The sequence below is a fragment of the Anser cygnoides genome, chromosome 17 (genome assembly GCF_040182565.1).
Source record: "Anser cygnoides isolate HZ-2024a breed goose chromosome 17, Taihu_goose_T2T_genome, whole genome shotgun sequence".
In the NCBI taxonomy this organism is placed as follows: domain Eukaryota; kingdom Metazoa; phylum Chordata; class Aves; order Anseriformes; family Anatidae; genus Anser; species Anser cygnoides.
The window spans coordinates 5,308,670-5,885,385 of record NC_089889.1 but is presented as its reverse complement, the minus strand read 5'-3'; the positions used below and the strand labels follow the sequence as shown (position 1 = coordinate 5,885,385).

At 37.9% G+C, this 576,716-nt stretch overlaps 4 protein-coding genes and 3 long non-coding RNA genes across 27 annotated transcripts in view; 3 read left to right on the top strand and 4 right to left on the bottom strand.

The window, feature by feature from the left end:
- RIMBP2 (RIMS binding protein 2) overlaps positions 1 to 117,922 on the top strand; it is a 155,454-nt gene extending 37,532 nt beyond the window's left edge. Inside the window, exons 6-31 of one of the 10 annotated variants that reach the window (XM_048051118.2) lie at positions 12,813 to 12,950; positions 54,840 to 54,929; positions 60,475 to 60,597; positions 66,885 to 66,989; positions 70,105 to 70,155; positions 72,314 to 72,334; positions 75,668 to 75,872; positions 80,704 to 80,855; positions 83,283 to 83,359; positions 84,604 to 84,713; positions 85,173 to 85,982; positions 88,936 to 89,087; positions 89,481 to 89,948; positions 91,407 to 91,556; positions 93,139 to 93,297; positions 95,823 to 96,554; positions 98,249 to 98,366; positions 101,395 to 101,547; positions 104,452 to 104,636; positions 106,933 to 107,101; positions 109,189 to 109,254; positions 110,648 to 110,751; positions 112,635 to 112,706; positions 113,859 to 113,993; positions 114,583 to 114,629; positions 116,368 to 116,508. In XM_048051118.2, coding sequence (XP_047907075.2) covers positions 12,813 to 12,950; positions 54,840 to 54,929; positions 60,475 to 60,597; positions 66,885 to 66,989; positions 70,105 to 70,155; positions 72,314 to 72,334; positions 75,668 to 75,872; positions 80,704 to 80,855; positions 83,283 to 83,359; positions 84,604 to 84,713; positions 85,173 to 85,982; positions 88,936 to 89,087; positions 89,481 to 89,948; positions 91,407 to 91,556; positions 93,139 to 93,297; positions 95,823 to 96,554; positions 98,249 to 98,366; positions 101,395 to 101,547; positions 104,452 to 104,636; positions 106,933 to 107,101; positions 109,189 to 109,254; positions 110,648 to 110,751; positions 112,635 to 112,706; positions 113,859 to 113,993; positions 114,583 to 114,609 — 4,572 coding nt within the window. In that variant the 3' untranslated portion in view covers positions 114,610 to 114,629; positions 116,368 to 116,508. Of the gene's footprint in view, positions 1 to 12,812; positions 12,951 to 40,939; positions 41,093 to 47,503; positions 47,523 to 54,839; positions 54,930 to 60,474; positions 60,598 to 66,884; positions 66,990 to 70,104; positions 70,156 to 72,313; positions 72,335 to 75,667; positions 75,873 to 80,703; positions 80,856 to 83,282; positions 83,360 to 84,603; positions 84,714 to 85,172; positions 85,983 to 88,935; positions 89,088 to 89,480; positions 89,949 to 91,406; positions 91,557 to 93,138; positions 93,298 to 95,822; positions 96,555 to 98,248; positions 98,367 to 101,057; positions 101,116 to 101,394; positions 101,548 to 104,451; positions 104,637 to 106,932; positions 107,102 to 109,188; positions 109,255 to 110,647; positions 110,752 to 112,634; positions 112,707 to 113,858; positions 113,994 to 114,582 lie in introns of those variants that run through there. The other 9 variants (XM_048051117.2, XM_048051119.2, XM_013173416.3 and 6 more) reach the window with 9 other exon arrangements.
- A 1,034-nt stretch (positions 117,923 to 118,956) lies between these two features.
- Positions 118,957 to 139,253, bottom strand: PIWIL1 (piwi like RNA-mediated gene silencing 1). 6 transcript variants are annotated; one of them, XM_013173427.3, is made up of 21 exons: positions 138,898 to 139,253; positions 138,174 to 138,262; positions 136,382 to 136,514; positions 135,660 to 135,785; positions 134,692 to 134,906; positions 133,747 to 133,868; positions 133,015 to 133,095; positions 132,189 to 132,386; positions 131,690 to 131,801; positions 130,192 to 130,312; positions 127,555 to 127,672; positions 127,313 to 127,427; positions 126,191 to 126,378; positions 125,495 to 125,567; positions 124,952 to 125,152; positions 124,526 to 124,629; positions 123,924 to 123,994; positions 123,150 to 123,303; positions 122,130 to 122,255; positions 120,744 to 120,891; positions 118,957 to 119,998 (listed from the first exon to the last, which is right to left on the bottom strand). In XM_013173427.3, exons 2-21 carry the CDS (start codon positions 138,252 to 138,254, stop codon positions 119,882 to 119,884), a joined length of 2,604 nt encoding a protein of 867 aa, XP_013028881.1. In that variant the 5' UTR covers positions 138,255 to 138,262; positions 138,898 to 139,253; the 3' UTR covers positions 118,957 to 119,881. The 6 variants fall into 6 exon arrangements, with proteins under 6 accessions (XP_013028881.1, XP_013028882.1, XP_047907090.1 ...); XM_013173428.3 differs by lacking the exon at positions 138,898 to 139,253 and adding an exon at positions 138,759 to 138,887; XM_048051133.2 differs by lacking the exon at positions 138,898 to 139,253 and adding an exon at positions 138,729 to 138,858.
- Positions 139,254 to 139,364: 111 nt separating this feature from the next.
- On the bottom strand, positions 139,365 to 246,590 carry LOC125180525 (uncharacterized). Of its 4 annotated transcripts, XR_007159129.2 has the most exons (6): positions 203,499 to 203,800; positions 191,535 to 191,647; positions 164,914 to 164,981; positions 156,158 to 156,343; positions 149,839 to 150,041; positions 139,365 to 140,465 (listed from the first exon to the last, which is right to left on the bottom strand). It is a non-coding gene; the product is annotated as an uncharacterized lncRNA (long non-coding RNA). The 4 variants fall into 4 exon arrangements; XR_010825594.1 differs by lacking the exons at positions 191,535 to 191,647; positions 203,499 to 203,800 and adding an exon at positions 246,185 to 246,590; XR_007159128.2 differs by lacking the exon at positions 191,535 to 191,647.
- Positions 191,189 to 200,001, top strand: LOC106031200 (uncharacterized). The gene is made up of 3 exons (XR_001204153.3): positions 191,189 to 192,061; positions 197,436 to 197,528; positions 199,667 to 200,001. It is a non-coding gene; the product is annotated as an uncharacterized lncRNA (long non-coding RNA).
- Positions 215,886 to 220,027, bottom strand: FZD10 (frizzled class receptor 10). The gene has a single exon (XM_013173432.3). It carries the CDS (start codon positions 218,823 to 218,825, stop codon positions 217,068 to 217,070), a length of 1,758 nt encoding a protein of 585 aa, XP_013028886.1. The 5' UTR covers positions 218,826 to 220,027; the 3' UTR covers positions 215,886 to 217,067.
- Positions 246,591 to 296,388: 49,798 nt separating the features above from the next.
- LOC106031193 (uncharacterized) lies at positions 296,389 to 299,121 on the bottom strand. The gene is made up of 3 exons (XR_001204148.3): positions 298,828 to 299,121; positions 297,756 to 297,866; positions 296,389 to 296,741 (listed from the first exon to the last, which is right to left on the bottom strand). It is a non-coding gene; the product is annotated as an uncharacterized lncRNA (long non-coding RNA).
- A 24,391-nt stretch (positions 299,122 to 323,512) lies between these two features.
- TMEM132D (transmembrane protein 132D) lies at positions 323,513 to 574,693 on the top strand. Of its 4 annotated transcripts, none has more exons than XM_013173401.3 (9): positions 323,515 to 324,337; positions 382,702 to 383,590; positions 425,586 to 425,732; positions 480,038 to 480,212; positions 533,792 to 533,935; positions 565,083 to 565,288; positions 566,448 to 566,721; positions 567,797 to 567,988; positions 571,138 to 574,691. In XM_013173401.3, exons 1-9 carry the CDS (start codon positions 324,259 to 324,261, stop codon positions 572,317 to 572,319), a joined length of 3,288 nt encoding a protein of 1,095 aa, XP_013028855.1. In that variant the 5' UTR covers positions 323,515 to 324,258; the 3' UTR covers positions 572,320 to 574,691. The 4 variants fall into 4 exon arrangements, with proteins under 4 accessions (XP_066834992.1, XP_013028855.1, XP_047907095.1 ...); XM_013173404.3 differs by lacking the exon at positions 323,515 to 324,337 and adding an exon at positions 366,657 to 366,784; XM_066978891.1 differs by lacking the exon at positions 425,586 to 425,732 and having other exon boundaries at positions 323,513 to 324,337; positions 571,138 to 574,693.
- The last annotated feature ends 2,023 nt before the right edge of the window (positions 574,694 to 576,716 follow it).

Here is a 576,716-nt window from a genome sequence, read left to right as displayed (position 1 = left end):
AGAATGTTTTAAGCTGAAAGAGCAAACCAATATAATATCCAACACATTTTAAAAAAGAGCAAAATTAAGGCAAGGAAGTGATAGAGACTTCTATAAATATGAGTTTGTTCAGTGTAGCTCCCACCATTTCTAGTTTTTGTGAAGAGTTACCAGTTTGATGGAGCACGTGTGTGTGTGCTAAGAAGGTGACAATGTCTGCTCTAAAAATGAAGAGGAAGCGCAAACTGTTGGTCATCATTGATAGAGAAAAGGGTGTCAGAGCATTTTGGGAATTGCATTAATGTGATTGTTGAATAATTCCCTCACTACTCATGGAGCACTAATATTGTTTAATTTCTCAAATTTTTAGGGAAACAGTTGGCTTGTTTAATGTGGTCATTGCAAAATAAACTAATGGAAAAGTGGCCTGCACATTCGTATGCCTTGAGATGTAATGTTAAGGGGGAGATTGTATATGTCTGTTTTGACTTTGGTACTACGACTTTTGTATACATTTTGTTGTTTCTTTGTTTGTTTGTTTTCCAAAAGCACTGAGCATGCATCATGACTTCAGTGTACTGGACTTTTAGAAGACAGGGCTACAAAGAATTGCTGAGTTGCTCTCTGGAAGGGAGATAATCATGCAAATCAAAGGCAAGTCCCTGTGTATTGGCTAAGACAGTAAGATGCTAGTATGTTCCCCAAGGTAATAAAAAACTGGAACAGTTCAGGGACAATGATGTTATACACTGAATGCACTGTCAGGGCTCTAAGTGGGAGGTGAACTAAGTGGAAATGCAGACCAATTCAGTGTCATTGTATTTCACACCCACACTTCCTTATAGCAGCTGCACGTACTAGAAAGCATGCATACTGTCTTACCTGCCAGACCACCTATTTAGGAGGAGAGAGTCAAGCTAGGTTTGTCACAAACATGACCGATGTTCGATTGCATAAATTACTGTCACTTGACCACTATGTACTAGATAAATGGGACAAATGCAACCCCATTGTTATAGGTCCTGTGTTTACTGACTGTTAAAATACAGATTTGGGTCTGGGTTTCACATTTTTGAGGCAACTGAGTAGAAAAGAAGTATCACTTAGACATCTTATAGGAAGGGCAAGTAAGAATGGTAGGAATAGATCCTAGGGCTTCTGTAATGCCATATCTGGTATTCTAAACTATACTGCCTCTCTGTTACAGTTTTACAGTAGTGGTAAGTTTTTTTAATATTTATTTATTTATTTATTTTTAAAGACCAAAGCTTTGGATAATTTTTGTTATGTTAATCTGGAAGGAAGCAGTTCATTTTGCCAGGCAGTTCATTGGTCAAATCAAAATAGATAATAATTTTTTCTACAATTTTCTCAATTAGTTGGGATGTGTGTATTGTTGTTTATCAAGTGTTTTTCTCGTGTCATCTGTCTGTTTTTATTTTATCATTCTGGTAATGTAGACTATGGGATGTTTCTGTTCCAGTCCTGTGATTACATGCCTGGATAGCCTCCAGTACAGCCTATTGTTCTTTCTTTGAGTTGCAAGTGACAAGTGAGCTCTAATTTTTAAATTTATTTATTAAAAACTCTAAACAACAATCTTCCAATTCACAATCAAGTTCACTATTCATCTGAAGCTAGATCTGTATAATTAACCCTCAATCTAAACTTAGCATTTTCAGAAGTGTTTCATTTCTATTTCCTGTCATAATGGGATTGTTCAATCTGGCTAAGATTGGGAGCGTATTTGAACAGAGACGTCAGGAATCAAGCACCAGCACTGAGTGGTTTTACTGATATGGACAATTAGAAATCACTTTTCCAACTTACATATCATGGCCATATTATTTTACCTACTGAACTATTTGTATAATCCATCATGGCTATGGTACTTGCGTGGTTCCATGTCATTCTTATAGTTTATTCCTAAATTGCTGGACTTGAAGCACTTCTTCCTCATTACAAAGAGGCTGAATGAATTATCCAAGCTCCGTGGTTGAGTCTGTGGAGCCAGGAAGTTGATCTGCATTCCCTGAATCTCATTCTTGTGCTGATGACAAACATTTCTTACTCATTTATACTCATTGATGCAATGAAAGAGGTGATGTAACATTGGACATTAACAGCCGAAACTAGTGGAACAAGCAATACTTTTAAAGGTCACAAACTTGTCACAACCAATCTAGAAAATGAGTATCTGATCACATTTAAGCTTGATAATTTGCCTATCGCTAGAGCTCATTTTCCAAAGTAGCAAGTGCTTTTCTGGCTGAAATCAACAGGGTCTCATGTTATCAGCCTCTTAGAGAATTCAGTTTACCTCATCACCACCAGTTTGTTGTTGCTTTGCCATTTTGCAGTTGTTACTGTTACATCTACAGGCAAGAATAAAAATTCAATAACATTACCTTGAATATAAAAATCAGGAGCTCTAGAACAGTTGCCAGTTACCTGATAATCCAGAACAGTTTGGACTACGGACATCTGTCCCATTCTTATCTCTTCCAGGAGAGGGCACTGGCAATACATAAGTCATTTTGCATTATTATATGTAAAATCTGCATGGGCGTTTCCTTCAAGGTGGTAGACCCTGCGAAAGACCCATCTAAAACGTAGAGTACTGAGGTGGATTTTATAAATGGGTTAAAGTGTACTGGTAGGAGGTGGGGCAGGTGTATTGTCATTGAAATCTGAGCTAATTAGGAGTCCAGTAATTTGTGTGAAATGCAAATCCTACTCTATGGAATCTAATTTTAAAACTTCTCTGGCACTGGCATCTGGCCAAGTGGGAAAAAGAGTTAACTATTGTTATCTTCTAATTAGAGCTAGGTAAAATATTGCCTTTTTCCTTCAATCTCATTATTGGCCCATTCTCCTGCAAAAATATAATTCATATAAATTAATTTAGATAATCAGTTCTTTTGCTTCAGTAACATTCAGAACTCCTTTTTGTTTGCTTTAAATAACTAATGACATAGGTCATGTTTTATTGAAAAAAAATGTTGGCATAAAGGGAATGTTTTATATCTTCACATGAACATGCTTTGAATGGATGTGCCAGCTAGGAATGCTGAAATAGCAATCTTCAAATACTCTCATGCTTCACAAATGCCAAGCTGGAATCAGGAACACTGAATGGAATAATGAATGCTCATGTAATCATGGATTTTAAAGCTAACAAATGGCATAAGTGATAAGGGTGAGTGTAGAAATTTTTAAGAACATAATGTGACATAATTCTAAGAATGTAAAGTTACTTCAAAGCAAAGGTCCACTTAGTTCAGCATACTTTCTTTGGCCGTGATCAGTAGTTTGCTTGGACAAAACTAAGACCAAATTTGTAGCTGCATTTTGCAGGTATTTTCTTCCAGGCTCCAACAATTTGCTGCTGAAAGAGCTGCTGTCCATAATAATTCTTTGTGGATTTTTCACCTAACACTTGCTAAGTAACTTGGCATAGAAATCTTTCTCTTAAGCAGTCCTTCATCAAAACAAACAAAAAAAAAACCCAAAGCCTTTATTGAAAACATGTACGATCTCATTAATTGAGCTGCTTATATGTAGTTAACTCAACTTTCATCCTGGCTGACATTCCAGACATGAGTGAAGTGCAAGATGCTCATGGATCACGTATAAGGCTATTTACTCTGGATCAAGGAGTTTACTTGGTAATGATACCTTGCAGCTTCCATAATTTCCTTTATTCTTTTTCGCACCAGTGCTGAGAAGTGGCATTTGCATCTCTGAATCCTGTAGCACAAGAACATTTTTCTTTGAAAGGCCACGAATGCAAAATGGAATGATGGATTTCATACTGAATCCAATATGCGATGGGGATCCTTACATGACCTATTGTCTTAAAGATGACATCAAGTGCCTGTAGCATGAAATATATTCAGAAAGGTGGTAGAAATCACTATGCAAGTCCACCAGGTGTCATCAGTGACATATTTTGAGATGTTGGTTTGTTTTGCCAATAAACATATTTTATTATATGCTCCAAAAAGTCTGTTAAGAGGAAATTGTTGTTCTTTATTTTGAAATGCATAGTATGAATTTCAGAAATTGTTTGATTTCAAAAATTCCAATATCATGGAAAAATGAGAGCGTATTACCATGCAGGTAGTTATACTTTCTCTAAAGTAGTGGAGTGAGCAGGACCAACAACAGGTTACATTTGATTTCAACCCAGTACTTATCAGACTAGTTGTTTCTTTAAGTCTAAGCTAAAGATTCATTATCTTCAGATGTTTAAGAAGTGATCCTATCAAGGTCACTGCACATATTTTTTTGATGTAAACAGTTTATATATAATTGATCTTGCAATTACATCCATTTCAAACATCTGGCTTCTTGCAAGATAGCTCTTTAAACATCTTTATCTCAAAATATGATCTCACCTGTGTAAACGTGATATTTTGTCTTTTGGTTGCTGTGGTCTGCACGGCCTTTTTTGGAGTAATTCTGGGGCTGGTGTTTCATGTGACTGGAAGGTAATTTACTAAGTGACCAAAATGGAAATACTCTCCATCATGTGTTTGAAGCATATTTGGTCTTGTGAAAAGGAAGGGAGCACAGATAAAGAATGGCAGTGTAGGCAGTCATGGCACATCTTGCTGGTGTGTTGTAGACTGGTCACCTTGATTCATATTATCTGTCTTTTCCTGTAGGAGGAATTGACACTGAATTCTCTGAGTCTTGCATTGCTTACGGTGCCAAATAGAATAAATTGCTTGCAAAGAATCTGTAATAAAGTGGATTTCAAACTAGAGAGACAAGTCTATGTTTAGTTTAATTAAAGGGACAAAAAATCAGGCAGGAAGGGAGATTATGTGGCAAGAATCCTTAATCTGCTGAGAGAGAGCACTGTTGCTAGCAGCAAGGCCAGTTAAAAGATGCAGCAGGTTCTAAAACATTTTTGGAACATCTCTCTGTTTTGTTATATATGTAGCTGTTTCTCCTATTTTTTTTTTCTTTATTTCATTTAAAATAGTCAGAAAAATGAAGCATGGTTCCATCTACTGCTCACTGGGCTGTCATTTAATTAGAAACTATTATTTTCACCAGTTTTTGGTGGCTAATGAGCCTGAATTTCTCTTCCATGTCTTTGCCCCACAAGTAAGGTTTCAGATCACCTTCTTGCGTATCTTGATTCAGAAATGATTAAAATGTCAAATTAATACTCTTTTCCTTCACTTAAATTTTCCTTTGGTGGAATAGCTTCCATTTCGTGAATATTTTGAAAGTTTCCTGTGTTGTACATGCAGAGCTGTCTCACAGCTCTCAACCTGCAATTACAGCTTTCCCTTATAAATATTTAAATGGCAGTTCAGCTTTCAGACAGAGTACACCAGTGACAAAGATCAAGCTTTCTGACCTTTTGTTAATTTGCTCAGTGAAATAGGATTCCCTTGGTCTCACTTTTTTTTTTTTTTTTTTGTATTTGAGAAGAAATTTGCATGTGGAGAGGGTGCTGGCACTTTTCATTTTTATTGCTAATTAGCTTTTGGTACATTTATTCTACTAGATCTTAAAGAAAAATGTCACTAAAAAGCTTTATCAGTTATGCATGAGAATATAAAATAGAGAATTTAAGTAATATTTAGGCTCTTTATTAAGAAATGACAAGAAATGTGTTATACCATGACAGGAGAATTAGTCACCAAACAAAACAAAAGTTGAAATGGGCCTAGACCAATGGGAAAATTTGCTGTTCCAGATTTATTTGGTGTTTCATAGCTCTTTGCATTCTGGAGCGATCAGTTCCTGCTTAGCACATCAGAAAACTCAAAAATAATTTACAAACGAAGATTATAGTAACAATAGCTGCTTGCTTCACAGATGGAAAAGGGCAAATTGTGTGTTTGGGTTGGCAAAGATTTTGCCTTAATCAAGAAACACCCTGATGAGAGCCTGAAAACAAGTTTCAATAATGACAGAGAGTTTGGGATGGAAAGGAGGCAGGTTAAAAAAAATGACTCAGTGTGTGGGGGGCTAAAGAAGAAAGAAATGACAAAAATAACAAGAGGATATGGCTATGCTATCTGCAGCATTGCAATAAGGACAGAACATAAAATTTGCTTTTGACTCTCTTCTTTAATTGAAAAAAAAAAGGAGATTGAGGTAGAGGAGCTAGTTCAAGGATGGACGGATGCTATTACTAGGCATTCAATCTCATCAGGTCAGTGCAGACCAGCACTTTTCCTTTATGCCCAGCTAAGTGTCAAATACTTAAAAGTTTATATTAGAAACTTCTTAGGAACAAAGACAGTGCCTCTTCTGTCTCTGAGCACTTGCCCACCAAGTAAGAAAGATTCTGTAGGTTAATGGAGAATGTTTTAAAACTTTTTGAAATAGTACTATTGTTGCAAAAAATATTATTTTTTTCTGTTAAAATACCAAACATTAAAAACATAGTATTCTGCTATCAGTGTTGATATCGAGCTATTACATATTGATGCTTTTCTGTTTAGATCTGACAAGTTTTTCTTACCATGTGAATGCTTATGTGTTAGTGTATTTATGGAGTGAATGTTAGGTAGCAATTCCACTGACATACATTCAGAGGTAATGCATTATACTGAAAAGAAAACTGAGGTTTCTGTGTATGTGCCATCAAGGGAATTAAGTTTACAAGTATTACCAGAAAGCTGTTTTTAAAAATTATGTCTGATTTAGGAAGTGTGAACAATGGTTTTGTTTGGATTGGAAGACTACTGCCTTTTTATTTGAAACAGTAATTTAAATGTATATATATACGTACACACACATTTCCTTATATAGATGTTGTAGAGAGATGAGGGTCAGCAAAAATGAGATTAAAATTGGGCTTTCATGGTCAAAGGATTGAGGTCAGGATTTATATACAGCAGCATAATTTTCAGGGTACGTCTTCAATAGGTTTGAAATGCCAAAAATATTAGCAACAACAACTACTCTTTAAGCCAGTATGTTTTGGAAACTTCAAGTACTTAAGTCATCACACCTGATGCAGACAAAGGCATATACAAGGCCAAATTAATCTTCAAAGAGTGTTCAGAAATGAGTTCCAGGTTCATGATGAACAGAAATAGATGTAAGATATATATTAGGATCTTTTTGATCTGATGGAATCAAGGCTCAAACATTAACTCCTCCTAAAAATTGAAATTGCATTTTACTGCAAACTGTGAAAAGTACATCTTTTTTTTTTCATTAATGAAAAGCATTTACATATGCATATCAGCACTAATCTCATCCTAAGTCCAAAACACAGCACCATAACAGCTATTATGAAGAGAATTAACTCTATCTCAGCCAAAACTAGGACTTGTGGATATTTAAAAGGAAGGATTGCTTAAAGTTCTTGGAACAGAGGTTAAGGCCAGCCAAATGCGTTGAAAGCTTTTGTACTCACCTTATAGTTTTGCAAGTTGCTTTTTGTTTCTTATTTTATATGCAGTCATAAATGAATGGACATAGCTATAAAGTTGATTAAAGAAAGGACTTAATTAAGGGTTGTAATTAAACTAGTGGAGGAAACTACAATGGAATTGAAACTTCAAAATGAGCCTGTGTGATGTAAAGGCTAATGGTGTTAAAGCTGTAATCTCTATGAAATAATTGATTCTGTAGCCATTAGTCTTTTCTAATAAGATTAAGGATGAGGTGGCACGATCTTGCTAATTAATTTGTTCTGTACCTTCAAAATATGAAGTAATAGTACAAAACTAGGAATTCTTTGATACACTAGCAAACTCTCAAATCATAGGAGAAATATCATCAAAGTATTTCCATATTTTCAGTTGTAATAGGCCTGGAGGATAGTATTTAACTTAAAACCAGAATATTAAAACAAACATATGTTGCATGGTTTGAATGGATATTAAGAGTTAGATTTTCTGGATGGCATTTGAGATGTTTTTTGAGGACTGCTGGTGCCAAACCTGGTATGTGGACCATTTCTAAGATCATTAGTGCAGCACCTTTCAAAATTTTATTTTCATGTTCAAATGAACACTTACCTGTTAGCTCAGTTTCACCTTTGAGCCAAAATAAAAATAAAAAAAGGAAAGAAATCCAAGAGTGAGAAATTAAAAATTATATATATATTCGTTGTTTCTGACAGAAACATCAGAACATCACACTGATGCAGAGGTTCTGTTATTTTAAAGTAGTCATGGCTTTCTCAGGCAAACACTTCATATTTCTTTCCCCCCACTCAGATTTCTCCATTATAGCTCCATGTTTTTAGTGAGCTTTACACTGACATTCTTCACCTATGCAAAAATTATTGGATCACCTGCATCATGTTTCCCCCCTGTATTCTAATCTGACAGAATACATCCCCTCATCTCTTGCAGCCAAGTCCAGGTCTTAGAGTGCAAGGTCAGGGGCACAATGCAACAGATGAGCAAAACGCATTTAGAGTAGAGAAATTAGGTCTGCCATGTTGTGGGAACAACTTCAAAAAGTAAATGCAATGCTGTTTTGCTTATTGAGTCCTTTGATTAATAGCAAGTATCTTCTTAAAGGGTAGTAATGATTTCACAAATAATAACAATTTTTTTTCTTCCTCAGACAGCTTTTTTTTGTAATTCCTCAGGGCTTCCTTCTTAGGAGGTAGCAATATTATAAAAGCCTTTTGATGTTGTAGAAAGCTTCTTACCTCTTCTCCTGTCTCTCCCCCATTACTGTATATATCATTTGAAGTTAACCTCTGCTGTATTCCTGTGTCAGTGGCCGTGTAGATCAGCTGATTTGGATAAGACTTGGTGATAATGAAGAGTTGTAATAAGTTTGGCAAGACTGTACAAAGAGTACAGCATGGGTTGATGTGTGTAATTTAGAAAGGTGGTTGCCTGCAGCCAAATTAACTGCCCCATGACCCTGTCAGACCTTCTAAACTACACATGGCCAGGAATGGGCCAGTGACAGGGTAGGAAACTAAGGAAACACACCCAGAAGCTGCTCAGTTGTGCTGAGAAAATTATAGCATTTAATATTTCCTTGGGCTTCAGTTTTGGATCAGTGCTCTGTTCTAGACCTAGGTGGAACTATTGGGATGTCCTGAAAGTAGCCATGATGTCTTTTAGGTAAAATGAAGTACTCCAGCATTTATTTTTTGTGCTCTCAAAGACGACTTTTTGCACATAATGTTTTGTTCATTTCAATGTCAGAATAGTAATTCGTCATACTTAGTATGCAGGCCTTCATCAAATCAAACCGCAGTAATTTCAAATTGTGTTGGCTGACTGCAGTCCATTTTTGCTTTCACTGGCCATAAGCTTCAGTTTTGTGTTTCTTGGTGTTTTGCAAGAACCCCTGGTTTTACATCAGCAATGGTCATTGAACTGCATTTCAGTCAAGGACAAAGTGAACTATGTCTTAGTAAGAAATTGTACATGAAAGCAGTCGCCCATTGCTTTTGGCTCTTACTCCATTTCGGGGACCATTCATCCTAAATTGTTACAGCTTCAGAACTGTTGCTTATGGTAATGTCTGCTTTCAGTTAATAGCCAATAATGAATCTTATGTATTTAATCCCTTTTAGATTATTTCATGAGCAAATAAAAGCAAAAGGTTTTGCATAGGGATGGTGTGAGGAAGAAGATTAACTTAGTTAAGATCCCTGGAATACTTGGAAAAAGATCAGCTACAAAAGCATAACTAAGAAGAGGTTTTTAAATGAGTGCAATAAAGGATAGGAAATGTTGGAAGACAAATTTGTTCTAGTGTTCATGCAGCTGTGAGCTTGCATCTTCGAGGCGGGTGCCCATACAGTGTGCTATTACCCAGTGATGCAATCCTTGCAGCGTTCTATTACTGGCAGGTGTGACTGTGCCTCACTTCATTTGGTTATGTTTTTGAGAAATAATGTGATCTCTCAAAAGCAAACTTTGATAAACTCATAAACTGCGTAAAGTGACTTCTCAAAACACATCTCCCTTTAACAAAATACTCTTGTTATGAAACAGAGTTCTTTAGCAGTCAGCTTGCACCTAAATGAGTCATTCAGATAAACAGGTTCCAGTGAAGATTGAATTACGATCCTATTCAGCTGACACAAAGCAACCACTAGTTCTTCTCAGGAAACTCATGAATAAATGAAAGATCCTGTGCTTCCAGGCCCAAGCCTAACAGAAATGTAAGGATGAGTGCTTTTCAGTGTGATTTCCCATGCCCTGGAAGTACAGCCTTGAAGTTGCCATCAGAATTAAATTGGTGCTGATGAAGACATTAGACATTACGTAAGTAAAGACATTTAAACATAGATAGAATTGTGGGGGTATGAGTGGAAGTATCTATCATAAACTCAGAACAATCTGTTAGACAATAACCTTTGATTTTTAGCCTGTGCCTAGATGATGCAATTCATATGCCTTGCCATTTCTCATGTGGAGGGGACCTATCCAAAGTTATGTTTAGATTTCAGTCTTAGTGAAGAATAAGACTTTTAAAAACATTCAAAGCACTTATTTATGCTTATCATCTACTGAGGCCAATGAATCTGCTTGCAGGATGTTGGCCCTTCTCTGTTACGTTATGGATTTTAGCATGAATTCAGACTCCAGAGACAGTTGTGCTACATACCTGTAACAAGAGGAGTGATTCCTCTGAGAATTTTAAGGAGGACAGTTGGAAAGCTTTGGCAAATCCTCACAGGGAAACTTCCTGGGCATAATAAAGAAGCACAAAGGTGCTTATGTGAAAATGCAGCAATTGAGGGATGAAAGGTGGAACTGTTGGCTGTACAGAGGTGGGAACTGGTAACTAGATGGTTTGCAATACAAGTAGACAGGGCAAGGGCTAGGCATTATTTTCAGGGTGGCAAGAAGCTGGTGTCATGTCTCCCCTACAGATTGCACAGAGCAATGTGCTCGATCCCAGGCATGTTACACTGTGTGGGCTGCGTTTGAGCGTTTCAGAAATTCTTTCCTGATCTCTCTGTGTAACTGAAATGAAGCCATCTCTGCAAGGATGGGGCTTGTATGAATTTGTTTTGCTGAACTTAATCAGCAGATCTTTCAACTTGGATTATTTTAATTTCTAGTTTTTGAAACGCAACCCAAAGAAAATATTATGGAAAGGTACCCTACTGCTTTGCAACTGTGGTTGAAACAGCATTTATTTATAAAAACTGTTCTTTGAGAGTTCTGACACCTTTGCACATACTTATTTTGACTGAATACCGAGAAAGAGGGATGTGAAGATAGAGCATGTGGTTCAGAGTTGCAAAGACTTTGTGCAAAGTGAGGACAGAGTCAGTTCTTATAGAAATTAACTGCAAAAAACACTCTCTGTTTTCTTTAGGAGCATGTCTGGTACTGGTATCAACTTATAGAATCTTCCAATTAAAAAAATACCAAATGAAGTTTAAATTAAATTCTATCAGTTGCACCATGGTAAAGTTTATTAAAAAGATAGTTATGGAAAGGTCAAACAGGGTGCTGAGGACTTCGGATTAGTAAATCTTTTCAGTTGTGGGCAGAAAAAATCAAATGGATTGGAGAAACTGTCTCTGTGAAACACTTAAATGATTTAAAACCATGACTCCCTTTTGCTGAGAGTAGTGTTTATATGGGGAAATGAATATACAGAAAAAAAATACTGAATCTCTGTGTTATTAAATACTTATGGGTGTGCTGTAGCTATACCGAGTCTTTTTCTATTTTTAATTATTTTTTGTTTTTAAATTTTAATTATGTCCTGCCTGGAAATTTCATTTAAAAAAACAGCTACTCTCTGAACAGATTAGTCCCAGCTTAGTAACAAAATACAATACAAAAGTGTAGAGCAAATGAGCATCTAAGTGTGCTTCAGCTTTTTTATTTCATCATATTAGTGAGAAATTCTGAAAAAAAAACCAAAGCACTTGTTTACGTTTATATTTCATCTGTTCATTTAATCAGTGCACCTAATACTGCTGAATAGTCTGTCTTTCTAATGTATGTATGTGATGAGTAATGTGCTGTACATGTCTTAATTCAAGGGATGGCTCACGAATAGGCCTATAAATCTACTGTCTGGATGTACTACTCAAATACTTGACTTGTGCATCTTTTGGAAGTACTCTATTGAATTGAAATTTTAGAGGGGATTTAACCATACTGCAAGAACTATTTCTTTCTTGCACATATTTGTTATCCTTGCACACAAGTGCTCCTCAGAAATATATGCCACTTCAAATTATATTTCCTTCAAAACATAGTGTATTTGAGGTGGTTATTCCCAAACCTATCTTAAAAAGGAATTTGAGAATGTTGTTGTTGCTGACTCCATAAAGCTTTGAAATATCAACCCTAAAGATCCCTCTTTCGGGAGCACTGTGCATCGTGTCAGTGAGCTAACCAAAAGAAACAAACAAGCAAAACAACACAGGCTTTCATGGGTACTTTTGTACAAGCTTTGCTTGAACTTTGTTGTAAATACAAAAAGAGATTCTGACAAACTTGCAGACTTTAATGGTAAATATTAGTGAGACTTTTTCTGCTTAGTTCTATGCCCCTATGTTTTATAGAGAAGATATTGAAACTGAATTTTTAATTTACCCTCTGAAATCTATTTCCTGCAAGGGATGCTATGTAAGGTTTATTTTGAAGGCTTATGTTGGACTTCAGTCTTGTTGCCTACCCTGACAAAATGTTTATTCAGCAAGCCTGACTTTATTAGTTTCATTTGGCTTCTGTTGTCTGTAATGTATATTTAATCATCACTTTCAAGCAGCTTTCAGGGGAACATATGATGAAAAATATGTTAATGAAACACTGTGTTGTAAGAAAAGTAAGTGCTAGTCAGCTAGTACAAATGCGGTTTAAACAAGCTGGTCACTTGATTTGTTTTATTCTACACAGTTTGGAAATGATCCATCATGCCTACAGCCTGCAACATCACAGAAAACATTTGATCAGGTCCAGTTTGTAGAAGAGACTCAGATTTCCAAGTCTGATGTCACCACATTAAATCAAGAATATCATCACTGGCAGTTCTTAGTAAGTTTTCTCTCTCTCTTTCTCCCCAACCTCCTTGCATGAGCACTAACATCAGGGTTGGTTTTTTTGAGGGGGGCATTTGGGAGAAGGAGGGTTTAGCCTCACCATCATTACAGCAGTAAATTTTGTATTGATTTCTTAAATATTGTAGATCTGTAGTTAAATAATATAAGTATGTACTTGGGACATAATTTTAAGTATGAAAGGAGAGTTTAACAAATAAAAATGTGATATGAATAGGAATTGCAATATTTTGTTCTGGTTACATGGATACAAAATTGCAGGATTCAATGCTTGACGTGGTTGTGATCAGAACACTCCAATCTGCTTTGGTGTAAACATCCTGACACTTGATTCCTAATGTTAGCAGATTTTTCTTGTCAGATTTCTATGTGTTTGCAGGTGTTCTAATTTTCAAGCACTCTTTTACAGTTAAAAAAAAAATAATACTAATAGCAGGAGTCCTTTAAATATAGTAACTATAGGATAATGTTAGTGTACCTGAAGAAAACTTCCAGAGAGGAGTGAAATATGGCCCAAATTAAGTGATTTGAATTCTTCCTTTTAGATAAAATACTAGTACATAAGTACAAAGACCTTTGAGTACACGAAGGGACAAATCTCTGTTTCTTTTTAAAATTAGAATTTTAGATGGAACACAATGTTTTGTTTTCTATAATTAATAGCTGTTTTATCTGCTTTTGCTTTTATTATGTGAAGGAGTTTGCTTCTTTCTGGAATGTAAAACTATAGAATGTGATTATTTTCTGTTTTTGTTTGTTTGTTTTTTGACGGTAATTAAAACAAATATTGTGAAGTGAAGAAGACAAGCTTTCTGAAATCTTTGGAGGAAATACATTGAACTAGTTGTCTTGAGTTGAATTTTGCAGTCAATTTTCAGCAGTAAGTGCAGCTCTGTGAGTAGAGGAGACCTACTGTGTACAGGGTTATCATCTAAAAACTTGCCAGTTGCATGAGATAGCTAAGCCATAATTTCACAGTTGTCCTTTTCACAGAAGTGCATGCTTAATCAAGCTACTTCTCCCCCCTGCCCAACACAGCATTATTTTTAGCACAGATCAGTGCCTCATGCAGTTCCCTCTGCAGCTGCAGAAACAGTTGTAATGGCACAGTTGAGAAGTGTGGCATGCCTAGGGGGAGTGAGCAATGGGCAGGTGTTTGGTGCTCATGCTACTGGCTGCAGAAACAAATTCTAGCACTTAATAGTGCATGCTAACACTAATGCAGACACATAAGAATCCTTATTTGAACTTCTAGAATTGCAGGTACTTTGTATATTTTATCTATCACTTTGGAAATGCTGAAGAAAAACCACAACTGACACTCAATTCAATAACAATATAGCGTAACAAAAATTGTTGGTAAATTTAGATCTCTACAATGACTTTGTTTATTGATTAGTACAAGCGGAAGGAGAACAGTTGTTTGTGAATGTAAAGAAATGTTGAAACTTTGTGACTTGGCAAGAAAATATCTGTCTGTTGTCTGTTAGAGCTTTGCTTTTTACTAACAGCTGAACCAAGCTATAGTAAAAACGTACTCTATCAAGAGTAGAGCATCAGAAATGTGTTTAGACCTACCAATTCAAGATGAACTTGCATAGTTTACATCATTTCTGTTTGAGTTTGGAATTACCTGGAACAGAGTAAACTGAAAGTTCCAGAACTTCCATTTAGGTATATACTTAAGGGCTTTGTTTCTCAACCTAATGCAGATGGATTTTTTTTTTTTCTGATAAATATTCTTTCCGAATGAGATAGCATAACATTATTCTCCAGTGCTAAGCCAATTATACATCTTAAAATTCAGTTTACAAAGCAGAACATCAAAATTGAAATGTGTTCCCTAGATCTCTAGATCTTTATGTCCCAACATTGGCAACCATTGCTCTGAATTCTTGCCCAAGACAGAGATGATTTTATTAGTCTTGAGTCTTTATCTCAGCAAATATGTTTAGTATGGTGGTTCTTCTTTTAGTGGCATATAAGTAATGATTGGCTTGGGCATGTTTTGCCCAAAACTAGAGGGCCATGTGTTCAGGGATGACATAGTGAGTTTATTACTTTTCTAAAAATGTTTCCTAATGGGTGACTATAGAGAATATGGAACCAACTTCTTTGTGGAGATGCACAGTGAAAGCAGAAAAGGCAATAGACACAGGCTGTAGCGAGGGAAATTCTTAGTAGATCTAAGGAAAACATTCCTTAAAACAAGGTTGGGCAAACACCAGGACAATTTTCTGAGAGGTTGTGTCCATACTATGAGTCCTTCAGACCTTTCAGGACTAACAGGTGTTATTAAAAATAAGATACTATGATTTATTTTCTAATGATGATGAGTTCTGAGGAGCATGTATATTAGTCAGTTACTTGATCCACAGCTCTTGGTGACTGAGTTATAAGATGTTATTCATATAAAGATATGTTCATCTCCAAAGGACTTTGCAACTACTAAATAACACAATAATTTAAAGAAAGTTCAAAAAAGGATACCATTTTTAAACCTAATGTTCTCACCTTCTTACATTATATCTCACTCAACTGAAGGTAAAGGCTTGGAGCTTTGCTCTAAGAGCCTGATATTTGAAGTTTGCAGTTCTAAATTTGGTGGTAGATTTATCCATTTGAAGGGTATAAGTTTGATTGCATCAGAAGTAATTATATTTAATATGACAAGAGAAAAGTGCATAAATGTGATATTTTGAACAGCTGTTAATGCCTTCTTTGCATCTCTGCTTCTGAAAAGAATAATTACATAGCTGTGATGTGAGCTGAATGTTAAGGTTTGGTGAAAGGCATTTCTGCCTTTCACTTCACTAAAAATTTAAGTTAATCTTTTAACAGCACGTGTAGTTCTCCAAACAGAAGGCATTTGAAAAATTAGGTGGTTATTTGTAGACCCAGACCCAATGCACTTAAAAAAGACCAGCTTGAGCTAAAAACTGGATACCACTGCAATTAGTGGGAATTCTGCTGTTAATTTCAGTCACACAAATAACTCGTGCTTTCAAGAAGCATAAAGCTGTGTTGTAGAACAAAAAGCAGTGGCTTGGATTAGGGTCTGCAGAATAGAATAGAGAAATGGTTTCTCAGCAGCTCATTTCAGTCCAAAATAGACTGTCTTTGAGCCCATTTAAATCTACTCTTGCTGCTTGAGTTTGTCAATATTTAGAGGCAACACAAGAAATCTAAATGGACACTGCAGTTTGCAGGTAAACTCTGGATGCTCAAACCAGCCTCTTTTTAAAAACACTGTGTCCTTTGTAGTATCGTAGTGTGGATAGTGAGAGCACTAGATACCCTGATGCCAGGATTAGGATTTCCTAAAAAAATATATTAATGTTTCTTTCATAGTGTAGTTACAGTACTTTGGGGGCTAATTTTAACTTATGGTCACTTTTATTCACTTTTTTAATGATTTTCTGCAGCTATATCAGGAACAATAAATGTTAGTTATTTATACCAAAAATATTTTCAGAAGAAATAGGTGCAGCTCTTAATTCTGGTACTGTAAGTTTAAGCAGTGGCTTCACTGCTAGAAGAAAACCCCGTATTTTAGTAAATAGAGGCCAAATTTTTATCTACAGACAAATGTTCCCTTCGTCTTCTGTCATTAGCTTTCTGCGTACATAAATATAACAGACTTGCACCAGTTACCTGTGAGTTACCAGGCAACAGCAGCATTCGACACTGCCTGCAGCTGCAGTGAATGATGTGCAGCTCCCTGATTGTAAATTAAAGTGCTCTGAATTTTGAACTAAGGCTGATAAAAAGGATATTAGGGCAAGTACAATGCCACTTTTGCCATAGTAGCAACAGGTCAGCAGAGTTTCTATAACAACATCAGTTTGTTGAGATATCACCCTTTAGCACATGTTCATGGTGGAAAAATTGTAATTGCTTTGCTCTTTTGCAATACATAGTTTTCTCTAAACTACACACTGTATGCCATGTAAGCCTTTTTACCTTTTCACCAGAGCAGGAAACTGTCATGCTTCTGAAAACTTTGCTCAGATTAGTTGTTCACTGAGGTCAGAGCACTAGATGTTTATCACACTAGGCAAAAACTGGGCTGAAAGAAAAACATACATATATATATTTGAATTCATAAATATTTTGAGCATCTCTTGCTTTTCAAAGGTGGTTTGCAGTCTCTTAATGATGACAGAGTAATGAGGTTGGATATTAATGCAATAACAAAAATTGTGAGTGCTTCTGATATGATACTTCAGCTCAGCCTAGCTGTCTGGAACTTTTTAAGGTTACTTGTTGTTCCTGTGCCCTGTACGTGTTTTTTTTGTTTGTTTGGTTTTGTTTGTTTTGTTTTGTTTTTTTGTTTTGTTTTTTTTTGTAGCAATGAGAACAGTAATATTCATGGTCAAGAGCAGTAGATGGATTTTGATGGAAGCTGCAGTTAAACATGATGAATTTAATTTTTTTATAATGTGGAGTCTCTTCTGAGCATTTTTATGTGGCACTGTGAGTGCCTATGAGCTATTTTAATTCCCTTTACCATTCCATCATTAATATCCTTCCCCATATGAGTTAAATTAGTTATATAACCTTCCATTTATGATGATATTTTCTAGATTAGCTATTTCCTCTGCAAATGTAAATTTGGTTTTGATTTTGCTGATACAGTGATAGTATAATAGAAGTCTTTCCTATCTTCAGGCTGTGAAGAGAACACCCATCAAAACTAGATCTTAATGTGGTTTTAGAAAACATTTTTTCTAATCAGTGTTCAAGCAGCTTGTCGTGTTCCTGAATGAATGAAAGCAGGAAAAGGTATTTAAAGACCCAGACTGTGAGACTTGTCCAGTGTAAAGAAAAATAGACTGAATTAAATCTGTAGGCATGAAAGCAGACTGACCTTTTTCTTGCTTTCCTAGAACGTAGTATTCCTAGTCGCTCAGTTTAAAAAGATTGTTGACTCAAATATGACCTTCTATTAGAAACATTCTTGTACCTGAGTTTCCATCTTTTTCTTTGTGGTGGACTAATCAGAGCCATCATCAGGGTAGGTCAGGAAGGGCACCAGGTAGGAGCAGGTACACTCAAGCACTGATGCTGTGGTTGATGCCTGGGATGCCTGGCTTATGTGCATGATGGTGGCTTTTAAGAAAGCTCTGGGGAGGGAGGTCCTGCTTCTATGTTCAAAGATGGAGTGGAGGAGAGACAGGCCTTTATTGGACTCAGGGCAGCCTTGCCTATGGTGGGTGCAATGCTGCCTTGCTATGATTCGGGGGGGGGGGGAGCCGTGGGGGGGGGGGGGGGGGGGGGAAAGCCTTGTATTTTTCAAGTCCTATAGGTCTATAGTTGTTGTTTCTCTAATGAATACTTCCATTAATCCTGTTACATCATAAAATTCACACATAAGGCCTTCTAATGGCCTGTAGTGTATATGATGTGCTCATATTTAGGTTCTCAGTTTAAAAAGTAGACTTTTGGTTTTCAGAGATATCTCAACATCATCTGAGTGTAATGGATGCAGTGAATCCCGTCTAAACATACAAGAGAAATGAAATGTTCTTATCCCTACTTCTCTGTCAGGACCAGAATAAATGAGCCGATTAATGTCTAAAGAAAGCACAAGGAAAGAGTCAGGAACTGAGTGCAGATTTTCAGATTCACAGGTAGTGCTTTAAGGGCATGATTTTTCTTTTTTCATTTTGTATTCTGTCATTTAAATGCATCCAGCAAACAACCAACCTTGAAAAACATTCAAAGGTTCAATTTACCCTAAAACAATTATTTTCTGAGAATGGAATGTGAATTGGGATTCTATTCATGAGTCAGTGTATAGATATATTTTAAAATCTGGATGGATGTAGACTGTATATAAATCTCACTATCCAGTGGTCTGCTCGTTGCTGTCTGAAAAGACATCTGTGTAAGTCTAACTATATATTATCTTTCTCCTAAATGTACTGTCCATTGTCACAGTCCCAGTTTCCTTCTAAATTTTCTTAACAGATGTAATACTTGTATCTGACAAGAAAGCTAAAGAATCTGAATGCATTATCAGTGACCACAAAACAAAAGGCTTATGGAGCAAGGTGATTTATTACTTCATTTTTCTGAAATGCATAAGATGAAATTTTTTGCTTATCCTTTTTCCTATCGTAATTACATTTACCTCTTGTTTAATCATCTTTAAAAAAAAATAGTACATCTGAGAAGAGAACATGATTTAATTAACTTTTGTCTTAATGAATCAGACTGCAGAATTTTGTAGTAGCTTCATTTGCAAGGCTTCTTGTTCAGTAAATTATTTGAAGATAAAGTATTCAAGTGATATTAAAAAAATAAAAGCCTTAAATGTAAATCGCATACTAGTAATATGAGTAGTGCAAGGAAGGTACAGCTTTATTTGTATGAAAAATTGAATTGCTCTCTAATAGCATATAAATGTGGAATAGATCATGATTTGAACAAACTTTTCAATTTGTGTCCTGGGAAAATGCTAGTATTAGATGTGAAGCAAAAATGCTCCTCAAAGCTGTCAGACTTGCTTTTCACTAGCTAAAAACCACCAGAAATGTTGGATCAAAAATCCAGAGTTAACATAAATGCTGTACAGTGTACAGCACTTCGGAAAGGCAGCACAGCTGGGAGAAAGATATTCTAAATTAAATCTCTTTCTGAATATGGATAATAGCCTATGATGAGCCCATGGCTTGGTGGTATACATCAGAGATACAAGGCATATTGGGGTAAAAGTGTATTTAATGTCAAGAATATATATAAAACTGTATTTCTGGGCTTTCTTCTTTCATCAAACATACCAGAAAAACCGAGCTGTGTGAACAGGATCAAATTAGTGTGTGCTAAAGTTTGTAAATTCCAGTCTCAACCTGTACTTAGCAGTTATGCATATTTCATATGCACCCATTCTGTTCTTGCATCTGCATTTGGGGATCTTAGTACAGATCCCAAATACAAAAGGTGCTTTATTGAAAATGTTGATTTAAAACTGACAGGGTAAGTTATGTTTGTATTTAGATCAAAAGTAACTACATAACTACAAACTACAGTCCCAGAATTTTTTATTCTTACAGTAAATTAAGCTGAAGTTAAAACTGAAAGTACTGTAGTCCTCCACTTAGTACTCCAGCAAGTGTTCCTGCAACTTGGAACATTTTCTTTCTATTGGGAGATAGCGCAAGTTTGTTTTTCAGTATGAAGAACTGTGAAGAGATTGAATTTGGGAACTGGACGTGAGGGGTTTACTAAAGGCATAGAAACTTTGTCCTGGTTAAATGGCTTTGCGACTGCATCTCTGACTTGAAGCAGCAGTTGTGATTCTGCGTGCCAAATTAACCTTTCATGTCTGTTTCTAATTCATTAAGATTGAGCGTATAAGTGTCTTCAGACACTTGAAACCTTTCCATGCACACTGGCTGTGTGCAATATTGCTATTTTATCAGAGAAGAAAGTATATGCAATGCTTTAGTTATTTACTGCTGTAAATAATTGGCACAAGTGATTCCGGTGATGTCACAGCTCAGAAAGTACTTTGTGTTAGATTTTGCAGAACAGGGCTCTCCTTGTATGTATGGCTGTAGCTGATCTGTGTAAATATGTTCTAACAGTACATAATCGGTGTAAAGACATGCTAACAAGTGTGGAGGTGTGCTGTCAGCCTTATCTTCTACTGCCACATTGGGAGAGAGGCACCCACCGTCATCTCTGTGCTGGACTGTGAGCAGGTTGAATAACATTCAGCAGGATCCTCTGTATAAATGCCCACATTTTGTCTCCTTGGGGAATATGTACATGTAGTGGTGCACCATCTGAGACCCCAGTATAGCTTATTTTATTCTTTGGGGGGAGAAATTAACTACATTGGTTAAAAAAAAGAACCAAACAAACCCACACCAGTTTTGAAGCAGTCATTGCTTGGGATATTCTGTCATACTCTTTCCACATGCACAAAGCTGTCTGTAAAGTACCTGCATTGCTCTTGAAGAAATCTTGATGTGTGATTTTCTGTATTTTGGGGGGGAGAAGGTTGCAATATAAGTGCCTCACTTCTTAAATTACTGACAATGAGATCTCATTTTGGAATTTCACTGCAAAGTTGATGTACTGGTTAAGCTTTTTTTTCTTTAAAAAGTAATAGTTTCAGATACATTCAACCCATTAATTCTTTGTTACCTGAGAGGCAGTGGGTGGACAAGAGAAATGAGTCGTGCTCAACATAGCAAGGAGATAATGAGCTATAGAAATAATTAGCAATACATTTTAAAAATATGCTCATACAGAGCCAAAAGCATCTTGGTGTAAATGCATGGTCTCAAGCATGTAATTGAGACTACCCATTTGAGCAAGGAAAATATGATTTAACTCTTTCTCTGCGTGGCTGTTAAGAATTCATAAAATGTTAAATGTCGTAAAGAAACAGAATATGATTCACAGCAAAGCGCATTACGTTAAGACCACTGGTGAATGTATTTTGAAACTTGTTTGAATTGTTTCCTTCTGTAGCAATAGATGATGTGTTTTGTACAGTTGCCATGATGATGTGCAGATCATATATATAACTATATATTCAACTAATTCCATAAATAAATAAATACAAATCTTAACCTGTATAAAAAATGAACACAAACATGAAATGTGCTCTGCCCCTACCAACTGTATCATTTCAGTTGACAGGAGATGAAATGCAATTCTAGACACAGGCCAGTCTTCCAAAGAAGACTAGGGGATTAATTTCAATGGGAAATTAATTTCCGTCTCCTCCAAAAATCCAAGGCTAGTATTATTTGAGATATTTTTTCATTTAGATAAGAAAGCAGCTATATAATTGAATATCTATTAAGAGCAGGATAACCCAGTATCTCTTTACTAACAGTTCCCTGGTTCCTGATAGGCAGGCAGGATTGTACTTGCAAAATGGGAAGAGGGTGTCTGAGGAAGCTGTTAGACTCGCAGCTATCATCGCACAATGAAGCACATTTCTGGCCACATCACTGTTGTGTTCATGTTGCTGTATGACTAAGGCATGTAATTCTACCCAAGTATTCTGGCAGGGCTAATTTTGTTATTTTAAAATCCTGGGGTTTTGTTTGTTTATTAATTTCTGTGCTAGCATATTCTTCCCTAGTTGCTAGCTTATTTGTGTGTCATTAAAAAAGGGCCTTTGTTCTTTAAATTCCTAGTTAAATTTTACAGATTAGGAGGTACTAGTGGTTTGTACAAATGTCTATGCCTGGTCCTTCAGATGTGATGCTGGTTTGCTGCTCCCTATTGTAGGTTAAATAAGTAAATGCCAAAATGAAAATTTCCAGTGTTTTGGCCACATTGCTAATAAATTATATATGAATCTTAATAAATATTAGTGATGAAGCTGACAGTTATGCATCCATCTTGGGTAAATTTGTTCTGATCTTAGTGAACCTCTGCAGGAAATCTGTGTCATTTCTGATGGGACACACAACAAATGAAAACCACTTGCTTTCAGAGGAGGGGTGCCAACTAAAACCTAGTAACATTACCTCTGTTCTTTATTAGATAAAATCAATGTATCATTTAACTACACACTGAAGATGCACATCCTGGCCTTAGAGTGATGTGTAATGCTGAACTTATATTTGTTTTTTAAAGAGTGCTATGAAGCAGTTCATGGGCAGCAGGCCAGTCCCAGAAATGCATCATTTTCTTTGATTACTTTCTCTGCTAGTTAACATGAGAAGCAAGGCCAAGGACATGAGCAGGCAAAGTCAGACTATGACTTACAGATGTGATATGTATGTTTTTTTCTCTCTCTCTTATGGATTTAAATGGAGATGTACTGGAACGAAGTTGGCCCAGCTACTGCCCTGACAGTGCCTTGTTTTCTGTGCGGATTAGCAGGGAACTCCAATCTGCAGGGCCGTTAGTCTGGCCTCTTTTCATCAGTACTGAATCACTTTAAAAAGAAAAACAGTGCATGTGATTATCAAAAGCATTTCCATTTATAACACACTGTGGCAATTCAGCTCAGACACAGGAAATAGGAGCATTAATATTAAAAGGATGTTGAATGTGAAAATTTGTAAGGTATATAAATGTGGCAATAAAAATATATTTGGCTGTCACTTTATAGAGATGTGAATACCTATTGACACTTTAAGTTTAGAAAGTGTTCCCTTTGCTTAGTCTCTCTGTGATAGGTAGACATCAGCAGACATTTGAGACTAGAGTCCAAAGAAGCAGCGATTAGCATATTTTAAAGTTTCCTTCACTGACTGTTTAAATAAATTTGCATTAATAGAAAGATGAGACTCTTCCTAACGTTCTCTGCGTATGAAAGGCTAAAAATAGTTTTATCAGTACTGTGGTTGCAGTTCTACTAAATTTTAACAGTTTGGGGGAAAGGAAAACACTCTTGAAAGGTTATAATTAATGAGTTATGTGTTGTTGTTTTTATAAGTATACCAAAATAACATGAAGAAATTGGGACGAGCATGCTATTTTGTGCCTTTGGCATTTTGATAGTGTGCAGCCTAGCTTCCCACTTGAGATGGGGGCGGGCTTTGCCGTTGCCTGCTCTTAGTAGCTAGCCCTCTGCAGTTGCTTAGAGAGGAATCCATGGTATAAGTTTAAAGGTGATTGCAGAGAAAGAAAATTCAGTTCTGAATTTACAAAGCAAAGCATTATGCCTACTGCTCTCTCCTGGTGAAAGGAAATCCAGCATGGTGCAACTTTACTTGAGAGAACACAAATTGTATTGAAATAGTTGATGGTCTAAAATATTTGATCATGTTAAATTCAACTTTTTTTTTTTTTTTAATAATTCAGGAAAAATTGCGATTTGAAAACATCCAGTTTCCTCTTGTGATGAGATCCAAAAAAATTACCTGTGCCATACAGGGTGTGAATGGAAGCCCAGGTGTATTATCATGAATGAACATCCTGCTTTTCTGAGGAAGTGTACACTTATTTAAGCTCCTGAAAAGTTTAACAGTTACATTCTCAGCCATATTTGGAGGCAGGCCCATGCTTGAAGTTAAGAGTAAATGCCATATTTTTTTCCAGTTCATTTATTTGAACAGTTTGGAATAAGATAACCTTGTAACACATGAACTATAAAATTTAAAGCAGTATATGCAGGAACCCTCTTGAATTAGAGTAAGAAAAGTGAAGTTTTATCGCTTCTGAAGGTTTTCATGGTGTGAGAAACACATTACAGATAACTAAATAAAGCAGTGTTATAGAGCACTCCCTGGAGATATCTGGGAGCAAAGCATTTATTAAGAAAATGATGTATCAGAAGTCCAGTGATTTATACAGATGTTAAGGAAATCATCATTAGCTGGTAAATCCATTGAGTGGAGGCAAGGCTTGAGAATTGAAGCTCAGTCTTACAAATAAAACCTAATTATACTTTTGCATTAGGATACAGACATGGTAATTTTCTCACAACTTCTCCTTCAGGAATGAATGTAGTCAAACACTTAATGAAACTTTTCTGGATGCCTGATTCCATGCTGTGGTACACTAGACAGGCACATTAAAGGACTTACTGTTGGTTTATGTGCTGTATGTAAACTGAGCTGAGAAATAGCTATTACAGGAGAGAGTTATTAGGAAGGACAAGATATGGTTTAAAAATTCATCTTTTTTTAAATTATTATTTATTTTAATTGAGATGCCCTATCCAGACAATTACAAGTGATTGCTTTACCTAACCCACATTATTGTGTTTTACATGTAGTTCACCATGTCTATGCATTGTGTTTGTGTTGTTGTTGTTTGTTTGTTTTAATTTGGTGTGTGTGGTGTTTTGTTGTTTTTTTTTTAATTGAAAATGACAATATAATTCTGATTGTCTTCACCTTTTGTGCAAGCTCAGGTTTTGACAACAGCATATTAGTTAGCCTAAGTACTGCATGAACTTGCTGTTAGCCAAGATTTTTATTGACACAAGGAACTCAATGAACACAAACTTACTATCTTTTAGGGTTGTACTAGGTCTTCACTTACGAATGTCATCTTTTTTAACCCGTGAGTTTCCTTTAACAGTAAAGACAGAGTGCACTCTTCCAGCATATGTGCATGTGTCAGTTTTTAATGAAGGTGTAGGGCTGCATAATGGTCCTGTCTATACAATTCTGAAAATATCCAGGTTCATTTTTATGCTTTATGCATGGAAACAGCTATTGTAATTTACCCTTTGGAATTAAGAACCAGAACTTCTGTGTCCATATTTCTTAAATTCAATATATAGAACACTGTTCCATGTACTGATCTAATGCTTCTTTAGCGGTACTCTTTATTATTCTGTTTTGAAAGTAGATGAGGGAGAGAAGCTTTGGGGTTATTTAAAAACAACAACAAACAGTCTTCAGTGCTGCAAAGAAGCATTTGGGTGTACTAGTAGCATTGTGTCAGGTGTGAAGTAAATATGGATGGGTGACAGAATGGGAGACATGAGGATGTTTCATAATCTTAGCAGGGAAAATGTAGTAAAGTAGGTAAGCTGCTGTGATGGTAGGGTGTTCAAAGCACTTCTAGGAGTTTCTCCCAGGATATTTTGACAACCAAAGGTAATGTGCAGAGAGTTTGGAATATTTAAGCCTAGCTAAACACTCCATGTGAGAAGCTTATTCATATTTTTGGAAAGGTTAGAACCTCTGGGATCATTAAAATCGGGCCTTGAAAGCTTAAGAGAATGGTTTTTATGCCACTATTTCTGGCATAACATTTTCCATTTCAGCACTTAGAATTTTATTATTTTTCCAGTTGGCTTCTAGCAGAACACGTGGATTTATTTTTATTTTTAAAGATCTTTTAAATCTCAAAATTATAACAAAAAAAGGCTCAGTTCATAGCTAATTTTGTCTTAACTGTGATTTTCAAGGTCCTAATCTCTTGTTTCCATTTTCAGCTGTGCTTTTATAGAAAAAACTCTGTAGTCATATTGCCCACTGTGGGGAGAATTATGAGTAGAGTTAAAAGAAGCGTCTGTGTGTTAAAACCTTTCGTCTTTTTTATTAACTGTTTTCTATATTTGCACTATGGTTTGAAAAGATGAAACAAAATGTACTAGTCACATGCTGGCCTGTATTTACATGTTAATCTTGGTATTCATACAAGCAGTTCCATTAGGAGATTTAGCTGTAAGAGGAGGAAAGAGTCAAATGTATGCATTGAACTTCAAATCCATGAGCTATAACTTTGTAATGTGAGTGGTAAGCTTGCTAGAGGCAGTTCCTGATTATATATTGAGAGAGATCTTGGATTTGCTGGATGATTATTATATTATGGCTCTCTGAAACCTGTCTTTAGATACAGCAGGCTCTGCGTCAATATTAGGCTCCAGAGCTCCCTACCAATTTTATAGCAAACTTGATTAAGCCATTAAATTGCAGATCATTGCTGACAGTAAATTAATTCTTAATCTGAGTCCTATTCTGCACTACATCGGGAGACTTTTGCCAGGAGGCCAGTGGCTTGAAAATGGGTAATTAAATTCTGCTGTAAATATATTTTTTATCTATCCTTCTGCTTTCAGGAGCTGGCAAACAAGTAGGAGCCATTAATTAATAATTGTAATGTGGTTTAGTGGTTTAAGCCCTGCTCCTGTCAGATTCTGAAATGTACACCAAGGCTATGAAGTGGGGTGTAAGTAGAAGATGAAGAAAGCTGACAAAAATGTATTCATAAGAGATTTTTATTATTATTTCTCTGTAAAAACTATTGTCTACTTTGCAAATTTGCCAATGCTCGTGGGGATGTTTTAACAGCGTTACTGGCTGGCTGTCTTTAGCTGTGAGTCAACGTGAATTATATTCAAGGTGTCTCTTGGCAACCTAATGGCACTAGCCTTAGCAGTGTTGTGGCTCATGTACTCTTTTATGGCTAACATTGCAGACAGGACTGAGTTTTTGAAAACACACATTTGGAAGTTTTGGCAACAAGCATGCCTATAGAAGTTATCTGAAATGAGCAGGTCATACAACATGCAAGATACTTGATAGTGACACCACCAGGAAGATTTCAGTTTTCCAACAAAAATGATCATAAGAAAAAGAACCGTAGTTCCATAAAAAAATGATGCTGTTGTACTTAACCTGCCTTTCATTTCTAAGGTTAATATAGTTAATAAACCCAAAGCAAAAGTAGGATTAATTTGAAGATCTAGCATATGAAATTGGGTAAGTTAAAATGCAAGTAAGGGAAAAGTCCTAAGAGAAAGCCACAGAGAGACAGGGAGAGAACATAGGTACAGCTTATCTCTCCTGGACAATATGTTGTATTTAATGATTTACAGTTCTAGTTAAAGATTGTAGAATTGCAAGGTATTTGGCATTTGAGGGAGTAGTAAAACTAAAACAAACTAATTATTTGGAGAGAAAAGCTTTTAAATGGAAAAGGTTATTGATAGCTGGTTTTGTACATGAATAAAATGTGTTTACTTCATGTGAGTTTTTTTTGTAATGGGTGTTTTCCATTAGAACTATGAAATGATAGTGAACAAGCTTGTTATACCACTGATCTCTAGTAGCCTCATCATTCTGCTGGCTGACAAAAGTCCACGAATTACAGATATGGTAAGATAGATTGGCTTTTTACAGGTCTGTGAAATCGTTTTTGTTCAAGTCTGTGGTGCCTAAAAGCCTTCTGAGCTTAATCTCTTTTTTACCTTCTGAACAGCATGAATATGAGATTTCATTAAGGATACATGCATGTAAACATACATATGTTTTTATATTTTTGTTTTATATCTAGAGAGAGAAAATACATATTTTTATATAGAATATTATATATAGACATATATACATATAATGCATATGTTTAAATTCCACAGACTGAGATTTATTGCTTTGCTTTTCTGTGTTATTAAAAATTTAACTGTATCTCCAGCTGAGATACCTTGTCATTTTGAGAGCAATGTAAATGTTAATAATTAAAAGCAATTAAAAAGTGTGTTAAAAGTCATGTAATTTTTATAGGCTGGCTGACTGAATAATGGATGCCTCCTAGATTTTTCTAGAGTGCCAAAGGGTTATTAAACAAACCGTTCTGCCGTCCTAGATATCCTGTAGAAATGAAATAACATATTTTGTCTATTTGGTAATCCAAATAAGTTTTTGGAGTGAAATTGTAAATAATTATCCCTGGTGAGTCCCATAATTACCATACTGTGTCTGCTCAGGAGGATCTTTTCTTTTCATGAATCTAGATATGAAGGATTCCAAGAGACAGGTCAAGTAAAAGGAATACACTGAAAAAGCATCTTGATTATGTTAAGTTTTATGTAGTGACCGTAAAGCCTACACTGTAACCACATTCTGCAATGCTCAGAAGTCAATACTGTATTTCTAGCAAAGAAAGAAATTTGATTACTTCTTTTTCTTAGAGAATGATGAAGAAGCGAAGAAAACAAAATGCCTCCTCTCTTCTCTTTTCCTAAAAGTAAATGAATGAGTAAATAAATAAACCACAGCTACATAATTGTGTCGAGAATTTTACACAAGAACAAGAAAATTCTTGTGTAGGTCAAGACAGTTGCAGCAGACAGGTGCTGTGCAAGCTTAAAGTCAGTATTTCTTTGGCTCATACCATTCTGCATACCATTTGATGGTTTGGGGAGGGTTTAAATCTCTCTACTAGTCTGGGCAGTATTATGTAAAACACATATGAGACAAAGGAAAAAGCTGTTTCTTTCTGAATTATTTTAGGCCCCTGAATCAATCATGTATTTATTTCATTGAAACCCTATCTCGTTCATTTAGTAGAATAGTTCATAGTTTGTAATGTGCTACGCATTTTGCTGAAAGAGAGAAATGTTCTCTCAGCTCATCACATAACAAAGGCAAATGATAGAGATTAGTTCAGAACTCTGCCTAGATTTCTTCATGTCCTTGCAATGTCTGCTTGCCATGTAAATTCTGCTTTTATGTCTCCAATGAAGCCAGCATCAGAGCTAGAGACTTGGAGGTCATGATTTAGAGATTAGAACAATTCAGTGAATAAAATGCTTGACTTTGCTGTTACTTTCTGTGAGCTGCCATGTCTCCTCTGAAGTGTGTTTCTGCTTGGCAGATAATGGAGGAAAAAAAACTGTCTGTGAAACACCAATGCAGAAAATTTCCAAGAGTTCCTCCGCTCCCCCCATCCTGCCCCCTGCCCAACTTTGTTGCTGTAACAGTATTTTTTGGTTTTGTGGGCTTTTTAAACTTGTTTTGGAATTCTATTTCAATTCTGTTTCTTGGATTCTTGCTTTGTGAGAGCAGCTTCTTGTCACATGAACAAAATTAGATTGACAGATGAGCTGGGCATATAGTCACCCTTTTCAAGATCTCGACTATTCAGATTCTGGAAATAGGTTTCCTGAAATAGGTCTGCATCCTTATCTATAAAATGAATAAGACAGTCCTCCCATGTAACAGCATTTTTAGTGTATTACCATATAATTAAATTTAAAACCAAGACAAGCCCTCAAGTGTGATTTGGAGATCTCTACCTATGGTAAAAAGTAGCACCATATTTAGTAAAGGAAAAGGAGCAGTTGGAAAAGCACTGTAAAATTTTTTTCAACCAGGCTGAAGTAGCTGAGCACCACCATGGGGTGTTAGGTGTGGTATTTTATCTAGCAGTGAAGGGAACAGAGTGTGACTGAAGACCTTTTTCTCAATATTAACCATCTGAAGCCACTCCGGATTTTAGTCCTGTTCTCTTGAGTTGTACATAAGAAAGTGAGCTGTGTTGTAGCACACTAGACATTTTCAGAATACAGTTCCTCTTACAGAAATCATAGATTTGGTAATGTAAGATTTTTTTTGTGTGTGAATTCTTTTCAGTAGGAGGAGCTTGATAGAGTTAACAACCAAAAGAAAATTCTATAAAATTGTGTAGTCCTTTCGATTTGAGAATATTTAGTGAAATTTGATGATCGAGTTCAGTGCCAAATTTCATTTGCAGATACGCTTCTGATTTATATAAGGTGATAGATGTCCAACGGTCTATACTGAAGGAAATCACGATGAAAGAGTTTAAAGATTTCTTTTTTCAAATTATCATTTTGGCAAATTCAAAATAACTGTTCCAACTTGAATAATAATAAAAAGTCTTATCTGAAAATGTATCTTAAGGGGTTAATTTTGTTTATATACCACAAATAGTACACATGATGTTTTGGGAACCCTGTATTAATAGGTACTTGGTACAAAAAAAAATTAAAACAAAATAAAACAACTAAAAAACTCCACTGTTCTAAGATATTGATGAAATAAGAAGCTACAGAAGCCCTGTAATAATGTGTTTATTGTAATTTTCCAAAGCCAAGTTGCCAACTGTGATCTGTGAATCATTAGAAGTCCTCTGGGCATGTTGCTGATTTCTCCATCTGGTTTCCATCAGTCGTGTCCTTCTCTAAACTTCATAGTTCTAAGAGCATCTGTCAATGAAGGAGAAGGGAGTTTGTATCCCAGTCAGCAGTTGCAGAGGTATGGCACAACTGTGAATGGGATGATCATGAAGAGGCTCACTGGTTGTGGGGTTCCACATGATCACGAACAAATGAGTAAATTTCTGCAAGAGAATTGTGCTTCACCCTGTGGGAAAGAGTTGCTTGCCTCTGTTCTCAGCCCATCAATGGAGTGAAAGATACAGACATTTGATAGGAATGACTGCTGTGTATAACCAGATTGTACTTTAACTGCTGTCTTGGAAGAAACAGAATGAGAGAATGTTTTTTTGTTTGTTTTTTTTTCTTCTTTTTCCCAGTTGCAAACAGCAAGTTAATGAATAAAAGTGAGATGGTTATTTCTGCTAGTGAACAAAAGCTTAAATATTTTTCTTTCCAATTTTCTTCCCCCATGATTCCTATTTTTAAACATTTCTTTAGAGTATCACAATAAAAGTTTTCAAGCAGGTTTGATTCAACTGACTTTAATGTTTCCCAGCCTGCAAATGCCCCTTCTGGTTCCTAAGCAGATTGAAAAACCAGAGCCTGTGTTGAGCTGTTAGAATGCATGCAGAGATCTGTGAAGAAAGATTAGCCTTCCTCACTGACTGCAAGAGTAGTGAAAAGAAGAACAATGACGAAAGCTATTGCTGAACAAAACAAATTATTTTTAGAAGCCCTGTTATGTTAGCTCACCCAGTTGAAAAGAGAAGCCATTCTGTGCCTGCCTATCTGCTTGTCATTGTGTACTGTAGACACACTGAGTATGTGCAAGAAAGGTTTTTATAAAAGAATAGGAAAATCCCTCTATTACTGTTAAGCTATCTGCTATTTTGAAGATGATTAAAGAGTAGTGAATTTTAGGTCACACCAACCTACCCTTCTTTGACAGCTTTAGCAATGGTCATTTCTGTTGCAAGAGTGTAATAGCACTTTGTTACTTTGCTCATGTTGTTGGAAATGTAAGAGTTTTTTTGTCTTATTTAATTTGGAAGTTGGCACCATACACTACTGCCATATTTAAAACGTAATCTCTCTGTTGCTTTTCTCTTCTAAAATCCATCACCATCCTCATCTTTGGATTTTTTAAAGTAAAAAAGATTTTAAAGATTTTAAAGATTTTTTTCTCTTTCAATAGTGAATTCCTGTGTAGTTTCACCTTTCAACCTCTTATGTATCTCAGCACTGAACAGCAATTTGGCAGGTTAATACTTCTGCATAGCTATGGCACAGTGTGATTATGTGGCTTTAGGTGATTTGTACGTACTGATCCTCTAGGCTACAGTGAGGTAACAGTATTAATGCATTTTTAAAACAGTGAGGGATGAAGCAAAGAGATTTTTTTAGTTGTACACATACTTTTATTATTATTATATTATTTTTAATTGAGAAAAAGGGTAAGATTCTGGGGAAGAGAGTTCAGGTTTTGTGTCAAGTTAATGGCTTGAAGTTTGCAGTATGCAGAATAATTTCCAATTCCTCTTCTCTAGCAAAATACATGGAGAATGTGGATAGTTTGGCAACTGAGATTAAATCAATTGCATCTTTCTTTCAGACTTTTGGAAGTGCTAACGAACGACAAAATACTGAACATGAAGATTAAGCAGAAATGTAATCACATCTCCTTTTGTTAAATGTATTTTCTTGTATTTATTTGTGATGTCTGTCAAACTCCCTAACACAAAACTGCTGTGTATAGTGGGTTTTGTTCTGCTGTGTCTTGTGGGTCATCTTGGTAATACTCGTGTTTACGTTGTGCATGAACAGAAGTGGATTCAATTCAAAATGGAACAAAAGAGATGTAAAATTCTACAAAGGCTTGAAATTTTTGTCCGTGGTTTGTCATAATTTTGTGGTAACATTATTCAAATAAATACACTTTCATGATAAACAGGAAAGACCAAAGAAGATTTGAGAGGTGCTTGTCATATCCTTGATGATTATGTATGGCAGTGTGCTTTCTAGGTTTACAAGATCAGATTGTATGTATATAGTGACAAGGCCTACAAGTGATACGCTGCTGTGTTTAAACTCCAATCCAACATAGCAAGAGTTCTCACTAAAAGTGCAAATACTTCTAATCCACAGTGATGTTTCACTGCCATAGCAGATACCATCCTTGTGAACAACATCAAATTTCTGAATCTGCAGGACTCAGCTGTAACTTGCAGGTTTTCTTCTATGCGTTTGTTAACAGTTTTCCTATGTTTGCATGAGAATGCATCAACACCTCAAAAGAAGTACAAAGCATTTTACCTCTATCTTCTTGCCACTGAAAAGCTTTCTCTTGTATGAGACCTTTCTCCTTAGGGTCATAAGGTGATTGAATCTGCTGAGGGGAGTTATTGTAGGAGATGGGAGCCAGCGTGCTTCTGAATTTCCTGCTCTTCACCCAGCTAGGAAATACTCAAAGGTAACAAAGTACTTTGGGCCTTAGAAATTTGATGTGCTTTCCACAGAAGCTTCTGTTTATCACTAGTTTCTGTGAGACCCTTTTTTCTCCCTTAACTTTTGTCTGTACTTTCAGTTCACAGACTGGTCTGTGCAGTTGCATTTAGTTTTCACCTCAATTCTTTCTGAATACTAGTGAAAATGCATTGGGAATTTGGTTATTTAGTCTCTAGGTGTTTGTTTGTTTGTTTGTTTTTTTCCTCAGTTGGATGGGTGCCTAGTCCTATGAATTGTCAAATCATGGTTTAAATGTGGAATGTGTCCATAAGTGAATCTTATATTCTGTATAGAATACTGAACATGTGAAGCTAAAACCTTTATGTGATAAATGCATATAAATCATTCCTGAAATTTGCTTAAAACCAGGAATGGTACTTACTAGACTGTTAGGGGTTTGGCAGCATATTGGAAATCCACGCTGTAGGGCTACTGAAGGAGTTGTTTAAATGATAGGTAGCAAACTGTTCTGCTGCCAGCTTATTGGTTGTACAGTCTAAACTTCCAGACTTTAGAAGTTCAGAAGTCAGTTCTCTGAACTTAGTGCTCCGAGGATTCACATTTGGAATGAACTGCTCTAGGGCAGCAATGTCAGGTAGATTGTATTTAAAACAAGAACCTTTCTTTCCCTTCATTTGCACAAAGAAGTTAGAAACGTCAAGTTTTTGTTTGGAATTGTAATAAAACCACAACCAGGGAAGCTAGGATCCTCCATGAAAAGGAATAATTCCCAAGGAAACTGTACAGTTTATTTGCAAAAACAATTTGTAACTCTGTATTGGATGACATTGAAGCACTACATATTGTTATTTTGATTGTGTTGTGACACAGAGCAAGCACAGATGCAACCAGTAAACAGCAACGGTGGCCTTGTACACTTGATATTTTTCACAGGTTTAATGCTTGTTTTCACTGAAGCCTGAATTGGTGTTTAAAATGACGACTTGCCTAGTGGAGATTTTTTATAGTGTATGTTTCACTGGACAGCAAAGCAATTACTTCCTAAATTTAGAAATTGTTCTCTGCTACATTATGGCAGGGTTAGACACATTCTGGCATTTGAACAACTTTCAACACACATTTTGCACATAAGAAGAAATAATGCTATTTGACAATCTGGCACAGGAAAAATGTTCAGAATTTGGGTTGTTTTCCAACCTGTTTTCCAACCAGGGGCCAGGCTAGGAGTTTGCAGGTTTGCTATGGCAGAGCTGTAGATTGCCATAACTTTCAGATTGCCATCTTTCCTTGGCAGGAGTGTATCACTTCACTCTGGGTTCTTGGGACCCTCAGGGAAAAATGCTCGCTCTCTTCCTACATGGGGTTCGGCTAGCAGTGGTTAGCAGACTGCGTTAAGGAGACAGCATTAACTTAAATCCAAGGCATTCTCAAAGAAAGAATAAAGTGATGTTAAGTCATTTGGTTAATTATGTAGTTAAAACCCATTTAAGGTGATACAGTCTTGGCAGCACCAAGACTGAATCATGCTGAATTATGCTGAAAACAGTAAAGAAAAGGCCCAGATTCTGATCCTCTGAATCAAGAAAAAAAAAAAAAAAAAAGAATCCAAAACAGGCTGGCAGTGAGTTTCATTTCCTCTGGGTAAATAAAGCATTGTCTGAGTGTTTGAAGGCTGCAATAGTTGGCATTTGGTTGAGCTCCTAATCAAGTGGCAGTTTCCATTTTGACAAGGACTGAAACAGAATTTTAAGTCTGAACAAATGGAATTAACAAGCTTCCCTCAGCTGCCTGCCTTTGCAGCAGAAAATAAAAGGAGAAAGGTAACATGGATTCTCTGGTGAGTTACAGTACCAAGAAGAGCTGTAACTCAGAATTTCTCACATCTAGCTCAATTTTACTATGCCTTTTTTTATTATTATTTATTAAATAAAAAATCCTAAGGCTGTATATTTTTTCCTCCTGACTCATTTTCTGTTTTGTGAAGAGCTTCACAAGTCGGTTAAGCAGAACTAAACTTGGCATAGCTGCGTGAAATCTAAAATGCCTGAGAGAAAGGAATGGATTAAGCAGATAATCTCCTATCATACTTCAAATGATTTGAAGCATAGGGGTTTAAAAAGTAATAATTTTATATGCAGAAATTTCAAAGAAAACAGCAAGTTATATTCATGACATGTTGCCAATAAATAAAAATTTTATTTTCTTAAAAGAATTTCAAAGCACTTTAAAACTGTAAGGGAATGTCTTTACATGTAGGCGTGGCCATAACTAGATTTCTTATTGCCAGTGAGACGAATTTAGGTTATATCTACCTCAAATGAATGATGGCTCCTAAGTGATACAAATTTATTTCTAATTCTGTCTGTTCTCCAGCTTTTGCTAGTTTTATTTGTGAAAGAAGGAAATATGGGGACATTTGTGCCTTCTGCCACACACTGGGTGGTAGTGCTATAAAGGGAAGTAGAAGGGAAAAGAAATTGTCTTTTGTGTAAATATCAATTTTGGCCTTCACAAGTTGTTCCAGAAAGAAATCTTTGAGAATTAGCCAAAGATAGACAGGAAAAATAATCCTCTGAACTATAATAAGCATCATTATCAGAAATCAATCTAAAAATAATTTCAAGCATTAAATGTATCATAAATTGGAGGAAAAGAAACTATGATTAAATCAGGCATGGAGAAGAAAGCCTGTAACCGGATTTCCTGTGGAAATTCCGTACTAATTTGATGGGACCTTACAAAATAGAAAAGTGAACCACTAATGGAGGGAAAGGTGCACTAATGAAGGAATATGCAAATTTCAAAGAAAGTCAAAACATTGTCATTGCTGTTGAGGTAAATGATAAACTAATGCTAGGTCTGGCCCTGTATTCATGTCCTGCACACTCTAGAAGGTTTCATGGAGTCTTAAGGGAGAAAGCATGTGTTTCATCTTACAGGTAGAGACAGGCATTTGAATTTTGGCTGTGATGTATTTTACAACATAATCATTAGTTTTTCAAAAAATTACCTTAATTGCAAATTCCACCAAAAACTCCAAAAAAATAATTTGCTTGTAAGATGGTAGATAGATGACTTCTTTTCCTTTGTTTGCCACATGCTGTTTGCCTAGCTCTGCCATGAAGAGGGCCTCTTTCTAGCGTTACTTTGCTACTGGATATGTACAGTCCTTTTGAGAAACCATAATTTTATGTTGCTGAGTGTCATCAGATGTTAAATACATGACTCTGGCTGTCCTGTGACCATATATGCAAGGGTAGATCTTCAAACTGACAAAATGATCATGTTGGTAGTAGTTTGAGAGGTCTGCTATCCCTGGTCATGTTTTTCTTGTTTTCTTTTATTATTATTATTATTTATTATTATTACTATTACTATTTTAGGAAAAGCCAAGAGAACACACATCTATTTCTAACTGCTGAAAAAATAAATTGTACAACTGACTCATAAAATGCTTACACAAGATTTTTACACTCAGCTAAATGTTGCTAGTCTTTGCAAGTAGCAAAATCATAATTTATTATGAAAATTGAGTTTGCATTCCTAAAATCAAATTTTATCCCTTATTTCTATGAGACAGGCTTGGCAATAAAGACGGAAAAAAACTTTGGACGCACAAGCCAATTCTCTTATAATAAGCTGAAAGGTAAGCTTACTGTCAGACTAGCACAGACTTTTAAAGAACAGCAAAATTGGGGTTGTTTTGGATTAGATGGATAGGAGATTTCAGATCTGGTCAGCTGTCTGAGCTATGTTTTGTTAGTGAAAAGATAACATATTTAACAATTTTTCATATCTAGAATTTTCTTTTTGATTGTCCCAGCAGCTATCTTCAATCTATAGAAACTCTGGAATTGTCAGGTTGCTGATATTTGTTTTAGTTGTTTTTTGTGTTTTTTCTGACTGGCATACATGTGTGAGTGTGGATATAATTTGGCATGCTTAGGCAAGCATATATGCTCCCCTCTTCGTAGTTCTCCTTCTGGCGGAGGGGACTGGTAGAACATACGAAGTAGCCTATTCAGGTTGTAAATTTTACTTTCTGTTACCAAGCTATAAACTGTGCTGTAATGGGACAAACTGTGCTCTAGATTAAAGTATGAAATAAACTGAAATAAGTGAATACTATACAGAAGAGTAAAACAGTGCAGACTCTGGCTTTGTATTTTGGAATTGGCATCTGTCATGGGTTCTTTTGTATGTAGATAAAAAAAATCACATAAACATTATGGAAGAACTTTTCTTTTTAGCAACCAAAAATGCCAGTTAATTTCCTTACATGCATGTAACCTGTACAAAAGAAACTCCCCGTTCCTTTTTGCTTGTGTTTGTTTTAGTTTAGTCTCATAAAACATTAGGATCCATGCATGCAGGGAGATAAATAATCCCTGTTCAAGAGAGCCTCTGTTCAAGAGACTTGAGTTGAAATCAGTAGTTTACCTATGAAGGCCTGGAGTGTTTGTTAAATCAAAGTTGAATATGTATGATGAAACGTAAACCATTTAATCAAAAGCAGCGTGTTTAACCACTGGTTTTCCATCAACAGATCGTAAGAATAAGCCCATGATTTTCACATACTGAAATGAGATTTTCCACAATCATGGTTCTTCCATGTTAAAATGCATGTTAAAACTAAAATGATACTTCAGTAAAAGGCAGCCTCTTCACAAACATAGATATCATTTGCAATGAGGTGCTAAGAAACGGTTCTCATAGATGTACGTTCTCAGGAAAACAGAAGTTTGTGTAATACTACAGGCAATGGAAATACTGTAAACAGCAGTTCCAGACCTATATATTTTGCATTAGGGAATTTAGGAGAAATATCAGTATTTTATGTGCTATGATGCCTATTAGAATGACAGACATTTTGATTGTCACTGGAGCAGGAGAATCAGTCAAGATATCTGATCTCTGGTTCCTCAGTTATCTCTGGTAATCACTTTTTTGCAAGCAGGTGTCACTCTTCAATAGGTGGTAAAAAGAATTACTGATGTTAAAATCTGTTTTAGAAAACTTCATGAATGTGCAGCTGAGTCTATCTTTAATTTTTTAATTTCATTATTCACAATATTGATAGCCATATGAGAGAATTCAGTGATGCTCAACGTAATTTAAACATAGTGTCAGTATGAGATTTCATCTAGATCTCAAGAAGAAGAAAAGCTTAGCATCATTTGCATTTGCACCTGATGTCTCTACACTACATTTCAAATGCATGTAGAACATGAATTTGTGCAGTACAGGGTATTTTAAAAAGAGGGAGGGTAGTTGACTGGTTTATTTCTGCTCTCTTGTGGTCTTTTATTTTTCCTGAGGTTTATTCTGAAAGAAATCCCGATAGTCAGCTATCTTTATGAACACATATATTCTCACTACCTTTTTGGAGCTCCTCATGTCCCTAGAAATGCTCCCTCATTTAAAAATCTTTATTCATAATGGGAAATAAATTGAATCTCATTTTTGATTAACCTTCTGTTTTGAAATTCAGCCCATTGAAATTCAGAAGCATCACTTAAATTTGTTAGCTTGTATTTAACCAAAACTAATTTCTTTTGGCTTTATCAGAGCTAATTAATTTGCTTAAGGACTGAAGATCTCTCAGCATTCCTTGTTACAAATAAATACATCAGGAAAAAAGAGCAATAATTGAAAAATACTTAAATATGAATAAAAATTATACATTAATGCTGTTCATAATAGGTAGAAATATGGTGACAGTATCTGGTCTCAAGTGTCTAAAATGCTGGATTTTTTTTTTTTGTATTTTTAAATGGTCTCTAAGGATTTGTTTTGCATAGAGAATTATAATTACCTTGTGAGAGATCCATTTCATGTTTCATTTTTAATTGGGTTCATTTTTAATTGATAAGCTCAAAAATTATGCTTTTATCCTCTGTATGGCTTAGGAGGTTTCTATGCAAAGATGAAATGTGAGGCTTATTTTAATCAAATATCTTCTTTTCTCTATCTTTTTTACTTCTGTCATTTTTCAATTGATGATTCATGGGGAAACATAGTTTTGATAGTTTTAAGAAACGTGGAGCAGAAATAACTTTTATCTTTAAAGAATAAAGATAAATTATTTGTTAAGTATTTTCTTGCACCATGTGCAAGATTCAGAAACTGTGAAGTGAAAATAAGTTCAGGTGAAATGAAATGGAAGTAATCTACATCTTCCCAGAACTTAAACTGAATTCATTCTCCTTCAGGCTTTGGGATGGTGTGTATATTGCTGCAGGGGTTTTATAAATATGGGCTTGTCCCTTTGTATGTCTGTGAATGAAAGAAAGAAGAAAATTGGTGAAGTAGACAGTACAATGAGTTGGTCTTACTATTTCTGGTATTGCTTGCAATTTTTTATTTTTTTCCTTCAAACTGGCCTTGTACTTGCTTAAAACTCTGAGTAAACTTGGATACTGGTCTTTTGGTCCAGGCTGTACAGCCTTTAAATTACTTTAAAAGCTCATCAGGGGCTCAAACAGAATCAGAGACACATCGGTTATTTAAAATGTTACATTAAAAGTTAAGCTTTGATCAGTTGGTCAGTTTGTTAAAGTCTCTTGAAAAAACTTTGTGATCATGAGGTTTGTAGACTAAAGTTGAATGATACCTGAATGAACGTATGTTCGGATGAAGAGCCATACAAATGCTGCCTTTAAAAGCACCCCAAAAGCTAGCAGTTGAACTATATTTCTTAGCATATACTACCTGGCAGTGTCTTTCAGGGGAGATTAAAAGATATTTAGAAGTAAGCTTTAAAATTTATAAGTATAGAAACTTTTTTTTTTTTAACATCATTTTGGTGCGTAGCAATTTGAAACGGTGAAAATAAGACATAATTTGTGACTAATGTTTATCAGTATTTTACTTTGTTTTTTGTGTCCTCAAAGCCTTTCCTGGGAACTTCCATGAGGCTTTATAAACTTGTGGCTGCCACAATTGATTTTTATGAAAGGAAAAAATTACATATGACAACCCCTAAAGCTAAATAATATTAGCATTGGAATTATTTTCTTTTGATCTTTAATTCAGCATGAGAAATTGTCAACGTTTAATTTATTAAAATGGAATACTATATTCCAGTAGCAGCAGTAGTGGTAGTAATCTTTTACGTTGTCCCACCATGTTCTGAGACTTCCTTGAGTAGGATTATTTTCACCACGGTGGGGGTTTTTGTATTTCCCCTATTCATGTCACTTGAGTCAAGATTTATTTTCAGTTAATTCACAAATCAAAAATATTTTGAATTGTTTTTCCTCCTCCTTGATTTTTCTCCTTAACTAAGATTATTTGCTAATCAGCTGGTATTTTATACAGCAGATGAATTTCTGTGCTCTGATTAGTCTCTCCCTGGTTGGTTGCCTTTATGGTCTTCAGACTTATGAGCTGCTTTCAGGTTATTTATATTGTAAATATAAGACTTTGATTAAATATCAGCAAATTTACAAATCACAACGAAGATCATACACGTTTTTACAGAGTACATAAAATAGTATTATATGAAATGAGAGCAAGAAAGAGATGTTAAAAGTTATATTCAGGATATGAGTAATGCATGCTTGTATTAAAAAGGTTTTATGGACAAAGAGAAATTAAATTTCTTAGTTCTTGAATTGTTTTGAGTGACAGAAGGCAAAAGCCTCATGCAGTCTCTGTAAGTATTTTACACATCTCATTTAATAAATGAATGAGCAGCAAAAATGTATGTCAAGATTTTATCCTGAAAACAGCTGTGTTTAAATAAACTTTGGTTATTTAAGTGAATATAAATGCCATAAATCCCAGAATGTCCTCGTCTAGTTTAGGGATTAGTAATGGAAAGCTGGATGCAGAGTGGAAGCTTACAGAATCTTTCCGTTCAGCCTCCAGCAGTTAATTATTGACTTTTAAAGAATAAACCAAAATGTAAATGTTTACTGACATTATAGATCACAAAAGGCTTCTCTGCCTCAGGTACTTAGGGAAGCACGAGGCTGAGCATGGCTTGCCAGCCTGCCTTGTGTAAATAAAATTAATCATACCTTACCAAATTACCCATTTCAATGTGCTTTTGCCTCATCTCATCTGGTGGCTGAGAGGTGTCAGGCACACTAAAGCCCTCCCCTTGAACAGCCCGAGGGGAGTGATGTTCTCTTTCCAGGCAGTGGCTAAAAGGTCAGCCTCAGCTAGTAAGGAAGATTAATTTTAATTTTACAGTATGACGTGGTACAGCATGAATGAGCAGAAAGAGACTCTGACTCTTTCTCTTTGCCTGTGTCATTAAGGAGGGAAGATGGATGCAATTGCGTATACACAGGACTACTTTCTGAGTAAGTGGGGGTGAGATACATTTCATTGCTACCACATGTAACTCTAAGTAATGAAATAATTAATGGCTAACGACTGAGGGTAATATACACCTAATTAGTCATGTTGAAGCAAATTTAAAATTAATTGGAGATGCCAAATAACATGTTTGCTAAGACTTGGAAACAGCAAAGAGATAAGTCTGATTGCAACTTTAATGCACACTTCTAGCTGATGATTTTGTATCCTGTAAAAAGCAGTCAGGAATTTATTTGGATTTGTGTCAGAATTCAACGAAGAGGAAAATACTACAGAGTCTGGATAAATTGCTTCGGTATTCCACAGCTTTTAAGTAGTTAGTTCCTTGCCTGAGTTGAGGCCTTGCTGATTTAGTTTTCACTTGATTTTATACTAAGCAAGGCAGAATAGTAAGTACATATCTCCCTGGCAGTATTAATTAGATTTAGTAAAGAGTAGATAACTAAAATAAAAATGCTAAATATATTGTTTAGATTTTGTGTAGCTTTTTATGATGTGTTAACAGAAAGTACTTTTGTCTATTCTCTGTTCTTGTCAAAAATGCCTGGAAAATTGTCCTTATAGACTATAGAAATGGAGAGTAGATTTATGACAGCAAAATATATTAAAAATCCAAAATGGTTGTGGTAGTTCTTAAAGGCTTAAAGACTCACAAATTTGCACGTGCTATCATGCAGAAAGATTCCTGTTAGTATCTGTCTCTGGCTCTGCTTTCACATTGCTGTTCAGTGCCAGTCAAATCATCTACAACACATTTCCAGGAGTGTTCATTGCTGGTGGCTGCCCCCTTTTGCAGGGGTGCCTACGACCAGTGGAGGAATCCCAAATCAATGAACATTTTTTGGTCTTAATTACCAAGTGCATCTTTGTGAAAAACAGCCATCATGTTTACCGTGTCTACCAATATATACAAGCCTTATTTCTTACGGTGATAATACTCTCACCGTTTTTGTGTGCACTATATCAAATAACCTTTCTTAATATCATCTTTATAATTCAAAGCTGCAAAGAGTCTTCAAGCAGCCACTGTTTAAAAACTATAGATCTACTTTCCTTTTTCCATAAGCAAGGGTTTCTTTTCTCCAAAATTCTATATATTAGTTATACTTGTTTTTAGCCATTCTCTCATATTCTTTGAAAGGCAAAGCATAATTTATTTACGCAGGGACTTGTTTCTAATTGGGTAGCACCTAATATGAAACTTGGTCCATTACTAAGGTTCCAGGTTGAATGAACATTAAGAAAATTCAGAAAATATTGACATGTTATTTGAAAATATATATATATATCACTTTTGGTGAATTCTAATTTTGCTAGCTATTGTATTTCTCCTCCTTGATTGTTTAGAACAAACTATGTAGCCCTTTCAGATTTAATGCCTATTGCATTACATAAGAAATCACAAATTTCTATTTTCTACTGGTTTTCAAATTGTGTTGAAAATGGTTTTAAAACAACTTTATGAGTGGGATATAAGACAAGGCAATTTCCAACCCCCTGAGAGCCCTGCAGGTGAACAGAAAGCTTTGTGACTTACCTGCATCTTTGTCCTTGCTAAGGAAGGAAGGCAAAAGGTTGTTCGGACCTCCGTAATGGGGGATGAAGTGTTTTGAGGATGGCACTTACCTGTAGCTAATATGATTTAAGGAAGATTTAGTTGGATCATAGACTGATCAACATACAATTTTGTACAGCTATTCTTAAAAATTCGTGCAGGAAAAGCAGTGGCCCATAGCACTTCATTTTGGTTAATGCATAATTACTTATTTTTCTTGTATCTGTATTGAAAAGAAAAATTATCTTTTGCTTTCAAGTCACTTATATTTTTTAAATTGTGCTAAACTTTGCATAGATTTTCGGAGCTGTGCAATATATCAATATAAGCTTCTGCCTAATAAAATGACTCTGAGACAATTGAAGAATTACTAATGACACCAGACTTCACACTTTCTTAACATTTGCCTCTCTAATTTTGTTGCTTAAAAAGATGCCAATCTATGAAAAAAACACTGAGCTTGTTGAGCTGCAGTTGGTGTTATACTTAGGTTCAGTACATTTCATCCTTCTTTTTCAGTGCCACAGGACTCAATTTTTCACCTGCCAGGGCACGATGTTACCATGACAACAGCTGATCTTGTTTGCTCTCCTCTCCTCTTTGTGCAAGATGAAAAGGAAAGCTTTTTGAGAAATATTTGTGAAAGCTGATCTAGCTAATTGCATTTTAATTATAAGTGAAACAGAACAAGAAAAGGCTTGTTCTATTTCTATAAGAATAAGAAAATTCTATTATAAGAAATAGCACAATGAGCCTGACTATTTAATCAAAGTTGACAAGATCTCTCCATGAGCTATTGCTATACAGCAGTGTCTGGAACTGTTGTGTTAGCAGAATATTAACGTACGTGGTCTTTAGAAGCTCCTATGTAAGGTATTCCGCTGAGAGATCTCCAAGTTCATGTTGCAGTTCACTGGTCTTCTGTATATGTTCTGCTGATCAGCAAATAGAAGCCTTAATGCTGTAGTAGATAATTGAGTAGATGCTTTCTGTTGCATCCTTATCCCTAATGAGCACCAGTGATGATCAGAGTAACTTTGTTCATGTTTTCCTAGCTGGCGTGTCTTGTTTGTTCTTCCACTAGTGAAATCACAGTAAGTGGAAAATGTGGATAAAAATTTCCTTCTGAGTTATCACAAAGTGTGAGTGGAAATTCAGGAATGTGTAGAAAACAGGAAAACAAACTTACTATACATTTTTAATTATTTTTAAATATTTGGTTGCATTTGGTTTGACCAACAAAAATAAGTTTGGTCTCTGTGACAGCCACTTCAATCAAGGCAATAGAAAAATTTACTACCAGGTGGAGAAGTGAAACAAAAAATTATGCAATATGATGGTAAAAACAAAAAGAACATATATTTAAGGGGTCAGTAAGGAATGTCCCCTTCAGACAGCGTGAGTTTGATACCAGCATTCAAATGGGGTTAATGTTTAGCCTGCATTGCGTTTCCTTTGTGCCCTTATTCTAGAGTAAGGACCTTGTTCACTCATTTCCCTTAGCAATGAATAATTTAAGATTATTTCTTTCTTTCACTTGCGTATAAATTACCCCTGAAGGAACTAGAAATGTGCCATGGTAAATGAGAATTTAGACCCTCTGCCTCTCAGATACACTGATTTATTTATTGCATTGAGAAGTGACTATAAAAATAATTGAAAGGAAAAGAATAAATATTGATTTTTGCTTCAGCCCACAAATCAAATTGATTAACTTTCTAATACTGTCTGAGGGAAAACACTACTGTGATACTAAGTTTAAGATCAATTCTCTACTAAAGGCTGCAGAAAGGTATTTTCATGGTATCCTTGACGGTATATGTGGCCAGCAGCAGGGTGTTATCTGACAGCATAGTGGAACATGAATGTGCTCGTTTTTTAATAGAAATACTAAAAAGTAGTTTGGTTAGCTTGAGGTGAGGGGGTATCTTCAGGATGGTAGCCTGACCAAAAGCCAGAGAATGTCATATATTTGCTCTGGGTGGCCAGTTTGGGAACAGTTGCATTGTCAGTGGTAGAATTACTTTGGTAGGAAGCTTCCATTAAAATTTATGCCTATGAAAATATTTTTATATGGTCACTGTTGAAAGCATTAGCCATATTGCATAATTTTAGTTATTAGAACAGCTTAGACTGCAAGTATTATAGTGTTAAGGTATACAAATAGCTCATTATTGATAGTTTTTTTTCTTATTTTTCTTTGAAATTGATAGGCCTAAAATTGCCTTGAGCTGATTCTTCAGTTTTCAGCTATGTATTTGTATACTCCTTTTCCAAAACAAGTTTAGATATTATTTTGTCATTAAGGAATGGAGCAGCTATCCAATAAAAACATTTCATTACAAATGCTGGGAAGGTTTGTAAAGATTATACTGAAAACTTACACAGTTGCTGTCTTTGTCTGTTTGGCCAGTGTTATATGATACTTTCTGCAGAAGCTAACAAGAAGAAAAGTAATGCCAACTACTAGAGACTTCGTTCTCTCTGTTGTGAACAGGAAGTGTGCAAAGACATTTGGTCTGTTGTTCTCGAATACTGAGTTCGGGAGATACATTCCATGTATCTCACGGAGGAAACAAGGGATCATAAAACAAAAATAATAGCAAATACTAAATAATGGTATCCTGGGGATTGTTTGCTTTTCTACTGTGTTCATGTTTACATCCTTCAGCCACAGTAGGTGTAAAGTTCAAAATTAATGTCTTGACAGGAACTCACATATTTGGTAATTCATTATAAACTGCTGCAGTTAGAATGTCTGGTGTGTGTTTATTTATTCATGAGTGTGGATGCTATAATAAACCCATTGTACTTCATATTTCAAAAGTTATCACTTTACCCATTTTCGTTATTAAGAGGTGAGAGGGTTTTGTCATTTTCATGGGATATGCCACAGATGAAGAAAATGAGATGGAGAATGTGGTGACCAATTTCGTGTTAGCTGTAGTCTAATGAGCAGCTATCAAGTTGGATACGTAGGATTCTAAAATAGGGGGATCTTCCAAAGCTTCGGACAGATTTGATGTTAAACTGTCTCTCTGTAAAAAACAGCAGTGACTGCTTTAAAATGTAAAGCAGTGTTCCAGTGGGGCTGACAGATCTGAGGTGGTGGAAAAAGTAAATAAATAAATGAAAAAGATGGTACGAACAAGTTATGAGAAACAGTTCCAGTACGTGAAGAGCTAATACTCCAAAAGAAACGGAAATGAAATGAGCTGGTAATGCAGAGCCTATTACCTTAAGAGTCTTACTGAAGTGAAAAATATCACTTCAATGCATTAATTATTTGTGCTTCTTAACACCTGGTCCTGGTCACTGTAGTGCCAAGACAATGGTGATTTCCAAGTCCAATACACTGCTACAGTTCCTGTGTTTCTTATTTGGTAGTGCTTTTTAAGAAGAGCTATTTTTATAGTGTTTATTATGCTAAAATCAGCCTGCTGATTAGAGGGTAAAGCTGCATTTGTTTTCTTTTATTATAATAAAGTATAATTTGCATGGAAATGTTCCTATTTTTAAAATGAAGAAAATCTAATTGTAAAGGGATTTTATTTTAAATGGAAGCAATTCTAAATACATCTTCCTTTGTCCAAAGAGTGGTAGCAGAAAAAATTATGTACGCCTGTTAACATTCTCTGTACAAATTGGGTTCCTTAGTCTTTAAATGCTAACATCATAAAATATCACACTACTTTCCTGCACTACTTGAGAACATGTACTTCTTCGTGACAAGTCAGAGTCACAAGGAAATAGTAAAACACCTTAGACAGAAGTCTTTAGTTTGAATATTTTTCACTGCATTTAATAGTTCTCCAGTAACTCACAGTATGTATTTTATTAGAAGTGTAACTTTCTAATTATCAAAGTTGATAATGGTGGAAGCAAGTACTGGATAGAACCGTACCCTTTGTGACATGGGGAGGGGACATTCTGCATCTTTTAGTGCTTTCTTTGATCCCACTCTTATCTTACTGGTATGTCATATATAATGGAATGGGTGTGAGAACATGAATTAACAGTAACAGAACAGCAGCATCTCTTGTGAATGCCATTTTCCTCTGCTTGCTTCCAGTTCTACTTTGCTTAGTGCTATATGATTTAGTGGTTAGAATTATGCAGGATAGCCTGCATTTTTCTAGCATCATCTCCATGTTAATTGCAAAGAGAAAATAAGAAAAGGTTTTAATGTCACTTTGCTGTACAGGCTGTACCTCTTTCAGCCTAGTGCTGTTAGCTTGTACGTGCTGAAGTTTTTAAATAGTTCCACTATTCAGGATGAATCACCTTTGCCTTTAAAATGTAGCCCCTAAAAGAAGAAAAAATGAATTGGTGGTGTTGAACCTGACCTTAGGAATGAGTCATTTACAAGGCAAAAATATGTGACAAAAGATCAGTTTATTCATTTTTCCTTTTTCTTTAGGTACCTGTGGACTAGTGGTTTTCAGTTTTCTCTTGGAGTAATGTGGTTCTCTGCGTGTATCATTAAAATAGAGAACCATCATATGGGATTATAATCAGTGTGTTCTAATACAGTCAGTCCAGGTTACTAGCAAAAACAAGTCTCAAAGAAAGAAAGCCACAGATAAATGAATAGCATATAACATTTTTTTAAAAACAAAAATAATTGATGGATGAGCAAACTAGCACACAGGGCAACAGATGCCTTTCTCCAGGCAATGTAGAACCTTGTTACTCAGACAGTGGTGTCAGATTGTATTAAATCTACAGAAGTCATCCTCCTACCGTGAATTTTTATAGTCAGTCCTTATATCCGTAGGAGAATTTCTACTTTTGCTCTGCTACGAACACAGATATTTGCTTTCATTTCTGCACTTAGAAAGATGCAACTCATATACAAGGTAATACATTTATTTCTCATGTGTCTTTTATTTTAAAATGTTCATGGTTGTTCTTGTTATTTGTCTCATTGTTTTTTTTGTTGTTTTTTGTTGTTTTGTGTTTGGTTTTTTTTTGTGAAGAATGTACTGTTGTGTGCGCCTTTAAATCCATGTAGTGCTCTGGGCACCCCTTAAAAAATGGCACATTGTAGGACTGATTGTGTTTTTATACATTTGGGAGGGCTGTCAATTTTCTGATTCAGTTTACTTCAAAGATTCTGAAAAGATCATCCTTAGTGTTGTTTTCTTAAATTGAAATGGCCGAGCTGAAAATGCCTGCAGCATTCCTTACATGCAGCAGGAAATATCCTTGCTGTTTGGAATTTTGTCTGACATGCTAAAGACAAGATTTCAGATTCTTTTTGCAAATTGCTCTGCATATGGTCCTGACATGAATATATGCTTGACTGGCATATCACCACATACGTGACTATATGTAAGTATGGTGTATGTTTCTCATATTTAACTTGGTGAAAAAGCTTAAGCAGAAGCAATTTAAACTCTGTGCAACTTCTGCCTATATATGTTAGAAAAAGTTTGGGGTTTGTTTTGTTCTGTACACAGCTGATCCTAATCTGTGACAATACTTTTTTTTTCTTTTTTTTTTTTGTTTTTTCCTGGGATGGTCAATAATTCTACATACAGCTTCTGTTTTTTTTCTGTCTGTATCATTCATTTCCCTCATTTATTTCTCTGTTTGTAAAATTTCTGGATGCATGCTATCTTTTGTTAGACTAGTAATTAGACTGCTTCAAGTCTTTGTGTGTTTGAATGGGTATTGTGTAGCAGTGTCATTAGGAAGGGGTGACAGACGGTTCAACTAATGTTTGTAACCCAATGTCAAGACTATGGAGATGGGTGAGAAAGCTTTTTGGAAGTATGAAGTCCCGCTTCCTTCTCACTTACACATTAGTCTGCTAACATTCAGTCAGCATTTGTCTTGGCATATGTTTTGTACTGTCTTCTAGTAACTGGCTTGATGAGTTATCTCCACTCTACTTGCCTCTGCTAACATCTGTGATGGTTTGATTTGCATAGGTTAAATGGTAGACCTAATTGGACTGTAGTAAAATGTTGCTTCATAGGCACAATTAAATCGTCAGAGTTGCTACATCCAGTGAATAAATTAAGAACAAAGGAGAGAGCAGCAAGGGAAAAAAGGACATTAGGTTTGTAAAAAGAAGTCAAAAGTAATATGTATTTAAAAAATAGAAAGGATGAGGGAAGAGTGCACAAGTGCTTTTCCACAGGTTTGTTTTTCAGTCTGGTACTGGTCATGAGTTGAAAAATCTGAATCTGTCAAGTTTCAAAACAAAGTGCAGAATCCCACAAGATCTCCTCTTAGTCCAAGCAATAGGAGAGGGGTGCCTTTTTGTGTGTTCCCTTTAGACTTTTGGTAGAGCTATTAAACTGACGGGGGAAGGCTGTAGCGGAGAAGCCCTAGCATTCATTGACATGCTGGCGGCACAAAGCACGTATCCTGCCTATTGCAAGTAAGTCTGTCATTTGTGATGGCTGCCCTATGTATTTGCTGACCTCTTCGTTCTGTTGACTCGGAGGTTCTGTTGGAAGCTGGCAGTTGTAAGAGCAGAAGTGAGAAGTGTTGCCCTGATAATGCATTCAGTGCTAGCTGTCAACAAAGGAGAGGGAACGGGAAAGGATTCTGTTTATTTCAGTACAGCATTTTAAAAAGACATCTGTCTCCCTTAAAATGAATTTGAAGCTTCAAAGCTCTTTCAGGATCCAACCATAAGATCCCTATGAAGACAACTCACAGCATAGTAAAATATTAATCAAATGTGTTGGATTTCCCCCAAAGTGAAAAAGTCTTTTGTGTGCCCTTCTGGCTGCCGTCAAATGGGCATATACACAATATACATCCTTGGAAGAAAACTGTAAAATGTCCTTTTCCTGTACATTACTTTAATTCTCTTTTTTAATATATGAATTGTCTGTTGGGTGAAGTTTAGCTCTGGGTTGTCTGAGATTAACTTTTATCTTCTTTTTTTTTTTTTTTTGGAGGTTTATATTCAACAAGTCCAGAAAATATTGAAGCCGATATTATTAAGGGACCAAACCACTGAAGCCAGTGGATTAGACAGAAAATCACAAACTGTAATGAATATGATATAGTTCATAACTATCATTTGCAAAAATACAGGTGGTAATTCACAGCCACAAGAGAAGAAATTCCTTCTTTAGTGTGAAGAGGAGATGTGTGTTGAGTACAGTTAAGTGTGTTTCTCCAAGTACAGGTAGCATCTGGAAATATTCAACACTGGAGAAACTGGCCATGGGAAATTTTGAGAGAGAATGAAACTGTTGAAGTACTGTTCATGTATGCCATACAGAAACTAGCCTGTGTTCTCGCTTGGGCAGTAAATATGTGCAGCTCCCGTTAATCCCATCACAGGTTGCTTTCAGGACATGGCAAACAACTGGAGTAGTGTGTGGGAAGGCAGATTTGGAGTGAAGCTGTCACTAAGCCACCTGGTTTGGGGTATGACCTTGGGCAAGTGGCTTGATCTCTCTTCCACTGATCTCTCTTCCACTGCTTCTCTGCCTTCTTAAATTAAAAGACAGACTCAGAGTACTGATTCTCTGTTCTGTATTTGTGCAATGCACAGATCTGATTTTCAGCTGAGACTTCTATAGTATAACAAATAATAAGCAAACATGGGAATATTTTGTTTATTTATAGCCTCTTTCTATAGATCAGGTAGAAGATTGTTACTCCAAGAATGGTCTGAGAAAAGCAATTTTTTTTAATCTATTGCTTTCCTTCCTATGAGCAAGGGAATTTCAGTATTCCTATTTGTTGTTTTTTTGTTATATGCAGTTATTTCTAGTATTTGACACTTAAATGCATGAGAAGTGCACTGTTTAAAAGCTTTTTCATACAGATAACTAATAAATACAGTCAAGGTAAACCCCAGAATGTTAAAAATCATTTATTGTGTATGAGCTGGTCACAGAAGCTGTGAGTTGTGTAAACATCAGGTTTCTCCACATACAGGATGTTAGATACAGCTAATACATGTTCAACTGTTGTGCATTCTTGTATAGCAAGCAAATATATTCACCAGATGTAGCAGTTTCCTGTGACTATGTTATGAAAGTACCCTGGGGAATTTCAGAAATGAGACGAATATTTCATCTGTATGCTTCCTTCTTACCTCATACAGTATTTCTCCTGTGAGGTGAACATGCACAAACCTAAATAGCCTCTTTTCTCCAGCTTCACCAACTATGCTGAGAAGCAGCAATACATATATATTTTTTTTTCCATTTTATTTTTAATATGAGTATAAGGGGAAATTCTGGGTAGGCAGCTTGTTTTGTATTGTTAACAATATTTTCCACAATCCAACCAGCAGAAGCCTTACATATTACTGCTAAAATCCCAATCACATTTTGGAAGTCGCAGAAACCTTTTAAAGAAGTTTGAGTAAACTTGCCATCCTTGCAGAGTTAGCACAAAAGCTTTAGCAACTCAACCCCCTGGTATTTGTTTACTGTGACCTAAGATAACTATGATGTGTTAGGAATCTGGCACATGTGTTCCTGTAGATTTAACTGCAGTGCTTGAAAGTATTGCTGTTCCTAGCTAGATACCTGCCCCCTTGGAGATTATTGTCCTCATAGCAGGCCACAGACTCATTGGATGGTCTTTGTTGCTGAAACCTTTCTTTATGATCAGTTTGACTAAAGGATTAGACTGCACCGTGAGGTGACAGAGAAATAAGAGAGGTGTCGTGTTCTGATAACCTTTTGCAGAGGGACATGACTGGTAATAATATGCAGTAATGAAGCACTCGCAGCTGATTCTACCACAATTCTTCTGTCAGAGCCCTATTGTAAGGATCCATTGTTGCTGGGAGATGACTAAAGTCAACAAACAATAGAAACTAAACTTGTGGGAAATTCTGAATTGGCAGTAATTATGGCTCAGATCATCTCTGGAAGATGTGGCCTGATGAAGGAGTTGGCTAAAACTTAGAAGGCTTCAGTTCAGTGTGGCTTTTATCATGTTATTGCACAGAGACCTTTGAGTTGTTTATTTATTGTTTCTTAATGCTTTTTCTGAAAGCAAGCAATCCAAATATTGTCAGTCTTACATGTATTTATGTCAGTTCAAAGCACACTGCTGATGTATATAAATACACTCTGTCCTTGTTACAAGTACTGCTGAAGTGGACCTTTGCATCCAAGTTCCTTACCTGTTCTTTATGTGTATTTTCTAAGCTAGAAATGTGCTGGTAATTCCTGCTACTTGTCAGGGGATTCTTGGTCTTTATGGATTTGGTTGGGAGGGGGAACATGAGCAGTGCTTTATCCTGACAAATGCAAAATAGGACTGCCACCGGGATGAACAGAAATTGAAGCAAAAAGAAATAGGCTTACTACTAAGGACCAGTGAAACTGAGATGGTTGCTGCCCTACTTCTATTCATCCTAAGATGATAAGATATATTTTCTTCAGGTAGGACTAGCAGCCAGCCCAGTTGCTCTGCCACTTCTCATAAACTGTTTTCTATTCTGCAGAATTTAAGTAGGGTGTGAAGGATGCTGGCCTAGATTGCCATCAATTACTCCTTTTCTCCTCTCCTTTCCACTTCTGCTTGAATTCCTTTAATAACATTATTAAAAGCTTGTAACTCATTGTCACTTGTTCCCCATTAAGATCAGCTGAGCAATACCAATTTGTAACAAATGCAGATTGATCCATTAAAGTCGATGTCAAATCTCACTTGACAAAAGCCTGCAGTTGTAAGGGTTGCAGAGCAGCTACTGTAGCCCATTTTTGCCTAGAAAAATGCAGAATAGACATAAATGCTTTACAAATGACTTTCAGTAATTAATAGGATGCAATGATTTACTTGCATATCCAAGGAACAGTTCGGTGCAGTTTGTTCCTATTGGAAAAATATTTACAGATTTCATTCACACCTTTGAAAATGTAACGTGAGCTAAGAAATTCTTCTCATTTTGGCCCTCAGAACTGTCTAGCATCTCAGAGTCTGACTGCCATTTTTAATTGCGTCCTAAACAACAGATTTTACAGAACATGAGAAATTATAATTGCAGAGCTCCTTATGTGTGAGATGATAGGTGTATCTGCAGCTAGGAGACTGAATATTCTGCAGTTTGTCGTCTTAGTTTGGTTCAGTGCAGTAACACTTAGTCGAGAGAACAGCTTCCCACTGATGATGAGGTGTTTTGATATTGTAAAACGATGGTGCTCTAATGTGTCGTTCCTTAGCCTGAACTATTTTCTCTGTTTATATCCAAACTTGACTGTCAGACTGGCATTAAGGGTGTGGTCAGAAATGCAGTCATTTCTGCAGAATGAATTGCTATATTAAACTCAGAGAAGAACACAGAATGGCTTTCTCTGCATGAAGTGTTCTATAAAACTGACATTTTAATCTGATTTTCTATAGAAAAATGATTGCCATGATCATACTGTGTATCTGACCCTGTAAGTTCTGAACCCAGTGGCTGATTTTAATCACATTTGACCTTAAAGGTAATAAAATGTAGAAAAAAATTGTATGTACCATATAACACAAAACATCATTTGAAGGTCACACGTTCTTGGATATCAAGAGTCAAGGAGCCATTAGGCAGAAATCTGTGAGCTTCATTAGTTCTGGTGCTTAAAGCTAATGATGCTTAGGAAACAATTTAGATAAACAGTTTTGTTCATTGAAAACACTATCTATTCAAAACATAGGTCTTGTAAGGAGAGAGTTCTGAAATTGGTTCAGGAACGATATGCTTAAAATAGCAATTTTTTATTATTATTTAATTACTATAAAAAAAACTTAAATATCAGAATCTTTAAATTCCTCTTCTTTTTAGGGCTTATGTGGATGAACCAAAAATAGGGAAATTATTTATTTATCTATTTTAATATTGGGAATTTTAAAAAGAAATTATGATAAAGCATGACTTGAATAGTTTTTCTTAAGACCTCAGCAGAATTAGAGGAGCTCTGGAGAAACCTGCTGGACGTATGGATTGTAATGGTGCAGAACCAGAAATTATTTCAAGTAACTCAGAAGTGGGTCCAGTTTTGCCCACCTTAATATAGTTATTGGCAAATGTAATCAATGTTTTCAGAAGATAATGTATAATACACACCGTTGGACAGATTCAAGGTTGCCCAGAATGGCTGGTTGTGGAGTTACAACTTTCATAAGGAACTGAAGTCAGGGCATTGATTTTTGTTACTTTGTAAGGGGGAAAAGAAAAAGAATTACTGAGATCAGTTTTACTACTTCATGTTTAAAATCTAGCTAACTAAAAATTCCTGGTCTGGCTAGTGTGTAACTTTTTCCCATGCATTCAAAACATTGAAATGTTTTCACTCACTTTTTATGTGATTGCTGTGAGAGATTTAATCTCAGATAACTATTTCTGTTAACGTGCAAAGAAGAAGTTGTCAGAAGTACCAAAAAACTCTGCTGTTTTTCCTGAGCTGCAGGTGTTTTGATTTGTGTGATCCCCTCCAAGCTTTACCTTTGACTATGTATTTGAGGTTTATTTGCTTTTCCTTTTTTTTTTTGTTGTTATTATAGTGCTGTGTAAATATATAAAAATACATACCTGAGGCTGTATTTAATACCTTGATGTTTAGGCACAGGTTACTTACCTATTGACTTCCATCTGCATTTCTGATTTTCCAGCCACTGTAGTGTATAGGTGCTCTACCCAGCATGATTTTATTTGAATGTATATATATATATATATATATATAATGAATAGACATATTATAAAAAGAAATAGATATTGTAAGTATAGTTAGATATACGAATATAAAAATGTGTACATGATTGCATGTATAGTTGTTGGCTTTTGACCTGAAAATGCCTTCTGAAGATCTAAGTTTGAGAACGTTATTCTGGGAATCAAGTCTTTTCCCAACTTTTAGTGAGGCAGCCAAGTTTGAGCTCCTTATTACATCCACAGGGAGGTTTTTGTTTGGTTGGTTGTTTTGTTTTGTTTTTAAAGCCTCTAATGTCAGGTCATCTCTCTTTGTCTGCACATCTTTAATCAGATCATCTACTGAAAACATGTGGTTTTATGATAGAGCCAACTGTAACTGCAAGCTAATCTGCTGCTTCTGCACCTTCAGTGCCTTTGGCTGTGTGCCTGATACTACTCTTAATAGTATGTTAATACCAAATAATGCAAAAACATTGCTTCCTTAAGAACTTAATAGGATATACTGTAATGGAGATGAATGGTCTATAACACTTTATTTTTGTTTTAGAAAAATGAACTGAAGGATGCTGTGCAAGAAAAGAATCGCCTGAGCCTTCAGTATGCAAGTGTGTCCCACAAAGCACTGCAATATGACCAGGTAACATCATAAGCACAAAACTCATACGTTCATTTGTTATAGAAATCAGGCTCCAAAGTGGATAAAAGTGGACAGTCCATTCTGATTTGCTTTTTTTCTGCTTGAAAGCATAAAATATTTTAATTAAGGAAAGGTTACAAAAATGTATTTTATGAACAAATGTTATTTTCAGGTGAAAAGGTAAGACACTGATGGGCTTTAGAGAGTTGTGTTATTCCTCTGATGAATCTTCTCTTAGTATCATAAATTAGTATTAGTCTTTGGAAAAAAAAAAAAACTTTTTCAGTGATTTTGATGAGATTTGATTGAAAAGTCTCTACTTTTTCTGAGAAATGTTGACAGAAAGGATTGGTAGCTAGCAGTGTTTTTTTAATTCCCTTCTGCATTTTTCCTTTGCATTTTTTTAATTTCTCAGTAAAATATTGAAATGCTGCTGTCCAGCAGTAATTTTCACAAATTCTGTTTAACAGCTGTTATTTTCCCTGTAGCATGGCACATGGCATAAGTCCATGTCTCAGCTATTCCAAGTCCTGATATAAAAACCATTTTAATAGCAAGCATTTTTCTTCTTCCTTTTTTTTTTTTTTTTTTTTTTTCCTGTTACAGGACTAAAGATGTCTTCTTAGCTACAGTGATACAGTGATTGTATCTGTGGCAAATACTGCATGGCATGAGTAGCATGGGAGGAGAGGCTGATGTGCCTTACCTTACCACATATGCATTTAGTGGAAGAAACATCATGAACCAGCCACTTTACAAGGCTACATATAGCTAAAAATAAAACTCCAATCTGGGATTTCTACAGGGCTTAAGTGAGTTGCTCAGCAACCTCATTCACATCAGAAAAGCTGTAACTCACATAGGCTGTGATGAAAGCCCATCCTGAAACCTTGCAAAACATTGGTAGCTGCATGCTTTGATATCCCTGACGTGCATATGTCATTGAGTAGCCCAGTGCTGAATTTCCAAACCAAACAAGGTCTGATTTAGTCCCCAAAACAAGACAAATTACTGAGATTCAGAAATAACTATGGCTGAATTTTGTATGTAGTACCTGGTATCAGAGCAGACCTGAATTTCTCATTGGTGAGGAACGTAAATTATTTTTATATAAAAAAGACGTGTGACGATACTTTATGTTAGGAGGAAGCCATGAGGATCATACCATGCTTAATTTTATTCATCCATCTGTCCAGAATTTCTTCCTCTCCTAATGTTTTTCTCTTATCTTTGTTATTGTTTACACATCACCCGTACTATTTAGTTCACAGGTCACATAAAGGCAGCTCTATATTTTAACTGGCATAGAAACAGCATGCAGCATTAATGCAGTAAAGGTTCAGTACCCTGGTGACACTAAGAAGATTAGCCTTCTTACAATCAGAAAGCAAGGAACTATGTGGTTAATAATAATTCGTTATAGGTAACATTTGTATCTTATTATAGCGAAGAGCTTGAGATGTATTGAAAAACCTAGTAAAAACAATTTAAAATATAAGGGTATAATGTCAACATTAGTCACATTAACCACTACATTAGTAATAAAATTACCTTTTACTATCACAGTGTCAGGATTTGTCTATTTGTCTTACTATGGGTGTTTGTAAAATAGTGTTAAAGGCACATTGGAAACATTCTGGAAGCCTGTGCCACTGATTTAATATCACAGCCCCAGTAGGATCAAAGACTTCCTTTAAGCATACCCTCCCACCTTCAACGATTTTAAGAATATGCAAGAGAAGAGAATGTTAGCAAACCTTGTGTGCTCATATGTGCCTAACAAGTTTTCTAAGGGAATGATTTTTCCCCCCCATATGCACACATAAAATGAGGCTGAGGATGGATTGTTTGTGCAGTTTAGATTACTTTATACTATTAAGAAAGTGTGAAACTATACAAACATGAATGTTGAGGTCAGAGCAGAATTCTAACAGAGTTAGGGCCCAGCCCTGAATGGGAAAACCTGCCTGAAATAGTTTGTTGTTCTTCCCCCTTGAGAACTGGACTGAAAAACAGGTCAACTTTATCCAGGCAAATGGGGCTGGGAGAATGTTTATGCATTCTGCTGCGTAGCACAGATAAAACTACTGCTCATGTATGCACAATGTAGTTGTCGAAATTTAGCTCTGGAAAGGAGCAGGTATGAGTTGTGCTACTTTTAAATCCACAAAATAAGGCTAAAATTTTACTGACTTTATGCAGTTTTGTGTTGTCACTCTGCATAACAGAAACAGAATTGCATTCTTGGAGTGGAGTACTTGTGAAAAGATTTTGTGTCCTTAGAAGTGCTATGACATAGGCATTTGACTGGTTTTCCTGCTCATCTGAAAATGTATGTGTTAGTGTTTTTATATAAAATGAGAATAGGCATTATTTATTCAGAGTTTATTTCTACGATGCCTGAAATCATACTATTTTCATGGTAGTTTCTGAATCATCTTTTCTAAACAATATCAGTGATGTGAGAAGTTAGCATATCACCAAAGTCTAGAATTAAAGCCGAAGGTGTCTTTCTGTATTCAGGCACAGTAGGCATAGCTCAGCATCTGTGATTTATGTACAACACAGTAAATTGTGAGTGGCAGAGAACATTTTTCAGTCTGAGCATATCAGTGAAGGAAAACTATATTTCACACAGAAGGAAATTGTCTTTCACCAGTTGGCTGATGGAGCTTAACACTCATAAAACAAAACAAACCAGTAGTTTATTTTGCTGATTTTCAGTAACTGGTTTCTGGATTTGAGTTCAGAAAGTGGAACATACTTCAGCAGTATTCATAACTGACTCAAATGAGGGTACGTTTAGTAAGTGGGAAGGTACAGGATGAACTATAAATTGGTTGATGCATTGAACAGAGAAACAGAACAGATCGAAATGTTCCCTAAGTTTCTATTGTGAAATTAGAACTGTTTATGATGGCACTTTATTTAGGTCAACTGTTTTTGCCACTGGTAATATTGATGTTTTGATGTGTTCTGTGTGTAATTCAAGTTCATGCATATCCCATATGCTCTTACACAGCCTGCTTGGAGAGAGTATTACATTTGTGTTTAACAACAGATTTTGTCCAAAACCAAACCAAAACAAATGATAGACTCATCAAGTTTTATGCTGTTTTATGGGTTATATAAATACATAGATCACACTACTCTGTGATACACAGTATTCAGAAGGAAAAAGCCCTGGTAGGAACGCCCTGCAGAAATTTTTGAAGTGTTGCTAAAATTAAGAAGAGTAATTATTGGAAGGCAAATGGTAGAATAGGTTGTGTTATTTCCAACCTGGAAAATGAAAATATACACAGAACATTGTTCAAAAACGTATCTGCCAAAAGGGAACACAGAGAATCAAATTATCACTTGGGTAGTCCTAAACTTCAACTAATCTAGGTATGTGCTTTGTGATCCTGAATGAAAATCCTGAGATGTGTTAAATATCCGTGGTTCTATCTGTGCCTACTTCCCAAATCACATTAGCAGCCTGATATGTACTGTTTGTTCCTATAGACTTGTCTCTGCCAATGGGGAAGAACACATAGCAGAAAGGTACCATACTCACTAGCTCCCCAGAATTATTCAGACTACACTGACTATTAAGATTTAGAAAATAATTCGCATGAGTAGTCAGTATCAACAATTTCAGAGACAGGGAAAAGCAAAGCCTGAGTAAAATTACCTTTTCTTGAAACTTGGTCAAAATTTTGTACTTCATTCATTCTCAGTAAATTAACTGAGAATCACCGACAATAACAAACTTGCATCATTGATGCTGATACCTCATTGCTTCCTTTTTCCACTCCCTTATTCTTCAACAATATACATTGGCTGATCTAAGCAATGAAACACAATACAAAGGATGTGGGAAATTAATAGATTCTGAAAATCCATTGTCTAATAGTTTCCTTAGTTATAAAGAAATGAGGGAAGAGGAAAACCAAAATCGTATGTATGGAAAAAAAAATCCTGAGGATGACAATAATTGCATCAGTTCTTGTGGAAAACAAGATTTGTTCTGTTCTCCTCTTTCTTTCTTTTTTTTTTTTCTAGTCCACTGAACTCTAAAGATCCCGATTACAAAGACAAATATGAGAGCTGACTGCAACCATTTAGATTGTTTGGTCCATGGCGAAATTTGCAAATTAACAAACTGGAGCCAGAAGGCAAATAGAAAGGCTGAATCGTTTCCAAAACATCGCTTTAAAAAACCTCTCAGAGATATCCATGTCAGAGATTGCTTAATGCCTTTCATTCTTTAAAAAAATGAAATTACAGTAATTAAATAGAAAAGAGAGCTTGACACTTCTTTAACTGAAGTTAGAAGGAAAGATGAGCTGCGCCAAGATTAAAGCAAGCCTATGCGTTTTCCCAATACTTCACACAGCTTTGCCAGTCCTTTGTCAGTAATCATCCCAGCATCATTCATGCTTCCGTTAACTGCGTTGCAGTTAACAAGGGAAAACGGATGCTGCTTGGAACATTGTTCACTAAAAATATTATGCTCCTTTCTTTTGCCTTCTTATATCCAATTAACATTGCAGAGAAGGGAAGAGCAGTATTTATGAAATAGCACATGAACACTATGTATTTTTTAGCAAGGTATTTATTAGTGATGGGTTTTCATTCTTAAACATTGCTGCTCTTGATATGGTATGAGCTAAAAGAATCTTAGTGTTACACATCATTATGGGACATAAGCTCATAAAATGCTTAGGTTATTTCTTATAAATCAGACCTTCAGCTGATATGAATTCAAGGAAGGACTTTTCCATGGCAGGATAAAGTAGTTCAATCTTATGTTTTCTCATTTTCTGTGTGTGTTTATGAAATAGTCACTATCATTGATGAGTCACAAAATCCTGTATAAAAGGAGTTATTCATACTGAGATGGTTAAGTTAGCACCAAATAAATTAAGCAGGAAAACAAATCCTACTATGATGAGTATCTGTTCCTTTAAAAAACTGCTGTATGCAAATATTTTAAGGGAGAGCAAGAGTTGCACAGGAATACCTGTTTCTGAATTGTACAGACACAGATTTCAAATACTAGTGTAGGCTGATTATGCGCCATAACACATTTGATTTTGTTCTGAAGTTAAACTAAAAAGTAGTCCAAGAAAACACATAAGTGTTTTATACATGTGAGTTATTTTTCTATATGCACTTTAGATCTCTGTCTCTTTTTATAGTACATCCATCTTTGATGCTTCTGAGATCCAGGGAAATAGGGAATTGTTTGATTATCATTTATTTTGTTTATTATATATAGTATATTTATTTACCTTTGCTATCTTTATGCATAACTACAAATTCATTGCCAGGTTTTAGCTCCTTTCAAGAGAAAATGTTTCACAAATACGGGTACATGAGATGCACACAATTTCATCACTGAACATTCCCTTCCGTTTACCTTTTATATTTCTTCCCTATTTTATTTGAACTTTTTTTCTTTTTCCATTTTCTAATGCAGAAATGGTGTTTATGTCAGCTATATTTTTCCCTTCATTAATTAGGTCTTTGGGGAGTAATCACATTTTTATTTTTCTAGGTGAAATCAGACTATGACCATCTTAGAGAAACCCTTATCAGAGTGACCAAAGAACGAGATTTGGCTGTAAAGGGAAAACACCAGCTCCAAGCCAAGCTGGAGAACTTAGAGCAGGTCCTAAAGGTATGTATAATCCTGTGAAGTCCAACAATCCAGTACTTCTATCACCTGTGTGAGTCACATAGGCATAAGTGCATTGCAAACAAGAGGCCTGAATGCCCCTATTAATTACGATAAAAAGTATGGAAAACAGTAGACCAAGTACCTACAAGGGATCTCAAACTATCAGGAGGAGAGAGATCTTTATCTGATACTCTATAAGAAATGGGATGTAGGTTTTCACTGTGTGGTTACTGGATGCAAATCGCGATGAGAAAGAAGAAAAGGATGGGAAGTGAGTATGCTGTTGAAGGAAATATGAGCAACTTCCATGATATGTTCCTTTAAAGAGGGCTTTGTCAGCCAATCTATCTTGTTGCAAAATATTACTGTGACCCTGTGAAACAAGCTGTTGGTACCAACTCGTATTACTTGTGTGGAATTAATCCAGTTGTCAGGACAGGGTTGCAAAACCTGCTAGTCTTATTAGAGAAGTCTTACTTAGAAAGAATTAAAGTCATCCCACCTGTCTTTTAACATGCTTCTAGAGAAGCTGAGCATGTTGGTGTCTAGCCACTCTTGTTTTCCTAGATATTCAGTAGCTTGCACATCATCAATTTGGTGCCTCCTTTTCAACTTGGAAAAAATCAGCAATGTATTTTGAATCACAAGTGTATTTATTATTCAGTAGAGGTTTTACTGTGTAGTTGAAGATGCTGTCCTTCTCTTTGCCTGGTTGTAAACTGTACATAATGTGATAGAACAAACTGATTCCATGAAATAGGATAATTCACCAGGTGAATCTAATAAAGATGAGATGATGGGATAGAGTAAGGGTAAAATTCACTGGGAAAATTGAATCAACCAAGAGATCACTTATCAGCTAATGCAAGGGGGCAATTACTTGTATATTTTGAAACAAAGTGCACGAAAGTTCTAGTGGTGGGAAGGAAAAAGCTCTCTGCTAGGAAACAACCAAATTCCCCAAGTGTTATTGGTAAAATAAAGATGTAGGTGAAACTTTTTAAGCTAAACCTTACAGATGGATCAAGAGTAATGGAGAAGAGTCTGAAAGGTCCCTTACAAATTACAAGCTGGTGTCCAATGAGAATGGGTAGAGGGAACTAGTGGAAGGAAGCATATGACATGTTAAAAACACTGGTTTAAATAGAAAACTGTTTCCAAGTTTCTTTAGTTGTAGCACATACGGTAGTTTTGATGGTGAGAGTTGCCACCAAGGCATGCTTGGATGAGGGTTAAGCAATTAAGATTAGTAAAGATAGATAGATATCGATATTGATAACAATGTCATGGAGTTACACTATTTTATCAGTAAAAGAACTGCACGGGTGGAGACTACAGCAAGAATTTTTGAGAGAGAAAATGCTTGTAAACTCCTCTCTGCACTTCAGACCATTCAGAAAAATGCACAATACGTTTGGTTAGAGTGGAGCATTGATCCAGTGCTGAACCTTTCTTGACTGGCTGTCAAATAGCTGCTTATTTTTCATCTTCTCAAATGCCAAGTTTTCCTTTTCCAAACCACTGAAGCAGCAGCTAAAGGAGGAATGGATACCCTGAAAGTGGGGGGAGTTGGAAATAAAAATTAGTGGTCTGAGATCTTAAATTTCAAGCAAGACTTTTCTTGGCAGAATGTTTTAATACTAACTGGCTTCAGCAAATGCCTGCATGAGTACAATCACTTATTTAAAATATGATTTGTTAATGACTTTAGACTCACAACAGGCTCCTTCTAAAAGAGGAAAATAGTTTTGCTGTTGGCTGCATTAGAATAGATGTGGCTTTTGGAGATGATTGTAGTGATGAAAATAGCTGGCTGTCTGAATTTTGAGAAGGAGGGATTTTATTTTCGGCCTGTTGCACTGGTAAATGCATGGTTGAAACCCTCTCTCAAGCTTTATTCTTTATTTGATATTGCTCTAGAGGTGAGGTGAAGGTTTTGCAACTACACATGGAAATAAAGGGTAGCTGTTACCTCCCTCTTTCTGAGCCTCCAAAGGGTTATCAAAAATGAGCTGACTGCTGCATAAACCAACTTATTCCAGGGGCTTCTAGAAAATCTGAGCTACTGAAATCACATCCTAGGTAATGCCAAGGAGGGTTAACTTTTATGTGTATTGTGCAGTGTGGCTTATCAATATACTATATATCTTTGAAGAGTTAGCACCACTGGAATAAATTTATTATTATGTGCAGATAAGAAATAGATGTAGTGGTAAAGAAAAATTAAACTGCATAACTGAGTAGGAGAGTGATACGCTGCTGTCTCTCTTTAGACTAACATGACTTTCCCCAGGAACAAGCAGGAAGTTTTTGTCTAGCACTGGAAGGTAATTTACTTTTTCTGTTGTTTCCTTCCTTTTCTTCTGGGGTATACAAAACTTACAGTTACACACGCCTTTTCACTGATATTCTATTTTACTATGAGCTGTGTACTAGTACCAACACAGGCCAGGACCAATCCCTAGAAGCTTTTTCAACAGATATGCCTTGGTTGGCCTCTCCATCTAATGATCATGGGATTCCAGCACAATAGCTGAAAAAAATCACTTCATGGCCAGAAAAGTTCGTTTCTGTACATTTTTTAGCTAGGATATCTGCTGGCATTTGTCTTAGTGACCTCTCCAAATTTCTTCTGTAGAAGATCTGAACCTAGTTATTTGATTGAATGTCCTTCATTTATACTGAAATAGAAACTTCTAACGCATGTGGGGAAAGCATCCTGTAAATCTTCTCAATGCACTATTGTCCAGTGCATACCCTGGCTTTTCATGTTAAATAGTACTAGTTTTCAATTTTTGTTTGTTTGTTTGTTTTGTTTTTGTTTTACTTTTGTTGTATTGCAGGGGGTTGGTTTTGTTTTGTTCTGTTTTCCTGCATCCTAATTGTTTGGATGAGAGAGAACTTTTTACTTTGGATTTCTATACCGAGTGGCATGGTGGAGTTCTCTCCCTTGGGTACAACCCTTCTGATCTAGCAGAGTACCTTGAGCAGACTTGAAATCCTAAATCTCATCTTTAGCACTAAAGCATGCCCAAACAGATGCAGTTTATTTCATGTGTGCCCTCATATGCTCAGGAAATCAGTGGTTTGACAAATGGTTTGCAGCTTTCCAACCACTGGTAAATTTTGAGAAATACTTAGCCTAGTTTCCCTGTCAAAAGAGAAATAGTTAAACTTTCTGTTATCTCATGAGGTATGAACAAAGCTGAAAAGAGAAGATGAACTGCTGAATTAGCTAACTTCTGAGAATCTTCACAATGCCTCTCACACAGAACAGTACTGATTTTCTGATGTGTTCAGCCAGCTTCTTCCATTCATGCCACTGCAATGGTGTGCACCCATCTGCAAGCGCAGATGACAAGTCCTTTGAGCAGTGTACTTGGGTGAGAATTAAATTTGCTCCCCATTCAGCATCGTGTATGAGTTCTGTCTCATTACAAGACTCTAGTACTTCAAAGCCTTTTGAGCTTGTTTTAATATTGGTTGGTTGCACATTTTAGAAGTGTAAAAATCTCTGCTATAGGATGTAATGGGTTGCTTTGTTTTGTTTGCAGCTGTAGGCAGTACACTGTGAGGAGTGAGAGGGCTGGAGCTAGGATGGGCTATTCATTGTTACATCCCCCTGCTGCCCATGAGGAAGCTGGAAAAACAATAATTGTTTGTTAATTGAAAAAAAATATTGGGGTCCTTAGAAGCCATTTCAGAAACATTTTATTCCAGACAGCTGTCTAGATCGACAGTTTAAATGAAAATAAAGATATCAACAGTATCATCAGTTCATTCTCTGCTGCATAGTAGGATTCCTGCCTTTGATCTGAAAGATGTACTTAAAAGGTTCCTTCCTCACACTTACTTTAAAGGATAGAGCATTATTCGCCTTTCTTTTTATTTTAATATGAAGTCCTTACTGTATTTTTTCTATGCTTCTCTAGATGTGGATTTGCTTTCTGATGTTAGAATAACGTTATTAGGACCTGTAGAAAGGATGCAAAAAGGGAAGTGCAAATTTATGTGCTTAGGAAGTTCTAACCTGCCTCACATTAAGGATGTCAATAGCATGGACAAATGGATTGCCACTACCTCCACAAGCTGGTGGCAATGTTATCATCATGGAAGTCAGTCCTGAAGGAAGAAGCAGCAAGAATTCAGCAGCTCAGATCTTCCTCCCTGATATCTTTCTACTGATCATTGCAGTCCTCTTCCATTCCTGTAACCTATTCCCCTCGGGCTTGGAAGAGGAAATGACAGCAGCTGATGTGTAGATAGGAAGTGCAAAACAGATTTGCAGACAAAACCAATTTGTGAGCAGAGTGGGAGTGGAGGAATGGATTCTGGTTTCAGGGAGATTTAATTGCTGTGCCAAGGAAGAGACAGATGCTGGGGTGAAGAGATCCTTGCTCCTTTAAATACCAAGTAGATCACAACAGTACTGAAACGCTGAGAGAGACTTTTAGGTTAGCATAGATGACGAAATGCGAAATGGCCTTAAAATCTGTAAACTGCAGATCATTGCATACATATTTTGGGAAATAGAGCAATTAAAAGCAGGGGAGAGTCACAGATCATGTTTCACAATCTGTTTCTTCATTACATTTATAGATTCACTGTATGCTCACTATTATTTATTGATCTCTGCAAAGGATTATAAATGTTCTGTAGTAGTTTTTGTAAAAGTAGTAAGAATTTTAAACTATCAAAATACTCTGTACCAAATCTGTAACTAAATCTTGAGACAGTGAAGTGAGACCTTTTATTTTTTTGATAGTTAAAACTTTTATAGACTTGCAGTCTGCAAATTACTTGACTGCCTCACTGTTTCTTGAATATAAGAAATGATGCTCCATCAGTATCAAGTTTTACATGAGACTTGATGGAAGCTGCTAAGCTCAGTGAATGTAGCTTCGTGCCAATTTAAATGATGAGTAGTGCTCATTAGCAAAACAGGTTATGCTCATTCAGATGAGATGAGAATTGGAACCATCATTTTTGGTCATTATTAAATACTCAAAATAGGTAGTACCTAGAAATAAGTCCATCTACCCTTTGTATAATATGCACAGTTCAGAAGCGTCTACAGCCAAAGTACTGAATCCTTGCAAAAAGTTCTAGAAAACAAGCCATAGTTGAGAGTCAAAACTGATTAATTGGAAAAATCTTTTTTTGTTGTTGTTATTTAACCAACACATCACGTAAAGATAAATAAACCCCAGGCAGAGCCCAAGTGGAGTACTGGAGACAATTCTGCTTTCTTTGCAAACATCCAGATTGAGAGAAGTCAGACACACTGTGCTGTCCTTCTTTGTTATTAGTAACGTGTAGCAGAGAATTATAGCTCATTAAAGGTTAGCAATATGCTGGATAAAATTTTCTCTACACAATAAGAAATATTCTGGCCTGTTCTTGTCTATTGCAGCCATATATTTCTGTTTCCAAGTGCTGATTCCTAATAGGTTTCTGTGTAATAACTCATGGTGCTGCAGATAAGGCATTGTATCTCTGCTCTGGGAGTGATAAAGAATATATAATTTTTGAAAATAAAAATCTGTAATACCCATTTCACCAGAGAAGAGATCAGAATCTATAGAGATCTTTCTTAACTCCCATTTATTAAACAGGGTGTTGGAAAGTTATAATGCTATTGAGAGAATAATATAACCTGTAATGAAAAAGATTTCTATCTACAAAGGGTGTCTTGACATTGTTCAGCTTGTGCTTTTCCCAAGAACAGTGTCTCATATTGCTGTGAACCATTAGTAGTAACTGTTCTTCAAACTTTTTAAAGTACTCTCTAGTGACTTTTGTCCAAATCTAACTGTTTTAGTTTCGCTCTCTGTAATTTACTGTAATTAATGATCAGAGATTAGCAAAGGTAAACTATTTCTTTTGGGTCACCATTTGGAAGGCAAATCACAAACCATATCCTAGATAATGAGTCCTTTAGGGAATTGTCAAGCTAATTTTTACAAGCTTAATTTTTCAACACAATGCCACATATAAGCATGTATCTGATGGCTAAAATGGGTTCTGTTCACTTGTACATCACAGAGGCCATACTGCTGGTAATGACAGTCATATCTCCTAAAAGAGACTGCTATCAAAATACCTGAGCTTAGCATTGGCAATAAGCCTATTAAGGACTGGTCAAATTAAAACCCTGTTCTGTCAGGGATACCAGAGTTTTTTATGTTGAGATGAGTGTCTGCATGTCTGGGAATGGCAGCATGCTTGGCTACAGGTAGAGTATGTTGAAGTCTCCTGATAGTTTTGCCTTCTTTTCTTTAAAACAGCATATGCGAGAGGCTGCTGAACGGCGGCAACAGCTGGAGTTGGAGCATGAGCAAGCCTTGGCTGTTCTCAACGCCAAACAGCAGGAAATTGAACTCCTGCAGAAGGTAAGTGGCGAAAGGGAAAGTAAAGTGTAACAGCAAATTACGGTGACAAATTAAAGAGCACAGGTCACAAAAATCTCTTGGTTTAAAGGCACTTAATCCACAGCTACCAAACTGGTTCCTAACCACCCCACCCCCCCAAATTCCAACCTATCTTCATTTCTTCCTTCCTTTTTTATTTGACTCAAGAATATTTTTGGTTTCCTTAAATGTCAGAAATGAATCCAGTCTTAATTTCATGTTAATCCAAATACAGAGGATCGAACATTCCCATGTCAGTTTGATTACCTGGAACAGTTAGTCGTTCCCACTGATGCATTAATGTTTTATTAGGATTTCTTTGGCTTCCAGTTGCTGGTGATTCTCACTACTTTTCTACACTAAATTAGATTAAAGTTACTCCTTGTCAAGGTCCTTACACGTTACAGTTGATCTCTTTCATAACTAAACTGTTAAGTACCTCATTGCCAAGCTTGTTCTCTAATTTGCAAATCACTTCCAAGACATTTTTTATTACACTGCAACTTCTCAGTTTTCATTATAATATATAAAAACAAGGCACTGAGTTTCAATTTTGCCAAAGTCACTTAAAGTTGCATTTGTCTAAATACTAATGTTGATGTTTCCAACTGCTTGAGTAGATCAAAACACAGAAATAATAGCGCCAATGATAGTTTGAGAATTGACATGGACAGACTTTCTCAGCAGAATAAAAAAATGTATAAAGATGTAGTTTTGTTTGAAACAGAATGTTCCATTTGACCTAATGAAATCCTCCAGTTAAATTTCTTTTAGTCTTTCACAATTAATCTTTTTAGGCATATTTAAAAATACCATTTCTAGTTATATTCAGCTGCCATCATTTGAACTTCCACATAAATTTTGAACTTAAATTTCTTGTCAAAGCAAAGAAACCAAGGGGAGGTACAACTTTTCTTCTTGCTATTTTTTGTTACATTCTTCTACTAAATCTGAATTATGTTTTTTTGTTGTTGTTACAGATTGGCAGCAAAAGTTAAATCTCCCTCATACTGTTCCTCCAGTCATTTTTTTCGCTAAGCTTTAGCACGATAAATAGACTTTTAAAAGCACAAACAAGACTGTATTATATTTGGTATTTTGGTGAATGTAACTAGACTGGCATCTGTAGCCTGTGATTAAATTCTTGTTCAGTGGGTCTGAAGTAGCAGGGAATATAAGATCGCTTAAGTGTCTGTATTGTGGTCTACTCTACCTTGTAGAGAGATAGTCAAGCTAGTTTGTTACTTGTAGTTACTTGTAGTTCTCTAGGTGTGGTTGTGGAGATGAGCACCAAGACTAGTTTGTCCTGCTTTTGCCTCTAGACTGCTGATATCCAGTACATTTCCTTTCAACATTATAATGTGGTGTATATTTTCAGAAAAGTCGTTTAAATAAATCACATACCTAAATAACTGTAATACTTTGCTTCCATCATTAACAGGGATTGCTGGCTCACATTTCATCCAGAGCCGACCTCCCAGTGTGCCTAGTAAATGTGTTAAATTCTTTTTTTTTTTTTTAAATTATCTGATCACGTGAAAAAGTATTGTGAAATGAAAGCTGTAACTGCAGGCATTAACATGATGATATTTTGACATTTCACCATATATCTTGTTACTGTGGTAAAGTTGCTAATGAATTACAGAAATGTAGATGTTAAAACAACACACATTACTAGTACAGTTCAATGCATTTCCTATTGTATTTTGATATTATAAATAAAAATTCATTCTGTTTTTAATGTACGTGCAGACTGTTCAGACTATCAACCTAGAAGGAAGAACATAATATTGTTCATCCAGTTTTTGTGCTGATAGGGAATCAGCTGGTCTTTTTCTCCAAGAAAGCCTTAATATAAGACAGAATGATGAAAAAGAGAGATAGCTATTGACACAGCTTTCCTAATCATTTATCAAGAACTCATATTCTGATTTTATTAAACTTGTAATGATGGATAGCACAAGGCTTTCTATTACCTGCCATCATATTTTTGCTAATGCTCCTGGAGCCAATATTTTATCACATACTAGTAATAAGACTCATTACTGTAGTACAAGAAGAAATATGACTGTGCTTGCAGGGCTAGAGTAGGCTTACTCTATATTACCTATATTACCATGCATGACAGTGAAGAATAGTTTAAGTATGTGTTTTGGGTTGTGACTTTATGGCCTGACTCAGCTTCCATTCAAAACAATAACTGAGTATGGTAGCCCTAATACGTGTGGAAAAATGTCCTTCATTGCAGTATCTGGCCCATTAAACTAGAATGTTTGTGGGCACTGCCCTCTGCTAAACAGTTTGAAGACATTTCTCTCATGAGAAATGAGCAGGATATGGTCTTTGAGATACAGTAAAAAGAAGCCAAAGGGCAAAGTTTGTGCATTGCATTGCCATCAGCATAATACAATGGCTAATAAAAAATGTTTTGCTCATCAAAAGTTACTGAGTGCTAGTTTTTTTGTGGTTTTAAGGCTTAGACTTCTCCTGGCCAAATTTGATTACTTACTTTCTGATCTACATATAATAACACCTTCCTGCTCTCATTTACTCCCTCTTTTCTTCTTTGGCTCAGTTGATTGAACTCAAAATGTACTCCCATTTACAGACAACCTTCCTTGTGGTTGTCTTAAGTGTTTTGTGAGCTATTGCTGTTGCTGCATGTAAAGAATGAGTTTAATTTTTGTGTTGCTTTTTCCTAACCAGTATGGTAGGTTTCTACTCTCTGAATCTCCTCCAACATAGAATTGACAGAAATAGCTCATTTTTTGGTTTTATTTTAGAGGGTTTCAGAGATTCTTATGATGTGTTCTTGCAGTTTGTTGAGCATGCTTGTCTTGGTCCAACTAAATATTAATGCTACTAAGCTTCACTGAGATTCTGTCTCCTAAAAATACGCAGGTATTTCAATGGCTTGAAACCAAAGTGCTGTAGTGTATTGCCCAAGCCAGCACTCCAAGATTGTAAATGGTTTTGAATTTGAGTATACAGTATGCTACATTATGTGGTTAGAATATTCTCTATATAGCCTAATTCATTTTTCTGTTCTTTTTTTATTATTTATTTTATTTGTTTATTTTCAATGTATGAAAACAAGGCTCAGGTTGAAGCTAAGAAGGAACATGAAGGAGCAGTTCAGTTGTTAGAGGTAAGAAGATATCCTTTTTATTACCTCTGGTTGTGGAGGTTCTGTTCTGAATGCAATGACTTAACAGTATTATCACTTCTGAAAGATTCAATCCTATAAAGACAATTCAGCCATGAGAGCATTAAACTGGGTTGTTGGAAGTCACATGTGTGTCCCTCAGTTTCTGTTTGTGTAAGATGGAAATTTTGGTACCATTTTTTGTAAACTACTATCAGATGTATAAAAAGTATGTATATCAGATGTATAAAAAGGCCCTCTTCAAAGTTGTTATAGTCTGCTCAGTGGTTTGCCCAGACCATTTTTAAATATCTGTGGGAATGGAGATTTGACAGCCTCCACAGGCAACCTCTTTTGTTCTTTCAGTACCTTCAATATGAAGAATATTACTCTTGTATCCTGCCTGAATTTTCTCAGGATGCTACTCGTATTCATTGACTCTAATCCTATTGTTGTGTATCACCAGCATGGCCTTTCTTAGCATTTCCCAACTATGGTGCAGTGTGTTTTCAGAATTTGCCAGTGAACACTGAATTTAGTAAGTAAACGCTGTGAAATAAATTAATTTTTAGAGATGATTTGGGTGATTGGTTTTACTAATTTTTAAGGCATTAAATACCTGCATATACTGACTAAGGTTACATCGTCCAGAAAGACACATCAAAAAAACTTAGTATTTTCATTAACAACTGCTCATAGCAGTTGTGACTTTGGTATGGTGCATTTCCTGGAAATTCATCCTAATGAAAAATCTAGTATTTTAGTCTTCTGTGCCTAAGGATACAGAACTGATTGTTTCTTGCACAGAAATAACATGAAGAATAGGAGCGATTCTTACTCCCATTCAAAAAGCACGAGCTTTGCTGCCAGCTTTAGTTGGAAAAGGGCAAGTTTTGCAAAACCTCTTTGTCTTCAACTAGAATGAAATTTTTACAGTTTTTTAATTGTGACTCTTACAGTAATGGAAATTCTATAGGGGATACACACAGGTATAGTTAAATTATGTATGCAAACACAAAATATCAGATGAGAATTCCAATAAATTAAAATACTTAAGTGTCTTCCTGGTGCTTACAAAACCTTTTATTTCCTTCCCAGTCTGCTATATAGAAATGCAGGATGACCCACAATGTTGTATAAGATAGTACAAATGACAGTAACATACAGCAGAACTTAAAACTCCTGTAAAAAATTTTCCTACAGCAAAAAATTCCTTTCCAGATTTCCAAAACTAGGCTCAACAGATTCTTTGTTTTAAGTTACAATCATATGTTTTGATGCACATGGATAAGGTAAAGTGTCAGGAAATATAGTCACACAAGAAAGTAGCATGCTAACTGTATCCAGACCTCCTTTTGTTCATTTTTGTTCTTCACTTTTTTCACGCATAACAAATTTTCAATGATAACTACCAAACTAGATTTTCTGCCAGAGGAAGAAGTGTTAAATGCTTATTCTTAACATAATTTACATATCTAAAGAACACACAAGAACATAGATTGACTACAGCAAATGTGTTTATCTGTATTTCACTTAGAAATCTGTTTCTAGTATATAATTTCTGGACTTTTTTCCTTCAAATGGTAGTTGTTCTGTCTGTGTACTTACTGGAGATGAATTTATGAAGATGAACTTTCTGATGCATTGATAATCTCTTTTTAAAAAAAAAAGTTTATTTAAAGTTAATATTCCCACAGAAAGGGTTTACTCATATGCTTTCATTATTAACATATATATTAAATTTGTTTTACCTTTAAGAATATAAGATAATAATTTAGTGCCTGGTGGAAAACACAATTTACCCCTTAAGCTAAACAAAATTCCTATTTAGCTGATTTGTTTGCAAACTCTGATTTGCATAACTCCATCAAGGTTTCTTAAGCTTTTGTTTTTTGTTGCCTTAGGCCCATTAATTCTTAGCATTTGGTTTATTTACTCTGCTTTTTGCAATTCAAGATCAGCAGTGGTATTGATTTCTCAAACTTTCTATAGTGTGGTTTGTGTTAATGCATGTTTTTACACCTGTTAATTGTTCCAATGTATTTTGCTTTGAAATGTTAAAAAAAAAAAGTGTTCAAAACTGTTTTTATTTCTTTGTTTATTTCACATCTCTTTGTTTACTGTGTCTTGTTTGGAATTTATTGCTTTGCACTTCATCCAGAACACCCTGGACAGCATGCAGGTATTTTAGGGCATTATTCTCCATTCCCTGTCCTGAATCCTGCACTTTCCTTCAAAATAAGTATGAAAGTCCTGCCTAACCTTGCATGGCATGTGTGCTAAAACCATTGTTATGCAAGCATGCTTGGTATTGATTGGCCTGATACCAAATTGCCAAAAACAGATTTATTTATTTTTTTTACAAGAGATTACTCTTCAAATATGGCATGATTTAATGAAGAAACAAATACTGTTTCTGAAAGTGAACTTCTTACGAGCATGCCGACTAAGAATGGTTTGATAGTTTATTCAAGATTGTAGCTTTCAAACTGTGTGGATTTTATCTGAATTCAGATCATTTCATTGTTTATACAAAGACAGTTTTATGCCATATTTTCACCTTGGCTTGATTTACTGAGACACCTACTGAAAGCCATTGCTGCTACATAAACAGTTAAACTATGAAATAAACTACTAATCTGAATTCAAGCTGTCCACCTGGAAAGCTGCTCATCATCTTATCTGTCTCGTGTGAACAATATCTGTCTTGTCATAGATGAATTCTGCTTGATTTTATGTTTAAGAAGCTGTTTAGCACTGTGTATTTTATGAGAAACTTAAGTTCTCATAACTCAGTCCTAAGTGAAGTACATTCAGTATGGTCTGCAGTGAGGATGTCTTGTCATACAAGGACTGCTGTAGGTAGGTTCAGTAGTAGGGAGATCTGGTAGACTTGACACTTTTGCGCTACTGTTATTGAGACTGTCTGGGCAGTGCCGTAATACAGAATAAAAATTCAGTGCTTCTGAGAGTATAAGCACATGCTTCGTTTCATTGTGCAGTGATATATGTATGAGCACGTTGATTTTCTATAGGGAAGTCAGTCTGGCTAATTAACAATGAACCAAGCACCTCTCTGGAATCAGGAAACAAAGATGGATACAGGGATGCCTCCTGTTACTCCTGTACTATTGTGGATCTTACGGCAATTTTTCTTTTATACAGCACCAGCTTTGTGCTCACTTCTAACTCACAACCTTGATTAAAAAAATCAGTAAAGGCATTTTTCTTTCAGGCTTCATACTATCCTGAGAGGACAACTCTAGATAAAGATTCTAGATGATAAAAAGAAAAGTCAAAGAAGGCACATACTGAAATGCAAATAAGTTCTTAAATAATATTATTTTTTTTCAAAAATATGTTTTTAAGGCAGCCTTAGCATGGGGTCTGGATCGTGATATCTTTATTTTTTATCTTATGCTAAAGTTTCCATAACTTCATGCAGAAAGGTCAATATGTATTCTTAGAGAGCTGAATAGCTTGTCCTAAAACTTTCTGTTGGAAAGAGGGGGATCTAAAAACCCAAAGCATTTTATTGCTTTGTCTATTTAATGTTCTTTTAAAATTGTATGTAGATGTCTTATTTGTGCGACAAAGTGACAAGTAGCAAGGGCTCACATTTCAGGTGCTGAAAACCACAGTGAGAAGATAAAAGATAAAATCAAACAAAGCATTTAATATTTGTGTAAAAATCCCACAATTCCTCTCTCTGTTATTATATTCCATTTCATAATCAGTCAGATACACTGAGACTTCTTTAGCAAAACTAAATTAATTTGTGTTTTTATAAATACAAAGAAATTACATCCTCAAAATTCACTGTAGCTTTAAAAATGTATTTATTCCAAAAAAGGAACAAGCAAAAGCACAATAATTAGTGAGGAAATTTGGATTTGTATGTTCTTCTGGGGGACTATAAGGAGTGTTTTGTTTATCTTTAGTTGTGCTAAGATCCTTCTATTGGTGTTATGTAATATGCGTAGTTTTCTTCATATGTATTACATGCAGTTTTCCTCCTCATAGGAACTGAGAAAATTTTTCTCTTTCAAGAAAAAGAAACCTTAGCACAGTTGAATGAACCTAATTGATACCGAGCCTTCCTTTGTTAGCACAGCTGTTTAAATAGGCATGTATTATAAAGGGGGTTTTAATGAAGGAAAGTAATGTTTTTTCATCATGAAGCATCAGATTAGGATCTAACGCATGAGCTTTCCGTGTAAGGACCCTATTACTGCCTCTGAGCTGCTTCTGCTTGCAGTGTTTGGGTCACAGCACGTGAGCCATGAGTGCTCCCTTGGTCACAAACAGCAGCCTCTCTGGCACATTTCCAGAGTATGGACCAACTGCTTTCCCCTGTGTGAAAATCAGACCTCACAAGTGAATTTCTCAGGAGTTTTGCTAATTCTTCAGTCTTCTCAACAGGTGTTAATTAATGTGCTCTTTCCCAACCTTCTGGGCAATCTTGATTTCTGTTTGTACTCATCAAGAACACCTTATAGTGTATGCAAGCAGATATGCAGGCTGTTTATAGATGCAGATTGAAATTTAAATGCGTTATATTAAAATCATTAATATATTCTTAATTTAGCTGGTACGCTAAATGTTCTTTGGATAAAATGAAAGGTATTTTCATGTTTCACTGTCTTTGCTACTCTTAAATTTACTTTGAGTTAAAACTGTAGAAGAAATCCTGAATTCCCATGCCATTTGTAATTCTTTTCATCCAGGGAATCTTTCCTTTCAGTTACACCATCCATTTTTTTTCATGTGAAGATTTCTTAAACAGTATGTAGGCAAATTTTGCAAGTCATCACAGAAGCTTATCTTTTAAGTTCCATTTTGTTACTTCCTGATGCCTCAAAATTATAACAGAAATGTTTGCCCACAGTGACATTTTTATACTTCTCCCAAGCTTGCAAACAATCTTGTCTTGGCTGGTGTCTGAATTACTTCTGTGTGGTTTGGCACATACAGTGAGGCGCATTATTTTTGAAAGGGAATTCAGCCAGTAGCTAGTCCCACATTCTGCATGATCCAATGTTTTTTGCTGTTCTTGTTGGTTTCTAATATATTAAAGTTTATCTAGCGATTCAGAATTCTTCAACTTAATAGTTGAGGATGGGCAAACCTCAGAAAAATACCTGGGTTTTAGAAAACATTGGAAAAGTATACAAAAGTGACATTCAGATATGTGTAGATGTCACAAAGGCATACGTTCTGTTTGCAGGTGTTCTTGGTAGTGATGTTCTTAGCACTGCCAAAAAATATGATGAGGAATTTCCACTTTGGGAACAGGGGATGAGAAGAATACTTACCTCAATATTGAAGAGTTACTAAAAGGTTTTGTTCTAAATATGAGTGAGAACTTAGGGGGACAAAAACTGGGGGCAACAAAAAACAATCAGTGGGTACTTTTATCCCAAATAGTTTGCCTATCCTACTTTTGGAAAATCAAATCCTGTCATAACTTGCTGTGATCTCAGTCAAATGTCTGTGTTATGTCTTGCTTGTGCAGGCCAAGGTCCGAGAGCTAGAGGAAAAATGCCGGACACAAAGTGAACAATTTAACCTCCTGTCCAGAGAGCTGGAGAAGTTTCGGCAGCAAGCAGGGAAGATTGATCTCCTGAGCAGTAACGCAGTAGCATCCTCAGATATTCCTGGTTCTCCCAGTAAATCTCTATCCCAGTTAATGAATGGAATAGCCACTTCTATAGGCAAAGGTAAGAATGTGCATTCTGTTTCATAGAATCATAGAATCACTTAGGCTGGAAAAGACCTCTAAGATCATCTGGTGTCTGATGGGTCCTGTAGGTTTTAAGAAGCAACTCAATGATGTAAATAGAGTTTGATTATATAAATGGAAAACAAAATTTGGTCGTGATCCTGTTTTGAGACTAGTTTAAATTTCAGAGTATTTCTTAGACCTTCACTGAGATTGTTCTGGATTTATTCAGGTACTACTGGGAGCAGAATTCTCTCTACTCATTGTTAGGTGTAGCAGTAAGAAACCTGTTCAATGCTAAAATGATGTATTCCTTATGTAAATATCTACTTCTGTTGAAAGTGGAGAGACTGTCAGTATATAAAGGCTTTGTTGGAAAATCTTTCTAGTTTCAGGGGCAGGAGTTGGTCTGCTATCTTGTTGAAGTAACAATTCACAGGGAAAGAAAAAACAGACACAGTGCATTACCCATTACATTAAAAAAACTTGTAGATAGAGCTGGGCAGAAAATGGTAAAACTAAATGGAATATTTTTACAAACATGAAAATGTTTTTGGTTTAGTTGCATTTTTTCAGCAGAAAGTAGAGACTTCTCCATAAAAATCTGAAATTAAAATATAAAATAAATTTTTGACAAAAGCAAACACTGTCCATATAAACACAAATTCTGCCGCAAAGTGGTTTTGGTTGAAAAGGAGTTTCATGGGATGTATTTTAACACACCTGAATAGGAATAATACCTGTAGTTGTTTACTAAACTGTGCAAATGTGTTTTAAATTTTAACCATGTTTAAATTGGTATTTGAACACTTAAATGCTGGGTATTTCAGAAACTGAGAAGTTACACCATTGTTGATATGTTTTAAAATAAATGGAGAATGTAAAGTTAAAAAAAAAAAATCTGTATTGGTGTTTTTATGCATAAAGTACCTAGTATGCTCAGCTCAGTGTGTGTTTTGACAGGCTCTGTGTTGAATTTTCACCAGCTCATCATTGCCTGTTGCCAGAGGCAACTGCTCCTCCAGACCACACATCTTTGTTAACAATTCATTATTCATAAAATGTTTCAAGGCAAGAAGTTACCTGAGGACACTTGAAAGGAACTTGCATGTAAATTACGTTAGGTTGTGTATAAGTATGTTGTTATCAAGGCTGAGAAGTGTGCTCACAAGCATGTGATACTTAGCTTAGTATCACCCATGATAGAATAATTTTTACTACTTGTTCTACAAAGAAACACTTGTAGTTTCCTGTTATAATTTCCATAGCTTACAAATTCCCCTGAAATTGTTTTAGGATAAATATAAAGAGGAAGTAGACAAACCAAATAGACTGTATATATTTATTTATTTATTTATTTTATTTAATCTTTCTAAGCTTCTAGAAAAATTGTGAGGTGTAGGGCCTAGAAATCACAAATAATTTCCATATCACTATAGATGAGCAGTTATTTTTGGTGAAGGGTGCTACACTCAGTGCGAAACCAAGTCAGAAGAAACCAAGGTGACATCCTTCTTTTATTTTGCTTCAGTGACTCTGTACTTTATATGGCTTAGTTTTTTAAAACACAAAATTATAGCTGTTTGCAGTCTCACCCACTGTGGTGTATATATAAGCTTAAAAGCTGCAAATCTTACCTAAGTGGATATTAAAGTGCATTAAATAGAGAATTCACAAGACATTACCTGATGGCTGTAAGAATTTAGCAGAAATTTCCTTAATAACAACAGGATTAGCTCTTCATGTCCCTACGGGTAGGATTTTCAAAGCAAGACATATTTTTAAAGGAAAGGTAATTAAGTATTGAAATGTCCTTTAGGCAGCTTGTGAAGGTCCAGTCTTTATCTCTGGAGTTGATCTAAATAGTCCCCAGTCCTCAAATAAAAATCAACAAAATATTCTGAGGTCCTGACTCAAACTTAACACACTATGTAGTATTTATTCTATAACTGCTAATAGAAACAGCTTTTAATAAAACCTTCAAAACAAAATAAACAAAAATCCTGCAAAAAAAATCTGGACTGGAAACACAGGGAACACAGCTAGGTCTGTACTGAAGTCATTTAAAGGCCTTGCTCTCAAAGCCTTTTTTCGTAACCTATTGATTTTTATACTACTTAGAATTCAGGGCCTGCAGCACTGAAGTATAAACATCAGAAGTCCTTGGACAATATTCATTCTCAGTATGAATGCAATGATAACAATAAAATAATGTTTAAGCAAGTGGGTAGGATGTCTAATTATTGAAATCAACTATTTCAGAATAATGATGGTAATGCTAAAGCAAGTTCTTCAAACCAGAAGTGTAATTATTTTTATTATGTGTGAGGAAAAAAGAACACGAGGAAACACAAGGACAGCTTTCAAAGCAAAGCAAATGACGGAAATGAGATCAGTTTATGACCAGCTGCTTTGCCTTAATTGATGATTTTTGAATGTATCAGGAAATGAAATAAACCTAGCCAGAATAGATTAGAACATAAAAAGTTCACTCTAAGCATATAATAATGTCACAACCCAATACAGAAACCTTCAAGATTTATTATTCATCAGATAAAGGGTGCATTTAAATGGCCTGTCTAGATAATTTAGGTAGTCCATAATGAATCAGCAGTCCCATAAATAAAATGGAGGAGCTAATTGTACTTCAGCTATGGTCAGTTTCAGTTCTGCCCGAGACATTTAAATTAAGTTTGGAGTTCTTCTTTGCCTCTTTCCTTGGAAGGGTGTTCAGATTTCCTTGACAGGTTGTTGCTAGTCATGGCCATTTTGATGGTATATGGATTTTACAAGACTTCACACACACACACACACACAAAAAAAAAAAAAAGCATGTGGCTTTTTAATTCTCCTAGTATTTAGAGGTAAAAGAGACATTTCTAGAAGCTTCTGCATGTTCTTATGAACTGATACTTTGTTTTTTTTTTAACTGTTAGTTTTATCCACAGTGCAAATATAAAGGCAAAGATGTATTTTTAATTGGTTTCCAGTGAGAGAACAAATTTTAAAAGTCTTAATTGGTCTCATTCCTCCATATTCATACTGTTGTTCAAGCCCAGACATATCAGTGAATTGCCTTGGCTGAAGAAAATCATCCTAGCAAAGCAAGGGCTAGATTTTCTAAGAATCTCTCTCCACACTTTGTATGTAGTGCAACGAATTTAGTAACATAGCCTGAAAAATCCAGGAGGTATGAGACCAAACAGCAGTTTCCTTTGAATGAATAATCACAGTTGGAGCAATTATTTACAGGCTTGGCGCTGACAGGCTGATATGGCAAGCACATTAACAGCAAACAGAAGGAGCTAAATTGGCTAAAGGTTTCTTAACAGGGATGACTTTTCTGTTATATATGTGAGAAAGGTTCCAAGAACAAAATATGCACCCTTTACCAGCCTGGGGACTTCTGCAAGCAGGGCTCATTGTAATAAATCTTTTGTATGGTGACTGGTACCTTTCCCTGTTGTCAGTGCGCTTAAGCTGTCTTGCGGTAAATTACACTGATGCAGCAAAAAATTAATCATTTTGGACTAAGGAGCACACCAGAAAAAAAACTCTGATGTTATGTTTTGGAGGTTATTCTCTTCTGCAAAATTAATGAAGAAGTTCCAGTGTTAATTGCAGGTGACATATGTCTAGGAAGTTTGCAATTCAGTAGCCAAACTTTGCTGTCCAGACATGTGGCAGAACTGGATAGAAAATACCAGACCTGCATGTATCTATGGTCTGAAAAATTAAAGCATAGACTTGTTATGTTAATGAGAAAAAGTGAAGAGGAGAGAAGACACCCTGGATATCTGATTGTGTCAGCAATGCCCTAGACTTTGCTATAACTTCTGCTGATGCTGCAGGTGTAATTATGCTCAGTTTACAATTTCCTGCTTCTTTTCATGTGGTTTGGGGACTAACCTAATAGTGAAGGAGGAAAGCTGTGAAAGTATTTTATATTTCACCTTTTTAGGCTCTCTTGCAACCTTAATGAAGTTGTTCTTTTTACATACGTCTCCTCACCACTAGGCCTGGTTTTCACTTTAGACAATAGGAGATCAGTGTGTTCAGCCTCTTGTAAGCCTTCCTCCTTAGGTCCTTTAAATGTGCAGTATATATTGTCTTTATTTATAAGTGCGTTTAAAAAGCACTATATATATATATATATTTCAAAAAGTATTTGGAGATTTTTTTCTTTTTCATAGTTTCTCTTTAAAAAAAAACAGTGATGGCAATATGATCAAATTGTGTGTTTTAGTACTGGTGTTAATGAGGTGCTCATAAGAAATATGCAACAGGTATTCTTGGAACTTATTGGCCCTGCAACATGCCAAAATACTTCCCTTCATTTCAAAATGAATATCCTGCCAACCAAATGACTTACATGTCAGTCACTTTCTTTGAAGATAATTGCACAACTTGATTTTACTTTCCAGCATATGAGAGAGTCACCAAAAGAAATAGAGGGGTTCCAACAGTAGCTTTCTAGTCCTGGGCATGTTCAACAACATGGCAAATTACTTTTCCAAAGATATCAAGGTGCTCAGAACAAAAGTAGAATTCTTTGCATTATGGAAAACTTTAACTTTTTTTTTTTTTTGAATTAGAATAGCCTCACTATCTACATGATGCTCCACTACATACTGTTGACTTACGTGATCTGTCAAAAGGCTGTGAAGCAGTAGACTTAGCTACTTTTCTTGTCTTCACTCTACCTACCTTAGTCTTTTTCTAGAAAGATTTCTAAAAGGAGGAGAAAATAACTCTCTTCTTGTTATTAGTTGGACATGTTTCTCTTGAAAGCAATTATTTATTCTTTTATGTGTTTTCTTCACTGCCAGGTCATGAAAGTCCTTCTGGAAGTCGTTGTGTGATTTCAGAATTTATACGACCTCTTCAGATATCTGGAGACAAACCAGAACAATTGTCTGTCAAACCTACATTCCTGTCCAAGTCAAGATCTGGTACCCCAAGATGCAGATTTGATTCAGACGTAAGTCTTTTGAAGTTTGTTGCCGGAAATGTGTGTTATGGGGCCAGGATCTCTTCTCCAGGGACTGATGCAGGATCATCCAACTACTTTGAAAAAGACAAGAATATTCTCATTGTCTGAGACAAATTGTGAATGTGACCAGTGGGAATGTCACTGAAATTTTCAAAGTCTTAGTTGATATGCTAGTTACATGGTACGACAAATGCATGTGTGAGACCCTCAGGCTTCTATGAAAACCTTATCCTTTGATGATGCATTCAGAGTTCTGCATTACTTGTGTGCTTAAAAGGTGCAAGTCAGTACTTCTGTCTGTGTCTGTTTTGGTGTATGTCTGTTACACAGGTTTATTATTATTATTGTATCTACCAAAATGTGTGACTTTGATACAGCCTTGGTAAGTGGAAGAGCAATTCTGACCAGTGCCCTGTCAAGGCAAGTATGCTTTAGGCTTGAGAAGTGGCTCATTCTACAGTACTTGTTCTTTGCCTGGTTATCATGATGTGTTACTCTTCTCACCACAACTAGACTCATACCACCTGCTAGAAGCAGTTTCTAAACACTCTTCTAAACTAATTTTGAGCATTTACTCTAAGTTCTTACACCATTCAACTTTTCAACTTGTATTTAATTGTACTTTTGAGAGGTTCTTCTTAAAAAGGTTTTCTGGTTTGTAGTAGAATTCTTGTAGAAAGCCAGTGGGAACCTCCTAAGAACTTTACAAAGACAATGTGACAAGTTGATTGTTGATATTTAGGGCAAATTTTAAATATAAAGAGGTATAGGACACATTTTGAAAGCTTTATAGAAAGGTATAATATTTCATATTAAATATTATATGCCTGTTAAATTAAATATTATATGCCCGTTTTATGTGGGCAAACAGACATGAAGAAATGATCTTTACTTTGTACCCCTCAGCTTACAGTCCTGACTCCCGTTTTAATCTTTATAGAAGTAAACAAATTGAAACTGTGTGCATATTCTCTACTATGTTCATTGCTACTGAACCTCTGAAAATTGATAAAATCCAAATGTTTTTAAATGGATCGCAAGACAGAGTATGGTGTAGGATATTCAACAACATACTATATTTTTGTACAGTAGAAATTCCATGGATGTTACTATGGATTATCCACAAATAAATATATTATGTGTCCTTACCACCATGAAATGTGGAACATTCACTGCTTTTTGTAGAGGCCACAGAAAAAGCAGCCCAAAGTAGTCAAACAAGAAACAGCAGCTTAGCAACGAGATTTAGGGAAGCAGAACTAACAGCAAGGAACAGAAGACGTGCATGTCAAATTTAATTCATTTTTTCTATTATTTTTGAGTTATCTCTCACTAAGAATGTCAAGCCCTCTTTTGCAGAATTGTTCATTGTGTGCCCTCTTGAGTGTAATTATGTGATATATACTTACATTATGCAAGCACACAGAAATTAAGTTCCTTTTTTTTTTTTTTAAGAGGTATTCAGACCCAAAGGAGAGTGTGTTAATAAAATCATAAGGAAATGTGGATGAAAAGCTTGGCATGAGCTGACAGTGCATGCTTGCAGCCCAGAAGGCCAACTGCATCCTGGGCTGCATCAACAGAGGAGTGGCCCGCAGGTTGAGGGAGGTGATTGTCCAGCAGGTCGAGGGAAGGTGGTTTCAGTTAATAGAAAGTGTGGAATTCAACAGTTGCTGCTGCTGTGGATTGGGTTGGGTTGGATTGGATTGGATTGGATTGGATTGGATTGGAAAGGGGGGTATATTTTATGTGATATTCATTGTTTCCAGCTGTGTGGAAACTGACACTTGCACCAGCTCAAAAACTCATCATTTGTCTTGAGTATTTAGCTACTAGTATCATGGTGCTATGGTAGTTTTCTAATTAAAATAGTAGAATAACATTTTAGGTTGTCTGTGTAATTACATAGCTGTATTATGAAACACTAGACATATCACCTACAATAGGTCACTCTGGAGTAACTGAGTTTGTTGTATTGTAATGAAGACTTTACTAAAAGCTTTGTCAGGAGGGTGAGATGGTCAGAGGCTAGTATGGTTAAGTAACTTCAGTCAGCAACATGAAAGTGAGTGGACATGACATCTCCTTCACACATCTCCACTTACCAAATGACAAAGAACCAATCCACATTTGGGTTGATTTTGCAAGCTTTTGAGGAAAATCAACATTCAGACTCAGACACATCATCTGCATCTTTAGAATATATCACGAAATAACTCAATTTCTATGCCATGTTAGAATCTGCATTGCAATTCCTTCATAGCCTAAGACCTACTATGCAAAAGTGCCCAATTCTGTTCCATATCAGAATTTTTTTTTTAATGTTGCACATTCTCTGTCAGATTTATATTGTCTGACAGAAAAATGGTGTATGCATCTTTTAGAAATCTTTGTCTTTTTTTTTTTTCTCTACAGATGGATAATGATCAGAATTCCAATACCTCAAAGCAGAGATATTCTGGGAAAGTCCATCTTTGTATTGCCCGTTATAGGTAACAAAACCAGCTCATTGCACATATGATACATATTTGTAATATTCAACATGGTTTTGTTTTGCTTTTGGCAGGTAGGTTAACAGAGCTATGTCCCTGCTTCCTTTGGGCTGTGAGTCTACTTCTACAGCATATGGGAGGGAGCCCTGTGCCTTTCAGCAGGCAAAGATGTTTGTCTGTTAGATTTAGACAAACTAGGCTTTTCAGGGGATATAGCCCAAAGCTGGCAGGTAATAAATAATTGGTCAACTGAATTCCTTAGTATTTGATGTTCACTTGCTTCTGATACCAAAAGACTACAAAAGCAGAAAACAATTATTTTCACTGTAAACCAAGCCTGAGACTACTGTAGAGAGCAGACCCCTTTCCTGTTTGCCAAGGCTGCAAAATCCTGCCATTTCCATGCACTTTAATTCTCAGAAACTGCAGTTATCCTTGGGAGCATTTGCATCCTGAGGATAACTGTATCACTGCATCTACTGTCATAAGCAAGTCTGCTGTCTTATAGTTTTATATTTCAAACTGATTTTAAACAGATTATAATATTTATTCAAGATTACTAGAATGATTATAACATGTGGATGCTCTCATAAGCACTAATACACTGCTTGTGCCAAATGACATATCAGTCTCCTGGCCAGCCCTGTTTTCTACAACACCTTACAGCAAAGAATGATTATCTGCCTGTAGTTAACTCACAAACTGCATTCATGCTCCAAGATTAATATGGATTTAAACACTTATAACTAGTTTTGTCTATGAGTAGCTTGCTTTAGCTGTAGCTTACTGTTTTTGTCTCTATTTAATTTGTCTCTGTTGAAGTTTAATAACTTGTGTAAAAGACTGTCATATAAAACAGAAGATGGGGACTGGAAGAGATGTCCCAAGTGAGATCTCCTTAATTCTTTTTTTTTTTTTTTTTTTAAATAAAGATTTAGGCCAGAGTATTCAAAGAGATCTAAGTGAAAAATCTGTGTGTAAATTCTCTGGAAAAGGATGTGGTTTTAAGTGTATAGTGTTTAAGCGAATATGTTGTGTTTCATGGCAGTCTGTTAGCAATACAGTTCACAGAGGCAATACAACAAACTCACCCATTCAAAATATGTTTCAGAAGGTAATCAAAAACAATAAACCGAATTATCATCTAATGCACCCTTAGAAGTGTACACCTTCTTCTGATTAGTGTGCAAGTATGTGGTGGTTGTAAGTGAACACGCATATTTTCCATCTGTACTCCTTTGCAGTTACAACCCTTTCGATGGACCGAATGAAAATCCAGAAGCAGAGCTCCCCCTTACGGCAGGAAAGTACCTTTATGTGTATGGAGATATGGATGAAGATGGCTTTTATGAAGGTTTGTTGTTTTTCGTGGTTTTTTTTTTTTTAAATCTGTAAATTCATGCTAATCAATGCAGATTCAAATCAGTGTTAAACACACTCCGTGTGCTTTCCTTCATCTACTACAAAATCAGTTGCTAAAATTACTGCTATCGTCATTGTGTTAATTAACAGAGTTTCTGGACTGGCAAAGCCACTCCTTGCAGGCATAGCTAATTATAAGATACTTTATATTGTCAGCTTTTCCTACTTGCAAGATAAGATTTAAGGTGACAAGAAAAATTACTGCAAGTTCTGTGTTTTTTTTGTTTTTGTTTTGTTTTTTTTTCTACACTGAACCCTTATTTTCTCTAACTGAATGCTGTTTATGTATAGTTTTCATCTATATCGTCTTCCTTATCTATTTATTGCAAGGTATTAACATGCAGGAGGAATGCACTTCAAGGACTTTAATGACATTATTCTCTCTCACCAGGGGAACTCCTAGATGGACAGAGAGGACTAGTCCCTTCAAATTTTGTGGATTTTGTTCAAGACACTGAGACCCGTTTATCAAGCACGTTGAGCAGTGAACAAGATCAGAATTTTATCAACCATTCGGGTTCTACTTTAGAAGGAGATATCCTAGAGATAAGTCCACCAAGTCACATAGACTCTAGCATAATCAGCAATGGCGCAGGGACTCTGGATGTGAACATCGACGAAATTGGAGAAGACATTGTGCCTTATCCTAGAAAAATCACCCTTATTAAACAACTAGCCAAAAGTGTCATTGTGGGCTGGGAGCCACCGGTAGTGCCACCCGGATGGGGAACCGTTAGCAGCTATAATGTTCTGGTTGACAAAGAAATACGGATGAACATAGCCTTGGGAAGCAGAACGAAAGCTCTTATAGAAAAGCTTAACATTTCTACTTGTACATACCGAATATCAATTCAGAGTATTACAAACAAGGGTAACTCGGATGAACTGCAGTGCAGTTTGTTAGTTGGGAAGGACGTAATTGTAGCCCCCTCTAATCTTAAAGTGGACAACATAACCCAGATTTCTGCTGAGCTCTCCTGGCTCCCTACAAATAGTAATTACAGCCATGTCATATTTCTTAATGAAGAAGAATTTGACATTGTCAAGGCTGCTAGCTACAAGTACCATTTTTTTAATTTGAAACCCAATATGGCCTACAAGGTGAAGGTCATGGCAAAGCCCCATCAGATGCCCTGGCAGCTTCCCCTAGAACAACGAGAAAAAAAGGAAGCCTTTGTGGAATTTTCTACATTGCCAGCAGGTTTGATATTTTTTTCCTACCCCAAAACTCTGCAGTTAAGTTTCTCTGAAAAATTCTAAGTAAATTAACCTAACCTTTAGCTTTATGCTGTAATCCCTGTCACACTCATGGGAAGACTGCGGATTATTAGATTGCTTTATGGTATCTATAATTAATTCCTCTCCTGCTTTATTCTATTCTTGGTTCCTGGGTACATTCTGGAGAGATAAACTAGGGAAAGACATGTTTATCTTAATTACAGATCACATGCTAAGATGTGTTTTTATCAGAATAATCTCAATTTGTTTTTAATTAGTCTAGTTATACTAGTTCTGGTAATTATTTATTTTTGTTGGTGTGGATAGTGCTGGAAAGAAACAGTTATTACTTCTAGAATATTATTTGTATGTTGTTTGTGTGTCTGAATGCACTTTTTACAGGGACGACCCAACTCCCTTCTGTAATGAAAAGCATTATAGATAGCGTAGAGGATTATGCAGTGATTTAAGGGGATTCAAATATCTTTTGTTTGCGTGGTTGTGATCAGAAGTATAATATGAATTTTTAAAGGTAACAAATTAGTCATGTTTTGGAAAGAAAGGGATTTTTTTCCCCCAACTTGCTTTTACATTAGAGATGTTGGTAAGTGTTATGAGTCTTTTCCCAGTATTTAAGAACAGTGATGTAGCATTGAAAACTAGAGCTGAAATAATGTAGTACATTTAAAGGGTAATGTCATAATTTTGGGGATGTATTGCAATACCTGAAAATTTTGGACATCTCTTCTTATAGATTCATCTAATCAAGGACAAGTAGAAGCCTCCTTATATATAGTTAGACTTTCAGAGCACTGAATGCCTCTGAAGCAGGGACAGTAAAGCACAAGTGATTTTTGGCCAGTAAAATTCCAATAACATGTATTGTGCAATGGGTTAATTGACTTTGCTGGGATTGATTCCAGCAAAGGGGGATGAATTAGTTCTGGTCTCTTCCTTGGCGTGCGAGACTTATGTGTAAGGAGACATGCAAGACGGTTGAATTGAGAGAGGGAATTAAGCTTGTATGTCTACTGCTTTTGATGCTGTTGATTTATAGGTTCAGTAAAAATGTCCTCAGTTAAGGCATTTACTATTTTGTTTTAAATCATTTCAGTGGGTTAAGTGGTGGTGCTATTGTAGCATTTGCTAGTAGGAGGGCATTTTAAACTTTGTATATGTTCTGCAGGAGCTGGGAGATACTGTCTAGATGGTGGCTTAAATTTATTAAATATCTCACCTTCTTTGTTATTTGGGAAAAGCCTTTTGAGTGAGGTTTTTTCAGGACAACTACTTAACATGCTGCATCACCCTCTAGTTGCTAAAGCATGATAAAGCAACAATGAATTGTTCTCTGTTGAGAAGCATTACAGTTTATTAAACCAATCTCTGTTACAGCCTACAAAAGTAGAGATAGACTCCCTGGAGATTGATTTTTTTTTTTTTTTTTTTGGGGGGGGGGGGTGAGAGGGCAAGAGAGAGAGAAAAGGGAGGAAGGTGCCTTCTCCTGCAGGAGCAGATGAACATCATTGTCAGAGACAAGATCCTGGACTAAATCAGATGCATTCTTTCCTGTAAACTGAGGAACTCTGCTGTATCGGGCATGCTGGCTGTCAATAAAATAGGGAAGATGAAATTGAAACCTAAATTAAAATCTACATCTTGGGAAAGAATAGTATTAGATCAGTTTACGTGCTTTGGCCTTGCTAGTTAAAAATACACTGTAAGTGCAACTAATGGTACAGGCAAAAAAATTGTGCTCTGCCTGTAGTGTCCTGAATATGACCAGAATTGTATTTCCATGCAAATCCTTGTGAAAGGATTTGGATCCATGGTAAAGGATGAAGCTCAGTGACAAAAAACTACTGAAATGCACTGATGGTTTTATCTAGAAGCTGAGTCTTGTTTGATATTAATGCTTGTGTCATGATCTGTATGGTAGCAATGAATGCACACAGTTATAATATTTGTAGCTTTCTCTCTCAGTAAATGAACAAAAATTGGCGGTGCTTAGTTCAGTGGCAAAAGCAAACTCACAGCATCTAAGGTTTATCATCTCCCAGCTATTACCCAGAGATAGCTGCAGCTGAAACCCGCTTCTGAAATGTTTTAGCATGAAACACTTCTCAGTGTTTGACTGTTAAATTAACAGAACAGGATGCCTGAAATATTCATGAACTAATAATCTCTGTGATGTTTTTACTTTGGTTTCTGTCCAAAGTAGAGCTATTTATAGTAGGTTAATAATGCCTTTTAATTAAGGATGTACTTGGTGTGCTATTACCCTAACGTACTGTAAATGCCTTAAAAGGTTAGCAGGCGTGTTTTTTTTTCAGTGCAAAGGAGTCTTTTAGTCCAGTTGCCCATTACACTGACATGCTGCTGATTGAAAAGGTTACGGTTCTGGCTCACAGTCCACAGCGCACCTTAGTGTCAAAGTGTTTTCTGACCTGCAAATCTTGGCTTGGAGTCACTGATGGTCATGAGACAGAATTTAAAAGTGATTTCTGAGTATGCCATGTGCATTCAGTGCAAAGATATATTCCAGAGTCACTTGCTGTCACTTGCAGCAGTTTTTCATTAACAGAGCCACTCCTGGGCACTTTTCTCCCCACGTTTTTCTGTTCACATCTTCTGCGTTCAGAGTAAGTAGTAGTTATGCGGTCTGAAGGGATAAAAATTGGTTCTGAGCAAGGTGCAAGTACAGACTGTCTTGCAAATATAGCTTAGTTAATGGCTGTAGGCTGAGGGTCAGTTTATAGCTCCATGACCTGCTGAGTGTATGCTTCTGTTTCTACACTGTAACTGCAGTAAGAATATTTTGTCTTCTTGAAAAAATAAGTGCTTTGAGATCAGTAGTTTCCAACTCACAAGTATTAGCAGCTGATGTACAAACTCTGATCTAATGCTCAAAGGTGACCAGTCTTGCCTGTCTTTAGGTCCCCCAGCTCCACCTCAAGATGTTACTGTCCGGGCCGGGTCCACTCCAGCGACCGTACAGGTGTCCTGGAAACCACCACCTTTGACAGCAACAGGGACCTCCCATGGTGCCAATGTCACAGGCTATGGTGTTTATGTGAAAGGTCAACGGGTGAGTTCTCCTTCCAGTGTTACAGGTACCATCTACGTAAGGTGAATTTCCACTGACAGGTAAAGGCAGCAATAAATGTGTGATGGCACTTGGATGTGTGCAGGGCTTTCCTGGATTTCAGCAGAACCTGTTCTTTTGTTTGTGCTTAACTTGATCATTAGCTCCCTTTCTATACACACTTCAGCTTTTGAACAAATGAGTTGAAAGGATTAAAGACAACTGGTGCTAATTTGTGTGGAGCCCTAATGTGAGCTCTCAAAGCTCATTCTGTATTGGCAATAATTCACTCCATGTTAAGACCTTGAAGGCTGTACTTCAGTGTCATTGAAGGGAGTGATGAGGGGAGGGAAATAGATGTCTTCATGCTAGTAAGTTGCTTGTTTGTGTACCCAGGTGGCGGAAGTGATCTTTCCAACAGCAGAGAACACACTGGTGGAGCTAATGAGACTAAGAAATCTGGAAGCAAAAGAAGTTACTGTTCGAACACTCTCTGCACAAGGGGAATCAGTGGACTCTACTGTTGCTGCCATTCCATCTGACCTACTGGTGCCTCCAACCCCTCACCCCAGAACTGCTCCCAAATCTAAGCCATTAGCAAGTGCCGGAGCCCCAGAAACCAAAGAAGAACATTTAGGTCCACATTTAAAAATGGATGAGTCATGGGAGCAGACTCGTTCGGCATCCCCTGTTCATGGGCACACACTTGAGCCACCTGTCCCTAACTTTCACAGCCCTCTTCAGGGGAGGAGGTCTCCATCACCTAACCGAATACTCCCTCAACCTCAAGGCACACCTGTCCCAAATACTGTTGCAAAAGCCATGGCAAGAGAAGCTGCACAACGAGTTGCAGAGAGCAATAGGGTAAAGGCAAACTTTTTCTTGCTGCTTTTAGGGATTGCTTTATTCATTGTAGCACTTACCATCAAAAAACTTTGTAGTATATGCCTGACTGAGCAGCTAATAAATTCCCAAACACTGAAGATCAGTGGTTTGAGAAGAAGCAGTGTGATAAAATTCTGTGGCATCTTTCACAAATATGCTCATAACTATAAAGAGCACTGATCGACCTTTGATCACTAGAAATGTTGTTTTCAGAAAATGCAGAGCCTTACTTCTGAAAAAAAGAAAAAAAAAAAAAAGAAAAGGCCCCTGGGCAGTTACTTTCTCATCACAAGCTGCTCATAACTGCTAGTTACTTGCTTCAGGATCTGGTGTCAGTTTTCATATATTCTCTTTGTCCTTCATTTGTCAGTCATGAGCTGTTATATGGAGTCTTTGGTCTCCCATTGTACCTCCAAAATAATTCCATTTACTTTGATATTTATGCATGTCTTAACAACCCGCCAGTATTGACTATCTCTGTTTCAGAACAGAATTGAGCCAGCAGGTGATGATACCAGTTTTGAGAAGCTAGATAATTCTGGGTCAATAAGCTCTGTGTGTATTTCTCCCCTTTCTTTATAAGGAAAGCAAACTGGGATAAATGTAATGGAGTAAAGACAATTAGTTTCTTTGGCACTCAAATGAAAGTTGATATAACAAACATAGAGAAAGAGAACTGAAATGCTTTTTCTGTTTTTGAAAGTTGCTGACATAGCATATGCTCTGAACCATGCTTATTTACATTAACTTTATTGATGCTCGAAATGTTCAGAGATCTGGACAGAAGTTTACAGATGGATTCACTCTACCTTAAATCAAATTCCGCCAGTGATATTTGTCATGTTTGGTCTCCGGTAGTAGCAATTCTCCCTTTGCAGTAGGCTGCTGAGTGTCCTCTCCCTGACATCTGTCCAGCCTGTTAAATGGCACAGTCAGGAGGCCTTGTCATGGGAGTAGGCAGCAGCATTCAATAGCTGAGGGGTAAGAGTCACCTGTGAGCAGAGGAAGAGCATAAAGTCTCATTCTATAGCTTTTTTTTTTTTTTTTTTTTTTTTTTTTTGTACTGAGGTCAAAAATGCTGAAATGAGTGGCTAGGTCTTCTGCTAGTCCTCTGCCATGGGGGAAACTAATGTCTTCTTTAGCAGCCTCTGACTGTAGAATGCTGAGAATTTTAAGATAACAGTGGTAGAGGGAAGAAAGCTAGCAGCTGAGTTAATGGTCACATGAAAACGTATAATTCCTTGAGTGAGAGTGATACTACAACCAAAAAACTCCTGCAGACTCCTAAAAGGTTAGAGTCAGGAAAACTAACATTGTTGTAAACCACAAGTATATTTAAATGTTGTGTTCTTGAATACTCATGTCTTATATTTACCATTTCTCCATTGGTTGCAGGATCAAGTCTTCACAATTTTCCATTTTTTGTTGCTTTGATAGATGGAGAGAAGAAGTGTTTTTAGTGAAAGGAGCAATGCAGCCCAGTATGCTAACTCAGATGATGAGGAAGATGGCTATGATTCTCCTAATGTCAAAAGGAGGGGGGCTTCAGTTGATGATTTTCTGAAAGGGTCAGAACTTGGAAAGCAAGTAAGTAGCCTGCCATTTTTCTTGTGTCAGTTGTCTGGTATGAAACAAGTATTTTGTGAAGCTCAGCAGGCTATTCAAGGTATCAACTGATTATTGTAGTCATACTGGTAAAACTGTGGGTAGGTAGGTGAATGTCCTGTTACTGGAGCATTATGCTGTTTTATGGGAACTGAATGCTTGGCACCATGCATCTGTAGGTTGTTATCCCAAGCAGTGGTCTTAAGCACTGGAAACAGAAAAAAATTAAACAGAAATGTGACTTAAATGTCACATTTGACTTAAATGTCACATTTGGGCTCTGAGTTTCTTCTGTATCATGCATTACTCCTGCATATGAAAGCATTCCGTGAGGAAAAAAAAGGAAAGAGGGAAGGATTTCTGTGTACCATAAAAGACATAACCTGTAATCCTAATGAGCAGAAAATCAGCAGCATACATATATACTTTGCATGCTGTAAGGAATAGAGAGATGTTGCCAAAAGAATTTTTCCACACCTGTGCAGCTTTTAGTCTGATTCTGCTGGAAACAAACATGAATTTACTACACTACTTTCAAGAGAGCTGGAAATCCTAGCAGAGAGATATTTTATTATGTCTTGACATGGTTGAAAATCTTAGCCAAACATCTGACCTCCCTTGTTGAAGGGTCAAAGCAATGGCCTTCATTTCTTTTTGTACCAATTTTGAGACTTTCTGGAATTTTGGTTCAGTTCACTACAGAAGCTCAAGCACTTATAAACATTACTCCAAACTTCAAATGTTCCTCAATATGCAGCTTCAGGATTTGATTCCATCTTCATGTATAGTGGTTCCCATTTTTTTAATATATCTAATCATGCTGTGCTTACAAAATGTGCAGTGAGTTTAGTTTAGTTATAAAATGTACAAGGAGTTTAGTTTATGATCTGGTTTGTTAAATGTAATGTTCTGGCTTAAAAGTTTAACCAAGGCCACTCCTATTTAACAATAGCAATTCAGTAAGACATACTTTGTCCTCTTTATCTTCCAATAATTGGAAGTTAATAAGAACTTGAAATATTGAATTGGTTTTAAAAAACCATTAAGATCGTAGCAGTCTATTCCTACAGTGTTTGCACGAATGAAAACTTCAAACTCCATCAGCTAGCTGTATCATATAATGATGGTAACATCCTCCAATAATTAAGTGCTGATCACTTTTAAATTATAATGTGATGTAACAAACAGCTGTGAAGAACAGATGATATGTGAATTATCCTAGGGCTTTTACAATGTGGTCAGCAAGTCTACTGATGCATGAAGGACCTCTAAATTATGGGAATTTGATCAAGACTAAAACTAGATTTGGTGCTCTGAATGCAGACATTCTTTTTTGGGTCACCTGTGAGACTGAGATTGGATTTCTTGAATTGGGAACATAAATGGGCAAAAAGTTTTATACATGATTCATCTGCTAAAACAGAGGAGCAAGCTGCATGATGTAATTTATATGTAGTATTAGCTTGAAATTCAAACCTAGGAAATGCTTTAGTCCTTCTTGGTGGTATGCAAAGATTTTCAATGTCAGTCGGTAAAGATTTTTCCCCCTCACCCTGCTGATTAGCCTCACTATTGCCATGGTGAAGAGTACCATACAGAGAGCAGCAGAGGTTCTGACTTGTCTGATATTATGGAGGAAGATGAAGAAGAGCTGTACTCGGAAATGCAGCTGGAGGATGGAGGAAGACGACGAGTCAGTGTGACTTCTCACAATGCACTTAAGGTAAGCATGACTGCGGAGAAACCTTAAGATACCTCCATATTTTTATTCTTCCTTCAAACCATTTCTTTTAGACAATTATGGATTTTGCAGACAATTAAAACTAACACTGTTGTATAAAACTAGAACTAGGGCAAACATTGTTTTTATGATGTCGAGGCTACCTTTAATACATTTGGTTTGGCATCTTTTTCTTTTTTTTTTTTCTCCTTTATTTCTTCTGTAGTTGGATAGCTAATCTTTTAGCTAGTTGACTATTTTCCTATATGTAATTGTGGAAGTTGCAATTTCTGATCTATATCGGGGGTCTTTTCCCATGTTTATATGACAATATACTGCATGTGCTACCCAGACAATGAGTTGTTTCTGGGCAAAAAGGTTTATATAAACATGCATACATAAAGGAAAAAAATACTTAGGCTTTTCATGTCTAAGGAATTTTTTCCTGTTTTCAGTGCAGTGCCATCTCTTCCTCTGGCTTTAAAGCTCACTTGTAAGAAGGGGATTTGGGTGAACTTTGTTTGATAAATGTATAATCAGAAATCCTTGTGCTCTGATTATTAAGTAATCACCTTAAAAATCACCTGTCAGAGACAGTAGGAAATATCTATCAGCAATACTGCTTAATCACAACAGAGGAGTATTTATCATGGAATTATTAACAATTAATTATATGCAGAATGTTGAACTTACCCAATACAGAATATATATTTCTCATACTTGTATGTATAAATTGTAATTGCTTTTCATGTGTCTATTGATTACACTAAATTGTGTTTTCTTAGCAAGTTGGATAACTTGAATGATAAGGGAAACCACAGGTGAATTTTTCTTACAGTATGCTGTTATTTAACTAAAAAAAAATGCTATGTTCTCATGTATAGAAGAATTTTGACTGTTATTGTAACTGCCTTCATGTACTGTAAATTCAGCCCTTTTATTCTGATACTATCTGGAATGAGACAGGTACTTTTTTCAAAAGAAAAATAATCAGTGTTTCGATTCTTCTGCTATCATAAAGGTTCAAACTGAAATCCTTCTGCATGCTGCTTCTGTCCCGTTCGTCTGGAGAAAAAGTGAATTATCCCTAGACTGTTCTTGTTCTTTATGCATCAGAAATTATGTCTACTTCTTCGTTTTACAATAGTGTTGCCAATTTTGATGTCTAAATAGGTGATCCAGACCCTTATTTGGTGTAGTAAATCATTTTAGACACGTTAAAGTTTGCAGGCATACTTCTCTCGATGTAGTAGTGTATGTGGAGGGTATGGTTGATTTTCAGTTTCAGTAGAATTCAGTGTGAGTACATCCTGGGGAAGGACTCATGGATGTCAAAGTCTCATTTGTAGAATATTGCCCACCATGTTAATAAGCTTTTTGATACAAAATGCAGGTCATGTTCTGATCCCAAAGTGTTTGATAATTTCCCCCTCTTTCACTAGATCCAATCTCACTTTGCAACAGCAGTAGCTAACAAAAAAATGAAAAACACATTTAATGAATTTTCCATAATGTAAACAGATTCCTGTTCCTCTTGCATCTGAAGGTATGCCAACCATGCACTTTCAGCTGTAGTTGAGTATTCTCTCCCAAGTAACAAGAAAATGCTTTGTATGCAGATATATACTTGCTTTATTGGGAGATTGTTATTCCCTATTATATGTATCTATCATGATCAGAATGCTTATTTTATTCAGGCTGGGAAAGTTTTTACCTACTTCTGATATAAACAGAGACTTTCACTTACTTCTACTAATGGGCTGATTCTCAAATATTGGTTTTAACAAGCAGGTACAAGATTATTTTGAGAGATATGATGACAGTGCAAACCAAGAGACATCAGAGAGCAGCCTGCTTCTCAGAGTTCTTTCTGTGGAAGCCAAGCTTTAAAAACTGGGCTTTATATATATATATATATATAATTTTTTTTAATTTTTTTTTTTTTTTTTTTTTTTACAATTTGACAAAGGAAACTAGAGCTTCTTTAATGATGTTTGCAAAATATTTCTCCTCTGGCAGGAGATCTCGGAATATTTGCTACTCATATACGGTACTTTCACAGATGCAAAGCAAGACAGCTTGTTCTAACAGAATTTTCATTCTCAGATAAGGGTTCTGGTTACAAAGAAAAATTAAATTGCAATTTGGCATGGGGCAAGGAAAGTACTAAGCATTAGTGCCATGTTTTAATGTCATTCTCATTCACCATGCTGGAACCTGTATGCAGCTTCTATTGCTTTGTTTTAAATGCATGGGTTTATTCTTGTTAGAGCATCACTCAGTTGTTTGTACTGACCTCTCATGTTGTATCTGACACCCAGCAACTTCTTAATCATGTCTTTATTTTTCACAGATACTCATTCAAAGCATGACATCTTTTTCACTAAATAAGCTGCATGTCTTATGTTTGCCATTGCTCTAAAACTAATTCTGTCTTTATTTTTTTTCTTCTCCCTTTTCCCTCCCATTTTATTTTTGTCACACACTATTTGTTCCCTGTCTGATTTTTAACATTACATAATCTTAAGGAGTGCGATAAGAATAAGACCACTGAAGCCACTTTTTTGGAACAGCCTGACTTTTCACAACAGATACATCACAGTAAAAAGCTTTTCAGTATTCCAGAAGTAGCTGAAGAGGATGGTGAATACTCTGAACTGCTATACAAGCAGGGTTTAGGTATGCCCTATAAAAAGAATCCCACAATAGCTAGAGACTCTAGACCACCTAGGCCCTACAATCAAGACCAGCAGCACAACTTCTGGTATGCAGCCAAGCACAGAATTTCAGGCATGGAGGATTTTGCTGGAGACGACAAAGGATGTAAATATAGCCGATCCTTATCGAGAAGCCCAGACAGTGGACTAGACTGTGGAAGTGAAGAAGAAGAATCTCGTTTTACTTTCAGATATGCTTGCGATTCAGTTTCTGCCAATGTTGCATCTAGCTGTTGTGCAGAGACTGCTAACTGTTCCTGCAGGAAAAGCATGAGGCCCTTGCTTGCTCGCAGGAAAACCTTAACAAGACAAACCAGCATTGAAGAAGATTTTGGTGACTTGGGTCCTTCCTTTGTAGAGCCCAGGAATGAACAGGTCAAGCCCAGTTATGAGAAAAAGTATGAGGCTCAGAGATGTAATAGAACAGATAATTTGTCTAATGAAGATGTTCAGGGAGGCTGGAAGACCGACTTTAAAATGGCTGACTCTAGGGCCGCTGGTCCACTTGCAAAGCCATCCCACAGAGATGCAGAAGACTCTCTGGTGTGTGAAATAAATCTTCCTTCTAACATCTGCTTGCCAAATCAGTCTGTTTTCTTTCTCTTGCTACTTTTTTTCTTTTCTTTTTTTTTTTTTTCTTAGTTAATTTTTAGAGTCCATCCTTTGGACCTATCTGCTGCATTCCCCCCCCCCTTTTTTTTCTCCCCATTCATTTTTGTTTATTATTCCGCATTTTGCTTTACAGTCATCTTTTGTGTCATGCTGAAATCAGTTTAATTTGCTTTACAATGATTTTCCCACAGAAAAAAAAAATTACAATAATGGCTGCTTTTATTAAAGGACAACTGAATCTAAATTTTAATTAAGGGTTAGCTGAACTATAATTTTCCACAATATTGTCTTTATTTATTTTGCCCATCTAAATGTTGCTTTTCAAAAAAAAAAAAAGCTGCATTTTAATTGGAAAAATATTTCATCAGTAATTATTATTTTAAATATCTCGAGGAATCCATTTCATCATGTTGTTTTTGTTCATTTCAATCTCAGAATTTTTAGGATATGCTCTTTATCATGAACCATCTCTGGACAAGAATCAAGATTCTCCCCAGTGTGAACATGACCCAGATTTGGGGAGTCACAGGTTTCATCATATTTCCATTTTCTGCCTTCTCTCTGCACTGTCACTACTTCGCCTTCCTTTTTAGATCATCTCTTCTTGCCTTTGAAGTTGCAGACTGCATCTCTGCAAGAGAATGCAGGCAAACAGCTTCTTCGAAAGGGAGAGCCAGGGCTGTTCCATATCTTTCAAGGATGCCTCTGCGTGATCTTGCCTAATTGCATTTCTGTCCATTAGTCTATAGCAGAGTCTCCATGCTTTGACAGATGCATCCATAGGTTTCCCTGCTCCCAAAAGACCAAACAAGTTCTTTACCCTCTCAGTCTACAGCAATACAGAGTGGAGATCTCAAATCAAATGTATTTCACGTAACAGTAGAAATCAGCTGCCTGCTCTTCTAGCCCAGCAATTTATTCTGAAACGATCCTTAAAAATTTCTCCCATTAAAATTAGTGCCCAAGCTGTGTTAATTTCAATGGCTGCATGATGAACTCTGGAAAGCATTAAAATAGTACCATTTAGTTATTAAAATAGCAACGTTTTCTGCAAGTGAACAGAAAGAGACAGCTGTGGTGTGAGACGAAGTGTGTCTACATTCCCTTCTACGTGTTTCAATAACCTCTAAAAGGCTTTAACAGTCGAAGGCCATTATAGAAAAGCAGTGTGCTCAAAGACAGAAGGATATACACTTGTTCACATGCTGCAAACTGGACAAAGCTATATAGCTGAAAACAAAGAGATGCTTGCCTGTTCAGTGTAGCCTGATATCATCAGCTCTCATAACCGGTTGCACTACTCTTCAGGAGATTATAACGTCATAGTAGCAACAACAAAGGCAAAAGAATGTTTCCAAAATTATTCTTTTCTTTTCTTTTTGTTCCAATATGTGACTGCTGGTTGCAAAATCTCTGCCATAAATCAGGGAACCATTTTTTCTTTTGCAGGTTTGCCAGGCAACAGTATTTAGTTTTCAGCTAACCTTTCAGTTAAAAACTAAGTTTAGTTGCCTTTAGAGCTTATGCTTCCAAATGCGATTGACCTGATCAATGTCCAACCATATAACCATAATGTTTCCATGCATGTAACTTACAAACCTGTTTTTTCTGTTGTTGTTTTTTAGCTTTTAGGTAATCCATCATCTGCAGGACGGCCTGAAAGGGCGGAGCATGCAGGGCGAAGGTCCTCTCATGGCAGTGCAGTGCCACAAAGGTCTCGACCAATGTTGGTCCCTTCCATTGGTTAGTTGGACAGATTGGTGAATTTCTGTTCTTTGCAGCCTCAGAGTTGGGAAGGTGGTCCTTACAATGGACACTTGTCTTGAGCCATGGTTTCTCTTAGTTACTTAAATGAGATGAAATTGATCTAAAAACATCTCCATCTAAGTAAGAGCTAAATGTAAGCATACCGGGGTCTCAGGGGGCTGAATCAATAGACAACAACATCACCGGGATGGTTTTCATTGAATTTAATGGGTGTTGGAGCTTTTCTAAACTTGGTTAAGGTTAGATAATATCAAATCTTACCAAAACAAATGATAATGCAGGCAGGCATATGATCAGTAAAATAAATGTACCCATTCAACCATTCATTCATCCATCCATCTTCCCATTCATCAACCATTATTTTGCATTCACTTTCCATTTTCTTGACTACTTTTTGGAATTTAGCATGGAAAAAAAATGGAAGCTGTTAAATGCAACAAGTTAGTAGAACTTCCATATATTTACTAGATTTGATATTTCACCCCTATTCTGGTTTACTTATGACTTAAAACATATGCTGATGTATACCAAAAAATCCAAAAAGTAGTGCAGAAAAGATAATGGAATCAAGACATTATGGAAAAATGCATATTTGTTAAAATTTGCACTCTAGACTGACAAATAAAGAACATGCACACTGAAAAATTAGCAAACACATGCGAAACAAATGCAGAAAGAATTCTGTGAGCTATTAACAGAACATTACTCCATGAAGATGTAACCAGTTAGGTTCATGTCCCTAACCTGGACTTTGTGAATATCATCAGGAGGAGCCTGAAGCAGTGTCAGGATGTTCTCACCTGACATTTATGTGGATGAGCGACATCACAAATGGGGATTATCAGAAGGAAGGAGACTGATCATAAAGGAATTCTTTTACTTTTAAATCTTAAATATTTTTCCCTTTTCATGGGTCACACTAAAATGCCAGAAATGTTCTGTCTGTTAAAAGCAAAATCCCCCTAGTGGACACAATTATATTTATACTTGGTGTATAGTAATTATTATTAATGAAAGAAACTGTAGATCACAACACATGCAGAGCTGTAATGCATGAAACTTTCTTAGCATTTGCAGTATAGCATGGCTGTTCAGAAGCCTGATTCTCTTCCCACATCCTGCTGTAAACCAGGATAATTCTCACAGATATCAATGGAATTACACTGGTATGAAAATGGTATGGGGGAGAATCAACTCCAGGGAGGCTCCTGTGCTTCTATTGATGGGTTATTGTTAGCTGAACCAAACAGCATTCAGATGATGGTGTTAAGGCTGTGAGATTTTTTTATTTTTTTTTTTCCTAGGCTGAAAGCAGCCTGTTTTTCTCAGGAATAAAGATTCCTGGCTTATGTTTGGACTACTTAAACCAAGTTTTGTGTCTAAATTCATTCTTTTTATATTATGTGTAAATTTATTTTATTATTTTTTTTTACAAATAGCAAGAGAGTAGACAGGTTTTTTGTTTTTGTTTTAATTATTCCTTTGGGTTTCCTTTTAATTTTGATTGTTATTAAAAAATAAGGGAGGTGATTAAATTTATCAGAACTCACTTTCTTTCAACAAAGGTAGGATACAAAGTCCACCAAGTAATGACTCTCTTGTTTAGCAGTTCAATAGCAACAGTTTAGGAATCAGATAAAGAAATTGATTTCTTATAATCAGTCAAGCAGATTAATAAACTAAAATCACAGATTTTATTTTTTTCAGTGCAACTAAAAGAACGAATTAATGTATTTTGAATTATGTACAATCCATAGGTGCTCTTTGGGATTCCATTTGGAATAAATTACAACATTGTCTAATGTTGATAACAAGCAAACTACAGAGCATTAAGAACAATATCTAACAACAAATAAAAATAATAATGATAAAAAAATGCTGGGAAGCTGTTGGAAGGGCAAATCTGCCTTAGATTTCAAGAGTCCTAATTTCTGGCTGAAAGACTAGTGATTAAAATTGCTGAAAGATAGGTATGCATTATTTCTCACTTTCAGCATCATACCGTAGTAAATCACTTTGAGGATAAATGAAGCTAAAATAAACACTAGATAAAACTCTGCACAAAAGTTGCTTCCTGGAATCTTGCTGGGAAAAAAAAATCTAGAAGACATGAAATATATCAGCAGGTCAGATAAGTAAAGAGAGTTAAAAATATGGCACACAAAAGCATATAGTTGAGTGGTGAATAAACTTGAAGCAAGTTCAGAAATCCCACTGAAAGAGAGGAAGTTTCCCATGAATAATGGCTGCAAGTAGGGTTTTGGAAGAATGAAATTATGATGGTTATGTCATTACAATATGAAAATTTAGATGGCTTAAATATGTGAAACTGTTGTTGGTCTCAGTATACAGCTCAAAAATGTGGATTCCAAATTTCTTGGCAGTGGCTTATTCCTTTACATGTATGCCTGGAGTATTTGCTAAGTTACTCAGCCTCACTAATGATGGGAAGTTCTCAAAGCAGCAGTGGCAAGTTAAATTAGAGGGAAAGACCTTCAACGCTGTAATGTTGTCACGATTCCAAAGATCAAATCTTTCTTCAAATGTTCCAGAATTTAAATTCTTAGGAAATTCTTTGAAGTATTTTCTCCATTAAGCTATAAATACTCTGGGTTAGTATACTGTTGCAGGTAGGATTTAAGTAAATTAATTAATTTTTGTTTTTAGGTTGATACTTTAGAAGGTGAAACAGTTTACAGTGCTCTTGACCTTGCAGATCTGTCAGGTAGGATTACTTAAACCTCATAATAACAGATGATTCCTATCCAAAGATCTAACAAATAATATTTACCATGTGAATTTAAAAAAAAAAAAAATAGATGCTTTATAAAAGGTGATACAGGAGGATTTCTAGAGGCTGTGACATCTGGCAAAGCTTACACAGTGTTTAGCCTTCCTACTATATGCAAGTTAGTAAAGAAGATAGGCAAAACTTGCCCGCAGGAGCCTCCTCAAAGGCAACTATACAATATGTTTTAATAGATCATTCCCTTTTTCTTCGTAGAAATTACAATGGACAGTAACAGTGAAGGCGGTCGGTCTCGGTCAGGTAGTGAGGGAAATATTTCACCTGTAAAAGAAGAAGCTTATTATCGCAGCATTGGTGGACACAAGAAATGGCCTCAGCAGCGTACCATGGCCTCTGAATATAGATACGGTATGCCGAACATTATTCATCCTTTATGACAGACACGTTTTAGAGCTGCGTGTTAACAAGTGCGGTTATGTATGACAACATTGCATGCAATGCAGAATGCCAGGGGAACTAGCTCTTAAGTCCTGTTTGCTGTCAGGTAAGTTTCTCCAGCTCAGCTGTAAGGGACAACAGCCCTTAGTCCTCTGTCCTGAAACTGCTGTGCGGCCACCTTTCCATACTCAGTTGAGTCTGAGCACACTGCATTGCATGAACCTCTGTGAAGCTACGCTGCTACTAATGCCAGTCAATATTTACTGTATATACCTGAACAACCATTCATCAAAATGAGCACATTTTCACTTGATTCATATAGATTGGACAGGGTCAAACAGTAGCTGCTAAATCACAATGTGATTTACATGTTCAATAATAGGAATCTGTTACCAAACATTAATCTGATTTGCGGCTTGGGCTAAACAATGATTCAGGGTCTTTTCATTAATCACACAGGCCTTTGGCTCTGTCCCTTGGTGAAGACAAAAAATATTCATATTTTTAGGTATAATTACATCATAATAACAAACTTGTATTACACGAGTAAGGTAATTATACCCACTACTGGTAGTATTTGCTGCTTCATCAACATAGAAATCATTACATGATCAACAACTCAGTTTTCATAGTTCATAACATAGTGAATTAAAGTGTCTAACACTTAACCCATAAAAGCAGCCTAGGCCATATGTAGATCTAGGAAACACTTCTTTTTTTTCCTTTTCTTTTCTTTTTTTTTTTCTGATTTCTGAAATGAAGCAAATGGACCCTGAAAGTTAAGTAAATTATAATTTAATGCTGGGTTTCAAAGCGAACATATCTGACTTATAACCAGATCACCAACTTGTGTATAGCTAGTGAGTTCAATGCAACTACAGTAAATTGACATCAGTTGGGAATCTGGCTGGCTGCATCCAAAGATTTAAGATTTTACATACACAATTACATGTGTGTATGATATATACCACATAAGAGAATAAGTGGCTAATGAGAAAATAAAGAGACTATTTGTGTTCTCATTCAGTGAAGCAAACTTCACTATCATGAGTCAGATTATTACAGGTTAGTGCTTTTAATTGGGATACATATGGCTATAATTCATATTTGCACCTAACTCCTATTAATCACAGTTGAAGTCAGATGCAAACATTGGTATTTTTAATTTAAAAATTAACAGTCAAAATATCCCACCCCTTCAACCACCTGTTTTATGTTGCCTGGTGGGCCCGAGTATAAACCACATACAGACTGCGACATGACTATAAGAAGAGAACAGAATAGAGAAGAAACCCACCCTGTGTGTCCCATTGCTTTCTGTCCCATATGTGCACTTCTTTCACACACCCTTTTTGTGCTTTGTGCCTGCATAAAGCTTCTTGGCTGGAATTTTTCCCTGCCCTTTTGCTGTTCTGCATTTTTCCCTACTCACATTCTTTCTTGCACTTTGGACCCAAGAGTCAGTAGCTGTTCCCTTAAAGCTGTGACCCTCTGATTTTTTTTTCTGGTAGTTTAAACATGTCAAATGTTGAACGAAATTTGGAATTGAAGCAAAAAGATTATTTTTTTCTGAAATATTACATATTAAATATTCAAATGATTAACAAAAAAGGTAGTCTTTATAAGAGATGATTACAGTAAAACTTGTATTAATGTGTTTGAAAAAAAATGATATAGGTAAATTACATTTTCATTGTAGTTCATAATATATTCTCAATTTATCTGTGTGAAAGATCTTGCAAACTGGATGATAAGTATTGATTCAGCAAAGAACAAAAGTATCTGACTCCCGTTCAAGTTAGTGGGACTTGGAAAATAAGTTTTATTGAAGTGGCTTGTGATTTTGCGTGCTTTTGGGTCTTCAGCTTCATGTGTCTTGAAAGAGCAAGTTTTTTGGAGAAAGTACTGCTACATGCTCTTTCAAAACAAAATTAAAAGCATTTGAAACCTGTCAACAAAACACTTATTGTTAGCCATTTTGGCCTAGTTTACTAATTCAGTTTTACTGAAGTCCATCCTCACGTATGTTGTTGAATCAGGGACTAAATGCCTTCTCCAGGTAACTTGAAATGTCTGAAAGCTATGAGATGAAAAGTTCATTCTTACTTTTTAAGTCCTAATTGATTTGGTACCCTGCAGTGGCCTGAGAACAGTACAGTGTCAAGTGTTGTGATGTTCATGGATGATCCTTCCTAATCAGCGTATAATTAAATGCAGTCATAGCTAACCTTTGCTCCTGGATTTTATCATATCTTATAGTGTTCAGGTGGGTTTGGGGCATTGCTGTCGATGTTAACTATTGACTGTGTTTAAGCAAAATAGTAGTATATTTCCATCCCTGACACAACTAACACTACTGAAGTATATTTCTTCTTACCTGTCTGAAGAGAAGAGGTTATAACCATGTTTTAAACCTCATACCTAAAACATGGTATGTCAACACAGCTGGGATGTGCTTTCTTGTGTCCATGAAGAGCAGAAGCAGCTGTGCTGGAAAACAGGTGGATCCAAAGCATGGTTATTTTTGCAGTAAAGTTAACGCCTATCAGAATCATCGTTATGTCACTCTTAACATGCTTCACTAATTTATAGCAAACTATAGTAAACCTAACAAAAGTTGCTTTCTTACCTGAGCTGTATTCACTTGTGTAAATGTCATTGTGGTGTAGATCAACACCACGTTCAGTGCACGCAGGTTGAATATGCTTAAAAAATTACAACTTGCTAATTAAAAAAAAAAAAGAAATGCCAAACTTGATAGGACATGCATTAAGTTTTCACTGAAACACCAAACACTTTTCAAATACTAACTGAAATAGTTGAAAAAATGAGGCCGAATTACTGAATTGCTCTTTTCTGAATTTACTTTCATAGATGGCTATGGTGGTCATGACCATCTTTCTCCAGATATTTATGAAGAATCAGAAACAGATCCTGGCACAGAAGATATTTCTACTCGAATATTTGTTGCACTCTTTGACTATGATCCGCTGACAATGTCCCCAAATCCTGATGCTGCAGAAGAAGAGCTGCCATTTAAAGAAGGACAGATCATTAAGGTGGGATCTAAAAACAAAGGAAACAAAGGACCCATTGTTACAAACAGCATGTCCTTTGTTTCCAGTGGAGAGCGCAACTTGTGTGACAAGAGTCCAAGATTTTTTTTTCCTCCAGAGGTTCAGGCTGTAAATCTAATTGGATTTGGAACCTAATATCTACTGCTAATTGCTTAAATATAATTAGGCAATAGGAAGAAATCTCAGAGTTGCGTTAGGTAGCTAGGGAAAGACTCAATTTGAGATTTAGATGCAAAGACTAAAATTGTGACTCTGAGGCCTCCTGTGTCTATTGCCACAAACCCTATAGGAAAAACTGCTTCAGAAATTGACCTCTTTACTGCAAAGGTACTGTAAAAATGCTTAGTGTTGCACCTCCGTATGTATCCACAGCTACTGTATTTTTTTTAAACACTGAACCCTCCTAGCACGTATACACTTGAAATTAAATAAGGTCCAAAATTAGGTATTTCTCTTCCAAAGTCATCCTCTTTTGAAACTGGGAAAATAACTTCCTTTTCTAGCTGTTCAGGTGTAAGGTGCACAAGCTGCTCCTTGAAGAGGGAGCAGAAGACAAATCAGCCTGTTTCAGGTGGCAGACAGTGTTTGACTCCATCCGTGTCTTTATGCATGCCCTCTGTCACAGCTTGCCTCATTATGATTGTGCAGCTGCAAGGCAAATTTGTTCAGTTTGCTGTTCTGATTTTGAAAAGCTAGCAGATTTTTCTGTTGAATCAGCAGGTGTAAACATCTCTTTCCATAGCCTTGTATCTAAGCTATCTGGTGCAGAATGGGTGGAAATGAGGGAGGGGAGAAGGAAAGGCTGCTGGTAGTCCAGGTTTTAACTGAGATTTAAGTACGATCTGAAACTGAACCTAAAAATATATACACTTATTTGTAAAACTATCTGCTTAAAGATAAAAAAGTGTTACTTAAGCTATTAAAATATATACTTCCTTCCACTGTGTTGGATTGTATCCTAACACTAATGTCTGTACACAAAATCACAATTTTTTAATGTTAATATGTTAAATACTTGGTTCAATATTTTGGTTACCTCTTTAGATGATATGATATAAATTTATGCCCAAAATATGGAAATATATGGAAAAGAACTTTTTTTTTTTTTTTGGCAACAATGTTTGCTTCATTCAGGTATTTTAATTATTTTTTCACTGATAGTACATTTGTCACTGAAAAGTCTAGAGAGTCCCCACATCAGATATTTATTCTGAGTGATATTAACTTTATATCTGGGACCATGGTAATAACTGTGATCTACTGGTTTTGATTTCTCATTGAATTGTTGTGAATGTGGATTGGTTTGCATTTCCAAAATACTTTTCGTACATTACCTGAGCAGTTGTGTGAAGTCTGTCCTGTCCGTACATTACAGTCGCACATGCTATATTGTGTGAAGTAGTAATGGTGTCAGGTAAGTTATGAACATGTTTTGATTCAAACTGAAAAAGATTCCTGTTTGAGAAGGCTGAGGCTAATAAAAGGTCAGTTTTTACAAACTGTGATTTGAACTGAAGGGATTGGTTTGGATTTTTTTTGTTTGTTTTTAAAGAAAAGAAAGTAATTGATTTTGCCTGAAAAAAGGAAACAATCTGAAATTAATCATCAGTTTTGCGTTAAGAATATCTCTTTTTTTGTCTTGTGCAGTCCTAGATTTAGGCCTCTGTATCATTGGCAAACTTTACGAATTGACTGCATTTTTAGAAATTAAGACAAATTTTGGATTTACCTGTTCTCATTGATGAAAGCTCATGCTATTCTTGTAGCTTAATGTCTTCTGGAAAAACACTATCGGAGCTTAAGTAAGAATATACATCAAGTATTATTAGGTATTAAACAGACATTTTTAAATTTTTTTTTGATCATATACAAATTCTAATCAAAATAACAAAACTTGGGCAGTTTTACAAATGCTTCTTATTGAATATAGTTCATATGACACCAAGAAGCAGTGCCATATGAATAATTCCATAAACATCTATGTAAATAGCTAAGCATACTTTTAACTTAACACATGGGGAAACTAATGACTTTCAGATGACTATTTTTTATGCTTTTCAATGCTAACAAAAAAAAAACGCAATTTCTGTTTTAAGAAACTGAAGTTAAAATTCAAATTAACATTTCCAGTCTTGTAATGTAAGTCAAAGTAGTAAAAAACTAATTTCACATCTATACTGTAATTACCTATTTATACCTTGGTAACTGTTCTGTCTTTATTAAAAATCCTAAATACTAAAACCTTTATTAACCAACACTTTTATTATTTAAATGACAGGTTTATGGGGACAAAGATGCCGATGGATTCTATCGTGGAGAAACCTGTACAAGAATTGGCCTTATCCCATGTAATATGGTCTCTGAGATCCAAGCAGATGATGAAGAGATGATGGATCAGCTTCTAAAACAAGGTTTTCTTCCTTTGAACACACCAGTAGAGAAAATAGGTAAGGGAAAGTATATATGCATCACTTCACCTAATTTTGGGTGCTATTAACTTGGCTGGATCTGCTTTGCCTTTTGTTTTTATTATATGCTGATGCATTTGAATTTTACAGCAATTTACTACACTATGGGATACATTCTGTGTCAGTACCTGAATTATTCAACAAATACTTGATCTTGGTCACACCTTTTGCCACAAATAAGGACTTTTATCTTCACTACTCCACCCATTACTTTCTTATTTAAAAAAAAAATGTTTTTTTCTTACCTGAAAGATTTATAGACACAGAACTAGATCCCTGTGCTTTGGAGTGTGCTGTGCTGAAGTGCTTTGTGATACGCTCACTGCTGCAAAGCATAAAATGAGTCACTTGTTGTTATTTTTACTCTTCTACATTTTCTTACTTTACCAATAATTTAAAGGGATGGTGGCAAAGGGTTATGTATAATATAATTTGGGATAGCAATACATATTATGAGATTTTATGGGTATTGCAGTAACAAACCCCTTTAAAAGCAGAGTTTGGCCAAATGATTCTGCATTATGAACCACTTGCATTACGTCATCGGTTCAGTGTTGTACAGAGGCACGCGATGCAAGTATCTTAATTTAGATTTCCTTCTAAAGGTAAATTTTAAACAACTATCTCAATATGTTTTAAATCTTTCACTGTAATTCAGAGAGTATATAGGGCTGGAACTGTTTCAGTCCTGTTTAAAAGTGAACTGTAAAAGTGGTTGCTAAGAAACAAAGTCTTCCACAATTGTTTACTTAGATTGAATAAAACCGTATTGTATCCAAAAACATATTAGTAAATGTGAGACAATTTTTTCTTTTTCCTTCTTCAGATATTGAGATCTTTTAAAAATCGCTATACCCCATGAAAGGGAAGGGGTGATTTAAGTTCTTAGTTGCTGTGTTTTCAAATCTGTATATTAATTGAGTTATGCCATGTTAATACAACAAATACTCCCACTTTTGCGCTTGTAAACCCCACTGCCCATCTGCTCCTCCAGGTTTAGTACATACACCTACACATACATTTCAAAAATGTGGGACAGGCAGACAGTGGGACTTACAGATGTGCCTGAGTAGGTTGGCTGTCCACAGCATTATTCTGCAAAGTAGATGTAAACATAGGACTACATCATCTGAAGCCTAGTGGAATTGGATACCTAACCTGCTGTGGCTACATCTGTAAACACAACTGAAGGCCTGGTGGGATTAACAAGTGTCTAAATGTTTTTCTAATTCTATCATGAAGACATACCTGAATACAAAAAATATATTCCTAAACAGTTATGCTTGAAACCTACTGCTGTGAGTCCTGCTCAGTGCTCTTCTTACTGAAGTCAGCAAGATGTTGATACAGAACACCTGTGAAAATGAAACCACCAATCTGTGTATTTCCCTGTAATTTTAATTTTTGGCTGTTTAAGGGTTATATTCTGCAAATGTCATCTTTTTTCATTGCACTCAACTAGCAGTGGCTTCTGAAATAGTTGAGAAATCAGAAAGTCTTTATCTTGGAAAGAGGGAGACAATTTGAGATAAAAATGTAAGGCAGGGCAAAATTTCTAAGCACTGAATTTTATTGAGACATTTCTGAGAACTGTTAGCAACCTACCCCCAGCAGTTCACCTTTAAATATTTTAGCAATTCAAAAGTACCATATATTTTTTCTTTATTATGGATTTAAATTGTTAGTCACAATAAAAAATAAATAAATAAAAATTAAAAAAAAAAAAGAAACACAAAAACCACACTCATTAATGGATTGGGGAGAGCAGTTAGTCTGGCTTAATTTTAAACTAAATACATACTCTGAATAGTAAAGAGATCCATGTGCTCAGATCCTTACTGTCACGGTGGCTGCCCACGTGGATCTTTTAGCAGAAGCAGGCTCTAATTGCTAGTCTGTCTCATGTTGTTAATCATATTTTTAATGTCATATCAAACACTTTACATTGCTGTGTTCATATGACTATAATTTTCTTAATCCTTTGCCCACATTAAATCCTTAAAAGCAGAACTTTGAACAGCTTCATATCTTCTCTTCTTTTATTTGTATGCATTCCTTTCCTGAAGTCAACTGTGACCGTTTCAAAGAGAGCACACGCTCTGTACACCGCAGATCCAGAAAGTCTAAAAGAGGTCTGTGCTAAGAAACAATAACTTGATTCAAGCTGTAAAGTAGCTGAAATGATTTGAGCTGTCTAGATTTATTTATTTTTTAATGCCTTTGATCTTTTGGAAACCAGCAGTCGGAAAATAGTGTCACATAGCAAATACATACGGAATCCTTTTTGGATTCTTTTCTTGGTCATAGAGGGGCCCTTGACCCTGGACTGTGGGCAGTGTCTTGCCCCGGAGAAGTACTCCAAAATGAAAAGTGCTATTCTGAGGTAATCACTTAAATATGGGTTGATCCAAGTGTTTGGGAAACAGGGGAATTGGGTCCTGCATCTCTTACAGTTCATGCCTTCATTTTGGATCTCTCCTTGTGTTCTGTGAAAATCCCTTGCAACGGTAGCTGGGAAGGTAACTCCAATCCACCTACTGCAGAAGTAGGTGATCTCTGAAAGCTTCTGTGTCAGCTGGTGGGCAGCGTGAAAGCTGCGAGTGCATGCCACACTCAGTATTTGCTCCTACATCAGCTGAACCCTTAATGCCCACCCTCCTGCCAGGGCAGTCATAGGGTGCCTCCCAACCCCACGTTTCCTTTGTCACACTGCATAATGCTCATCAGACCTGCCCTCAATGCCTGTCTGTAAGTAGCACTAACAAGCATGTTTCTTTGCTACAGCAATCATCTGCAAGAATCATGCTAATAATCATTGGAATTTAAAATGTGGCCCATTTTAAACTTCTCTGTAAATATTTAGTAGCAATCAGTAAACATGTCATGTGGTTCCTGTAAACTATTTTACTCTTTTCCTTCTGTTCCTCCTCAAAGGAATCTTAAACAGTACTTGAGAATGGGTTCTTGTAGTCAGTCTTGAAAATACCTCAGACCACTTACATAATGGGTAACCTCTTTTGTCTTGGGACAGCTGAGGGTGTCCGTGTCTCATTCCAGTCTCCCAGCAGAAAGTTGAGGAATAATTCCAAGCACAACACTCCTTGTGATGGGGGGGTGGGAAGGGAGGGGAGGGGAGTAGATAGTAAAAGTTTTACTAAAATGAAATAAACCTGACTTCTGAGCATTTACCTTTACATACCCTGGTAAACTCTGGTTCTTCCAACAAAGAATGGCAGTAAATTTCAGAACGTTAGTTTTGCAGATATATACTGCGTGGGGATTCAGGGGCTTAGAATAAAGAGGGCAAGACAACTGTTCAGTTACTTACGAAATGCACATGCTGTTTTGAAACTTTCATCTGTGTTAATAGGTCTGGTAACCCATGGTGTCTTACCACTGTGCTAAGAGAAATACCAAATGCACTGTTGTGAATGTGACCCAGGGAAAAATTGCACCTTGTGTTTTGTGTTCAAAATAACTTTTATAGCTTTCCTTCCCTTCCTCTCCTTGTGATTATTGGAACAGAAAGAAACAGACGGAGTGGCAGACAACATTCAGTATCTACAAGAAGGATGGTGGCGCTGTACGACTATGATCCAAGAGAAAGTTCTCCTAACGTTGATGTAGAGGTATTGATATAACTGTTTACTGTGTTTACCATTTGTGGAATCCTAATGTAATTGAAACGTAGTTGGTAAAATCAAAAAAATCAGAATTACAAACATTGGTCAAATATTTTCAGATAGATGTATATATAGTAAAGGCTTATAAATTCTGCACAAGTCAATTTCTGATTGTTCAAATACCACAGAATCATAGAATGACTTGGGTTGGAAGGGACCTTAAAGATCATCTAGTTCCACCCCCCCTTGCCATAGGCAGGGATGTCACCCACTAGATCAGGTTGCTCACGGCCTCAATTTGTAATATTTATTTAATATGGGTCGACGCAGTCAATTATAGATATATGGTTGTGCAATGTGTGTGTGTGTCTGCGCATGTCTCTATATATAAAGTCTGTAGGGAAAAAAGCATGGAGTTATAAATAGTAGGGAATTATTATTTTCCATTTATTGTTTTCAAGTTTTCTTTATATGTTTCTGTGTAAGAAGATGATTATTTTTGAGAAGTGCTCCAGCTCACACTGACAAGCTGATAGTGAAGCACGCTTTCCAATGTCTGTACCATGCTTTACCTTTCCTCAAAACATCAACTCCCTTCTGCAATGCAAACCAGAACTTTCTAGCACAGTGGAACAGCATTCATAATATATTGTATTTTTTTTCTTAATTAATGTATCTGAGCTTTTGTGACTGTATGTCTTGTCTTTAATCCTTTTTTTTTTCTTATAACAATGTAAAGATATCTTAAGCGACCAGTGAACATTAGCTAGCTCTTCATTTAAACAACTGAGCATTAGCTAGATCTTCATTATGGGTTTATCTTCCATTTACCTACATGCAGTCTCCCATCTCTCCATATTTGTCATCAGCAACAATGGAATCACTTTTTACATTGTCTTTGATGTTACATGGTAAGTCCCTCAACCAAGATTTGATGCGATTTTCATTTATATATGCATTGTGGTAAGAATGTCAGGGTACACTCAAAGCACTAAATAAAATACTGAAGACCTAGGAGCTTCCTCGGTTATTCAAAATGTTTTTTTGCTTTTTATTTTTTTTTAATATACTTTTTAAAATTTCTTTGTAGAACAATTTGGATTTTTTTTAAACAAGAAAGTGAATTTTGAAACAATTGGGACTTGATACATTAAAACTCAGCCAGCGTTGTCCTATATTTCTTGGTGAACCAAATCTGGTTCTAAATTATGGTGTTACAAAATAGTTGGGGCAATAAATCAAATAATTGCAACATATACATAGCAAACATCTTATTCATTCTCTTTCCTTCCCATGGCCACAAGAAATTAAAAAAGAAATTTAGAAACTAATTAAATTACATTTAAACCACAGGCAATAAAAGAGCTCAATGTATTGTTTGCAGATTGGAGACTGAAGATGCCTGTTCTAACACCTTTATTGAACAGAATCCAGCTTAGCCCCGCAATTTCAGTTCATATTTCAGAAAGGAAAAAAAAAGAAATCAACATCTTCTGTTTGTCTTGTAGACATTAGTCCCATTTGCGCCTCTTGAGTGACGTTAAGGGACCTGCGAAGCCATGGAGTTCACCACCCTGCTCAGCACAGAGCTGGCTTCAAAGTTTGTTCAGGTTGCTCACAGCTTCATGCAGCTGAGTTTTGAGCAACTCCTGGGTATGGTTGCATTCAGCTTGTTTGTTGCAGCAAGTCCTGTGGCTGTCTAGAACCTAGTAAGAGAGGTGCCTAGATCTAGCATTCTAAAAAAAAAAAAATTCTCTTCAACTCAGTTTCGCCAATTCTGTCTTAAAACAAAAGGGAGGGAAAAATATTAATGGCGTTACTGTTAATAAAGAATAAATGGTTAACCTTTGTCTAACAAAACACGAACTGTCACATTCCTTTTTCCGCAGGCTGAGCTAACATTCTGTACAGGGGACATTATCACTGTCTTCGGTGAAATTGATGAAGATGGATTTTACTATGTAAGTTGGCTTCTGCCTGGTCACTGCTACAAGCTGTCAGCTCAGGGCCTCACTGCTCCCACAGCTGTGCGGTAGAGCAGAACCTGAAAAACTGCCCTCCCTAAGAGAACAATACTGATGTTGGCTCACTTGCCACTTCATTGCATTTTTAGGGATCCCTGTTGATGTACCTCAAAGCTGTCTCTGCCATTTTGTATTTTTGCCTTATATAGTTTGCTGGAAAATGTATATTTTGATCACATGTATCTATGTGAATGACTGTTAGTGGATAAGGCACTTCATCTGGGAGAAAAACTTCCATACAGCCTGGCCTTATGATAAATTAAAATAAATTAATAGTTCAGTTTTGAGCACTGGGTGGCTGATCACACTACTTTGCCATTCCTTTAAAGCAGAAGAGTTGTATCCTGAGAGACAATATTCCAGTAGTAGCTGCCAGTCTGCATCCTGATCTTTAGTTTTTCCACATGCACAGCTACAGAAAACAGCCCAGCTCTCTCTTCCAACTCTGTAAGTCACTGCTGTCGAGAGCCAAAAGAATAATTTGATTGCCTCAGAAGTGCTTTTAGGTTGTGAAGCCTAGGACACATCATTGATGTTGCAGTCTTAAGGACCTGAGTCTAGAAACTGCATGGGATTTCAGTTATCATTTCTCTATTGCTTTTAAATAATGCAGGGATTAATTTGTTCTCCATTATGCACACTAGCTCTTGTGATTTCCAGGTGTCAACGCATTCATTGCATTGAAACTCTGAGAGTGCAAGTTGGTCTAACAGCACAAGGATTTTCACATACAAACCCGCTTTGAGTTTTTAAGTCATAGTTCAGAATTACCTGCACCAAAATGAAAAAAGCACCGTGTCAGAATCTGTATATAGTAAATTGGATGAGCGACTGAACTGCTATAGTACTCAAAGCATATTCATGTCTTAGTGTCACCCTGAATTATAGATAAACGTGCTTATCTGTTTTTATTCAATGGATAGTGTTCACTGCCAAATCACAGAAATAGAAGCAGGAATATCCGGCTTGTGTGACCTTAGATGGATATTTCTTCTTCCTCACTGGCTTTGAAATATAGTCAAAGTATTTCCTTACCTTCTTGGCAACCTGCATTTAATTTAATTCACTGAAATGTTCATCATGTTATAGGGTGAACTTAATGGACAGAAGGGGCTGGTTCCTTCCAACTTTCTTGAAGAAGTGCCTGATGATGTTGAAGTCTATCTATCTGATGCACCCTCGCGATATCTTCATGATACACCGATGCGTACAAAAGCAAAAAGGGTAAGCAACCAAATAAGGAAAACTTAAATTTTTATTTTCCATTCCATTCTGTCTCTTAATTTAGACATGACTGTTAACATTTTAAATCCACTTGCCCATTTTAAATTATTTAACTTTCAAAATATATAAAACATAAAGAAAAATGACTTTATCTAGGTTTCCACTAGCTTGGAACACTTACAAATGAAGAATCTAAATCTAACATTTGATTGCAGTCATTATAGAATCTCAATTATAATTTGAGTTTATACAGCTTCTCCCTGGTGAAAGTAGTTATTGTCTAATGCTTCTGAATGACTCTTACTATATGCAGTAGCTAGATGAAGGCAAAAATTCTTGTGAATGAGACTGGTACAACGATTCCTTTAAATACAAATAGTAAATGGAGCTGATTGACAGTGTTCAGTCTTTTAATTCTTATGCTTTCCTATTCCAACTGGCATTGATTAATTGCCCAGAGACATCTCTTTTATGAAAAACTAATCATGTTTAGTGTCTCATTTTTGGTTTTGTTTCATCACTGCAATACTTTTATATATTATATATTTTATATATATTTTTATTTCTTTGCTCATCTGCTTGGAAACAGAAGAAGAGTGTTCATTTCACACCTTAATAAGGCAATGTAGCCTTCACGTAAGTGAGCAACTGAAGATACCAATAGAGATTTCAATTAAAGCTACCTGGCTATCTAATGCAAGTCTTGAAACTTAATTGTGGGGGAAATAAAGAAATATGTCTCCAAAATGAGTGGCCACAGAAGACCAGGCTGTATGCTTTTGCTCTATCTAGTTAAGTCAATTTAGCTTTTTAGGAGACAAATCCTAAAACAAAGACAAATCCAAATCAATTTATGAAGGTCAACATTTGGAACATATTTCTTCATGAGCTAAATGTTTATGTTTACATGGAAAGGCAAGTTTGATGTCTAACTACCCTACAAACAAAAGCTGCATATTGCATTGTTAGCCAACCTCGGATATAAAAATTCCAAGTTCCTATACCCGGAGAAAAGCACAACACCCCCAACCCTTAAAGAACATACAAATGAAACGTAAGCTGGTGTGTACTGTAGCGTACAAGAGTAGAGTTGGTTTTGAAACGCATTACAGTCAAATACAGCTACTTAAATTATCTGCCTTAAAATATGTTTTTCACGATCAATTATACCTCAGTTTGCTTAAGACTGACTATTTAACAATTCTGGAAGAAGGAAAAAAAAACCTACATATGGTACACTTTACTTGGATTTTCCTAGAAAGTGCACGTTTAAAATATTAGCAACTGTTTGGTTTACCAATGCAATACAAGTGTCAATACGAAACATGCAGCTCACTCAATGAATGCATTAGACTAAATATATGGTATCTTCAGGTGTACGTTGGGGTGCTTTACCAAGTTGGTTTTTTTTTTCATTAGAATTAGACCTTGATTTAAAATCAAAGTAGGCTTGAAGCCCCTTTGCTTAACTCGCTGTTGCACATACCAGTAAATTGCTAATATCTTAACTTGAACTACACGATAAGAGAGGTCCCTAAAGCATGGATTCTAATATGACAATATCATCATAACAGATAGCACTATATTTTGTCAGCAGGGCACTGTAGTTAGGATAGGATGAGTGTAAGTAGTTTTAGCATTTTCATTCAAGTGCTTTTGATGATTAAAACAAGTAACTCTCTTAAAATATTTAGGAATGCTGTCATTATCGTTCAAGTATTCACCTTCATTCAGCAACCTCATAGCTGCAGCATACACATCGAGCAGTCAGGGTCTTTAAGCTTTCTTTGATTGCAATTAAGGTTCATTTTAGCTTTTTGGTTTTTCTTTTGTTTTTCTTTCCTTTTTTTTTTAAGCCAGTGTGCCATCTTATCAAATATGTATATAAAGTATGCTAGTCAATTTTAAAGAAAAGGCATTTAAAGGACAAAAAGTATGTGATCATGTAACATTTGAACTAATTTCTTCTGGAAACAGCTTGGTTTCTATAGAGTGATAATCTCTAGTAATTAATACGTTTATTTTTCCTAAATCCATAGCTGAATGTGTCCCTCTTCATTTTTGTACTAGCAGAGTACTGAAATGCAAAACCTGTTTTGTGGCATTTGTGGCCAGAACTACGGCAAAAGAAGTGTAACCAACTCTCTTTAAAAAAGTATAAGCAAACTAGGGCTGTATTGGCATGTTTTCTATTGTTTATACTTTTTCTCAAAATTTATATATTTGCTATACGCCCATATTTTAAGACACAGAAGAAATGAACCAGCCCTTTTGTTTAAGTGGGTAATGGGACAAATAATGTTGCCAACTTTCTTGATGATAATAGCTTTTAAGCTTTCAAACATTCAGTAAATTATAACAATGTACCTAATAGGTTCCTCCTGAGAATACAGGTACATCAAGGAGAGCACCATCCCCCACAGTTCATCTCCATTCTGGGTCACCTACGTCACCTATGGGTTCTGGTAGTCCCGGGAGAGGCAGGGATATGTCCTCGAAAAAGAAAAAGGGGCTGCTTTCCAAAGGCAAGAAACTGCTGAAAAAACTTGGTGCAGTGAAATGATTCATGTACTCCTGGACAACTTGTAAAGCTTCCAGTCTGTGTATTATTTTTTTTGTCAAATATTTGTCAAAACTAGGGCTTTCATGACTATGCAGTACAACTTTATTAAGCCTTTGCATTTTTAACTCTGACATCAATAGAATCATGTGAATTGCTTAAAACAGCAAGAAAAAAGCAGGTGGGTGTATTGTTGCAAATATTCCTTTTCTTTAAGAAAAAAAAAAAAGGTTGGGGGATTAAGACAGGAAGAACATGATTTTAGCTGAAGTCTATTCAACACCTGCAAGCGCATTGGATAAGTCTCAGCCTTTAGTCTCCTTTAACCCTGGGTCAGGTGAAAAAGAAAAATCTGTTCATTGATTGCTGTTCAAGAGAGATCACCCCCTTCTGTCTAACCTTAATCATTTAAAAAAAATGGTCTTGAAACTCCTAGTTTAAATCAGCCTTGATGTTTTGCCTTATTAATGCACAATGATTTGTACTGTCTAATAAATATACAACATATACTTTGTATGTACTGTGTATTCAACTGTCCTCATCTTCCCTAAATCATAGTAATTTAAGATCAAATATGATGTTGCTAATTCCATTCAATGTATGATACAACTCTTGAGAGTTTGAAAGTACTGAGCAAAATGCTTTTTTCTTTCTTTCTTTTTTCCTCTCCAAACCAAAACTCTTGTATAGGTTTCTTTTGTCAACATATTCACTAAACTGAAATCAGATATGGTTTAAGTTGTTCAGAGCCTCACCCCCCCCACTTTCAATCATACAAACATCACAAACTCCAGTTCTGGAGTTCCTGGTTCACTATTCTAAATTACCATTAAAAAAATAAAAAAGAAACCTTTACTTCCCACCTTTTTTCTGGTGGAGGTGCAGTCCTAAGTTAAAAGGCATTTTCATATTGTTGATGTCAGATTCAAGATTAAGTGCATGTCTAAAGTCAAAAACTGTGTTATATACACAAGCCGTAGCCAGTAAAAAGGCTGCAAAAGGTGATAAAAATATTAATTGCAATATTGGCATCTCAATAAAAACAATCTTACACACTGATGGCAGTCATTGGCTGTTACTATTTTGTAATTCTTGTCCATTTGTAAATTGTTTTTACTGTTTATACATACTTTTCAGACTGCCTTTCTTTTTGTAATTTATGGAAGGTTTATAAATGAATGATCAAAGCTTCCCCATTGTGTCTTCAGATAATATTGTAAATTACTGTAAGATACGGTGTGCTAGATTATACCATTTAATTAAAGAAAATAAATGGCCTAAATTTGTGGTAAAGTACCGTGTGGGTGTGTGCATGTGTACAATTGTTGTGTAATATATTTTATATAAATAAATAATTTGATATTTTGTAGAGTGCAGTATGTTTTGTGCATCTACTGTATGTGCTGCTGCTTATTGTGCTAGATGTCCCTCCCTCTCCAAAGGACTAGACGCAAATGGTAAGAGACATGCACAAGGATCCATTCATTCAGGTTACAGTACTGGTGCAACCTACATGTTCAAATATTGCACCCATGCGGAGAAGAAACAGTATGCAGGTGTCACCTCCTGCCTCTCTATAGCAGGCTAAGGCAGCAGGTGCACTAGCTCCTTATTTACTGACCTCAAGTAACACAAACCATACCAGGAGGAATACCCCTGACAAGTGTAAGTACATGTTAGTATATATTATTTTTTCCTAGTTATATAAGTAATACAGTACAACAATATGGCATCAATAAGACGAACAAAGTTGCCTGAAAACATGCCTCTCTTCATTACAAATTTTGTATATAAGTAAGAGGGTGGTAAAGGTGTTTTTTTTTTTGCTAGGCTGAGAAAATTAACTGAATACAGGTTGTAGAGACCCCTTATTTTTCTGAACTGTAGTACACCGCTGAACTCCGCTGAAGAATAAAAGCCCATCTAAAGCAGACACTTTCTAGAGATTAAAAAAAATTTACACTAGCATGTCACATTGTATGCCAAGTCCAGTCTTGAAGTATATAAACAAATAAAGGATTACAACAACTTTATTCAGATCTTGCAAAGAAGAGGAACAAGGTTCACAAGTTAGTTTCAAAAAACAGCACTAATCCAAATACTTCCACATGAACTAGTTTGAGTCTGTACCAGGTAACACAACATCTGAAGTAGTCAGTGTTCTGCTTTACAAATTAAGCCACTCCTGCAGAACAGTTACCCCTAGGAATCTTAGACTGACAATCCAAAGCAATACCTAAGCACTTCCAATTATTTGGAATAGAAAATCCCAAAAGCCCTGTGAATAGTAAAATTTATTTTAAAACGCAAGTCAGTGCTGACCTAGACACTGATATCTTTGCTGGAAATGAACTGAATGCTTGCTAAATGAGAAAAACGAACAATATTAACCACAAAACTTAGTTCATTCCAGTTAAAATCTGCAGTTGTCTACAACAGTCTTTTATTCACTCTGCAGTTAACATGAAGTTGCACAACTACACAAAAGTATGTCAATAGAATAGTCTGTGCTAAGCCACCAAGCCCACATAAGATCATTCAAGATTAGTGAAATCCATCCTTTTGTAGAGTGAATCCTGTAGTCATCAATAATAAAGGTGTTCTAGAGTTGTAGTAAGATACAAGAGTACTTTTCCATCTGACATTTCCCAAAGCTTTGGTATACACAGAGCTCCCTCCTTAGCTATGCCAGTTTGAAAAATCCTACTTCACTTCCCTCTATTCTTAGGCAGACACATGAGCACAAGACAGTTTCTGATTTCTCTGTGATTCACTTACAAGGGCAAGCATTAAAAACCCATCCATAATTTTTTTTGCAGCACTTTGCTATTTTAATGTCTCAATAACCAAAAACAGCAAAACAATCTCTTTTTAAGAGGTGGATGATATGAAATAGTTAAAAGATAGATAGTTCTGCTCTTATTTTAACAGCCAAGAAAGCAAGGGAACAACAATCACATTTTTGAAATTAGAAGATTAATGTGCTAACTGAAGAAGCGTGGATTTTGGTCAGCATAACTCTGTATCTTGTAAGCTAAGAATGATTCCGTAGCAAACTTCACCAAAACCATATATAAAATTAAGTACTGATAATATTTTGAGAAGAATCCCAAAAACACCTCAGTCAACAAATATTGAAAATTGTATTTTTTATTCAAAATGCAGATCTGCTACCTCAACCTTTTTCCTGCTACAATGTCCACAACTGCACACTCATCACCCCATGTGTCTCAAAGAAAAAATAAGAACAACAAAACCACAAAAATTCATACAATTGTATATTCTCTAGAAAGGAACTGCACTTTGTTTTTTAGCTGATATCTCAACTTCAAAGATAATAAAGTCTGTCTGAAAGCAACAGGTTTGGTTCTCTGTGAATACTCTGACCTACAAGGAAAGCCAGTTTATGGGCATACTGGCAAGGAGCAGGTACTCTGATAACACCCTGCAGAAGGGGGAAGAAAAAAAGGAATTACTTTCAAGTCATTTAACAAAGCATGCCTTCACTGTAACAAAAAGAAAGCTAGAATTCAAGAGTTCAGACACACGTAAAATTTAGATTCCCTGTCATTTATGCAGATTATTGAAACAACGTTACTTATACTGATATGCATTAAAAAAGTGCTTTAGAGAAGAGTACAATCAAACAGATTCTCAACTCCATTCCCAACCTCCCTCAAAGAAAGCATGTCATGCAGGTTTTATATTCCATGCTTTATCTCACAGAAGGTGGGACACGTAAGTCATCTTAATATTCATAAATACTTCACATAACAAATCTAAAGCATGTTTCAAGCATGAGCTGACTCTGGGCTGATCTTGGTATGCAACAGAAGAGGCCCAACAGGAAATGTAACAACAGTTCCATCTCTACAAAAATTATTGCTGGGAGTAACAAATAATCACTTCAGTTGTGTTTCTGACATAGAATTGAGGGATAATACTCAAAACATCAAGTATTTTCTAGTGATAATGAAAATTCCTTTAGTCTTCAAACTTCAGAGAGACCAGGTGCTTGTGAGAGACTAGCTCTCTGATGGCCACTCTAGGTCCAGATGCATAATTGCAGACATTTTGGAACTGCATGGGTGCTTTAAAGATAATTTTTCTACCTTCTTGTGGGTTGTTACTACACAGAGGCACTCAGTTTATGAAGAAAAATACTATAATTTCCCCAAGTAAATACTTACCGACCAGTTATAGTACATGTGGCAAAGTTTGTAGGTTAAACGTTGCACATGATCTGGTTTCAGTTTGCTAGTGTCATATATCACATTATAATGAGTGGGTGCAACACAGCCATTTCTCACTGCCTGACTCACAATAAAGAAATCGTACCTGTAATAAAAGAAGGAAAACCCCCAAAGTCTGATACAGAAAGAGTTGTTTTTCCTTAGAAAAATGCAAATCCTCATACATTTGTCCTACTTATTTCTCTTAAATCACATCATGCATATGCAGTAAACCGCAAAGTATTCCTTTTCTTTGGTCACAAAATAGTCAGTTCCCTCTATTTTTGAAAGGCCAGAGTATACGGAAGAACACAAGGAATCTGATTAGATGCAGGCAGTCGTAAGGCCATGAAGGTCTTAACCCTTCATCACAGTTTTCCTCCTGATGTGCTCCACCCTGCACACACACTTAGCTTACACTCCTCATCTGCGTTTTGCTACTACACAGAGATGCTCCATCTTACAAGAAAAATACCCTTTCCAGAAGAAATACTTACCAGCCAGCTACAGTACACGTGTACTATAGAGCACTACAGTACACTAGCACCCTGAGCCATCTTTGGATGTTGGTAGAACCAGAGTGACTATCAGTAAACTTGCAACACCTGCAGTGAGGCAGTTAAATACACACACACAAAAAAGGCAAAACTAGCTATTGTTAACTATGCACTGCCACAGAAAACAATATTCTCTCTCCTATGTGCTCCAGCATCCCTTGAACAAGTCCAACATACCACCGTCTACTGAATAAACTTTGCATTTCCTGGGTACCTGACCTAAGTTCCATGGAGTGTGGCTTAAAAAGTGGCACGTGAATGAAGACAAATGAGGCGTGTGTGTGTTTTACCTAAACACACATGACTCTGTAATTCTAAGTTGTCTTCTAGTAATTTACCAACCACCAAAAAAAACTTCCAAGGCTTACTCATATGATGTACCCTTAAAAATGACAAAGTTCAGGCACAACATCAAAACTGCACCCAGACAATTTAATTTCAGTCACGGAGAGCTGAGTAATCCTATCAATAAGATGTCAGAGAGACTTTAAAAATCAAAAAGAGAAGCACCCAAAAGCAAAACAAACAGACAAATACAAAGCACGTATAATACTCTTACGTATATGAGTACTAAATATTGAAATACTGCTTAATGAATTAATAAAATTTAAGCTTACCCATTTCCCATCTGCATGTTTACCCATTACCCATCTACATGTTTAATACCATTTCTTTTCAAAAGGGCACGTGTGGAAAGCATTCTTCCATTCAATCCCACAGAATTTAATACTGGATATATTTCTTTTATTTGCTAGCAACCTGATAATACAAGAATACACTAACTTACCATTCTGGTCTGGTAACCTCAACATCAACAACAGTACCAGGGGGTGGGTTTTTAAGTCCTCCACCAGACTGTGCAAAGAATCTGGTATTCACTCGTTTCTTCACAACTATCACAGTAAGTTTTGGACTAAATAAATAAGTGAAAATAAAAGAAAAGAAAAACAAAGAAAAAAACAAAAAACTGTCTTGAAAACCTGCACTGAGACTATTTCAGTAGCAGATTGTCTGCAGTTTTCAATTAAAATTAACTTTAGAGTTCTCCAGGGCATTAATTTCAAAGAAAAGTCTTCACTGTTTCATTCATTTAGATTAAGTTGGACTTTGTTCATAATTTCGAATTTTTAGTTTTTGGTGCAACGTCCACCAAATCAGTTTATATTTGATTTCGCAGGGAGATGAAAGACAGACCAGAAAGGAATCTTCCAAGTACAGAGCTGATTCTGCTCTCTCTCTCCTTCATCTTTTACATATAGAAAAAAACTTTGTGTGTGTAATAATACTTTTTGGAAAAAAGCAAGCCATTAGAGAAATGAAACAGAAGTAGCAAGTACTTCAGTTTTGCCTAGTTCCAATTGTTTTGTGTTCCGCTTGCCTGCCACGTCAGAAAGTAACTTCATCATTCAGAGCAGACTAAAAAAAAGTCAAATTGAAGACACACATATGCAATACACAGTCCTTTCGGAATTGATAAGAGAAGCAGACCTACCATACACATGAAATAGTAATCAGGTATGATCTACCAGTTGAAAGAAGGTCTTACTATGCATCAAGAATGACTGATGCATGTGTGTGCACATGTTGTGCCGTGTACTGAATACTTATGTGGTACGTACTAAAAAAATTCCTATTATATTACAAGTTATGCCTCTCCAACCATGTAAGCAATCATCAGAAAAACAGTTACTTGATGTGAAGCAATAAAGATGAAAAGAATAAACAATTGTCATCAGTAACTGCTTTTTCTATCCTAGAGTTTATTTCCCTTGTGGTATGAAAAAAGGGGCCGGGGACACAGACTTACTTGTAGTCTTTGCCAACAGTCTTTAGGCAATCCAGAAATTGAGGCACTTCGTAATTAACTAAAGTATGTAGTTGTCCATCTCCTACACCATCCCGATACACAATAATACGAGAGGGCAAATACTTATTCCACTTGAACCAATCTCTAAGAGCAGCTAAAAAAAAAAAGTAAATTGTAAAGGCACTTCTGAATCTGCTTTGCCAAAGGCTGTTCAGAAATAACATACAAAATAACCACAGGGAAGAAAAAGAAATACATTCTCATGGTTATACAATGTGAATACACCACAGCAGCAAATCAATACTCTCAACTGAAAGTACCTTTCAGTCCACCCACTGAAGACTTTAGGGCTGCCAATCCACAAGTTAAAAACAAATCCCTATCCCAGAAGCAAAGAACAACAAAACCACATCAATTTTAGAATCGTTGCTTCCACCTGCTCTGCACGATAATTTTCTTAGAGATGCCAACAAGAAAACTTGTTTACTTTAGAATTAATTCTGATCTCCTTTCAATCCATCTCCTCTAAAACACTCTTTGAAGTTCATTCTAAGAAGTATTTAACTATCATTAAAAAATATGGAAATCAATGAAAGAATGTATACAAAATGATACTAAATTTCAGCAATATTTACAACTATTTTTAATATATATTTTTTTTAATCTAAGTACAAGTTGGCAGTACTTCCTCTTAAGGCAGCTAAAGGTGTGTTTTGGGGAAGCTAATTTGTCATGCCTTAACTGGCTCCACAAGAACAGAAAGCCTTTCCTTACTTTGCAAGCAAGCTTTGAGACCATCCACAAGTTCTTGCCCACGAGTTTGAACAACACAGCGTGAGAACCACCTGTGAATAACAAAATAAAAGATGACATTTAAGGCATTTACTGGGCTTACTTCAATAAAAAAACATTTTTAAAATGGCTATGCACATTTAGTCATTATGGTTATTGTGGGTCAAGGCAGTCAGGAAAGAGTTAGTGTACTATGAGAATGCTCTCCCTGTAAAACCCTTGTAGTAGACCAGTACCTTAGCACCATGCGAAATTCTTCTAAAAAAAAAAAAAACAAACTTTCATACAAGTCAATTCAAAAAGGAGAAGAGCTTGTCACCCCAATGCCCTCCATTCATCTCAGCCCTTGTCCCACCATTGTCCCCTTCTGTCAAGCACAATGGAAGAAGGGCAAGACTAATTTTTCAACGGATGCAGTGCAAGGAAGCATTCCCAAGTGAAATATCTATTCCTAACTTAATATTTTAATTGTTATTAAAAATGTACAGTTAAATCAACTCAGACACTTACATGATGGCCTATCAGATTAAAGCCTCTTTTCACTTAGGGGAAAGTGAAATTTTATTTTGGCTTTCGAATCTTACCGTGTCATTGTTTGATTCAGGCTAGCGACAAATCCTGCAATTGACTGCTTCCCAGCTGAAGTGTCATGGTAACAATCAATTCCCACAATCATTACCTGTTTCAGCTGAAAAGGAATCAACAAAGAACATGTTCATATGTGTAGACAAGCCAAAGCACCTATCACCTCCATCCTACAATTTAGCAGGATCATGACATAAGCTTAGCTGTTTCAGTTTGCTTCAATAAAACATGGACGCTCAATTCTTAGAGCTACATTCCTCTTCTTAGAGCTACATTCCTCGTATGTCCAATTGAACTTCAGGCCCCTTCTTACAGACAAAACAAACTCTAGAAAAAGTATTTGCTTTTTTATTTTATTTAAAAGGCAAGCATTTTTTTCCAAAAATAAGACTGAATAAGGAAAATGAAAGAAAAGAAATACTTACTGGGATCTCAACACTCCAAAGCTCTCCACCCATTTTACAGTTCATTTGCAAGGCAATCTTTGTTGCTATAGCCAGAGTAGTCTGAGGCTTGCTTAAAGTGCGAGCAATCACACATTGACTTGGAATGGGACAATCAGTACAGAGGTATTTCTTTATAGCATCATACTTATCCTTTCGGGAACTAGACAAAATACAAACTGCCTTTGAAGGGAGAAAAAAAGTTTTTAAGAAGCTGGATTCTCAGATATACATAGCAGATGTAGTTCTTTCAAAAAAAAAAACAACCTTTCTTACACTTGAGAAATATTCATACATCAGCTATCTGGTAAGTTTCAGAAGCTGTATTTCAGAGTCAAGTACAAAGGCTTTTTAAACAGAAGGATACTGAGACCGATTGGAATTTGAACAGGTGTATGAGAGCAGGCATGTAGGAAACAGTAGATATTCAGGAACCAGGAGTTTTTATTCCTAAGAAATAATCCACTAGTCTTAAAAAACAATGGCAGATTAACATGCTTTGAAATTACAGATTAAAATACATACTATGTTTGTGTCAGGAGTGATACTTTGCTGTAAGACCCGTAAGTAAGCTTCTGTTCTATCATCCACTTCAATCCTGAAAAAGAGGAGAAAGCTGTTTTTTCTGTATTAATAGTTCAAACTGTTATTAAAATCACAGCAAGGACATAAAAATAAATACTAATAAGGATACTAAGCAAGGACATAAATACTGATGCATAATGGGTCAAGTGTCACATTTACAGCTGTTCAACATACAGTATTTGCAGTTTTTGAACACTAAGGGAAATCACTCTTGACTTAGGCTTCTAATGGCAATTAAAGTTAAAAACAAGGAAAGGCACATAAAGATATCTGTAAAAAGAACAAATCAAAATATGCTCAAGGTCTGCATAAAAACACGTATTCCTTCTTGCATTACATACAGGTCCATCTGAAAAGGTTTTGTTTAATGACCAGATGTCTAATGCTGTTTGGTTTTGGCAGGCCTCAACCCCACAGTGAAAGCTTTCACAAATAGAAATATGAGTAAGAAACTCAGTTAATTGACTAACCTGAAGAATTCACAAACGGAAAGCAATTTTATTTTTCTTTAAGTCAAAATCTCAGCACAGAATCTCACATTAGCTATCTCTACTGCATCTCGTTTACCATGTGAAGCATGCTAACAGATATATCTTAGTAAGTACAGAATTATTTTACTTCAGGAAATTCACTTACATGGTTGCCTTGTTCATTCTGATTCCCATAGATGGTGTGACTTTAAACAGATTTTGAAGTAACGTATTCGCAGTATCATAGTTGCGCCGCGTGTATATTAATAACCAGTTGTCCAGAGGCTTTGCGCTGATTAAGGGAGCTACCCTAGTTTCCCTTGACCAATCAGCAAACTGAGGATTGTAATCAAACTGTAAATAAGAGGTTGAAAAGAAAGAAAATCAACACCCTACTGAACATGCTATCTCCTGATAAAACGACCTCCTGATACGCTTCAAGAACAGACTATAACACTTTTGCCTAGAACGTGACTGTTTGTTTTTTCCACTAATGTCACTGACCAACTTAAAGTAAGCTTTATCTAAAACTTTCAAGGCATCCAACTTTCTTTAAATGTTTCACTCATTTAGCCAGTGTAAGTTACTATTTGCGACACAGGTTGTAGTTAGATAGAACTATAAATATAGCTGTTTACATATTAATATATTTTTCTCCCTAGATCTATTTTTAAATAAGGTAACTGCTTGAGAAAAAGACAAGTATTATTATAAAGAAGGTACAAGATCTTTTTAAGATTAAGACAGGCTTTGCTGAGTACACAGATACTATTCAAACCTTCTCCATCTAACACCCATGGAAAACTAACAAACCCAATAGGACACAGACTATTATAGAGCAATTATATAGTGTTTTATGATAATCCATGATTTAACTGAAATTTCAGTTATTCATACTAAAGAGTTACAGAATCTATTCAAAGCTGAGTATGTGTTTTTTCCATTGAACTCATTAGTGGCTTTTCATTTGAAAGTCTTGGCATTTTAATAAATGAAAAATAATTAAAAACATCTGTATTCTCCTACTTTCGTATCTGAAACTACTTTTAGACAGAAAGGACTGTTTTGCAAGGAAGACGTTATAGTAATTCAAGCCAGACTCAGGCACTTTTAAACAGAACTTGTAAACTACTTGAGAAGTTTTTAAGTGTCCTGTATGGACAATGACTTACGTATCATGTTTTCTCTCCTAATGTTTTGTTTATAAACCAACAAGTAGTATTTCATCCTCTAAGAACTTGCTTCATTGATGAGAGATGCAGAAAATTTTAGAAGTTATTTTATTTACCACATTTCCTGCTTGAAGGATCTTTTCTGATTGAACAACTCTTCCCGTAAAGGATAGCAATTTAGAATCAAAGCTTAAACCCCAGTCCCGGAGTTCCTTCTGAACACCATCATCTCTGTTCAAAAACAACATTTCAATTAAAACAAGTTTGTTCTTGCTGGGATTTTTTTTTTTTTTTTTAATAACTTTGTCATGAAAGATCTGGTTGACAATGAAGCACAGAAGATACCCAGGTAGCATACTTTTGGATGTAGTCAATAAGTCTTCCAATTTCACATTGCCTTCGCTCAGGTGGCAGTCGTGTATGAATAGCCAAGTCTTTCATCATGTTAAAATCATTCCGCATCTTCTCAGTCAATCCTGGTAACAGCAAAATCATTTTCTGAGTACAAATTAGACTCAAGACAAAGAAAAGTAAACTCTAAAACCTATATAAACCAACAAGTGCTGTTCTCTGCAGTTCACTTTCAGGCTGCAGCAACTGAAGAGTGTAACAGTCTTTAGCCAAGAGACAGTAATTATTTGTATGCAATAGTCAGTGCTATTTTAGGCAATTTAATAGTAGTCTACATTAAGTTTAAGAATACATCCCATACAACAGTAACAACTGATACCTCTGCCAATGACAGCACAGTACAGAAGTTTTGCTCTTCACTGCGAGCATATTTTCTGTTCACTGTCTGGGTTTAGTGGAAGTTTTCACTGTATTTGTAACATGCGAGCTCCTCAGCCTTTTCTTATTTTTAAAAGAAAATTGTATTTTCTAGTTTCCTTATTGCCCCCATTTGGTTTTCTTCATAGCAAAGAAGCAAAAGGAGGTTTGCTTTTACTAACCAGATTGAAAATAAATCCCTATGTTTAAGTAGACTCATGCTAGTGTTAACATAATTTCTATCAGATCCCCAAACCTTTGAATTCATCCTCCCATGTAGTGAAGACTACCAGCACATAACATATTAATATAGTCATTCATTTCATTAGGAAAAAAAAAAAGAGTACACAAGATAAAATTCCCAAGTTGCTGAATACACTGAGGTCAGCTTTGCACTCTGAAGTTTAAATTAATATTCATGCCTGGCTGATTACACAGATTGTCAGCTAAAAAAAAAACACCACACACTTTCAAAATAAGACGTTCCTGTTCCTAATATTGTGATGCAAAGTCTTCTTACGATCCATACAAGCTTGTCTTTAAGCTTTATCTGTTACATTAAAACTTCATATTTTGATGCTCAGTAATCTCCCAGGTCTTCATACAAGATACGTACATTTGTTACTTCTGATCCGTGGTTAAAAAAACATGCTGAATTCTACTGTGAACACACACATGGCTTTTAGTACTTGCTACAAGCTTAGGAGCTACTTAAGGACAATGAAGGTGCCTCAGTGCAGAACAGCTGACTAGGAAGCTGTAGCTGGCAACAAATCTCCTAGTTGAAATACTGCACTTTTATTTGGCACGTGAAACCAAACAGCTTTCTAGCCACTCTGAGTACCCCTCTAGAACTGGAGGAATTAGCACACAATTCTTGAGCTCCAAGTGAGGTATGCACACCAGTCACCAGATCTCCACAGAGAAAACCCCTCCCATCTGTGGTAGCCCAGGAAACAGCCAAAACCAAGTCCTGCCATTTCAAACGGGTTTGAGGCCTTTACTGAGGTCTGAACAGTCTATCCAAAAGACAGAAAAGCAACCACCATGGCAGCCTATCTACAATGGATGACAGGTTGGTCAGTATTCCTATCAGGAAATAAGTTTTGGACTATCCTAGATGTGTTCCAAATATTACCAGGAGGCATCTGTAACAAGATTCAAGTTGTGTTCAGCAATCAGCTCTATCATCTGTGTAACAATCCCACATTTCCATTACTCCTCCTGAAATCTGAACTACACAGACCACATCAGAGATCCTAGAAGGGCTTTATGCTTTTACAGCATGCTAGGGCTGTCCTCAATGACAGCAAGCAAACAGTTTTAATACATAGCTCAGCAATTTCACACCCAGAAGGAGGCCAGTGCAACTGCACAGGTACCTTATGAAACTGCGAACGTAAAGCATTTGATGCCAGCCAAAGTATAGTTTACAAGAACTTGAGACAGGATGTGCCATCTATCAAGAAAAGGTAAACAGCTGAAATTCTATGCACATATTCATCATGTCACCACTAAGAGCAGACTTAGGCATACTTTTTAAAAGAGAAGTCCAGCAGAGGCAATTTGCTTACTGCTCAGGATCACAAAATCACTGGTATTGAGCATTTCTTGCCAGTCATGCAGATCAGCTGTGCATGTGCTGCAGCCACATAGTGGCATCAGCAGTAATCAGAGCTTTAAGGTTCTCACTCAACACACATCTCCATCTGCACAGATGTCAAGGAAGACATTTTTAGATTTTTGCATGAGGGGACACCAAATTGTAAGATGCACAGCTCTTTATTTAGATTTCCAAAGCAAACCAAACCAGTTGTTTAACTGAGACAGTTCGTTTTGCTCAGAAATTACCCAACTGAGATGGCCAGGTACTGCTAAATGCAAACTAAATATCTCAGAGAAAAACACATTCTTATGCAACTCACAAAATTATCTACAGATAATTTCCCTTTTTCAAACAGAAGTTATACTGTCAAAAACTTTTTAAGTTATTAGTGTGCCAACATTCAACTTCCTAAGTGGAGATTATGCAACAGCAAAACCCTTCAAACTTTTCAGTCTCGTTTAAATAACTAAACTCTGAACTACACGCTTGTTTCTGAACTCACTTTTATACAAGCAAATCAGTTCTAGTTAACTTGGCAAGAGGTTGCTGTCAAAATATCAGTTTCAGTAGGAGGTATGGTTTGACAGATGCTTGAATGCGAAGCAACTATTGCTACAGTACCTGTTAGGTAGCACAGCTCTGGAATTAGAACCACAGGTCCTGATATCATGCTTCCTCTCTTCCTCCGAGACTGACTGATCAAGACAGGCTGGTTCAAGTCAGTAATTTCTTGATTATATTGCTGTATTAGAAATACATATTGCATGTTAGTTTATTCATAACAAACACATGGTTTTCTTAATGCTTACTTCAGAAAGTATTTTTTATTAAAAAAGCTTTTATTGAACAAAAAAGCAAACTTTTGTTTTTTGATTGGCGCATTCATTCACTTAAGGGGAGCTGTCTTTGTCAGAAAAGGACAAAAACAGAAGCACTGTTCTCTCTGCTGGTGTCATCAAGTTATTGACTTCTAAGACATAACAGAAATAATCCTTCTGCCTTGACTGAGGCAGTACCACACAAAGCACCTAACCAAAGATTAGGATGCTCATTTCAGATCTCCAATGGACAGGGTTTCTGCCCTATGTAGCAATTTAATTGAAGACATTACAAGAATCAAACAAGATTCCATGTAAGTCTGTAATTCATCCCCACCCACCCACCCCCCAGCCTTTCTTCACATCTGGCAAGAGCTGGTCTGTCTACTGGTCACTGATTTAATTTAGAAAGAAAAAAAAGCTGACAGCCAAACATACTTCATAGTTTAACCCTTTCTTATTCTTAAAGAGAATCACACCCCAGAAAATATGCAAAGAACAGCATTTAAAAACAAACAAAAAAGTGGGATCATAGCAAAGGCATGAAGTCACAAAAATTATGAGCTCCAACCTGAACTAGAATAGATAATAAACTAGAAGCAAAATTTGAACTAGGTTCCATCGAGTTTTACAGCAGAAACTTCTGTGTAGGAAGATTCTGCAATTCCAGTGTTTGGCTTTCCAAAAGACGGTCTCTAGGACCATCTCAGGTCCTGACAGGCCAGTCTTGCTAGTGAAGACTGAGGCAAAGGCAGCATTCAGTACCTCAGCCCTTTCCATACCCTGTGTCACCAGGGCCCAACTCATTCACAAAAATGGGCTCACATTTTCCCTAATCTTCCTTTTGTCTTATAGAATACCTATGAATAAAATACCATACAGTAAATACCTATGTACTTAGATCCTTTGTTGTTGTCTTTTACATCCCTTACCACATCCAACTCCAGTTGGGCTTTGGCTTTCCTGCTCGTCCCTGCATGCTGGGACACTGTCTCTCTATTCCTCCCAGGTTACTTGTCCCTGCATATTTCCTTTCTGCCTTTGAGCTTTACGGAGGCTCCTTGATCATCCATGCCATCCTCCTGGCATTTCTGCCCAGTTTCCCACTCCTTGAGACTCCTACCCAATGCAAGCTGCCTACTGTAGTTACTTCTTTCACATTACATAGTATCCATTAAAATAAAATTCTGCTAAAGCCAACTAGGAATGACTAATCCATGCATTGTAGGTAAAACCTCCGAAGATGTTCTGAAGTTTCAAGTTCAAGCATAATACACAGAATGAAAGGTAAGCTTCCATACCCTTTTGTAGTAGTCTACGTAGCTGATCTCAGAGCCATCTGCTCGTCTAAAAGTACACTGTGGATTGGCATCCCAGTCAATGTCATCAACTCTGTATGTTCTGTTATTATACCTGAATAAACAATTTCACCATTTTATTTATTTTTTAAATCTTAAATACAACTGAAATAGAACTGTGAAGAAAAAAGTTGATGGCAATACTCATTTAAGTTGGAAGTTTTGCTCCTATCAACAACAGTAACTTCAGGTTTCCAGTTATAACAGGTTATCAATCATAACAGGTATCAATTCTGCTAAAAGCTACATGATACTAACACAAAATGAAAACAGACCTAATCCAAGATGCATTTCCCACTTTTCTAAATGCTGTTACCTCAATTAATTTGCTAACTGGACAATGATAACATTTTCAGGTTCATAGTTCATTGTATATTCCAGGACATGGAACACCCCCCCAAAAAATAAAACAAATCTCTGAGAAGAGTCCAAAGAGACTTACTTTGTAAGAATAATTAGACCTATCAGTTCTTTAGCGCAGGCATCTCTAAATCTTTGCTCTTCAACCTGGTAATAGAGACTGTACATAAAATCCAACACTGTTTCACTGCGAAGAATCTTATAGCTCACATCTGCACATAACATAATGCTTTCCTCATACTGGAGAATAGAACTTGCGAAGCCTGGCCAAACCATCAACCTGCCAAAAAAAGAGAACATACAGGATCTTAATATACTTTGAAGCATCTCTGTTCTCACTCTTATTTCTGTCCACTTTCTCAGACACTTGAAAATAGCCATGACACAACGAAACTATCATTCAAATATAAACAAGATCCCAAAAGTTAATAAAACTAAAAATATTTTAAGTGCAGGTATCTTTAATCTTTTTTTTTTTTAAAGTCTTAAGTTGACTAAATTAATGATACAGCAGTATTACTGAACCCCCAAAAAAGCAACAGCCTCCAACAGGGGAGTTCAAAAACTACCCATGCAGTGGGGCATGGACAAATACAAATTTACTTGGCAGGTTAAATGGCCTTCAGAATGAAAGCTGGAAACTCCTAATAATTGAAGTATTCAATGATCTCAGCTTTACAGACATTTAAGCAAGGTTTCTGACGTCCCAGTTAAATGTAAAAGCAGAACACACATTGGTAGAGAGTCATCAGATATTGCACACAGCAGGAAGTTATGAGAAGAAGGCCTCATGCTCCATAGGAATAACGGGTTTTAAGTCTACGGCTTTATTACAAGATAAACTACAGGAGCAATACTGAAAAATCCTCCTCTTTCTCCCCACCCCTTGGCTTTCCATTTTGCCAAACCTGTGATTAGGGATGCTGACTGGGTCGTTGGGGTTGTAATAGTTACGTCCAATCTGCTGCAAATTCATCATCTTCAAAAGCCTGCAAGTTGAAATAAAGATGTCATTCACCATTATTATTCAGTTTATCAACTATCCATGGTCCCATCCCTCTGCAGAGCTGTATTATTTGTTCATCCAACTACATGAAAGTCACAAATGTGAACTTTTGATTAACTTAAATTTAGAAATGTAGTTTATTAAATGACAACTTCAGAAGTTGAGAATAAGTTAGCATATAACCTTATCAACCAGCTGAAGGTAACAGTCAAAACAAGCTACATTTCAAGTGAAACCAGGTAGCAAGTTCAAGTAGAAAGACTGTAATGGAAGGAAAAGAATAATAAATTTTTCAGTTCAAAGTCTTGAACTACACTGTGCTTTAAGAGGCAAATCCACAGACAGAAGAGGGCAGAGACAGGCTAACTGCCTACAACAATGAGCACTGCAGCATGTCTCTGCTTGCTCAGAAAAAAGGCATAAACTAATTTTTCACTAACATGTACCAGAAGCATGCATGTGACTGCACGCTAAAATGTTGCCAGATGTGGTCGGCCACATAGTAACAGTGGCTACAAAGGCTTGAAAATTTACATTTGTCATATTGATTTGTAGTCCATTCCTTAGAAAGGAAACACTTAAGTCAGATATTTCTCAAATGACTTCTTATAAAGACATAACTTGGCAAGCAAACCTTCTAAAAATGATGTTATAAAACTGCAGGCATGTAGGTGAACTAGGTGGCAATTCATTAGTCAGTGTGATTGTGATCTTCACATCTTCTCCATTTCGCGTCTTACTAAACACTTCAGTAACCTGAAAAAGCCAAATTAGATTAATAAAACTGAAGGCAAACAGGGCTATAGCTGGACTTTGCTCCATTAATATCAAGTGTAGTAGAATATTAAAATTCTACGTAATAATCTCAAAAATTAGCTGAAACAGGAATTTAATTTCCTACTATGACTGTAAACTGCAACCAAGAATGCTTTGTTTGCTTGGGTGAAACACTAGGTGTAGAACAGAGGCTATCCCCAAAGCAGCTTGTACAAGCAGACAACTTGGTGCGGATTGTTAGCAAGGACGCAAAGGGGGCTGCTGCGGTTGGCTGACTGGAGGCTAGCAGACGAACTCCACCTCACCGCTTGCTCACACCTCCTTGCCTCCCGTCCCAGTAAGATAGTAGGGAAAAAAACAGGATGAACAAGAGCAAGAAAGCTCATGGGTCAAGATGAAGACAGGGAGATCGCTTACAGAATTACCATCATGGGCTAAACACAGATTCAAGTTGTGGAAATTAACTTTATATTTACTTAGTAATTCAGATACTGGAGATAAAAAAAAACATTAAAAATGCATATGGTAAACACCTACTGACCCATGTAGAAAGAAATATACTGTCTGTACTATCTGCTTCTGTGCAGAGGGTTATTCAAGTTTGCAGAGCTTGAGAATTAGAATCAGAAGTTTATTACCAGATTTCTCTGTGCAAGCAAATTAGCTTACACTACTAAATTCAATCCAACTAAATGTTACTCATGGGACATCAATTCTCTACATTCAGCCAGACTAGGAAGAAACAAGAAGCACCATAAAATGCAAGTCAAAATAAGAATATTATAGAATTCTTATATCACACCTTATTCCCTAGTTTTTTTGGTAAGAATAATATTGATCCATCAAACGCATGTGTCTTTCCAATTAGCTCTTCATGCTGAAAGAGCAAAGCTGATCGAAGACGGCGTGCTTCCATCTCAGGATTATAGCCAATATGGTACTGATACAAAGCCCATTTGGGTCGAGATGTCAGACGAAAATAATTTGCAATTAATTTTATCATAATACCTGAAGAACCTAAAATGAGAGGCAAACATCCTAGTGGTTACAAAAGTTTTTAACAGTTTATAGTACTTTAACAACTCTGAGAAGTTTTAAAATACTGTCATACATATAGAGATTAGACATCTGTTGCATTCTGCAATTGTTCTGTACAATTAAAGTTAGAGAAAATTGTCACATATGCACAGTGTTATCACAGTCACCAGAGCTTTTTATAATTCCTTCATCCATCAGGAAAACTCCCACATCAATTGAGGTAAAAATTTATATCAGTAACCTGTCTCCTAAAGGGTAAGCACCATCTACAACAGAAATGAATCGCTACCAAAACACAAATGGACAAATTACTTTCTTTACGTGAACAATAAACATGGAACAAAAACCAGCACAAGTATCAATCAATATAGATATCCACATTCCCATTCACGCAGGCTAAAATCACATTTCTTTCGGTATTTCAAGATTTAAAAATAAAAAACATGCACTGAAAACTAGCTGCAGGTCAGCTAAAGTATTTTTGCTATTTTTTCAAGTTCCATTTCAATTTCCTTTAGACTTAAAAGCACAAATTAATACCAAAAGTGCACTGCAGTCAATTATGGATTATCCATTTTATTTTGATTATCCACTTTTCCTATTCAAAAAAAAACTTAGACAAAAACAAAAACCTTACAACATGCAAAGCAATTGGCAATACTAGGTTGACCTTTAAGAACTACTTTTCATTTCAACTTGCTTACAGTTGTCCATAATCTGATCTGAACATACCAGTTTTTGATTCTCGAACATGTTCTATGGCTTGCCGAGTATTCACCCCTAGGTCATGGAAATCCCGACGACGTCCACCCCTATCTGCTAAAGACAACTCCTGAAATCCGGCTGAAATCTGTAATCCTATTGGTTTGAAAATTGAGAAAAAATTGAAAAGTAATACATACTATCTTCCTAAGATTTACATTTAACCAGCATGCAAACAGAACAGCTCGTTAGCCAGATGAAAAAGGATGGACTAATAAACAAGTCAATCTCTTCTGCAAATACAGAGGAAATAGCACTCGTTTCAACTCCAGTAACACTGAAATGTGAAAGAGTACATTGTGACACATAGTGATGTGAGAGTTTCATTTCATTACTAACATTCAAGAAAAAGAATGACATAGCAGAAAAAAATACTACTGGTAGTCATGCGGTTGATTGTGCCAACAGCCTTCTATTTTTATTTATTTATTTACTATTTTGATAAAGGAGCTGGTAACCTGTTTAATTGCTAGCACACTTAAGGTAGCTTTCAAAAGTCCACATTCTGTTATGCTGCATATTAAAGCGACAATACTATCAACACAAGGTAAACACTGTAAACTTTTCCAAATCTTAGGAAGCATCTAATTTTGAAAAGAAGAATTAGAAACATTGTATAAAGAACTCATTAACTGCATTCTCTTCAAAACGCTTGCTCTTGTGGGAAATGAACATTTTTTCCCCTTTCTGACCTAGTGGCTTTGGAACACTCTGAGGGCCTCTCTGTCGTCCACGGCCACCGAATTCTTCTGACAGTGTTGGCGGAAGACTTGGCTGTTGAGGTTGCCGATGACCAGATGGATGACTTGAAAAAGCCTGTTGAGCCTGCAACAGTTGTGAACAACTTTTCCTATCACAACTGAAGAAACAGCATGCTTCTGGGAGTACAGCAAAACACAGCCACTAATCAAGTTCAAATACCCAAATACCCAAGTTTAACAGCTATACACTTAATATAGGGAAAAAAGGAATTAAATGTAGCAGAGATATTACTTTGTACTTCAAATACTAAAACAATGGGTGACAATTTGTGATATACATATATATATTTTTTTTTTCTGGAAGTTATGTTCATTTATCTGCAGTACTTATTTTATAAAAACAGCTCTTGCAGCTTTAGTGTTCAATGATTAAGTAACATTAAAGAGTGTCATGTCTGGAAGAATTCTTCAGAATAACCTGAAATAGATGAGGTTTTTTTTTCCCCAAAAAAACAAATTCAGGTGTCCAGAGAAGAAATACAGATTTATTCTATAAATAAAACTACGAAACCTGAGCAGCTCTGTCCCACAACACAGCAGTTATTGCAGGACCCCTCAAACCACTGCCACACACCCTGCCAGCACCACCCCCCCGGAATTCCTCTACCCCTTCACTCTCAGAGCACTTGGCACCTGTCTCACAATTCCCACACGCATGTTCTGATGCGGAACGCAGTGCTCCACAACGTAAGTAAGTAGGCAGGCCTCCCCGTTCTTATATTCTCCACCTTATGGTCTTTATGTCCACTCAAAACAACTCGTTGCAATTTGTGCTCACTGTCCTCTTTCCCTGTACTCCTTCCTACTCATCCCTTTGCTCCCCACCCCCCTTTTCCTACCTTTGCAGCAAGAACAACCACAAATTTGTCAGAAAATCAGTAAGGAAAGGTAGGCCTCTGACCTTAAACCTCACTCCCCTTTTTTCAAAAAAAATCACTTGCAGTAACAATTTGGTGTTATTATGATACATCCGTATCAGTCCAGTGTAAAAGTCAAATAGTACGGTTCATTTCTACAACACATGGCTACTTGCTACTGTCTTCCCCTACAATTAGGGCAGATCGTGTTCTCACTTGAGACACAAGTGCACACCTAAGCCCTCGTTTTCCAAACTTGTATGAAACTTTTTTCTTCATTCTGCAGCCTCCTACAAAAATGGCTTTAGAAACACTTCTGGAACTGACCTTTGTGGAGGAAGATATGCTCGGTCTATACAATAGAATAGTGTCAGTCTACATAGGGAGAAAAGAGCTGAAACCATTTTTTTCTCCACTCGGACTGCATCAACATTTGTAGTCCAACTTCACCCATAGTCATGGTTTCTTTTCTTTCCTCCTCCACAACAGGATACCGACATCACCTCCTGACTTCTGCTATAAATTCTACTCAAGTCATAGAGCACAAGTTTGAAGTAATCATGTCTCAGGTTTATAAACACTGTTCCAAGTTCAAGAGGGCCATCAATGCTACTGATGCAAGATACATTTTCCTATTTCAGAAACAGGCGCATAAGCTACCTCCTATTTCTACTCATTCTATTCAGACAACTATATTACAATAGGGCACTTATTTAAAATCACAAAAAACGTTTAGCGTTATTAATTGCTTTTGATTAAAAACATCTGACACGAGATATACATACATATATCATCCAATGTATAGATCTGATATTAGCTAAGACTTTTCAGAGCATAGCTATGTGAATTAAAAAGAACCAACTTACAGACGCAGCTCCTACAGAAGGAACAGCAGTCTCCTGTCCCGGAGGCCTCCCTCTGGCTCTGGCTCTAGCTCTTCCTGTCATTTTCCCTTCTAAGATAAGGCATGTACAGCATTAGCATTCAATCTCCCACTTCCCCCACCCAATACATATTATGAGCAGCACTATTACATTTGCCCTTGTTTAATTTAAACTGGCTCAGTAAGATGCACCCTTATTTACAAACCCCCAGCCTTTGTCTCTCCACGTTAACACAGCCACAACAGCCAGTGTGGGTAACGGCTCCTCAGCACAGGCCTAATGGCACAGCCCATGAGGCCCTCTCAAACTGTGCAGAAAGACAACTAGAGAGCACAAGCAAATACACAACCTCAGTCAAGCCAAAATCAGGGCCCACGACACTAAGTTACGTACGCAATTGGGTTCAGACCCATTCCCCACTCTACCCCTGGAGCACCTCACGCCCCCTTCCCCACCACACACACACACGCCTCTGCTCGGACAGCTCCCTAATACCCCAAACCACTCCCTGAGCCCACGCACTCCTCCCACAACAACCTGCCCTCTCTCTGGGCTCGGCCCCGGCACCTCTACCAGCCTCGGGCCGTTAGCAGAGCCCAACCCAGGACCGCAGCCGCTCCCCCCCCCACAGACACGCCCCAGCCAGGCCCTCGGCTTTATCACCGCCGCCACCTCCCCTCAGGCCAGACCCAACGCCTCGCCTCACCTCACGCAGCTCGCGCTGGCGGCGCCAGGCGGGAACGTTCGGCCTCCCCTGATTGGCTGCCGAGGGCCGAGCGCTGCCGAAGACGCCCGAAGGGCTCGGCCGGCCTCAGCGGACGCAGCTGAAGCTGGCCGCCTTTTCCCGCCTCTGTCCTCACAGGGACTTGCCCCGCCCTGTTGCCGTGCTGGCCCGCTGCCTCGGCGATAAATAATGAAAGTGGATAAAAAGAAGTCGTGTCTGGTCGTGTTGACATGCTGCTCCCCACAGGGCGAGGGGTCCCGACAGATCTGGGAGGCTGAGTGAACCGGGCCGGGCCCTACGACCGCTGAGAGGTCTTCCTGCCCTGGAGGCTCGTTTGTCAGCCAAAGTGGGCTTTTGGTTGTTTTCTATAACTTTCCTGAGGGAACTTTCCCCTAAAAATTATTCCCTCATCGCGATTCTTGCTTGAAACGTGGATGTAAGTTAGCCAGAAGGTGGAGCAATAAAACAAGAAATAAAACTCTGAAGTTGTTTCAGAGGGTTGTGTTTGTCTACACAGATACGGGTAAAACTTCTTGCTCTGCTCCAGAGATGTGCCGAATATAGACAAAAATAGACACAAATAGGCTTAAATGTGCACTTCATGGAAGCTGTTGGAAGGAGTGACTGGGCACAACCCAATTAAGCATCAACAATTCAAAACACATGAGCAATCATCCTCATATTGAGCTGTGTTCTTCAGCAGACTAGCAATCAAATAGAAAAAAAAAAGAAAAAAAGTGCCTTTTTCTAAGTACCAAGACCGGTTCAATTGCGATGATTGTTTCCAGAGAATCACAACCTCAATTTCAGATACTTTGCAACAGAACTAGGAAATTTTATGACTTGGAATTAAGTGGCCCTAAATGGGAAGGGCCCCCACACTTCTGTAGCCAGGGTGCCTACACAGTGCCAGGGCTCAAGGGCGTATTTCTGTTGTTTTTAAGTTGCCTTTAACTTAAGGTTTAGGTGACTGTGATGCATCCAGAGACACTGACTTCAAGGGACAAGAGATAATATTATCTAATTAAAACCTTAACTTCATAAAAGACCGGTCTGATCTCATGAGGTCATTCACAATTTTTCAGCTACCTGCAGGGAATAGAGGACTAGGTTGTTTTTCTTTGTTCTCTGTTATTCCAGGTGGAAAAGGAGTGGCTGTATTAACATAAAAAATAAAAATATTTCCTTATGTTTGATTTGGATTGTCAGTTTGTCTCCAAAACCAGTTCTGTATTGCTTCTACTTGATGTCAGCATAGTAACACACTTAGGAAAACAGATTATCTTTTGCAATTTGAAAATAAGCTTTCAAACTCCGGAAGTGTGGATATTGCTGCTTAAAGATAGTTGAAGTACTTTCAGCATGTAATTTTTATTACTCAAATATGGATCTGGATAAATATTTAACAAACTCAACACACACACTCAGATGAGGCATGTTCACTGCTTCTGAGAGCGCTGATTACTGCTTGCCATGGGCTCTTTACCCACAGAGGGAACTTTTACTGCTCAGTAGCCTGCAGAACTCTCCAGTGGGTCAGGGGGTTGAAGCTGTGAAAACACAATATGCAGATTTTCTTAGCTCAACAGTATTTAAGGATAAACAGAATATAAAGATGTTGTCAAAGTCGTTTACATTATGTAAATTGTGAGAAAGTAGAATGTGTGTGTAGGAAATAGTTATATTTGTTTATTCATTTAAAATATCTGCCATACTTAATGTTTATTTTTTTTATGCCTGGTTCCTTCCATTTCATGGCAGAACTTAATTATCTTTAGATGGGAATTGCTAAAAGTACTTAATCAGGTTCGCTACCTACAGCAATTCCTTATAAAATGAAAATAAAAATGAAAATAAACATCCACAGTAAGCACCCTTATTTTTATACGTGGGTAGTCAGACAGTTAATTAGTAGTTAATGAAAGATAGGTTCCAATTTTCTTTTCACAGTCTTTGAGACTTTTTCTTTTTTTTTTTTTCTTTTTTTTTAATCCAATTCAAATATAGTTAAAACTGTCTCTACAGGTAGGCTTAATGTATTTTCACAATTACAGGAAAGGTGGAAATGGCAATGCACCAGTTGCAACAGGTGCAGCATGTCCATAGTCCTGGCTGTTTTTTAGTAGAAACACGGAAGGAAAAAAAAAAAAAAAAACGAGATTTTGAAAATGGTAGTTGTTTGCATTTTACTTTTTCTGTGTTGCCAAAAAATCTACTAATGCTGGACTTCAACACGTTGAAATATCACATAGAAAATAATCTTTTCACAGCTACTTAGCTTGCACTTTGCTTTGATGTTTGCTTTACCCGTGATGCAATTGTTTTTGCCTTCTGTCTCCTGTTGCTACAATAAGCCATTTCCCATACATGTCATCTCCAAAGGGGAAAAGACCGCATGGAAACAGAACAAAGAAAACAGAACAAAAGAAAATCGGGGATTTTTCCAAAGGTCCATTTGATGTACAAGTATAAACAGGAAAAAGATGCCTGAGGAGGTAGGAGCCAGGAACTGCACTAGCAGACAGCTGTTAACTTGTGTAGTTAGAAGCACTTTGGGATCCTGGATGGTAAATAAATAAATGAGTCGAATGCACACAGTGAAGAAAATGCTCACTTCAGTACCTTCAGCATAATGTTTTACTGTACTGTAACCTCCTAGCAGTGTAAGTTTCATGTACTTTTGTAACACCAAGTTCAGGTATCAATAGCTCTTTTGGTTCTAGCCCCAGAAATGACAATACCTCAAGATATCAGAATAAAAAGTATTGTCAGCTGTGCTTGAAGGAAGAAAAAATAAGGAACAGCTCACACCAGAACGCAGCAACTCACGTGTTGCTAGGTTTTCAAAAGCCCAAGATATTGGTCCTGAATCTTTTTAAATATTTTGTAAAAATTTTCAAATGGGAGTTGCTCAAAATAAACTTTAACATTCAAATTCCTGTGGTAGTTATCAAATACTCATGAATCTCAACCACAATGTTTTTACATTCTTCTTAATTATGTTTTTTAATAAAGTTAGGCAAGGTTTTAAAGACTGATGTTACTATCTGAAATAATATCTCATGAGTTAACAATCTTGCTTCTTCTCTATGCAAGTTCTTAATGTCACATTTAATTTACTATAATTATGCTTGGGATAGAGGAGCTGATCTGCCTACACAGTGGAGCCTGGGTTTTGTGCTAACTTGGGTGGAGTGTGGGGGCCTGGGAAACTATTATTTACATACCAAAACAGAAAGCAAAAGGCATGTTATGGAAAAAATCTGCTCCTAAGGAGATAATACCCAACTCACTGCATAACAAATATAATGCAAGCATTTTATCTCGGGAAGGGGGAAAATAGATTTTTCAACTTCGTATTTCCTCTGCTATTCTCTAGTCTATTTTTTAATCCCTAATTTCTGTTTTTCCTTTTGCCTGAGCCTTTATTCTCTGTAACCCTTCTCCTGTAGTATCACTCACTGTTTTCGGAATCTGTGTAGGGCTCTCTCCTGCTCCCCATGACAACAATGTTTTGCTTCAACAGAGGCAAACTGTTTTTCTGTTTCATGTGCTCCCTGTTTACCAGGGTATCTAATCACCACAGTTATCACCACTGCTCATTCCAAGCCCTGTTTTGTCAGACAGTGCCCCAAGCCCTCTTTTCCTGAAAAGAAAATGGCCTCTTATTTATGAACTATCATATCCTTGCCAAAAATGTCCCATGCGGTATCAACTTAACTCTCTTGTCTGTTAATTTCTGCCCATTACAAATTCACATCAGTCCTAGCTGACATTTAATGTGTATCCAATTCCTTACCAAAGTAAGCAAGAAGTGATTTGACTAAGTTTTGAATAGAGTCACATAAAATGGACAGAAACAGGACCTATTATATGATTAGTAAAACTTACCGTATAAATAAACGTGAATTTTTGTCCTTCTTTGTCTACATTTTTTAGTAATAAGAGGAGATGGAGTATTCATGTATAGAGTACATTAGAATGGAAAGAGTCTTTTTATTCAGGTATTATAGAGTAAAAGTACTGAAAAGTAATGGGACATATCAGGAGAGAGACTAGAAAGAGTTCTCAACTTTGGATAGATTGATTTCAGCTCATTTAGCAAGCAAGTTTGATCTAATTGTCTTTTTATTGCTGTGAACATTCCTGAATTATGCAGAGAATTTGGGTTATGTGATTTAGTGTTGGATTAAAAAATGTCACAGCTTAACTTTCTTTAAAATAGTGTAGAACTTTGTTCACAGTCAACGATGTTCATTATTTTTTTGTTCAAAGCCCAGCTGCAGGCCTGGAGCATTTCTCATAAATATCAGGAAGTACCCGAAGCCACAGTCAGGATTAAAGAGTTGATCTGAACCTTAGATCTCAGCTTTAAAGCTGTAATGTACAGTGAATTTGGTTTCATGGTAAAGGAAATGGTAATTGCTGAAGTATGTTTTCTTAAGTTGCAAAATCATTTTTGAAATGTTTTCATTGAAATTTTTGTCGGTGCTGTGCATGAGAATGAATGGACTTGCAGCACGGCACTTTCGCAGGATGACAGCACTGAATTTGTATATTGGTGTCACTGATGCAGAGGCCAGTGTTGCTACTCCTTTGTGCACGACATTGTTACTGAAATTATCAGATCCACAGTCACAATCTATAGGACAATCCAAGCAAGTCACGTAACAATTTCGGTACACTATTCCAAGAATTTTTCTGAAAGATTGGTCAAGTTCCTGGTTATCTGGCAGATACATTGTCACAAGAAACAAGAACACAAATCCACAAGTGATATCCTTGGTTACAAAAGTGCAAAGTAAATTCCTCAGTACAGTAGTAAGGCACTAGTAAAAGCACTTTGCTCCTTGCTCCAAACAAATACAGGGTCTGGTCTGCAGGGCTGAAAATAATGGAAGAACACAACGAAGTATCAAACAGGTTTCTACCTGTCTTCTACACCTGGGCAGCTGCTCCAACCAAACCACACACCCTGTACTCTGTTTCCACAGCAATTTAACCTGAACATTTTATTACATGGAGGCAACTGTCTTTATTGCATTTACATGAAAACAGAAATACGAACATTTGGTGCTCCTTGACCTTTTTCAAAGGAGGTTGCATTTAAACATGGGCTTCTTTCTACAAAAGGCAGAGTTTACTCATATTCTGTTGCTTCATTATTTTAAGTGATGCAAAGAAAATATAATTCTTGAGACTGTCTACTGCTTTTGAAAAGTTTGCTTTCTTGGGTGCATTCTGTCTATGTAAGAAAGGTATACTTCATATAGCATTTGCATAATGGGAACCACAGGCAAAAGTGTTATTATCTGCAGTCTACATAAGCAAAGACACATGCACGTTTTTAGTGAATCAGTCACAGGCTACTTATAAAGGCAATAGGTGCTTGTGAATTCAGTGCTGCAATGATATTGAAACATGGATGGACATTTCTGCTACTGCTGACCTCCTCTCAGTTCTGTGGGATTCCAGATCGACGGATGCTTTGTGATCCTGGCCAGTAGTTGCAGACTTTCTTCAAGGTATCATAGTTTTTAGAAACTTTGCTATGTTACGTAAAAGACATTAATAAAGGTTTCATATCTCTTCCTCCTATATTTGATTGTCAAAATTTGTTGTCACCGTTGTCATCTTGTATTGCACCCTTTGTAAGACAACATGAATATTTCAGTGGTGTCTCAGCACTTCAGATGCAGACTAGTAAGTGCCTTGGAAATTAAATCTATGGCTCCATATTTAAGGCTTTCATTTTATATTATTGAACAGCAAAATAATGAAGACTTAATCTCAATTTGAAACCTTTTCCTTAAATTTTATTTTAGTATGTTTCATTTAGAATTAATCAATCACGATGATCTGATACATAATACAGTAAGCTACAATTAATAGGGCTCAATCTCTACTGCTACATATTTAAAAGAAGCACATTTGTCACTATGGAAAGATATTTCTCCTACATATAAAATAAATTAAAAATGAGCACCACATAATAAAGTGATGCAGAGATTGCATGAGAAAGAAAAATGAGTGTGTTGTTTCATTATGAAATGTTGCAGGCTAGAACTTCCCTCTCAGGGCACGTGAGTGAAACAACCTCCTGAGCCAGGGCTGTTAAGGAGCTGGGAACACCAAGTAAGAAAACACGTCAACAGAGGCTGCACTGGCGTGCTGATCCCTCTGCAGGAATGCCATCTGATTTCCTTGATGGTGGTTGTGTTGAGAACATAACAGTGATCAGAAGAATGAGGAAGAATTGGAATATTTTTTCTTAGATGATTCCAAAGCATGGATGTAACTGCAGATATCAAAGAAGCATTTCAGTTCAGGATCTAATTAGTTCCTTTCCACTTACCGTATCCCTAGTTTCATTTTCTTACTAGTTCAGTCTTCCATTTGTGTGCTTAAATTACTGACACGGGTGTCAATAACAGGAGAACTGGCAAGAGCGCTTATCTTGACTCTGATGGGAAACAACTCACAACTGAATTCATTTTGCTGTAGATAGTATAAGCAACAGATTGTAAATTTCCCTACCTAAACCGCTGGGTCATTCTGGCAAGCAATAGGAGGCAGGGCTATGCCTAGGACACTGGCAGGCTTCTGCAGATATTCTAAGCACTCCGCAAATAAACACATGGATTTTAATTACGTGAATGGCTTGTGTGACAAACTTTCTGTTGTGATGAGGGAGAGCAGATGGACTTTTTGTGTGTGCTTGCAGTATACAATGAAGAATTTAAATACAAAACTGAGATACTGGAATTTCTTGCTTAGATGCTGCCTATTCTTGAAGGTGCCTAATTTCATGTGCACTGAACTCTTTGATTATAAATTTCCCCAGGCACTCCAAGTTCCTCTTTTGTACTTTCCCAGCACAAAACTGCCTTGACAAAACTTATCAGATTCTTTGCACCAGAGGCAGTTAGGAGAAAACAAGATTCTCCAAGTTAGAAGCACTCGCTCTGTGGACTACATCCACAACAATATGGGAAAGATACTGAAAGGCCAGTAAGAAAGATAGAAACATGAAGGAGCAGCAGGCAGGCATAAGCAGCCATCACTGTCAGGCCATTCACCTACTGACAATCTGATTTCTCCATGCCTTCAAATTCAGCCTAAGCAAAAGGTATGTGGGCTGCATGAATTATTCCCACAGGGACAGCCTAACCTCAGCCATTTTTCACCTTGGGCATCTTTCAAGCATGCAGTGATTTATTTGCACAAATTACCTGTGAACTGCATCACATGCACAGTGAGTCCAGTCAAGAAATGAGAAAGCAAGAGAGAAAAGGAGCCATAAGCAGCAGCTCTTCCCATGAAAAATCCACAGGCCTTGTATGATCAAAAAAGATGGACACCAGTCTTTGAAGACAAGAGCTGGAGGGCATTCAGCTAGAGGGAAGGATCGAGGTGGAGTCTTAAGTGGATGACAATGCACTCTTGCAGCCCTGAATGAGACCAGGAAACAATTCATGGTGCAAACAGGACCGGAGGCTTCTCCATAGCATGTGCTACTGCATGCACTTCAGGCAACATGATGGGGGAATTACTGGTATTCTGCTGAGCTTTCCTTACTAAATCAAGCCTGCACCCATCTTTAGAAATGTGCAGAAAGGGATGGAGGGATTCAAGTCCAGCATGCAGAGGTTAGGCTGGCTCAATGTGCTGGCTATTCGGGACTCCACCCAAGTCCTATTTGTTGTGCAAGAGAACTCTGGCCGATAGCCAGGCATCTGTATGATGTTGAGTCCCAAGGTGCTAACCTCAGGTGGCAAAGTTTGAAATCCTTCTGTAATTTCCACTGGAGCTGTAAACTGCTTGAAGTAGATCTTTTCAGAAGAATTACACAGCGACCAAATCTGCAGGACCATCCCCGAAAGTGGTCTGGGAACCTCTGTAACCCGCTGTGAAGGGTGTTGGGAACGCACAAATCCCTGCCTGCCAGCACACAGTGAAACACAGACAGCGTTACGCTATTTCTTATGTGTTAGGTACACACAGACAGACAACAGTCAGCTCCCCAAAATGTAGGCCTGAAATGCCCACTACATTCAGACTTCTGTCAAGGGAAACATCCAGAACACTGAAAGATGTTTTGAAAACAGGTTCTGTTTCGCACTGCTTTGTTCTGTTTTCTCATTCTGAAACAAACATTTAACTCCTGCCTGACACTACGCTATGGAAAGGAGACTGGTAGACACCGTAAAAACACAGTGAAATCTTCCAGCCTCCCAGTAAAATAAAAAGTGTCAGCTTCCAACCCTTAGAAGTTTTAAGTACATTCTTAACTGATTTTTTTTAGAAGGCCACAAAATTATCCTAAACTGTTAAGAGTTTTTAAAATGGCTCCCACTAAACCCATCTATATGGTAACAAAAAGGACAGCTGGTTGTACAAAGGAAGAAATACAAATCAGTCTTTATATTAAAATGTAAAAATCATGGAGCCATTTGTTACTTCTCTATACTGTTAGTGGCAAACAGAGAGTGAAGTATAGAGCAGTAATGCTAGAAGATTAATTTGAAATGAACTACAAAACTAAGTATTGAGATTTATTCTTTAAGTCATGTTGATAGATCACTGTATCACAAGAGGACATCCCAGTTTTCTCTTGCTTGCATATATAACCTAAGAATAAAATTTCCATGCTTCTAAACTCACAGTCATTTTCAGTGCAGTTTAATAAAATCCATCCAACGTACCCATATCTTTCTGATGAGATAGCCAGAAATTAGTGCAATACTTCAAGAAGAGATGAAAAGATGAAGTCAAGATTTGCCCTTACTTAATACAGATTATTATGGTGAAAACAATCCTAAATTCCATTTTTATTTATTTTTTTATTTTTTTCCAAACTATTATATTGAATATTTATATTTAACTGCTAACACTCATCTTTGTTAGTTCCTTTTTTCCCTGTATATCCCTGACCCAATCAAAGAATCTCATTAGTTCACTTACCCCTATTTCAGTCAAAAATTTTAGTCTAGTTTTAGGCATCTTTGCCTAAGTGACACTAGTCTTAACTACTGTTCTTGTGACATCTCCCTAATCAAAATTTTATTTGCATTTTTTTCTTATTTACTGTGATTTCCATATTTCTTTCTGTCTCACTTCTCTGATAGACTATACAAACAAAGGTTATTTTAGGCAAAATTTGTAGAGAAAGGCTACTGCTTCCTGAAACAAAGAGGATCAGTCTTGCCTTGGACCCCTCAGCAATTGTCAGCACAGAAAACGAAAAACAAAAACTTGTTCATTGCTTGGCTCGCATCAACTCTTATTATTAAATTCAGGACTTCCACATTGTAGATTTGTTCTACTCAGTAAGACCTGCTGTTATTTCATCATTGCTACTACTAGCCATTTAATTTCCACAGATTTTCATCCCTAAGTATCTTAATTAAAGAGAAATAATGAGTTAGTGAATTCATTTAATAGCACCTCCTTAACTAAATGGAAGTTGGGTGATGCTAAAACTGCTTACTCTGTGCATTTCACATAGGAATCTAGAGCAGAAATTCATTGCTACTGTTCAGGGAAGTGAAAAAAAAAAAGGAAAAAAAAAACCATACAGATTCACTTCCAGTTTTCCTTTCTCTTTGGCTTCTTTCTTATTCCTCTCCACTGCAGAGATGCTGTCTAGAACATTGCTTTTGGGCCAGGTAACTCCCTAGATGTTACCTAGATAATTAGAACTGTAGTTAATTTTTTCTTTAAATTTATATTTAGCAGATTCCTCATGACTGCTATATTGATATTGCCTGACAACCTGTTTTATTATAGACCAAACAGATGCTAATCCTTTATTTAATTAAGAAGATATGTGGATTAAGGCAAATGAAATGTTTTTTGGAAGTGTTTTTTGGAAGCAGAGAAAAAACAAGACATGTCACATTTCAACTAAATAAAAAAATGCAAGTAGGGCATTAGTCCAATGCTTTTGTATTGTGCATTTCAAAGTTTGCACCCAGTGGGTGGGGCAAAAATAAATCAGGGCCTCCTATGGTGAAAATGTATTTGGGATTCAAGCATCTAGAATCTGACCCTATCTTCTGCTCCCTGGGATTGTCAGCTGCTTCAGGGGTCGTCTGATATATACCTCCTTTTCTCACTTCTGAGAATTTTTAGCTTGGAGTGTGTTTGAAAACACTTCAGGAAAAGGGTGGAAAACACAGAGTGCCTTCTTTGAAATACACTCCTTTGTTAAATTCCTTTCCCAAGGGTAAAGAGACTCTCAAACACCTGAGGGCAACAAATGACTCTATTCAACGCTCTCACAAATGACCTAATAAACTCCCAAAGGGTTACAATAGCTTATTTGTCATCATTTCTTGTCAGCTATTTATAGCACCAATGTAAATTGAAGCAAAACAATAAATACCTGAGTTATTTTCTTTATTTTGAAGGTTCTTTAAAGACCAAATGGTGCTTTAAAATCTAAAAAACCCAATAACTAATTTTGCAATTGAATTTAAATCACTCATATGTTTTGTGTTAAACAAGGTTTATATCTACGTACATGCCAAACATCTAGGACCATTTCCCTTCCCTGTGAATATTTGCAGACAATGACTTTATAAAATTTTATTTGGTTAACTTTTAAAATGTTGACCCATAGCCTGATGAACCATGTTACAAATGCTCCTGATGAACAGATTTCATCTTAGACTTCAGTGAAAAAAGCAGGGTGATGAATACAGCAGTAAAGATCCTGATCTCAGTAACATTAATTTCAAGGTGTAATAACTCCATTATATTTCAGATCCATTCTGGATTGAATTCTGATCCACGAATCCACCCATTGCATTGCGCTCACAATGAAAAGAGGTTGTAAAGCTGCCCTAACAGAGGAGATGAAAGATGTACCTATTTGTGTTGTTAAACCATAGTTAACCAAGTTAAGAGGAGAAGACTTACCCGAGGCAGTCTGGTGTGGTTTTCATGAGCCAACACTGGATAGTTTGGCACTATCAGTTGCCCATTGGTCCAAAAATGTACATGGGGTAAGCATCATCACAGTGGGTGTTTTATGTGTGCGGTGTCCTTCACACACAACGTGACATTCACGTAGTTGCAACACGGGATAAGTTGTTGGCCAAGTTCAGCAGTGAACATCCCTGCTAAAGAAGATAATTCATAGGTATTTTGAAAAACTATTTTTATGAAACATCAAGCAGGTTTTATTTATACAGTAAAATAAAAAGATGATAATCTTACTGTTTGATAAAAATGCTGAAGTAAGTGCAACCCGTTATTATTTTGGTTCTAGAAATACAGATAATATGAATTTCAAGGCTACAATTATTATTATGATTCCTATAGTCTGAAGTGGTGATACAGCTCAAGGAAAAAACGTCCAGTTTTGGGTGTCTTGAATCAGTTGCAATTTATATTATGAACCCTGTATGGATACATGGGGCCTTTGGGGAGCAGATGAAGGTCACACTGAGTGTTGTTAAGATCTGCTATTGGATTACTGATTCTGTAAGGAGAAGCTGTATTCACTCTATCTGTGCTTGAAGTGGGAGAAAAATAATGCATGGTCTCTGGATAAATTAAAAATATATAGAGAGAGAAACAAGCACCAGATTTTTAAAGACCTTAAATTTACATTCCTAAATGAAAACCACTGTCAGTTCCTGCCTGTATTTTCTCTCACAGATACTCTCATTCTACTTCTAAGACAAATCAGGACAACTTCTCTGTTCACTATTCTTGTTACATAATTAAGTTCAGGAATCTGAATGGAAAGCAACATAAATCTTAATAGTGACAAAACAGCATTACCATACAGAAAGTGGTAAGACTCAGAGCCATCTATCAAATATAGATGTACTACCGCATTTATTTGATATTTTACTATATTTATCCCTTTAAGCAGAAGATGGCTTCACTGACTTGAATTGAGTTGGGCAGATACATGTTAAATGAGTCTAGATCAAATGGTTTTACTACTATCAATATTTTGTAAGTAATACATCTAAATTATCACTATGCCTTTAGACAAAAATGAAGAAAATGACTGAGGGTTACTTAGGTTTTCTTTTGATGGCTCTTTTGTTGCAATTTATTTGCCCAAATCAATTCAATTTGATGGCTTGGAAATTGGCACAAGAGCTGTGCCAATTTAGAATATCCCGCTAAGAAATCTAGCTACATTTTTTTAACTGTATTCTCTGATTTCTCTCTAGTGTATTGTATGTGGATTGCATCATTTGTAATGCAGCACAGTATGTAAAATATGTCTATCCATCTCTTGCAACATCCTTTGACTTATCAGCCTCATTGCCACCACCAGCTTATTGATATACTTCTTTTGATGTCTGTGATAAAAACACTCATCTCTTGACTGCTGGAGTCAAATGCCTTGGTTACAAGTTTTGCTGGTCCATATAAATACATGTATATGTATGCAGATATGTATGTATGTATTTACATTTTTGTGGTTATTGCATGAATTCTGCTTGGGAAAAAGAAGAAAGAGAATTCACATGAGGCAGTTCTGAAAGAAACTCAGATATTGCTGTGGTCATGGCTGCAGTGGACATAAAATTGAGACGGGTAAGGAAGCATTAACACTGTCAAAAGAAACATTCATATGCCTAAAACAAGTTTTAGAGAGATTTAGGCACTTAAATACTGGACTTCAATCTGCATAATTTCTTTAGAATATGTCTAACTCCAGATATGGCTAAAATCATTCTTTGACCACTTGGTTTCCAGTTCTGTCTCCTGGACGCACATGGTTGAGCAGCTGGGTACAGCTGCTTCAGACCTTGTGGAATCCAGGACCTAACCAGAGTACTGACGTGCCAATTTCTGGAGGAGGATGCTGTATCAATAGCACTGCACTTAGCACAATGTGCAGTGGCTGTACCCATTCGTATTTTAAAATAACACATCTGACTTTTACATGCAGTGGTTTTATGGTGAGAGAGCTCAGCCAGGAGGTACAGGTTCAAAACCAAAAAGAAGGTAACCAAGGGAACAAATGCATCATTAGTTTATATTCACTACGAAAGGGCAACTGTGGGTGCCCAGGTGGGCGCAAAGAAGTTCTTGTTTTCAAAGTCTGCATATTGCTATGCCTGTTTTACTCTTACTTTGCAAGCAGGCTAAAGATGTCGCCAAGGAGAAACATAATTCACTAGAAGTACCAAAGAAGATACATCATTTTCCTGATGTTTCAGGGATGAGAGCAGGAAACAAAAGAAAAATTCAGCTTATGGTAGCTATTAGTTTTAAGATGAATTCATGATTGTGAGCACTGCACCAAATCATCCCGTGTCACACTTACCGTGTGATTCATCTCACACAGTCTCTGCTATCTAAAAGTTAGGAGTTTGATCTGAACTAGTTATCTGGGCTCCACCAGTCTATTTACTGTACACCATATCCAGAAGATGTTCTTTCCCATCGTAAGTGCTGATAAGATGGTAATATTCTGCAGGTGCTGGTTTCTTTTTATCAGCAATAGATTCTTCTAAACTCTTATCAAGGTTCGTGCCTTTTTTAGATGGCTAAAGCAAAAAGAAAGTAATTGGGCCTTTTTGTAGCCATTATAACTTTGTGTCCAGACGCTATGTTCAAGGAAGGATCAGTGCCTTTAGGCAGCTAGAGACAAAGGAGCAAAGGAAAATACATATGTGCACAAGTAAATGTCTGGAAAAACTTCACATTGCAATTGTATTCCTGTGTCCATAATAGCTTACAGAGCTGAGAGACCCCAGGTTTCTAGGGGTCTCATCTTCTCAGCTTTTGTGAGCTCAGATGACACAAAAGTGGACTAGATTTTAGGCACACGAAATTGTCTGCTATTTACTTTTGTTCTGCAGAGGGAAAACTCCCTTTTCATTGGTTCTGAAGCATTATTGCCGTAGGTATGATTAATAACAACAATAAGATATTATAAACACACACAGGTAGCTAATAGCAAATAACAATTTTGTAAAAACCTGTTCCGAGCTAGATTAGACTTGGTACTCAAAATGCTGGCAGCACTGATAATAAATGCTGTTGAAATATTGTTAATACAGACACATCCTAAAATATGTCCTCTACGCCTTTTCTAACTTAATATATGACAAACAAAACATAAGTGCAATAGAAGGAAAAAAAAAAAAGTGAGATGCTATAATATAGTCCTAATATAATGACAAAATCAAGTGCTCTCTAAGTCTCAGTTTACGTATTTAAATGATCTTTGCCTCAAACAATGGTTGTAACGAGACAGGCATATGGTAAATACATCCCGATCCATTATGTGCTATTCAGACCAAGAAAGCTGGTCAGAGAGGGGGAGGTTTGGTATTAAAAGTGATCTGGTGTTATGTACACTCAAGTAACCCCTTCATGGGGGAAAAAAAGAAAAAGAAAAAAAAAACTTTGTGAAAAGGGAAAAAAAATCTTAAAAAGCAAAGCTGAACACTTTGCTGCTGTGCAGTGAAAGTGAGAAACGGTCCCCCCTGCCGGGGAAGTTGATGAATAATCCGCAGATCTCAAGCTGAGCCTTGGGCTCAGAGCGGCTGGTATCCCATACTAACACTAATCAACCAGTATGAAACATCCATTTTAAACGCAAATGAGGGGGGCTTTTTCAAAGGAGACCCAAAGAGGGGAGGGAGGGGGAGTTCAAAGCTCAAAATGGTTCTTTCTTTCTCTCTCTCTCTCTCTCTTTCTAAAGAAGACAGAAATATGGTTGGTTATTATCTAAGTTATTGCTACAAAGAATTTTGAAATTAAAAGATAAGCTTTCAGAGGAAGCTCAGTAATTTTCATAAAGAAGGACTTAAAACAGATGTGCCCTCTTTAATCGGGGTGTGCTTGAAAAAATATAAATGCATTTTTAACATAGCAGGGGGAAAAATCATATGGTTACACATTTGTCTCCTGGGCAAAAATAATTAAAAAAAAGTCTCACTGCATTAAGTATCTCACAAATAGCCACCACTAGAACTTTCTTATCTAGCAAAAAGTGAGGTGAATGATTAGCCTGTGTTTAGAAACCAGGAAAAATATCTTGTTTTCTTTTTCCTTTCTTCTCTCTGGCTTTTTCCTATTCAAATAACCACTAATGGGAATTAACATCTTCATCGGGCCAGTATGTGACTGCTAATATGACTCTAATATGTACTGATAGTGTATTGGTTGGTTTTCTTCTCAGTTAACTTTTTCTTATAATTTCTGTGTCCAGTAACAAGCTGTAGTTAATAAGTTCTCTATCAAAAAGGTGCCACAGATACCAATGAATGTTTTCTTTAATAAAGGGTAGAAACTAAGATGTTAATGAATCAGATTTTTCTAAGTGCTCTTCCTAAATACTGCTAGGTTTCCATGAGCTATTTTTGCCTTATTTTCCTAAGTCCGTGCTGGAAGGTGGATATACGTTCCGCAGGAAATTATTGTTAGAATATGGATCAGAGAGGAGCTAATTTGCTTTTCTGGAATAAAGTAACACAACAATCTTCATAACAACCCTTACCCCAAGAAAATCACAAGTCCTGACTGGTTGCTCAGCTACAGTTTATAACAAGCCTGAGAGAACATCACTGATGTGTTTTTCTAAGGGCACAAAGAGCTAAAAATCCTGCAGCATTAAACTTGTGTGTACCTTCTGGCCAGAGCAGCAAGAAGCTGTATCCTCTTACTCTTCAAGAATGCCTCTTCAGGAAGGCTGTTGCTGAGAACCCACCCTTACCACATCTCAGCCAGGGCTTTCCCAGACCAAATTGCCCGCTGGTGTCAGAGGGCACAGCAACTCTACATCTATGCTTAATCCTCCTTGTCGCTATCTAGGTTGGTTCAGGCCACAAGGGATGTCTAGAATGATCATCACTGTGTGTCACTCTTCATTTTGCACATACTTTTTTAATGTTAAATGCGTATGTTTAACAGTGCAGTAATATAGATTCAGATGTTAATTTGCTGTGCACGGCTATACTCTGGAATCTGATACTGCCAATCTGATGGCTGTAAGTATGCCATGAATTTTGAAGGGAGTTGTCTAACTATAAGGAATGTGGTCCTTCCATTACCAGTTATGTCATCTGACAGCTGTACTCGGTAACTAAGCCACAGAACAATAAAACAGCACCTAATTATTACAGGGAGTCAGGCACAGTAGGAGGCCTGCTTTGACATTTGCCCATTTATGACTTAAATATTATGGCCACCCAACAATGGGAGAAAAACAATACAACCTCTTGACATAAAAAGCACCTATTATCTAGTTTTCCTTTTGTATAAGCAAAATAATGTTCTTGATATACGCTATAGCTCTTTTAATGAAAAAGTCACAGGAAAGAAATTTGCTAAAGAAAAATGAGATTCCAAATGCAGTTGTTTCTGTCCTCGGCATACAGAACTCACAGGGTAGAGGTACGGCAGTAACCTCAAAAAGTGCTCACTTTTCTGTAAACAAGAACACTTTGGTTTGGAATTCCTACCTTAATTCAATAGTGGCATAGTTTTAACATAACGGATATATTTAATGTTCCTCCTGCTCCTTACTTGCTGTGTTCCAGAGCCCATTTTCAAGGCTGACTAATGACTTCTGATCTCTGTACTAACACTTCACATGTTCATGCAAAACCAGCTGCTTCCCATAAATTGTGGTCATACAGTCAGTTGTCTTAATGTCCCATATTAGATCTCATTCATGACCAGTAGCCTAAAAATGTGCCAAAATAAAAAAAAAAAATCCTTAATGTAAGTAGCAAGTCACTCACCATGATCAACCTTTGGGTAAGCCCGACAAAGAAGGGGACAAAAACTAGAGTGCCCACAAAATGGATTGTTGTCACCTCTCAAACCACTGGTTCTCTACCCGGGTCTGTAGTAAACTACATTCTATCATTCCTTAACGATAACATTTTCAATATTTTAGAATGCTTTGAAATGATTATGATAAATAGGTTTTATTTTGGTTCTGGTTTTCATTCAGGATAATTCCAAGTGGTTCTTTGACCTTTACACAATATGTCACTTAATACTTTGCCTACCTGATGAAATTTGTCTGCTACATTGCCGCTGTTACAATGGTACATACTCAATACAGACACAGCATGTCAGTCAAGCATGATTTATAACTACACGCAGTGACTTAAAATAGTGTTGTTGATATATCTCTATATTAAGGATTATAATGATGTAATGTCCTCATTTTAGTTATGCAATTTCACTCATAGAGACAGGAATTTACTACAACTTTGCACTTGTAGCTCATTGCAATATTTACCTTTTAGTTTTGAAAAAAAGGCGTGATCCCACGAGATGTCTCATTGAATGAGAAAGCAGAACTGCATTTGGGCCAAAATCCAACATATTTCAAAACAATGTGCTGCTCTGTGTGCCTCTCAAATGTCTTTGGAATTCTTTTATTTCAAAATTCTTTTGGCTTCTTCAGCTACAGCACCAGTTAATCCTATAATAGAATAGCACTCATTAAAATTAAGAAATTGTTAGTTACACTGCATCTGTAATTAAAACCAGGCCTTGATGTTATAAGAACTGTACACTATTTTCAAGATATAATTGATACCCATGGTGATTTACACAATCTATGCACACATTTTGCTAAATCTTTTAAACAGTTTACATTTTCTTTTTAAGGAACAGATCATTAAAATGGAGTAATTTCTGCAGTTTAGATTATACACATTTTATGGTCAACATCATTTCATGTTCTGGTACATAGCATATTAAATGTCTCTTGATTCTGTTTATGCATTGGTTTGCATTGGTATGAGCTGTATAATTCTTCAGTGTCATTGATAGCCTTTACAGAACGACAGTCTATTCCTTGGATGTCCTACATTTGTAAAATAAATCGGTGCATTTAGGCTGTACTTAGTTTCTAGTTAGTACCATTGCTGTAGCATTAACACTTTTGATCTGTCATATCAGTGGTAAAAGAAAACAAGTCTGAAGTCTCCTTCATGATTTCCTTTTAAAATATAATTGAATTCTACAGCCAAGTGCATTAATCATGGTTGGTTATTTAATACAAGTTTTCAGATTTGTGAAGTACTTTTTGAAGTTAGTGTTACCACCCTGTTTTTCTTGAGAATGATTATTTACAGCCAGTTTGGATAGGGCTACTAAAGCAGTTGGGTTTTATCCTCAAGCTAGAAAGAAGTGGGTCATCTGGTCTCTTGATTTTTGTTGTGTTTGTCTGACATGCAATCCCTGGAGAATCCAAGTCAGATCAGAATACACAATTCTTGCTGAAATGAATATATTAGTTTGCTTTCATGCAGTATTTTGCAACATCCCTACGTGCAGGCACCTCCTTTAGAATTTTTGCCACACTCAAATGATGCTACTATAAAACCTTCACATTTAGACAAAGAAATAGTACTTTCTTATTTTTTTACGTATCAACATACACGGAAGACCTCCTCCAGACTCCTTTTTTCCCCTATGCTGGAGTGACATCACCATTTCTGTGGTCTTAACTCCTTCCCCACATGGAAAATTTCCCGGGTTAAGATTTAACCGCAGAGGAAGTATAAACTGAAGGAACCGGAGAAAGGAATAGAAGCTTCATTTTGGATGCACATACATCTCTGTCACATCAAGTGGAGACTAAACAGAAAAGGCAACATTAAATAGGGAGGAAATAATTTTCCCACAGAGTGCTCTTTCAACACATGAGAGTTTAGTGGAAATGATGTCTGTAGGATTCTGTGGAACAAGGCAGAGCTGTGCAACTGTGGCAGGAAAAAATGCAGCAGATTTGGAGCAAACTTTCATTGTTGTATGGCCTGCACAGATACAGCCTCTTCTCGATTTGAGGGATCTGGCGGGTTTATAGCCAGACTTCACAAACTCTTCATGAAAAGACAAACCTTGCATTCAAGGAAAAAATGTCCGAGAAGCTTAGTGAGAGGACACTTACAATGCTTTCCCTCTGATTTGTTTCCTTCTCACAAATTCCTGGTGATCTAAGCAGTGATCCAATGCTGACAGGAATGGTTGGCTTTCTTTGTAACCTACGAATGCCCCTGCTCTTGTCTCATCTGTGCTTTGTCTATGTTAGCAAAACTGGTGGCTCTTCTTTTGTTTGCCTTGCACTGGAGCCAAAGGAAATATTCACTCTTATCTAAGACAGCAGTGTGGAGGAAAAGGAAAAAGAAATATTTGAATAACCAGAATAATGGCCAAATGTATGCAGATTGATCAGTGTGGCTGAGATCTGTAAAACTGAGGAAAGGAAAGATAGGTTGGCAAAATCCTCTGCCTCAGCTCTTTCTTTCTAATAATGGAACTATTTATTACTAGAAAATGCATTGAAATCTCTTGCATCAGTATTAATTTTATTCACAGAAAGAAAACCTGCTCAACAAGCTTGTAAACGTGGGTAGGAATGATGATCATTTCCAAAAATGTGCTTGTATTGTCAATTTTCCAAGACCTGAGTCCCCTAGTGCCAAAAATGTGTATTGCTGTGTGCCTGTGGCTGTAATTCTTTATGTATGAGAAGGTAATATAATAGATTGTGCTTCTGATAGGAAAAAGTGAAACAATATTAAATGATTCTCGAGCTTAATTAAAAGCATAATTATTTAAGAGACATGCATACAACTAGACTGAAAATCCAGATTGTCTGAGAAGAAAAGTTCATAGATGTTTTGCATGTCCTATCCTCCGTTCAGACATCAGATCCTTGCTGAGCAGCAATGGTACTACACTGGAACCTGTGCCAGGTTACAGCAATAATTGCAAGCCCCCCAGGATCCACGCTCAGAAATTTTTGTATGTTCTCAGGAGACAAAGATGAGTGATCATCAAAGGCAGAGGAACACAGCATGACTGTCATAAGCCTGAAGTTACAACTTAGACATGCAATAGAAAATATCATTGGTACCTCTCCAGTGCATAGCCTGTAGTAATTAAAAACTTGATCCCTGCTGTTTTATCATCTCATTAGCAATGGGGGCACAAGACTTTTATCCTTGTTTGTCAGGAATCAAACATACCAGAGGAACTCTGATTATAAATTGATGAAAGTAAAGTTAAACTTTTAAATAAGAGCTGTTTCAGTTCACAATGTTTTTTAAGCTGATTAAAGAGATCTCTTTTCTGTAAAAAAAAATATATCTAAGTCCAGCACAGACAGTAGAGGTCATCGCTAGGAATAGGACATGACATAACATTTGAAAAAGTGCAAATACTTTTAAAATAGACTGTTTGAGAAGTAAATGCAAGCCCTGTCTGATAGTGCTAATACAACAGCTTCCAAAATTTATTTCTTCAAATCTTTCAGTAATCTCAAATTTGTGATGGTTTTCATTGCACAAAGTTATCAGACAGAGATGTATTGCTAGCATGTCAGCAAATACAGTGAATATTTTGTTTCCATTAATGATAAAGTCTGTTGGTAACAGCAGTAGTGACTTTCCCTCAAATGCCTAGCCAACTACCAGTTCAGCATTCGTTTTAATGATGCAGGATTATGGCAAAATTGAAATCAGTGCAAAGCATTTACTTCTGCGGGTTTTGGATCAGACCCTTTAAGAAGAATTCTTGAAGTAGTTCCAGGATGGTTCCAGGTTTCCAGAAATATTGTCACTTCATTGCATTTTAATACATTTCTGACCTGAGCAGTGGTACCAGGATTGAACTGGGCAGAGGCAAATTTGGTGGGAGAGAACTGACGGTAACATTCTTTTCTTTTGTTTGATACCATCTGAAAACACTTTTTCACCCCCTTTTTTTCTCCCATGAATCTCTTTCTCCTTCCCTTTCTTCTTAAGATCTGTGACTTTCCTGTTGGAGGTCTAACAAGCTAACATACCTGAACCACTGTGCTGATTTTATTAACAAGTTTTTCGTCCCAATGAAAAAGATAGACCTATGTCTTTTCATAGTGAGTAGGAAGCCACCCTTGATGTTTTGGGTCATTATAAGAAAGGATACGATTCATTATTTCAGAGCAATGGTGAATCAAAAGTAAAGAATCTGAATAATTTTTTTTTCTTTAAACCTGGCAAAAGACAAGTCCTTTAAGCCATGAAGACTAATCAAGAACTGAAGGACTTTTTTCAAGTGGAAAAGGCATGCAATGAGAAACAAAGCAAAAATGATGATACAGTAACTCATTATTTTACTGTGATTACTTTATGAGAAATAAAGTTATCAGATTCAGCAGAATTCATTATGGCTGAGCAAATGATCCGTCAAAGACAGAAGAGAATTACATGTTGAACTAGCTTCTTTCACAGAAAACTGCATCTTTAAAACACTGTTTCTACAGCAAATAAGTGAGATGGTTGCTTAAACAATCTATCATCAGTGTAAAAACTCAGAATTATTCAAAATGAAAAATAAAGAACTAGATAGGTTATTTTCTGAAAAGCTACAATGAAGAATTTATCTTTCATGATGGAAAAATATACTTTTTGACCATTTATTTATACTGAAATGGATCAAAAAGAAAAAAATGACAGAAATCTATTTCATAACTGAATATAATTGGCTTATTGAACTCTTTGTCACCATACAAACTGTGGAGGCAAGAAATTAATGGGACTCCATGAAAAATCAGATACTTCACCCAAAAAAAATGTGAAATTATGATTGCTATCTAAAAAAATAAAAAAAATAAAAAAAAATAAAAGCCTTGCAGTTTTTGAAAGGGTATAAAGCTTTGCACTTCAGGGCATAACTCAGTCTCCAACTGTTATGGCTTGGGGAGAAATCTTTCCCCACAGGCAGGTTACCCCTAAGTTACTAACCAAAGCATTCCTTTCCCCTTCCTATGCAGCATCTGTTACCAGCTTTTCTTAAAGACAGGATACTGTACCGCTAGTCTGATCAAGTATGGAATTCTGATTATGCATCTAAATGAAAACAGAACTCAGCAAAGTAAAAAAAAAAAATGTGCAGTGGGATATTCTTCTTTACAGGGATGTTAGTTAGAATTGTGTAGCTCCCCAATAGACAAAGGAATAATAGGAAACATTTTAAAAACAAAACAAAATAAAACAAACAAACAAAAAACAATATTTACACTGATTCCTGAAAACATGGTTAAGAACATATGTTAAAACCTTGAAGACAATGAGCCTACATAGATGGATAGATAATGTAATAGGAGTGAAGTTTTCAATACAAGTGCAAAAGCCAAATTATTCTTTCTAAAATCTTAACTATCTGGATGTAGATGTCCTGTGGCACATGACAAATCTGAAACCTGCATGCTTGCTTCTCAGCACAATTTGACATTATTCCTAGTGAAATACAATTAAAGTGTTCTTACAGTATGCAATCACCCAAACAGAAAATATTTTATTTTCTATCTACACACATCTAAAAATTCATTTATTTATTTTTTATGATCTAAGATATGAATTATTTTGCATAATACAGCTAATAATCTGCTTCACAGTATTCTAATATTAATTCTCGGTCATCTTGACTTCCAGATTAAAAAGAAATAGTAGAGAGATAAAAAAGCAAATGAGTCTTCCACCAAGTCACTTTGAATCCTCAACTGAAAACACAGATACCTCAGCAGCTTAAGTTAACCCACATGGACCAGCATGACATTCCCAGAATCTCTTTTTTTCAGCCTCAAACCCTTTAAATTAACAACAGTTGAGGAATGTATCATGGTATGTGTGCCGCAACTTAGGAAAAAAATGGTCTGAGAAGATTGCCATTTGATTCTACATTTATCCTTTCATAAGGCTCAGTATTAGCATGAATGATTCATTGGTTTGTTCTCAGGTCTCTGCAAGGGGAGCATTGTCAGAAGAAGGACTATGAAGTCTGTTTATTAATGGATGTCATTTTTTCATGTGGCTAGTAATCTTTATATTAGATTGAATGGTTTGCTTCAGTAACTTTCCGTTTGTTTTTCCAGGTTGATAAGGATAGGATGTGTTCCTGTGTTAGGGGTTTCTTTAACAAAATACCAAAAGATTAACTATTTCCACTTTTCATGCTTTTCTTTAACTTCTTAAACCATTAAATATTATCCAAATACAGGAATGTAAAACTTATTTTATATGCTATAGTCTGTGTTCAGGGATATGAACTGTTGTAAGCGGATGTGAACAGAGAACGGTCAAACGAAAGGAGAACACAAAAAAGTAGACATCAACTAAATAGTCCAGATCCTATTTGAGAACACCCTACAACCCAAGATAGAAGAATTAAATCTCAAATCTTTAGTCTTTTTCTCCCCATCAGTTTCACAAAAACTTGCACAACACAAGGTTTATTTAGTTGTGCTAGTCCTTCCACTTTGAAATGAACCCTGTTTCCTCCTGTACTTTGTTCACATGTATGCAGCTTGAAAGCTGGCACTCCAGGAGAGCAGGGAAATGGATCTTCTGCTGAAGTCATGGAGCAGCAGTATCTGTGAGAAAATAGTCTTGAAGTATTATAGCGAGTGGTTGGCTTCCATAAAGCTTTCAGAAATACAAAATGACTGCAAAGTTTACAAGAGACAGGAGTACAATTGGACCAACGTTCTTTCCCACACCTGAGAGATCAGAGGCAGAACCACTCTCAGTAAAGACAGTAAAAAGCAGTGATCTTGCAAGGTGAAGCAATAGTCACTAGCATCACACACTTTTTTTTTTTTTTTTAATCAGTACTGTGGAATTTGTTGTCCCTTTGTCCAAATTTCCCACACAAGGAGAGTCAGGAATTTTGCAAGTAGCAGCTACCACAGTCACCCTTTGACTTCAGCCTGGATAATGGTCTCTGTGCCTGCACTGCAACAACAAAAATCAAGCTCCACTTCCAAACTGAACACGATATAACAATAATATTGAGTTCTCCAATCTGTGACAAAAACATCTGATTTTTGTTGTTGTTGTTTGTTTCTATTTACAGAAATAGCAGGGTACTTATTAGACACTTGTCATGAATGTGGTACAAAATCCTTGTAGCTAACTCTCAGAGTTGTTGAGCACCCATAGCTGCAGCTGACTTCGTTTGAAACTGCAATGATCCACAGACTTGGAATTAAGGTTCTCACTCAATAAATTAGGCAAAACACTCAAAGTGCAGAATACAGCTTGTCCTTAGTCACATCATCATTTAGTCTGAACAAAAATACAGTAACAAAGATGTGAAGGGTCTTAAAAAAGATAATACAGGGAAAATGATTACTGAAAGGACATGCCCAATTGTTTTCCATGAGTACAATCTCATTACTATTATGTAGATCACAGCCTGCTTATACTGGTTGCATCTTCTGGTCTGTAGTTGAGTAAAAGAGTAAAATCTTATTTCTATTCTGAATGGTGTATTCTTCCCCGGTGGTATTTTCCATTACTATTTTTATTGTACAAGGTTCAAAGATCAGCTGCACACAAATGTTACAGACCTACATTCTCCAACCCATTTGACACCCTCTTCTTTCTAATTATGCATTTGGTTAAAATGACTAAATTAAAGTTCACAGAAGTGTTTCTAAGTATACTTAACTTAAAATTTGTTCTTTCTAGTTTAGCCATGCTGTAGTCTATGAAAAATTGGGCAGCTCAAATACTAAAGAAAGATGAAGGAAATACTGCTTGCTCTGAGATTCAGAATGTTATGTTTCTTACCAGAGACCACCATATACACCACACAAGATCCTATATAAGACAGCCTGGCACTGGCAGTACCAGGCATACTGACAGCCCAATTACTATGGCTACAGCAACAGAAGATCACAGAAGCCAAAAATATTTCAAAGACTCTTGTCAGGATGTCTAATATTCACAAAGAAATAAAGCCAAGAATAGCATATGCTTGCTCCTAACTATGCACAGCCCTCTGAATAGATAGGCAGCTACACTAATGGCATGTAGTCCTGCCCAAGGGCATAAACTATGAGCCGACAAAAGAATTCAGTCTTGAAGACCTTGGAGATACCTGTTAAGAGTCTGAGAACCAACATGTTTCTAAGGTTTTCAGGCTTCTAAGCAGTTTAATTTCCACCAAAACTGCAGAAGGAGGCAGGAAAAGGATGTACAGATCAAACCATGCAAAATCTCAGTTTATTCTTGATATGCATTCACACTGTGATGAGCGCTACATTTAGCTTTTCCCTTGGGGCATCAACAACAAAGCCTCATTGGCCCATCTCAAAATGGGGATTTCAAAGCTGCCTACAGCATTTGCAGGCCTGCTGAGCTCTCTCTAAAACCCATGTATGGTTTTTCAAGAGGATTGCTGCCTGAATTGTTTTTCCCTTTCACTGCCCGACAAGTGGTCCAGATTAAGGCTTGAGTGCTTCCTGCAACTATGGAATGCCTGCAAAAATAAAACACATCTTAAACAGGGTGAGTACTAGGTCAAGTCTATCTGCTGTAACAACTGTCTGAGTTGAACAGAGTTTAGAACAAAATCTGGAGCACAGATCTCTTTCTATAAACAAACTATAAACATTGTCAGAGAGGAACCAAAGAAGTCTCTTAAAATCTTATATGTACCAGCAAACATATAAATCAGGCCTGCTATATGGCAGGTCAAACAAATAGCTATTATTACCCCTTTTTTTTTTTTTGGCATTGCTATTATTTAAAATGTCTCTCTTCTGAAATGAGGAGAAACACTTCATTCCCAGGTGCAGAAGGAGAACTTCAGAGATAAATATGTTTCTGACTCACCCAAATCAAAGCTGACCCTGTGGTTGAAGTTGGTGATAAAAATAAAAAAATAAAAAAAGGAAGAAAAAGAAAACTGTTCCCCTTCACCATAAGCGGAAGAGAAACTTCTGAAAAGATAGTGTAGAAAAGGAAAGAAAAAGCTCACCCCCGACCAGCTCTTTCAGGATCTTATCATTAATGTAACATTTAACAGGCAGCCGTCTCAAGCGTGAACCAGCCATTCTCCCTCTTGAAAGTCTTTCTGCTTAGCCAAGCTTAGAAAATCTTTTCACGATAAACATTACACAAAGCAAAGCATAAATTCAGTACAAAGTCAGAAGGATGCAGCATGCAACCAGACTATATGGGATGTTAAAAGACAGCCTTCCCTTACGCTTACCTTGGTGACTCATGCCCAAGGTCTGATCCAAGGTCCGCTGAAGCCAGCAAAGTGCACCAGTTGCACGTCTGCAAGAGGGAAAGTTGGTGATGAAAATCAGAGAAATGTCCCTGCCGATGGGATTCCCTAGATTCCACATCAGGGAAGGACACCCAGGTGATGTTAATGCATCCCACCTCAGCTTCTGGCAAAAACACTTTTAGAGAATTTATTCCTTGCCCTGTCTAACCGGAAACCCTGCCAGATAAATGTGGGAGATGGAAAAAATTCATTTTCCAGAGAAGGAGTCCCTTTTATTATGTGGAAGACATTCTACCCAAAATGGATGCAATTCATACAGCTGCTCAAATGAAATAATTGCATTTTGAATTGTTTGCATTAGGCCCTATTCTTTATTACACATACTTAGAAAAAAAGTTAAAAGAAAATTATTCAGAGCAAACTCAAGGACTTAAAAAAATGCCAGGAGTTGAGCTGCTCATGAAGCAGTATTAGCCTCCTGCTGTTTATACATTATGGCAGAATTCTTAATTACATAATTATGTTCCTTTTTTCCGAGAGAATTCATGCCTCATTCAGCACATGGAGACAGACCGGTGACATTCGATGCTTCCCTTTATCTCTGGTGTTCAGTGGGTACCTCCCTACCTTATGCACAGCACACTAACTGGCCTTGAGACAGAATTATTAATTTCCTAGCGGAGATTTCTGAAGCACTTATCACTAAAGTATCAGTATTTTAAAAACATGACTTATGCTTTCAGGCTCTGTGAAGACAAATGACAGCATTATTGCCACTTCGTTTGCCAGAATTTTTCAACACAGAAACACAACAAATATTTCCTTCATCTTACTCTCAGAAATGACTGAGGCACTTGGCTGAGATCACACATTTCAGGATGAACATACAGCTTGGCAGAACTACGAGCAACTGAGAGGTGTCTCAAAATAGGAAGCACTGGGCAACCTGCTTAACAAACAGTGCAACTTACTCCATTTGCTATTTTGTACAGGAAATGTATGCTTCCTCTTGCAAAAAAACAAAGAGGATAATGGTCGTGCCCTTTCCTCCTACTCCAAAGAATTTATGGGCTAACTCAGACAAATATAATATATGGCTTATTGGAAGTCAGAGAGACATTATTCATTATAGCAGCACTATAATAGACTTTCCCTGAAAAGCAGTTTTAAAGAAAGAATTTGAAATATCCGTCATATCGGGCACATGCAAGAAAGTATACACGCCTTATTCAAACACTACTGGATTAAATGTAATTCTTCTGATGAATGTTGAATCTAGCCCAGAGGGAATAGATACAAGAGATAATGGATGCAGGTATGGTGGGGTGATGTTGGGTGAAAGACACTTTGGGGAAAGTGGCCAAATTTATTTGTAGTTGTTATACATTAACAGCCTGGTATAAGTAGAAATGGAACTTCACAGAGACAAATGGGATATATCTGCTTTATTCTGTAATATGGATTCAAAAGGGCAGACCCAGTAGTGCTGCTTTAGGGGAATGAATGACAACAGATCAGATGAAATAGATACTTCCAATTACATTATCCTGTTTCTGTAGCTAGTATTTTAAAAATATCTACACCCTTTATTTGCAGAACGTTTCCATGAACTGCACTGAAAATCTCAACTCATCTTTCTCATCCCATTTTATACCTAAATCAGTTATGGCAAGTAAGCAGAAGTCTGGACTAATGATAGAAGTTAGCATCATGGACATTTTTAGTGAGACCCAACGCTTGAAGAGCTTTGCCTTTCTACTATAGGACTGACCATTTGCAAATTTTGGTTCCAGGGTTTGGCTTTCCATTTGGCCTGTGTAGAAACTTTTTTTTTTTTTTTTTTTTTTGTCTTCCTCGATGCACACAGCTGGTAGCCCTGGCTGCTACATAGGTGGCTAAAGCCAAGCTTCTACAGACCCGTGCTGTTCCTTCTGCTTACCAACCTTACATCACCTCTTACACACGCAGTGTCTGGGACGGCAGCTCCTTCAGCTGCTCTGTGTGGATGTAGGAAGGTTCCTTGGGCCTTCTAATTATTCTGCCCAAGGTGAGTTGCACTGACACCCAGGGAATTAAGGTGCTCAAACCTTAATTGGTTTTGCTTTGCATGGTCAAGCCTCACTATCAACTTAAGGAAAAAGGCTGAAGTCTGACTGTGCTGTGGAGACTGAACAGTTTCAGTATCTGTAAAATAGGGCAAAATACATTGGATGTTTTCTCCCTTTGCCACACGCACACTAAGCAACATGGTTTTACATGAACCTCCACTGCACAACTCAGCCAAGCACATTAAGCTATCAGCACATCATCAAACCATCACAAACACTTCCTGCCTTCCTTTTCCCTGCTTCTTGTTATTTACCCTTTGCCAGGCAGCAGCAACCGCAATCTGCAGCTTAACAGCTTGCACTACACTGAAAAGAAACCCCTGCACAAAGAAATGTAACCACAAAATTATGTCACTCAGTAGCAATTAGCTTTGTTTTCAATATACACAAACTTTGAGGCTGGGGAGGAATTAAAATGTAATGGCAATTGTGCAGGGAAGCAGGTGAGTGACTCTGTGGCTTATGGCGGATCTATCACTTCTCTTGGGATGGATAAAGTCTGCATTTCACCGGAGCCGTTGCAAGTCCAAGTGCTTTGGCATGCAGGGAAAAGCAGTGATTTGTATCTGATCTGAAACCACAGAACAAACAGGAGCAATGTTAGAGACTTTTGCCCTCATGCAGTGACTGACATGATTTTTTGAACAGCTATTACATGTCTGAAAATTGATGTATTGCTGGTAGCAGCACATAAGGCACCCCCTTTCAATAGCTGTTACTTAGCAATCGGTGTCCAATCCTTAATGTTTTCTTTTGTTAAAAAAAAAATCACAAAAACTAAAGTAAACCACAGTCTGGTTCTGTGCCAACAATATTAACCAGCTTCTTTTAGAGCCTTTGAAGTTAGCAGGGGGCATCCAATCTTGTGGTGCAAGTAAAGAATGATACTTTAAGCGATTCCTTTTCATCCCTTTAACTTAATGAAAGATTAATAGCCTTGTTATTTTTGTTTCTGCTTTATTTTTTATATTCAGAAAAAAAGGGGAATTTTGGCACTTGTTGAAACTGAAATGCTGCCTATAATGATTTTATGCATCAGTGAAGCACTGAGTTGTTTGTTGTTTGTTTTTTCTTTTTGCCCTGTCTGTGAATCCTGTTTAACAATGCCAGGCACAAAGACAGTTACATACTGTAGATCCCCCTAAACAGCCATGCATGTACTTTTGGGAAGTAGGTGGAACAAGGTGGGAGCACGCTGTTAGAGTGCACAGTCCTAAAAGAAAAAGCAGGAAGAGGAGAGGGGGGTTAGCAAATCTTTTCAGCCAAAGAGCTGCGGATTAGTTATAAAAATGTAATCCACTTCCCAGCTGAAGAAAGCAGCTTTATGTCGCTGCTGGCTGTGAAGCTACAATGTGGGTTTTATAACCACCATTTATTCATATATTTTCAACCAAAGCCAACAAGCCAGAATTCCGGACTTGTCATTGCCTTTCAGGACATAGGGGATAGATAGCTTTCATTTTGTCTTTCTGTTTCCCTTCTGGGGTACAGGAGGGCTGTAGATTTCACCTAAAATATTGTTGCACCCATCTGTTCTCTCTGCTTCTGTATTCTTAGTTTTGGGGCCACATTGTGTAGTTTCTGTATTACCACGTGTGCATCCCTGTACAAACAGCACAGTGGACCACAAGAGAAGCATGGTGTAATGTCATGTAGGCCACGCGAGTTTCGTTGTGCCAACTAAGGTCCAGCCAGGCACCTCCCCTGAGCTTGCACAGTAACTGCACTCGAAGTGTAGTTGCTATTTTCAGTACCACACCTCACACCTTTGGTTTTGTGCATGGGAGGATGAATGCGATGTGGCCCTTGATAACTGAGCGAGACCTGATAGCACTCTAAATAAACCCATTACAATCACTTGTTATAAAGTGTTTATTAACGTTGGATCTTGTATTCCAAAGCTCTTTATGCATAATAAGCCGTGGGTAGAGTGTGCTCATTCACTCCAGCTTATGTAAACCTGAAGACGAAGACATATTTTTGCTTTTATTTTATGTCATTTGTATTTCACTTGCACCCCTAAGGGCAAGGCAGCTTTACCCCGAGTGGACATTTCAATTTTAATATAAATAAATAACTGTCTAAGAATCATACACAGATTTGTAATGGAGCCAGGACCTGATTCCAGATTTCTCATCTCCAAAGGCTGGGTTTTACCCCGTTATTCAACATAAAGTGTTAAGTTTCATTCACAATTTCACGTTATAGTTAACGGGATCCCTGTAGCCTCTTACAGCCAATATTTACAACATTGCTAATTTTTGTAATATTCTTTGCTCTGTGAGCTGTTTTTCCTCAAATTTCCTGTTTAACACGCTACTAAATTTTGCATCTGATGTCCACTTTAATTCTTCGGGTTAACTGCAAAAAAAGAGTGAGTCAAATATGATAATACAGCTACTACAAGCAGTGAGTGAACTCCTTTCATCATAAATTTTTCCTTGGCATCTGACAGAGAAGAAGGTTGGGACCTGGAATTTCAAAGGGGAAAAAATACCAAGCATTATGATGTGTGTTAGCAAAGAGATTGTAGAAATGCAGTAGTGGATATCATGTGCACAACGTAACTGAACTTGCAATCCAAGTTCTTTACACGAACGAGCCCAAAGGTTGGCGGTTCCACTGAGGCAGCCTACCTCCCTGACATGTAACCGTTCTGACAGGCAGAGTATTACACGCTTTAAAAGTTGTCTTCATCAGAATTCAGAGGAAGGATGGTCCCACTGTACAAAATAAAACACATCACTGCTCTTGATAACTAGTCTGTTTCAAATGAGAAATCACAGTAGTGTAATACTGTAAAAATTAAACAGAATTTTTCTGCTATTATACCAAACAGCCTACTTAATAAATGGGTAATGAAAAAGAATAATTTATTACAGCTTGTGAATTTTGACAGTTCTAAAAAGACGTTCTTAGAGTTTCCCCAAAGGGAGAAGAAGAATATTTCTTCCTTAACACACTGGCGTTAGGTGTAATTTCTCTGTCTGTAGAATTTTGCTCCTGCCTGGTAGAAGGGATTAGTTTTTTTTTTCTTACATCATAACCTATTTTAAGCAATTATAATCTATGAGTAATAAATCATTTTCATTCACCTCTCATGGGGAGAGAAAAGATGTGAGAGAGCATTCTGGAGTTTTAATTTATATCAATGTTTGCATTACTATTAAATGAATTAAATGGGTTCTACAAGTGTTCTCTCATATATCTGCAATAAATTATGGAGCATCTCAACCTAAGACATTTAATTGTCTCTTTTACCAGCTTTTTGTTTTGTTTTGTTTATTTTTTAAACTGGATAGCACAAACAGTTACAAAACACACTGAAAAACTGAAAAGACTCATGGGTATTGAAAAATAGGACATAACTTCAATCATTATAAACACTGCATACCTATTTGAATTGTAAGGACTTGCAGAGACCCAGGTTGTGCCTCAGAAGCAGTGTAACCTCTGTGAGTACTGACAGCAGTACAGGCACTTCCAAGAGAGACAATTCCTGAAATGAAACACTGGCCCTAGCAAAGTCAAGTGGGATTTTATATCTATGGTTTATTCCTCACTTATATTCTGATGGCATGGCATTATTATTATGATGGCACATCTTTTAAATGCCAAGAAGGAATAACTAAATTAATGTAACAGCACATGGAGGTAGAGCTGGGGAAATATACCTTATATAACCCCATATACCTTAGGGGAAATAAAGATTTTAATTTACATTCCACACTTCCCTGTTATATTTTTGAAGGAACCCAAAACACATTAAGAGGGTTTCTATAAGAGCTCTAAAATTGTACTCAGAACATTGTCCAAGACAACTGGACTCATCTGGATCCATTACAAAAGCTAATTCTTCCTGCAATACAGTGAACTGTCTTATTTCCCTTCTTTTACTCACTTTACAATGTAGAAGAACTTCTATTTTGCCCTCACCAAACAATTAAATAAAAATCTATTCTTTTTACATCGTCATTAAACCAAATAAATTAATTAACATATTTTAAGAAGCGAAAACGTAGTACTTAACTCTTCATGGTAAAAACAAACAAAAAAAAAAGCTAAAAAAAGGCTTCTCTTGTTTATGTCTGTCTTTGCCCTCTGAAATTATTCATCTTTGAAGAAGGAACAATTGGACAGAGAATAAAGCTGCTAACCTTACTTCCATTTGCAGTCTCTGTCCAAAACATTCTATTTTTTCAACTTTTCAGGACTGCTTTGCAGCAAATTGTAGTCACTATGTAAAGGGATTACTTTTGAACAGCTGAACAGTTTCTCTTCAAGTTTGTCTTGGCCTATGCCTTGATATTGAAGGTTTCTGCTTGTTTATTGGATTTTCTTTATCTGCCACTGAAAATCAAATCTTTATACTGAACACACTTTGTACAGGAAAATAAACTCATTCCATTTCAGAACAACTATTTCAAATGGTTAGTCTGATGTAGATCTGTAGATCTACTTAATCGTAATAGAATTTACATGCACACTAACCTAAAGCAAAACCCATTTTAAAGATCATCACACTTAATTACACTAAAGTTCACAACTTTTCCATGCCAATTCTAAGTTCAAAAAGTAGCAGCAGACATAACTAGCAAAGGAAAAAAAAAAAGAAAAAAGAAAAAAGAAAAGAAAGAAAACTGACAGCAAATAACTGAATTTTCTCTGTTTTTCAACACGACTTTCCAGTACCTGAGCAACTTTTTTAAAGTTGCTTAGATATTTCTACAGTTTGTTTCCATGTGCAATGTTTTCTGAGTGACTTGTGGAAAAGGTTGCATAGAAAAACCTTAGAAAGAGCCAGGTGTTCAAGGAAGCCCTCCTATTAAGGAGCTCCTGCAACTGACACGTTATTGAACACCAGTTTCAGTTTCTGCCTTGTTACACTAGTTTGGGATTTGCACATTGCTATTTATTGGATGAGTACTTTAAAAAAAAAACACCACTTTCTTCATGGTCTAACAAGTAGCCTATTTGAAACAGAATTAAGCACAGATAGAAGAGAACTGTTTGACAATGCATTATTCTTCCAGTTTCAAAGGAAATGACATGGTCACTTGGATCCACAGCAAACATCTATAAATGAATAACCAGAGAATTGGTGATTTTTTTGTGTTGTTTTGTTTTTGCTTATTAGTTTAACCAGTTGTGGAGCTGCCTTGCAAACAGATACATATTCCCAAAGACAGAGATGGTATTTGGCTCCATTTCAATGCCACATTGCTGTGGAAATACCTCTTCAGTTAGTTATTTTTTAACATCAAATTGACAAAGACCTAAGGATGTAGATGCAAGAGAGCAAGAATATAAGAAATCAGAAAAAAAAAAAAATAGGGATACCAAGGACATAAAGACATAATGATGTAGCATATGATTCAATTAGGAGCAGCTGATCCACATCCAGGAAGATTCATGGAGCCATCATGAATGTTCTTAATAATGCAATTCCATCCAGACTGTGCTATTAGTTCAGTAGAGATTTTACCCCCAGAGCATCTGCAGGCTTTGATTTGGATCCAGGGAATTGCTTAACAGCTGGAAAATTTTAAATGCTGAATGGGAATTTTGTGTTATGTAATTTTCTCATCTTGATGAATGGGGGAGTTGGACATGTGACTTTCATTAGCACTGATGGAAGTTACTCTTCCATTAGGAAAGGAGAAAGCACCCCCAAGATCTTGATATGCGCTAACTTGAGCCTATTATCTATGTGCATGCTACAAAGAACAGTAATGACTTCAGTACTGGCATGAAGTCTCATGAAATAACCTAAGATTTTAAAGCATGCATGCAAGTTAGGCAGCAACAGAATTAAACAGAAACTATTTATTGTAACCAGCATAGATACCAACACTTAACAAAGCTGCCTTAACTGCCTCTTTTGTTAGTTGTTAATTGTTTGAGCTGAAAGCTTCATTACTGGTTATCTGACTATAGCCATTAGTGAGATCAAATGTTTCAGTCTTTTAAAAGGATGGACTTAAGGAAAATCCTCAAGTTGTTCTTCTAAAAATATACATACATACATATATATATATATTTTTTTTTCTGAGAGGTTCATAATATTTCAGGTTTTATGATGCAAATTTGAACCAAGGCTTTTTTTTTTTTTTAATCAAGAATACAAATTCGACAGTCCAATGGAAATTTTGCTGAGTGCTAACTGTCCAAAAACCCTTTATGTGAAATATTTGATTTGGAAATTAAAATCTGCACCGAGTTCATGGATACCTACGTCATAGTAGCAAAGAAACTGAAAAGAATTTTTTGTGACTAATCTCTCCTAGTTAGTAGGACCACTGTGGTGACAGAAACTAGGAATCATCTTGGGGACAATCCTTTCTATAACCTCAGTGCTTCTTCAGAGGTCTGCCTGAATTTCATGCAACTGAGCAGGGGAGAAAAGATGAAAGTTGCTAAGATAATATGAAATGACAACCTTAATTCTGACACTTCCTAACTTCTGAAGGTTTAACTTTTCAACCAGAACATTCTTCTAATTTGTTAGCTTATTATTCCGGGTAGTCTGGTTGGGAAGCTGCATTGTACAGTAAGGATGTTTGCCTATTGCTTGCTTGTGAAAGCAGACACTTTTCTGTCAACCCTAACTTTTGAGATTTTATCCTAAACTCAATCAATTAACATTACTATGAGATAAGCCATTTTTACAAAATACTGGCAGCTAATGACTTTATCCAGAGAAAAGAAAGCCTTTCTCTACTCAATTTAAGTTACAAACAAAAACATGCAAGTTTATTTTGGATAGCTCTATCCCATTGTAGGCTGTAAGTTTTAAGGCTCACAATGTCTCCAGTTCTAACCCACTCATTTAAGATAATCATTTGTTTGTCACTGTGACCTTGCTAGAGATAACAGACCCCTCCACTGAGCTGACAAAGTAGTTCCCTACTCATCCAGTTCAGTTCAATTAGCCAAGAGAGTTTACACAGTTTAACTAGGGGGCTGAGGTTATCTGCCTGAAGCAGATATTGCCTGCAGGGTGAGCAGTCCCACAAAACACAGACGGCATAAATGTAGGATGCAGCTTATGCTTTGTAAGATTTTGAACTGGTACAGTTGTATTGGGGAACTACTTCTGAGGACCACATATGACTAGAAGACTTCTTATGACTTGCAGGTCTTGCATGTAACATGAGGATCCATGAAGAGGACGACTGAAGATCTTCATTTGTTTGTCTTTGGCATTGATAGGAAAACATTCTATATCCTGTCCCACTGTACAAATTTCTTGACACAGGTCTTCAATTAACACTAATTACATGTTAAAAGAAAGGGTAAAGATGTTTCTGTTTTCCTAGAGGAGGTGTAAAATCATGTTTTTCTGAGCTTAGCTTTAATATCTCTGCATCCTCGTTCTCTGTTTCTAAAGCAAAGCTGATGCCATGAGGCACTGCAGGAATTTGGAAAAGATGCTTTGCTTTTGAAACAGAAGAATCAAATCCACTTTAAATCCCATATAAAAGTTAGTCCAAGAAAGTCAATGAATGGATCATGATCAAAGTCTCTGTATTGAATTTTCTAACAGCTTCCAACAAAATATGTTTTAAAAGGAACTGACTGCATCAAGTGCTTTCCGGAAAGCTGAAATGATAACTCTGAGTTCATGATAGCAGAGCGAAGTAAGAGATGAAACCTCAGTGCCTACATAGCGTATGGGTTGTTTTATATGAGTTGCCAAAAAAGTTCTGAATTCCAAAATGTTCTGTGGGAAATTTATCATTTCAGCCTTCAGTAAATAAATGGAAACATTGTGTTTCTTAAGGACTACAGCCAACCCCAAATACTTGAAATGTGCGGCACTATATTCTGGGAATACCTTTTACTAAGTTCTGCCGTGCTATCACTAAGCAACACTTTGCTTGTGAAGAAAGGTAACGGACGTTATATTTATTAAATCTAATTTCTCATTTTGCAAGCTTTACATCTGATCCCTCAGTGCTTCTTTCCTTCTGGAGAGCAGGACACAGTAAATAAAAATGCCTAAAATGATCAGAATGGAAGTACCTAACAACTAATTTGCTCCGTGGTGATTGCTCAAAGTACAAGGGAAAGGAGAAACAATGTCGTGCTACAAATAGCCAAATGCCTAGCTGGTTATCGAGAAATCATTTTAGTCTAAAGTCTTATTGAAAAGTCCTAAGATAATATACATCTGGACTTTGTGAGCCATTTAACAGAGCTCTGTCCCTTGACAGAACACTACAGGTAGGTAAAAAACAAGCATGCAAACAAACAAAAAACAAATAAAAAGGCCAAATAAAAAGTTTCACCTGTTGAATTTTGCAGATTTAAGTCTAATGACAGAATATTGGTTTCATGCATTTTTTTTCAGGACTTGTTAAATGCAAAGAATAAAGGATTTACTCCTGGAAGTTTCCAGATAACTCCTATTTGTTTAAATCAGAATTAGGTGCATGAAAGGCTGTTGGAATCAGACACGTTTAGTTTAATAATTGCAGTTTCTCAAGATTTATTTATTTAGTAGTAGATTTGCACATCGCTGATTATATTGAAGGTTCTTTTTCATTGCCTTTGTACTGACATGGAAAGGGGCAAACTTCTGTTTTGTAGACAGCTTTGATGCTGTGAGTAACAAGGCAAAACACTGCAGAGGTTGTCCTTATCAATAAGCCTGGGGAAACAATTCCAAAAACTGCTGTCATGCCAGGGTGCACAAGCGTTGTGAGTCGTCACAACCTGAACCACCTCAGAAGATGGTAGTAACGGCTAAAGCAACAGTGTGGAATACATACATACCACTGAAAAAGACTTTCAGGGCTTTCCTAAGGTATTGGGATGAGAAATTCAAGGGCCAGGTATGCTTTCCCAGCACCTGGAATTTGGTGGAGGGCTCCTCTGGGAAGTGGGTAAAGCTCTGCAGTGCCCACTGGAACAGAGATCTGTGAGCTGCCTGCCAAATGAGTTTTCAAGGATTTTTTATACTGCAGCTACAAACACAAATGCCGATACTTTTCTTGTACTACCTTGAATAATGTTTTTGTAGTATTCAACAGGACTCTTCATAATGCTAACCAATAACAGCAAGGGTGCCAGAATCCAGCCTTTAATCTTTTGCTAACTGAGTAATTGCTGAGGTTAATAATTTACTACGAGGACAAAAAGTTGAGCAGTGATAGAAGGAATTTGCTGAATTATGATTTCTGGTTCCTTTCTACAAGTCTCTGCCAATAAAAATTCTAAATGCTGAGTTAGACAAAGTTAGGTTCAGTTCGCTGTTTCAAGCCTGTTGTGCCCACAGCATTTTCCTGCATTTAAATCCCAATCTAGAATTGTACTGCACAATGAATGTCAAAATAATCATTTGCTATAAACCTCACCTTCAGAAGGTATGGCCCAATGTACATGAAACTTTCCCTGTATTTAAATTATGTCTGTGGCTTAACAGAGAATTGAAAACACTCCTCAGCTCTTAACCAGCACTTAACATTTTGTGGGTTTAACAGTCATGCCTCAATATCTCTGAATGTTGCTTCTCTGTTCCCTAAAGATATCTGAAAACAGATCATTCTGTTTGTGAAATGCAGGATGGTGCTAAAATGGGAGATGTTGTGGAAATGTGAAATATTTTTAGCACCAGATTCAGGGACAAGCTATTTTTCTGCTATGCTCCGAGGTACCTCTGTTGTTTTGTCCTGGGCATTCTGGACCACCTGGTCTGGCATGAGACCTAGAGGGAGCCTCCCTTCAGTAAGGTTTTGGAGGGGCACCTGGATGCTGCTGAGGAAGAAAGAAGCATGTTGGGGAAGAAAGGCTGGATAAGGGAAGATATGTACGGAAGATTCATGAGAGGTTGGTATTGCTGCACTATCAGGAGAATTTGTGGGGGATCAGAGAAAACACAGAGAAAAATAGAGAGCAATATAAATTACAACCAGTATGGATACTCGTGACCATAGTTCCTGTCTCATATACAGGATGCTCCTAGGTTTTTGAACTTTAAACTGCAACAAAATTTTATATAAAAAATAATGTTTACCTTTCAATCATTCTCCATGTAGCCCTCTTTTCTTCTGTGTATTTTGTGTTAGCTTCAATAGTTGAGCACCCTTCGTTTTTAGCTATCACCTCACAGCCCTGACCTATAGCATTCCCCATATTGTATATAACCACAGAGAGGACTGTGATGTTAAATACAAAAGAGAAATAGGAGTGTTGTAAGGTCATATGCTTCTTGCATAAGGGATTTCAAAGGAAGCAATTGTTTAAAGGACTGGAAGATGACAGAAAATAATCTGTGTAATCCAACAATCAAAACCTGTATTCATTAGCACAGGGAACTTTGTTGGGTGCCTCAAAAAATGGAAAGGTGAGTAGTCAAACTGAGAGCAGCTCTTTAATTTCCCACATTTCAAGGAGCAAAGAATAGGCTCTGTGTGTTTGGACTATTGTAGTTTTGACTTTCATATTTCTAAACCTCAGGATTTAGATCTGAATCTTGAAAGTGATTCAGACTTTCGCCAGTTCTCCTGTCCTCAGCTGAAATACAATGTCGAGTTTTTTTGAAATAATTGTGCTGCTATGACCATTCCTTCAATAAGGTATTTTCTACATGAGCAGAATTCTTTGAAGTATGGAGCCATGAAGATGGTGAGGGCCAAAGGTGAAAGCTGTGCAATAGAAGTTTACATTCCAGTCAGAGAACGGGTTGGAGGGGTGAAGGAATTAGTCTATTGATATTCAGTGCTTTGACCTGCTAACAATAACTGTGGCACAGGGGTTATAACAGCGGCACATCCCTACATTGTGTATCAGTGGAGGGAGACAGACCTTATCTGCTTTAGTTCGCTTTGGAGGAAAAATCAGCAGGGCTTTTGCCATGTGGTCACCAGTTGCTGCTACTGGGGAGAATGGGGAAAAAATTGTCCATAATTCCTCCGTCACTGCACTGGATCTAAGAATAAGTCAGCTACAGATCTGCAATATGACGGGCATTTTTCAAACCCTGATGCTAGGAAAGAGAAAATAAATTAATAGGGTATTCTGTGCTGGATTTTAAAAGGCATATAGACTAAGGAAAGCAACTCCCTGCTGTTTTTTTCCCCTTTAAGATTTTTTAAAAAATCTTCTTTTTCACTTTGAAAGTATTTTTTATAAAAGATAATCAAAGCAACACCAACAATTTTTTGACACCAGAGAATACTTTTCCCTTGGTATACAGCACATTTATAACACAGCTCAGCTAGCCCTGTGGGTAAAATTTTGTGCTGGGGATCTGCAATTTTACTAACACAAACCCAACAAGACTGAGCCCATCCAGGGGAAGAGGCACTAGCCAGTTGACACGTAGCTAGCAAGGCACGCCAGGCTCTGGCTGTGGTTCTGTCTCCATCCTCCGTCTCTAGCAATCACTTCCCAAATCTCTGGCTTTGCTTTGTCTCCTGCCATTTGTCACTACCTTGGTGAGCATGGCACTGCAGCCAATTTGTATAGCATAATTCATGTAATAATATAGTAAAATATTATGTAGAATGAGGCACAAATCAGTGAACAGTTTAGATTCAGTTTGTCTTTAGGATTGTAAAATTCAGGCATGTAGGTAACTTGATTACATCATCTAGTTAATTTTTTCATCAATGTAAAACTGTTTTCAGGCTCCTTTTTTTTTCTTTTTTTTTTTTTTTTTTTTTTTTTTACAAATTCAGATTGGAAACTTTTTTTTATTTTTCATATAAAACAAATCATGAGGTATTCTACCTTACCTAATAAAGTCTGCATAGCTGCCAGACTACAGAAGTCACAGGCTAAGATCAGTGGGCTGCCTGGACTCTTCATTACTCCAAGGCAGAAGTGCTCAGATGGTACTGGCCAGGGATCCCAGGTGTGGCAAAACCCTGCCATTAATTAAAGGACAGACAGACCGCAGCCATACTGCTACAAGAAGTGCTCCTGCGAGTGCAAATTATTCTCATTCCCAAGGATTTTAAAAAGATGATGAAAAAGGGCTTTTCACATGGCAACCATATACCAATATTTTGAGAAAACATTTCACCTTTGTGACAGAGCTCCCAAGGCCCACTAGGGAGGTGAAGTCCTGTTATTTCTTAAGAATAAGAAGTACCCTTTGTCTCTAGAAGATGATCAGAGGTGAAACACTGACTCAGAGACCTGGTCAGTACTATATCTTTTGAGTCAAGTTGCACTTTATTAGCATGGCTATCTCCAAATGCCTTAGCTTGCTTCTCAACAAATGTCTGAAAACCCCAGGCCAGAAAACTGTGTAGCGTCTTTTGTTTAACATATTCAAGAAGCAGTTTCATAATACAGACCCAAGGGGCAGAGAGATCACCTTTAATTTAGACATGCTTATTCAAAGGCTGCTTCAGCTGGAAGGAAAGGTATTTGAGTAAAAATAACACTCTCCGTGGTTGTAATTGCAGGTGAGGTGCCATGTGGGCAGTTACCAGGGTAATCTCAAACACAAAGCCGACTACAACGCTGAATGCAAAGTTACTGCAAAAACCTACTCCTGAACAAATAAAAGCCAATAACAGGTTTCCATTCCAAATGGAGATTTTAATCCTGCTAGTGTTGACTTCAGTTGTACATTAAAATAATGTACAATCCTTACAATCCTCATTAATAATTCCTAAACATAACACTGAGTGAACTAATATGCTGAGCTGGCAAACCGGGAGCTGTTTGAATGGCTGGTGTGGAGCGTTCAGCCCAGCCAGTATAAAGCAGTTTTTTTCAGAAGATCATAAAACCGATCATTTCGATAATTATTTTGTTATGTTGCTGCATAACTAAAGATTTTGAAATTTATATACATATATACATAAAAACAAAGATAACTTAGTGGTCATTATACTAGCCTTAGACTTGTAAAAGCTTTAATCAAATACCTACTCTGCCCAGACCTCTTGTGTGACCTTGTTAAGTCACTGCACACCTCCCTGCCTCAGTTTCTCATTTGTGTGTTGAAGATAAAGTTATTTGCCTAATTCCTACAGACATGGTCAATACAATGATGATTTTATGAATCTCAGTCTATTGGGATTATTATTGTCTGCTGCCTTACTGTAGTGCTGAGGATGTGCCACCAGGACTACTGGGAGGGAGGTCTTACACGAAAAATAAGAACGTGAAGGACTTTGTCTCAGAGAGCTGCAGTGTGAAATAAGAAATGGACTTACACAAAATACAGACAGATGGGACAGTCCAGCAAAATAATTAAACAATATTGATCATTATGACAGGTTGTGATTTCCAAAAAACAGCAGCCAAATGGTTAAAAATGAAAGTTTTCATTTGGGTAGTGTAAGGCTGTTCCATGAATATTTAAGAGATGCCTCTCTCCAGAATGAGGGCCAGCGTGGGAGATAACACGAGGGTGTTTGTTTGAAATTGAACCATTAGATTGATTAGTTAAAGCTTAGTTATTTTTCTCCATATGCAGAATAAACAACCAGCACACCAGGGGGAGACAGCGAAGAGACCACATCAGTTAAATGTGGCTTACAGCACAGCCATGCTTTCAGCTCTGCAATTAGCAGAGATTTGTTACAACACTACCGTTGTGGGCACTGTCCAGCACAGCCTGCTCAGCTAGTGGTCAGCTAATGGTGTGAATCAAGTGGGAGAGGAGAAGCCACATATTTTTCTCAGCTGCCCCTGCTTTACTCCCCCCTCCCAGCCCTGTACTGAATTTCTAGTGGTTTTCTTTAATTTCACATGTTGAAAAGACTGAGTGATCCTTTTCCTCAGATGGTCTTTCTAGAACCCCCAACAGAGTGTGAATAATTATTCCCACTCTGTTGGGGCTTTGATAAGACTCTTATGGCTGCCTTTTGCTCAGCCTCTCAGCCTTTGTTCCTGCTGAAGTTATTTTCTGTCTTAGGAAATGAAAAAAAAAAAAAAGGTAAAAGCTGTAAAAACGATCAAGTGAAATTGTAATTTTAATAATAGTAATAGCAATAAAAATGTTGGCTTGAAAATTATAAATGCCTTGGTCAAATCTTTCTTGTAATGGGTAGTCATCATGTGTTTATTTTTATTTTAAGGACAGCACAATTGAGAAAAAAATCGCCAGAAAAGAGTTTGAGACATCTGAATATGAACTTTGACTTCTGGCTGGAAGCAGTGACCTGGTCCTCTAGTTTAGGCAGAATGCACTCTGGAAGATTTAACGGATGGCACAGGTTTGAAAGTGTTTACAGCTTTCTTGCGAGTATGGAGAAACAAGCATATTTAGAAACATACGTGAATAAACCGGGAGGCCCTATGATATAAGAATCAAAGCACATAGCTGCCTTCTCGTCCCCATTGAGAAAGGCAGAGGAGGTATTACTGTTGGCTAAACAAAAAGCTTTGTCTGAACGTATGTATGCTCTGATGCTCACGGGACTAGGGAAAGAGGTTAATCCTAAATTCAAACATCCCTTCAAACACTGATTAGCTATCTTAATACAAAGGACCACACATCACAAAGGGGTCCATTTTAACCTTTCTACCTCAGTTCATGTTATACCGAACAAACAGGCCAAACTGTTCGCTGTTACTGGAACGGGAATCTGAGGTAAGCCGATAAGGTCTATCCAGGTGTAACTGGAGGCACGCTGGGGCCTAATGCATGCAGACACACAATGACAGAAGGACAGAAGCAGCAATAGCATCAAGAAAATAGGCTATTCTGGGCTTTTCAAAACCAACCTGTAGTGGATATTTGGGTCCATTATTGAAATTAAATATACCTGGAGCCTGTAGGTTTCCACAGCCATGTTATTTTAGGCATCGCAGCGCTGTGGAGCAGCATGAGATCAAAGTAATGGCGCATACAGATATATTGGCGTTTTGAGATTGGAAGATAAATAATTCATACATTGAAAACAGAGTTGGGTTGGGGATATTATAGATTAATTCCATCTCACACTTTTCCTCCCTCTTACTCCCCCCCTTTATTTTTGCTAGTGGGAGACCTACTGCCCTTGTCCCTTTCTTCTGATTTCTGAATCTGCCACAGGCACTGTTAGAATTACAGCAGTGATAAGAAAAAATCAGGCGTGGGATTTGAATTAATGCTTTTAGACAAATCTCCATTCCATCTCTAATTCTAATGCTAATTACATTTGCAGATCAAAGCCTGTTCGTTAAAGTTTTGCTTTGGAATACATGTAAAGATTTTACTTTTTTGTTTGATTTTTTTCCCATTTTTGGAGAAATGCTTCTTCCAGTAGAGACCAGTTGTTCCTAAAATATCCCTTTGGAGCAGCACTGCTTTGGTTCTCTGTTTTCCTTTCTTTGAATCATCTGTATGCACTGGGTATGCACTGGTGCATTGTTCTGTTACTGTATAGGCAATCCATCTTTCTGACTTATTTGGTTTCTGTTTAGAAAAAGCCAATGATAACTTAATAAGTGAGTGCAAATACTTGCAAATATGTTTGACTGTATGCTCAGCATGGCAGGTATTCAAAAACTGTATCAGCTTCAATAAGATTATGAGATTGCAATGAAGAGATTTAAAATATATATATCGACAACTGAGTTATTATTTTCCCTCTGACTGTCAGGTTTATATGATTTACATTTTTCCATCTGCTTCTACAACTAGGAGGACTAAAAGCTATTTTTTTCTTCATTTTTTTTTTCCTTTGTGAAGCAGAAACTTTTTAACATGGGCTCCATATATACATACACATATATGTACGTATATATATATGTGTATATATATATACGTATTTGGGCTTTCAGAAACAGAAACATTAATATAACACAACTCATGATAAAACCATAAAAGCTGGCAACACAGGCACAAGTCTCATTGCACTCAAATTTAAGCTTGGCATGTCCATATGTTTGTAGGATCAGTGCCTATTTTGCAAGTGTCATATAATGAAAGTCAGGGCAAGTCAGAAAATTTTAACACCATAACATAAGTCAGAGATTTTTAACACCAGAGCCTCAGGGGTTGTAGCAAAAGAGTACAAGCTCATTTCGGGAGGAAATAAAAAGAAGGAAAAAGAGAATGGTGGAATCGAAGTGTGAAAAGAGGGGATTAGGTGGTGAAAGGGGCTGGATTGCATGCAGGAGGAAGCAGAAAAGGTTCAGAGGGTGAAAAAGCCAATTAGTGGAGTATAAATCTAAAAAAGCCAATTTCTGAAATAAAGAGGTGTTAACTTAAGGCAGCTAGAGAGAGGATTAGTCAAGGAAGTGACAGGCTGCAGTTAGGAAAGAGTAGGATTCTAAAAGCTGATCAGGACTGAAAACAACTACAATATATTATATATATTTATAAGGTATTTAAGCTGTATAATGAAATCTGATTCTTTTTCTAGACACTATGCAGGGTCCCTCCATCACTTGCCCCCCAAGAGGTGTGCTATAGATAGCCGAATTCTGGCTCGCATCTTCTATCTGCAGGCAGCAGCAAAGGCCCTGCTGACTCAGGCGGATTGCTTGTGGAATCTCCTTAGATGTCAGGCACAGTGTGACTCTTCCTATCTTTGCAGCAACAGGAAAACAGTCAACAGGAATCATTACCTCAGCTACAACAGAGCTGTTCGGTGGGTTCCGTACCGTCAGATCTGACAGTCACAGAGTACAAAAGGTCCCTGCTCGGCATGGGGCAGTGTTTCTGTACCTTTCTCCAAACACCTAGGAGTATTTCAGACCCAATCCTGGTACAGTAGCTAAAATCCTTCTGCGTACTGGACAGTAATAGCATTATAAATATCTATCACCCCTCCAAAAAGCCTTGGGTTCCCATTCACCACGAATCCTTTCCTTGGATGTTTTCTACCCTTTGTGTTATCTTGGGTTTCTCCTATGACAGAGTCAGTTACTATCTGCCTGTCACTGCCGCAAAACTCTGCAGCTCATCTACTCAGGCAGGCGTGATCCTGTAATTCATATTTGTGTAAGGAAAAAGAAGAGTAACATACATTGCTTCTTATCCATTTGATATGGACATATTTTTTTGCAGTGGAAACTGAAAAGTCTGGAGGGGAAAAATCGAAACCAAAATCAAATTCTGCTCACATGCATCCACATGTATTTGCAACCAATTCAGCTATTTCTAATTTTAGTTAATGAATGCAAAGACTTTTGGATGTAAATTGGCAACCCGGAAAAATCTTCCCCAAAAGACTGTGTGCTTGGCAAGAAGCATACAATTACCTGGGTGTTGAGAAATCATGTAGTGTTGCCAGAAAAAGCTGCTTGCAATACACAACTAGTTCTTCTGATACATAGGAACTGTAGTATATATGTTTGAATAGCATTTGCTGCTCTCTCATCTATCCTCTAGAATATCAGGTACATGGACATAGATCACACTTGCCACTATAGAGATGTTCCATAGATACAAGACTACTAGAAATTACTTAACTAGAAGAAAACCTCTTCCCTTCTGTCTTCTACAGCACTGCAGGATGGAAGATATGTTAGCCAGATTCAATTTGCCGTACTAAATCTTATGGTTAGGAAGCATCTGCATACAGTTGAAAGATACAGATTCATATGGAAAAAGAATAAATAAAAACATGAAATGTAACAGGCCAAGCTTTCTTCAGCTGGGGTAAATCAGCATTTCTTCCTTAAACTCTCTGGAACCGTGCCTATTTATATCTAAGAATCTAGACAGTTTTCTGAGCTTGCCAGCTCACTGTAGGGATAAACATAGCTTTAACCAATTAAATGTTCGTTAGAGGCAAGACAGAAAGGATAGAAAAAGCCAAAACTCAGAACCAGTGAGCAGTTATGCTCTTGTTCTTTTATCAAATGAAATGTTAACATTTTGTGGAACGCCTTTTTCTGCATGGGTAAATGTAAACCCTACTGTCAATACTGTTTTAGAGCTACTGTGGGGTTATTTTATGTATGGGTTTAGAGATTTTTGGTGTACTGGTGTGTCAGCCTTCTTAGCATAGCACAGTTTTCTCAGTAAAAAAGTGCCTTACATTTATCACTAAACTTACAGCAGTCATAGATGTGATACTGATACCTTAATCTGTAAAACTGCTTCACTGTAGTTTTGAACTAACATACCGTGGTACAAAATCACATACATACAAGACCTAACCTGCAACCTACCTCTAACATTAATCTGACAGTGAACACCTGGAAATCAGAAAAGGACAGGAACAGTTAGCCCAAGTGTAATTTCCATGTTATGCCTTGTAAGCTGAAATTTACCTCTGTATAAAGAAATAGCAAAGAGACAGCCATGGTTCAGGAGTCTTATTTAAATCGCAGTCAGATTCAGTACCGTCTGGCCCTCCGCAGTCACCCTGGATTCATGCCCTGCTACTACAAGGAATATAAACCCATCTGCGCACAAAGTGACATTTACCCTTGCATTGGTTTTATCACTTGAGGTGTTCTCCCCTTGTGTTGGAACACTGCCATTCTGACTCATGCGGTTGTATTGGCAAACCTGGGCTTGCATACGTTACAAGCTGATCTTGAGAGGAGCGTAAGAAGGTATCTCATAATCTTGAAGCAAAGCTCTTTCAGAAGGTATGTAGTTGGGATGTGTTGGTTGTTTTTTCAAAGATTTTAGAAAAGATGATATAAAGTAATAAGAGCTGATAACATAAAATAAACAGAAGGAAAGAACAGAAGTAGGCAGATCCCTCTCTCTCTCTCAAGCAGGAAAAAAAAAATAAAGGTCTTTTTTAAGGTTAGTGCTCTCTTTTACCCATATAATGTCTGTTTCAGCTGTTGACTAGATTGCCCCTAATGTTCTGGCTCTAAATCTTTTGTTTCACTATGATGACTTAGCCTTTTCTCTCATGAGGATGGATGTAAGAGTGTGCTTATAAATCTGTGACACTATTTGTAGTCATCACCCTTAGGCCACGGCTCTCAAGTTTACAATGACAATCCTAATAAATTTCTCACTTTCCTGTGACAGAGTTCTACTTTCACATTTTTAAAGATTTTGGCGTTGGGAGAGGACAAGGAGATTTTTTTTTGTGAGCATCGTGCTGCTGAAGGCATGAAGAAACTCAGTCAATAAAGAAGGTATTACAGGATTTCCTGAAGATGGGTGAACTACAAGGAGTATCTCTGGCTGAAGAATGAATCAGGAAACCTTAAAGGACTTGCCAAGTCTAAGCCCTTAATTTCCATGGTTTCTCAACTACTAATGAAGTCCCGTTATCAGCACATTTTGATCCAGTTATGCCGTCTCTCTGAAACGATGACACAGTGTTGTGGACCATTGTTACAGCAACGGCTATCCCAACCTTGAGCAATAGTACATGGAAGACGTAAAAGCAGTCCAACAGGAACCAGCAATGCAGCCTCCATCACTACACATCAGGGTGTGTCTGCAGGTGCGTTCTCTTGTATCACAACAGGATCACACAGGGAAGTAGCAGCACCAATACTGAATGATAAGGGGCTTTTATAGAGCCCTCGCTGCATCGTTAATAGCAGTCATTATCATATGAGTTCTATTTTTCCTTGCATATCTCATTGTTTTATATTATCTTTGTCATTCAGTCCATAGGTTGAATTATTTTTACCATATAGTATAGTAATACATCTTCCATCTTTCTGCAGACTTTTGATAAAACACATTTTAAATTCTTCATGAGCTCTTCTTCACCCCTGTCCCACTGACTCCAAGTGCCAGGCTCCTTGCTCTGATAATTCCAGTCTCATTGAGATCTTTATACAATTAAAATTCCCCAGGGTCTTCACATCTCTCTCCCATCTAGACAATTCTGTTTTCTCCTGACACTCCCTTACCTATTTCCTCCTGTAGCTTTCAGTATCCTCTTTGTCCAGTCAGTCTCTGGGATGGAGCAGGTGAAAGGACAGTTCAATCAAATCCAGGCTCAGTGAGAGATTCAGTTATTCATAGAGCTGATACATCTTTAGAGGCTTTGGATGATAAACTCTAACAAGTTTCTACTACATATGTGTGAACTGCAATATCTCCAGTGCTTTTATCTTGGATAGCTTAATGTGAGTTTTCAAAGGGAAAGCAAAAAGACCGTGTACAAGGCAAAGAACATCTTCCTGCCTAATTTCAAGTCCTCACTCCAAAGTACAAAGTCTCCAGTGTTTCAAAGTAAACCTTATCAGATCTCTTAGCGTAGGATCATATTGTGGCTAATGTTGGCCACCTTTAATAATAGGTTGCAATTCCAACTCTGCCTATGATGCAAGGCTTTGAATCCATAGGCTAAGTTACATTCCCAGAGGCGTATCTGCAGCTTTTATCTGCATCTGTGACTGCTACATGTATATATCTAAAGACAATTTTTTCTTTCACATGGAAGTCTGGATTCTAGTTTGTTTTCACTTAACTTTGTAATTTGGCTTTAACATCCCCAGATAATATTCCCCCATGTTATCAATGAGGTCTGATCAACTAATGGCAGCTGCAAAATAATAGTGGCAGACAAAATCTTTGTCTTTTGAAGTGTCCCTCCTTTCTGCTTTGCTCATTTTCTGCTTGCAGTAATTTCCTCCACCATTCAAGCACCAAAGAAGTTGTAATTGACAAATGGGAAAACTAATCTGGTTATTAGCTGAAGCATGGGCTTTTCAGCAGCTTCCCAGGGTGAGCTGTACAAAGAGCTTTCTTACTAGGAAAATACTGACCTGGGCGTTGTCAAATCTCTTGCAGAGACAGGTCAGGTGAGTCTCTGATCACACATTAAACTAAAGTAATTATTTTAATCCAGAGGAGTTTAAAGTAAAGAGGAAAAAAAAATATAAAGACTTCCTACAAAAGATTTAATAGGAAAATTCATATTAAAGCCTTTGAATGTGAACTTAAGTTCACTAAGATAGAAAATTATTATATGAAGTATGCATAAAAATGGATGTTGCTCACAAACAAGGGTAATTTATGGTTACCTTTTTGAATCTAGGCAGCTAAAGAACAATTAAACTGTCTGGGATTTCAGGAAAGAAACTGGTTTAGGAAGAATAAAAAAAATGACTCAAGTTCTCTTCTCAGAGCAAAATTCACAACTGTAAAATCTCTATGTATTTTCTAAAATACGTTTAGGTAGGCCTATGCAGGCTTGATTTGGACTCTGCATAGAGATCAACTCCCCTTTCAAATGGAAGGGCTGAGAAACAAAGTTTGCAGCAGAATAAACACCAGTATATTTTGCTGTAGATTCCTGTATCTTTTTCACAGACCCTTTCAACCTGCCGGTGGTCCAAAGGTACTATAAAATTCAAAATGCAGGAGAAGTGCATTACTTTATTGTACATTAGTACAGTTCTAACCTCTACTATCTTTTAACCCAAATCTTAATTTCTTTACTCTCCATTCTAATTCATAAATTCAGTCCTGCAAACACAGATATCACTCAAGAGCCAAATGCCTTTTTCTTGCTTTTTTAACAACTAGCAATGAAGTTTAGACTCTGGGCCTGACAAACCAGGCTTCATCTCAATCCCTGTATTACTTACTATAGGGAGAGTAACAAAATTATTTTCAAGGAAAAATATAAATGAATCTTGTTTAGAGTTGATGAATGTGTACATAATGAAAGACAGCTGAGCTTGCAGTGACCCAGAGAAAAGATGGTTTGAGCAAACTGATATGCCTACATAACTCCCATTACTGCTGTGAGTTATGCACATGTTGAGGGAGGAAAATGGACTCCAATTAATGTGTTTATAGAGGAAAATGCTGCTTCCAGTACACTGTTCTCCAGCTGAGCTGAGAGTGACTTCCCAAGATAAGACCCTGCTGTTACTCAGCTTCTAAATAAGGTAAGAGAAGATTGGGCGATGGGAGGTTCAGATGGCAAAGTGAATTTGCCTTGGTGAATTTGAAGTGCTTACATTGCAGTCTGCAGTTCAGCTGCTTACCTGGTTTCTGGATGCTTTTTTATTTACTGTCAATTTAACAAACCTTGTCCTCTGTTGATAAGGAGCCTTAGTGCTCAGCTTAGTCCACCGATTTCCCTTCTGACACCCCAAGCTTTTATAGTGTCACATTTATTTTAGTGACTACAATATATTTGTTTGTAAACCCTCGCACCAGGCTGCAGTGCATGTTAATTCATTAAGCCTGACTGAATGTAAAATTACAACACAACAATGGGAATGTTGTCCCTGTACTGATGTATAATTGGTCATCCAGGGAAACCTGAGTTCCCTTCTTCAGGGAAACCTTTTGTAATTCAGAGCAGTTAAAACCACTAGTTATTCAAGTAGGTTAATTCTCTCTCCAGTATCTTCCCTTAGATAGGTATCTTGTGCAGGATCTCTGATGTGGGCAAATAGAATGATCCGCATCTATTCCACCTCAGGCTCTGATTTCACAAACTGAACAAATCTGGATTGACTCCATACTGGATTAACAGACTTCTAGCAAAAACAAGTTGTGCTACAGGAAATGTGGTGACATAACAAGTTCAGCTTGGTCCTGATCTCAATACAGTCATCAGAGGACACGTGGGCACTTTGAGTAGGAACAGAGGTGCTATGCACTCTCATCTGGGTGAATCTTTTCTGACTCTCTTCATCAAAATGGATGAAGTTACACTGCACCTGCTTAAAGCTTCCTTGCAGCTTTACAGCTACTGTTCATTCTCATTTCCTACCCAGGGTTGCTAGGGCTGGCTAAGCTTAAGTAGCTGTCATGCCTTATCCAAAGTATAGATTAAGAAGCATATGCAATGATCTATAATAGATAAATACAAGAAGTATTCAGATGAATTTAAATGTGTCTCCTTCTCTATTTCTAAAAGCTCATCACATTATTCACTGAGAAATATAAATAAATATGAAAGGGACAGGCCCCTTCTGTCAGAATGGTGATATGAGTTGTTGGTAAAGGTGTGGGCTTTCGTCACATCTCTCTTCTGAAAGGTTATTGAAAGTGTGGGGCCATCAATCAGAAAGGTAAAGATTATTTCAGCAATTGCTGCACAGACGGTTTGCAGCCACCTCATCTTCTGGCAAAGAACTGTGCTCCATTTATGAAATTCATTTCATGTGCGTGTTAAGCACAAAGGATGTATACTACTTAAATTCCACCATCCGTGATGTATATTAGGGCTTGTCTCAGCATGCTGCATAAAAGGTAAAAGTCTGCAGGAGAACTTTGCTGACACGGGCTAGGAATTGACAGAGCGATTAGAAATGGCTGTTTTTTCTTTCAGCAACATAATCTTATGGCAACAGAATCCCATTGTACAAGGAATCTATCGCTCCCAGCCTCTACTCCTCATCACCATTTTTGCCCATGTTCTTTGAGGACTGTGTTTGCTGACCATAATTACTTTGCCTGCACAAGCCCATACAGACAGAAGTGGCTGCATGAAGAAGAGGTGCAATACCACTCATGCTCTCTTGTGATATACTTAGAGATAGAGGGGGAAAAGAAGCAAAGGGAAAAATAGCTCCCCTCCAACAACCACATTTCATTTTTTTTTTATATACTTTAGCATTTCTTTTCTTTTGATTGTACAGCAATCGGGCTAAAAATTTTACCTGGTGTGAATGCAGTGAACTTGATTTACAGTGGGGGAGAACCAGGTTGTAACAGGGAAGTTTCAAGGAGTACAGAACAGGGAGAAAATAGAAACAGTTCATGGGGTATCACATATTTTAGAAAAACAGAAACTTCCAAGAGTGTCAGAAAGGTTCCCCTTTCTTCGCCCTGACTCTTCAAATTTTTCCTCTTGCACCAAAATAGACTGTTTGTTTATTACAGCAGGAACTAATATTTTCCCTGTAGCCAGTTAAAAGAAATACATCCTCTTTGTGGCTTTGAAAATCCCTACAGGATTATGAATGAATACTTCAAGAGTGTATTATAAATTCAGACATGTCTATTGGGCTTTCAAGTATCACAGCGGGAGCTTCTTACTGAGGCAACCTGAGGGTAAAGGCTTTCCCACCTTTCCAAAGTGACTCCTCCCACAAAATTTTCTTAGGCTGAAGTTAAAAAAAAAAATTCACCCTACCTAGTTGAGCTTCTTAGAGCTACTTCATTCTAAGAAGAGCTGAATATAGATATAATTTAGTACAATCACATACCCAGACATTGCTCTGGAGCCAGCTCAGTTTTCCTGCCATATGCAGTATCTTGCACACTTTTTAGTGGCAGGTTGTTGTTTGAAACCAATGTGTTTTTTATTTTAAGGTCTAAGCAGGCTAGTTAAAAATACTTGTTTGCCAACACGTGCTGTCCTAGATGTGCTATGAGCACCTGTCATTATCTCCTCCAAATTCTGCTGTTGCTCCTACTTGCCAACTGGCAGCGTCACAGCATTGTGACAGCGGTTACAAAGTAGGATTAGACATAGCCCATTTCTCCCAACCCCTGCTGCGAGTGCTGAACCAGCAACTTTGCCATGTTTTGATCAGATGCACTCAGCACTGACATATAAATCAGGGACAGTACTAAAGGGATAGGGGAGGAATCAGCAACAAAGAGCCAAAATCAAGGGCAGCTTGGAAGGAAAAACAGAACTAAAGAGAGTTTAAAAAGCACATAGCTTTGAATCTATATGTACTTACTTCTGAAGGGGATGAGGAGCGTTGTTACTTTTAAATGAATTCACGCATTTTCAGGCTTTTGAATGCACGTTGCCCCAGTAAGAAACATCCAGTGGGCTGAGCCTCAGAACAAACTGCAAGATGAAAATGAGTTTTAACTGGAAACTGTTAAGGGCAGTTGTTAAGAAGTCCTGTCACACAGTCTTTGAAATTTAAGAGGCACCTGCAGCAACTGGTGTAGGTGGTACTTGTAACACTATGCTTGATGCTGACTTAATGGCTCAGCAGATGTTGTGCATTAGGTGGAACTTCTTCATAAAGATTAACTGAAAGGCTTAAAGAGGTAAATGCATTATCTTTATGGATGTCAGCTAAAACTACAGGGCAGTATGAAGAAAAAAGTTGAAGAAAATGGTGATCTGAGGATTTTTCTTGTTCTGTTAGTTATCAGACCGAAAAGCTGGTGTCACGGTGCTCCAACATTGTAGCAATGGAGGAAGATTTGGTGCTGGCAACTATTCTTACAACATACAGAACAGAGCATGAAGGTGAGGAAACATGTTGTATTTGATCAAACCTTTAATATGTGATATTCTTGGGCATTTTTGCAGGACAATGCTCTAATACACATCTACTCCTCAAATACTTTACATTACAGTCTGTGACTGAACTTTGGAGGGCTTTCAGAGAGGAGCGGTGTACATCAGCTGACATGAGCTCATGTGGTTAAAAAGAAGCATGGCAAAGTGACATCAAACACGTCTGATTCCAGCCTGACATAACTAATAGACAAAAACCTCTCTGTTATTCTATTCCATAGTGAACAACTTGATCTGAATGCAAGGATTCTGTATTTCCACTGGTGAAACTGAAGAACAGTTTCATCCTTTGCCCTGTCTGTCTTTTTAAACCTGCTAATTTGTATTTATGACTATAAATACAGAGATCATACCGCAGGTCAAGCATTTTCTAGAATTCTCTGGTGTAGAGACTCACTCAGTAAAACACATCCTGTAGTTTTAGCTGGCAAATATAACAGAAACAAGAATGAAAGTAATAAGATCTTAGGCACTTAGGGGAAAAAAAAAAAAAAAGAAAAAAAAAAAGATTGTTATCTACATTTTTCATTTGCTGTTAGTGAGAAAAGTAGCCAGCAATATGTAGGTCAGCATCAGTAGCTGCTTTGGTAGTCTGAGAACAGTTTAAAGGAAGGAAGAGGTTTCTCTTTGTGGTTGAATAAGTTACTCTATATCCATGAAGTAGCTGTGTCTCACCCCCAAAGGGAGAAGCATTATCAGCAAATGAATGAACAGGCATTCTGTGTTATGCCAGTAGCACTGTCTTTGAAAACAAGGGAGACAAGAAAAACAGATTTGGTGTGGCTTTTATTTTCCTGTCGACCATTGTAATGGAGCTCCTCCATTAACTCATTCTTGTCAGGTTGAATTGAAAGTGACAGTTAATAACTTACACCAGCATCTGCTTTCACTTGATTGCAATAGAGCTCTGCAGTGTCCTCACAGTGTTTGGAGAGACATGGTTTGTGGGCAGAGGTACTATCTTGTATTAGAGTATTAGGCACAGATGGATCAAAATAAAAAGATATGCTCTTGGACCAACAATCTCTTCTTTAGGTCACCTGGAAACTGCAGTTCTTACTGATGTACTGGTAAAATCTAGCGGGTATAAGCATTCTGCTTCAACTAAGTTATCAGAAGTTCAGTTCCTTACTGATACCACCCCACTCACTTAATTAAGCTGCACTGAGCTTTCCCAGGAGGCAGAAGCTGCGTCTGAGCTAGGAAAATAACAAGTATTTTTATTTTACAGTCTATGCAATGACTGATCCAGATGATAGCCTCTTGTGCAGTGTGGGAATCAAGCAAATCAGAGCAGTGACAGGGAAACCTCCGGGTCAGCCCATGCAGTGGTACTGCTCCTGCAGTCAGTGAGCGTGTGCCAAGCAGTGATCCGCCAGATGGAGGCCTGCCTTGCACTACCCTGACAGCTCATGAAGGACAGGGTCCTGGGCACGCATGTTATCTGGCAGCAAGCGTTTCAGTGTTTTCCTGGTTCTTCCTCTAATCCCTTAGACAATTTATAGCATTAACACAGTATGTTATACTATCCCTTTGAATACATTCTAACCTACAAAAAATTACATTAGTCAATGTTTTGCTCTAGCTACTTCTGCAAGCAAAATTTTGTGTCGCTCTAAAATTTGTGCTTGGTCTTTTCCATGAGACCTTTTTGTGCTCAAGTCAAAGTAATAGATCTGTAATTGGTTTCAAAGCATGCTTAGATTGAGATACGTCACACACTGTAGTCGAATTCTCTGGACATTCCTTAATAATATTTACTCTTGTCATCACACTTTCAGTGATTTTCAAACATGAGGGACTGTTGATGTCAAATTTTATATTGTTCTTTCATCAGTGTGTAGGCCAGCATATTTTGGTATACTCACTTTATTCCATCTGTCAGGTAGGACAAATTCTGCCTTTAATTATACCTACTTTAAATGAACACTTATGTCCAAAAGTGTTGATGCCTCCCAGTATTTCTACACTGATTGTCTCACAAAGCATTTGGCTTGGTGGTTGTTGTTGTTGTTTTCTTCACATTGTCACATTGGCGTTTTTTGTAATCTGATTTACAGTATCTCCCTTTCATCTTCACCTGCAGCTTTTTCTGAATGGAGTACATGGGAAAAAAAATCCTCGCAAGTGGGACATTTTCCCAGTGATGATCTTCACTGTTTTGCTTTCTTTCCTTCCTTTTTCATCCCTCCCCTTATTTCACTAGATTCTTTCGTGGTGGCCTAGATTTAACATCCTTTTACTGCCGATTCTTGTAGTTGCAAAACTGTGCTAGTATTATATTGTATTAGTCACGAAAAGTTATTTAGGACAGGGACAGTCTTTTTGGTCTATGTTAGCACACAGATGTCCTGAGCCAGAATGGGAACTCAGAGGTACTGCTCTCATATGAATGGTAGCAGGAGAGAGAAATGTATCTGTATGCCTATACCTGAGATTGATGAAGGTAAATGTATCTAAAATTTGAATGAAACCTATTCTACTTACTCACTTCATTTCTGATCCATAATGACCCTCCTCCTTTATTTTTTCAGAGGTCACCTACTTCTTTACTTGCTCTTCTACAACCCCTGTCCTCAGCCTTTTTATTTCCTTCAGATTCTTGCTCCTGAATTATTGGAGTATTGTTCACAGCTACTCACTGTAGCAAAAGGGGACAATGTTAATGACCAATTGAAACAACTTAAGATTTGTTACCAAGAAGTTCTAGCCTGACCGGGACAATTCACAAAAACAGCAGTATAAGGCTAGGAGTCTGTATTACTATTCCACTGGCCACAAGTCAAGCAAAAAATATTCCTGGTTTCCCTTCCAACAGCTGCTCATGTCTACTTGTTCATCAGAGACTACCATCTGTTCAGCTTTGCTGATTTAGTGTTTGGATGTTTGTGCCCTGTACCAGACCTCACATCAGTTTTGAAAACAAATCCAATCAAAAATGAACCTTACTTCTCCTCCTTCTTACTCAGTTACTACTTTTACACCAGAAAATCTCACAGTTCTTCATTGGGACACTACCAAAATAAAGCACTGATTCAGAAGAAAAGAACAAAGGGGACAAGAATAAGCAGGAATCAGAATTTCTTCAATCTGTTCTAACAGAACATACAACCACAGGCTATCAGTATGCAAAGGCTAAAAAAAAAAAAAAAAAGAAAGCCTTGTTTGATGAACTTGCAAGCAACTCAAGAGCTGCTGCTCCCTTCCCTCAATTGAGTGACTGTGTCATCAAAGGGCTTTTTGCATCCATAGCATCCAACAAACTAGTTTGTAAGTCTTAGGAATTTAGATAGCATCCTCTTCTTGGATTTTGAATAGGGCCTTCTGGATGTGATACTAAGCTTTGTTCCTTGGTAAGCTAAAGATCCTTTTCTCTGTGTAAGTGCGTGTGTGTGAGACAGAGTGGCTGTGTCAGAATGGATGATCTCAGCTTCTTGAGTGGCTTTAATTGTATAGGCTAATCATACCATACAGGCTGATTTCACTTACTCTGTCTGTGACACAGTAAGCCTCTACGAAGCACAAACAATACAAGAATAAATAAGCCCAAATATTAATCATTCCTGTCATTGTAACTGTTGAATGTTGCAGGCGACCTGTGCGAAAATGCTGACAGGCGATGCAGGGAGGGTTAGAAAGAGAAATATGTCTCCACTGCTATCACCTCTCTATGCTAAATGGTTTTGGACAAAGGAACATTTAATCCTTAGAGCTCATATATCTGAAAAGCATCTGATTCATATTTGAAATGAGGGGAACTGGACAGGCGCTCAGTACTTTCAGAATATTTTCAAAGGAGAGAATAGTCCTGTCCCTATTGTAGACTTTGATTTTGGAGTATGATCAGAAAAAATAGTATTAATCTCCCCGGGGGACTCACACTTCCTATATCAGAGTGGGTAAGTCATTAATTACCTTCCAAGTTCCTTACAGTGCTACAAGCAGAAAACTCACTGAACTCTGCTCTCAGAACAGTCCTTTGCTCATTCTTTCACCCTGCATGTGTGTGTAGGGCAGTAAGGAAGTTTTGGCAAGTATATCACACATACCTCAGTATGGAATGTCATTAGAATGATTTAGGAAAGAGATTAACCAAAACAGCTTAAAGTGATATTTGCCAATAAGGATCAGAAGCCTGTTAAAGAACACAGCCATTTTGAGCCTCTGCCATTTGCCATCTGGCTCCGTTTCCAGCCTCCCCTCCTCTCCTAACACTCACAGAAACTTAATCTCCCTCCTTTCAGTCACAACCCAGATGTGCAGCTTCTCTTCCTGGGCAGCAGGAGGAGGTAGGGCTCAAATCCATTTGCTTTCAATGCTTTCCCACTGGAGTTGTGGTTTGCTTGCTTGCACTTGTCTCTCTAGCTGTATAGCTGAACTGAGACTGTTCTACCTCAGTGCAGACAGCTGAGATCAGTAATAGAACTTCTACACACAGAAACATATTTTATCTGTAAACAGCTAGAACTAGCCTGCCCTACACTGACCTGTTGCCAGCAGAATTGCATTAAAAGAGCTATCTCAAAAGCAATATTTTTTCCTCCAACAGTGAAGCAAAGCTTGAGAGGTCATAGGATATATTAGGTTAACTCTAGGATTTTCTACATTTCTCTGATTTTAAACCAGAGGTTGAATTAATAGAATTTCTTTGCATTAATATCCTCTGTTTAACCAAAGGAAAAAATGAAATGAAATCGGCTGTGCTTAATCATGTTAGTATTTAAATTGTTCTAATTAGACTTTGAAGTTCATGTGTAACTTAGGTGAATGGGATAAAACATGACTATGACTCCAGTTCTGCGGGTTCACTTCTTCTAATTCTCTAATTTAGATCATGGCTGGGCTAACACAGAAGCAGGTGTGTTTACATTGCAACAGCTGCTCTTTGGTAACAATGCTGACTTCAGAGTTAATAGGAGCTTGGAATTCATTGGCCATTGAAAAGTACAGAAAAATTATCAAGTTACTCTAAAGATCTATAACATCTGTCCCTTGATTTTTTTTGTTTGGTATCCTTGATATTTTTTTTCTTCCAATATTAAAGTAGTGTTCTCAGAACAAAAAAAAAAGGCAAAAACAAAAAAAAAAATCAAACACAGTTTTCTGTTTTGTGTTTTTCCTTTATTTTTTTTTGAGAATGAACAAAGAGAAAAAGAAAAAAAAAGAAAAAAGAAAAGAGAAAAAAAAATTGCCTTTATCTTTCTTCAATGAAGAACCACAGGAACTGACAGGAACAGTTTAAAATAGCCTGTAGTTCTAAAATATATTTCAAAGAAAGTGCATACAAGGTACAAATGGCCATTCATGACCTCTGATTTTGCAGGCTGTCAAACATCCTGAGCCTTGAGAGAATGAGAAACAACTCAGTCTGTAAACAATGGAACTAATGGAACCTGGTTTCCTAAAGATTTCTGTGGTACGTACCAATACTCCCTCACCTAAACCTGTCTCCCTATTGCCTCCCTTCGTCACCATGGCCAATACCACTTAGGTAAAAAATACCCTTACAGTATCTCCAATGATCTTTTCACTACCAAGCCAGGATTTGAGGCATTGCCTTCCTCATAATATTCCTATTTTCTCTCATTGCCTTCATAATTCCCCATACAAGCCTTCTCCCTTATTCCCCAGCAACCTTTGTCTCCTAGATGAGCAAGAAGTAGGAAAAAGTGTGACTTGGACAGATCTACCTTTGTACTGGTGAACCAGCCGGCACATACCTGTTGCTCGGCCAGGAGCTGTGCCTTGGAGTGACCAGGCCATTGAAACTGAGGCTGCGACAGCAGAGAGCTCCCTGCCTTCTGCTCTCTGACTACTGAACTCAGGAAATGTGTGGGAATTTAAATTCTTCAGATCTCCACACTTCTTTTAAGCTAAGTAGAAATTAGCTGATAAGATGAACAGAAATCTAAGGGGGGAACAGATAAATACTGTGAATATGTAAGCTTTATTTCCTTAGTAAAGCTGGTTAAAAATTAATTTGGAACTCAGACTACAGATTTGTGTACTCCTTAACACAATTAGAATGGCCAACTTCTTAACATATAACAGTTTTTCTCTCTCTTCTATGTATTTATATGGTCTGTATTACCATAGTAATAGGATCCTGGCATCCTTTAATAAATGTGAGGAACGTCCCTTCCTCTCCCCAGTGAAGATGACCAGTACTGTCATCCCAATTTTAAGTGCAGGAATTGTGCCAGAGAGCCCCTAAGGCCCCTGCATGGAAAGTAAGGCCTAAGCAAAGGGGCACATGCATTGCAGCATGCAGCATTCTAACACCTCGCTGTGTACAAACCCTCAGAAACACGTTGTGTGATGCAGTTCACCTCAGCAACCACAACCTCATAAAGAACACCACTTTTTGCTGTACCAAATTCATACTGAATAACAAATGCAGAGCAGTAACATAAAAGTAATCAGATTAGGTCCTGGTTTTGGTTTATTGCTATCCTTCTCATGCCCCTTTCTTTCCTATTCCTTGTATTTATTTTTTTTCTGCTCTTTTCTCTATTTCTCCTCTTCTCTTACTAAGCCATCCATTTAAAAGAGGTATTTTCTATCTATAGCACTTGAGAAAGAGCTTGTTTGAATAGAGCTTGACTCGGACCCTTCCATCTCACATCTGTGGCTCCACAAAGGCAGGAAATGCTTCCTATTTGTTGTTTTCTAGAATAGTTTTATGCTCATAGTAAATTACTGGCTCTCCCTTGACTATGAAGATTTTTATTCAGAATGCATAGCTTTCCATCTTAAGAGGCTGTATTGACCATGCTCTGCAAAAAGTTTATACCTTAAAAAACAAAAAAGGCATCAAAATTTGATTAAGCAGCTGCAGGATTTCATTGTACAGTCTCTCCATAAGCTTGTGATGCACCTGACTATGTTATTACAGATATAGACAAATATTTTTTTTTTCTGTTAAGAAGTTTAGCTATGTAATCAAAAGTAATTCAGTACCTGTTTAGCCTTGCTACTAGCTAACAAGAGGCAGATTCCACGCCCTAGTAGAAAAATGATCAAAAGTTCTTTTGGCGTCAATGAATGCTAAATAAATAATAGCAGTAATAATAATCATGAGGGAACAAACTCCTAAGACTCATGCAGCTGTGTGCATTTTTACATTTTTTTGTAGTTTATACTTGAATCACATCTCAGGGGTTGTTACCATGTAGGTGAACAGGATTAAAGCCAGGTGACAAAGTGTGGGACTTCTGAAATATCTTAAAAACTGGCATAGACATGAATGGGGGCTAGGCTGGACAAAAAGGGAAGAGCTATTATAGACTGTCACTTCAGAAAAAGCATTTAATGTAATCACGTGTGATTATGGCTCAGAAACACAACAAATGCTTTAGAGGGAGGCAAAAAAGAAAGGATGTACCTGACTGTTTTCATAAGGCTGCTTACAAGTGATACAATAATTCTTTCTTATCCAAAGTGGCAATCAGCTGATATCCTGAAGCAGATTTGATTATCCAGCTTACAAAACACAATGTCAGTTGTCATATAATTACCCTAAATCATTCTAAGAATATACTATTTTCATTGCAGTTATGCTAGGGAGCCTTGGTGACAGATCAGAATCCACTCTGCAATGCCTCAACACATAAAGAAGAATTGGTGATTCTTTCCCCAAAGAGTTTGTGGAAGATGATTGACAGGAAAAGCACGTGGAATCTGTCCATTGATATTGGTCAGCACAGCAAGAAGAAATCACATTACACCAAATGTTTAACCAGTATTGTTTTTGTATAGGCATCATAGGGGAGTAGACCTTTAAAAAGGTATTACAGCAGCTACAATGCAATTACTTAGATTACTTAGGAGATGATTAAGAGGTGCTCCACCTATACAGAGAGACAATCCAAAAAAAAAGAAAGAAAAAGGGCTTAGAAGAGAAAATAATAATTAACTGATAAAGGTGGCATCAAAAGGAGTAATTGTGGAAATGACACCTAGCTAGTGTGTGAAATGTTAGGTAACCAAATCCACAAAGAGCCTTGAAAGTAATTGAAGTGGTAGAGAAGGGGCATGTTGTAAAGGCAAGCCACAAACAGATAATGCCACAACAAGACCCAGCCAAGAAATCAGAAAGATAATCTTTGCAGAAATGTGTTGATGATAAAATTTAGATTGTTGGAAAACTGTTGTCAGCAAGCAATGTTGAGATTTTTATTTGGATAGGAGGGGAGTCTCCTTTGAAAGAGCTAAAAAGAATTTTAAAAAGTAACATTCTGGTTTAAAAAAGAGACAAAGTGAAATCAACACTACAGATTAAAAGCGAACAAGCAAAAACTAAAAAAAAAAAAAGAAAAAAAAGAAAAAGAGGAAATGGGAAATGAAATCAGTTAGTTGTTTTGGTTGATTTTGGCCACCCCACCTGAGTGATGTCAGAGTATCATCTTTCTGTCCATCACAGGACAATTGTTTATGCCTGTGCAAAATCATTAATTGCAAAAGAACCTTTCAACTGTTGATGAGATCAATGTAATACAGGGCTATTACTAAAAGTATAATCTTCTATATGAGACTTTATTTACAATGATGACGCACAAAATGGAGAGAATCCTGCTTAGTTCTTAAAAGTCCAAGTTGAATGTGGAGGACTGCCAGTTAAAAAAGCATTATTTACTAGTGCCATCAATGCATTTCCTGTGGAAATCAATGAAATAGAAAAAAGGAAAACAAAACAAAAAAAAGCAACAACCAGCCAAACAAACAAAAAGAATATTCTGTGCGATTCAATTTGTAATTGTCCACTTTCAGAGTAAACCACATGAAAAATTCATTTAAACATTATGGAGTGAAATGTTCAGGTGATGAAAATAAGGGAATCTCCTATAAAATCAATGAAGCTTTGCATTGGTTAAATATGTTTTGGTTACCTCTTTTTTTTTTTTTTATATATGGTTGAAAGCCAGTATTATTTATGTGGACAACAATGAATAACATTCATTGAAAAATCACCAGCAGATGAATTTTTAATGTGGATAAAACCAATAAAAAGTGAACATAGACTATGCTGATCATTTTTATTATTCATTATTAAGGAAGATGAAAAGAAAAGACATTGCTTCGTTAATGCATTAAAGCCTCCTCCCCAAAAACGTCTATGACCTACAGAAAGCAGGGGGGAAAAAAAAAAAAAAGTGATATTCTCTAGAAGGAGGTCGATGTTCATTCTTGGAGATCCAGAAAATGCCCTTTACAGCACATAATTTCATGTGGAAAGGATCTATAAAATTGCAAAAGCTGAAAAATATCACAAAAGACAAAATATGTGTCAAGGTTTCAACAGCACTTTGGTTATCTGTATGACTGTACACAGTTCAAAACTGTCAAAGAAAAGAAATAACATTCCACTTGCATCTACAAATGCTTGCATCTGAATTTGTAATTGGGGCAATTACCAACTAAATTACCTGCCTGCATATGTAATTAGGTAATCTGCTACATTTTTGTGGTGCTGACAGCCTTTGTAATTGTGCCCTGTACTTTCACTGAGATCTAGTAATTAAATCAAAGGACAGAGAGCCTAGAGGTTTCTGGATCCTTATGTAGGCTGAGTCACCTGTTGATTCTATTGTGTCACACCTGAGTAGGCAGTTCAATGGAGTTAATCAGTCATTCTCACCTGGGAACTAGTCATCTGCTGCAACAGATATTATTGTGTTTACAAATATCAGAAAGAATGGCATTCTGAAGATTTCTAGTGCAGGATAAAGCTTAGTATAGACCCAGAATCCTTCCACCTCTCTGCTAAATTGTAGGTCATCTAAGTTTAAAAGAAACAGATTTTATCTACAAAAAATCTCTTTAATCCAAACACACAAATTAATTGTCTAGTTACATAGTGGTAAAAATGTCAGTATTTGTTTCCTTTTTATTTTTTTTTCTCCTTTCTCATAGGAACTTCTTATAAGAAAAGAGCACCTCAGTAATCAAGTCCAGAATCCCTCCATCAGAGACAGCCATGCAATAGTCACTCCCCCAGAAGGGTCCACAAAATTGCTACTCCCTCCCTATCTCTCACAGACACTTCCTATCATCACACAGTGAATTTTAGACCTGAAGTAAAAGATCGAGGGACACACTTATAATTACTCTTGGAAAGAGAACAGAAAAGATGAAGTATGTTACCACCGATTTATACCTCTACTAAGCCGTATTTTTGCTCAAGGACTCTAGCAAGTCTGTTGCACACTACAGAAGACAATGATCTAAAGTTATCTCTGCCAGTCAAACCTGAGAAAAAACTCCTTTCCAGACCCCAAATCAAGCAATCGGAGTAACTCTGGGTGTGTGAGCAAGACGCATCAGCCAGGCATTTGTCAGAGTTTAATACTGCTTGCCAAATCCACTCACATCCCACTTTCATGCACTTTAGTTGTGAGACGAGAACTAGTGAGGAGGAAAAAAGTCAGGCATAGAGTTCATGTTGTACGTTCTTGAAGATGACATTATTCCCATTCCATTCCATTTTCAGAAAAGAAAGGACCAGAGCTTTTAGGCAAACTAGTGTCAGATGTGGTGAGGCACTGCTTGGATAGCAGGGGAATTTCCTATTTCCTTTGTAAAGCCAAAAAAATAAATATAATAAAAAATAGCAAACAAACAAACAAACAAAAAAGCTCATTGTTTTGAAATAGTCAGCATAGCCCAGATTAAAAAGTAATAATAACTGATGTGATGTGATAATAACACATAAAAAATGATGTGTTTTTTTCAGTGAGTTTTGATTACCCCTGAGGAAAAAAAGTAGCCAAATTATACATCAAAGTGGAAAACATCCTTTCTGTCTCTTGCAGTTAGGTAGTGAGATTCCAAACACCATGGTGTGCATAAAAAATAAACATGAAACAAAGAAACTTGACCAAGTAGATTTCAAGCAGCTTTTCAAATTCATTGGGGACAGCTGTAAAACAAATACTCATGACTTAAAATACCAAGTATCTACCTCAAGATTCCCTCCTAAGCTCTGATCTCTTCCTTAATTTACTGAGCTCATTTCATTTTACCTCTTACTTAGCTTCCAAGCTTCACAACGGAAAACAGTGCGCACTTTTCAACAGCATCTAACTAGGAAAAGAATCTAAGAGAAAAGGCACATACATAGTTGATGAGAGTACATCCAAAGGCCATTCTCAGCTATAATAGAATACCTCCACGTACCTTGATGAAGCTGATGGGATTACTTCTAAATGGCTCTGCTATCTGAAAGAGCAGAATCTGTCCAATCGACCTGCAAATATGTGATCATTCTGTTTGGTCCCTTACTGATTAAAGCTTTGCCAAGAGCTGATTGGCCTTGATTCACTCAACCTAACTAACGCCTTTCATCTAAAAAACTGGGGATTCAAAGCCAGTAGAAAGATGCACTCACCTCTGTTAAGTGATATGGCCCACCTAGGGCTGGAATTGCTCTCTTAAAGCCTGCAGCTCACCAGAGGGAGTCTTTGGCAGTGAGTTCCTAGTTTAGCTAGGAATCCAAACCTTGCATCTTCCGTGGCAGTCTCCTGTCTTTTAATTCATTCATTTCTTTAGTGAGGTGCAATGTACAGGAAAAGGGAAAGGCACACGAGTGGAATGTTACTGAACAAATGCTGATTCCACAGGAATCAGTTTCGGTGGCTCCAAGTCACATGTTCTTCTAAGCGTGGTGCAGATACCCATGTCATAAACCAGTCGCACCTATCCTGTCCTCTGTAATGGGATCGGCACAAACATCAGCTCATTTTGTATCACAGAGCCCAGGTTCTATCCTACCTGCACATACATTATGGTCAGTTGTTAATAGATAAGGATATTGATTATGGCTGATACTTCTTTAATCGGTGTTTGGTAACTTCATGAATTTGTTCATTATGCATACAGCAGTGTGATGATGAACAGACCGGTTATAATTCTGGATGAAAGGCAACATAAAGTGGGAGGCTGTTTCAGCTGGCATGGAAAGATAGTACAAAAGTCATGAGTGGGTGAAGGAAACCAAAGCTTGGGTGGAGCAAAAAGAAAAAGGTAGGGCGTGAATTGAGAAGATGGTGAAGCTGCAGGCAGGGGTGACACATTCTGTACAGTTATTACGACGCTTTTAATTATCTCCCATGCCTAACATTCCACTAGCACCATGCTACCATGGGTGGAGACTGATGGGTGGAAAGGGCCATCATTCCCATCCTTCTCTTGCGCAATTCAAACCACAGCGATAACAGGTAAATCCCTAGTGATAAGGGCCTTTTACTATTCATCCCTCCCAAATGTAAGTTGAGCTTTCTATAGGTGTTCTGTATTTCCTGTGTCCATGAATGTTATTCATCTGCTGAAGCCAAAGTCATACCAGTTTTTGCAGTTATTAAGATCACTAAGGCCAGTTTTTCTTGTCCATAATATGTTCACCTAGGGTGTGTGGCCTAATTACTAGGTGGAGCTGTTAAAAGGAAAAATAGTTCATTTTTTCCTTTTCCTCACTGACAAAATTTGTAACTGACAGGAAAAGATGCTTTTCCATCAGTCCTGTTTCTGATTGGCATAGGCTCTCCTGAAGCATAGTGCCCAGATTGTGCCAGGTTCATGAACAAAGCTTAAAAGAACAAGCAAAGAAACAACAACAAAAACAAACAAACCCACACTCAAATTTCCTACAGCATTTTTACAGGTACTGCAATAAAATAGATTGAGGTCACACCATTTTTAACATGTTTTAAAGATTTCTATGTGGGGAACAAGACTTAGAATACACTTTGTAAACTTGTCTTATAATTTATTCTTTTCTTTAGGTGAATAATGCACTGTGCTTATGGGATCAGCTGCCTCAAGTCACTTTTGTGATCTGACTTTTAGGAGCTAGACAGAGCACAGGCTCTGCACAGCAGGTCTTCACCACTCCTATCACTCCAACTTCCCCTTCAAAACCCATATCCTTCCTCTTGCTCTGCCTTAGCTTCACTCCTGCATCTTAAGACTGGTAATGCAAGTTTTTTTTCTTGCTGAATTTCAGAAGATGAAGAAGCCAGCACAGAAGATATCAGTCTTGCCCTTATACAAAAAAGCTGGCTCCTTGTTACCCACAGGAATCCAGGAGGAAATGGGGACCCCACCAAGATAACAGCTTGCCCCCGTGAGAGACAACAGGTCTAGTGGCTTCATGAATTTTCTGGAACTGGTATCACAGTGGCCAGATATCATCAGCTCTATCTTGGTCCTGAAGTACAGTGACACTCTGCCTCTGCTGTGTTCCCAACGCACCTCTTCCACAGCACCTGTGGGAACCACAGCTTCATGCAGATGCGAGATGTTGTTGATGCTGTATCTAAAAACTGTGGCTCCCAGCTCAGCTGACTGGGGGTAATTTCCCCCCCAATCCCTCTGTGAGTCAGCCGCTCCGCGGCGCCTGCAGCAATTCAGCTGTGCCTCTCTTCGAACATGTTCGTGCCTTGCTGTCTGGGAACAACTTGTCTGCACTCTGTTGAGTTGCAGTTCACTATCTCTAATAGGATGATACAGCTTTGGTGTTAATATTCAGATTAGCTTATGTTATAGTTTGAGGTGATCAGATATTGCAGTAACTGAAGCCATAAAAGGATCTAAGAGAGAAGACCCAAATTCATGAAATTCTGAGCTTTCAGTTTAGTTGCTGCTTCATGGTTCTGGGCCCCACTCAAGGGCCCAGCTCATTATATTCTCTACTATGGAATGTGATGATGTATTTTAAGTGATTAATTTACTGTCACTTTTACTATGCTACCACTTATTTTTCAGCAAAGGTCTGAGATATACCAGTAATACATTTAACCATGTATCACTCATCCCATGGGAAACACAGAAAACAAACAGAAACCAACCATCTCTTTCCTGACGTGAACTGCTCTTGTTAGCTTGGGAATTTGCTTTGCAGATTGGTTTTGTTGTTTTCAGAAATTACTTTTGCAAATGACCAGAATTAAAAGGAGATAATTTAGGGAGGCCTTCTTCGTAAACAAAAGCAAAAGAAAAAATCTCACCATATAGTTTCTCAATGCACTACTTGTATGTTTAAAATACAAATCCAGAAGATTAAACCTGCCTTGAAATATGGCTTCCTGATTTGAAATCAACCTATTCAATATTGTCATGCTGAGAGTTTTATGTATTGTCAGACTGTGATGATAGACAGGAATGGTTTGTCATATACATTTACTACTCACAAATTACAACTGTTTGAATATTGTATGTTTTTGAACAGATGTCATGAAAAAACAAGTCTTGAATTACTCATTGTAGTGACTCAGGTTATTACTGGAACCTTATTACAAATTGTAGCTTTCTACATCAGTTACAATCTGATTCTGTATTAGAATCGATTGCAAAGCTTGCATAGGATCAGTCCTTTAAAAATAATACTTAGAAAAAATACATAATAATAGTGCCCCTGCAGTTCCTACTGTTGTTGTTGTTGTTTAAATATTTTTTATTGTCGAAGGAATAGATTTTGTTTATTGAAATTTTACCATTTGCTGTGTGTATGAGACGAGAGGTTGAGCTCCAGACTAGACAGATCCTTCTCCCATCAGTGACAGAAACAAGGGTGCATTTCAAAGCAGCCTCCTTGCAAGTCCAAGGAACTTTTTGTTATGTAAATGAAACGAAGTTGTTTGTTTTTGTTGACGTTTTTAAATGCCAACTTGTAGATAGGTCTGTTGTGTTAAGCACATCAAACAAGGATCCAGAACGTCAGTCTCCTGCATTCTGAGATCTGCTGTAGACATGGATAGTTTGCTTAAGGTTGCACTTCAAACAGCAGCTCTTTGATGCTTTAAATACCCAGCTGACCAGTGATCATTAACACAAGAAGGTGGGAACATGCAGTCAAATGGAGATTCCTTGCAGAAGAGGGATGTTAACAGGGTTTGTCAAAATGAAACAGGTTCTACTTCATAATTACTTCAAACCAATACAAAAGCATACATAAAGCCCGAACCTGTCACTGCCACTGTTGATATCTAAAACTTAACTTCACACTGTGAGTGATGGAGGGGGAAAAGAATTCTGATGCTCTTCAGTCTGCGAATAGGAATCCTTCCACGGGTGTGGACTGGGTCCTGTAGGATTTGCCATGGGACTGGAAATCACAGAACCTGAGCTGTGTTCCTGACCCAGGTTAAGGTGCATCTGGGCACATCAACACCAAGCAATGGAGATCTTCAATCTGCACGAGTTGCAGTGCAGAGATGAAAGCTACAAACCCATGTCAAAACATTTCAACAAGTTTCACATAAAGGTCATTGTGACCTTTCCAGCCCTTTTGAGCCCTATGATTTTCAAGTTAATAAGACCATTAGTTTGACATCAGGGTGCAGGATCTGTACAATGGAAACAAAAGCTGGAGTTCTCAAAATAACTTCTAAAATACTGCTTTCGGAATTTTGCTTTTCTAGGAGACACAAAATATTTATAGATAAATTGAATATGCTTTTTTATCAGAGAGTATATGGTCTCCTGAGTATTCACTCTGGCTGTGATTCTGCTTTGGTGTTCTTTGCATCATGCCTGAAACCCTGCAGATGAAAGCAGTCTGAGGAACGGAAGACAAATTCACAGTTGTTCCATTTCATCATTTTCCCAATAAGTGCATTTACAGAAAAGGGTGGCTTCTCATAATCATGGGCAGAAATAAATGAACACTTTGACCAGATCCAGTCATTCTTGGGCTGATCTCCACTTTATTCTTTCAGTATGGCAATCCCCAAATCTCATTGGTGTTTCCTGTACTACTGGTTTCTTAAATACCTTGTTTGGAGGTCATTAATCATCAGTAGTTCATATGAAGCCAAACTTGGATATTAAAAAAAAAAGGTATAAAGAACACACTTTTTTGTGCCTTTAAAATTTTCCCTTTATCATACACTGCAAACCAAGGACTCTGATTAATTTTCAAAACTGATCAAAGAGCTGCATAATACGTCCCTTCACAGTCCAAACTCTGTGGGCTCTAAGGGTGGAAATTTCAAAGCAACATGCAGAAGAACCTGTTACCCCAGATAAGTTAATTAACAAAACCAGTAATGGCTGAAGTTCTAAATTTGATTATTTTTCAAACCTTCACTGCTTTGTAATTTGTTTCAAAACCATGGGTGGGAAAAACTTCAGCATATCAAAAGATGTAACATACTCTTCCATAGTAATTGTGCAAAATACTGTGCATAAAACTAAATAATCAGATTCCACTGTAAACATTGCTACACTTCTACACGATAACCAGAGGAATCATGAAATGAAGATCTCTGAATGTCACTTCTGATCTGTGAGGAGAGTAGTGGGTCAGAGCAGTACGATGGAAACCAAAGCTCCTGGGAACCAGATGATATTAATGCAAAAGAATTACACAGCTGAGTTTGTGAATCTCTTGCTTTAGGACTTACATAATGACAACTCCCTTGAGGCTGTTTGTGCTTCCTCCTCTCCAGTGGCTCTGTTCTCAATATCTTTAACCTACTTACTACCCATGCTCAATTTTCTTTCTCCTTTCTTGTTTAGAGAAACACACAATTTGCAAAATTTCAATTCCTTCCATAAAGATGCACTCAGCCAATATTTACATTATTGTAAAATTTGCTAACACTACCCTATAGCATATAAAATTCAGAACTCTCTCTTACGGTTCTCAAGGATGTTCCTGAAGAGTTATTCCAGACTGAAGAGAAACATAAAATTTGGTCCACACTTTAAGTTGTTATCTCAGCAGAAAGACAGAAACAAAGCAAAATACACAACCAAGGATTACAACTGTTTCTTTGTAGGACAATTCCCAAATGCTGTAAAGCATTATAGTTTGCACAAAGGTGGACGGTGCTTAAAGCATCAATCAGTACACTTCAAAAGTTTTGCAGAGATTTCAAGGACTTCGGTACAGCTCCAGATCAGCTAAACTGAAAGTCTGACAGGCTTATGCTTGCTAATTCAATTTCCTGGATGATTCTTTGGTTATGATTGGTCCAGAACTAGCAAATAATATTTACCTGTCTGTCCCTTGCCACTTGGAATTCAAAAGCGCTGAGCCGAACAGACAGCACTGAGGAAAGCGCAAGCAAGGTTTTACATAGCTCCCCCGCCCCTCACCCCCCAAAACCAAACAAAAACAAAACACCCCCCCAAAAAACAACAACAACAACAACAAACACACACCAAAAAAACAAAACCCAAACAAACAAAAAACCATAACACCAGTTTGAGCTGACTGTAGGAAAAAGTTTTTGTCTGTCCCTTCTTAACCACGCTGGCGTTACCAACAGCGATTCTTGTGCTAAGCAACTTTTCCTTGCTATCACAAGGAAGGCATAAAGCTTAGGTAATCTGGGAGCAGTGTTTGTGAATACATAAACCAAACTCAGCAATACTGTTTTTCCATAAATGAGTAGCACATTTACCATTAAAAAAAAAAAAAAAGAAAAAATAGAGTAGAGTGATACAATGTGTTATGCTTCAGTTCAATTGCCAAAATTTCTAGGAGGAAAACTACTAAAACCATCTAAGGATACTGACAAGCTTAAAGTCATCTAAAGTGAGACTTGAGTTCTGTGGTTCAGAAAATTTACTCTACTTGGTCCAGTGCTCTGACCTTGAGATTGCCTTTACACTTATCACCATGTCTACGCTGGGAATTGCATCAATTTGACTAAATATTATTATTTTTTTAATCTGGTTTCAAATTGATTGGGTTAAGTTAGCATAAAAATCACATGTAGACATGTAACTTGGGTTTTATTCTCTACTAATTTTCAATGAATAACTTCAAAAGGCATTCTAAAGAAACTAAACTGCTGTATAGATATTGATGCAAAAGGATGAGAAATCTTGGGAAACTGTCATATCTCATCACTAAAATCAGTGTCCTAAAGAATAAGGAAAGTTGTTTCGTGAAATTAAAAATAAAAATAAAAATGTCAGGATTCAAAAAAACCCCACACCTATAGTAATTAAAAAGCCTGAAGCCCCAGTAGAAATCTGTCCTGTCCTTAAAAATTAATTTACAAGAAAAAATTCTGACAGTGCAAAATAAAAAGATTTTGACCAGTTCCACTAAAATCTTAACAAGGTGGAAAATGATATAGCTGAAAGAATATCAAAGGTCCAGACTTTAATACCATGTCTTCTAATGTTATCAAATAATATAGTGGTCATAGTCCAGTTTCAAAGTTTGTTTAAAGAACCACAAAGGTCAAAATGAGTCTTGTGGTTACTGCCTGTAGCATAGTTCTAAGTGAAGCAATGTTACAGCTGTAAGGAACTAAGGATACGAGAAAGAGAAGCTAAAGGCAGATAAAATGTCTCTATTAGGCCAGCTGGGTATAACTGGGAAAAACTTGCAAGCTTTGAGGAATAAAAACCTCTCCTTGGGCTAAAAGCTTTTGCATGCAAGTGGTTTGTTGTTGCTGTTGTTTTTGTTGTTGTTGCTTTTTTTTTTCCTGCTTTATCCATTGATCTAATCTTCTTTCTCCCTTTCCTGTTTGTAATTTCACACAGATAGATATTAGTCTCATATTAAGGAAATGTAAAATAACTAATGTACTAGACAGAACCAAGCATTGCTTGTCCACAGCAAGAATATTTTCACATTTAAGGTGCCTGCTCAGAACTGGCAGTCTCTTCTTGACAGTCTCCTGTGTTCATCAGCACCTTTGGTAGCTCAGGACTTTGAACCTCCATTTCTTACCACACTCCTTATCCAAAAAGAGAGATAAAACACAAGTTTTGAAATATCTTTTCGTTTATATTGAACAAAAAAGCTCAAAGCAGTCCCAGCTATGGGCCAGTACCACAGAAAGCTGTGTGTGGGCAGATTAGAGACTAAAAGGATGGATCACTTGAGAGGAGGGTAAGGGAAGCAAGTCACATGCAGATGATGAAAGACTGATCAGCAGTGGAAGAGAGGGGAAGGGAAGGGAAGTGCTGATCAGGGAAGAAAGGAGGAAACAAGGAGCACATTGTAGGCTCAACTCAAAATGTTGCTGTTCATCCCTAGCTCCCATTGATACTACAGGACTACTCTCTTGGAAAAGGTGACAAAAGGCTCGTGAGCAAACATTTAAAGTGGCTGAAGATTTTTTGAAGGGGTTTTCTGCTGCCAGGAAATGCAGATCCAATAACATTGAGCATTCTGCAATAAATCTAAGTAAAGTGCTCTCAGAAAATGCTAAATAAACTTAAAAAAAAAATCAACTTTATCAACACCCAATACTTCTGAATTTCATTTTGAAATAACACCTGATTTTGGAACATGCTATGTGCAATCTAACATAATAGCATGCTTTAAAAATGTAAGTGAAATAATTTCCACTCAATGATTTATTTATTTATTTTCATATCATGAATATTTCATTATCAGCATTTGTAAAAAAAATGTTCTGATTTGGAAAAAAAAGTCAAATTAAGGACTCTTCCTGTAGCACGTGCTTTCCCTGAGATAGGAAGTTTGATTCAAAGCATACACTGAAATTAGTTGGACACCCGTTGACTTCAGTGGAGCTGATCTATGAGGAGATCTTGAAGAATAGAAGGAAGAAACAAGTGACAACAAATTGAAGGAATTCCTTTTTAAACAATGCCTTACCAAGATATACAATGATCTCTCGGTCCTGCCTTTGATGTACCACTCCCCAAAGCTTTAACTTTGCTAATACAGGAAAAAGCAGAATTGGGCTTGAACCACATCTGTTCTCAGACACACTAAAATTAACTAATGAGATACCACTGACCGTAGTGTGTATTTGCATCTAGGTTGGTAAGACTATACCAAAGTCTAATGTTACATAGACAACATTAAATAACCAATGGATACTAATTTCTGTGATTTGTCACATGCCCCTTAGTGAAGTCAAAGCCTTGTTTTGTGCTGTTTTCTAGAAATATCCATTACACTTCAAAAGTAAGACAAAGCTATTTGAAACAGTATTTATTAAGCTAAAATCTTATCTACTGTACCAGAACCCGTTTGTTTTACAAACCTAATAATATATTGTCTCTTCTGGATAAACATGTAAAGATACACAAAGCTTAAGCTGAACTGATTCATGGACAATATTATTTATACAAAATATGAAACAAGGTTAATATTAGCACCCAGGTTGATTTTAACTCAGTAGTTCACTGAAAATAAAGCTTTTATAATTGGAATGTCGATACAACCTTAACTGTAACAGCACAAACACTGCTACTGAAATACAGTTTTAAGCAAGCTCCATCAAGGAGTGTTTTGTAAATGAATAATGACTTTGCTTAAAGCCAATCAACATCAAGTGTGTTAAAAAAGATGAAATAGTGCTGGAAGGCAGTGGGAGGTAGAGGAGCCTCAAAGTGCAAACAGGTGCTGATCTCCCTCCAGGGGGGATTGAGTGGCACAGACCTTACAGGCCTGTCACTTCTGATCAAAGCAAGCTCCAAGACCACATAATCGCCATCACCCACCTTTTAAAGGATGCCCTGATTTATCATCTGTCAGTGTTAATAACTTGGCTACTCTGTCTAAAATACTTAAGAACATTACACAAGGATAACATTTCAAATTTTTTAAAAGAAATGTGTAAATGTTTTAAACTAAAATGCACTGAAGTTCCTCCTTTGAGGCCATCTGTTGTTGGAGACCACCTGTCATCAAAAGACCACCTGAGCACATAATATCCCATCATTACAGAACTATCCCCTTGAAGCCATAGATTTTAAGTGTTCGAATAAGGGTGTATGTTACAGACATTGTCGTTACTTGGCTTTTCATATAGTTTGAAGCCGTGGGATGACAGCCATATGTGAATAATGGCTTCATAATAACATACATATGAAACGCTACTTTGGGAAAAATCTGATAAGAGATCTGAACATTCCTTGATTGAGCTCCTCATATCCTTTCAACTGTGGTGCTTGCACTGTACTCTTCAAAGTGTCCTAATATGTCATACCTAAAACAAAACCTTGAGAGTACTGAGCTTAATTTCCTTTCTATTTATAAGCAGCATTGGCATTTTACTGAGAAACAAGGCATATCATTGTAAATGGAAGAGATTTTGTGTTCTTTTTTCCTGCATCTAATTTTTCCTTGCTGATCTCATATTCTTATCTCAGTAATCTCTACTCAATAAACAAAAGTACTCTACCAAACTACCCTCTCCAAAAAAACAAACTTTCTGTCTTCTTCTGTTCCTAACATACACAGATGCTACCTGAATGCTGAGACCTAACCTGCATCATCTTAACCTACACAGTTGGAGACAATATCTACCCTCATGGGTAATCTACAGCTCCCACAGGAGAGAACAGTGCCCTTGTACACAACCATGTGGCAAACATTAGATTCTTGATCGGTGTATGCAGACACTAACAATGTCTTTTTGTGTGTGTTTGTTTTGCTTTGTTTTTTTTTGAGATATATTTAACTGAGCAAAACTGTATCAAGTTAAGCGCCACCAGACTGTAATAAAATATCCTCTCCAGAAGGAAGTTCTGGACTTGCATTCCTTCCTCAACAAGTTTCCTATGGAGTGACTGAATTGTTAATATATTCGCATATAAATACTTTTCTTAAAAATCTACCGATAAGCAAATACCCGATAGGCCTTGACAGTACATAGAAAAAAATCCTAACAAATTCAACAGATAAAAATACCAATATGATTTTACTGAAATATAAAATTACCATGAAAAGTAAAGATGTTCAATAGAGAATACTTTTGAGATATTTTCTCAAAGACTTTTTGGTTGCTATTATTTTTAACTAATGTGCAGACTTCTAAGACAAGAATAAAATTCTCTGTTAAATTATTAATAATACTATATTAAATCACTGACACATTGTGAAAATAAGTATCACTTTCCCTTAACGCCTCTAAGCTTCCAATTCCTTATGTGGCAACTTCAATAATAAACTGTTAAGACTTTTCAGAGTTACGGGACAGTAAGAAGTACAATTTTTGAAATAATTCATTCTTAATGTCCTGAAAGACAACCATCGTATTCTGCTACATTTACTGTACATTAGTCCTGGAGTAATAAAAGCAGCAGCATTATATACTTGAAGAATCTAATTTGCTTACCAGTTAAAAACAACAAAAAAAATCACTACAAAGGGGAAATAAAATCCAAATTCCTAGTTAACAGTTTAGGAAGAATCTATTGGTGATATGAGGCACCTAGCCAGGCATTCAAATGTGGCATTTTCCTAGAAGAACATGCAGTTCTGCTCTGGTGACAATGAAGGGCCTAAGCTGACATTTGATAAATCTTAGAATGGCAGCAGGAGTCCAGCCATTGCTGAACATCTTTCTTCATTTTTTGTTTTCTCTTCCAGAATCCTAGTAACAGACTGCAAAAATACATGATCAACAATGAAAGCAAGTAACTTTCTGTAGTTAGCAAAACAGTGAGATGCTGATTTCAGAGGGCAACATATTTCATGGTGAAACATTCTCTAAACAAATCTGTCACCAGTAAAACAAGCACTAACCTTTACGTCGGATGAAATTCGTGTGAAGACACATTACTGGCGAGGTGCACACATTACTGACAAGGTGACATGCATAATAACAAAACACATATTTAAGGACTCCTATAGTAATTTGCAATACACAGATTATTTGAAAACATTGTATTTCTTGGGATCTAATGCAATTGATTTTAACTAGAACACACACAGATGCAAAAGTATTAATTCAGTAGCTTCAGAAGTGAATTTGTGAAGTGCAATGTCCTGCTTTGGCTCCAGGAGGGTGTGCTGTGTCAGGATTAACTTCCAGGGCATCCACCAGGTTGTGTATCAAACAGTGGCATGTACGCACAAAGACAGAAAAATATCCCCCCCACCTCCCCCAGATAAATTTGATATTGAAAACTGCTTCACATGTGCGCATTTTAGACATAAAGTTGATTAATAATACCTGCAAGATCATTTTTGTCATTCGAGTTCCTAGTCATTACTAGAAACACTTTAAAAGACTACAGGGAAGAAGAAAAAAAAAATATATATATATATATATATGCAGCTCCGCACATATCCTTGAAAAACCAGGCCACTAAAAAAGTCCTTTTTTTGTAACTTTCCTAACCACTGCAATGTGAGCATCGCAGGGATCCACCCTCTACCAAAGTCCATTAAGACCTCTCTCTGTGATGAAGTTCCCGATAAAGGGTTTTCTAGAACAGCCTGTGTGAGAAAGTGAGGTTACATTACTATCTCCCCAGGTGATCACACAGCCTGTTAGTTAACAGCATGGAAAACTTCAGGTTCATAAAAATCACGCTCCACTAAAAACTTTTTGAAAACGTATTTACAATTTTAATCAGATACTTTTCCTAAAGAAGTATTTAAATTCCGTATTTAGATTTCCCGTCTTCTTTCCTCTGATCTTTCCCTAAGCCTTTTCCCAAATAATAGCGATACATTCGGTAATGTTAGAAGGGAAAAAACTCCCTGAAGAGTAGAGACTGAAGTGTATTCAAACTGTGCAGAAGTGAGCCAGATATCTTTAACATGCTGAACATACCCTATGCAAATTTGAAAGGGGTGTTAACCAAGGATCATTGTTGTAATCTCAGTGCTTTGTAAACATGGTACTACCCTACACGACTGCAGCTTTTTTACATCACTAAAGCTTCTTCCCATTCAGTTTCTCAATTGCAGAGGTTCACAGAAAATGCAACTTCAAAACCCATTTATTTAATTTCAACTCGCAAGTTCTTTTGAGCAAATTATTGTTCTATCTGCTTATACTTGCAGCCAAGTGTAATAACAACTATTGTATTCAAAGTGTGCTTTTATCAAATAATTGAAGAAACAAGTTTATTAACCACAAAGCACATCAGAGAAAGTTTAGAACACACAAAATTATCAAACTAAAGAACATATTTTATTTTTAATAAAATAGTGGTGCATGAAAAATAATTGTATATTACAAATATATACAGCCAAAACTGTGCACCCCCAGCACAGTAAAGAGCATCACTCTATACAAAGCTTCCCTTTGCAGAATCTAGTGCTTCTTGATCTATTCATAGTGAGAATTTGTTTAACAATAGAAAGAGTCAATAAGCCCTTTGGGTCTCTTTGAATTGACCTCCCCCCCACCCCCTTTTTTTTTTTGCACAAATCAGTCCAAACGTGTATAACATTGGCTTGATTTCCATTAAAAAGCCACAAAATGTAACACTAAAGGGTTTCTGAGGACTAGACCTCTTAGTTCTTTTGTTAAGAGATTTCTTTTGTTGTCTTTATGTACAGCAAAATACTTGTTTCTCTTTTCATGTCATGGTAAGAAAAAAAATGTATTGCACATTATTCTTATTCATAAAGTTTGTGTCTGGTGCAGGAAGTTTCTCTTTTAGTGAAAGAATATTGGTGAGCATTATAGATTGAACCTATTTTTAGGCACTGCAAACCCACTAAGCTGAGATGAGTTGTAAAGGATTTCTCTCTCTCTCCCTCTCTCAAAGTTAGCACGGAAGTTGCTTTCAGAGATCGCCTGCTTTCTGACGATAGGCCTCTCGGGGACCTTAGGGGACAATGCGCACTTCGGCATTTTTCAAAGAAAATCTTTGCTCCATAAGACTTCGCTATACCTTGTTACTCAGAAACCTGTAGGAAATCCAGCTCAGCTACACAAAAAAAGTTAAACTAGGCGTTTTGTTTGTTTGTCTTGTTGTTGGGCTTTTTTTCTTTTAAACATCTGAGAGATGGATGAAGTACTTAACTACAATTAATAACAGAAGAGCCTGCTTTAATTCACAATATTTCTTTCACTGAAAACCTTTCCATAAGTACATTTACCTTCAGTATTTCACCAGGTCCTGAATTCAGCATGACACATTTTTTGCCTTGAGATATTAAACTGTCCTCTGACAAAAAAAAAAGCACCATTTATTTTTTTAATTTCTGGCTGCTACTGTGGACATTTGTAAGTCTGTAAGGTGAGATATAGTCTTGTCTAAAAACTATTCACACACAAGTGGGTGGTTGTAACGTTGATTCATATTTTGCAAGGTGAGTTTTCTGTGGATGTTGAGGTTTTTTGTAGATTCCGCTACTTGTAATAACACTTGCAGGTTTTCTCCTACTTCTCTTCTTTAATCTTCGACTACAAACATTTTGCCAGGACTGAAGAGTCTTGGAAGTCCAGATCCACATACCACTAGTAATGCCCACAACTAATAACATAAAAATTTTGACCATGAAAATTTCTACTGCCGGAATAGAATTATTCATCGTGCAGTCCAAGTTTTTAGTCTGATTGTTCATCTTGCATTTCTGTTGAGTTGCCACAATTTTCCAATAATCCATATTAAGTCTTTCATAAAAATAGCAAGCTATCACGCAAGTTGCAGGCACTGTATACAAGACTGAGAAGACACCAATCCTGACCATCAGCTTCTCCAACTTGTCAGTATTTTCTCCACCTGTTTTCATCACCCTCCTGATATGAAAAAGGGCCACAAACCCAGAAAGAATAAAAGAAGTGCCAATGATTAGATAACAAGCCAAAGGAATGAGTACAAACCCAGTCAAGGCATTCACATCCATGCTTCCAACATAGCACAACCCTGTCAGCTCATCTCCAGCCACCCTTCTCATAACCAGGATCATTATGGTCTTCACAGCTGGTATGGCCCAGGCCGCCAAATGAAAGTAGCTACTGTTTGCTTCAATTGCTTCGTGTCCCCATTTTTTCCCAGCTGCCAGAAACCAAGTTAAAGTCAAGATTACCCACCACAAGGAGCTTGCCATACCAAAGTAATACAGAACCAGGAACACAATGGTGCAGCCAGTGCTCTCCAGTCCTTCCTGGATGACATAGAGCTGGCCGCTGTCCCTATCACAGGCGATGCTTTCAGCACCCGAAAAGAGGCGAATAATGTACCCCACCGAGTAGACACAGTAGCACATAGACAGGAAGATAATGGGCCTCTCAGGGTACTTGAAACGCTGCGGATCTATCAGAAACGTGAGAACAGTAAAAGCACTGGAGAAGAAGCACAGAATGGACCAGATGGCAATCCAAATGACAGCAAACTGCTTGTCATCCCTGCTCCAGTAAACATCAACCCCTGGGGTGCAGAGCGGTGCGCAAGAAGCACTTTTTTCCACGTGGTGGAACTTGCCAGGGTTTTCACAGGAGGTTCTGCTCAGGCTGTCCTTGTGCTGCTGCAGGTCATGGCCACCGCTGGGCCGCTGTGGCCGGAACATGGGCGGCAGCATGCTGGATCCTCTGGGTGGCTCGTCCGACCCGTTGTTGGGGGCTTCCATGCACAGGTAATTGGGGTCATTCTTGTTGGGCAGTTTGCTGCAGTCTAAGGAGTCCGGCCACTTAAAATTGAACTGCTCCATAATGGGAGAGCATTTCAGCCTCGCCTGCTCGCACATGACCCTGCAGGCTGGGATCGGTGTAGAAACTTGCTCCGTGCACATCGGGGCATAGAGAGAGCAGAGGAAAAACTTCAGATGGCTGTGGCAGCCGTACTCCACCAAGGGGGCAAACTCGTGCAGCTGGATGGCAGCTTCTCTCTGGTTCTCGTGTCCCATCAGGTTCGGCATCCTCGTCATGTTGTACCCTATATCCTTGCACATGGGGATTTCTATGGGCTGGCACCTCCCGTCGCCGGGCCGGTCGATGTCGATGGAGCTTATCCCAGCGCAGGAGCCGCTCAGGCAGCACAGCACCAGCACGGCCCGCACCAAGCTCCGGGCCCCCGGCCCCATGCTGCCGCTGGGGCGGCCGGAGCGCGGCTCCCTCCGGGGGGCGCCTGGCGCTGGGGCGGCCGGGCGAGGGAGCAGAGGGGGCGGCAGCCACTTCAGCGGCCCCTCGGCTGCTGCCCGGCCCGGGACGACCCCCGGCCTTCGGGAGGGAGCCGGGCGGCGGGGCAGGGCGGCGCGGAGCTCAGCATAGCCCGGGCCGGGGGCAGCGAGCACCGCCCGGCCCCGACCCCGACCCCGACCCCAGCCCCGGCGGCAGCGCAGGGGGGCGGCCGGGGAACGCCGCGAGCGGGCGGCACGGGGAGCAGCGCCCCCAGTCCTCAGCTGCGCCAAACTTACTGCGGGGAGCCCGGCAACTTTCTTGTCTCCGGGCTTCCACTTTTGCGGTCCGTTTTTCCACCGCCCTTCCTCCTCCTCCTCCTCCTCGTCCTGGTCCGAGCGCTCAGCGCCGCACAGCGCCCCTGTCCCGGGCGGGTCCCTCGGGGCTTTGCCTCTCCTAGCTCCGCACTTTCTCGCCGAGAGGTGGGGATGGGCTTGTCCGAGCGTGGAGTAAAGGAGGAGAAAATCTCTAAACCGTCGAAGAGGGGGGGCTCAAAAAGGTGCCCGGCGCCCCCCCGCCGCTGGCTCTGCGAGGGGCCGGCTCCGCGCCTGCCTGGGGGCGCCCCGCTCCGCTCCGCTCCCCCCGCATCGGCGGCGACGGCCCGGCTGGAGCAGCCCGGCTGCTCAGGGGGCGGCTGAGGCCGAGGATGAAGTAGAATAAAAAAAAATCAAAACCTGCGCAGGGTCCGCCTCGCATACGACATCCACTTTGCATGAGAAAGGTGAAGCTGACACGGTGATTACTTTCCAATCACTCGGAACGCCTTGAAACCTCCTTAAGGACCCCTACAGGTTCTCCTTGATCAGCACAGATTAGAAAAAGCCCCATTTGTTTCTCTCTCTCCTCCTGCCTTTCTCTCTCCTGCCTTTCTCCTTTCCCTCCCGGTGCCCTCCCTTGAAAGTTTAACAAGATTTGTCTCTAGAAGGCGTCAGCCTAACCTCCCTCGCCCAGGTAGGAGGGGAGCCAGGAGAGCAGCGCCGCAGCCTCCGTGTCTCCTAACGAGAGGGCTGAAGGTGGTGCCTCCCCGGCTGCCTTTATTGGAGGGAGGGCGATGCTTTAGCAGGGAGGATGTGGGGAGGAGGATGCGTTTTATGGCGAGTGCTATAAACTCTCCGCTGCCAGGGTCATAAAATACGGTTGCTTTCAGCCTGGAATCTCAGCTGTTTTCAAATGTCGTGCTTTGTCTCGAATTCCTAACTGAACAGGACAGGCGGGATTGCTGAAAAAGTACCTGATTATGGTTTTAATCACGGTATGGCATCTCTCGAAAAGTAGCTTTTTTTTTTTCTCCTTTTTTTTTTTTTTTTTCCTTACATAAGAAACCCTAAGAGGACTAGAGATATACCCTTGGGAAAGTGACTTCATCCTCTGTAGAAATGATACCTACAGATTTTGGAGACGGAGATCATTTTAAAGTGAGTTGTGCTTACTTTTTAAGTTAAGCTTTGAGATTTACGCTGCTTATTGGTCCAGCAGAGCTAGAAGGAGGAAGTTAAATCCCCAGCCAAACTAAAATTCACAATTCTACACACTGAAAGGAGCACTGTGATCAGAAGTTAGATAATTAGCTCTACTTTATTACTATTATTAATTTACTTTGAACTTAATTTTAGCAAACATATTAATGAAGAAGGAAAATCTTTCTCTTCATTCACGCTTGCCCCCACAAACCGGGCTCCCCTCCATTAGTGCCTGCTTCTTATCGAAATGAACACGGATTCTCCTGGAAACTACCAAATCCCGCAGGGTCAGAGTTAATACCCCACCAGTCTCTAGAAAGGAAACTGTTGGCTTCCTCAATTGTGATAAGGGTGAAATGGATCCAAGCAAGGACAACAAACCAGGGCTGATGTTTGTCTTTGAAAACCCTGAAGATGCAGCTAGTTTTTGCTTAGAAGTAAAAGCCACCATAAACATGTTTTAACACAGTACTGCTTTTTGTGGCTTTTCAGCGGATCGAGGAGATCACACTTACAAAGTATTGGTCTTAGGGGCTGACCTTTCCTGGACACTTTTAGATTCCTCAGGGGATGTTACAAATGCAGGCAGCGTTATGTGCAAAAAAAAGCTTTATTTATTTTAGTGTGTCTGTGTGCATGTATGTGTGTGAGAGCGAGTGTGTTGGGGCATTTCCATTCTTCATTAATCTAAGCCTGTTTTCTTAGTATTTGTATGCATCCTGATTCCTCTTCTGCAGCGCTCAGCTGGGGGTAGTAGGGAAGCGTGGGGAAAGCTTTTACAAGGGACAGCCACCTTTAAAAACTAAAACTTAAAAAACGCTTCAGATGAACATATTATATATTTGTTTTGTTCGGCTTGATTGTTTGGGAGGTTGTTTTTCTTATTTTCAACAAGTATTTTTGAAAAGCATTTTATATCACCATTCACATTAAAATAATCTAGAAAAATACACAAAATAAAACATGGCATGTTTGTTCTGTCTTACTGATAGCAACCTTTTTCTCCTAAGTGGCAAAAAAGGAAATACAAATTAAAATGAGAAAAAGAAAAAAAAATAAAAAAAACACAGCCAAACCGTTGTAATTGTGTCTCTCTTAATTGATCTTTTATGTGACAATTTAATTCAGCCTTGTTTTTCCAGCCATTATTTTAGCCCATACATCCTGCTTTAGATCATTTATTTTACTTTCTATATTTTTAAAGAGCTATCTAGGAGTATATTCCATTCAACGAGCTTGAGTCAGTGAAACTAACAAATAGAACATTATTATAGAAAAATGAGAGTGCTGAGAAATCAGCAACTGGAAGATACCTCTGTAACTAATAAATGAAAAGAGCCTTTTGATGGCTCCAGCTGAAAAGATATTTTATTTTATTTTTTTCTCCTGTGTGTGGGATTTGAGATGTGTGATTCTATGGAGCAGCCAGGCACCCCTGCTGCTAGGCCCTGGCTAGGAGTTGGCCCCCCTCTGGCAAATGTTATGGAGAATTGGGAGGAATTTTATGGCTGTCTTTTCCCTCAGCTCTTTTTTCTTTTGTCTTCTTTGAAGAATGACTTTAGACATTTTATTTACATATTTAACCATGGATGAAAGAGGAAAAAGAAAGCATTTGGGCCGTTGTGGGAATAGTGATATGTTTAAATTAATGGAAATCTTATTAGGCTTCTAAAACTTTAAGCAAAAGATTTTTAATGAAACTTTATAATTAAACATGATTTCAAATAATGTGCCAACTCGCAGGAAAGATACATTTCTCCCTCTAGCTATCCATCTCCCCACCTCCCCAAAATGTGCAGAGGAATCATCTATATCTAAAAGTCCAGCTCGTGTTCTGTCCCGTAAGCAAAAGATTAAAAAACCTAAATATTTAATAAGGCATGTCAAAATTTAAACCATAACTAAATATTTTGTAGGTATAGCAAAGCATAAACAAGACAAGAAAGAAGCCCACCCTCCCCCATCCACGGAATGGCAAAGTTTAATGCTGTGTAATCTATTGCAGTGACAGTGTAATAAAATACTTTGATATGGGTAATGGTGAAAATCAAAGTTGCATCTACTCTATACATGTTAGAGTCAATGGAAATTGCAGTGCTAGGCAGGGTTTTCTGAAATGGGATTAAAGAAAACCCAAATAATCCCTTTGAGATAAAATGTTCTGACACTTCAGCAGTGGAGAGAAATGAAATGATAGACTTGGGGAGCTAAAGAGTTAATTAATACATTTAGGAATTTTAGGGAAATAGTCTAAATGATCTATTACATAACAAGTGCGTTATGACAGAACATGAACTGATATCGACAATTTTATGTGTAAAAAGTCTGTAGCTCTCCCTGTATTTCAGATGCAGTATTTTCAGCCATCTGTTCATTACACAAAAAGAGAGCAGTTTAATGTTAGTCCTACTCAATAATCCTATCCTCTTCCATATTTTATATTGATTCATTCCGACACTTTTTAGCTTCTTGCACCTGATAGAATTTGTTACCAAAATGAGATGTATAACACGTTTTTTAAAAAGTTAGCCATACAGTAGGTAGTGACTGTAAAAGAAAGACCAAACAAAAAAATGAAAGCTGATAAGAATTTTATCAATTTTATAAGCCAGCCTTTCTTACTGAATCTCCACTAGATATTCATAAAATTAAATGGCATGCAGAAAATATTTACTTTTTAATCCAATTGGCTCATTTTTTCCTAGCTCCAGAATCTTTGTAGCAGTTTTCCTCCAGTGTTTAAATAAACATGTCTGCCTAATAGGACAAGCACACTAAGAAATATTCCCATGCAAGTGTGAATATTCACAATGCACAAAAGTTTTAATTACCTTAAAAAGCCACCACCACCAACAGTTAAAAGAATTAAAAACAAAAACAAATCATAAATGGATGAGTGGGTTGTATAGTATTGCTCTAATACAATTTAGCTGGCTATTTTAAGGGCACTTCCCTTGAAATGTGGTTTGAAATATTACCAAAGGTTCGACGGGGTGCATTAGTGTGAATTGCAAATCAGAACATTTCTTTAATCCCCTTTTCATGGCCTGGCTTCGGATCAGTGGCATCTAAGGGACTCCCCACTGATTCTGGCTCAGGCGGAACCATTCACTGGGGCAGCTTCCCTCCTCTATTCCCACAGTCCAGAAAACAACACCACAGACAGACACCCTCCAAGTAAATTAGATTAAACTCCTTCTCTTCCACAGCACATTAGCCTTTTCACTGCCCAAGATTCATTATTCAGCTACTCCTAATTTAAAGATACAGTATTTTTCTCCCCTTAGGAACAAAACCAACAAACAGAATGAAAGCAAAAACGGAATAAAAAAAGATTGTTAGTCAGAAATAAGCCCAGTAATTCTAAAATTATAGGAAGGTAGAATATCCTTTTTGTTTATGCTCTAATATTGCAGTGATAGTATCTTTTTAAAGCACAGGCCACAGCAGCAAGTTCTATAGAGACAAAAACAAGGAAAGGCCTAGTAAAAAAGAAAACGTACACAGATTTTCTTCTCTTATATGCACTATTCAATAAACTTCATTCATCATTCCTTTTGCATGCACTGTTTGCATAATATCTTGGAGCCAGATCTAGACTCGTAAAGGCATACATACAGTGAAAACTACGCGTGATAGCGGGGATTAGTTTTTTCTGTTCTAGTCACTTCCTCCCTTATGTTTCCTCTAAAAGTTCTCCTCACTTACTTTTCAAGATAAAAATGATCTTTTTTACGACTCCCTCATTCTGCTTTCAGGTATGAGTGCGTACCTCCTCACAAATACCAGTGCAAGCAGACAGGAGCAGTAAGATCCCAAGCTGGCCGTCTCTTGGATTTCAAGGGTCTACACTCACAGCCTTGCATCAGGAATTCCCGGCATGTGAACCTAAACCTCCCACTTCTGGGCACTATCTTACATAACCTACAGTACCTGTGTAACACCTAGATGGTGCAAAAGGAGAAAAGTGATAATCTCAGTTCCCTTAATCTTCTCTGGTTTAAAAAAACAAAGCACCATGCTACTGAAAAATCTTTGCTCCTCGTGCTGCTTTGTAAGGCATCACGGAAGTATCTTTACAATCAACTTCCACTGCAAGCTAGACTTGCAGCATCTAGCTTGCAGAGAACTGGAAGAAGAACTTTATTTTTCTTCTGGAAGATCCTGAAAGATACTCTCAGTGCCTGCGGCTCCCAGTTGTAGTTTCAGTGCCTTTCTAAATTAGCACCTAGATTATGGAAAAAGATGACTGGGTAGATGAAAGCAGTCTGAAGTATACGGCAATATTTCTGACATATGCATGCTACCCTATTTTACCTGAGTTTGCAGCTGATGAAAGATGTTGTGTCTGACTTTCCTTGGTCCACCAAGGACATTTACACCTAGCCAATAGTATTATGGAAATCTCCCTTCTCTGCTACTAAACTTTTGCAATACTGTAATCTTCCTGCTGGCCATGCATCTGATCACCTGAATACCTATTCAATTCAGTCTTCTCATTAATACAGTATCTTTTAATTGCCTAAGCAATGCCATTAGCATTTTGGCACCTCTGGTCTCAGCAGGGACTTTCAGAAGTAATATGTTGGTAATAAATACTTTTATTACTGCAACAGTAGAAGACAGCAAGGTCTATTTCGCTAATATTAAATATCTCTCATTCATGAGCTTCCAGAGAAATATACAAAAGCCCATTTATGAGAGAGGTACTCTACTTTGCTCATGTGAAAACTTGATGGGAAGTATTAGGCTTTCTTGGGAACATTCTAGGACTGACTTTTACTTTTCAGGCTTGAAATCTCTCTTTAAGAGAAACAAAATAAACCAAAAAAAAAAAAAAAAGAGGTGGCTGGGTGTTGTAGCTATTTCGGACTGGTCTGAGGATTGAGAGTTTGGGAGGCTTAGTCTCTCTTCCATTAATACTTCTTCGTGCTGTTTTGGTGGTGGAAGAAATGGCCTGTGGGCACTGATGCAAAAGATAATTTCCAGTTGTCTATAACTGTTGAAGTAGTCACATCCCAGCTTCTGTACCAAGCCTATAATATTCAGAACAGGCTGGGGGCAGGCCAGAAGTAAAGAATTAGAATATGCAATTAGAAAGGGAATGAGGTTTATCAGAGAGCAGCCAGGGTAAGCAAACATGAGATGGAAATCTCTCACGCTTTGACAGGAAGCGTTGTTTTTGCCCTCAACACTATGATTTATGAGCTTCAAAGATGGCACAAAGTCCAAAGATGGCGCATCATTCACTTCCTGTTATACCTGTTTAATCTTTTATCAGTAACTTAATTCTGGTACCTTTACAACACTTTCTACATCAAAATGATGTTCACGTTTTTGTAAAGGTCACCCAACTTGAGTATACAGAAGGCAATAAATAGGATTAGATATTTGTGGTACTTCTGTAACAGACCAGATTGAAGAAGTAACGAAGATGATGCACCTATCCAAACAAAAAAAATCTGAAAATCAGCTTATTTTCAGACTTCTATACTCCTTGGACTTAATATAATAGTTTAAAAATATACCTAGAAGCTTTGACCTACAAAACTTGAAAAATCTCCCTCATTGAAAATCAGTGACAGCTCGAGTGTTTAATTCTCTTACCTGCCTTTTGAAATATCCCTGTTCCATAAGAAGATGGCATTGTCTTTCATCAACTGTACAGTAGCAGAGAGTTGGCATGCAATAGAAAATTCACTTCTCTTTATCCTATATCTTCCAAAATATTCATTATTCTGCTATTATCTATATGGTATTTTTCAGTTTGGAAGACTACTTAATACTTTCACAGTCCCTCAGTTAATGCCTATGGGTTTGTCACATAAAATCACAAAGAGAACAATTTTTCAAATTCATTAGAAATCTCTAAACTTTCTCTTACTGAAAACTAACATAGGAGGAAACTTGTTTTAGCAATATAGATAATACATGGTCTTAAAGTCATTTTTATTTGCATGATTTCATAATAGTATCAATTCCAACCTTTAGCAGTTCTTGACCTATTTTTTTTTTTCCTATCTACTTAGATATCAAATTAATAGAAGTAAACCTCAGAGGAACAAAAGAATATTGGAAGAGAGTTGGAAGGTGATTCATAACTTAATGCAGGGACCATTCTGGCCCGAATTCAGCTCCTGAGACCATACAACAGATGAAATGCAGTAGCTTTCTGACATGTCCTCCCTTTTGTCCTTGTCTTTGACACTTCAGTAGGTGAGCCAGAGAGGCCCAGGCCAGCTCCTCTGCCCGCCACAGAGGATACCAGGATTCTTACATGTTCATTAAGTAAATGGTAAAGATCTCTCAGGCCCTTTTATCCAACAGAATTCCTTTATAGCACTACATGTTATATTGTACCGCACTTCACAGTAAAGGTGGTGGCAGCCACAGTAACACCCTTTTCTGAAGTTCTGAATAAAGGTTTTTTTTCAGAAGACAGGCAAGAGACGTTTACCTTCCTAATACCAGACTGGTTTTCTTTGATTTATCACATTATCTCTTCCGAAAGTTTTTACTCTAACAATATTGAAAAAAATCTGGAAAATAAAGTTTGGAAACCTACAGTATACCTTCTCTCATGATATAGACTGCTGTAATATAAACATAGCCTGATATATCAGCCTTCTTAGTGTGTAGAAAACAGAATCCCAGCATCAGATGCCTTAATGTCACAAGTTCAATTCTCTTTATAAGAGCCTTTTAAAATTGACTGTGATAGACACCCATGTCTCTTGGTGATTTTACAAGTGTTAATTAATGTTTTAAAAGTCCTCGTGAGGTACTGTAGATAAGTGCTTTGATACCTATATAAAGGGCAAAATGTGACACAAAATACGTACACAGCATCAGAAACTGAAAGGATGTCACAGAAAGAAACACAGTTCTGCCATTTTAAATCAAACCCTGCTCCCTCTGCTACATAAGGGTAATCCTTTTATTTCTCTGATGTTTACCAACACCTGTCATTCACTGGATAACGCTCCAAGCCAGGTCTGAAAGGCACACGTGGCACACATCAAATTCCCTCTCTTGTCTCCTTCTTGAAACAATGTGTTGAAAATACCAAAATAGAGGATATACCCTGGATATGGCATATTAATTTAGTGCTGGACAGCTAATGGTGTGCTGCCTCATGTGTACTTCTTGGGAAGCAAACAGGACAAAGAAGCAGAGTGTGCTTTGGAAAGTCACTGCATGGCAATGTTAGGGAACAGCTTTGGACAGGCAACCAAAGATTTCTCCAGGTCTTGCAGCCACACAGCAAATTCATGTGCTTGCTGCATAAGTGAGCATAGGTGTGTACCAAACGAGTCTCCTAATTTACTACTGCTTACTCTTGCCTTGCAAACACTGTGATAGCCTTCAGAATATAGAACAAAATTCAGCTATTTTGGCTAAGCACGCAAAAGAATTAGTGAAAACAAGAGACAATAAATCTACACAAATTTCTCTAGTGTTAGCAGGAGTTTCAGGCAGTCTGGGCCAAAAGAAATCTAACTTTTTTGATGCAGACAAGCTTCTGTGATAGAATTGAACTAAAACCTAGTAGTACAAAGTTTCCCATAGGTGTAAAATAGGTATATGATAGTCCCCAATATATAACATAATATATTGGGGAAGTAGCAATTCTATAACAACTTTGTGGTTTCCTCATTCTTACATTCTTGTCTGGGCATCTGCTAGAGGGCACTGTCAGAGACCGGATATTGTGCTAGATCGAATTTTGGCCTGACTTGCATAACCACTCTACATTCTTATATTCCTAGGTACCATGGACGGATGATAAAGGTTTAATCACTGCTGTATGTTGCCCTTGGACATTCTCCATCTGGCATTTTAATTTTAAAGGTGTGATGTCAATAGTTCTGAAAATATTCTCTGAAGCAAGCCTGAAAAGTGAGAAATCTAAATACCATTGTTTGGAACGCTATTTATTAATTCCAGATCACACACACACACCAAAAAAAAAAAAAAAAAAAAAAAAAAAAAGAGAGAGAGATGCTTTACATATCTTACAAACAACAGGTAGAAGAGGGACCAATCCAGAGTTAAGGCAGAAGTCAAATTTCACAAGGTCGCATATAAAATTTGGAAATTTGGTCCTGAACAAGAGACACAGCTGATGTGTTTGCAGTACAATCTTATCCTACGATACTAAAAACAAATTGTAGTCGGCTGGCAGAATCTCTAGGTTACGATGGTAGATTGCAGGACAAAAGAGACCTGGTTAGGCTGTGTTTTGGAATGGAGGGTGTGTTGGATATTTGAGCCCAACATCTACTCACAGTGTAAGCCGCAGTTCATCCTCGAAATCCAATGTCTTCTCTTATCCCTAAACCCAACCCAACTCATCACACATAACTTGTCAAGGCTATATTTCTCGTGTCAAAGCAGGAATTTTAGAGAAGTGTTAAAACATTAGACTGAGAATAAATCTGGTTCAAATCTACAAACTGCCAGCACGGTACAGAATAAGACACACAAAGCTTCCCTTTAACAGCAGAGTTAGGCCAGTATGAAATATGGTGAGGAAACATTACATTTAGATCACTCTCAGATGTTCAGACTTCTTTTCCCCCTAACAATAACAAATAATAATTATTATTATTATTATTATTATTTGTAAACGATTAAAGCAAGGTGGAAGACAAACCCTTATTAGTCTGAAATACTTGCATCTACGTAGGGAGCTGCACAGTCAGAACAGCAAAGATTTATGTCTAATGATATAGTATTACTGGAAAAACCTTCTGTGTATGCAAGCCCATTGTCTGACTTTGTGTTTCCCCAACCTTTAAATGAAGAATATTCAGCTTGATGTTAGCGAATGGGGTGTGCTCCAACACTGCAGAGTCAGAATACACTATTACTTCATGAGAGGGTGATCAGAAAATTCAGACATTTGGGGAGATACAGATAGACCTTTGTAGATTGATTGCAGGTTCAGTACACATAATGTTCCAGTTTGGGCAATCTCGAGAGCACAGAAAGAGTGTTACATGTTGCACACATTAGGCAACCAAGTATACAGAATCAATTCAAAGCAGCTGTTGAAGATCAGAAATTTTAGGGGAGCTATAGGGTGAATTCCTCCATCTATACATCTTTTTTTTTTTTTTTTTTGGAAGGGGGAATGCAAAGGAGGAGGGAATGAAAAATTGATACTGCTCTGTGCTCCAGATGAAAGAACAAACATAATTTTATTTTCTTTAATGACTGTACTGGATTCTGAAATTAAACCCAGCGGGTAAAAAGATCCTGTGCAGATTTCAAAAGAGATCATGCAGTCTGTCCATGTGCTAAGTCAGGCACATTTTTTAAGCCCTGCCATGTTCTGTAAAACTGAAAAAGGGTTATCCCTCTAAGCATTCTGCTTTTCAAAACCATCTATCTCTTTCTACCTACCCCAAGTCAGTGGATATTCCAAAATAAATGTCATCCTATCTTTAAATGTCATTTTCTGGTTCCTCCCTCTAACTTTAAAAGGAGAATTCCTGTATACTCTGCATTAAATATTATTAGAACTCAACATACAGACAGCACTCTTTTTTAAACCTCTCAGTAGAGACAGACAACAACAACAAAAAAACCAGCCATATAAATAACTGAATATAATCCTCAGTACAGATTTTAAACCAATTGAACTGAGAATAGCTAACCTTCACTCTGAACTCACTCCAGCTGCAGGTTAATGCAGTTAATTGCAGAGCACCTGGTCTAAGCCTCAGGTATATGAATCATCCCCACAGCACACCTTTCAATCTTTTATTCTTATGTAATGCCCTGGGGCAGCTGACAGTGCCTGTTTAAGCTTTGTTCCTAGTGGGTGTGCCAATGTGCTGTCAGAATTCCCTTATTATATGCAAAAGAAAGGCTGTACTTTAAAGCATATGTATGTATCTCCAAGGCTGTGGTTTGAGTATACACCGTCTCCAGCAGCAATACTGACTTAACAAGTACCGACCGTCCCTCCAAAGGAGCCTCTGCTGCGTGCTGCTGCTCCCAGGCTCGGTGCGCTTTCCACCAGTTACACCAATACAGCTGTTTGTGGGGCTGTGCTGTGAACTGCACCAGGAAATTGAGTTGTCTTAAAAATCAACCGTAAAAATATTTACAGATTTATAGCACCAAGACGGTGTATAACATTAAGCTAGTATTGTTTCTAGATTCAGCACATTCTCAAATGGTGGCCTGTGAGTGTGGCTACATAAAACAATATATACATATATATGCATATACGTATGTGCTTTCATTTGTATGTAAGGCAGAAATATTTTTCAGTGTCCATGTGCACACACATTACTTAGACACTTACACAGTATGTCCTTTTAAATCCACGGCTAGTCCTCTTCAGTTTGATAAACTCTTGTTTTTTTTAACTCTACGAGTAAATTGTGTAGCTTTACCCATGGAAAGCCTGTTTTTGGACATAGATTTACTTCTAACATCAATAGTAAAATGACATACTGAATTAATTGTTTACCTAAATACTATACTGTATATACATATAACATATGTACAACCATGTGAGTTTTATAAATAAATATCTAAGTGCACATGTATAAATAGACATATCTGGCACTGAAATGCCTACAGGGTCTTTTTGGTACGGGTGAGCTACTTGTAGATGCTTGTACGTTCTTGCTAGTCTGGGATTGATTACGTCCTGCTTATTAAAGTGGTTTGCAGCTTTAAACTGGTAAATATTATTTAAAAAGGGTGGGACAGTGTTTTGAAAATACTTGGTCACTGCATTATCTTGCACAGACATAACTATGAAAGCACAATCTTATTTATCTTCACATATACTCATGGAATTACATTTCTTTACATAGGTTTAATGCAATTGTGTCACATGACATGCTTCAGCTATAGGTGATACATAGACAAAGAACATACAACTGAAGATGTAAAGAAGCCTAGTGGAGAAATAGATGTGAAGAGAAGGCAAGTGAGCTGCACTGAACATGTACTTTACACACAAAATTAATGATACCCTGCATGAGAATTGTATTATAAGAATGACAGTCTGGAAATTATAAAACTGCCCTCTCTTTGGCAATACTGATTTCTTGTTTCTTTGATGTGTGCAAGCACAGAAGATTAGGTTACTCCTTAAATTACACACAAATAACAATCAGACATTGTCACAACAATCTTGATGTTGTCATCTTTTCCATTATGCCATTCCATTACATTGGTTGGCAAACTACCACTCAAATATCAAAGTACATACTCACAATAATTATGATTTCAAGCTACTTATTTTCAGTCTTCCTGATACTTTTTTTTTTTCCTCTTGCTTCATTGAATATCCCCATATATGAAGATGCTGTGAGTGTAAAGTAGTAAATTTCTTATTTCAGAGTATTTGATGTTTGCTTTGCCCAAGCATCAGTACTGGTGCAAAGCCAAAGGAAGTGTTTTGCTAAACATTGCAAGCCTCCACAAATGGGAATATTCAAAGAAGCTGGGATGCTAGCCTGTTAGACAGAAAAGGCCAAATCTGCCTTCACTGAAACTGATATCGAAACTCCCGCTGACATACAAGGAGTCAGGACTTGGTAGCTTGAGAGGTCACGTTCAAAGGCAGCTTCTGAGCCTACACTGAGACCACACCTCAAGGGTGAGTGACGGGTCCAAAATTGCTGACCGTTCAGCTACCCTTACAGACTACAGATACATTCTGTTACACAAAACCAAAATTTCTATCTATGATACCTGGCTAGATAGTTATCCTTGATCTCTCTTAGGAAGACTGGTGACTTTATTATCTTTATCTATGGGTAAGATTTAAATAATCAAAATAATTTCCTGAGTTACACTCTCTCTATCATCAGTCCCAAGGCTTTAATCTAATCAATATTTAGATGAGCTGAGATCATAGCTGTGTATCTTCCCCCTGGATAATCAGTGTTGGCTGGCATAACTGTGTGGGATACTTCTGCATCACATATTGTAATGACACAGATGCACATCTACCTTGAAGTGACAGGAGAATACAAATCATAAAAATTATTATCTTAAAAAGTCTGCTTGAAGTCAGGTATAATTTATCTACCACAAATTAAGATGAACTCATCCTTCTGTAGGGGCCAGAACATGGTCTGTGCATCACTTTAAGCTATTTAAGTGATGCATGGTGGAGAATTTCACCATGAGAATTGGTATCCCTCTTATATTGTCTGTAAAATGGAATATATTAAAAGTCAGTAGTGATTCAAAGTCCATGATATTAGTGGAAAGTTGTTCCAGCAACCCTAATTTTGTCAATTATTGATTCTAGAATTTAGTATGTTTTAATGTTTTCACTGTCCTTGGCCTTAGCCTTATTAAAAATTCAACTGGAAATTCAACTAGATGATGTTTTTTGTTATTGGAGTAAATACAGTTTTATCATTAATCTGGTTATTTACTTCGCATTTGGCTTTTCCATATTAAATTTGTTAAATAATATAATTACCATAATCTTGCGATTTCTACTGGTCCCCAGTATTCCTGCAGAATCTTTCTTCCAATTCTAGTGCAAGTGTTTATAAATAACGCTGTCAAATGTAAAGCAGAGAATAGATACATCCCTTCTTGACTGTTATGATGAATGCTTGCTGCCACAGGTCATAAACTTCACAGCATTTATTCCAAACAAAGGGCTGTTATTATCTAGAGGGGTTATCTGTAAAAGGGGAAAGGAAAGAGGAATGTGGGCTCTTGTTTCCATAGTTCAGTTTTATTTTATTACTATTCAGTTGATCTCACAGTTTTTTAAAAAATGAGGGGAAACAAAAAGCATGGAGTTCATTTTGTTTAGCTTCTAATCTCTTGCCAAATGAATAGGCTAGAAGGATTTTATACTGACAAAATATAGGCTAACTTGTAGCAGTTCTGACTCCTCAGTTGCTGTCCAATGTCCCTTCAAAAGTAGCTTACTGTGGCCAAGGAAAGTTCTGGTCCACAGAGTACCTATTAATCTTTTTTATTAGTGGAGATACTTCTTTGAGTCTCAGATCTCACTACCTTATGAAATGGTAGCACAGGAGGAACCCACCCAAGTTTATGGGCTAGGGCAAGTAATCAATCAATACAAACAACAATGCCATGCAGGCAAGATTTAATAAGAAGAACGAATGGAACTAGCTAAGCCCGCAGGGACAGATGAACCTACTTCTCATTTTCTGTTTATTAAAAGCATTCATATCTATTTGTCATGTGGAAGCATTTAGTTCATTCAAGCACAAGTGTAATTTAAAAATCCTATTAATAATACTTCAAAATACAGACTGTCAAAGTCTTTAAACACAGGTGATAAGGAAACTAGAGTGGCAGTTTAAGGTATCTAATTCCAATCTCAGTGCAAGATTTACAAAACAATGGGTCGAACTCACTTTTCCTGCAACTCCTCTGAAGTTAACATAGTTTCAAAAGGCATGAATCTAAATTCTTATCCATTTGCTGCCCTCCATTTGCTGTGCAGCTACGAACTTCTCTGAAGTTAATTTCTTTCCATCAGTTTTCTGAGATTTATCTTTCCATTTGCTCCAACCCAGTTGGAGCTGTGGACTGAATTCAAGAAATTTGTAAGAGGTCCTGAAGAACTCAAAAACTATTTTTTTTTTTTCCAGAAATCAGAAGCATCATGGAAGCTCTTCCATCACTGAGACCAAAAGATAATCATTTTGGCTAAAAGGTACTTGCTGTATTTTGCATAATCATGCAGGTACCCTTATCCATGATACAGAAAGGAGCCAAAACCAAAACTTTCTTCACTGGGCAGAATAAAGTCAGGCCAAGTCAGGCCATTAACAGTTGTGTTTGTTGCTCTTGGGAAAATGCTCTTTGCAAGACATTTAGTAGCAAAATTTATTAAAAAAAAAAAAAAAAGTAAATTTCTGTGGAGCTAACCCCATAACCCTGTTTCTCTGCATCAGTCCTTGTGCAAATATCTATATTTTTATGTATTAGAAAGCTCACGTTTGACTCAGTGCTCTCCTTGCCTACTGCTCTCTGCAATAAGTTGTGCTTCTTATCCAAAGCCTGCTGAAATGATAGTCCCTTCGCTTACTTGAACTACCTGTAATTTAGACCTTACATATCAGTTTAAGAATATAACAAATGCCTGTGCACTTTGGAAATGTAATTTCTATAAATTGGGTTGAGATGCAAAACAGATATCTTCCTGGTGTGGCCTTGGCTTTGCCTTGCCTTCTTACATTCATCGCCAATAAGTCAGACTCAGCCCTAGCATAACATCCATCTTCACATATATAATTAGTATCACACCTACAGGCTCTGTTTCTTTTAAATAATCCTTTGATGAATGCCAGAGATATTAAGCATACTATTAGAAGGAGATGGTGCTTAGAAGAAGCAAAAAATGGTATGCTTCCTGACTGCTTTGTTCTTTTGAATTATTGCACAGTAGAAAAGGGAAAACAAAAAAAAAAAAAAAACTTTTCTCTCGTCGAAAAGAATACACAAATTGCTGTTACAGATCTGGCTGTCCTGTTTCAGGTTTAAGTAGTTACTAATAATCTAAGGCAGGAAGGAGAGGAAAGGTAATCTCAAACCTTCAAAATATTCAATAAACTCATGGTTCAGGAACAGCTCAGTGCATGACAGCCTATAAACCTCAAGACTAGGAATTGAAACAACAGCTCGGTATGAAGTGACTAGAACAGACCTCCCCCCATAAACTAAGAGAGTACAGTACCTGGTAAAGTTTTATAGCCCTAACAAGATCTTTAACAAATTAAAGGCACTGGAACTATGACTTTGTTCTTTCTTTTCAAGCTGCCCACCTTCCCATTCCTATCCAGCAATGTTAAAGCTTGAAGGATGGTTTTAATTCAGGTCCCAGAATGGTACAAAGCTTGTTATTCATGCCATAAACCTTTCAAAGAAGAATTCATGTTTATTGGAGTTGTATAGCTGTCATAGAAGCTCCACAAAAGTAAAGACTTCTGTCATTTCTGTGTCTTTGTTATAATTGATTAAATCTATTGGAATATATTCATAACAGAGGAAAGACTGGGATCCCTGTGCCTGCATTTATATTTATATTATTTATATAGCAACAAGAACTAGATAAGGCAAAGAAATAAGATCTTTGATCATCATCTCCTTTGATCAGCTACTCCTTTCCCCGCCACTTTTGCAGTACATACCATAAAGATATTTGGGTTCATAACCAGAGTTCCTCAAACTCAGTTGCAAGAATACAACACCAAAATTTACCCAACATTTGAAGGTACAGGGAGTTGCTATAATCTGAGGCTTTACTGTAGGATTATCTTTGTGACTGTGGCAATACTAGTACCCCATATAATAGCAAAATTATGGTCTGCAAATTGTTGAGCAGAGAAGTTATCTTGTTTTGCCTTCCTGCCCAGTAAACAGATAGTGTCAAAATGTAGTGTGAGCATGAGAGCAGAACAGAAATACTGCAAATGCTTCCTCACCAAAGTGAAGTGGACTTTTCATGTACAAAAAACAAACAAACAAAAAAACTGACTCAGAGCAAAACTACACCAGCTCTCAGTCAGCACAGAATACAGGTTCTATCTGCTCTGGCTTCCCTGGCTACGTGGTGTCTGTGCAATACTTCCCTTGGTGCTGTCAATGCCCAGTCATTTTATTTCCTTTTTTTTCTCTAAGAACCTTCTGTTTTGTGTAGCCTTTCACTCCCTAAATCCCAGTCAAACAAACGTGCCCAGCAGAACACAGGCAATAGTCCAAAGAAGTCCCTTCACATACAGATATGAGAAAGACAGAGCAAGCATTTTGCTTCATTTTCAGTTTAAGAAAATCACATTCCATAAACTCCCTTCTGTTCTCTTTGGGGTTGTTCTTGGTTTTAGCATGAGTTAAGTAGCAAATTGGTACAAAGCACTAAATTGGTACCAAGACTTTGCATACATAAAAGAAAGGAAAAGTGCTTTGTACATATAATAGGATGTTAATCATTTCAATGAGAAGAAAGAAAATGCTGGGAAAATTCTTGCCTATTACATGTATGGATTTAGTACTACATAGTTTGCCTTTTGAATTCGTAGTTGGGTCTGACATGTGCCTTTCTATTGCTTACACAGGAGCCTAAGAGTCAAACAGAAATCCTGAGGATGTTGCACTTGAAATCAGATCCACATTTGTTAGGGAGCTTTCATGGTCCAGGTGTAAAATCTCCAATAAACAGAAGACATAACTCAAACAGAGAAAACCACCTCCCAGTCTGACAGGCTGCTAACCACAAGGCCACCAAGTACAAAGCAGCAGATTCTGACAAAAAGACACATGGCATTCTTAACTGACACCCATAAAACTAAACTTAGTCAAAACGCATTCGTAACCAAGACTTAGAGCTGTGTTTACTGCACACTTTGAATAAAAATCCCCAGAGAAGAAATGTGAAGTTCCAGTTGCTGAGACTAAACTTGGAAATTACATTCCTGTAATATTCTCACTACAGGTTTAAATCTAATTTAATGCACTTTGGAAGGCACTTTGCTGACTTTAGTGATTATTCTCCAAAAAGTAAAACAAACTTTTACCCCCCAAAAATACAGAAAACAATATTCAGGACCAGAATTTCAGAACTTTTTAAGGTGATGCTACTTATTAAAACTGGAAGATTGACAAATAGGTTTACTAGAATATCCAGTGAAAGACTACACCATAACTAGATCACTTCCACTTAGTTGAACATTTTATCATGAACACTAGGAAAACACACCTTCTAATAATGAGTTGTTTTTACGTTTTCCATAATACATCCCAACCATAAATGGCATTTTACTATGAGATGCTGAATCTCTTATGTAATGTCTTGTTCTACACTATAGCTGTATTTCCTAGAGTGCAATGTTTTGCATTTCCTGATTTCTTAATTTAGCAGACTTTCATTCTAAGAGATATTCAACATACAGTTTATCAACAATGGTGGAATCTTTTACCTCCAGTTGTCTCTAATTCCTTTTACAAAACCGTTTCTTTGATTATTGCATTAATGGCCACATCTGCCAAACAGAATGTTTGTATTTCCAGTGAAACTTTTATTATGATGCTGGAGAGTGCAATAGAAAATCAAAACTTAAAAAAGGGAAAAAAATAGAAGCCAGAAGAACTTGGGAAGGAAAAAAGTAGGGGCTCCCAACTGCCAGCGTTGCACAGTGCAGACAGCTCTAGGGACTGACTCCTCTTTACTATGTGATGGACTTTTCTAAAATCTGCTCTCTGCTCTAAGTCAAATCCTCTCCATTGACTTTACAAGGCTTTGGATCAATCTGTTAGCATAGAATTGCTCTCAGTAAATGCATTTCTATGCCAAACAATCTTCATAACATAACAGTGGGTAATAATTCTGAAGTTCTTGAAGATAACTGTCATAACCAGACATTTCTTTTCTAGCCAGACCAAAAATCTATTTCTGTGAGTCTGCGACACCTGAAATGGAGCACACATTTGCACAGCAGACTGTGTGGAAATGCATACATGCTTTTACATTCAAGTTCAAATTACAAGCAGTTAATGAACAATGTGTTAATGCATGGCAGTTACTGATTACAGAGTTTAAGAGTTGAGCCTGGTGGCTTATAATCACAGTTTATTCATGTCTATAGGGAATCTATTTATTGGTTGGCTCTCCCCTATGATTTCCAAGGTCTGAAACAAAAGTGCTGGGTGGCGCACTGTCTTGACAACTCAGCAAAAATACAACCTCTGCAGGACATGGCCTAAGTTTCAGATACACTTCCACACATAGCTACGAAAAGGGAGGCTATGGTTATATTAGGGAGGTGTATTGAGATGACCAAGCTATCACCTCTGGCATGAATCCATTAAGCTAAACCAAGAAATGAAGCATTATACAGTCATAACTGGTATCTGTAGATAATATGCCCTTGGTTCCTATAGCATATGCAGTACAAGGCCCAAGACGTGCTCAGCTTCCACTGAATAGGTGACATGGCAAAGGCACATCATCTATATCAAAACAGAAGACTGATGTAGTTCAGACCCCCGTGAAAACATCTTGCCACTGTTAAGCTAAATTCAAATGTGAAAGCAGTATAAAGTTTTATAATGTTAAGAAAAAGTATTCTTTTTCTTACAAATTCCCCTGATACCAAATTTGGTGAAGTAAAAAGTGGGGAGGTGAAGCAGTGTGCCAATAAAAGTTTGTTTTCTTCTGCCAAGGAAACTGCTGTTTTCAAGGCAGATTCAATTAAAGTCAATGGATGTTACCTTGAGGAGCTACTTTGTTTACATTTCAAAGGCCCGGTCCTCTTGTTAGACTGATACTGTTTCATGCAGCTCCTTAATGAAAAGCATTTGTTTGGGATTATACCTCAACAGCAAATTAGACTCTCCCAAGACAGTTTGACTATGTGAGAAAGCCTTTGTGACTGCCCAGACTTCTGTGGTGTCATTAAGATAATGACCCTCACATCTGCTCTTTCAAATGCTGTTCTCAAGGAAAACACAAAATAATAATAATAATAATAATAAAAAAAACTCAGATCTATTACAAATTTAGAGGGTTTATCATCTTAATTGGATTTAAATATTTTATTTTCCTCATAAATTGCTGAACTGAACTTGAAATATATTACAACAGTGAACATTTTGAAAGTTTCTCTTACCCACCAACTTTAACCAAGCTCCCTTTTGGACTGTGATGGTCTGATTATAGCAAGCAGAAGTGGCAGCTTTTTTAAGAGAGATGCTCTTGCAAGGATTCTCATTACACTGAGAGACAAAAATGATGGAAAAGTGACAGGGAAAAATGACTGCAAGCATGTTAAATATTTCCTACTTCTTGCTTCTCTTGTACTGCCATTGAAAAAAAGGTCCCTCTCTGCCTCTACTGAGTATTTCCACTACCAATGCCTAGAAATAAAAGTCTACCTGTAAGTTACAAGCAAAGAATCTTTGTGATAAGAAATCACAGAGAAAGATACACGAACTCCACTTAGTATGAGGAGCAAACTCTGCTAAAATGTAAAATGGTTGTGAAATGATTATATATATATGGAAGCTACTGAGAAAATGTTTTAATGCCCATGACTTCAGTGGCTAGCATATGTTAGAAAACAACTATAATTTATGTGCTGAAAGATCTCTGCAGTGAATTCTATTCTGAAGTATATGCCAATCATAAATCCCTTCATGTTGAAGTGGCTGGCTAAAATCTAAAAGCCTTCTCATCTCATGTGTTATTCTTGGTATGTTATTGAATATATGTTTGGAGAGCTTGCTAAATGAAACATGGAAGATTCACCCCAATACAACAAATATAGAAGAAGAAGAAAATGTCATAATGAAGATTTTGTTTATATTCACACCTCAATATCACTTCAGTCTTGTTTGTTACAAACAGAAAACGAACATGTGTGAGTCATGTGCCAACTTTATAGTCAATCCCTGGGCCTGCTAAACAAGGTAATTTTCAGTTTGACAGAGAATGCTAGAAACACTGTATACTCAACCAGAAGAGCTTGAATGACAAGTGACTCATATTAGGAATTCCTTGTGTTCAATCAGCTACCCTTGATGTGAGATAAAGAGAGTTGATGAAAACAGACAGAACCCAGTTTCAATCTTCTCTTGGGAAGAATGAGACCTTTTTTACATAGGGACAAATTCATTCCTGGCATACGGATTTTTACTTTAGTGGAATTATACCAAGGATGAAAACAGGTCATCTTGTTTTGTACTACATGATTCACATCAATGACAAAATAAACCAAGTCTCAAAGGAGAGGTGATAAAAAGTCAGCAGTCATGCTTCCTTGTGATTTCTTTTAAACTATAAAACCTTCTAACGCGTAGTTTTTAAATATATTAGTTTGATTTATCATTGACTTATACAACACTCAGTGCAATGACAACTAAAAGCTTTTCATGCAAAATAAAAAATAAAACCATCCAGATCCAGCAGAGCATGTGTCATAGCCCTCACAAAGAAATCACCTGTCTAAAAGTATCCAAATTGAAGGAAGGGAGGGAGGGAGGAAGGAAGGACAGACAAAGGATTTCTAATTATTCTGAATATCTCCACTTTTGTGTGCTTAATTTTGGATGCTTTAATGACTTGTGATTCTCAAGGAAAAAAAAAAAAGAACAGTGAAAATGCTGGATGCCTGTTTGCTGAGGATTAGGCATATCAAGATAGTTTATGGGAATATTCAAGGAGAGCAAACATAGTTGATTATTTTATGATCCCAACCTGGTCTGAACTATAGGTTTTGTAACTGGAACATCGCTTTTGTACTATCCCAAATATATATATGTATATAATATAATATATTCATACATAACATTCTATAGTACTGGTTGCAAATGCTGCAGTCACACTATCATGTAGGGTCTGCTACAATGCTTTGATCATCCTTTTATTTGGTGATTTTATGACAGTTTTAAGTGGCTGAGAACCACACTGAGGTGACTCAATTGTACCATTACCCATGAACAGCAACTACATGTTAACAACCTGTAACTACCCCTGAATGGTGTAAACAGGAAGCCTGGTGGTGGAAATTCATTTTGAGGATTTCCACTGCTCTTGCAGCTAATGCTTCAATGATACTAGGTCACAAGTAGAGACAGAAATTAAATTAAAAATCTGCATGAAATGCCAGTTTGGAGTTTAAACTGTTGCTGAAACAGAAGAATAGATATATGGAGTCACAGTCTTTAAACACAGGAGTGTTAGTGACCTAAAGCAACCAAGAGAACCCATTTTCTACTGTACGTTTCAGACAGTTTGCTATGGCCTATAGAACAGGACAAACTGTGTCAATAATCATATTGGATTTTACTGAAAAGCAATCTCTATATAAACAACAGAACAAATCAAATGAAAACACAGTAATCTGAACAAATGTTTTCAGTACTAGAAAGCGTAAGGTGAGCAAATTGCTGCCCTAAGGACAAGGTGAAAATCCCTAGCCCTCCTCTGCAAAGCAAACAAATAGCAGTGAAATGTAATTTGATGCTCATTTCCACGAAGGGAAAATATTTTGTCAGCCACCTTTTTCTTGAGGTTGTCTTAACATTGTTTTCTTGTAACCTGATACTAACAAGTGGTCTCAGCAACAAACTTAATGACTCCCAGGGGAAGGACTTGACCAGCAAGTGTACTAACAAGGCGGAACTATTCTGTACACTTTAGTGCTTGCCTTGACCAAAGATTCTCAGACACTTTAATAAATATTAAGTTAGGTATTTTTTACTGCTCTTTGGCCAAGGCACTTATTTTACACGTAAATAAATATTTTTCAAAAGCATAACTTTCATAAAGAGCTACATGCTCACAGTCTTTAGGAACTCTGGTCAAGCTAGAGGTTTTCATTGCTTCTGAAGACGTTTCACTCCAGATACCCCAAATTTGAAAGCACCAAGAACTGAGGGACTTTAAAAAAGCTTGACACGTGATACTTTGAAAGTCACATATAAATCAATACTAGAATTGGAAACAGTTTACAGAAATTTAAAAATTTTGCACTTTGCACCATCCTCAGTGACCAACTGAGTGATTGCAAATTTGTATATTGAGGGTTGACTATAACATGGATTTATTTTTAAGTGGGTTTACAAACAAACCTAAGCACCACCAAAGCTTGTATCGAAGTTATGTTTTTTTTATGCTTTGATTAAGAAACTATTTCACTTTGATTTCAGAGTTTCTTTATAGCTTTTGAGCGACAGGCAGTCCTTTACATTATTAATAAATGTTTTGAATTTAAAGTCTTTAAACTAAAAAGGTTTTGGGAGGAGCTTTGAAAAACCTAGAAATAAAGCAACTCACCATAACACTTACAAGATAAAGCTTTTCTTCACACTGAACTTTGGCTTAATATATCACAGTCATCATTTTAATCACAAATTCTATCTAATGTAGAAATAAATGCTAAGGATGGTGAGTAGAGGAGCTCTGTCTTTATAAATATCCCATCAAATAAGAAAGACAGGTGAAATTTATAAGCGTGTACTGGGAACTATTACTTCATCTCCTCAGAACAAAATTCAATTCTGTACAGAGGGTAACTCCATAGCTCATGCACTGAATAGTGGAAAGGAGCCGCAAACTTCAGCCTAAGAAGCCCCTGCCTTGATTAGCGGCTGAGAGCAGCCCATATTCATCCAGTGATTATGGAAGTAGCAGGAGAATTCCAGTCTTCCAAAAATTAACCTTTTAAAAAAAGCCACTTAAGAAACTTGTCCAATGTTCATGGTACCAGGTGAAAAGCTCTTCTTGAAATGTATAGAAGCAAATTCCTGTACAAAGGCTGAACAATGATGCACCTGGCTCTAGGGAATTACTCTAGATCTGCTATTTTCTTCCATTGATCTCAATTCCTTTACTCATTAAATAGACAGGCTTAGTGCAGGGAAAAGTTTTATTTTTCCCCTAGGTCCCAAAGCAGCAGTAGACCTACTGCCATGGCCTCTGAACACAGCTCAAAATCCAAGTGGCCATCCTGGTTCAGAGTAAAGGTTCTTCTAGCCCAGCATCCCATTCAGGGCTGTGTAAGCAGCTCTCCCTAGGCACAGCCAACAGTGTATATACAGACAGAGATTTCATGGGATTTCATACTTGATACAAGCACACACCCAAATATATACACTTATAATGAACTGAAGTGTTTAAGTATCACGGATAGGAGATTTTAAATAACTGTAATGACCTAAAATACAGAGATTATGGCATTCATCAAGCAAACAATGAACTTTGGAAGAGGACCATATTTTCCAAAATTTCTACTTGAAAAATAACTGCAGGCTGTCATTTCAGGTATGGTTTCATCCCGAAACTTCTAACATACATGCTGCAAAGTTTGTAAGTTATTTGCATACCAGCAGACACGTGAGTAGCAGCCAAATGTCACAGTCCATTGCAGTCAGAGTCTTTCACAGTAATTATCAATAGCAGTCAAGTTTCTTGATTTCACTTGAGCTGTGCATACCAGCAGCAGCATTCATGTTAGAACCATAGCTCATTTAGGTGCAGGGTGGCATCTGACATACAGGAAATTTACATTTCTGTGACACTAAATCTCTGTGTATAGTAATAAATAAACTGGAAAGATTTCATTGTACATTTAGTTTCATCATAAGTCGACAGGAACCAGTGAATTAAACAGACCTCTACTCCTTTTCACATGATAACTCTCTTAATAGTTAGAGTATTTCACCTTTCATAATGTAAGGGTTTTTTAAAGTACATTTTAACTTAAAAGAGCTTCAGTGTTTATGCAGGGTTTATACAGATTGATCTGCAGTAATCTATCTAGAGTTCTTTGCCTTGATGAGAGATATTTGAAGTGGTCCTTACTGTATTCTGATGCTTCACCCATTGCATAAAGAGCTACTTCTGAAAAAGCCCATGATGTACTGGGTAAAACATCAAGAGCAATTAGATTTAGCAAAATTATTCAGAAGAGGCCCAAGATCAAATAAACATTGCTTTTCCACAGCAGAGGGGAACACTCTTCTACTTTTTGCCTAACAACAAGGTACTGACAGCAGTGTTTCAAGCGGGATGGGGCCAGACTTTGATCTCAGCAGGGGGGCTTGTGTTAACCACAACTGCAAGCTGTCTTAAAACCCACAGGTCAAGCAGGTATTTTTAGTTTTATTTTGAAGATGTAGAAAGATACCTTCTCTCATTTCAACAGCAGGTCTATTTATTTTGGGGCGGGAAAGGAGGGGGAGCTGCAGACAGATATATTGTTGAGATAAATCAAAATAAAGCAGAGACATTCAATATCTACCCATTAAGAAATAACAGAATACTTCCAGTGTGACAGAATCCCTCCCATTCATTTTAATGGTTAATCTCTCTCATAAAAATTACTAGACAGAAATTACAGAATAACATTCCACAGCAGTGGTCTTACATCAACACTCTAAATTATAACTTTCTGGACAATTATTGGAGATCAATTCATTTAAAGAAATAAATCAGATTAATTCAAAATTTTAAATACTGTCAGAGTGGGATCAAGGTAGTGTGTTTAATCCAGCAAAACAATAAAGAAAAAAAACGTGAATGGAAACACACCAGTTCTTGGAAGTATCGGACTAGACTATTACTGTAGATAAGTATGATCCCAGGTTATTAATGCAGCCCCAAGCAACGCTTGATTCCACTGCCCTAAGCAGTAGTGGGCAGCTCCTGTTCTTTCAGTCTCAGAGTCTGTACCACTTAAGTGTATTTCCCTGTGTGATGCAGCAGATACCAAGGTTTTCAAGGTTACTGATTATGTCAATTTACAGGAAATTAGCCAGAAGGAAATACAAAAGAAAAAAAGAGAGAAAAGGGATAAAACAGTAGGAAGGCGGGAGAGGTGTCTGAAGCTGAAGTGACTAAATACTGAAGGAGAAAAGGTGGGCTGGGGACTGCACAAACAGCCACCACCAGAGAGATGAAATGACAGAAGAAATCTTTCAGAATATTCAAAGGTCCCTGCAGCATGGACTGGCTGGACTATATCCTTGTCTTCTGTCTGTACTTTTACCCTAAGGTCAAGTAGCAGTGGGAGAGAGCGAGAAGCAGCACCTGTCCTCAGTTTTTCTTGCAAAGATCTGGATGCAAAAGGAAAAGCTGTACTGGAAATAGCCTGCATGTGGTTATGGCCTTAAGCCTGCAAAACTTGCACACATGAGTTTCCCACCGACTTGGATGGGAATTTTGTGCATAATCATTTCAGCGTCTGACCACAAAAGCCATAATTGGAATTAAAACATCAACTGAACTGTAAAATATCCAGAACCTTGGCACCAAGATAATATGGTTTAACTTTAGTCTGAATACATGACATTTACATCTATATATTATCTTATGTGATCCTGGGCATTTTAGTAGATTTTCATTTACTGCACAGAAAGAATAAATTAAAAGTTGCCCTATATGGTGGTAATAAGGATATTACAAACCCATACTTTAAATCTTAAAGCAATTTGCCCCCCCACCCACTCACCCATGAAAATTATTCTTAAAAGTAGAGTGCAAACCACAACTTTTTCCTTGTATTTATTATAAAAGCTTTCTTTCCCTTAATGTTTGATCTGCTTATAAAAGGCAAAAATGTTTTGTTAGTAAGCCTCAACCTTTGGCATCCAACAAAGTGACTAAATTTCCTGCAAATAATTTCAGTTGCTCTTTTGTTTACCAATGTGCTTGTTTCCCATAATCCCCCTGGGAAGACATAATATCCCTGTGCAGATGTTCAATGTTATAATTGGGCCACATTCAGCAGAAATGTCATCAGTGACACAACACTTTAACAATAAAAGAAAATGAAATAGACATCACAGGGGACTCCCATTTCAAAGCAAACCTTCAAGGATCTGAATGGGAAGCATATTTTCCATATTACAAGTTCTCATTTAAATTACAAAAGTGCATTAACATTTATTTCCTGAACAGATGAGTTTATCACTAGTTTAGTAATGAGTATCAATGGCAACTGAAATTACAGTTCCTTTCATACTGAGCTTCTTTTGATAAGTGCCTCGCTTTACTTACATTCTCTTACAGATTTCTTTTATTCTGACCATAACATCCAACATTTTGCATAAAATGAAAATTTATATTTATCAGAAATATATGCTGCAATAACACATGCTTTGGTAGAACAGCATGAACAAGCCTTTTCAGTTTGGACTTGTGCCAAAAGCTACTTCCCAGTCAGTCCAGCTGTAATTGAGTACCTGATCTCACGCTCTAAGAAATCAAAGGCAGACAGTAATAGTGGCTCCACAGTTCCGTGTTTGCTACGGGCTACCGAAGCTGACATACTCACAAGCTTAGTCCCAAGTGCAGCACCCAGACTCAGGGGAACTGTGTTGAAACATCTTTCTCTGCTTCAACCATTATATTCACATAAATGGAAACATGCCAGCTGGACATACAGGTAATGGTAGGTTTCTTCTGGCTATTGTGAGACCACCCACTCAGGAATCCTGGCTCTCCAGGAACACCTTTTCCATGAACCATCATCTCCCTAACAGCCAGCCACATGGAGACTAATATCAAGGGAAAAGATCTAGAGGTGTGTCTGAAAAGTTTTGAAGCCAAATTCTGTTCTTAGGTATACACAAGGTAAACCCTACTGTCTTTATACAGGTAAGAATTCAGGGAAATGATGTGGGTAAGAATTCAGAAACAGAGCAAAATTTGGTTATCTATATTCCATCAGCTTCAAACAGAAGACAAGCAAAACTGGCTTCACTGCATTCTCTCCCAGAACCTGTATGATGGTGATCCCTGCCCAGCTCACTAACAGATTAGCCAGAAATGTTATTAAAGTAGTTACCACAGGTATTCTGTGGGGAACCTTTGGGGTACATCAAGAAAGAGGCTGAAACTGAAGGTACTCCTACCATGCATTTTCCTTTTCAGACTGACAGGATACTTTGATCAGGTAACTCAATATTGAATAAAATAATATCCAATTTTTGTTAGATGCCTAAAAAAAGCAGTATATGAACAAACAAACAAGCAAACAAACAACTTTTGTGCTGTCTGACCTTATATTCCCTGTGTATAGAAGCGTACAATTTCAGAATCTCTGAAGAGGGTTCAGGAGGACGATCCTCAATTAAACTCATCTCAGCTGGAGAAGGTTTTGCATTTGGCTGCAGAACAAACAAACAAACAAATGTAGTGTAGTGCACAAAAGAAAACTTTGAAGTAACTGTCTGATGAAGTCTGAGGTATAATGTGGTAAAGAAGTCTCAAATAAAAAATTGTATGAGTCCACGTTGGAGCTGGGGAGGCGTTGGGGGGGCAGGGAAAGGGAGGAAGTATAAAGTGGAGTAAGGAATTCACACAGTACGTTCTCCTTCAAAACATCATCTGTATTTCTACACTGGGGAGCTATAATTTGCAGTTTTGTTATACACATTTTGGTAATGTAGTAGAAAAAATACTGATATCCAGTCTACATCACAGCTACTCTAACTTTCTGCATTGAGTGAACTGTAGCTATGAAGTCTGTTACCCCACAGCCTCCAGCATGACAAAAAGGTTCTCAAGTAACGCAATGTGCCCCACCGTTACCACCACTTCATCCATACTGGTCAGCTACTACAATTTTCTCCAAAATTAGAAGAATTCCCTTGGAATTTCTGTAAGGTAGTCTGGCTTTATCTATTTTGTGCCTTTCTGAAAGTGGACAGCCATGCAACACGCCTAATAAAAACGACAAATTTCCCAGATGGAGCAACATACATAAGAAAAAGAATTCCCTTCATCTCCAGAATTTCACTTACCAAACTAACACCCCTTTTGCTGCTTCACTCCTACAGAGGAACAACAGAACAAAAAATTGAAGCCACACTCCTATCCTGTCTTTCCCCAGCAGAGTTTTGACCCTTCCAAAAGAGATGTTCCTGAGATTTTATGAAGTCCAGCAGGAACTTGTTTTTGTTATTGATCTTACATGGAAGTCAGACAAATGCTACTAGCCAAGGATGGAGTTTTGAAGAGAAGCTCTGAGAGAAATGATGTTACACACCCACCCACATGACCTCTAATGATAGGGAAAAAATAAATACAGTACTGTAGCCATCTCCTCTGCCCTCCTCAACTCAAGCCACCCCAAGACTTTGTTGCTGTCTTAAGATCTTGCTGCTCTGACTGTGTCTTTTCCCACCTTCTCCAATCCTTTCATTCAATTGCATTTTCTTCTGCCCTAAAATCAAATACTGGTTCAAGGTTCTGTGTAGGTGAGGGCACAATTACATCTCCTACTTCATTTCCTCCTCCCCTCCTCACCCTCTCTCCTGGAGGTTCCCTTAATCTCCTCTCAAGTCAGTCTTCATGCCCTCTCTCCTGCTAACTTATGCTGACAACAAAGTCAGGGTTTCACCATCTCCCCTTTCTCTTTCCTCTGTGGAAACAATCTACAGACTCTGCAGTGATCTCCATATCTAGCAGACATATATTTTCCCTCCTTCTAACTATTGGCATACTTGTCATAAAGTGCATTCACTTCTTCAGTGACAGACTGTAAATCCTTTGGGGTATTTGCTCAGCATATTTTCTCCTTTTACACTCCTGCGGTGGATATACCAGTAGGGATCTTTAGCTGCATTAAAGCGAGTCTGGTTTAGCCAATTTGTGCTTATGCTGATGTGAGGTGATGTGTTGTAGAATTCATTTCACCCACGAAAGCTACTTTTAGGAACATGACACAGGTGGTCACCTCAGGAGATAGGTGTTCATTTGTTTGTTGAATTTATATCTAAACAAACATAGGGAACTATGAATCACATCCTTAAAATAGACTTAATTCAAGTTTCCTGAACACCTCTTCAACTTCATTGGAAGCTCTGTGAGTAGAGAGACAAATTGGCTTGTTATGTCACTACCAAGCAAAGCACAAACAACTGTATGCTTCTGATGACTCCATTTGGGACTGGAAGCTGCTAACTCAGCCATGTTGGTATGGGACATTTGTGTTACTGGGGGTCAGAGCTGGCTGCTGAGGAAGAAATGATTCCATATGGAACAAAAATAAATCACATGAAATCAGAAAGTTAAGAGGAAAGAGAGGAAAAAAGAAAAAGGAAAACGGCAGTGGGAAAAGGTGAAAAATGATAAATAGGAGAAATAGACCAATTTAGTGTAGAGGTTCTGAAAATCAGCAGACCCTATATCTGTTACCTATTCCTACCTAAAAGAACGACCTTGACACTGAAAATCTTTAAAATTGGAAGTAAAAATGATGGAAAGAGGAAAACGTGATGAAACTTTCAGGAAAGCAGTCATAAAAATGTGCTTTTCCCAGTTAACACATCTATGAGATACTGAGCTGTTATTCTGAATTTAACAGTGGAATTTCCAAAATCAGTGAGTATTTTCCATTCCATTGCATATTTTATAATGAAACAGACATCAGTTTTCTTGTACTTCAGATTTTAGTATCTCAACAGCAACACAGCAGCTGGAAATAAGAATTCAAGAACCTACCCCATTGATTCTTCTGCCATAACCCACAAACTCAGATTCTGCATTGAGATCCCTTAAAATAAACTATCAAGGGCAGGGGAAGGTGTTGAAAACAGCTTTAGAAAGTTATCTTAAGTCCTCAAACATACTACAATGTATGTACATCTGTGCTGGCTGTAACAGATGTTGGAAAGTTTGCTTTTATTTTATTTTTTTTTTAAGAGAAAAAGAGACAACCAGGCCTCTAACAGACCCTCTTTGATCTCACCTGGGAGGAAAGTTATAATGTGTCCCTGAGAATCTCTACAGTTCAGGCTTAAAAGACAAAAGAGAGAAAAATGTGAAAAGAGCAGGAAGCAGCACATAAAATAAAGCAAATGGGCTTTGAAACGCAGCCTGGTTCCTGGGAATGGCACCGTGTCTAGTTATGTCCTTGGAAGGTTGTTTTTTTTTTTTTTTTTCTTAAAAAAAAAAAAAAAAAGCTGTCTCAGAGATGTGCCAAACCACTTGCTTTTGATTTGGGTGGCAGCAAATGGGACATGACAAGTAGAGCAGAGCATAGTTGTTACACTGCCCACAGCAAAGAAAGTACCACTTAGAGGATAACAAGAAAAGGAAAGGTGATAACCCCTGAAATTGCCCATCCACAAAAGAGGGGTTTTCAAGAAAACAATGACTGGAAAACTATATTTTAGAAGCTAAAGCCAACCAGAACATACATAATATAAAAAATGAGTCTCTATGTATTTTCTTTTCTTAAAAACACAAGAAACATTTCTACCCAGTTATCATGATTAATAGTCCTTAAATTGCAGCCATGAGAGAGTGTAAGAAGTTAAAAGGTACAGAAAATCTGTAATGGGAAATTAACAGTAGCTGCTACACATCCGAATCTGTCCATTTATGTCATTTGGCAGGAGCTGCTATTGTCCCATTACCATCCTGACAAATTGCACTGTTTCATGCTAAGGATTTTGTAGTGCAAACAATTATATTTCTTTATCCCAAATCAGTATGGTTTTTAATTTTAATTTCCACCTTTTTCTATACCTTGCAATAATACGAGTGTATGAAAATAAATTATGGCTACTTAACAGAAGAACATAAGTGCTATGTCAAGGCAGGGAAATGAAATGTCTATCTGCTGCATAGTGTGCATCAGAGGACAATGATTGTCATGGAGCTCTGTATGCTGCACTGAGCTGCTGCTGGGGCCCTACTCAACAACTAGCGCAATTTGAAGTCACGGTCTCTGCTACTCATCTGCTGTGGAATTTCACAGAAAACATGTATCGTTCTCAGCTTGTCCATTTAAAAGTGTACACAACTATGTACTATGTGCAGACTGCAAAAAAAGTAAAAAATGCTCTGAAATTCCCAGTGAAGACAGAAATAATCTGCAAACAAAGTTTATTTCCTCACCAGTTATTGAAATATATTTCTGTATCTCTTGTATAATTTAATATCAGAGTTAAGTTGGTATAGTTGCAGTCTATCTCATTGCCCAGTGAGAGAAACTCTGACAGTGAAAATATCCTTTTAGTATTTCTATTGCTTCACAGAAACTGGGAGAAGAACGTGCCTCTTACATCCTGCAGAATAAGAAATAGTTCTGGAGAATGGGGAGAATTTAGAGGTGCTACTGGAACGGGGAGGATACATCTCTGACGAGTCCAGTAGCTCAAAGGTCAATTATAGTAATGGATTTTACGCATATCTGTGTGTTTTCATTTAATCTCCATGTGTAATCTGTGGTTCTTTTCAACTTCAGTGAAGTACTTGAATTCCATAGTCTGTGGAGGAGCAGAATGAGGCACAGATAAAATGATTTGGTTGGGTTGGGAAAAGGCATTTTTTTTTTTCTAAAGGTTTTCATTCCAGTTTTATCATTATTATTATTATTATTATTATTATTAAAAGTATTCCCATATTTTGTTCTTTGACTTTGGTTTTTCTCTTACACTGTTTGGTTTAAATTCTATCAGTTTTGTACCTTGGATGAATATGAAGGAGGCAAAGCATTTGCAAACTTAAGGTGGAACCATGTCCCTGTTAAATGGTTGAGCCATATGCTTATGATTAAGTGCTGTTTTATTCTCTAAGTGGAAAGGCTTTTACCAGAACCAAAGAAGGACTAATGACATGAGTTCTTTCTGTTTTATCAGTGGGTACCTGTTGTATATTATTACAAGAACCTCTATCCTAAGCAAAATTTGAACTAAAAAAGGAGATGTATTGAAGACCAAACTGTAATGATTGGGATAAAGCACAAAATAAAGCAAATAGACAGTAGTGCAAGGTGGTAGAAAAGCTTTGATGTAATTGCATATTGAATTGTGTTAAATTCCCACTTTATCCTTTCAATAGTCAAGTATAGGTGAACTACAACAAATCAGAAGACTGTTTAATTTTATGTTTCTAATCTTAGCATCTGTATTGGCTCTGATGTCTTTCTCACAAAGGTATTAGAAATAGAAACGTATATCCTAAAGGCTATTTCCATTTCAGCAGCAAAAGCAGCCTCAGAAACCCCACAGGTAAACCTGCACATTTTTAGCAAAGATGATGTCTCCTCTCTACTACTGATAGGAAATGAAGGTTTGATACTCCACGGTGTAAGGATGGAGCATTTGTGGCTCAGAAAGGTACCTCTGAAGTCAAGAAACGATAATTTCCAAGTCCACTCTGAGACCAAATCTTTTCAAATTAATCTAGCTCTATGCATTAGGTCAGTGCATCCAGTAACTGTATGGGCACAGTCTCCTGTTGAGAGGGAAAGGAAAGGCATCAATTTCTTAGATATTTCTTTCACCTTCATTTTTTCTAAAATCTAGGGCTCCGTGAGAACAGTAAATATATTGTAATTTAAAAATAGACTCACAAATCTGTACCTGTACATCATCAAGCATATACTTTCTCATGACCTTGAATGTCCATGCTGTAATTACCTGAATGTGAATGGGGCACATTCAGAAAACCCTGTATGTGCCCATCCTTTCCCAGTTTCACACCCTACAGGCTGCCTTCAGAATACAGAAATACCTGATGTTTTTGCTTTGAAAAGCTCTCTCCCCTTTTGCTCATCAGGTAGAGAACCATGCATGCCACCACATGCCTAGCTATTGCACCCATGGTTTTGCTGGATTGAGACATCTAGTTTGGACTTGCGCCCTTTACAAATGTCACTCAACCTGCCTGAAGTTAATACACACCCACTTATATCAACACAAAGAATCAAACCTGCGTTTTTGGCTTGAGTTAAAAATAAATCTGGGGAAGACCTCTTGCATCATTCTCTATGTCTTTCTGGCATTAGATTGTTCTGTATAGATTTTTTTTTCAACAGAACTTGTATTTGATGGATGAAATATGGAGTGGTAGGGATTGCTTTTCACCTATACCACTGAAACACCCAGTTACCATGAGTTTCTGAGCACTTACACTACAGTTTTCCTATGCTTCATTTAATTTACCATTTTCACCAGCAGACTGGCACACAAGTTTTCCTCTTAGCCAGTAATTTATCCATACCAACCCATGTGAGGTATTTGCTTTACTTTCTCTGCATTTCTCTATTATAAAACATCTCCTACTGACAATATTCAATACTGCTTGATATTTTTCATTATTTGCACAAAAATTGATGTTCACTTCTCTCTAGCTTGTACCACAAAACATATTCCTACAAGCATCTTTGGTAAGCCAGTAGTCCTCTAGCAGTTCAAATATATCTGCAATCAATTCAATGCCTACTAGAAGTGTGAGAGCTAAGTCCTGAGTTGGTGCAAACTGGCTTAGCTCCACTGACTCCAAAGCTGCAGCAATGTACTCTCACTAAAGATCCATCTCATATACTGGACACAACTTATATCTGATATACAGAGATCTCTACATGTAACAGAATGCTCACAGCATCCAAGGCAAAAATATTTCATCATCTTAAACCTTTTTTATTTTGTTTCATAACAGTATAGGCAATTCTCAGGAAAGGACAGTGATAAGGGTGTGGTCTGTGTACCAGGGCACAACCTACAGCAGTAATTAAATACAGTGAGTATCATCCAAAACAGACACTGGCAACCCTGTGCATTCTCAGCAGCCTTCACTGATGACATGGTACTGATGTATCTCATATCACTCCATGAAAGCGCTCACAAGGCTGCACATTTGCTCCTTCTTCACTGTAAAGAGTTGTTCCTTCTCAGTTCATGGTATCAGGGAAGTAACTCTACTAAGTTATCTTTTTTGAAGTCTTTATAGTTCTTACTTCTAGCTTCATTAATGAGCTGATGGCCATCATACAGCAGTAAATTACTCCACCTTTCAAAAGTAGGTTAGCAACCTGAGTTAGAGTGATTCCACTACAGCAGTTCCACCTCCCCCGCCATCACACACCCCTTTTAATTGCACATTTTCTAAAATAGCCTGAGATCTGGATCAGTAAATGGTCTTTTTGGTGCCAGCGCACAAAATATTCATGTCAAAATGTCCTGCGCCAACTCGCATGTCTCTCTGTATCATAAATCTGATATTTATGTGGTTGGTTTTAAAATAAGCATACTTCCAAGCACAGTTTTTTTTTTTTTTTAGCAGAACATGGTGCTAAAGTTTTTTCAAAATAGTATTTTCTTTTTTTTTTTTTCTTTCCTTTTTCCCCTTATTAACAAGGCAAATCCTTTTCTTACTTGTTTACCCTCAAGGAATTCCGTTATTACAATTATTTTCATAATTATAATTGTAGTGCAAATATATGAAAAATGTCTTTCTAAAATACTAGCAGTATTACAATAGCACAAGGGCCCATTCCATATTCAAGGAGCTGTTGTATTACTATACTATTCTGCACTGCCAGAATATACAAGAAGCCTCACTCCAGAGTCTGCAATCTAAATAAAATATACTCTCCATATTCAGAGCAATGTGTGGTTATGATGTTCCAAGCAATGGAAATATCAGGACAACACCACTTCCAGACGGGGAAAGTTCTCGAAAGGCCAGTCTGTGTGCTGTACCCAGCCCTGCAGTATGGCTGCTTCCAGGAATGTTTGCAGGCTTAGGCATAGTGCCAGGCAAATGCCCAAAGGCAGCTGAGATGTACCTACACCAAGCTTCCCAAACCTACTGGTTCCAGATACATGGCACAGACACACCTGAACTGGCTTAATACCTGGGTAGGTTTAATGGCTTGGGCCCAGCCTCACATGAACAGAGATCTGAGCTGACAGCAGCATCTGTGCATCTGCATTCATATCACACAGTCTGAGCTAATAAGCCCTTCTAGGATAGAGTCAGTTCAGAGCTGGTTTGAGCAGCTCAGTATCTGCAATTCCATTTATCTGCAAGCTGGAGAATCAGGCTGCTGACGAAGAACTGAAGGTAGATACCATAGATGAATGGCACATGAAGATAGAGAGGTAAAAATATTTGCCAAGATCTCCGCAGCTTGCTTGATATGCCACTTTTTCGATTCACAATCTAGATTTTTAAGCTTATGACTATCCTTTTTTAATTAAAAAAAAAGAAGTTATGTCACTCCTAAATTTTTTCTTCTTGCTACATTTAAAATTTAAGAAGTTAGGAAGCTAAAGAAAAAAGTATCAGAGATGCAATGAGAAAAATGCAATGCCTGTTCATGTAAGGAGAAGTATAAATCTTATAGCTTCACACAGTGAAACAGAAGGGAAATTAAACTAATAATGCATAGCAGATTTGCTGTATGAACTGACAGGCATTAAATAAACACACTTTCATTAGCCAAAATCTTGTTCCAGTTTGTAGGATGTCAACATACACATTAGTAATATCTCTGAAATTGTCACTCTGTAGACAGGAAATCTAATTTGCATTGGGATAGCGAACATTAAAACTAATCTTGATTTCCACAGATCAAATTTATAATGTTATTTTGATTTACTGGATATCGAGTGTCGATTTAAAGTGGATGTTAAAGAACTTTAATTTTCAACCCTCTTAAAAGAAGAAGAAATCCCCCAAAGCAGTCAGCAAAACAGATCATGTTTCCTATTCCAAAAGATTCTAGTTATAGAACTTTGATGGGAAAATAAAACTCTTTAATCTGTGGCATAATCCTGAAGATAGCATGCTGAAACTTGAAGGACACCAGCATGCAGATGTTTTAAGAGACATGTTTTTAACCCCTGGGCTACCTTGCTTGCCAAGAAAATTTAATCTTTTAACATGTACATTCATGAACAGTCTACCGCTAGTAATGTATAAAGGAGATCAATGTTTCCTGCCGACAAGGGTCTAATACTGAAGCTACCACATCTGGTAGTTGGATCTGGTGGAGAATTTAGCAGCAGTTTTGGTAACAATTGGCAAAGCCTGCTTTATGTACTTCATAAAAATCTTTATTGCAAAAACCCTCCAGTTTTTCTTATATTCGATAAAAACTTTTGAAAACCTTCTCAGATTTGTGTACTTGACATGAACTGAACTTTACTCATGGGGGTAATCATCTCAAAATCAAGAGATGACTATTGCAAATAAAATGAGACACATGTAAAAGGCTTACAGACCTAAGGCCTATGCACATATGATAATAAACGATACTTTTAGAAAAAAATCATCAGCTCTATATAGAAACAATGATAGAAACTGCACCGATAAAGAGTGCATTTGTTCAACTGAGACCTTAATCCATAAATCCAAAATGATACATAAATCCACTCCATACATAACAGATTTCAAAATCCCAAGATATTTGAGAGAAGGGAAACAAAAGAAAAGCCTATTATTCATTTCTAAACCTTAGAAAGATGGCTGTGGGACTGATTTTTCATCTTGCCCGCTAGAATCTGTACAATATTTCAGACTCTAATAATAAGAAATTATTTGATGCAAGACCCTCACTTTCCAGATTTCATCATTTTTAGTGAGTTTTACAATGTACATTAGTAAATTTTTTAAAGGACAATTTTCAGGGTATTCTAACCAGAATATAGACTGATAAAGAGGTAGACTATGAAGCAGGCAAATCTTTCAATGATTACATATCACAGCTGCAACAATGAAATCTGTCAGAAAGCCGACTGTTGGAGATATTGAAATTCCTTTGTAATTAGCACATTGGTAAAATCCAAATGCCAAACCCTAGCAACCTCAAGGAGCGTGCAAAGGAGCTAAGTAACCCAGCAAAGAAGTGACATCTAGATGACCCTGTCTTTTTTACACAATATCAGGCAGCTGGAAGACTGCTGCTCCTGTAGGAGGAGGAAGGGGGGAAGGGGGAAGAGAGAATTACTCGAGTCATTGCTTTAAAAATTAGTACTTCTGTAATTGGTACTTTAGCCTTGAATAATTTTCCAGGACCTTTTGTTGTTACAGGAACTAGGAAGCATTTTTATCATACCTTGTTTTGATTAGTCAGTGTGCAGATATCCATACACAAATGAGATTGTACTGAACTGAAGATCTATTATGATCTGAAATCATCTCGAATTTGAGTTCTCTCTCCTGATTTCTAAAAGATGATCTTAGAAAGTGAACACAACATATAACACTGAAGCAGGAAGAGGCAGTTGAGGACCCTTTTAGTCTCATTTGTCACATAGACAGTGCCTCAGAGCTGCCTAGCACCTTGGAAGGTTTTCACTTGCAGAAGATATTCTTGTTATTTAACAACAGAAACACAGATTAGTTCTTTGCAATTACTCAGCAAATTACTTTTGTTCTTAAAGATACCTTCATGAACAAATGCAATAAGCAAGACTATCTTTACATATACTGCCAAAGCTAATATAATTGCATATTGTCAGTGATTAAGTGCCATGCCTTCAGCTCCTTATCTGAAGCTGAATTTACTTCACAGACCAACACAAAATTCGATGCATCATTAAACCTCTTACAAAAGCCTGTATTCCACTGTAATAGCATGCAACAGGTTATCATGTCATCTGAAGTATTGACCACTGCTTCCTCTCAGATGTATGGCATTACCATAAAACCAGTCAGAATTTCAGGGCTGGACACTCAGCTGTTATGGTGCTAGCAAAGCAGTCAGAGAAAAAACTTGGAAATTAAAAAATTCCATCCCTGTTTTATTTTCCCAGATATAAAATGGGGATAATTATCAGCTACTTATCAAGTGTGATTTGCAGTTTAATTGATATTTATCACATCCCTCAGTATTCTCAGATAAAAGGTGTTAAGTAGTCCTTACATATTTTAATGAACAATATTTAATAAGTAGAGAACAAAGGAAGCCAACAATCAAAGATAAATTATCATCTGTCTAAAGATACTTTTTTTTTTTTGTAGTAGCTTCTCTAGAGGACGAAGTAAATCTGTCATATTATACCATTATGTATTATTAGTAAAACATGGAATTTGAACCAAAGTATCTAGGTAGTTCAGAAGAAAAAACAATTATGAACAGCTGATGAAGTTAGAGAAGCAAGAATCCTTATTGCCACTGACTTGCTATAAGCCTTGAGACAGACTGCTTTATTTCTCTACCTCCTCCACATTCCCTTTTGTCTGTGTATTTAGACTTCAACTGTTCTGAGACAGAAACTCTCGGTTTTAATTATAGTCAAAAACCAGCCTAAGATTTTTTTGAAAATGCATTTCTGAGAATACTCTGTTCTAGCAAATAACATATTTGTTCTGTGATAATTATTCCTAGCATAGGGCAACCTCCCTCTTACCACCTCCTTTCATCCAAATAGCAGACAAACATTTGGAGCTATAGAGGCAGAAAGAGATGTAGAGTGATTTGGCCAAGATTACTTCACAGGTCAGTAACCAAATGAGGAACAGAATCCTGGTTCCTGACATCCACCCAAAGCTTTACCTGCTGGGCCACATCATCACCCTAATGATCCCATACTTGGCTCTAACAGAGCTCTTCCTGCAAACTGGTAATAACCTGGCTAAACCAAGGTGATGTGAAAATATTTCTCAGTATGGTGCCTGTGCTGTTACATAGCTCTCCCATGTATGATAACATCAGAACTACTTAAACTCTTTCCTTTAAAGAGACATCAGATGACAGAATGATGGAAATACTGGAAGTGGATAGCTAACCTCTCCACACGGTGACATCTAGGAAAAGGGAGAGAGAAACAGAGCTGTCTCATCATTGCTCAATTTGTGATCATCCCAGAAATCTTTAGTAATGGGGGCCAGCCATGTAAGCCTTACAGAAACCACAGAACCAATCAAAAGCTTCAGCCTTCATTTTCTGTCTTGTTTTTCCTTCATTGTCCTTGAGGACTGTTAATAATTGAAACAGAAATCCTACATTTCACCACAATTTGAGAGCAATCTCAGCTCCCCATACCAACTCATCCATAAATATTGTCTTTCTCTGATAAGACAGTATTATTCTCATGTTCAGAGTATTATCACCTTTCATTTATTCTACACAGCAATATAAAGTGGACTTAAAATGCAGCTAGTCAAGCAACTTTACCATCTTAACTTAGTTTCTGCTTCTGTGTTGTTGTTAAAGGAAAGTTAAAAGCAAGGACTCCTTACACTGTGCACATACTTATGACATCATATAAGAATAGTAAATAGAAGCAGAATGAGGTATTTTTACAAAATACAAATTCAAGAAAGCAAAGCTGAGCTCAAGAATAAAGTTGTCCCGATTCTCTTCACAGATTTTTTTTCTCCCTTGACCTTTCACATGGAGCTGCAATAATTTAGCCCTTTATTTGGCTCTGTAAAGCACTAAGGAATGCTCAGCAAATCAAACAGGTGTGAAGTGGGTGCAATAAGTCTAACCCTTACTTTCCACATACAGAGATTTTGTACAAAGGAACTATGGCTGAAAAGAAATGTAGGTTTTTAAAATTAGATTTATTTTATATACTGAAGGTACAAAAAATTTAAAGGATCTGAAGTGCTTTCTACTATACTAAGTCTAGATGTCACTGTAAAATTTCTCTGAATTAGAGGATTTCTTGAAGAATGTAGATACTGCTGTATGTGAAGAAAAGCTAAACAAGTTTCTATACACAATATCTCCACTGTTCACAAGGCAGCTTCTGATTCCAATCAAAGTAACCTAGGACTAACATAAATGGATGGCACATAACAAATGGAAAAATCAAAAGGTGGCAAAGCTTCTTGCTCCTTTCCCTGGTTCTGTACAGCTTACCCCAGGCATTGTGACACCTTAAGGCCATTCAACAGCTAGAGGCAAGTGATCTTCCTTTCCTGCAAGCTCGGCATGTGCAGCCGTTCTGTAGTTTCTTCTCCATCTCTTGCTATTGCAGTGTATTAAAAAAAAAAAAAAAAAAAAAGTATTTGATTTCTCTTTTGGTTGTTCTGATATCAAATTAAATTCTGAAACTGTAGTTTAAAATATATATATTCTGTCGTCTAATTAGTACCATCTCCTGATCACTAACTGCAGACCCTCGGAGCTGTCAATATTAATATCAATATTGTAAATTGTCAGTAATCACTGAGCCAGTGTCCAGAGGTTGGATTTAATCCACTAGGATTTTGAATGACAGTCTTATCTGTGGTAACTGGATATGGCTGAATGACTTCAAAACAGCTTTGCTAATCAGAACCATAACTGAGGTTCTGATACATTGTACTAATAAGTCTGGAATGATTTCCATTCTAATTTCTTGTTTTCAATTGTTCCTAGGTTTCTAAAAGATTATAATTTAACCCAAAACTTTTCCTTTCTAAGGGAGAGCAGGGTGACTGCTCCCTGTTTGACATAAGAGAATATAATTCATAAATATAGGAAATACGTAGCTTCTATTTTATAATGGGAGAATATTTGTGCCTGGCTGAAACTTATTCCATATAAACTAATTCCACTCAGTAAATAACAGTGACTGGATGGATGTGGGAGAAGACAGAGGAGATTCTTGTTAAAAATGATTTCATATGCATCCATTACAATAAATACAGCTCTCCTCCTATCGTTTCTACTGCTTGTCCTGCTTTTTATTATACTGCCAGTGCAGTATCGATTTCTCTGGATTCCATGCATGACCTTTTCACTGCTGGTTAGTGGCAGCATGGGCTCTTGTAGGCTCCTAATTGTGGGTGTGCTGACTGGTTAGCCTACACTAGAAGGCTTTCTGGTTGAAAGGCACAACAAACAGGAGAGATAGCTATTGATATTATTGATAATATTAACATATAAACAATCAAATAAGATACATAGCAGTAGAACAGATAAGGTATAACTTCTAAATATGTAGTCATGTAACATCGCTCTTTCTCACAAGCGAGCATTTTTTGTTGGCTTGTTCACGCTTCTGCACAAATTGTTACCACCACAAAGAGCAGCCAATACAAGGTTTGCAGGGAGTAGTAATATCTTTTACTGGATCTGCTGACTGGAAAATACAGATATGAGCCCATGGTCCTTTCATCAGCTCTGACAAGAAAGTAGTTAAAACACGTTTAACCTAATTATGTTAATCAAATAAACAATTTAAATGAAAAAAGTTAGTCTCATTGGAGCAAAGAGAAACTCAAAAATCTGATGAAGTCAATTCATATGAAGTTCCTGGACTCCCACGAACACCTGCTGACCTTTTTCCTGATTCAATTAGTTTATTTTGTTTTCTTTTAATAGAGATACGGTATGACAAAAAATCCCACTCCCCCTATTTGTCTCTTTTCTTTTCTCTGTCTTTAAAATCATTAATAAGAGCAGGCCAACAAGAACAAAAAAAATGCCATCACTTACAGAATTCACCTCTTTCTACTTCTTTATGGTTATTTTCATGGTAGAACCAATAGAAAAAAAAACAAGTCCTACCTTTTTAGCAATGTCAATAGAAAATAACCTTTGATCTAAAATAATCATCACAGACTGAACATTTGGCATATAGTCTGTATGACAACAAAATGACCTACATCAAAGAAAGGACAGCAGGAAAAGGAATGTGGGATAAGGGCAGGGAGCATCATTATAAATACAATGACATTAAACTCAATAGTTTAGGGCAGAAGGGGCTACACAGCCGGGAGACGCCATCTAAGCAAGATAAGAATTTACCTTGTTAAAAGGACCATGCCATTAGTTTCTGAAAAGATAAGAAGATGAGCTCCTAATCTAAGGAATCTGTGAACTAGGCTATCAACACAAAATATGGATTAAGGGCATGTTTGATGGATTATTAGATATCGAATTTACATCAACTTTATCTGAAATCATGTCACTATAACACCCCACAGGAGAGTACAGTATTTTCAAATTCTCTGATAAGAGAGACAGACTTCCAGTAAGTAAAAATATATATATATATATATATATATATTCAGAATGAAAGATCAATCTGGCATTTATATCCCTAACTGCTATGGCATTTGTATGCTTGAGTATTGTTAGATGAAATTCCCTGAGGTGTATTTAGCTTATGTGAACAGTAGGAAAATTAACAAAGGAAAAGTATTTAATAAATCTTTATTATTATTATTATTATTATTATTAAAAATAATCTTATAAAAATCATTCACGTGTCAATATCCACTGCGGGATATATTCTTCAGCTATAGAGAATGTTACACTGATAACACTGCCCCTCTGTGGTCACAATTACATATTGATAAAAAGTGATATGTATTTAACATGTTTTTCCCAACTCTTCATTTAGCGGATGTTCTGCTGACATTTAGCAGAACTCATCTCAGGTGACTATCATGCCCATCAGGCACCAGTCACAGTTAAGACCTCATCATTTCTTTCCTCTTCCATCCACAAAATCTGCTGATATAACTTTGTGAGTTGAGGAGAATATTTTTATAATACTCTCATGTAAAATTATACTTCATGAAGAGTCCATGAAAGTAGCTAATGCATTAAAAAGGACACGTCTAATCACCAATGTAAAGAAACTCCCTGTAGGGAGTGCAACTCTCTTAGGGAGTGCAAACTCCCTTAGGTCTCCCTGTAACACTCTAGTCAATAAAACCTTGTCACCTTCTGTTTATCACATTACATCAACTTTTAATCATTCCTAATCCAAATTTGGAAATTTTATACTTCACACATGAAATGGCTGTATATAGTAGTTTATTTTTTTTTTTGGTAGCAGTGAGGGAGTTAAGTGCAATGCAAGTGTACTGTCCAGGAATACAGCTGATGGGGAATATAGAAGATGCTCTCTGGGAAGAGTTGCGTGAATAGTTCTTAAATACACTCCTGTTTCTCTTCCAAAAGCATCCTGGGCACTTTGAAAAACCCTACTTATTTCTTGAAACACTGAATGAATCAAGGAAATACCATCTTGGGACAAATTTCCAAGAGCAAGTTATTTCACGACTTTCATCTGCACAAACTGAGGCAAAATTTGGGATATAAAGAAAATTAAACTCCCCCCCGCCCCCTCCCCCCAAAAAAGGGACAAAAAAGAATGCTTAAGTGTCTGTGCTCTTGCATAACCAGTAAACTGCAAGTTAGCTGATAATCTACCTTAACAATGCTTTTACTCTCAATATGAAATCTTGTCAAACATCTCAAATTTTTAGACAAACAGCCACTGCATAATCTATATGTTGCAGGATTCATCTGCAAATGCGTAGCAAGACTGATAATATCAAGAATGTTTACATACATATATACATATTTTTCCAGATGATCTTCCTCTACAAGAGTCCAAACTATTTTTGGTATTTTTGTAAGTACAAAGCTTTGAAATTAACCCCTTTCAGGTCATTCTACAATTTACATGGTAAATTTTTATCTACAATTTCAGAGTCTTCTTGTAGGATTAATGTTTTTCACCGAAAGATAACCAACAGCAGATAGGCGGCTTTATTCTTCTACTGATTTCTGTAAGAGTTTGTCATTTAACTTGTTTCAAAATTTACCCTTCTTAGCTGCAGTTTCAAAAAAACTTAATCTGCAAAAAGGGAATAATGGCACTGTTCTACTTGAAAGAGACACTGGGAGGATATCTTCTCTGGGGACATGCTCATACTGCTTGACAAGACCAAAGGAATGAAAATGAACAGACCAAAAGAGTAGTAATCCCATGTGTTTATGACATCTTTGACACAAGACAGTGAAGTAGCATATTTCCCACGATATAGCTTGGTTGTATTTATGAGCATAGTACAAAGCTATTTTGTATCAAGGTCTGGACGCAACCTGTACTGGAACTATGATCTGATTTAGAGTGTAGAAGAGGTCAAAGGCTTTCACTTATGGCTAACCCTGTATTCCTATGGGAAAACTATCTGCTGCATATCGTAATGAATATGAAACTACCATTCATCATCAATTTTAGCAAATGCAGACTAGGTTAAGGAGATAAAATGTGGAAACTTTATACAGCAACATATACATCTAAACTTTATCAAACAAATTGATGACATAATGGACTTTGTTACAACTAATTTACATTTCAGTATCCCACAGATATCCCCTCTGCTGACTATGCCCAGTGGAGGTGCTTTCAACTTTTGGATTCTTCATGTTGTTTGTGGCATACGTAGCTTTAAGCATTTGTTTTTATTTTCCTTCTTTTGTTAAAAACAAAACAAACAATCAAACAAACCAAAACAAAACAAACAAACCCTCCATAATAATTTTATAGGGCTTTATAGTTTTAAGTCCTGGTATTAAAAGTCTTATTTAGCTTTAGAATTGGCTGCTTCTCCCAAGTTCAATGTCTCAATAAATTATTGCACTTTTATTCACTGTAACAGCTAACTTGAGTTACTTTCTTGAAATAACATATTTCAAACTGTTGTATCTTGGGTAAGAATAACCAAACTGAAAAGTATTGGTGTGCAAAGAGAAGCTAAATTAACATTTTAGAAGCGGGGTAACTTGAAGAGCTGAGAGCCAGTTACATCAAGTAGCACTGGTAATCAGAGCATCAACTTCTCTCTTCAACAGGCCAACTAGCTTGAATTTAAAGCATCAGTTAAACTGATCTAGATATTTTCATGTTCAAGGGTTGAATTATAAACAAATCTTAAGGGTTATTTTGGCCTTACAATGTACAGAAGTGTCAGATTTTCACCTGATACTCACCTTCATCAAGATGTGGAGCAACAGAATACAGAGCAACAAAATTATGTCAGGGGTCTGGAAAGTGTCAAAGGGTATTTAAGTTGAATGGAGAAGTGGTATTTGGAGGGATAGATTTACATGGAATTACTGACCTGGACTTTCTAACTTTTGTCTCTACTGACAATCCCCCTTTCTCTTCTCAGTAAAATGAGAATAAAGGAATTTTCAGAGAAAGGGGAGAACTGAGAATGCTTAGTACTTTAAGTTCCACAGCATGAAAAATCAAACCCTTTAAAACTGTGAGAGAGAAAGAAGGAATGAAAAGACATTTACTCATTTACTAGAATAAGGGAGCATGAGCTGATACTGTAGTTCTGGAGTGGCTTTGATTTACAAGGCATAATTATCCCCCCCACCCCCCCTCCCCCCCCAAAAAAAAGAAAGAAAGAAACTGTGCAACCATTCTTTAAATTAAGACTTCACATTATGATTACTTGATATCTTTCCTCAAACAAGAATAACAACCTAACGTGACTGTGCTTAACTGAGAGAAAGAAGAAGAATGTGAGTGATGGTTTTACAGTACATAGTCACCTGAAAATGAACCGTCAGCAGATGAAGCTGACAAGAGCAAGATTAGAATCAGGCCTTACCCAGTACATAGCCCTGTCCTCAGCGAACTGTGCTGCTCTAGGTGGGGTTGGTCTTGTTCTATAGTTTGGCAATACTCAGCATGGATTGAAACAACTGTGATACATAAACAACCAACCATTGAGCTCACACAGGGCTAAACGTCCCAAGCAATAGTATCTACAAAAAAAGAAAAGCCAACAACTAATTGCAAGCTGCAAAACTGCATGTCTGAACAGGCTCTTGAATGCGCTAATATTCCTCTGCAAGTACAAGCAACCATTTTACACACAATGAAGTACGCTGTCTCCAAAGGCATGTGCTAAATTTTGCAGGTAGAAGTTTGCAAATTGACCTGCAGAATTCACACACTATTTAAAATTATCTCTGGTGTGACCACACTATATGAGACCTGTTCTGCACCTTGAAGTAGTTTATGACACATCTTGTACAATATTTTAGAAAGATGTTAATAATCATTCACATTTTTAAAATCCTCTTCATTCAACCCTTGCCCACACAGAGCGTATTTTCAAAGAAATACTGATTCAAACCAGCGATTTACCTTCTCTCCCTCCCCTCAACCCTCCCTCCCAGAACATGAGATACCTTCTCCCAGTAACTGACATTTTCCCATAAGATTTTATTTTGATACATCTTTTGTCCTGCGATGTTTCACCACACAGAGGCTCTCTCCTAATCTACACTTCAATGGTAGAAACCACCAGAGGTACAGGTTTAAATAGCACATATTGAGAGGGAAACAATGGAGGGGGAATGGCTCTACAATAAATAAATAAAGCCCTATCACACACTTAAAGCCAAATGCCTGCTGGGACTTAGGTTCAAAAGCACATTTGGAAACTGATCCCTTGAGAAGATATGTTTGTTACAGTGTTTGGCCTCAGGATTTGAGAGGATTTGCTTTTAAGCTGTTACTTTACTGCAAGTATGTGACTGGAGGCCTCAGGTGTGAAAGTCCTTTGATAAAAGGGACTAGTGTGTGCCAGATACAGTGCATGAAAAGCATTAAGACTAATGGGAGCTGGGAAGTGGGAAGCAGAGGAAGGAAGTGGACAAAGTCCATCAAGTTTAAGGTAAGCAGATGCTTGGAATGCAAAAGGGATGAGAAACCACAAAAGCCCTTGAACTTCTTGCTTTGCATACATGAGTGATTACACTAATAAACCCTTAAAAGGACCGAGCACCAAAGTTTGCAAGGAAGGGTCATTTCCATTTAATCAGGTGAAACCTGGCTGGAATCTGCTCACAACCACCTCCATAAAATATTACAGCTGGAAGGAACCACAGGGGTCATCTAGGCCCTTTGGTCTTCCACAGAATCAGCTTGATTTTAGGTCACTCAAGACAAATGTTTATCTACCTGTACTTCACGACCTTTAACATTGGAGACACTCCAGTTTCCCAGGAAATCTATTCTAATGCTTCACTCTACTTTCATCAGAAAGTGTTTCTTAACTTCTGACTTGGATCTTGTCTGCTCCAACTCACATCTGTTACCGTTCATCCTGTCTGTAGGGGGTAAAGAAGAGACTAATCCCTTTCTCTGTGCCAGTCTTATGTATTTGAAGATCATTTGCTCTCTGAACTGTGGCAATCTCATCACAGTGTGGTCCTCATAGACCACTCTGACCACATGAGCAAAACTGCATCAGTTTTCTAATCAGAGGATCTCTCTATCATTTGCCTTTTAGAAGGTGCACCAGTTTTCTCATACCTCAGGATAATTATACTTCCTGTTTCCTCAACCACTCCTATATAACAGAGAAACTTTCCTTCCATATCAGAATTTGCTGCAAGAGAAATTACAATGAGCACTGCATGTTGCACTGGAATTTGGAAAACTCATACTATTTCTGCACAATTGGCATCTTCAATTGGCATCAAGTGCACTGTAAATTGCTTGCCCTGTGAATTTCACTGCAGATTACTATTTCAATGCTCTAAGATAACTACAGCTGTCAAGTGTATGGGCTCCACTTGCACTCTACTAGATACTGGCCAGATTAATGGTGATTCAGTATCAAGAGTTCATGCTGGTTAGTATATATGTAATACGTGGGTTAGTGTCAGCATGAAAATTCCAAAGAGCTAAGTTCACATGAATCAAATTAGATGTAGGCACATGATGAAAAAATGACAATCCTTATTAGCTATAGCATAAATTTGACCTACTCTGGAGAAAGCACATGAAATCCTAGAACAGAACACTAGTTAATTGTCATTCCTCTACTGAAATAACAAGAAATAATAACTGAAGCACTACAACATCTGAACCTTAAAGGCTATTCAACCACATATTTACTGTCAGTACCAAGCTGTCAATTTCAGAGGTACAAATAATTCTGTATTATCATGACTATAAAACTCCTTTGCATCAAAACTATGCTTGTCATGTTGCGGGTGCAACCACAGATAAGTTACATGTGTGTGGCTTCCAAGAAAAAACAGACATCTTCTATGTAAGAATCTTCTCAGGGGCATTACTTCACCATAAGAGGCTGCTAAAAATATACAGATATTTTGGTCTGAAATATCACATATGGATTAAGCTGACTGAAGGGAAAAGAACATTATATTTATATGATGTTTCATGTACTGTAGCAACAAATTCAGAGCTGCCTTGCCAAACAAACACAGCATATGTTGTTAAATGTTGCACAGCATTCAAGATCTAACTCAGAATATACACTGTATAGCACCTATGTATGAAGGTATAATAAAAATCCATTTTTTGCACACAATTGCATTCCAGGAGAGAAGAGTCATATACTGACTTTTTAGACAAAGAAGATTATGTGAGCCAGAAGAGAAGACAAATGTAGAAGACAAACTGCAACAGGGCACCCAGTGCTAATCATACTGGCCTTCATAAATTTTCATGAAATGTTCAATACAAAGTGTATGTAAAAACAACTTTTTCAAAATATGTATTAAGAAATAATTATATCATATTTGTGATAGCCCTAATGCTACAAGCACACTGGGGAAGAGTATGCAAATTTTCTGTCCTACAAATCCAAAGCTCTGAAAGACGCTCTGAAGAAACTCTTGCATGCCTGAAAGGTTGTCCTTTTTTTCTTGGTATATCGCATTGTTAGATGTATAGAAATTGAAGCTATTTCTTCAGTCCCCAAGTCATTCTTTTGTTTGCTGCAAAAATATTTCGGAAAGCTTTCTGAAGTCGGAATCAAGAAATGACCTATCTTTTAGCAGCTTAGTTATTAGGAGACCAATCTATCTTAAATGAAAAACATTCAGTCTTAGGGCAGGAACTCAAACCTGAATATTTTAGATAATATCTTAAATACTATGCTAATTAAAGTCTCTGAATGGTCATGAATATTTCTATCATGATCGTAAAAATTGGAATTGTTTTTTGAATCTGCATAGTATTTCAGCTTTGGTGGACAAATGGTATTTGTGCATATCCTTTTTCACCCCTCAGCTACAAAGGAACATGAAAATCTCTGCACTAACAAGTATACAGTCATTATCTTACTTCAAACAGAAAAGCCATTCTTAAATATACTTGCTACAACGGTGACTAAACCCCTTGAAAATGTACCTAGCAGAAAACCTAATTCTAATAAATGTATCTCCACCCTGTGGCCTGATGCGTGTACTGCAACGCCATTAGCCACAACCAACCAACCAACCAAAACTAAACAAGAACACAAAAAAATTAAACCTGCTCGTAACAACAACAGAAATAATCCATTTACTTGGTGGTGTTTTTGATTAGTGATGTTATAGAGACTTATTTAGTTATAGCCCCAAATGTCATCTGGTTGTTTAACCCTAGTAGTGCCTACACTCTCCATATCCCTCACTTCTCCATTTCATTTCTTTCATCAAACCCCACATTTATTTATTTATTTATTTATTTATTTATTTTCATTTCTGCATTTATGACAGGGGAGAGGAGCAAACAATCTAGATATATGCACAACCCAACTGGGATCCACAAATTGTGTTTTTCCTCACTGGATTCCCACTAGTTCCTTAATCTATTGACTAAACTCTTACTGTGGATCCTACAGGGCTCCACAGGAAAAAAAAACTATGTAACAGCAGCTTCTTTCTAAGTTCTCTCCGTAAGGAAAATGCTACAAAAATTGTTGTTTTCAAGTTATTTCTACTCCCTCTGATGTCAATTGCAATGAATGTTGCACAGTTAATTGGAAGATTCAGTCCTTCCAACCACCATTTTTTTTTTAACCTTTTTTATCATAGAGGAATAAGACTAATCATAGCTTGGCATCTAATCCTAATCGTGTAATGCAATTGCAGATCTCATTTGGTAGACAATTTAGATTCAATATTAGAGAAAAACTGAAATAGCATTACACAACAGATGTACGTAACAGATGAGTAAAGATAGAGATCATTTAAAAACAAAATCTTATTTTACACTAATAATCTTTTACAACTTTTTGCATATTTCTTTATATTTTCTCAGTAGTTATAACTCCCAGTAGAGTTGCCTCCAAGAACAGTCCTAGCTATAAACTTTATTGATTCAGCAAGAGCAATTATAGCACAGAGTGTGAATAACCCCTTTTTGTACTATTAGTATTACAGTAGTGTCCAAAGGGCCCAGCTGGGATCTATACTAGATCTATACCATATGACAAAACCTGATCCCCAAAAGGCTAGTATTAGAAAAAAAAAACTTATCTACTTTTACAGGTGAGAAGTTGAGGCAGAGAGCAAGATCAAACAACTTCACAGAGATATGGAACAGACAAGAACTGAACTCAGTCATCTAAATTCCTGGTTGCATCTCTTACAGTTTCTAACTTCCTTTCTCACAGCTACCCCAGCATGCCCCAGCTCTTTGAAATAAGACACCTCTTTTCATTAGGCTCATTTAACACACAAACTGACAACTGAGACTTTGCATAAGAAAGCTGATTAACTTCAGTACAAGGAGAAGCAGAATCCAGCTCACAAGTTGACCAGTGGCTGTAACAACATCAACAGGTTTGGGATAGAATCAAAATAAGCTGGTGATGAGTATCTCCAGAGCTGTCAGTACTGATTTCAAAGTCAGTCAATTTGCCTAGCCATTCCTTCTCTCTCTTGTTCACCTATTTTTAATATTCTGTTTTATAATCTACAGTGTCGAATTTCTGAGCCTATTCTCTCCACACAGTTACACCATCCTACTGACAAAACAAGAAAATAGATTAAGCTCACTTGCTATTAAAGAATGTGTCAGTTGTCTGTGATTGCTCTATTTCCTCTGATGCAGCAGCACTGGACCATTTATGCCCTGATGCTGTCAAGATTTACATATGGTCTTAACTTTAAATACCACATTGGACTTCTGTATAACTACTTACTGCATATAAAGTTAAGCACACAATAAATCTTGGCCAGATCAGGATTCTCTCTTTACTGTACTCTGCGCTGTAGATTTTTATATTAACACTTACGAATTCTCACACTTTTATATATATATATACACACACATATACATACACACACACAATCATATACACACACTAGATATAATTCCAAATACCTAGAAGATATTTTGCAAGCTCAAGCTCACAAAGATAGCAGGCAAAATTTAAGGCAACTCTAATTGGAATTCTTATGAAACTACTCTATAAAATGTAAATTTGTAGACAGGTCGGTATCCCATAAACATAACACCAGCAAAGAGCATTCAGAAATATGTACCTCTGTTCAAAGGACAAAATAGGGATGATAAATCTGATTGTTGTGTACAGAAAATGGCTTACACACACAGGTCTTTGTTCTTAAATTTTTCCTTTAAAAGGAAACCTATGAACACAAGCAATTGGTTTCTTCTATGTTGTCAAAATTGATTCTTCATCATCTTTAGAGGAGTCTCTTCTCTTAGCCTTTATACTTTATCCAGTTGAAGGAATGATTTATACCTTTATATAATGGAGAAAATTAAGTGTGGTATCAGAATAAATATTTCATAGAAATGATGCTTCATAAAGCATGGGAAGATGAGTGAAAAACTGACATCCAAACTAAGTATCTGCAGTAATAAACATAGCCCAGCAAAGGCATAAGAACAAGTCATACTTCTCAGAACCAGCTTCCAAAAATTTGTGACTCCAGGAGTTTCCAAACCAGTAAATGTGCATGAATTTAACAGTTTTTAGTGACTGTTTCCTCTGTGAATTTGTCTGGTTGTTTTTTCACTATTAGCACTAATGGCTGACAAAATACCAAATTCAGATATCATCAAGATCTCTTAATGTACTTCTCTGAACAGGATTTCAAGATTTTAGGGCTTCAATTACCTCAGTATCTTGGAACACACAATGACAACAATTGGGTCAGGGCTGCAAGCTTTTAATGCCTTCGATGTAACACCATTCTACTCCTGTGTAAAACACTTCAATAACCATTTAAAGGGCTTTCCTACTGCGTTCAGGTCAGATAACCACGCACATTCAGATGTTACTCATGATGATGAAAGTTTTCTTTTGGAGCATATTCAGATTATGGAATGTTGAGATAAATTATGGATTATGGAATGTTGAGAGAAAAACATGCAACTCTTTTTTAACTAGACACTACAAAGCCTCTAGAGGTAAAAATGAATACTGAAAGTAACTGCAGTTTTTAAAACTAAGCTTATTACCGGTCTATAAATTATAGCCTTGCAGCAGGGCTCGAAAAGGACTGTTACCCTTCTCAACACTCTAGAAAAAGGTAGGTGACCGAGTTATACCTTCAATGTTGAAGCAGCAGGTACCGCAAAACCACTAGATGTCAGCATCTACTGTTATCGTCCTTTAAACACACCATTCCATAAGAAGTGAAAGCATGAAGACAGCATGCATGAAGAATTGGGCTTCATACCACATCCTGGTATCTCCACATTACAGCTCACCCTGGTCTTCCAAAGGCACTTCATAGCTTCAGATGTGTAATTTATATCTCAATATAGGTAAAATTATCATTGATCTCAGTGAAATTTTGGCTAGCGATTATTCATGAGAAGCAACCATACACACACCAAGAGATTATTATTTTAATAACTCACACTCTTCAAGCACATTTAAAGAAAGGAAAAAGACAACCATATGTCAGATTCTACACTGACACCATGCAGTCTTTTTTGTATAAGACTTGTGCCTTTTTAAATATTTGTTAGAAAACCATGAGCATTTGGGTATTTTACAAAGGTGCATCTTCAGCCATTAATATAGGATGGAGAACAATGGACTAGCGTAGCAGCTCTGCAGGTCTGAAATATATCACAGGCTGAATAGAAGCCAACAATTTTTGTTTCAGAGGATGCACAAACAGTTACTGGAACTGTGATATTGCTCTGATTCATCTTAAAATCCTTGCCAGTCCTATTTTTCCGTGAGTCTGACTTTCTTGCAAGATTAAGTCAATAACATCACAGGAGTGAAACTTATTATCTTTATAACATGGAATGAAGTTCCCACCCAGTATGAGTGACAGGAAAAGACCTATTAAAATATTTTTTGAATACTACTTGAAAGCATTAAGCAACATCTGCACCTGCTTCTTTGCAAGCTAACCTCTACAAGCCTTTCACCTGGTGCTATAGTAGATACTGACGAATACTATGCAGCAAATGGAGACAGCTTTCACAAAACACAATTGCTTTTTGCTTTCCAGCAATGGTTCATTTACAATCTTATTTTAGACCTTTACACAGCCTTTTTTTTTTTTTTTTTTTTTTACCAGTCACTTCAAATATTCTGTCAAAAGTCTCCAAGTACTGCCCAGGGAACCCAGGAACTTATTGAAACAGCACCATTATTAAAAATAGTGAGATTGCTGGGTAAGTTTAGCATGGGTTCTGGACATGTGCTTGTCCTTGCATCCATGTGCATGTCAAAAGAGGAAACTAATATTAAGGATTACTTTTCTGTTTGGCTGTTTTTTTCTTTGTGTTTCTTTTCTCTCTCTCTCTCTTTTTTTTTTTTTTTTAAATATAGTTATAATAGACCAGGTTTGTTTAAAATTGTTACATTTTTAAACTTGTATGATGGAGGTTGGATACTAGTAGTGGGAAAAAATAGTATTGCATCCTATTTTGCAGAATTCTGACTACTTGATATTGAGATGTCCTTGGTTATTTGATTCATTATTTATCAGATTTTTACATTTATTAGTTTTCTTCCTTTGTGTGAGGTGATTAATCCTGCTTAGATAAAAACATTTAGAACATAGGATAGTTAAACCTAGTTGCATTCTCATTTGGATAAGAGGTTTGAATTCAAACCACGCCTTCTACTTGTGCTAGTACCTTCAGCAGATAGCATCCTACCACATTATCATCTTACTTTCCTGTGAATGCCTTACTGAGAAATCTCATTTTATATCTTGACTCGTAACTGCATTTCTAGAAAAATTCTGTACAACTCTAGTCCTTTTGCTGCAAAGAGCAAAAAATTGAGGAAATGAATTAGAGGCGTGGTTCACATACTGTAGTTATTCACATCTGACGGTAGCCTGTGTTCACCTTTCAGAGGGAATTTAAGCAATGGGCATCTTTGGGGTAATCCATCTGCTCTTCTCCATCCCTCCAAATTAGTCCTTATCCTTGCTTAAGGATAAAGATTTGTTTGAACATGACATCTCTGGATATTTCTGTTACCCGAAGGAATACCTAACTCTTCTAGATCCTACTAACATTTTAACCTCAAATTTTATGCAACAAGTTCCCCTATACACAGAGGACTGCTTGTTTTTGGCAGTTTTGAATCTTATTTTTACTGTCTATCCCTCGTCTTTCCTGTTACAAGCAGAGGAAAAGTTAAACAGGAAATTTTCATTATCTTATTATACTATGTACTTTGAACGTCTTCTCTCAACCTATGCCTGCTTCATCTCCTTTCCCAAGTGATGATTCACTCTTTTCCATCTTCCATATGAGAACACCATCCTCATCACCTGATGCTACACCTTCTTTACCAGTAGACATGGATCATGGACAGAGTGATCACTGCTGCACATAATGTTCCAGAGAAGGCTGCATCTAGTATAGACTGTAAATAATTTTCTTTATTTGCTGTTCCTTGCCTCATACACCCCTCCAGGCCGACTTTTTGAATGCAGCGGAAGACTGAAGGATTCCAGTAAACCAACAGAAGTTAAATTCCCTATGCATATTTGATAAAACTTCAAAATGGGATCTCTCCCAACACCATTAAGTGGGAGAAGCAGATTACTTGAATACAAAACCATTCTGAATCAAATTTCAGAGTGTCTGTTATGCCAATGCAGGCATACAAACATAAAAACACTTGATTCCTCAGGGAACAACAGAAAAGTACAAATACAGTTGACTGATCTGATTCGCAAAGTCCTTGTCATTCAACATTACAGTGTTGATTTACTCCACTGTGGTTTGCAATGGCACATCAGAAATGTCCTGTTTATAAAACACTGCCCATGTATTTGAACTCTCAGCACAACAGTCCTTGGCTACAAGCAGCACAACATGTGTTGCAATTTTTCTACTATATCAAAACCAAGTCAGGACCCCTCTTCTAAGCTTGCCATTAGTGGACATCTGTCATTATGGAAAACATGACTGGTCTGAATTTTGCTCAACAATAAAAATATTTGATGTGATCCAATACTAACAAAGCTTCAGGATCTTTTGCCATTTAGGCAGAAGCAAAAAACTATCCTTCTATGAAGTCAACTGGGAGCCCTCTGAACTCTAATTACTTTCAGTAGGTTAGGCCCAATGATGCCAGCTGCAGACTTCCATGACAGAGAGACATACTCAGCTCAGCTAATGCCAAAGGATAAATTAACTACAGAATTTGCATTAAAAAAACTCCAATCAGATATATCCTTTATTGTTATGTTGTTTCATGGTATTTCAGAAATCATATTCATAGATCAATGATTCAGTTACTTTAATTCCCTGAATTTTACAGCAGGGCTGAACAAAACGAAGCAAATTTGCAAATCCATGCAAAACAAAATTCTGTTCTCTACAAGCTGTGAACATTATATCACATCACTTCAACATCAAAGGGCTGATTAATGACCCTGGCATTTTGGAACTTAGCAATTCTTCCTTGCTCAGGTATGAGGCACTGCAGAAGCTATGATTAGAGTCCAAAGTCTTGTCCATTTAATCTCACTAAATTACTCCCCATTCATCTTTCACCTGTGTTATTTAACAAAGAGTGCTCAGGCAGAAGACTGAGCAATGACAACTTGGTAGGATGGTGAGGTATGCCTCAGATATGGAATGCTTTTTCCCCAAACTGAACCCACCTTGTCTTCAAATTGTCCATCATTTTAAAACTGTTTCACAAGAAAATTCTTACCAATTTTGATCTGTACAATACAGGTTCCTCCACGACCAAGACTACAATAATTCAAAAGTTGTTCAGAGAGAAAAGCTCTGTAGCTTTCCTTCAAACACCAGCCCAGAACATTTGAATGTGTTCTGGTCAGATTAACAACAAACTATCGCTGCGGTCTGGAAGACTTCCGTCCCAGGCAGATTTGCAGAATGTTTCAGAAAGTGACAGAGGCAGTGAGAGTTAATTTCTTTTTGATCAAGTTACCTGGTTATGATCTAGAAAGTACATACATATTCAGTCCTTACTGGAAAAATCTTGCAAAGCTTTACATAGTTTCACAGAAATATACAAAAATAGAATACTAAACAGCAAATGGTAACCTGTACACAAGCTATTTATGTAATTCAGTGGTGGACTCAACTTTTGAAAGTGCTTTTACACATACAAGTTGGCTTCTTCAAATTCCATTTACAAGTAAGCTTAGAATCCTGTTTATTGGTATGAAGATTAGTTAAAAAACTAGATATTTGTCTGTTCATTATCCTTTATGGTCTTAATGATGCAAGGATTAGGTACTGCAAAAAAAAAAAAGCTATTACACTAAGGTTCTCATAGTAAGAGCATTGTCTATTTGTAACTGGTTTCTAGCTATTGTTAAAGAAAACGTGTTGCTAATACTTATGACATATACTGTTAAAAAATAGTGATCTGATTGTCATTAACAGTGTTTCTTTCCAGCATTCTGCTAGTAAAAAACTATGACATACTGTAAGAAAAGGTAAAGCTACATAAGATCATCAAGAAACATAATGCTGTGCCTCACCTCACACCTTTCTTCCTATCTGTAATTACCATTTGATTCCTTACACACTTGCTTTTTTTCCTCCTTTTAGAGCTGAAAGGGATCCCTGTTTATTTTTATATGGAACAAAGGAGCATATAGCTCTTTAAATAATTCTGCATAAGGTTAACTGTGAGCTAAGGCATAATAGAAATACTATATCAGGAGTCAAACTTTTTGCAGTAGTTTTCATTCCTCAAAGGGAAAGAGGAAAATATCTGCACGTCCATGAAAAAAACAGTAAGAAAAAAAAATAGATGCATAGAGAAATTATCTCTTGGACCTAAAATCACATCATGTCCAAGCTGCCTTTCCAACTGCTGCTATAGAATTAGAGTGTATGAGAAAGTGTGTCTTGAAAATCTCCATATAACTGATGGAGTTATACGGAGATTATATCATAAAGCAAGACTAGGCACTTATGATCTTTTCAAGCAGAAGTTCATTTAGGAAATTCTCATTTGTCAAGATTTGACTTCCTCCAGTTTATGAGACCGAGCCATACATTTTAATCAAGAGTTGATTAACATTCTTTTTTCCCTCTTTCAATACAGGCTCAATAATAGGTTCTGCCCAATGACTCCATACTCTATTGTTTCTAACAGAGAAAAATGAAGTTATATTCTCTTCAGAGTCTGATTTCCCAAGAACACGTAAGTTGATCACCTGCTACATTGTCTTGTAGCAGACATGTTTCTTTATTACTTATAAGTTTCTATTTAGCTTATCTGAAATATTATGATTAAAGCCTGATGTAATCAGATTGCTTAATATGCCAACTGACCTGGTATTCCTCCAGTGAGAGTGATTTCCCACACAGACTTGACAGAACATTGAAGAGAAATGGTTGAATAGTAGATGCAGAGCAGTAAGAAGCAAAATGCATGAGAATGAGACTGATATGATAATTAATAAAGCACAGTCCTCTATGTGCTCAATGTCTACAATGGGCTAAGCTCCCCATTATTGCTTTTAAAGTAACCTGCGCTTACAGATTCTTAGAAGAGCTAAATGCTACTGAGGAGAGGCCTAAATCTAGTGTGGTTTCCCAGCCACAATAAGCACATAATCAACACTAAGTTAGAAGGCTTCTCTTCTAGACAATCTTAAAATCTTAAAAAATATTGTAAAATCAACCCAGTTTGGGATGCTGTAGTCCAACCCCATGCAGGTATCTGAAGGTTGATAAATCTGCAAATGAGAGAGATTGTTCCATACTGAAAAATGAGAGCTGTTATTTACATATTGTAAATACGTAAGCCTATCACTTACAGAGGTAAGGTGTTCACTTGCCAAAACAAGTGACTATAAATTGCTCAGAAGTGAAGAAAAGTGGTACCAGTCAATATCCTCATTTTCTACCGACACCTCTGAAAGATGTCAAGTAGCATGTGCTTGCATAGATGACTAAATTCTTTATACTGCTGTTAGATGGTGAAAGTCATATTAGAATTTGAAAGTTTCACAAAGATTCTCACATGCTCAGCTACCACTTTCTTTGAAGAAGACTCAACATTTATATTGTATTCACATTAATTTTATGAATAAATGAAATACTAAACATCACTTAATTGTTTCAACTCATCACCCCAGACCTTCTAAAAGTACTGAATATAGGTCCTAAATTACAGAATTCTAGTGAAGGTTTCAAAAGCACCTTAAACCTTGTGCTTGAATTTAGAACTTGGTCTGTCCTGCAAAGACCAGGGATAAGAATGATAGTATTCAGATCAAAATTTTAAAGCTAATGTTAAAACAAAACTGATGGATAGCTTGCAATAATTTGCATCCTTTTTAAAGTCAGTTTCTGATGGAGTTAAATGACTGAGAGTGCTTTATGAAGAATAATCTTAAAAGTTATTCTGATTATTGTAAAGAAATACTGAAAGTGTCCAGAAATTATCAAAAATACACTCAAAATGTTATATTATTTCACCTCATGACCTCAGGATACTTGGAAAGTAATAAAAAAATTTCACATGTAGAGTGGAAATAACAATGAATTTGTGTGAGTAGAGAGAAGCTATGTTAGTAGCATAGATCTGTTTCCTCAATTAACGTGTAAAATGTGTGCACAGTTTACAGTGTTGACTCAGTATTGGTACATGTCCATTGATCTGTTAAAACATCCTCTGACTCCCCTCAAATAAATTTCAACACCTATGTACATGTAAATGTATATATAGATACTGACATGTAAGTGCTAAATTGCTACAAATATTCATTGCAGTAATGGTTAACAGACAAGGACGATAATCAATTTACTTTTAACATTGATGCCAAAAGAAACCAGAATTTGAACACAGGAAACAAGATTGCAGGGTATGACCAGTAGATGACAGCATATACTTAACACTGAATTGCTCCCAGCCTTCAATCTATCACTTAATTGTTCCATTTATTAATCTGTATGAATACACCTTGCAACTCATTAGATACATCTGAGAGCAAAACAAAGATTGTAGAATATTTTCGCTGTTTATAAATAAAGCCAGTATACTAACACCATTAAAAAGAATGGTTCTAACTTTTCAAATTATTTTGGTCAGAAGAAAGTGAGACCTGTGTAGCTGATTTACCACATTATAACTTGGATAGATTAGTGGAGTTTTACCTCTTTAAGCCATATAAAGATGCATCTGTTTTCTGATCATGAGTCTACAAAGTACCTTGCTTTTATTTTGGTTGGTCTCAAAGTCAGGGGTAAACAGCTTTTTCAAAGAAAGTTTAGAAATCAAATCACTAACATTTCTCTCATGCTAAGTCGTTATTTATCCTCACAGGCTTTGAGCCAAAGGGGGTTTGATTTTTAAATTCAGTTTCTGAAAATCTTTCACTGTTTAGTGTGACCTGTCTGGGTGCTGCCACTGAAGTACTAGCCCCACTGATTCCTAGTGAAACAATCCACTTTCCCCCCCACTCCCCCCCGGTCTAAATCATTGGTTTATTTACTTCTGCATCCCAGTCTTTTCACTCTGCTTTGGTATGTCCAATTTAGAGAAAACACTACACTTCCACTTTTTATTAAATGTGCTCAGAACTCTTTGTATAAAATAAATACTGACTGGTAAAAAAAATGTATATTTTTGATAGGAGAAGGTTTAAAGCCAAGGCACTAATTAGCCAACACAGATGCAGGAAGTTAGATTCTGATGATGTGATCAGATGTAAAAGAAGATAATACACAGTCAAAGAGGGGAAAATGATGCATTATACCCTCAAGAAAGGGATTTGATTTGTTTGCCTTTTAAAGTCAAGTGCTGAAGCCGAATGAGCTGATACCCAGTTTTAAAGCATGGAGAGGAACATCTGTGATGGGTATGGTCCAGAATACACAACATATGGAATGATCAGACAAAAGCCCATTTCAACTTCAGAGGAAAAATGCAACCCTCCCCTCCAACTAGAGATCCTAGCAAGAATCCCACAGAAAGAGTGGGTCAGTGGTAACTATGAAACACTAACATTTGAGATGTAGCTGTAAGGAATACACCTGTGTAACAGCCAGCATCCTGGCCTGTCGCTGTGCTGAATCAGCTATTTTTCCTTTTAACTGCAATAACAGGTTCATTTCCTCTGTGGAGCAGGGAAGAAAGAAAAACATGACTGATATAGAACAGAACCGTATAGAACAGTCGCTGTTACATGTGCAATTCAGTTCTTTGCTGCATTAGATTTTTTTTTTTGCAGGTAATGCTTTGTTCCCCTATCTAGAAAGGTTTTTAAGACACGAACATCAACAATAGGTGTGGATTAAGACAGGATGCCATTTTTAGTATGAGTATTTGCCAGACAACAGCGCTCTATAAGTCTTGCTTGCCCTTTTCACTTTTATTCCAGCAATTCAAATACTAAACAGCAGTGTGCTACTCAAAGCCCTTCCTTAATAGGGATCTTCTTTAGCATGTGTTTGAAACTTTTCTATTCTTCTACATTCTTTTGGGATTGAGCTGCAGACAGGCAAAAACAAACGCTTATTTCAGAGTCTTGCTTTCTCAGGGGGACACCCTCAAATAATATGTTTGGGGCCTAGAGCTTTTTCTCCTTTCCTGATGGATTTTGATACTGCAGACTTCAGTGACAGCAGGCATTTAACAATGATTTTGTGCTTCTAAAACTTCATTCTATCCAATTTAGAGTGACAAAGGTTGCATACATAGTTCTTTCCTGCTAGCCCAAATGTTCTTCAAGCTTTTATTGCTTATAGAAAAGAAACCAAATCTTTATTAGGAAACTAGAACCTGTAATAGAGAATGAAATTTGTTTATTCAGCCACCCAATTGGTTTAGCAGAAAAGGTAAATATTTCTTTGAGATTCCAGTATATTGTTCACTCTTAGAAAAATATTTCTAAGAACACTCTTAGTAGTATTGTTACAAGCAGAAAGTGACAGACAACATGCTAGATTTTTTACTTCTCTCCTCAAAGTCAGTCTTGGAGTGAAAGCTACAAATGTCAGATGTTCTACTTTGTTTTTAGGTAGAGAATTGGCACAGAGATAGATGGCTAACTGAAATTCTGATTTCTTGCATGTGGTATTCAGCAGGTGAAAGAGACAGGACCATCTCAAAAAACTGTTAAATATACAAAGAGCATTAACTCTTACCTTCCAATAGAAGTTTGAAAACAGTTTTTGCTTCTCTTATACTTCTAGGAATGTTCCTATGAGAGAAAAGAGGTTTAGCATTAATACCCTTAGTGTTTCTAAGGTGATAAACATACAAACTTAATCGTCAGATCACAGTAAGTAAATCTCCCATCATTCCTTTTTTTTTCTTTCATATTTTTTTTTTGAAAAAAGCCAGGGAGTTATCCCAGCTGCATAACTAATGAAGACCTTTCTCAACCTTCAAAAAAACTCGTAATGCATGGCATCAATATACCTGTTTTCTAGATGAGGAATAAACCGAGCTTCCTAATTTATTGTTATTTTTTTTCAAGTGACTGGCACCTGTACTTGTAATAATAATTGGAGTAAATTCATAATTTCTGAATGTTGTCCTTGTGTCCCCTTCAAGGCAGCATAATTGGCCAGTATTAGCCACAATGAGGATTCTGGATATTCTGACTCCCAGTTTGTGATCCTTCATGGATTATGCTTCCCATTCTAATGAATAACAGGACTGGAACATCTAGATCTTTTAGTAACTCGGTAGTTTCTATCCATGTAGCATTTTCCCCTTGGGAATAACATACAGATACTGCTGTTTACTCAGTTATGCTTTTGGGATAACGAGATTACAAACATTTTTAGTGAATAGCTACAACATTTATAGTACTCCTTGTAGCACATTACAAAACACTTTGGGTTAAGCAGAGGCATCTTAAACCAGGACTAAAGAACTGACATAAGCTTTCAGCAAGCCTCACTTCCAGTGATATTTATGGCTGTAATTTCCCTCTGTAAGTATGGCGATGTGCTCAAGGAAGTATCCTCAATCCCAGCTTCCTCTCAGTCTCATTTTAATGCAGCTCTGACTCATGAATATACAACTGTAGATACAGCAAAATATATCTATGCAAGTCACCTGAGACTTTGAGGTATAATGCATGCAAGTCATTTCCTGCTCAAATGACAAAACAGCTCTTAAGGCAGTTCTCACATGAAATCTTTCTTTTGTAAACTCTGAATATAGAACCAGCCTTTAAATTCACCTAGACAGTGTTGTATTGGCTAGAATGGAAAATCAGATTTGTACATGTCAAACGGAACAACTCCATCAGAAGTAAAGGCAGATTCAAAAGGGCTACTAAGGAAAGCAAAGTTCTCTTAATTGCTAAAGTGAGACATCCAAATTAATATATAACCACATCTGCATAATTGAAAATACCACAACATAAAACAACACGTTCAAATAAAATGCAATAAAGCATTAAAGTTCTTGTGAAATTTTAATCAGAAAACCCAATACAGGTATTAATAGACAGAAGTGATTTAGGCAGCCATTGTAAGGTTTTAGAATGAACTGTTTTAGAATTTTAGAATTAATTTGCTATTACTGTGAAAATCTGTAAATTTTTAGTTGGAAGCAGTTTATCAGAAATGGAGATACATGTATGTACACACAAAGCAGAAGGATCAATCAAGTTTTTTGCTCTGCAGGATGCAGTCATTACTGAAAACGTCACTATTTACTGGTAATGAATAATTGCATTTAGATACTTACCATCAGTATGACAACTATTCTCATCTGGAACTGCCTATTTGTTAACCGTGACTAAAAACACCTGTTTATTGACAACTAGGACAAATTTCTTAAAAATTAGAAGAGTTACCTAAATGATACTAAATGCAAAAATTCTGATTCATCTTTCATGTGAGTATTATGCAAGGAGATATCAATTCATGTTTTATCACTCAAATAATAAGTCTCATTCAGTTCCAACTCAAGCAGGAAGACTTTTGTGCCTTGTGCTGGTCTATATCACAGAGCAACTTCACCAATATTTGTTTTATACCCTAATAAAGCACATTAAAATTCTAGTTATTACTTTGAGTGTTCCTCTCTTACTGGTAACAGTACCGTGACTTAGTTATTCACATCAGTGTGCAGTTACTTGTTTACAGTATAGCACAGAGCAAGCCATTTTACTTTTGAGAACTGTTTCTGCAATTCCAGATAATTCCAAAATGTTCTTGGAAACTTCAGTTAGTTTCTAACATAATAAAGATCTGGCACCTGCTGAATCTAAAAGAGCAGTTTTTCTAAAAAAGCTCTGGAAAAACTGGTTGAAAGGAAACGTTTCATTCCCATACCAAATCTATGCATTGCTTGTGTCCTGATTACTATAATTATTCTCTATTCATTTTGAAATACACTATTATGATAGTTCAGAGTTATTAATTTGTGACAAGTATCTGAAAGAAAGTGCAAAGCTATTTTATGGCATGAAGCACAAAACATTTATTGTTTGTATATTTTTTCCCTGAGTCCTTTGAATGTCAAAAAATATTTCCTCATACAGAAAGGAAAGCACTATTCTTAGAAGACGTCACATGGAAAAGCTCATACTCTCAGACTAGAAGCCATACCCAAAATAGCAAGAATATGCTTAACACTGTCTTGTCTCATTATTTAGTTGGGGTAAATTAGAATTCTAAACTCACGTACAGCTTCTTACCTCTGTCTTATGGGTACAGAGTAACCAACATAAGAACAAATTACACTCTTTTAAAAAGGAAAATCAGATAATCTTATTCTATGCACATCTGACAGTACTAAGCATAGGGGAAGAACAAACTGCTTCGTTTGTCCTACATTAAGACAGTGAGAGACTTCATAACAAATATGCCAGTTAAACAACAGGTTCTCTGTTTTGGTTTCACGCAGCTCTCCCCAGGGAGTCAGATCTAATTTTTTCTAAACAAGCTCTAAAATTAAGATTCACTATGATAATCAGCTTTCAAAACGTCATTGACAAAAACTGAAATCTAAGAAGCTAGGCCTGTTGCTTAAAATCTCTAGTTCAATATGAAAAAAATCACCTTTTATTTCAATTCAGCACAACCTCTTTTATGGCTGTTTATCAACTCAAGTAAACTTTTATGAGCCTGAATGCAATACAAAAGTACTTGATGCGTTTTATAGAACAAGGCATTATTGACATTTCCATATATTAGAGGCTGAGGGAGAAATACATACTGATGATAGCAGAGTTGTAAAAAGATGGAATAAGTAACCATTTAAGACTATTAGATACTTTCTGGATGTTGGATCACCCAACTTTAACAGTAATATAAGGAGACTCTTTCCCAGCTTTGGCAATTTCTCAGCGTATTTGCTGCATTTCATTTAATGTAAATACATATTTTACCAGACAAGATGGTATGGCTGCTTCTACCCATGGTTAACCACTTCTGAAACTCCCTTGGTGAAATTGTGAGCCCAATGAAATCAGCACCAAATCTTAGCTTAATACATTTCTGTTAACACACTAGCCCTGTTACTATTAACATACAGAGATGTAAACCTTTGTAGAGTAAACCCATACAAAGTGTATGATTCATTTCCCTAAAAGGTAATTTACCATTAGCGAAGTTAGAATTCGTTTCCAACAACCACTGCTGCTACCTTTCTTTTTTAAGATCTTGATTAAAATGGCAACTACTTAGAAGCATTATGCTTAATTTTTTCACTTGCAGTACTGGCAAACAGGGCGCTAACTAGGTAGTTGTCACCTGCGAAAACCTGAAGGTAGAAATAGGAATTAATTAGGGCTGCAATCCTAGAATCAGCATCCTAAGGCTGATTGGAGATTTCTGTTTGACCTATAGATTATGAGTGCAATAAAACAGCCTCAGGAAAGAAAATTCAATGGGAAATATCACTTACATACTCTATATGACTAAACAGCATGATTGCACGTCGTTAAAATTATTTATTAATTAGAAGGACTTAAGTTTTGATTACAGACCATACCTTTTGATACTATAGCAATTGTCTGCCATGCCAGCAGTCTAAATGCAAATACAGAGGGTTGCTGGAGTTTTTTTTTTATTTCTACTGTACTTCCCTATGCAGGAGCAAGCCGTAACCTTAAATGTTGCCCCTGAAGTGATTTCTCAGAGTGGTAGCCCCACGCTTTCGAAGATCGGGAAACAACTTTATAGCTTTAAATCAGGCTGTTTTGACACCATCCACTACAGTATTTCGTTCTTTTATCGAGAGGAGGGGAGCCCGGCAAGGCACCGCAAGCTGCCGCCCCAGTCAGCGGGGGACGCCTCCCTCCTGGTTGCGAAGGGGAACAAGCACCAAAACCAGCCCCTAGAGACAACGACGGAGCCGGGAAACCCTACCACAGGCTCCCTTCTGCCACAAACCCCCTTTATTACCCCCAGGACTCGCTGCCCACAGCCCGAGCACCGGCACCGGGCGCTGCCGCCGGCCCCCAGCACTGAGGTGAGGAGCCTCGCGCGCAGCCCTTCCATCGCACCTGCCGAGCCCTGACGGCCCCCCCGCCCCGCCTTAGCAGCGAGCTCGTGCCGCTGGGGCCGGCCGCCCCTCACAGCCCCTCGTAGTCCCCTCACAGTACCTCACAGCCTCACTCAGCGGTATGGGGCGAGGCTGGCCCCGTCCCTTGGGCAATGCCGCCGTTAGATGAAAGGCTGGAGGGTGGGGGACAGCGGGAGAGAGCCCGGGGGGCTCGTCCCTGGAGGTGTCCCGTCAGGAGATGGCGCCCGGGGCGCCTGGGCTGAGCTGTGGCTCCCCTGAGGGGAGCGAGGAAAAGCAGGAGATGAGCACTGAGGTAAAGCAGGGGCTGTTCAGCTGAGCACACCCCATTCCCCTTATCATATGTATGATACAGAACATATATATATATTCTATACTGTATATAGAAAGGGTCTGTCAGGGGGTGCTGCCCTGCGGTGTTCTTCTCCCTCAGGTTTTTGTGTGAGGAGGTCTGGGCTCGGTGCTGGCTGCGAGCCCCTGGCTTGGCAGAGGCTAGCAGGGAGATGCAGGTGAACAGGCCCCTGTGGAGATGGAAAATGAGACCAGGCTGCCAGAAGCTGTTCTTAAAAGTGCTGTGGAAGTGATGGCTGCCCTCCTTACCCATGCTAATCTGTGCCTGTCTTGGAGTTTGAACTGACACTGGCTTTCGCTTGAAGCATATTCCTCACAGCTGCAGCCCAGCATCATACTGATTATCATGTTTAACCCCCTTCTCCCTGCTTTTTTTGTAAAGCCACTTAAATTTGCTGTTGGACTTATATGCTAAAAATTGACAATACTAGATGTTAATGTCAACCACATGACAATACTAGATTGACAATGGCTAGATGTATGTTTCACTTAAACTGTTTGAGATCTGCACCATAAATATTTGTATGCTGGACAGTTGAGTGTCTCTTGCTCATAATGCTATGGCATAACATAAAACAGACTTAAAATGATACAGGCTGTACCATATAAGAATTTTAATTCTGTTGGGATAGATGTTTTCACGATTATAAAAAGCTATAGACAATGGTAGACTTAGAAGTGATGCAATACACACTCTATTTCTCGTAAAAATTATGAGGGAACCTATTAAAGAGGGTCCAACATCATCCAAAGCAAACTGATGAAATGGACTGAGTTGATGTGAAAACCAGCGGGAAGGTGCATGTGTATAAAGGGCATCGTGATTCCTGTCAGGGCTGTGACGGGGAAGAGCTGTCGTGAGACTGAAGGGTCATGTGGGATGGGTTCAGGCTGTGGGCCGACAGCTGAACCATGCTAACTGAAGCAAATCAAAAGATTCATGGCTTTGTTAATGCCACTGGAGTTTTAAACATTCTTTTTAATAACAGGCAAAGTGCTTAAGGCTCTGCATTATACGGGTTTGGTGCCATCTGAAGACCAGAGATGACAAATAGTACTATAACTGTGTGGTCTAGGACAGCTGTCAAGATGCTATTAAATTTAGTTGTTAAAGGGAACATAAATCTTATGTCTCAGCGCAGTAATTCAGTAATTCTTTTTTCTTTTTTTTTTTGGGTTGTCATTTTGCACTACTAGACAAACATGATAATAACTCAGAATAGTTCTTGGGATTTGATCTATGGCAAGTAAAGGTGGTTTTCTCTCCTTTTCTTGGGAATCTGTTTTTTAAGCAAAATCAGGTATTAAAAAGTTTTGGCTGAAACCAAGAGGAGAGAGGGATGAAATCAGAAATAGTCTTGAATGCTTATGGTTTGAGTTCTCCTTGTTTAAACAATATTCTGGTTCTTGTCTTCAAAAATCCTGAACAATATTTGTTGAAACCCAGAGAGAGTGTCACGCAAATACGGTGTCATGCAAATATACTGTCATCCAACTGAGGTTCTCATCGCTAAAAGGAGAATGGGAGCTTGAAGGAATTGTAGTTTCCCTGAAATAATTTGGTAGCGTATACAGATTAATGTTTTTGAAGATATGTCTCCATGTATTTTCAGAACCTGGATATTCAAGCTTTCAAGTAAACTTCGACAAATTCAAAAAATATATATTTAGTTCTTTAGAAAATTCATATTCAACACAGAAGAAAAGCATAGCAATGCAAACTCATCGGGCTACAGAACCATGATAGAACAGAAAGGAAAACAAGAGAATGGTTTGACGCAGTTTCTTTTAAACAATAAGCAAAGAGGAATGCTGGTTGATCTAATGTAGTTTCTGGCAAGGAATCAGAAAGAATTCATTGTTATCTTTGCTTTTTCTGCACGTCCATTAATGTGCAATGTAAACATGAAAAATAGCATGTGCCATTGGTGCTGCTTTCTTTCTATAGGAGAGAACAAAATATAGGGTAATAATATGCAGCAGCATGAAGAAGTTCTGCTACTGCAGAAGCGTTGGATATTTGATGATAATACAGCCAAAAGATCCTGCACCTTCTTCTCATTAGCTTGGCCTCTCCTGAAAGCTGACACTAACAATGTATTTATGCCACTTATTGTGACACCATGGGTGTCCTGCCCAATGTATGCTAAAAGTCTTTTTGTTGGTTGATCTGCTGTCACACTAAAACTTAATTAGGCAAAGTGATTCTCTTCCCTCTTCCTTTCCCATTTCTACAGCAAATATTGTAAAATTACTACTTTGTACATAGAGACCAAGAATATCACGATATCTATGTGCTTGGTCATCTATCAGTGAAAATCTGCAAAGATACAATTTCAGCCCACCAATATTAAGAGAAGAGGGGAGAGCCGGCTACAAGCACTTGTTCTTTTTTGGCCTGTTTTCCTAGTTCCCTTATTAATAAAGTATTCTGTACTGTCCCTGTATTTTTCTGATCTTTTTGTTTTCTGCCTTTCCTCCTCTCTGTTTTGGTAGTTTTGCTGATGAAGTTTAACTACTTCAAACAACAAATGGGAGTTTGTTTCAACCCCAAGATTTTCAACCCCAATGCAATAAAATTTAAGTACAGGTAGAAGAGCCTTGTATGGGAAGAGAACTCATGACACTTCCCTCTTTTTCTAAAAGTCTGAATACCTTCTTTGCTAAACAAGAGTTACACTGATCCCTACAAATCCATGATATATTGTTCCTACCAAAGGTATTAGACTTTGCTGGTTGCATTTACAAAAACATATGGAAAATTGGTTTTCTTTCAACATGATATTTTTAGCAGTGTAATTGCTGTTGCTGACTGAGGTAGACCTCTTAACATGAGTGAAAAGACTCATAATTTAACTTGTCAGAGTAACAGTTTTTTTTTTTTTTTCCAAATCCTTAAGCTGAACTTTTTAACTATTAAAATGAACAATTTTGTTGATTTTTTTTTTCCTTGAAAAATTTTCCAAGCACACACACTTGAAAAAGAACAAATCCTCCACAGTATCTGGAATATTGACCATGCTTTTGTGTGGGGTGACAGGTTTGAAACATTTCTATTTTTTCTTTTTCCAGAAAGTCACAGCGCTGGAACAGACTTCTGAGATGTAATTAAAGGTAATAGCTTCAAATCCACTAAAACTCCTAAGTGTTTGTTACACACTCTTAGTTATCCATAATTGAATATGCAGTTAAGATTTTAGTCGATTTGTCTGAAAGTATTTCAGTTCATTGGCTTTATAAAATCTCCTGGGCCAGTCATTACATTACATTTGCTGAATACCTTCCTTCATCACTCTCATTTTCCAGTTAATGCTCAAGCCTGCTTCCATGCAAAGGGCTGGTGCTTGAGAAATGAACAAACTACATCTTGATTTTGTTTATATACATTTGGGTCCCAATCAAAACCCTCACACTGAAAACATTTATGTTAATTTTAGACATTAAATTTAGCAAGATTACTCATGAGTAATTTTCACAAGTGCTATTGTCCCAGAACATACAGATGAAATGAAATTTGTGACCTAATATATTACTTTTTTCCTGTGAATATAAATTTCACAGGAGAACACTGTTTTTTTCCATCTTTATTTTTAAAAGATTGGCCAAAATTATGAGTTTTATTAATAGGATTTTTTCAAGACATAATCTATAAATTGACAATGTAAATACAAAAAAATATCAAATTCATACTTTATGTTGCTATCCCTTGCCTTTCTGTAAAACTACTCAGATTAAGTCTGTAAATCTCACCATAGCTTTGCATTCAGTTTGGGCAAAGAAACACCATCATTTTCTAACAAATGTCATTTCTAGTTTCTAATGAGCTAGCAAATATCATTGTGTGACTTTTATTACTATTAATTCTTGCTTACATATCTGTGTTTATTTTTCTTCTGAACCATAAAGAATTATTTCTGTTTGCCATATCTTAGGCTTAATAAACTGTCTAGGTTCTTCAGGTGAAACAAATATTACCTCTCGGACCTAAGTAGTGAAGGAATTTAGGATGATGCCCTTTATCTCTATTTTACGGAGGTGAAAATAACATTGAAAGAGGAAAGGACTCATTGTTCATATACTGTTTACACAAATCTACTGCTGCAGTCTGGTTTACTCTTTTATCCATGCAAAATTGAATTGAGATTGTTATTCTCAGCATACATGGAGGGATATCTTTGAAAGTATTGTAAAGGCTATGGAATTCAAGCTTTTTTTTTTTTTTAGTTCAAATTGTTGGTGTAGATTATACTGTAATTAATCCCAGCATTGCAGATGCAAAATTATACGGAATTTGTTCTGATCTCTGTTAAACTAGTGTCAGTGTGTGCTTTTACCACCCAATAAAGGGTCTTTCCCAGGCTTTTGTTACTTTGTTATCATGAAGGGGGCACCTTCTGCAGCTTTTTAGCTGAAGTGCCTTTTTCATGTTAAATGAAAAGTATTTGCTGTTTAACAGTTGTTGCTGTTTTGTTACCTGAAGCATTTGCCTGAGGAAAAAAAAAATCACTGAAACATCCCAAAAGATTTCCTACCATTGTCAGCTTGACAGCAGTATGATGTTTTGATTTAGATTAGTGGCTCATAATGGCTGCTATTAAAACTTTTGCTTTCCCTGAAAACATTGTATGTCAATGGCTTCTTCTGTAAGAAGATGAAGGAACTTGTCTTGAAGGAGAATACTTTGTGCTTAGGATTCAAGTTCTTTTGATTTAGTCATTTTTATTCTTTTATAAAACATGATTTTATTATTTTTATAATTTAATTTACTGAGTTGAGAGAAGTTACCTAATAATTTGGCAGCTAAGAACTATTTTACGTTTCAAAGGTAAAATATTCAGCTGAGCCAAATAAACCTTGCAAAAACAGTATGTATTTATTCCTCACCCAGATCATTTCTTGAAGCCATCGCTTGGCCTAAAGCAACAGCAAGTGAGAAGTGGTAGAGATAAGCCCTTCTCATTCTGATTGCTGCTAGGGAACTGCCCCAAAGCCTGCAGCAGTAATTGTTCCCAGCATTAAAGAGTACTTCATTAACTGTGTTCTGCTTCTATTTGACCTCACTTTAGACTTCCCTAAACAACGGATTCCATTATGTGCCTTGTTACTGACAAATTTCCATCATACCTTTTTGCGATTGAGAAGAGAAGCAACAACAGGCCAAGCAACTGGGCAAAACAGACCTCAGAAATGTGAGTTACGATTCACTTCTGTAGTTTAATGGAACAGAGATGTTCTCAGTTCTTCCATATAATGTTTTCTCATTTAAAATAATACAAGTTAAACAAGTGCATAGATGTAGTTAACCAGGAAAATGATTCTGAAGAAAGCTGTCACAAAAACTTGATTGATGCACCAGCTAAAGAGCAGTTTCTTCCTCACTGATTGTGGCCTTAGTTAATTTGTAGGATTCAGTAAGAATACTCAAATCTACTCAGAATGAGTTGCATTGGAAGTGCTTGAACTGCAGTATGACTGTTATGCAGTCCTTTATGCAAAAGCTAGAATTTTCTGTGTTATTTCCTATATAATTCAGCTCAACTGCTCTGTGCAGATGGTGTCCTAAGAGGTTGGTGTTGCTTCTAGAGCTGAGCTAATCCCATAAACTTCATAGCCATGCTTACTAGGTATTCAAGTGTAAGTTAGCACATTCTATATTGAAGGAAGCTGAAGAATCTTCATACCTAGTGCTAATATTCTGTAAACTAAATAAATTGCCAGCAGAAATTGCTTGAGAAAAGTGTTAGTTCAAGGGACTGATGCTTCTTAAGCAAATCTTGCAGTCTTGAGCCTTCTATGAAACTAATGACAATTTTATGTGAACAAACTTGGGGGTGCTCTTGATAGCACAGGGAGAAAATGGAACACTTGCTAACAACTGGGTAAGTTTAGATATCCAACTCAGTAGACAGTTGAAAAATGTCACCCTTGGCTTCTGCTTCTTTGATTCAGACTGCGGTGCATAGAAGTCAAATGACTGTAACCTGTTCCCATCTGCCCCTAACCCCAAGCCAACCAATCCTTATGTGTTCACCATTGTGAACACTGTACAAATTGTTGTTCAAGCTACCACATGCAGCTCAAACACTGTACAAATTGCCATTCAAGCTGCCACATGCAGTTCAGATATTTGCATATCTGCAGTACCATACAGCTGTGACCCAATAATTTCATGGCTATCATGAGAATTATGAAATTGCGATCCTCTTGCAAAAATACCCCCCACCCCCCCACCACCCCAATTTAAGCTGTAACAATGAAATGCTCTCACTAAGCATACTTTCTGGGAGGTTGCATAGTGAGTCCTGCTTTTGGTCACAAAAATAAGTAAGCTTTTTTTAGCTATACCTACCCAAACTAATGTCACTCCAGGAAAATCAAAGGGTTTTTATTAGAATCAAGTTAACTGTATGTCCTCTACAGTGTAATTATAGAGCTTGCTCTGTTAAATAGAGGCAAAGAAGAATACCTATTGCTCTTTCTTTGTGTAAAAGTCAGGTCAGAACAACAGCACCCGTGTTTCGTACCTGTTCTGCCTAATAGTGTAACTCAGGAACTACTTCTTCCCACTGCAGTGTGAACTAGAGCAATTAACAGCTAATCTTTTCTTTCCCTTAGAAAATCACATAAAATTTTCTTTCGCTTTCTAGCCCAATTAGTGATTATTTAGACTGTGCTTGTTTTGCAAGTCTTAAGCCAAAGAACATCAATTTTCAGAAGTTCAGTGGTCCATCTTCCTGTTGCTGAGGGAGTTGGGGAGTGTGAAGGGAAGTGGAATAAAAAGCATATGTAAATGGAAAATAGCACCCCAAATCCACAGCTCACCCATAAGGTAGCCTTAATTACTAACAAGTTCGTAGTTTGTTCTGTTTTCAAAAGATGATTTAGAAAGTTAGATTCAAACAGTAAAAATATCCTCAAATCATCTTATCTTTCTCCTTTAGAGAGAACAACATTGTAATAAAGTTGAGTTGGAACTGTGACATGAGTTAAGAAAAGATATTTGTACTTGGCCAAGAACTTTCCAGTGGTTTCACAATATATTCTCTTTTTAAATGATTGGTAGTCAGTCTTCTGTGAGCTGACAGATAAGAACTGAAGCAAAGAAAATATCAAGTCATTTAATGAAACTGATGTCAGAGTAAACCTGTATGATGAGGGATTATATTCAAAACAATGAAAATCATCTGAAACTTTATTTGGGTAAAAGGGACACCTTTTCTTCTGACTTGGTGACTAAGAAGCATTCACACACCATTTCCTGTGAGTAGATACAGATTCACAAACTGAGTGCAAGGGAGAGGATGTTTGATCCAGATATACTAGCAAGAGGCAGAAAATGTACTTTGAATATCCAACTTCTGGTTTATGATAGTCTTTTTTCATGATTGAAGATACTAGTGCTCCCATGGTACCCACTCATTTCTCCAGTCCTCAGAAAGACTGCCTTTAAAAGATCTCAAAAGCCAGAAAAAGTGCAATGGTCATATAGTACATATTTCATCAACTGTGAAGGTATGCAAAGCTGTTAAGAATGTACCTAGGTTGAAGTAAGAGGTAATTCCGTCCTGTGGGATTATTCATTCTTTTAATCTAAACACACCTAATACTTCGATGCATTGGTTTCTTTACTGACAAATATTTATTTAATACGTTTGTAATAGTCAGCCTGCATGTGAAATTTCAGTCTTTTTCCTACACTTCATGCGCAGTCTTGTAGATAGCTTTTAGTTATATATTCAGTATTTTTCCTTGTGGATGTTTCTCTGTGGGGAAAAAAATATGCAGTCATGATATCACACAATGACAGATAACCATTACCAACAATACAACTGTCATTGTATCTCACAGAGAGCATGTAATTATTTTCTATGATACTTGCATTTTCTCATGATGTGTAACATAAATGAATCTCATTAATTTATGAATTGCTGAAGTCTTCCCCTTTAGTTTGTACAAGTGTCTCAAGCCATGTATGCAGAGAATCCTGGAGGTGAATAATTTGAAACCATATGTTTACTGTAGGACAGGTATCAATACTGGGAGAGAAAAGAGGGATTAGCCAGTACAGTTTAGCAGAGATTCACTGAATCTACTAGCATTTGTGTTTTTTGTTTTTGTTTTTTTTTTCCCCTTTGGTAAATGAGTGTGTGTAGGGTGATCAGCAACAAAGGGACCAATTCTCGTAACTAAGAAGTATTTGAGAAAGGATGCTCAGATTTTATTTGGCAGTAGGAGTACAAGTAATGCCATCTAGTTACATTAACATGTCCTCTGATACTAGAACCTCCATCAGGTTCTAAAAATTACTTAATATGAATAAAATATTTATTTTCTCCTTGTATAATGGATGAGCTGTCCTAAAATAGAGTCATGTGAATAAACCACTCTAGCTCAACAGCAAAATACTCAAGTTGACATCATGCCTCTGTGTATGAGACATGACTGAATCAGTTCTTCTTAATACAGTCATAATAATAAAATCATAAGACTTGGGGATTTCTGTTATTCCCAAGAAGAACACCCCAGCACATGCAGAAATATTCACTGCAACAGTACATTCTAACCTTATGCTTGTAGAAAAGTGTAATTTTGTTTGTGGTCCTCAAATACAGTCTTAACTCCCTTTTCTGCAGTATGTGTGAAATCCTAGTTTGAGTATCTCATGTATTGTGTAAAGCAAAAGCAAGGGATGTTAAGCAATATAGTAGCCCACATCCTTCCGTGGAACTGGTTAACACCATTTGAGAGACTGGCCCATGCAGAGAAAATAGATGAAAAAATAATAAGATTACATCATTCCTACAAGAAATGTGTCATTGAGCATAACCTGGTATTTAGTTACATGATTCAAAAATGATATATGGATACTAGATTTTTACTGTTGCTTATCAAAACATCTACATTTTCAAAAAGAATTGGATTTGACTCCTGATGAAAGACTTCTGTCTTGCAAAAATGAGGGTAAATTAATTATTAATAGTTAAATAATTACAATATTAATAATTAAATAGCAAATACAAATTTAAATACATATTTTCCTAACCTCAGTGAAAAATGACTTCTAAAGATGCACAAAGTTTAAGCATTGGCGAGATACCTACCTTCTCAGGCAATCCCCCTGTATAACTGGTAGAGATGGTGTCATCAAACCCTTGAGCTCCTGCAACCCCTCAAACTCTCTGTGTGCTGCCAGCCCCATACAGCTGTATCTTGTAGCACAATGTGCCTTATTTGAGAAACACTATATTATGGGACTTGTGCAATGGAAATCACCTTGATATTCCACTGGAGGGAAGGAGGGGAGATTCATTTTTGTTTTCAAGGGATGGCAGAAAGTTCACCATTTTCCTTAAATTAATTAGAAGCATAGGAGGCACAAGGTGAATTTGTATCATACAATGGAAATGTGTGGAATCTCCCTAGGTAGTGCCAACCCATAAAGGCTTGAGCTCTTATACTCACGTTACGAGTGCTCAGCAGGGATATAAGCGTAGGTCTGAAAGCAGTATGGCTATCACAGTGCTGTGACTGAACTGCTGCAACTCCCCTATTCCCTGTTCTGGTGCTGTGTTGGATGCTGCTTGTTCAGCTGTCCATGCACCATGCTTTGTTGTGTGACAAAGACGTGCCTATAGAGATTCAGTTTTCAAACGCAGATTGAAAAGTAGATGGTAGTTGTTTTAACAGAGCTTTCCAATGCTGTATGGTACAAGGACACAAAATGCCTTGTTTCATGAAAGGGTCACAATCATTCTTAAGCTGTTCTCTGAGGCATAACCATTTCTTCCCCTCTGTGCATAGCACCCAACATTGGTACATTAATTCTAGATGTTATAGTAGTGAAAATAATAAACAAAGACACTTTACCTGAGCAAAATTCCTAGTTAGTCTCCTCAGTGAATATTTTGAGACCAAGATTACAGAACAAATGTTTTTCTTACAGCTCTGTGCTGTAGGCACAGATAGAAAAGTTGAACAAAGAATCAGCAAATTATTATCAGCACCTCCAGCTTATAGTACCTAAAGGGGGCCCACAGGAAAGCTGGAGAGGGACTGTTTATCAGGGAGGGTAGTGATAGGACGAGGGTCAATGACTTTAAACTGAAAAAGGTAGGTTTAGATTAGATATTAGGAAGAAATTCTTCACTCGGGGTGATGAGGCACTGGAACAGGTTGCCCAGAGAAGCTGTGGATGCCCGTGGCCAGGCTGGATGAGGCTGTGGGCAGCCTGGGCTGGTGGGAGAGGTCCCTGCCCATGGCAGGGGATTGGAATCAGATGGTCTTTAAGGTCCCTTCCAACCCAAACCATTCTGTGATTCTGTGACAAAACTTTTAAGTCCAAGATCTGATCTGCAAATAGCGAAGCCAAGGCTTTCCACTGTTATGTTTCTCAGTCATAATTTCTGGTAAGATCTTACTTACTGACAGTAAGTCAGTTCTGTTAAAGTTTAGTCCTGCCTTGTTTCCATAGATTTGCACTCAGCATGTGGGTTTTTTATTTAGAGAACAGTCCAAGAACTACGTATCAACACTTGATGAGAAAATGCTTCTCTCTCCACTGCGTAAATGCATCATAACTTACAACCCCTCATTCTTCATTAATATGCAGTTAGACAATTTATACACTACTTTATTCATTAGCATATAAATTGCCACCAATATGCTGCATTCCCAGAGCAAAAATAAACCAGTGTGAGGAAAGGAAAAAGCTACCACAAAAATATGTTGTGTTTTTATATCTATAGTTGCTTCAGTGAATTATAACCCAACAGAGTCAAACAGTTACGCTTTGCTTCATTATGCAGAAATGCTGCTGCGATCATTTCCTTACCAGTGTTGATCCCTTACATTTTGAAATATTTTAATATTTTCTGAAACTGAATCATTATTTCCTGTTCAAGAAAAAAGCAAATATTTTTGTAAAATATTCTTAATAAAAAATTTACATCAGGTTGTTATTATTTATGTTACAATGTCACTCAAGCTGCAGACTATGGCAGTAAAGCTTAACCCTACAATGAAGGGATGCTAGTGTGACTATGGTAATGAATGCAGGGCTGCTCTTTTAATATGAAGCTGCAAACTCCTTGCTTACATGTGACACAAAAGTGTCTTATTTTCAGTAGGGATATCAGTATTCCCTATGACAATATAGTTTGGACACCTACTTACCGGTCTGGTAAGCAAACGAAACAAGTTCTCCAGTCATAAAAGACTAGCTTTGTTAGCACATCTGTGTTTAGAGATTTTTTTTTTTTGCTGGTCCAGTTTGGAGCTTTGACAGATAAACTTGAGTCTTGCTGCTGTGGCTTAAGAGGATGTTGACTCTTCTGATCATCCTGCAGTAGAGAAAGTGACCCCACATTTCAACCACTGCAATGCAATGTCAAATTTTCAGCACAATGAAGAATCTTTCTAGACTGCTTCCCAACACATGCAGGAGTAACACTGTCTTTTAGCACCTGAATTCTTTGAAATTTCAGGATGTTCATTCTTTAAATTCTCAAGGTAGTATATTTATGTATTAAAAGATGTCAATACATATTCAATTGAAATAATTTTATATTTTTATAGCTATATTTGTCAGTATTTTCAGATTCCAATTATCTTTGGTGTTTCCCTTTTTTTTTTTTTTTTTTTGCCTTGCGGTACCAGATATGAACACGTGCTAGTGCTCAGTCACTTAGGACTGGTATGAAGCACTAAGGCAACTGCAGAATCTTGGATTTAAACTAGTACTCACCAACTGCTAGTTTCCTTAAGGTCTGAAGGGTATGTGTACTATAAACTGGCCAAAACTGAAGTATGAGATCTCATTGTAAATTATAAAATGTTCAGAAAAAGCACAATGAAATCCTTCTCTAGTATAAATACCACCAGATTTAAGCAAATAAAATACAAAATTAAAGTGCTTCAAATTAAAAATGATTTTGATCTAATGAGGAATTCTGATGATCTTAGGCATTGTACTGAGGGAAGATTTCTGTTAAGTTTTTATCTAGCTCTAAAAATTTCTTAAGCTTGTGAAGAACATTTCAGATTCCAGTTTGGATCTTTATGTAAATTAATAAGTTACCTATCCTCCAGAGATACCCGTTTGGTCTAGTTGTAAATTCTTGAGTAAGGCATGTGCACATGGTAAGCCAATGGAAGTTTATGCACAGCTGTACTATCGTGTTCCCACACCAAATAAATCTTACTAATTATGCAGAAGATTGTTTCTCTATTGCATCCTAATGATTTACCTTCTGACTGTACTAGGATACATGATCTTTATGTATAATTATGCTGCTATAATTATCCTGGAAGATTTGTTGATAGGGGTTATTTCATAGACCACAATAAAAACTTACATTTCAGACAGTCAGTTTAAAGTAGTTATGACCTTCATCTCCATGCAGCTTTGATTCATCTGGACTGTACTTTCAGTGGTAGGTTCTCAGTGCTAAATAATAATCTCCTACCTATTTTCATGTAGAAACAAAATTTCTTTTAAGATAGGAAGTGTAATAAAAATACTAACAAATATCACTGGACTGAATGAACAAAGCATCCCATACTGTAACAGCCCTTTTAAAGATAGGTATATATTAAGATATGCTATCATTGCTTTCTATGCAATAAAGCAGGCAAAAACCTTCATCTTTCCCTTCTTGCATTATGCCAGGTTTTTGGCTGCACAAATGTCTTCTGACCCTGAATGGCAGAATGGAATTCACACCAGTCTCAGAAAAGGCTCATTTGTATTTTCAGTTTCCTACTGATATTAAGTAAAACTTATTTATTTTATTGCTTTAAGAAAGACCAGTAATAAATATTTAGGAAACTTCCATGAAGACAACAGTTTATCAGAAAAGAAGATTCTCTCCCTTTGCAGCAGTATTAAATCCTTATTTTTCCATCCCACACATCAACTCTGAAACTATTACTAGTTGCTGTCAAAATAAACAAACAAAAACCCATTAAGCTTGGAAAGCACCATGTTAAATGTTAAATCTTATTTCTCCAGAGAGCAGCACTCGTTTTTTCCTTCCAAAGGAAGAAATCAGTGTTCTTATCCTACTCAAATGTGGCAGCTGCAACACTTAATCTCAAGCCTTCTTGCATGCAGACCAAATCATTTTACTTGATCAATAAGTATTTCTTGACATAGACATATATGCAAAAGTTTGAGAAAGCAGAGAATAAGAGGTCTCTTCTGTGGATGCATAATATCAAAAAAAAAAAAATCTGTGGAAAGGAGAATAGCTGTGTATTTGATTACTGATGTAATTCTATCAGACTGGACATGTTGTTTTCTTGTTTTAGATAAATGTATTACATCTAAATGAAGAACAGTAACCTCTTGTAGAAAAAAAAAAGTTTCAAATAATCAAACAAAACACAAAATCCAAAAATCCAACACGCTTTGAGCGTATTATTTACCAGCCTGTGCAAAGTCAGATCTTCTGTTTGGTCTGAATTGTTCCCATCTGGTTTAACAGAGAGACATCAGTTCCTCTCCAGACTGTGCTGAGGGTTTCAGCTGATTGCTGTCTTTTGTGCTAATAAGCACAGACCTCATTCTGCCTAACGATGGAGCTCCATAACATGAACATCTGGGGAAGCACAAGGTGTCTTGTTAACAGTCTTGCTAGCTCCACATGTAGGATTTCAATGAATCCTTAGTGTTGTGGCAGTTTCTTTGATAATAGAATTAATTAGCAGGCTTGATTTAAAGCGCTGTTGCTCTGGTGTGGTGTCTTCATATGAAGGTCTCTTGACCTGTCTTCATAACTCTTGCTCTCAGTGTAGAACAGACACTTCTTTAAAAACGAGAGACAAAAGATAAGATCATCCATTTTTGCTCTTTGACCCTACCTGTGATTTCCTTAAAAAAAAAAAAAAAGTTGGGCAAACATAGACCATTATTAAAGATAATGACCTGAAGCATTTGATATCATTCTCTGAAACCTTCTGGCAAACATTGCTTTCTTCCTTCTGTGTTAAGGATGTTTAGGGACATACAAAAAGCCTAACTTGTCTTATCTTTTCTTCTATTGTAGACTCATGCAAAATCCGCATGATCCATCATGGGCATTCTGTTACAGGTCTACCAGGAAAATGGAAGTGAATTACAACAGAAAATTTGAGGGACATACCAAATTAAATGAAAAATTTGCTCTTTAAAAAAATCTTATCAGAAAGTAGTTTGTTGAAACAATTTAATGTTTGATTCAGATGTCAGGAGAATTGATTGCTTAGAAGGCTAGAGAGACCTGATTGCAAAAGACAGATGAGGAATGGCAGAGGGTAAATTGCTAGGGTGCCGGAGGTATTTATGTCACTAACATTGACCGTTAGCCTGATTTTAAATGTATTAACTTGTATGTCAGATGAAAAGTATGTTAGTATGCTTGAGGTAGTTTTAATTCCTGTATTTATTAGAACATAGGCAAACACTAGAAACTAACAGAAATATGACTGCTAAGCTTGTAAGAAAGAATGTATACAAAATACACATTTATAGTTTTGCTTGCATGATAGCTTCAAGAGTTATGGAATTCATCAGGACAACAGTACTTGTGCAAATGACCTTGGACACATTGAATTTTTCATTCAAGAGTCAATTGCACATGAGCTGTAGGTATGGCAGCAGGCCTAGCAAACCCAACACTGTATTTTTTTTGTCTGGCACCCACAAAATCCATAGAAAAATAAAGCCAAGCCAAGTCAGCCACCTGTAAGCACTAGCACTTGTGATTTTTAGCTTCATAATGTGATTATGAGATATAGATGCTATCTATATTATATCATATATTATATATATTATATCTATATCACTATCCCCCACTTCACATGGGAAAGTTAAACATGAGATGGTTTAAATGTCTTGTGTAAAATTAAGAATTAGATTTTTATCTTCTAAGCCCCCATCAGGAGCTTTCTATTCTTTCATGTTTCTGTGTCACTATCATATACTGAACAATGGCTGTGGAGGAAGGGAGAATAAGGATTAACTGTACCCTGCATAGAATGAACATATCATTGTTTTGTTTATCTGTGAACCTCTGTGAGGACATAAATGCTATTCAAACTCATTTCTTATCTATCCCTGTTTCATCTAGTTTCTGGCAGGACAGTAAATCTGAATAGGTCAGTAGTTGCATTGCTATGAAAAGTTAAAAATCATGATGACTGCGATTGATACTGGCAGACAGCATTGGCAGATATTTAAATTCTTTGTATTATTGTATGATCTATGCCTGCTAGGTATGAACCATGACTTAGATGAACTATATACTTGTAAAAAAAAGAAAAAAAAAGAAAAAAAATGCAATGCAGATTGCCACCTTTACCTTCTAGTAAGTGTAAGGCAGTGTATCCCTTTATTCCCTCTACTTGCTCATATGACAGTTTGTTTGTACCTTGAAAAAAAATGAGCAAGAAGCCTGAAATGGAAGACTTTAACTCAAAGTTAAAGGCAGTATGTAAATTATTGACTTGATTACTAAATGGGATGTAAACCTGTGCTATTGGTATTAGAGTAGCACTAGTAGTTCTCAATACATAAAATTGCCACATGGAAATACAGAAAAGGCAAAACTAGATTTCTATTTGAAGGAATGTTTAAGTACTTATGAAAATAAAAATGCTGAATGGGCATAAAAAATGCCTATTCAAGTCAACATGTAGCTGACTACCTGAGCAGCTGTGAATTGCAACCTTGATGAGACAGGTGGCTAGATGCTCAGGTGGTGTAAATCAATATAGCTCCACTGAAGCCTCTGTAGCTGGTCAAATTTAAATCAGTTGAGTGCCAAATATGCTCTAATTAGAGACAAAGCCAAGCTATGTTCAAATTCAGTGATGAAAGCCTCTAGAATCGTGGTGAACTTCATGAATAGCTGAAGCTCCAAGTGATGTTACTGCTCAGATTTTGGCCATTTAATAATGGTGTTATAAGTGCTTAGTTTAACAATGATTTCCTGCTTCCTTTGAAAGTCTCTGTATCACTTATTGTTCCCAACGCAGCTATCTAGTATTCAGGTGCTCATAATGCTTTCTAAAATTTAATTTGGAGTTGCTATTTTCAAAGTGAAGGGCAGTAAAAGTGACATTTGTTTTGACTTAAGCATGTAAAAAATAGTTCAGGAGTTGGTAAAGTATATTTGAAGCGCTGAGATAAACTTGGAAAACTGAAAGCTTCCATGTTTGAATTTCAGTAGATTCCATAGTGTTTGCAGTTTATATTAAAAAACAAACAAACAAATGTTTATAAATATTTTCCATGCTAAGTCTAGGGTGTGCCAACAGAGTTGCATGGGATGGTAGAAGTTAGTGAGAGAAAGGTAGCATTACACATTTTCTACCAAAACTGTCGTGGGAACTGTTAAAGTTGCAGTTTTAAAATGGGTCACAGAGTGAACAGCAACTGGCGTTCGTGTAAGTGCGGACTGGGCATTCATGCGTGACTAAGTAAGTAAACAGATGAATTCACAGGCTACTTTCCAGACAGGTAAGGCTGTCCTATTAAATTATTTTTTAAACTGTGCTAACCCACTTTACTTTACTGTTACAGTCACTTCTACTTTATCATGTTAACTATAACTGTAGTTTCAGATGTTCCCAATGCTCCTGTTCAGACTTCTCTTTTGAATGAGGCATTCTGTTTGGTGTGCCACTGTAAGAGAAGTGATTCTTCTTTGTTTCCCCCTTCTTCTTAATGAAATGATTTATCAAGCATGAGTGAAAATCCGTTTCCTTCAACTCTTCTGGAAGTAACTGCAAGGATAATGGCCCTAATAATGGCACTACTGAACTGTAGAAACTGATCAAAACGTCTTCTTGAAATTTAATTGCCAACAAATCCATGAACCCTGTACACTTTGGTGGAGAAAGCCAATGGACTCAGCTTAGGCAAAAAGATTAAAAACACTGGGCACTAGATATTAAGAAGTTGGTCTTCATTTTTAAAATGTGCTCGAGTTGACTAAGTGGATTTATTTAATGTCAAACTATTCTGTAGATTAGATGATAATGCTACATTTTGCAAATTAACACTCTGAAATGTGAACAGAGTTTATAACTGTAATCATATTTATTAATGGCCTACTTGCAAATCTTAATGAACTAGGTTAACATAAAAGTAACAGAGCCCTAGCTTTAAGGGAAGGAGCCAGAACTACTGGCAATAGGTCTGAAGTGATAACCAGCATTTTTGAGATGGCTTGCTGCAGAGACATTTACACGTGGCAGGATGGCAGCCTCAGTCAATGCATGTTGAAATGGGTGGAAGCTTTCTGTTAATGTTTTTGGGATTTTAATCAGAGGTCTGTGATGTGGTGGATTCACAGTAGAAGAATATAGTGAAAGTTCATGAAGTTCATAATGAGAAGAGCAACACACCATCAAAAGAGAGTTTTTAAATATATCCATTTAATGAATTTGCCTAAATAGCTTTATGAATGACGCTTTATTAGAACTGTGATAAGTATACTAGTTTGAATCCTTTTCTGTTTTAGCATTGTATTATTAGCTTCTTGAGATTATAGTTTCAGGTAGTTCAACTGTTTCTCAGGAAGCCTTTGTTTTACAAGAACAAAGCTTTCTTGACAGTCTTGTTCAGGACATAATTAGAACAATTAAGTCAATTTAGGTTAACCTCAGCAGCAAAGAAACCTACAGGCTTTCAGGAGTAGGATCAGCTTTGAACTAAGCTTAGATATATTTTTTTCTTATTCCTTTGAAGACACAAATAAAATAATCTCTCTCACATGGATGGATTTGCTAGTTAATTATCCACAGCATCTGCAGCACAGAATTCAGTCTTATGCCATTTAAGGCTTGGCAAGATACAGGTATGGCTCTGCAATCAGAAAATTGCATCTTTGCTAAAAACGCTTTGACATCTGAAATTACCAGGTACCAGATGCAGGCATGATTTAGTGAACTCATATGTAGGTACCTGCATTACAAAGTGACTGCACATTCAACACCAGTTTATCCATATCTGTGCTTACCATTGATACATGACTTTGAAAACCTTGAAATTCTTTTAATCCTTGCTAACAATTTTTTTTTTTTTTACTTTGCATTCTTGATGGTTTTACTCTGATGATGTACTGTACCTCATCAAGATTTTAGGGTAGTTCAGAAGTAAAATTTGAGATTGTCCATTGTAATGAAGGCTGTCACAATGTCTGGATCTGATTAAGATTAAAAAAAAAAAAAAAGTTATTTGTAACCATGGTATTATTTGACTATATATGGACAGAGATTTTTTCACAATTATGTAGGAATTTACATCAACCCGAAGGGAGTTTATCTCTTCAGGCCATCCACATAACAGATGGTCCCAACACAGAAGTGCCCTCATGTGAGCTAATAGGAACACAGAGTGTACTAAATAATGTCCCATCTGTAGTTATCCTTATTACATGGTTCCAATGACCAATGCCCCTCTGTTAAAATGTGTGTCATTTCTAGTGTAAATGCTGTCAATGATTTTTGACCAGTCTCTAAGTACTTTTTTTTTTTTTTTTGAAACTTGGCTTTGGGATTCTTAGATACCGTATTATGTTGGTGAACTGCCATTTGGTTTATTGCTGCTATTGCAGATACTCAATGTTGAAAGTGCAATAGGCCCCACTTTTAGAATTATCTCTGCAGTCCTCTTATTGAAGTAGAGGCTACTTGGAAAAGGATGATATTATTCACCATTTTGGGAAGTGTTACCGTTCCCTGAGGAAATGCAAACATCCCACACTCAGTTACTTTATTCAAGTGTAATTTAAAACCAGCTCTCAAGCATAATGGGATGTTACAGCCAATATTTATTTTTCTTTCATTAGATAAATAGTATTAAATTGCAATCCTTGAGAAAATTGTACAGACTGTATCACATCTGAATGTGTTCAAGCTTGAGACTCGCTCAGGCAAATTCTCATCATATTCAAATAACCATCATTATGCAAATTAGAACATCCTCATTGCCAAGCAAGTTTAAAATGGATGTTTGTTTTTATCATGATGAATTATCTTCCTCCTGGTAGCAGACAGCTACGTGCAGCTCTTCTGAGCCACACAGGTCCTGTTTATTCTTCAGGCTTCTTTTGCCAGTTGCAAGCTGATTTTTTTGCTAGATGGGTAGATGTTGATTGTTCTTCTCAAGTATCTTGCTTGAAAAAAAGCCCAGCCCAGCTTTTCTTGTCTCCAGAGTTTTTGGCTTGTTGGTGTTACCAAATTCACTCATAACTAACCTTTTTGTGAAATCAGGTAGTGGCAACCCAAGGCTATTGATTTCAAGAGGCAGGCCAGCATTTCATAGAAGTGTACGTGTATGTTGTGACTGAAGAGTAAACCCTTGATTTAGTTCTCAGCTTTAGCACTTATACTGGTCACTAGAGCAAAGGTAGGGACCATTCTATCCATCTTTGGCCTGCAGATCAGCTGTGAACTGCTTTGCAGCTGTTACGTGTTCAAACCTGATACAACCTCTGCAGCCTCAATCGTTACCCCTTCTTTTTTTCCGAGGGTCAAGAGAGGAATGCTCCAGCAGTGTTAAAACATGTAGACTTTGATACCCTAATGCCAGTGGATAGTTTCTTTTATGGAATAGCCAAATAATTTCAGGTTTAATGTGGCATGTCCAAAGCCATGCTGAAGATTCTGTACCTCTGGTAGTTCCTCAGTGTAACAGAACCTCTGCTATGGCCAGTGTTCATCTACACAGGTAGAGCACAGCAAAGGGTATGATTTGACATCCATGGGAGCTCGCAGCACTCCCAGCCCATCCAAACATTTACACATTAATCCCTTATCTCAGGCTACTTTGAAGGTTCTGCTGATAAAAGCCTCACCAAATGCATTGGGGAGTATGTTCATGCCTTGACTCCATTCTGGAGTGACAAATTGCAAGTGTTTGTTATTTAAAATACCATTCATTTGTTCTGCATTTATACTGCAGTCTGCACAATGGTATCCTAGTTATGGCTATGCCCTAAGCACTGCTGCAATTAAAATGATGTGTACACTGTTAACATATGGGTCACAAAGGAAAGGATTATAGTAACAGTAATTTTTTTTGGACTATTTTCTGCATTATATGCCTGGATCTCATGAAAAATGTTACTTGATCAATGGCCAGTCTACGTGGTAGAAATACACATCAAATTCTTGATTTGCAGAATGTCTCACAAAAGGCTTTTTTAGATTTTATTTTTGATGTTTCTTTTACGTGTTTCCCACACTAAGTGAAAACTGAGATTAAATTTGACTACTACAATTACTGCTGTGTCAGAGGTACTGTACAAAGTTTGCAAATTGAATTTTCTTTATATAAAATAAGGTTCTTCCATGAGAGCCATTTTATTCTATGAATGAGTGCTTCAAGGTAGGAATTAATTATAATTCAGAAAAGCATAAAAAAAGGCTGCAAAAGTCATCTTCCTTTTTTTTTTTCTCTTTGATGTGTATTCTGTGCAAAAGGCATCGTAGTTGTGTTAAGAGTTATAGTATTTAGCGAAACCTAGGATCTCTGTTGCCACATTAATTCTGCTTATTGGTTATACTTAAAAATAAATGGATTGTTATGGAGAAAACAAAGTCTCACAAAGATCTGTTACTTGCTTTATTAGCCTATTACCAGATTCCTCCCTGAACAGTGCAGAAATATGCTGATTTAGAGTACAGTTACAGATATAGCAAATGAAATGTACTGCCTCACTTATTTGTCAAAACAGAGGTGCAAACTGAAATATGAAACTAAAACTAATAACTGTTTTAGGGCATATATTTTATGCATATGATGATCCATTTGACTTATATATATGTGTGTGTGTATATATATATATATACTGTTTCTGTGAAATCTTGTCAGAATCCCAACTTCTTCACACAATACATGATTCAATCTAAATTCACCAGTACCAGTCTAGCCCAACCAAGAGCACCTGTAAACCTATAAATCCATAGATTCTTCACTGATATGATGATGATGTTGACAGTCTATTCCATTTTAAATTATTTTTCTTTTTTTCCATAATATTTAGGAGTCAAATGGTACACAGCATGAATCATTCTTTTTGTCCCAGCTTTACCAAGCCTCTTTTTTTTTTTTTAATGCAGTGAAAAATAACAAAACAATCCCCTTCATATTGGGATTAACTGCAACCTTCCATACCCCTTCTGTTCTTTTCTCTCAGTTTTTCTATCAAGCATACTAGGGATTAAGAAATCAAAATAAATAGCTGGAAAAGGAGTGCTTAATTCTTTGCAGAAACAGAAGAGAATGTATAAGTGAGCTATAGGCCAAGAGTTCTTGTTATTATAGAAACATTGCTCTTGTTTATATTTACAGTTAATGTTATAGCTCCTTTAAATTAAAAATGTCACCAGACTACTTGAAAAGGAAATGTAATTTATAAATAGATGTTTTATGTACACTGTACTGTTTCCAGTTCAGTTAAGCAAAAAGATTTTTCATCCTGTACTCTTAACAGCTTATTCTGTGAAGTTATGTCTGCATGCAAGTATGTGCTATGGGCCAATATCTGCTTTTATTTATATCTTTGTAAAATGAACAAGATATCTTCTGTGACCAGATTCTATCCCTAATCATTTTTGTATGTAATCATGAAATAACCACAGGTCCTAAGCCAGGTTGTTTATAAGCAGTTGTTAGTGCCTTTTATTTATTAAAAGGCTGATAATGTATGTTTTCTTCTATGTATGTTTTAATTTCTTTGGAACTGGTTCTTTCTGAAGAGTTGTTAGATGTCCCTCAGATTACAGAATGACTAAAAGGAGATTTGTTTTAGAGTAGACAGACATACGTGAAATCAAGAGATTTAAAATACTTTTCTAATTAAGGTGGGGAAATTTTGTCATTATAAGCTTTTAGTTTTTTAAAAACAGTTTTCTTTAGAACAAAACATTTGAGGATTATTGTAGATATGGAATGAAAGAGGGGGAAGTCTCAGGAGGGACTATTAAATTTTATTATTTTGGTCTTTTCCAATAGCATTGATTTGGATCTGCTCGCTTCTATCAACCATGGAGTGGATAATCAAATTTGTGGTTTTAGTCTTAACACACAGCTAAATCCCAGAGTGCTAAAATTTGTTTTGTTTTGGAAATATCAAGGGTCTGTCTAAGTTCTAGTATGCAGTAGGCTGTCTGGTTTCACACTGATTCAATTAGGAAATAGATGACAAGCTTTTAAAACACTCAAGGGGTCACTTGGGTGGAGTTAATGCAGAAACAAAAGGTGCAATAAGACAATGCTCTTTTATGAATCACTAATGTTTGAAGGGAGGGCTCCTATTAGAAGCAGATGAAGGGAAAGAAAAACATCCATCAGATCTGCCCCAACCATTTATTGACACGCCATCTTAGTTTACATGAAAAAGCGGCCACAAGTGTTCACTGGGCTGAAAAGATTTCAAGTTCATAATTCATTGTTCTGGGCTTGGAAAAATAATTTAATGTCAAGAAAGTGTTATGTGTCTGAAGTTCTTTTTTAAATCCCAGTTGGATCTCAAATGAGTAGACAAAGTAGTTCAGAGCAGTCATGTTCAGCAGTTATGGTAAAACTCCTGGTTATATTCAATGATTTTTTTTATTTAAAAAATGTAGAATACCCTGTCCTGAAAGTAAAGGAAAATATATATACACACCATGATATTTGTATAAGGCAATAATAAATTTTAGAAGGGAAAAAGGAACATATTGGAGAAAAAAAAATTGTATTTTTTTCATTGCTTTATTTTTAATTGAAGGAACATAGTATTCCATTGCAGGAACCCTGTGATTTTTTTTTTAATCTATTGGCAATTATAAAATTTGGGATCATTTACTAAATCGAAATAAAAACTACATTGAAATACATAATAGAGTACTTCTTCCACAATTGATTTTACAAGTTTCTTGACAGCATTAAGGGAAAGGAATAGCTATTCTGGAAAATGAGGCTGTACCATTAAAATGAAATAAATGAGCTATGGCCTTTTTTCATTATAGAGTTGAACTCAACTTTGAAAATTCTGTAAATTTTGGCCTAGCTGCAGTAGACTTTGTGTATTTCACCATATGGCTCTTTACACAGAGAAAATTGAGCTCTAAGAAAGAACTTTAAAAAAAAATCATTAAAAATAGAACCTGTGGAATTCACTAGAATTGTTGAGATGCTAGTTAGACACCTGATGAAGTTTAATTAGGCTAAGAACACGTCTTTGCCTAGGCTGGCCTGTGTCGTGCTGCGCTACACTATGCGGCGAGGCCAGGCTGTGGCCAGAATCAGAGCCACATCAGTACAGGCTCGCACAGTAGCGAACATGGGCTGCTCTTTGGCACTGCCACGAGATCAATGCAGGTTTTATTGTACCAGCCTTAGCTTGGCGGATGGCAGCCTGGCCTGCCCTCTCAGCTGCATTTGGCTTCACCTGGACATGGCCTCTGGCAACTCACATGCTGAAAATCATATGGGTAGAGTCTTATCTCACACTACTGCACACTATCTCACACTAAAACACATTACTTTCTTATATAGTCTGGGATTAAAATGGTTTTTCCTCTTGTTAATATGAAGGCTCTGTTAAAATTCCTGTTAATTCTGTTAAAATCCCTGTAATGCATGCGTTGTTTATCTAACATATCAGGCAAAATAATTTGAATTATTTAGTAATGACACATTTAATTGAATTGCTTAGTTGTTTAAAGTGCATAACAGACATCCTTTATGTCCTTCTTAAATGTCAAATGTGTGTTAATTATTTATGCTGTGTATTTCATTCTTTTGGTGGGCTAACAACCCAATTTGCTGAGGAGTGCAACAGTTTTTATTTTGTGCCATTGAATACAACGATTTTAGAAAGAAAATGTGACATTGTTTGAGTGATATAAATAGTCCATTTTCCTGATCAGACCATTTACAAAATTAAGCTTAATGCTTTAACATTTGGTTAGCCCAGAAGTGGTCAGGCAGTTGGAGTAGGTGATCTTTTTAGGCCTCTTTCAGCTATTCCGTGTTGTGGTTTAATATTTAATCCAGTGACGTTTATAACAGACTTCATGAACAGGACCAATATTTGTTTTAAGTTTTGTAATTTTCAGTTATGCACAACACCTCTTAGTGTCCTAGCATGCAGGAGTTCTTACAATACCGTGCCACATTCTTAAGTTAAAATGTTGTATTAAGCTTTTGTAGAGAGAACAGAATAAATAAATGAATGTGAGATCAGCTGCTCTTATATAAATAGAATAAAAATTGCAAAAAGGATGTAGTTTACCTTGTGAGCTCCATTTTATAATGACAACTGTTTTATTGCACCTTTTACTGACTGTGTGTTCAATCAATATAAAACCCTAATAACGTAACAAGATCTCGCAACATTTTCTGACAAGTACTTGTAAATTTTTCTGGATTACTTCTTGCTAAACAAAGATTAAATGTGGCTAGTAAAACCTGGCAATAATGTTCCAGGAAAAGAGCTTTATTTCTGCACATGAAATAGGTATTGGGAAAGGATTGTTAAACTCTATAGTCTAACAAGAAAAAAAGGTAGTGGCAGAATAGCTATTACTTTATATAAATAGTCCAGTAAACAAAACCGTACTTTTCTTGGTCTACATGACTATGGTATTCTTAGTAGGATAGAAACCAGAGAAAAATTTTATTATTCCTATATAGCATCATTGCAGATAAAAAATAATGAATTGTATCAATTGCATGTCCTAATTTATATTGTTTGATTAAATCACCCTAAAAAGCATTGTAGAGACTCTTACTATATAAAGGTGGCACTAGCCTGATTGATGTTTGCTTAAGCTTCTGAGTAGAAAACAACTTGAAATGATGCTGGAAAGAATCTGTTTATTTTTGAATTGCAGATTACAAAAAATCAGTACCACAGTGTTTTCACTCCCACTGCTGATCAGCTATGCACATAAAAAGCCTTTCTGACCTACATGTAACCACCTATATGAGCTGATGTTCAGTACAGAAGTAGAGTTTGAATTCTTGACCTTAGACAAGACACAGAAGGTTGGAATGCTACAGAATAACTACTTAAGGATTAAACAAATGCTAAGAGCATATCCAAAGCTTGCACTTCTCTCAGGAAAGAAAGTTAAGCTGATATCAATAATCAGGAAGCTCAGCTGCATGATAAAGATTATGATTGTCTCACAAGTTTGAAGTCAGCAGTTAATCTTGTGGTTTAAACATAAGCCTACGGGATAGGAAAAACAGATTTCCTGGGTTTCCAGACAAGTCTTGTGGATCAGATCCAATAAAAAGCCTAATTTTGCCTAGGTTTGAGGAGACTGACACCCACATCTCCAGCTATAGGCTTTCATTTCTTTTAATGCTAAGTCACAATACAACAAAGGATGGAAAATGCATGAGCCTGGAAAGAGAGTGGAGAGTCCAGGTGCTGCTTATCTAGTTACTGTTCAGTGTTGAATACAAAATTAACCTGAGAAAACAACTCCTTATGCCCTCCCAGCTGACTGCCTTAACCACTAGGCTCAAGAGTCACTACAGTGCCATACTCCTGATGGAAAAATGCAATTTTTAATTGTCACTGAAAATTTTTCCAGACTTATGCAGGGTAGAATCAGATTTTTGCTGCATGTTGCTAGTCACCTAATTCAGCATTCAGTCTAGATTTATGTGATTTTCAAATAAAGATTACATTTAATCTAATCTTGAGATAGACCTTGCTTTGTTTTGGAGATCTATGAAAACAAACTCTTTGAAAATATTTATATGTAACTGTTCTTACAAGCCTAAAATGACCAACTAACACCATTTTTTTTTTTTTTGGCAACTCTCCTGACCGAATGAAATCATTTGATGCTAATCCAAAGATTTAAGAGACTACATTTTTCTCATTTTGTAACTCACAAACCAAGCCTTTGAAGTTAATCATGTTTTAATGGCATAAGCGGGTCTGAGTTAGATGAGAATCATGTTAAGCGCTTAAACTCAAGTAATGAAAGAATTCTTATTTAAAAAACAAAGTTAACTAATTTCTCTGTAAAACTAATGGAGTAATAACTTTAGAAGATAAAACACTTTGGAAAAATAAAAGTTGATCTATACTCCTTAAGCTTCATTTATAGTCTGCTTAGTAGCTATAGAATAAGTTTAATATTAGTAAGTTAATATTTAGGTCTAAATAGAAAACCCACATAGTTTTGTGAACATCAGAACTAATGAAGCCAGTTTTTACGAAGACTTTGTTACAGTAGTTGATTGGTCCCTAAAAAGCTGGAAGGTATAATTGGAGATTTTCCTGTGATTCAGACATTCATAATGACTTTCTTGTCTGCAGATACCGCAGTGTCTAATGAGGAACGCACTCAAAGTGCACCTTTTGCCTAACTAAACACTTCTCAGCAGTTTTCAGTGTCTGGCCACCTTCATCATGGACTTCAAAGAATTTAATTATTACTGACTGTGCTGGTTGAAATTAGGCAAAGTGTCAGAGGCTGACTGGAAGGAGACAGACAGATATGCCCATGCCCAGAGTCTTTGTTTAATCCTGTGCGCTTAGAAACCAAACAAGGCTATAGTCTGGATTAGCATTTATATAATCATCATTGTCTCAGTAATGTTCTTCCTTTTTTTTTTCTTTTTTTTTTTGGTGAGTGTGACAAGGTGCATCTAAAATGGAATGGGTTTCCATGAAAGCAGTTTTGTGTATCTCTACACTGATATCACTCAGTCTCACGTTAGTGGAGCTTTCATGATGGCTTTGAATACTTCTTCCATGGTTTTACTGGAAGCATATCGTGAAACTGATTATACCCTTACTCCTCTCTTGAAGGTCACCTCTTATTGTGGTCTAGTGTAGCTCACTAGCCACAGTCCAGAAAAGGGAAATTGTAAGTGTAACCTCAAAATAAGCACAGAAAACCCTTTCCCTAGGATTTCAGCTTTACTTTTGAGTGTGTTTTGGAAACAAACATACACTAGCAGTCACAGTAATCATGTCCTTCCAACCCCCAAGCGACGACACTGGGCTCACTTGGCAAAGTTCTGTTTGTTGTCTAACCCCACTGTACCTATTTACTTCACAGATTAACCAGTCTCATCTGCATCTGGTTAACTACAGTTGATGAACTATGAGCAGCTGTAACTAATTAGGGCTTTGACTAACTCAGTCATGACTTTGGGAAGGTCAGCAGCTCAGAGCTGTTGCTAGGTGAGGGCTGGAAACCTTTAAAGTCTTGGGGAGAGCAGGCAGTTAGAAATGATTCTTTGCTGAGAGCAAGATTCTTCACAGGCAGATAGACATCCTGCTAGAGGCCTAATTATGTAAAAGAGGGCTCATTAACTTCTTCCTGCTTCTTCTAAAGATTGGACTAGAGGAGAATTACTTCCCCTCTGCTTTAGAAAGCTCCTGGTCTTTTCTTCTAGCTGGAAAACAAGCTTCAGCTAGGTGAAGAAATTAAAAAACGGTTATGTATGGTTGAGACTTTGATGCAGGTGTAGTAGGCTGTTGTGCTTGTAATAAAATGCTTGTCATGCGCTTACGATAAAATATCAGAGATGTCGTGGCAATTTGCACAATGCATCAGCACCGTATCTCTACTGGCTTTTAAATAAAAACATTGTGGGTGTGTATGTGTGGGGGGGTATTGCTCAATTAGAGCTACAGAGGACTAATGGTACCTCAGTACCTCTAACCATCAGGTCTCTCAACTGCACCACTGATTTTAATACACGGTAGTGATCAAAGTGAAACAATGTTGAGCATCCGTCACTGGTCCTCAAAGACTGTTCCAGAGAGAGGTCATGAATGTGCTACAGTTAGTAATGCTATTTTTACTGTGACATGAAGGAGCTGAGTGTTCTTGTTGATCTTCCTAACAGAGAAAAGAAATGTCATTCTTTGTCTTCTATGTATCTTCGTGGAGTTTTACTTGAGCTGTCACATCATTGACTTCTATTTAACTTTGAAATTTGTACTTCAAGTCTGAAGAGAAAATTGATTACCTGAAATTTATCTGTTTTTCAAACTTGTACAAATGTTTCATGTATTCCTCTGCCTTGTTTTCCTTATGCATTTGCACTATTGTGATTATAACGCCATTTACTCATAAGCATTCCTAAATTCCTGCTTGACTATTGGGCTACTGGTGAGGGCTGATGTTTTTAAAAACTAGGCATACAATAACTCTAATATCTTTCTTTCAAGTATTAAGAGCTAGGCTCTGTCATGGTATATTTACTCTTATAGTACCTTTTCCTCAATGTTCATCCCTTCACAATTAATCTGCTTACAGGCATCATACTGCCATTCACACTGGTCAGAGAAACATAAATGGAACAGCATTTGGTTCTGCTGATATACAAATCTCTCAAGAGCTTTGGTCAGTTTAACTGGAGTCTTGTTTTGGAGAAGAATACTAGGAAAGATAGTTAAATCCACAGCATTGAAATGTTTTTGTCTTTCAATTTATGATGTCTTCATTTTTTTTTTTATAGATCGCTTTGGTATTTGTTATAAACGTTGATACAGAAAGAAAAGAATTTTATGTAGTGAATCAAATTTAAAATCCTTTCTGAAATTGAACTGTCCTCTGCACAGCTCTGGTGCACATATAAAGCTAATTAGAGAAATGAAAATGTGGCACAGTACTTTTTAAAAATTATTTTTTATTTTTAGAAACACCTGATGATTAGATATAACTAAGAAAATCCGTGTTTCGTTTGAAACTGTACTATGCTGTTTTGTAATCTAGCTGTGTTACTTAATTTCCCATTCCGTTTAAAATTTCCATCTTCTTAAGATGTAAAAATAAGAATATTGTTATATTTGTAAGCCATTCTGAGATGGAAAATGCTATAAATTGAATGCAAAGCATTATTACTGAATGTAAATCACAGTAATGATCATGACTCAGGGCATTTCCTGGGAGCATTAACTCTATAGAAGATGTTTGCTTCTGTTCATTAACCTCAGGAAAAACTAGCTGTTAATGGCCTTAGCCACTAAGGTGCTCTCTAAGCTGTGTTTGTCCTCAATAGACTGTGAGCAGGTAGCTGCAAACTTTGCTGTGTTTTATTTTTATACTCATATTACAGCATTTGGGCATTTGCATGGAGTCAATATCCTCACCTGTTAGACTGAAATGAGTTTTCAGAGAAAGAAATATAGATTCTTTTAAAACTAGGTGTTTTTGAACCCTAAGGGAGCAGTAGGATACAGCTGAGGCCCTAGAAACCTTTGCAGAGGAGTTTTGTCTGAAGAACGATTTCACAGCAGCGAGAGCAGCAGCACAGACAAGGCTGTCATGCGCAGGGCCTGATCCTGGCCTTATCAGGAAGCAAAAATGAATTAAACTTCAAGCAATTTCCATCAGCAATGACTGACTTAGGTGGAACAAAGGTGACTTGAAAGGTGTCAGTACTCAGTTTAGTGCTCCCAAAGATACACAGAACTTAAAATGGTGTTCAGAATAATGCCACTTCACAGGAAGTTTTGGTCTGCATTTAATTACCATGTTGACCTTGATTTTAGGCATCCCTTACTGGCTTCACACTGGTTGAAACAGGATAGGTTATGGATAGACCAGCATTTTGAAGAGCTGCCGCATTATATTGCAAACTAACAAGCTTGCTCAAGGTTTGGTGGCCAAAGTACTTGGATTTCTTTCAGGGTTATGAGAAAATAAGCATAATCTGTCATTTTTTGGTAGCAAACACTACAGAAAATGCTGCAGTTTTCAAGCCTCTGTGTGTGTAAGTGCATGAATAACACCCTGAGTGACAGCCCAAATCATGGAAATACAAGCTACATGGAGGAAAGGAATTTGTAGATGCAAACATACATTCGAATTAACATTGTTCAGCTCAATGGGAAAAAAAAAGTCAGTGCTCTTCTGTAGTGTTTTCTTCCAAATGCATTTCAGCTGGATGGCAGTTGTGGGAGGGCCTCTAAATATAGAACAACAAGCTGCTTACAATAAGATATCTGGTGACTGATGTTTGATTGATTACTTGGAAACAATTTGTTAATATATAAAAAAGTTTTTCTTTGGGAAAGGCATTTGCCTATCTGATTTTGTCATGGGGAATAATAAAACCACACTACTTTGGAGGATAGAGAGTCAAGCTGACTCATCAATACTCTTCTGTGTTGTTTTGTTTTCTTCCTTTAAGTTGGCATGACATTAATCTATGCTATCTGGTTCCTTGAGAAAATTGCAGTTTGACTACTTCATCTGCCCATTCTCTATCAGCAAGGCTTCATGGCAGGACCATTTCTCCTATGATACATTGGAGTGCAGTATCAATTCAGTTCAATGGATTTAAAAATTTACACTTCATTTTCCCAGTAGAAACTGAAAGGGAAAACCAAACATTCACTTCCTCCATATGGGCTTTTGTAGGCTGTTGGAGTTGTTTTGCAGCTTTTATTCACAAAACAAATGTAACAGGCAGCAAACTGGTGCCACTCTGGGGGGTTGGGGACCGCTCATTAGATCAGTGTCTCCAGACTGAATGTCAACAACTCCCTTCAGGTGGAATTTTAAACATCAGAAGGTAGTCCTGGTAAACCCTATTTAGGATCAAGCCGTTATTGTTGTTGTTATTATTATTATTAATCTCCTAAACCATCTTATTATCTTATTCTCTCCCTTTACTTTTCTTTTGGTTTTGTTGCTCTAAATTCATTACCAGTGAATCCCTTGGCTTTCCAATTTAGCATGCAATTTTAAATCTTGTTAATAGAACCTTACTTTCAAAGGTGTTTTTTTTCTTTTTTTTTTTTTCTGTACATTCATGGAGCTAGTGTAATTTTCCCCTCCCCAATTTCCTTCTTCAGCAGCTTAATCTGCAAGGACAGCCAATGTTTATAGTGAGAAGGTTAAAATACTCTAGATATCTTCAGTTGCTTCCTCTTATTTACTGACTCTGCAGATTCAATATGAAATCTACTATAATGTGGAAGCTGTTTCCAATATACTGTAAGGGCTTCCTACCATATGGTCTCCCATCTGTGATAAGAATGAGGGTTTGGAGGAGAAAAAAGGCAAAAATTTGAGTGTGAGTTGAACTGTGTGCAATATTTGCCTTCTTTAAGGAAGGCTTGAAAAGTAAATATGTATATTATAAGCATCATGAATCCTTCTACTTCCTGTTTATTCCACATGGCTGATTAAGAATTTACTGCACAAAAATAATGGTTATGAGGCCTGAAAAATTACTGAAAATGAGAACATCTCAAGAACTAAAATAAAATGATGATAAATAAAATCAGAAAACTAGATTTAGTTTTTAAAGCTACACTTCTAGAGTAGGTTTGAATTTGGCTCTATATACCTCCTCATTTTGCTACACTTATTTTAATCTTCTATGCATAAATAGATTATACAGAACCAATAAATATGCTGTAGTAGCATTACAACATGGCTATAATACTAAAAACTCTAATAAACACTTCAATGTCAGGTTAGCTATAAGCAGCTAACAAAACCCATCAGATATAACAATTGTTTATCCTTCATTAGAAATTTATTAAAGACTTAGACTTTATGGATCAACCCTTAATATAGTGTAATTTAAGATACGTATAATTCTGTACACAGATAAAAATATTTCAAACATTATTATTCAATTGACAGTAATTTGAGGAACAAAATGTTTTTATTATTTAGTAGAGCTCCAGGAAGGGACATAGACATTTTCTGTATACTTCAAAATAATGTGTGCTCTGTTAATTTAAGAAATTCTATTTTTTTAAACCATATTGAGCAGTGGGGTGTATCAGTGCTCCAACTTTACAAACTGGAAGTACTGCTTTTTATTTTAATGCTTTTGTTTTACTGTTTCTTTATCTTCACACTTTTTCCTGTTATGTATTTCAGTAGATTCCAATTCCTGATAAATTTTAGAAAAGAAAATATGCTGTGCTTCCCATAAGGAGTCTCAGGTTCAAGCTTCGCAGAAAAAACAAAAATAGCACTAGGGGTCACTAGCACTCCATCATTAGCAAGCATCTAGTAGAAAACAGTTGATTTTGGTCTTAGTAGCAAGCCTATTTTGCTATGAAGTTCAGTAATATTTGTCTCCCAAACAGGCAAGCGTTTTAAGGTCTAATGTATACATATAAGTAGACACCATATGTGTTTACAAAGATGTGTTTATGAAAGATTGCAAACTGTTGCTGTTTTTCTTCATGTATTTCAATTTCTTGCTTCTGCCAAATTCGTAGGTTGTTCTGTGTTTCTTTGTGTATTTCATTCTAAGATGCAGTCAGCCTAGAAGTAATTATGCCCATGTTTCACTTGGTCTTGAGAAACTGCACACCTTTTAAACACAGCTCCCAGTACGTGGCACTAGCAAATGCTGTGCCTGTGCATCTGGATTCTAGGAGGTGGGTGCAAAATGTGAATTTTTCTCAAAAAAAAAATAATTCTGATCACTGATTATCTGGCCCCTAGTCACAGTGATGTGTAACAAAACTATAATTAGTGTATTTCATGACCATTATACTAAAAAATCATCATATGATTAAGCATAAAGCTGTATTTTCTAGTCCTTTTAACAAAAATTGCTGTATTTTCAATATTTGTTTCCATTAAAAGTGAACGTCTAAATGATGAATTAAAAAAAAAAAAACTCTGTAGGTCATCAAAATCACAATCAATAATAGCTTATTCATTAAAAGTGGAAAACGGGATGGAATTCAGCAGGGAAGACAGAAAATACTTTTTTTTTTCTATATACCACGTGCTGAGGCATTCTAATTAAAAGTTTCTAATTCAGTCTATATAAAGATAAGGATACTTTTAAAACAGCAAGGATTCTATTTCTGGTTCATACTGAAAGCATTGTAGGCTTTTAAGGGATGATGGGTTGGGTCCTATTCCTTGTCAAAACAACACTAGCATATAGTAAAGGTTGGTATTTCAGCCTAATAGCAGAAGGGATGTGGCAGATCTCTGTAAAGTCAAAAATGTCATGAAAAGAGAGGACTGGGATTGATCGATTGCTGCTTTTCCTGCAGAAAGTTTTGGATGCAGAGTGGGGAGCGAGGGCTGTGGGGGATGGCCCTGCCTGTAGAGTGCAGTTAGGCTATGGAATTGCTTCTCTTGTGGACCAAGATGTTGGTGCGAAAGTTAGCGAGGGTTCAAGGGGAGACGTTAAAAAAAGAGAAGTTGCTGAGGGCTTCAAAGTACACAGCGGCTACCTGTGGCTTAGGTGTTGGAAGCTGAGGGAGCATTCAAGGGAATTATTATCTATTTCGGTCTTGTTCTTGCATTCTTGACTGTACATCTGCCTTAGACCACTCTGGCTGTCCCATTCCTCTGTTCATTTCATATCAACAAAGGTATGCCAAAAATAAGGAAATTTGTCAGCAGGCAAATCACCTCCATAGTAATTTTAAATGGGTTTTGCCATCTCAGAAGCTTGTAAGACATCACGTTTACTTGCCTTTAGTTATGTCTCAGAATAGTTACGGCAACATCCTCAGTTCTGTTACTTCATGCTGTCTGCTGCTAAAAACAGCTGTCAGTTTGAAAGTTACGCCGCTGAGAATATTACTGGGTTTCACATTGGGCACTGTCACATGTTTACACTTGTGTGTTCTCCAGCCACTGAGATTACTTCACCCATTGTAACTCAGGAAGCACCAGTTACACCAGTACATAGCGTTTCACTGCTCTGGAGGCTTCAGTTCGACCCAGCCAGGAAGCTGGAGTTTTGTTTGTGCCTACTAATTTTCTCATGATATATATATTTCTTCCTTTAGTGATTTTCTTTTTCCTGATGTGCACACTTACTGGATAGCTTATTTATTGAGCTCTTACTCAAGTTGGCCTCTGCATCTTACAAGATTTGGTCCATATAAATCAGTGCACTTTATTGTACTGCGAGTACAGTAACTTGCAGCCAAAGCAGCTTTTAAAATCCTACCATCAGATGAAGCAGGTTAATATATTAGTTCATTAATTCAAATAAAAAAGCCCTCTTAGATATACTTTTCGTCTATTAGAGCTGCTGATTTGGCTGATAACAGCCTAGCTGTGTTGTGATAAGGTTCTTTGTCACTTTTGGACCTCATTTGGAACTAAGCTATTTCTGAGTTTTCATTGGAAACAAGTAAGGGAGAGAGAAAACTGACTGACATCATCTCCCTTTTCCAGCTATTGTGAACTGACAGCAAGCCCAGCAACATAAAGTAGCCTGATAGGAATACTATTCACCACCGAGGTTAGCGTTTGATCATTAAAGAGATAGGCACTCCAAGGGGTATTACCGTTGACAGTGGAACTACAAGCTGTCAGATAGATTTTTATTTCAGCCTGGTGAAGATTTTGAACTGAATCTGCTTTTCTCATACAACAAAAGCATTGTAAGCAAACCAAGTGATTTTATTTTTTTATTATTATTATTTATTTCTGTGGTATGAGTGTACAGATGAGAATTAGTTTCAAACAAATTGAAGATTTAATGCTTCATCCTGCTGTCACTGAAACAAAAATCTAAGCTCTGGTTAATGTCAAAAGGGAGAAAGATCCAGACATTAATATGAAATTGAAGAGTGTGACTCAGTTTGGTCTTTGTGGTGTCTTCCATTATCTCCATCTGATTTTCATATTATTCATGTGGGAGCATCACAAACAGGCTTCAGCTGCTGCCCGTGACTCAGCTGGCTGCCACATAGTGTGCGCATGCAACAAAGAAGTCCCTTCCTGAAAGACTCTGCCTAACCCAAACAGAGGGAAGAGACCACAGATAGATGTGATGAAGAAATGAGTGATAGAAAAATAAAACAGCAACTTCCATAAGTGGAGCAACTTGTGTTTTGCTTTATGAGCAGCAGTCACAGTACACCTGCTGCTTCATGCCTATTAAATGTTTTGAAGACAACACATTAAATTGTATAAAATTGCCAGGAGGTCAAACTGATCATGCTGATTCCTTTTCATCTTCTGAATCTGATTCTAATTGCTCTTTATTTTGGATGTTGTGCAGTAACAAGCCCAGATAATCCATTTCAAGGCCCTCTGTGCAATCTTCAAGCAATGTGTGAGTGTGTGTGTGGGGGAAGAGCGGATAAAAATCTGTCTGTAAAAATCAATGGTAAAGTATGTGCTGACTTCAGCAGTGCCAGGATTTTTCTCTTGATTTAATGGAAAGTGAAAAATATTTTTGGAGAAAAACGTGTAACCGCTCAATTTAAGAGAGTCAGTAATATGCCCTGCTATTCCAGGTCTGTGGACACAGAGAGAATTATTAGAATGCAATTGGCTTTTGAAATGGATTGTTTGCTTTCAGATCACTGGACACATTCTCTGTTTCCATATCTTTATATAAATATTTTTTCCACCTCTAAAACACTTAGTAAGATACTGAGCAAAATTTCCAACTGACGTGGAAATACATAGGAGTGTAGAATAGTGGGCAAAGAAACATTTTTTCCCCAGTCCACCTGGCTTTGGTCTTCTCTTTAGTCTGTGACTCTTTGCTGTGTCCATAGGGCCTCTCCTAGACTTGTACTTCTAGCCCGTTAATGAGGGAATGTCTCTAAAACAAAATAAATGAATAAAACAAAAAAAAAAGAAGAATCAATAAACTGATTAGAACAATTAGTAATTTTAATTACATAAAGCAGATTATATTTATCAGTTGATAGATCGCATTGAAGATGAAACAAGAAGTCTCAGGGTAACAATAGATTTTCTCATTAATTTGTTGGATGGATTTCTACTGTTATAGTTAGTCATAGGTTGTGGAGATGCACTTCTGGAAGACCCTTCATTGTCTCTTGTGTTTTCCTAAAGCCAGTTCTTCCTTCACGATTAGTTGCATTAATTACCCAGAAAAGATTAGGCATACTTGCCAAAAAAACAGAAAGATGCTTTTTCATTACTGTATAGCGTGAATTGACGTGATTTTTCTGTGGCTGGTGTCTAGAAGAGCTTTCCATTGCTAATTGCAAAGTGTTAGATGCCCCGGCTAGAGTTTGTGGTGCTGAAGCATTGTCGCCTGCACTCACAGGGAGGCCCCAGAACTGGACAGCCCCCATGCAGAATGAAACCCAGCAAGTGGCCTAACCTTCTGCTGTCATGTCGCTCAAATGCCCATGAAGCAAAGGGAGGATTCGTGCTGTACAGGGGTTGCCGGGCAAATGCAAGGAAGGAGTATGCTCGCTTCTGGCAGGATGGGAGGCATCAGCATGTTGCTAACTGGGTCAGCCTTGGGAAGGCCTGAGAGCCAGAGCTGGCTCCTGGGGGTAAGGGGGTAGCGGCAGGGGAGGAGGATGTTGACAAAACACCATGTGCCCATTACTGCCTGCTGAATGTAAAATGTCTGCCGAGCGCTTTGGAGAGAGAAGGGTGGTGAAGCATAAAATTTAATAATGGGTTACTGACCTTTTAGAGTGACTTTTAAAAACATTAAGGAAAAATAATAGTTTAAATTAAAAAAGTATATATCATTCACAATGCTAAACTTAGAAATCTGTTCAGTGAGTAGCATCATTCTGGACATGGATAAAGGATTCCTAGTTCCCACATTTTTGCTGGAAATTTAAACAAGAGCTTCCAAATCTGCTGTTTCAATAGCAGCATTGCAAAATGAAAAGGGAAAGAATGTAATCTTACAAATATAGTAGAGCTGGCATTAAAACTGTGCGGTTCTACAACTGCTGCTGCCATTCTATTTGTCTACTCATCACTGAGTGATGGAAGGCAGTAGGACAAAATATCACCAAATGTTGTCCAAAACGACAGAAAGCAAAAGCCATGTACTGGCCATAGAGCCAGAAGCTCTAAAAGTAAGGAGAAAATAGTCTTATTTTTTAATTCCAGGGAAAGCTATTTTTTCTTCTTAAAGAAACGCTGGCAATAACTCCCCCCACGCACATCTGGAGAGAAAGCTATTCCTTCTTTGCATTTTTCATAGAATATATGAAGCTCTTCTTTATCCACCAGAACACAGGTTAACTGTTTATTGTACTGGCCTATGTCACCTGCCTACTGAATGAAGCTGGGCATTGGCTTCCCCAAGTGATGATGGTTTTATCTTGGATAGAGACTATTAATTAATAACAATTCTTCTGAGTTGGACAATACTGTAAGTTTTTGGCGACAACATATCATGTCAATAGCATTTTTTTCTTTCTTCAGAGAGCAGATGTTCTAAGATGGCATACCTGTTTCAGACATAACACCATTTCTAAAGGTTTGTTTCAGTTCAGGACCGGCAAACCTCTCTGGGATTGGTGATACTTCTAAGACTGATGTGATCTAGAATGATTCTGTGCTTTCACACAAAATACTGCTTTTTCTCATTGCATCGTTGATTGTGTATTTCTGAGTGTTGGCAAACAGTGTATGCAGCCTTAGTTCATTTTGACCTGTTTTAAAGCTTCAGCCATGCAGCTGGTAATATAAAAAGAACGTTTTTATCATTCCCAAACATGTGCTCCATGAAGGGAGAAAGTAGTTAGAAGTTCTCGAAGCTACTTTTTTTTTTTTCTTTAGCTAGCGCTGTAGTAGATTACATTTTGCTGCCATTCTATCTGCCAACTGCAATACAAGTCTCATTACTGAGCCTGACCGAAGGTTTGGGCTAGCTGAATGGTTCTGGCACTCACACCCGCTGCAATGGGAAACCTCAGGGCAGCTACCTCCCAGCACTTTCTTTTGAGCACCACTTAGAGCAAATGTAGGCGTTTTCCCCGCAGTTCTTGCAACGTGCATCACACGTTCTGCTCCCAAATCTTCATTGTTTCCCCGTTCTGGCTGCACGTTTCGCTGGGCATCAACATTCGCCTGCCCCAGGGGATGAGGACTCGGCAGAGGGGGATGAGGCGCAGGGGACGAACCCGCACCGCGGGCGGCTCCTGCGCGGCTGTGGCCGTGCCCTGGCGGCTCGTCTCCTCCCGGCCCCCCCAGGCCCGCCGGTCCCCCGGTGCTGGGGCTGGGAGCGGGGACACCGGGGGGGCGCCGGAGCCGGGGCCGGGCCCGGCAGCCCCGCTCCGCCCCGCTCCGCCCCGCTCCGCGCCCCGCTGCCCGCGGATTGGGGCTGCCGGGCTGCCCGCTGCGAGGCGGGGCTGGGGCGCTTCTTTAGCTGCTCCTTTCCCTCCTCTTTTCGGGGTTTTCGCGACGCCTCCCGCCTTAAGGCTCTGCCTCGCCGCAAACAGCAACCGCGGCTCGCGGAGGATGGGCCGGGGCCGGCGGAGGCGGGCGGCCGGGGGGGCTGGGGCAGGGGTGCCGGGTCCCGGGCCGGGCTCCAGCCGCGCTGCCCCCGCTGGGGCTCCAGGTCCCCGCCGGCCCCGAGAGCCGTGAGCGCGGCCGTGCCGCTGGCCCCCCGCTGGCGGAAAGTCAACCAAGTCAATGACGAGACTGAGAACTTGAGGGGGGGGAAAGAGGAGAAAAAAAAAAAAAAAAAAGGCGAACAGCAACACAACCCTGCCTCCGTGCCTGGATGCTTTGCGGGCTGAGCAGCAGCGCCTAAAGGCAAAGTTGGGCGCCCTGGGCGCGCCGGGATGCGGGCACGGGCTGGGTGAGCGCCGAGCCCCCGGCCCCTGCCCAGCGCCTGGCCCCGGGGGGCTGCGGAGGGGGCTGCTCGCCCGCCTCCCGCAGCTGCGGCTCGGGGCTGAGGGTGCGCTCGTATAGCTTTGCTGTTTCTTTCCCGAGAGGAGAGGGTTTTTCTTTCAGCATCGTCTGTTTTGAGGGAGGAGAGGGGAGGGCTGAAGCTAAAGAAGTAAGTCCTCTATCCGAAGGAAATGCCTTTTGCGCTCTCAAGATGACCTTTGCTGAAAATGCAGCCTCTTCAGCTGACCGATTTGTATTTTGACTACAAAGTGCGTGAAACTCAGCCCTAACTTGCCCACCAAGCCTAGGATGTGCACTTCTGGGATTAGCAATATGGGGCATCTGTTGTCGCCTCTCCTCTTGAGCCTGGCAGCAGTTTTTTCCAAAGGTAAGGCTCACTCTCCTCTGTCTGTTTCACTGCATCTTGTTGTTTATTTTTACATACACAGCCTCTGTCCCCTCTCTCTATGATGTCTTGAATGTTGATGCTCACAATTCATGACTGCAAGACTTGGGGGGGAGTCATGTGTTAGTCAAAAACAAAGGTACCCTGACGGGAAATCCTCAGTGGCAGGATTTATTTATTTATTTATTCTTGTTTGACTGTGGCAGCCTAGCCGTTTAGTGAGACGTTTGTTACCTGCGTAGCATATTTTTGATCCTGTAGTAGATGCTGGTGGTGAGCTGATCTGGGAACTCAACTTTGGATTGCAAAGGGTTTTATTGTCTTTAAATTTGAAATCTTCAGGGTATGGGCTATCAGAGTTAGCTGCTCTGCTGTTCTGTGTAATTTGTCAAATTAAAAATCCTGTATCTCAGACTTGGCAGCGTTTAACTGGACCAGAGAAATGCGTGCTTGCTGAAATGTTTAAAAGCTGTGATAAGAGCCTGAAACAGGTGCCTGGCATTCTGCATGCTGAATAGAGTTTGAGTGTCCTGACAGCAAGTCTTCAGACGCCTCAGTGGTATCTTGCCCTCAAGAGTGCTTACAGCAAGGAGCAGAAAACTAGCATGTGGACAGGACAGTGCACACGTCTGTGCCTATTTAAATGTTCCTTTGAACTTAGTTTTCAATGATGGCCTCAGCCAAAGGTGAATGTATTTTTGCAGTACTTAATTGAGATGAGCATTCCAGTGTAATGTAAGTTAGGACAAGTATACATGTGTACTGCAAAGGCATTGCACGTTAACAGCAGTATCTTGGCAGGAAAACAAGATTAAAGCTTGCATGTTTGCTCTTCCATGAGGAATAATAGCATATGCATTTAATTTATGAGTTTGCAAACATACTGATAGAGTTCTGCTTAGAGACAGATCACTATTTAAAAACTGTATTAATTACTCTTAACACTTTCACACGTCAAGATATCACCACTTTTTTCTAAAGTGAGTTATTTTTACTAATTATTTTCTATCCAATATTGAGTTTACCGCCAGAAGGCAAAGTACACAGCTGTCTCTTTCTGTGGCGGTTCCCTATGTAAAATTCACGTCTCCTTCTTTCCTTAGAACAGGTTGAGAAAGAAAGAAACAAAATTATAAGTCTCCTCAAATGTTACCTAAATGCAGTGCCTACATAAGTACGGTTTTAAAGTTGCAATTGGAAATGCATTAGCAGCAGGGATTGGAAGTCTAAGTCTGTTGAAAAGATTACTTCATTCACATGGCACACCAGTAGCTTTTGATTACCCAGCTAGGCTGCAAAGTATGTATTTTATTATGAGCAATATCAGTACTTTGGATAGGCTAAGAATGCAGTAAGAATCTTAACTTTTTTTTTTTCTTTTTTGCGTGTTTCAGTTTGCAGCCTTAACGCTGCACTAACAGAGGGCTTGACTGAGATTGCAGCTTATTCCAAGGTTGGAGTAGAAGTGGCATTTAAGACCTACAGGGTACAGTGCTTGCTTTATTGCCAGCTCAGCAATTATAACATTCATGTATGATTTTATTTTTAAATGTTACTTCTCCTTTGAAAGATAAACATAGGCAGAAAATTAGACAAGGAAAGGAGGTCTCTCAGGTTGAAAAGAATACTATAGAGACTGATCAGTGAGATTTTTCTATGCATTATGAAGTCCCATTAAATCTGATATTTCCCATTAAATCCCACTTTTCCCCAAGATTCCGTTAGAATTACTGGCATTTTCTGTGCTATTTATTTTGCACTTCGGACATCCCACACAGTACTGTGTGGTAGCTGGGACTCTGCTGTTTGGTAATACAGATATCTAGCTTTAATGTGATTGTCTGTCCCCATATGAAGTAACAGACTCCAGCTGCGCTACTATGCATTAGTACTTTGAAGAGACCAGAGAGTTCTAGAGATTTACAGTAGGTTTAGATTTACTAGGCAATGCATAAGGTTGATTTCCCCCTCAATCGCTGTAAGAAGATGAAAACAAAACAAAAATATAAATCAGACTCGTTTACTGCTGCAGGGCATGTTTCTTTGATGCCGTTCTGTTACTAATAGAAAAACTCATTTATGGCATGATGACAAAGTTTTTCTAAAGAGATACCAAATCTTTTAACCTGCAACAGCAATCAGCTGTCTATTGTGTGTAGGTCTGTGCCTGATTACGCAGAACCATGGCAACGCACCTTCTTCCTGCACAGTTTCCAAATGTTTCAGGTAATAATGCTGAAGACTTGAGAATACTGTTGTGGTTTTGCTTTGCTTTTATCTTATATATGGAGGAAATAGCTCCAGCTTGAGAAGTAAAATGTTGTTTTCTATAGTGAGCTTTGTGTTCTTATTGGAACAATTTGTCACTGATGATATAGTCTATGTATTTAAAATGATGTACAGCCTAAATGTGTGTGCGTATACATGTATGTGTACAGAGAGAGAGATTATAATGCTATATAACTGTAGTTAAGGAGGCAGCTGCATTTTACAGCTTTGTCCTCAACAGGGAGTTTTTTTGACTCAGTCCTAGGGAGCCAGTGCTTGCCGGCAGTCAGCTGGGTGTTTTGCTACTTGGTATCAGCTGTGAAAAAATTCTTTGGAAATCTTCAGCTGAAAAATAGCCAAACCCAGGTGGTATTAACGAAAACACAGACTAATACAACAGGCACAATAACGTGGGCATTTTGTTCCTTGTTTAAGATGGAAACCTCTCATTAGCTTCTCTGGAGTAGAGTGAAAACTTAATATTTACTTGAACACTAGATTCCATGCTTGGCCTAAGTCTGTATTGAACTGAACATCTCCTGAAAGTAGCTAAACAAATTTTGGATGTATATTGTGAGACTTAAGACTGAGGAGCCTTTTACACTATGGATATTTGCTGTCAAATAAAAACAACAACAAAAGCATGCATAGATGAGAAATTTGAAATGAATTATAAGCTAAGAGAAACAAAACAAGAGAATACTGTAGTGACTTTCTGCCTGTGTTCTGCTGAGCGTTCCACGTTCTCTGTCATCCTGGGCTGAAATCTTCCTGCAAGTCGCTTTCTAAGGAGATCTCAGGCCACGTAGCTGCTGTTTTGATTTTCTTTTTCTCTCAGCTCTTATCAGTATGGAGGCTTGGCAGATGTGTTAGGCAGGATTACCTTGTATAGCCTGAAGAGTGTTCCCCACAGGCTAGAGTTGTGGATACTCCATTTGCAGCAATGCCAGTCTCTTGCTATAGGAAAGCTGGGGGAAAAAACCTCCCAGAAACCAAACCCTCAAACATTTAGCTTTGGCTGCATTACAGGAGATAAATATGAGGATATTTGGATTTAATTTGCTACTGTTTCCTTTGAAATTATTCATGTTACAGTATTCTTTGAACCCTCTTTTTATCCATTGAATATTATAGTATAGAATAGCTTTGTTTCATCATGGACAAACTCTCTTTGGCTTTCTCTATGTAGTTTTACTCATTTCCTGATGATACTTACTATCAGAATATGTCATTCTGTCCACAGTAATTGCTGAAATAATGAAGTTATGATTTCAGTGGATTATATCTTTGTGAATTGTAGCTATATAGGAAGTCATATTACCTCATTTTAATTTCACTTGTGCATCCACTGGCAGTGGTGTACAAAAAACAAGACAGCTGTGCTCCCTGGTTGTGTTCCATCTTCCAGAGTGCTGTGGGCCATTTCTGAAGATGTGTGTGTGTAGATCTTTCACTGACATTGAAGTGCACTGTGAACGTAGTATAAATAGAAACATGGAAAATGAAAATCTGAGGAGTGCAACTACCTGTGTTTCAGCACTACTTACTTTGTATCATTACTCTGGAATGCTGACCACATAGGAATGGAAAATCGTGTTGTATATGGGATTAAAATTGAAGATTATTCTATTTGATTTAAGATATGTATTCTTTTTTTCCCCTTCCCTCTTGATGGTGACTAGACAGGAGTTCAGAATTGAATTTCAATTCATGTTGACAGATTTTGATGGTGATGATGAGGGACGTGTTTTTTCTCGAAGTAACACTGTTGACCCAGGCACCTGCTGCTCTTGCTGTGCAGTTGATATGTACAGAAAATTCACTGTGTGCCGATTTCAGGTGGCCACTGCTTAGATGAACATAAAGTACAGGTACGGTCAGTAAGATTTTTTCTCTTAGGCTTTGTCTATGTGCAGAAATCAAAAAAGTTAGCTTGAAAATTCAAAAGATAAAAGAAATCTTTCTAGCTTAGGGTTCAAGCTGTTCCCATGAAACCAAAGTTTTTGTATATTGTCCCAGCTGCATTAAATTTACTGTTTTTTGAGGCATTATGTGAGGGAAGGGGAAACTGAGTTACACTTTTTTTTTTTGTGCTCATTCTGTTTCTTGCCACAGTGTACTTCTGAGAGAAGCCCAGTTTTGGTTTAATTTCTTTCAGCAAAAATCATAAATTCAGACTAAACTAAAAAATTCTACAGCTAGGCCTATGTTTTTTCAGCTGCAATGCTGGTTTAATGTGATTTGGTTTCTAATATTTCCCTGTAATGCTCTCATTTTTTACTTCTGTCTTTTCTTTTATTATTTCCATGGGACTGGTAGGCTCTGTGACACCAACTAATGTTTTAGGTATTAATAAAAGCAGCTTCATTCAATAAAGATCTCTTTTATTTAATAAAAGAGAGAATCAAAAGATAATCTGACTTTTCATACTGCATTCGCATTAAATCAGCCTCCTGAGGTGGTTGTGGATGCCAAGTCTAGTGGCAGTCTATCACTGGTCCTAGGATATGTAAACATGACTCCAGACTGATTGATTGCAGAAAAGCTGAAGAGGCAGCTGAGATTCATTGCAGGTTTGGTTTATAAAGTGTTACATTAAATTACTTGATTTTCACCAGTCTTCATAATATTGCCTGCTGCAATATTAATGACAGTTCAAAATGAAGTGGATTTTAAATAGTTCAGAGACATTTAGATAACACTAATTATTATGAGTAGATTGAAGGTACATATTTGAGGATGTTAGGCTACTTCACCCTGCTCTGCAGGGGGAAAATTAACTCTAGAAAGAGGACTGGTTTCTTTATGTCCTTGATTTCTTCTTATATTGAATAGAATTAATTCCAGTGTAAGGTGCTAATCTGATAGTCCCACAGTGCTAATGGATTCAAAGTCCTCATAGTCCAAAGAGCACAACCTTTGTAGCGCCTCTGCAAGCTTCCACTTTCCATTTTGGTAGTGTGATTTAAACTTGACCGAGAGGATGATATAACTGCCAGGTCTGTGATATAAGATATTAGGTCCATCCATAGATCCACAGTGGGTGTGATCCGGAGCCCATTACAGTCAGTATATGGGTTTTCACTGCTTTTAGTGAGCCTTAATTCACAGTGTAGACAGAGTTTTCTGGTGCGGTATTTTTCAGCCTGTGGCCCACACACCGGTGGTGATTCATAGAACATCTGAGCGGTGCTGTGAAGCCAGTGCCAGAAATCTCATGCATGCAAGCTAGAAAAGAACAAAAGGAGGAAATAAAAGTAACAAGAGTGCTTTCAGAGTGCATCCCAGTGCTTTCAGAGTGCATCCCAATTTCTGTTTGGTTGTAAACAAAGACCTTTGTGACAATACTGTGCAAGATGGTCTGGATTTCTTTCAGAAAAAAATTTAGATTGCTCTTGTCCTCAAAAGGTTTGAGGAAAAACCACTGTAGTGAGACTAAATGTAGTAATTTAAAGAATTTCTCTAAACTGTTTGGTACTGCCTCAGTAATTCAGACACAGTAACTGATGGTGTGTTTCTAATCCACTCCAGCACAGGTTCACTTAAATCAACATTGAGCAGTGGTTCAGTGAAGCAAGGTAGGAGTAGTCTGCCCGTCACTCATGGCATCTGCACTGCAGGGTCAATTAACTTCCAAAAAAGCTTCCAATGTCCTCACAAATGTTTGTTTGCTTTTATACCCTCAGACTGGTTTTTTAATTAAGATTTCCAGAAAGATTTTTGGAGGGAGTTTTCTATATTGCACACGATTGCCTCCATGCAAGTTGCTCAGCACAATGCAGGCACTTTTGTTTCTTGTACGGACCACATAGAAATGGTTGGCAGTGAAAGTACCTAGGTGGTTGCCATGTTTCAGAAAATTTATGAGATGTATGGTCTCTCCTACTGTAGTCAGTTCATCTTCTCGTAGGCCCATCTAGATCCATTTTAAAGTTACTTTGATTTGGTTTGTTCAGTCATTTGGATTTTTGATGGTAAATAAAAACTTTAGTGGCAGTGTTGTGTAAGATGATCTAGATAATCAGAAGCTGTTCCAGAAATTTGCTATAGTAATGGTTAGTAAGTCTCTTCCAGCCTTAATTGATTCGATATCATTTTATACACATTTGCTTTTCTGCTAATGGTGTCCTTTAATCTAAAAAGCTCTTTTCATTGGTGGAATGCATTGGGCCTCATTAATTTGCAGTTTTGTAGATAGAGCAAGCAAAATAAAACCACATGGAAAAAGGATCGTGTAGGCTTTAAAACATGAGAATGAAGATGGATATTGAATAACATAGATCCTACAAAAAGAGTGAAATAAATTAGTTAGCTACATAGAAAAAAGTAGCAGAGGAAATAATAGGGCCATGCAGAAGAGTGGAAGGATGTCAACACACTTTATTCTTGGTGTATACAATTACATGAGGTAGACTAAGAAGCAGACACTATCAGATGTCCTCTCCAGCTGAACCAGGATGCCTTACAACGTGCCTTTTCGTCTATTTGCTGTCAAGGTAGGCAGTCTGCAGAATGCTGGCTGTGGAGCAAGGCAGCTGTCCAGATACTCATGCAGCTGAGGCTGCATGTCTTGTGTGCTACCAAAGCTTCTGAATCAGTGAGCTTAGTTCCATCTAATGCTAAATGATCTCAGAGCCTTCAGTTTTATTGGCCCCCAGCATCACTTACTTTAAATATGAAGTACACATTTTGTCTTCAATATACTTTATACCAGTGCATTGCACAAGAAGAGAAATCCAAAGTTGGCAGAGATAACCAGCCAATAGAGTGTCTGTCTGAATATGAATCCAATTAATGATATAACAATGGTAACAATTCCACTTAGTCTTCAATGCATGCACTTATCAAAGATCCTGGATTAACAGATAATCGTGTGCTCCAATTTTCTACTAAGCCATGGTGTCTCATTCCATCAATCTTTAAGAAAAGGAAACAGTGGGGATTTGAATGTTATTCACACTTGATTACTCTGTAAACAGCATAGGATGAATACTATTAGAATTTTCACTGCTCTGTCCTGTTTACACTAACTGTCACCATGTCACTTGGTTTTGGATCTCTTAAACTCAGATCATAGGAGTTAGGTACTTTGGGAATTAAGCTCACCTACAGAATTTGGCTCATGTGAAAACATTAGAAAAACTTGGCCTAGCTTCTATAGAAGAGAATAGAAAAGGAACATCTGCAAAAGAAATGTCTGCTAACCTGCCCATGTGTCCACTAGATGTGTGGGCATCCGATTTGTGACCAACTGAACTTTGTCAGCCAGACTCATGACAAGCCCACTTCTCCCAAATGTCTCCAGAGAGTTTCTTTGTCCCCATTCTTAGACATCCTGCTGAAATACTAATGGCTCAGCAATCCTGTAAATTGGGGTGTGAAAAGATGGGAATCCAAGATTTAATGGACACTTTTCAAAATCTTAGTCTTTGTGAGTTGTGGTATTCCTGTCAGTGACAAAGAGCTGTTACATCTTCTGTCATTAACAAAAGCAAGGTATTGTTTTTTAGACGTTGATATGATGCTCTCCATAGATTGTTCCCTTGTTTACTAAGGGTTTATCTGTTAAAGTTCTTTTATTCCATATCCTTGTACATGTTATTGGGCAAAAAATTGTAAAGGGATCATGACTTCAGCTGTGCTCTGCTCTCTCCTTTGTGGTTGACTGTGTCCCCTGCAGCAGTTGTCTGATAAGAGATGATTTCTTGCATACTGAACACTTGTGCACAGTAGGATTCTGTTACATACTTCTGACTCTTTGACACCATCTGCCCACTAAAGTGGTTTTAATGGGTTTCCACTGAGCCAGGCTGTACTACAGCCCTGACAGCATGCTCCCTATTTTTAAAAAATAAACAAAATCTCTTCAGAAAATCTATCCCTGAACATTGGCTTCTCCAACAGAATTGAGGATTACATACTGTTTGATATTCTGGAGGCAGAAATATCTCTATTTGATAGACTTTAAAATAGGAAAATGACTGATAGAATGGTCTTGCGATAGTGATATTTTTTTAATGACCTTATAAAGCATTATTTCTTGTCCCGTTCCCCCCCAACTACCCTCCTCCTTTTTTTTTTTAAAGTCAGGTATTATCATCTGTTTACAGAAATGCAATCATATCACCTTGTTGGAATTCTCTATTTTTCTTTTAATGAAAGCTGGGGAATGTAGTGGTTCACCATGGTGATTCAGGAGTCAGGGTGTTTGCTGGCCAGTTCTCTGCTCTATCTTTTCCTTTTAATCTTTTTTTTTTTTTCTCAGAATGCAAGTTCTTCATAGAAGGACCTGTTTAATGCTGCTTGCATAGCGTTTGCTCCTCTCCTCAGATGAGGCTGTACATTTTATCATGTTACAAGTAGTTAATTACTGGTTAGAGTTAGGCTGTTAGAAATGGGAACACAGCATTCTGATTGCCCTGGTCACTGGACAATATTAAGAATTCAGAGGTCTGTTAGAATAAAGAATAAGAGTACGGTAAGGGAAGAAATGAAGATGAGAAGAAAGCATCTGTGTGAATAAAAAATTTGAAGAGCTTAACTAAATCCTATCCATTGATGTTACAATTAATAAACTATCTAAACCTTTTCAGACAGTGATGATACAGGAAAGTGAGCTCCTTATAAAAAGATGTCATAAAGATGATTTTATATTTCCTTGTTACCATCCATGTTACTAAACTATTAAAGAAACACACCTGACTTTGAACATCTATATTAATAATGCAACAAATTACTTAAAATGATTTTTTTTTTTCTGGTAGGTAATGCAGATGTTAGAAATGTTTCATTCTTCCTCTACCCCTTCATGTCTTTGGTGTTTATTTTAAGCTCCTTCATGTCTGTAAGTTGCAAGCATACTGGGTAGTGCTGGTGAACTTGTGAAAGGAACTGTTGGCTAGTCTTCTGTTATTGATAGGACATGAAAATTGAAACTGGCAAAATGACTGTATTCTTCTGAACTTCTGAGCTGACTTGTTGAGAACACAGAATCAGGGACAAACCCGTTCTTCAGTACTGAAGTTCTTTTTTCTTAATTACATAGATTTTGACCTCCAGCCAGGATGAAGGTTTCCTTCTGAAGCATGTGTTTCTTTTGTTTTTTCCATGCCCCCACCCCCGTGCAGCACTACTGCTGGTTTGTAGATCTGTGTAAGGAGTCAATACAAGATATTTGAACCTCTATTTCTAACTGCCCACTTACTAGAGAATAACTGATGCTGAGGTCCCCAAAAAGAACAATCTTCCATGGTATTTTGTTTGGAGTGAATAGGCCATGAGGTTAAGGCAGTTTTTTAGTAGACTGTGAGATGAGCAATGCCTTCAGATAAAAACCATAAAAGACATTCATGACAGTCATTAGCTTTGGAACCTTTTATCAAAAAAGGGAATTTAGCATTTTTAACCTGTGGAATATGCATATGGTTGTACTACTACTCAGAAAATTGGCAACAGTTCCAATGGCCATTTAATAAGGAATGGTCAATGTCAGAGCTATGTTAATGAAAATTTTGAATTACATGAATCTTTGCTGTCTCCAGTTTTTCTTTTTTTTTTTCTTTTTTTTTTTTGTTTCTTTTCTGGCTAGTTTGGTTGAAAGCTTGTGGACCATCTTAGCAATAACACACCGAAGTGCAGGTTCCCTGTATGTTCTTGTGTTTGCACCCTGTAGATTTCTTTGGACTTGCTGCCTTTTGAAATCAAACAGCTTCCTGAGGTCCAGAATTCATACTAAATTTAATGGATGAAATCTCGGTTAGAAAAAGTATATAGCAAATATCACTATGAATCCCCTTGAGAATCAAAATGGTATTTCCCAAACACTAGCTAGCAGGCTGATATTTTGAGTCCTGTCTCAGTGCTTGTTTTTCTTTGCTTTGTTAATATTTTGTTATGAAATGCTAACTAAGGTAAATACCTAAGATCTGTGATCCCTACACAGTTGTTTGAGGCTGCTGCTAGTTTTTTTTTCCCCCTTTGTCCTATCATAACTTTGGATATTGCTGTAAACGTTCCCTGCTTTTTCTGCCACAGTAGTTTAAAATACATATATCAGCAATCACCTCTCTTTTCTTGCCTATTTATTTAGACTCTTTATCTGAGTAGCAATAGATCAGAGTAATGGTACAATGATCCCTGCTGAAGCACTTATTTGTTTGTTTTCTTTCCATTTCTATGCAGTCACATGCTCCTTTCATTCCTTCATCTGTTCTTACAAAAATTATGCATGGGTTTTGGATCAGACCCTGAAAAAAAACGAAATGCTTATAAGCGGAGAATACTATATATAGTAGCCCTTTCTCATGGTATTTATAGTCATGATGTTTAAAGTATCTTTGCATTATAGGTTCTCATCAAGTAATCAAATTGCATCAATAATAATAAAAAGGATGGTTCATGAAGAGATTCTTTTCAACTGTTCTCTTTTCAGCAGCTTTAGAAGAGAGCGATGAATTTGGCAACATATTTGCAGTGCTAACAAATCTAGGCTTTGGAAGTCTAAATCAGGAACACTGAGTTCAAAACTGAAGATCCCTCACAGGGATGTGCTGATAATAATTGCCTTTGGGTGCAGGGAGGAGCACTCAGACCTCAGATGATTTTAGCTGTTGCTGCAGGTCATATGACAGTCTCTCAGGTAATCAGCTCTGTCAAACCCTAAGTCCTTAAGGCCTACATCTTCTGTCTCGAGGGCTGTTGGGAGACGGTGAAGGTCAGGGGGCAAATTAAGATTCCACAACAAATGCAAAAAGTATTATAGGGTCTTATTTGGTGTAACAGGGCTGTTCTAGTGTTCTGGTTCGTTCTGTGGAGTGCTAAAGCCCATCATTTCTTCCTAGTAACTATGTTCTTTGTGTTCGCAAGCGGAAATTAGCTGGTATCCTGGTCTTCATACCTGTGGTGACTCTGTGCTGTTCCCTCAACTTCTTTGGTATGGTCTTTTGGCTTTTTGCAAATGTTTTCTGCTAGTTTGATCTTTTTGTCTTAGAAAAATTGCATTCTCACGCTTGTTTTATTTTTTTTTCCTGACAGACAGGCACTATCAGAATCTTTTATGGATTCTATGGCATTATTGTAGCAGTTTATGTTCTATACTTGTTTGGCATCTGTTTTAGGAATAGCAAATCTTTTAGTTTATTTAATTCATCTACTTGGTTCGCCTAGTCTGGAGGAAAGGATGCTAAGAGGTGACCTTATTGCTCCTTACAGCTTCCTGAGGAGGGGAAATTGAGAGGGAGATTCTGGTCTCTTCTCCCTGGTAATCAGTGATAGGATGTGCAGGAATGGCACAAAGCTTGCCGGGGAGGTTCAGACTAGATAGTAGGAAAAAATCTTTACCATTAGGGTGGTCAAACACTGCAACAGACTTCATAGGGAGGTGGATGATGCCCCGTGCATGTCAGTTTTTGAGAGGCATTTGGATAATGCCCTTAATAACATGTTTAACTTCTGGTTAGCCCTTAAGTGATCAGGCAGTTGGGCTTATTAAACTCTCTAGGTCCCTTTGAACTAGTCTATATTCTATATTCTGTTTTGTCCTGGTCTAAATCCAGCTGGTCTTGTGCAAATGCTACTTACTGGTGCCACTTCATTTTCTTCTCCAATGACTGAACAAATGTTTCTCAGACATTCAGGAAATGAATTCCTCCATAGTTCTTGCAATTTCTCTTGCCTCCTTCCTTCCAGTAATCAGTGCTATTACTGCTTTCCTTCCAACTGCAAATCCAAGTCTTGTTTTTAGCACTGAAATGAACAGAAGGAATCATGGAGAACACGCTATAATCTTAGATTTTGAGATGACATTGAACTTGCAGTACTGACCTGTAGGGGTTTTCAGAAAATAATTGGAAAGCTAGGCTGGGAGCCCAGAAATTTAAGATTGAGGGCAAGCATGAAGAAATGTATAAAAATTGGAAGATGACAAAACGAAAAAGAGCAGACTGTGTATTCTACTCTGCAGACTCTGTATTCGTTGCTGTAGAGTAAGAACTGGTAGTGAAGAATGGGATTGTGAAGAATGGATAATAAAGAAAATCAGAGTATCTGCTTCATGGGCTCTGTGACCAGCTTCAGGCAGGTAGTGTATGGACAGAGAATGCCCATCACCAACGGTCCCAGGTGGTCTAATGTCCTCACTCCCCTGCCACATACCCATACCATAGCCTAGTGGCAGATAACACACACATTTGACCTTATCTTATATAACTTTACAGTTTAGTAAGATAGCTATCTATCTGTATAGATCTATCTGTATATCTGTATAGATCTAGCTATTTATAGATAGTTCAAAGTGCTTTAACTAAAGTGAGGGCAATCCTACAGTTTGGTAGGATAGCTAAGAGGACACAATCCACTCTACACAAAACGTCCAGGGATCAGAGCTGTTTTTCTGAGGTGGTTCCCCAAATCACTTTAAATGTTGCTTGTCGGTGTATTTTGGCTAAAGAGCTTAGCTGATACAGGGCAATGGGGAATCAGGCATTTAAGCTATTGTGTCTACTATGCAGTCTTATACTGAAAAACTGGGAAAGGAGCTTGTCCTTTTCACCAAAACAAGTGAAATGTTTTGGAATTTTTAAACCAGTGGAACATCCCTGGTGGGAGACAACTGAAATTTTAACTTCAGTTTCAGATTAAAACAAATATTGCAACATCAGATTATTATAGATAGGCAAAATCAAGATTGATTTATGGTATGAAACAATCTCATGTCACAAAGAGCCAAGGTGTATTTCTGCTTGTTTTCATAATTATTTCATGTCAGATGGTTTGTACTTTCTCACCCACCTGAAAGGAAAATTAAATAACTGATGCTCACTTATTTCTTTATATTCAGTGGTTGAAAAGAGCTCCTTTTGTTTTTGCAGTGAAATGTTTTTTCATTCGTGTGAGCTTCTTAATTCTCACCTTTTTTTCCAGTAGCAAAGGGATTTTCTCAGCATTCCTTCCTTTGTATAATGGAAGCTCTCATACTTAGCAAATACCCTCAGCATCCTTCCTTGACCTGCTGGCAAAAGGTGATATTGAAATGGTTTTTGTTTCCTTCTCAATTGAAATAGATTGCACAGCTCTTGCAAATAGACCTTGCCTTCTGCCCTGGAAAACTAGTCATCAAATGTGCTGGTAAGAGAGAAATGCATTTTGTGGTACTATAGATACCATGCAACTTAAGAGAAAGAAATAATGAAATGAGGCGGTATTTTGTACTGCAATGAAAACTGTGCTAAATGCTGTGAAAACACAGAAAGAAACAATAAGTCTTTTGGAGTCAAGGTCCAGATTTGCAGGAGAAATGTGCAGAAACTTTATAATTTGGCTGTGGGGAATGGTTATAACAGACTTAGAATTTAAATGATGTATTCTTCAGGTATAGTGCTGGCACAGTAGCTGAACAATAGTGTTTTTCCATATTTTGTGTTGAATTTTATTTGCTTAAATCTAGATGGTGGACACAAAAATGTATTTGATACAAAGCTGTAAGAGTCAGAAAATTTGTAACTGCTTATTTCTAATCTAAATCTGAAAATGATCATGGATGGTGTGGCTCCTTAGTAACCTAAGTCAGCCTCAGTTGGGATTGCTGCAGTTCTTCTTTCTCTCTTATGTTGCTTTGGCACTTATGCAGTTGAGTGCAGAGACCCATGCAGAGAGCTGACTGATCCAGCTGAAAACCTTTTTTTCCCTCATTTATGTGTGCTATTTTTTTTTTTCAGACACCAAGTCCAATAGTCCCTGCAGTTGCAAAATGAGGTAGTTGAGCTCCCTGATCTGATGGAAAACTAACCTACTGAAAAGAAAAGCTTTCCAGCAGATATGGGATTGTGAATCACCTCACCCTGAGGCCACATCCTCAGCACACCTGAGATAAACGAAAACTAAGGAATCTGTGGCTGACAGTGGTAAAGAAGCAGAATGGCTTCTTTGGCCAATAGCCTTAAATTATGTTTTGTGTATGTAGTATCAAACTGCACCTTCAGTAATTGTTCCCAGGCCTTTTCATTCTCATTTCTTTGTAGAAAAATCATGATTGCAGAAATCAGATGTACAAGCCCTTTGGAGTGGCATGGCATGGAAATCAGTCAAAATGGAAAAAAGTTCGACAGTGACCACTTAAATACTTATGACTGCCATTTTTGGCTGATTGGCCTTACCAAAGCAACATCCCATTCCATCTATAAATCAGAAACACTTAAAAAAAAAATAATAGTCTAATAGTAATATTTCATGATGACCAATGTAAAGCCAACTCAAGTTGGATAAAAATATGATGATCAATAAGAAAAATACTATCAACCCTGGTTCTCCCTCAGTAAATTTGTTTTCATTGCTTAGTTAAATTTTTAGGGTGAGGAAGACTCCCACAGATGATGATAATGTGGTGGAGATCACTAATCTTTATAGTTTGGCTCAGCTATAATACTCCAACCTGATATGGACACTACATACCTGTATGCTGAGTGATTTGATGAGCAAGTTGAAAGATTTTGGAAACATCTTTATATTCTTTGTCCAGCCAAACTAAATCTGAGTAGCTGAGTCCATAGCAATGATGACTGCAGTATGATATTGAAAATCACACAAGAGTTTCCAGGAAGAAACTTGGACTTTATTTCCTAGCCTGTCACATAGCTGTGGACATTTTCAGTTACCACCAGTGGCTGCTGTTTCAACAGCTTCCAAAAAGCTGAGCATCCCCCTTTCATAATCATGGACCTAGGCCAGCCTAGCATTTTCTTTCTGGCTTTCCGTTCTGTACTGAGCATTACAGACTACTATTGTATGAGATCTCTCACATCTGCCTATCACCCAGGCAGTTCCCAGTTCTTACTCGCTTGTTTTTTTTCTATCCTTATGAACTAGTGCTGTGACTAAATTGGTAAGTCTTAATGGCTCATCATATCTTGCATAGGCTTCCTGTTTCCGACCCCCGTTTTCTCTTCCACTGCCAGAATGTACATGCCGGTAGACAAATGCCATCTGGGAATTGTAAATCTCTTACAAGTACCATGGCTATAGTTTGTGTGTATCAAGATACAAGGACTGTTACAAATGCTAACTAATCTGCATTGGAGTTGCAATTTTTTAAAATGATGTCCATCTTGATTCTTAAGGCATCCAGTTTTAGGTCAAAATCTGTAAGATCACAAGAGTGTTTCGTTTTATTACAGTGGAATGGTTAAACCAGCATGGGGGCAAATGGCTGAGTCATGCACCAATTCCTAATTATACCTGTGTGCTTCCTTGATGGAATTCAAATAAATAATTTTGTTGTGTGAAAGAAGTAGCATTATATTTATTTCTAAATTCTTTTTAAGATGTCAGCATGTAGCCCTGAGGATATGAAAGAAAGGTAGAACTTGTCAGCCTCCCTGCCTGTTCTGAATTAGTCTGAACCTATTGGAAATGAAAGGTTCAGAGAGCACAGATGGAATAGATTGAAGTAGCAGCTTTGAGTGAATTGAAAGGGCAAGTTTACTGGCTAATCGTGATCTCTATGGGCAGAAAGATACCCAATAGATATAGATTGAAATTGTCAGACATTGTAAAGTCCTCAAAAGAACTGCTCAAGGCCTTTTTTGTTCCAGTTCTTGCTTATGGTAGCCACCTTTTTAATTAAAATCTCTTTTGTTTCCATGTAATGAAAGTAAAACATGGAAGTATATAATATTTATTGAATTGTTGAGTTATTTGTTGTTCTTATTTTGATTGGCATTTTTCTTTTAAGATAAAAAAGTAATTGCACAAGTACATCTGTTTGGAGTTTATATTTCTTCATTCTGTAGATGAAAGCTGAATTTGCAGAAACATTTGGCTTTTAATTTAGACACCAAAATGAGTAGTGAGATTTTCAGTTAGTCTCAACGTTGTGATGTGTGCTTTCTTGAAAGTCTGTCCAGAAATGTCACAGTGGGAAATGGTGAATGCTGAATGCTTGGGAACCCTCCCATGCTAATTGAGGGAGCAGAGCCCTAGAAAATCTAGGTCCTGAATCTTTTGAAAACTTTAGCACAATTCCCAGCTCAGTGGACGGAATCTTGGCTAGGTTTTAAGGATACTGATTTGGTATTAAGAACTATTAATATTGTGCCAAAGGTTGATGAAGTGATCTTTTAAATTTTGATTCTCATCCCTTCTGTTTAGAGAAGGGAGTGATATCATACCTAATAGTTTTATTTAAACAGTTTTTGACTCAGTTTTTGACTTTTTTTAATGTTTATTTTTTAAAAAAATATATTTATTTTGTATTTGTCTCTTTAGGTTGATGTTTAAGAACTGCAGTGAGCTGTTCAAGATTTATAAACCACCTTCTCATACAGATTTTAAACACCTAAAATAGGAGACAAAAAGCAGATAGTACACTGGGGTGCTAGTATATGAAAACAGCAGAAGCATTGAAATTATTCTTTTGTTTTCATTCTAAATAACAATATCTTTTGTTTTTTAATTCAGATTTTCTGTTCCACTCTATACATTCAATTTCACTGATATATTTTGCCAGCAGTTTAAAATCTGTCTTGAAATTCAAAGCCACTCTCAGAGCAGTCACTAATACCTTAAAGTCCATGATTTGCTCCAAACACCTAGTGTACAAAATACAGAAATTAAGATTGTTTTAAAACTGTCTTAAAGTGGATTTACAGCTATCCCCTTTTTTTGATGTTAGAGCTAAGATTCAGATTTTGCTGAAAGATTTGAACTGACAAAAGGACTTTGTACTACAGCTAGTGTTTTTTACTACAAAGTCCTTTAACTTCTCTAGTGCCTTACCAAAACTTTTCTGTAACACTAACAGCCCTGTATAAAATTTAAATATAGGATGACTTTCCAAAGGTTTTGGTGACTTTCCTGATGTCTTCGGATGACCTTCTGAAGACACGTGCTAGTTTCAAGTTTTCTTATGCAGAGAGTAATACGTGAGATAAAATTCCTAGCTCTTCAAATTCAGTCGTTGACTTCAGCATGACCAAGACTTCTTCCTTCCCTTACTCTTGAATAATGCGTTGTAGTGGGTAAAAATAAAGTCAGATATGTGCATTGTCTCTGAGATGATTCTGAGATGTCATATGAAGTTACACACCCATGTTCTCTTTTGGTTAAGTCCATCTCTTCTGCTAGAACTAGCCAAAAAAGAAAAAAAAATCCCCTTAAAACGTTTTGCTGTATTAAGGACAGATTCAGTCATCATTAGGCACACTTTGCGAAGTTTTACTCAACAGGAACCCCCTCCAAAATGTTCAGGATGGTAGAAACTGGCTTCTCATATTTGGATGAAAAACGATAGTAGAATAATGAATAACATGGGACAATAATACTGTTTTTATTTATATAAAAAAAATTTAAGTAAATGTTTTTACAGATATAATACCCGAAGACTTGTTTAGCTTTTGCACAACAGCTATCATCTGCAGCATCTGTATCGTCTTAATTTGTAAGCTCAGTCCTGTCATAAGCTACGACACAATGCTCTGCTGATGCTGCAAGCTGTTCCCTGTTTTGGAAAAGGTGGAGCAATAAATGAACAGCATGAATTCAATAAAGAATAGATGGGAAAGTGCATTAGCCATTAGTCTGCTAACTTTATAAGGTGCAGTGTTTTCTCAAGTCTATGAGGAACCTAATGAGCTATGATCAGGGGACTGTGAGGCAGCTGCCTTAGCATCATCTACAAAACTGCACCGATCAACTGTGTGCAAACAGCTCGTGTGTGCGGTGTGTAGAGGTCTGTTCACTGGGCTGCTCATGCCGTCTATCTGAAGGAATGGCTCTACCCACCAGCTAGGGCTTTTATTATAACACGCATATTTTCTTGTGAATGCTAATCAAAACCTCTCCACTCACAGCTGTTGATTGTTAGTCTGGAAGGTAATAATGTCCACAACCATTTAAATTTTGAGGCCTCAGCTTGTATCCCTATTATGTTTTATGTTACATATTCATGTTATTCCTGTTGCTCGCAAGAGGTTGTTTGTAATAGTATGCCTTTTGCTTGTATTTATTGACTTTGGTAGAGAGCTATGGATTCCTTTATGTCCTGTACCCCTCGGCTTGGCACCACACTTCATGTTTCCGGTATGCGGGGAAAAAAACTTAAAATGAAACAGTGGAATACACTATATCCCTTTAAAGTTCTTAAAGACAAATGCCAGGCATTTTAACAAGTGTCTTACCCTGAAATGGTAGAAAACATGTCCAAACAGCAATATCAGTGATATTCTGAATAAATAAATGAAATCCTAGGAAAAATGGTGGAAGCCATGTCTACAGAGGGAGTTTAGTATTAGAAAGGATGAGACTGGATTAAAGGATTAGAAGTTTCAGTGGACAGGAGGGTGGGAAGCAGCATCAATGCCACATCAGCCCTCTGTTTGTGTGGTTTCTGTGAAGCAGCTCGAAGGGACTGAAAATCAGCAAGTTCTGATGTCCTTTCCAAGCAGACTCCCATTGATTGACTTGTTCTTTAGGCTTTCATTGATTGTAGAATTGAATAACACTCTCCTTTCTCAGGATTAAACAACTTACTGATATCGTGCAAGATGATGTCTTTTCTTATTCCCAAATAAAGCTTTTATGCTTCTCACATGCATGATACAGTCCATATCTGCTTCCTAAAATTATTATTATGCTGCTTCAGAGTTGGTTAATATCACAATATCTACTTCTGATTAGATCAGGTTTTCCACTTTCCATAGGTTGACGATCCCAGGAATAGAGTGGTGCTTGGTTTTCCTCATTTTGCTTTCTTACAAGGAAATTCAGAGCATTCTATTAAGTTGGGCTTGTTTCAAATCTGACCAAACTTGCAGTTTTTAGAAAAATCTAAAATTCTCTTACTAAGAAATCTAGTCTCCTATGTTTTTAATATGTGCTTAGAAGCTGCAAGCAGGTGAACTGATTATATACCATTTCAGAGAACTTAGCTACTGAGACATGATTTAAAACACCGGAATAATTCAATAGCTATTTCCCTTGTAGGCTCCCTTTGAATATCTAGTGGGTATATTGTTCAGAGGCAATTCTCCTTGGGAGGCTGCTTGTCTAAGCAAACCCATAGTTATCATGCCAAAGACCTCCTATTTATTTTTATTTCTTTGGGGGGGACAGAAAGAAAATAATGCTGAGAGCAATTCATGTAGCTATTGGTTTTGGAATATGATGTAACACCTTTGTAGTGTCTTGTAGTGTCTTCACAGTATATTAATGCAGTTGTGTGTGGTTTAATGTTGTCTGGCATTGAGAGCTTAACGCTAAGCTACTCTGCACGATATCTAGTATTTCATTCTTACAAAAACAAACAAAACCGAACAAAAAACCAGCACCAAAACCAGCACCAAAAACCAACATTTCTTTAACGCCTGCTTGTGGTTGGATACAATAGATTACTGCATTAAACTACACTTCTAGCTTCTGATGTCTTCTGCAACATCCTCATAGTGTCCACCTATTCCAAATGTCTTCTTTTTTCAGTAATATATGAGAGGTCTTAGCTTAAAACAGAATATTAAAAATCACAGAATAAGTGTTTTAATAAAGAGTATGTGAGACAATGGCATACTATTAGAATTTGATTATTATTAATTCAGAAAAAGAAGTGCAAAATTAGCACAACCTTGGCTGAAGTTTATGGCTTTGAAGAAAATGGGGCCTCAGAGGAACAGTAGGACTCAGGCTTGATTAAACTGGGATTTCAGAAATTCTCTATACTGAATGAAATAAAAAGGCATTCAATCTAATTAGATAGTATTGTGGAGGGATAGGAGGAAAAGAGGTATTTCTCACCCATTGGCTTTTTATACAACCTTTAATCCATGGGGTGTGTCTGTAACTATTTTGGTAGATTTATTTTTCTTCTCAAGAGAATTTAGCCCGGAGTTGTAACCTTTTGATAATTTTGCTTAGGAGGACTTGAGAAGGAAACCATCTAATGTTCCTATTAAAACACACAGACTTTCTGCAGGCCTGCTTTATAATTTTTCCTGATGAAAGAGTTCATATTTGGATCAAATACCTTGCTTCTTTTTTGATGAGGAAAAGATATTCAGGAGAAAATGCAGCTGTTCTCAGGATTTCCTGTGTGCTGTTCGCTCCAGTTAGTTGCTTGTCTCTTATGTTAGAAGATGCCCATGAGGAGTCTAAAATGTCACCCAGCTGAAGCCATTCCAGTCCCTCGTTTTGGTACCGTGATAGAAAAAGGAAACACACCTTTTACTGGAATTACTTTTCAGTTATGCCAATGTAAGAGAGGAAATTTAATTCCAAAAATTTACAGTTAAATGGAACAAAATAACTCTTTTATTTTGTGCTTTTGATCAGGTGGCTTCAAACCACCTTATGAAGGAATTTTGCTGATGAGGAAAATGAGGCTGAAAAAGGCATCATGCTTTGTTGAAAAGAAAGGAGAGATTTGGGTGTAGAGTACAGAGTTTCCAGAATCCTACTCTGTTGGGTTAGACTACTTTTCTGCAGGTTATCTTATCAGGTTTCAAAATTCACACTGAACTCCATGACAAACCAGTTTAGACTACAGAAATACTGTTCCTAGGTGTATGGGTTTGGAGCTGATCCATTCACATTGCAGGGCAATTTGCAATGCTTGTGTCCTTTGGCATTGTGTAACTCTATGTTCATGTGATTTCTGAAAAGTTGAGAAGCTGAATGTGTGCTCTTACTGTCAAATCTTTGTTTGTTTGGACAGCTTGGCAATCAGTGGAAACATTGTCTAAGGTGCTGCATGCCTTTTAGTTAAAGCCTCCAGGGAAAGCTTTCTTTTTCTGATGATTGCTTATGAAAACAAATTCCTTGTGGCCTAATACGTCCCAAGACTAAACAAGTGTAACTGAATTATGTATTTCATTTTTTTCCTAACATTCTTAAATCAGGAGAATTCCAGTTCTGCAACTACAATGACACAGTTCAAAATGCAGTATCTCAGACAGACTAAAAAAAAAAACAAAAACACAACCAGGTGTGAAAAGTAAACTGGCACAGCTTGGGTAGACTGGCTTCTGTTCCAGATGCCAGTCAATCACTTTAAATTTACACTTTGAATTAACTCCTAGGTCAGAGTTTGGATTGCTCTTAAGAAATTTACTGTTCTTTTTGCTGCTGAAAAGCCTGGCTAAAATCCATTAAGTATGGATTCTGTATTTTATTTTTCAAAAACTTGAAGGTTTACTTGAAAGAATAGAAGTCTCAGAAGTTTGGACTGCTTCCTATTTTATTGATGACTGGCTTGGATGTACAAAGGATGTATAAGAATTAAAACAAATAATTGTTATCTGATTTAAACATCTTGAGGTTAACATGAATTAAACTTGATTTTTTAAAAATGTAAGGCTACTTGTTGTCTTTCTCTTTCACTGTACTTGAATCTGTCATGTATAAATACTTAGTTTAATCCATGTATCCCATCCACAGAAACAGCAGCAAAACCTTTTAAAATAAATATATTGTATTAGTAAAAGAAGCGTCTGCATCCTTGTATTAATAGCAGCCCACCCACTACCTTTAAATATCCAATCACTGTAATGGTTTATGTTCAGGAATCAGCTGTAGCAATCTGTGTAATGGAGAAAGCAACTGTTACTGAGCAGTGCTGAATGATCAAATTTTATTGGTTCATAAAAACCTTGGAGGTTAATATCTTTGTTTTGTGAAACAGATGTTTAATTCCGAGCCCAGGCAATTGCCTCTTTTATGTTTGAAGAGGAAAAAAAAATAGATGTTTTGGATTACAGTTGACTGTGTAATTGTATATGACAGATGTATTAAATTAGCCTTTCCCAACGCTTTTGGAGTTTTGCCTCTCTGAACTGTAAATTTTACTTGACTTTCTCATTTGCAGGTGGCATGAGACCATTCTGTGCATGTTTCATGTTTCTCAGGACAAAATATTCCAAGTTTGCTGTGAAGTTACAGACCACTTACGTATGGGTAGAAGACAAATTTTCTAGCATTTATGCTTCAGACAATTAAGTAAATGGGGAGAAAAGAAGGACCCCTTAAAAAGAAATTCTGCATATGCTTTTGATTTGCCTAAATCCAAAATCTGAATGCTGTCCAGGTTTAATATTCCAATCTGTGTCACAGTCTGCTTTCACCCCTCGAGTGCACCAGGGCGTTCTGCAAGGATTTAATGAACCAGGCACTTCTGAAGTCTTATTAACAATATATGAATTGTATTTTAACCCATGTCATCATCCTCTACTGATGAAAACACAGGACAAACCTTTTATAAAATGGGATGCTGTGTGTGTAGGTAGGACTTGTGGAGCATATTTTTCATCTGATTTTCAAAGAACCCTGACTAAATTCAGCAGTCTCTTACCTTGATGTAAAGGTGGAGCAGTTTCTGTAGAATTACTATGGATTTACTTTGCTTTAACAGGAAACAGAATTTATTCCCTTTGATTTTAACAGGAGGAGAAACTTTCTAATTAGAATCACTTCTCCTTTCAGAGCACATGCATTTGATACATGTTCTTTCCCTGGTTTTATTTCCTTATATGCAAAGCCTTTCTAGGATCTTTTCTTTAAAAGATGACATCTGTTTTGTTTCTGGCTTTAAAAATGACCTTAAGAAGACTTTGCATTTGAATTCCCTGTTTTGTATTTTCACCTTTACACTGTATCAAAAAAGAGACTATGAAAACCATACTTGGGGAAAAATATCTTAGTCATGTTATTTATTACTCATTTAAAAAAAAAAAAGGCAGATAACTTTAAAAAAATAAATAAATTGAGGGGATGTATCAATTTATGAAATAAATATCTGTACCAGGTAGCAGACAGTTTAAAATACAGGTAGCTTATAACAAGGAAATTAACTTTCTCCAATTACAACAAGAGCGATTCCTGCTTAGTGTTTATTTATCAAAAAATTTAAGCTCCATTGCTCTCAGAAAACTGAAGAGTTACTGTGACATTAACGTGTCCTAAGAATGAAAATTTGCAAAAGCTTTTTTGACTGAGTACTTGCTTATATAGTTATAACCTAAATGCATTCTTGAAATGCTTTGAAAAGACCCTTCAGAAAATTTGACCCAATGATACTAGACCAATAAATTCAGTGAATTCTGGATTGAGTCAAAGGAGGTTATTCTTAATGAAGAATTTGTTTCTTGGGTGGCTTTTTGGAATGAACATTAAATCTCACAAGATTCAGATTTGCGTTGAATGAGATCATTTCTCACTCTTAGAGTTAACTGATTAAACAAATACATTGTTACGTGTCAGTTCATATCAGTTCTGAATCTGACTCTTGATCCCAGAGAATCCTGTTCATAGCTGTTAATTGAAAAAATTCCAATCAATTTCTGTGTTTCTGTTCATGTGAGTAGAAGGGAAACCAAGTCTGATATTAGCACTTGTTTCTTCATTCTGTTCAACCAATGCAGTGGTTAAAGAATATTTTGTGTGCATAAGTGGGAAAGAAAGAAAGTACATTGAACATAACTAAAGTAGTTTTTTCTATTGTTCGCTCATCTGCTCTGCAAGCTAACAAAGTTCAAAGAAGGTTTTTCTTTTGTGTGATTTCCTTATTCTTTGGAAAAGTTGAAATCAATTCAGATAGATTTATTAATGGTTGTCTTAATTAGTTTGTTAATGGCTATGTTTGCAAGACTGGTCATATAAGTCGTCTTATTTCTTGCTGGTTATAGTGTAATAATTATTGATCTCTATATTCTGTATTAGGGAAAAATACATAGAGATTTACTGCTAACAAAAGAAGCTTTTTGCAGATGATAACTCATTGAAGTTTTGGGAAGGCATTTGTCTCTGTCTTTTGACTTATTAGTGATAATGGGAGTCATACATACAGTGGGAGGCAAAATCAGCTATTAACCTACATAGCAAGCTGCAGAGTATTGTAAATCCTTCCTGTCTGTGTTATGATGGGATCCATTTGTGTGACAAGCAGGATGAAGATGAAGTAATCATGTATCTTTCAGAGACTGAAAGACAGCTGAGAGAGAACAGACAGAGCAGGGCCTCTGCAATGATGAAAATTCAACTTTTCCCTTTCCTGTGGGCTGGAGAGGAATGGGTAGGGTTTGCTGAGAGACACTATTAATCTGAACCTGATCCCAAAAGCACAGACCGGTCTTGCAAGGACACGTAGGAAAGGGGGTGTAAAGTCCTACTTCATTGTGTTTTACCTAGCCACGCTGAATTTTCTCCGGTTTATATTGTTAATCATTCTATATAGGTTCATGTGAACTCGGGATAGTTTCTGGTTGCACTAGGAATAGGAGGGCTTCCATTTGCATATAAGCTACTTTTATGATGCTATTTGTATTCTAATGACATAGCCTCAAATAGGGAAATAGTGACTTCTGCAATGTTTTCATTGGCCTCATATTTTGAACTACCTAGAAACTGATCTTGGAATCAAGTCCATCTTTTCGTATAGACTAGAAGTAGCAGTTGAAAATATACTCTTGCTGCAACTATTCTGAAATCAGTTTCTGCAGAAGAAAGTTTCAGTGTTCTCTTTTTTTTTTTTTTCTTCATGGAGTAAAACTAAGATTTCTGAGAGTTTCCCCTAACTTCTGTGAATTTTGTCTGTCATAGCATATGTACGCAGCCTTGAGACCATTAATAAGTCCCACTTGTCTGTGGTCTTCTAGCTGCCCTTTTGATGACATGCACTAAATCAGTATGTGACTGACTTTTCTGGCAACAGCCTGTTGGAAACAGAGTGCTAAGTAAAGCCTTCTGTAGCAGAAATCCATGGGGTAACTTAAATAATCTAAGAAATGGTATTCAGAAGCTATGTTGGGATTCTGGCATTTGAAATTAATTTTACCAAGATAAAAATGTTTCAAGCCAAATCAAGCATTATGCTTTAGAAGTAGGATTTTGCCAGCTGGTCCTTGTCTTTTAATTTTTAATTTATTTTATTTTATTTTTGCATTTCCTTCTTATGTTTGTGCATCTAAAAAGGCCAACTGGATTGGCAACTGTGGATTCTTAATAACTTTAGATTTGAACTGCTTAGTGAAGTCATCTGGTTCCATAAGACTAGCCAGAGAAGATGGCTTACAGCAGAAATGCTCGAGTAGCCCAAAATGACAACACAGAATGTGTTGTCACACACCCTGTCACACATCATACCTATGTGATTAGTACTATATTTAATGCCTGGTGAGCACAAAGACTTTGCTGTGTGTTCCTGTCAGGGCGTACAGTAATAACTCTGGGATTCTCAAAATACAAGTTATGGTAGACAGGAGAAATGGAATATGTATCTTTGTTTATAGAAATGGTGTTCAAATGCACTTTACTAGACGAGAAAGAACTTTGCCCAGACAGGTGATCCATGTCTAGTGCTTTTGTATACTCTATTGGGAGCGGAGGTTTAATTTAAATTATACTGCCTACTTTGTACCTTCTGATGATGCAATTTTTCCCTAAAATGCTCCTTTGAACTTACATGATGAACCTTTCATTAGTTGCATTTCCTTCACATGCACAAGAGAAATGTAAAACCTTCGTAGAGTCTTTCTGTACTTGTGGTAAGTCAGTGTCTCTATATTGATCACTTAGCCCAAGAACAATGAGAACTCGAGCTCAGGAGTTTGATTAATACACAAAGTATCTTTTCTCTTGGCTAGATTAGCATAATCATTATAGTTAGAGAGTGCATTTTCACTCCTTCAGTATCCTTCTGTAGCAGTCAAGGAATTAATTACACGAAGTAAGGAGACAATTCTTCTCTGAGAATCTTGTGAGTTTGGTTATTAAAGGCCTGCTCTCCTGCTGAACCTGCAATAGAGCCTGACCAAGTGACAGGATTAAATCTATGCATCGATGATATAAACCTCTGAAGAATTGTAGATGATTATCTTTCTCATTCAGATATGCATTTCAACCATTTAAGTTGGAGGGGACGTGAGTAGGGCACAAGAAAACGATCAGACTCTGTCCAAGGTTCTGAAAGCTTGTGGGTGAACATATTTGCTTCTGTTTCCGTTGAAGATCTGACTTTGGTGGGAGCAGGACAGAGCTTTGCCAGATTAAGACCTTGATCCAAGCAAGTAGTAAACTGCAAATGTAATGTGATGGACAACGGACATTACAGAAACACCACAAAACCTATGGATAACCATCAGAGTCTATGGCAAAAATGGAGACTTAATTGTTACTGATGGGTTTTGACATTTTTCTGAACTTAGTCTTCACTTTGTGTGGGCTAGAGCATTAGATATGTTAAGTGGCATTTAATGTTCCCTGGCCTTTCCAAAAGGAATGCACAGTGAGGACTGTGTCTCAGTGGAACTATAAATACTTTCATAACTAACAGGAGGAAGATGAGACCAAAGAAGAACAAGAGCATATGTTTTAGTTCCTGGTCCTGTGAGGTGAGAAACAATTTTTAACTGCGAGGAGGACCATGGCTAGTCATGGCCACCCATCCTCTCATGGAGTCCTCACTGCCATGAGAAAGGAAAGAGGACTGACCTCATGCACTGTGTGAATCTTTGAAGGTATAAAGCTTTTAAAGAACTTGTCACTGTAAGTAGGAAAGTGTTTGAGAGGGAGAAATAAGTATGTCTTGCATTTCTAGACTGTGAAACAGTGGCAGAATTTATGGCTTGCACAACATTTTAGATACCCTTGTGTTACTCTGCATTCTTCCATCCTGATCTGCCTTAATGTATCACTTGTGCAATCACTTTCACTGCAGCAAAGATATGTAGTTGTTAATGCACGTGTTCTAAACTTGTGTGAGCAGAAGCTTTCATTTGCAGAGTCTGTCTTTAGGGCAGACTTCATTTCATTTAGAATAAATTATCATATATTTATAATTAGTTAGCAAGTTATTTACATTAATATAAACAAATACATGGCACATTTCTTCACGAAGATTGCCTTTAAATCATGTAGGGGTTGTAGTAAGCACGTTTTATCCTTAAGAGTAATATTTTCTGTTTCCACATGTGTATGGAGGTGTGTGAGAAACTTGTCACTGATTCTTGTCTGCAGATCCAGACCTATTAGGAAGAGGATTATGAGAAAACAACCAAACAAAAGCCACCAAACAAATAAGAAAAAGTATTCATAATATATTAGAAGGTAGTACTCCTTTCACTGATCTATACAGAATACTTCAGTCTTCACTGTCATTGCTACATGTGGTTTTTGTTCAATTTCTGATGCACTGAAGCTACAAATAGAAGTGTGATTGCAGCATGAGTAGATAAACTTAAACTGGCTTTCCTCTAGCTGATGTAGGTACCAAGACCTATGAAATTTAATCCATTGGAAAGCTGCTACAGAATATGCTGAAACCACTAATTTGAGTTTACTGCATCTGGTGGAGTGGGGTATTAGTGAGATGGAGACAGTGTGGCTCCAAATCACTTCTCTCGTTTCCTTTTGTTTCTCTGTAAAGCTGCAAAGCATGTCTCCCTCTGACCGTTCATCTTACTCCCACTTTGAAATTTTTCTCCAGACTTTTTTTTTACCTCAGAGGCCTTCCAAGGAGGGGTAGTTGCCCTGAACATGTTTCCTCTCCTGTGCAATGTTGTTTGGGTTGTGGAATCTCTGCAAAACAGATCCAGGTTTTCTCCCTCTACAGGCTATCCATCTGTATACCATGCATATTTTGCTTTTTAACAGAAAATTCCATCTAACAGCTGTGATCATGCATGCATGAACACAGAATTTCTTCCCGTTTTACCAAAGGCAATCATGAATATCCTACTGAAAAGTGTTGTGTAGTAACACTGATAGGTAAGAATAAAAGTATGGTTATATTCTGCATGTGAAGGATTGCAATGGTAGAATCAGCAGTCTCATAGTATTTGGTGCTTTTCAGAAATTATGGATTTAGGTATGAATCCCACTTTCATTTATTAAAAAAACAAAACTTCACGTTTCTGTGGTTATGGAGGAAACTCTGAACATATTTGAGTCTTTAAGGTTTATATCTGAAGACAAATAAAAAGAAATCCTTAATATTTCTGTGCAAGTTATTGCAATTCGTTTTTTGTGAGACAAGAGAAAAACAGACTTAGACTATAGCTATGAGATGTATTAACTCTTAAACCTGTAAGAGCAGACTGAAACATTAGAGCTGCAACTGTTTTTGTTTTTTTTTTTCATTGCTGGTTTGGGTGGTACAAGGAATTCAAAAAGGGCAACGAAAATCTTTGTTCTCAGTTTGACTTCTTGTTTATCTGTCTTCGAGTTTGTTAGGGGAACAATAATTTATTATAATGCCTTCAGCATCCTCAAATGTTATAAGAAGTTATATATATATATGTGTTATAAGAACACAGGGTCAGATTATGCAGTTTAGTTATTGACTTCATTTCTGGTCTGTATAGGCAAGTAACATTGTGAAAGAAATCTGAAAACTTGAAATTACAGACAGTACATATATTTACTCAAAGTATGTCTTTCCTTCTTGGGGTCACCTACTAGTGTCCCTCAGTTTCTGCAGAATGCTCTACTGCTGTTAAAGTCAATAAAATCTCTGGAGCTATGCTGGGGACTTGGCCCTAATACCTTACTGTCTGTAGCTTCCCTGAATTGGATCTTTATCTGCATTTAGATCATTCCTATGTCTCTGCAGATAAGAATAACAGCTGCACAACACGCAAGTAAGCTACGGGAGAATCAAGAATACTTATATACTGCATATTTCATATAGATCTTGCATAAACATGGGTATCTCCTTCCCTCCCTCTGCAAATTTTCTGTGAGATGCCAGCCTGTTTCCGAAAAAGGCCTTTTTTATGCAGTCTACAGGTGCAGTGTGTTTTGGTCACTCAACTTCATTCACTGAAGCTTTCATATCAGTCTCATTTCTTTATATCAGTCTCATTTCTCTATTTCAGTTGTACTTTTAAGGCATTCTAACAATGCAAAAGTGTATTGTGACAAAATGTGGAGAAAAAAATATATTCTCTTGGCACATATTTATTTCCAGGTTATTAAAGAATGATGAAACTGGATTTTTCTTCTAACTCCAGCTCTTATTTTTCTCTCCTGGGAAAAGAATCCCTGAACCAGAGCTAGTGGATGGCTGATTAGAGAGATGTACAACGTTTTTGCAATTAACATATTTTGCTTTTAAATATCTTTGTCTGAAAAGCACATCTTTCTCCATAGGAAAGCATAGTTGGAGAAGTATTCTCTAAGATGAAAAAGCTATTCCAGGGCCTGCCATGTTGTTTTGTTTTGTTTCTCTTATTTAATCTAAAGCATTAAGGCAATTTACCTAGTCTCCTTCAGTGCATGTTATTCTAATACATAGCTACTATGGAATAAACTTCACTACAAATCTATATTTTCTTTTCAAGATATTAAGGCCAAGTGTAAAATGCAGTATTGAAGTAGTACATAGAGGCCCAACAGAGATGTTAATTACGAGTTTTGTTTTCCTTTGATATATAGCTGTGAATACAGCAACGGTGGTATGATTGATTAGTTTTTTGGAAGAAAATATGGGAAAGGTAAGTTAATTATATTAACTTGGCTCTAAAACTTTTCTCTTGCAAAACTTTTCTCTTGGTCATCAAGGTTAAGTGCTAGATGTCTGTATGATGTCTGAGGTTATGAAGGGGAAGACAGAGTAGAAACATAGGAACTTGCTTGTATGAACTGACAGTATTCAGTTTATGATTTTGAAATCTGTGAGGAGAATTTGGAAACTTTTGAAGTCCAGCTGAAGGCTTTCATTTTGCCAGGTGTCTGCCACCACTGCATCGATCTAGTAGCTGGAATCTTTTCCAGTGAAATTTTGAGTTAAAGGAGAGGCAAAGGTTGGATGAGCCCAGTTGGACTGGTAATTTTCAGGTATTTCAGTGAAGTTATGCTAGGTGAATGTCTAGTCTAAAGGAGGTCTTGGTAACGCAGCCAGACTCCCAAGTGTGTTGAAATCCTGGGTGAGCTCTTCTAAGCCAAATGTTCATTTTGTTAACAAATCCTGTGCTGGAGACACTTATAAACCCATTTCTTTCTGACTACTAGTGTTGATGGCAGTGTGCCTTGCATATTCACTTTAGAAGGTGTCCTTGCTAAAAGACTGAATGCTGAGAATGTGCGGATGTAAGGGGTTTATTTAATGCTTCGTAACTTCTGAAGGAAGAGATCACAATCTCCATAAATTAGAAAAATAGTTCATCTTGCAGGGTATGCTTTCTCTTCCATAATACTTAGACTTCTATGTTTACTTCTACTTTCACTGTCTGTAAGCAAGATGTGTGAAAACAATTAACCTTGGCTAGGATTTTAAATATAGACATCTCCATATAATAGCATGCCACATTCTTGTAGGTAGCTGGTGAATCCTATAGCACTGTTTTGAGAATGCTCCAGAGAAACAGTATGGACACACAGCTTGAGTATAGGCTCTGAGTAGTGCTATATGGACAAGAATAATGTAAGGTCATAAAAATAACATTGTGTCTGTATTGGATTTTTGTGTCTGAGGGCTGCAGGGTCCCCGTGAGATGAGGCTGGGGCCGCCCCATGCTGCACACAGCTGGTTCCAGCCTGGTTTTTCTGGGGTGGAGGTGGAGGGGTCAGGAACAAAGGTGTGAAGTTGAGCCTGGAAAACCAGTGTGGGTGGAGGAGGAAGGTGTTGTTTAAATTTGTCTGTTTGTCACTATCCAAAAACTATTTTGATTGGCAAAAAAATAAATCGGTTTTCCCCAAGTTGAGCCTGTTTTGCCTGTGATGATAGTTGGTAAGTGACCCCCGTCTTTATCTCAACACACAAGCTTTTTCATCTGATTTTCTTCCTGTTCTGAGGAGTAGGGGGAGTGAGTGTCTGGGTGGGCGGCTGGCAGCCAGCCATGGCCACCCCCACGGACCTGCATAGATATTTTTGTGTCGTGTGGGCATAAGTGCCATCCCATCCCCAAAAGTGGGATTTCATTTTGACCGAAACAATTGCTTATTTGGACTATTTTTCCAGCATATTTGCCCTTGAGTCAAACCACTGGATTCAGGCAAAATAACAGGACCTTTCTAAAATAGAATGCTGTACCTGAGCTTGTGCGCTGCTGGGAAAATATCAGTTCTTAGCAATACAATACTGTTTAATTTATGCCTTGCAAACATAGATGAGGCATGTCTGCTACCATTAGGAAGTTGCAGGTGAAATGAAACACGGCACTGTTACATGTAGTAGAGGGATAATATAGGACTATTGATGAAAAAAACAAAGGGAGATTTTGTATAGGAATTGGAAGAAAGGTGGGAGTTCTGGTGAATGGTCTTTTCATCCTAGATTTATGTGTGAGATCTGTGAGCAGCAGGATTGTCCCTCTCCAGTCTCACCACATATGGAAAGTTATGGAAGACATTTTTGAGGGAAATTATGAAAAAATTATGGGAGTGCAAAAGGGCTATGATCTATCTGAATGTTAAGACAAACAGGCTAATTTGATCTCCTTTAACTGATTACTTAATGTTTAATTTCATCCTGTGCAAATAACTGGGGGAAGTAGGGGGGAAGCACACCTCAGGTATTTACTTTTTTGTGTTGCTACTGGTATAAATATATGTGCAACTTAAGGGTCATCTTGCAGCATGTTTTTGTTTATAATTTTTGGAGACCATGCCTTCAGTTTCCAGAGTTTTTCCATTTAGTTTATTACTAAACCTGCTGTAACTTTAGCTCTTTAACGCTATAGAAAACTGCAGAAATATCTTCTTTTATTGAAGGGTAGAAGGAAAGATTCTTTTCATTTATGTGCATATTTTTCATTCATGTTTTGATACATCTTTCCAATTTGGATTTCTGGAGCACACTCTATATGCATAGCGTATACTGTCTATCTGTACTAAGGTTGAAACTGCTGATATTTTGCAGCTTTGTCTATAGTAGGTCCTGCAGACAGATGAAGCTAATTTGTGTCTTGCTGTGGACTCTTTCAACTAGTATACTGAAATCTAACGATGTGAATGTAATGTATATTACAGGTAATTACAGTAAAATATCCAACAGAGAATGGGAATTGGAAATCTGTTATGAAACAGTCACACTAAAGATTTAAAAAATGTAATCTGTGGCCAGTGATTGAAAGCTAATATAAAATCCCTTTTTCATGTACCTATGCAGAAAACTTTTCCATCATCTAGGCTTACCTCCAGGGCAAATGGCTTGATGGTCAGAGAAGAGTTTCTTTGGAAATAGGAAACAGTCTGTGTCATAAAAGTCAAGTAAGATTTGACCCTAACACTAGACATGGATCTGGTATAAGCTCCAGGAACCGATGTGCTTTATACCTGATTTAGAAGACAGTTGCCTGCTTTGTCACCAGATCTTAAAACTGGATCTGATACTGATTGCTTCAAAGAGCTAACAGGTATTGCAAAGTTCTTTAAAATGCTTTAATGTTAGGTATTGTAACAGGGCAAAGTAACACTGTCGCACCAGATTATTTTTACATTCTTTATTCCAAGAGCTTGCTCAAGGCATTGAGTTTTCTTGTTAATGAACCTGTCCAGATAAGGTATAGAAGAAATGCTGCATGTGATCCTTAATATTCAGTTCTCCAGCAGTTTTATTGGCCAACTAATTCTCCAAAGGCTTGGAACTACGTTTCCATACCTGAAGCAGTAATTTTACTTCTATTGTTTATTAACCACATAGTACCTTCTATATTCTTTGCTAGGTGATAAAATGACTTGGACATTTTAATAATATCTGGCAAATTATTTTAATTTCCCCTTTTATGTGATTAATAATAGGCTAGATAGACATGTGGATAGCGTCTAGTTGCTATGTGGATTCATGCATATATAATGTAATATGGAGCATGGATGGATATAGAAACTAATAAGCAATCATTATAATGGGTTATACTAAAAAATTCTTATCTGAGCACTTAAAAAACTTTAAATGAAAGATTCGGGGTTTGGAATGTAAAATCAGTTTTGAGTTTTACAGCTTCAGTTAATCACTATTGAAAATTGCTCCCCAAGACAAAAGAGACAAATTCTTTAGAAAGAAATATTTTGCTCAATTTTTCTAAAGCATTTTGTCCATCCAGGGAATTCTCTATATGTGCTTTGTTCACAGTAAGTATGCATCTCACAATGGGAGGGTGCATTACAAAACAACAAATTGCTGTTGTCTTTAGTTAGGCTTTAGATTTCAATTAAATTACATTGAGGACACCATATTTTGAGGATTTTAATTTTTTTTTCCAGGATATTTCCAAAAGTGCAGTCAATAAAATCCAATGTTAATAAACAGGACATTTGCAAATTAAACTGAATTGGGACTTCACTAAATTAATTACTTAAAACTCTAGAAAGTTTCTTGGAAAGAACTAACAGAGAGTCACTCAAAAGGAACAGGAGTAACTAAAAAGTATATTGCTTGAGAAGGATCATAAAAGATGTTTTTGGTTGTCATTTTCTTGGAGGAACTGGAGTGGATGAGACTATACAGTTCTGAGGTGAATAAAGTAAGATATTTTGTGTCATGAACAAAAGCTGACAATACAAAACTCTTACCTCCAACTGAATCTTTTTCCTGGCTTTTGACAGTCATAATTTATAGACTGCAGCTGTGTGGTTTGCATATAATGTTATGTAATTGTATCATAGAGTATGTGACATTAGCTAGAACTGGAAATAAATAAGTTCAATTTCAGATATATAGCTTTTAATGAGTTCCATTTGATTTGATTCCAAGTACAGGAGGCATTTGATGTGCTCCCAAATGCACTTAATTATTTAAGTATTATCAATAATAATTATGATAATTACTTTTGAAGATTCCAGAAAATCCGTATGCATTAAACAATTTAAGTTTTTTTCTTTTCTTTTTTTTTTTTTTGTGATTTATTTATTTTACCCTATTTGGATGAATTTTAATGTTTCTGAGAAAAAAGCTTAAAATTCCCAAGAAAAGATGTGAAAGGCTATCTTAGCCTCATCCCTTAGGCTTAGGCATCTTGTAATTAGATTCTTTTTAGAAGTCATGTAATTAATTCAGTATTTTTTATGTTTGGACTCAGGAATGACAAGTCTCAATGACTTGTTGCCATAGCAGACTTGTGTCCTTATAGATCATGGAAGGTGTCTTTGTGGTTTCCAGAGGCAAGCAACTTAAGAACATTAATGTTGGAGGAATCCCCAAATCTTGTGATTGTGCTACAGAAGTGGTTGATTAGAAAATGATGACACAGAAAGATCTCGTAGCATTAGAGTTTAATAGAAGACTAAACTTGCAATGTCAGTTCTCTTTTTGCTCCAGTTGAACTAGAACTGTGTTCTAAGGTACCTTGTAGTACTCAATATTTTGATATGTGGCTTGAAAAACAAATGCAATAGATTTTCCTTACAGCCAGATCTCAGTTTGAAATTATTTTCAGTGGCAATAATGGAATTAGGATTGACTTGGATGTAAGGATTTGGACATGTTGATTTGTTCTTGCTCCCACCTTTGCTCCCATATTCCCTAATAGAAGCACAATCTGTTCCATTTAATAGGCTTTGTTCAATTGCATGACTTAGCTATTTGTACAACAGCGGCCAATGGTCTCCCACTGTAATGGAGGTAGTCCAGCAAGGAGTTTTTGGATGCTCTTCCTCCCACTTCCCCAGATGCTTGTATCTCATTTTGGTCTCTATCTTTGTGGTGGCATTTGTCATAATTCTCTGTCATAGTGCACCATAGACATAATCATGGGTTATCTCTACCTCCATATAAGCAAGAAGAACAGCTTGCAAAATGCTCCTTCACTAGCCTTTGGGCCACTGTTCTCCAATGTTAGCCTGTAAGCACAGAATTACTAATGTTCCTTAAGCCTTTGTTAATCACAAGGCTGCCAAATCCAAGATTTAAAATATAACTCGGTACATATCAATGCCTTATTTTAATTCTTAATTGTGGTCCAAAGGCCAGACTGAGGAGTTCAAACTGCCTACTTCACAGCATGCAGTTTTCCAGTATTTATTTAGTGCAAAGCTGTAGACCATACAAAGTAATCCCACTGCAATATCAACTCACAAACAATTTTCTAAAGCATCTTTAATGCACAGTGTTACTGTACCCAGAGGTGTAGGAGAGCAGTATTAATGCAGGCATGATAGTTCTGAGTGTTCATATGAGTCCTCAGGGAATAATAAACAGCTTGAAATAACAACCAACAAATTCTCCAGGTGCTTTTTATCCATGTGTCGGCAACCGTGTTGATTCCTGATCAATGCAGAGTATTAAGACATTTATATGATTGAGATAAAAAGCTGCCAGGTTGTACGAGCATCAGGCTTGTATAAGATAGGAGAGCTGAGTAAAGCCAATTGTATTCTATTCATAAAATGCAGGAATGGAACTTGGTAACATAAAAAATACCGTCGGTGGGAAGATTTTGATTTTAATTTAGTACGTGTACTAGGAAAGTTGAGTTATCTGTAAGTCACTCAATTACCTGATCCTAGTATTTGAATATTTTGCTGGTACAAAATGAGAGTCCCAGCAATAAGGCACAACTCATTCCTTAGGCAGCAGAAACACAGCGCCTTTCTTTCAGATGCAATCCCCACAGAGCTCGGAGTACGCCTGTCGTGACAGTTACTGTTTTTGACTCTCTTACTCTGGATCAGCAGAATCATCTTTCTTACTGATGCCAGACTTTGGCATCATGGAGCTTCTCCACTGAAGCACTGAATAGACAGAGTACTCATGTGACAATTAGTTGTCTTAGCTCGTGTCACGGAACAAAATCTAGACAAAGAAGCTGATCTGGAGATGATAAAATCTTTTGGAACTCTTTCTAATGGGCTGTGTGGAGATTTGGATCAGACTGCATTTTTTGATTGAATGTACCAAAGTCATACATGGTTGCATAAAATTGAGTTTCATCCAGCTTTTCTTTGAAATCATTTGATAATATGAAATTCCCATAGTATAGTAGACCCAGCTAAAATATTGACACATTCTCCTATAAAGTGAAATCACTGGTTTCTGTTCAACTTTTGTAGCCATCCGCTTTAAATAAAAGAACAGAAAGTTCAAAATGACAAAATCTTATTAGAATCCTCAAATCCTGACTTGCATGAACAAGCAAACCATGACGTGAGTGATCTTCCTTAGTGGCTTTTTTTTTTTTGGTTCCCCTGAATTGGGGGTTGTATGTGGCAATCTAGTGGTCTGCAGTCTAAATCAAAAAAATAATTTGACCAAACCTAACATGTAGAAAACTATACATGTAGGAATGTGCTGTGAAATCTAGGCAAACATCTGCCAGGCTTGGGTTTCTCTATATAAGTTTATACCCTTTTGGAAATTGTTTATAGGTACCTCTTGGACAAAACATTGAATATTTTTTTTTTTGCTTTTGCATAAGTAAATATAGAGCCCTCCCACCATTTATTATTGTCATTAAATGTATTTCAGAATATTAAAGCAGTTTCTTTTTAAAAGTTTGTCAGCAAGTTAGGGGATATAAAAGTATTTTCTTGATTTTGTGGACATAATTTTGTTTTTAATTGTTTTTCCAATAGAAATCCAAATGAGGTAATGTTTGTCAAATAAAGACAAAGCAAAAATAAAACAGAGACTTTACTTTTCTGCTTTTTTTCCTCATTCCTGATCAGTGGAAAATATTTTTAAATGCGAATATTATTATTTTCAGAACTCCCAGGTGTTCTTGTCATGTTATAGTAAAATCTACCCCCTCACAGAATTGCTTTACACAGTTTTAGCCAGTTAGTGCAAAAAGAAAATCTTTCTGACCATCCCATTTACCTTTCAGGGTCTATTTCTGCAGCCTTTCTTCTGTAAAAGATTTACTCACATGAGTAATCTCATTAGCTTAAATTGAATGGTGTTGGGATTAACAAGTGTTTGAGTAAATGAGAAGAATTTTATCCATCCCTCTTTTTGAAAATGGAGATGTTAGAAACTGTTCCCTCTTAAATATCTTCCTAGCAACTCTTGCACCATTCAAGTTACAATGCAGTACATAAAATTCATTATAACTCAATTATAAGGCTCATTAGGTGGATGCTGGCATTTTGGTTATTTTACCAAGTTGTGAAACATATTCATTTATTATCCATGGTATTGTTAAAATCAGAATGGTACAGTGAAACTAAATATAACATACAAGATTGTTCAGAGCATAAATCTGTGGATCTTTGCCAAAAAAAAAAAAAAAAAAACTGCTTTATGTTACCTGCTTTAAAATCTTCCTGTGCTATGCTCATGGCTGAAGCACAATGGGAGAACTGTACTTTGGAGGTGATAATGAAGTCAGAGCACCTTTGACAGATTGCCACTGCATGCTGGTTTATGGTGGGTTTTATCCTTTTAATCTCTTGAATTTTTCCAGCATGTAGAAGGTATATTTATCTACCTGTGCACCCTTAAATATGCTCCAGCTTTGCTTTCTTTGTTAATTAGCCTTGGTTTCCACGGTAGAGTGCTAGCAACAGCAGAATCTGTGACAGGGACTCAAACTTCCAGAGCGCTCTCTACACAGCTAACGGAGTAATTTGTCCTGTTTCAAGCAGTCAGAGTGAGTATCTCCACCCAGGATGGCATTTACCAGCATTGGGGAGCTTCTTTACTTTGTGGATCATTAAAGCAAACTGCAGCTGATCATTTTGAAGTCTGAATCTACTGTTGCAAGGGTGCTTCCATCTATGAGGTTCAGAAACCAGGTTAGCTTTTGGGTTTAATTACTCCTTTCTAACTCTAGGTTTTTCCCTTGGTTCAGTGAATGTATGTACTTGTAAATGTTTTATATACTTCCAGTGTGTGCTAATTAATACAGTTTATGCACATCATGTCTTATCCTAAGGTGTCAATTTCCTTTTGGTGTCCATTTATTATTAACTATAATGAGAGGCAAAGAGACCTCAGAGAAAGCTTTTTCCTCATTATGTTGTTTCTTGGGTCCTTCCTGTCAGGACCTCCCAGTCCTCCCTTTAATTCTTCTCAGGTATCCTTAAGTTACAGATGACAACCTTTATACATCTGAACAGGATCTCCCAGTGTCTGGTTATGGTTTTCCATGTTTCACTCCCTGGTGACAAAAATATAAAATGGAGCTAACATTTCACTTTTGGCCTGAATTCTACCATATGACTTTAATCCTATGAAATTCACCAATCTCATATCTTGCTACTATTTAGTAATTTGTGCCTCAACATTATGAAGTCACAATTCATTTAGATCGTATTTCCTTTATGCAGAGATTATCTTGATTTTCTGTACAGTTTACAACTTTATGAGTCTTCCTATCATAAAACAGTATGTAACAGCTTTGAAGTGTTTAGAAATAGGTGCATTGCTGATGATAGGTGAAGACCCCTGAGAGATGTATGAGACAGCTCTGTCTCATGCTCCTATTCTGCAGGTGAAGCCCACTGCTGAGCTTGACGTGGGGAATTTAACATTGATTGCCTGTGACATGTAGGCTCTTGGGGGTAAAGAGAGGACTCTCATCAGTCTAGCACACTTCATCCACATGTGCAAAGTTGAAAGGTTCTTAATGCCCAAAAGAGATGAAAATATCACTGCACTATGAGGAGATCAGAACAGACTGGTACCTTACTTCTCAAGTGGCCTGCCTGACATTTGTTTGACCTACTCACAAAGTATAGAACTACTTTGTGAGTGTGGTGGGCACAGTCTGATTCCAATTAAGAGCTGCTTTTCCAGCCTAAGGCAAAAAGTGTGCTGCTTACTTTGTAGTAAACCGACACTCATGTATTCCCAGGAGTGTATTGACCATGTTTTACTTATTCCCTTGCCATTCTGTCAAAGCGAGTTGAAAAGTGTTGTGTTTGTTCTTTACTCTCCTCCTCAGTGGCCAAGGTAATGAATCTTCTATAGTCTGTCAATGTCTGCATCCTCTCCGTTACTCTGAGACACTAAGCAAGATAAATGGTGCCATGTAATGACTGTGTAAGAATTCTAGTCATGATTTGTCTAAATGGGCAGGGCAGCTCCTGGAGTTACACACTATCATCCTGCAGATCCTATTTCAGTTGGACTTTGAATTTAGCTTTTGATGTTTAAACTGGAGCCCTACTCCCACAAATCTCAGATTAAGTGAAGTCTTTTATAATGCCTTTTGCATGGTCATTTCTCATTGCTTCCTGTTTTAGAAGATAATGGACACTGTAAATTCTCCTATAAGAGCCCCTGTGTCAGTGAGAAACCATGCCCCAGAAAATGAAATTCTTCTGCTGTGTTGAATGTTCAAATCTCAAGCTACAGAAACCTCCTGAGTAAAATCTACTCAATGCATAGTTTCTGTATGAGCAAACTGCTGTACAATCCAAAGTCATATTGTGTGGCAGCCTCCTCTTTAGGTAAGCACGTAAATGAGAAGTGCTGAATCTACTGTTTTAGACAGTAATTCAAATTAGTAGTTATATCGCAGCTGAAACTTTAACATGGACATTATTCATATGAATGGGAGTAGTTACAAGTTAATGCTCACACCTTGATCAGGAAAGGAACATTGTCAAGAAAGAAATTCCAATGGCCATCTGATATTTTTTTGGTGTGTGTGAAATAAAGCAATAAAATATTTTCAAAGGAAGATTAAGATAATATAAAGATGACATTTATTATTCATTTATTATTCTTTCACCTAATGGTGGTATATTTAGCTTTTTTTAGTTTGCATTTCTATTTTAATTACAGACAGAAAAGGGTGTTATACATTACTAGGTGTTCTCCTGCTGGATAGGATCATTCCTCTGTCATGTATTTGAGTAGGATATATGTGACCTTTAGCTGTGAGGGATGTAAATAGAAATTTACCATTCTTTTATTTTTTCCATTAGTACAGAGTTTTCTTTGGGGTATAGAAATATATAGCTCGATTTGTATTGTATTTTCATTTAATTATAAAAATATTGTTTGGCTTTATCATCGATATGGAAACATGCTACTTCAACAGTTGAAATATTGGCACAGAAGAAACACTTTTTAAAAGTTACCATCTGTCTTTGGTCAGTCATTCATGCTACTAATACCTACCCACTGGGAGTTGGGAAAAGACCAAAGCTTTCATATAGGCTAATGAACACAGGATAACAACTTTACTTAAACTTAATTTCACCATGGTACAATGACCAGCTAATTGATCTGCTATAAAAGACTGCAAATCGTTAAGTACTAGAAGAGATGATGTGAATTGGGCTGTATTTTGGTCAAGAGACAAAGCCCCTACGGTTTGTAGCTTTGATTACATTCTTTGTCTTCAGAGATTATTTCCTTTTAGTTCACTGACTTCTTGTGAATGCAGAATACTAATGGTAAGAGACCATCCTAGCTAAGGTTAAAGCAAAGGGGAGTTGTTTCTGGATCTCGACTATTTGGCTGTAGTTTAAAGTTTGAGATTAAAAAAAAAAAAGTTGATTTGACTGAGCTAAAATTTCTTACCTTATGAGATGCAGAGATCCAACTGGTGGACAGTCCTAGAGAAATTTTACTGTGTAGAGTTGCACTTAAATCAGAACATAAATTATAAAGATAGTGTAAGACAAGGAGTAATATTATATGAGTATAATCATGAGCACTACCATCTCTACCATTTTCCTTGTTTGACTTTGATCTTTTGATCTTTCCTTATGCCAAGTAAGCTCTACTGAGTTTGTGGTTTCACTCTTGGCTTCCTTGGAATAAATTTGACCATGGCCAATCTGTATGGCACTGAATGGCACTGAAAACTCTTCTCACTAGTGTCAGAGACAGGATATCTAGCTTCAAAAGCTGTATAATTAAAGGATTTGTGCTTTGCTTTGCTTTCAATACTCTATATTTACAAAAAAAGACTACTCTTTGTGTAGATAAGACAATCTCCTGTGCAAAATTGTACTTTGTACGGTGATTTCTCTAGTAGCACACTTATGATGGGAGTGTTTGTGTGTATGTATATATACATCTACACTCTGGGAATTGATGCTCAATAAATCTACAGTGCTCACTAAAAATATATATATCTGGCATTGGTCCTATGGATGAACCTTATGACATTAATGTTAAAGGCAACATAAATACTCCTTGACTAATTTACAGTAGTCTCTTGTTTGCCACTGCAGAATTAATAGGCATGGGGCAGTACTGGAACTTCTGTGGTCCAATGTCTGAACCATCTACTGCTCAGAAAGCAGTGCCTGAGATTGCAGCTCTTGTATCTGTCCTAATGAAGCTGAATATTTTTACAATTAATACCAGATCTTCATGTAATACCAAAAGGACAACAATTTTTTATTTTTTTTGAGTGGTCTTCTGATGAAATCATAGTAGGGCCTGCTGAAAATGATCAGTATGCTAGCATTGGGTTGGGATTTAGTGAGGTGTAGCTGAAAGCACTCTTGAAAAAGCTTATCCTCTTCAAATACTTTGAGAACTATTAGTTCATCCTGAGCAGTAGTCAAATACTTCCTCTTGTTTTTCCTCTCTTTAGTGAGCTTATGAGAATTTTTAGTCTTTACTCCTTTATTCTACCGCCTTAACTAATGGGACACCTTTCCTACTCTGGTCTCAATCAGCCTGCACACTAATTAAGCTAATTGGCAGCAAATTTGATGCGCTCCCTAATTACAACTGCAGAAATTTCCTGAGAACAACCTCTCTATGTTTTTTTCAAATAATAATAATAAATTAAAAACCATCAAACCACCCCAAACTCCGACTATTCCCTGTTAGGACTGCTAAAACATTTTCAGAAGAATTTGGTTAGGTGGCTCCCTGACTTTCTGTGTTGCCATGGCCTCTAACTACTATTTAAATGCATCAATGAGGAGGTAGACAATTCCAAAGAATTTTCTCACAGGAGGCTTTCTGCTGAAGAGCTCTGGGCAGAAGCTGATGTTTTAGGAAAGGCATTACTGGAGTGCATCATGGTTCGAATACTGTAAGAGCGTAAGCCTCAAAAACTAATTTAATCTAGAGCAGCCCTGGGGTTTTGCTAAGTCATGCAATTAGCCAAACCATCCCCTGGTGTGGGTTCTAATTAAATAGAGAGTTCCTCTCCAACCCACCATCTTTTAAAGAGCAGCTCATGCTATCTAGTGATCTCACTTATCAGTTAAAATAGTTCTGAAAGGACAATATCCTATGTAAAAGCTGCAAATCCTGTTTAAAAAAGAAGTAAATTTATTCTCATTTTCTGGTCAGGATTTAGTGGAGGGAGGAGAAATCTCAAGATTTTACTCAAGGTATTTGTAATGACTGATAACATACTACTTGTCATTATAGCAAAGGCCAAGCTGTTTTTGTTAATGAGACTGACTTCATCTTTTGTTTTGTTTTTCAGTTTATGTGTGTGTGGGGGAAATACATCTTCTATTAATTCCATGTTTCCTGTGGATTGCTAGTTTTATAAATAACCTTTTGCATTTAGTATTATTTTAGCTGAGCTGCCTTGACTTATTTTTAATCAGTCTCCGAGTGCAGCTACCAGATCTAGTCTTCTTACAAGGAAGTAATTTGTTGCCTTGGGTCTTGTGACTAGAAGGGAATAATGCTTAAGCAGAGACACATATAGGAAGGAAGACAATGACTTCTAACACTGTTGAAATGTCAGACCATGACCTTTAAAAAGACTGAAAGAAACCAGAGGGCATAAGCCCTAAGGGATGTTTCTGCATGAACGAGGGTGGGAGTTGACTATTTCTGTATCTCCAAGAAAAGGTGATACATCACTGCCTCTATTCATTTGGCCTATAGAATTCATTATTGAAGACTTTATTACTGAAAACACACATTCCTAAGCAGAGATTTCATTGTGCTAGTCCTCTTTTCAGAAACTAGAGCTGAAATTAAACGTATATTAGGATTGTGCATCCTCTTAAATGCAAATGATTTGAAACATTTTAGTGCTTATAAAACAAACAAACAAACAAATCCCGTGGCTTTTTCCCAAAAACTGACAACAAAAAAACCTACTCCGTGATGTCTTGCACTAAAGATCTCCTCTCCGCTAGTAAAGTGCTGCTCTTTTTGCTTTCTCAAGAGTTCACATGAGAGTTCTCAAATGCTTCATAAACACAGTAGAGGGGTCTGATGGTTATATTTATACTGAGAAAAGCTGTGTCTCACCAGAAGGGACTCACAATGTCCCCTGCTGCCAGGGCAGAGGGAAGTGGGTAGGCAGTGTTAGCTTGTGCTATTTATCGAAGCATGGTTGCCCTGTCCTGTAGGCTCTTCCCAGTTTAGAGTATTTCTCCAGGTACTGTGCAGCTAAACCAATCTGAAGCCTTTAGTTAATGTGAGAGAGAAGTATTTTGTTTCATACCACATTTGAAATGCCTGCATATGGCAGGAAAGCTTTCTCAGGAAGTTACCTGCTCCATGCTTAACAGGAGTGTGAGGGTAACAAAATACAGTGTGTTTCCTTGCAGGTATCCTGTCCAACTGTTATTCAGGAAATAGCCTGTGGGTCCTGATGTGGTTACAATTCAAGGAAATAGCAGATTTTAGGTGATTTAAGGAAGAAGAAAAAATTTTAATAAAAATATGTTGATCTGCTCTAGGTATAAAGTATTTACTTTTTAGCTTGTGTTGCAGTAAAAACTAGGCAAGATTTAACTTATCTTGTACTGAGGAAGGAACTGCATGTACATGCAGCAGAGACGATATCAACCTGAAAGGACCAGCTACATAACTGTTTATCATGCTATCTGCTTCTACTGATAATTCTCATGGGATGTGATGTGCACTGATGAACATTTTGTTGGGAACATTTCTCTTATTCTGTACAATAGATGATTCTTTCCACCAATTATAAATATCTTCTCCCAAAATATTATCTGTGGGCCTGATCTGCCTTCCTCCTTCAAGTTAGATTGTAAGGTATCAAAATTATTGAAGATATGCAAAGTTTTTCACTTTCCATGCCCACGGTGTCGTTAGTGCTATTTACTACTTGTCCGATTTAAAGGCATCAAGTATTAAATTTTATATGTGGCATCTCTGTGAACCATATGTAATTTGGGAGAACACTTTTAATATGTCATTCTAATGCTTTTGCTTTCTTTCACTTTCAGTGGTTTATCTTGGTTGATTTATTCCTGGATATTTCCTAAAGTACCAGGCAGTAAACATCTGTACGCTTTTGTGATTTGTTTGAGCAATGCAAAGCATTTTTCAGTGACCAGGAGAGGAGTTTTACACATTTGTAGACTTCATGCATAGATATGCAACAAGCTTAGCTTGTAAACCGAGTAAGGATAGTGTAAATTATATTAAATAAATAGTACTTTTCAGTTCTGTCTTAATTATATATTTGTTGTATTCCAGATACAGCTTTAATCTTGATCTTTGTTATGTAATAACACACCACTTAGTAGTGATTTGTGGATCCTGGTAACTAGACGTAGAAATATTTGCTCAACTATTTATTTCATTTATCTAGTGATTTGATTATTATCCAAACAGGGTAATGAGCTAGTATGTCCAAGCATGCTTCCCTATGAATGGCTAATGTCAAACTTCAAATGACCTGTCTTTATTACACATTTACTAGCTTAAAAAAGATTCTAATACCTTTTCTACATTCCCATTCAGTAGGAAGGCTGTGAATTGGAAATGCTGAATAGCTTGCCTGTGAAGTAATATTCAAAAACTAAGATGGAGTTTGAGAAGAAAGGTTGGAGGCTTTGCATTTCAGACTTATGTTTCATTTAGAAAATATACTTGTCTTAACTTTTAAAGAATAACATCATCTTTTCTTGAGGTTGTATTAATTTTTGGGGGGCTTCTTTTTGTAATGATCAGGTGAAAAACAGAATCACATTTTGGACCGATGTGAGAGAATAGTTTTTGTTTTTAATCAGTCTAGCTGGAGAGCTGAAAAATCAATTATTCACACAGGTCTAGTGTAGAATATACCAAACTGCAACATCAGTTCTATAAATTAATCCTACTGAATAAATTCCAGTGGCCAGTACATGTTCTAAATGCCACTTAAATTAGGTAATGCCTTTCTGGTGGTTTTCTGCTCGTAGAAAAATCCTACCATCTGTCTTGCTATACCTGGTAGATACTGCTCTTCGTGGACATTCAATTAGAGAACTTCATCTTTTAATCTGTTATTTAAAAGCAGTGATGTGAAGCACCAGTCATTTATACATCCGTAGAATCCATTTGGTATGGACTTAACATATACACTGTTTGCATTAGGATTTTTCTTAACTACACACAAATGTAGATACTAAAAATGAATTTAACTGTTTTAAATGTGCATATGGATTCACATGTGCAAATAAGTACTGTGACGCTGGTGGGGATAATTGTTTTGAATGCTCAGAGAACCAAGCTCTGAGAGCTTGCTATGACAGGGACTTCAACTTGTGCTCTTTGTAAGTGTGAAGACCTGCTTGGCAGAAAATGTTTCTGTAATTTGTTTTATATGTAGGATTATTATTGTTTCTGAGCTTTCTATTGTAAGTTTTTCACCAGTGCTTCTGAAATCTTTTGTTCAAAGCTTCTCAGTGGGACTAGAATGCAAAACTATTCATGTCCACATAGCAGGGATTTTTAAGTATCTAACATAATTGCAGGGTAGGGAAAAATAATCTGAGCTCTCAGTGCTTCTTGTGCAGCTCGCCTGCAGTCTTTATTGCTGCTGAATTTCAAAGATCCTCCATGTTCTCTGGGAGGAATTCTCCTGCAATTAAATAGCCAGAGTCCTCAGCTCCACGTCTCGTGGCATCCTCCTCAGAGGATTCTGACTGTGACACCCAGGTATAACATTCCAATTTCTAGTCAGGCTTCAAGAAAACAAGGTATTTAGCTGAGGTAGATTTTAATATGACCTTTAGAATCTGCAAGGAGATGTGAAACTGGCTCAAAATTGACAGAACAACTCCCAAAGAAGTGCTAAAGAAAACATTGGAGGCTTTGACAGGCAGGGGAAGTAAAAAATAATAATAGCAATAAAAAAAATCTAGTTTATCTTTCTATTTTTAGGTGTTTACAGAGTGTCAAGCACTGTAGCATCTATATCCTCATCAGCTTATCTATAAACCACTTTTAAATAGGTATGAGAAGGAAGAAAGGAAAAGAGGATCATTTTAAAAGGTGGAGTCAGTTTCAGGACTTTGAGATTTGCATGAGCAAAAAACTTTCCCTAGATTTGGTTAAATGAATACTCAATGAGGTCATGGCTTTTGGAGTTTGTCTGTGTAGGGAGAAAAAATTCATGGAGCTATAAAAAGATAATTTCAATCATTTTAAAAGTTCATCTGTCTATTGTATTTTTGAGAAAGTTGTCAGAATAGCTAGCTGATGCATTTTGTGAAGAACAGAAGGAATTTTAAAATATAGTAATATACTAAGCATTTTGCCTCTTTAGAAACTCATTTTACAGCTATTTTATTGCAAAACGCACTGTCAAACCACAGACTGACTTTTTAATGTAAAAATAACAGTTCACAGCCCTGTAGAAGAATGTAAGACCTTCAAAGGTATTATAAGTCTGAAAAGATGCATTATTGATTATTTAGATGTACCTGACCTGGCTAGTGACCTGCAGTGAAATTCTGCTTTTGTCTTCAAGGTCTAAATATGTTTGAAAACTCATGTCCTAAGTAAATAAATTGGCACTCTACAAGGAATTATAATCTGTTGTATTTCTTGCACTGGAAAATCAGAGATGTGGTTGCTCTCAAAGAAATGTTGGGGTTCACCATGCTAACCCATTACAGCAACTGTGGATGCTACTGGGGATGATAAAGCAGCTGAGGTATAGCTGCACACCTGCTTCTATAATTAGCTCTGCCAAACTTTTTTTGAGGGGAAAAAAGTACGTATTCATCTTTTCTCTCTGACATGCATATAGAGAGACAAGAGACCATAGCTGGTGCTATTAGGGATAGCTGAGCATCCGCAAGTGTGCTGTACCATTGGCCTGCTAAAGTTTGATGTCATTCAGTAGCCTCAATAAGGCTCCTGAAAAAACTGCCTTGTTAGTTATTCTGATGTTTACCTGTTTTTGTTTTCAGGCTATTTCTTTTTCTGAGAGACCTTAGCTCCCTCCTTAATTGACAGGAAGATGAAAAGGATCAGGAATGTGTCAGGATTGAAGATGTAGTAAAGAGAAAGTTTCATGTGAAGGATAAAGACCTTGTGATTCAGCAGCAAAAAAGAACAAGTTAAGAAGGTTCTTTTTCACCTTCATTAACAAATATAACCTTTGTATCTGGGGAAGGTTGGTGAGATATCTTAGTGGTTGCTGAGAGATTTGGACTGCATATGTTATTTCAGAAGAATTTTTCAGGACAGTTATTAAACTTTTGTCTCCTCAAATTCGTAACCAGGAAGACCCTATGGATTCAGGATGTAATACATTCCCTTATTTGTAGCATGTCTATACAACAAACCATAGTGAAGACTAGAAATACCCAAGAAGCAGTGCTAATTGGTTCTGGCTGTGTTCCTTGCTACCAAAGTCAGATTCTTGTATCTGTGCTTGCATGTGTATGAATGTATTCTATGCTGCCTTCCAATTTCTAGACTTTTCAGGAACAAGTACCTATGGGATATCTTCAGTTTCTTCTGGGAATGCACTAAAAGATTTTAAAGTTGGACTTCCTCTAATGAATATGTTGTAGGTATTTATTTCGTGAAATAATGCTAATTTTATTGACATTCCTGGAAATATGCTGCACATACCAGCATTAGGACGGTATTTAAATATGATTTAAAATATATATCTATCTTTTTATCTTGTTAGTGAATGTAGTAATAGAAGATCAATACTGTAGTTATTGGTCGTATGAATTCAATGTTAGGCATAGAGCCTACAGCAAGACATAGAGGCACAATATGGATTAACAAATTTTGAATGAATTTAAATAAACATTCTTTGGAAGGGGTGAATGATTAGCCAGCAGCCACAAACACTTCTGTGCTGCAGTTCACGTTCCATGGGAGTTGGATTAGGGTATATAGACACGGCTCATCTCCTAAAGGGCCTGCAGCTTCTGGCTTATTACTTGTGCTGAGTCAGGTGTTAGCTTGATGTTTAGAATTTGTTTCCTCCCATTGATAATGTCCTACTAGCAGAACTGCAACCTCTACACAGTCATTAGCATCATTGCAGAAAATGAAGATGGAATTTTGCGGATGTTTGAGGCAGAATCTGATTGACTTAGAGACTTCTGATTTTTTTGATAGTCTGTTGAAGCAGTATAAGGCTGTTCAGTGTGCAGCCCTGTATTCCTGTATTTGTCATGAGGAATCTGACAATTGATGTTGGATTGTTGGCACTCTGTATTCCCCCTACTGCCCAACCCTGCTTTTCTTTTATTGATTTCTGAATATAATTACACTGAAGATAGTACTTTAAGTCAAGATAATACTGGCAAGGATTTCAGCTTTCTAAGTTTTAAGTTATTTTTTATTTTTTTATTTTTTATTTCATGTGTGTGTGTTTGTATTTTAAATCTTTAAAAGCTTCACCATTTCTTCCCTGCAAGTAGTGGCATAGACAGAAAGGGAAAGGGAGGCAAACTATTGCCATTGAAAGCTCTGTTGAGGGCCTGGAAAAATCTTTTGTTACGTTAGATACTGCAGTCGCTGTCTCCTAGTTCTTTCACCACCAGGGTGCCTGGAGCCATCAGTGTATAGCACCTAGTCTCGTACTATTTCACTAAAGAGAGATTCTGTCATTTCATGGTTCATTAAATAAACGCATCAAAATCCCAGGGAAGGCCAAGAGATGGTGTGTGTCAAGATGGCCCAGTGAGTTATGGTGATGAAAGATCATGGTTTGCTGTAATCAACAACACTCAAGGGAGTGATGTATCTTATCATGTCTAGTACCCTTTTACTCCTTGCATCACATGGTTGATGGATTGGGGGCAGCCCTATGTGATTATTGATGTTTTGCATCTGGAGCTTCAGAAAAGTTTCCTAGCCACTCTTCCCTCAGTAGTTAACATGACTTCTTTTTTTTTTTCCTCCTTACAGTAAACTTTGTGGTTTCTGTCACTGCTTTGCCCTTTCATGTTCAGGCTGACATCAGATCTTGTGTGAAACAGTACCATATCCTTTTATCTTAATACTTTTCTCTGTGATTATTACTTTGCTGCCTTTTCAGGTGGGAACTTTCCTTTGTTATGTGATTTTTCTCTGATCATTTTTGTATCACTTGGTAATATAAAGGTGTATGTGTTCTTCTGTGGCCCTTTTATTTAAATGATTTCTTTATCTGTCTGTCAATGTGAATAATAAAATAACTTGAGGAGACAGATGAACAATCCTGATGAATGATGAGATGTAGTCTGTCCAGACATCAATGATTAAGTTATAAAAGTTTCTTCAAACTTCAGTAAAATGAGATATTCCAAGAAAATATTGTCATCAGACTGCAGTGCTGTCGTCAAAAAGACCTTATCTGACTGATAATCAGATTCAATGAGCCCATCATGGTTACTGGAATTCCTGGACTGATACAGCAACTGGAAGTACAATCTGCACCCATGAGTCTGTCGAAAGGATGAGCACTTAAAAATATCAAGTCAAATAACGGAGTTGAAGTATGAAAAGTCCTGGAAGAGATATGACCTTTAATGATCCTTGGAGTCATGCATATGAAGTTATGCATGCCAAGATCAGATGCCTGCTTTCACTCCAGACATGGAGGCATGGAAATCCTTTGATGTGATGATTCAACTTTCAGGCTCATCATTTATGGTAGTCCACAAGGAGTTCCTGACAGGCAGGCTTGTGGAATTGATAGATTCACTTAGGTGTTGGTTTATTGCCCTGCTTTTGAAGCATCAGATAGTGGCTCATATTCATGCTGGGGATTGTTTCTGTGATGTCAAATTGCTTTGTCTGTTGGAGCAAGAGCTCCCTTTCTAAAAGATCATTTTCTGATTTTTTTTCTAACTTCTAAATTTTTCTGTAAAATCAAACTTGATGCATGGAAAAGATTGTGTGGAGAGACCATATAATATCAGTCATTGTGTTCAAGTAATATTCCATTGACAATATAAATAACACTATCATGGTCACAGCAGTTGAATGTTCCAAATACACACTTTACAGCGTACATTTGCCCTTGGACGCAGTGAATGGTATGTATAAAGCCAGTCATCCAGCTTCACTATTCCCCTTGGATAAAAATCAGAAGCTCAAGCCAAAGTTCTGGATGCCCTCAAAGAATCCTATTCTTTGAGGTCAGCCAAATGATATACCACCAAAAACTGAGCAGATTTCTTTATTTAGGATTGCTCTGTAGATATTTTTCATGGTCCCTGATTCAGCATTGTATTTAGAGACTCTGCTGGGGTGAATTTCGTACTATATGTCGTTAGGAGCTTTTCTTCCTTTCCCAGGTGGGTCAAATAATTAAATACAAGATGGACTACAGGATAGCTCAAGAGGAGCAATCTAGCAAGACTGATAATACAGAAGCAAAAGTGGTTAAGATGTGGTTTGATGGGCAGACTGTAATGTTTCTTCTCACAAAGGATTCCTGCCCATGTTTCAGCAATCCATTTGCCGACTTATCTTTCAGCACAGCAATATTCTCACGAAGTGTAAGCACTCTGTGTCAGAATGCTTCTTTCCTTGCAGGATTCAACACTTGGAAATTCTTTTTCTGACTGCATTAGCAGTTCTTGGTAGTTTTCATGAAATTTAGTCTGCAAACATGTCTTCCTCTTAGAAATGATGGTACAATTGATTTGTCTGCATTTGTATGAAGTTCAATTTACTTTATTAAGCATTTGCCTTGTTACTGTCATTAATGTACATTACACTCTCTAATGATATTCTAGCTTTAAACTTCTGTTAGAAGAAATGTGGAGTTCTCTTTTTACAAAACAGCTGTTCTATATATTCTGTGGCCTTGATTTTCAAATAATCTGTCCCTTGCTTTGTAACAAGCTCCACAAAGACATGCAGAGCTGGGACAAGTTGTAACAACTTAGGGAAAGGAGTGGATGTTGGCAGGTTGGGAAAGTCATAGTTCTTAAAAAAGAATGATAATTTTCCAAGGATGAAACTGTTACGGGGAATCTTATAAAGTGAAGCAGGCAGAGGAGTCTGAAATGCTAATAAGGAAAGGACTTAAAATGAGTGACTTCTGGCTTTGAAGCCATTCTTCTTTTTAATTTGCTACAAATAAATGTGTGACTCATGGGTTCCAAGGTTCTATTTTTGTTTTCCTATTTGTGACACACCGATTTAGCCTTGTTGCTGTTCTGGTGGTATTTGCCCTTTAGGTTGATGGCGTTTATTACTGAAAGCATGAGCTTTTTTTTCTGGAAAGTGTTCTCTAATGCTGTGACAGCACTAGGAGTGAAGGTTAGGGTTCTTGCTGCCAGATAGGCTGCGTGCTTTTATTTCTGTACTGGTATGGGAGATAGACACCAGTACTTCTCTTCCGTGCAAGGAGGCAAAGAGTGATGGGAAATCAGTGCTTTGGTGGGAATAGCAATAATCACGGATCAGTCATTCTTTCAGACTTGTTTTACGCAGTTGTGTAAAGAATAATGTGATCACTTAGCAGTTTTTACACGCAATAATTTCTTCAACAGGAAACAGTTGTAATAGGTCATGTTCAGGATAGGAAAACTCACCTGTTGAATTGTTCCTGTGAAGTGCAGGCAGGAGCTCACCATCACACTGTTTCTGTGCCAGAGATGTCAGCTTTTCTATCTTTTTTCATGGCAGAGATGTTGAACAAGAGTGTTTTCTTTTTTGGCTGATACGATGAACTCGTTGAAGACTACAGGAAAATCTGGCTGATTTAGTCCTTAACCACCCACATTTTCAGATTGTCAAAAACTTGCTGAAAAGCTTTTTGAAACATTCTTACTGCGTACTGAATATAGAGAGGAATTGGTGATTAATGACTGGCTTTTAGCTATGAACACGCACTGGCTTTGTGGTTATTGGTATATCCCATCGCTATTCTGGCATCAATTTCCAGTTCCTAAAACCTTGTCCCTTAACTTGAACTGTAGATTCTTCAAGGTAAATACTGTTCCTTCTTTGGATGTATCTGTGCATACAATGTAGTACAACCTAACAGTAAATTTATCTTGCTGGCTTTGGTTTAATTTCTTGTCAGAGAATAACTCCTGGATGGAATTTTCAGAGTGGATATCTGTGGGATAGATTTGCATGTTTTATGGTGCCAGGATATTAAAATACTTTTTTGACTCTGTATTACTGCATAGAGTTAGGCGTGTGGCTGTGTGAAAATGGTTTCAAAGGAAAGCATCTGCAGTAAGATCCTGGGGGGGGGTTGCAGGCTTTTGATAGTGTAGGATAGTGCACTTCTCCCTGTGGGTTTCATTTGCTGCCCTCCAATGTATCTGAGCTATCAATGCTCTTTACAGCCTATTGCACTGAGCTGGTCTGTACCTACAGTGCTCTCTCCCTCCCTCTGGACTCCTGTTGGCCTTTGAGCACCACTGCAATGAACATCTTCATTCCTTTTAAACAAGAAAAACAAGGAACTGCCACAAAGGCTGTATTGCCTTTCTTTCTGTCTGAGATCAAAACCTCCCATCAGTTTATCACTGTTGTAAAGCTGTTCTCAATAAAGCATAACGCTTAATCAAAAGCTTGAAAATGCAGTGCTAATTGTTCCAAGCAAATTTAAGCTGCCACAAGAGTGGCAGAAGAGGTAAGGCAGTAAGTCCTCCTTGTAAAGCTCTGTTTTTGTCTATTCATGTGTCAGGGCTGCACAGAAGGATGTTTGAACCAAAGGAAAGAACATGACAAGCAAACAGGAAATCCTGTAAGATAGAAATATCTGAGCAGGATCATTTCTGTAACAGTTTTGATTGACTTTGTCCATAGTAATGACATGTACAGGTGGAGTAGATGATCCCTTTGCTAAGGACTGACTGAGATATACCTGTGGGTGATATTCACAATGTATATAGCTTAGCTTTAAACTGCCTTGTTTGAGCATCAGTGGATTTGGTTGCTTAACTGGGTTAAGAATGAAATGTCTTAAGTTTCCAAAACTGAGCATGAAGGTATATCAGAGCAGACATCCTTGTGACATTAATTTTCAGGTCTTCAAATAGATCAAACTATTAGGTTTTTTTTTCCTAAGAAAATGTTCCAATATATAACAATCCTAGAAAAGGAAAGACATTCAGAAGATTCAATGTCCAAAACTAACTAAAAGGTAATGTTTCTGGCCATGCTGAAAAGAACCACATAACTCAATCCTGGAGATACAGCAGCAGATATCATATATTGTGTTACCAGTCTGAGCTTGCAGCTGTTAAGGCAATTTTCCTAAGAAGTTGTTCCCTTCAATCTATAAGAAAAAATCTTTTTTTTTTTTTTTTGGAAATAGTAGCAGTATATAATTGTTTGGAAGAGTGATTTATTTTTCATGAATGCTGGATGGTCATGGATTGAACAGTTTAAAAATAAAGTAAGTGTTAGGGCAATAAAGTCCCAAGGATCTGGTAATATAGAATGAAGTTAGTGGTCTGTCAGATTTCTTCAATTTTCTGAAGCCATGGTCAATAACGTTGCAGTAAAACTGAGCTATGAATAGTGTTTTTGTCATTGACTGAAAGCTGCTGTTACATGATATTAAAGAAATAAAGATTTAAGATTTTTAGCCAGACTGCAGTACAAAATTAATAGCCTAATCAAGGAAGCAGTCTGAACTTTTGGAAGGTAGATGCAGCATGTTTACAGTGTCAGGTTCAGGGATATATTATATGCGCAAGTTTTGGCAGTGCGGGAGGAGACTGAATATGCTGCTTTTTTCTTAGATTTTTTCAAATTCACTGACCTGCAGAGAATTTGCTCGTTCTATCAATGACAACTATTTTTTCAACAGTGTCAGTCAGGGGAATATTTACTAAAGAGAGGAAAGAAAACCACCCTCCTAGAGCATCTCATCCCAGGTGGCCACTGATTGAAATCCTCAACAAACCATTCACAGCATGAGAGATCAAATACAGACGTAGTTTTTAAGGGATTGAGAAATAATAGCTACTGGCATAACTGCAGCATCAAAATTAGATTGCACTGGCTTGTTTCAAACTGTTGTGGATCATCTCCTGAAACCAGAATGCAACACCAGTCCGCAGTTGCAGCAGATCCTCTTCAGCAGACCTTGCAGAGAAATAGTTTACTCCAGTGGAGGGCCAATCCTTCAACATTCAGTAGTGCTGAACAGCAGTCACAGCAGTCCCTCAAGATGGAGCATCGCCTGCTGTGGTCCCCTGGAAGAACTTTGCAATGTCTTAGCATAAGATAAACTGATCTTAAAGCTTGCCATAACTGACCAGTTGAAAGTTGTGTGCATTGCATAGGGATGTTAGGAACATGGATGGGTTGAACTCCTCCGAGTTTGTTCTAATTTGGTACTGCTGATTTTTCTTTTGCCATAGAATACAACCTACTTTGTGCTATACAGAGAACTAGTAAGGCTATTTAATGTGCTGTGCTCCCACACGTGACTATCCTGTTGCCCAATTTCCCATATAAACAAGTCAAGGTACAGTGGTACAGTAAAGAAGAGTTGCAGTTCTCTAAATTTAACTATATACTTTGGTCTTGATGTTTCCTTAACAGCAGTCCAGTTACCCATTGTTTATTTTGTTTGACATATTTAAACTGAGAAATTCACTGTGTGGTTTTTGTCTTATTTATTCAGATGGGTTATTCCAATGGAATTGTGATTGTTATAGAGCTGATGTAATATTTAGGGTAGATGGTGTGACTGAAAATTTTGAAATTCCACTTTTATGCCGGGTCTCACCCAATAATATACAAAATTGAAATCTGCATATTTTCCTTTTTATCAAACATGTAAGTTGTGCAAAAACTGTCATGGTTGTGGTTAAGGACCCTAGTAGCTTTTGTTTTTAATTTCCTATCCTTCAGAATCATTAAATTTTCACAGTCAAAATCCAGATGGTACTGCAGAGCTCAGTGTAGTTTTTGAGATTTTTTGTTGTTGTTTGTGTTGATTATAACTCTCCACAGATAGTGTAAAACTGTTTGAATTTTTGGCCTTTGGCCTTGTTTGGAAAGCTGCTGTCAGCTTCCAGCATAAACCAATTCATATTCAGTGCACAGTGACAGCTTGCTGGTGGGGAGAAGTGCAGCCATGAGCAGACCAGTTTGCCGTTGCCCAAGAGTTTACAAGCCAGTGGACCTTGCTCTAACTAGTGATACTGTTTCCTTTTGTTAATAGACAGTTCACCCTCTGTGCTTTTTGCTAGTTTGCTTGTTTTAATTCCTATTCCTCTGTCCTATTCTGAAAAGTCATTGATTTACAAACTCTGAGGAACATTTTCCTGTGGGGATGGGGAATACAGACTGAAGATTTTTAATCCCTTAGATAATTAAGCATTAAAATAAATGATTAAAAAATTATGAGGCAAAAACACTCTGTTAGTTTTAATATAAAAATAATGTACTTCTCCCTGTGGAATGCAAGGGAGGGAGCTGCAATCAAAATAAGGGGAATAAAAAATTGAATACCCAGAGCTTTTTTCCTCTTTCTAAGTTGCTTCCTTGATGCCTCGCTGTGTTTAATGGTGCTTTGCCAAGCAGTTGGGAGGAGGGCAAAATGAGCATGGACTATATAAATGGGACATTAGATGGAGGAATGATGTTATGGACTAGGCAATCTGAGGAGTATGACAGCAGAACAGATTTTGCCTTGGGGCTGGGTAGGAGAGATGTGTCCCTACAATTCCAAGTACTAGCAAAGCCATTTAGAGTCGTTAGAAATCTTTTTATTGGGGGACTATCTAGACCAGGGTCTCTTAAAACTCTATCTGCCCTCGCTGAATAGGCGGAGAGAGAGAAAGTGGAAGCCAAATGCTACAAAGACCAAGGATGGGGTAAAGGGCATTTTGCATCCAAAGAATCTCTGTAGCTTACTCTTCCTTACAAGCAGAAAAGCCTTGGGTTTGATTTTGTCTAAAACAACATCTAATATTCCTGCTCTTCAGCAGAATATTCTACCTCTAGGGAACACAGGACTTCAGCCTTTTATTGGTGGTGTTGTGCTGGGGTCATTGTCCTCTTCCTTGAGATGAAATTTATCTTTAATAAAAATGTGATGTTTAAGAGATGACACCAATTAAACTTTTAAAATTAAGAGTTTATTTCAATTGCTTATTGCAAAGGAAAACAGAAAGTAATTATGGCTTTCCAAGATGGAGAGAGAGATTTATAAATTGTGAAAGTTTTCTCTGCAACCCATTCTTCCTGGCCTCTTTCACTCCGAGATTTGTGCCTTCCACCTTGCAGCAGAACGATGCCCACTTTTATCTAGTTGTGTGTTTTGGTTTGGTTTAATAGCTGGCTGGTTTTGCTTTTCCAGATAGAAAGTTCCTTGCTCAGGCTTTCCAGTCAGATGTTTTGTCTTGTGGTAGTGTCTGGAGACCTTAACTGAGATCACAGCCCTGTTACTGCAGGTGATACTTCTATGTTTATAGCGAGGTAAGTCTGTCTGCTGCACTTGCAGTTTACGCAGACAAAGGGTGAAGGGAAATAAACTGTAACATCCTTACCTGTCGGGCACAGAACTGCAGCACCAGGTTATTTGACATGTCTGAGCTACAGGTGGCTGCAGGGTGAGATCTCCTGCACAAAGTCATTTTTGTGGAGGTGCCTGGATTGGCGTGCTGGGTATGGGAAGCAACAGTGTGGCTTCCTCTCCCCTCATCTCCTGCCAAGGCAAATTCCCATTTTGGGTTACACTGCCCACGGGTAGATCGGGTGACCGGTGCTGGGAGAGGAGCGTTCCAGGTTGGTTTTGGTGAATGCTTATACTCTGAAATCAGAGTCTTTAGGAACTAACAATAGTTTCTCAAAGGATCTGAAGGTAAGAAGAGTCTTCAATCCTGTCTGAGCCTTTTTTGCAGCAAATTGCTGTACATAAATGGTAGATTGGTGGTTAGGGGTAACCATCATCAGTTTAGGTCATGGCATTTCTTGACAAGGTGATAAATATTTAGGTCAGATACCAAACAAAAAATAAGGGCTAACAAAGTATTTGTGGAATAGAGCTTGGGAAATTGGGTTGCCCTTGAATGCCATCTGTGGTAACCCTTTCTCACTCTTCTGAATAAGGTTACAGATTTGAGTTTGCTGTGGAAAAAATAATGCGATTTATAGCTCAATTAGGGTGTAAAGACATAAGCATGAAGGTCAGATGTTCAAACAGGAAAGGTCATATCATATCTACATCTGTATTTTTTTAATAGTGTATGTCTTTGCTCTTTGGGACTGACAGTTCCTAGAAAGGATGGAGAGCTTATTCTTTAATATGATAGCCTGCCTCAGGTAATTGCTCGATGGCACAGTTAATAGATACCTCGCAATAAGAGAGGCTCAGTGTCATTGAAAATGTTCTTTCAATGTGCAGTGATGTATAACCTGCAGAAAATGCAGTTGTATTAAGGAACAATGCAGGGTTAGGCAACAACAGTGGTGCGAGTCCTAATAGTTACTTACAGGAAAAGAAACCTTTCTTCATAAATGAAGTGAAATAGAAGGACCATAAATAGGATGCAAATAAAGCTCCATTTGAAGTCCTGTAGTACCAGAGTGTTGTAAAGGAGCACTTATGTATTGGTTATTGTGCTAATTATTCTCAAAGTGATTTCAGCCCCATGCAGGAAGTCACTTAAAGTCCATGTATTGCTTGACAGTGCTGCAGAGGATGCTGAAGTGAGGTCTAAGTGGTCCATATGCAACATTTGATGTAAAATCGTGGCACTGCTTTCCTGTACAGGAGCAGTTTGCTTTAATGATCAAATTTCTTTTTGAATGTGCCTGTGCAGTGATGTTATGTTGCAGATGCTGATGGAGTAATTTTGCTCTCAAATAATAAATGTATATTGCAAGTAGAGTTGTGGCATTTGGCACGGGTAAACCTATACAAGCTACTCTTTTTATCTGTCTGCTATGGAGAACATAAAATAGCGTGTTTTTTTCCAAACTAACTAGATAAATCATCATCTGCTTAGGCTACTTCCGCATGGATTGATTACGCTTCTTATGGCCACTGATATCACCTACAGCACTGTCAATCCCCCATTAAAGTCAGGAAGGTTATATCACAGTATGATTTGAAGATTTGATCTTTTAAACTCTGCTTTCCTTTCAACAGTGACTGAGAGTCGAGGGATCCTGGAAAGCATACAGAGGTTTTCCTTACTGCCAACTTACTTGCCTGTGACCTATCGTATCCACAACGCAGATGTTTCCTTCTTTCTGAAGGAAGCCAACCAGGATATTATGAGGAACTCTAGCTTGCAGTCCCGAGTGGAATCCTTTCTCATCTACAAATCCAAGAGGCCACCGGTGTTAAATGCCAGTTATGGACCTTTTTCCATCGAACAAGTTGTGCCCCAGGACTTAATGCTGTCTTCGAATCCATTTGGATCTACTAACAAGTTCTCATTTAATTGGAAACTTAAGGCCTTCATAATGAGTAACAAAATTTACCCTAGCAAGCCCAAAGTCCAGGTCCTGTTCTACATCGTGGGCAGGGACTGGGATGACTACAGCACCACGGAGCGGCTGCCCTGCCTGCGGGTGTTTGCCTTTCGAGAGACGCGGGAGGTCAGAGGCAGCTGCAGGCTGCAAGGGGACCTGGGGTTGTGTGTGGCAGAGCTGGAACTCCTGGCAAGCTGGTTTAACCCCCCCACAGTTGTTGCCGGCCGTAAGAAACCAATGGATCATTCTCAAGGGAGCCCTGTGGAGCTTTACTATGCCATACAACCAGGAGATGAGAAAGGAGAATGCACCAAGGAGGATGTTAGGAAAAGTAATGGGATCCGACCGGGGCGCAATGACATTGATGAGTCAGGACCTCCCTTGCAGAGGATTGGAAGTGTTTTCCTTTACCAGACACATGCTGGCCCTTCCTTAAATGAAATTAGATTGGATAATAATATTGCCATCCGGTATGCACCAAAGACTGTCAAGCAAGGTGACATTTTGACTTTCCTTGTATTTATTGCTAAAAATTCAACAGAAGATCAATTCACACTGAGGTAAGGCTGTTTTTTTTTCTTCTTTAGTACCTTATTTTTTTCTACTCTTGGTGTGGGAAGTCGATTTCTCATGTATAATTTGCCCAAAATCCCTCAATTACTGCTCTGCAGAAACTGAATTCCAGTTAGTTGACTTGATTTTTCTTGTATCGTTTGGTCTAATATTGTATGAATTGCTGAGATGTGATCTCTTTGAGTAAGAAAGGACAATTTAAAAAAAAAAAAAAAGCTTTTGAGTGCTAGTTACAATAATAAAAAATAGACCAGGGACCCATATGTGGGCTAATAAGAGATAACATTTAGAGTCTCCTCAGCTAGAGTTTGTGGTGCTCCTAATCTCTCACTGAACTCATGTTAAGATTAGTAAAGCTCAAATCCACAAAGGTATTTATAGAATGCGAGCAAAAATTAGGCATCTAAGTAGGATTTATACGCTTAAACTTCTCCCCAGCTTGTTGTAAGCCTGTTTTACATGTTGAAACTCAAACATGCCATTATTCACATGAAGTGTCAATAAGGGCAGGGTGGTGGTGGCAGCTTTTTTGGTGTAATAGAACTTCAAGTGCCACACTGATTTACTTGGTTGCATTTCAGTCATTTGGGATATTAGTAGGAAGCTCCTTCTAACCACCAACCCAAGAATGAACAGCAAAGACTATCAGGCTATATGCTGGGGCAAACTGGGAGTAGATGTGCATCGCATGTGAGCAAGGCTGTCCGGTTGTCCTCTCCTTCCAGGTTTGCCACTCTGTGTGCCAGCTCTACAACTAGGGTTGTGGGTCTGACAGTGCCATGGGGGAGTGGTGTGTGCAGAGCTGCTGTCTTTGGCTTACCCCCTACCAACGAGTCACGTCAGCTCTTTTAGCACTGGAGGTAAACACTGTACCATGGCTTCTGAGATTGACTGCCTTGTCCTGGGTGTTTGTCCTGGGGATGAGCACTGATGCCAAAGCTCAGGAAGGCTCACAGAGTGCCCCTCCTAAGGGGCTTCATGAGTGCAGGAGGTTTGCTGCTCCCTTTGTCATATGTCAGAGGACAGGGGACGTGCTGGGTGCCTTCACCTAAAAAGTTCACTTCTACTCTGACTTGAGACAAAATACTCCTTTCTCTGGTGTTTATATATCTCAAACTCCAAAAATCTCTGGCTAACATCACGTAGGTGTTTCAGGCCTCAATTATTAAAATAGCACAAAGCTGTAAATGCAACTTTGTTGGGCTTGCATATATACCTCATGCAGGATTGTCCCCTCTGACTCTGCTGACCTAAGCAGGAAGGGCCCAAACTGTTCGTTTTTAAGATTATTTTTTTTTCAGGGTGGTTTGTGTGGGATTTGCAGAGGAAGTGGTGTGCCATAAAATCAGGTCATTTTTCCTTTACAAGCGTGTGATATATGGCTGAATAACCACTTGGCTGCTGACTTGAGGACAGTTATTTCCTCTTCATGTGGCAGAGGACAAATACCAGTAGGATAACCACTCTCCTTACCACATCAAGCTTGTATGTTCTGAGTCCATCTGCCAACGACAGGTTGCTTTTGAGTGACTGCTTTCATGACAGACAATCTGAATTCCTCAGTCAGCAAACATTCAGGGGCATTCTTCTAGCTTTCTGTATACTAATGGCATTGAAGTTACATAACTTCACACACACGGAGACTGCTATAACATGTGAAAATTTGTTTATATATAAAAGAAAAACTTTTCTAAGAGAAATAAGGTTAAAAAAAACAAAAACACAACTCCAGTGGCTTATACACTGTGAATGCAACATCTTAGAAATCTGACTTCAAAGCATCTGTACTTCCATGATCTGTGATCAGTTAAAAGTAGAGCTAGCTTGTAACTATGATAATTATAGTAAATGTAGGTTTATAAAAACTTTCAAATGTCTTGTTTTGCTTAAATTGGAATGAAAACTGAACACCTAAACTTCTAAATGAATGCTTCTAACATTAATTTTCTGAACAAAAAAGGAAGCAATGCATTTGATTTTTGCCTTTTTATCTTAAAATCTAAGTTCCCATAAACCAAAAAAAAAAAGCTATTAATAGATAGCAAATAACAGTTAAAAATGAAAGCTGTGGCATTTTCTTCAAAAAATCAGTTTGTATTACCTTTTAAAAACAAACTTTTACAACGATTTGCTGTTACTCATACCAGTTTCCTGAGTTTTGATTTTTCTTGACCTGCTTTTTCTAACAGTAACTGGATTTCACCCAGACTATAATCAGCTATAGTATCAGAGTAGTTACAATATTATCTTTTCTACCATGCTGCTAAACCACCATTACTTCTATCTCTTTGATCGTGCTATGGCATGTCTATTTTTTTTGTCAAAATTGTAGTATCTATGTTCTGCAGTCATCCCTCCATGAACTATACAAAGTTTATTCAGTTTTGCATGGTTGCTGAGCTATATGTATCTTCTGCTGTAAAAGCAGCCACTAGGTAAGAACAAAAATTGAGCTTGATTAAATGCTTTGGGTAAAATTCTTTTCTGTGTTGGGAGCTGTTATAATCCCAGTTGGACAAGGAGTTAAAGCTCCTTTCGGGGCTCTCTGTTTAGGAGGAAATGTCTCTCAGAGTAGTTAGATACTGAAGCAGTCCAGCAGCAAGCAGCAAAGGTGGGGCTGAGGTTGGCAGCACTGCACAGCAGCAGACCAGTGCTGGTTGTACAGCTTAGGAGTGGCAATCACAACAAGCAAGAGTTTCCAAATAGAAGTTTCTTCACCGAGACTTGAGCGCCTTACAGTCCTGGTGCAACTGTGTGCCTGCCCGCAGCCCTTGGGGGGGACTGTGTTGGCCAGCCCCAAAATGTTGCTGAAGGTTTGTGTTGGCTCAGGCTGCCCTTGGAAAAGGGATCACTGCTGAAAGCCTTAAGATAATAGTGAGATAAGACCGCTCAGAACAGCTATACGTTCTTTGTCAATGTTAGCCTGATAAAGAGTAACCTGCACTGTTTGTGCTTTGTACAATAATGTTAAAATTACATTTTGTTCTGTGTGCAATGGCTCAAGCATGGGACTACACATTCATGCGTGTGCATGCAGCTCTCCTACATGGCTTCTGTCGAGATCCACATCAGCTAAAAAGCACTGAAGCCACTGCTGATAAGGTGTGAAGAGCATGTTTACTGTGGTGACTTTAATTTCTCTGAATACTGGCCTTCGATTGAATTAAGATTTCCAGTCCTAAAATAGGGCCTTATATGCCAGTTTACAATAAGCATTGTCCTATGTAGGTTCCCTTGTGGCATAGTGAACTAAACCAAAGAGAACATTTGTTATGCGCTGCCTGTTCTGATTTCAGAACGGATTGTCAAGCTGGCATTGTGTAAAAGCCACCAGAGCCCTATTCTATGACCTGGCTGAATTTTAAATTCCTAAAAACTGTAAATTCTAGTGCCTTGTAGGGGTACAGACATAGGGTCAGGGTAGATGGAAGGAAATGCAATTCTTGTTAGAACATGTAAATATGAGGGCATGAACAGACATGTAGAAGGTCCTTTCTGTCAGTTGAGATGGAGTGAAAAGGAGAAGAAATGACCCACTAGTGTAAATACTCAGTGAAATGACTGATCAAAATCCATAGGGAAGGATAACAGGCCTTGTCTGCTGTGAGCGTTTGGAAGGAAATGGTGTGTCTAAGGAGAGAAATGCAGGTCGGGGAGAGGAAGAGCAGTCTTTGGCCTCAGCTGTTACACAGATCACTCTGTTATCCAAATGGTCCGTTCTTACCTTACAGTGTATGGATTTTCACCAATTGATGGCCAGTTATTACATGACAGGCATATTTTTTCTATTTTTTTCAATTTGAAAAATATAAACTAGTTGGGGAGAATTCAGGGTTGCACATTAAAGCACCCTATATGTGGTCAGGCTGCTTCAAAGGTCATAGAGAAAGTAATATCTGTGTCTGATAAAGGAAAGGAAAACACGAATTCTTTCCCCTTCAATATAACTTTTATGAGAAAATCGTATTAATCTTTATTTTGAAACTGTCCCTTATATTTAGAAGTCCTATCTTGAGTGGCAGCAAGACTTGGCAACTGTATTCATAAAGTGAGGCCAAGGGCTGCTGGCAAAATGCTTTTACCATTGCTTTTGCTCCAGTGGACTGGAAATCATGACTTGAACAGATGGAAAATATAGGATGTACAGGTCAAAAAAGAAGAAACAGTCATGCAAAACAACCACAAGTCAAAATTTATTCATCTCTCCTGAAAATTCTTTGTTTTGAAACAATTATGTTAAGAGTAAACTCTGTCTCCTTTCTGACAGGAAATTATCTCCAGGGGGATCTTTGGAGAAGCTGCTAAATACAAAATATATAGGAAAAGGTACCTGTGCTCTTTTTTCTCAGACTGCTGTTTTGTGCAGTAGTGGATGTGAAACTGATAGACTGTTTTTAATTTTGTGAAAGAGATGGACCATTAGGGCCAAGGTCTAGGCTTTGGTTTTTAATGAACTAAAGAAATTAAAAATATTTGTCTTGACTGTATAGATGTGACAGAGGAAAGGAAGGAGGAGATAAAATGTAAATGATGGATAAATATGGAACACTGGTGTACGTCCCAGGTTGTGAGCTTGAACTTGAACACTGGGCCTTAAGAAGCAGTCTGATTTCTCAGCTTGTGTTGCACACTTTCTTTCTCTTGGTCTTGGCCAAGTCTCTTCACCTCTCTGTAGCCATTCTGCCATTGATGCTGTAAACAAGTATATGAAGATGATGTTTGCATGCTGTATGCAAACAATGAGTGATTATAGCTTCCTAGTGAAGCAGTATTAAATGCTTTTATAAAATAAGGGATTGAACATCCGGTGCCTTTATCCTATTACTTTTTTTTTCCTTTTGAATGCAAATTAATTATTAATTGTGTTCTTTGTAACCGGCTGTGCAGGCTGGTTGTGTGCAGAGGCATGAATGCTGTAGAAAGAACATCCTAGCCCAAAGAGAGCAGCTCTAGAGCCCACAGCTCTGCCTCCGTGATCAAAGGCAACCCTCAAAGCCCCTTAACGCTGACCAGCACAGGACATACACTCTGTTGCCACACAAACTTCTTTATCATCTTTTCACATGCTGATGACCAGAGAAGGCTGAAGACTCTGTCCTTCCCTTGGAGAGGTGTGGAGTGATCCCTGAAACTTGTGGGAAATATTCTGGTCTTCATCCACCTCTCTTTTCTCCAAGTTTCTCTCCTCTCTCCTCTGTTTTCTCCAGGTTTCACGATGGGCGTACTGGAAACTGAAATTAAATGGAAATTAAAAGGAAATTTTTATCTGAGGTTTTCTGCCAAAAATGAAAGTCAAGTATTATTTCATGTCAGTTCTTTAAATACTTTCAGTAATTCATGCTTCCAAGCTCCTAGTGTTATACAGTTACAATTCCTGTAAACTGCAATCCCAAGTTACTGCTGGTTATTAACACTGTGCTCTGTTAGACAATTGCAATTAACATATGTATGGATGCCACAGTTCTTTTCCAAACTTAGATTCAGAAAACTCATGTCTACAGTGTAGACTTAGTGTTTTTTTTTTTTTTTTCTTAGCATGCTATTGTTGAGCCTAGTAAATATAACCTTCCTTTTCTTTTAAAGTCGACAGTATTGATGTTTTCTGCTTTCAACATTTTGAATTTGTTTTCCTATTTCTGGAGATAAATCAACAAACAAATGGTAGAGACAGAATTGCTCTAAGGTACATAATGTTAGGTGTAGATATATACATATAACAGTATAGCTATTTTTTAACAGCCATTCAATTTATAATTATGCTTAGTAGTGAACACTGTGCAATAAATTATATACAGTTCTTACCCTTAAAGAAGTAAAAAGTTATGAGAACAACAGACGATTACATATCCTCTAGTTTCCCAAATCCGTTTTTCTTTTATTTTTTTTTTCAAGGAAATTGTGGGAAAACATTCTTTTCATTACTTCATTCTGAAATGGAATCCCAGATACTGCGTTTAACAAGGACACTGGTGGAACTGTGCCTTTTTGTTGCCTCCATGTGTTTTCACATTGTGATGTGGATTTTGCCAGAAGCTGGCAGCACAAAATTGTGTGCCATTGTCAGACAGGGCAGCATGAAGGCATCCCAGTGTGGAAAGAGGGATGCGGGCAGGATCTGATGCTGCTCCCATTTGTGAGAAGTGCAGCCTGGTTTTATGGTAAGCTTCAATGTGGTTTTGTTGCAATTGTTGGATGTCCTTTCCATGAATGCTTGGCATGTGAGGGGAGAGCTGTATCCCTTGATCAGCTGGTGGAGCCCTACTCCACTGTGGATTTTTTTTCCCCAGTTCATAAATTTTAGCAGATGTAACTGCAGCAGAAGCATGGGATTACGAGCCCTTCACTGACTGCCCAGAAGCCTCGGCCCTCCCTTGGTTAGTCTACGGCATGCGCTGCCTTGTAGCTCCTCTGCTTGTGCCTTCCAGTAACGGGGTTTCACGGTGGAGACTTGCATTTAAGGCTGCGCTCCCCAGGGAGGGTAAGAATTGGTTGTAACATAGGTTTGGAAAAGACTATATGATAAGGCAGAGCTTTTAAGGCTTTACAAGCCCCATACAATCAGACTTAACCAGTATTTATGATCCCCGTGCAGAGGACAGTTTAGGAGCGGTCTGTCGCTCAGCCAGGCATTGCACTAGATCTCTTTGGGGCTGCTCACACTTTGGCTCACTTTGGTGCACCTTGGGCTGGGTTTCCAGTTAGAGAATCCTATCTTTATTGTTTGTATTCTTTCACATTCGTAGCTTTATGGCCTTAATCATTTTCTGTAGCTGCTTCTGAGTGAGTAGCTATTGGAAAACTTCAGAGTAAATCCAGTTTAGCTTCACTAGCAACATGAAATGTCCTGATTATATACTGTTAAGTTGGTCCATGCTATCCTAGCCTATATATAGTTTTGAGCTTCACTGTCAAACTCTATGGGCAGATTTCCAGAGGAGAGAAATAGAAAGTATAAAATACCACTATTTTTATGAAATAACTGAAGGTTGTATTAGAAACTCCTAAAACTCTGGTATTGTGAGAAAAGGTAAACTGAGGTTTTGTATGTGACATTACTGCATTTGTAAGCCAAACTTGGAGGTCAGAAATATCTACATACCATTATTATAAAGAGCTTGTTGTCTGTCTATAGTATTTTTAATACCTTCTTTCTGATGATAATTGTGGGAATATGGTGACTAATGTGAAATTGTGGTAGTGAATAAGCAATGCCCATTGATAATATGGATCTTTTTCTTAAAAAGCCCTTAGAGTTTAGGTTATGTGAACTTCTCTTATTTTTCATTTTATCTAACAATCAATAATAATCCAGCAAACATGAAAAAGGCTGCATAAATACATGAGGACAGTGGAGTTGAGATCATTAGCACTCAATTTGTGCAGCAAGAAAATTTGAACAAGACTGACATTTTATCAAATTGCTTGTGTGCTCTTCTAGTGCTGAGCTAAATCATATTTTAGAAGTAGAAACAATCAGGCAATAAGTAATGATCAGGAAGGTTACCAGCCACATAAAAGTGTATAATGAAATGGGCTTCTCTATGGGCCTTAAGTTTATGTGGCTATTTCATGCTATTCCCAAGCCTGAATTTGTACCTCTTCTGACAGATTGAAAAGAATCCTAATCTGCATCTTTCTCTACCTTCTTCTATAGCTTTGGTTTGTTCTGTCACTTAACCTTAAGCATGGGTGGGGATGTTTAAACAATTTGTAAAACCCTCTCTTCTCTATGGCATTACACAACTGATTCTTTCTCTTCACATTTTAACTACTCCCCTGGTCTGATTTGGCCAGTTTAAAACTGAGAAGAGGAATCCACAAAAAATCCTTCTGATTCTTCTGCGGCAGTCTCTAAAGTTCAGCTGTCTCAATGCCCAGTCTCGATGTAAAATAAATAAATAAATATTCTGTATTTTTTCCTGGGTTCTCTGTCCCTCTGTTTCTCCACTGCTGTTTGTTATTCGCTATTTTAGTGTTTAGTGAAGGTAAGGAGATTGTGTATCCAAATGTCTGATTAGATTTTATTTTTCTGTACTTGTAAAGTTTAGCCAAAATTTTATTAGTGCAGAAATTTCCACGCTCAGAGAGAAGTCTACGTGTGACATCAAAAGGTCTTTTAGATTAAAATATGAAGGGCAATATCTTTTAAAGTTCATTAGTTAAATGGCCATTTGCTAGTGTCTTGTATTTCTTTGCTACAAAAATCACACTTCTAATGACCTTCTTACACAATGCCTTGTCTCTCCTCCTTATGTCCAAGACAGATGAAAAAATATATATATTTTAATTTTACAGCGATGTACAGATTTTTATCTTTGAGCCATGTTGATCTCCAAATTACTAATGATGCCATCTGAGTATTTTCAGGTGAGCTCGCTGAAAGATCACTAGTCTTTCAGGAGAGTCCATTGTTTCTTTGGTCGTATTTCTGTATTCAGATGAGTTATCCAAATCTTTTGATAAGTAGCAGTTGCAGTGCAGAGAAACCAAGAATGGATTTTTCTCTTCTTGTCCAAATTCTCCCTTTAAAATCTGGTATTGATATGGTTGAGTAGATCGTGTCCTCTACAAGGAGCTGGCAGATCTGGAGTTTGTCTGTGACCTGTTGGATGAGCATCAGAAAACTTTGGGTTTTGCTGTGATTCATCTCACTATATGGGAACTAAAAATCATGTTATTAACAGCTTCTCTGTAAGGTATTTCCTATTTAGGATGTATTACTTTGATTATAAAATTACAGTAAAAGATTTTAAAAGGATGCTGTAGTGAAAGGGAGGACCAGGCAGATGGATGAGGTATCCTCATCTCAAATTCCTGAGGAGGATGTGGTGTTGCCCACAATAGGATTTCAGGGCCAGAGGTAGCTGCATTTGAGAGAACCACCCCAACCACATATCCAGTCCAGAATGTGTATGGGTAGGGATGTTCTGATCCGCCTGTGGTTATGTGCTCAGCATCTGAAGCATCATTCTGATGATCACAGTTACTCATTTATGAAGGCAAATTGTATTGTGATTCTTGCCAGTCTAAGTTGTGTGCCCAGCACCAGAGGTTTTTTTTATTATTATTATTCTCTGTTCTGGAGTCTCTCCTGTCAGAGTGGGAGTGGATGTTCGCATTTTACTCCAGGGACCAGGAGAGCACAAAATAGGCACCTTGAGCTAATACGTTCATTCACCCTTTGTAGTGAAAGGTTATTATGGGTGAAGTTAAAAATGAGACATCCAAATCTTGCAAAGAACAGGGTAAGGAATAATCACCACCAATGGTTATTTCTTCAGTTTTAAAAAACACCCCTAATCACCAGGTCATGATCTTGTCCAGGGGTAATATATAAGGCTACAGAAATGGAAACACACAGCCCCTTAGCAAGCATGAGGCCTCTCCAGTTGCACTTTTCCCCATGCCTTGTCACTCTTTTGGAGCCTTTCCTGTAACCTGTTCACGAAGAGATGGTACTGCTGGGAAAAGGAAGTTTCCATTGGCAGTGTGACCTTAGAAGGCCAGAAAGACTGTATGTGATTGTAGCAACTTTTAGAATTCATGTGTCTTAAGTTAGTGGCTGAATAAAACTCTGATTTTTAGAAGGTATAGAAAAAGCATATTTCAGCTAACTTGAGAAGATCTGATCTTTCTTCTGTCCTCTAGCTTCTATCCCTGACCAACGTTTGATGAAAATGTCTTTTGAGAAATGTAAGGAAAGACTAAAATACAGCTTCTGGTGCTAAGGAAGTCCAAAAACTTAGAACCAGCCTAACTATTCAGAGGGAAGAAGATAAAAGATGCAGTAGTCTGAGCCTTTTTTATACACAGATCAGAAGCAGAGCTGACTGTTCAGGTAGGTGTAGGTAGAGGTAGATGTAGATTAGAGACAGACTGGCTGTTCAGACAAGGTAACGGTGCATGACACTACTTAAGAGTACCTTGAGATTTTAAACAGCAAGATTACGACATACCTGAGGTTTCCAGGCCTTGTAGCTTGGTTTGCCCTTTTTGTAAAGGTGGCCTTTAATGAGGTGAATCACTCGTGATAGTCTCTGGGGCTGTCACTTCAGTCAGACCGTATTCTGGGGCATAAACCAGACAAGTGACACACTGAAGTAAGTGGGAATTATGTTCCGTCACCTGAGGAGATTACGGACTCTTACGTCTTTATTGTTGCATCATAATAAATGTTATTTCCTAATATGAGATTGTGCAGTGATTTGCCTTTCTAAAGTAGTGCTAAGGTGAAATCACACGGGTGCTACTGGCTGGTAAAAGGCTTTTACTGACTGATTTTTTTTCTGCTGTGTTCAGCATGCTCTACAAGTATGATTTAACTTTCATAGCCTGTTTATGAAGTAGTCAAGCAAATACAATTTTCGCCATCTTCTCGATGGGGTAATAGCTATCCTGCATTTCTAAGTGACTTGCTAATGGCCCCAAAATTGTCAGTAGCAGTGTGGAGACAAGTACTTAGGAACTACTGCCTTCTCAGGCACTCTATTACCTCCTGTTGCACTGGCAGATTATATTAAAAAGAAAATAGTTCTCGTTGTTAAAACTATTCCAGTTAAGATCCTCTGCCCTGAGAATCAAAGTCACGTTGACCAAGCAGGTATCAAGAAACTGAGACACAGATCAAGCAGGCTGTCACTCACATAAATGGTCTTTACAGCTGACTGTTATTATTAGGGTTTTATTGCATTGCAGTAGTACCTAAAAGCTATAGTCATATACTAAGGGCTACTACCTGCCTGTCAATACAAGCAGCACAAAGACCAAATCATAACCTTTGCAAGGAGTAAGCACAGTTGGTTGGACCATTAACAAACATGAAGCCACGCAATCAGTATTGATGTTCTGCTAACAAATACCAGGACAACCGTGTTGCCTGCCCTAGGCAGTCTCTTTGTGCTGTGCTGGCCCTTTAGCTGCTGCTGCATGTAGATGTACCCCCAGGAATCAGAGTGGGCTGCACAGTCGCTGTTCTGTCCACACTGTTATAGACCTGGTAGCTTTATCTGGTCTCCACGTTTCATAAAGATTCTGTCTTCTTCAATGGGCAGAAGAAGCCCTCTCTCTCCCTGAGAGAAAGGGATGTCTGCATTGTGCAACTAACCTCCATGATAACAACAAAAAATTAGTCTGGCACACATATCAGGAGCATATTTTGCAGTATTTGGGATTGAAATGACTGACAACAGAAATGCTTCAAAGTATTCCAAGAAATAAAAGTAATAGCATTGCACATAGTAAAGCTTTTTATATTATATTGACTAGAAGAATTTTGTAGAATTCAGAATTGTTCCTAGTACATTATGGAGACATGAGGAGGTTTAGTTTAGTTAGAGAAAACTACTTTTTTTTTTTCGAAATGACTCATTAACTTAGGGAGATGAAGAACACTAGAAATCAACTTAACTTGGTCGTAACTGGCCAATATATTTGTGGGTTTCTTTGTTTTCTTTTGTTTTTCCTAGGAGAGGGGAGATTTTGGGTAATAGAAGTTAAACTTGTGGAATGAAAGTCTTTGAGTTTTATTTTCTTCTCATAGAACTTCTCAGTTCTCAATGGAGAAAACATTAGATGCTCCTTTGTGGTAAGAAATGAAACAATATGAAAGAAGGCTGTCAGGTCTGTGCTAGATAAATGGAAGACAGATGGTAAGTGTGATTGGCACTGACAATGTGTGAGCCGCCTTGTTTGCAGGTGCTGCTCCTGTCATCCATCACACTTTCACCTAATAGTGGGAGATGTCACTGTGATGTACTTAAATTCCCAACTGACTGATAAAGCAAAGCCAACAGGAAGAACGGCTTGGGTGAGCGCATCGTACTGGGAGCAGCGTGACTTTAGGGGATGGTAACACAGATAAAGAAGCATCAAATATTGTGTTTTGTGATAACACACAGAGTATGTGTTCTGCTGTGCACATGCTCTCCCTAATGCTGTTTGATCTGTGTAGGAACTTCTCATTGTTTTGTCAGGACCAGGGGATTACACATTTCACACCAAAGTCTTTTTTGAGGGGGCCAGGGACAGCCCTCATGGTGGGTCACTGCCCATCTGCCTCCCATTTCCTTGCGAGCAAAACACCTTCATGCCGCTGCTTTGGGACAGGGAAGCATGCCCCTTGAGGAAGTTCAGAGTCTCATGGTGCTGAGTTCTTGTCTGCTTTGGATGTTCATTTCTAAAGTAAGGCTTATCCAAAACCCCTTTTCAGAGTTTCTTTTTGGGGCCTGATGTCACAAGATGGCAAAGTTAAAGAAGTTACCAAGTTATCAGCCCAGCAACTGTCTGTCAAGTGTCCCTCTGCCAGGTCTGGCTGTGGTGATGAACATGTCCCTTCCACTTTTTTGTACTTTCCTCATTATTACTGACAAGCTTAGGAACTGGATGCTGGGTCCTGCAAGCTCTTTGTATATTCTTTTTAGTGCTTGCTCTCTTTTTGTCTTAATTTTAGTGGCCAAATATACAAAAAAAATCTTGGGTTAGTGAACTTCCTCTTTCTTCCCATAACATGCTAAGAAAACATTAAATTCCATCCAAATAAGGATTTATTTTTTCTATTTTCAAAAATACTTTTTTAAATAAAGGTAAAATGCATTGAGGAATACAAGGATGTTTCACGAGTGTACGGAAAAAACTTCTTTGATTTGAAATTATTGAAATATTTTGAATTCTTACATTGTTGCATTCACACTTTTAGGGGTCACAGTTGTTGAATGAACACACATGAAATGCTTCAGGCAACCTCAAAGTGCATTTTTGATTATGAAGAAATGTAAGATTATCTTCCCACTTCTAAGGGCTACTTCTGAGCCCTTTTAGATTTTAAAATGTATGACTTTAATAAAGAAACAGATCTGACACATTCTTGTAATACCCATGCATACTCCTAGTATATTTTAATAAAATATCTTGTTCCTTTATCAAATTCCACTTATTCATGGATATCAACTTTCCAAACAAAAGATTTGTCTATAAAAATTACAAAATTCACCAATCTTCTTGCTCATTATTAAAATACAGCACAAGTGAATCCTCAGCTTTGCTTCACAAGGAATAGTGGCATAAATAACACAAAAATGAGTACAATTTGGAACTAGGATTACCTGTTTAACATATCCTGTCCAGCTTCCCCCATTAGCCATGTTGGATATTAGAAGTTCACATCTCCAAGCGTCCCACATGCTGACCAGAGATCCCTCTGCCAACAACAACTTCTTCAGCATTCTGGATATTGCATTTTAGCTTGGTGCAGTGGTGTTAGTCCCAAAGCACCATTTCCACTGCTGTTGTTCTGCCTTTGAAGTACCCCATGGTCTGAGGGAGGTAGGCACAATTTATGGACCCACAGATCTCCAGTAGAGATGTTTCCTCTCCACCTGCCTGCTCTGCTCGCTGGGTGACAGCTTCCTCCTTTTCCCGTTTCCACAGCTTCTGTCAATTTCCAGACCAGTTTTCTCTCTTTTCCTTAGTGCTGTGTTGCCAGCCATTGGGCAAACAGCATCACTAAGCTGTCTTCCTACTCTACTCTTCCTGCAACAACCACTGCCAGGAAAGATACCTTCATCTTTTCTTACCATTAACTACTTTCAAACTAGTTCTCTATATATCTTTTTCTCCCTTCTCCCTGTGCTTATTTATACAGCTTTTATTGCTGCTACTGTCTATTATTCCTTTACGCTTTACAGCTTTGTCAGATGTTACGTCTGAGACAATTGCCTTTCCTGTTCATTGAGCTGTTTTATTTTCCTTTGCTTCCAAGAATGTGATTGGTTCCCAGGCCTTGTAGGAAGACTTCATCTGATGAAAAAATTCAACAGCACAACAAAAATTCATCTATTGTCAAAAATTTCAGTAGAAAATATAGATCCCTCTCCCTGACTCCCTCACCCTACCTTTTTGGGGGAATTGAAAATGGTATCTTTAGCTGAAAGCTGCTAAACCCCCAACTTGTCAACAGTTTGTTTCTGATTTTCCATATTCAGCAAAGCCCTTGCTTAATCAAAAAGCCAATTTTTACATTCAAAAAAAAAAAACAACTCCAACTTTCTTGCCTCTTTTGTTGTCGGGTGTTTCCACTGTACTTATTCTCTGAAACCCTTTTCTATGCTTATCACTAGAGCAGCAAAACCACCATTCTCTGTAGGAGCGCTGCACTGACCTGAGCACTCCTTTCTCCTTGTGCCCATTCAGACAGCAGCAAGGGTTTCTGTATTTGCATCTCATACGGCGTGCTTGCTTTGCACCTCTCTGTTCTGTTTATGTTTTGGTAGCCTCTCCCAAGCCACTGCTCTTCAATATGTTTCTCATGCCTTGTTTTCTGGCTCCCCCATAAACACCTTCAACCCATGGCACAGAAATCCTATGAGAATGGATGAAAAAGAACTATTGTTATGATATCAGTGTATATGCTGGCCGACATATTCAAATTCATCATAGAGAATATTAATAGCAATAGTTTATGATAGATATTCTATTGCACAGAATAATCGATCTGAAGTGTATTATAGTAGATAGTCTGATCTAGATATGCAACAGTTATTTTAAAACAATGAAACTAAACAGCACTTGCTGTCAACACAGGGAGTAATGACTTTAGAATATTGAAAACTGTACACCCTGAGACCAGATACCTAGCAGTACTGTTGCCCAAATCGATAACAGAAGATTTGTTACTTAAACACAGGATTAGTGATACATTTATGGGTATATATTTAATAGCATTAGCAGTTATTGTCAGTTTAGTGTTTGTTTTTCATATTTTGATAGAGGTTGACACAGTTGGAGCCCACACCCAAATCAAGTATTATTACATTTGCATTAGTTATTTGGGAAAAAAAAAAAAAGCTCTGAGTAAAAACAAAACAACAAAAAACACAACCATTCCCTTGAACTGCAAAACCAAAGGACCAATTCCTCCCAGCTGCTAACGAGGACAGTGCAGTGGATTTGGTACCATAGAGGCTGTCCTGGGGAGAGATCCCCAGTGTGTGCACATTGACTTCATTGCAATGGAATACAGCAGAGGGTCTGACTAGCAGAATATTATACAGCTACCTAAACGGTTCTCTGTAACTCATCTATGTGATTGTGCATTTATCTGATGCAAGGAGAAAAGATGTATGTGCCGAAGTCATGTAGGGAAATTTTATTTTCTGACTTCTGTAATTGCGGTCTTCCTATTCGTTTCTAAACTGTTCTGCACATTTTGGTGCAACGTGCTTTATAAAGGCTTATCAACAAAAGGATCCCTCTGCAAATCTTTGGATCTAATACCTAAACTTTGAAGTGTTTGTGTATAAAGCTTGTCTTCTTTTTTTGAGGGATTATTTCAAGTCTCCATTACTCAAGCTAACAGATACTGAAAATGATTTTAAATCATCTTTTTTTTTTTTTGCTTGCTTTATTATTTTATTAAAGCAAAAGGACTGTTTGCCTCTGCTTCCTTTACTTTTAGTGTTCACATATTAAAGCTTTTCTTCTCTGCAACTAGAAATGCTAATAGGTGTTGATTTGAGCTATCAATGTAAAATAGAAAAAACCCTATGTTGAAATACCTTTTTTAAAAAATGTGTATGTGATCTGTGATCTAGCGCTTGCAGAGGCAGTAATTGCTGTGCCAGTCTGTAGGTTGGAGCAATCTGTAAAATCTAAAAGAAGAATGTCTGTCTCTACCCACTGAAGCAATTGTTTGTGGACAAATTCAAACCCAGAAGGGGAATGTCAATTTTCAACATTATCACTGTAGTTCAGAGAGACGTTTATATAGGCCTTAAGTGGAAGGGGAAAGGAAGGCGAACTATAGGTACGTACCAAGAGAGAAAGGAGCAACAATGAAGAGAAATAAACATCAAAGTTTCTGGAAGGAACAATATAAACTTGTAACGGAGTTCCAGCAAAAGCAGCTCTTGTACTTGCCTCTTTCATATATCCTAACAGATTTTGCCACTTTTGACTAGAATGCCTTCTTGTGATAATCCTCTCTCCCCTCCAGCATCATTTCCATCTTTAACACAGGTGCAAGAGAAGCACAAAGAAACCCTCTTTTAGAAGTGTTCAAGTATTTAGGCAAGTGCCAGATTCAGCGCTACAAAGAAGATATTCCGAGGGCCAAGGTGAGCTGGAGAGGAGGGAGAAGGAAGGAACAAAGACAGGATGAATGCTCAAGCTCTGGGCCAGACAGTGTCAGTGAGTGCCCTGCAGAGGAAGGCTTTTCCAATGCCAGTATGGAAAGACTGTAACCAGGGCAATTTCTAGCATTTTTCAAAAATACATTCATTTAAAAAAAAAAATGCTGTTCACGGGAGTTGTGGAGGATTTGCAGCGCAATATTTTGGGAACCTACCAGTAACTTGCTGTGCCTCGGAGTCACCAGTGGAATTCAGAATGGGGCAGCAAAGCCCTATGCGGTATAGTGATGGTCTGAAATCAGTTGATTTCAGGTCCTTTCAGAGGAAGAATTTAGTCTGGGACAGCATATCATATCACAAGTCAACCCGAATGCGCTGGTTTTGTTGCACACTTGCAAATTCATGGAAACAAACAGATGAACTGTGCAAATACCTACACACACTCACAAATCATGATGTATGAGTTGAAAATGGTACAGGAATGAGTGAAGGTGCACAAAATCTCATTATACTTATCTTGTGCTTTTGAATATTGGCATCATGTATATATATTTAGCAGAAGAGATGGCAGGGCCTGATACAGAACTAGATGCATAAACAGCTTTCTTTTGTACTGAAGCATTCAAGATTTAACTTCTTGCTTCCCGAGGAACAGCTGGAGAGTTGTGTCACTCTCTGTGAGCTCTAAGCAGATGAGACAGTTGAGGCAGCTTGTGCTGCTAGAAATATCTCTAGACAGGTCTCATCTCAGGTGATCTGCAGTCTCCTAGGCTTTCAAAGACTCAAAAGTTCTTATGCACAGCATCAAATGAAGGGCAGGGCTTTCTAGCGACTGGCTTGTGACCGCGCAGATGTTCAACCTTTAAAATGTGATTTAAAAAATTAAACAAAAACTAATACTTCACACATCTGTCACAGCTGGGAGCTGGCTTAAAGATATGCAGGATCCTAATAATGATGGCAGTTTTCATGAATTTACTGTAACTTTTTCCATATATAAAAACTATGGGTGAAAAAGGGGAATTTCACTCATTTTATTATTCCACCTTCTAGGAAAATTTTGAGAAGGGAAATATATCAGCTTTCAGTTAAAAATTCTTGAAGCCAGGTATCTGGGGAGAAACCCTTTATGCATGGCTTTCAAGTCTTGTAATGATTAAGTGGATAAAAACTATTTCATATAGCTGAAAAATCTTATGATTTAGCTGAACAGGTTTAGACTTTCTTAATCACCTAGAGGTAGTGATACTTTTCAGCTGTGGGGGAGGATAGGAAGAGCTTGGCTGTTCAGTCTTTTTGGAAAATAGACTCCAAATTTCAGTCCAGGAATGTTTTAAAAAGGCAACTCATTTGCCACAGGCTTGCAAATGGATGGTCTAGGAACTAACTGAATAAATAAGTGGCTGCAGAGAAGAATTAAAAGAGGAAAGAAGAGGAGGAGGGAAGAAAGAAGGGCATTCCCCAAGATAAATTAACATCTGTGAAATAAGACACTTTTAAATGTATGCTAATGGCCTAAATGTTTCCATATTCAATTAAGTAATAAGTCCCGAGTTGGCAATATCGTCCCAAAACATTCATTTGCTAAGTGAAGGCTCCACTGGGATAGCGGAGGCACCATAATGAACTGACGTGGGCCGTAAGACATGATAATGCCTACTTCAAAGGGAATTACCACTTTCATAATGCAATTTACAACAGGAATTTAGTTGTTAGAAGGTTTTTTCTTTTTTTTCCCCTCTTCATTATGACAGTGTAATTATGACTCTAGTGGCTCAGAATAATTTCAAGAGGAGTGAGTTACCAAAGCTTTTGTACTGAGTATTCTCAGGCACTTTTAATGCAGGACTAAGTGCTGCTTTTTTGATAAATAGTAATCAAATGGAAGGTTCATGTAGAACAGCAGCCTACTTAAAGCTGATCTCATCCTCCTTCACTGCCTTCCACTTAGAATGTACTTAATGGTCATTTTTTTCCTCTGTATTATTATTTATCCATTTGATACAAAAATATAATACCTCCTGTAAATCAGCCTAGTTCAAATCAGCAATAACTATAGCACCAAGCTCTGATGCAGTATTTTCATTTCATAACGTGTCTGCATAGAACACTCAGTGTCACCATCCTTATTTACAGATGCTGAATTGGAAGTCTGTAGGAAGGCTGAGTTGAGCGCTGCAGTCCCTGAGCCAGGCTGTCTGAGAGCTGGAAACACAGGGGTTTTGAGGCTTAGCATGGTGTCCATGGCTGTAGAGTCAACCCTTGTGTATTCCAGCTGTGGTGTGGGCCTACTACACAGCTGTAACAAAGAATAACAGATTTGCAGGTATCTCCAAGAGGCACCCTTGTGGTGCATATCAGCAGTTACTGCGATAGAGCCGTGTTACGTTAATCCTGAGAATATAAAAAAGGTTAATTTCTAGGGCCTGCATCTAACAGCACTGACCCCCAGTAATTGTCCTTATCCAACCTCAGAAAAGTCAGTAGTCTTGAAGACACTGCAGCTGTGTAACCTGAAAATCTGTCATGACTGTGTAGAATTGTACAGGCAGCTGGTGCTTGCTTGGTGCTTTGAGGGTAGGGGTGCTGGCCATTCTGAATAGACTGACTTTTCTGAAACCACTCATCCACGACACGTCTAGAGTCCCTCTAGAGTTTCTCTCAAAGCACCATCTAAATGCAGTGGAAGATGTCTTCAGTGGCTACTCAAAGCAGTAAGCAGTTTATTAAGTAATTGTCTAGTAGACAGTCTTTCAATTTTGTCTTTCAAGTTGGGTGAATGCATTTCAACATGGAAGTAATCCTTTTTGATGTTTTGTGCCCCCTCTGGCTGCTTCCTTATTGTTTTTTTCCCCCTGTGCTTTTTAGACCAGCTAGGAAATATTATGTACACAGTTTTAGAAATCTTTCTTTGGAATAGCTGTTCCTGGATAGACCCAATATTAGTTTTTTTCATTGGTTAGTTTTCCTCCGCAGTTTTCTTAGGAAAGAATTGTAAGACATGGCACTCAGCAGGTATTCCAATGGTCTTGTAAGAGCTAACCCCTTTGGGTACAGTATGCTTTTTTATATTCGTCTTTCTGGGATGCTCTCTGAAATTTATTAAATGTTTGTTTCTTAAGGCAGCATTAGCAAATATTTTACAATAATGGGAAACTTATCATCATCATGTTATAGTAGATCTGGCTTTTTCTAGAATCTGAACTGCATTTGCTGGAGCCCGGAAAGACAGCTCAGCCAAAACAAAAGCCGTCTGCTCTAGTAAGGCATTTTGTTCAAGCCTGAAATAAAGTAATGCATGCCCTTTCATGTATCATTGGCACTGTCACATTCTGTGGATGATTGGCATCTCTGTGAAGTGGAGGAAGATTTAGTAATTCATTCATATCACAAGCTTGTTCCTGATGGGGTATTTGCTTCCATAGGTGACTGCAGTACTGTGGGAAAGTCAGGTAACAATGACTTTGAAACCATGTGACAGATGTCTCCTGATGGATCTGGATGTCACTTGGCACAAAACCATGTGTGTACAAGGCATATGATTCATTCATAGAGATGCTGAGAAGAAACTTTTAGGTCCTTGCTAGTCAAACTAAAAGATGCTCTTTGGGGGACCCTAATGTTCAATGCATCAGGGGAACCCACTGTTCAATGCATCAGGGGAAGCATTGGAAATACTAGAAATGAAAAGTATGTGTTTATCAGGTGGCTTATGTTACTTAAAACTAAAATAAATGCTAAGCCAAAACATGAAATAAATGCAAAAGCCCTTTTTATTTATTTTTGTTACAGACTTGCTGTATCATAAATTTAGTAGTCTTACAAAAATCTCTGACTCCATTTTGCAGTCAGGAGAGCTGAAGCAAGAAAGAAATGTGTGGCTGAATTGCCCAGCGTCAAGTCAAGAGTAGTAGAGATGATTATTTCCCTCTTTCACTGTACCAGGATGCCTTACAGCCTGTTTGATATATTAAACACACTAGCAGGTTTTGAAGACAGGTCAGACAATACATGGAGAATAGCTAGGAGTTTTTTCTTCTTTTGTCATTTAATAGGCTTTTGCTCTGTTTGCCCTCTAAGGGAACTAATAGATTTAATATTCTATTTTTCTCATCTGCCATCAGAATGCAGATGTGATACCAGATGAACATACTTTAAAGAACACTTAACCTAATGGGCATGTAAATCCTGGTAATTATCAGTTGCTTGTCTACTCTCTTATGTAATTGTTTTAGGTACTAGGTGTGTGCCACACGCTTAGTGTGGGCAAGTGCCGGATTTCTGATCAGCTTCCCTCACTCCTGCAGTGGGACAGAACAAAGAAAGACAACATACTCAGCCATTCTCAGTACCCTGTGAAAACAGATTGAAATATGCTGCTTTGAATCCATAACCCTGTTAATAACCAACATTTAGCATTTGACTTTGTGTACTAGATGTGCCACAAAGGCAAAAACGTTGAAAGAGCAGGCAGCGCTTTGTGGCTGATAGAGAAAGGGTGCAACCATCTGTTTCTGACCCTCACAAGCCCCTGAGCTTGTACACAGAAGAAAGGACATGCAAACCAAGAAAAGTAGTTCAGCAAAGTTGATTAATGTCACATTTGATAACAATGATAAAAGACAAAACATGTTAAGAGAACAGCAGCAGACACACTAGAAATGAGCAGTCTGGTTCTCTAGCTGCAGCAGGCAGGAGTGCCGATGTTAAAGCCACTTGGAACAATTAGCTGGAGAGGACTGAGCTGGAGCTGACGTATATGTTATCTTTCATAGTACGTGTTTTCATTAAGAATGACACCACAGTGCCACCATTTTTTGGCATTTTGTTTTTCTTCCATGGGCTGAAAAATTTCAGTAGAGCTCAGATGTGAACAGATAAGCTCTGTTATCCACCACGTTTTCTTCCAAAGCGAGTTTGCAAAAAGAACTGCTTTCTTCAAGGGCTGCGGTTCCAAGAAGTAGGATAAGATTGCAATGTGTAGAAAAAGTGGAGCTTAGAGATGCTGTATGAGGGAAGGCTGCTTCCAAGGGCAGTCCTGTGCCCGGGGGATGCATACATGGGCTGGGCATGAGCTGCTCTTGCACTGGGTGTGGCTGGGTCCATTCCCACCAGAACTTCATAGCTCTGAGTCTTTTTTCCTCCCTGTGCTAAGCCTGGGTGGTACAGGTGTCAGCATCGCACCTGGCCCCGCAGCAAGCTAGAGCAGGAAGGATGGGGCTCCTGCAGGACGGTGGGGGATCCCCACCAACTGAAAAGTGTTAGGTCTTCTGCTGGCAAGATTTGGATGGCACTGATTTGGATGACACTTGAGCACCAGCTTTTGATGTCTGCAACTGTTGAAAGACCAATGTAGATTGCAGTGCTGTCAAAATGAGTTTTGTATTTGAGAGAGGGCTGCTGCTACAGCACTGGCACTTCACGTATTTGCAAGACTGGGCTGTAGCTCCCCTCCCCGTCGGATGCTGTGTGATATTCCCCAAGAAGCAGCGTCACACTAAAGTCTTTTGTTTTGCCACCCATTCTTTCCTGATCATATAATCTAACATGCTTAGGGCTTTGCATTATATTCCAAAGCAGTTTAATGGATAATTTGCTTCAGAGCGTTTGTAAATAAATTCCCCTTGAGACCTGTTTGCATCTTTAGGTGCCTAAGGTCTCAGCGACAAGCCAGTGGGTGCTAAAAGAGCAATGCTACTACTTTCAACTCATGCTTCCTCCCCTTGAGGCTACAGCCATGAGGAGTTTAGGAAAAGAGAGTTTATAATTTGCTTTTACAGACATTTCTGTGGACTGCGCTGTTCCTACCTCGGGCACAGTGACATTCTAAGAGGTGTGAAATTCCTTCCAAGCTTTGAAAATATAAAAGAAAAGTCACAGGCATCACTCCATTTTGAATCTTGGAAATGAATGAAAGTCCCAAGGAGCAGTGCACGGGAGGGACAGGCATGTCAGCCTCAGCAGTCAGTGGCTTTGGCAGGTACTTACTGATGGCTCGGTAATGGCTGCTGCAGGGGAGGGCTCAGGAGGGACCTGGGGCTTCTTTGCTTTGTTTCTCATGCAGGGGATTCTTTTTTCATCAGTGTCTTTTTGCTCTTTAAAAGTTACCTTCACAAATTGCTGTATGTCTTCTGAGACAGCTCGTATACTCCAACAGTATAATTTTTATGTCCTCTCATGAAGTCACGTGTGAATATTTCCACTTCTGTAGCATTATTTGATTTTTCTCTTCTCCTTAGCAATGAGCTGCATTGCAACAACTACGAACAAAGAAATCCTGAACAGAGGCTTTGGCCAGGTCTCAGAAATGAGCACTGAGATTCAAGTAGAAATAAATAATAATAATAAAATAAGAAAAAAAAAACCAACAACACTAAAAGTTTTACTTAACTTTTTAGCTACCAAGAAATTTTTAGTTGCCTGGGATTTTAAAAATATGAAGTTACTTTGACACCTGACATTCAACTTTTGCATGTGCTCTGAACTGTAACCATTTTGATTCAGAAGGGGAAAAAAATGCAGTACGTGATCCTGCTTATTATCGTTATTATTATTATTATTATTTTGACATTAACTTCTGGAACCAATGTGAAATGGTGGAGTGGTTGGAAGGTAGAATCATATACCATAAACGCTTTGAGTTCTGTGGTCAGAGTATTTCTGATTATTACTAAGATCTGAATTGTTGAACCAGGCACTCAAGGGTTATTTTTTTGCCCTTTGAGATTTACAATCTAAGAAGGATGTTAGGTAGATGATGCACTCAGAGCAGAAGTAGTGCTTTGACAATGTTGAATGCAGCACAAATTTCAACAGACACAAGCTATTTGTTCAGAGCCGCCAGTAGAGATGGTGGTATTGTTCCTACTCATTGCCAGAAAATGTAGTTGGAGCAATTGCCTAGTGAAAGAAGTGCATGAGCCAGGGTTTTATGCCTGGATTTTCATCTCTCCTGTGCAGCTGGATCACTGCCTAGAAAGGTGGCCAGCGTAAACTAATCTAATCTCAATATCAAGTGTGCACCACTGAGTGTTTGGGATTCTGGCTGGAGCATGCTGTGGTTTCCTTCCCACTCACGTCTGGTTTCTTTCTTTGCAGAAGCAGTCACAGGAGCTAATAGGTACCTGGGTTTTGTCCCAGAAGAAATTCAAGTGCAGGTGGAGCACCCAGAATTAGGAGGTTGAATGTGCTCCCTGGTCTCTTGGTTTTGACGTAGCTAGTGATGCCTATTTAGGTGCTGTAGAGCAAGCTGGGTCAGAAAAAGGATTTCAGATTGCCTTCAGCATTTCCTTTCACCTGATTTAATCATCTCTGCACAGAGCAGTAGGCATTGGGAAAGCCATTCTTAAGGGAGTAACGCTACCCTTTCACAAGGAACTAGGGTGTTTAATTGAGTCCATAAACGTAACTCCCTGAGCACTCCCCGAATAGTTAGATGCGGTAATGCTCATAGATTTTCAACTGAGCAACCTAAAGTTGAAAATGAGCTGCAGCATGTGTTTAAGAAGCCACATTTTCGAAGTGATTAGATCTTGCTAAATCTGTGGCAGCATATAATCAGTAACAAGCCCAATTCCTATTAGAATGCTCTTATTTATGACTGACCAGCATACCCTCATCTGTCATCACTTCACTCTTACAATCTGTTTTCTAAATAAAATCACAACTTAACCATATGCTTGACAGAATTATGTAGCAGCTTTAGTGTATTTATTTTTTACTCTGCTGTATGTATCAGTCCACACAGTCTGAAAGTCTGTTCTTTATTACTGTTGTAAACTCAACTGGGCCATTCATATCCTGTGGGCATTAATGGGGCAGCCATTTAGATTCAGGTTTGTCCAGTGACACAGTACAGGAGGCAGCATTCAAGATCCTTAAGGTGTGCATTATTTTTCCTTCACAATGATTACAGTTTAAAGGTTTGGGATTTACAGAAAATTGTTTCATGCAACTTACGCTCCCCCCCCCCCCCCCCCCCTTTTATTGGCAATCAATATTTCATAGGATGAAACAAAAACAAGTTGTTCAGATGTTGGACTTCTCTTTGTCTCCTGGGACTCTATGATTTAATCTTTGAAGAGTATGTTATCAGCTGACTGGGGGAATTAAAACCTGGCCAGCTGCCATACAAAACTCAGCAAGCAACCACTAAATCATTGTGGTTTGTGGGGAAAAGGTGGCATTAAGTCAAATAATAGATATAAACAGTGAGAGATGACAATGTATATTTTCCTATCCCAATAAAATGGATTTCATTTCAGGTAGATGTCACAATTGCTATGTATTTCTTTGAAACTTATAACTGAAGTTAGTAAGCCAAAAGAACTGATTGTCTCAAATCTTAATACAGTCACAGGAAGAGAAAAATGATGTTGCACCAAAGTAGAAAATGAGACCTCATTTCGTTCCAATCACTTAAGCACGCTTTGCAAATGAAAGTCATTAGGGTAGACTGCAGCTGGACTCAGAAAGGGATATGACATAGGTTTGGCACCTGAATGCACTTTGTTTAGATTGAGGGTTTGGGATTTTCTATCTTTCTTTTTAATTCATGGGTAATGCTTTTGGAGTGCATTCCAACACCTAGACGACTTTGTAGCCTAGATCCCATTGGCTGCTAATGGCGTTTGTGTTCCCATGGTCTTTAGAAGGTCCTGAAATAGTATTATGGATGAGGTTCGTGTTGGAGTGGAGACTGCATAGCTGGGAGTGGTCCTTTGTATAGATGCTTTTTAGTTTTGAATGCTATTAACAAAGGACAGCATAGAGATAAGCCCAATTTCTCTGGTCATCATAGCCAGCGTTTATAGGACCCCATTCAGTGAAGAACTTTATACATGGGGTTTATGTTGTCCTTGTGACTGGTGTCTCCAGAGTCACCAGTAACAAGCAGAAAGGGATGAATTACTGATCTGAGGACACGTTCTTTAAGGATAAGCTTGGCTTTTTCAATCTATAAAGCCACTAATAAACGCAACTTTTCAATATATCAATAGATCTTTTTAAAATGGGAAATTTTCTCAAAGATTTTAAAGATAATTCGTAAGAATGTATGAACATGTAGTCAACTATTAAACAGAAGCAACTTGGAAAATGTTATCCACAGTGGCACTCTTAATAAGTGGTCTGGGGTCTACTGCATTCTAAGCCACAATAACAAATCCGACTGAGGCTCAAGCTGCTCAAATATGTCACAGTAATACAGAGAAACTAGACATCAGATATCCTTGGAATCCCAAACCTTCTACTTATGTGACAGAATTAAATTTGTCTTACATATTTGTATTTTGTTATTAATAAATATGCATTTTCAAGCAGAACTCAAAACTAGAATTTGTCTATTTAGTGGTAGGGAATTTTAAAATAGGTTTATAATGGGAAAGATAAATTAATTTAGTAGTGACAACAATTTCATAATAATAGTAATAATAATATGCATATTCATAATGTACGTAGTGCCGTCTCTTCTACATTCCTTTGTGTATGCTAAGTGCCCCCTTCTCTTATGTAAATTATGTACTACCTCATACTGTCAAAAATTGTACTTATCTTTAATAAGCAGTAATTAGTAACTACATGGCAAACTCATATCTTTAATGTAACAGTGCAAGAAAGATTGGGCAATAACATTAGAGCACATCCTTTTCTCTGGAGTGTGAACTGGAGACAGGCTGCGAACATTTTCATTGAATACAAAGGCCTTAAAAACAGCCTGAAGCTCTGAAGATACAGAAATGCCAGAAGTGTTTTCCTGAAAAGGGAACTGTGGAAATGACAAGGATAGATTGGTGCATTTAGTAGGTGAGCTGAGGGCAAAAAAAGCAGTTAGGCAAAAGCAGATCGAAGTGCAAAATTTTTATTTAGATGAATGAATTCAGGGAAACTTAGTACCTCAGGAAAACTAATAGACATGGTACCTTTCAGTGTGTAAAAAAAATGAATAGTTCTTCCTGTTTCCATGGAAAATTTATAAGATCAATTATACACATGTTTTTGAGAAGATTTATTAAGCTGCTTCAGAAGTTTTATAGATGTCTCAAACTACTGGTGAGAGTGATGTATGTTCTGGAAGCAACATGGCTTATTTGGAGATACATTATGGATGCTGCAAGTGTTTCCAACCTTGAATAAATCATTTCACGTATTTTTAACTACCTGTCTAGGAATCTTGAAATGAGAAACAGGCTTAATAAATAATTTATTGTGCAGAACAGGAGCAAGTATGTATATTACACCCTTTGATTTCCAAACACATCTTGCTGAGCAAAGCCATATGATTTAACGCATCTTTGTAATATAGTGCTGTTCCAGTTGTGTCTTAAAATAAACATGTATGCAATGAACCTGAGCTACCTCTGGTGACCGATGAAATCAATGGACAGTTTGCTAGCAATGGCAATGCCAGCTTTACTATTTGGTGCTCTTGAGTAAATGCCTTTTTCTATTCTTCTGGTCCAAGAGCTGTTCTGCAAGGGGCTGCTTTCCTGTTACACGCTAGCATGATTTTGAAACAGCTCCAGTTTATGTCAACAGCAACAGCTAAAATTTCTGGAGGGAATTCTAAAGAAGCCAGAAAGAAATTCATGGGTTGAGAGGTTCCTTGAGTAAATCTCGTAGTATTGTTGGGTGAATGCTAAAATGAGAAGAATAGCGAAAAAAGAAATCATGAAAGTGGTATGGAGATGGTGTAGAGAGCTCCTTAGTAGTTGAAGTGGGAAAGAGACTTGCAAATTGCTGAGCAGGCAAGAACAGGCAAGCAGTATTTTTCTATGTTTCAGAAAATGGGATTTGGATACTCTGAAAAACTACAAGGCGTGCATTACAGAACCTGGGGATTAGTATAAAAACGAATAAATTTCTTGGGTGCAGGAATTCCTTCAAACCTTCTGTGATCTCACTTACTGAGGAGCTGAATTAAAGACAGGTGTTGGTGAATGTGACCATTCAACCTGGTTGTGTCATTCTGGAGTATGTTTCTGTGAAAGATGATTAAGATGGGAATTTCAGAAGAATAGTGAGCTTGTTATAGCATCTTTTGAAGAAAATGCCATTTCTCAGTTTTTGAACACCAGAACAGTGGAGTCCAACTAGGCTGACTCCACTTTTATTCCTTCAAGTGTGTGACCAGAGGAGGGAAGAGACCTGCGTCTCTTCTCTTTTTCTGGTGCATAGCTTCACCCAAACTTTGATACTTACTTTGCAAGAACAGGTCATACTTTTTTCTGAGTCATTCTGTAAATATTTCTTTCAGCAGAGCAGTACGTAAATGTTTCTTTTCTTTGAACCTTTCCAGTGCCCTGTGTTATGTCACTCTAATAGTCACTTGGCATAATAAAGACTGTGGGGAAGTGATGCCAGTTTCTCTATTTATCTCCAAAAGCAAGTAAAAGTATTGTTATAGGAACATGCAATACTGAGGTAGTAGAGCTCATTTTCTGTCTTCCTCCCTTTCCAAAAGAGGGGAAATTCTCTGCCATGTTTCCATTTAAAAACACAAACAAACAAACCCCATTTTGCATGACTGCAGGGTAAAGTGGTTCCAGGAGCAGACCTAAGGTGTAAGTGTCAAAAGGAAAGCCACATACTTTTTAAATAACCACTTATAAGCTGATGAGTTTTCTCTGCATTATGATTGGCTTGATGAAATGTCATTTCTGAGCATTTGGGTGTTTGATATCCCAATGGGACTTGTCTTCTGTGCTTTCAAAGTGTCTTTACAGAACATGGGATTGGTAAGAGAAATGTTTCTGATCTTGCTTGAATTAATTCTGAAACAATTTGTACCCAATTTTATTCAAATCAGTCAGATCAGATGAGAGTTGGCAATTTGCATAGATACAGCAACTTGGAGAGGTGGTGGAGAAGAGCTTTTACAAATCCACACGGAATGCATGTCCTCAGTGTCTGAGCATAGATGAAATCCAAAAAAATTTGAATTCTTATTGGCCTTCCCCCCCCCCCCCCCCCCCCCCCAGTCTCCCTTGTTTGGTCATGTCTGATTGTTAAAAACTAAAAATATCTTATTATACCGTGCGATAAATAGTTAAGATTCTCAGTAGTATTAGTAAATGAATGTATTGCAAGTAACATTTTAACTTGTTTTTGGCTTTGAGATAGATTAATATGAATTCTTAAAATAATGGCATAAAACCTTATTTTAATTTGGATTTTGTTTTTAAATGAATTTATTATGAATGTTTGTTTTCTCTGACATTACATTTACCCATCTTTGTTTTTTCACAAGTTCTCAGTCTTTTTCTGCAACACCAAAATCAGCAGTATTTAGCTTCTGTTTTAGTGATCCCTGTTGGAGCAGAGCACATCTCAAGACAGTGCTCAGGCACCGATCAGTCAATGCATAAATGAATATGATACTTACTTAGCATCGTACCGAGTGCCACGGTTACCAAATTTCTGCTTGAAGGGCAAACTTTATGAACATTTGACATCAGATAATTAATTCTAACTGTATATACCACAGCTATTGCCTACCTCCTCATACAAGTAGGATTTGCTAAACACACGAGTATTTGACGCTCAAATGATGTTCATGGCTTTTCTTCCCTGCAGAGTGGGTTTGCTTTTTGGCCAGGTGGAGTGGAAGTTAATTAGCGTGCCATCCTACACTGTTGCAGTACATGCATGCGTATAGCGATAGCTCAGTCAGGAACAGTCTCCTAGCGGGAAGGTCTTCAAATTAGCCTTCAGGAGGCCTTGTCAGATGGAATTGTTTTGGTTGTGCTGTTGTTTTTAGCATGTACCATTTCAGTAAATCTCCTCTAGCAGTCACTCCCTGACTTCCAGGCAGATATTTTTAGAAGACAAAAAAGTTCTTTATTTAGCAAAACCCTGGGGCTGATTTATTGCCCTTTGTACCCACAATTCTCTCCTACAGCGGAGATGCCCTGCTCAGCTCTGTTCTATGCAGGCAATCATGCTGTGTGCCAGATCTTGCACGAGAGACCCAGTGTGCCCATGAGAGCTGTTAATTTCGCTGATAACAATGTTTGTTTTCAGCCTTTGAGCAAGAAATAAAAAACAAACAAACAAACAATGATGATGAAGTGCCAGGATTTGTGCTCTGGAAAGAAACTCTGTGATGGGGGCCACTCACAGACTCCCCATGGACTGGGCATCGAATAGGACATTTTACGTGCCATGACAGGTGGGTTTATGCTGTCCCTTTCCAAAGCAGCCCTGTTGCAGCAAGCAGCTTCTTGATAATGTTTGCAATGTTGGCAAATAGTGATTCCTAAAATACAGTGGGAGGTTTTTGTCATTGAGATACAGCTGAATTACAAGCTTTGCCATACATTTTGTCCAATCCTAGTAAACAACAATCCCAATAAGAAGACAGGTTTTTCTTATTAAATATTACTAATATTAGATTAAATATTTACCCCTGGCATCTTTTTAGTTTTTTTTTAATACATTTATTTTCTATCTCGTGAGCAAAAGCAATACATCAACGGAAAAAGATTTTTCATCAATCTGTTAGCAGCAGCCAGCACTTCAGCCAGCCGGAAAAGGATTTTCTTATAACATACTTGTCTTTCCATATCTCTTGACCGAAAAAGGCAGTTCCAAGGGAATCTCTGAAGACACAAAGAGGAGACTGACACTTGCCTTTTTCTTTTCATAACAGTCTGTGCTATGACGTCTTTGTTTCCCCAGCCCCACACTGACCTCGTGCGACTCTGCAGTCACCTTGGAGACCCCGGTCTCGTGGCTCTTTCTACTCTCCCAACTGCAGCACGCTGATAAGGAATACATTTAAATACTGAAATCACTTGTCTCTCCCTCCCCACAACCCTTTGGCATGCATGGTTGTTTTCACGGTTCGATTGTGCTCTTTGCTTGCAGCACGTGTGTCATGTCATCATCAGTTTTCTCACAGTAGGACCCATGATGGCAGGGGCCATTGTTTAATTAGTCTCTCTACAAACTGCCTCGAGTTGCAAAGGCAGTTGTTCAAAGGAATACGCAGTAGAGCGAGGCGCACACAGAGCTACCTTTATTGTGGACTTGAAATAGGTCTTCAAAGAAAACCATTTTATAAAGAATCTGTGCAAAATGGCTCATGAGCTGCTAATTTCAATGCGGTTGGATGAGCTGTAGAACAAGTATTTCATTACCAATGTTTATTGATTCGTCATTTATCTTTGTATTTGGGAGTAAAATAGTGTGATTTTTCAGAGCGAGAGTTGCTCCCTATAGACAGGTGCACTACAGGCAGCTCTCCAAGGCCCCCCTACAAGCCCTGGTACTAAAGGCAGTGCATTACATGTGCTGAGGGAATGAGGTGAGTTTATTCTCAGTCCGCAGGAAGGCCTGCAGGGACTGCCGCTGCAGGCAAGCAGCCGTGTCTCAGCCTGCCTGGGGGTGACAGCAGCCCCACACCAGAGGGGCAAGCTGCTTGAGTTTGGGTAGCAGCTCTACACCGGCACTAAATGTTTTTAAACTGATGATCACGCGTGCTCTCTGAGGTCTGATCAGGGGTAAGGAATAGAGCATAGGAGGCGTGCCCCAGTGCAGTCAGAAGAGGGCTACGGCACGTGTCTGAACCCAAGAACATTTTTTGAACATAAATTTTGACCACAAGTCTATCAAAACCACTGTCAATCCCTCCCCCCAAAATAGGTTTGAGTCCTGCAAATCCACTTGGCAGGAGCACAGAAGTTAATTGATCAGAGGCGAGGCTTAGCAAACAGGCACTGGGATTTTACTGGATCTGAAAGATGCCTTAATCCCTAGGCAGACTATTAATTTCCTTCTTACTACAACCATATGGGTTTCCCATGCTGAACGGTAGTGTTATGCTGTGTTGTAAAATCCTTACTGCCTAATAGGAGCACGGGGATTCCTGAAACTAGAGCTCACATTTCTTGTAGTTTAAAGAGTGAGAGAAAGTCAATCTCCAATAAACTTATGGTTTAAGTTATTTTCCTAGGTGCTCTCTCTGCAATTTTTCTCTCTGCATCTAGGCTATCTGAATAGCCTTCATGCTATTCTGTCACCTTCAGCACTTTGTCATTTAGCCATTTTGTCCATTGTGTTGATGTTTTGGTTGCCGGATAAAAACAGCTTGTTTCTGGGCAGATTTTGTCCTACCAGCTGGTAAGCAGAAATACAACCTTTTCCCTTTCAGAAACAACTGTCTAGGAGTCACTTCTGCCTAGAGGCTTTTAGAAAGTGTCACATGATTTAGGGTGTTAACATGTTTGGATGATTGCTACTGGGCTTTTGCTGCAGAAGTGGCAATGGCTGAGAATTTTTTACAGGCAAGATTCATATGTCAGCTTGCTGAAACTTTTACAAACTTTTATTTTCCAAAAAGCAACCTGCTTGCAAAAATTGTGACACATAAAAACTTTGTAATTTTAGACACCAGTTTTTAACATCAAATAGAAAAAAAATGTATGTGCACTATAATTCTCGCTCAGTCCATGTTTTAAGCTTTCCTGTTTTGTTTTATGAGACTTAGGTTTGACCACTGATGTGTGGAGAGTAAGGTGTCCCACCCACTCCCCTTTCAGTTCCCCAGTAGGTTCATCTGAATAATTGTATGCAGTGACGAAAGGCCTCTAACTCCTTCTCATTTTTCTTATATTAAAAAGCACAAATAGAATAAAGCAGTCCAAGGAAATGCATGAAATTTGAGGCTGGGAGGAGGTGCAATTATTAGTTTTTCAGGATTTACATGTGGAGAGGATTACCAGCTGCTTTTGTGTTCCTGCAAAATAGCTCTGTCTTGGAGAGCAATTGACAAAGGAGGGTTTTGTGTAATTCCGAGTGATCTCTGCTTCTGCTTGCTTGGATCAGCCAAGCCCTTTTCTATGATTCTTCCAGTACTAAAATCATAACTATAACTGTGCTCTGACATGCACCGGGGTTAACTGCTGCAGCTAGATACAGACAATGTGGCGTGTACCGTACATTAAGGACAGAATAATTTTGGACATTATTGTATTAATTGAACTCCCTTCTGCATCAGTGGCTTCATCGAGCTGTTAGGGTCTGCCTGCAGCGGAGCTCCTTGCAATTATTTAGCAAATGTTTCTTTGGTAGCCACTCGTGCAGATGACAGAAAGGTGGTTAAAGATGTCAGTGTAGATGTATAGTGTACAGCCTGAGATTTGATGTATGTAACAAAAATCACTATTTGATTTGCTTAGTGAATATCTATTTTATGCCGCTAGCAAGTCTTTGGAACAATGCAGGCTTTTTCTCCATTAAAGGATTTGAACCCTTTATTTATACATCAGTTTACATTTTCTTTACTGTAGACCCGAATCTGTAAGCCTTCAGTAATGTCATCAGGAATCAGCAGAATTGCTCCCATGAGTGAGGAAACACGTTTTTGAAAAAGGGTTTGCAGACTCAGGATTTTTGCAGCTAAGATTGTTATATGCTGTTTTTCTGCATCTGTGATGCTATTCCTCGAACATCTGACATGTATGTCATTGAGTGAAGGACAAACACAGCACATATGGATCTGTGGGTCTTTTATTTATTTATTTTTAAATTATTATTAATTCTGGGACAAGCTAATGTAGTGGTAGAGCTTGCTGTCAATTGCTCCTGTGTTACCTCCTAGAGGGGGGCGCATGTAGGCAATGGATGAGTGAATTCCTGTTTCAGAGAACTGTGTTCACAACATCTGTGAAGTCCAGAGAATGATTTTATCTGCAGCCATGAGAAGTTGCTAGGGAACGTTGCTAACTCATTTTCACTGCTCGGTCTTCGTTAACGCTATTGATGTAATCTTCTCAGCCATTGCTCAGTGACACTGTTGTTTCATTTTGCATTAGGGTGTGATTTGGAAATAGCTCAGAACTGTCCTGCTTAAAAAGTTTGAAATAAAGTTTTCAAGAAAGTTTTTATATCGCCTCCAGGCACTGAATCCTTCACCAAGACTGCCGTGGGTTTCACGTGAAGAACTGAAAGGGCAGAATCTGAGCTGGGCCTTCAGGAGGCAAGCCCTGGCTGGGAACAGCAATAGGCTTGCAGAGCGTCTGGGCATCTCTCTTCAGGAGAGGACAGGACTGTGACTGGAGATTCCCAAACAAAGTACCCTCTGGTTATATACTGAGTTTCTAGGGGGATTCTTGATCTCTAGGCCATGCCCAGGTACATCCAGAGAGACGAGCTTTTCCCTTGCTTGCTGGGACTCTGAGTCTGCCAGGAAATTCAGCTGCTGATTGAATCCCAGCTTTTCCTCTGAGAGCAAGCCTAGAACTTTGCTGAGCCACTTAAGGATTCATACACTTTGCTGCAAGATCAAGAATTTTATTCCATTTGCTGGCCCAACATGCACCTCTTCTGCCATCTCTCACAGGTTTTGGTCCAGCTTCTTCAGATGCCTGGGACTGCACAACAGTTCCAGGCAATTTGTTCCAGTGCTTTTCCATCCTCCTTAGTCATAGCAAGTTTTCTTGATGTGTAAATATCCCTTGTCACAATTTAATCCCATTGATTTTTGGTAGATACAGAGTATTTCTGCAACTGTCTGCTTTGGAAGATTCACACTGCATGGTCTGTCAACCTTTGCTTCTGTATTCACTGTGCTCCTAATGCTCTCAGCCAATTTAAGTGAATCCACAATTCCTTGCTTGTTGCAAATCCAAAATTCCTTTCTTGTCGCTGCCTGCTTGGCATAAAAATATATGTACATGTACATACACACACACCTACGTGTAAATGTCTCTGTACAATAGTTTTGTTGTTCCATGCTGTTTTACTCAACCTACAATGGATTATGGCATAATCCCTCATTATGTCATTTTATGCTCTGGATGGTTCTCTGGGGATTGCTTACAACCAACTTTACTCACATGCTTGTTCTGTTTTGGTAGCTGTTTTCTTCACCTGTGAAATGGTGTGAATGGCACTCTATTTTCTCCGCAGAGAATCCACAGTTCTTTGGCTTGTTTTTCCTATCCTTTCTTAAAGCTAAGTCCGATTAAAAATCTAAGACAAGGCTGTGCCATTATCAGTTTTGCTGATGTTTGGTCAGAAAGGAAGGAATGAGTTGCAATATTTTCGTTTTCAAGCAGTTTAGAAAGTTGTATTTCAGACCTTACTTCATATTTTCACATTTATTTTGGAAACAGTAGTTAGAAGCAGTCCACAGGGCTCTCAACCACTTCAAATCAGCAGGCAGCACTATTTATCTTTGTCTTTCATTTCTGTAAACAAACACCTTCCTTCACACCCTTGAATACATAAATATTTTGTTTAGTATTGTTGCTCATTATTTCCCAATTATCCATTCCTGTAGGAAAAAGTGCCATACAGCCTGGAGAGGTGACAGTAAGTCACTGTTATGTTACAAAACTGTATTTGGTGTGTGGGTTGGGGTAAACAAAGATCATGGACTCCCTTTTCACCTTGGCCTCTAACCTTGAACCTTGAGACTGTCTCTTCTTAGGCATGTCTGTGCCCACTTCGTAGTTTGTATTGATATGTGGCTATGGGCAGGAGTATCAGCTTGTCCCTCAGCACAATCATACCTCCTTAGAACGGCTCTAACAGTAACATTGTCAGTTGTAATAGTGGTGTCTTATCTATCCAATTACTGAGATTTTGCCTGCTAGTAGCATCCATTTCTATAGTGCCACTTCAGGTTACAACACTGCTATTTTCCTCTTTCTCACTGCTCTGCAGCAGCCCACAAGATGAAATCAGCAGAAGGGTGCACCAGCCGGACTACTACACACACATGGAGTATATGAAAAAACATTTTTTTCACGTTGGGAGTCTCAAGGTGACAGCTGCTGGGAACCCTAGGGAGGCTCAGTGCTATTCTCACATAACTCCTAAGGTTTGCTTCCTGAACTCTAATTCAGTGTTTTTCTACAAGACAAAGATCCAGTTCTGCAGGGCAGAGAATTTCTGGTTCCCACTGAGAATTGGGACCTCTCGTGACCTGTTTAATAAGTGAATGGAGGTCAGAGCTACAAATGCTTGTTTGTTTCTGCTTTAAATTTATTTGTATGTGTTCTTACCTTTTAATTCTCCAGACACCTGTGCATTTTGCATCTCACATAACATGATTTTAATAAGAACTTTCTTTTTGAAAGCCACAGGAATAAAATCTAAATGTGTGCTATGCTTGTATCTATACATGTATCTACAACTGCATGTGCATAAATTGTAATTGCAAGAAGCAATTTTGTCAAGTCCAAGTGCTACATACTACACAGATCTATTTTATTTAACTCCTGGTATGCAAAATTCAACTGCTGAAGCCCAAATAGGTCTTATGTGCTTTCTCTAATTAAATTTTTTTATAAATCCACCTGGGCTGTATCTTTTGTAATATCTCCATTTGAATGAAGGTGGTTTAGTGGCTGGGTGGAATGTGTTTTCCTCCTGAAATGTTAATTAGATGGGGAACATGTTATGCTTTGGAAAAGCTGCATTGCAAACCCATAGATAAACAGATTGATTTAATTTTAATCTGCTTTCATGGTGATGCATAATGATAACTGGTTTCTGTCTCACAGGGCTGAAAACCACAGACCTTAATAAGAGTTTGTGGGTATATTATACAGCTTTAAATAGCTTATGTTGTGCTAGACCGCTCTCTATAAATTATTCTAACTCCATCAGTATCTCAGGGACTCCCGATTCTCTTCTGCTGTGGATTTTCAATCAGTGAAACTATTAGTGTAATCTGAAGAAACTTTGAGGCATCTTCTCTGAAAACAACTGACAACACTGGTTTGTACATGAAGTATTCAGTGGGGAATACAAACAAAAGAAAGCCTTACAGAAGCCACTCTATACATTAAATCCTGGCACCTAAATCCTACCTTTTGTATGCCATGCCAAAACAGATCTAAACTTAACAGCCAAATCTTCAGATGGTTAGTGTGAAGTCTCTTAATATATGACTCAACCAAAGCCAGAATAATAGGCAATAGTCTAAAAGATGGCGGTGAGCCATCTATTTTTCTACACTTGAAAAGAGGATAGACACGGTCCTGGGATTGCTCAGCAGAATCAAGACCTTGGGAAGGGAGGAGGTTGTTGCTGGAGATGAAATATCAGCATGCAAATGTCAGACTGAAGTGTTCTGGTATCAAAATGGTCTCATTTATGCAATGTACATCTGCAATGTATTATACAATGTACAGAATGACCTCATACTGTAGAGGATGACTGCATTTAATGTGATCAGTGTTAGCTTTTGAGAGCGATCATTCTGGTCTTACTGACTTTCCAGCAAGAGACAAATACCTGGGAATTTTCTGAATTACTCCTCAGCTTAGCCATGCTGAAATTGCTGTCTAGATTTTAGATCCCAAGGCAGCATCCAGTCCCATATCACCTGATTTTCAAGCTATGACATTTAATTCTGGTCTTCAGAAAGACCCTTATGAGGTCTGTCAGCCCATGGTTACTGTGGAGAAGAGCTAAAGCAGCCATTCAGCCTCTTCAAAGGTAGTTCTGGTGGAGCTTCAGGGAATACAGACTAGTTGTTTCCATCTCCAGCAGTTGAAATTTATTATTGGATCGAGCTATGTCATCACTGGAAAGAACCTGCAGGAAGAGCAACCTGTGGCATAGCCATCATCACAAATGGGCTCTGGGCAATGGCATATATTGTGTATTTGTGCATTAAGGTCATGAATACTTTCTTGGTTTCTTGCAGAGAGTGTTTTTCTGTGGTCTTGGCTGAGTGCATTAGACTAGAGGTAGTTCTCTGTACCAGTCAGTCCATTTGACACCAAAGACAAGAGACATGCAAATAGAAATAGACCAGATTTATTGCTATGATCAGGTCTGTTTCCATTCATGTCTCTCGTCTTTGAAGTCAAATGAACTTGTAGGGGGAAGGACTTGTCCACAACTATTGCTGCTCTCTCAGTACAAAGGCAGAGAATAGCAGACTGCCATCCTGCAAGGCTAAACTCTGTCTTGTTCTCTCTCCATTGCTGGGTTGAGACTGGGCTCTGGTCAGGAAAAAGCACTAAAGATAAAGAGAAATAGAAACTCCCTCGAGTTATTTTTGAAGTGCTTTGGGGGAGATACGGCGCTGAGGGAAATTCAAAGCCCACTAAATGACAGCAATGTCTGTTAGGTGCCTAGAAGCTCTTGAAAATGTACCCCTCTGCAAACAATTTATCTGCTGCCTTCCTGTCGCCACTGGTAACAAGATGATAACCAGGGGTAGGACCAGTGTTAACAGCCTCTCTCTTTTTATTCTTTTTTCTTCTTTGCTTTAATGTTGAAAGTAGCTCATTTTCTCAGAAGGAGCATGAAAATTTTGCAGAGATCTTTGCTCTGAGTGCTCAGAGTAATAGAAAACTAGATTCAGTGTCATGGGTCTAAAATGTCTTTATTCAGAGCTGCTTAGGGGTTAGCCTCTTTGTTTACTTGTGCGTTGCTTTGGAGAGGAGGGATGTGTGATATTTGTACGCCGCATGCAGGACACTGTCAGGAGCGAAATGTGGCGAGGGGAGTCCTGCCCGTGGCAGGCTCTCTGCAGCTCTCTATGCTCCTCGTCTGCTCTCTTACAACTGGAAGGTGAATTTGGGCCTTCTGGCTCTCCCTTGCCTTTCTCTGTGCTGTTTCAAACCAGACAGTTTGTTGACAGTGTACCGCGGCACTTAGCAGCACACGTGCTGTAGCACGGTTATTTTTCACCAGCCAGCTGTTCCGCTTTATACAACACTTAAGTAACAATTTCACAGCCATTACCAGCCCGCAGTAATGACATGGGCTGAAAGCTAAGCGCTAACCGGTTGTAAACTACAAAAAGTGGGAGAAGCTGAAACAGACACTTTGATAAATGAAAAAGGACACTGCCTGCATTTTAATTGGCCGAGGTGAAGCCTCTTTTATCACTAGAGTAAACACAGTGGGTTTTGGATCGTGAGATAGAATTGGGAATCGCTATCTTTACGTACTTAGGAAATGTATTTGCTTGATTTCAGGTGTGATGTATTGATTCTGGGAGTTCCTTCTGTGTTTTTTTCTCTCTGCCTTCCCCTGCTTTGTACCCTGTCAGCACTGACGGGGATTTCAGGGATTTTGGACTCCCTAGGGCTTTGTTTGCCATGATTGATTTAGGGTAAGGAGTGAGCTACTTATAAGGCTCAGAACAGTGCTCCAGAGGTAAATAACCAGTGGAAACAGCTATGAAAATGTTTAGTTGGATAGACTGACTGTTTGAAAAAAAAATAAAAATAAAAAAATAAAGACAGTTGGAATGTTTAATAGGTCTTTTCTTTCCTCCTCCTTATGCAAGTGGAATCTGGCCTGAAGTAAAGTGATGGGTACAAAATGCTCAAACAACTTTCCTTTCTGCTGCCCAGCCATTGTATTTTAAACAAACTTACAATGTGTTGTACTTAACTGCTAACCGCTAGCATATACATGAAAAACCTTTGTCATCGGCCTTTTATGCATATAGCTGTTGAGAAATGTTGCTAGGCTGAACTGTGGCTGAACCAAGAGGCTGTCTCATGAGCACTCTCAAGAGCAGCTGAAAGGTCGAAGACCCAGCTTGCCCTGTGACAGCCCAGCAATTCAATAAAGCAGATTTGCAAGAAAGTAATTGAGCCCTGACAGCAGTCATAGTGTTTTCATCTCAGGTATCTTCGGTTTTATCCGTTAACAAATAACATACCTTCAGTTATTGTTAACCCTGTTTCATCCAGGTCATTCTTTGGTAATTGCAAAGTGCTACTGCCATTGTAAATTGGGTGAATAAAATCTGCAATCCCCCACAAGTAGCAACCACAGCATCAAGACAAACTAGAGGAAAATGTATTTCCCGGGATCATGGAATTGCTGCTTTAACCCTAAATTTAGAAATATTTTTAACTGATTCTTCTAAAAAAAGTTACTAACCTCTAATTCTGTAGAAAACAACAATCTTGTGTTATTGTTTTCAATAAAATTAGAGGTTTGAGTTTTATTGAATGACTAAATTAGACCTTATCAAAAGCTCTTCTAAGAAATGCTGATCCATAGGCTGCAATTACCCTAAAGAGTATCCACAAGGATCTGCATTTGTTTTGAAACATTAGAAATCAGTGCTGGATGGCAGTCACTGGATAATGTGAATGTCAAGAATAAACAGACTCAGCTTTTCTTTCTGTTTTTGTGTCCATTCTGCTGCTAGTTTACATCATCTCTCTGGCATTTAAAGGAATCCAGACAGAATGTAAGAGGATTGTATGATTTATTGCGTCTGTTTGTATACTAATTTCAGTCTGTTTTATAATGATTTTTAAATGATAAACAAGAAAATTCATCAGTTTTCAGTGTGTAGCTGAACTTAGCAGCACTGAGACTCTGCACATCTTTCTCAATTACAGTAAAGTTATTGCATATATGACATCAGGGCAAGGTAGGGTATGCTAACCTCTAAGGCTGCTTTTTTCTTGATTTCCTACCATTTTTGCTAATAAAATATGTTAAAAGCATACCTGTTGTGTAGTCAGTATAACCTCTTGTGTGTTTTTAAGTGGTAATTGTAACCTAGTAATTGCTCCTAACATACAGTCATGGATTTATTTATTTATTTATTTTATTATGTAAGTCTGTTTGGATTTCCTGGACACATCACTCTTTTCTGCCCACCAATCTTGTCCACGAAAATTCAAGTGCTTAAAATCTTTGCCCAGGACTTCCAGAATTCTCCCTGCAGGATCAGTTTTCCTACGAGTGTCCCAAGCAGGCTTCATGCCATGTAGAAATCCTAGGTATGCTCATGTGCAGACCATGGGGACAGCATATTGATTATTCATCAAATGTGCTGTCTGCTGCATTCATGGTCAACACCTACACAACAAACCCAAGGGGCCAAACTGTCAGCACGAGCTCAAGGCACATGTGCCTTTGTGAAATGAGACCGGTCAATGGCTCTCATCACTGCAGTTGTGACTGTGAGTGATACAGTTATTGCCCTGTGTCAGAGCAAAGACATCGGGGCAGTTGCCCTTTCAAATACATATGCTCAGCTCAGCGGCCCAAATCCCACACTAGAATCTCCTCATCAGCCATAATCAGCTAATGGAGACAATGACCACACTGAAGAGCAAGAAGTTTGAGTTTCTTAATCACAGCCAGCCTAACTTGGAAGGATTTGAGCCACCCTCATTTTCCTGTGACGTGGGAACCATTTTTCTCTCATGAATCTTAGTTCACACCCAGCAGTTTTCCTTTCTAGAGGTGGAACAGAAAGGTGGGACCAGATACTGGTCTCTAGGACCGGACAGAGCCCCATGCTGATATAAGTTTCATGCAGATTGTCTGGCCTTTTCCCATCTCCCTCTCTGTAAGATGCCAGGAATGCAGTTTAATTTCTACTCTGCTTTGACCACTAGTTTCTCATCCTGAGGGACGTTCATGGTCTAGGAACAGTAACTGCACCTGCTTAAAATACATTTTGTAAAATTAGCATAGAAACAGCCTGAGCACGAATTGGCAGGCCTTCACATAGTAATTCTTCCAGGTGTGCTAAGGAAATTACAGCCACTGCTGTTGAATTAGTGGTAAAAGAAATGAGATATAACCCTTTTTGTCCAAGACAGTTGAAGGAATACTTTGGCTTTTTATCTTGAAAACGTCTGTGGATGTTGTCCTTCAAAGATTTCACAGGTAATCTCATGTGGAGGCAGAGATGATAGTGCTTGTTTTACTGATATTAGCATCTCTGCATGGCAGCAGCTGTTTATACAAAACTCACATACCTTTTTGTTGTCCTCCCTCCCCCTGAACTGAGAACTTGCCACAACACTGAATGGATTTTGTGTATGAGACTTTAAGCAAATATAATTAAACTGTCATTTCCTGACAGCTCATATATGAAGCTCTTTGACCACAGTGGACTTTTTGTTTTTGTAAACACATTTGCAAACCAAAAGTTAACAACACCAGAAACTCCTAATTCAGAAAATTGGCTGACATTATACAGTCCTGGAATAATTCGGTAGTGCCTTAAGATATTTAGTTAAAGAAAAGGAGAAAAAGAATTAAGGATTGTAACATCGGCTAGGAGGAAATAAAACAGATATTTCAAAATATGGTTATAGTTCTTCTTCTGCACTGATTATTCAAAACCAGAAGTATTGAACTAATACATGAGACTCAGAAAAGTACTTTTCAGTAGGAGCCAGTCAAATCTTCAAGACTAACATTTTGTCATGCATGGAAATAGACTTCCAAAGAAACCACTCACTTTGGAAAAATAAAAATATTTATAAGTGTTTTTAGGATCAGAGCTGATAGAACAGTTAAACCCAACAGTACTGAAAGAAAATGAAGAAATTTTGTGGAATCGGAAAGACGATGAATTTTGAAGCAAATATATGAAACGTCATCTTTGAGTCATCTAGAGTGCTGCTGGGGGAAAGCGTGGAGTAGATTTTGCTTGTAACCTGGGACCTGGTTCTCAGTTCCTCACTCTATATCCTCACTGGTATTAACTCTAGCAACAACCCGATTTCATTTTTAGACAGAAGTGGTATGTTCCTCTCCAATAAACTAACTTCTAGTCAAAAGAAAGCATTAACACTCTCAGTGGTGCCTATAGACTGGATGGTGGAAGAGTAGAGTGAGGGGTGAGCTCCAGAATACATCCACCCCATAATTTAGACATGGCTAAAGCAGGAATTACCATTAGTTCATTAAGATATTTTTTTTTCTGTGTATCATTTCTTTTTAAATATGGAACTCTTAATTAATTTTCTCTTCTCTATTCCTTATAATCCTGTTGAACTCTAATGAGAAATAGCATTTTCTGTGGGACAGTAATGAGAAGATGATGAAGAAAGAAGTAACAGATTGAGCTGACATTTTGTATCTAAAAGATGAAATATCCCGTTGTGCCTCCTAGGGCGAAGGTGAAGAAAGGTGTGAACATCTTCAGCGTAAGAGCCAGCAGCCCATACTTGTGGGATATCAGAGAGAGTGTGGATTATACGGGGAAATATGCACCAGCTGTTATTGTTTGCCAGAGGAAATCTGCTGCCTCTGAAAACAGGTAGGTCATTTCCAGTAGTCTGTCTTTTAATAACTGATGGTTGTTTTTCCTTTTCAAAGCATTTTTGCCGTGATTGTAAATTTTATTATAGTGTGTGATGAAAATGCTTTTGGAAAAACTGCGGCTGTCTTTGTTTTGTAGTACATTGCAAATTCTACTACATGCACTTTGAACAAAAATGTTACTCAATCTTAATACTCAAAGGAAGTTAAAGCTAGCAGGAAATATTGTTTTCATATACTATTTGGAAAAATATGTTTCATATTTTAGCATTTGGTTGTGACTAGTTTAATCTCTTCAAATTATTTGCTGCCAGACATTGTACCATGGGTAATTATAGGGCTGTTTGGGATTTTTATTATTATTATTTTTTTGGCCAAAATTTCCAGGGGAAACTAAAACATATTCATAGCATAAACCCCACATTTTTGTTCATGAGATTTATATGAATTTTTAATCTGCAGAAGAGAATAGGTTTTCCATTTTACATTCCCATTGTGCAACCACTTAGATAGGATGTTGACCTCTTTCAAACAGCCATCATCTGGCAGGTGGATGTTCCTCTTCTAATCACAGCTGAATGCTTTATTGAATAATTTTTATATCAGTTTCTCCTTCTTGTCCATTGCTTCTGGAAATGTATGTCAAATGCATATTTATAAAGATCTGACAAACTACAAGCGTATTGTGTTTGGTATTGCTGTTAGAGAACTTGCCATACAACATGGGAATTCCGATTTTGCTGTGATTTACTTCTGAAATCTTACAAAATCTTACAGGTATAGGGATTTATTATGGACTTTTGAAATTTTCAATAAATACCTACCAAGTCTAATAACTAGGAAGCCTCATGTCTTTGGAATCTGGGTATATGAAAAAAGAGAGGAAGGAAAAGAATTCCCTTCATAATCATAATATAAATCCCTTTCTCCTTACTAAAACTCAGTTTCTACACAATTTCTCTGATATAATATTGGTACTTATATCATCTGTTGTCTTGTACCTGATTAAATTTTGTTTGTCAAAAAAGCAATGTGTATATATATGCCAAGGTCACAGCTCCCTGTTGTCTAGCAAAACCTGTCAGATTCTTTAAAACCCCAGTTCAAAGCTATTCAAAGACAATGTGAATATTTTCATTGACTGAAATGGATATTGGATCAGAATCAAAGTTTATTTCAAAGGTGCATTTTCCATCACACTTTATCTTGTTGGCTCCGTAGAGTGCACTTGCCTGATTTCTCCTATTCATCAGGAAAATATAATGCAACATCATAGTTGATTGAAGCTTGGCATCTTATTTCTCTTTAGTACTCATCATTCAGTAGCAAACCTTCAAAATGACCCCTTCTTCACAAACAGTATTATGTCAGCTTTCTCGTGGTGGTAGTGTTTGCTGTGTGCTTTCACATGCTGAATATAAGCATGGCTTCACGTTTATTAAAAGAAATGTGATCTAGTATACATTTTAGATTTTATTGGGAAGAAAATCAAGAGAAGACAAGATCACAGACATATGTATAACAGGTACAACTTTTGTTTTGACTTATTCCATGTGAGTTCTCCAGTTGAGATTTTGTGATTTTTTAAAACTTTTGAAAACTTCTTCCTCATTGTTTATAAACACATGTAAAATATTTCAATTCAGTATGTTGTTTTCCTCATTAAAACTAGTCATGCTTTGCTATTCATTTTAAGAAGGAAGATCAAGCATTATATGGGGAAAGAGAGTGTGCTCAATACTTCATGGGAAACAATTTTTCTTTATCTTGACATGTTTGATGTCACTAGATTTACACAATGGATAACAGTTAAATATTGATCTCTTTTATCAAATTGTTTACCTCTGTAGTTCCTTTATAAATTCTACAAACTCTATTTGCATATTGGTTAATTACTCTTAAAACTCAGAGATCTGATCGCATGAATGCAAAGGTGGCAATGTTAATTAACTAGAGATTCAATGCTTTTGTGTTTCTGATAGTTTTACATGGATCAGGAAATAGTGTTAATAAAGCTAACTTACTGTGACAGGTGTAGTTTCATAGATTAAGGAGGCACTTGTGCAAGTGACAAACTTAACCAGGATGCCTGAGCATTTCTTTATCTAAGTTTGAAATATATCATTCATTTTATTTGGAGAGGTTTTGGCAGCGAAAGCTTATCATAACAGGATTAACATATAAATATTATCACAGCCAGCAGGGTGTTTTAGTATGAATATTAACAGCAAATATTATGAGTCTGTAGGAGAATAACTAATTAAGCCCATCTGTCAAATATGATTTGGAGTTCTCACTGCCTTGCTTGCTATGGGCTTGTGACAATGTTCCAGCTTAACGGTGAAGCAATTATAAACTTCTCTCCAATTCTTCTGATTTCATTCTAAGGTGATAATAATTTTGTAACACTAAATCCTGACCCATGAGATTATTAGATGATCTTAATCTCTTCTGTTCTTTGAGAACTCTCTTCCATCCCTCTATTTCCATGTAGACAACCAGAAAAAAACAAATAGAAAATCATGTGATGTGGATTAACCAGTGGCTCAGAAATGCGACTTGGGAAAAAAAATTAAATGATCGAATCAGGGAGATATGAATCAATATGTCATCCTTTACTTTTTTCTTTTTGATGTTGGCTGATGTTAATTTTCCTTGATACCTCATATAATGGGGTGAGTAGAATGAAAAGATAAGATTAAGACAGTACTGCATTTTAAGAATGTTTTCCTGGATTAGTGCAGTTTCTCAGTGTTTCTGAAGTTGGGCATCTCTGCTGTGCTAGTGAGGATTGATGAGAAAAAGAATCACTAAAAGAGGAAGATCAGGGTTCCCACCTATTCTTCTGTGTTTCCTGTTTGACTGGAAGCAAGCTGGGGGGGTGCGGGGTGGGTAGGTGTGGATTGGAAAATTATTGAGGTGACTAAAGATGTAGTTTTACTGGATATTTCAATGTGCCTAAACCAAAATTTTAATAACTTCAGAAAAAAGTGTCTAAGAGATTTTCAGGGACCTCAGTTCCTTACCTGTAAAACATGATCAATAGCACTTTCCTATATCCATAGCTGTGGAGACGTTAAGCAAGATGCTCTTGATATGATATGATGATTAGTATCATATCTAGATATTTTATTAATGGATATCATGATAATCTTAACACGTTTTATTAATGTGTAGATTTTGGAGTACAAATGTTTGTTATTCCATTGAGAATACATTATCGTTCTCTATGCTTGTGGACAAATGAGACCATTCATCCAAGTTAGTACAAAACAGGCAAAACTTGGCCGTCACCAGGTAGAACCTTAATGTCTGGATATGACTTTTTACTGTCTTATCTCCAATTGTAGTTGAACTGTATCACAGATAAGCTTTGCTCACCAATTTTCTTTCCCCATGCTCATTGTTGGAAATATTACAAAGATAGCATTTCTTCTGAAACTTTCTTGTTTGTGCTCTTGGGTTACAGCTCTGTAGCATTAAACCATTTATTGGCTTTTACTGCCTGAAATCAGATCCTGGTCCTGCTATGGGGGGGGGGGGGGGGGGGGGGGGGGGGGGGGGTCGGGGCTTCCTATTTTGATTGTGAACTACAGGGTGACCGATTCAATCTGTAATAATATTGACACAGTAGCAAACAACAATACTATTTTCTGGGCTATACCCCTCATTTGTTCTCGTGTCATAAGATTTTATCATGTTATGGTATGTTAGTGCTTAATTTTTTTTAACACTTCTATCATAAAAGCAATTAACTTGATATTAGATAAAACAGTGACAGGAAAACATACAGCATCATTCCCTTTGATTTTCCTGGACAATACTTTTTTTTTTTTTTTTAAATGAAGTTTATACCATTTACCTTAGTGCCCTATATTTCTCATTTTCAAATCTATTATGAGATCTCATATTATGTAATTTAACATCTAGTTTTTGTGTTGTAACAGCAGTGAGCTATTGCCTCATTCTCTTACTTGTTGCATCATGTTTGACAGACTCTCGAGCATGCTGTAATTCTAAAATGCTTCTGAATGCTTCTGTTTGTTGCAACAAAAGCAACAAATGTGACATATATAACAGCCTGATAGCCTCAATAATTATATTGTGTGTTTTGCTGGTGCTCATAAAAATGTTTCATACACATAGTTGTATGTTTGTGAGCACCATTAATATTTTTTACCTTGTTATTCGTGTGTTCACACAACTTTATCGACTAGAGATATAGTATTTTGTGGAGAGAAAAATGTCTACTCTGGAGTTACAGAAACAATACATGCTGAAGCAAAACTAAGTTGGTGTATTTTGCCCCATTGTGGTGTGAATCACATAAACTCATAATGAGAAACTCATTGTTCATCATGATGAAACTGGAGGAAGAAAAGGACTGTAGAAATCAAACGCTTTCAGGTGGGATATATACAACTATGGTATTGAAAAAGCACGACACAGAGTGGGACACTTCAAAATACAAAGCGATGTGAGAATTCTTGCTTATAATTGGGAGCAGAAAAAAATCTCTTTTTTTTTTTGTTTGTTTATTATTATTATTGTAGGGGAGCAAATGATATCATATATGTTTCAAAGTTATTTTCCAAGTAATGATTTTGCTCTAAAAACTGGCTATTCACTCAACATCAACAAAGTCAGGCAGATATAATACATTAATTTGATTCTGAAATAATGGAGTTTAACTCCATTTATACTTCCCAGTCATCTAGCATCTAGATAATGATTAGCTATAAAGGCATTTGTCGTGCGTAGCTTTGGAGTTTCATACTGTTTCGTATTTCTAAGAATTTGTGTGTTGTGATGATGTGAAAGCACTAAATATCTTAGAAGTCATGTTTATATTTCACATATTTGAAAGCAATTAGTCAAAAAACTTCTATTCCTCGTTTCTCATTTTAAAACTTAAATGTGTGCTCTGAGAGAGAACTCTTTGAGATGTTGAGGCAAAATAGATTTGTGTGAACCAAGCCTCAATGCATCTGTCTTTTACATGCTGACCCACTTCTTCATTTTTAAAAGGAAAGCTGTTTTATTTATTTATCAAGAAATGCGGATTCTCTCTTGAAATCATCCTACTCAATGCAGATTAAAAAGGTTATCAAGTTATCATCTTGAAGCAAATCAAAAGAAATGAGAGAAAATATTAATCAACAGCTATTAGATAAAGACATTACTAGGGGATTTTTTCACCTATTTCTTTGAAAGAGACTCATTCATTTAAATACAAAAAGGTTGCAGGAAAGCAGTTCAAAAGCATGTAGATAGTCTCTTGTCATCTTAGAGGTGGACTCTGTTTCTATACCTCTGACATTTAGATGAAGAATGAAGAATGAAAAGATGAAGACAGCAACTCAGCTGTCATTGTGAAGGAGATGATTGCCTTTAATTTCAGCTGAATTTTAGGGTTCTCCTTAGAAAAGAAGTTAATTCCTGTGTTCCTTTGTTTGTGAGCGTAATTTTATTGGAAATGGGAAAAAGTGACAATTACCATTGAATTGCCTACGTTGTCTCTTGAAGTAGTTTGAAAACATAAAATTCCCTCATTCAGGTATTATCCTTCTGAAATATTAATGTACAGTTATATACCATTTAACATCCCTGAACTGGTTACAACTGTTGATATACAGAGCTACATCATTGCTATATGCATATCATCGTAAGGAAAGTGATAGAGGTGAAGTACCCATGAAATCTAACTTGACATGACTTAACAGTTCACAGCTACTGTCTGAAGAGTCAGGAAAGTAGACTCTGCAGTGTCTGTACCTTTTTATACCTCTATGGATCTCTCCATCATATACAACATTTTTTGTGATGAATGGGAGTAAGTCAGACATCTCCTCTTTAGAAGGATACTTGATTAGCGGAGAGATATTATAAGGGCTTTTATTCTACTTTGTGGTGAAGTGCAAAGAATAAAACTATGCCGAAATGTTTTAGGGCACAGGCGGGATTTACTACAGTACAGCTGTTTGCTGCTTTATATTTGCATATGTATATATGCTTTTATATTTTCAGTGTGGTGTGAAGAATAGCTGTTAAGTAGTTCTTCATGTTTCCAGAATATGTTGATATGTTGACTATTTTCTCCTGATCTACCCCTCCTGCCTGTGTTATGAATAACTGAAAAGGATAACCGAAACTTTAGTACATAGCCATCATGTCCTCAGTTTCTAGAGGCTGTATTAGGGTCAAAAGAGATCAGGGACAGACGGCCACCTTTTTCAGTGGCAGCCCAGACTTAGCAGATTTCGTAGGGCTCAAATTTGGAAGCAGAGAGTCGGGATCAGTGTCGCTGTTATGCTAGCTCACTACACATACTGGGGAGGGCTGGTGTTACAAACTGTCAGCAGTCATTGCGTGTGTGGGAATAATGATACAAATCATGAAAAAAATATAGTCAACTGATCAAAGACATCATGTTAATTTGAGAAGGCTTTGCACTAGCTCCAATTTGTATTAGAATCTATGGTCATTTTCTAGCACATTACTATATTTGGCTCTTCTTTTGTGATAATCTATCCCAGATGGAAAATAAGTCCAGTGAATAATTACAGAGACTTGAAGACTGGCCTCTTAATGGTCTAACTGGTCACAGGCCAGTGGCCATTCACTGACTGTCCACCATACTCAGTATAAATACCTCATCCAACTCTCCTGTCCACTCTATGCTGTCCAGTTATTTGTATCCAGAAACCCTGGGAAGAAATTCTAAATCTTCTACACTGTCACAGGAGAAGAAAACCTGTGAAAGTGATGCTCAGTTTGAGTTGGACTAGCTCTCCCAACTCATATCAGCCGTGATCGCAGGGTAGAGCTCTGAACAGAAGGAATTTTGGCTGCAGGAAGAGTGCTTGTAAGGAGGGATGAATTTAATTTCCTGTCATAGCTCATCTGAAGGCAGGGGGGTTTATCCCCTTTGTATTTTTTTATTACATTTTATTACTGTATATATATAGAGAGAAAAGCAATAACGGAAAGGATCCAAATACTGCTGCATGTTCCATAGTTAACAAATGACACCAAAACTGTACTTGCAATGAGTACTCAATATTCCCGTGTTCATGAGCTTATCTAGGAGTTTGAGAAAAGGTGTGATATCTTCATCACCAGTTACCAGTTTTGGTAGCTTGAAAGATGAAGGTTCGTTAAATGAACCTGGGAGGTCCTGGGAGAAACTCTGATGATCCCTATACCTATATAACTGAAGACTATATTATAATGCATACATGGGGAAAGCAGACTTATATTTGGGGGATTTTAAGAAGTTGTCAAGACACAAAGTTCTCTGTGATGCACTGGTAATTAGGCTGTTTTCTCTGATATGTAGTACCTTCCATAAAATGAAGTTCACTGGGACGGCGATCAGCATGACTTTGCTAAAATGCTAGGATTTGTCTACAGGAAGTCTTCTGAAGTTGCTGCAGTTGTTCAGATTAAATGAACTGTCTATAAAATCTGCAAACAAGTAATGTTAGGTGTTTAATGCTCTCTCATTAAGAGTTCTTGGCGTGCGGATATGAGAATCAGATAGTTTGAGGGAAGTGAAGCCCAAGTAACTTGCTGACAGACGACATGGCTTGTTCACAGATACGTTTGTTCCTAGTCCCCTCTTCTCTCTCTTTCTGGTGCTTTATGGGTATTTCTGCCACCTCCCTTGTAGAGGAGATATCCTCCTTTCTGTACAGTGTTGGAGTACCTAAAAGACATTCCCAACAGTCTGAATAAACTTCATGCATATTTAGCATCTTTATTTTATGTTGTTGTTATCCAGTATGATAAATTTCATTTTAAACCCAAGGAGGAATGATTTCCCTTAAGAATCTTAGGGATTCATCATTATCATGCTTGCTCTGTGTTTTTGGTACTTATCACTGTAGTCCTTAAACCTTTAGCAGTCCCAGGGCTCAAAATATCAATTCCAATGGGACAGAAACAGTTTGCTACCTATTAGAAAAGAAACAGCAACTGAGTAATCTTCTGTGTATTAAAAAATCTAATATTAAATGCAAAAATACATCTTATGAAAGTGTTTCTAATGGTGCCGTTGATTTTCTTTTCCTTGGAGGAAATCTTGTAAGAAGTAATACTAATTACTCAGAGGGTTGGAAAGTGGATGTCTTTTAAAGTATGAAAAGAGGCTGAAAATATGCCTGTTACTGCTGAGGCACAGGGATTCCCACTTTGGGTGATGAAAGAAAGTTAACATCCAGCAATGCACGGATCAGAAGCTTAACAGAGTTATGTAATACAACCCATCATCCACACAAATCATTAGGCTGGTCCTGAGAAAATTCCGATGGTGAGTACAAGGAAGAAGTTCACTGGGCATTTGAGTTATTTTATGGCATCAACTCCATAGATTTACTGGTTATGTGAACAAGCTAGAATTGCAATATCACAGATGTATGTGTGGTTTATATGAACTGATGATGCAGATATAACATCCTTTAATTACTTTGCCTTGGTCACCTCTCAGCCTTTAATCTGCCTTTATGGGGTAAGATAAGGCTGCTGCCCCAGTTTGATAGAGGCACAGAGAGGACATGGGCTAAATGTTAAAGACAGTTCTGACCATAATGAACAGCATCACCTACTAGGGTTTATGTGCAATGGGGTTTACATAGCTAGGTTTGGAGTGAGTTGCATTTAAGTCGAACCACTGAGTGGAGAGCTGCACTGAGCTAATCACTGAGAGGATGCAGAAGTCAGTGGTGCATTGTTTTGTGGCCCACTGTAACTGGATTAGCTTTAATACCTTGGCCAGGGTCACACACAACATGCGACAGAGCAGGAGTTAAATGGAGATCTTTTCTTCATGTGCCAGCTAGTCCCTTGGGAGTGAACATCCACCGAAGGTGGCTTTTCCTTTTAACTCATGAAAAGCTTTTCCTCTGAGGAGTTTATGTCGAGTTTTATGGAACTGCAGGTGTCTTATAGCTCTTTTGGAGGAGTTTCTGTCAACTTACATACAGATAGGAGATATCAGACTTCGTTGGGATAATAGGATGGCGTGTCTTTGTGGACATCATTGATTCCACTACACACACAAACACACATATGTGTAAAATCACCAACAGGACAGAAAACTGAGGTGTAATATTCCATAGGTAGAGCTCTCTGTGTGATCACTGAATATTTTTGCTTACACGAAAGGAGTGTGTAATGTGATTCATTCCCCCGCCTGCATGGCAATCTGCAGCAACAAGCAGTACTTCCACCTCTACCGCCCCACTCCATCTTCTGAAAATGTTTTCAAGCCTAGAGTGTCATCTCGGGTGTGCATTTTTAATGTTCTACAAAGCTGTTTGAGTATTCTGTATGGGTTCAATTTGCATCTTTATTTTTGAGGGGGGGGGTCTAAATTTTTCAATTTGAAATCCATCCTCTTTGTATAAGTTTATGAATCATGTTTTATGATATTTTCACACAAAATTGTGCATAGGAATGCATAGAAAAGATGTTACATAAGAATTTAGACATAACTACATTTTAGAGGGTGTAGGAGTGGGGAAGCAGGCTCTATCTTCTGTGTCAAATAAGGGATCCATGAAGACTGCCTTGTTGCATGATTCTTTGGAAATTACAGTAATCATTACAGCATAAGTTACCACTTGTTACTCAGAAACACTGAGAGCTTTTCCAGGCAAGAAGTATAAATAGGAATTCTTATTAGGTACATTTTAAAATTTGGGTAGCTGGTAGCACCGCTGCTTTGTCTTTGATTCAAGACCAGCGTGGGCTGGTCACGATGCAAGGTCACAGTCCACTAGAGAATGTAACCACATGATAAAGAGCCTGTCTGCTACTTAATTCCTGCATTCACGTTGACAATATGAAGAATACAAAGGGGATTAGTTAGCTGTGATGTCTTTATGGTTGACATTCAGTGTCAGGGTGGTGATTGAGGGATTGCCTGAACTTATGTAAACATATTAATATTATTATTAGTTTCAGGGGTTACCTGAAGCTAATAATCAAATGTGCAATTAGCTGAATGGATGACTGCTATCTCCATCCTTTCTTGCCATAAGCTCTCTGGTGTTTTGCAAGCACGTGTCTGCCTTTACTCAGATTTGTCTTAACTATCTGTAGGATACCTTTGACATTGACAAGATATCTATTTTAAGTCTTTATTCATTGGAAGCTTTTCTAAATATTAGTGTTGGGAACCTCAACATGGGGACTGTGGAATATTATAACTATTCAATATATTCTGTAGAAAGTGAGACAATATGACTTTCATCTTTGATTTCTTATATTGTCTTTCTAAATGAACTGTAAAATCAATACCAAAGAATGTTTTCAATATTTTTATAATTTCAATTTCAGCTATACCTTAATGCATCAGAGTCTCCATACATTTATTTATAGGATCTCTGGCAAGTACATATGTGCTCTTATTCCATATTAAAGACGAAGGCCATCATACCAATAGACCAAGAAATACACGTCTGCATGCCACAGAGCGTGGAGGTAAAAGGGCCAGCTTGGCTACCCCAGTGCTGCACACTCGTGTGGTCAGGGCTCAGTCACCAAGCCCTGCTCACTGAATGGGCAGCATCTGAGAAAACAGGACTGTACCATATCAAACATGGCTTGTCACTGTGGGCTCAAAAATTGTACAACACTGAGATGAACTTCTTCATTTTTAGTTTATTTGAATCTTATATTTAATCTGATGCTAGAAAGAAAATAATTAGCTTGAATAGTTTTCCATCCAATTAATCTATTCCTAAGTGGCAAATATTGTACCTGGAAACCAATTGATTATGAAATGTTTCCTCTGAGATGCATTTTCCTGTTAATTGTTGGGGCGATTAGTTTTCTTACAGACACTTGCAGATCTTTCTGTCTAAAGTAGTTAAGGCAAGGAAAGCAAAAGGCACAGAAAAAAACCAAAGAAGACTATAATAAGATGTTAAGATAATAACAGATTTAAAAAATATAACATATGTACAACAATATATATGTATCATGCATTTGATAACATCTATATTAGGGAAACTCTCAAAAGTTTCAGAAGATATGACATCTTAGAATTAATCTCATATGAATATTCATTAAAAAACAGTTTTACTTATGAACACATGATATTTTTTCCATAGGGTTCTGGGCAGAGGAGAATTTGGCAGACAAACTCTCACAAGTCTCTATATGATGTGTTTTTCAAAATAATGTCTATTTTTTCCCCCCTTCTTGAGATGTATAGTTTGGAAATATATTGGCAGATTTTAAAAGGGAAAAGCAAATACAGTTTTGCAATTTGGATGCAACATCCAAAGTTTATCAAAATATCCAAAGAATTACTGCCTTGTCAGTTGAGTCCTCTCTGAAAAGCGTAGAGCCAGTATAATGTCCTTCTATTTTTAAAACATTTATTTCCAATTCTAAACATCTTCTAATACAAGAAAAACAATGCTGTTCTCCTAAACACTACTGCGCATGGCTATATGGTTTCAAATTTAATTTGAATTTCCCCAAAATTTCAAAGCTAGTTGGACGCCTGACATAGAATTTTATGTCTGAATAACTTAATTTTTGGCAAGGTTGTTAGATGCTCAATGGACAACTGTACAATAAACCATTTTGAAATGTCTTAATTATTCAAAACCACCAGTAATACATTCCCATACTCTCACTGATATCTGTATTTTATGTTAGAGTTACACTTACACATTCAGGGCATGCATACTGTCTATATGCAATTCTTTTTTAATCCTTATAGATTGAATAAGGTTTGATTTTATGCACATTCAACACCAAGAACATGTGCTCTGTGACAGAGAGAGGGTGTGGGTGTATTCTACATTTGTTTTATGTATTTCAGTGAGATAAACCCCTGATTTAGTCCCTAAGAATCTCAAAGAGAATTACAATGTCTTGATGAAAAATTACTATTTATTCAAAAATCAAGATTTTGCTCTCATGAATGACATGAAAATAAATCTTGTTTGCAGTGACTCTAAGCAACAGATGATGAAGGTTGTAGCTATCTCTAGTGCATGCACAGTTTCAAAAACGTAGCCTCCTGATCAAGCCTTTGGGTCAGTGGGCATCAGCAATTGTTTTGTAGAAGCGGTGATTTTGCTCTTTACTTTAGGATTTCAGTTTTGGCACTCTCATTATGCTTACGTAACTCTCCTAGTAAAATATCTTCTATTCAGGGTTTTAAAGGATTAATCTTGTTTATGAAAAGAAGTGCTTCTGCTGCTGCTTGGATAAACCACAAATAAGGATTTTACTCCACAATTGTAATCACAACTTGTAAACTTACTGAGAGCAGTCCTAATGAACAGCTAATTATAATCCAGATGCTTCCTTCAGCAACATAGCAATTAAGGAAGAATTAAGATACATAAGAATGCACAGTCATCAGACAGGTGAAAACAGCTGTTAACACAGGAGAATTATTTACTGGCAAGCATAGTTCTGTGTATATAGGTGTGCTGGCCATCTGGGGTGAAAGATGACACTGATCCGCCTTTCACTTGAGAGACTGAGTATTAATTTTTCTGTAACAAAAATATGCAAGAAATGGAAATTTTGCAACTGGAGAAGAAATACTTGTGGTAGGGGAAGAGTAAAGAAATCAAATATTTAGATGGAGACTAAGAGAAAAATCAGTATGTGTGATCACTATGAATCAGTATGAAGATCCTTACAATGAAACGTGAATTATACTGCTTGATTTGCAACCCTAACGTTCTTTTAATATTTAAAAAAAATGTTTTTTTTTTTCAGTATTGCCAATTATATTAGTCTATATGTCCAACTAAAAATTTTGGTAGTAGCAGTTAAAATATTATACTCATGGATGTTACTAACACGTTGCTTGGCCAAGTTCCCTCGTTCTGTAGCACTGGAGCTATGGATGAGTGGTAAGAGCCTTTCCCACTCTTTAGGAGTCCTGCTTTTAGCTGGAGTGCCAAAGAGAGGGATTCCTGGGAACACAGCAGGGATTTGGGTGTTCACTTGCCTGTGTAAGAGTAGGGCAGAACTGTATGCATTTGAGCTTTACTTTGATTCTCTCTTTCCATATTTACCTTTTCTGTGGAGCTGAGTCACAGGTGGGATGTTACCAGGGCAAATGATTACTGGGTGCTAAGAAAGCATCACCAGAACACTGCCAAAGAGTGAAACTGGGAGGTTGGTTAGTGGGAGGGAAGGAAGGACACACTGCTTTCCTGACAGTACAGGAGAGAGTTAATGATGAGGCTGGTGTAAGGTTCAGTGCCACAGCATGTGTGAACCTCATGGTCGGCCTGTGAGACACACTAATCTTCCACTGCAAGTAGACAGGCTGTTCGGACCTGCCTGCTGCCTTTCTCTAAAATCAGGGCAATTACCAGCTAAGGTGTGGAGTGCTGTAGGGAAGGCTAACCAGAGACATTTTAAAGAGTCATCTCCCAAGGAAAAAGCAATCTGAAGATTGTTGTTGAAACATCTGGTTTAGAGGAGATGTTCCTAAATACATTTTTTTTCTGTCAAGTTCTGAGTCTGATTGTGTGTTTTTAAGAAGGAAAAATCTGCGCTTAAACCTGTTGGAAAAGTAGCATTTTTGGTCTGTGAGTGTGCAGAACTCTCCTGTTCTAAAATTAGAAAGTCAATTTTACTGTTAAGTCAGGGGAACAAGAAGCTCAACATGCCCTCTGAAATTAGCAATGAAACAAGCTGTATTGAACTCGTCTATAGCTTTACACCTTCGGGGCAGTGGTTGGAACCAAGATAGACAATATTTCTCCAGGCTGTCACAGTTATTTTACAAGAGCAAAAAGAGGAGAGGGAGGAGGGAGTTGCTTTGGTTTGATTTCTAAATGAAATAACCACACAAACTTTTAAAATCATCCAGAAGATTAAGGGATACTTCAAATAGTCTACTATGTCAAGGTCCAATTTATTCTTCTGAATATCTATTTCTTAATTGTGACAAAGCTAAGACATTAAAGCCAGCAGGCACGTGCTCCGTTAAAAGGTGCTGCTACTCTAGAGGAGGGTGTTACTGGAGAAAAGGAATGCAGAGGGAGGTCTTTCACGCAGTAAAGACCTAGAAAAAAGGGTTAAGAAAATACTTTAATGCTTTTGAATTTTGTGGACAGTATTTGGAAAGGATTTAATATTATGGTAAGTATGTAAAAATCTGTATCTTTTTGTTATAGCAGAAGCAAGTGTCATTGCAAAGGCTTGCTCTGAGAGGTGTTCAGCAGATATGAAGGCAGTTTGAATTCCCATAGTCTTCAACCAAACTTGAGACTAGAGATGCAAGTATTTGGTAAATCACAGAAACTTTCAGGAAAAAAAAAAAAAGTGATGTGGATACAAAGAAGTGTACTCAGTATTGGCTGCTTTTTTCTCCCAAAGACCTGAGGAAAAATTTGGAGAGAAATCAGTGCAGCTGTATATCAAGCCTTAAGAATGATTTCTATGGCCAACAAAAATACAAATTAAGTTATATATATTTATACATTATTAGGCAATTGCAGTTTCCACATATTGTAGATTAAATCCATCTTAAATTTGTGCTGTGCTAACCACATCTCAATGAATGTGCATAAAGATGTCAAGTTAACATTTCAAGCATTTTTCTTCCTAAAATATGAGATTATTTTCTGTAGCTACATTAGGTCCTAATTTACGTACTGTTTCAGAATTCTGTGGTTATTATTTTCTTTTTTGTTTTGGTTTTGTTTACACGTCAACAATATTCATGCTTTCTATTTTTAACATAATATTCCTTCTATTTTGGAGAGATGTAAACAGCTATATATAGAGATATATTCAAGTACCTTAGCATGCTATGCAGAAAGAACGCTAATAATAGGTGTATCTGATTTTTTTTTTTTTTTACAAAAGAAAGAATTTATACATATTGATGTCATAAATAGAGTCAGCAGTACTTTACAGGTGCTAATTCAATAATACATTTGTCATTTTTAATGAAGAGAAACAAATAACTGTAGATAGGTCAATTTTTCCTGAATTTCTTTTTTTTTTTTTTTTTTCCTTTGGGGAATAAGGGGGATTTTAGCCAGATTTTCTAAGGAAATGAGTCTAAGCTATCATGCTGCCTGTGCTTGTGTGTTTTAAATTTGACAGCAGTATAGCTTACTCAAAGATAGTTATATTCTTATACGTTTCATGAAAACAGGCAGATGGTGGTGGAAAAAGACGTTAGAGTCCCCAGACAGCTGAATTCTTATCAATAGCTAATTACGGAAAAATCTTCAATAAGAGCTTGTACTTTCTTGGACATGAGAGTCAATCAGCTGCGAGACAAAGCTCTGTAGGATACTAGCTTTTACTTGTGCCATCCTCATGAAGCCTTTTTTTCATGCTTATGTTATTTCCAGACAATCTTGCCTCCACAGTGCAGACCTGGCTTCAGTGCACAGCAGCTGTCAGTGTGGTGGTGCGGTGTTGAAAGGGCCCTTTGTCAAAGATAAGGTAGGCTGGATTTGGAGTTCAGTAAAGGTTCTGCTTTAATGTATCCTAAAAGGGGGAAGGGAAATTATTACACTGAAATCCAGTACATGCCTAACCAAATTGTTAACAGTGTGAAGCTAGCAAACAGAAGCTGGGCTCTTGGGTTAAAACCACAGTGTAGCTTTTGCATTTCTCTGAGTGTAGCCTATGACCTATAATAATACTAATAACTACATTTGTGTTTTAATTCAAGTGTCCCCAAACCTTCCAGGCTCTTTATCACCAGGATCCTTTCCTGAGTCAGGTATGCTGTGCTGGAATGCAAATAGTGCTAGTAAAACTGCAGTTGTGTTATGTGTGTAAAGCGCAGCTGGGAAGGCTAGAGGCAAGGAACCAGACAGACAAATGGCCGCAGAAAGCAATAACCAGACTCCTGTGGGAGCTCAGGGAGAAACGTGCCCTTGGATCTGCTGCAGCATGTTATACAGTGAGTCCAGAGATCCACCTTGTCATGGCAGGCTCCACACATTCACAGCAAACTGTAAGCCGTCACCTGAGGGTGTCTGCAAGTCACGGTTCCACCTATACTGTGAGGAACCTAACCCTGTTTGCTTTGAAGAGCACTCCAACATTAGCTGTGGCATGAAGGGACACCTTGCTACCTCCCTCTGACTCCAAAATCTAAACTAAATTTTCACAGAGGCAAATGTCTTAGTAGGGGAAAAAGGAGTTAAAAGCTTCAAGGTTAAGAAACTCTGTCTCACCTTTCACATTATTGTTCAGAAGAATTAGTTTTGGAAGTTAATAAACCACATGCGTTCACCTCATACAGCTATTTCCCTCCCTAAACAAATTGCTTTTATTGTCAAAACCACAAATTTAGGCATTGTGATCAATATCATCATTTTATGAGCTGTCTGTAAAGGGACTTGAAGATGCAGCCTTGCTTGATTGTTTAGGAATAAAGATTGATCAGCCTTGTTCCTTCTCCTGTATAGATCCTTGGTTGATTCACATACAGTATACAAAGAAAAACACTATCACCTCATCCCTCTTCAAAATCACATAGTCAATAGCTTTTCCTTGGTGCATTTCTGCAAACACTCGAGAGTACAACCCCAATTAATATGTTAAGAAGGGCAGAGAGGAGGAACATATTTGCTGTCAGGGTCTTTTCGCTGATAGAAAAAATTTGATTTTAATTCCAAACTTTTCTTGGTTCATTTCACAAAAGGTATTGAGCTGAGACTGTTAGTTTTTACTCTTTCATGTTTTCTTTTACTGTTTTTAAATGAAGGCAAGAAAAACAAGAATGCAAGATGTTTACAAAAGACTGTTGGCCCACAGCAGCTGTTGAATATTGTGAGGCATTTCAGGACAGTGTCATATGCTGCTCCCATTGCATCAGTCAGAGAAGGCAGGTTATTTTAAAGAAAATGAAGTCCTTGTATATACCACTGTCAGAGATTTTGCTGAACATAATTATTTCCAATGGAAGAAAAAAAGGGGAGGTATTTGCTGAGCTGAGTTACTTTCATTTATTATGATAAGTTACCAAATATAAGTACTGCCATATTTATAACCCAGGTGACATAACATGCTTTTGCAGGATGCAGGTCACACACCATCCACAACTTACTTCGAACTTAAGTGAGCTAAGAAATGATGTTCCTGAAGTGCAGATTTGTGGTGTGTGTGTCTGTAAGATAATCTTCACACTCTTCATCTGCCATATTAAAACTATGTGCTCTTCAAGGCACAGATGTCTTACAAAGTGACACTTGGATGCTGTAAGATAATTGATTGATAATTTCTCTAGGTGCTACTCTTATCCAAAGAAGAGCACTGGTCATTTTTGGCTGGACATATGCACAAATGTGTAGGTTAGGTAGCTAAATAATGCTATGATGAAAACCAGAATGTTCAGGAAAGAAAATGACTGATCAGATGTATAGGGATAGTGCGGCACATTGTAGAACAAGACTTGCCATCTGAGGTTACAGGAAAGGGACTGGGACTCAGGCAGTGAGCGTGGCTCTGCCCCGAGGATGTGGTGTCACAGCACAGAGGGTGCTGGGGGCACGAAGAGGCGGTGGGGATGGCCCTGCCAGCCATCCCTGGCAGGAAGCTACCAGCAGTGTGCTTGGTGTGACCTTAGACAAGTGCTGCCACATTCATGGCATACTTTTTTTCCATGTGAGAATGGGGACAGTAATGCTGTCTAGCTCATAAGGCCGGGATGATATTATTAAGCATTACATGCTTAGTGTATTTAAAGACTTTTGAAAACCTAGGATAGAAGGTGTGTAAAAAAACAAATATAGAGATACAGGGGATATTCTGTAGCAAGCCTAACAGTCCTGCACTCAACTATTGGTTTTCACTGAATCTTTTCCTTAGGTATGTTAACTCCTCTTTTATAGTCTATCAGGAGACACTGTATTTAAGCTCTCCCTGTTCAAGGTTCACTGACCTATAATCCTACTGAAATGGAGTGGAAAGCCCATGAAAATTTCACTGCATTTGCACTCAAGTGGCATATGGCCATGGTGTTAATTAAAAAAAAAAGAAGTGATAGTCCTCCAGTCGCCATGGAGACTAAGCATACTGAAAGGGGGGGTGCGAGCATAAAATATTTTCAACATTAGGTTGAAATACAGAGCTCAAAAGTTGTTCTGGTTAAAATTCTGTGCAGATGTCAACATGCCAAATAGAATGATGCGACATTTTGTACAAAGACTTTGCAAAACGGTTTGGATATGAGATTAAAAGAACATTTCCTGCACCATTCCTGATGGGTTACTGGAATAGATCTTGAGGTATATTCTCTGTGCTTTTGTCAAATTTTTACCAGAAAGCATAACCCCAAAAGAATAATATCCATCCTGGCAAGATGGAATTCTTGTTTTATGGGGTACTATTCAAATTCTTTTAGAGGATCATAAAAACTAAATAAAAGAAGATCCAGCAGAAATTGAGATGTTCCACATGATTAAGATGTCTGGCTGGCAATGAAGCCTATAAAATAAGCTTTTCCAAACGCTTGCCTTAGGAAGAGTGAAAAAGAGAACTATATAAAAAAGTATTCCCAAAAATGGAATAGCAAACTCTTGGTTTTATTGATAGCTAGTAAACACTGGTTCGGTGTTATTTTTCAGTCATCTGGAGAACAAGAAAGCATAGCAATTGAAGCATTTAAAAAAAAAAATGAAGCTGGAAAAAAGATCCGTTACTGCTTAAATACAAAACCAATAGCAGGAAGGAATATAGAAGTAATAAATACAATGTTAACATCCAATTCAGCATGTTTTGCATGCTATTTGCAAAAAATGCATACTAACGTGGGTTCTGGGATTGAAGAATCACTAATTTGACTTTTTCTGTCTCAGAAAATCACATCCTATAACAATGTTTTAAGGTCAGAACTGTAAAAGCATGATGGATTACACTCCTGAAAAGAAAACCAGTCCTTCTGTAAACTGCAGTAGCACTTCAGAAACTTGGTTTGTTATGGATTCGTGTTCTATATTTTTTCATCCTCATGCCCTTCTGCAATACTGCTAATATTTATTATACATTCCCTAACATCCTCTTCCTTCCAGAATTTCCAGCTCCTCGTCTCGTTCCCTCATTACAAGCCAAACAAGCAGGCACCATCTCTTGTTCAGTTGACACTGACACCGTCAGAATGGGACTGACGGATAGATGGACAGACAATATGCCTCTGTGAGATTCTTTCCATGGGGGAAACAGGTTAAAAATGAACAGAGCCATCTGGCTGTTCTTGGTGTGTATGATTAGGACAGTTTATCTAGTCTTCATTAACTGATAGCTGGTTTCTTTGATTTTTTACATACATAGATCTGATGCCCTACGTTCTATAAAGATCTCTGTGCATTTAGTAGGCTAAAAGGGAAAGAAGAGAAGGTTTGAGAGGACAATGGTTGAGAGGTTGGTGCAGATGTGTCCTTTTTTATCAATATGGTAGCATGCAAAGAGGATTTTCGATTCCTCATTTATTGAATGAACACAGTAGGAAGTTAAATATAAAATAAGATGCTTTGTTTTCTTCTCTTTTGATCTGATTCTGAACTTGCTTGAGCAAGGGTTGCGAGACTGAATCTTATCACTTTGTGATGGAATTTTGCCAAAGATGTAATCACAACAGGATTTGAATAATAGACTTTTTTTTCTTACTATTATCCAAAAAATTAAAAAAGGCCCTGCCATCTTGCTATCATTAGGCCATAGCTGAACAAATACATGATTTGGAAAAGGCTTGTAAGATGAAGAAGAAAATCCACACACACATTGCAAAAATATATTTCATTCAGAATTGTTGTCTGCCTTGAAATTGGTTTCCTTTGTCAATAAACAACTGAACAGATGGAAAGGGTCTGAAACAAAGGGAAAACATTACCTAACAAAAACAGTTAGTGCTGTTATCCAGAGAGAGTGTTTAAGTAAAGTCAATCTTAATTTAAGGAAAATAAATGAAAGACTATCTCACAACATTTTTGCAAGATGAATTAAAAAAAAAAAGTGCCATTGTTGAATTTGGTTTTATGAAATGTAGCAAACACAAAATGAAAGAGAAGATATTTCATAATATAGGTGCAGAGCTTATTTGCTGGCACTACCAAAATACAGATGGTTGTGATAGCTGTTAATGTGTCTCAGCAGCCAGTGCAGCATTTTTCCTGTCATGTTCTGTGTGGGAAATCTCACTAATGGACTGCTTTGCCTTGGCTGTTATTTTTGTTCCCTTGAGTCAAACTGACAGAGGATTCCCTGAGTTTCTTTATTTGCCTGGAATAATTTAGTAACAAGCTCTTTTTTTTTTTTCTTTTTTTTTTTTTTTTTTTTCCTGTTATGGATCCTATTCTGTATTTCTCTGGCCTTGTAATGGACTGGCATCAAGACACATCTCAGATTTAGGGGCTGAGTTTTTTAAGCATCACTTTGGTGAGTAATCCTTTATTTTCCAGGGGCTGAAAAAGTACACCTGTCTTTCTGGTACCTATTTGATAGGGTATTCATATTGGGTTGGTTTCTTCTTCCCTATTATAAACTCTCTTTAATAAAAACGAGATGTGTAATTACTTTAATAACAGCAGCTGGGTCAAAGGAATTATTTAGTGCCACCTCACAGTTAGTAGGAATTAAGACATTTAATTTTGAAGATATTGTGAACGCAGGCATTTTCCATTTCAAAAAGAATAATTAGTGCTATTGTTAAATTAATTGGGTTTATCTTTTGTCAGCTTTACATCCCGAAATGGTTGAAGAAACAGAACAGTTACAACGTTTTCTTTATTTAATCATCCCTGTGAGTAGAATGATGGTTGCTCAGTTTTGGTGTGCATGCAGCCTTTGGATCAATTGTAGTCCAGTTGCTTTGATTTTTGTGATTAGCGTAATTTGAAAATGGAGACTGCACCTAATATGCACCTGAAAAAGCGTATGCACTCAACTTCTTGATTGACTTCAATCATACAGCCAATTTTTACTAAACTTAATTTATTTTTTCATTTAAACATTGGTGCATGTTGGGCAGATTCAAATGGAATGTACTTTGAATGTTAAAAGCCTTAGGCAAACCTCAGCTGGTCTAATTTTGGTGTGTGAGATTTCAGAATAGGAAGTCCTTCTCCCTCTCCCTGCCCTCTAAGAAAAACACACAAACAAATAAAACCCCTTCTTTTACATAGATTAACACACAGAGCTCTTTAAAAAGTACTCTGCTATGGTCACTTGTAACATTATTTTTTTTTGTCAAAATTTTTTTCTGTGTGTTTAATTTCATTTAAAGGGCAGTGTGAATAGCCACTGGTGCTCAATTTAGAAATTATACAAATTCCTACTTCTCTCACATAAATCCTAGTGAATGAAACATTTTTTACATGTAATGGAAGTTTTGATTTCCACTTCATTTACAGGCATGTTTTATGTAGAAAATTCTATTTCCTCTCCTCTTGGGGCAATATCCAAAATTCCTTGTCAGGTAGTTAACTATACTAGGTGCATCAGATTAAAACATTTGAACATTTTTGGGTCAGAGAATCAGCATTTAATGAATTAATCCAGTGTACATCTTCACTGGGAGCTTGGTGCTCATTTTCTGCCTATCCAAAATGGCAGGAGCCTTTGCAAGGTCTTAATGCAAATGTTCTGCTGAGGCAGGCACTTCTGTTGTTACATTCCTGGATGCGTTAGAATCTCTTTAGTGACTCCAACCTTATGTTCATGTTTTCTCCTCTTTTCTGTCTTGTTTAGAGAGCTTGGTGCTGAATAAGCCTCGTTAAAATGTCAATTTATAACATGATATGAAGAACATGTTGACTTAGTGTGATGTTGCCTATCCTTTGGAAATAAGATGTGGAACCTCAGATCATCTTTCTTCTGGGGCCCACCGACAGCAGTTTTTCTGCCTTTGGGCCAGCAGAAATCATACAGAAAGAACTAAACTGCTTCTCTGCTGTGGAAAATTACTAGATGAAGACTCAAACAGTGGAGGAAAGCAGTGTTTTTGAATTCAAAGGTTTTCAAACACAGTTATCTAGCTGCATTGCAGTTTAGGGGTTCTTTAGGGAGAGTTTAAAAAACGAGGTAACAGTGGTGGTGGTGAGTTGATACTGCTTTGTTGCTTGCAGCAGTGAGAGTGAGGTTTTAGAAGTATTGAAATGCTTCATGTGCCTTTTTTTTTATTTTTTTTTTTTTTATTTTTTCCCCACAGCTGGCTCCTTGAAACAAGTAGTAGTTCTCTGTAAAGCATGAGTGTAAAGAAATACATAGCCCAGTGCTCTGACACATGCTAGGGGACCAGGAATCAAGAAACCTGAGTTCCATTGAAATACTTTAGCTGTTACCACTGCAGAAGATAGAGAAAAGTCACCACACAAATTAAACATCCACACAGTAAAAAATCTGGGAGAGGACTAACCAGAAATGTATTGCCAACATGGAAGAGAACAGGAATGATCTCTGTCTTGGGAACAGGCACTACTTCATTGCTCACACCTGAACAGAATTTTGAATCTTGCTTTGACCAGTTTGTTATATCCATATTGATTTTACAGTTTTCCTTACAATTAACAGATAAGGTGCTTTTCTACCTCCACTCAGCATGTTATTTATCCTTCCTAGAAAAGGGTTATTAAATGCTGTCTCTTTTCTAGGCAAAATCCAATACATTTTCTGATCTCTGCTGTAAAACTGGGCCAAATGGATAGTGCAGAGGAGTCATCTGTCATGATTCCTTCTTAGTGTCTTGCAGGAAATGAGTAGCCGGGAAGAATATACCAAGTCTGAAAGATGGCATTTCCTTCTTTTGGCTAGACCTCAAAGAACACAGTCTCAAACAATAAAGTTTATATTGTGGAATTTGCAAATCCTTTCTCTCTGCCCCTGTTTTGTTTTAAACAAATGGAAAGCCCTATAAGATATTCTGTTTGTGAAATATTTTATGGAGATTTGGATAGAAAACATACCACTTCAGTTCGCCTTGGCACCATTTATTTTATTCAGTTGCAATTCATTAGTATGCACATACTTAGCCTCCTCTTGATTACTCTTGCTACAACACAAGAGGAGGTGGGAGATTAGTCAGTGTAACTAATATCCGTCGTGTAGGCAATAGATAAAACCATGGTAATTCTAAAGAAAGAAGACTGAATACCCTTCACAGAGCATCACAGAGTGGTGTGGTTAGTCAAGAAGAGAGACCTCATTTTTCTTTAGAGGAAGTTTTAGAAGTGTGGATTTTATATAATTACTGTACTGCTATTTTCACGTCTTGGCAATTTACCTCTGTAAGGCCAACATACATATATATCCCTCCCTTTGCTCCCGATTCACTGAAGTATTAAAGTATAGTCTGAAATTTTACTGGCATCAGTAGGAATGAACACTTGCTTCAAATTCACAATGATATTTTCTCGAAGTATTTATTTAAAATTAATCTTTTGGAGGAGTGGATTTTAGAGCTTGTTTTGAGTTAAGATGGGGACAAATTGGAAAAAAAAAGTAGTATGAAATACAAGCTATAGAGTCATGGCAACAAAAATTTTATGTGAAGAGATATAGGTAAGAATCTTTAGCTACAGTAAGTTATTGGACATTGTTTGCTTAATAGGATAATACTAATTTACAGCAAAGGCTGGATTAAATATCAGTTGAGTCAATAGCCTCCCTTAGACTTACACAGGCTTTGGGTTGGACTGTTGCCTAGACTAGCACCATCAGGACAGGCAGCCTTGGAGCACTACAATTATATAGGGTCTTACAGTAAACATGACAAAGATTTTCTAAGGTGAGTAGTGATTTAGCTTACATCAAATTTGTAGTTCACAACTTAGAAACTCAATACATATCAGATTTTTAGAAATGCTTGAATACTATCTTCTGGAAAAAAGTGGGAAAATCAAAAAAATCAGACACTGACCCAATCAGGCATGTACAACATAAATTTCTTTAAAAATCTTGGAAAAATTGGAATTGAAATCTTTCTTCTTCTTTTTTTTTTTTTTTTCATTCTTTCTCCATTTTTTTCCTTTCACTGCTGTACCACCAGTTCTGGTGGTACAGAATAGACAACGAGAAGAAAATTTCTCATTTCTCATCTGGTTCCAGAGTGAACAAAAGGAGATAAATCCGTCAAGTCTTAGACCAAAGTATTGTGGCAGACTTTCTCACAGAGGAAATAATACCTCTAGGATAATGGTAAGAAAGCGGATCAGTCAACTTCAGAGTTGTGAAGTGATAGCTTTCTCAGCTGTTCTCAGAGGTTACTGCTTGGCAGGTTACTACAGCTGTTTTTGAATTGGTGGACATAGGAACCTTAAACGCACAAACATAGAGGAAAAAAAATCTCATCCACGATTATTTAAAAACGAGCAAGAGACTTTGCATTGTGAAGGTCACCAGCACTAGCTGAATTGCTCGACAGCAGTAGTTCTCAGTCTCTGGAGATTAACGTATTTTAGATTCAGACTGATAGTTAGATAATGCTGCATTCAACATATTGGGGTATTTGCAGTATTTTAATTGTAAGCTCAATAACACAGGCATTTATTTCATAAAGAAAGTTTATGCCAGTCTGGTCTAACAGCCAAGTGAGCTGATTAAAGTTTGGCAGACCCTATTGACATTTCTAATAAAGAAATCACTACCACAGCATTTTTCCTGCTTAAAGCAACAAGAGTAAGAATGGTGAAGAAATAAAACCTTAAGAGAGAGAAAGAAACAGTTGACAGCAGCTTTTAATTTCCTACATTTAATCAGTAGTGCTCAGCTTTTGCCACCGCTGTAACATATAAAACAATAATGCTGGTAATATATTCATTACCTGTCATTTACTTGAGTGCCCAGAAATTAGGAACGTGCAGAGGCTAACTTATGCATAATGTTATAAGAAGAGGGTGGAGAGTCTATGGAGAGTTCTATGTCTCAGTCACAATAAAATAATTCCATGGCAAATTTTTTCTAGACCTTCTAATTGGCTTATTGACTTAGATTTTCTGGTCTTATTCATATTGCAGATTTCCCAGTGGGAGTCTCATAGTTTGGGTCGTCATGTGTTACTTGCTGTGTAAACCACTGCTCAGTGTGTATTGTACAAACCCTAATCCATAGTGACTCTACAAAAATAGTCTCTAACCTCAAAGCTTGCTGCTCAGCTCTGAAGGGTCCCAGTATCAATCAGAGTGACTAAGCATAGGAATGGAAAGGCAGTGTGAATACTGGATTTGACTTTATAACCTAGAGATGAAAGGATACTTTATGTATTTACCTCTAAGTAAATTAGATGCAGGGGTCATTTAGTTAATCCTTATCACATTACAGTGAAAACTGGATTATTAATTGCACAATAATATTAATTCTGAACCCATTTGTAGTACTTTTCATCTCAGATTTTCCAACTATTTTATTAGTGCAAGAAAATGAAATCTCAGTCCATTAACAATATAATGTACTCGTCCAGCATATTTTGGTGGTGCAAAACTGATTGTTTACTTTGATACCTAAGAGAGCACCCAGTAGACCAGAAAACTTGGGGAGTGACTCTCTAATAGATCAGGAAATGATATGACACCATGTATTACATCTGAAATATTTTGGAATTGTGGGCAGATGTTCTTGCATCTAGTTGAAATTCTTGAACAGGAAAAACAAATGATATCATAGGATTAAGTCTAAATAACATAAATAAAGTGAATTAAAAGCAAACAAGCAAACAAAATAAACCACAAACAGATGCAGTATATGTAAACAGATACATTATCCATTTTAATTCCATTTTGAGTAACTAGTTTTAAGTACTGAACATTCTTCAGTGTGATCATATTTAGAGGACCTAAAGTTACAAATGGACTCTGAAGCCATTTAATTTTAAGAGCTAAATCAGAATTCAGAGTTTTAGAAGATATTCCTATGCCTGTTTTTACTCTTATCTACCTTATGGTAGCCATTTTGATGTTTATTTGGCTAATGAGGCCATCTCATGGTGACCGCTTAGATTTTTAGAACCTGCTGCTTTTAGATTTTCTCTTTTATTATCTCAGGAATATTTTGAAGTTGTATCCTCCTCCTCTTTAGAGCCTCACCTTAAAAACTCTCCAAGCTCGCCAGCAGATTATGTAGCTTGTGAATCTGTCTAGATCTTTGCTCTCACCCTGCCCTGTATCATTTCTGTGCTTCCCTAGATGTCTGTGCGCAGTCTTGCTCTGTTCTTTTATAATCTCATTGCAGCTTCCTGGGGTCAGGAACCATCTGTTGCACTGTCTTTGCTACCATACCCACCACTCTCTGGTGTCTGTATAATGTTCTGCATGACCTCTGCTGAAAAAATGAATGTTTATGTCCAGTAGTGCAGAACTGAGTTACCCATGTTGCTTGGGTATCCTCCTGGGAGTCTTTGTTGATGAGAAAAGTTTTATGAGCAACATTCATCAGATGTTTTGCTCTGCTTCTAATCTTGCTGCAGTGAATGGAGGGACTTGGTGTTAAATTTAGCTTTGGCTTTATCTATATTTGCTATTTCTCCATCATTTGTTAAGTCTTTATTTGCCTTAAAATAAATGGTATGGAAATGAAGGCATGCAGAAGAAAGGCTAGGTTTGTAAACTACAGCAATATTTATTGTCCTGTCCCTCCCAAGTGTCTGTCTTCTCTCTACTCTAAAGCTATGTCGGGACCACGAAAATGAGGAAAAGAATGTATGAGTTCTCCAGAGGTCTGTCTCACACATGGTACTTATTACCTCCAAGCCAACCCCTGGCTGCCTCTTCTGCTGTTGTATATTTATGATCAAAGAGTACTTCAATCATTTCTAGATAATTTCATAATAAAGTTGTGCTGTCCAAATACTCTGTGTAATGCATGAAGATTCATGTACCTCAGATGTGCATGCTGCAGACAGACAGAAGTAACGTTGAAAATCTTCCATTAAAATATATACCTTTTGGCAAATACCTATGTCAATAAACCTTACAGAACTGGCAGACTGTACATTTGAAGTTATCTTTCCATCTGAAGGTCGACCAGTTTTCTGTGCTACTGACCTCTTCCATTGGATGAACTGCTGTACTAGTGTTATCTGAGAGTTTATGTGAAAAAGTGATCTTTCAACGTGCACGGTTTAGCACTCTGTAGCACATCTCCTAGCTCGGAAATTGAGTTGTGTACAAAAGATGCAAAAATCAAATCTAAAAATATATCCAAGTGTCATACTAAATTAAAATTCATGCTTCATTAAACAAGTGCAGTACAAATAAAAGAGGTCCTGGTTGAAGCAGAGCTGTTACTTCTGTTTCACATTTTAGAAAACTAGGATTCTAGAGCCTCAAATCTCTTCACAAATGCCCACAGTATTGCGTTCATGGTATTGAACATTATGGTTAGCTCTTATGATGTTTCAATATATTTTCTAGTTTGCCAGAATACCTGATTTTGCTTTTACAGCAGTCATTATTGCGTACCTTCAAACTGAATTTAGGCTTTATACATTCCCTCTGTACTGGATCTTCCATTTCCTTCCTATGAGTTAAAATAGATGCCAGATGCTGTGGCACACCTGTGATTTGCAAACCGTTACTCTCACATGATATATAAAGTACAACTTTGGTCATCTGGTGTGTGTATAATGTGAATGTACACAGCATATGTACCTTCTGTGACTGGTTAGATTCAATGTAGGTACAGTGACTCGCACATATATGGCTGTGCTGTTTTCTTCCTGCCCTTTCAAGTTTAGTGCTCAGCCATGCTTTTAAAAGGGATATTAGAGAAACAGTTTTTTGGTATCAAATCCTCAGAGATGATGTCCACTGGTGAGCAGACGCTCTGAAGGCTGGATAGTTTTCCTGTGCGAACACCCATGATAACTTATTTTATTGCCTCGGTGAATTCCAATATGCATTGTCACTGCTCTTTGTGAAATATTGCAACGATCTGAGGCCAGGGCAAGTTTTCTAAGGAAAATGATAATGTTCTTCTTGCTTTATTTTAATTAGTATTTTAGTGGAAGTGAGAAATTTGCTGATTTATGTAACTCTTTAAACCAGGGCAGCAAACTTCAGAATAATTTATTTCTTGACATATATATTGCAGTGATTTTGAATACTTTTTGCAGCAGTTTGCAATCCTTTTTTTGCAGAGCAAAATATTCACCTCAAACAGTGGAATTTCACAAAGTCATCACTGGTTCATGCACTTCACATTTATTTGTTACTTTTGCAACCATATTTATGAATTCTTACTAGTTGACTTCATGCAGGTATGGACATTTTATATGCTGTGCTGAAGTATTTGTGTGGATTGTTTTAGGAGCAAGGTTTTAACCATTTTAAGAAAAAAAGACTCAAATAGTTATGATTATTGAGGAACGTCTTTCTGCATGTGAATATATTTAACGAATGGGTGAAGTTAAAACTTGACTTTTACTAACTAGAAACAACCCAATATGAATCTCTCATAGTTTAGTCAATTCCTAGACCACTGTAGCATTTTTCCTTACAATTAATTCTTCTAATACATTAATCAGTCTAAATAGGAAAGCAAATAGAATTACTTTGGTGAGAGATTGATCTAGAGCCTGAGAAAACCAACAAACCTCATGGTGAATATATTCCAACTTCCAATACTGTTTGTAGTAATCCTGTGCTCAGAAGTTAACTGTGAAGCTCCAGCCATCTCCACCAAAGCCATCTGGAAAATAACCTGCTACTCTTCTGCATTACCATCAAACTCAGGTGCAGAGTCTTTACCTATATAAACTTAATAGTTGTCCCTGAATATGGTTGATTCCCATCCTTGGTATGTGTCACTGGGAGTTAGGTAAGGAGACTACTTTTGGGCTCCTGACTGCAACTTCAGCTGCTTTGAATTACTATCTACACTAATTCGTACTTTCCGTCTCAGGATTTGGACCTTGACTCTGATAAAGAAAATATTAATATTTGAAATATATAGAAGAAGTTATAAAATGTAGTATGCCCTGAGCATAAATTCCTGCTGTCTTAACTAGAAATTCAAATGTTTATGCTCAGTCATCTGCTTCAGCTCTCTCTCTCCTGATGTTCATTTAATGTTTCTTGCTGGGCTTTACTTATTCTTGTGTTTCTGTGTGTAGATGGAAGGATTTGTTTATCATGAATGTAACCTCTGTAAATATAAGGAGCTCAAAAGTGCTCTTCAGTAATACCAAACAAGATTAAAACCACAAAGCAAGTAAAGAGGTGTATGAGGACATTTTACACATCATCATAGCAGTGGCAATGATGCTAAAGAATAGATGACCAGGCCATGTGGAAAGCATTCCTTGATGAGGTACACAATATTGTATCTGAAAACAGCCTCAGAAAGTGAATGTGAATTTCTGACAAGCAGTGAGTCTCCCACACTGGAGTTTTCTTCTTCTCGTGTTCAGGCTGTTCCTTATTATCAGCCCATCTGAGCATTGCATAATATTTCATGGGGTTATCACAGTAACTCCTTTGTCAGGTAGGGAAATACAAATGGGGCCCAGAAAGACTCCGTGATTTGTCCACTGTCACAGGAAATCTGAAGTTTTCTGATTTATTAGCAGAATGATGTGAGACCTAAAGCTGAATGCAAAGGTTACTGACTTACAGATTCCAAATTTAATGCTTCTTAAAAACACTTCTGCTTTGAAAATTGAGCCCCTAATATTAGCATTCCATGAATCCATATTTATTGTTGAGTTACTAGCTCCATTTTCAAAGGTGAAAATTATTTTTCAAGTGCAAGACCGTGGACCACAGTGTGGATAGAACTGTGAGAGATCTAATAAATAATGTCATTGATGAATTTGGCCACAGATTTCAAAAGTTGTGGATAAGAAATTAAACATGTGATTTTAAAATAATTTTAAGTCCAACATTCCAGGAAAAAAATAATAAAAAAATAATGAATAATGTCTTCATAATGGTGAAGGCAACAGCAGAAACTAGTAAAAAGAAATCTTTGGATATCAAAAATTTCTGTGTCCCATTAGTCTTCATCTTATGTGTCCAATTTATCTTGTTCTTCCATGATCCTTGGGGGCTGTCACAAATGGGAAAACAGGAGGCATAGTTCCCTCTAGTGTACAACTGCTGCAGGAGTCAGAGCTGTAGTGTTTTGCAGATATTTGCTCATTGTTTGTGAAAATGTGATTATGTGATACTCATTACATTTTCTAAAAGTTGGCCTCAGCATCATATCCTCTCAATGCATCAGATGGCAGGAACCTTCTCTGGCGATGCCCTATTTCCATCATGAGGTCTTTTACTGCCTGTGAGGATAATTTTTCTCCAGTCTACTACTGTTGGCTCATATGAGTTTGGAAGAGATTTTCAGGGCTTCCTTTCTTTATCCCTGCAATTGCAGAGTAATTGATGTGTGGCACTTTTAATTTGCCTGTAGATTCTGAAGAGTGTTTACATGACACATTATTGTTTTAGTATAGCTAAGATTTGTCATAATCCCTGGTACGAAACATTTCACACTGTGATCTGTTAATTAGGATGCGCCATTGGATTTGAACACCACCAGACCTGTAGCATGTTCCCCTCTCTCTGTGGCATTCATCTACCCCAGAAAATAAGAAACATTATTGCTCTTCTAGAAGAGAGACTTAGATATGTATTTTTATGGTAGGAGGCCTTCAGCAGCATTGGAGTCTTGATGTTTGTCTCAATGCTAATTCCCACTTGGTGCCTGGCTGCTTGTACTCACGCTGTGCTGGGACCAGCCTCTCTGCCTCCACTCCCATGGCAGGGACATGTGCTGAGAGCCCAAACAGTGAACTGATCCATGTTAAAAATAACCTATTTTTGGCAACCTTTTTGTTATTCAGAGTGGCAATTTGTGTCATGAACCTACACCTGGAGGCTCAGAGGAGCAGAAAGATTTTGCCCACAGGGAGCCCAGCCAAGGTATGCCAGGTCTGGCTGTGAGGCTGGCCTAAATTCCCTCCCACTGCTTCTTGTTCACAGGTTCTGCACAACTCTGTGGGGCCACTCAGTGAAGAGGGTCACACAAAGGATGATATTAATAGTAATCCTTCAGAAAAGGACACCAACAGTGATCATTTCAGTGGTCTGGTTTGAAAGATGGCCCCAGCAGCAATGTCTCCTGAAACACCACCTTGAGACAAGGCAGGGAATTGCATTTAGGTCTCCCCAGTCCTAGAGTACCACACAATCAACAACCAATGCCTTACCTCCTGTTTGTGACAGTGTCGGACATTGCCCTGTTTTGTACACAGAAGTGGGGATATGCAGAATGCTCCCCAATTGCTGTCTGTAATCATGTAAATCTTTGCTGACCCCAGTAGGCTCAGCCTAGCTTCGGTGCAGTACCACTCTTAGGCTTGCTGTTACACACAGCTCGGACATAAAAATGTGCTTAACCAGAGGCATGCATTTTTCCAAGAGGAGATTGACTTAAGCATGTAATTTTAAACTACTTTTTGCATTAATACCTTCTTAAGTTGAAAATATTTACATTGCTTAAACACTTGCTTAAAATCTTTACTGGCTTTTCTGCATAATGAATGGGAGAGAATTTAGCAGGAGGTAATCCGTTGAAGAGGATGTAGGAGGTCCGTGGCAGGGCCTGGAGCAGAATCCATTTCGGCTGATGCTTATTTCCCTACTTAGTCACAATTTCCCCTTTCCTAGGGAGGCAAAAGCAAACCTGGCACCTCATCAGTGCAGAGCGCTTCCGCTTCGCTGGCACAGGAACAAGTCTAGGTAGTGAAGAGTTGACCTCCTTCCGGAGAGTGTTTATAATAAAGCTTTTTTTCTACATCAACACAATTGGCATAGACTTGTAGGCACTTATGCAATGCTTTGCTCTGGCAGGTAGAGAAGTCCTGCTGGGATGCAGCAAATTCTCCCCTGCATTTGTTGCTTTCTATTTTGTCTTTTCCTTTCAGCCCTGGTCTGAACTGATCCTGGACATTAGCACCTGGGGCCCACTTTGCACTGCAAAAGGTTTGCTGCTCTCTCTGTGTGGGGAGGTAGATACAGGTCAAGCAGGCAGACTGCATTGTCCCACAAGGCTTAAAACAGTTCCTAAGATGAAACAGTTTTTGTACTTATGTACATAAGTACTTATTTACATAAGTACAACTGTACTTATGTAAAGGCTTTGCTTGTATAAAATGTCATAAGAACCAAGTCTCATATGACATTGCCATGTAAGAAAAGAGAGGTTTCTGATATAGATTTGACATTTCTCAGATGTTGTACCTGAGCAGAGTAAAAACTAAACCAAAACAAACAAACAAAACAGCAATAACAACAAAATAAAACTTCCACAAAGAAAATCAACTCCTCCATGTACTTTACTGAGGGAAAATACAATAAATTAAAAATACCTTTGCAAGCTCGAGACTGGTGGCTGGCAACCAATTGACTTTTTTGTGGCTCAGGACAAGCAAGGGACCTCAGACTGCAGTTGTCTGTGTTAACATTCCACATTGTAGTACATATTAATGTGGAATTGAATTTTGGATACAAAAATGAGAGGGTAATGTACAGGGTTGAGTCATTTGCTAATTTGTTGCTTAATGACCGCAGCCTGTGCTACCTTGACAGAGGGTACGCGCTGCTGGGCGAGCTGCTCTCCTACCTGCGCACTGATGATAAGGAAACTCTGCTGAAGCCCAGCTGTGAAGAAAGCTTTACTGAGGGATTGTAAAAATGTTGTGTTACCTACTTCCATCCTGGATTTCTACTGTCCATTTCAGTCTCGGAGTGGCTGTTTTATAAGTTTATTCTGTGAATAACTGAGTGGTGGCTCTTTGGGGGATGTATTCCTCAACAGCTAAGTGCTGAGGACATTCCCTCTGGTTAGTCTCAGCAGTCTGTTTGGGAGCAACACTTTGCTTCCTTGCAGGGATATAGGAAAAAAATAGTTGCACAGCAGGAAATGTGCCACATGTGGTGGTGTTATTTGAAAAGACGCTTCAGGAAGATTGATTTAGAGCTTCACCTTCAAGGTGAAAGTAATTCCTCATATAAAGTAGGGACAACTCCACAAAAACATTGCTTTCAAAAAAATCTGCATTCCTTCTGTGTGCGTGGATGTGCTTACGCTGCTTAATTGTCATTCAAAATTGAACTTGCCCTGCTCTTATTCTTTCACATAAGATGGTTATTAACTTAGATTATTAAAGAGACAGGGCAGTAAACAGATTTGTGCCCCATCTATTTAAAAGCAAACAATCTGCAGGCTGGCATACAGACTATAGATCTTCCAGGAAGGCATCATGTCTTGAAAGACTATCAACACTTAGAGAAGCTTCATATGGCAAATAGCACACCTGATTTTTCAGGGTATGTCAAAGAGCGTCCCAGTGGGGAGCATGCTGTGGGGCATTTACGTGCCTAAAGGTTACTTTAGTCTTTACTTTCATATGAATTCTTCTTTATCATTCTTCAAACTGCTAGATTTTAAATTATAACACTTGACATTGTATCTGTGGTTTTTTTCAAAAACAAATAAATAAAATTGCCTTACTTTCAGCAACTTTTACCTTGATTTTAATTCCCCTGAAAATGCTTGGAAAATAATAATAATAAAAAACCCACATGTATCTGTTCTCAGAATAATTAAGTTTTGAAGCCCAGCCATGTCAAAGGCCTGTAGCAGGACTGCCTCACAAAAGGGCTGACAGCTCTACTTTAAAGGCTTTGTTGTCTGTGGGAAGGTTTCTGGTTGCTCGCAGTGCTTGACAGGTAGAACTGGCAGTATGCACTGCAGGTTTCGTCCAACAGCCCCAAACTTATGCGGCCCATGCTGAGTATTTGCTGGTGTGGCAAGGAGCACTCTGTGTATATCCATGCGTCACTGAGGTTCAGCACCTATGACTACCTGGGGCGGATCTTGCAAGAACCCTTTGCAAACACCTGAATAGGTTACTTAATGTGCTTAAACCAAGTGGAGGTAATGCCACATAAATGTATCACGTGCTGATACCTTTCTGGTTGTTATTTAGCTCATAATTTACAGTGATGTTTCATGTTGTGCTAGTAGTAAAAAACTATGCATTTTATAAAAAATAAGTGAATTTGAACAGACTGAGACTTCAGCTCAGTGTTTGACATGCTGAGAGGCCAAGACATCAGGCACATTATGAGGTTTACACAGGGTGCTGTTTAGCACAGTGAGTTCAGCAGTGTTTCACTATCTGTTAATAAAATCTGAAGGTTACACATTGTTTTTGTGAAGTCAGTGACAATTTACCACCACAAATTATTGAAAGTGATAATTCAGTGGAGTGATTCATCTGCAGTGTGCTCTTGTGTGCAGGGAGGGAAAGCATAGCTCTCATGTTGTTTAGCTGCTGGCACAAAATGACTAGCAATTGTCAGAAAGCATTTATTTTTCTCTCTTTTGACATTTCCTCCAAGCAACGTGTAGTATATACATTTCCTATAAATTATAAGGCTTTTTTTTTTTCCCTGTCCTCTTCCAATTCTTTGTGAGGCAACGGCAAAATATTAAGCACAGAGAAAAGCACACACAAGCATGTAGCAGGCCTATGACCCTCAAGGCCTCCAGGGGAATTCCTTCTGTGAACCCAGAAGCTACAGTGTTTGAAAGACATTCAGATTTAACTCATTCATCTGTTCTTACCAGCAGCTCTGAAGAGGATTAAAGAACCTCCAAGAGTTTTGCAATAGCTCTTGAGAAGCTAAGAGCACACAAATATCAAGCCTTGAAACTGAAACAGATAGCATCTCTTTAAACCTGAATGGTTTAAAATCTCTCTTTTAAAATTGGTGTAATTTGCAAGAGAAAAATAGAAAAGCAAAGGCAAGTGTTAATAAATTCCACAGTATTTTGTAGCATGAAATTATATCAAAAAGTGAAGTCAAAAATATGTATATATTCATGCATGTGTGTATGAAAGCCATACATTTTAAAAATGAGCATGCAACTGGTACCTTCAGGAGTTGTATAACTGGAAGAGGAGTCTTCACCTTAAGGTCATCATTTTAAATCAGTTCCAGATACCAGTATTCTTCGTTTCTAAGGTACCAATAATATATTAGGTGTTTTTAAAATATTCTTAACTATGCAGACCTCACAGGTTGAAATCTAGACAGCCAACTGAATAGGGTTTAGTGTGAAAGAAGAGGATTTATATATACAAGGTGAGTCATTTTGTTGTTTCACTGCATGGCAGAACAGCCTCTGGAAAAGACTTTGCTGAAGACATGATAGGTCAGTATACATTAGAGCTGTACGATGAGCATGCATTGTGGTTTAGCTGCACCAGCCCCCACAGTAGAAATGATTCACAGATAGATTTTGTTTTGTCAAGATGAATATCTGAGATATGCATGGGACCAGAGGATTCTAAAAGGGGTTGTAGCTGCATCCAAATACATCCATATATCTTTGCTATCAATGCCATTAAAGATCAGTGCTTCTTTCAGCAGCTTTTACATATAAATACAGCCTCTGCTCCTTCAAAGGCAGCATCCAGAATATAGCTTATGTTGTCCTGGAAGCCAAAGAAGCCACCCATCCGAATCAATCCTGGCAAGAGCCCTTTCCAGGCCAGTTCTGGAATAAATTTGAATATCTGTAGCGAGAACCCTTAGGTACAGCAGTTATCAGGAGAACTCTCCAGAGCATATTTACCTGTTTATGGCTTCACATGGCAGGCAGCCTCTGGCTACCTTGTCTGCTGCAGTAGAGATGATGCTGAGTAGAAGAGATTGGCATCGTTGTTGCAAAGGTCTTAGGATACTGTCTTTTCTTGGTACTACATTTCTTTCAATGGTCTTTGGTGAGTAGAGGTTACCCGGAAGGGTAACCTGTGTTGTGTCTTATGAGCAGTACAGAATTTAATATTCCTGTCTCCCACATTCTTCATACAGTCCAAAAACTTAGACTGGGAGCTCTCTGGGCAGTGATTACAACTTTACAACAGTACCGGATCTTGTAGCCTGTGATGACAGGACAAAGAAGCAGTAAAGAAACTGCCACAGGACAGTAAGCCTTGAGCATTTTTCAGGGTATGGCCCTACAAAAGCAGGTGATATGCATGTTCCAGCTTGTAGTCAATCTTTCAGGCTTCAATCTGACCAGGACTACAGCAGAAAATAACTTGGGGCTCTGTAGATCTTATTCATCAGCAACCTGTACAGTGCTGTGGTTTAGCATTTGCCAACTGTATCCAGAAAAGTGGTAGCCTCAGGGGTTGTGGGTAGGTGCTGCCTGTCCTTCTGTGCCTTTGAATGCGGGCAAAAGAAATTCATGTTGCAAAGGCTTGGTCTAATCTTATCCCAAGATGTAATACAACAAGGGTTAAAGGCAAAAGGCATTTTGGAGGATGGAAAGACTTGCCAGATGGAATACCTTACCGTCTAGAATTTCAGTTGAAATGTAGCCCTGGGTCCTAGATGAAATATGATTACTTAAGTCAGCTCCATTCCTCAAACACGAGAACTATCAAAGTTCTTATTTATAATTTATTCTTCTTTTTAGAGGACTTTCCTTTTCATCTGCAGCTCTGAATATGTTGTTGCTTTTGACATCCTAGGCTAGAGCTAACATTTTACCATTCCAGAAGAATTCAGTGCTATTTATAGGCATTTGAATAATGCTTTACTACTTTACATGATGTAGAGGGAACAAAGAACAGAAAACTGAACAGTCATACTCTAGACTTACCTCTGAGGAAGGGCCACCCTAGTGGAAGGCTTGGTGTCAGGAACTAACCTTGGGTAGACGGGGTGATCTCTGCATAAAACAGGGTCTGAAAATGTGCCCTAAGTTCAAGCCAAAAATTAAAAGAAACAGATATAAGATGAACATATTATATTGATCTGTGGTGAATCATACAGTGATTCATGAAAAACTTATAAAATAATATCCAGATCTAAATGTTTGGGTCTCAGAACATGGCCTTATTTCCTTTTTCCACGTATAGCTAAGTGGTAGTTTCATGCTTTTCGAACACTTTTGCTCACCTCTCTCTGTACTAGGCTCAAATTGAAGCAAATTGCTCTTTAAAATTGAAAGTGTCAAAGGTTGTAAAATTGCCCTGTGAAGCTCCTAATGCTCAGCAAGCCGGTCAGCTCACGTACTGTCTTTTGACCTTCCTTTTATGTGTTTCTGATGCTGAATCTAACACCAGTTGAACTCTGTTGGAGCTGGTACTTTATTTGGCTAACATCTGCAGCCAAAAATATGCATTTTCTTCTGCATGGTGGACTGTGTCTCTTCTTCATTGTCCCTCTTTTAATATTCCACTGTGACAGAATATCAAAATAACTTTTATTTCATCGTGTAGTTTATTTACGTCCATTTAAGCTGAAGTCTTTCCTAAATACAACTTGGCGTACCTTTATCTGGTCTGTATTTTTCTTTAAGCTGTGTGTGCTTTTTACAGCAGAAGCTAGCAGAAGGCAGTTGCTTAAGCCACAAAGGGATTTTCTTGTTTGTTTTCACTAACTTTTCTACTCTAAGTACTTGTAACTTATTGAAGTTCCCAAGCAGCGTTCTTAGTACCTTCAGCAGAGGGTGTAAAGGAAGTTGACCTCCCGTCTGCCTGTCCTGTGCAATGCAGAGCATTTCCTCTGCAAATAAGAATTTAATCCTCCCAAGTAGCAGTGCCACCTCAGCAGGTCAGTCTCATTCCTAACATACTGTCCACTCATTGCTGACTGCGGTATTTAGCTGAATCGAGCTTGGTGGATATTAGAGATTTGCCACCTCTTATTTGGAGAAAAAGTATTTTCTCGTTTTATGAGCTGTTAGTAGATAAACTATCAATTGCACCTTGAATGGGAGTGTAGATACATACACCAATAGTGTCCTGCATGTTAATCTTTAAGCTGTATATACTATAAATAGCCTGAAGTCTTTGATGCTAGTGTAATTATAGGAATACTTGCTAAAAATCTAAACTTCTAAAAAGTCTCATTTGTCTGCTGTGGTAAGCACACTTGAGCTGCAGATTTCAGTTGGAATTAATAGGCTCTGCATGTTGACAGATGAGAGATCCAGCCACAGGCATGGATAAATCAGCACACTCTCAGGGCCACCTGAAACACCTGAAATAGTCTTAGAAATGGTGTGTGACTTGATTTTCTCCTGGTTTCACTCCAGATCTGATGTCTACTCTTGAAGGTATCAGTTACTATGTCAGTTATGCTACTGGAGGGCATTCAGACATCCCTGGTGGCACTGTAATAGTTAACCTTATCAGTGTCTTCTGTGTGTACAGCAATTTTTCCTTTCAGGATTAACACTTCACTTCTGTCAAGAGGAATCAGTCGTTGTCATTTCACTCAATATTTTGGAGTCAAATTTGCCCCAATTTCTGAGTCTTTAGAACACTTGTCTCAAAATTCCACATTTTTCTCCACAGGTATAAGGTCAAAAAATTTTCCTTTCTTTTTTTTCCAGAAAACCTGAGATTTTCACCTAACCCCATGCCTCAGATTGTTCTAACTGATTTATGTTTGTGGGCTGCTTAGGTCCTGTAGCAGCCAAATTTCTCAGTAGCCCTCAGTAGCAGAGGCCACAAAGGGACTGTGGTCAGGGACTTCAGTTCTGCTTCTCCTGGAATTGACAAACTCTTCAGATGTGAAAATTTCTTGCAGCACTGGTGCTGTGACAATTTGGAAACAAGTGAGCCCTGCAGCATTTGGTAGTGTTGACCAGGCTTAGCACCAACCTGACAGAATTCAGGAGCTCCATGGAGGTTTCCAATTATCTGTTCTTCCACTTGGACAAAAACTTGCTGCTTAACCTTAGAAAAGCTTTGGATCAGAATCTGAAGAACTGGGGTAGAACCAAAGGGCACCAGACCTGCTTTACTTCAGGATGATGGTGAGATCAAACTTCTGTCTTCATCTTGAATGCCACTGAAGGGTGGTCTGATGGGTATGACAGTGGTCCAGGGAGTCAAGACTATTATGATGGAAACTGCATCTGTTATGATTATTATTACTATTATCAAAACATGTTTTCTAAAAAAATGGTTAAATTCACATGTCAAGATGCCGACATATGGGGGAATCTCAATTGCTGCACTAGGGCAAACTTGTTTTTATTTTTTTCCCCTTTTTCTCTAACCCATTCAGTATTTGAAATAACTGCCTCTGCAAAATTCAGAGATAAGGCTGCAGCTGGCATGTATGGACATTTCTTTTGCTCCCACAGTGAGGTATATAATTGACAGTAATGGCTGTAAAATCTAGAGCTCAGGGGCTAGGGTTTTTTTTCAAGCCATCACTCTGGGAAATACACAGTTTGATCAATGGCTGAACATTTCAGACTGTTATTAATAAATGCAGAATGTTAAAGATCCACTTCAGGAATAAATAATCTAATTCAGTTTATATTCCTAACTGTTGTTTAAAAAGAAAGAGAATAATGAAAACAAATTACCATTGATTTAAATATTAATCTTATATGGTAATTGTGCCTGAATAAATATTTCAGTTACAGAGAGTGGATTGTATCGTCAAACATAGGAAACTCTGCTGTGACTGAATTCAGCACACTGTATTTATGTTTCGTAAAGAAGAGCTGAAATGCTTTGAAAGCTTTCTTCTGCTCTGTGTGTTCTGTGTGTGTCACTGTGTATTACGGCGTGCCTCCATGACTGATGTATGCTAACTGAAGGAAAGAAAGGACATCAAATTGGCACAGACTCCTCACTGGGGTTGCTTCAGCCAGATCAAAATGATATATATCTTCATAGAGCCAGCAGCATTCACAGCACTGGGGGCTTTGTATTTTCTAGGAATGCAAAGCACAGCTAAAAATTCTCTCTGTTGTAGTTTCAGAGGAGCTGATACTGTAAGGCTACTAACCTAATCTAGTTATAAAATGATGTGCCACTGAACTTAGCTTCTCTAAATAGGCAACTTAGATCTCCAGTCATTTAGAAAACTGCCTCATCAGCTACTGCTTTTCTTTTTCATCACGTTTCCCTTTCCCTGCTGAACCTTTTGGAACTCCACTGCATTGCTGAAGACTGGAATTACCACCTAAATAAACAGTCCCCAGATGTGAAGAGCTTCAAAACAAACTAATGGAGGACTTAAAATCTTTATGTTAAAGCCTCACAAGGTGGCCAGTTTTCCAGTTACATATTGCATATTTTAATATGATGGAGTGGACAAATGTGGCTAGAAAAGAACTCTGTTCTGGACCTCTAACTCTTCTTTTATGCACTACTATGAGATTTGTAGCTCATGGGGACCAGGAGTGCATGGTACAGGGAGACTGACTGTTCTTCAAGGTATTCCACCCTGACGGATGCACTGTAAACAAGCCTAATCTATTAAAATAAAAGGGTGAGCATTTGGGTTTGTAGCATGTCGGTGATGATTTGCTTTTTGCAGATCGTAATTTAGCCCTGAACTCTTTCTTCTGGCCTGTTATGAAGAGATAAAAAGATTGAAGCCTGGTTTTCTGTGTTTGCTTCTTAGGAATGAGCACATATAGGAATTCTTATGGAGTGTACAGTATCCTTTCTGTCAGAGGGGTTAATCACTTTGTCTTTTCTCATCTCCTGGTTGCCTGCTTCCGAAAACCTTAATAATCTGTAACCTCTACTCTTCTGTCTAGTTTTGCTCAAAGTGGTCAAACGTTACTGGAGGGAATGACAGACACACAGATTGATTGCATAATCCTTCCTTTCTTAAGGAACCAGGCTAAAATCAAAAAAGGATTGTCACAGCCATATCTGCTACGGCAAAAAATATTTCTCAAATCATTTTACCCTATGTAATTTTAAACGTTTCCAGTTATGGTGTCTGCCAGTTCCTTTTGAGACTATTCCACTGTCCTTTTGCTCTGAGTTTGTTCCATATTTCCTGTTGTTTCTAATTATACTCTCCTGCCTACCTGCTTTAGCAATTTTCTCTCCTTGACACTTAAATCCTTGAAGTACTTGTGGAAAGTTAGCACTTTCTGTTCCTTCTGTCTTTTAAACATCACCTACTGATTTTTTTTCAGGAAATCACCAACCTACCTTCTGCTCTTCTTGATGTCACTGCAAGTATTGCACATTAAGGCCCTCTGAAAATCTGGCAGATTACTTCTTCTACTGTTTTTAGAAAAATGTTTCCATTTTGTTCAGTCATTGTGGCTCTTATTTGTACCCCATCCTGCTGTGCAACGAAAGCAAAACTAAAGTCAAGCAGCTTGAGTAAAGCAAAAAAGGAAAACCATGCCTAAAAATCTAGGTTATATTCACAGACTGTAGTGATAATTTTGGTAGTGCTATGTTCTAATTCCTCATGTCACATGGATGCTTTTATTATTCTTAGCAGCTGCCCATTGGATTTCTCCACACATTTTCCAAGAATCATGCTGTTGGAGGTCTGAAGTATGTTGTCTATCTGAATTTTCCAGCTTGCTTTTCTTGCAGGAGATATTTTAAGTTTATATTTTGCAGGTGGTTGTGTGTTCCAACTAGTACGCCCTTGCAGTTTTTCCATTACACTGAAAGGAGAGTATTGTGTATGTTTGAAATGGTTTGATGTTAGCCTTGCAAAGACAGAGATTATAGATTCATTTAAGACATTAAAGTCTCAAAATTGGACTATGAAACTATAGTGCAAGAGCAGTAAGTGTAAAACAAAGAAGAGTCAATAATTTGAGGAAACTAATATTTAGGTGGCTGCCATGAAAAGAAATCCTTCTTGCAATACATGGCTTTTTCACCTCTGGTCTCATTGTCATCTTTGTGTCAAGCTGTGCTATTCATGAAACGAAATATGACTCACAAATTTTAATAAAGGTGGCAAATTTTGCAACACCTCTGAATGAACATTGATCTTCACTTAGTGCTTTTCACCTTCACATGAATGATTTATGATCTGGTTGAAAATATGATTGCTAGCATTACTGAATTTATAATAGCAATAATTAGGGTCTCCCTTCCCTTGTCTCCAGTTCTATAAAATTTATGCTTCTTTTTAAATAGCTAGATGTACAGCTTTCCACTGTCAGTTATAAAGATTTTTTAAGTACAGTCCTGAGATCCTTACAAGTGGAAGCAATGCAATTTTTGCTGCTGCCCAGCTCCCCAAGTTGGTGGTTGTTCCCCATAGAATCTTGTAAGGTCCAAGGTTTGTATCTTCAAACATATTGATAAAAGTGGCTTTAAAGCCCAGATGACACTGAATGGAAGATTGCCACATAGTAATGAAGCTTATGTGGTGTGGTATGTCCACCTTGGCATGAGCTTCTCTCTCTTGTTAGGTTATATTTCATGAAGTATTTCACTAATTCATGCCATATCTGTTTTTCTCTCTCCTCCAATTTTCTGCTTATTAATTTGATCATGTTATTGTTTTTACTGAAAGAGCACTTTACTTTGGAAATGGCAAACAGCTGTAGTTGTATTCTGACAGTGTATTGAGGTGAGGTAGTGAGGACTATTGTTTCTCAACCTGACTAGTTACATCAGTGAGTATTTAAAGTCCTCTTAAAATTTTCTGCAGAAATGTAGTTCATTTGTTTACTGATGCATTGGGGTAGGGAAGGAGTTGTTGGGCTGGAGGTCATCTGAGGACACAAAAATATGGAAGGAATAATTTTGAATGAGAGAGCTATTATCAGCCATTACATGTTTCCAGAAGGTCTGCAGACCTATTTATTGTTTTGCTATGAGTGCTCGTTGTAGGAAGTGGAGCTACATTTGGCCATACTATCCATTTGAGTGTCTGGAGGGTGCTCTGATCCGGTTGCTCTGAGGAATGGCTCCTAGAAGGTTTCAGATCCAGCCAGAGTGGCTCCTCTGGCTGCTTTAACCATCAGAATAATCAGGTTCTGGAAGAGGCTTTCAGGGGAATAGAGGGATTTAAAAGCCCTAAGTACTTTTAAAATTGAGCTTGATAAGTTTATCAAGAGATTATATGATGTGGTGGTTGCAGTAGCAAGGAACCATCCATATGGACCAAGATGTCTTCCTGCCCAGACCAGCACATAAGAGCAGCTCTGTCTTCCTTTCTGTGCTGAAAGTTTTTAAACTAGAATGAATGATTATAGCTTTCATATTCATATTCTGGTCTTTGTGTTTGCTTTAGCAGCTCCTGGACCACTTGCATATAAAAGATTAGGACTGCTTGATAATCAATTGCTTATGGTCAGATAGAAAATATATCTGGATACACATTCGCAAACTATCCTGGGAGTAGTTTGCTGATCTCAAGGTACCTTCTAGTGGATAATTCTCTTGCCCTTACTATTTTCTTCATTGCAATTCCTCAGAGACCATCCAAGCATTGCCAGGCCAATCTCCCCTTATACCTTACCAATCCCTCTGAGCTCAGGTGCAGCTCAACCTCAGGCTAAGAAGGGGTGAAAAGTCAGGTGTGTCAGCAGTGGATGCAAAATGATGACATTGCTCGATTTAATGGCATAGTTCATGCTAATGAGAATGAGTTCTGTGACCTTCTGAACTAGCACAATTTTTAATGTCACAAGTACATCAAAAGCTATGATTTGTTTTGACAGGGCCTAGAACTCAACTGCAGACCCCTGTCATCATCCTGTCTGTATGATTTCATCATGACTATCAGATTATCTCAAGGTGTAGAGAGGGTAAACATCTGCTCAAATACTAAAACTATACCATAGCTCAAGCAGGGAAGTGGTTCTGTGTCTTGATCATTACAAAGTAATTTTGTGAGTGTACCTCTTGGCCTGTCAGGCCAAGGCTGAAATATATTGGTAAAGGAAAACAAATGTACATAGTGCAGTAGTGTGTGCAGAGACATCTCTTTCATACTGCCTACTTTTACATATATAATATACGAAACAGAGATTAATATTCACATATGCACTTATAGTCATCGTCAGCTGATAAAAATTGGTAAAGAACAAGTTTTGTCATTGAAACCTTAAAAGTTTTATAACAGGTAGGAACCTGGCTTTCTGTATGTTCATATCATTCCCAAAATAGGTATATATTTTACTAGACTTTTAATATTTAAGTTCAATCAGGTCTTTAGTCTATTTCCTCTACTGTATGGCTCTTTTCACGAGGGTCTCATTTTCCCTTGAAGTGCAGCAGATGCTAATGGCATTGATGAAATAGATGCTGCATTTTAAACAGTTTGGTTCTGCTGAAGTTTGTGAGTGCTGTGCAGCTAGCAAATGGGACTGTGAAAGTGAATGGATGAAAAGCAGAGGTGGCAGATTCCCATTTAGTGCTGGTGATTGGGTGCTGTTTTGCTGTAGGGCAGGCAGCCTTGGAAATAGCCTGGCAGAGCATGGTGTTATTTAATTTTAAGGTTTTAGTAAATGTAGTCTCTTGATAACACCTTTCTTAGCATACATTCAGATCCATTATTTTCCATATAAGAATTTGTTCATGAAAGTGATTTTTCTTATCATTGCATATTAATAATGTCTTTCAATTAAAGATGAACAGAATAGTTTGTGAAATTACTTCTGGTGGAAGAGAACAGAAGCCTAACAAGCAACAAGATGACTTCTAGTTACTTGGTAATAGCCAAGTTTCAAATCTTTAAGAGCTAATGGAAGAGGATAAGACTCCATTCTTATTATACTCTATGTGTATAAGGACACAGGCAGGTGTAAGATCTCAGGGTACCTTCTAGTGGTACATGGGTGTTAATGTGAGTGCAGCTGTAAGTGCTCAGGCTATCTTGGTATTTCCATAGGATCACAGAAACGATTCTGAATAATATGCTCCTTTGGAAGGCCACATGTGAAGATTTAAACCATTCTAACTTAATCCATATTTGAAATTGGCCCTGCTCTGACAGAGGTCCCTTCCAAGCAAGTGTATTCTATATTTCTTTATTTGAAATACAATTTATAATGTATGTCAGCTCAGAGCTTTTTCAAAAAGGGGAAGGGGGAGGGGGGGTAGCAATTTTAGATATTCTCTCTTCAGTTTATATTTTCATGTTATTGCTTAAAAATAAGAAAGAAAGATTTCCGAAGCTCTTTTTTAATATTAAGGAAGCTGGAAAGCATTTCTTTCTCTTCTAATTCTTGACTTGAACATTTGGGTAAAGAAAACAGTTTCTTTTTTTAGTTGAAAAGAACTTTGCACTTTTGGAAGATGTTTGAATTCAGCAGAAATACTTGCTGAACAGTTCACAGCAGAGGAAGTTCCTATAGTGAGGATCCTAATCTCATATATTGAATATACTCTGGCATATCTGAAAAAGGATCTAATTTTAAAATATATTGAGGCCTTGAGTCTTGTGAAATGTAGTGTTGCATTCATATATAATTACATTTGTTGAACAAGTATGGACACTAATAAGCAAGGCATAAAAAGGATATATTAGAGATCTCACCTTGGAGACATCAATGGCCTACGTGCTAAAAAGTGTCATAGGGTCATTAAGGTTGGAAAAGACCTCCAAGATCATCTGGTCCAACCATCCCCCTACCATCTATATCTCCCACTAAACCATGTCCCTAAGCACCACGTCCAACCTCTCCTTGAACACCCCCAGGGACGGTGACTCCACCACTTCCCTGGGCAACCCATCCCAATGCCTGACTGCTCTTTCTGAGAAGAAGTTTCTCCTAATTTCCAACCTGGTAATCAGTGATAGGATGTGCGGGAATGGCACAAAGCTCACCAGGGGAGGTTCAGACTAGACATTAGGAAAAAAATTATTTACCATGAGAGTGATCAAACACTGGAACAGGCTTTCTGGAGAGCTGAATGATGCCCCATGCCTGTCAGTGCTTGAGAGACATTTGGACAATGACTTCATCAACACACTTTAACTTGTGGTTATCACTGAAGTGGTCAGGCAGTGGGAATCAATTATCTTTAGGTCCCTTCCAACTGAAATGTTCTATTCTATGCTATAAGGGCTTTTAGGCAGGTAAATATTTGTTGAATGAGGAGGGAATTTTGCTGCAGGGTGGTGTACAGAGCACAGTGCTTTATGCTGTGGTTTAGTATGCTGGGTTTACTCAATAGCAAATATTTGCAGCACTCTCCCTGTAATTTCTGACTATGAAAATACAGAGTCTCATTCCTTGCTGGCTGATCAGTGTCATGTTGATGTGGCAACTCCCTTTCAGTAAAGCTTTCTTTCATTTTCAGGAGATAGTGATATTGAAGTGATAGCGACATTGTTAAATGCCTGGGAAATTGTAATGTGAATGAAATATGTAAGTTTTTATTATTATTATTATTTTTTTTTTTTTACAAAGATTAGTATTGACCTAAGTGCATAGGCCTGGGGCTCATAAGTAGGGGTCAGGTTCCGTTAGCTCTTCAAGTCCTGGGCAAACCAAGGATCTGAAATTAACACGTCACTCCCACATGTACTGAGGTGTTATTTCATTGAAACGAAACAAGGCCTTTATACCTGGTTTTCCTACCCCTAAAATTGCCATTATCTTTCTCCTATTTGTTGCGTTTGCCAGTTCAGAAAACAATCATCACTTTCTGCAGCTGTCTTGTAGAGCGTAGTCTGATCCTTAGATGGACCCTATAGAAACTTGCCCAATTAATCACAGTCACTTTTGGCTCTATGTCTGGTTCACCCGAGCATGCTGTTTTATCACACTTAAATGTAAGTTGTGCTAAATTTATCATTATTTTTATGCTGAGGACAAAAAAAAAATAGAGAAACCTAGATTGACAATACATTTGCAGTGTTTTATTAGACTTTACTTACTGTCAGTAAAACTGTTTTCTTAGCCCTGCAATTCAATCCCACCTGCATAGTAACTGTGTTTTTTTCTGCTGTTGTCTCATGATTGGGCTACTTCAAAAGTACTTGATGTTTACTGACTACTGTGTTAAATATTTTACTGAATGATTATTATACTGGATGTAATAAAGTCAATGTTGATTTACCATTCCCTTAGCATAATATGGTAGGTGATCTCTGGATCTATTATGTCAAGAGATGGTTTTGAACTGAAATGCTGTGTTAGTGGGAAACTACATTTTAAATTTATATATTAAAACATTTGCTAAGTTTTACCCACTTTTGAATGGTTTGAGTTATTTGGGAAAAATGCTATCAACGGCTGGAAAATTGTATAGTGAATAATTTATTTGAAAATAGAAAAAAAAATGTCAAATAAATAATTAAGCAAATATTTCTCGATCAGCACTGCTGATGGCATACTCCAGAGATGAATCAATTTTTTTAAAGAACTTTATTACATGATTAGCAGACTCATTTTTTGGTAATTTTTCTTGCTAGTTGGTTCACTTCATACACCTATTCTTGAAGAAAAATGACTTTTCATCCTACCCATCACTGAATTTTTAATAGTAAGATGACAATGAATAAAATTAAACTTTAATGTACTGCTGTATGTATCACCTTATCTTGATATATCAATGGTGAATAATGATCTCTGTAATACAGTGGGCTTGATTCTACAGATATTGGATTTTTAGTATTCCCTCTCACCTTGAGAAGGTCAGAGCCCCTCGCCTTACTTTTCTGTCTAAAATAAGATTTTTTCATCCTTTCTGCAATTTGTTTAGACAGATATCAGGGACTGATGTGTTCAGTATGTGTACTAGTTTACCGATAACATATGGTGCAGGTATTGCACCATATTGTTTGGTTTGGTTTTTATTTATTTTGTTTGTTTATTTTGTAAATTCAAGCATTTTATCATCAACAGCAAAGGAGGGGTGGAAATCTTGCACAGCTTGCCAGCCAGGTTCATATCTTCTGAATGGATTTCGGGGATCAAGCATTAGATATGTGCTCATCAGCTAAGCCAGCTCCTCAGCTAGTGAAAAGCAGCATCACGTTGTTAACTTGTGATATTTAACATCAAATCTGCAATATTTGATTTTTACCTTACATCTTAGTTGTATGAATAAAATAGTTTACTGAAATTCTGCAGTTTTATCTTGCATAGATGCTTGTCCAGAAAAGCTCGAAAATATTCATTGATTGCACTCTTGCTCAGAAACAAGAAGGAAAAGGCAATCAGATTCATTACAGTAAAGAATGTCTCTTTGCCTGTAAGATTATTTTGTGGGCTCTTAGCTTATGTTTTTTGTACATATGAGACTGGTAAAAAAAAAAAAAATGGAAGGAAGAAGAAAAAAAGTGTTTTCATCTGGCAAGACAGATGACAGCAAACCATAAAACCTTTCTGCAACCCAAAAGAAAAATAAAGTTTCCAAAGATTACACATCAGCAGCAGAACACTTTTCTCAGCTTTGTCCCCCTATATTGTATTGAAGAGTTCAAATCTTGCCTGAAGCAGACACGTTTGTGTGCATTGTTTTAGGGCAGACTTGCAAAGGAAAACTAAAGATAGAACATTTTGATGGCTGAAGTTGAAAACAAAACAGACAAACACACACGCAAAAAGATGAAATGTGGCTGTGAAGTTTAAAACCATCATTCATCATTGGGTGAACTGGCAGAATTTAGTAGCATTTCCAAAGCAGTGCCTTATTCTGTGGTGACGAGCATTAAAGAAAAGCCCAAATAAATTAACTTACACTAACACGTGGTTCTCCCTTTTCATTCTGTGCTTTTTGTCAGTGTTAGTGTTACGGTCTCCTTGCCAGTGATCCCACATTTTTGACTTACACATCCTATACACGTAATTTCTAGTATGCTATCAAACATGCCATGCAGAAGTAGTTTATTGCATTGCAAGTACCTGTTTATGCAGAAGCAATGTGATCTCTATCTCTCTAGGAAATGAGGAGAGGAATGCAAATGTGTCCCCCTGCCACAACAGTTTGAGTTCTCATGTAAAAGTTTCTTAAATAAATAACCATACCCTCTCCTGAAACCAGAGCTGTGGGTATTTGTGAAGAATTCAGCAATGACTAGACAGATAATCTTTTCCTGGTGAAAATAAAGTGAAAGGGTATCAGTATCCTTTTCTGACTAGTTTAAATATTGGTGAAAAGTTTGGCTCAATTAAGATGAAAAATTGAACCTAAGTTTTCTTTTTTGTCTGTGCCAGCACCATCTTTCAAATTCATCTGGATTTTCTAGGTCTTCATTCTTACAAAGTACTTATACACTGCAAGCCTCCTTGCTTATTTTTCCATCTTTCTCCTTTTATCTACATTTCAGAGGAGTTCATTTTCTACCATTCTTTCTCATGCATCCATCTGCAACAGGTCATTTTTCTTTTTCTCTCTTTTTTCCCCTCTTTTTTTCTCTCTCTCTCTCTCTTTTTTTTTTTCTTCTTCAACTCTTCTAGTTTATTCTTCTTTTTTTCCCCACCCAAAATCTATTTAGGGGGAAGACAGTATGTTACTTAGTTGCATGTTCTCGCAGAACTGCAAAACAGATGAAGTTCACAGGCTTCTGGCACTGTGAGGAATATGCTGCCATACAGGAGCATAAATGCAATTTCTGTGAGCAGTGGGGCTGGGGAGAGATTGTTAAGCAGAACATGGAGGCAAATGCACTGAAGGAAAGGTTTCTTCTATAGCAGTCCTCTGAATTCCATTTGACCTCTCTGTATTTGGTTAGGAAACAAGTATCTTTTGATGATAATACAGGAGAAATGGCTTGTTGTTATGAAAGGGATGGGCAGAAAAGATTTGTGAAACTGCTCTTAGTGAAATTGTTTAAATTCTGAAGAATGTACCATAGAAAAAGCTTTTCAAAATAATAATAATAAATATATATGTATATATATCAGGAATGAATTGATTTGAAAAAATAGAGCTTTGTTACTTTGTTATGCTTTATTCTACATTTCATATCTTTTACATTATTTCCTACCACATGAGAATGAAGTTGTATTTAACACATCTTGCCACTGCTGAATCCATGCAGTGGCAGGGCAGATGACAGCAAACCATAAAACCTTTCTGCAACCCAACTGATAGAGCTGGAAATAGCTAGCATGGTGTGTTATCTGGTATGACAACACAGCATATTATCTTACTTTTACCCAAAAGTTTGTACTTATTTTGAAATGACTTTACTTCTGAAATTGTTGAGGACAGCCACCACTTTGTGGTGTATAAATCATCTTATTCCTCTTTTTATGGGGAAGTCATTTTCAGTTTAATTTTCTCTCCTGTAAAATGGGGATAACAGTTTTCACAAACTCCCCGAGATCTCATGGGGTCAGCTGTGTGGCTGACTGCCTTCTTTCATGCTAGAAAGTTTTTCCAGTTATCTGTGGAAATATTTCTTCCTTTTCTGAGTGCTGTTGTTCCACCTCAGCCCAGCCAGTGCAGCATTTCAGGCCACAAGTTCTTCCAATATCCAGCAAGAGAGGTGCTGGAGACATGGGTATGTGCATGGAGCTAGAAAAGAATAAAAATTACCTTTTCTTTCTTTGTTCTCCCCAAGGCTCTTTCATTAACATTCCTATGATATGTCTTATTTAGCATATTCATGGCTTTAGGCTTCCTGTGTCTGTTATAGTGTTCTAAAGATGGTGATAAAACTTTATATGTAGTATTATGAGAAACGTTAAATGCCCAGTCATTTTAGTAGGTTCAGTACAAATCTTGTTTTGTGAGCATTATATAAAGATCAAAGCTGATACCACAGCTAGTGAAATCAGGAATGGGATACTTCAGCTGACTGCCACTACCAACATTCAGTAGCTATTCTTGGATTTACGGGGTCTCTGCTTGAAACTTATCTTGCAGGGCACACCAGCCCTAAAGACTCAGAAGAGTGGCAGGTTCTCTCTTCAAAGAAACTTGACATAAAGGCTTAGGTGTTAGGAATTGGCCATGGGCCTTGATACCAGCCTGTCTGATTTAAAAGGATTCCCATGCCAAAAGGGCAGAAGGGAGAAAAAAAAAATCAGTCAGGGATGTGAGAAGACAAAGGTGCAGAACGGCTCTGCGGAGGAGGAAATACTCCCCTAGAGAGAGGACAGCATTTCACGTTCCTAATTTGTCAGAACTGCTTGATCTTTTGCTGGACAGGAACTAAAAGGCTGTTTAAGAAATACAGTACAAACGTGCTTGTGCTGTCCTGGCTGACAGGAGGAAAGACCAGCCTATTCCCTTCCAATCAAGTAGTTTACTTATTTTTTTCCCCAGTTTGTCTTGCTTGTCTGGATTGGGCTTTTAAAAGGGTCTTCACGACACACAGCTCAGCACGACTCTGAGCACAGAGTCTATTGGCACCACAATGAACTCTATTACAGTTTAACTCTCAATTCTAAGCAGTAAATTTCAGAAATAGAAAACTCCAATGTGAAGAATTTGACTTTAAATTAGCACCAAGAACTGTTTCACTTTGACCACTACTCAGCTCAACTTGGATCACTGTTGTGAGCCCTTGGGTTTTTCCATGCAAAACTTTCTGATCGTATAACCTTCTATATGGTAACTATTGGTGTTGCTGTACTCTTGATAGCAATAAAAGTGTTAGTGTTAGTGACAAGGAGCCAACATGTTATCATGTTGTAGTCATCATGAAGAGTATGCCTGCCTTGAGGAGGATTAGGCAGCACGATGTTTCGAGTAGCAGTGGCTAACTAACCAATAGAAATTTTTGTTGTTGGAAACATTTGTGCTAGAACATGCTCATGAAGGTTTGTGCTAGCAAATATGTAATGCAGAGAAGATGAAAATATTGCTAACAAGCAAGGTCTAATCCTATGATACCAAGCAGCTTTGACTTAAAAGAAAGAACACAAATATTTTTGATGTGACCGAACTCTGATAATTAATTGTATTTGTCCAAATTTCCCCATTTGCATTTTTTAACTGATGATGAAAAACTTTCTGTGTTACTTCTCAGCTGAAAGATTTCAGTTGCTAAGTGTTGCTCAGGAAGGCATTTATGGCTGTAGGTTTGGGATCCAGACCCACAAGGGTACATGGAAGGATCACCATAGCTCCGATGGGTACTGTTCTAATAATGTAATTAAACAAAAGTTCCTGACCTGGTGTTGACAGCCTGAGTCTGCTCATAAGTCATGGAATACTTTCCTAATTTTTATATACCTTTAGTTAGCAGCAATGAGATTCTTACTGATTTTTGAGATGTTTTGTGATCTTTTCAATTAGGCGTGTAGTATTACTAAGATGAACTAATTCAAATAATTTCTATCAAAATCAAATTTATAGTAGTAATTTTTTTCGTTTTGTTACAAGAAATATGTCATTAATATATCTGCTTTTAGGGAGAAATTAAAAGAAAACACTTCCACTATTTTGGGGTCACTGTAGTTGTGCAGCATGGGAAGAGTAGTTCAAGAATATAAGGACCATGCTCCACTTCCCTCTCCCCATCTTTTCCACTCCCTTTCACTTCTCCTTTGTTTTCCTGTGTTCTAATAATTTTTTTCTCCTTTTCCCCTATTTCCTAGCATACCTGGGAAAAGACTAGGTTGGTTACCTTTTTTGATGATCCTTTTGGCAGTTATAAGTTTTTCTGTCGTCCTCTGCCCTGCAGTTCCCTCCTGTGCAGCAGTGGCTCATTGCTGTGACAGCACACATTGCTGGTGACAGCACCGATTCTGCAGAGCCGACGACTGGTAGCAGCAGACACCAATGCAATAATAAAGACAGGTACCCTGAACAGAATCTCAAAACCAAGGCTCAATATATGATGATTCAATTAGTTCTTTAAACACGGTAGCTGTGACAGAATATACCATACAAAACAGGACTGCTGTCAGGTATTTATAGGCAATGCATTGCCCATTTCTGTTCATGCAATTAAGGTAACCGAGTTTCAATAGTCACAGCTGCATACAGTAGCTTTCTGATCCTACCTAGGTCAGCATGAAATAAGACTGCATTCAGTGCTAGTTTAGAAACTGTGCTTTTTTTTTTTTCTTTTTCTTCTTTTTTTCCTGACACAAAGAAATGAGAAACTGAATACAATGCATTCCATTTTGGAAATGCAGAGGCTCCCTTTAAATTCATCCAGGATCACAAGGTCTCAATACATCCATTAAAATACAAACCTTAAAGATGATCAGGTAAAATTCTTCAAGCAGTAGCTTTAGATAAAGCATTGGATTTAGCCAGCATGATAACGTCTCTGAGTATTTTGGGAAGAGTCCCAGACATGGGCTGTTGTCATAACTAGCCTTTGTTACAAAGTATGCCTAGTTTTAGCTCTTTTTCCACATCAGCTAAGAAAACCTGCTGGGTTTTGGGCACTTTTTTTTTTTTTTTTGTGGATCTTTAATCAGTTCCTGAAATGTTTTCTGTTTCTTCTAGATACACTCTCCAGCTAAAGTGGCTTGTGACACTTCAGTATTGTGCCATTCTTTCACTCCTTGAGTGTTATCCCACTGAAAGAAACTCTGTTCTTTCCTTTCCCCCCAAACCAACACTGACAATTTGTTTGGCTTTCAGTGCTTCAGAAGTAAAAGCACTGTCATTCTCAGTGCCCTGTGGATTTCTGTATTGCTAAGAATCTCTGCATTCCTCAACTTTACAGTATATTGAGTATTTTCATGTCTCTATAAATGCCACTGGACTATGGAGCTCACCTTGCCAACATACGCAATAGAAACTTCACTGCATTGCTTTCTGTGTAATAGCTGATTTTATAACAAGCTTTGGAGGAACTGCACCTTTGAGTCCCTTTCTAAATTTCACTCTTTACATTTCAGCTTTATGGTATTCACTTGTAGAAGAACTATAGGAAGGACAGCATATAAAGACAAAGTAGCATTGATAAGGTGTCAGTAACTCCAATATTGCCAGACTATCCTGGAAAATCACATCTTCTAAGTCTTTGTTCTTTTCTAGTGCTTTTACTCAAGGATGGATCATGGCAGGATTGACCAATATTAAATAATCCAGTTTTGTAACTCTCTGCTCCCACAACGAACTAAATTAGATATTATTCTTAAGTTTAGAAGGGGACAAAACTGAGCTTCAGACATTCTCAAGGTAGCAACATATCCAAAAATGAAATCCAGGTTTTCTGATCCTCTGCTTCTAGCTGTCCAGGTTCATGGATCCATTCAAGAGCTGTTCCATGCCTCCTTTTTAAAAAAGCAGACAGTATTTTTAATGCAGTGCTTTCTCATTTCAAGGAGTGATTCCCTTTAGATTTGCTCATTTTTTGCTTCAACGGGGAGGAAATACAATTTGCTCATTATCAAGGGAGCCTTGGAGTCAGGTTTTTTAAGCTGTGTAGATAGCTTGTCTGTAGCCTTAGCCTTAGATTTACCTTGATCTGCTTTTGTTTATCCATCTGTAAAATGGAGCAGTGCCATGTCCCTGAGTCTTACTGAGTCATATGGAAAATACCCTGAGATCTTAAGACAAGTTGAAATGATTAATTCATTATTAAATCCATCATCCCACCAAATTCTCTCTCTGGAAGAGTCTAAATCCAATGTTTTATTAATATAAGAGCAATTATATTACTGGCTTATCGGTCATATGAATGGAACCTTTCTTTTTATTTCTTCCAGCGCGGATGGTCCATCCTCTGAAATCATGCAGATTGATTTTGAAATTGAAGACCTACCTGGGCCCCAGCTCATCACATGGCAAGTAGAATATCCTGGAGATACAACATCTGATCTAGGAGTCTCCAAGATCTACGTAAGCCAGAAGGACCTGGTAGGAGTTCTCCCTTTGGCTATGGTAAGAAACTGTCAGATATTCTGCAAGTTCTTAATATTGCTGTATAACTCTAGTGTCTGATGGATGCAAGTGATCTGCTGAAAGGATGGGGAACTGTTTTAGCACCTTGAGAAACAGATTTTAACTCATGAAGTTTTGCTTCATACAGTGGTTCACTGCACGAGTGCAAATTACAGCTACCAATGGAAGGTGGCGTCATGCTCTCTTTGATGTATACACTGACTTTTTGGAGGCAGGAACTGAGTTCATGGCATTCCCAGTATTCAGACCTCACTCTTGTTTCATGGAATAGTATCAGTTAACATGTCTTACTTGAATCACGGGTAGTCTTACATTTGGTCTAGGGTCTGGGGACTTCCTGAAACATTCCCTTCTGCTTTTTAATTCTGACTACATGGTTATTTGGGAGTGAGAGGAGAAGCAATGCTCATGGCATGAATTCTGAGTAATTTTGAATTGCCTCAGAGACACAAATTATAGTACATAAATAATTGTCTATTCTACATAAATGCATTCAAATGGGCTGCTTCACTTCACCATCAGAGTGCAAACTACACAGTTTGAAAAATACCTGATCCTTTAGCCTTGATCTTATCTTAAAAATTAACAGATATCCAAATTCCAAGTCCAAGCTGCATTTTGTGATCTTCCTCTTCTCTCCACATATCTTCTTCATCAGGGATGAAGTGCAGTTGTCTGGGGTCTGACTACCTCATTTTTGTTCTTAGACCATCTGTTAGAAAATGTTGACACAATATTATTTAGCAGTGAAAGAAAAACAAAAATCAACCTCAAAGCCTTTAAAAAAATGTAACCTGGATGGTTGCCTAGTGATAGCCAGTTAATTATGCCATTACTGAAGGCTGTGGGTGTTCTCTTCAATTCCAGACCCACGGAGCTAATGATGACTATTATTATAATTTACCAACTTTAGAACTACTCACACGTTGTGATGCTTTATTTCACTAAAAATATTTCTTCTTATTTGTAATGTCTCATGCTTTCATTACCATACAGCTGTATGTCACATTTGAAACAGGTCTTTCCATCTTGAATTGTGGCCATCTTACAAATCAGAGTTGTTTTGCACAACTCTTTTCACAGGCTAGTTTCTGCTGTTGAGCAGTGGGTGGTCTCTGTTGGTTTCTTGATAAAAGAAGAGAATTTCAGGTCTTCAGATTGTGATGTGCAGTCACACAAGTTCTGAAGTACTGAGGTCTAAGGCTGTAGAGGTGATATGATTTACATAATTTGAATTTTGGGATTTGGTTAGCTCCATCCCTTAATGAAAAGATAAAAGATTTTTTTTTTTTTTTCCGTTGGTTCTCTTGGTTGCAGAAAACACTGGTTCTTCTCACACATATCCATGATCCATGACTGCTTTAGTATAAAGCAATACAGTGACCAAAAAAAAAATCATAAGAACAAAGATTCTTCTGGCAGTTGCTACAAGTAAGCACACTCTCTTCATTTCCATTAGAAGATGAAAAAAAGCCAGCCTATTTTCCAGAAGCAAAAAATTCAAAGGTCATATAAAGTCTATAAAGTTATCAGTAGGTGACATTTTACAAGGCGACAGGTGTTGGTATAATGGGTTACAGAGAATGCAAAGATAAATGGCAGAGATCCTCTAATTACTGACAGACTTGTAATAGTTTTAACCTTCTTTGCATTAACTGGAGTATCAGGGAAGAAACTCTGGGGTATCACAAATCTCCAAATATTTGCAGTACCTCACTTTGTACTCAGGAAATGATGATTCAGGTGCAGACCTTTCAAGATGTGGAACTTCGATTAGTTTGGTACTTCAGAGTTCTCTGTGAATTTAGCAGAGCCAGTATGTAATATAAAAATTTTAAATAATAATAATAAAAAAGAATAAATCCTACTTCTCCATTTAGGAAGAACCACAATGAAAACAAAGTGCTATATTATTTCTCTACTTCTGGAGACTGGGGTTAATTTGGGTTAATGTTGCTGGGCTTCTTAGCAGAACATTTAATTTCATGTTTAGAAACACCAAAAAGAAATACTGTTGAATATTTCAATTACAGATTAATTTTTCAAAAGAACCATTTTACTGCTTTTACATTACAGAGCTTTGGTTTTTGTTTGTTTTTAATTGACAAACACATACCACCTCTGCACCATCTTTGTTTTCTGTAGTCTTTTCTGACAGCTATTATGGATTTGTAAATTGCAAAGCAGAAGATTGGCCAATTTAGAGCTTCCTGTTTTCTTGTTTCAAAACTTTACAAAATGCTGCAGCAGAAGGACTTAAATAGCAATATCAGGAGACACTGGCAATACCTACCTTGTGCTGAAGTTATTAGGACATTTGCTACAATAACCTTACCTTTCGCCAGTGTTTCTTTTTTTGGCTGTGGCATATTAGCATTCCAGATTTTGAGACCCCTGCAGGATCCTACTCCAGTAACAACAACACAAGATGCAGAAGAGCACTCTAGGATATTGATGAGAAAAGCTGTAGTGTGTATTTTATGGATGTGTGGGTATCATAAATGCTGATATTTCTGACACTTTAATAACAGTTTTTCTAATTATGAAGTGTAACGGAACCCATCTTGGTAAGCTGTGCATGGGACCCCAGCCAGCCATTGTTAGCGGAATGGGAGTAGCATGGGAGAAGATGTTTAATTTGAGAACATTGTGAGAGCCTGTGAGCACCTGTTTGGATATTTGCAATGCATGATCCTTTCTCTTAAGCCTGATGAAATACAGGCAAAGTTGTTTATCTAGGGTTATAAAAAGTTATTGGCCTTTACCATGATTGTTTTGTGGTGCCTCTTATAGCCATGTAGTGATGTCTTGCCTTGTTGACAGAAACTAAAACACCCACTAAACCACTGTGGAAGAGGCAGGTATTTGTATGGAATAATTTTCTTCACAAGCACAGCTTGTGCTATCATTCGTGCGTTCCTTGCATGGCCGCTATCCCACCCCGCTTCCATTTCCCTGCCAGCTCTCTCACCACAGGGTCTGTGTCCCCAGGTGATGTGTGGCCAGGGAACTTGAGAAGAGCAGTCTTATGAACATGCTGATCGGTATGGGAATTATAGAGTTCTGGACAAGGGATGCCAGTGGACTACTACATGGTAATTACTGGAGATTTGGCGCTTTGAAAAAAAATCACAAGTGAATAGTGAAGAATGGAAATACCTTCTATTTAATTCTTTATTGTCAACTAACATGCATATTAATTATCATCCTTCTTGTAAAATTCACCTGCAGTAGGATATCCATTGAGACACAAAACCTTGCACCTCTTAAGACCTCTGAAATGCGTTTCTAAAAATACATACGGTCCATTCATTCATTAATGGTCTTGATCATGCTAAACTGCTGAGGTTTTTTGAGTTGAGGACTGGCAATGTAGTGTGACAGCCGGTGAGAATATATGCCTGAATATTCCAGAATATGACTTTATATTACGTTGACATTCAAGAGAATCAGCTTCCAGTTTCTACTTGACTCCTTTTTCTTCCCTGTTCTATTTCACTCTTGTTTTTTTAGGTGATGAATGGCATGAATTTAATCACTCAAACTGTACATTTGCTGCTATCGATTATTGTTGGTTTTTAAACATTCTGTCAGCTCTTTCATAATTGTGGTATTCACCTTTTGTTGAACCTTAATGATTAGGTGAGGATGAGAGACACATGAGGTTCTGTAGCCATCTGTGTACATACAAGATAATCCCTACTGAGAAAGGCAGAGGGCAGATATGACATGCTGGTAAATGGATAAGTTGAAATCTGTTCTGTAAATAATAATAATAAAAATGGCGAATAATAAAATGCCTGGGCTGGTTCTTAAGTGAACCAGCTCTGGATCTGTAAATCACCCATTTTCTCTGTATATATGCCCTAAACCTATTCTGTCTGTGCTGTCACTTTATTTAATAACCTGATAAGGAGTCAGGGCAAAATACCTGCTCCATAAATCTCACAGGGGGAGATGTTGGTTCCAGGGTTGATAAATCCCTTGTTAGAGTAGTCCTCTGACTGGAAAATATAACGTGTTAACTTTGCTTTCCCTTAGAATACAGAAAAAAATATATGCAGAATGCCCAGTGTCCCTTCAGAAATTCCTTGAAAGGGTTGCATGTTTCTGACCTTTAATTTTTGATTGCACATGTGTTTTAAACCTATAAATCAGCAAATTAATTTTAGAGTCAGCTTGACTTACACAAATATAAGTTGTCCTGAAGTCTGAGGCATTTTACTGGGTTTAAAAATACATCTGTGGACCAGTGTTTCAGGTGGTGGTAGGACATAAGCTGATGAAGAAGCCAGGGCATTTGAGAGGTCCCCTGTGTTTTCAAAGCCTATGAATCTGCATTGTTTTCCCAAGCAATACAGTCTTGAGACTCCTCAGCCCTTACAGATGAACTTGTCTTAATGCCACGTATAATAGTTGGCCTTGTATCATCTGTGCAGTCAGGAAACAGCAAAGTTATGCCTTCTGGAGCAGGAATCCTTGAGTGCTGCAGAGTCTTGGTAACAGTGGCTCAGCAGTCCTGGATTGCCTCATGCTGATCATGGTGTTAATATTTTGGAACTGATAATTTGGCATTCTTGCTGCCCAAAGAATCTCAAGCTCACTGGCAGGCAGGCCTGACAGTGACTAAAAGCACAGGCTTCCTTCAGTCTTTTATCAAATTCAGCTCTGTTTTGAAGCATGGTTAGCTTTACACCCATGTATCCATGGAGTGTCTGTCTTTCCTTCTTACTAAATACACTGGGACGGCCCTTAGGTATGCTTATAATCTAGTCAGCATCAACCTAAAAATTAACCATATTATTAGAGAAGTAAAATGGACAGGAAGAAAAGATGGGATCTGAAGTGTGATTAATGGTGCAGCGGTGAGGTTGCAGGCTGCCTGACAGAGGCAAGAGCTCCAAAGACAACCTTCCATCCCTCCCAGCCATATTTTAGCAGGCAAAGGTGGATGGTGAACTGTGAATTATGGACTTGTATTAGCAACTGAGCTTCCATTATCTCTGGTTTTGGCCCATTATTTATTATCCTCAAGCAGTGTAATATCAGCCTCCAAGACAGTCAAGTGAGGTGTGAGACAGAGATAGATTTAAATCAGAAGTAGAAAAAAACCTCTGAGAAGCAACTCTTGATTTATGACAGGCTTAAACATAGAGTCAGTGACCAAAGTCCAGCTCATTACTTCACAGCAAACAGGTTGTAACAAAGGCAAAGAATTATTCCTACTCATCTGACCCTACCGAGGAGTCCCAGCTTGGTGAGCTGTCCCTGTTCTCAGAAGCGCACACACATTCAACTGTTCCTGCAGTGGAAAACTACTTTGGTGCAGATCAAACCGACCTGGTTTTCAGCTGCGAATGGAGGTGGTTTAAACAAACTTGGGTGAGCTGTTAGGAAAAGGGATCAGATTATCCTTCATCTCAGGTGTAAATGTCTTTATTTGTTGAACAGAAATGTTTTATAATGCATAGCATGTAACAAACCTCATACTTAGGATAATAGTTGGTAAAATGCTCCATTTGGGTATATCCTATCACAGTTATCAGAGCAACACTGAATGCAAACCCAATTCCCATTGCAGATGAACACATTCTTGTCCTCAGACCCATTAGACCCATTTTGGTTTGTGAGAAGCTATATTTATGGCAGTCATATTAAATAAATTGTATCCAACACCTGAACACCAATTTAACATTATCCCTTTTAGATAATTTATTGACTCAAGTTGCTCCTGATGTTCTTTATAAAAATTTAATGAAAATGTTGACAGGAAATAAACTGTTCTACGCACCATCAGCATAAGAAGCTGGATGAATAGACCAAATAAATAAATAAAATAAATTGCTGCAACAAAGAGGTTATGTATTATATAGGAAGCATTTCCATATTGAAATCACTTATAATAATAACAGGAATCAACTGCTGTCATGCCAGTACCAAACGCTGAAGGATTTTAAAAACACCTAAGATACTGATGGCCTTATAAACGTATCTGTATGAAGAATTTCGGTTTTAGCTAGTGCTGTTTATTTTTTGGTAGCACCTCGATGTCAAGCTCAGACTTGGCCACCAGCATGCTCAGTGCTGTGGAAATGCAGATTTAATTATAGCCTTACCCTGAAGAACTCAGAAGAAAAACAGAGGACAATCTTAAAAACATAAAGAAAATATTGGGCCCTTCTCACAGAAGAACGATGGGGATTTGGGCAGTGTGATGCAGTTCCCCTGAAGTTAACCCAGTTGCCTTCTCTTGGACCCAAGGTTTCAGCTCAGCTCTTCTTCCCCACTGCAGATCATGGAGCACAGAGCACAGATCTGGTTGTGTAAGTGCCATTGGTGCTGGAGCTTATGGTCCACGTAGCTCCAGAGGTGGTGTGGCTGTCCCCTCCTCTTCCCCAGGCCTTCTGTCCTGCTGCAGTGCTTTGCCGCCCCTCATGCTGGCAGAGTGCTCTTGTTTTCTATCAGGAGCTGCTCAGGAGAACACAGGAGGCCTGTGCTGGGGCGGCCGAGTAGGATGTTGGAGGCTATTTCAGCCATCTCTCTGCTATCTATCATCTTAAGCTGACAGTAAGGATGCTTTCAGGTGAACTGAATGAATGCTTTTCTGTGGGAGAGCTGACATGCGAATCCCCAGCCACGTGTACGATATGGACAAACAAACTGATTACAAGGAGGATCTGCTGTCAGCTGTGACTGGCCTGGGTTCTGCCTCGCCATTGGGAAGTGCAAGATCACATCAGCCAAAATCAGCTGATTTGGCAACTTTAAGGCTGAATGTTTCTAAACACTTCCACTGACACCCGTCTTTGCAAAAAAGATGTCAAGATACTAATTTAAAAACTTTAACCTGCCTAATTTATGGTTTTTAAATTACAATTACAGTACTAAATAAGCATTCAAATATTTAATTAAAATGTTACCCATTTCTGAAAAGTGACCTTTTAAATCAAGATGATATTAGTAAATCACAGATGAGACGTTGAGAAACTGTTGTATCATTGTGATATTGCAAGCAACCATTTTCTTTTTGTAAGTATATCCTATTGCTTTCTATAGTTAGGTAGGCCAAGGTCAATTTCTTCTCAAAAAAACAGACTTTTCATTCTCCCAGTAATGAAAACTACCTGCCCTGGTTTTAATTCATCTTTCTTGAAACTAGCTATCCAAATGACAACAGTACAACAGACAATGCCTCTCCCTGTCATCTGTTAAGTGTTTCTGACCTGGAAATGCTGTTTCTCCCTTTTCAAGTGATGCATGTTTTATTTCAGTTCTGTTTCTTTTTTTCTGTTTTTACTCTTTGATTGATTTTTTACAATTACATGTGTTCACCCGTGACTGAGTATTATCTCCAAGTCTTTCTTTTTCTGTGTTGTTCCAGGCCTCTTAGCTGATGGATGAAATTCTTGCTACTAGTCCCCATGGCTGAACTGTGAATTGTGTATGTAGTTCAAACTACTACATTAACAATGCCTCCAAAACTGATATCATTAGCAAATGTTCCAGGGTCATTATTGATAGTAATAAATAAAATCTGTCCCAAGAGTAATTCTTGAATATTGTTTATCAGTTCAGAGGAACGTGTTGTCTGTATGCCTGTTGATCTCATGGTTTTACCTGGATCTGAAAGCCCACTCTATGGATTGGTTCTCTGAGGCTCAGGCAACTTCAACAGAAAATACTGAAAAGCTCGTTAATCAGTCTTTCTGTGATGCATGAGTCAGTTTAGATTCCATTTCACATTCTAGTAATTGTAATGAGCCTGTACAGCTAATAGGAGAAAATGTTTCATCCAGTAAACACATAATAATCTGTTATGCTTCAGAAACTAATTGAATCAAAGGTATCTGAAGCTACAAGACATTTTTCCTTTATGTAGATGTCATTTTTTTATACTTTTTTGGAGCATGTGATATTGGCACCTATCTGTACCCAAACAATGGAGCAGAGCTGAGCAGTCCAACCTGGAGTGACAGCCCTGGTATTCCTACACGACTGTGTTCGAGAAGTGAATATACTCACTTTGCAAGGGGGGTAATGTATAGAATTAATTTTCAAATTAGAATTGCCAATGAAAAATGATGTAGTTTGGTCCTCTACTTATTATTACTATTATGTTAAACACTGGCCTTACTCTGGCACGCTTCTGTTGTCTACGTACCAACAAACTGGCAGATGCATGAGTCACTAGTGCATAGCATTTTGTTTTGTACACAGAGACTGAAATAAGAAAATAATGCAAGCACTTGGTAATCAAATATGACTGCTTTCTGCCTTATCTCCAGAATCCAACAAATGCCATAGTCTTTGGATTTTTTTCCTTCCAGAGTTACTGATGACACTGGGGCTCTTAACATTTGAAATAGCAAGCGATAGCTCTTTCCCATTAAAATTAAACATTTTGTTGACCTGTTGAGCATGCAATGAAATGGTAACTGCGTTCACTGTGATGTCAATGCAAATGTTTTGCTACATAAATTCCCAAGCAATGAAAGCCAGCAAACAGGTCTTCCAGTTTAAAACATTTTTTTTCTATCAAAAGTTGCAACAGGCTCATAGAAAAAGATCTTAATGATGTTGTTGTTGTTTAAGATGAGGTTAGAAATCTTGTTTTTGTATTTGGAGCTGCAGTTGCTAGCTGACTAATACTGTAATCACCTGTAATAATAGGAGGCAACAGTCACCCAGTTTTTGTCTGAGTGGGGGAATGAGTAATGAGGGCTTAGACTGGCTGCTGGCAAAGCTGCTGACAGCCACACAATTTGATGTGGAACATCGAAAATTAGGTTCCCTAGAGAAACAGGAAAAAACAGAGGATATTTTTCTTATGAATTAAAGTCTAAGAAAAATGGCTTTGCATAACAGCTGCTGTTCTTTCTTAAGTGCAAGTTACATGTTTTTCTTGATTAGACACATGCAGTTGAATTGGGTTGAAACAAGCTCAGTCCTTCAGCCTTTGACAGTCTTTCTGTGTTGCTCTGAGCCTGAGTGATGCTGTGAAATGTAGAAGGACCAGGAAAACATGGCAGATACTGCAAGTTCCACCCAGAACTTGTCTCTGCTTCCGTGGACACAAGATTTAGAAGACCTAGTCCCTTGTCATACTGCTGCCAAGCCACTGGTATTAAAAATGTTATGCATTTAAAACAGATGTCGTTTGGTGGCGAATTGAGTTTTCAGAATGATGGTTTCAGAAATATTTGATAGTTTCTGTGCAGCTCAGTTTCAGCCAGCTGAAAGGGACATTCTCAAACTTTTTTTTTTTTTTTTTAAACAGGGATGGTGTTTGCTTACTTTCCATTGAAATACAGTCAGACTAGGTTTGCAGGAAACAGATTACTGCCTTCTGTTCCTTTTTTGTTTCATGTCAAGTTTCACTCAGGATTTAGTAACAGTGCTGCCATACAAGGGTAGGAAACATTGCAAAACAATCTTTAATTCTCACTGTTAAATTGCTTTCACTGAAATAAAGTAGATCACAAAGTTTTCTTCTGTGCTCAGATCTGGCAAATTTGGTCACATCAGGATCCAAATTTCACAGTGATTTAAGAACAGTCTTCAAATGCACATTCACTGAAGTGATGATCTTCTCTCCCTTTGTAGAGGATCTTTCTGAAGATCAGTGAGATTCCCGGAGTGAAGGGAGCTCTAGATGTTGTTAGCTGTCCCGTGCCCTGCTCAGAGAGCAAGTTGCTCAGGGCTGTCCCCTCTTGAGTCTTGAGCACCTCCAAAGTTGGAAATCCCACAATCTGTCTGGGCAACCTGTTTCAGCATTTGACCACCCTCACATTAAAAATTCTTTCCGTGCATCTAAATGGAATTTCCTGTGTTCTACCTTGTGTCCAGTGCCCCTCATGCTGTTGCCATACAGACCTGAGAAGAGGCTGGCTTCATCTCCTTTATATCCTCTGATTGGGTATCTATAAAAAGCGTTAAGGTCTCCCCTTTGCTTTCTCCTCTTAAGGCTGAGCAGGCCCAGCTCTCTCCACCTCTCCTTGCATGTGTGCTCCAGCCCTCAGCCTGCTTGGTGGCCCTGTGCTGGCCTCACTCCAGCATGTCAGTATCCTTGGCTTGAGCTACAGCCTCTTTTGGCTCCCCACCTCTTAATTTATGTGGTTATGAAAAGATTTTTCCCTTTTGGCATAATAAGGGGATGTTGCCTTAATTGGTTCCCTTCAGATTAGTGATTTGAATAAAACATAGCTGAAAAGGAAGCAGCAAATTTCTTGCTACTGAAATACATCCGTCACCACCATGGTGCTGCTAGAGCAAAGCAGACGGATATCATCACTCTTTTCAGCTTCTTAACATTATATTTATATGTATTTTGTGATTTTGAGGGATTGGTTGGGGGCTTGGGCTTCCCATTTTTTTCCCTCTCTTTTGAGGATTAAGGTTTTTTAAATTATTTATTTACAAACCATGAAAATCTCCCCAAAATGGATTTTAACAAGTGTGTAATTGGATAATTTGACAACTGGTACGCTGAAGCCCCAGAGATCAGGAATTACACTTCACTACAGAATAGTCGTTCTTCATGTAGAATTAATTAGATTTCCTCTAGATTACAAGTAGCAAGAAGAGTAGTCAATTAAGAGAATTATTCTCTGACTCTTCAATCCTCCTTTTAATTGCCAGCCAGTGGTATTAAGAATTCCTTTTTCTTTGTGAGATGTCTTTAGAGGCAGGCTCCAGAAAGACGATGAGGGACAGTGGATTAAACGCTGGCCCAGGACTCAGAAGAAATGGGCTCTGGCTCTGTGTGCAACTCTGAGTCACTTTCTGAGGGACGGATTATGCATTGGGTCTGAAAGCTGCCGGGTTCATGGGAGGCAGACAGGAAAATGAATGCAGGTTCCTGATCAGGAGAGGGTAATGTTTTTCAGCAGCACTGCTAAATTAAACAACGCGTACTCCTCTTCTCACCCCAGCCCGCTCTTGGCTGGGTTAGTATAAATGCCCAGGCAGCTGCTGCAGTGCTGGGCCGAGCAACTGAGCTTAGCTAAGAATAACCCCTCTTTTTCTGTCAGGTCATTCTGAATCCACCTTGGTTCCTCAGGCTGCTTCATCACCTACCCATACACATAAAAGCAGCACAAAGAAAAAGCGGGGGCAGAAGCCACTTCAGCCAGCGTGGCTCCAGAAAGGACAGCTTCAGGAACAAAACCTGGGCACAACCTGTATGATCTGTAGGGCAGCTGAAACCTTTGTTACGTGTGGACATTGGCAGGGCATCTACTGCTGAACAGGGTCAAAAATTGCTCTGTTCTGGCCAACCCTCTCCGAGAGCAGGGACTGGGGCACACAGCCAGTGGAGGTGTTGCCTTTGTGGTGATTTTTGTTCTGTTTTGTTTTGTTTTGCTTTGTTTGGGGGCTATGCAGAATGAATTTGACAAACTGGATTTATGCACAGGATGTTTCTGAACCTGCTCGTGTGAAACCTCTGCCTAATGAAGAATGCATGTGCAGGGAGATCTTTTGTCCTGTACCTCCTTTCTCCTTGCTTTCACACTGGCTGGCTGGAGTGGCTTACTGTGTGGGACAGCAGAAGAGGAGAGGCTCAGAGGGGGGAAATGCTCTTGTTTAGGCAGGCAGGGATAAAGCAGAGCAGCAGCCTGTGATTCAGCCGGATGTCTGTGTCATGCACCGTACCTCCCAGGGCTCGCCTCTCGCCTTACGCTGTGCCTAGGGAGAACTTCAGTCCATGAACTGTGCAAAGGGATATTTTCATGTGCTACTACATAGTGTCAGAAAGAACAATATGAACATATGGCATCCAGGACAGTGGTCCTACTCTCCTTGGAACAAGGGCAGTACAGACTTATCTAAAGGTAGATGACATGGCCCCAAATCGTGCAGAATTAAGATTTCAGAGTTTCAAGTTTACTGAATGCAAAGACAAGAAAATTTATAAGGAGATGTTTATTTCATTTTTGTTGTGACTTTCAAAAAGAGATGAGGAAAAAAAAGTAAAATGGTAAACCTCTATAGCTGAGATTTCAGAGTACCTAACATGTTTTATAATCACTGATGTCATTTATAATTGTGAGGAGAATACAAAAAAGCAACAACATCAACAACATCAAAATGTGAAAAGTGGGCATTTAAAAAGCTTGACATTTAAAGAGTCTAAATTCTAGGCATATAAGAAATGTAAATGTGAACTATAAAAAAAAATCATATTCTTTTTCATACCACTTACTTGTAGCTATCATAACATAACACAATCAATACCCTGGAGTAGGATTCTGTAAAATTACTACCCTGGAGGTACAGTAGTCACAGTTCAAAGTGACTTTTTTCCTGCAATGCTAAACTTCTATTTCCTACAAACGTCAGCCCTAAACACTGTGGAAGTAAGTATTTAAGCCACTGTATACCTTGCATGCAAATCAGTCCTGACAATTTGAAAATAGATTACAGGACCTTCAAATGTTGAAAACCAACAGTGTTTTGTTTGTTTGTTTGTTTGTTTGTTTTTAATATTTTTTTAATTAAAAAAAAAAAGGAAGTAAAAAGTTAAAGTGCATATAGAAAAGCAGTGTGGTTTCATAAAGAACAGTAATACACTATAGTAATAAGTCTTTTCATTGTAATTCATACTAAAAATCCCAGTTGCTACTTGTGAATTTGTAAGGCAAATTACCTTTGAATTTAACAATTCTGTCTGTTTTAATGGAATAAAGGTGTGTTGTTTTCATGTATGGATTTTCTCTTTGATCTTAGAAAGATGTCAGGAAGGTGGAGTTAAGTTTCCCTGTCATAACTGGGTGCGATCTAATATATATCTATAGCTCTGCTGAATTGGTGATAACAGGAACCACTAAAAAAAATAAAAAGATTAGATGTGAGGGGAAAATCAAGCATTTCAATGTTTGAAACAGAGAGGAAAAAAACTGAACATATGTAAAAATATGTTAAAGTATACATCTAATTTTGTCATAAACTAAACCATAAGAGAATAGATCTGTACTGCAGCTGGTATGGCAAGACAACCGAAGCTCTCCTACTTTAGGGACTTGTTTGAGCAGATGCAGTTAAAAACACTGTCAGTTTCTGTAGTTTAGTGGCATGTTCTATTCTGTGGTCCCTTAAATGATTTGTCAATTTCTTATTGTAAAAAAATTATTTCTTTTTAAACTTAGTCTTCAGAAGCAATTCTCTGCTTTTTCTCTGTACCAGCCTTCCAACAATGTTCCCCTGGCTTATACATAACAAGTGAAAGGTCTTTACATGAAAGAACAAGTACGGCTCCAGTTATCTTTGTTTCTAGTGTATCTTTTCCATATTAAGCTGGGAAGATGTGTATAAAAAATGAGAGTGAATTTGCTGGTATTTAGCTGGAATATAGCTGGACTATTCTGCGAGGCTGAAGCCATTTCCTTTCCTTGTTTCCATTTCCGTTTCCATGTAACTCTACAGCCATATCAAATAGTATGCTTTCTGGGGCAGAGACTGCTTTACATATATTATTTATCTGCCGGGTATGTAACAGTGTGGCCCTGATTTCAGTTGGATATGCTGGATGACAATGGAATGCTAATAATAATACACAAGCAAGCTCAAGTAATGGAGCATGTCTGCCTGCTCAGTTTTTGCAAGGGAGCTTGAAGAAGTAATTTAGGACTCTGCAATTATGAGACTTAGTAAACAGATTTTTTTTTCTAGGATTCTGAGTAATAAACTTATTTGGAGAAGAAAACGATCAAACAAAAAACAACAAACAAAAACCTTCAGTCCTTCACAATATCATCAGTTTTTTCTCATTGTCTTACATGGAAATGTGACAACATCCAGTCTGACAACTTTTTGCTTTCTTTGTTTTGCTTTTGAAAAATTCATGTGTTCAGATCACTCTGGTTGTCCTGGCCCAGCACAAGGCTGCTCTGTATTGTCTTCTAGTATCTGTACTATGAAAGGAAAATATAATGTGATTAATCCTCAGGCAGAAATTTTACCTTTTACTTTTTAGGAGGAAGGTCTGCCAAGTTAGTCTGTTTCTGTGACACTTCTGTTTAGAAGTGCAGTAAAATTAAAAAATAAAATAAAAAAAAATAAAAAAATAATAAAAAAGAGAGAGAGAGAGAGAGAGAGATTCATCCAGGATAAATGCAGCCAAATCACAGGACCGAGAGGAAAACAGCAGTTCTGCAATGCCAGCTGAGATTGAGGTCAGTCAAGCCTGATAGAAAGTGAGGTTCTGTTTTGCTAGTGTTTGGGACATTAGACAAAAAGAACTGGGCTAGTAACTGGTAAAGATTGGGAACCCCTGCACAAAATCTTTTTCTCTGACTTCCATACATCCTAATAATCCAGATTAACAAAATAGGAGGAAGCACCATCAGAGATCTTTTAGGATATTGAGGAGGCAGATTTTAGTGTTTTGTACATGTCTCTAATGGATTCTCATAGTCCAGAAGACTTCAAAGATTAAGGTCAAAAGGATATGTTTTCCTGTTTCTTTTGATGAAAATGTACAGGGGTGTCAGTAAAGAATGTAATCTGCTGAGAAACTGAAAAAAAAATAAATCCAGAGTAAGGAAAGAACTTAAATCATTTTTCAGGATTTGCCATTTACCAGGGGCACTGAGGAATCTATCTGCAGCTCTGTCACCTTTCCCTGCCCTGCTACAAGCAGAATCTGAAAGAAGCAGAAGCCAGCACTCTTCCAGAGACCTTGAGAGTTGACCTGATTTCATCATTGTAGTAAATTCCCTCTGGGCAACATGCAACCTGATAGCAGGTTCTTTGATTTTGTATTGCCAGCAAACCGCCCCTTTATGTGATTGTGACACTGAATGGTCCAACATGCCCACATAAACAGCTGGGCAGTTATCACCTCCGCAACATCTGTCTGGCCAAGAAATGCCCTTGCTCCTTTGTGAGCTGGGTTTGATCCAGCACTGTCAAGAACAAGATCACCTGCTTTGTTATCTCCTGCATACAGCAGGCGGTGGTCCTCTGATTGTTTGCTGGTTTCCTATTTTTATCCTCTTTAGATTTACAGAATTTCTTGTTACTTTCTCGAGTGTCCAGCCTGGACACACATTAAACATCAATGAGTTTATAATAGTATTTTTGTTCTCTTTCCAATAGGGAGCAGATCTTCATTGTAAGACTTCTTGCTGATGATGTCTAACAGCAGTTAGTTAATGTGAATCTACTAAAAAAGACTTAAGAACTAGCCAAAATGTTAGTAATACTGGTAGCATGTTGCGGTAAGATGTCTGTATGGGCTATTTGTTTATGCCTGTAGATGCGTGTAGCTTAACAAAATAAAGGCTCCTTTTTCTATTCTCCCAGGTGAGAAAGAAGCCATGTCATTAAAAAGCAGTCTGGTTGCACAAACACAGCCATGGTTTCTGCTGGTAGCACTGCATTTGGATCTTCGTGGTGCTTTTCATACTCTCTCAGGTGTAGAGTCAAAATAAGATAGTTTTAATTCCTGCTCCAACACTGACTTTCTAAGTGCGTTTGAGTAATTCCACCATTTCTAAACCCAGCCAATTCTTCTGCGCATCCACTTCCTCACCTGTGTAACAAAGATACTGTGGGTGTTTTGTTCCTCTCTCCTGGAGTAGTACTAACTTTAGTTAAATAATATTTGTCAAGCTGTTTGAATTCCTCCGGTAGACACTCTTATAAATGCTGAAAACAGAGGAGAAGAATTTGGATGCTCCAATAAACTGAATTGATATATACACTGAACTGATAAATACAATAATTGTTTTAACTTCATACTTATCCTCCCACTGCCCTCTACTGGATGGCTTATCTCACCTTCCTACGGATATAATTTCATCACACCAGTATTTGCAGTACAGATGTGAATATCTTCTTGTTCACTGTCTCTTATTTGTCTGTTTGCACTATTCTTGACACATACAAAGGTTGCCCAAAGTAACAATAATGAAGGACAGTTGTTCCTTTTCAAAGGTCACTACATGCACTCAAAAATGTATGTTTGTATAATTCCTTTAGTAACAGTAATTAATGCACAGAAAAGGCTGAGGGGTTGTAGCAAGGAAAGGAAAGGATAGGAATACTACAGTAGATGAAGCAGCTGAGGTCTGTTCCGTTAACAAAATGACATTTAAATATATCTGCCACTGGGGTCTCATCACCTCTCTTCTTTTTATTTTTCTTAATTGTATTAATCAAGAGTTGCTTCATGGACAAATGGCTCAAAGAAAGTAAAAAAATTTTGCGTTTTTAAGAGTATTTATACTAAGAAATGTTGAAGAATGCTTGCAATAAGCACTTAGAGGAACTTAACAGAACCTAATGTTACATTTACTTAATAACTATCCAGCAGATATCACTTCTGTGATCTTTGATACATCTTACCAATTTTAATAAAGATTGCAATAGCAGTATTTTAATTATATCAGAGGGTGGAGTACTTAATATGAGAGATTCTCTCTGATGCAATGTATGCACCTCTGCTGTAGAGTAAACACTTTCTGACACTTTCATTCTTCCCACCCGGATATTGGCAGAGCTCTGTAAAACCCGGCTACACATAACTGAGCTGCCAGGAGAATGCCAGCCAGGTTGGGAGACGGGATGAGAGAGCACCAGACCAGCACACTGGGAAGGAGCTGGTAGCTCTGGTGTCCCCATTCCCCCTAATCTCCACCCAGGGTGGGGTGGTCCCCCCAAAAATTCACATTCCCTTTTCCTGTTCACTTGAGAAATCTGTCCCCATTTTGTCAGATGTTGGTAGAAAAAGATTCATGTGGTTTTGGGGGGCATCTGGACAGTGGTTAAATACAGGCTGATGCTGCCCTGAAACATGGAAGATTTTAGATCAGTGGCTTTGGTTTAGGCTTTAGTTTCATGCTTCACTTTGAGCATTTGACAAATAACTCTAAATGTCGACCTTAGAAAAACTGCTTTGGAAAACAAGTGTTAGTCCAGCTGCATCTAATGTGAGCACTTTACCTTGTCACTATAACCTTGAGGGCTGTGGAGGAAAACTGTTAATAGGGTCCAATTGGTTTTATTTAAAGTAAGATAGATCTCTCCATGAAAGAACACAACAACTTCTGTTTTGTTGCTCCTTTTTATATCTGCCTGTTTCTCTTTCCATATAAACTCTCTGCCTTGTAGTTGAAACTCAGGAGAGAAAGCCAAAGTGAACATTTCACACCTTGCTTGTATAAACGGTTCATATGTTGGAAAAATCCCCACCATTGAGCAAATGTAATGATTTATGCAAGAAGAGATCTGCAGGAGCTGTACTACTATGTGACCACAGTTCTTTATGGCTGCACAAATTACTTGCAGCTGCCCTCCTCTAAACTGTTCATGAGGCATTAGAGAAAAGGATTGATTTTCAGAATTCACTGGGAAGAAATGAAAATGAGTTTATTAATAAAGACATCAGTATAAAAGCTGTAAGCCACAGGCCTGTTGTTTTCCCACCTGAACATACCTACAGGCAGACTATTAGCTTGCTCTTTGTCTCTCATACTCTAGTCACAATCATTCCCATTTCACGAGTGTTTATGTGAAGAAAATGATGCCCTATATTTGTGCTGGGCATTGGTGTAGAAGGGTATGAAAAGATAATCAAGTGATCTTCAAAATATATAAAAAAAAAAATTCCATTTGTAAATTGTCTGTACTGCAGAAATGAATTGGAACAGACAGACAGTGTTTAACGCTTACCTGAACTCCTTCTCACAGCTTCCCAGAGCTGTGAGTGATTTTTTGCCTTTCTGTGCCAGCCAGACACAGAAAGGATGTACCTGTCTGGATGTGCAGCTACAGGTGTTTGATAAACAGTCTTCAGGGAACTCGCCAAACCTGGCAGAGGGCTCATGTTATTCTGTGTCGCTTTATTTTGGCTTTCTTGGTACTCCAGACTCTGCAGAAGCACTGTGGGGGACTGTCTGTCAGGACCCTGGGGGCACTAACAGGCCTTAGAGGTCCTGACTGTGTCACCTGGGACCTCCTGCCCGCCCATGGGCCCAGGAGTCCCATTTTGGCTCAGCCCAGGGCCGGCCTACCCGCCATGGGGCCTGTGGTGTGTGTGGCCTGGGAGCTGAAGGGGATGCCAGGGCCAGGCAGGGTGTTGCCAGCCAGGGCCTGTCCCACAGCCACCTCCTCATGCTCGCCTCCCCATCCCAAGTGGAGCGGCAAGGGCACCCGCCACACTCCCTTCACGAGTACAGCACAAGGAATAGACTGGTGTGAAATCAATTGGATTGAATGCAAATAATATCGCTAAGCTCACTGCGTGTTCTGATTTAGTACTGGTGAGAGATACAGATTCATCTAAATCCTAGGACTGGTGGAAGGACTCTCCAAAACATCCCTCTTGGATGACCCCAAGCCAGAATTTTGCAGGCTGCAGGGAATAATAGATCAAGCATCAGAGAGGGGAGTGCTGGTCATAAATTGAAAACAAATGAATCAGAAGGCAACACCAAGCAAAGAAACTTCTAGAGAGGAAAGATATAATGGACAATATTTGGCCAAAGAGATACTACCCAAGATCCAGTGATTTAAACTTCCTTCACGTTGCCATATCCTCTACTTTGTTCTGGTGGGACACTAGGTCTCTGGGTGCCCATTTAAGCTCCTTTGGTCAGGCCTAACCCAATTTGCTGTACAAAAATTCTTGAACTGACAGTGTTGCCCTTCACTTCAAACCAAAAATTGTTCACATTTTGGCAATTTGGAAGATTCACAGTACACAAACAACTAATAGTCCTTTACAATCACTAAACCCTCAACAGAAGTTGTGTAGTGATCAAAGGAATCTCAGTCTTCTTGCCAGGAAAACAGTTTATACTAAATGAATAGGAAATTCTCTCCACCTCAAGTTCACCCTCACTGTAGAAGAGTTACTTGGCTTGATCACAACTACATTTGTAAAGCGCGTTAATTTTTTTGAAAACCTTCTTTACAGCCCTTGGTAAGGAATGTTTTATTTAAAATGTTTATGTTTGTACAGTTGAACCAAGCTGGGTTCTGCAAGATTCACATTTTCAAGGTAAGAAGCAGGACCGGAAAGTGCACTTAAGAGTTAAAGTATTTAGCATGAAACTTGGAAGTTATAAATGCCTCTTTTTTTTTTTTTCTTTTTCCTATTTACAAGTGCTCTTTTTTTCAGCATTTTGAGAGGATTGCATAGCTTAATTTTTATAATGATGGCTAACTTATCTGCAGTGAGCATCACTGAATCTGATGAAAACTGCTGTTAAAGAAATCTGAATGAGACATAATGACCACAGCTTGTCCATGTCTTTATCTAAAACTTAGTAAATGGATAAAAAAAAAAAAAAAGTGGTTTCTTGTGTGCAAGAAAATTGCTGCTATATAATTAGCAGAAGATGAATGTGTTAGATGGAAAAAGAAAGCTGTTTTAAAATATCAAAGTTGTATTTATTTTTTCTCCTGGGCATGTCATTTATTTTGTTTGTTGCCAATGACACTCCATATGAAAACATTAACTGAGTTTCAAAAATATCTGTTTATTTTGTTGGAGTTTAATTACTGTTTCTAAGACAAAACCACAATCTTGACAAGAAGTAGTACTTAATATTTCTATGAACATCTGCAAAGCACAAAATCTGTAATCCAACCTTGTCTCAAGAAAGGTTTGCTGTTAAGACCTTTAGAGTCACAACTAAAATAGAAAGGTAAAGTAAGAAGTGGAAGGGTATGGGAAGCAAAGCATTTGCCTTTTAATCACCAGGGTACAGCAAATGGAGAAGGCACATATTCACCTATTAGTTTCATCCAAGTATATCCAGACTGTACTAGAGAGTAGGGAGCTCAATAAAAAGAAACTCATACATATATGAGTTATATCTTGGTAGCAACTGGCTGTAATTGCTCACCAGAGGCAAAACTGTTGCCAGTGCATTGACCATTAAAATGCTTATACACTATCATGCACTAGCAAGATATTTAATACAGTCTTACTCTCATACGAGTTTTTTTTTTCCTTTTCTTGTTTGCTAAATGTCTCAACAAGTAGATATAGCTTATTTGTACAGTATTTCTTTTAATTTTGTTAAAAATTTGCATCATTATATCTGTTTTCAGTTATAAAATATCCTCCTATATGTATCATGTTTATAATCAGCTTTAGTTATGTTTTCAGGTACTTGCAGTCAGCACTGGCTACAGATCTTCTGGGATCAGCATTTTTGTAGGTGAGGTTTCTATAACAGTACTTGTGGGATGTCGTTAAAGGGTTACGAATAGATTTTGGCTGTAAAGAATTTGATTAGTGAAGCAATGCAGAGTGTAGTTCAGCCAGTCAATACTGTTTGGCATATACAAAAGTGAATTTTCTCATTGAAGACTTTTGAGGGGCATGAACTTTGACCTGAAAACATCTTTATTGTTTAAATAAATATCTCTTGGCATTTTTATTTTAGAAAGAAAAATGAACACGTGGAATGTTCTCTTGAATATAGGTGAAGAATAGATTGGATGATTCAGAACACATGAAATCCATTTCTTGAGTATATCAATAAATATACCATTCTTTCTCCGTGCTCTTAAACGGACCATAATGAAAAACGGAACCAAAAAAATCTTACATTTATGATGGCAGAATAGGTAATTGCACTCTGCAATACCTGTTTAAGGGCACAGGTACCCATTTTGCAAATATTAATGAGCCTATGCAAATACTGGGTGAGAGAGAAAAAAATCTGGCATCCTTTGAAAATTCATCCCTTTAGACCAAATTCTGTCCTTGAATATGCACGGAGAATTCCCATTGACTTTGATAGGCTGTGCATGAATACATTTGACAGAAGAATTTGAGCCTTAGAATTCCTTTTCTTTTCTGCAGCTTCCTGTTTGGCTCTACGTTGTTTTATTTTCTATTGGTTTAGCTGATCGAAATATTCCTGCATTACTGCATTAGAATGAAACTTTCTTGAGTTCATTTACTGCTTACTTTAATTAATGTTCTTGAAAATCATTTAAGTGTGATGCCTACCACAATAAGTATTTATTTTTTTATTTTATTCACTGTGTATCAGGCAGATGGCTGATACAATAGCTTTATAAACTGTCTGTGTATAGTTACAACTGAAAGGACATTGTGTTTTTCAGTACATAGAAATGAAACACAGATAATCTGTCTGAAGTCTCAACTTTTAAGGAGGAGCCCCATGTATTAATTTGGGGATCAGCCTTTTGTCTTGGTGGACTTCTGGACCTGTATATTAGACTCTACTCAACTAATGGGAAGTAGCCTGATACTTGAGTGTAACAAATCAGATGGAGCCGGGTGGTGGACTGAAAGCAATCATTTTTTTTTAAACCACTGACTCCCACTGGTGTGGTTTAATGCTACCCCCTTCTCTCCTCTCCTCCCACAGCAAGGCTTGAGATCTTGTTAGACTTACTCAGTTTGACGAACGTTTCAATCAACAACTGCTGCCCTACTACTGCCAGTTTAGTGCCTATCTCAAAGCATCTTTTTTTTTTTTTTTCTTTTCTTTGTAAGGTGGCCCAATAAAGGAGACAGACAGTTCTCCTCCTTTGCTAAGAGTATTATGGGGTAAGCAGAGACCTTCCCTATGACAGATTAGGCTGTGAAGTCATTGCCTTGTGTTAATTTTCATCTTACTATGTCTACAGTTTAACTAATCCTGTTTCGCAAAGATGACAGTTTTTAATCACAAACGTCTAAGGTACATCATTTAGACTCCTAATATTAGTAGTCTGTTAGTCAGCAACATAGATTTTGCCCATAGCTAATGAAAGGTGGCATATCTGAAAGTTGTCTGCTTTTTCCCTGATGTATGAAGGCAGATCTGCTCACAGTAGAATCCAGATGTCATCTGGTATTTTGGAAGTTTAATGCAGGAGAGAAGTCCCATTCCGTAGCCTCTTCCTTCCCTTTTAGGTTAATGGCAAATCCATAAATGTCAGTGGTGCAGTGTTGGGCACTCTGCCTGTTTTTCATACTAACACATCTAACATTGGGACAAATATTTGTGTTTATCAGCTTTTCAGAAGTTTTATGTTGGAATGGCTTTTAAACTATTTGTTTTGGTATTAGTGTGTTTCTGATTTTAGTATTAAGAAAACAGATTTTTTAAATGCATCAATTATGATAAGTCAATCAAAAAAAATCCATGTTATATTGCAGATATGGAAATGCCTCATTTATTTGCTGATGTCAGACTTTTAGGGGATACCAACACTATATTCTTATAGTTGTTGCAATGCCTCAGCTGGGAATAATCAGAGAGTCTCACTCTCTATGGCAATTTTTGGAAAGCAGTTTGTGATTGACTATTTAATGAAGCAGAAAGTAGAGTTAGGTTTGTGTTATAGGAGAATACTGAAATGAAATGAAATCTCATCCTCAAAAGGAAAAAAAAAATCTAGCTTTCTAGCTCTTCTTCTCCTTCAGACATCTTCATTTAAATGCAAATAGCAGCTTCATCCACAATGAAATAAAAAAAAGCCTTCTTTTTTTCCCTTGGAAACAATAATGAGGGTAAATTTAAGTCATTTCATTTTTGTAATAAGATAATCCTTTTCAATGCTCATGGTAATATTATGATAAAGGTTGATTTTAAAATTATTATTTTTGGATAGGGGATGTATTTTTGGCTTTCTGATTCATTACATAGAAGCAAGAATTCTTCATTCATTTTAACTCTGCCTAGATGCTGCCCTTGGGGTCAATAAGTTCAAGGATCTGATCTAGATTCTATTCAACCCAGTGGGCAGATACCCCACATTACTAGATGTAATTAAATTTTGGTCCAGGTAGTCACCTATACTTTTTCTGGTGTATGTAAATGACTATATGGTACTTGTGGGATTTTTTATTTTAGTATTTGTACATGAACAGATTTCATCACGCCAAGACTAGTTGCACTTGTCTAATTTATTGACTGTAGCAACAGTACAGGAGATGATATAATGTCAAGACAGCAGTGAGGTTCTTGAACAAGTAGTCTGGCTAGACATATACTTTCACGCAACCTCTCACTGGTTCTGGCCCAGACTGTACAAAGGATGTCCATCTATGGCTGGTGTGGCTAAAAGAAAATTGATTTGCCCACTGTATATTCTGGCACTGATTTTCTGCATTTTGTAATATAGTTTCTTTTTGACACAGAGAGAGTGTGCATATCTCGTTATATGTGTAAGTGCCATGATTATATATTTGATAAAATAGTGTAATGTTTAGCTGTTAGCATGAGCATTTAATGACTTTATCTGTCAGTTCTCCTTGAAGCATGGTACCGAATTTTATTGTCTTTCCAAGCTCTGAACAGCATCAAAGTACATTTTTTCCTCTAAAATGTCCAGGGGGAAAAAAAAAAAAAAAAAGAGTATTCTTCCAGTATCCCACTGGAGTGAAGTCCAGCATAGATAATATGCAAAGTTAGAAAGAAGTTAGAGCTTGCTGATAGAGGTATATGAACTTTATACAGCAGCTTAATATTCAGAACTCAAAATCTTCCTATTTATCCATGGCATTCCAAAGACAAGATAATATAGCATATATACATACAGCAAGAGCAGTCCAGCAGTTCCATAATCAAAACATATGTTTATTAATCTATCCTTTGTTTATCAAGAACCAAATTATTAGTGTAATTAATGTAACTAATGTAATAGATATCAGAATACCTATTGGTATATCTTCTGAAAAAAATGGGCTCCCAACTTATTTCAAGAGATTGGCCAGACTTTACGCACATGTCCTTGGCTGTTTGTTTTTGGTCTATACTGAGTTACATTAAGCCTTTGTGCCTTTGTTTTACTTTGAATATGTGTCTTTAAGGATATTTCATGTTCATGTCAGTAAGTCTTGATTGCTTCTTCAGACAGAGTTATTTTCTGTCATGCATTTTGGAGTCCCTGTAAGCACAAGAGAGAAATAAAACTTATGTCCAAGATGGTCATTGCAGTATACTGTAGATATCGATTACCTGCATTTTGCTTTTCTTTCTTTTGCATATTTTTACATTGTTAGACTTTAATTAGCACATTAAATACAATAGTTTCCCTTTATGAAGCCAGAAGGGTTTTCTTTGCAGTGAAAATGAGTGGTTCAATTACCCTCCTACTAATGGATAAAACGTAATTAACATTGTCTTGAGGCTAATTTTCATTTATGCTGCCATTCTCCATAAGCTGAACATCATTCTCTGGAAAAAGTCAATGTGTCACTTTTATTAGCCCAGTTTGCACTTTAACATCAAGAAAATTAATTCAAGACACATTAACGTACTTAACTTCAAATACAATGAAATGATCTGATGACAGAAGATAACTCTAAGGTGTCCTTTATGAAGTCAAGCAGTTTGGTTGTGAGCGTGCTTGATAAATGTATTTACGTGTGTGCAATTTGTGAAAAGGACAGAATGTAAAAAGAATTTCCAAGCCAGCCACTGTTCATAAACTTGCCAAGGTTTACAGCCTTTCATGTGTTAACACTAGCCAGAGAACAGTTTTTAGGTGGACTTTTTTTCAATCGGCTTTGTTTTCTTCAAAGGCTAGAGTTGTGCAGTTTTTAGACCTGAGGAATATTGATGATATCTTTTATGTCCTTGTAGCAGAATTGCAGAATCTTTTCAGGAGATTTTGGGGCATATTTTAGTGTCCTGGAAGCCCATTAAAAATTCTTCAGAAACGTACACAGTGGTCCAAAGCCTTAAATGACTGTTTTTTCTCCATATGTTCTTAAATACCTAGTCCACAGTGATGCATGTGAGACAACTGGGACTTTGCTGCTTTCACACTGGGATTTTACAGTCAGGTGCTGTAACCCAACATTTAGCCTACATTTTAATTAGCCACTTTAATCCTAAAACTCCTAGTTATAGTCCTATATGCAGCATTAGACAATACCTCTTTCTCTTTATTTGGTCTTAGCACTTAGAGACTAGTTTTCTACCATGGAAAATGCCATGATGTTAATATTAAGTACAGTTCTGTTGTATTACTGTTACAGATTCTTTCTAGCAACTCTTCTGATTACTGCTGCTGTTGCCAGTGATTCACTCAGATACTGAGTTAATTGTTGAAAGTTTCACCGTAAATGGTAGTGCAGTGAGATAATGAACTCAATCACCTTCAATCAATTCATCCCCAAGAATACATGGCCAATACAAAGAGTGACATAGCAGACCTCTGAAATCTTGATCTTTTCCCGAAGTGACTCCTCAGTGCTTGAATTTTGTTCTGATTGCGAAAGAAATAATCTGATCCTGAAACATGTATGTAGAAGTCAAATGTTTTGCTATTGTTTTTCAGTTCTTATGTATCCTCCATGGACAAAACTTTAGCACATGGAAATCTGAAACAATAATAACCATGGTGATGAAGAGAGACCGCAAGGCAATTGTAATTTAGCTTCGCCCTCTATTGGGAGCACCTTTTTATAGCAGTAACCTCTCCATGTAACACTGTAAAAATGAGTGGGATAGGATGAAGGAATACCAGGTGTGCAGAGGGAGATAAACGCAAATAGTACTACATTATGACAGCAAAATCTACTGGTTCATATACAAAACCACACCTTTAGAAGAGCCCAGACATTTCCACAATGTAAAGCTCAGCAATTGTACTTCAGTTTCCACCAGAGACTGCAGAAGCAGGTGTGAGGAGTGAAAGAGAAGTGCCCCAAATGGTCACCTTTCCCAGCCCTCTGATTCTGCAAGGCTGAGTGTCCCTGCTACAGGGATGATTCTAGCCCTACAGAAAATGAGTGATCTTGAATTTTACCATTCTTTGTACCTGAGAACAGGGTTTGGCATTTGCTTCCATAATATTGATGTAATCAGGTCAGTATTCAGGATGATCTTACCACATACCCTTTGTCTTGGCATTTAGGGATAGTTCTGCATTCATCACCTTCTTCTAGGATGAGAACACCAAAAATATTCACAGATCTACCAAGAATTCAAAAATACATATCACTGATAAACTTTTCCTTCTCAACAGACTTTCAAGTCCACTTTGTCTTAGATGGTAATTCCGGTAAACAAAGTTTGGTAGCTCCAGGATGAGTTAACTTTAATTCAGGCCAAGAAATCATTCTTGGACCAGCTGCTTGCCTGCTGTAACCAACCAAGGGTCTGATTTCAGATTGCTTTATTGCTGCAGATGGGTCATCACAGGTTAATCGATGCAGCAATGATTAATAGTTGAATTAAATGTGAAAAGGCGAGAAAGGGTATGTCTAATGCTTTTCTTCAGTGGACTTCTCAGGCTGTGTAGGAACATGAATGCATAAGTGGTTTTGTTCTCTCAGTGTGGTCCCTGCCATAGTTAAGGATAAGCGCCTTCAGTGGCTTGGCACTGGTAGGCAGAGCTGTGGGAGTCAGCCAGATTAATCCAATCTTTTCAGTGGAAATCTGACTTTCTCAGTATAGAGTGGACATGTTGGTGTCAACGTTATATTGCAGGGTGTAAACCAGGGACCACTGACCCAAGGAACAGAGAGTACTGTCTGTTCCAGCTTGCAGTTCTGCTCTGAAGCCAATGGAATTCATCTGAGGATGTGTGAAAACCTTACTGGGGATCAGCTAGGCTGAGGAGTGAGAGTGAGGTCTGGACTCAAACGCAGCTGAGAAGAATGAGTAGTTTTTAGAGGCAAATCAAGACCTAATTTTTGTGAAAAAGCAGTGGATTGCAGTAATAGCCTATCTCTAGCACAAGCAACAAGAAAGAAACGTATATAAAGACATGATCCTTCTTGGATTCAGGTTGAAACCATAAGTAAAACCCTAAGGAAGGTGAGAAAGAGAACACCTGGTAATGGACATTTTAAATCATTCCGAACTAGGAGACCGGTGTCAAAATTTGTGCTGTGCATGAGTAGTGTCATACAGTTGTGTTTCCATCTGGTCTTGAGATTGAGCATCTGATATTGGCACCTGCACCACATGATGTCTTCCTGGGAGAAGCAGAAGAGTAACTCATAGACTCGTTGCCATCCAAATGAGCGAGCCATAAAGCACTACTTCCTAGATAAATTTTGGCACAGAGTGCAACTACTAGTAGGAATGTGACATAGAATAGATTCTTACACAATTGCTTTATTTCATTATGTTTTGAGTGGATCTAGCTATGTACTTTAGTCAGAGCATATGTTTTAATGAATTAGGCCCAAACGCTTGAGATCTATTAAAAAAAAAAACAACAAAAAGAGCAAAAGCACATAACTCCAGTGATAAGACAGTTTGCACCAAAGCAACAGATTTTTTCCTCTTTTCTCAATTTGAATGTAGTTACAAAAAAGGAACATGTTCAAAAAAAAAATCCAATCATTATGGCATTAAATATATATATATGTTAGTCATGAGGTTGTAAGAAGCCTCAATGATAAAGTTAAAATGAAAAGATGCTTTTTTCTGTAAGGCACAGCCTGGTGCTGTGTACAGATTGTGTTACAAAACATTTTCAAAAGACACATTGGCTGCTCAGGATCTAATCTCAGCAGGAATTCTCAATCCACCTGCCCATTATTGCTCTCATTAAATCAGTGTGCCCAGCCTCACTGTATTTAAAGGTCTGTCAGCATTTCCATTTAATAACCATCACATGTAATACATTGGCCTCTTTCTTTGTTTTGCACAGAGGTTATCAGTACACTGTGGACACTATCATATTTTGCAGTATACTTATGGAACAACAGGATTTAAATTTGATTCAACAGTTTTGACTGAGAAGCTGGATTAGCATTTCAAATATTTTTTGTGCTAACCTCTTGGGTAAGCCCTAATTATTTAAAAGTAAAACCCTCTCAGAAATAGATGGCATTACTAACTGAAACAGTCACAAATTCAAAAATAATGTACAAGCTGCAAGTTAACCAAAACAGTTTGTGTGTCTATGGGGGCCATCATCACAATCAGTGGTAGATTAACTATGGGGAGGAACAGGAGGGATCACGAAGTCTGTAGGAAAATATCCTAACTAGGATACAAAATTCATTTGGTACAAAATGTGTTTGTAATACTTAGTCTTTCTGTTCTTTGACGCTGTTTAGTATTATTGAATGTTATGGGCATGCTAGATAATTTCATAATTGCATTGCTAAACAATTACATTCTATTTTCCTTCTTTAAAATGTAAATTAAGCAAACACAGAGTAAGATTCAAAAGAAAATCAATATCTTTGAATGCCAAAATTATGCTTGGTTTTGTCTTTGGAACTTACCTTCAGGCTGGACTTTGACAATTATCTGCTACGTCAACAGAGTAGTGTCCCAGTCTGGTTCTATGTCGCCTTCAGGACTGCTGTGTTCATCCCACTTTGCGTGGGGTGCAGCACCAGTTAGATACGGATCACCATAAACACTGAGGCACCAATACGTTGTCTGGAAATCTCAGCTTCAGTTACTTCTTCATTTTTCTTTTTCCAGCTAAGATAGTGGATGATGGTTCTAGACATCTCATTTAGACTGCAGCTCGAATACAAAAAAGAGGTTCAGAATGGGAACCAGAGCCGTAAGGTATCCATCTGAACACAATTTGAATACAATGAAATACTGCCGTCAGTGAATAAAGTAAAGGGCAGACAAAATCTTGGATCTATGGGATCATTCTGGCCAAGCACCAGTTTCTTTTCCACTATGCATCCATCTCTTTTCTTCAGTACCTTTCTGCTTACTTCTTAACGTGTGTTTCTACTTTGGCTTTGTAAGTGCATTAATTCAAGCATGAGCCAAAGACCGTGGGAATACAAATACAGCCAGGAGCTGTAATGCCATATTGCCTCCAGTTCTCTCCACCTTTCCACCAATAGCAGGCCAACATTGGCATCTCTTTATTTCAGAGCTGAAGTTGTATTTTTCATGCTATTTTGGCTGTTATGAATTGTTCAGAGATAAGAGAAAAAAATGTTATGGGATGTGCTATTGAACTCTATCCATCCTATTGCAGTTTCAGAGCAAATCCCTCTGTGCCATGTAAGTAGAGCATTAAGGGAAACGGCACTCAAGTTGATGCTGTCAAATGTGCTTTAATACCACAACCGTTTATTATGTTCATGTTGTATCTTTCATAATAATAATTTGAAAGCAAACAGTTATGCAATGTAAATGTAGCTTAAGACAGACTTTAGAGTTCAGAAAGCTTCAAATGCTGTCCAGAATCTCTCACAGGTGCTTAAAAAACTTAAGTTCTTAGTGTAGGATTTTTTTTTTTTTCAATTAAATCTCTTCCTTTTCTTCAACTTCCTCTGCCTGGGTGGCTATCTTTCCCTAAGATGGCTGAGAGAAGGGTATTTTTATGACTTGAAGCTTTGCTCTTTGACCTGTCTGAGAACCTTAAGTCCTACCCATAAATCCCAAAGTAGCCAGCAGCCTTCAGTCTGATGGCTCTCCAGAAGTCTGAGCAGAGTGGTGGTGGCTTTGCTTTAATAGGTTGTATCAGTTGCAGGTTTTAATAGTACCTGGTGTGTTCAGCAGTGCCTTCGTTACTACCAGATGAACTTTCCTGGTGTCTCAGATGGCTGGGGCTTTTTGTAATACAGATTACATTTGCCCAGAAGGAGAAAAATATAGAGGAGTCTCTAAATATCACTACAGGGATGTGTCTTTCTCACTTTGGTTTCCCCTTCTTGTCCATGTTGGAACCATTACTGTTTCTTTGCTTCTAGAGCTCTAAACTGATGTCTAACAGTGGTGCTTTGTCACTACCTATACATGATGTAAATCTGTTGGTGCTCATATTAGAGAACATGGCTGTAGTTGATTTTGAATTTTGTTAATTATTATAGTGACCCTCACACACACTCCTCTAAACTCCAGTTTAGAAAATAACTGAGAGAAAAGTTTATCCAAAACACACTGTAATTGCAGAGTATGAGAAACACATAGCCCAGTTTATTGGTTGTGTTCATAATACATTCTCATTCTGGCAAGGCAGCCTACCTGGCAATACACAACTGGTAGGAGTTTTTCCTGAAAATGCCCTGTGGGTTCAGGACTACAGCCTGTAGATCATTTTGGGTTAAAAAGAAGCTGTGTAAATTTAAAAATTAATGTGCTGCTTCCAATTCCCATTTGACTTCCTGGGGCTTCAGCAGGATTCTTCTGATGTTAGAGAGAAGTGAAGACAGACAATTTTACCATGTCAAATATTTGAGCCCTGATGCTGAAAGAATATGTCACCATGAAGCTATTTTGACAATTAGCAACCCCCCTGCCTCTCCCATATCAAGTCTCATTCAGCTGAATGGCAATGGATTATATTTTGTATAATGAGGCATGATCTATCCCAAGTATTTAGCATAATGGAAGAACAATAAATCATTCTGGAGATGTCAGCATAAGACATGGATGCTTTACATTAGGTAAATAAACAGTGCCTCATTATATTCAGGAGTTCGTGTGAAATCAGGAGGCAGGAATTGTATTACTGTGTATTCAGACAATAAATGGTTGATAATTATTTCAAACAATTGGTATGAATAAGTTGTAATTCATTTGTATCTCCCTTTTGTCTGCTGTTGAAGAAGACTTGAGAAATAACCATGCTTGAAAGCACTACAGTGTGCCTGGCACTGATAAATGTACCAAACTCTAGCATGACTTTATCTAGGAAACAGATTTTGATAGCTTGCTAGGATTTAGGTCATTGGATAATTCAGTGCAAACTGCAAATCTTAATGCTATTGACAAAAGACGGAGCACAAATAGTCAGCACTTTCCATAAATCCCAGACCCGTTAGTAGCTCTCTTTTCACAGATTTATAGTAAATGTCCTTGAAAGCTATCTGGAAAAAAAAAACAACAAACAAACAAAAAAAAAAAAACCAAAAACAACAAAAACCATTGAGTTTAGATTGACAGGTTGGCATTTGAGATTCATTGTATCCATGTTTGCCCTGTAAGGCATGTTGTAAAAGACCCTTCTCTATAATGGAACATGAACCTGTGCAGAATATGAACTTTCTAGCCTTCAGATTCTCTTCCAGGCTACCAGGTGAAATTCTCTGAAATTACTATGGTCGCATGGCTACCAGGCTAATTTTTCTGGGATTTTATTCAAGTCCTCCTATTCATCTTTTTGAATGTTAAAATACTAAAGTGAGAGACTTAGATGCACCTTTGAAACCCTGTTTTTTTTTTTTTTTTGGGGGGGGGGGAGACAGAAGATAAAAAAAAGAGGGAATGTCAAAAAAAAAAGAACAAAAAAAGGAAAAGGTAACATTAGGTGAAAGAATATACACTTTTCTGATATGTGCTCTGGTTTTGTTCAGCTTTGTTAAAATACAATAAAATGCAATAAAATAAAATGCAATAAAGTAAAATACAATAAAATAAAATAAATAAAATAAAATAAAATAAAATAAAATAAAATAAAATAAAATAAAATAAAATAAAATTAAATTAAATTAAAATAAAGGAAAAAACCTGACCCTCAAACACAGATAGACCATCACTGTTCATCACCTGAACATTCATTTCTTGAGCCTTCTCTTTCAGAGGCTGGTCATCTCTTCCATGCCAGGAATAATTTTTAAAGTACGGCATATTATTTTTAAGTTTCTTTCCTTTTCTTTTTTAGAAGTTCAGGTCTAGTCTATCTTGAAACACTCTGACAATAGAGAAATAGCATATGTCACACATAAAAAGAGAATGGAGACTGACAGACAGACAGCCGTTGTGCTCAAATTAATCCAAATCCTGGTTTCTGGTATGTTTTAGTTAACACTCGTTTAATTTGGCTCTGTAACGTAGAGGAAAATTTATTTTCTCAACCTCAGCACCCTACTGCATCAGCTGTAAAATTTCACAACACAGATGCTTTGTCACTAAAACACATCTCTTGGGGTTTTGTGCCACTGTAATGAAAATCAAGAGGATGAATACCGTTGCATGACTTCTGGAGATAGGATTTAAGACCCGCGGATTCATAAAGCAAGCTCTAGTCGTTAATCTAAAATCTTGGATCTCGTAGCTTAGCAGAGGTAGAACATTGTACACATGAAAAAAAGCAGCCTTAGTATGTGCTATGACGGGGAAATTAGTTTCAGAATTGGGTTTATGGAATAAAGACATTTTCAGGTGGATGAGGAAAAATTGTTCTTTACTATGACCCTCTCCAAGACGGGTACTTCTGAAAATCCTACTTTACCAGTTAGGAAAGCTCATACTGAGAATTTTAACTTTAAAATGAGACTCTGAATGTAGAAAAGTGGGAAAGCACAAGAGGAGTATCACTTTTTAGCACTCATAGCAGTACCTGGGGTAGAAACACAGCAAGCCAAACGCATCTTCAGGCAGTCAGCTGTTTTGAAAGTCTGCAGGTTTTCTCCTACATCCATCAACCAAGACCAGCAAAGCATGAGGTAACTTTTTCTTCCATTCTGCCTCTTGTTCTGACATTAAAAGTGCTGCTTTCAGACAAACACACTGAAGACTTTTCTTTGAAACATGTTAAAACAATAACATGTTAAAAATATGGCAGAATATCCGGGCATTAAAGTTATTGTCAAAGACAGTAACAATAGCTTCTACTGTCAAATACTGAGTCCCCACACAGGACTGCTCTCTGAAGTTTTTGAATAACTTGTAGTAGTTTTCCATCCCAGCAGTTACACACCTGTGGCATGATAGCAATTGCACTAATATTTTGACAGATGGTGAAATCTGGGGATATAAGTATTAGTAATCATTCTGTCAGATTTAAAATTGATTCTGGTATATTTTTTTGCTTATTCTGTGATGGTAGAAAAGTTGCCTTTAAATGCATATTTTAGAACCGTTCATTTAGCAGGAAAAAAAAAAAATCAGAGTAAGACTAACTGGAGTCTTGCATGTATATCCTTGGTAAAGCTGTGCTCTTTGTGATCAGAGGCAGAACTTCTCAATATGCAACTGAGAAGCATCATGACACTGATCAAAAGCTGGCTACAATCTCATCAGATCTGAACGGGCAGGATGATGAAAAAGCGTGTATAGAAATTGATAGTGTTACCTCAAAATTTTAAGTCTTTACCATGAGTGTGCTTGCCCTTTTCTTCTTCAAATGCTGTCATTTCATTTTGTGAGATTCTTTAATTCTTTGACAGTCATCATTTACTTAGAGCTTGAAGGTAGAGATCAGGTGTCACCTCTTACTCATGTGTAACTATGGTAACAAGGCAAGAATTAAAATTTGTGGTCTTCCAGTGCACATTTTAACTAGGGTTAATAATGACCCCAATGCTGGCAGCACTTAATATCCCCAAATAATTACAGAAGAAATGGAAGGAAAAGAAAGGAAGATAAATGAGGATATTGATAACTCTGGATATCAGAAACCATCTAGGAAAGGAACAGAGTCCTCCTTTGATACATGGGAAAGGCAGAAGTTCAAATCCCAGTCTCTCTCTTCTTTCCTGAAGACGAAAGATGGACAGGACATAGCTGGGCCCCATTTCCCTCCAAGGTCCTATTTCAGCCTTCTTGGAGCACTTACCCAGTGAAGGGAAGGGCTGGGCAATCATGGTCATAGGTGCAGATGGAGATGTGCTGAGCTAGTGGCGAGCACTCGAGAGGACGTATCAGCTCTCAGGTGTCTCTTCCTATCGCTCTGCAGGCTGCCTTCCCAGAGCAGCTTAAACTTAGCTGTTCAGTGCCTCCCTGACTATCCTAGTCAGGAATTTCCATACCTGGGCAGCCCTTCCTGCCCAGTGGCTCAGCCCTTATCAGACCCAGAGCTGAGCCATTGCAGCTAAGTCAGCAGAAAACGAGCCCCAAAAAGTGCACTTAACTTTCTGTCAGTTTAACAGGACCACAGGGGCTGAGAAGTAGAAGACGGAACGGGCCATGGCAGTCATTTGCATTCCTCAGGGAAGTTGTGTTGTATTCTTATTTCACAGTAACATAAGGCTCAGATCCTGATAGCTTCTGCAGGAGAAAGTGCTCTGAGGCTTCAGCCCTGCCTGTTCACTGCCATACATCCTTGGCTCATGTTTCTCCATTTCCCAGGAGGGATCTCAGATTCATGGCCCCTTGTCTAAATCACAAACCAGGAGTTTTTAATCCACCCCCCTCATCTGAACTGCTGTGGACCTGACAAAATATTTTTTTTTCAGAGTGCTGGGGCTGTTGTCATGAGCAAACCACGTCATCCGACCTCTGGCATGGCACTGCTCTAACTACAACTGTCACTTTTGCACATTGCAACACACAAATATTTTGTGAGATTCATTCCACTTGCAGGGAAGCAAAGCTCAGCCCCAGCATTCATCATGGGCAGCTTTCAGAGAAGTCCATTTCCAATATGAACATCTCCTCCTCTTTGAACAATATTCTGTGAGAGGACATTAAATATGCTGCAGCCAGACTGTCACCCAGATGTGATACAAAGTTCTGGTAGGATGTTACCAGTATTAGGAGACTAGAAATGATTTGTCCCTCTGACTTAATTAGAAGTATATTATATCAGTTCATTGCAAATGAGCTCCTGATGCTGATCTCTGCTTTCACTCTGGTCTGGGTAGATAGCTTTGCAAACTGCCTTTTGGCTAAAGCTGCTGCATGTCTGCTTGTGGTCTTTAGCAAGCATAAATACATCTGAACCTACATGAAGTCTCTGCACACCACCCACACATGGCCTGGAGAAGACCGGGTGGTAATGTGAATACAGATTAAATTGTATTTTAAGTATTACTTCTCTGATTGCAATTTCTGGTCCCCCTGATGAAGTGGTCTGTGTTTTGTTTGTGTTATCAATGGGAATGCTTTGAAAATTGCTCCGGTGCTCAGGAGAGCAGGAGGAAAACATTGCTTTACGGTAAGCATTTTGAAAGAGTGTTTACACCCAGAGCATCAAATTAATTTCCCCAAAGAACGGGCTAAGCTGAGCTGATCAAAACCAAAAACGATCATTGGTTTTGCACATATTTGAATACAAATAATTTCATTTTGGGAAGTCTGTTAAATGCAGCAGCTCGTGATTATTTCCATATTTCCTCAAGCACAAAATTATTTTTTTAGGCTCCATTTTCTTGTTTTCATTAACCATGGAATAAGTGGAGGCATCCCTTTCTCTGGGATCCAGCTGTGTGCAGAGGCATCTCAGTGACCAGGGCACAGCCTGAGACATTCCTGAGCACAGTTCACTGTGGTCCCAACAGAAGAGAGAGAGCAGCAGCACATCGTTCTTGTGCTCTTTTTGCTGCAAAGTTTTTGATTCCCAGTTGATCTCATTTGGGAATCCTAATGGAGAAATGGAGAAAGCTTCCATATCTCCAGAAATTCTGTGAGATCTTTATGCATTCTGAGGAAGTCTTTAACGTTTGTAAGAACTGGCTATCACTAGCACCCACATATTTAGTTTTTCATATATTTGTATATATATATTATATAGGCCTAGTCACAGCAGTTAGTGAATTTAGCATTTAATTTGAATGTAAAAGCATTTAATTTGAACGTAGGGAGCTTTACCAACTTTTTCCACAAACCCATACACTAATTAATAGAGTTTGTATCTTTTGGAGGCAAAACAGCTATATATATTTGTGGTAAAAATGGAAAACCTTTGAAAGACAGCTTTTGGGATTAAATAAGGACTGTGTTTAGCTTCTGGCTGGAAGAGGTGTCAGCCTGTGTCAGAGAGACTGTGTTGGCTGGTACCAGGCCCATCTGTAGTGATGAGAATCAATGCGTGCCTCTCATGAAGCCACCTTGATTACACTGCAGTTGTGAAACGAGTTGTCAGATGGCAGGTGATCTTCAGGACTCAGCTCAGATCCTCATTGCTGGCTGTTGTGCCTGAGAGCACTGTGGGGCGTGCTTGGCCCCCAAGATAAAAGGAGATCTGTGGGTCACCCTGCGGGCTGCTCCAACGGTGACATTACTGGGTGGCAGAGGTGCTACAGTCGGGCAGGCTGGAGGCTGGAGGAGGAAAATGCACAACATTAAGGAGACTTTGAGGAATCCCCAAAACATAAAAAATCATGGGTTTTAAAAATGCAAAACACCATCTATTTGTCACAATGTGATGGTTTGCAAAGTGGTGCTGGGACTTGCATTTTACATATTATGTCTCACTCTTTATCCAAACCATGATTTCAAGGGAGTTTGTAAGTACTGTCAATATCCTCTCTCAACAGGCAAATATGATTCTAATTACAAGGAAGCTAAAGGAGAAAAAAATGACATTTTCAAAGCAAAGATCAAATTCTGATGTGAATGGTTCAAGTATGACACCTGAATTCACATCCAGATTCTGAATTATAAGGAGCCTCATCACTGCAAACTCTCAGCATGCAATTCCCAGGCAGCTTACTTGTATTGAATTTTAATAGAGTAAAGTCACTTAATTAGGTTTGTAAATATGGATTTAGGTGAATAACGGCACGCAAGTTTTAAACTGTTGTGCTTTTGGCCTTACATGACTTGGCCAATAGTCTTGCAACAAATGTGATGCTGCTGCAGCCAATTCACCCCCTTGTCAACAACTCATCTGCTCCCAAATAGGCATAGGCAATAAGTTATTCTTTGCTATTGGTATTTTATAATCCAAATCTGGCCTCCTGCATAGGCGGCCAGAGAGAACAGAAACGAGGTCATGATATACATATCTTTGTATCAGTATCATTCATTATCTCAGTATAATGCCAAAAAGTTGCAGAGAGAGGTGTTGCAGATTTTCATTAGTCTGGAGGAGAGGTGAAGTTCTTGCTCCAGTAAAAGCTGAACTAACTTAATGTTAACGTGCATGTCCTAAACTTTAGTTTCAGTGAAGTAACTGAAAATCAGGAGAATAATTACTGAAATGACCAACCAAGTTAGTAGCAGAGAATCATGATTTAGACGAGGTGATGTGAGAACAGCAGTACTAAGAATGAGGTTACTTGGCAGACATCAGTATTCAGGAAAACGAAGACAGTATTATTGGTAGATGATGATGTAGAATAAATAAGCCTCATATGGAATTTGTTCACATAGCTATGGAAAAGCAGAATTTAAGGTCTGAGCATCAGAGTTTAATGTGAACAGAATATCTAAACACAAAGTTGACAGTGTTAACAAAGGTAATATTAGATTTGAATGAGAAACTTTATATGGTTAATTAAAAATCAAAGACACAGTTATAATAGAAGTAATTATCCAGGAGTATTAAATCAGTTGCAAGTCCAAGCCCATAAAAGAATTAATCAGGAATAATTTAATATTTGATATTGAGGGCTTATATTTTCCACTAATGCCAAAATCCATTCCATTAACCAATGCAATTCTGCAACAAATCTATAAAATGAATCCCTGAGAGCTGGACAATAGGTGAATGACTCTATGGGAAGAAGTTTTAATTTTGCTTTTAAACTACAATTGCAGTAAATAGAGTACTGTTTCTATCAAGAAAATCTGATCCAGTTCCTCAGGTCCAACAGTGACTGATAGCAAACACCATGGAAATGATGGAAGAGCAAAGAAAGTTGGTTTGTAACTCAGCATGCTTGTGATCTAGAGTGTGATCTATTTCATTCTTGCATTAATTTATTTAATTGCTCTTTAAATTGTAATTGAGGTCATTCCATGCAAACATTCTTGTTCTTTGCGGCAGTGAATTCCATGATTTAGATACTTTATGTGGAAAAAACATCTGTTTTGAGGCCTGCCACCTGGTAACTTCTTCCCCCTTCTCTTTTGTGATGTGAGACTATGGATCTGAGTCTGTCTCTGCTCCCTTTCTCCAGAGCACTGATCATCCTGTGAATTTCGCATGGGATCAGTCAACTCAGTCATCTTTTTTTCTTGTACCTTGCATCATATTTTAAGCTCTTTTTGGGCCCTTCTCAATTTTCCTGGACATGAATAGCAAATAATCAAAGGGAGTGAGAGAAGAAAAGCAAAAAGGATTATTTGCTTCTCATGGAGAGAGAGTCGAAGTGTAGGGAACTTTGGGAGAAATACTTAATTTAGAAAGCAGAAAGGCATAAAAGGAGAACTAACTGATAGAGAGATTGTGGTTACCATCTAACCACTGATAAATTACCAACTCAGCCTAGTAAGTTCTGCTCAAGCCAGATCTCACTGAAGTCTGTGCAAACCATTGCACTAATTCTGATCCTTGAAAACAGGCTTTTATTGAGTAAAACTGTCATTTTATTGAGGTAGGTCAGGAGCTTGGTGCAGCTTTTGGCTGCAGGGCCCCTAGCATGTAGTAGATTTCGAACCAACAGGAAAACCTAAGCAAATAAAATCAAAAGTCAGGTCATTTCAGTCTCACGTATCTGGCAGCACCTTGAAGAAGAATCAAATTTTTATTGCTGTCATCTAATGATTTTCTTCCTTTTTTTTTTTCTCTTTTTTTTTCTTTTTTTTTTAATCTAATAAATAAGCTTGTCACAAACCAGTACTGAGCCTACTGCAGCCGTTTATCAACTTGCCTCCTGCAGGAGCAAATGTCTAGAGGCAGTCTGTATAGCTGGTAACAAGGTGATAAACGGTCACACCAGGCTCAATGTTGGTATCTGGAGGCAGTTGTTTATCAGATCAAGTGCTTTATAAACTATCGATGAAAGGCTTCATGCCTTCCCTTTCCTTCCTGAATGTAAACTTATGTCTGAACACATTGGCTGGGAAAAAAAGAATCATTCCTGAAGCATAGCTTACTTAATTTGAAAAATTTGCAAAAAAAAAAAAAAAAAAGGCTAGGACCTTGAGATAATTCTACTTGCATTTGATTAAGGTTAGGGACCGTCATATCACCATATCAGCTTTAAAGTCATTAAAATCAGTGAGAATTTTGCTTTGAAGTCATCAGAAACAGTGTGAGTTCCACTCCTTTCTAGATGTCTGACCTTGGAAACAGTCTCCTATGTAGTCATCAAACACCACAGCTAACAGTATTTCTTATCAGTATGAGTGTTACAGCCTAGAATTGTTCAGGTTCACGACTACATAACCATTACAGGGTGACTAGTTGTTAACATAGGGCTTTATTCATTTGATTTTTTCTCAAATTTAAACTGAGAAGGAAGCTGTTACTCTTGCACTGACTTCAGCAGAATTATTCGATAAAGATCTCTGAATACATCAGATTTAGAAAATACTTCAAATGTCCTGGGTACAAAATATGTAATTTAATGTCAAGTCTGGATTTATTTCCTTGAGGACATTGGACTGACATTAACATAAGTTCTCTACCAATCATTCCAGATGGATTAGACATTAAACAATTGTTGCAGAACATACAATATAGTCTTAAAGGCATTGAATCTGCAGCCTGCATGTTCCTCAGGATATTATTACAAGATTCTTCATGTCTTTTTTCTAATGGCTTTTTGGATTCTCTGCTTTCAGCCTGCCACAACCAGCTTTACAAGTGTCCAACCGCTCTTTTTCAATGTTATTAATTTTTTTTTTCTATTGTAAAACATTTCTGATCATTCTTCTCTCTGTCTAACTGCTTCTTAAGTTTATTGCTTTTCTGTGGTGCTGTTAGGGATTTTATTTCCCAACTGGTATTACTTTTTAACTACTCATGTAAATCTGTATCAGTTCAGATTCATGCAGAAAAAACAATTTGTCACAAATCTGCAAAGGCTAAATGATCAAAGCAGAGCTTGCGGGCTCACTGCTTTCCTTCTCTGCCTTCTTCATCAGACCTAAAAATATTCTGTCTTCATTCAAATTCTTACACTGCTCTGTGCTATAGACTTTATGTATGGCTGGGGAAATAAATGTATGGGTCAGTTTCTTGGCATATCTGCAGGATCAGCAAAATTGCACCCATTTGTAGAGAATGTGGCAGTAGTTGTCACAGGCTAATCACACAGCAAAAGTTCCAAAACAACAGTGCCGTTGAAATCCAGGCACCAAAATATCCTTATTGGTATGGGATTTGTAACTATTTTTTGGAGGGAAATAACATTTTCGTTTCTGTGTCATATTAAAAAAAAAAAAAAAAAGTATCCAAATTTCCTGACCAAGACCAAATGTGGAGAGAAGGAATTTGGGGCCCAGGTCAGGATTTGCAGCCTAAAAAGGTGCCATCCTTACTGCCCTCTGTGCTGGAAGTTCTTGCTGGCAGCTGAAGGACACAGTGACTGGTGACAAAGAAGCTGTAATTTGCAGTCCAGTGGATTAACATCCAACAATATTATGCGGGGTTAATGCTGCCGACCTGTTGATACCAGTGACTGAAAGCTGTGGCCACCAGTATCTTCTGGAGCTTGGTGGGAGAAGAACTCACTGAGAGCAGCCCTGCAGAGAAGGACTTGGGGGTTCTGGTGGCTGAAAATCTCAACGTGAGCCAGCAGCGTGCTCTTGCAGCCCAGAAGGCCAACTGCATCCTGGGCTGCATCACCAGAGGAGTGGCCAGCAGGGCAGGGAGGTGACTGTCCCCCTCTACTCTGCCCTCATGAGGCCCCACCTGAAGTATTGTGTCCAGGTCTGGGGCCCCCAGCACAAGACGGATGTGGGGCTGTTAGAGCGGGGCCGGAGGAGGGCCATGAAGCTGACTGGAGGGCTGGAGCACCTCTCCTACAAAGAAAGGCTGGGAGAGCTGGGGCTGTTCACAGATGGTCTATAAGGTCCTTTCTGAGCCGAGCCATTTGATGATTTTATGGTAACCAAAGGTAAACGTAGATAAATGGCACTTGCCTAATTCTGTTACCAGAGGCACAGAGTCAGTCTCAAGACATGGTGCACAGTTAATGGGTGAGATTACCCACAGTGGCGTGAGGGCCCAACTTCTGTGGCTTCCACAGACAGGGACCAGTGTCTTTAGTCAGTCACTGTCATGGATTTTTTCTAAGGACATCCTGTGACCCAAATTCTGCCCCTGGGCATCATGGTGTCCTCACAAAGGTCATGGTTACATGTCCCAGAGCAGACTTTGGCCCCATTTGCCATATGGGAGCTGGAACATTATATTTTTTCTGAATGTCCTTTTTGTTTATTTTTGTGTTTCTGTTAAAAGTTCAAATGAAGAGCTAATTACTGACCCAGCAGAGCCAGTTGGCTGCAGGCTTCCCTGCTGCTCTGCTGTGCGTCTGCTCATGAATGAATTTTTGGTTTTGGGGCAGGTTTCCAAGGCCCCTGTGATGGTCCCAATTTAGCTCAACTTGTTTATTACTTGACATTCCTAACTACTAATGTACTATTAAAACTACAAGGCCAATCTGGAAGGAAAGATCAAAATAGGTAACAAAGTCACTTCTCCTCTGCACAGTGACCAGGACATGAGTTCTCTTGTTCCTTACAAACTTCTTTCCTCTCTTTAGAAATGCAAAAAACTCATTCAGTCACTGCTCTCTGGCTCTGCCAGCTAATTCCCACATTGGGGCAGATTTCATCCCTGTGAATCTGCTTTTTTCTCGTAGTCACTGCATCATCTTCCCCTTGTCTCCCCAGTATGCTTTGTACATCATCTGCATTGCTATCAGGATTTTCCAGGTACAGCAAGGAAAAGGAATGGCAGAGCTCCAGGGATTGTTCCCGGCTTTGTCAGCTCTCCTAACCTTACTGCATCTCAGCTTTCACCTCTGGAAAATGAATAGAGGATAGTACAATTTTTAAAATGACATAAATATAAGTTCAGAGATGATAAATATATTAGTATTGTTACTGTCATATACACTGCTAAATGGCTTTCCCCTCTGAGAAGTACTTTGTAGACATGGAGGGAACTGAATCTTCGTATGTATTTATAAATGCCACACGTGCACCTTGACTTACTTGTTTTGCTGACAGATCTTGCTTGACCTCACAGAGTTAAATAAAAACTGTCAGAGGTGGGAAGAGAGGGAAAAACATGTTAGAGACTTGCAACATCCTGTAGTCAGCATGGCAGAGGTGAATTTTGAAGAGGGTTTTAATGTAAGTAGCTCTGCAGGTGTCATGGGCAAAAGCATGGGTCTGCTGGTGAACGAGCCGACTGGTAGGCATTAAAAGCTGGGGAAATTACAGGAGATAATAGAACAGTGAGGTACGATGGGGCAAAGATGTCAAGGACCTTTGAGATGAAAATGAGGTGCTTGCTTTGTGTGCCTGGGTTATGAGGATCCTCAAGTCCTAAACACCAAGTAGGTGCTGTGTGTTTGGTGCCAGAGCTTAAGGCACTGCTCGGCAAGCCAGCAGCGGAGGAGAGTCCTCTGTGGATGTCCAGCATAAGGACAGCTGCGCTGGTGCGGCTGATAATGCTGCTGCCCATGTGAGTCAGGGTCACTGAGGAAGCATGGCTAACAAGGACATGTGAGTCACCAAGGCAAACTCATGGTGATAGTCTAGTATGTGGAAATAATTGAATGTCTCCCAGCAGGGCCTGAAAGCACAAACAAAACCCTGCATAAAGCACTGACAGACGGACCTCAGCAGATGTATCATCCCACATTACAAGATGATATTGAAGTTGTTTTCAGGTGTGAATTTGTTTGTTGATAAAATGCTAGAAAAATCTAAACATATTCAGAAAGTAAAACATTGAATCCCCTTTTGTTCCATCTGTTCTGGATACCTCAGAGGACTCTTATGGGCCTGATTCCCACATGGTCTGAGTCCGGGGAAGCCTTTCACAGAAACCTTGTTCTGGAGTAAAACAAAGACAAATCATTTATACCTCTGTGATAAGCACTTAGAAATGTTGTTGTGAGGGAGCTGATGTAGTTACTGGGATCATTGACTCACTTATGCATCCCTAATCTGTAGGACGAATATTTCCAGTTGGTGCAGAAGCAGGGTGACGTGATTATGTGGGAGGAAGAGAATGGATAACGGAGCACTGAGAGCAGTGTGTGTGAGCAGGGAGGTCTCGCTGCTGAAACAACAGCCTCAGCTCTCTGCTGTGCCCAGCATCCATGGCTAAGGTTACTACATGTGCCATATTACACAGGAATTTGCAAAGTCCTATATCCTTCAATAAATTCAATTGGAACAGAAATTTTCCCGTATTTTCTTTGGACAGCAGAACCTTCTCCATAGAAGCTGTGTGGGAGACCAGCTCCTTCACTGTCCCCTTCCCCTGTTCTTTGCCTCCAATTCCCCCCCACTCCCTATCTCCAGCTGTTCCCAGCTTCAGCTCCCTTTCAGCATGTCTCTTGCTGGCTCTAACAGTGCAGAAATACGTTTGTGGCCAGGGCAGAGGACTGGGGCAGCAGGGAGTCTGCGGTGGCAGAGCCCTGGCCCTGCTCTGGGGGCAGCAGTGGTGGCAGGAGGGGCTGAGGAGCAGTGTGTGCAGGCAGGGCAGCAGGCGGATTTTGTCACAGTCTGGCTCTGGAAAGAAGGGGGTGACAGAAGAGGACCTGTCAAATGTGTCTGCTGGATATTTCTGCATCACAACGGTTGCTCTGATCTGTTTCTGGTTGGCCAGGCCCCAAGGAGTTGTTTGGCAGATGGGGAGAGGGTTCCCCGGCCGTGTCCCTTAATATTCCCTTTACACCACCGAGTGCACGGGGGTTAGCACTGTCTGGAAGAGGGAAAGGGTTGATGTGCAGCTCAGAACACGGCCTCAGAATGACAGCAGCAAGCGATGAAAGAAAGAGAATAAAAAAAGCACATTAGACAAGGCCTGCAGTTTGTTTGGATATTTTTAATGCTTCCCTCCATGAAAGCAAAGCTCTTTCAATCAGTTTGACCCCCGTCATTCTGGCTCTGCTACACATTGCACCAAATATTTACTCTGCTAAATTGCATTGCTAGAGTCTCATTGGCATCTTGTCTTTGAAGTGATATCCTAGAGCTTTCATTTTGTTGCTGGAAATCCCTACATCATATCCCATCGTCTGCCCCTTACAGAGCTCCAAACCCCTGCAGGCACCAAACCTCCGTGTTAGGCTTCTTAACTGCAGGCCCGAGAATCAAAAGAGCCTTCATGCTGGCACATCAATCCAGGAGCCGAGATACTGACCCCATGTGTGAAATTTTGATTGGTTTTAGCTAATTTTGCATGACATGTCCCTACCAGTCTCCCCAGTCTCAGCGATTCAGCAGCATCAGACACAGTGTATTCGTGTACTTTAGGCCAGTTCTCCCAGCTCTGCTCTTCTGAAAGGTCTTCCTTTGACAATCAGACATGCCTTTCCCTCCTGCAATGATGTCTGGAAGTGCTGACAGCCTACTTAGGGAAAGCAAGGAAGAAACGCTCACCAAGTTCGCTTGCTTTTTGAGCAAACCTTGTTGATTATCAGCTAAAGCAGTCTGTCTAGAGACCAAATCAAGTATGCACACGCAGCTTCATGGAGTTGCAGTTTGGAGCTTGTGAATTAATTAGCAATTTTTCTGAAGAACCACAGCCTGACAATTCACAGCTACAATTCGTAGCTGTTTGACTTTGATAAACAGACAACGTACACAACAGCTTCCTAGGACTATGGTAGCCTACTTAGTGCTGCAAAGCACTGAAAACCGAAGTAGGACTTGCCAAAAGTAAGGTAACACAATTCCTAAATGCTAGACATTAAAGCAGTAAAGGGACTTTGACATTTTAAACAAATTAAATTTTTTATTTACTCTGTGGATGGAAAAAAAGTGAACTCCTATAGGAGGATTTGCCCCTCAGCTACCTAGTATGAAAGAGATCCAGCACAGCTTGGGCAGCTTACTGGTACCATTACGAACTGTACCATTCCTAAATAGTAGCTGGGCAGCTAATAAGAGTACCAAAAATGGAGGCAACATGTCCTGTCATTTATATTTTGTTCTCGCATTCGTCATGTGTGCTTGCCATGTCTCTACTTCAAGAAAACTGTTGCCTTTTTTAGTTGGTTCAGCAGCTAGGCCTTGGATCTGAACTGTGGAGTGGATGCTGCGTAAGTACAAAAAACAGAGGATCCCTGTTTTGAGGCAATTGCAATCTAGATATGTGAGACCAACAAGGAAAAGGGAGGTAAAAAGCATTTTCCTCTTCCTCAGAGCGAAACGATTTATTTATTTATTTATTTTCCCCATCACGTAAGTGTGTAGGACTGCATCCTGCAATAATAGCCAGTGTCCACACGGCAGGATTGCCTCGCTGTAATAACACACAAATGTGAAGCATGGGAATTTACCAGCCTGAACAGCAGCTCAGCAGCTTTAGTTCACCAAGGCAGATATGGTAGCACCTGGATTTTCCTTCTGACTAAGATACGTTTCTTTCTTTCCTGAGCCTTTTACTGAACGTGGCAGGCTGTGCAATGAGAGACCTCTCACTGCTGGTCATCTTATTAATGATCCCACTCTTCCTTTGTAACACCTAGCTGTTGTTTTATTCCTTATTTACTACACACAGCACTGTCATATATTTAACTTTTCTTTTACTGCTCAAATATAACTTAGCAGTGATAGATTATACAGAGATTAAAGTTCTTTAGTAAGAACATAAAATATCTAAAAGGCTTTGCAAAAGTTAACTCTTAGATTAAATATAACTATGATTTTTTCCTGAGAGCCTTTTGTGTGGCCGCAGGAGTGACAGACAGCTTGTGTGTCCCGTGTTGCATTTTTCCCTACAGCACCAACCAGACATTGGCCGTTCTCTCTCTTTACCTGGGAAATTGTGCTTGCTGTGCTTTATATCTATATGCAGCTTTGTTTCACTGCTCATTCTCACTAAATCTTTTCACTCCTTCCTGGAGCAGAACTTCCTCTGTATCCCCCATGACCATGTTCCAATGCAGTAATGCTCTAAGCTTCAAGAAACATAACATTTTGAGGACTTCAAAATCGAATAGTTTGAAGAGTAAATATCTCAGTTGACATATGTGTTGTATGTCTGTTGTGTTTTTCGTGAAATCCCACCATGGAACTGCAGCCTCTAAGCCAAATTCACTTTGAGATAAGCAAATATCAGTAAGTTGGCTTCAGAGGAGATGCATCAGCTGGAAAGACCAATAAATTGGCCCTGCATCTTTGTCGAGTTACTTCCATGTGTTGGTCAGGCTGCAGACTAATTGTTGGTGCTCTGTCAGATTTTCATGGTGATTCTTGGAAACCTGCCAGCTGGGTTTCATGTGGAACCTTTTTGGTCCATCAGTATTCGACTGAACTTCAGAGAGAAATGTTTGCTCTTCCTGGACTTTCTGAGCTGTTCTTGCAGTTTTATTCTCATTCCTCAGTGCATGGGCTCTGTGTGGTGTCTTCTGGACTGAAATATCCCAACTAGAGCAATTTTTCAGGAGTAAGGGCTTCTAAAAAAAATATGATATTTAGCCTGTAGTATAAGTGGCTTGGCATCTGCAAATCATTTAAAAGGTGGTGATTGATCCTCAAAAAATAAAATAAAATAAAATAAAAAACCTAGTAGAGAGGTGGCTGAATATCATCATTTATTATTAGCAACCTTTGCAGAATCTGGATAGCAGACTCTTGTGATTTTGATATGTTATTGATTCCCTCAGTATTTAAAAGAATAATTTTTTTTCAAACTACTACAAATACATGGTACTGTGAAAATGGAAATATAATTAGCCATGTGGTTTATATTAGATTTGGTTCATATTAATTCAGTGCTAATATTGTTTAGTAAGAATATATTAGTTTAACTCATTATTTTAGTTTAGACTTTCAGCTGAGATGGCAATTTAAAAGCATATTTTTAGTTTACAAGTCTGTTGAGGGTTGTGTTATAAAAAAGGGTACCAGGGTTGGAAATTATTTTCGTGTTCGGAATATCTTTTTGTGTATGATTAGTGTGTGGCCACTGTGCAGGTGTGGGGGTGTGCATTAGTCTTACAATTCAGCTCTTGCTCCTTTTTGCATACGTTTTGGCTTGTAAATGGAGAGGTTCACTTCAGAATAAGATGTATCAATATAAGAGATCTTTTTTATGCATCATATATTTTAACGCCAGTAACCCCCACTTGCCTTTGCAGGAGTCTTTGTTTCCATTTATGTGCTTCCTAAAAATTGCTTGAGACTTGACCCTCAGGTTCTTCCCTGAAATTTAAAATGGTATCAGTGTCATCTCTCTGAACAGCAGCACCAGATGGCCCTGATGGTGTCCCAGGAGCTGGTTCTCATACTGCATCTTCTGCAGACTCTGTGAAGACAACAAAACACAGCAGCTCACCTATGTGACCAAAATCTTAGATGAGTCCCTTAATTGTATCCATGATCTAGGGTGACAAAGCAACAAGGGTGGGAGGATTAGTCAATAAAAAGAGGTTAAGTGCATGTAATGTTTGGAAGAAAATTACTCCTGTTACTTCCTCTTTATACCAACAATTGTAGGCTTATTATTATATGTAAATGAGATGGGAAAAGTAATTCAGCTAATCAAACATGGGATTTTGTTTGGCTTTGAAACAACTGCCAACAACCTGAAATTTGTTTGTTTGCTCAAGCTGAAGTTTCATAATATTCCCAGGCAGTGTAAACACAGCCTGGAAATCACACCCCAGACCCATTCCCAAACCTTCCTCGTGTCTGGACTCCTGTTTGAGGAGTGGTGCAGTGAAGTGGAAAGGGAATGGATCTGGCAGGAAACCCACCCCAAAGCAACAAAAATGACTGATTTTCAGCCACATGCATTCTTTAATCTTTCTTACTCTATAAGCATTGATTTTGCCCCAGCGGAGGAGGTGTGAGAGCTGGAGGTGACACCCCCTGTTGCATGACGAGCTAAACTTTTCAAGGAATCACAGCCTGAAAAAAGAAAGAAGAATGTATTCAGACATTGATTCTGCCATCCAATTCTTTCTTACCAATGGTTTTGCTGTCACATTTTGCTATTAAAAAAAGATCCATTTTCCCCTCTCTAGCAGCTGTGCGGAAGACTGAGTCAGCAGGTAGATATATCCAGAGGAGCATGCACCTGGGTTTCGGTTTATGCTCCTTTTTAACCCTGTGTCCTGATGCTAAGCCAGTCTGATTCTGGAACTGTCTTGCCTGTACTAAGTTAAAGCAGAAGCTGTTTAAGTAGCAAGTACTTAAATAAAATTTAGTTAATGCCCCCTCCTATCTCCCATTCCCAGTGACTTCAGATTTCACTCTTCACAATGAAAAATGCACACGTTAAAACAAACAACTAATTTTGAAGTTCATGTCAGTCTTCTTATATTTTGGATTCAGGTTTCACCGTCCTCTCTCATACCGGCAACATTGTCAACTCTTTCATTTATATTACAGGCTTCAAAAATTATTTTGTGTTGTTTCTGGCCCCAGTTCCTTTGTTGCAGCTAATTTTTTATTTTTTTTTAGTGCATCCTAAAATCTTGGAAACTAACAGGCAAATAAGGAAACCAAAGTTCTCTTTTATTTATTTCAAGCTTTCAGACCAAATACTATAATATTTTAGGACCGAACTCAAGCTGTTTGCAAGCTCAGAGCTGACAATAATGTACTACAACCAAGGAAATTTGCTTTGGAGCATTTCAGTTCCTCTGCACCACCATGTATCTAGCCCCACCAGCTGCTTCTAAAACTTGTACTTCAGCTGCCATAATCTTATCATTAAAGGTGGATTTAAGTTTTAAGAACCTATGAACAAACCTTTGTACTTGCAACCAGAAGCTGGGCGATGACTCTGCATTTAAGGTGCAAGCTCAGCTTTACTCCAGCGCCTGGTGCTAATCCAGTGTAATCGAATGTTAGGTGGTGTGAACTCCCAGCAGCTCCTTCAGAGAGATGCATCTATTTGCTTTATTGTTCAGCTGCTGCTTTCTGACTTTTAAAATCCCTTCCGTGTTGTTTTTGTTTCTACCCTTGCAGTGGTAGCATGAGGAAAAAAGCTGAATTTGACCACATCCATGAGGATGTCAAGTATTTATACTTTATTGGTTTAGAAGCTTACTAAATTTAAACAGAAGTATTAACATGGCCTTAGGCTCTCTTGACAGTTATAAACTCTTCCGTGGGGGGATTTCGGTAATGCTTTCTAATCAGCTTAAGGAGTTAATTAAACAGCTGTCACTTAGCTTCTTAATTCGGAGACTTGATGCTAAATAAGATTTGAAATTAGTTATGCATGACTGAAGCATGGATTCTCCGATACAAATAAGATGGCTGCTTGCTGAAGAGGAGGAAAATCTAGGCCTTAAAAAAAATTAATAAAGACAATATTTAAGGTGGTACCCTGGATTAATGCTCTAATGGCTGATTAATTAAAAAAAAAAAAAAAAGGCATTATGAGGAAAATGGAAGATGTTAGTGAGTGCCAAATAGAACAGATTTTCAGGCAGCTATTCATTGTGATTTGGTGGCATGCCCTGGACTTGAGGAGATTTCAGTGATCACTTTGTTTTCTTCCCTACTGCAGCCTGTAGATGGCAAACCCCAAAGCCAAGGTACATATTGAAAACAGAAGAACCATGCTCAATTTTAGAAGCTAGGCGTTTAGCCTGGAAAAAATATATTCCACTACTGTAATCAAAAATGTAACTGGAAATCTGCTGTGCTTATGGAAGATGTATTATGGTGCTGTGCTGACTTTTTAATATTTTTTTTCCCTGTATACTGTGGTAGGACAAGTATTTTTTCTCCTGTAGGGTATGAGCTGCAGATCAGTCCAAGTTATTTCGAGGAAACATGTCTGCAGGTCTTTTCTGAAAACAAGCTAGTGCCTTGCTCAGTGCTGCTTGTAGTGTAGTGAGGCTTGTGAGGGCTAACAGAGATTCGGCATTAAACTGATGTCTTGAATCATGCTAAAATGCTTTTGGAAAAGAATGCAGACAGTTACTACTAAACTTTTCTTTGTATTTTACTATTAAACAAAGTGTTCCTGTTATAAATCTGATGTGGGGCCTCAAAGCCAAGCATGAGTCAGTCATATATTTATTTGTTTTAAAAGTCATTATTAATGCAAACATTAGGAAATGTTGTGTCCTGGGAGAGAACAAAGGGAAGAGAAAAAGAGATTTATAAAGATACTGCTGAAGTCCTTTCTTTCACCCCAGGAATTATATGGCAAAAGATATCCCAAAGGAAATTAAATTGCAGGGAAGCTACCAATTAAAACTGAAAAACTAATAGGTGTTCACTTCTGCATTTCTACTGAAATAGATGCTTACTGCATGCATCATCCAAATATGCTTCTGCTGGAGGGCTTAATATGCTCAGTTATTTAATACGAGTCTCTTCAGTAGGCAAAGAATACTCTCTCCAGAATCTTCTTTAAAAATATTACCATTTTTGAACATGGTGGTAATTTCAGAATAAAGATTATCTGGTCTTCCATTTCTATTACGTTAAAAAAAATGTTTTTGTGTGATTGTTATGATTCTTTCCTTTGTTTATTTTAGGGGTTCTGTATATGGGAATTATCCTACATAATGGTTAGAGAAAGATCAGCATTTTTTTAACAGCTGCTCAGGAAATCAACTTTAAGTACTCTGAATATTTGGCTACAGCTTTGTAAAACCCATAAGTATTCCCATCTTGTAGTGCCCTGGCATCATATCTCCTATAATCTATGTTAGTTATGGATAAAGAATATGAAATATTTCTTCAGAAGATTCCTTTATCACTTAAGCAGCAAAAAGTAACACTTTTAAATTAGTAACTATTTAGATTTATAGCTTTTACATGCTGAGACTCTGAACTATAAATCTCTGTATAGCTAAATAAGTATCATGTTTGTTTCCTCAAAATGAAATAATTTTTATATGCTTTCACCATGGGAACATTAAGCCCTTTCTAGCCATTAAACAAATGACTGAAGAAACGTTTTACTCTTCCCCCATTGCATAAATTGGTGTAAATGGTTATTATGCCTCTGTGTCAAAGGGAGAGATGCAAACCAGGTGCCTAAAGAGATCATCCTCCAAGTCTATACACGTGGAGGTACTAAGGAATCTGCAAACAGAATATACAGCTCAGTTTTTCTGGCATAGATTTGCACAGCTTCAGACATTGCCAGCTTGCTTTGTGCTTCTTTTACTTTGGAGAAGTATTGGGTGCATTTGTTTTCCTGGGACTGGACGAGCACTTAACTGGTAGAAAATCACCATAGACATTTTTTCCATGCTGTGCAGGGTTCTGAACGTAGATCTGGAACATGGATACAGACAAAAACTATAAAACCTTGAATATGGGATCTTTGATTTTAGATAGAGACAAAACAGGAATTTTCTTCCTTATTTTAGAAGCAGGTACATGTATACTTGTCTCCTGGTATTTAAGTACTTCCTTTAAAGTCCCTGAGACTATTGCCATGATTGGTGTAAATTCAGATCTGTTGGACTGATAGCCTCAGACAGAAAGCTCTGGGACAGGACCTAAGCTACTGAGCTTTAAAGCCACCCAAGACTTTGGACTTGCAGAAATTCCCTGTGTGTTGGATGTTCTTTGCACATGCTTTTAAAAGGTGGCTGAGAAGGAACATGGGTAGTGGCAGTGGCATAGCTGATGTTTTAAGTAACTTGGTTTTGAATGTGTTTCCAGAGAGCAGCAGTACCACCTATATTAGGATGCAGTCTGTATTCAGAATATCCAAAGCCAGGACTCAGAATTTGGAAACTTGAAAGAGATTCATGAAGCTTTTGAGAATCATTCAGTTAGTAACTCTTACCAAGGGAAATTACATTTGCCTTTGGTAAGCAGACCTCATTAATCACACTGTTTCAAAGGCTTGGTTATTAAACCTTCCTTTGCTTTATAAAATAATTACAAGGGTCATATTGTAATGTACTGACTGGAGGAAGAAGGGCATTCCTGCTTGGGGGAGCATGTATTTTCAACTTGGCAGTAGGTACAAGTATCTAGGCATGTGATATGGCCTCGAATAGTCCCAATGAAATGAGATTCATGCCCAAGTGTTTGTGAGATCAGGACCTGATACTTGGATTCTGTAATTATCGTATAGTGTAATAGCACTTGTTCTGTCAAGCTGCCCCTATTTGCAGCTCAGTCAAGCCTATAGGAGAGTGGCAAAAGTATCTAAATAACCTGCATGTAGTAACTTTGCTGAAAAGCCCATATTTGAAATAAATAAAAGAACCTGGAAACTTAATTGCTAGTCTTCCTGAGATCCCAGTTGCCTGAATAATATATTCTCTTCTGAGAACAAATGCACACTCAAGACAGATGGGCCTTACAGTACAGGCAGATATTCTCACCTTTCTATGAATTATAATTTCAAAATATCTGAAGGGCTTTTGTGCTGAGGGAGGGAGAGGATTTTCTTCTTAAGTTCTCTTTTTGTGAAATCATATTTCACCCTACCCTAAAGATCATGGAAAGAATGGGGAAACTTTAGCAAAGCAGCTATCAAAAGACCAGGATTTTTTTTTCATTCTTTAAATATTGCTTTGAGTCTGAATAAAGCATCTCTGTTTCTTTAAGTAATGGGAAACTGTCCTTTTGATCCATATTCTTTGGAAGAGAGAAGCCTTAGCTTCTCTTTTTTGGCCCAAGAGGCAGTAGGGGGAGTCATCATCTCCTGGTAACTTGGTTTCGATCTTTTACTTCACTGTCTTCCACAAATGAAATCAGGTCAGTCTCAGAGCTCATAGCGGGAGCTATTTAGATAACAAGCAGTTAGCACTTGGGGGGCTTTGGAAGCCTTTATTTCACAAGAGACAGCTGAAATCAAGAGCTTCTTGTTCTATGGGTTAGTCCGTGATTTGAAGGCATGGTTCTGAAAAGCTTAGAGACCTTTCCAGGAATAAGCAACATTCTGCAATAAGGAGATGAAGAATTCAGGGACCAGTTTGGGCTCCCTGTGTGTCATAGCGCAAGTCAGTGATATCTGCTGTGCATGACTGATGTGACACCTAAGTAACCGAGGGTGCTATTTAGCCTTGTGTTCACATGATCAGAAATCAATGCATTTAAATTAGAAATGATAAATCAATAGGAAGGAATTAATTTTGCAATAATCCTCACAACAATGTTGTACCAGTAACACACATCACTGCAGAGTTTGTTTAATTCAGAGCCTAGACCTTCTCAGCGTCCTTCCTTTCTGAGAGATGATGGTTTTGCATGAGCCTCATTGACAGATAAAGAAACAGTTGCAAACAAGTGCTAGCCCATCATTAGCAAACAAGAGCCAGGATAAGACCTAGATAACCTGATTGGGGTCTGATTCCCTACAGTCCTGTGGTGCATTAATGTGGGACCAGAATGCCAGCACTCTTAAAATAATTCCCTAAGTGGAAGAGGAGGAGAACCCAGATCTTATCTGTCATGAGAGACATTGCCACTAGCCCACGTTACAAGTTGTGAACTGGGAGACTGAAGTTGAATCTGCCAACATTGCATCCCCAAGACCAGCCTAAAGCCTGCATTTAAGACTAGAGTGGCTTCCGTGCATGGCCATCCCGAGCATCCAATGAAATGGAAACATTTTGTGGGTAGAAAAGCCAGACTTAAACCAGGTTATTTTTATGTGATCAGCATGGTCATTAGTGAGCTCAGGGTGGAGACTTCAGCATAGCTAGATGCAAGAGACATCTTGTTAATGCCGTGCAGCATCACTCCTTGGGTGTTAGGATGTTCGGAGGCTTGATGAGCAGTCATGAAAGAGCAATTAGAGTATGACAGGTGTGTTACCAGCCCTCAATCAGAACTGGAAGCTTGGTTCCAGGATTAAAGGGAGGAACTTTGTCCCTTCTGCCTACTGTGCTTGGAATAATTCTTAAAATAGACATTAGAAATTAATGTAAAGCTGAATCTAGGTGGCATTAATGAAGTAATAGCGAAATATACTAACCAAAAGGGCTTTTTTTGGTCTCTTAGGAAGCAGAGATCCTGAATACAGCTATTCTCACTGGGAAAACAGTGGCTGTCCCTGTCAAAGTGATCTCTGTGGAAGATGATGGGACTGTGACTGATCTTCTGGAATCTGTGGAGTGCAGATCATCAGATGAAGATGTCATTAAGGTAGGCCCATACTGCTTCATTGCACAAAGGGAGAGGCCCTACAAAACAGTGATGTTCTCCAATGTGACAAGTTCTTTTTCCTTCCTAACTGTTCTGCTGCTGAGAAACAAAGGTTTATTATCTATGTACAGCAGAGCAATAAAACAAACAGAAAATCGCATATATTCTATCTTGCATGTCAAATACTTAGAACTGTTAGTCACTTCCCACCTTTGAAGCATTTTCAGAGCTCACTCTACCTCTGCCTTTTACTTTTCAGCTATATGGGCTCTGTGGGGGTCAGGAAGGTTTGCAGATATTCTAGAGTAGGAAATAATTCCTCTGAAGTTAGTTTGCTGCATTGGAACAGGAGTTGTGTGACTCAAAGTTCAGGTCTCTTCTTAGTACTGACCCAGTAGTGTATTGCAAACAACATTAGGTTTAAATTTGGAATTTTCTTTGGTCACAACTGCTAACTAGAGGGTATCACAAAAAATATGTTGCCCACCAGTCATGGACTGGGAATTACTTGGTAAGAAACTTGACAAGTCCATTTACTCTGAACAACAGGTAAACGTCTTTCAAGACACGTGACAGGAGATAATGTACGGCTACTCCTAGCTTTTATTCACAGTTTGTACTTCCCTACCCAGTGGTGAGGAGAGAGCCTGCAGGAAGCTTTCTAAGCCACCATTTTACTACTGAAATCTCAGGGTCAGGTTGTACCCTCAAGACATTTGCTGCTTCATGAAGACTTTCAGCTTGTACCAGTAAACACTAAAAGCTTTTAAGAAGCCCTGCATATTCTGCTCAATTTGGTTAATGGTTCACACACATTAATGGTAGAGGAAGACATGATCAGCCATGGAGATACAGTAGAAAGGATTCCAGCATGGTGACAGAAGCATTGGCTCATCTGCACCAGCTTTTATGTTTTCGCAGACATCCGTGACCGTCAAATGAGAAGACAAAATGAGAGACACAGTTACAAATAAAAGTTAAAATTGATTTTTTTTAACATAACCAGCCTGTCACAAAATGATTTGAAATACTACAGGCAACCCCTTCAGCTGCTGGAAATCACTGTTATCCCATTAACTTTTGTGAACTGCACCATATTGAGGACTTGGCCTTTGTGAAATTTGCCTTAGCCTAAAGCTGACTGGAATGCTAAGCTTTCTCCTTCTTACATTAGTTCATTTTAATTTAGATTCGAATGGCTAAGGGTATTGCTAATTCCGAAGCAAGGCTCTCTGGGCCCCATTAGCCAAAAAAGCTCTTTCTGTGGAGCCTTTTTTGCCTGTAAAGGAAAAGAAGAATGTAGGTGCTTGTTTGTTACTGTCATATGGGAGAACTGATGAAAGTTTGAGAAATAACATTATGTCAGAGAGGGAATGACAACCTGGAGCAGGGTAATTGAAGAATAGAGCTGGGTATGGGTTTAAATGATCTTTCTTGTACTATCTCTAAACATATTTAACGTTTTGCCATGTCGACATTCATTGGACTTGTTTTAAGCAATTTCTTCATGATAATTTTTTATACACAAGATGAGTCCATGCAATTGAGAAGTCCACCTTTTTTTGTGTTTCCATTTTAGAATCTACTCAGGTCTTCTGGTCTAAATAGCCACCTATACTGATATTTTCTGACTAAATGTGTCTTTCTGGCTGTCTTAATCCAAATGTCCTTCTTGCTTTCAGGAAGCCCTTTAGAATCTGGTAAATCTGCCAGATAAAGCAAACTGATGAACTGAATCTAGATTTAAAAACAGGAAGAAATCATTTGGTTTTCTTGCCTTGTGTTGTGGAAGCTAATGAACTAAGTCTTCACTCACATTAATTAATTAACTTTTCATTTTATTCAGAGAGTTGGAAAAATAATTTGAAAGAAAGTATATGATTTGGAAGATATTTGAAGCATCAATTTTGTTTTCCAAAGTTCTAGTTTATCAAAATGTTTTGGCATACTCATTGGGTATTTGTGAAATGGTTTTGGCTGATGTAAATCTGCAACAGTTTGTAGTATATATGTTTGGCTCTTACCCTGGCAAAGAGCTTAATGTGGTAGCACTTCTTATGTATATGTCTATCATCAATTGTAAATACGTGAATATACCAATAAAGGTTTCTGTGCTTCCTGTTATTCATATATACCATTGCACAATAATGCTAATGATAGGAAAAAATAGGAAATAGGAAATCTAGTCAGGGATCAAGGTGTTCTGGGCTTCTGCAAACATCTCACTAGAGTTCACTCCTCTGCAGTAGAAAGGCAGATTTCAGCAGCCTTAAAATGAGTCACCAGTTTAAAGTGAGTTTTTAATTGAAAATGCCTCTCTGAGTTTTCAGTTTACCTGCTCTGTTTCAGACCAAGTCTTGTTCACAGACATCTTATGTAATGAAGACAAAGTTATATAATTAGTGTCCAGCCTTCAGCATGCAACAGTAATTAGAGTTTCTGTTCTCTGGGCATTGGAGTGGTGAATATAAAATGGAAGAAAATGTCTGCTTTAAATGCCAATTGAAATATAAAGTTTAAGATTACATTTCTAATATCTTCACTGTTGTTGTTTTTCCATGGACCTGTCGTGTAATATCTTTTATTCCTATTTTTTGTGTGTTGATTAATGATGAATTTAAACTCATTTTCCCTGCTCAATGTTGGTATCCTCATTTGACTTTTGGTTCCAGCAGCCGCATTTATTCCTCACTTTTTTCACTGGGGACTTCAAAGTACTCTAGGGATCCAGACCAAATTCTGCACTTTGTCTGCCAAACTGCATCTACTTGAACTTGGTTAAATAAGTCAGGACAGAATTTAGTCCGCTAAAACAATATCATTAATGGCAAATGATGTCTGAAATGATTTAGCCCACAGTGACAGAGTAACCATGCCAAAAAGTAGAGGCAAGGTATAGATTCTGTTTCACAAATGAGGAATATGAAACACAGAAAAATTTAAAAGTGCTATAATGAAGTTTTGACCATTGAAGTAGATGGTAAAACTTGTTCTGATCTCATGGGAAAGAAAGAGATTAGTGATCGGATTTTTTTTTTGTTGAGTTGTTCCTGTGGATCAAAATCTCAACATAATTTAAATCAAGACTGAGGAGAGGAAATAGAAAAAAATCAACATGTTCTAATCTTTCATTTTGAAAGGCATTTCCATTTCAAAATGTCCCTTTTTTTTAGCCTTACCAAAGCATAGATGTCTCAAAAGCATCACTTTCCAATGCTCTGTTTTCATTTTTTTCATTTGATGAGTTAATTGAAAATCTGCATTTCAGTTGCCTTGAAATGAAAACTCTTTGAAATTCATTTTGTTTGATCAATTAACCAAAAATTCCAATATATTCTCAGCTCTGTCCAGAAGCTACTTGCCAGAAATCACATAGTGAATGGTGCCAGCACTGGGAACAGGATACAGTTTCTCTGGCCCTTTCTTATGCTACGCTGTGTATTTTGTGGAGGATTGCATTCAAAATCTGTATGTTATCCAAAATTGTGTGCTTTTCTAACAGAATTCCTTAGCTTTTTACCTTCTAGAGCATCTTGTATTTTACATAGATCTCAGATAAGGATGTGAACGGGAGGTGAGACGTGTTAACTTACATCTGTATTACAGGCAGACTCCCGGGTGCAGAAGGAGTGAAAGGAGATTCCTTACTACTGATACCCTTTGCCCAACCTGGGGCTTACCACAGACCCACGGGGCTGCGTACCAAGTGCAGAGGCTGTGCAAGAACCTGTGGCATGGCCTCTCTTTCTGAATTCCCATTTCCCAAAGCTCTACAACCGGTTCTGGTCGTGGGGCGATTGCCTAGAGTTTGTGCCTGTCCTCTGCAGAGTCCGATCTGCCTGGCCCTGCGCGAGGAGGGAAGCTGTGATGTTTCCTTCCTCCTGTGCTGTTTGTCAGCTGGCTGCAGAGATGCAAAGCCAGACTGTTCCAGCCACAGCTCCATGGTTGGAAGTTACATCGAGTGATGCCTTAATAGCTGCTCTGTTCTGTTCACTTTGGACTGTATTAGAGGGGGTAACAATGCACTCAGCTGTTTGTAAGATATTACTGCAGACAAACGAATCTTCCAGTAACACTTAGTCTGGTTTTATCAGCAACAAAATAACTTCTTTCTAACCAAGTGATAGACTTTACAAAAACTGAAGTATCAGAGCATCTAAAATAGCCTGAAGCAAACAGTGTTTTAAAGCATTAAACTTTTAGCAGCTGTTTCTCTTCTTCCTTACTCTGGTACACTTCAGGGGAAAGCTGAAGTCTTTTAAAGTTGCTGGAATGACAGAGTATAAAATCAAAGGGAGAAGATAATCGGGTCCAGGATTTTATCTGCTCCTTAGGTTAGCGCTGGCAGTTCTAGTGCTGCTGCTTTTAGCAGTCATATCGCTAGTGGCAGTCCATTTGATACTCTTTTTGCAATGCATTCTTGGATGCATGTGATTACACAAGTTTTCAGTTGCAGCTTTCAAATGGAAAAGATAACCATCACGGCTGCAGATCAAGGCATGAGCCCCAGAAATGGAGGTACTGCAAAGATACACAAAAATTTAAAAATAAGGGTGTGAAGAATCCCAATTTACCTATTATCTCACAAGTTTAAGCCATGTTATGAGTAATTTGAGATGCGTGTTATGGCTCGATTGAGTCTAACAGCTCACGCAGTCAAATGGAGGAAGCCAAGTATTCACCCTGGCCTGGTGCTTGCTCCTAGGGGGAGGAAAGGGACAGGAGGAGGAAAATGTAACCTGCAGTGGGGGCAAAGCAGGTGATAAAGAGTAGTAAAGAAGAGCAAGGCCCTGTTTCAGAAGCCGTGATCTATTAAACTAGTTAACCACAGTGTGTAATATTCAGGAGAAGTTGTCATATGGGTTTTAGTCACTGAGGGTTCAGAGCACCCAAGTGGAAGTGAAAAGCAGATGTGGTCAACATAGTTTCTAGAATGATATCAAAGAAAATACTTTCCCATTAGCAAATGGGAATTTTTAGATTGAACACTTGCATAGAATATGGTTATGAAGGGCTGAATTTTGTAATGGGAAAACAAATCTCTGCCTTGGGGGTTGGGTGAAGATCAAGTTCAATCTGCCATGGTTTTCCACAATATAACGTGGTTTCTCTCACCAGCTGAAGTGCCTTATTCCATTCCAAACAACTTTGATCTGCCTTGAAACAAACATTTGATTTAAGTCTGCAAATGGATGTTTTTATTTTCTGCAATGTCTAAACATTTCATTTTGATAGAAAATGATGAAATCACGTCCTGTCATTTCAGCTCAATTTCAGTATTCCTGACATCAGAATCTTTCTGAACTTTTCAACTTAGGATGAAGCAACTATGAGAAAGAAAATACTTTTTCTGATCTGCTTTGGTAATCAGGATATAGGAAAAACTAAGGAACATGCAGTATCAAAAATAAAAGTTGCAATAATAACTGTTGAGTTCAGTCCATGTGTTGTTAATATTGGTTTTAAAAGGAGCAGAAACAATTTTAATGTCTCTCTGGTACAACGAGTAGGCATGGTAAAGTTGAGTTCTGAATGTAAAAGTAATGTAACTGTCCCATGTCTCCCAGGAACTGGGATATAAATGAAAGCTAAACTGGAGCATCCAATAGCACCTGGCTCCAAAACAGAAACTTGCATTAATCATTAAAACTTGTGATTTTTTTTTCTCTCAAAAAAGTTCCCTTTAGCTTTAAAGCTTTTGTGTTCTTCAGTTCCAGTGGCCGCCTGCCACGTTCTTTTAGATGTGGTATTTATAGCTCTTTGTGCCTCTAAGCCATCCTCCAGATCATGACACAAATCTGTGTTGCTTTATTACCACCTAGTAAAAAGTTACAATATGCCATATAAATTATTGTCTTCTCAGCCCAATTTAGGATTTTTCTGGACATATCATATACATCATAGTCACTAAATGACTTTGCTTTTGTTTATCATTTGTAGGAGTGTACAGTTATTATACTATCTATAGGAAGGATTGGTCTTATTAAAATAAAAGGATTTTTGACAAGATATTTTCAGCTGTTTTAAGTATGTTTAGATCCCCCTGACTGTATCAGCACTGTATCGATTAATATTAGCTGAAGATTTGGTTGGTAATCTGGAGTTAGTAGAGAAGCTACTGATAAGATCTGAAACATGAATCACCATCAATATTAGATATGGGATCTTTGGAGGACTCCTAGACTTCTTAGAGAGTATTGGAAGAACACGGTGCTTTTTTAGGATGTACCTATATGAAAGATAAAAGAGTCTATCTATGCTAGGTAGGCTAAGAGGTCAAAAGGACATAATGAGCTCAGGACTCGTAATCACGTCTACTACTTTCTTCTTCACAGGTAATGAAGAAAGGAAGTATGCTCTAGTGGGCCCACTGGGCTGGGATTTTAAGCATTACATATTCTAATAAGAGCTCAATCTGCACACATTTTGAGACTTGATTTTCATTTCATTTGCCTGTACCTTAATAAGATTAGATAACAATTGGAGAACCCATTGGATGTGTTTTCAGATTCTGCATTGGATTTATCTGGTTATAGTGGAGTTTCTGGCATATACTTTCAGCTGTGACATCGGTGTGCTATTGTGATCTTTGCCAAGTCATTTATTTGATTTGTCTTAGCATACGCACTTACAAAAGATGAATAATGGTTCTGAATTACCTTGACAGATAAAAAGTATTAATACTAAATCCTTGAAAAGTGCTTTGAGATCTTTGCATAAAATGGACAATCTAAGCATCATCATTATGATTGTTAATAATATATATACCCTTAACTAGGACAGAGCATAGGCTCTTTAGGAAGCACTCCTGTTAAATTTAACTTACTCACAGCGTATAAAAATGAGTGTCATGATACAGTATGAGTGGCTGAGTAAGGATTTAGAAATATATTCAGATTTCTTATGTAACAAAGTATGTGCAGGTCTGCTGACAGATTTCTTCCCTTTTATCCAGTATCTGGACCATTTTGCATTACTTTCTAGGACCTCTTTGAGGCAAGCATGTAACTCTCTTTGCCTGAAACTTAACAGGTAAGGACTTTGTACACCAATTTGTCCCTTTCCAGAGATGTTTTTGGTGTGGAATAATCAAATAATGATCATTTAAAAATCTATCCTTAAGTACCTCAGAAGTAGTATGTTTTGGAGGCAGATGCTTTTTGGTTGTTTCATTTTGTCAAGTGCAGTGTATGTAGTCTTGGCTTGCGCTCTCAGCTCTTCCCTAGTTTTCCATTCTGACATTTGGCTACCCCCTTGTTCTCTTTGCCGTTATTTATAAAATCAATGTAGTGCTTCTGAAGGATTTCCAGGAGCATGAGAAGGTAAACAAGTAAAGTACATCTGAAAACTACTTTCAGATGTCAGAATACAAGGGGTTATCTGAGTCCGGTTTATTTTAGTAAATAATTACCTGTAATAGCATCGTGCTTCACACATGTGAGAGGATCTGGTCTCTTCCTAGAATAAGGAAGATTGTGGCATGGGTGTTGTATTTGTATGATACTTTAGTGCTATTATTTTTCTCACATCAGCTACCCATGGAAATGCTGAATAACTTTCCCATTTCAGCTGTATTTTGCAATATTGCCTTGTTTAACTGATTGTTGGATGATAAACCTCCTTTTTAAAGCTATTTAGGCATTCAAATCCTACTAATTTAACTGGGAATTAGAAACCTAAACACCTACCAAAACTGGTCTCAGTGGCTATTCATTTTTTGTTAAAGTATAACCACGCATTTAGAGCAGGTGGGATATTAGAGAAAGCTGACATTTTCTCCCAACTTTTATAATCTCTTCCATATAGTAACTGTTAAAAATAAGCTGATTACTTGTGTGCAGGCAATTATTTTGCAACTGTAAATGATTTTGTTTTAGTAAAATTAGGGTATCCTCTTTAGACTTCTGGCTTTGGGTGCATTCAGCAATTTCTTTTTGCATTTTTGAGCATGTAAAAAGCTGTTGTAGTGTTTGAGATTTTGTGCAGACCTGGAGCTGATACTGAAAATGAAATCTATGAACACGACGTTCCATTACATGCTCCACTTCATTCTAGTAAACACCAGAGAAAGAGAAATGAAACTTCAGTAATGAAGGAAAGTATCATTTGCCTGGTGACTGGCCATCTAAAGGCACAAAGGATGTGTACCAAACTACATTTTAAGCATAGTTTTTAAGGGTTAGATTAGTTATACTTGACTATCACTCAAAAAAATATATAAAAATAATAATACTTCAATCTCACAGGCACATACAATTTCTACAAGCTATTAGAGCTCATCTCTGCCACTGAAAATCCAGTTAACCTAGTGTAGTTTGGGGGATTGCTCTAGACTTTATTCGATGAACAGAAGAGAAAGTCTACTACTTACAGAGAACAATTTTTGTGTCTACATACAGCTCTCGCCATCACTGGATGGTTTAGTTTGGCATGAGCTTAATGCTGAAAGCAAAGATCAGCCAGAGCCAGTTTTAGCTGTTTCAGTGCCACAACCCATGTTTCCGTGAAAGTTCTTCACACATTTTGATGGCGCTGAGCTGAGTTTCAAGCTTGTAACAAATCTTGAAGGCAGCTTTTTCCCTAGGGCTGAGAATTTCCTCACAAGGATTTCACACAGGCCTGTAGACGGAATAGGAAACAGCCCCTCTGGCAATACTGTAGAATATACTATACTAATTTCTGAAGACACCTTGACAAGTAGTTTTCCAAGTTGTTCCCTTTGTTGCCAGGTTAAACAATGTGTGTGTCTAATCTCATCTCCTACTCTGCCTCTTCTTAGTAGATTCAACTGGGCTACATTCATTGATATTTATTTCTTTGAAGCTCAGGCTGCTGGGAAAGCATACGTGGGTATGTAACTGCATCCTGCACTTTTTAGTATCCATATCTAACTGTTATCATTTGATCTCCAGCAGGGCTAATTGCTGATAAGGGTTTTTGTCATTGGTTGGTTGGTTTGTTGCTGTTGAGGTTCTGAGAAAACTGAGCACATAAAATGAGATGTTAAAATTAAATGTGATAAAGTGTACCCAACACAGGAAAAATGTAGAAAAGACAACACAGAAATTACTAGGGGACATGAATGAAGATGATCCCAGAAGCACATTAACTGGGAGAGGATTTCCTTTGCTCAACAGCACAGGAAACAAATAAAGAAATAATGTGTTATTGTGCTGGGGGGAGAGGGTTTATCCACAGTGGAAGGGTCTCTTTCCCACACCGTCATCAGTAAAAGATGAGTCATCTGCTTTACACACAATCAAGGGTGAAATGCTCAGCTGTTTACAAACTTCTAGTTTAAAAAATTATGTTAGTCAGATACTTTTGCCAGAGGTCGGTATAATACGTCAAGACAATGACAGTCCTTCAGGGCCATAAACTACCCCATGTTTTGCAACGGATATCCCTGGGTTTAGTAATAATTGTCTTTGTCTAGTCTGTCATTTTCTCTAGTTTTTGTTTAGTGAAGTGATCCAAGGAAGAGTTAGAAAAACAACCTGATTGTAAGACTGAAGTTTTCTCTGTGATTTAAGGTCACTGAGCTTGCATAGTCTAATGGGAGTTGAGCACACAGTTCAGGTTTCACTGGAAAATATAATGCAAGAGATCAGTTCAGGTGTGTGTTCAAGATGAAATCTATACTTCTCCCTGGCAAAGTCTGGCAGCAAGCAGACGATGTCCCACCAACCCAACAGCAGAAAAACTTTCATCCACCAGCCAGCTGCATTAAGTATAGGATGGTCTGCTGAATCCTCATATGTGTTATATTTTTATAATTACATTTTCCTTTTGAAAAGGCTTAAGATGCAAAATCCTGTTCAGCCAGAGCTGGTGTCTGCAGCACACAGGATGGAGTTAGGAGAGACACTTTAATCTTTTCTTCGGCCTGGTCCCTGTGTGGACTAGTTTGCTGTTATCAGATTTCATGGGTGCTTCAGGGCTGCCCTAAGGTTTTAATGAGTTTTAATAAGCTAAATGTTAACAAGACTATTACTCAAGCAGACTTTACTGGAGCTTGGCATTTTTTCTCTTCCTGGGAACACCCCCAAAGTTTTTTTGTCAAAAGATGACACTGCAGTGACCACTCCAGTTATTTATAAGTTAAAAAGCCTCATATGTTTTCTTCGGTCTTTATAGCATGGCCGGACGAATGCAGGTGGGCCGGAGCTGTGGGACCAAGAGTGACCTGAACATATCTTTGAGGGCTGGGATACTCCTTGCTCATCAAAGAAGGGAAATAAGGGGAAAAAATGTTGAACATAATGTGATTCTGCCTGCACTAGTATCATCGTAAAACAGAGGCAAACTACTGAGAGTGATTCTGTTACAAGGGTAGAAAAAGGAATAAAATAAATGCAGTTTCCTAGGGTACGGGGCACCACCATGATCTCCTACTGGCTAATTGTCTATTCAGCTAAACACTTATCTAACTAGCCTGGGGCATTGGGGGAGTTACATCAAGTCTTTTATTTGTTAGAGTCATATTTTTTTTTTCCTTTCACGTCAAATGTAGTCCAAAATAGTGAAGAGAGCAGTTTCTAATTAAGCTCCTGCCTAAATTCCATTATAACTGCTGAAGTGATTGGGGCAAGGAGATAAAGAACTATAATGACCCCAGTATGTAAATATAGATGCAAAAGTTTGTTTGGAGGTTTGAAGGTTAGAGGCCAGATATCGTGAAACCAAACATAAAGCCACTTTGTAGAAATTCAATCGGTGCATTAGTTATCATGGATTTTCATAAAAATAAAGTGATAATGCACATTCATGTTTCAGTTCATAAATGTGAAGTGACAGTGTATGACTTAGCCACTGAAATGATATTATAGACCCAAAAAAAGAATAATACAGGAAATTGAGAAAGCAGAAGAGGGAGTTGTAATAGAATTGGGCATTGGCATAAATAAAAATCATGAAAGGGAGATTGATTTAATGCAAGATATGAAAGACAGAAACTCAAGGTGTTAAAAAGATCATCTGCTCATCCGGTAAAGAATCCCTAAGGCTGCAAAACTTTTAGCTGAAAGAGCCAGATCTACTTGAAGTAGATGAATATGGTTCAAAATTTTATGAGGAATAAAGTACTACAGGGGAACATGCTTCTGCTGTACACACAGTCTATTAAGAAGTTGTACAAAAGAGGAAGAATTTTACATTGTTCCACTGGAAAATTATCCTTGCTCATAAGTGTTGTCAAAAGATTTACAAGTAGATATGGGAGTGGGAAATTGTTCTAATCCAAAGAGCCTAAATAGCAACATTTACATGCTAACTAGCTATGAAGATTTGGAAGAAAACAGTCTTGGTGAAATGAGTTGGCCAGGTTACTTCTGGGAATGGTGTTTTGTACATAAAAAACAGGTAGGACAGACACAGATGTCATGTGAGTGACGTCTCTGTCTAAGTGTCTGGTAATGTGGATTTATTTTAGCTTGTGAAAGTCTTTCAAGCTTCACACATACCATCTATAAGTGCAAAGAAGCTAAAATCTTCCTTGTCTGCATGTCTGAGGGAAGGAGGCTCTAAGATCCAGATGAAACTGTGCTAAGATCTCGCAATAGCTGAGGGTGACAGAACAACTCTTTTTTGGTACTGGTATATAAAAAAAAACAACATAGAAGACAAGTTTGAAGTGTAGCGTGGTCCTCAGCAGTCCTATGGACATGAGTAACTACGCACTGGGATTTTGGAGCAATCATAGTTCTGTTGATAATATTACATTTTTTATTTTTCTTTTCCCTTCATCATATGGAGTTCTGCTTTTCAAACAGAAAGAAAAGGCTTCCTAACTGCTGTATGTTAGCCCACTGAAAAGTTGCACATACAAACACAGAGGTTTGTGAGACCTGGCAGGGAAAAGACCAGGCAGGAACTACACATGTGCTGTAATAAGATTTTCTCTTTCTATAGTATGATTTTGCATGGCGAGGATGACCTCTGTTTCTGAGAAAAAAAAAAAAAATCTGAATAACGTTGGTAAGTACCTCATGCCATCTTCCTGAGGCGGACAACCCTTATTCACCTGAGGGGGAAATAAGGAGTTAAATAACTCACCTGAAAATCTCACAGCAAAATAATTCTCAGGGGAGTTCAGAAGGCAATGTGGAGCCTGTGGAGTGCCACACTGCATACAGAGGTACTCCCTCTTTCTCAGTCTTACCCTCCCTGGGAATAGGTGAGTAGCAGTTATCAGATACATGCAACTTTTTTCATAGCAGACCTCAAAGCTGAGCATAGATGAACAATGGCATGGGTGGGGCTCCAGCAGGCACGGAGGACAGTGACCCGGCCCCAGTGAACCTTGCAGTCTGATGCCAGTGGCAAGTGTATGATTAGCAAGCACAGGGATACCAAATCAGCCCAGTCCCTGTTCCATTTTAAATAAAAAGGTAAGTTTATGAGCAGCTGGAACTGCAGTAGCAGCTTGAGCTCAGTGCAGTTGCAGTAATATTTAGCCCCTGTCATCTGCTGTCTGCTCAGTGCACTGGTGAGTGTGAAGGATAAAACCAGAGCGGGCTCCTGCCATCTCGCTGTGCTGAGAGCTTGGCATTAATATGTGCATTTTTCCAGGGAACTTTGCATATAGTTGAGCTGTCCAGTTTGTTCACGTTGTCTGGAAACCAAGAGGAGAGGGCACAGCTGTCCAGCTGCTCCAGGTGCCTGCAATCTAGGGTATGCTTATGCAGGGGACGCCTGGATTAGCACGAGTGAAACACTAAAGGCTGAAGCTGAGCACGCCTGGCACAACATCGACTAAATCTGTGAGCGTTGCTGGGTTTTGGCCATGCATTTTCCTTGCCAGGTTTCTTCCTCCCCTCTGAGCTGTACCCACGAAGGTAAGTTTTAAAGTTGAGCTGGTGCTGCGGTAATACTTCTGGAAGCACTGCTTTTGGAAAAGCAAGTTGCATCCACTGGGCTGCTGTGTATGGTCTGATTCTGAGGTTACTTATAGGTGGGTGAGTCAAGAAAGAGGAGTCAGTGCCTCAGGTCTGTAAAAATTCATGGGTCTTAGGCTTGTGGCTGTGTATTTGTGTGATATCTAGCAGAAAGGCAGATGGTCCAGAACTATGGCTCCATCACCTGCCATTTATTTATTATTAAAATAAATAACAATAACTGAATATAAAACTCTGGTAATTCCCCTTTCCATTCCCCTGTACCATGTGTACTGTTTTGAGAGAGTTTTTATTTTAGAAGGTTCATTTCTGCCAGCTCATTTATGAATAACAGCAGTTACTTTTTCAGTGAGTAGTGAAGATATAACACATCTCTGAGCACTGCAAGAGCAAGTGAAGCTGCTGCTTCACAATTCTGTTGCATGTTTTTATAAATGTTTCTTTAGAGGTGGATATATCTGTCTTTGAAAGGAAATGCAAGTCTCTCCAGGGTACTGCAGAATTTCATGCAAATTCTGGTGTTCAAAAGTCACTCTCATGGCTCAGAGTTTAAAGCCTGTAATGAATTAGATAGACATAAATTTAGTTGCCCATCCTTTACCTATGATGTTATCCTGATTTCAAGAGGGGGATTTTCAGCTTGAACCAGCAGAAATTGATGTCCACTTCTGATTGTTTTGGAGCTCAGCACCCAAGAGCTTTGAGTGTGCTTCAGAATCTTAGCACTGCTATGAAAATCTGGAATATTGTTGACAAATTAGACTTTTCTCCAATTTACTAGCCCAAATCCAAATTAAAAGACTTCCTCATGACTTCACCTGTTTTCCTCTTTGTGCCTTTGTTGCCTGCATCCAGAGTGCATGCATGGAACCAGCCTCCTTCTCCCAGCCTGTGCTGGGAGACCCAAGCTGCTGCCTGGTACAGTTCTTCCATTAAGTGCCTAGCGTTTGTCATAGGCTTTAAATACAAGTGTACTGGAAGAGATCCAGCTTCTGAGTATACAGATCCATGCCTGTTCATTCCCATGCCTTCTGTATCCTGCCGTCTTCACATGAAATGCACATCACTGGGCCTTTTTAATCAGTTACGCAACTTTATTATTCTTTATTATTAATATCAATTCCTAAACACTTAGAAAATGCACGATGTGTCAGTGCAACAGGGTAGTATACTTTCAGATGGAGTCTTCTGCCCACAGTCTGGCTATTTTTCCTTTTGCTTGTTTGAAGATAGTACAGATAACAAAGTTCAGGACTTAGCTCGATTCAGCAGTAAACAGATGCAATGTATGAGTGCTTGTCAGGTTGAAAAGTATGTGAAAGCATTCAGAAGATCAAAGCAGCATAACTCCCATCAGAGTCAATGGGGAACAAGCAGCTGAAATCTTACAAAATGCTTTCAAATTGCCCTCCACCTCCGATTCCCCAACCTCACTGAAACCAGCTCTTGATACGTATTACTCAGTGTGTCCCTGTTGTCATCTCATTGCAAGTGAAAGGAAGCACAGAGGAACTGTAGGCTCAGGTTAGCAGCAAGATCATCTGTTTTTAACTTGAAGGCCAAATGGCACCTTGATGCACTGCCATGTAACCCCATTAGCTACGATAGGGCTGACAGGTTGAGAGCTAGAGCACAGTTTGGTTTTCTCTTTGGTTATAGTGACAAAAGCCAAGGGTTTTCTAATCTTACACTGCCCCTGAGCACGTTTTAAGAACTGTATTTGATTTGCTGACTGTTAGTCCCCAGCACATCATAGCCTACATCCCATATTTCTGGTCTGTTGTCTCCTGCATTGTAAGAGTCATAGACGCTTGCTCTTAACATGTTCATGACTTTCTCTTTCAGTACCTTTATATTTCGATAGCACCCATATCTCCCAACACTGAGTCTTAGTGACCAGGAACTGCAGATCCCTATCAGAGACAGTCCTGTGACGATCGAAATAGCTATGAATAAAACATTAACGGATGAAACAAGCAGGTAATGAACCCTTTCTGAGGTCAAACAGTGGAATGAAATAGAAACTGCATCTCCAGTCGTCACCTGGACATCTGTCCATTCCACGTTTTTCTGTTTCATTAGTTTTTCATAAGAATGTCTGTGAGAGGAAGCAGCTTCTGGCCTGACTTTCCTGTTTATGCTAAGTATAGCTATTTTCATGTTTTGGTTGATTATTCTCAAACCTCAGACTAACGAGGCTTCATTTCCAGCCTCAGATAGCATTTGCAGATAGCATTCCCCAGCACTTTGTGGCCATGGGGAAGTTATTTACACTGTGTATTCCCTCATTTGCACAACGAGGATAATAATAGCTATGCCATCTAAACACACATCTATATGAAAGCATACACGCGTTTATGTCATACTCCCTGAGACTTCACTATGATGTGCTTTGCAAAGTGTCGGAGGATTTTTTATGTTATTTTTTATTTTTGCAAAATGCTGAAATGCTTATATAATAGGAATAGTTCAAATGTAGAATGTTTGTCTTCATCACCATTGTTATTATTATTTTATTAGGCTGCACAAAGAGACACGGAAATGAAACAATATTGATCCATAGTAATTTAACTGGTCCTAAATCAGGCCTTTGCTTAGCTGCATGAGGAAAATAGGATACCTTTGCTTCCATCTTTTTAATATATTTTTTTTCCTTGAATTTTCTTGATTTAATGAAATGCAGTCAATTTTCAGGCAGTGGCTTGTCTTGCGCATCAGAACACTTCACAAAAGTGATGCAAGTTATCATCACTTTTGCTATAAATACAGGTTAGCATAATATATTTAGCTTTTTATCACATCTTATTAGGAAAGAAGAAAGTACTAAATAACATTTACTTTGTCTGTGTGCTGCAAACTTACTTAATTGCATTCCAGGAACATAACTTATGTTGCTCCAGGTCATCAGGAAGGGTGCTGAGCACTGGAGTCTGCTTTTATCTCCTGTCTAGTTCAGAAGAGCTAAAGGGGGGCTTGCACCTGGGTTAGATTGTTCTGTCTGTTAGTGTTCAAAATGCATTTTCCAGTACAACAGGACATGCCTTCACCTTTGTGATAAATATCGAAACTGAGGAGCAAAGATGATGTATTTGTGTATCTTTTTACGCAGTAAACCCACACTTCTTGTAGATGATATGAACGTACTACAGACAGGAGAAGTTGTACATTACATGTTTCATATCTGAATATATGCTTAAAAATCATTGAAATCTTCAAAATGGGCTGAGAGGAACCACATGCCCAGCTGTGGAAAACATTCCTGCCAGTCATTTGTTTAAGCAGATCTTAACCATCACTGCAGATGGTAATTCTGCCATCTTCCAGTCCTTAAGGATACATGGAGTTGGAGAGTTCCCAGTCCTCTCTCATTCATATCCTTTTTTAAACTGCTGTCACCAGGCCAATTTTTCCCCATCCTGTACTTAGTTATTTTTACCCAACTTTTTCTTTGTTCTTACCCTTGTTGAATTGCATTTATTCATTCCAGACAATCCTCTACACTATCAAAATCATTTTGAATTCTAATCCTGTTCTCCAAAGTACTCACAACCCCTCCCAGCTTGGCATCATCTGCAAATTTAATGAAATTAATTAAATGAAAATTAAATGAAAGACTCCCATTGACTTCAAGGGGCATTGGAGTGAGCCCAAACTGTCTTACATCTTTAAGAAGTGGTTCAAATGAAATACACTTATTGCTTTACAAGCCATTTTTGTAAGGGGAAAAGACAGATGCACGCTGAATAATTCAGGGTCATCATTGCTGACTGAGAGAGATTTAACTAATTTGTCAAAATAATGACCTTTGTTCACGAAGGGGAGCAAGTGGCCTTGGATTGTTTCTGTCCCCAGAGAGATGCTGAGGGAGCCTGCCTTTAGCTCAGTACCACCACGAGGGGCTTGTGTGGAGATGTAAAATGGAAGTTTTACATTAGTAGCAGCAGTGGTTGCAGATGGTTGGAGGTGTGTTAGAATAATAATGAGATTTTCCTGTAAGCTTGGTAGAAGCAGCTCTGCTACCCAGTCTGTGGGATACTTGGGAATACCAGGATCACTCCCATCCTGTACCCAGCACACACACACGCAATTGTTTGTTGCTAATGGTTCTCACCCTCCCCATTAAAATGAAACCACTAAGCACCGAGATCTTGATACCTTCTGTAAATGATTACAAAGACAGCACGCACCCAGCAGAAAGGAAAGGACAGCCAGCCCTGCCTGGAGCTTGTCTGATAATGAGCAAGCTGAGGACACCTTTGTGGAGAGGAGTTTGCTAAGAACAAGTGGATCAGGCAGAGAGCCCCAGCCATGCCAATCAGCCTGACACCTGTGTGTCACAGCTTCCCGGTGTGGGGGTGAAGAGCTCACGGCCACACACCGGTTTGTAGTCCAGTGAGAGAACATACTTATCTTCAGTTGTCCTGCAATAGGCATCTAGGAAAAGAAAAGGTTGCGGCAGTAGGTCAAGTGAGAACAGAAATCCCCTCATTGTTCACAGCCTAGCCCACAATGGGAAAGGACACTCTCCCGTTCCAATATAAACTTTTCAGTTACCTTTACAGCAAGTGTAGTTTGGAAAATATTATCTGGCATTTCAACCCCTCCATGCTGGCTCATGCCAGCTTTCCTCTGAAACTTGTGTATTATCGCTGCTGCTGTGCTGTTGGAGCACTATCCTGCTTATATACTTCTCTGCAAGTGATTTTTGGCTTAAAAAGTCATAGGTCTCTTTGAGAATTTTTTAATGCTTTGCTGTTGCACTGTTTCTCTCCAGGCCCTGCAAGGTGTTGGCCAGCTTTTCAAAGCTTGGCATGCATGCATGAGTGTATGTATATTGCAACAGATTTTTCCTTTTTCTTCTAAGTGGTAATGTTGGATATCTGACTACTTGCCAGAGGAAGAGAACTAGACTTTGGCTGTGCAAACTCAGTATCAGAAAAAGGACTGAATCTTTAAGACTGTTTGAAATCATCCTATTACCAAGACAGAAATCTCTTTGTCCTTGTAACATTTACTTCTAAAGACTGCCATTGCTAAACACATTTCATCTCCTTTGCCCTGTGTTGGAGTGACTGAAATGCAATACACTTGCTCAGGATGGTGTCTAAGTTACACAAGTAATTCCAGCAGCATTTGGTCATTATTCTATTAAGTACCAGCTGAGCCCTGGCTTAACTCAAGGAGTTGCCTGCGGATCTGTGCTTGTGGGACACTGAAGTCTGAGAACACTGAAGAGTTCAATCTCTCTCCTCTCCTTTCATCATGGCCTTCTCTTCTCCCTGCAGGGTCTTTTCATTCACTTCTCCTGCCTGGCTCTCACCTCCTTCAAGTCTGTAGAGGTCTGGTGTCACACTTGGCTTAGGTCAGACCAGTTCTCAGCGGTGTCCCTAATTAAAATTTATGTATAGCCCGTTGCTTTTTGGAAAGAAATTTGAAGAGCAGGACACTTCTTGTTTGAGGGCAGAAGTGCTTTCCCTTTAGGGTACGATCAAAGCATACCAGAGACAAAGAAAAGTCAGAGGTTTGGATGAAATCCTTGGGCAGAAATATTGCATCCCTAATGCTCCAAACACTAAGGTTGCCCTATGAAGTAGGCAGCGCTATTGTTCCCACTTAATGGATGGAAAACAGCTCTACTAAAGACTGGATCCTTGAGCATCCAGCTCACTTTGTTGCTGGAGGGCTAGAGACGACCTGCCTGTGAGACCAGTGGCATGCCATGGTCTGTGGTGCAGAGATGCCTGAGCTAGCAAGCCTACATAGTGCTGTACGTTATGGGGGAAGTCATGGATATAATTTACTTGGGCACAGCACCACACAAACATAACTTCATTGCCTTACTGCTCAACTGGTTAGATAAGTTGTCAATGTCCATAAGCTCTCCCAGCTTGAGGACTGGCTTGCCCATAGTCAGCCCAGGTGCACCTTGCACACACGTGTGTGGGAGGCTTGGCACAGCAGGCAGTGTAACCAGCTTGTCCCCTTTCCACGTGACCTCCCTCACCATCTTCTGTCTTCCCTCCTTTCTGGCTATTTTTTTCAAGGACATGGGCCAAACTTCAGAATCCATTTGCAAAAGTCAAAGTGTCGTTTCGGAGTCTTCAGTAACCACCTGTCGCTGCAGCACGAGCTGCATAATTAGAACTGACAATCCCTGTCTAGAGATTTTTTGGAAGCTGGAAAAATGAGAATGTTGTCAAAAAAATAGCAGTGCTTCCAGTCTGCAAGTTGGTGATGGAGATGAAAGATGAGTGATTCCAAGAAGGCAGAGCATATATCAGCACAGTGCCTCTTCCTAACTAGTTTAGAAGTCTAAGTAATTTAGAAGGTTTTGCATTTCTCTTATGGCCTTAAAGAAAATGTGTTTTAAAATGGCTTCTATATTTCTCGCTCTTCACTGGACCAAACCAGGAGCAAGTTTCAGAGCAGTCATGCTTAAAACCTCAGTAATGCTGGTAATTTGTTTTGTGTAAGTCGATGCAAAAGGATCTTTATATGTTTTTCATTTTTTATTTTTGTAGTCATATTCCATAAAACGATAAAAACTTTTTAGAAGATGATCTTATTTTTTCTAAGAGAGAAAAAATAAATTTAATTGGAGGCAGTGTTGAATCACACTGTGTTCTCAGTGCTGAGTAACATACAAATCTCAGAATATGATGTGAAATTTTTGTAGGTGGACAGTGACTTCAGTGACTTTTAGTGCACTTATTTCAGGGCAGAAGCTAGTCAACTGGAGAGGCAGGGATTTCTTTTCAGGTATTGTTTAAAAGATATATTTGTAACAACTGTCATCTTGGCTGACACTTTGGGAACTGAGCTAGGGACCTCCTGAGTTAGAAGCTGAAATAGGGGAGTTAAATCACGTAGCTTGCCTAGCTGTGGGATCTTACTCTGTCTGCACAGCAGAGCGTGCGGAGGAGCTGCAATGCACACTACTCAGCACATCATGCACGCTTCGTTTACATCCCACCTACGCCCTCAAAAGTAGCATATATGTAATCGTCATTTGAATTTGCTTATGAAGTAGAGTTCTCCTTTGCACTCATACAGTCTATCAAAATGACCTGGGAAAGATAGATGAGAAATTACTGTAAGTGTGTTTCATGGTAATGAAGAGAAAAATAGGAGTTCTTTAGAAAGACAGGCTTGTTAAGAAATTGTAATATATGTGATGTCAGTGCCAAACAAAGAAGGCCCAGTGTAGCCAATGGAAATACTGTACTATGCAAACATTGCAGAGTTTGAGACAATCTGATCCCTACATCTGCCTATGTGATTACACTGCATGGGTATATGGGTATCACCCTAAAAGAAAAAGTTACCACGGCTACTGAAGCCACAAGAAGCCATGAAGGTGGGAGCAGCACGTGTGCCTGTAACACAAGCATGGTGCTCCCACAGGTAGCAGGTCAAGGGAGCACCTGCCTCGAGACCTGCCCTGGCAGAAGCAATGCTCTGTTTTTGGATAATAGGGCACTGTGGTAGAAGAGCCCTGGGATTTTGGGATTCATTTCTTGGCTGGGTCACAAACATTCTGTGAAGCCTTAGGCATGTGATTTGATCTCTGTGTGATTCAGCTCTTCACAACATTCTGATTCAAACAGCAAATACAATTCTCTTCTCTTGCTTTGGTTAGATACCACAAGAGCTCTAGGAAGGGAACATCGCTGTCTGGGCACTGGGGGGCTGATCTCCTCTGTTACTATGACGTGCTGCTTCAGTATGTTAATGAAACATTTTTAAGAGGCAGAAGTGTTTGGATTTGAAGACTGTCACAGAGAAATGACCTCCAGTTTGCAGAAACCACTCCTCACTGAGGAATAATCTGTTGCAAAACCACAGCAAAGCAAGATGTGGGATCCTCAAAGTGGTGGATGCTGGTGAGAATCCCTGACACGCTCAGCCTGCATAAGGACAACTCAGAGAGTTGTTCATTTGTGACTAACCAGGGACTTGAGTGGGTATGAAAAAGAAGTTGCCCCAATTAGGAAAGACTTGGTGAGCAGCTGGTGTTACAGACCAGCTGCGCTACCAGCACATCTCCCTCCTGAGACAAGGACAAGGCTTGGTCTCTGGGGGAGGACAAGCCCACAGATTGCTGCAGTAAGTAGGGGCATCTGGGAAGGCTGCTCTCTCCCTGGGTGGCACAGATGAGGCACATTTTTCTTGTAAGTCTTCTTACAAGGACCTTTTCCTTTTATATAGAGCAAACAGCAGGTGAGTAAACTGTTTCTTTTAGCTTTGATCTTCCAGCCATATTTATGTTGTTCTAGCAGGCAACTAAGAATGACACACTGTTGTCACTACAAGAGAGCATAAAACACATATCTGGTAAATTCATCCTAATATAGATTCGTTGTTTAATATAGTGCAAAGAAGTGTAACATCAATAAGTATTATGGTAGCCAATAGAAATATTTTTGGCCTTTTGTGAATTAAAGAAATACAGGGAAAAAAATGCCTTCAGCTGAATTGCATGCAATTACCTTTGGAACAGAAAGAAAATGTCAGAAATTGTAGTTTCCTATAGAATGAGGAGAGCATAAAATATCCTGGATATGACAACTCAATGCTTTGTACACCTAGTTTTACTGTTGTGATAATTATAGACAAAATCAGAGTTGCTGACTGCAGGTTAATGCTGCTGGTTGTTCAGTTTCACGGCCTGGGCTTGAAATCCACGTGCCAGTGTGCTGCCAGGGGCGCTCCAGCCCAGCGTGCTGGGAGAGCTGGGCAGCGGTGGGACTGCTCCTTCACCTGCCCTTTTTGCATTTGGGGAGGTTCAGCATCTCATAAGTTCCTTCAGCTGCTGTGGGAGAACACACAAGCAATTTGAAACACTTTGCCCTCCCTGTATGTTCTGTCAGATCTGTACTGCACGCAGCTCTGCCCATTTTCCTCTCAGCTGCTCCCAAAGGTCTCACAGAGGATACAAGAAGCCCGTACAGGAGGCTATTTCAGGCTCTGTGTGTCTTGATTACCTTCCTCTCCAGAGCGTTGCCTCACTGACTTGATCTGACAAATCTAGAAGACTGACCGTCCCCTTGACAGCGTGGTTTTGTTTCAGTGTTCAGTCCGTCCAATTTATCACGTTCATTGGCTCTGCTTCACTTGGAAGTCAGGTATTTCTTACCCAACCAAGCAGCCTGTGCACCTCCTTCCTTTTCACAGGTGTGAAGCAGACTTGTTCTATTGTCAGTACACTTTAAGCTTCATAGGAAGGAGGGGAGAAATGCCATTTTCAGTTCAGTAACAAAGAGCCTGGGGTACCCGATGTGTTTATCATACTTTTCCCTCTTTGCTCGGATGACTGCAGAGAGTGATACAGAGCGCATGCGGTTTTCAGATCAGGAGAGGAATAGGAAGATGGAACTTAATTAACATAAGCAAGAAAGTGTTGTCACATTCATTACTAACAATTGTGGCTTCTAAAATCGAAAGCACGAGGTGGTGTGTTGAGCCCAGCAGCACTGGCTGGTCGTCAGACAGTACTTGTCTGTCTAAAGTGCTTCTACGTGACAGCGCCAACATTCCTGTGTCCCAGTGAGGCAGAGGAGCAGGCGCTGAAGCCGTCTCATTCTCTTGCTTATCCTGTGCTGGCAGGATCGCTGCTCTCTGAATATCAAGAGCAGCAGGTGGGCAGGAAGTCACCACCTTCCTTTTCCAGCTGGAAAGCAGGAATTGCAACGTAGCCAACAGCAAATGAGGGATGACCAGAGCAGCAAAAGGAGTGGAGAACAGCAGGAGTGAATGAGGCTGTTTGATTTCTCATTGCTTTGCCTGCTTGCCAGGGACATAGTTTCACCCTATGCCACATCCCACAGAACTGTGCCATGCCTTCGGGTGGCTGTGATTGCTGTTTCCTGGTGCAGGTGGAAAAAGTGAAGGGCTGTTCTCAAAACTACAGATAAATTTTAGGCTGTACTTGTGTGACCCTAGCACCTGAGCTCTTTCTTGTTTCTTATAAATTAAGCTTTGCAAAATCCCTGTAAAACAAGGGAAGAGCATTCCACATTTTACAAATACATCACAGGGAGATCAAAGCCCAGATTCTTAAAGAGATTTAACCACCAAACTCCCCTGAGTTCAATGGGAGTAAAGACTTCAATATCCTTGAGAGTATGGCTCTCAATAAATTATACATGCCTATCTAGTAGGTGTGTAATGAAGTTGGAAATTATTCCCAGACTTCAGAAAGGTTGTCCTGTGCCTTTACATTCCTTCCTGCAAAAGAGAATAGCACTTTTCACTTCTCTAAAGATACTCCAGATTTCATGCAGTGATTGGATTTTTATTGAGCAGAGTTTCCTTGTGTTGGTTTTGTTGTGATTTGTGGCCCCAGTTGATTACAGCTTATTGGAGAAAACTTGACAGAATATATTCTGTCAGAATTCGTAATTTTGTAAAACAGCTTCATGAAATTATGCTAATTTTTCTAGAATTTCATCTCTGAAAGAAAAAAAGAGAGAAAGAAAAGGATGATAGCAGGTTCCTGTTGTGTCAAAGAAACATCTTGTTTTGACATTTCCAAAGTGAAATGTTTTGATTTTCCACTTTAAAATAACTTTTTTCTTGATCTTATGGTATTTTTACATAATTTTAATCATTTGAAATTGAAATGAAACTGAATTTCATGACCCAAAAATGAAACCAAATGTAGGTGTCTTGAAAAGCCCTCCTGAAATGAAGCTCTCGTGTTCCAGGTGGCTCCACCACCAGCCCTGTGGAAAGGGGGCCACTTGACACCAGGAACACAGCAGCCCACGTCCCTCCTGGGCACCGTGGCTCGGTGAGGACAAGGAAAAAGCTCTTGCCAGGCTGCAGGTAGCCCGTAGGGATGTACTGCATCGTGTGAGGGGGCTCAGTAATGTGTCCACAAATGACTGCGTGTCACCTGCTCTTCTCTTACCGCGTCCTTGACAAATGCAAGTCCGTGCGAGTCCACTGCATAAAGATATATCTGGCTGCTCTTAGTCCTGGAAATGGGTGCAAAGTCAACACTGGAGGGAAAAACCTACCAGGAATATATGCTCTAAGTCTTGATTTAAAGAAATGAAAGGTGATTCCCCAGGAGACATTTTTAATGATCGTATTTTAAGTTTGTTACACCAACACACTGCGAACGTTATGTCAGATCCGTAGCATTCACAGAAGAAGTATTAAACTTGCAGCTAGAATTGGACGTTTGCCCAGAATTGTGAGACCTTTTAAAATGTGTCATTGCATATTTCACTCAGGTATATTTTGCTGAGGATAATATATTGATATTTGCCACAAAGCTACAGAACAAACTAAAAATTTCTTAGAAATAAGTTGGCATCAGAGTTCTTTTCATCAATAACACCTATAATATGCTCCAGGTGGGTTAGTGTAGTAAAAAAAAAAAAATAAGAAGAAAAGTATGAGAGACATTCTTCAATTGCACATTCTCTGCTATTATCTATCTGTTGTTGAACTTTCTCTGAAGCATTGTCAGCTATGTCTGCAACACGATGCTATAGAGACGCATGGCAGGAAACAAGTTCGTAGGACCCTTAGAAACTAAGGAAGATACTTGGATAAAAAAGCAGATACAGCTGTGGATCGCAGCATTTTTTGGTGTCATGCTGCAATAGGAAGACCACTGCAGAAAAGTGGGCACTTCTAAGGTGTGGACCTTCGAAGGTCAGCGCACCCTCTGTTCCTCTATTTTTTCTGCATCTGTTGAGTTGAGACGTGTCACTTGGCACCTCCTCTAAAGAGGCAAAATGTCTCTGCACAAAGCGGGGACCAGATAAAAAGGAATGATGAGGTATGAAGCCGTTTCAACACAACTTGTAATTTACCAGCTTTGAAATGTTATTTCCAGATTTTGGTAGGCATTTCAGTAACCACAGTCAAAATTTTAAATATTTAAAATTAAGAAGACCTTCTGCAGTGCAGATCCCCCCAAATGGGGCTGGCTGTTACAGTGGTGCGAGTTAAAACCTGGCTGGAATCAACTGGTTAGGGTTCAAGCCAAGTCATTCTTCTGTGGGCAGCTGGGGAGCAGCCCAGCTTGGGAAGTTAACCCTGTGGAAACTGCAAGTCCCTGGCTAGTAGTGGGACAGGAAGAGCAGCCCTGAACTCGATGTGATAGCTATTTGCCATTACTGGCTCTTTCTCGGGGAGGGAGGGAGGGAGGGAAGCTTTCTCTGCAACACAGGAGGTGCTGTTTCTCAAGAGCAACTGTTCTGTGGTTGATCCTAATTCCAGCAACATCCAGGGTGGTTAACAGGTCTGCTGCTGCCACTGGATCTGCAGATGGTAATTTCTTACCCTCTGGGTCCACTCAAAATCCCAGACTAGGACAGTTCCCATCTCTAGACATACAGTGGGCCTAGGGCAGATCTAGCCCCTGTGCTACTTCTTCATTATATTTATCTCTGCATTGCATAATTTCAGGCTGGAGTCGGTTATCACAGCAACAAACCTCACTCCAACACCGCAGGTTAAGCGTGGGTGATTAAAGGTGACTCCGTCTCCCTTGAGTCATTCCTAAGTGACTTATAGAGCTAATAATGGCCTCATCCTTTTGTACCTTGGTACACAGCTTGTGTTCTTGAGTCTTTTATAGCTCAAATGAGCTGCTTTTGCTTATTTATTTCCCTCCTCATTCATTTTTAATGGTTATAAGAGGCTCCCCATTCTTCTTCTGACAGCAATGATTTAGGCAGGACTCATTAACATAACTTACGTTACTAAATATCACCATTTATGCTGGTAGACCAAGGCAAATGTGTGCAGTGCTAAATCAGAAGAGATCCCATGAGCTTGCCAAGGTGGCAGGGCTGTGCTTGAAGAGTATATTAGAAATGGAGAGTGCTTGCATGGGGGAAGGATCACTTGCAGAAACATGGGCTGGGGACAGAGTCCCAGAGTGTTTCCAAAACACAGATTCTATGTGGAAATATCAGAGACTTGCTTTCCTAATTGGCCACCCTTGAAATGGCTAAACCAGGGCTGCTGTACATACATTTTATATTCAAAGACTTATTAGCTGTGACTTTGTAAGAGTTCCAACAGAATTACTGTAGCAGAAAAGCAGTTTCCTGTAAGGATTTTACTGTTATCCGGTGGGAATTTACTAATGATAATGAGGTGGGGGAAGAATGTTACAGTTATTTCTGAGCTAACAGTAAAATACTGGGTATGTATTCTGGGAGTTGGGATGTATATTTCTCTTTCCCTCCTTCCCATTAGATTTTTTGATTCTGCTCAGCCCAAACGTCACATGGAGTACACGGGACTGAAAGAACAGCCAGCCACACAAACTCATATCTACCAGAGATCACAGACACCTTCTGCAAAAGGGTAATGGGAAGAGCAGTGAAGTGCTTTTAGGAAAGGGATGGGATCAATGTTCACTGGAGAACTGGATGCAGGAGGCCAGTGTGCTAGGGGTGATGTGTGATTTCTGAGAGATCTTATTGCTGCTTTCCGTGTTTTTCCAGGCTGGCTGCAGTCCTGCTTCAAAGGGCTTAGTGTTTTCTTCCACAGGTAGTCTATCAAACTGTGAAATTAAGATAAATTAATCAAATCTGATTTGCTGGAAAATCAGAAAATCAGGGAAATCTGATTTTCTCAACAACCAACTTGCCAGAACCCACGTGGATGGTATGTACATGGCACACTTCAGAACCTAATTCCTAATCCTGTGCTGTGCTGGCAATAAGGAACCTCTGACCTCTGCTGCCCTGGCACATGGGGATTAGGTGTGTGTGTGCTCAGAGGAAGCTGTCAGTTCACTAAGAAAAAGAGGTGGAGCCACAGGAGCCCAGTGAAACCCAAAGCACTTTTATATCCTACCAAGTTCATGCCCAAAAAAGCCATTCATACCCCAGATCCTTCAAGAGATAAAGGTCCTCGTTTATTGAGAGCGTTTGTGGAGCATCTTGTGAGTACAGCTGCCCTTAATTAATGGAAGGCAGCTCAGCGTAGTTGTGTGAAAAGCTCCCATGACACAAAGCCCAGAAAGGCTTTAGCAAGGGAGCACAGCACCAGAAGGATTTAATAGCATTATAATGTTGTTGTATTATAGTGGCCACAACACACGGAGCTGTGCTCCAGCACTACATTAGCAGTAAAACAAAATCTACTCCTTCTCTCTCAAGCCCTTTTCACCTTTCCTGAAAACTAGAGTTGCCACCCCTGAGAGGTCAAAGCTGAAAGGCAGGAGGGAAGGAAAAGGATTTATGGGTAGGAGTCCCAAGATTTTGGAAACAAAACACATTGCTTTTCCCCAAATCACCCACCTTGCTCCAGCCCTATTGCATTTTGTAATGTCTTTAGTAGTTTTCTGAAATCTGTCTGTTTGGGGACAAAGCTTTTGCAGCTCCATAATTCCCATAATAAAAGGCTGTTCGGGAAGCTATTTGGTGATTTAGTACAGACACGCTTTCGTTCACACACTCGTGCACACATATCCAAGGGTATGGGCGCTTTCTCCATCCATGCGTTTAATAAACTTGAACCGCAGCCATTTCTGTTGTGCATGGCAAGGCGTGTAAAGCAAGGACTGGGGGACAGGGAGGACGGCTGGGAGTTAAAGGCTGTTTATGTGAATTAACGCTGAAGAAAGGGAGCTGCCTGACAGACCGAGGGATTGATATCCATTCCAGATTGAAAGGAGACAAGCAGGCTCAAAAAGGCAGCAGCAGCAGAAGCTCCCCTGGGCTGCCCCCATCGACACCACTGTGGAGAAGCCCGTGGGTGTGAGGGGGGACCTGAGGGCTCCTGCAGCCTGTGTCAGCCCCGGGGACTGCCTGGGGGTTGCCAGCTGCTGAGCTGCATTTGGCAGCTCTTTGCTTATCATGTGCATATTTGTCCTGCAGAGCCTCAGCTGAGCCCCATCCAAGTTGTTTCACAAAATATGCACTCTTTTCCAACAGACAGCTTAGAAAACTCAGTCTCAAAAGAGACAGAAGCTCGATGTTTCTTCCTTCTCTACATCTTTTTACTCTTTCTCTTGTGCTGGAAGATGAATGGTTCGGATGTGTCTGCAGTAACACAGGCATGGCTAATCTGCCTTTCTATTGATGACCTGTTTCTGAATGTCCTGGCCTGATTTATGAAAATGTACTGTATTTTGCACCATGTTTTGATGTTGCTCTGTTAGGACTGCATGCAAACTGCAGCAGAACAGTGATGCTTATTCATTCAAACAGTGAAGGGCTGGCTGGGAACTGAATGAGCTCATAGTTGTTGCTGTCTTCACTTAAAGAAAGGGAAATGGGAGCAAGCGGGTATCCTAAGCCTAGTCATTTTTTACTTGACCATCAGTTTGTTTTGCAAATCATAATCTTGAAAGCACAAGGTCATGGTATTTCTCGAATCGCTCATATAGCAGGTTTTTAGGGCTGGATTCTTTTTTTAACTCTCTCTCTCTCTCTCTTTAATAAACCCTGATAAAGTTGAAACTGAAGTCTTTTTGCCTGCCAAGTGTTCTTTCTCTTGCTATTGCTTGAGCATTAATGAATCTAAAATCTGAGAGCCTGATTCCCATCTCTTACCAGAGTAATGCAGCAGTTATCTGTATTGACTGGGAGAGTCTCAGCCTTGTTCCAGCCCCTGTGTGCTGAACTGCTCTTCACACACACACACAGGCCAACGAAAACAACAGCCAAATCCCACCTGTGCAGTGCAGGAATGCTTCAAAAGCCACTGCTCAGGCAGGGAGGCTCTACCCAGTGGGAGGATGCTTGGCAGGTCACCTGCCAGAGGCCCTGGTGCAAGAAGGCTGCTGGGGAGTGGGGCTGCAGGGGCTCGGTGCTGTGCTCTGCAGAGGACACTGCGGTGATTGGGAAGCATCCCTCAGCTGGCATTTCTGTCTGCAAGGCACAGAAGTTTACCTCTTCTCTTAAATCATTAGGAAATGGTTTCAGTCCTAGGTTGATCACCCGTGGGGACAGCCTAATGCGTTAATTAGGTAAGATGCACAAACACGAGGTGTTGCTAGCTGGAAGCAGAAGTGGTGAGGAAGGCACTGGAAGCTATTACCTGGCCCCATGCCCTACGAAAGAAAATCCTTGTCTTCAGGCCATTTACTTGTAAGTGTGGTCCAGCCTGCAGTCCACAAAGGCAAGTGAAAGACCTCGGGGCAATCAGCCCCCAGGCTGACTGTTTTCCTCAGGGCCACCTTGTTTTCCGCTTTGATCTGCTGCCTCTCAGGTGGAAATCATCACTTTGAGACTTTGCACAGTTTCTCTTCTCGCCAATATCCCAGAGAAAAGAGGGAAGGTAGAAAGCAGCAGACAGAGCTTGTTAGCACATAGGAGATTTGTCTGGTTTGAGAGCAGCATTAAAATACAAAAAGGCAACAGGGATAAGTGCAGTGCCAGCAAGGAATAGAAGTTGTTCACTTACAACAGTAAGGTAACATGGGGTTACCTTACCTCAGAAAAGGATCAGATATACCAGGCACTGCCTGAAGGGCTTCTGACTTCCTGCCTGTGGGACGGCTTATTAGATGTTTCAGGTGGGAAGTAGGATGCAGCTCTTGCCCCGGGAGTGTGACACTCACATAAGCGTGCCTTCTGCAGGGATGCAGGGACAGTGTCTGCTCTCTTGCTCCTGCCCAGGCACACTGCTCCCAGAAGGATGATGTGCTCCTGCCTCCAGCCTTTCCTATAGACATTTCTGCAGGCTCACCTGAAGCTTTTCCCAGAGTTTTGCAAGGTCTTATCCTCCCCAGCTCAGCCAGACTGGATCAGCATTATGACGAAGAGGATATTGTGCCAGTGGCTTGTGCTCAGCTGGAGCTGGGACTCCCCTTGCTCACCTGCCTGCTGTGAGGCCCTGATCTTACGGTACATTCCCCCATGCTCTGAGGATTTTGTGGCAGCAACTGGGTTTGCTGTACAGCACAGTGAGATTGGATCCGGATAGGAGCTTTCAAGAGCTCCTGTAAAACACGCTAATGTGAGAATATCCCTAAAAACATAATCCTGGCTGTAAACAAATTTTATGTTTTCCTGCTGAAACCAATGGCAATGATAAGATTTTGACCTTAAAACAGCCCATACTTGCAAGGGAAGCATTGCTAGTGTCATGATAACCTTTTTTTGGTACATTACCTAGGCTCAGACAAGCAAGGATGGAAATGGATTTGCTATGGAACTGTCTGAAAGGGGGTTGTTGTTGTTTAAAGATAATAATATTAGGAATGCAAATTATTCCACAAAAGCTGGTGGTATTTAAATATGATTTAAAATCATTTAGCATTTAAACAGAAAAGTAGAAAATGGCATTAAATTCAGATGAGGATGAGACTATGCATTTTGGAGTCAGAAATATTAAATACATCCACAGAATGGGATAGATGGCCTTGCTGGTAATGGATTGTGAAGAGTTCAGGGTTTTAATAGAGCATTCCTTCAGATCATCAGCATGGTAAAGTGGTAGTTAATAAATTATTCGACGTGTACATTCACTCATATATTTTAACTAGCTGTAATGAACAGGTCCTGTCAGCTCACCTAGGTGCTTGCAATAGCTGCTAAATTGCTTGAATGAGATTTAGTAACTCTCAGCAATATTGATGTCCAGAGCTGCAGGTAATAAATAAAGTGACATCAGGACTAGCTTGAGCAGAACATTGTGTAAGACCTTTGTCAGGCTTGTAGTGGAGATGAAGCTGTTTGGCCCCAATGAACATCACTGGGCATCAGAGAGCCCCTTCCCAGTGATTAGGATTAGGCTGATGTGACCAGCTCATGCTTTGGCACCCGTAATGGGACTCCTGAAGAACCAGTTTGGGGTTGACAAGAGAAATATGATTCCTGCTGAATTAGATGTACAGGCAGTTACCCACCTATTCCTCCCCATGTGCAAGTGGTACTCCTTGGGCTGCCCACAAAGTAGAAGAGGAGGATAGTACAGTCTGGCTGAGCTCTGTGGAGAAGAGGGAAATCCTCTCTTACTGCCATTATGCTAGGACTATCCTAGTGTGGAGTGGAAATTAAGGAGAGAAAGAAGCTGTTCTTTTATCTTAGATTATACTAGAAATGTTTATAGCAGAAAAAAGCCTGCCTGTTAAAATGATGCCAAATTATACAGGCTATTAAGGGCACACCAGGCACCTTTCTTGTTATTCCTAGTTGTCCTCTGAACTTGGAGCTAGTTTAAGCCTATATCCTTTCTCTTCCTCCCACTCACTTTCCCAGCATGTAGTGTACTTTATAATTTCTGAAGACACTCATTAATTTTTTTCTCTTTCTCCTTTTTTTCAGGTTTCTGACAGATGTGACTACGTCTTTGTCAATGGAAAGGAAATGAAAGGCAAAGTGAATGTCATAGTTAATTTTACTTACCAGCATCTGAGTGCCCCTTTAGAAATGACAGTCTGGGTTCCTCGTCTCCCGCTGCAGATAGAGGTCTCTGACACAGAACTAAATCAGATCAAGGGATGGAGAGTCCCCATCATCTCTAATAAGAGGTAGGTTTCATTAGAGGATGTTCATTCTGGGTTGTGCACTTGCCAAAGACCTGTCAGGGCCAGTGGATCTGAACATGCTTATTTGGCCTCAATGCAATTCCGGTGTGAATTTGAAGGTCACCAGACATTTATTCAATAGGCTTCTGCACTGGACTTACGAAGGAAATGGAAGCTGCAGGTTGCACGAGCCTACGCTGGAAATCAATTTCCCTTTATAGTGCTAGTGAATGAGACAAAAAGAGCCAGCCGGCCAAGCTGGGCAGGGTCAGCCATGGGGCAGCAGAAGACACCCCACCAAGGACCAGCTCTGCCACAGCTGGCCGGTCTCCAGCCTCGTTCACAGGTCCTGCCACATAATTTGTTCATTTTATTGGCACAATTGGTGCTTGCTTGTTTCATACTAGTGCTGTAGGGTCCAGTGACACTGATGAGAGCCCCAAAGTCATGGCACTGCTAGAGTAGGGCTTTGAGGATAACTGTCTGCACCCACAAGTCAGTGGTATGTGAGGACAGGACAGAGAACGTATGTAGGCAGATCTAGACTTTGTTTTAGTTGTCAGTGTTATTAAGATCCAGAAGAACAAATGGATGAAGTAGACACTTGCTATTCTCTCCTACCTATGAAGACATCTTTTATTACCAGGTTTCTGTTAGTACCAGAGCAGAGAGATGGGCATTTTGGTGGCAACGTGATTTCAACCTGAATGTCATACAGAAAGAGATATGTAAGTATGTATGACAGAGATTTCCATGGCAACACCAGGATGTTTATGGGAAGATCCAGCGTGAAAAAAGTGCAGGTGTCCTGAAAGTAAGGACTTAACGCTGGGAATCATGTGGGAGAGCTTTGTAGAGGACAATGTAGTAGTGAAGCTAGCAAGACAGTTGGTGATTTTAGCAGCTGTTTTGGAGACCCAGGCAGCCTGAAGGCCTCAGTTACAAGCAAGAGAAATGAGGTTAAAATGGGGTTAAAGTGGGGTTAAAATCACCTGAGTAATTTCAGAAATGCACTGACAGAAACTGAAACAGAGCAATGGGAGGGGGCAATGGATCTTTGTTCCACCGTCAGGACTGCAGACTTATGCCAGCAATAGCTCTTCTGTTGCAAACTCTCCTAGCACCAATGTCTGATAAGTTTTGACTCTTGGTGTCCTTCCAGACCAGCCAGGGACAGTGATGATGAAGAAGAGGATGAACGGAAGGGAAGAGGATGCACCCTTCAGTACCAACATGCGATGGTACGAGTGCTCACGCAGTTTGTCGCCGAAGCCTCGGACCCCGGAGGCCAGCTGAGCTACTTACTGGGTTCTGACTGGCAGATTGACATCACCGACCTGGTGAGTGACTTCATGCAGGTGGAGGAGCCAAGAATTGCTAAGCTACAGGATGGACAGGTTTTGATTGGACAGGAGCTTGGAATGACGACAATTCAGGTAGGAAAAATTCATTACTTATTCTCTTTCCTCCATTAACCCACCACTTTAGGAACCCAGGTATTGATCAGGTGTAAAGCAGTAAAGCAGCTTCTTGTGTTAGCAACAGAAGTTGGAGCCACAAATTTCTCAATGGAGCACAAAGAAAAAGATTATTCCAGTGATACCACAAAGTAGAAAACAAGTTAACAAGCACAAGTAAAAAAAAATAAAATAAAAAAACCCCTCATCATTCCAAATTGTTAAACCAGAAAATAACAACCACAATTGTCAACAACACAATTTGTCAGGTTTGGAGAAATGGAATTAGAGATTATGACTTTCTGCAAAATCTCTAGATTTTTAAAATGATTTTCCAAAGCTCTGAGATTTATAATGATTCCACAAGTGCACATAAACCTTTGGGAAGAAAGATCCGAGGCAAAAAGGCTGAGTGCAAGTTATATTTAAGGAATACGTCTTAAAAAGTGCTTTAAAAATGCTCTGTACCCTATATGGATCATTAAATTCAACTTGCTTGCTAATGAACATCTTTGGATGTCATGTTTCAGTGCACTGACCTCCATGCATATTTTTTAACAAAACAAGCTTTCTTTGTCAATTCTGTATACAGTACCATGAGTGTTTATTGTAGCAATATGTTTATGTTAGCCTTTCTTTCAACGGGAGAGGTAATACTGTTATTTATTCTAAGGATTGTGTATAAATCTGTAGATTTCATTATATACATACTACCTAAAAACATGGTCATTAACAACATAATTCCATTGAATTCTTCATTCCACATGAAGATTGCATTTAAAACATTTAATGCATCTGAAACAGGTGTGGCTATCACTGCAGATGTGAGTAGCATAGCCGATTACAATTACATCGGTAAAAGACGTTGTGAGCATTCTATTGATGCAGAATACATAAAATGAGACTAGCTGTTTCTTAATCATATTTTAATAGTGTCTGTTAAGAGTAATTCTGCCCATTAAATATCACTTGTCTATATAATAGTATCTTTGTGTAGCTGTTTTGCTTAGTGCTATGCAAAATGGCTGCAGCTAACTTTAATTTTTCTTTTCAGATATTGTCCCCCCTTTCAGATGCTATCTTAGCTGAGAAGACAGTGACAGTCCTGGATGAGAAGGTGACAATAACTGATCTGGGAGTGCAGCTGGTAACTGGATTATCGCTTTCTCTGCAGCTGAGTCCTGGAAGCAATAAGGCCATCTTTGCTACAGCAGTAGCACAAGAGTTGCTCCAATCTCCGAAGCAGGTACTGTTGCTCACATATACCACATTGTGGAAGGACACTGCTCTAATTCACTACACCCAATCTTACAAGCTGATGGGATCAAGCAGGTTTTTATTAATAATAGGCTAATAAAACATTTTCTTTATGGGCACTTTCGTCTGAAGGCCACCAGGTGCCTTAATAGAGAAACAAAGATCTCACAAAAATAGCACAATGTCTAAGCAACACGAGTCAACAAATAAGCATGCCCCATCTGTCTTGGCTGCATCCCTCAAATAACACATGCAACTCAATGATGTGTCATAAATAAGCAGCAGAAATCACCTCACACACACACCCCTTTCTGTCCCATCCAGCACTAACCAGATCAGAGCAGATACTGCCAGCTATGTTTCTGAGTTCCGCCTCCTAACACAGGCAACTAAATCAAATTTTTAAGTCCATCTTTAAATGAGAAGAAGGTATTTTGCATGCTGCCAAATGCTTCATCCTTTTTTGCTTCCTGTAACCATGTTAAATAGTTAAGGAACATCCCTTTCATTCCAATTCATTACTAGAATATGAATCAGCACCAACTCATTTCCTGATACATGATTTCATAAATCTTTTTTTTTTTTTTCCTGTTTTTCTTAGTCCCCATATTAGGGATCACTATCATATGATGCTCCCTTTCTCTTCAGTCAGACCTTTCAGACCTTCCCAGGTTCTCTTGGCATGATAAATCTTAACATGTGCCCGAAGGAAATGTGAGAGTTTTCTCTCCACTGCCCATTAGCTTTGTTCCTGCCTTTGCCATGAGGTTGCTCCATGAGCAATACCAGATGTCCTCTTTTATGTCTTGTGGCTCTAAGAATGGTTCAGCCAAACTTTGCATTGCTCAAGCTCTCACAGATCTAAATCCTCATGCTGACCCATCCATATGCTGGCACAGTCCCTGTGCACAATTACTGAGGGCTTTAGGACTTTGCCACATCTCCATCAGTTCCTGTTTGATATTTGTCCTTGTGCTTCTGTCTACATTTCAGATTTAAACTTTTTTTTCTAACCCAAATCCATCACTCTGGGACTTACGTCAAGGATGCACTGGGCTCTTAACTCTTAAACATGTTCTGAGCTTTAAAGGTAAATGAGTGCGGCACACACATTTGAAATCTGGCCAACTGTTGAGATGTGTTAATTCATCATAAGGTCTTATCCTTGGGATGCAAGATGAGAAATAATGCATAACTGCCATCTTTATAGGGTGATAAAAATCAGGCTCCCATAGTCTTTCAGGAGTTAAGAAATCAATGCCAGGCATCTAGAAATAAGGTCAGTAAGCTAATCCATTGCTGACATGGGGAATTAAACAAAGTACCTTGAAAGCAGCCCCAAAGCTGCATTCGATGGCATTTAGTCCCAGTATACTGCCCAGCTATGACATTTCTGTTCCCAGAAATGGAGTCTAGATGAGTGCCTCTCTAGATAGAGGGGTATCAGAACAACGTCAGATCAGTATTAAACCAGCAAGGAAAGTTTGCACCCTCCTCTCTTCAAGGCCTGACTCCGTTTTGAAAGGCATCTGATTCCTTCCATTGTTTAGTACGTGATTTACAGAGAACAGTCCCTATAAGCAGAGCAATGCAAAATTATTAAACGATTATGCAGGTTTAAGCAACACAGTGGAAGGATGAGAGCCGATGATATAAATTCTATGCAGCCTTCAAGAAACATCCAAAGATTAATAAACACAAAGCCGGGATTTATGACAGTGTCAGCAAAGTCTTAGGGCTCAGTCCTGAAATAGAGATAGAAGCAAATCTCCCATTGAAGCACAGGGAGCTTTATGGCTGTAAGGATTTCAGAATCAGGCCAGTAGATTATGCACAACACAATCCCAAAAGACTGGAAGCCTATCTTCTGTGATTTGAACAGGTAAATGACTATGTGCTGAAATTATTTAAAAGCTAATGATAAATATTTATTCTCTGCATGTACATTGAGTTAAGATGTAAATACAGTCTGTTTGAAAAAACGGTTTATTTAAAGAAACAAGACTCCTGTAACCATGCTTTCAGCAAGTAGGATTATAAATCTATTGGTTGGGTGGTTGGGTGGTTGTCTGCCAGGATCCCCCTCAGAGCAAGGTGGGCCTGGCTCCCTCCGGGCAAGAGCGTACATCTTTTTAGACACAGGAGAATCCACTCATCAAGCCAGGAGTCTTTCTGGGGTGGATTCTGCAGTGTTTAATCAGGTGCAAGTAGCGCAGCTGAAACAGAGCAAGTCAGACAGAAGCAGGAATTGGGGTCCCGTGGAGCTATCTGAATTTCGCCTGTAAATGATTTGTTTATGCCAAGAGTTTTTCAGGTAGCACAGCAAGTTTTGATAGCCGCTTGAGAGTCCTTAGAGGACCGGATTTTCAGAAGCAGCCGAGCACATGTTTTCTGAAATATAAGAATTCTTTAAAATGTCTTAGTTAAAAACCAAAAATCAAGGTTCACAAAAACCCTACACATTGCACATGCAAGTAAAGAACCGGTACTCAAGTCTGTCCCATTTACATTCAGTAAACCTCCTTGCACTCTGAAGTACACAATTTGTACTGCTGTGACACAAGATTAAATTTCATTATTGTCTTGCTTTTAATTGCTAACAAGCATGAAAATTATCCTGACCATTTCCTCAAAAAGCAACTGATCTGTTTCCTCTGCTTGCATAAAACACTTCATTTGAGAGACAAAAATCAAAGACTTAAGGTACAGAGCCATGTATGGGTCTATTTGCTATATTAGGTGTTTTTTAACATGTGTTTTGTGTAACAAGAGGAGACTTTGTATTTTAAGCAGTTTAGAAATAATGTAATATATTTTTTCATTTAAATATACAGCAGTAAATGATCTCAGTAGCTGGTAATGCCTTCTGACATGCAATTTATTATGATGCTGAAGTAGATTCTGTGGAGCCCAGGGGATACAGCTCCTTTAAGCACCTTTGGGGAAACAAATCTTATTATCAATGAGTGTTTTAAACTAGTATTTCTTTTAGCATTAATTTTCTTGCTCTCCCTTTTATTTCTTTTCTGGTTATAAATGGTATATGGATCTTGTAAGGAGGAGGAAATAGACTGGGACAGAACATATTTCCCTAAGCATTTATTCTGAGTGTGTGTATATTTGTTTTATACAAAATAGGAAGCAGCCATCAGCTGCTGGATCCAGTTCAGTGATGGATCTGTCATGCCCCTGGATATTTATGACTCCAAAGACTTCTCCTTGTCAGCTACATCTCTGGATGAGAAGGTGGTCTCCATTCACCACGACCCCAAATTCAAGTGGCCCGTGATTGCAGCTGAGACAGAAGGCCAGGGGACACTGGTGAAGGTGGAGATGGTGATCAGTGAATCATGCCAGAAATCCAAAAGGAAGAGTGTCCTGGCTGTTGGAAGTGGCAGCATTAAAGTGAAGTTTGGGCAGAGTGATGCCAACCCTAACATCAGCGATAGTAAACACAGGGGAAGTGGTGTCCACCTAGAAAATCATGCCAGTGACCGGCGTCAGAAAACCACTTTGCAGGAGAGAGCTGGGCCAGACGGCCAGTATTACAGCTCCTCGATGGGCCAAGAACAAAGCAAAGGGACCACCACTCAAAAGTCTATTTTAAGTAAAAAAGAAGACAGAGAAAGCCTCCTGGACGATGACAGTCATCTGCAGAACATCCCGATAGATTTCACGAGCTTCCCTGCACAGGTGGATCTGCCAAGAAGCAACGGAGACTTGGAAGAGAATGACCTTGTGCAGACCCCCAGGGGACTCAGCGATCTGGAGATAGGAATGTACGCTCTGCTGGGAGTCTTTTGCCTGGCAATTCTGGTCTTCCTTATCAATTGTGTCACTTTTGCTTTGAAGTACAGAAACAAACAAGTTCCCTTTGAAGAACAAGAGGGCATGAGCCACTCTCATGACTGGGTTGGGCTGAGCAACAGGACAGAACTTCTGGAGAATCACATAAATTTCTCATCTCAACAAGATGAACGTATTACAGCCATTGACAGAGGAGTGGACTATGAAGAGAGCAAATATCTCCTCAACACAAATGCTCCCAAAAATATTAATGGACAAGCTTTTAGGTCTACTGAGTCCACATTCACTGAAGGGAAAGAACAGAAAAGTGAACCAACTACTTCTCCTACCTCTAAGAGGAAACGGGTTAAATTCACCACCTTTACCACCATTTCCTCTGATGATGGATGCCCAACTGTCAACTCCATCTTGATGAGCAGTGAAGATGACATTAAATGGGTTTGCCAGGATATGGACCTGGGGGAGTGCAAAGAACTTAAAAACTATATGGAAAGGTTACATGAAAATTTGTAATGAGACACAAAAGACTTCTTTTGTTTGGTTTGTTCGTTTGTTTGTTTTTCACTCACCTTCTGCCTTTAATTTTGGGTAGTGGGGCAAAATGTTGTACTGATAACAAGAATCAGCTGGTGGATAATAACTCCATGGAGCCCCCAAAAGCCACCCAAAAGCAGCTGGGAGAGCAGAGATCCTGGACAGCTCTTAAAATTCAAGTCTTCTCTGTGCTCGGAGACGGAAGTGAGAGATGTGTGAGATTTTTTGATGCATGGTAACATGACAAAAAACCTAGCAAAATAATATGGTCTCATTCTCTGAGCTTTCCAAGGAAATCAATAAATATAACAAACTCCAGTGCAGTTTGGATATTACAAAGTTCGCACAGCTCTACTGTTCAATATTCCAAGCTTTGGTTAAAAGCAAAAAATTGGTCTCAGAATAAATAGATCAACAAAGACAGCATGTCATTCAAGCCACATGCAGAGAATATCCATCCAAGAACATTAATTTAAAGCTGACACAAACCAACAGTGTGAGCAAAGCAGCTCCCAGAGCTGCAAAGTCATGAGTTTCCAAAGAATGTGGAGGGGAAAATGGAGTAACTGGGCTGTTTACAAACCAGCATGTTTGCCTCCCAGGCACTGAGAATGGATACACATATACAGCTAAAACTGAAACTGTCTTTTTAAGTAGATGCCAAGGTAATAAACTTTGCCAGCCAATTTTCAGTATTTCTTAATTTGTAAGATAGGAGAAGATATAACCTACACTCAGAATACCACTCATACAAAGGAAGGTCTGTTTTGGAAAGTTTGAGAGAAAAAGCTATTTTTAAAAGCCCACTTTCTTTGGTTGTCCTGTTTCAAATTTATATTCCCAGCCATTTCCCAGGAGTGCTTCCCGTCTGGTGTTCTGAGGGCACTTGCTAGCATCAGTCAACTTTGGGAGCGTGGTGGCTTCTCCCTTCCCTTCCATGCACACTCGCTTCTCCGTGGTGCGCTCTCACCCAGCACGGACACTTGGTACCAAGCCAGTACTTGCTTTACATGATGCCATTTACCAAAGTTGGCCACTCTCTCTAGGGTAAGTGTAACTTGTGCTGAACTCAGACACAAACAGCAACTGCCTCTTTGTTCTCCCCCTACCCAGGAGAGGTCAGGTTGTTCAGTTCCTCCTGCTCATGCTTCTTTAGGCCCCTGCTCAGCATGTTTAGAAGGCACCCAAAGGTCACAGAGGAGTGCTGCACATCCAACTCTGTTGAAATCTGAACAGCTAAACACAATAGATAAATTTGTTTCTGCCAGAAATGATGGTTATCTTTTGTTTTCCTCTGATAAGGATGTACATATGGTAGGATTTCAGTGATTTCCCTTTGAGTCTGATATACCCTCCGGCCCTAAAACCATGACATTTTGACATGTATTTTTTGTGTGGTCCAAAAGCAGTCTCCAGTGACCAGTGGCAAAGTGCCAAGGCGTTAACTAAATTCCAGCTTATATTTCAAGTTTTCCTCTATTTTCCAGAGTGATTCCTTGCCCCCCTTTTATTATTAAGTCTCTTCCTGTCATTGAATCTAGGTTGCTCTGTTTAATACGCACCCACCCTCCCACAGCCACTTAGATTGAATCCCTCTATATTTAGAATGTACTGTAGATTGTAAGAATGTAATATATATATTTATAAACATGACAACTGTGAATAAAATTTGCATTTTAGTGGCTTCATCTTTTTTCCTACTCTGAACGCCTCTCTCCTTTCACTGTCAGAACATTTACCCTAAAAGAGACTGGCAGCAATATGGAGACTTGTCCTTTGATGAAACTGTGAATTATAGCTCTTGGCACAATCTAGTTACAAAGTTTTACATTCTGAAATGTTGGGGGAAAAAGATATAACATCAACAACATGTTATACTACAAATGTATTTGCACCAAGTCACCCTTCCAAGATTTGAAACTAGTTGCAAATAAATCCATGTGCATATTCCTATCTTGAAAGCCTAATATGTGAATTCCTGATTTGGGTGTGATTAGAAAGATCCACATTTGATTAAAAGACTTTGAAGACAAGAGTAAAAGAGTAAGTTGGTGTAAATAGGGCAAATGGGCCCAAGACACTGGAGATTGATACTTGTGCATGTGTTGGATGCATAGAACTCATGTAACTCCACACAAATTTAAAAAAAAAAAAAAAAGATATCTTTCAGAACATTTCATCAAGGCCTGGATTAGTCAGTCCTATGCGTGCTCAAGTACAAAGTGCAATGGTGATGACAGCACAGAGCAGGGCCCAAGCCAGCCCAGGTGAAGGAAGTGCTCAGATGAAGGAAGCAGCCTTGGTCTCAGAGCAAAGCCCTGCAGCCTCCGAGCAGGTTCAGCAGTGCACTAGCCTGCAGTCTTGCCTCCATTCCTGAGCTATTTTGGGTGCTTTTTACACATAACTACATTGTGTCCTCAGAGAGACCCTCACTGACGCGGAGGTTGGGGTAAAAGTGGACAAATGTCAGCTAGCAGTCTGTGCAGGTCAGAATCATGCATACATGCAAGGTTACTTCGCAAAAGCGTCACTCTGTGGCCAGTCTTTCCCCTTCAGAAAGAGCAGGTACGAGCCATGCTGGGAGCAGGCTGTCAGACTTGCTTTCCCAATGAGCTGCTATGGTAAATCCAGATTTCTATGTTAGCTGCCTCTGGGGAACATGGAGAACTAACATCAAGTTCATCTGGTAGCACTGAAATGTTCTCCTAGGACAAAACCAGCCACCAGCTATGATGCTAAGGATACTGACATTCAGATTTATGCCTTTCTGCTTGCTCAGACATCCCTGACATCTCTAACAGCTGCAGCTTGCTATTATCCATAGGGTAATACTATAAATAATGCTGAGTACCTAAAGTGCTCTTTATCCATAGATCTCAAAGTGCTCTGAGCAAGGTGGATTCCTTATTGACACAGAGAACACCAGGGTTAAGTGATTTGCCCAAGCTAACAAGGGAAATCCATGGCAAAACCAGAGGGAGACATCACTCCCCCACACTTTTTAATGTATTAGAGTCACTGGGCAGAATCCTGATCTCTGATTGGGGAGAAATCAGAGCAGATTGTGGCTTGTCTGCATGCAAGCAAGCAGTATCGATTAATCTGCTAATAGAAGAGTAACTCAACTGCCTGTAGAGATTTTTGTGCATACGTACGTAGCTATCTGTTGTGGGGTGTGTGTGTGCATACCCGCCTTTCTCACAGCACTTTTAGGTGAGAGCCTCTGCACCATGAAGCATCTCGAGGGTGAAATCTCGTGTTTCGGGCAATCAGACAAGAATTTTGTTTGGTGAATAAAGGGGCTAAATTCTGTTCCCTGTCATAGAAGCAGTGATGGCATTTAAATGGTCCATGCACATAGCATGGAACTGTGGCTCCCATTGGCAATCTCTTGAGCCTGCTGAAGAGCCCTGCTGATAGCAAGCAGTCTCCTGTGGGTGTTATTAATAACTTTTTTTTTTTTTCAGTTGCTTCCTTATTTTCATGTTTGAGTCTCTTTTTGTGCATGTGTCTGTTTTTATGTGAGTAGCTAGACTGATAGACTGATACAGGCATTTTAACAAAAGAAAATGTGTCTGATGCAGTTTGGCTTTTTTTAGGCACTTTATGCGTAAATACAATGAGGAGTAGACACTGAATTGTCCAATAAATCAGGTAAGCTGGTTCTTTACTGTTTTTCTTCATTTTAAAGGCTTCCCCTTCAGCAGTCTTATATATGTATAGTGGTTTAGACCAAGCTGCATTAATACACCCGTGAATTCAAGGTCTGAGCAATGCAGGTAAATAATTGGTCTGGAACAAGAGTTCTAGGGAGGTGAGTGACTTTAAAAAACAGAGGAGGTATTAAATAGATGTGCAGCCTGCACTAAGTAGCTCTAGAAACTACTTTCACACCTCGTTTCCATAATGAATGCAATGTAAATGAAATGAGCACACTAGAGACACTTTAGTTCAGCTCTGCGTATGCTTCCCCTCTCCAAGACTGTTGGCTCTCATTCCCCTGTGATCTGTGGGATGCTTCTTTATGGAAGGTCCTTAGCAAGACCTAAAGGACTTGCGTACTACAACACAGAAGAGTCTTTCACATGTCACTTAGGCGAGAAATTCCACTGGACTCACGTGTGTGTTGATCAAACGAATTCCAATAAGCATCACTGAGGAATTAACTCAGGCAAGGAGCTGTCATTGGCATATGTTGTGGTTAGAAAATGCCTTGAGCACTTTCAAAAAACTAAAAATCCACACTGCTATCAAGAGTACTTGAGGTAATGTACTAGTTTGAAGTAGGAGAGGCTTTTGTCCTGTGGGAGGGTTGCATAGTGCCAACCTGAGCTGCCCATGCTGGGCTGCAGCACTAACCCTTCTTCGCTGCCATG

Excerpts from the sequence above, each read along its gene's own strand:
- PIWIL1 (XM_013173427.3), bottom strand. The coding sequence starts at position 138,254 with ATGACAGGAAGAGCTAGAGCCAGAGCCAGAGGGAGGCCTCCGGGACAG. Across the intron at positions 136,515-138,173 it reads CTTCTGTAGGAGCTGCGTCT|GCTCAACAGGCTTTTTCAAG; the intron begins GTAAGTTGGTTC and ends CAACTGTTGCAG. Across the intron at positions 125,153-125,494 it reads TCACTCCTGACACAAACATA|GCAGTTTGTATTTTGTCTAG; the intron begins GTATGTATTTTA and ends CTCCCTTCAAAG.
- FZD10 (XM_013173432.3), bottom strand. The coding sequence starts at position 218,825 with ATGGGGCCGGGGGCCCGGAGCTTGGTGCGGGCCGTGCTGGTGCTGTGC.
- TMEM132D (XM_013173401.3), top strand. The coding sequence starts at position 324,259 with ATGTGCACTTCTGGGATTAGCAATATGGGGCATCTGTTGTCGCCTCTC. Across the intron at positions 324,338-382,701 it reads GGCAGCAGTTTTTTCCAAAG|TGACTGAGAGTCGAGGGATC; the intron begins GTAAGGCTCACT and ends TCCTTTCAACAG. Across the intron at positions 425,733-480,037 it reads TCTGCTGCCTCTGAAAACAG|CGCGGATGGTCCATCCTCTG; the intron begins GTAGGTCATTTC and ends TATTTCTTCCAG.